The following is a 546,248-nucleotide window of genomic DNA, read 5'->3' as shown; positions in this document are numbered from 1 at the left end:
GATCCCATTGTGCCACTACATGTGATGTGTTTTATGTATTTTTATTTTTTGTTGCTTTTTTTTTTTTTTTTTTTGGCACCAGCAGCATATGGAGGTTCCCAGGCTAGGGGTCAAATCGGAGCTGTAGCTGCTGGCCTACACAGAGCCACAGCAGCGCCAGACCCAAGCCGAGTCTGCAACCTACACCACAGCTCATAGCAACGCCAGATCCTTAACTCACTGAGGAAGGCCAGGGATTGAACCCCAAACCTCATGGTTCCTAGTCAGATTCATTTCCGCTGCACCACAAGGAAACGCCATATGTGATGTGTTTTAAGAAATGAAGAACCTGAGGTGAGGGTCATGGGAACCTCTAATTTACAGCTGGTTGGTCCAAAGTCCAGGTGCAATCTGGACTTGAGGTTGGCATCTGAATTGGCGACAGTTCTATGGCACTGAACCCTTAATTTGTGGGATCTGACACATAGTTTCAGAATTGAGTTAAAATGTAGGAGACCCAGCCTGTGTCCACCTGAGCACTGGCGAATTGCTTGAAGGTGTTGGTAGGTGTTACTATCTATATAAACAAAAATAACCCACGTTTATGTTGCAACTATACTTCTTTTATTTTTGCTTTTTAGGGCATAACTCTACTTGATAGTTGCAAAGATAGATTGGTTATGGATACAAAAATTTGACAAATATCAACAAAACATTCGATGAGAATGAGGAATTCCCAATAAAGTGCATTTATATTTTGTTATGTGTAAATTGTTTTGTCATTTTTTTTGTTTTTTGTTTTTTTGTCTCTGAAGCATACGGAGGTTCCCAGGGTAGGGGTCAAAATGGAGCTGTAGCCACCGGCCTACGCCAGAGCCACAGCAACTTGGGATCTGAGCTGCACCTGCAACCTACATCACAGCTCACGGCAGCGCCAGATCCTTACCCCACTGAGCAAGGCCAGGGATCGAAACTGCAACCTCATGGTTCCTAGGCGGATTCCTTTCCACTGCGCTACGCTGGGAACTCCTGTCTTGTGGTTTTGACCTTGCCCTTGGCATGTGGAAGTTTCTGGGCCAGGGATCGAACCCATGACAGAGCACTGACCTGAGTCTCTGCAGTGACGATGCTGGATCCTTAACCCACTGTACCACAAGAGAAGGCCTCCCCTTTCTTGTTTGTAGGAAAGAGGCCTTATTCAGCCTTCTTTTTTTTTTTTTTTTTTTTTTTGGTCTTTTTGCCATTTCTTGGGCTGCTCCCGTGGCATATGGAGGTTCCCAGGCTAGGGGTCTAATCGGAGCTGTAGCCACCGGCTATGCCAGAGCCACAGCAACGCAGGATCTGAGCCGCGTCTGCAACCTACACCACAGCGCATGGCAACGCCAGATCGTTAACCCACTGAGCAAGGGCAAGGACCGAACCCACAACCTCATGGTTCCTAGTCGGATTCGTTAACCACTGCGCCACGACGGGAACTCCTTATTCAGCCTTTTTTGCCTTTCCAGAGTTCAAACAGTTACCAATCAGGGAAGGGAAGGGGGACAGAGAAACACGGGAGGAGCAGTCAAAGACTGCAGCCTTGGGGCAGGGCCGGGTTCCTCCTCAAGAAAAATATGTAGCAGTAGCTTCTGCAGGAACTAAGGTCCCTCCCTAGATGGAGGAGAGTATCTCCAGGCTGAGTGCAGCCCTGTTACCTCACCACCAACCAGTCAGAAGAAAGTCACACACCATACAGTCCTTGCCCCAGATTTTGCTTATGAAAACTTTCCCCAGGAGTTTTCTCCTGGCTCAGCAGGTTAAGGATCCAATGTTGTTACTGCAGTGGCTCAGGGTGCTGCTGTAGTACAGGTTAGACCCCTGGCCCAGGAACTTGCATATGCTGTAGGAGCAGTCAAACAAATAAAAAATACAATCCTCCCCCCAACACCACTGAGGAGTTCAGGGTTTTTGAGCCACCCATTCTCCTTGCTTGCTCCTGCAACAAACCTTTCTTGGCTCCAATGTCTGACATTTCGTTTGCTTGGCCCGTGTGTCTGGCCCATGAATTATCTTCCATAACACACTCATACTTTTCAGAGAGCTATTTATTAAACATTTTACTATCATACCCACTGGGAGGAAAAAGACAATAAATAAACAGATGTAACACAATGTGAGGTCTTGGAGTTCCTCTTGTGGCTCAGTGGGTAAGGATCCAGTGTTGCTGCAAATTGTGGTGTAGGCCGGCAACTGCAGCTCCAATTCGACCCCTAGCCTGGAAGCTTCCATATGCTGCAGGTGCAGCCCTAAAAAGAAAAAAAATAAAGATAAAAAATAATGTGAGGCTTAAGGACAAGGGAGAAATAATAAAGCAGAGTCTGGGGTTGGAGTGTCAGGGCAGTCAAGGAAGTTCTCATAATAGAAAAACTGAGCAGAGACCTGAGTGAAACGAGGGAGTGAGCCACATGGACAGTGTCTCAAGTAGAGAAACCAGGAAGAACAAAAGCTGTGAGGAGGGAATGTGTGTTCAGGGAAAGCAAAGAGGCTGGTTTGGCTGGAGCCAAGTAAGCCAGCAAGGAACAGTTGATTGAGATCCAAAAGGTGGGAGAACTTTATAGATCAGTGGGAGAGACTTTTTTGTTATCATTTATTTAAGAACAAAATAAGTGATGAAAGGAATTCCCATCGTGGCACAGCAGAAACGAATCCGATTAGGAACCATGAGGTTTCGGGTTCAATCCCTGGCCTTGCTCAGTGAGTTAAGGATCCAGCATTGCCATGAGTTGTGGTGTAGTGTAGGTCGCAGACACGGCTCATATCTGGTGTTGCTGTGGCTGTGGTGTAGGCCGGCAGCTGTAGCTCCAGTTAGACACCTAGCCTAGAAACCTCCATAGGCTGCGGGTAAGGCCCTAAAAAGCAAAAAAGAAAAAAGAAAAAAAAAGCAATAAAAACTAAAAACTGCCATACAATTTTTTGTTTGCTTTGTTCTCGATTTGTTTTCAGTTTCAATGTCCTCTTTGAACAAGAGCAGTCCTGGGGGTAGGGGCGAAGGAGGGACAGCCGGGGATCTGAGCTGGGGTGGAAGGAGGAGTGAGAGGAGGAGCACAGAGGCCAAGGGGCTGCCTGATGCAGGAGACTTTTTTTTTTTTTTTTTTAATGGCCACACCAGCAGCATATGGAAGTTCCCAGGCTAGGGGTTGAATCGGTGCTGTAGCTGCTGGCCTCAGCCACAGCCATGCCATATCTTTTTATTTTTATTTTATTTTATTTTATTTATTTTATTTTTTTGTGTTTTTGCCTTTTCTAGGGGTGCTTCCCACGGCATATGGAAGTTCCCAGGCTAGGGGTCTAATCAGAGCTGTAGCCACTGGCCTGCATCACAGCCACAGCAATGTAGGATCTGAGCTGCGTCTGCGACCTACACCACAGCTCAGAGCAATGCCAGATCCTTAGCCCACCGAGCAAAGCCAGGGATTGAACCTGCAACCTCATGGTTCCTAGTTGGATTTGTTTCCGCTGCGCCGCAATGGGAACTCCTTTTTATTTTTATTTTATTTTGTCTTTTTGAGCCATGCCAGATCTGAGCTGCGTTTGCAACTTATACCAAAGCTCACGGCAGCACTAGATCCTTAACCCACCAAGTGGGGCCAGGGCTTGAACCTGCATCCTCTTGAGTACTAGTCAGGTTCATTACCACTGAGCTATAATGGGAACTCCCAGTGGTAGAGACTTTGAAGTCTATCCTACTCTGAGAAAGAGTAAGCATTGAAAAGTTTACTCATTTATGTCATGATCTGAACTTAGTTTTTTTGTTTTTTATTTTTTTATTTTTGGCCATGCCCACAGCATCCAGAATTTCCCAGGCCAAGGATCAAAACTGTGCCACAGCAGTGACCCACACCACAGCAATGACAACTCGGGATCCTTAACCACTCAGCCACCAGGGAACTCCTGAACTTACACTGTTAAAACATCACTCAGGGATGGCCATCTTTAATAAGTCTAACAATAACAAATGCTGGAGAGATTGTGGAGAAAAGGGAACCCTCCTGCACAGTTGGTGGGAAAGTAAATTGGTACAACCACTATGGAAAACAGTATGGAATTTCCTTAGAAAACTAAAAATAGAACTACCATGTCATCCAGAAATCCCACTCCTGGGCATATATCGGATAAAACTACATTTCAAAAAGATATGTGCACCCGTGTTTTCATAGCAACACTATTTACAATAAGCAAAACATGGAAACAGCTTAAATGTCCATTGACAGATGAATGGATAAAGATGTGATACATATACACAATGGAATACTACTCAGCCATAAAAAAGAACAAGACATTTACAGCAACATGGATGCAACTCATACTAAGTGAAGTTGGAAAGATAGAAATACTATATACCACTTACATGTAGAATCTAAAATATGGCACAGATGAACCTATCTACAGAACAGAAAAGGACCCATGGGAGTGGAGAACAGACTTGTGATTGCTGAAAGAGAGAGAGGAAAGAGAGATAGACTGGGAGTTTGGGTTAGTAGATGGAAACTATTACATTTTACTGTACAGCACAGGAAACTATATCCAATCTCTTGTGATAGAACATGATGGAAAATAACATGAGAAAAAGAATATATAGGTGTTCCTGTTGGTGGCTCAGTGGGTTAAGAACCCAACATAATGCCCATGAGGACACAGGCTCACAAATGGGGCTAGGATCTGGTTTGCTGTGGCTGTGGCCTAAACCCGAAGCTCTGATTCAACCCCTAGCCTGGGAACTTCCGTACGCCACAGGTGTGGCCAAAAAAGAAAAAAGAAAGAAAGAAAGAAAGAGAGAGAGAGAGAGAGAGAGAGAGAAAGAAAGAAAGAAAGAAAGAAAGGAAGGAAGGAAGGAAGGAAGGAAGGAAGGAAGGAAGGAAGAAAGAAAGAAAGAAAAAGCACGTATGTATCTATATATGACTGGGTCACTTTGCTGTATAGCAGAAATTGACACAATATTGTAAATCAACTGTCATGAAAAAAATTAAAGAAAAAAAAAGATCACTCGGAATTCTGCTGTGGTGCAACAAAATTGATGGCATCTCTGCAATGCCAGGATGCAAGGTCCACCCCTGGCCTGGCACAGTGGGTTAAAGGATCTGGTGTTGCTGAAAATGAAAAATAGAAGTTATATAAATAAACAAATAAATAAATAAAGGTGGCTCAGGCAGCTGTGTGAACAGACTGTAGCGGGCGTGGAGGAGCAAGGGAAGGTGAGAAAGCTGGAGACCAGTCAGGAGGCAAGAAATGATGTGGCACAAGAAGGCAGCAGTGGGGTTGATGAGAAGCAGTTAGATTTTAGATATATTTTAAATCTACCTGACAGGAAACACCATAGATGTGGGGTGCGAAGGAAAGAGGTGAGTCAAGGATGATTCTAAGGGTTTTGGCCTGAACAACTAAAAGACTGAAATATCATATACTTGGGAGTTCCCATCATGGCTCAGCGTTAACGAACCTGAGTAATATCCACGAGAACATGGGTTCGCTTCCTGGCCTCACTCAGTGGGTGGAGGATCCAGCATTGCTGTGAGCTTTGGAGTAGGTCAAAGATGGGGTTTGGATCCCACATTGCCGTGGCTGTGGGGTAGGCCAGTAGCTACAGCTCTGATTCAACCCCTAGCACCACGACAGAAACTCCTACATAAATGTTTTTATTATAAATAATCAGTGAGATAGTTCCCATTGTGGCTTGGCGGTAACAAACTCAACTAGTTTCCATGAGAACACGGGTTCAATCCTTACCCTTGCTCAGTGGGTTAAGGATCGGTGTTACCACAAGCTGTGGCGTAGGCTGCAGACACGGCTCAGATCTGGCATTGCCATGACTGTGTTGCAGGCTGGCAGCTACAGCTCTGATTTGATCTCTAGCCTGGAAACGTCCATATGCCACAGGTGGGGCCCTAAAAAAAAAGAAAAAGAAAAAGAAAAAAAAAAATCAGTGAAGTCTTTCCAGCTCTTGAAATCTTATGGCTGACTATGATTCCAGTTAGAGAAAAATCTCAGCCTTCCTGTCTGTTTTTTTTAAGCTCTTCTGAAATCACACATACAAGGCCCTTTAGTTGTGCAAGACACAACAGCCAGGTGGATTCCAAAGTGATTCATTCCGAAAGTATAAATTTTTTAGGGCCGAAGCCCCGGCATATGGAGGTTCCCAGGCTAGGGGTCAAATTGGAGCTACAGCTGCCGGCCTACACCACAGCCAAAGTAATGCAGGACCCAAGCCACGTCTGCAACCTATACCACAGCTCACGGCAATGGCAGACCCCTGACCCACTGAGTGAGGCCAGAGATTGAATCTACAACTTCGTCACTCCTAGTCAGATTCATTTCCACTGCACCACAATGGGAACTCCCGAAAGTATACATTTTAAATTGTCAGTCTTAGTCTCAGTCTGGGAAAACTCTAGAGGCAAAAGTTCCCAGTATCTGGGACTCTCTCTTTAATGGGCAGCTCCGGGGGCTGCTCAGTTCCTCCGCCTCACTTGTATGTCTGCCAGGAGCCTTTGTTTAGGAACTTTCTGATTCTCCCCTGCTAAGTTGCTGCTGAGGGGACTACTTTTTTTTTTTTCCTTTTATTTGTTTTAATGGAGAAAAACAAATAAAAAGAAAACAAATACAGTGAGAGGCTAGATGGATAGAAATAGATTGAGGAAAACATGAGGAGGAGATTTTCCCTATATTTTCTAACAAGAGAACACTGATACAAACAGAACTGAAGATAAAATAAGAGCTGATTCCTACAACATCTCCAGAGAATTTCTTGGAAAGGACCATGTTTAAAATAAATACACATGCAGCACAGATGGAAGGATTTCTTGCCTTTTTCCCTACCAACTCTTTTTTTTTTTTTTTTTTTTCCTTTTTAAGGCTGAACCCGCAGCATATGGAAGTTCCCAGGCTAGGGGTCGAATCAGAGTTGTAGCTGCTGGTCTACACCACAGCCACCACATCCTACACCACAGCCACAGCAACACAGGATCCAAACTGCATCTATGACCTATGCAGCAGCTTGTGGCTGGATCCTTAACCCACTGATCGAGGCCAGGGATTGAACCCACAACCTCATGGTTCCTAGTCAGATTCGTTTCTGCTGCGCCACAACAGGAACTCCTCCTCCCAACCAACTCTTAACTCTGGGAGAACTCCTGTAACCCTCACATCCAAATGTCCAGTGGGATAACTGTACATATTTTTCCATTCAGGCCCATATTCTCCTGGTCGGATTCTGTTGGAGCTACACTTATTACCTTAGAACTAAAGATTCCACAAGCTGAAAGTGGCCTCAGAGCAAAGAGACCTCTCCTGCAGTATTTTACATAGGAAGAATCAAAGGCTCAGAGAGGCTGAGTAACTTGTCAAGGTCCCATAGACAAGTGATAGAGCTAAGTTAGGTGGTAGTTATATATTTCAGTGGTACTTGTCTTATCTATAAGGATCCCAGCAAGAAACAGATGGATAGTTGAGGACAGTTTAATAAGGGAAAGACAACAAGAAAATGATGCAGTAGCCTGGGGAAATGCCATCACTATGGGGACTGAGGGAACAAGGGGAGGGAACAGAGACTCTATGGAAAGGGTGTAAAGACGCTGCTTTTAGGAAGGTGGGGTGTGTGATGGAAAATAAAAAATCTTAGGGAGTTCCTGTTGTGGCTCAGCGGATTAAGAATCCGACTAGTATCCATGAGGATGCAGGTTGGATCCCTGGCCCCACTCAGTGGGTTAAGGATCTGGCGTTGCTGTGAGCTGTGGTGTAGGTCACAGATGTGGCTTGGATCTGGCATTGACGTGGCTGTGGTGTAGGCTGGCAGCTGCAGCGCTGATTCTATCCCTAGTTGGGAACTTCCATATGCCCCAGGTGCGGCCCTAAAAGGCAAAAAACAAAAACAAAACCCTCTTCACATTCCTTTTCTCCCTCCTTTTGGGCACCATCGGCTGAACCTAACCAGGAACCAGAGGACAAGGAAGTCTGTTGATGAGACCAAACTGAGGCATGGAGCAGGGAGGGCGGAAAGCAGATCTAGAGGGTACAAGGAGGCAACCTATCGTCATTTCTTTTTTTTGTCTTTTTTCATTTTCTAGGGCCACACCCACAGCATATGGAGGTTCCCAGGCTAGGGGTCTAATCGGAGCTGTAGCCGCCGGCCTACACCAGAGCCACAGCAACTCGGGATCCGAGCCGCATCTGCGACCCACACCACAGCTCACGGCAAGGCCAGATCCTTAACCCACTGAGCAAGGCCGGGGATTGAACCCTCAACCTCATGGTTCCTTGTCGGATTCGTTAACCGCTGTGCCACAACAGGAATTCTTATCATCATTTTATTTATTTATTTATTTTTCTTTCAGTTTCTTGGGCTGCTCCCACGGCATATGTAGGTTCCCAGGCTAGGGGTCAAATTGGAGCTATAGCCGCTGGCCTACGCCAGAGCCACAGCAACTCGGGATCCGAGCCGCATCTGCAATCTACACTACAGCACAGCTCACGGCAATGCCGAATACTCAACCCACTGAGCAAGGCCAGGGACTGAACCCTCAATCTCATGGGTCCTAGTCAGATTCGTTAACCACTGAGTCATTACGGGAACTCCTATTTATTATTTTAAACAATGCTGCTTATGCCCCATAATTTGGTCTTAAATTGTTCAACACCATAAGAAGCCAGGAACATAAGATCCAACAGGAGTCAAGAAAGCTCCAAGTTGGGGCACTGAGCTGTCATAGACTGATGTAAGCAGAAGACTAGACAGGTAGATGGAAGTTTCCAGGGGATGCTCTTCTCCTCAGCCCCACCCTGACTCCACACAAACCTGGAGAAGATCCTTAAAACAGTCCAGGCCCTGCCCTCAAGGAACCAGAATCTAGTCTACAACATTGTCTGGCTCCTTCTGGAGACCTGCATCATGGTGATGGGCAGGGGAGACTTCTCCAAGAGGGTGGGAGGATTCTGGGAGGATCAAAAGTGATGTCTGAGTTCCTACTGTGGTGCAGCGGGATTGATGGCGCATCTGGAGTGCTGGGACTCAAGTTCGATCCCTGGCCCAGCACAGTGGGTTAGGGATCCAGCACTGCCACAGCTGTGGCATGGGTCGCAACTGTGGCTCAGATCTTATCCATGGAACAGGAACTCCATATGCCGCGGGGTTGGGGGGAAACAAGAAAAAAAACAAAAAGTGATGCCGTAGTTCCCATCATAGCTCAACAGAAATGAATCTGACTAGTAGCCATGAGGATGCAGGTTTGATCCCTGGCCTCTCTCAGTGGGTGAAGGATCCGGTGTTGCTGTGAGCTGTGGTATAGACTGGCGGCTACAGCTCCAATTTGACCCCTAGCCTGGGAAACCCCATATGCTGAGGAGGCAGCCCTAAAAAGACACCCCCCCAAAAAAGTGATGCCAATCATAGGAGAGGCAGAGAAGATCTGGAATCTCTGTCCTGAACCTTGTGAGGAGATATTATGTTGGAAGCGCCTGGAGACCTAGGGAACCCTCTCCTCCTTCCTCAGAGTAAAGCGACCTCTTTAGGGATCTCCTGACTTCTCAGTTCCTTTTGGCTGATCCCATCTCTCCTGACCCACCCTTCCACCTCCCTTCCCTGAAGCCAAAGGAGTCCAGGTGGAGTAACGATTCTCAGAAGCAAGTTAAACCAGTTCCTGCAGGCTAGAACACGTCCTGGTGAGGAACAGCCCCTGCACAAAACTACTGTCCCCAACTGTAGCTGCAGTCAGCTACAACAGGTGCAGAACAAGGGGAAAGATCTCAGGGAAAATACATATCATCACCTGACTCCAAACACAGATGAATCCAAACTGGACCTAGAGATACTGCGGCCTTGCCTGCAGGGCCAAGCTAATGCTCATGCCTTAACGCTGGTTGGTGGTGTCCACTTTTTTGGGGGGCTATTTTAGGGCCGCACTTATGGCATGTGGAGTTTCCCAGGGTAGTGGTCAAATCAGAGCTACAGCTGCCAGCCTACACTACAGCCACAGCAACACAGGATCTAAGTTCCTTCTGCAACCTACATCACAGCTCACGGCAATGCCAGATCCTTAACCCACTGAGCAAGGCCAGGGATCAAACCCGTGTTCTCATGTATACTAGTCCGGCTTGTTTCCACTGCACCACGATAGGAACTCCTGAAGGCTTGGAGCTTTTTGTCCAAGTTAACTCAGGCTAGTTCTCATGCTCCTGGATGCCCCAAAGTCACAATTATTTGGACTGAGTTTAAGTGAAGAAGGTTGGCCATCTTCCTGGGACTGTGAAATCTCAACAGATGGCTCAGCCTGTTGGAAGCCATAGAATGCTTCCCATTTGTGCCCGATTTCAAAACACATTCACATTTCTTATCACAGAAGCTCACCATCAGCCCAGTCAAACAGTTGGTTAATGATTAGAGATAGGATACCACTTGGAACAACAATCTCGGATGCAGTGCTCTTTTTCTAAGAGGTCTCCTACCTCATTGCTGAAACGAATGCTTAGTTTATTGAACATGGAGACCCAATGGCAACATCCTGTTCATTCTCTCTCTCTTTATTTTTTTGCTTTTTAGGATGGAGGTTCCCAGCTAGGGGTCAAATCGGAGCTGTGGCTGCTGGCCTAGACCACAGCCACAGCAACTCAGGATCCGAGCTATATCTGCAACCTACACCACAGCTCATGGCAATACCCGATCCTTAACCCACTGAGTGAGGCCAAGGATTGAACCTGTGTCCTCATGGATGCTAGTCAGATTCATTAACGGCTGAGCCATGACGGGAACTCCATCCCGTTCATTCTTTGTACAGCAAGATCTGTCTGGCTTTAAACAACACACACACGTAGTTTTGAGAAATTTTGGGACTATATTTTTATAAGTCAAAATTGTATATAAATGTACAGGGAAGCTTGGTTCAAGGATTGTCACTCTGAAAAGTTCATTGTAGAAGGCATAAAAACCTCCTTCAAGACTTACATTATATTACGGCTCTTCCTTCCGGGCAAGTCTTTGATGACACACCTTAATGGAGTTTGTTTATACAGGGGTGGTGCCTCCAGAGGTTGGGAACTAAGTTCTGGCTCCCCCTACTGGGAGTATGAAGAATTCACTGGCTCAAAGGAATTTTGTCTCCCCCAAAGTCTCCTAGGCTCTCAGGACAATTCTGTACCTGCCTGTGCTTAGAAAGACCCAGAAAAATAGAGCTTCCTGAGGAGGGGTGTGATCATAGAAGACTTTCAAAAATAATTAGTCCCTGGACTACACCTTGAAAGACTTTTAAAGGAGGAGCTGGTTGTAAGAAATTTTGACCAGGGAAGTGCTGTGGGAAAGTTACAAAAAAGTTTCTAGGGAGTGCCCTTCATGGCTCAGTGGTTAATGAACCTGACTAGCAACCATGAGGATGTGGGTTTGATCGCTGGCCTCGCTCAGTGGGTTAAGGATCCAGCATTGCTGAGAACTGTGGTGTAGTTTGCAGAAGCGGCTTGGATCCTGTATTGCTGTGGCTGTGGTGTAGGCCAGCAGCTATAGCTCCGATTCAACCCCTAGACTGGGAACTTACGCATGATGCAGATGTAGCCTAAAAAGACAAGAAAGAAAAAGAAAGAAAGAGAGAGAGAGAGAGAGAGAAGGAAGGAAGGAAAGAAAGAAAGAAAAAGAAAGAAAGAAAAGAAAGAAAGAAAGAAAGAAAGAAAGAAAGAAAGAAAGAAAGAAAGAAAGAAAGAAAGAAAGAAAGAAAGAAAGAAAGAAAGAAAGAAAGAAAATTTCTAACGGAATTTCACTAGTGGCTCTGTGGAAACAAATCTGACCAGTAACCATGAGGTTGCAGGTTCGATCCCTGGCCTCACTCAGTGGGCTAAGGATCTGGTGTTGCCGTGAGCTGTGGCATAGGTCACAGAAGCGGCTTCGATCCTGTGTGGTGTGGCTGTGTTGTTGGTTGGCAGCTACAGCTCCAATTTGACCCCTAGCCTATGAACCTCTATATGCCATGGGTTCAGCCCTAAAAAGACCAAAAAAAAAAAAAAAAAAAAAAAAAAAAAGAAAGAAAAAGAAAAAGCTTGCTCAGATCAACTTTGATTTTCTGTCAAGAATACCTCTTATGAGTTCCCACTATGGCTCAGTGGTAATGAACACTAGCATCCATGAGGAGGCAGGTTCGATACCTGGCCTCACTCACTGTGTTAAGGATCCAGTGTGGCTGTGAGCTGTGGTGTAGGATGAAGATGAGGCTTGGCTGCTGTTGTTGTGGCGTAGGCAGGCAGCTGTAGCTCAAATTCAACCCCTAGCCCAGGAAACTCCATATGCCACAGGTGCTGCCCTGAAAAAATAATAATAATAATAATACTTCTTGGAGTTCCCGTCGTGGTACAGTGGTTAACGAATCTGACTAGGAACCATGGGATTGCAGGTTCAATCCCTGGCCTTGCTCAGGTGGGTTAAGGATCCATCATTGCCCTGAGCTGTGGTGTAGGTTGCAGATGCAGCTTGGATCCCGCGTTGCTGTGGCTCTGGCATAGGCCGGCGGCTACAGCTCCAATTTGACCCCTAGCCTGGGAACCTCCATATGCTGCGGGAGCGGCCCTAGAAAAGGCAAAAAGACAATAAATAAATAAATAAACAAACAAACAAACAAATAATATTTCTTAGGCAGTGCTGTTAAATTTCTATTGCAACCCATCAGAGGAAGGTGGTATGTGGTGGTCTTTCTTTGTGATAAAATTGACCTGTGACTTATACCAGTCAGAATGGCCATCATCAAAAAGTCTATAAACAATAAATGCTGGAGAGGAAGCAGAGAAAAAGGAACTCTCTTACGTTGTTGGTGGGAATGTAAACTGGTTCAAACATTATGGAAAACACTATGGAAATTCCTTGAAAAATCAATAATAGAACTACCACATTATCCAACAATCCCATTCCTGGGCCTCTATCCAGAAAAACCACAATTGGAAAAGAAACATGTACCCCACTGCAGCACTATTTACAATAGCTAAGACATGGAAGCAATCTGAATGTCCATCAACAGAGGAGTGGATAAGGAAGATGTGGTACATATATACAAGGGAATCTTACTCATTCATAAAAAAGAATGAAATAATGTAATTTGCAACAACATGGATTGACCCAGAGATTATCATACTAAGCTAATCAGACAGTGAAAGACAAACATCATATGGGATTACTTACATGTGGGATCTTAAAAAAAGGATATAGGAGGAGTTCCCATAGTGGCTCAGTGGTTAATGAATCCGACTAGGAACCATGAGGTTGCAGGTTCGATCCCTGGCCTCGCTCAGTGGGTTAAGGATCCAGCATTGCCGTGAGCTGTGGTGTAGATTGAAGACGCAGCTTGGATCTGGCATTGCAGTGGCTGTGGCCGGCGACTGCAGCTCCAATTAGACCCGTAGCCTGGGAACCTCCATATGCCACAGGTGCAGCCCTAAAAAGCAAAAAAAAAAAAAAAAAAAAAAGGATACAGGGGCCCCCCCCCCCCCACCGCCGCCGGCTCAACAGAAATGAATCTGATTAGGAACCATAAGATTGCGGGTTTGATTCCTGGCCTCCCTCAGTGGGTTAAGGATCCAGCGTTGCTGTGAGCTGTGGTGTAGGTCGCAGACGCGGCTCAGATCTGGCGTTGCTGTGGCTGTGGCGTAGGCTGGCGGCTACAGCTCCGATTGTACCCCGAGCCTGGGAATCTTCATATGCCAAGAGAGCAGCCTTAGAAAAGACAAAAAAGACCAAAAAAAAAAAAAACCCAAAAAAACAACAGACACAGAAAACAAACTTATGAAACTATTGCCTTTGGAATGGATAAGCAATGAGCTCCTGCTGTATAGCACTGGGAACTAAATCTAGTCACTTACGATGGAGCATGATAATGTGAGAAAAAAGAATGTATATATGTATGTGTGACTGGCTCACTTTGCTGTCCAGTAGAAAATTGACAGAACACTGTAAACCAGCTATAATGGAAAAAAATAAAAATCATTAAAAAAAAAACCTTATAGTTACCAAAGGGGACAGGTGGGGAGGGGAGGGATGGAATGGGGGTTAGGGATTGGCATATGCACAATGAGGTATATGGAATGATTGGCCAAAGGGTCCTATGTATAGCACAGAAAACTCTACCCAATAGTCTGTGATAATCTATGTGGGAATAGAATCTGAAAGAGAATGGGCAATTGTGTGTACATATATAAATGAATCACTTTGTTGTACAGCAGAAATTATTACAGCCTTGTAAATCAACTATACTTCAATAAGACTTTAAACCATGGAAAAACACACACAAAAAGATTGATGTGTGAATATTGTCTTTTTTTTTTTTTTGTCTTTTGAGGGCCACATCCGTGGCATATGGAGGTTCCCAGGTGAGGGGTCGAATTGGAGCTGTTGCTACCAGCCTACACCACAGCCACAGCAACGCAGGATCTGAGCCACATCTGTGACCTACACCACAGCTCACAGCAACACCAGATCCTTAACCCACTGATAGAGGCCAGGGATCAAACCTGCAACCTCATGGTTCCCAGTTGGGTTCGTTTCCGCTGCACGACAGGAACTCCTGACCTGTGAATATCGAACATTTTTTTTTTTTTTTGTCTTTTTAGGGCCACACTCAAGGCATATGGAAGTTTCCAGACTGGGGGTCAAATTGGATCTGTAGCCACTGGCCTACCCCACAGACACAGCAACATCAGATTTGAGCTGCATCTTTGACCTACACCACAGCTCATGGCAACATTGGATCCTTAACCCACTGAGCAAGGCCAGGGATTGAACCTGCATCCTCATGGATTCTAGTCGAATTTGATTCCCCTGCACTACAACAGGAACTTCTATTTTTTTTTTTTTTAGCTTTTTTTTTCCCCCCACACCCACAGCATGTGGAAGTTTCTGGGCTGAGGATCAAACCCAAACCACAATTGTGATGTGTTCCACAACTGTGGCAATGCTGGAACCTTAACCCATTCCAACACATGAGAACTTCCTAACTTAAAAAAAAAATTTTTATTGAAGTATAGTTGACTTATAAGGTTGTGATAATTTCTGCTCTACTAAAACATGACTCAGTTTTATGTATATACATTTCCATTTTTTTCAGACAACCACTTCCTTTTTTTTTTTTTTTTTTTTTTTTTTTTTGTCTTTTTAGGGTCGCATCCATGGCAAATGGAGGCTCTCAGGCTAGGGGTCAAATAGGAGTGGTAGCTGCCAGCCTATAGCACAGCCACAGCAGCTCATAATCCGAGCCGCATCTGCAGACTACACCACAGCTCAGGGCAACGCCAGATTCTCAACCCACTGAGCAAGGCCAGGGATTGAACATGCATCCTCATGGATGCTAATCAGATTTGTTTCCGGTAAACCACAAAGGGAAGTCCCACAACAACCATTCATATACATCTGTCTTCACATGCTTGCCTAGAATATTTCCTAAAGTTCCCAGAAGTGAAATTGCTGGGTCAAAGGATATAATCAGTAATTTTTCAACACATCTTGATAGACTTCCTAATAAGGACCACAGTGAATAAAATAAACCAGTAGCCTAGGAACAGTAAAGTCAATGCTGACTTTTTCTTTTGACGCCTGTATCCTCGATTCTTTTTTGTTGTTGTTGTTGTTGTTGTTGCTATTTCTTGGGCCGCTCCTGCGGCATATGGAGGTTCCCAGGCTAGGGGTCCAATCGGAGCTGTAGGCACCGGCCTACGCCAGAGCCACAGCAACGTGGGATCCGAGCCGCATCCGAACCTACACCATAGCTCACGGCAACGCCGGATCGTTAACCCACTGAGCAAGGCCAGGGATCGAACCCGCACCTCATGGTTCCTAGTCAGATTCGTTAACCACTGCGCCACGACGGGAACTCCTGTATCCTCGATTCTTGAGCATCCTTCTCATTCTGGCTCGTAACTCCAGGTCTGCGTAGGCAGGCACGGGGCAGATCCTATTGTAAAGCAAGTTTAGGGATGTGAGGCTTTAGCTAGATCTTCTATTTTCTCCTGCTATCAAGGAGAACTGCAGAGAGCTGTCCATGTTGTTGGCTAATAAATTTAGGATGGGAAAGCATCCTGATACTCTACAGACTACACTGTGAAAAGATGACCTAGAGATAAATTTAGGATGGGAAAGCATCCTGATACTCTACAGACTACACTGTGAAAAGATGACCTAGAGTAAAAGTTAACAATGTTGAGGCAGTTTGAGATGGTTAGGAAAAGAGCAAACAGAGGTGGGCAGTTTTTTTTTTTTTTTTTTTTTACATTTTATTGAAATACAGTTGAATTATAATGTTGTGTTAATTTTTGCTGTACAGAAAAATAACAGTTATACGTGTATCTATTTTATTTTTAATATCCTTCCATTATGTTTTCTTTTTTTTAATAATTTTTATTTTTTTCCATTATAGCTGGTTTACAGTGTCCTGTCAACTTTCTACTGGATGGCAAAGTGACCCAGTCACACATACACATATACATTCTTTTTCTCACATTATCATGCTCCATCATAAGTGACTAGATATAGTTCCCAGTGCTGTTCAGCAGGATCTTATTGCTTATCCATTCCAAAGGCAATAGTTTACATCTTATTAACCCCAAATTCCTAGTCCATCCCACTCCCTCCCCTTCCTTCTTGGCAACCACAAGTGTGTTTTCTATGTCCATGAGTTTCTTTTCTGTGGAAAGGTTCATCTGTGCCATATATTAGAAGCCAAATATAGTTGCTATCATATGGTATTTGTCTTTCTCTTTCTGACTAACTTCATTTAGTATGTGAGTCTGTAATTCCATCCATGTTGGAGCAAATGGCATTATTTTCTTTTGTGTGTATCTTTTTGCCTTTTCTAGGGCAGCTCCTGTGGCATATGGAGGTTCTCAGGCTAGGAGTCTAATCAGAGTTGTAGCCACTGGCCTACAACAGAGCCACAGCAACACCTGATCCGAGCCATGTCTGCAACCCACACCACAGCTCACAGCAACACCGGATCCTTAACCCACTGAGCAAGGCCAGGGATCAAACCCTCAACCTCATGGTTCCTAGTTGCATTTGTTAACCACTGAGCCATGATGGGAACTCCAGCATTATTTTCTTCTTTTTTATGGCTGAGTAGTATTCCATTGTGTATATATACCACATCTTTTTAATCCATTCATCTGTTGATGGACATTTGTTTCCATGTCTTGGCTGTTGTGAATAGCACTGCAATGAACACATGGGTGCATGTGTCTTTTCCAAGGAAAGTTTTATTTGGATATATGCCCAGGGGGTCATATTGTGGTTTCTATATTTAGTTTTCTAAGGTACCTCCATGCTGTTTCCCATGGTGGTTGTACCAATTTACATTCCCACCAACAGTGCAGGAGGGTTTCCTTTTCTCCACACCCTCTCCAGCATTTGTTATTTATGGACTTATTAATGATGGCCATTCTGACTGGTGTGAGGTGGTACCTCATAGTAGTTTATTTATTTATTTTTATTACTTAGATGAATTTATCACATCTGTGGTTGTATAATGATCATAACAATCCAATTTCACAGGATTTCCATCCCACAACCCAAGCACAACCCTCACCCCCAAATTGTCTCCTCCGGAGACCACAAGTTTTTCAATGTCTATGAGTCAGCATCTGTTCTACAAAGAAGTTCCGTCTGTCCTTTTTTCAGATTCCACATGTCAGTGAAAGCATTTGATGTTGGTGTCTCATTGTATGGCTGACTTCACTTAGCATGATAATTTGGTTTTGATTTGCATTTCTCTAATGATGAGTGATGTTGAACATCTTTTCAGGTGTTTCTCGGCCATCTGTATGTCTTCTTTGGAGAACTGTCTGTTTAGATCTTCTGCCCATTTTTTGATGGGGTTGTTTGTTTTTTGGGTATGCAGCTGCAGAAGTTGTTTATAAATTTTGGAGATTAATCCCTTGTCATTTGATTCACTTGCAAAGATTTTCTACCATTCTGTGGGTTGTCTTTTGTTTTGTTTAGGGTTTCCTTTGCTGTGCAGAAACTTTTAAGTTTGATTAAGTCCCATTTGTTTATTTTTGTTTTTATTGTCAATACTCTAAGAGGTGGATCTGAGAAGATGTTGCTGTTGTTTATATCAGAGAGTGTTTGGCCTATGTTTTCCTCTAGGAGTTTTATAGTGTCTGGTCTTATATCTAGGTCTTTAATCTATTTTGAATTTATTTTTGTGTATGGTGTTAGGGAGTGTTCTAATTTCATTCTTTTCCATGTGGCTGTCCAGTTTTCCCAGCACCACTTATTGAACAAGCTGTCCTTTCTCCATTGCATATTCTTGCCTCCTTTGTCATAGATTAGTTGGCTGTATGTGTGTGGGTTGAATTCTGGGCTTTCTATCCCGTTCCACTGATCTATATGTCTGTCTTTGTGCCAGTACCATACGGTTTTGATGATTGTTGCTTTGTAGTATAGTCTGATGTCAGGGAGCCTGATTCCTCCAGCTCCGTTTTTCTTTTTCAGGGTGTCTTTGGCTATTCTGGGTCTTTTGTGCTTCCAAACAAACTTGAAAATATTTCGTTCAACTTCTGTGAATAATGTCCTTAGTAATTTGATAGGGATTGAATTGAATCTGTAGACTGCCTTAGGTAGTATAGTCATTTTGATAATATTAACTCTTCCAATCCATGAGCATGGTATAGCTTTCCATCTATTTGTGTCATCTTTGATTTCTTTCATTGGAGTCTTATAGTTTTCAGAGTACAGTTCTTTTGTCTCTTTAGGTAGGTTTACTCCCAGGTATTTTATTCTTTTGGATGTGATTGTAAATGGGATTTCTTCTCTAATTTCTCTTTCTGCTCTTTCATTGTTAACCTCATAGTAGTTTTTGTTTGTTTGTTTTTTGATTTTGTTTGTTTGTTTTTGGTCTTTTTGCCATTTCTTGGGCCAATCCCACGGCATATGGAGATTCCCAGGCTAGAGGTCGAATCGGAGTTGTAGCCACCAGCCTACAACAGAGCCACAGCAACGCGGGATCTGAGCCACGTTTGCAACCTACACCACAGCTCACAGCAATGCCAGATCCTTAACCCACTGAGCAAGGCCAGGGATCAAACCTGCAACCTCATGGTTCCTAGTTGGATTCGTTAACCACTGAGCCACCATGGGAACTCCAACCTCATAGTAGTTTTGATTTGCATTTCTCTAATAATCAGTGATGGTGAGCATTTTTTTCATGTGCTTGTTGGCCATCTGTATATCTTCTTTGGAGAAATGTCTATTCAGGTCTTTTGCCCATTTTCAATTGAGTTGTTGGCTTTTTTGTTGTGGAGTTGTATAAACTGTTTATATATTTTAGATATTAAACCCTTGTCTCCATTATGTTTTATTACAGACTACTGACTATAATTCCCTGTGCTATAGAGTATAACATTGCTATAGTGTATGTCTATCAGACGTGGGCAGCTTGGGGGATTACTGCCTCAGTCCTGGAAGGAACAGGTTTTTCAGGCAGCATCAATTCAATATGGTTCTGAGCTTTAATTTCTGCTCTTACATGTCTTGGCACCACTAATGTAATTTTTTATATCAGCATAAAATATATATTTTTTTCTCTTTAGGGTCACATCTGTAGCACATGGAAGTTCCCAGGCTAGGGGCTGAACAGGAGCTGCAGCTGCCATCCTACACCACAGCTCACAGCAACACCAGATCCTTAACCCAATAAACAAGGCCAGAGATTGAACCTGCCTCCTCATGGAAACTAGTTGGGTTCATTTCTACCAAGCCACAGTGGGAACTCTTGAAAAAATTCTTAAATCTCAAATGTGATTTTATAAAAATTAGTATTTGAAAATTCCTCAGAATACTACTTTATTCTTTTTCTAGGGCCGCTGCAACAAATTACCACAAAGTTGGTATTTTTTTCCCCTCTCTTTTTTTGTGGCCACACCCACAGCACATGGAAGTTCCTGGGCCAGGTATAAAATGTGTTCCATGGTTTAGGCTTGCTGCATCATAGCTTCAGTGCTGATCCTTAACCCGCTGTGCCACATGGGAACTTTCATAAAATAATAGAAATTTTCTCTCATGGTTTTGGAGGCCAGAAATACAAAATGAAGGTGTCAGCAGGGCCAGGATCCCTTTCAGTCTCTGTCTTTACATCATCTTCTCCATGTATCCTTGTATGTCCTTTTCTGCCTCATAAGGACATTCTCATTGTAATTAGGGTCTGCCCTAACCAAGTATAGCCCATCTCAATCTTTACCTTATTTACATCTGCAAAGACCTTATTTCCTAATAAGGTCACATTCTGCGGTTCTGGAAGACTTGAATTTAGGGGGAACACTACTCAACCTACACTTCCCAAGGCTTTATTAGAAACTGTTTAGATTATAAGACCCATGTAACAAAAATTTAACAGATCTTGTTGTATTTACCTGCTTTGAGGACAAAAATGCTGGATTACTTCCTATTCTTCTTAGATTTCCCTGCACCAGTAGAATAGTTGTCGTGGAAACAGGAGATTTCCTGTTTGAGTGTGGAGGAGTTCCCATCATTGTTCAGTGGAAATGAATCTGACTAGCATCCATGAGGATGCAGGTTTGATCCCTGGCTTTGCTCAGTGGGTTAAGGATCCAGCATTGCCATGTGGTGTAGGTCACAGATGCAGCTTAGATCTGGCATTGCTGTGGCTGTGGTGTAGGCCAGTGGCTGCTGCTCCAATCCTACCCCAGCCTGGGAACCTCCATAGGCCTCGGGTGAGGCCCTCGAAAAACAAAACAAAACAATACAAAAAAAACCCTAAGACATCTAGAATGTAATTTGAACTCCTCACTGTATAAAAATTTAAAAAATCCTTGATGTCCAGAGAGGGGAAAAGACTTGTTTAAAGTCATGTCCATGAGCAGCAGTAGAACTATCCTCCCCCCTTAGTACACACTTATCTTGAGCAGTTGGCATTGGGGGTGGTATGCATCCCCCTCCTTCAGAAAATAGCAGTAGTATATTGTATTTTTTTTTTAGGGCTGCACCTGCAGCATATGGAAGTTCCAAGGCTAGGGGTCCAATCAGAGCTGCAGCTGCCAGTCTACACGACAGTCACAGCAACACTGGATCCCAGCTGCATCTTCAACCTACACTACAGTTCACAGCAATGCTGGATCTTTAACCCACTCAGCGAGGCCAGGGGTGGAATCCCCATTCTCATGGATCTTAGTCGGGTTCTTAATCCACTGAGCCGCAATGGGAACTCCAACAGTAGTATCTTTAATCAGTAACATAACATTCCCCTCCCTTACAAAAAGATGTAATGGTGGAAACTTAAATATGGTGATTGGGGCAATCATTTTTCGTTTTTAGCAGAAGGGCCTAGGGAAGCAGAGAGAGTGGTTTTGGTGGTGGTAGGGAAGGAGTTTCTCAGGTAAGCCACACATTACAGGGCCCAAACCACCATACTTCAGGACGTGGTACCCAGCAGTGCTCTCTGCATCGACAAACGGCCTTGACTCTGGAGGACAAAGAAGCCACATTATTATTTCCAGTCCTCTGTTCAGGCTGCCAAGAAAAAAGTAGCTATGACTGAGGGAAGTCTATTTTCTTTGAGACAGGAGTTGATCATTTGTTTTCTTCCTGTTCATAGCACTAGGCATGTTAATTATAGCTCTGAATACTGCTTAACAAGAAACACAGTAAACATGTGACTCTGAGCTCAGTTAATGAGTATTATTATCCTTTAAAAATTCTGACTTTGGCAATTACTCACTAATCAAGAGGAGTGTTAGGATGTGAGGCTCAACCCAGGGGAAATTTAAGAGAACAGCGCATACCTGTCTTGGAGAGCTGAATCAGAAGCGTTTGAACTCATCTTGAGTTCAGTTCTCACCTCTCTCTCTAGGGGCAGTTTATAGACACAAATTTCTCACTTCTATCCTGAAGTGAGGGCAGAAGAACCAAGCTAACAAACCTGCACTTTCTCTTGTCTTCTTCAGTAGTCCCAGAATTAGAAGCCCATGTTTCTACTGTCCCAAAACTTCCAGACATCTCAGCATAATAGCATGAAATGAGATGTGGCTAAAGACAAGAAACATTGAGTAATTCTTCTTCTTCCACCCTACAAAGCTGTCTCCCAGCTCCAGCCAACTAGAAAGGAAGAAAAAGAAAAAAAATACTTGGGTAATAGTTTCTTACCAGACTGACCCCAAGGCTAAGCCAAGAGTTCTGACACCCTGACTTTTTCTGGGTACCTCTCTAGGAAATGTCTGTGTGGCCTCTGGATAGATGAGCCCTGGACTGGCAAGCTTCAGCTTTATTAGGAACATTATTAAATTTAATATAAGGTAATGGGAGTTCCCCTTGTGGCACAGCAGAAACGAATCTGACTAGTATCCATGAGGGTTTAGCTTCTTCGCTCAGTGGGTTGAGGATATGGCGTTGCTGTGAGCTGTGCAGTGAGTCCCAGATGCAGCTCGGATCCCAAGTTGCTGTGGCTGTGGTGTAGGCCGGCAGCTGCAGCTCTGATTGAACCCCCTAGCCTGGGAACGTCCATATGCTTCAGGTGTGGCCCTAAAAGGCAAAAAAAAAAAAAAAAAAAAGGCAAAAAAAAGAATAAATTTAATTGTAAGTTAAATTAATGGGCTGGGTGAATGTTAATCAACTTCTAGAGCGGCAGGGATGGAGGATAAGTGAGTGTCTAAAGCCAAAAATGATCCAAAGGAGTATGGGAGGAGCCAGTAGATCATTTGGAATGAGGCATGTGCCTGAGAACAAGGAAGTTCTTTCATGGCCTGCGAGTCAGGACTGCTGTCAGAAAAGGGAGAGGCCACATAAAGTCCACAAAGCCCTTCTGTGATACACACTTTGTAGCAAAGACTGGCTGGAAAGTGGGAGCAAGGCCAAGATTCCACAGAGGCCAGAGGTCCAGGCCAGGCCCTCCCCATATCCCCTGTCACCTTTCTCTGAGCATGTTCCAAGAACATGAGTCTCATGGTAACCCAAAACCTGAGGTTGTGAAGAAGCATGTCTCTGTTCAATCTGCAGCTCCCCAAAATAATTTGACCATGGAACATTTTGCCCACACCAATTACTATTCCTTGGATTTGGGATTCTGAAAATCTCATCTTGGGAAAGGCTAATTCCAGTCCCTTTCCAGATGTGACTCCTCTCCTCTAGGAAGTCTCCTCAATTGCTCTGGCTCAGTCACCTGCCCCTTCTTGTTTTGCAGCCTTTTATCACGTAGGTAGGTGCCCACATGAGTCATGTTCTGAATCAGTCCCTCAAGGCAGCTGTATTCAGCTTGCCCTGTAAAGGAACAAGGGCCATGTGACTGCTTTGCCTGGCTCCTGCCAGGCCTTCCAGAGATGACTGTGAAGAGGGTGGTAGCATTCTGCTATCTTTTAGCCACAGCCCCACATAGGTTCTGAGAAGAACATCACTACTCTGAATGCTGTGTCCCCCTCTTACAAAGGACAGCAGGATCCGTGGTTCCATCTTCGAAAAAAATGATCGTCTGTTCCTGGGGCACCACAGCCACTTTCTCAGTCATTCTCGGGGTCCCCTCCACTGAAGCAGATGGGATCTATCACCAACCCTGGTTTATGTAAGAGGAGCTGGTCACCTTACTCAAATCCATAGTTATTAGAGCAAGGACTAGCATGCTCCCTCATTTCCAGTGTGTTTTTCCAAGCACCATACTACTTCCCTCAGGGCATATCCAATCTCAGTCAGATCCCAGAGCTCGAGACCGGGAACAAGCAGGTCTTAGCATTTGCCCTTGACATGCCTTAAACCTTGAGGGAACTTTTGTGTTCTTTTGTTCCAAGGAATCCTACCACCCCAAGCTGGCCTTTCATCTGGTCATTTGGGGCCTTTCCTACTGCCTCCTGGCTATTCATACTCAAATCACTTTGCACTGGAATAATATTTGTTTATTTTTTTACTTGGCAAAAAGTCAAGTGCTACATTTTTAAAAACAAAATCTCAAACAATCAAACGCATTACCCATCACAGAAGAGGGTCTGGCAAAAGTATAAAACATCCTACTTAAGATTTTTTTTTTTTAATATACAAGTCGGTTTAAAAACGAGAGAAGTTCTCTGAGAACTAAGAAACCTACAGCTTTGTAGTTTAATAATAGAAAAAAATTAAGACAATTAAAAGGTCTGTAGCATCCAGCATTTTGCTTAATTCCCTGTTGATAGCACCTATGTGTCGCTAGCTTAGAAGATGAGAGTTCTAGAATCTGTGTGTATGTCTTGTACCACCAAGACATAGTGGACTTGCTGCCCCTCCTACCCTCTGGCACCAGCCCCCATCACCAAGGAGAACACACTCTTTTTTTCAAACTCCTCACTTCCACCCAAGAGGATAAGTGGGAGAGCAACTTCAAAACTGGAGTGCAGGAATATGACTTCCTTTCCCCAGAATGGGCTGCTGACAGAAGCAGAGTATGCGCTTAGAATGGAGGAGGAATCTGTGGGTGGTAACAGCTGTTCTGCAACATGATGCATAACAAGCAAGGAATAACTGGACATCACGGTCAGTCAGTTGCCTGGAAGTCTAAAAACCTCAGACTAAAGAGACAGTTCAAGGGAGGAACAAATTACTAATCACATCAATGCTTTTACATGCACAACGTCACTGGCTGTAGGCCACCCCATCACCAGCCTGGGCTAAGCCAACAGAGTTGGGGGGTGGGTAGTAGCTTCAACCCCAGCCCCACTGTATTAAGAAAACAAATGTTCCACACATGAAGCACTTGCTACACAGAGATAAATGCCCTGCTCATTCCCACCCTCCAGGACTGAACCTAGTTTTGAATAAGAAAAGCAAAAATTCACTGAGGAGATTTGAAGAAAGGCAAAGAAGTTTCTCCCCAAAGCCAAGAGGACCGAGTATGTGAATTTTAGCATACTTGAGAGTCCCAGCTCCAGGCCCCTGAGAAATCAGATCAGGTCTTGTTTGAGAGGAAGGAGAGGGGGGCTGGGATGGAGGTTCTTTTTACCAAGTCCTACTAACCCTTCTGCAGCCTCCAGAGCTGCATCTTGGATGGAGACCCTGATGTTTTAGGGGAGTGGCAACTGACTTAAGCAGATGGGAAACTGAAATGGAAGTGACACAGACACAGAAATGTTCTCAACTGGGGGACACACTGATGGGAAGGCAGGTGGGAGATGGATTACTTTGGAGACCTGGTATCAGAGTCCCCAGGACTTGCAATCTAACTCAAAGGGTTTTCCTTTCTGTTTTTACTTCCTATAATAAGTGTTGTTAGACTGTATAAAACAAGATAAAGACTAGTCCTAAAGCTGGTCTCTGTGAATAAAGTTGTTTCTTTTATAAATATTTTAATTACAGTAATCCTCACTCCAGGTAATTTCAGTGACACACTGTACTTGCAGGCACACAAGTTCTCTCTCTCACACTCACACACAAACACACACACACAGCCCCCAAACTTTCACAGAAAGTCTGACAGCAACCATATAATTATAAAGAAGCCCTACCTCTGAAGAGTGAAGTAAGGGTGAGAATTAAGAATGACTACGTCAGCCTAAAGAAGCCAGAGAGGGGACAGTGTGTGTCACTTAAAGAAAAAATACAAACAGGAATTAACAACGTTTGGTTGAAAAGCAGAAAGAAAAGACAGTAAAATGAAATTCTGATTACCAAAAATGGAAAAAAGGAAAGAATCAAAAGACTCTAGATTTCCATACAGAGCTTCTTTCTGTCAAGTGCCTCAACTATAGGCAAACTCCGCTGTTCCCACTAAAATATGAGGGCCTCGCACAACTGGAGAAAAATCAAAAGAAGAAATGGAAACTGAGGATGGAAGTTAGTGTAAATCTCTGCATTTTGGAAGAGAGTTAGTTGTCATTAACTCCAGAGCCCAGCATAGTTTCCATGGAGCCCTGAAGGGAGGGGACCTCCTGCCACAAAGAGTTTCGTCCCGGACGAGTCGTAGCAGTGGGTGTAAACAGCATTAGGGAAGAAATCAATGTCCGAAAAGTAATTCCTCCAGGTTTCATCATGATTCTATGGGAAAAAGAGAGATTCTATTAGCACTTGCCATGGGGCAGGAAAGGGGAAAGAAGGGAGAGGAATGTTTCCTGGGCTCCTTAAGAGGAGAAGGTCCTATAGCTATAACCTGATACCAGGAGACTGATGTTTATGGGAACTGGGCCTCATTTTTCCAAATGAACATGAGGGAGGAGCCAAACAGGCTGAAGAACTGCTATGTAAACCTAAGGTCTCAGGACTGCTGGAACCAAGTGCTTTAAGAATTCACTGGCAGCCTCAGTGGGAGGTTCCTTCTTCTTCTGGCTCTATTATCACCTGGGGGTTAACCTGGGTCAACTGGTATGTCTTACTGGGCCTCTGCTTTCCCACAGACAAGCAGTCACAAAAACAAAATCAAGGGAAAGTGCCTTTCTCTGCTCTGAAGAGTGCCTCTTACTAGTGAAAAAACTATGTGGGTAGGTAGTGTGTCAGCAGGGGTGGGAGTGGGTGAGTAGAGTGAAGACAATTTTTTGGTCACTGTCCGGCAGGGGCTTACTCACCAGCCAGCCTTTGCCAGTGGTTAGTTTCAGATTCTCCCCTGCTAGCCTGGGCTTGGACCCATAACAAGCTGAGAGCCTCTCTTCCAGGAATCTCTGAGCTCGGATGTCATAGAACAGCAGGGAGCCCTGCCCTGTGCCCACAGTGATGATGTGCTCATAGAAGCTCACTGACCGGATCCCTAAGAGAGAAAAAGTACAGCAATCAAATTCTGCTAGCCTGAATTTCTCTGAGAGAGTTCACATGGCACCCTAAATACCACAGTGCTCTTCCCAAGGCAGACACAGCTCATGCAAAAGCCAGAACCCTGATGCCACAGTGCCCATGCACACGCTAACAGGAACCTTTCCATGAGCCTCCGAGAAGTACCAGAAGCCCGATGATGCCCAAGATGCTTCTGGCCCAACCATAAGTATGCCTGGAACCTCCTTGCCACTCCTAGACTCACTCTGAAGTCATCTTCGTAACTCTAAGCTCTTCGCCATTATACATTTCCAATCCATGCTAAAACTGAGGGTAATCTACATATTTATAAATCATTACATTAACAAGAACTTTCTTGTACTTGACCTAAAACCACTACCATGGCACTGCCAGAGGTCTTTATCTGGAATTAGGTGTGTTATGAGGGTGGCAAACAGCCTAGAACTGAAGCATTCAAAGGAGCACTGTCTCTTACTTATACTGTGAATTTAAGCCAAGTCGTCTAATCACTCTGAGTCAGAGGGAAAAATACATCTGCTCTATCTGTGGATCAAATAAGTGCACTGCATATGAAGATGTCTCTAGGTACATATGAGGTGCTCACTAATATTTGTGAAATCAGGATTTCCTTATTAAGTATGAAAGCTACTCCTGTAAATAGTAACCAAAATCTCTGGAAATTCTGTATGGTAGACATCATTCTGGCCAAGCCTGTTTATTTTTTCCCTCACCAGTCTCCTTACAGACATTATTCTCCCTGTTCTAAAATGTGAGCATTTCAACTATAAGTGAAAACAAAAAACCCAAAGCAAAGGCCATCTTTGCAACATTTGCACAAAAATAACTACTGCTTGAAGAGAGAAGCTAAGTTGAAATCCACACTGCCTTTTAGGACTCTCAGGATAACATAGTCATGTTTTTGCATGAGAAGGGGGACAATGTGAGATGAAGAAAACACACTTTGTTAAGCTGGTTAATTTGGATTCTGGGAGTTCCCATCGTGGTGCAGTGGTTAACGAATCCGACTAGGAACCGTGAGGTTGTGGGTTTGATCCCTGGCCTTGCTCAGTGGGTTAAGGATCTGGTATTGCCGTGAGCTGTGGTGTAGGTTGCAGACGAGGCTCAGATCCTGAGTTGCTGTGGCGTAGGCCGGTGGCTACAGCTCTGATTGGACCCCTAGCCTGGGAACCTCTGTATGCTGCTGGAGCAGCCCTAGAAAAGACCCCGCCCCCCCAAAAAAAGGGAGGCTGAAACCTAAGTCACCCACTGATCTCAAATAAATATCTTCTTCTGCTTTACTGAAGTATAATTAACATACAATACACTGCATATATTCAAAGTATATAATTTGAAGTTTTTTTGGTTTTTTGTTGGAGTTTTTTTTTTTTTTTTTCCTGCAATGAGCAGCAGCTTCATGTGGGATCTCAGTTCCCAGATCAGGGACTGAATGCAGGCTGCAGAGGTGAAAACATCAAATCCTAACCACTAGAACACCAGGGAACTCTTCTATAACCTGAAGTTTTAACATGTGTATATATCCATAACACCATCACCACAATCAAAACAACAAGCATATTCATCACTCCTAAAAATGTCCTCGTGGCCCTCTGTAAACTCCTCACCCCACATCATCCCTTAGCACAAAATGAATTGTACAGTTCAGGGGGGTTCCAGCAAAGAAGTACCACAGGACATTCAGTAGGGCTCTGTGAGAGAACACAGACACCACTAATATCCTGAACACTGGTTTCCACCAATGGCTTCTGTGGCTACACATCTGTCAGTGGTATTTGGAGCTCTGCTGCCATATGCAGGTATTCAAGCTTCCCTCTGTGTCACTAAACACCCCCACCAGGTGCCATAAAGTATTTGTTTGGAAACCCATAAAGAAACCAAAGGTCAAAACCCATTCACATGGCAGCTGGAAGCCTAAGGGGCACACGGGACCTCTTACCACTGCCTCGCTCCCTGGAGCAGACGGACTTGACGTTGTACGATGGCTGCCGTGGATCCAAGAAGGAGACATGAGCTTGGGAGCCCACTGCGTACACTGACCATTCACTACCATAAGCCAGGCACACATTCTCACGGCAATATGGCAGTTTGGTGGAGAGGAGCTGAAAAGAGAGAAAGGAGAGATGCACCCATGGCGTTACCACAGAGCACAGGGCCCTGCACTGTTCCCAGATGCTCACCTCTGTGGGCTTTCCTCACACAAGCCACACAAAGTCAGAGATAAAAAGACCTGCCCCAGTTGAGTAAGTCACGCCCTGCTCCACCCCGAAGTATGGAAGGGAAAGAAAGGGTGACAATAATCAACAATAAGATACAGGTGCTAAAGTTAAGAAAAAAAGGTCAAGCTGGAATTCAATACTCAGAAAGAGAGAGACCAAAAACTAGGCTATTTCCAGGGATAACCTCGAGGCACTAAAGCAAGGTCCCACTCCCTTCTCTCTGCCAGAAAGAGGCACTACCTTTCTCACAGACCTTCAGGTAAAGAAGCTGGTTTCTGGCACTGCCTAGCCTGACTCCCACTGGATGGGAGCTGTTCAGGGCAGAAAGCATGCTCATGGGACTGCTCAAGCCCAGGTAACCCCATCAGCCCTAACCCTGTATCCTTGTCACTCAGCCAATCCTCAGTGGTGCCTAAAGGCACCGAGCAAGGGCAGCAGAGCCCAGAGGCTGCTGGGATGTGAAGGAATCAATGATTTCTGAGCATTGCTTCTTCTTGAAAAAGAGTCTATCACAGAAGTAATAAGCAGCAAAGACTTTGTGTGTGTGTGTGTGTGTGTGTGTGTGTGTGTTTTAGGGCTGCACCCATAGCATATGAAGGTTCCCAGGCTAGGGGTCTAATCGGAGCTGTAGCCTCTGGCCCACGCCACAGCCATAACAGCGTGGGATCTGAGCCGTGTCTGCAACCTACACCACAGCTCACATTAACACCAGATCCTTAACCCACTGAGTGAGGCCAGGGATCAAACCCGCAACCTCATGGTTCCTAGTCGGATTTGTTAACCACAATGGGAACTCCAAGCAGCAAAGACTTCTGGGCAGGAGTTCCCGCTGTGGCTCAGGGGTAACAAACCCGACGAATATCCATGAGGATGCAGGTTTGATCTCTGGCCTCGATCAGCAGGTTAAGAATCCGGCGTTGCCATGAGCTGTGGTATAGGTCGCAGATCATGGTTCAAGATTTGGCATTACCGTGGCTGTGGGGTAGGCCAGCGGCTGTAGCTCCGATTGGACCCCTAACCTGGGAACCTCTATATGCTGTGGGTGCGGCCCTAAAAAGCAAAAAAGCAAAACAAAACAAAAAACTGATAAAAATAAAAACTATAGCTCTGACTTGACCCCTAGCCTGGGAACCTCCACATGCCTCAGGTGCAGTCCTAAAAGTTGTTCGCAAATATTGTAAATTAAATCTGTACCTTACATGATTATTTTAGATCTGGTTTATCTCAGTTTAACTGATCTTTGGTTGACAACAGTTCCTAACATTTAAGATTTCCTTCCATCACAACATTACAAACAGTAAATAATCCATAAGCAAATGCTTCAGTGCATTGTGAATTAGAGGACTGCTTGCTGAAGGAGTTTCTCGCCAATTCCCTGGAAAAAGAAAGGCTCACCCCCTCTGATGTCTCTAAGAGAGGCACACCAGACTCTGAATTTCATGCCCCATGCAATCACATGCCTACTCTTGGAGAACTGGTGCTTTAGATAAGAATGAAAAAGCTGAGGGAGAAGTACAGTGTTTTAATAATAAGGTGAAACCACTTAGTCACATTCATCACACCTTAGACAGTGTATTTTCAGCCTTCCAGAGATGAAAGTAGCCATCCAGAGACACTGCTCCCAATTCCTACAAAAGCAATGAAAAACAGGTTATAGTCCACTCGGTAGCAATGAATATACAACAATAAGCAGCAGATGACTCTGAAAATTGGGGTCTTTCCATTCTTCTTTCCAATCCCATGATGGTGCCAGGGATTATCAGCCCATTGTCTCAGTCTATGGAATACAGCAGGACAGCATTTTTTTTTTTTTAATTTTAATTTTTTTTGCTTTTTAGGGCCCCAACCATGGCATATGGAGGTTACAGGGTAGGGGTTGAATTTGAGCCGTAGCCACCAGCCTACACCACAGCCACAGCAACTCAAGATCCGAGCCGTGCCTACGACCTACACCATAGCTCATGGCAACACCAGAGCCTTAAACTGAGTGAGGCCAGGGACTGAACCCCCAACCTCACGGTTCCTGGTTAGATCCATTTCCACTGTACCACAACGGGAACTCCCAGGACAGCATATTAAAGCAAGATGCTTCTTGAGAGAACCCAAAAAGCAAGTCTGGGTTTGAGCAATAATGTAGACACCCATAGTTCAAAAAGCCCTTACTATGCAATCATGTCTATGATATCCTGTTGGATGTTTAGAGCAAAGCACACACATGAAGGACAGTTTTCTAAGTCTCAATGTGAGAGCTTCTGTAAGTGGAGGGTCTAAGCTGGGGGAGTTAAGTCTACCTCTAAGCCGCAAACATGGATGGGAGATAGGAGGCTAAAGGAACTACCCCCTTAAATTGTGGTCTGATTCAAATTTTGCTAGAAGCATTTCTTCTCTTCTGGCTCTGGGTTGCCACAACAACACTCTACTTAATAGCCCAGCTTCAGGAAATCTGACTCAAATGATTAATACTTGATGTCAGTGATGAGAAGATGCAGTAAAGAATGAAAAGAAACTAAATACCAGAGAGAAGAAAGTGACTGGTTTCAGAGGCATACAGGAAAATCACACTCAAAATAAAAGCACCTGCAAAGACATGTGCAAATGAGAGATAGTCAAATCAGAGTGACCCAGGGGAAACTCTTGAGAGGTTGACCCATAAATATGAACTATCCAGAAATACTGCAGAGCTCAATGCAAGGAATGAGTTTCATAATTTCAGCTATAATCTTTCTCAGAGCGATTATAACTGAGCATCCCTCAGCCTTCAAGAGATGCTCTGTAGGCTCAGAACCGAGCTATGCAGCAAGCTCTGACCTGGGGAAGCAGAAGGGAAAAGGAATACACCTCCTAAGACATAAGCCAAGAAGGTGAAGCAAGAGGAACTGGCTTCAGAGGACCTCTGGCAAGCTCATACCTTGTTCTTGTTGTTGAAGGCCAGAGCCCGGACCTTGCAGTTATCAGGATTTGTGTCCTCCTTGGGGATGTCCTTTAAAGCCTTGTGAGTGATGTGAGCATATACAGGGACCCGTGACACATTGTGCCTTGCATCACTTTTGGTCAACACATCGTCTGTCACCTCCCAGAGTCCCATAGAACCATCACGGGAGCCTGCAGGGCAAGAAAACCACAGATGTCAGACATATACAACTCTCCATGGGACAGTCCCACAGAAGTCTCGATGGGCTTTCTCAGTCTAGGTCTCTGTGTACCATGCTCATGTAAGCTGAAGCTTAGCTAGGTGGTCCACAGCAGAAAAGAGAGCAGTGTGCATCTTAATAGCCACACCAAGCGGATGATTCACCTGAGGTGTAGGAGTTAAAACATAACCTTTAAGTGCAACGTGGTTGGTAGGATTTTTCAAAAAAGAGCATTATACAGGAGTTCCCTTCATGGCTCAGCAGTTAATGAACCCAACTAGGATCCATGAGGATGTGGGTTTGATCCCTGGCCTCGCACAGTGGGTTAAGGATCCAACGCTGCTGTGGGCTGTGGTGTAGGTTGGAGATGCGGCTCAGATCTGGTGTTGCTGTGGTTGTGGGGTAGGCTGGCAGCTATAGCTCTGATTTGACCCCTAGCCTGGGAACTTGCATTTGCTGCAGGTGTGACCCTAAAAAGCAAGCAAGCAGGAGTTCCTGTCGTGGCGCAGTGGTTAACGAATCCAACTAGGAACCATGAGGTTGCAGGTTCAATCCCTGGCCTTTCTCAGTGGGTTAACAAGCCGGCGTTTCCGTGAGCTGTGGTGTAGGTTGCAGACGCAGCTAGGATCCTGCATTGCTGTGGCTCTGGCATAGGCTAGTGGCTACAGCTCCGATTCAACCCCTAGCCTGGGAACCTCCATATGCCGTGGGAGCGGCCCAAGAAATGGCACCCCCCCCCCAAAAAAAGCAAGCAAGCAAACAAACACAGAGATCATTATACATTTGATATAGCCCAGTAAATCTTCCAAGCAAATGTTCAGGTCATTTGGGCATGCATGCGCAGGTGACTGCTATTAGGCAGTAAGCTCCCACTCTACATCAGTGGCACTTAACATTTTCTGACTCTTGTCCCCCCTTTGACAGACTTAGGAATTTAAAGACCCCTTTCTCTAGAAAAATACATAAAAACACCACATTGTACACTCAATTTCAGTGAGGTTCATGGACCTCCTGAAGGGACCACAATCCCTGAATTGAGAATGACTGTTCTAGATAAAATGAATGCTTAAAAAATATAAAAGTTTGATTTAGGAAACAATAATGAAGCACTTAAATTTTTTTTTTTGCTTTTTTTTTTTGGTTTGTTTGTTTGTTTGTTTGTTGTTGTTGTTTGTTTGTCTTTTTGCCGTTTCTTGGGCCGCTACCGCGGCATATGGAGGTTCCCAGGCTAGGGGTCCAATCGGAGCTGTAGCCACTGGCCTACGCCAGAGCCACAGCAACGCGGGATCCGAGCCGTGTCTGCAACCTACATCACGGCTCATGGCAACGCCGGATCCTTAATCCACTGAGCAAGGCCAGGGATCAAACCCGCAACCTCATGTTCCTAGTCGGATTCGTTAACCACTGAGCCACGACGGGAACTCCTTTTTTTGCTTTTTAGGGCCACACCTGTGGCATAGGGGGTCCTAGGCTAGGGGTCGAATTGGAGCTACAGCCACAGCCACGTGGGATCTGAGCCACGTCTGCAACCTACACTACAGCTCAGAGGAATGCTGGATCCTTAACCCACTGAGCAGGGCCAGAGACTGAACCCACATCCTCATGGATACTAGTTGGTTTGTGACCCACTGAACCACAACAGGAACTCCCTTGCTGATAATGACCTCTTAGTCTATGAAATTCCTGATTTGGATGTGAACAAAGCATAAGTGAAAGTTCAAAAGAAACATACTTCCTGCCTCCTGCACAGTTGAATATTAGCACTATTTCCAACTGAGCTGCTTCCTGCAAAATTTTGAAGCAGTTTATTTTCTCAATTTTTGTGGAGTTTTCCTCCAAATTAGGCTTACTGTATCTGCACATGTTATGGTTTTAACAAGTATACTGTGTTTTTACTAGCTTCCATAATTGTATGTGATGTTGCCCGCTCTATGATATGTCATCAGTATGTCACATGGCATCTCCATCATTAGGGTAGGAAGTGTACTAACTTACTTTGATATCAGGAAACCAAAACAGCTTCTTTCAACATGTAACAATTTAGAGGCCAGCGCATTTCAAGATTAGTACTTTTACAAAGCTGTATTTCCTCAATTTAGATGGCAAAATTATACATTAGGAATATTATGGAAGTATTTTTTGTTGTGTACGTTGATTTTTCTTTTCTGTTTTTGACTGTGCCTGGAAATTTCAGAGCCAGGGATTGAATCCACTCCACAGCAGTGACCCAAACCTTAACCTTAAGTAGGATCCTTAACCAACTAAGCCACAAGGGAACTTCTGTATATGTTGATATATAATGAGTCTATAGTTTATAAGGAAGGTGTCTTTTTTTTTTTTTTTTTTTTTTTGGTCTTTTTGCCATTTCTTGGGCCGCTCCTGGGGCATATGGAGCTTCCCAGGCTAGGGGTCGAATCGGAGCTGTAGCTGCTGGCCTACGCCGGAGCCACAGCAACACAGGATCCGAGCTGTGTCTGCAACCTACACCGCAGCTCACAGCAACGCCAGATCCTTAACCCACTTAGAAAGGCCAGGGATTGAACCCGCAACCTCATGGTTCCTAGTCAGATTCATTAACCACTGAGCCTCGACAGGAACTCCAGGAAGGTATCTTCTGTCAAAATTAAAGTCGCAATAGAAGAGGAGGATTATCACAAATATTTAGATTTTAATTTTTTTTTCTGGCTGTTCCCTTGGCACGCAGAAGTTCCCAGGCCAGGGACTGAATCTGCAGCACAGCAGCGACCGAAGTTGCCAGTGACAACGCTGGATCCCTAACCCACTGTGCCACAAGGGAACTCCAGATTTAATTTTTAAATTATAGTTGATTTACAGTATTATATTAGTTTTAGGTGTACAGCATAGAGATTCAGTATTTTTACAGATTATACTCCATTTAAGGTTATTACAAAATAGTGGCCGTTATTTCCCTGTGCTGTACAATATATACTTGTTGTTTATTTCATACATAGTAGTTTGTTACTTCACACTCCTATCTTGCCCTCTCCCCTCCTCACTGGGCAACCACTAATCTGTTCTCTTTATCTGTGAGTCTGTTTTGTTATACATTTGTCTTATTTTTTTGGATTCCACATATAGGTGACAGAATTTTTGTCTTTCTCTGACTTATTTCACTAAGTATGACACCCTCCAGGTCCATTCATGTTGTAGCAAATGATAGAATTTCATTCCTTTTTTCGGCTGGGTAATATTCCATTCTGTATATATACCCCACCATTCACCTGTTCATAAGACACTTAGATTTGCTTCTATGTCTTGACCATTACACATAGTGCTATGAATATTGGCGTACATGTATCTTTTTGAATTAGTGTTTTCATTTCCTTTGGATATACATCAAGCTGTGGTATTTCTATTCTTAGGTTTATTTTTTTTTTTTTTTGCTGTACCTGAGGCACGAAGAAGTTCCTGGGCCAGGGATCAAACATGTGACAGCACTGACCAAAGCTGCATCAATTTACATTCTTACCTGCAGTATACTAGGGTTCCCTTTCTTCAAATCTTCACCAACATTTATTTGTAGATGTTTTGATGATGGCCATTCTGACCAGAGTAAGGTGGTACCTCACTGTAGTTTTGATTCCATTTCTCTAATAATTAGTGATGCTGACTGAGCATCTTTTCATATGCCCATTAGCCATTTTTATGTCCTTTTTGGGAAAATATCTATTCAGGCCTTTTTTTTTTCCCCCTAGGTTTTTTTGTTTTTTGGTTTTTGGGGTTTTTTTTGGCTGCACCCAAGAAACATGGAAGTTCCTCGGCCAGGGATCGAATCCCAGCCGCAGCTGTGACCTACACCACAGCCGCAACATTGCCATGAGCTGTGGTGTAGGTCATAAATACAGCTCGGATCCTGTGTTGCTATGGTTGTGGCACAGGCTGACAGCTATACCTCCAATTCGACCCCTAGCCTGGGAACTTCCACATGCTGTGGGTGCAGCCCTAAAAAAGCAAATAAATAAATAAATAAATAAAAATAAAAAGAGACAATAATGTAAACAACGTCTCCTGATCCCTGGTTGATGGTCTATTTACTGGGCTATTTCCAATCACACTCTCCCTTTTCAAACTCTACCCTCCCTCCCAGCCACACCAGAACTCCCTTCAAAAGGGCAACCTACCAGACACTGCCATAGTGTCACTGATCCATGCAATGGAAAAAATCCAGTCCTTGTGTCCATCCTTCATGAAGGAAGAGGAAGTGATAGGTACAGAGAGGGACAAAAAAAGGAAAAAATAAATTGGTAAAAGAATAATTACAACACACACCCCTGAAAAGCATACAAGTCTGACTGAAAATATCTTTCTAAAAATTACAATTCTTGGAGTTCCCTGGTGGCTCAGCGAGGTAAGGATCCAGTGTTGTTACTGCAGTGGGTTGGGTTGCTGCTGTGGGGCAGGTTTGAATCCTGACCCAGGAACTTCTAAGTGAGTGGTCAAAAAACAAGCAGAATGAAAAAAATTAAAATTGAAATTCATGGAAGTTCCTGAGTGACACAGTGGATTAAGGATCTGCTGTTGCTACACTTGGGGCACAGGCCACAACTATGGCGTGGGTACGATCCCTGGCCCAGAAACTTCTGTACGCTTTGGGCACAGCCAAAAAAAAAAAAAAGCAATACTATTTTTTTTGGTGGGGGGGAGGGCAAGCTAGGCCTGTAGCCAAAAAAATGCATAAGTTCCCAGGAAAGGAATTGCACTCACACCACAGCAGTGACACCACCACATCTTTAACCTACTGAGCCACTAGGAAACTTCTAAAAACTACAATTCTGATCTCAGGTGATCTCAACTCAAATGGCATGATTCTCTAATCTTTAACTTGTCCTGAGAAGCTCAATGAATCTCGAATTCCTGTGGGCAATAAACAAGTCCAGTGGACCTAGCTCTAGTATTCTATCACTGCATTTCTTATTTGGGGCTCTTACGCAATTACCCACCTTTCATCTCTCCAACCTCATCCTAGCACTCTCTCCCCCTTGCTTCCTGGGACAAGAGTTACAACTGACCTTGATGCTGCTCCTTTTGTCTGGAACTTTCTTCCTCCAGACATCAGCATGGCTTGCACTCTCATTTCCTTTCGTCTCCCTGCTCGACCATCATTATCATCAAAGAGGCCTTCCCTTACTCTCCTCTGAAATGGCAACCTCCACACTCTCTACCTTTAGCCTGCCTTTACTCTTCTCCATGGCACTTATCACACTCTGACGTACTGCTAGTAAGTATCTGCTGGTTTATATATTGGTTTATTTGCTTCCTTTCACTTGAATGCAGGCTTCAAGCGGGTGGGGGCTTTGTCTGTTTTATTCACTGCTATGTCCCCAGTGTCTAAAACAATGCTTAGGGAGTTCCCGTCGTGGCGCAGTGGTTAATGAATCCGACTAGGAACCATGAGGTTGCGGGTTCGGTCCCTGCCCTTGCTCAGTGGGTTGACGATCCGGCGTTGCCGTGAGCTGTGGTGTAGGTTGCAGACGCGGCTCAGATCCCCCGTTGCTGTGGCTCTGGCGTAGGCCGGTGGCTACAGCTCTGATTAGACCCCTAGCCTGGGAACCTCCATATGCCACAGGAGCAGCCCAAGAAATAGCAGCAACAACAACAACAACAACAAAACAAAACAAAACAAAACAAAAATAAAAAAATAAAAAAAAATAAAACAATGCTTAGGAGTTCCCTTGGGCCCAGCAGGTTAAGGATCCAGTGTTGTTACTGCAGAGGCTTTTGGGTCACTGCTGTGGCATAGGTTCAATTTCCAGCCTGGGAACTTCCATTTCACATGCTGTGGGAGGGGCCAAAATAAAAAATAAATTAAATCAATGTCTGGCCACAGAAGGCTCAAAAATAGTTGCTGAATGAATGATTTAATAAACTTTGCTCGCTGACCACAGGCAGTTAGAGATGTGGAAACAATGTGGACTCAGACATCAACCCACTGCTGCTGGCCCCTGAGGCATGTGGTTCACCCCTTTATCAAACATAGGCTCTGTCAACATACCTGATACTCCTTGCAGGGTGTGCAAACCCCATTCTTAAATCTCCACCCCCATACTATACCACTGTGCCCCTTGAGTTAGCAGAAATCTAGCGGAAACTATCCCTTCCCAGGTGGCTTGTGGGAGGATGAGCCATGTTACCTACTGAGCTCAGTTTAAAAACAAGGCTACCTCTAACTACAATTCCTGGGGAAACTTACATCTCCCACACACACAGGATCTAGTGTAGGCAGCCGGTAGATGGCAAGACTGTTGGGGTTGTCTCCTCCAGTGGCTAACAGTGTTCTAGAGGGATTCAGCTCAATAGCATGGATACCACAGCCCTGCTGTGTCACACCTCCAGGCTCTCGGTCCTTCAAAATGGGAATCTTGGTGATCTGGCTTGTCTGGACATCCACTACAAACAGCTACAAGAGAAAAGGGATATAGAAGCTGAACACAATTTCTCTTCAGTGTGGCTGACCCTGGGTACCAACATCCAGTTCAATCATCCACCAAACATTTAATTAATGTCTATTACGCATTAGATCCTGGGAATTATTAAAGGCATGGTCAGGGCCACATGAGTCAAATGAAACATGAAAATAAGAAACCATAACAGATAACTTGCTACATAAACACATAACAGGAAGAAGTAAATTCTGCCTGGGATTCAAAGATGGCTCCAAAGAGGACTTGTAGGAGTTCCCTGATGGCCTAATATGTTAAGGATCTGGTATTGTCACCGCTATGGTTCAGGTTCCATCCCTGGTCATGGAACTTTCGTGCTCCACAACTGAAGTAAAAAATAGATAGATAGATAGATAGATAGATAGATAGATAGATAAAAGGACTTGCATTAGACTAGGGACCTAATGAACCTGACAAAAGGTTTTCTGTCAGTTTAGGACATATTTTACATATCTAATTCTTATCTACCCATGCATACAAACTTAAAAACAAAACGTGTCACACCCAGTATTAGACATACCTATAAACATTACAAGGTTTGCTAGAGTGACTTGAGACACAGACAAGGTAAGAAATATTACTATCTCACTGTTTACCTCTTATCACACACACATTCTGTTCCATGCCTCTAGGCCTTTGCTCAGGCTGCTGCTTCTGCCTGAAATGCTCTTCTCCACTTCTGTACCAAACTAACTCCTTTTCACTCTCCAAAATTCAACTCATGCTATTCATGCTAGACTCCTCCTCTCCCTCATTCCCATCTTCCCAGCTAGTCCTGCCAAACCTACCTCCTAAATATTCTTACAGCTGGCTCCTTCCTCTCCAGCTTCTCTCTTCTAGGCAACTACAGGAGTCTCTGTACCTTCAGGCAAGGCCATCAAAACTCTTCTCCACATGGAGTTCCTGCTGTAGCACAGCAGGTTAAGGACTCGGCATTGTCTCTGCAGTGGCATGGGTTTGATCCCTGCTCTGGCACAGTGTAGATTAAGGATCCAGTGTTGCTGCAGCTATGGCACAGGTTGCAGGTGCAGCTAGGATTTTATCCCTGGCCTGGGACATGTTGCAGGTGAGGCCAAAAAAGGAAAAAAAACAAATAAAAAACAACAACAAAAAACTATTCTCCATACTATAATCGCTCATCTTCATAAAAATGGAACTCTTCCCATGTCAATTAAAGAATATCTAATGGTTCTTCTTTACCTAAATGCAAGCCCGTTAGCATGGAATCAAGAGACTGCCCTCAATGTGGCCCTACCTACATCTCTAGCTTCACATCCTGCCATAGAACTTGAAAGAAATTATTATTATTATTATTATTCACACAAAAATCTTCAATGAAATATTATTTTCACTCTCATGATGTTCACAATGCCAGTAGTCCTTTCTCCTCCTCCTCTTTACCTGGTCATCATGTACTTATCTTTCATGACTCAGTTCAGACATGTCCTCTATGACTATTCCCTTATGTCCAGGTTGGTTAAGTTCCTCTCTTGTAGGCTCCCAAGACTGAGATCTTTTTTACTTTTTTCTCCTTTTCTTTTTTTTTGTCTTTTTGCCATTTCTTGGGCCACACCCGCGGCATATGGAGGTTCCCAGGCTAGGGGTTGAATCGGAGCTGTACCTGGTGGCCTAAGCCAGAGCCACAGCAACGCGGGATCCGAGCCGCCTCTGCAACCTACACCACAGCTCATGGCAATGCCGGATCCTTAACCCACTGAGCAAGGCCAGGGATCGAACCAGCAACCTCATGGTTCTTAGTCGGATTCGTTAACCACTGAGCCAAGACGGGAACTCCCTCTTTCCCTCTTTCTTCCTTTTTTTTAAGGGCCGCACCTGGCGCATGTGGAAGTTCCCAGGCATGGGGTCAAATTGGAGTTGCAGCTGCCAGCCTATGCCACAGCCACAGCAGTGCCAGATCCGAGATGAATCTATGACCTATACTGCAACTTGAGGCAACACCAGATACTTAACCCACTGAGTGGGGCCAAGGATCAAATCTGCATCCTCAGGGATACTAGTCGGGTTCTTAACTGCCAAGCCACGAGGGAATTCCCACAATACTCAGATCTTATTACAGATTTAAAATCTTTCTTTCTTTTTTTTTTTCTGGCTTTTTAGGACCGCACTTGCAGCATATGGAAGTTCCCAGGTTAGGGGCAGAATTGGAGCTACAGCTGCCAGCCTACACAAGAGCCACAGCACCACCAGATTAGAGCCATGTCTGCAACCTACACCACAGCTCATGGCAACACCAGATACCCAACCCACTGAGTGAGGCCAGGGATCAAACCTGCATCCTCATGGATACTAGTCAGATTCATTTCTGTTGCACCACAACAGGAACTCCGATTTAATATCTTTACTTGTCTCTCTTCCCGATTAAGCCCTCCCAATTCCAAGAGGAGGGGATCTACCCTATTTGGTTCTATCCTCCTGCCCCCCAAATGCAGAGCTACACAGTAAGCACTTACAGTTATCTTTTAGGGGGCCAGGGCAACGATGTAAGAGGGCCCCCATATCCTTGCACTCAGAGGGGTCCTTGTAGCTGAGTTAGTTCGATATAAGATTTCCAGATCACAGCACTGTCCTGGGGTGCCCTCCTGGCTTAGGGAGAACCAGTCCAGAGGCCACACTGGACTGGGTCATTCAAATTCTCTCAGGAATGAGGAACTGTCTGGTGGCACTAAACCAAACTGTCTGGGTGGCCATCTTCCACCAAAGCCAGTCCCCAGAGAAAAGGAAACAAAAGATAGGAAGTATGGACATCCTTAGTTCCTAGTGGCTTTCCAATTCCTAGCTGTTTTCTTCTGAGATCCACGGATGTTTCTTGCTCTTGGGGTCTGTGAATGAGACCTTCCAATAAAGTGAGTGGGATTTCTCAGTCTTTTAAACAAATCACCTCTAACCAACTTGGCCTCTCAAATGTTTAATGAAGCAAAATTAACTGCCCACTTACACCCCTGTGTCGTGTAAGACAAGGCATCCAAAATATGCTAGCTTCTATACCAGCAGTTTTTTTTTGTTAAAGCTGTACCTATGGCATATGGAAATTTTCAGGCCAGGGACTGATGCGACCTATGCTGCAGCTTTAGCAATGCTCGATCCTTTAATCCACTGTGCCGGGCTAGGGATCCAATCCACACCTTGCAGCGACTGAGCTGCTGTAGTTGGATTCTTAACCCTTGCACCACAGTGGGAACTTCTTACATCAGGGATTTTTAAACTATCACAATTACCTGGGGGATTTTCTTTTTTCAAAAAAACTACAAAACAATTCCCATGCCCTACGTTAAGATTCCTCTAATTATAAATTTCTGTGTTTGGGGCCAATAAAACTAAATTTTTTTTTCAAGGATCTACAGGTCAATCTAAAGACTGCCCAAGTTTAACCACAAATGATCTAGAATACTGCTATTCAAGAAGCATCTAGAAGCTTTGTAGAAACAAAGGATCCTGGGGTTCCCATCGTGGCTCAGTGGTTAACGAATCCAACTAGGAACCATGAGGTTGCAGGTTCAATCCCTGGCCTTGCTCAGTGGGTTAAGGATCTGGTGTTGCCATGAGCTGTGGTGTAGTTTGCAGAGGCGGCTCGGATCCCACATTGCTGTGGCTCTGGCATAGGCCAGCGGCTACAGCTCCAATTCAACCCCTAGCCTGGGAACCTCCACATGCTGCAGGAACAGCCCAAGAAATGGCTAAAAGACAAAAAAGAAAAAAAAAAAAAAAAGAAACAAAGGATGCCAGGCCCCACCCTAGACCTACTAAACTGGAACATGGAGTTTCCCAATATCTCCAAGCATACTGAGGTTTAAGAGGCACTGACGTGGAGAGAATCTCATCTGTACATAAGGACAACGTGTTTGATAAGACACAAGAGTAAACTGACCGGCAACCTGCAAAGATCTGAGTTTCCCCTATGCCTTAAAACAGACATAGGCTCCACTGCTACCATCCAGAAAAGATGAAGAGAAAAGGCTTCATCTATTCATGTCTAACCTCTCCCCTTTGGGACTTGGGAAACTTCTAGGTATGAATTCCAGATTGGCTACTTAGCATCTGTGTGATCTTGGTCAAGTCACTTAACCTTTCTGAAGCTTCTTTTTCTTTCTTCTTTTCCTCCCTCCCTTCCTTCCTTTTGTCTTCTTAGGGCCGCACCTGCGGCATATGGAGGTTCCCAGGCTAGGGGTCTAATCGGAGCTATAGCTGCCGGCCTAGGCCACAGCCACAGCAATGCCAGATCTGAGCTGCATCTGCGACCTACACCACAGCTCACAGCAATGCCAAATCCTTAACCCACCAAGCCAGTCCAGGGAGCGAACCCGCAGCCTCATGGTTTCTAGTCAGATTCATTTCTGCTGCACCACGATGGGAACTCCCTGAAGCTTGTTTCTTATCTATAAAACTTTGGATAGTATTATTCATCTTAAAGGGCTGCTAAGGGACCTAATAAAATTTAAAGTGTCTAGCACAAGGCTCAGCACAGAATAGGTGCTTAATAAGTACTATCTAACAGTAACACATTATTCTAATGTTTTTTTTGTTTGTTTGTTTTTGTCTTTTTGCCATTTCTTGGGCCACACCTGCGGCATATGGAGGTTCCCAGGCTAGGGGTCCAATTGGAGCTGTAGCCCCCGGCCTATGCCACAGCCACAGCAATGTGGGATCCAAGCCGCCTCTGCAACCTACATAGCTCACGGCAACGCCAGATCCTTAACCCACTGAGCAAGGCCAGGGATGGAACCCGCAACCTCATGGTTTCTAGTAAGATTTGTTAACCACTGCGCCACGACGGGAACTCCCTAATGTTTGTTTCTTTCACAGGGTATTAGGAATGATTCTACATTAGATGAAAAAGATCTGATATAGGGAGATGAAGCAGCCAGCTCTGTAGACTGCCCAGGTAACCAAGTGTTTACCCCCAATCTCATCTTCATCCCTGCAGAGGAAAGACAAAGCACTGTGTGAAGGAAAGAGCCTTTCTGCTTCTTCAAAGGAAGAAACAGCTACGTGGATGGGCTGCCACAGATTATCTCCCAAGCTCCATGACAAGGGGTCAAGGCTTCATGCAGGTCCTATAACATTTCCCAGAATGAGGCTGCCCCACATTATCCTATTGGGATCCCTGCCAGAAACTAGCAGCATAGCAAGGTTAGCTCGGTTAGTTAGAGGCTCAATTGCTCCCTCTAATTTCCAAGTTAGGACAAACAGGTAAAGAAAGAAAGCAAAGGCCTTAGGAACAGGAAGACTGTAACACTAGTGAGTATGCATGTATATATCCAGACATATGCAAGTGTGTGTATTAGAGAAAGATCAAGGTGGCTTAATAAAATGGGGAGGAGGGAGGGCAGACTCACAAAGTGTCTAAAATTCAAAGAGTGTTTCAGCTGGAGGCTAAAGGAAAAAGGAAAGCAAATCCACATACATCAAGATGAACTACACCAGAGTTTCTGCTGTGGTGCAGTAGGTGAAATGATCCAGTGTGGCCTCAGCTGTGGCTTGGAGTCAATCCCGGTAACTTCCATATGCCACAGGTGTGGCCACAGAGAAAGAAAAGATGAACTACACTGACTCAGTAAAAGGCAAGAGGGCAGCTTAAGTTTGCTCAAAGTTGGGAAAAGGGAAGATAACGGAAATCTTTTTTTCTTTTTCGGCCACTCTGCAGCATATGGAGTTCTTGGGCCAATGATCAGATTTGTGCTACTACACTGTAGCAGCAACTCCAAATCTTTAACCCACTGAGCAGGCCAGTGTGTCCCAGCACTCCAGAGACATCATGGATCCCAGGGCACCACAATCGGAACTCTGATAACTGAAATCAAAGCAGAGGAATACATTCTCTATCCCAAACCAGGATGAGGAGGAGTAAGGAGGAACAGGAACCAAGACCAAGAAACACAACATAGGAAGTTCCCCAATGTGGCATAGTGGGTTAAAGGTTTGGTCCTGCTACCAGCTGCAACTGTGGCATGGGTTCAATCCCTGGCCCAGGAACTTTCACATGTTTCAGGTGGGTCCAAAAAAAGAAAGAAACACAACAGAAGATGGTCAAACAATATGTATCAAAAATTAAACATGTAGAAGTTCCTAGGTGGGCTAGCAAGTTAAGGATCCAGCACTGTCACTGCTGTGGTATAGGTGCGAGTCCTGGCATTCCACTTGCCATGGGCACAGCCAAAAAAAAAAAAGAAAGAAACCAAAACATAACTCCAGGAATGTTAATTTTTTTCTTAATGAACACTTATAACATGCATAATTTAAAAAGAAGTGAAGAAGACTACAGGCCTTGAAATAATGAGCTGCACTTAATGAGGACTCTAACAATGTTCAGGGCAATCAGGCATTCTGTCCAGCCCATGTCTAAAAGCTGGCTGCCTGCTGGAGTTCCCATTGTGGCTCAGCGGGTTAAGAACCCAACTAGTACCCATGAGAATGCGGGTTTGATCCCTGGCCTCGCTCAGTAGGTTAAGGATCCAGCATTGATGCAAACTGTGGCATAGGTCGCAGATGTGGCTGGGATTGGGCATTGCTGTGGCTGTGGCTATGGTGTAGGTTGGCGGCTATGGCTCTGATTCAACTCCTAGCCTGGGAACTTCCATATGTTGCAAGTGCGGCCCTAAAAAATTTTTTTAACTTAAATAAATAAATAATAAAAGTTACTGCCTGCCCACCTGCACTCTGCTGTGCAGGAGCTAGGAATGTGGCTGAGCTTGATAAGCTGCTTGACTGATACCAAGACTCTACAGCTATATGGAGAGGGTGTGGAGAAAAGGGAACCCTCCTGTACTGTTGGTGAGAATGTAAATTGGTACAACCACTATGGAAAACAGTATGGAGGTATGTCAGAAAACTAAATACAGAACTACCATATGACTCAGCAATCCCACTCTTGGGCATACATCTGGACAAAACTTCCCTTGAAAAAGACACATGCACCCTCATTGCAGCACTATTCACAATAGCCAGCACATGAAAACAATCTAAATGTCCACTGACAGAGGCATGGATTAAGATGTGGTAGGAGTTATCGTCATGGGTCAGTGGTTAACGAATCCGACTAGGAACCATGAGGTTGCGGGTTCGAGCCCTGCCCTTGCTCAGTGGGTTAACAATCTGGCATTGCTGTGAGCTGTGGTGTAGGTCGCAGACATGGCTTGGATCCCGAGCCATGAGCCACAGCCCCGATTGGACCCCTAGCCTGGGAATCTCCATGTGCCATGGGTACGGCCCTAGAACAACAAAAAGACAAACAGACAAAAAAAAAAAAAAAAGAGGTACATATACACAATGGAATACTACTCAGCCATAAAAAAGAAAATAATGCCATCTGCAGCAACATGGATGGAATTAGAGACTCCCATACTAAGTGAAATAAGAAAAAGACAAATATCCTATGACATCACTTATATCTGGAATCTAATATATGGCACAAATGAACCTTTCCACAGAAAAGAAACTCATGGACTTGGAGAATAGACTTGTGGTTGCCAAGGTGGAGGGGGAGAGAGTGGGATGGACTGGGAATCTGGGGTTAATAGATGCAAACTATTGCCTTTGGAATGGATAAGCAATGAGATCCTGCTGTACAGCACTGGGAACTCTATATCTAGTCACTTATGATGGAGCATAATGAGAGAAAAAGAATGTATGTATGTGTGACTGGGCACTTTGCTGTACGGTAAAAAATGACACTATAAACCAACTATAATAGAAAAAATAAAAATCATTTAATTCTCTTAAAAAATTTTAAAAAGGTAAAAATAAGACTCTATAGCTATAGAAGTTCTCTGATGACTGACCAGGTTAATGATCTGGCATTGTCACTACAGCAGCTCAGGTCACTGCTGTGGCAGGGGTTCAATCCCTGGCCCAGGAACTTCTGTATGCTGCAGGTGTGCCCCCCTCCCCCCAAAAACAGACAAGACTCTACAGCTGTAATATTTTGGACTGTTTAGGAGTTAAAAGAGTTATCATACCTAGAAAGCCCAGGTCACTGTTTCTATTGCAAGTCTATTAAGGAAAGACCACATGGTTGTTTAAAGTAACATAACGTTTTTGGGGACCCAATTACAAAAGTAATACATCATAAATTTATAAAACATAGACAAACAGAAATCAGAAAATAAACACCACCACCTACTACCATTTGGTATATTTATTTTCATGTCCTTCACTACATACCCAGTTACATGCATACATATTTTTCTCCACTTATAAAAATGCAACTTCATACTTCTATCTTTTTATTTGATACAGCAGTAACACATTTTCAAATTAATCAATATATTTTGTATTCTTTTTAATGGCTTTATGGTAATTCACTGCATGCGTATGCCAGAATTTTTCAAACACATTCCCTGTTACTGAACATTTATGCTGTGTCCAAATTCTCAGTACTATAAAACACACTGCAGTGAACATTTCTGTATCTAAATCCAGGTACCTGTGAGATGCTAAGATCTCTCACTCTTTGAATTGTGAATCTAAGCTGCTCCTCCAAAAGATGGCCATGGGGCTAGCTTGCTGAAATCAGCAAAAGTACTACATCTCAGATTATGAATTCTGCTATTTTCCTACTACAATGATGACTTTGCGAAAGGAAGGCCATATTAAGACTTCATTATCCTGAATTTAAGTAACATTTAATTCTTTTTTTTTTTTTGGCCATTTCTTGGGCTGCTCCCGAAGCATATGGAGGTTCCCAGGCTAGGGGTCCAATAGGAGCTGCAGCTGCTGGCCTACACCAGAGCCACAGCACATGGGATCAGAGCCACGTCTGCAACCTACACCACAGCTCACAGCAATGCCGGAGCCCTAATCCATTGAGCAAGGCCGGGGATGGACCCCGCAACCTCATGGTTCCTAGGGGATTCCTTTCCACTGAGCCACGACAGGAACTCCGAAGTAACATAATTCTTTACGAGCTTTATAGCTAGCAAGTCCAGTAAACTGACTTCTAATCCCTGACTTTGGAGGGCTCTGTTGAAAATGGAATAAGTCCTGAGAGTCAGCTTTGGCAAGACAGCTAAGATTTTACCTCGTACCCACAGTCACAGAGTGAAGAGCCTCTGACAGCAGAGCCCAGTGGTTTCAGCTACCTTAAGCACCTTGATAAACATCTGGTAAATTTCTTGGGCTGTAAAATCAGAATCGAGTGCTGCTTTTATCTAAATACAAACCCCATGTTCTACCGCCAAGTGATATACCATCCAATCAGAAAAACAGGATAAACAAAAAACTGACCAACTAACCTGATTTTACACAAATCCTCATTTCTTCCTATGGGGGGTGGAAATTGATTCCTACAGTACTCAAGGATTCTAATAATTAATGTATAGATTACTCAGAAGAAAACAGTATCTCTACAAGACATTTTTAGCTTTTTATTCCCCAGGGCATTTCCAGGCATAAGGCCATCTACTCAGAATTAACAGGAAGACTTTTCCCTAAATTGCAAAGTACTGGAGAGCAGATTGTCCTTACAGGCTAATTAATTATCTGGTATATTAAGAGATTATAAGCGTTTAATAATAACAGTATTAAAACAATGATAACATAATTTCTTTTCTTTCATTCTTACTTCCCGAGCACAAAGACTAAATGATAATATGGTTATGTATTTACCCACTGAAAAGCTAGATCTCTCTCTAGGTATTATTTTGAGCTCCAAAACACTTGGGTGGCTGAGAGGGGAAACTCTCTTTGCCCTGTATCCTATCACTTCCATATTCCATACCTGCGGCCCTAAAAAGAAAAAAAAATACTTAAAATAGTAAGTCTAGTTACTTCTGTTGCTTCCTGCTTTCCCTAGGCACTTTCTTCTCTCTTTTTTTTTTTTTTTTTTTTTTTTTTTGTCTTTTGTCTTTGTCTTTTTTGTTGTTGTTGTTGTTGCTATTTCTTGGGCCGCTCCCGCGGCATATGGAGGTTCCCAGGTTAGGGGTTGAATCGGAGCTGTAGCCACCGGCCTACACCAGAGCCACAGCAACGCAGGATCCGAGCCGCGTCTGCAACCTACACCACAGCTCACGGCAACGCCGGATCCTTAACCCACTGAGCAAGGGCAGGGACCGAACCCGCAACCTCATGGTTCCTAGTCGGATTCGTTAACCACTGCGCCACGACGGGAACTCCCTAGGCACTTTCTTCTTGTCTTCTTTTGCCAGTTCATCATCTTTTTATTTTTTGGTCCGTGCGTGCAGCATGTGGAAGTTCCTGGGCCAGAGAGGAAACCCACACCACAGCAGCAACCAAAGCCACTGCAGTGACAATGCCAGATGCGTAACTCCAATCCTTCTTCTTCTTCGTCTTTTTGCCATTTCTAGGGCCGCTCTCACGGCATATGGAGGTTCCCAGGCTAGGGGTCCAATTGGAGCTGTAGCTGCCGGCCTACACCAGAGCCACAGCAACTCGGGATCCAAGCCTCATCTGCAACCTACAGCTCACGGCAACAATGGATCCTTTAACCCACTGAGCAAGTCCGGGGATCGAATCCACAACCTCATGGTTCCTAGTCGGATTCATTAATCACTGAGCCACAAAGGGAACTCCAAATCCATCTTCTCCTAAGTTGATGCATATTTGATTTCTGATTGCTCAGGCTTTTGTTTCCCAAGCATGACCCAGGAATCATCTGTATCACAATCACTTGAGGTGTGTGTTAAAAATGAAAGTTTCTCAGATTTCCCTTGTGGCGCAGTAGGTTAAGGATCCAGCACTGCCACTGCTGTCGAGCTGGTTCCAGGGCTCCCCACCCCCACCACCAAAAAACTTCCAAAAAACCAAAAAACTTGATTCAGTAGCCACTTGGATGTAATCAAATCTTATTTCTGCACCTTGAGGAAGCCCTTGACGAATGGTTATTTTCTTTATATGCCTATTGCTTGTCTCAATGGACAAAGCAAGAATTTTGCCTGTTTTATTTTTAAGTCATATCTTAGCCTAGGTCGTTAGTTTGCAGTTTTCTGGGGCCTCTTTATTACTGTAAACTTAAGTCAGAAATATTAGTAAGTTTAGGTCATTTTGTATATTTGGACACAGAGATTCACTGGTTGAATCTAGGCTCCGTTTCTTTCTAGATTTGTGCGCTTAGACAAGACAGATATCTTCTCCTAAACTTTTTCTTTCACCTGTAAAATAAATGGAGAGGGAGTTCCCGTTGTGGCATAGCAGAAATGAATCCGACTAGGAATCATGAGATTGCGGGTTCGATCCCTGGCCTCGCTCAGTGGGTTAAGGATCTGGCGTTGCCCTGAGTTGTGATGTAGATCATAGACAATACTTGGCTCTAGCGGGGCTATGGCTGTGGCGTAGGCCGGCAGCTGTAGCTCCTATTGGACCCCTAGCCTGGGAACCTCCATATGCCATGGGTGCAGCCCTAGAAAAGGAAAAAAGACAAAAAAAAATTAAAAATAAAATAAAATAAATGGAGTGAGTAGTACCTGATTAGCAGAGTCATGAAGAAAATTAAATAAAATGTTGGTTAGCACAGTGCCTAGAACACCTGCTCAGTAAACTGATGATATTAACTAATGGAAGTAAAGGAGAAGGAGGAAGTGGTGGCAGCAGTTTGATGGTTCTAGTCTTTAGGTGTATTTCTAGCCAAATTCAGGTAAACTTTAGAAGTGAGTGTGTTTCTACCCGTAAATGGCTATTTCCTGTATGTCAGACACATCCCAAATAGCTTAAACATTTCAAAATAATTCATTTAGATGTCATTTATATAAGAGGAAATACAATTGGTAAATTATAGGAAATTATATTTAATTTCATAAGAGGAATACAGATAAATGCAAAGTATTCTGTGTGTGCAAATGAAAGATCAAGTGTTACTCAGTTCTGATAAGATATGGTAGAACAGGTAGTATATATGTTGCTGCTAAAACTCCCCCCCTTTTTTTTGGCTTTTAGGTCAGCGCCCTCAGCATATGGAGGTTCCCAGGCTAGGGGTCAAACTAGAGCTACGGCTGCTGGCCTATACCACAGCCACAGCAAAGCAGGATCTGAGCCACATCTGCAACCTATATCATAGCTCATGGCAACAACAAATTCTTAACCCACTGAGCGAGGCCAGGGATCGAAACCGCAACCTTCTGGTGACTAGTCAAGATTCATTTCTGCTGCGCCGCAATGGGAACTCCCTAAAACTCTTTTATGAAAGTAAATTGGCATTACTTTTCAAAAACCTGGAATGTATTATTTGTTGAATGAAGAGCCTAAAAATATGATACCCTCGTGACCTATCATTTTCAGACTTTGGGATTTATCCAAAGGAAGAGAGAAGTCTTTTTTATCAAAATAATTATTGGAAGCTATTTTATCCAAATGCTAACAACAGAGTACTTAAGTAATTTATGGTAAATCAAATTTCTACATGATGATATGCAGGTATTGACCTAATTGTGAAGAGTCTAATAACATGCAGAGCTTTTGATATTGCTAAATGTAATGAGACACAGGATTCTGTCTCTGCTGATTGTAGCTATGAACAAGTATGCTCGCATGTGGTTAAGGACTAAACAGGAATTTGACAAATGAAAAACAGGTTTGAAAAGGGATCGGATTCTGAGCAATTTTCTTGTATTTTTAATTTCTATTACTGTAGATAAAATATTGTCAATAAACCTTTTTTTTTTTTTTTTTTGGGTCTTTTTAGGGCCACATCTGCAGCATGTGGAAGTTTCCAGGCTAGGAGTCGAATTAGAGTTGCAGCTGCCGGCCTACTCCAATGCCAGATCTGAGCCACATCTTCAACCTACACCACAGCTCATGGCAACACTGGATCCTTAACCCACTGAGCAAGGTCAGGGATCGAACCTGCATCCTCATGGATACTAGCTAGTCAGGTTCGTTTCCACTGAGCTCCAGTGGGAACTCATTTTTTTTTTAATTATAGTTGAATCAACTATAATTAAAAATTAAAAAAATAAATTACAGTTGATTTGCAATGTTGTGCCTAGACTATCTTATTACTAACATTCTGTAAGAAGTTAGCCTGCCAGGGACATCCCAGCAAACCTCTGCTCTCAGGAACTTGGGTTTCCCCATCCTCCAAGTCTACAGGGCTATAGGAACAGGCCCTAAATTCACCAGGGACCATGCTGCCAAGCATGTGACTCTACTCTGCAGATGCGAAAGATGATTAACAGGATTATTTATTATTAAAGGCTAGACATGAATCAGAGGGAAAAGAAAAAGTTACCTAAAAGTAATTGGAACTGCAGCTGCTGGTCTACACCACAGACACAGCAGATCTGAGCAGTCTGCGACCTACACCATGGCTTGGGCCAATGCTGGATACTTAAGCTACTGATGAGGCCAGGGATCGAGCCCATGTCCTCATGGATACTAGTTGGATTTTTTACCGCTGAGCCACAATGGAACTCCCTACAGTACAGGTTTAAGCCCTGGCCTGGGAACTACCATATGCCATGAGTGTGCCCCAGCAAAAAGGGGGGAGGCGCCCAGTTCATGTAAGAGAAAAACTGCCCACTTCAAGCCCTGCAGCAGCAGTTCTCAACTGGAGGCATAATGTTTGACAATGCATGTATGTGTGCCTGTGTACACATGTGCCCGATTGTCACAATAACTGAGGGAGCAGGGTAGGGGGGCATTGCTGGCATTTATGGAGCAGCAGCTAAGAATGTGAACTATCTAGCAGTATGAGGTAAAGTCCCAAAGAAAGAAGAAAACACCAAAAAACCATCGACATTCTTGTTGAGAAAAGCTGCCCTAAAATTCTTGAATCCTTCCATAAATGAGCCTGCTATTCAAGCCCCCAGAAAAATTTAAATTTTTATTGAAGTATAGCTAATTTACAACATTAGTTTCAGGTATACAACAGAGATTCAAAATTTTTACAGCTTATACTTCATTTAAAGTTATTATAGGGAGTTCCATCGTGGCGCAGTGGTTAACGAATCCGACTAGGAACCATGAGGCTGCGGGTTCGATCCCTGCCCTTGCTCAGTGGGTTAAAGATCCGGTGTTGCCGTGAGCTGTGGTGTAGGTCGCAGACGCGGCTCAGATCCCGCGTTGCTGTGGCTCTGGCGTAGGCTGGCAGCTACAGCTCCAATTAGACTCCTAGCCTGGGAACCTCCCATATGTGGCAGGAGTGGCCCAAGAAATGGCAAAAAGACCAAAAAAAAAAAAGTTATTATAAAATAAATGGTTGTACTTCCTGTGTTGTATGATATATCCTTTTAGCTTATTTTATATAGTTTGTATCTCTTAATCCCCTACATCGTGCCCTTCCCCACATCCCTCTCCTCCCAATGGCAACCCCTAGCTTGTTCTCTATATCTGAGTCTATTTCTGTTTTGTAAATATTTTTTTAGATTCCATATATATATATGTATAGCGATAACATACAATATTTGTCTTTCCCTGACGTACTATACTAAACATAATACCCTCCTGGTCCACCTACATTGTTCCAAAAGTGGCAAAATTTCATTCTTTTTTATGGTTGAGTAGTAGTATTCCACAGTGTGTGTGTGTGTGTAGGTTGCTTCCATATGATGGCAATTGTAAATAATGCTGTCATGAGCACTGAGGTGCATATATCTTTTTGAATCAGTGTTGTTTTTTGTTTTTTTTTTTTTTTTTTCTTTTTTATGGCCACATCTGTGGCATGTGTAAGGTCCTAGGGGCTGAGTAAGAGCTTCAGCTGATCCCTTTGCCACAGCCACAGCCACACCAGATCCGAGCTGCATCTATGACCTACACTGCAGCTTATGAATGCTGGATCCATAATCCACTAGGCGAGGCAAGGGATCAAACCTGCATCCTCTGGGAGTCTACATCAGGTCCTTAACCCACCAAGCCATAATGGGAACTCCTGAATTAGTATTTCTGTTTTCTCTGAGTATATACCCAGGAATGGAATTGCTGGATTATATATGGTAGGTATATTTTTAGGAACCTCTATACCGTTTTACATAGCAGTTGTACCAATGTATGTCCCAGCCAACAGCATACGACAGTTCTTTTTTCTCCACATCCTGACCAATATTTGTTATTTATGGCCTTTTTGAAAATACCCACTCTCAGGTGTGAGGTAGTATCTCATTGTGGTTTTGATTTGCATTTTTCTGGCAACTAGAGACACTGAGCATTTTTCATGTGCCTGTTGGCCATCTGTATGTTTCTGGGAAAATGTATATTTAGGCCTTCTGCCCCAATTTTTTTTTTTGGGGGGGAGGGCATGCCTATACCATGCACAAGTGCCCAGGCCAGGGATTGAACACCGCACCAATAACAATGCCAAATCCTTAACTACCGGGCCCCCAGGGACTTCCCCCTTTTGCCTGATTTTTAATCAGGTCATTTGTTCTTTTAATATTGAGTTGTATGAGCTGTTTATATAATTTGGGTATTAACCCCTTCTTGGTCATATCATTTGCAAATATTTTCTCCCATTCAGTAGGCTGTCTTTTTGATTTGTGGATGGTTTCCTTTGCTGTCCAAAAGCTTTTAAGTTTAATTAAGTCCCATCTGCTTGCTGTTACTATTTGTCTCATGAGATATATCCAAAAAATAGTACTATGATTTATGTAAAAGAGTTTTCTACCTCTGTTTTCTTCTAGGTGTTTCATGGTTTCTGGCCTTAAGCTTAGGTCTTTAAACTATGTTGAGTTTATTTTTGTATAAGGTATGAGAAAACATTTTAATTTCATTCTTTTACATGGAGCTGTTTGGTTTTCCCAGCAGGAATTTTCACTGAAGAGACAGTCTTTTCCCTACTGTATATTCTTGCCTCTCGTAGATTAATCGATCATATTAAGTCCTGCATGTGTCAGGCACTAATATTCTTTTTTTTTTTTTTTTCTTTCGGTCTTTGTCTTTTAGCTTTTTCTAGGGCCACTTCCACAGCACATGGAGGTTCCCAGGCTAGGGGTCTAATTGCAGCTGTAGCTGCCGGCCTACGCCACAGCCACAGCAATGCAGGATCCACGCTATGTTTGTGACCTACATTACAGCTCACAGCAACGCCAGATCCTTAACCTACTGAGCAAGGCCAGGGATCGAACCCGAAACCTCATGGATCCTAGTCGGATTCGTTAACCACCAGCCACGACGGGAGCTCCAGGCCCTAATATTCTCGACCATTTATTCCCTCACATACAGAGGATAACCCAAGTCTCAACACACTACATGAAACAGGATTCCTGGAGCCCATACCTATGTTAATCCATGCAAGGCCTTCTTAAGATGAAGTCAGAAAGGTGCAGACAATTTTAGCACCATCACACATAAACTTATTCCTACTGATCCTTTTCCTAAAGCCTTACAACATCAATTAGCTTTACAAAGAACTTTAGATTTCTGAAGCACTTCCATAATGATTTTTTCTTTCCTTTTTTTCTTTTTTTTTTTTTGCTTTTTAGGGCCACACCCACAACACATGGAGGTTCCCAGGCTAGAGGTCAAATCAGAGCTGCAGCTGCCAGCCTACATCAGAGCCACAGCAACACAGGATCTGAGCTGCATCTGCAACCTATACCACAGCTCACGGCAAAGCTGGATCCCTTATTCACTGAAGGAGGCCAGGGATTGAAAGTGCAACCTCATGGTTCCTAGTTGGATTCATTTCCAGTGCACCACAATGGGAACTCCTGCACAATGATTTTCAATCCAGAAACACTTCTGCACATGTGCCCCAGCAGAATGAACTTGCCAGGACAGCAATTCTATCACTTCTCTATCTAAAATCTTCCTCTCAAGAGAGTCAAATATTCTGAAATAAGATAAAGACTAATTCTGGAATAACTCTATTTCTTAGCAAAGAATAATCATATGCCATTTAAAATACTAAAACCTAATTAGCAAGTTACTATCCTAACTACAAAATATAGACAAATCATACAGATAAGAATGCTGTTAACCTGAAACGTACATTTGGCCAGACACAAGGAGTCCCATAAGGATTTTAAAGCATTCTCTAAAAGGTTGTAACCCACCTGGGAAAATAAAATAGTATGACAAAGGAAAGAATAAAAAATTTGGTGAGGAGTTTCTGTTGTGGAGCAGTGGAAATGAATCTGACTAGTATCAATGAGGATGAGGGTTTGACCCCTGGCCTCACTCAGTGGGTCAGGGATCTAGCATTACCATGAGCTGTGGTGTAGGTCGCAGACATGGCTTGGATCCCAAGCTGCTGTGGCTGTGGCGTAGGCCGACAGCTGCTCTGATTCGATCCCTAGCCTGGGAACTTCCATATCCTGCAGGTGTAGGACTAAAAAGAAAAAAAAAAATTGATTCGGAGCAAAACTCCCACATTTTTCCTTTGTTTTGTTTCCCTGTGTCTCAAAGTGAGTTTCATATTCTGCTCTAATGAGTTCAAGAATCTGAACATGTAAACTCAGAAATACAACATTACAGTTATCTTTTCTCAACCCTGGTAGCTACTATCCTACCCTACCCCCAAAATGAGACTTCTCCAAGTGCCTCTTCTCATCTGGCAGCAAACTGCAACCCAAGCTCATCTTGTTTGCTTCATTATGATCCATCAAGCCTATCTGTGAAGTCAGCAGTGTGCCTCCGACTAATACTTTGGGAGATGCTGAGAAAGATAAAAGCAGCTGACACCCAGGAGTTAGACTGCTACTATCAGTTAGGCCTTAGTGTCTCGGTGAAAATTAATTTCACAGGAGATTTTCCTGCAAAAGTCCTATTTCCTTAAGCCTTTTCCCAAATCACTGCTGTAAATCCTTTCTAACACCCTCTTTTTTTGTTGTTTTGTTTTTTGTTGTTGTTGTTTTTGTCTTTTTGCCTTTTCTAGGGCTGCACCCACAGCATATGAAGGTTCCCAGGCTAGGGGGTCTAATCGGAGCTGTAGCTGCCAGCCTATGCCACAGCCACAGCCACAGCAACGCCAGATCTGAGCCTCATTTGTGACCTAAGCCACAGCTCACGGCAACACCGGATCCTCAACCCACTGAGCGAGGCCAGGGATTGAACCCGCAACCTCATGGTTCCTAGTCGGATTCCTTAACCAGAGCCACGACCAGAACTCCCCCTAACACCCTCTTACTGACTGGCTTCATGGTTCCCTATGGTGGAGGTTCTCCCTTGCTGCAAGCAACAACTGTGTCTACTATACGTGAGTGAGTCCCTAGGAGCAAAAAATGGTAAATAAGAGTTCACATCTAAAATTAAATACCTTTGGAAGTTTCATTGTGGCACAGTGGAAACAAACCCATGAGGATGCCAGTTCGATTCCCTGGCCTCGCTCAATGAGTTAAGGATTTGGCAGTGCTGTGAGCTGTGGTGTACTGCAGATGCAGCTCAGATCCTGCATTGCTGCAGTTGTGGCGTAGGCCAGCAGCTGTAGCTCTGATTTGATCCCTAGCCTGGGAACTTCTGTATGCTTTGAGTGTAGCCTTAAAAAGCAATAATAATAACAATAAAATAATAAAAACAAAAAACAAAATTAAATATCTCAAACTCTGCACACATTATCTCTCTGCCTGTCATTAATCTTCCCAAACTGACCCCTCTCAAAATATCCACTTTCTTAAATTGTTCTTGAGGGAGTTCCCTTCATGGTTTAGTGGTTAACAAACCTGACTAGGATCCATGAGGATTCAGGTTCAATCCCTGGCCTTGCTCAGTGGGTTGGGGATCCAGCATTGCCTTAAGCTGTGGTGGCACAGACATGGCTCAGATCTTGTGTTGCTGTGGCTGTGGCGTAGGTTGGCAGCTGCAGCTCCGATTCCATTCCTAGCCAGGGAATCTCCTTATGCGGGTGCAACCCTAAAAAAAAAAAATTGTTCTTGGTACTCTCCTGGTTTTCCTCTGACCTCCTTCCTCCCCCTGTAGCAGTTCTTTCTGTCCTATAAATGTAGGTGTTATTCTCCAAAGTTCTGCTCTTAATCCCCCAACAATACCACTGGTTCTTGCTCATTTCTGATTCACAGTATTCCCCTTGAAAATCTAATGAAATCTATGGACCACTCCCCGCATCATCCTCCCCACATCAGGCCCAGAAAACATACAAATAGTAACATTTTCAAATTTCAGGGAAGGTTTATAGAAACCAAGAGTGATTTCTCTACCCTCTCTTCCCCAGCAACAGAACAATTTCAATAATCCCTTATACACATGACTCCTAAACCATGAACTTTAATCTTTTCCCCTCTCAAACTTCTACTAATTGAAAGCACAAAACTAAACATTTTCCCTTCAAATCTGCTCAATATTCCCGCTTGCTATCCTTCCAGTTACCCAGATTCAAGACATTAGTACCAACTGTGACTTACTCCTCTGAAGGGATTAAATATATAGGTTATTATCTATAGATTCTACCTTTAAAGTGGTTTTTTTTTTTTTTTTTCTAAAATGTCTTAATACCCGTTTCCTCTTTACCTTCACCCTGACACTGTCCTGGTTTTGCTCCTTATGATTCTCGTCCATACCACTACTAGCATCCTATAATTGCTCTCTCAAACACTACTCTAACCACTTAAAATCCCTGGGCTTCCCTCTCCATTCCCCAAGGAAGAAAATTTTAGCTTGACTTCCAAGGGCCTCCACAATTTGTTCCTAATAAACCTTTCCAACCTTAATCTCACAATTCTCTTCTAGGAACCTAAAGCTTTTATCACACTGGATTCTCAATATTCCTCATAAACAGTTGATACTGTCTCCATAAAAACCCAAACTCTGGTTTCTCTTTAAAAGGAAAAACAAAAACAAAAACAAAAAACCAACACTAGACCAAAATTCCTACAAGGCAACAACTGACTGGAGCTAAGAATACCTTCTCTAGGAGTTCTCACTGTGGCTCAGCAGGATAAGAACCCGACTAGTATCTACGAGGATTCTGGTTCAATCCTTGGTCTCGCTCAGTGGATAAAGAATCCAGAGTTGCTGTGGCTGTGCTGCAGGCCAACAGCTGCAGCTCCGATTCAACCCCTAGTCTGGGAACTTCCATATGCTATAGGTGTGGCCCTAAAGAGGGGGGGCGGGGAGAAAAAGAATACTTTCTCTAGCTCTCTGCAATCCGCACTACTTACTGTCTGTACCTGGAAAGATTCTCTTCTTTAGCTTTTTTGTATGCCTCTGTACGAAACCTGAATTTGTAACCCTAACCAGGAAAATATACGTACCTATCCTGGTACCCAAACCCAGATTCAATTAAGGTTATACCACCTCTCCTCTTTAAATAATTTAGTAAAAATATGAGTGTCCTATGGGAATTCCCATTGTGGCTCAGGGGTAATGAATCTGACTAGTATTCATGAGGACGGGGGTTTGATCCTTGGCCTCGCTCAGTGGTAATTAATCTGACTAGTGTTCACGAAGACAGGGGTTTGATCCTTGGCCTCACTCAGTGGTAATTAACCTGACTAGTATTCACGAGGATGGGGATTTGATCCTTGGCCTCGCTCTATGGTTTAAGGATCCAACACTGCCATGAGCTGTGGGTAGGTTGCAGATGCTGCTCAGATCCTGCATTGCTGTGGTACAGGGCGGCAGCTGCAGCTCTGATGTGACCCCTAGCCTGGGAACTTTCATATGCCTCAGGTGCATGCCCCCCCAAAAAAATAGAGTGTCCTAATATTATTAATGATTAAAACATAAGCTGGCCAGCTTATTTCTGTGCTTACTGGGCCGAGGGCATTCAGGGAGGTTGAATGGAGTGCCCCTAGTTTGAGTGTTAGCTCACAGAACAGGTAAACTCCCACTTCAGGAAATAAGCTACAGAATAATTTACAGTATCTCTGCTGCTTTTTATTATTTATTTTATTTTACTTTTTCTTCTGCTTTTTTCACAGAGGATGACCCATTGCCTCAGCAAACATGCCTATACTATAGCCCCAAGTCAGTTAACATGGAAATACCTGTTAGCATCTGTGTACATTTGGTTAAATGCTCATCATCACCAACAACAGCCAAGAGAAAAACAGCTTCTAATCTGCAGATACATATTAACAGGTTATTTTATTCATTTTTTAATTTATTCTTTTTAGGTTCATACCTACGGCATATGGAAGTTCTTAGCCTAGGGGCTGAATTGGAACTGCAGTTGCCAGCCTATACCACAGCCACAGTTTGTGGCAATGCCGGATCCTTAACCCACTGAGGGAGGCCAGGAATAGAACCCACATATTCATGGATACTAGTTGGGTAATGAACCCACTGAGCCACAATGAGAATTCCCTAAAAAGTTATTTTATTTATTTATTTATTTATTTTTAGGGCCACACACACCGCATGTGTGGCATATGGAAGTTTCCAGGCTAGGGGTCTAATCAGAGCTACAGCCACCAGCCTACACCACAGCCACAGCAACACCAGATCCACGTCGTGCCTGCAACATACACCACAGCTCATGGCAGTACCAGATCCTTAACCCACTGAGTGAGGCCAGGGATCAAACCCGCAACCTCATGGTTCCTAGTCAGATTTGTTTCTGCTGCACTACGATGAGAACTCCATAAAAAGTTATTTTAGAATATAAATAGCTGTGGTATACTTTTCTTGCTGAATACATTTAAATCATTTCATCGATGGTAAAATTTCAATACATCAAAACTTAATTTACTGAGAATCCAACATGAACTTCTCCCTCCACAAAACCTTCAGGTATTATCCAAAGATAGTTGTAAACATTTAAATAAATTTCCTTTTAAACTGAAAGAAGTCATAGGAAGTGCCACGAGCATGGGGAAAGACTTTGGATTAATTATCACCACTACTGTTTCTGAATAAGTAAGCTAATGCTAACTTGAAATATTTCCTAAGATATATACAGCTACCTTCTCGGCACTAGATAGTACCACTCCCATTTCACAGAAGGGAAAACAAAGGCACAGATAAGGGAATCATTTGCCAAATATCACAAAAGTTCAGAGAAGAGAAGTGTTCCTGGCTCACTATTAGGTTCTGAAAGCTAAGCAAAGAAAAACACTAACTATAAGAAGAAAACAACCCTCCAGTTAAACACAAGTCATGAGGACACAGAAAGACAAAAAGAAGTAGGTATTAAGAGTGGGTTAAATCACTACTACCTAACATTATTCTCACCTTCAAAACAGTGTTAATAAATTCAAGAAGCAGTAGACTATAATGACTAATTCAATTTAAAATTCATCAACATTTTCTGGGCAAAACACTATGAGGGTTTGTGTGCGGTGTGGAATGAATTCCTCTAAATGGAAGACTTTTTTTCTACTCCAAGTGACAATGATGACAGGTCTCTTAATCCAAGAGTGATGGCCTGAGAGACTAGGAAAAGGAAGTTTTGTAGAAGGCTGCCACACTACTTAGTTTTGACAGGCTTCTTCATAACAAGCAGCCTTCAACAGAAGAGGAAATGAAAGCTTGCCCTCAACCACCATGGTATTATTTCCTTCCTTAAAACTCAGGTTTAGGAGTTCTCTTGTGCAGTGGGTTAAGGATCTAGTGTTGTCACTGCAGCAGCTTGGGTTCCACTCTTGGCCCAGGAACTTCCACATGCCATGGGCGTGGCCAAACACAAAAAACAACTCATGTTTAAATCCTTGCCTATGTCCTTTATAAACACTTCTCCTAGTACTTAAGACTTTCTTGATCTAGAGCCATCCTCTCTTTCAACTGATCCAAGATATGTTTCTGCCCAGGGTTAATTTACCCCGCCATTATGACATTTCTTGTCTATTCATACAGGATGAGGTGAAAACAGAGAGCAGCTGGGCCTACATTTCATCTTTTCCCACAAGTTATTCAGAATCATCTCCCACCTGCAGGCTCTGCCTTTTCTCACTTGGCATTATTTGTGCTATTTGTTTTTTTGTGGGGGGTTTTTTGTTTGTTTTTTGCTTTTTAGGGCTGAACTTTTGGCATATAGGAGTTCTCAGGCTAGGGGTTGGATCGAAGGCACAGCCACTGGCCTACACCACAGCCACAGCAGCGTGGGATCCGAGCTGTGTCTGCCACCTGAGCTATAGCTCATGGCAGTGCCAGGTCCTTAACCCACTGATCGAGGTCAGGGATCACACCGGCATCCTCATGGATCCCAGTCTGGTTTGTTGACCGCTAAGCCATGATAGGAACTCTGCAATTGTGCTATTTGTGCTCTTTTGTTACAATCATATCCACAACATCAATTATGGATTGACTTATTTTATCCAGGCTTGTAAATGCCCTGGTTAAATTTACTGATGAAATGTCCCCTTCATTCACTTATAACTGTCTTCTAAGTCATTCTATGTAAAAATACTCCACTCACGGCATGTTCAATTTTTCTCTCTTTTTACTCCTTTTCAGAACGCTACTTTGCAAAGGTCAAACACTGACATCCTAAAACATACCACTAAACATACCTGCCTTCCCTTTCCCATGGGAAATACATTTTTAGATTCTACCTCCTAAAAGAATATTTGTCTTATTCCTACCTTCAGTCAAGTGCAATTTAAAATACTTCTGGAGTTCCCATTGTGGCACAGTGGTTAACGAATCCGACTAGGAACCATGAGGTGGCGGGTTCGATCCCTGCCCTTGCTCAGTGGGTTAACGATCCAGCGTTGCTGTGAGCTGTGGTGTAGGTTGCAGAGGCGGCTCGGATCCCGAGTTGCTGTGGCTCTGGTGTAGGCTGGCAGCTACAGCTCCGATTCGACCCCTAGCCTGGGAACCTCCATATGCCACGGGAGCGGCCCAAGAAATGGCAAAAAAAATAAATAAATAAAATACTTCTACATATGCCCTTAGGCTAGCAGACAACACCTAGGTTTTTACTGTCCTGTATCCTGGAGTTCTCACTGTGGTGCAGCAGAAATGAATCCAACTGGTATCCATGAAGACAAGGGTTTGATCCCTGGCCTCGTTCAGTGGGTTAAGGATCTGGCATTGCCATGAACTGTGGTGTAGGCCTGCAGCTGCAGCTCCAATTCAGCCCCTAGCCTAGGAACTTCCATATGCCACGGGTTCAGCCTTTAAAAAAAGATGGCAGAGCAAAACATATATCCTATATCCTGAATGATGCCCTGATCATCATTCTTTCCTGTCTTTCCTCCTAGGCCTCTGACTTAAAAAACAAAGAAGAAGAAAATCTAGAAGCAGTGGCATACCTACATGGCAAGAGACCTAAAGAAATAGACTCCTCTGAAGATTTATCAGAAATGAGGTATGGAAGTAAGAAAACAAATAAAAAAAGAGAAAAAGTCATGAACAGATAGGAGTGAATGGAGAGGAGAATAAGGCAATGTCCTCCCAAAAGAACTAATGGGGAAAACCAGCAGTGAGTGATCCTAGAGCATGTGGAGCCACATATCCAGGACTAAGAGACACTTAACCCATCCCAGACACTTACCGTGTTGCATTTTGTGCCACACACCACTTGCCTATGATTTAGCCACTGAGATGCAAACACTTTATTGAGGGTCCCAAGGTGAAACTCTCTTTCCTTCAGGAGACTGGGAAGTTGCTGTGCTGCATAACCATGCAACACTCGAGAGTAGTTGGTTTCATTCTGTAGCCTGACTTCTCGGTTCTTCAGGTAGTACACTAAGGATCTCTTCACTGGGGGGAGTCTTTTCCTTTTGTGCAGTGAATGATCCCAGCCAAACTGTGGAAAGCAAAATTAAAAATCAAGGCTTTTGCTACCTTTGTCAGATGGAGAGATCCTACTGTATTAAGGAACTCAACAAAAATTCTTTCTGCAGGATTTACATACAACAGAAACACAATACTAGGAGTTCCCATTGTGGTGCAGTGGTTAATGAATCCGACTAGGAACTATGAGGTTTCGGGTTCAATACCTGGCCTTGCTCAGTGGGTTAACGATCTGGCGTTGCTGTGGCTCTGGTGTAGGCTGGCTACAGCTCCGATTCGGCCCCTAGCCTGGGAACCTCCATATGCCACGGGAGCAGCCCAAGAAATGGCAAAAAAAAAAAAGACCAAAAAAAAAAAAATACAATACAAAACAAAAGACAGCAAAGTCAATCTAAAGTCCAGTTTAACTCTCCCAACATTGAAAAGATGCTGCTCATAGTCAAACCTACCTACAGGAAACAAGGGCTGAAAGACAAGGACATGAAAGCAGAAAAAAGGACAAAAGAAAACTAAGTCTTCTTAGAAGTGAAGGATTCAGGTATCTAAAAGTACCTGAGTACTTTTGATAGGGGAGGGAATAAAGGGCAGAGACAGACCTGGACTACATCTCTAATGGCCCCCTTCTCTGTCTCGGCCTGCACTCCCTGCAGAGCATAGAAGGTGCAGCCCAAGGAGCCTGACTAGGATCCCAGGTCTTTCAGGCAATGGCCACCTTCCTGTCACCAGGTCCATGCTCCAGACAGTTGAAAAATTTGAAAAATTAAACACCAAAGGGGTGGCAGGCATGGGAAATCTGAGTCTGAATACCACCACCAAGGTCTTCCCTGCCAAAGAGAGCTGGATAGGAGTGATACCTGAAAACTGCTGTCTCTCCTAGGCGTCCAAGTACCAAAAGACCCAGCTCAGGGCTTGAGGATCCTTAGGGAGGCTCATTCCTATATGAGATACGCAATCATCTCCGCTTCCCCCGGCCACTGGAAGGGGGGCTTAACTTTCCCTTCACGTATTTGTGGGAGGTTTTGTTCCCTTCCTTCGATTCCTTTTGATCCCCTTCCTTTAAACCCAGATTGCTTCTCCCCAAACCCCACTCCCGGCTGCAGGCCTCCCTGGAATATACCTCATTCTCATGTTCCCCTTTAGCTCCTCAGCCCTGCGGTCTTTCTGCTTTCCAGTGAACTCCTAAGGGCCCATCCCTGATTCTACAGACCGAGGTTCTGCTCTTCCCCTCCACCTCCAGCTCCCCCCCTCCAAACCCCCGACTATAGATCTTGGACCCCGTTAAGGTTTCCTCATCTGCGAACCCTATTCCCTAGGTGTCTCGGTCTAATCACCCGGCTCCCACTTCTCAGCCCTCACCTGTGGGCCCTGAGCGTCGCTCCCAGCTCCCGGCGAGGCGGGCGCTTTCCGCTTCCTGCTAACTGCTTTCCGGGCCATAGTGGGCAGCGCCGCGGCGGCCCCGCAGCCACATGGGGCGGGGGAAGCGTGGGGGAGCAAGAAGGCGGGTCATATACTGGGCCCCGGGGCCGCGCACCTTAGCGCGCTCGGCCCGGAAAATGACCCGGACCCCGGGCGGCAGTAGAAAATAAGGAAGGTAAGCAGAAGGGAAGGAGGGAAGGAGGACTGGGGCCGGGAAAGGGAAGGGAAAGGGGAAGGGGAGGCAGGAACCCGAAGCTTTACGACGACGGAGTCTGGAAAGGACGGCGAGCGGCTGGAACCAAAACACCCCTCCCCTTCGCCCGCGCTCCGTCACCCTCGCGCAGCCGCACTTGGCAGCACGTCGTCTAGGAGACGCGGTCGGGACTAGGGGGCGGGGTTTGGGGTTCGCAGTAGAGTTTGTGGCTGTTGCTTAACCCCACCCTCCCCGCCCCCCGCGCCGCGCTCCGGACATTTTTCAACCGCCGTCTGACGACCGCTGGAGATGTGCGACTTGCGGGTAAAGGAATTTAGGTTCTACCCGCCGACTTCACCGCCCTGCGCGCCCGCTTGCCCAGCGCAGGCACCTCGCTCGGAGAAGGAATCCCTCCTAACACGCCTTTACCCCGCAGTCGCTTCTGGTTATCTCCTTTTGAAGGCTGCACGTTTCCCCGAACTCTATTAAACCGAGCCCTGGCTCCAAGGATTGGACACTTCGGGAAGAGGCATAACTACCCTCTCCCGCCACACCCACTCTCGACCCCGCAAGGTGGAGTCCGGCTCGAAATCCACAGCAGTTTGTTCAGACTTTCACACTGTAGAGAACTTGTCCGGCCCTGCCCGGGTTCCCCCACCAACACCATCCCAGGGGCCTCTGGCTGCCCTCTCCCCAACTCCTGGGGTGCTCTTGGGCTTCATTTTCCACCCGGTCTTCTCCCTCCCTCGGCTGCCCCCCCCCCCCCCCCCCGTCGCTGTACTAACCGCAACAGCCTTCCAGTCACCTCTCCCTTAGCTGCTGCGTGGGACCTCACTGCCCTTTAGCGTCCCACTACCTCCTGGCCGCACTGTCTTTTGTGCTCTACGAAATAGGCCTCCCTCCGTGATTTATATTTCTTAGTCTCCCATGCAGTTCTAAGCTAAGGACTGGAACAGAGGTCTGTCTGCCACTCCCTGCTTCTCTCTTGGGGCCCAAGTTGCGTCTCCATCAGGGCAGATTGGGTGAAATTCTAAACCACCGAGAAGAGTGGCGTTTGACCTGTCAGTATAGTTAAAGCTGGCATTGGTCACCGGACAAGCGCTCTTCCTTCAGAATCACCCTTGCCTCCGTTTTCAGAAGATTGTGTAGGGATTTGAGTGCCAGCCCCCACTTTGCTCAGATAAAGAAATCCTTTGAGGAAGCAGGAAGCTCTTGCTTGGCTTGGGGCTGACTGGCCTCAGGCTTTAGTGCCCAGTTACCTGCTCATCCATCCCTTCAGGCTTCAGGCCTCATACCTGCAGGGAGCTCTGTTGGCCCATCTGAAGTTCTGCCTACAAGGAGATTTGGATTTGTTTTCCAAGCCGAACCAAAAACCAGATTGAGACAGTGTCTTCCGCCATCCCAAGTCAGCACTGCAGCTAATCCCTAATGCCACCTCGGGAAAGGCAGCCCCATCTTACTTAGTCAGGACTATCTCTTCAGAGACATACACCCAAGTGGGTCAGCAGTGGGTCAGCTTTCCTTTTTTGAGCCAGTTGTTCCAGTTCTGTCTTGCCTCACAATGCTCTGGATGACCCAGGAGCCCATTGGCCAAGAGTCTGGAATTCCTTTGAGAATCTCTAAGCTAATGCTTGGCTGCATTTGAATCTTGGTCTCTGTTCATGTCAGAGGTCTTAGGCTTATCCTCAAGCTTGGTGCACTTCATTTTGACATCCCAGGAACTATCCCTGAATGCAGAGCTCACCATTTCTGTGGGAACAAAATAGAATGAAGATTTATTTGGAAGTTTAAAAGTTTATAATTGCTTTTAAAAGACTGATAATACCAAGAATTGGTGAGAAAGTAGAATGATTAGAACTCTCGAGTGGGTGTGTAAATTGGCACAAACAATTTGGAAAAAATCTGTGGCAGTACCTACCAAAGCTAAATACATGTACCCTATCATCAAGCAGCTCTACTTTGTTTTTTTGTTTTGTTTTGTTTTGTTTTGCGATTTCTTGGGCTGCTCCCACAGCATATGGAGGTTCCCAGGCTAGGGGTCAAATCGGAGCTGTAGCCGCCGGCCTACACCAGAGCCACAGCAATGTGGAATCCGAGCCGCATCTGCGACCCACACCACAGCTCACAGCAACGCCGGATCCTTAACCCACTGAGCAAGGCCAGGAATCAAACCCACAACCTCATGGTTCCTAGTCGGATTCGTTAACCACTGAGCCATGATGGGAACTCCAAGCGGCTCTACTTTGTAAACCCAAAAGAAATGAATGTTTATGTCCACCAAAAGTCATTTACAAGAATATTCATAGCAACTTTATTCAAAGTAGGCCTAAATTGGAAATAGTTCAAATGGCAATCAATATTAAAAAAGATAAACTCAGGATTTCCATGAATTTATCAGGCTCGATAATTTACTATAATGGCTCGCTGAACTTGGAAATAAAAACTATTACTGGTTTATTATAAAAGATATTGTAAAGGACACACATAAACAGCTAGATGAAAAGTTTCATAGGATGAGATCTGTAAGGGTCCTGAGCACAGGAACTTCTGTCCCCAGAAAGTTTGGTGTGTGCCACCCCCATGGCATGTGGATATGTTCACCAACTTGGAGCTCTCCAAACCTTATAGTTGAGGGTTTACATGGAGGTTCTATTGCGTAGACATGATTGATTAAATCGTTAGCCATTGGTAATTAATTCCCTGTCCCTCTCCCTTTCCTAGACATTGGGAAGGTGGTGCTGAAAGTTCCAATGCTCTTGGAGTTCCTGTTGTGGCTCAGAAGATTAAGAACCAGACTAATATCCATGAGGATGTGGGTTCGATCTGTGGCCTTGCTCAGTGGGTTAAGGATCTGGCATTGCCATGAGCTGTGGCATAGGTCGAAGATATGGCTTGGATCTGGCATTGCTCTGGCTGTGGTGTAGGCCAACAGCTGCAGCTCTGATAAAACCCCTAGGCAGAACTTCTAATTGCCGAAAGTACAGCCATAATAAGAGAAAAAAAAGAATGAAAATTCCAAAGCTATAATGAAAGGTTTGTTCCTCTGGCAACTAGCCTCCATCCTAAATATATCTAGGGGCCCATCTTGAGTCATCCCATTAACATAATTTCAAATACCAAAAGGGAGTTATGAATAGCAAAAGCTGCTCCTCTTAGCATTATCGCTTATGAATTACAAGAGTTTTAGGTGCTCTTGTGCCATGCACCAGGGATAAAGACTAACTAACTATATATATATTTCTTATTATATCACAATATTACAGTAATAGAAGTCAGAATAGTCATTATTCTTTGTGGTTACTAGCTGGGAAGAGAACCCAAGGAGGCTTCTGCCGTGCAGGCAATTTCCATAGCTTGATCTTGTGGTGATGTGTGTGTGTGTGTCTTTAAGGGCCACACCTGTAGCATATGGAGGTTCCCAGGCTAGGGGTTGAATCAGAGCTACAGGTGCTGGCCTACGCCAGAGCCACAGCAACTTGGGATCTGAGCCACAGCTCACAGCAACATCAGATCCTTAACCCACTGAGTGAGTACAGGGATCGAACCCGAGTCCTCATGCTAGTTGGGTTCGTTAACTGCTGAGCCACAACGGGAACTCCCTCTTGTGATTATACTAGTGTATGCATGTGTAAAATTTTGTCAAGTGTACATTTAAAATTTGTGCAGTTTAGGAGCTCTCTTGTGGCACAGTGGGTTAAGGATCTCTCAGTTGTCACTGAAGTGGCTTGGGTCGCTGCTGTAGCTTGAGTTAGATCCCTGGCCTGGGAACTTTCACATGCCACAGATACAGTGGAAAAAAAAAAAAGATTTGTGCAGCTTATGTAAGTATACCTCAATATAAAGAAACTCAGCCCTTAGCCTGGTAATTTCCATATGCTGAAGGTGCAGCAGAATAAAGGGAAAAATAAATAAATACATACACATTCTAAATTATCTCACCTGGGTTCTTCTGTACTTTCTAAGAGACCATCAGACTAGGAAGGGGAAAAATTTAAAAACCGTAACTGTAGGCTGGAATGAACTTGAGAGGACACTGAATTCAATGTATTGCCCTCAACTTTATAAATAGAACACAACAAAAATACCCTCTAGACAGATGAAAATCTGAGAATCACCTTTGTCTCTCCCAGTTCTTACATCCTCTCCTCACACACGCTCATGCATCTATTCCATCACCGTCTAAGTATCTTGAGTCAATTGACATCTCTCCATTACTCTAGTCCAAGTCTATCACCTACTGGTCACACCACTTGTGAAAGTCTCCTCAAAGGATCACCAGCATCTACTCTGATCTCTTTTGTTATTCTGTTTTGCGTTATGCAGATAATTATCTTTTTTTTTTTTTTTTTTTTTTTTAAGGGCTGCACCCACGCATATGGAAGTTACCAGGCTAGGGGTTGAATGGGAGCTACAGCTGCCAACCTACACCACAGCTACAGCAACTTGGATCTGAGCCACATCTGTGACCTACACCACAGATCACGGCAATGCTGGATCCTTTACCCACTGAGCGAAGCCAAGGATCGAACCCAAATCTTCCTAGATACTAGTCGAATTTGTTTCCCTTGTGCCACAAGAGGAACTCATTATCTTTTTGAGGCATTCCCGTCATGGCGCAGCGGAATTGAATCTGACTAGGAACCATGAAGTTGCAGCTCAGATCTGATGTGGCTGGCCGGCAGCTATAGCTCCGATTAGACCCCTAGCCTGGGAACCTCCTTATGCTGCAGGTGCGGCCCTAAAAAGCAAAACAAAACAAAACAAAACAAAAAAACAAAAAAACAAAAAACACCACACACACACACAAAACAAAACTTTTTGAATGCAGATTTGAACAAAGTCATTTCCAGTCTCACCTCCAAGTTAACATTCATCAATGTCTTTCTCTTGCTCTTTGGATATGTTAAAATCCTTAATCTGGCCTATTAGACCCTGCATGATCTGGTTACTAACTTGATTCAAGCCACGTCTCATATCATATTCTTTCTTCTTTCTCAGTTCCAGCCATCCTGGCCCTCTTTTTTTCTTTATTTTTTTGGCCATGCCTATGGCATGCAAAAGTTCCCAGGCCAGGGATGGAATCTATGTCACAGCAGTGACTTGAGCCACAGCAGTGGATTAACCAGGGAACTTCCATATTGGCCTTATTTTAATCCTTCCTAACCAAAATACTTTCTCTTGCCACAAGGCATGAGTACAGCTTTATCTCTATTTGATTCACTTTTTTTTTTTTTTTTTGCTTTTGTTTTTTAGGGCTACACCCTTAGCATATAAAAATTCCCAGGCTAGGAGTTGTTTCCGAGATGCTTCTGCAACCTACACCACATCTCATGGCAACGCTGGATCCCCAACCCACTGATCGAGGCCAGGGATCGAACCCACATCCTCATGGATACTAGTTGGATTCCTTTCTACTGAACCACAACAGGAACTCCCTGGTTCACTCTTTCTGCCTTTTTTTTTTTTTTTTTTTTGTCTTTGTCTTTTGTCTTTTTAGGGCCACACAAGCGGCATACGGAGGATCCCAGGCTAGGGGTGGAATCAGAGCTACAGCTGCTGCCTACGCCAGAGCCACAGCAACATGGGATCCGAGCCGCATCTGCGACCTACACTACAACACAGCTCACGGCAAAGCCGGATACTCATCCCACTGAGCAAGGCCAGGAATCAAACCCGTTACCTCATAGTTCCTAGTCGGATTCGTTTACCACTGAGCCACGACAGGAACTCCAAGCCTCTCTTTGCTAATTGTAATACTTAGTCATGCTTCGGATCTCAGTTAAAATATTATTTCCTCAGGAAAGTGTTCCCTGACTCCTTGACTAGTTATCCTCCCCCTCCCCATTATTCAGTTTCATAACACCATTTGTTACTACTTATAACACTTAATTGGAATTTTACATTTATGATTATTTGATTAATGTCTTTGTCCCCCACTAGAACCTAAGCTCTAGAGCAGAGACTATGGCTATTTTTGCTACCATTACGTCTTTTTTTTTTTTTTTTTTTTTTTTTTTTTGCCTTTTCTAGGGCCACTCCCATGTCATATGGAGGTTCCCAGGCTAGAGGTCTAATCGGAACTGTAGCCGCCGGCCTACACCATAGCCACAGCAATGCAGGATCCGAGCCACATCTGCAACCTACACCACAGCTCACGGCAACGCTGGATCCTTAACCCACGGAGCAAGGCCAGGGATGGAACCCACAACCTCATGGTCCTAGTTGGATTTGTTAACCACTGAGCCACGATGGGAACTCCTGTTGAATAAATGGGGAAATTAATGAATGAATGCATTTTGAAACTTCCTCCCCAGATTAAGAAATGCCCTTTATTTGTCCACTCATTCCAACATCGATTAGAATCCTTTGTTCTTAGTAAATAATTTCTTGGACTCAAGCATCTTTTTCTATGACTGGCCTCCTACCATCTCTCATCTTTCAGCCTAGCTAGGACACTCTTCCTCTTTGTCCCCACAGGACCTTTTCATGGATCATTTTCACACTGTATTTTAATGGTCTATTTTCTGCACTATGTCTGTCTCTCCCACTAGCTTGAAAGCTACTCAAACAGAGGACACCTTTATTTAGTTCTATAGAAAGATGAATCTCTAGTTCCTAGAAAGACATCTAGCTTTTTTTGTTTTTTATTGAAGTATAGTTGATTTACAATCTTGTGTTATAACTATGGACGTATTTTATGCATTCCCTAAATTTTGAATGATTGAAGAGTAAGTCGAAGAAATATTTTACAAAGTCCTCTAGGAGTTCCCGTCGTGGCACAGTGGTTACTGAATCCAACTAGGAACCATGAGGTTGCGGGTCCAATTCCCTGGCCTTGCTCAGGATCTGGTGTTGCCGTGAGCTGTGGTGTAGGTTGTAGACGTAGGTCGGATCCTGCGTTGCTGTGGCTCTGGCGTAGGCTGGTGGTTACAGCTCTGATTAGACCCCTAGCCTAGGAACCTCCATACGCAGCGGGAGCAGCCCTAGAAAAGACAAAAGGACAAAAACAAACAAACAAACAAACAAAAAACCAAAGTCCTCTAGATATGGTCATGGTAGAGTTAACCATAGGTATAACATGTTTCCAGAACCTTGCGTACATCTATTTATTTATTTAAAATAGCTTTTTTGAAGTTCCCATTCTGGTACAACGGGATTGACGGTGTCTATAGCTGAGGCCTATGTTACAAGCCCAGTTCGGATCTGATCCCTGGCCTGGGAACTCCATATACTTTGGAATGGCCACAAAAGGAAAAAAAAAAAAAAAAAAAAAAAAAAAGCTTTTTTTTTTTTTCTAATTAAGAAAATAACATATGCTCAAATTAGTAACTTGGAAAGCAAGGGAAGAAAATAAATATATAAATAACAAGGCATCTGTAATTCCATCTTCTCGATAACCACCATTTACAGTTTTTGGATTTGGGGTTTTTTTTGTCTTTTTCCAGCAGCACTCGTGGCATATGGAGGTTCTCAGGCTAGGGGTGGAATCGGAGCTGTAGCTGCCGACCACAGCCACAGCAACGCCAGATCTGAACCATGTCTGTGACCTACACCACAGCTCATGGCAATGCAGAATTCTTAACCCACTGAACAAGGCGAGGGATTGAAACTGTGTCCTCATGGATGCTGGTCATATTCGTTTCCACTGAGCCATGACAGGAACTCCCCACTGTTTACTGTTTTTGGGGGGGGGGGTTTGTTGTTGTTGTTTGTTTTGTCTGCACTCACGGCATGCAGAATTTCCCAAGCCAGGGATTGAACCCGAGCTCCAGCAGTGACAACACCAGATCTTTAACTCACTGAACCAACAGGGAACTCTGCACTGTTTACATCTTGATGTGTGATCTTGCAGTTTTTTTGTTTTTTTTTTTTTTTTTTTTGGTCTGTACTTGTTTCTGTGCCTATTCATTCTTTTCAAAGATGACTTCAGGAGTTCCTGTCGTGGCGCAAGAGAAAGGAATCCGACTAGGAACCATGAGGTTGCAGTTTCCATCCCTGGCCTTGCTCGGTGGGTTAAGGATTCGGCGTTGCCGTGAGCTGTGGTGTAGATCTCAGACATGGCTCAGATCTGGTGTTGCTTTGGCTGTGGTGTGGGCTAGCAGCTGTAGCTCCAACTAGACCCCTAGCCTGGGAACCTCCATATGCTGTGGGTACGGCCCTCAAAAGACAAAAAGACAAAACAAACAAACAAACGAATGAATTCCTATATTCTTTTTTTGTTGTCTTTTTAGAGCCACACCTGCAGCATATGGAGGTTCCCAGGCTAGTGGTCGAGTCGGAGCTCTAGCCACCAGCCTACACCACAGCCACGGCAACGCCAGAACCTTAACACGCTGAGCAAGGCCAGGGATCGAACATATCCTCATGGATACTAGTCAGGTTCATTAACCCCTGAGCTCTGATGGAAACTCTGAATTCATATATTCTTCACTTTCACCCCTCCAAATCATTCCTTGTAGCCATTCCATCACAATAAAATGTGCTGCAGGAAGCGCATCAATGGGCAGGAGACCCAGGACGTGCTCACCTCTTACCTTCTCTTTGTCTTGGTCTCACCAGAAAGAATAAATAACAAGAAATACTATAAAATACTTTGGACAAATTGAATTGTGTTCTTGCTTAGTAACAGTAATTTCTCTTGTTTATTTGCATAGATTCCTTAGAACAAACAAAGCAGATGTTGCCAAAACACATTTCCTTTAATGTGTTGGATCTAATCAACTGTATTTCCTGGCAAAGAGCTCAGGAGGAAAGCATTTTTGTTAGAAAAAGTACTTGGGGGAGTTCCTGTCGTGGCGCAGTGGAAACGAAACTGACTAAGATTCATAAGGACACAGGTTCAGTCCCTAGCCTCACTCAGTGGGTTAAGGATCTAGCGTTGCCAAGAGCTGTGGTATAGGTCACAGATGTGGCTCAGATCTTGAGTTGCTGTGGATATGGCATAGGCCAAAGGCTATGGCTCAGATTTGAACCCTAGCTGGGAACCTCCATATGTCTCGGGTGCAGCCTTAAAAAGACAAAAAAAAAAAAAAGAAAGAAAGAAAAAAAGAAAAATTTTAATTCATACAGAGCATAATAAAGCATAGTAAGAAAAGAGACCTGGGAGTTCCCGTCATGGCACAGTGGTTAACGAATCCGACTAGGAACCATGAGGTTTCGGGTTCAATCCCTGGCGTTGCTCAGTGGGTTGAGGATCTGGCATTGCTGTGAGCTGTGGTGTAGGTTGCAGATGTGGCTTGGATCCCTCGTTGCTGTGGCTGTGGTGTAGGCCATCGGCTACAGCTCCGATCCCACCCCTAGCCTGGGAACCTCCATATGCCGTGGGAGCAGCCCTAGAAAAGGCAAAAAGACAAAAAAAAAAAAAAAAAGAAAGAAAAGAAAAGAGACCTGGAAGACATAGAAACATGAACTGGCACAGATGGTAAGTGCTTACTAACTGCTCCCTGGTGATGTAAAAGATGTTAGGAGTCTCCAGGGCATGTGAATGATAACAATTTCACACATGTAGAAATATTTTTCAGGTCCTGAGGCATAGATTATTAAAGGTGGGAGATATTATGACTCAAGTTGAGTCAATTAAAATAAAAAACAACTCCCAACAAACAATTATATGACCAGATGGCTTCACAGGTGAATTCTAACAAAGATTTAAAGAAGAGTTAACACCTATTCTTCTCAAATTATTTCAAAAGACTGAAAATGAAGGAATGCTTCCAAACTCATTCTATATGGCCAGCAATACCCTGGTACCAAAATCAGACAAAGATACCACACAAAAAAATATTTATAGGCCAATATCACTGGTGAACATGTACGCAAAAATCCACCATAAAGTATCAGCAAACAAAGTTCCCATTGTAGCTTGGTGGATTAAGAACCTGATGTAATCTCCATGAGGATCCAGGTTTGATCACTGGCCTCGCTCAGTGGGTTAAGGATATAGTGTTGCCCCAATCTGCAGTGTATGTCACAGATAGGGCTCGAATTGGGTGTTCCTATGGCTGTGGTATAGGCCTGCAGCTGCAGCTCTGATTCAACTCCTGGCCTGGGAACTTCCATGTACTGCAGGTGTAGCTGTAAAAAGAAAGAAAGAAAGGAAGGAAGGAAGGAAGGAGAAAGAAAGAAAGAAAGAAAGAAAGAAAGAAAGAAAGAAAGAAAGAAAGAAAGAAAGGGAAAAAAGATAGATAAAATATCAGCAAACTTAATTCAACAATACATTAAAACGATTGTACACTGTGATCAAGTGGGATTTATCCCTGCAAATCTATCAATATGAGAACATCACATTAACAAATTGAAGAATTTGGAGTTCCTGTCGTGGTGCAGTGGAAACGAACCCCACTAGTAACCATGAGGTTTCAGGTTTGATCCCTGGCCTCGCTCAGTGGGTTAAGGATCTGGCATTGCCATGAGCTATGGTGTAGTTCGCAGACGCGGCTTGGATCTGGCGTTGCTGTGGCTCTGGCATAGGCCAGTGGCTACAGCTCTGATTAGACCCCTAGCTTGGGAACTCGATATGCCGTGGGTGTGGCCCTCAAAAAAAAAAAAAGACAAAAAAATTGAAGAATCAAAACCATATGATTATCTCAATAAATGCAGAAGAAGCTTTTGACAAAATTCAACATCGATTTATGATGGTAACTCTCAACAAAGTGGTTATAGAGGGAACATACCTCAACATAAAAAAGGTCACACAACAAACCTATAGCTAACAGCATATTCAATGATGAAAGGCTGAAAGCATTTCCTCTAAGATTATGAGGATGATAAGAGTGCCCACACTTACTGTTTTCATTCAACATAATATTGGAAATCCTAGTCATAAGAATCATACAAGAAAAAGAAATAAATCCAATAGAAATAAAGACATTGAACTGTCACTGTTTGCAGATGACATGATACTTTATATAGCAAAATCCTAAAGATGCCACCAAAAGAACAATTAGAGATAATAAATGAATTCAATAAAGTTGCAGTATACAAATTTTTTTTTTTTTTTTTTGTCTTTTTGCCATTTCTTGGGCCGCTCCCGCGGCATATGGAGGTTCCCAGGCTAGGGGTCGAATCGGAGCTGTAGCCACCGGCCTACACCAGAGTCACAGCAATGTGGGATCCGAGCCGTGTCTGCAACCTACACCACAGCTCACGGCAACGCCGGATCGTTAACCCACTGAGCAAGGGCAGGGACCGAACCCTCAACCTCTTGGTTCCTAGTCGGATTCGTTAACCACTGCGCCACGACGGGAACTCCAAGTATACAAAATTAATATAAAGTTACCTGGTGCATTTTTATACACAAACTATCAGAAAGAAAATTAAGAAAACAATTTCATTTACTGTCATATCAAAAAGAATAAAATACCTAGGAGTGAATCTAAGGAAGCAAAAGACCTGTACTCAGAAAACTGTAGGACATTCATGAAGGAAATTAAAAAAGACAAAAGCAAATGGGAAGTTTTACTGAGCTCATGGATTAGAAGAATAAATAGTGTTGTAATGAGCATATTACCAAAGGCAATCTAAAGATCCAATACAATCCCTACTGAAATACCAATGATATTTTCATAGAACTAGAACAAATAATTCTAACATTTGTATAAAAACACAGAAGATCCCATGGAGTTCCCGTCGTGGCGCAGCGGTTAACGAATCCGACTAGGAACCATGAGGTTGCAGGTTTGATCCCCGGCCTTGCTCAGTGAGTTAAGTATCCGGCATTGCCGTGAGCTATGATGTAGGTTGCAGACTCGGCTCTGATCCCAAGTTGCTGTGGCTCTGGTGTAGGCCGGTGGCTACAGCTCCAATTTGACCCCTAGCCTGGTAACCTCCATTAGCCGCGGGAGAGGCCCTAGAAAAGGCAAAAAAAAAAAAAAAAAAAAAAAAACGAAAACAAAAACACACACACAAAATATCCCATACAGCCAAAGCAATCTTGAGAAAGAACAAAGGTGGAGGTAGCACACTGTCTGATTTTTTTCTTTTCTAAGACGTTCTCGGGAATCAGAACTACAGTTGGAGCCTACATCACAGCCAGAGCAACACTAGATCCAAGTGACATCTGACACTGCAGCTTGTGGCAACAATGGATCCTTAAACTTAACCTCACTTATCCCTGAGTGAGACCAGGGATTGAACCTGAATCCTCATGGAGATTATGTCGGGTTCTTAACCAACAATTGAGCCACAATGGGAACTCCACATTCACTGATTTTAAAGTATAATACAAGCCCACAGTAGGAGTTCCTGTCGAGGTGCAGTGGTAATGAACCCAACTAGTATCCATAAATACATAGGATCTATCCCTGGCCTTGCTCAGTGCGTTAGGTATTCAATGTTGCTCTGAGCTGTGGCGCAGGTCGCAGACACAGCTCATATCCTGTGTTGCTGTGGCTGTGGTGCAGGCTGGCAGCTGTGACTGATTCAACCCCTAGCCTGGGAACTTCCATATGCTGCGGGTGCAGCCCTAAAAAGACAACAACAACAACAACAAAAAGATCTTATAACAACAACAACAAAAACAAGCGTTCCCATCATGGCTCAATGGAAACGAATCTGACTGGTATCCATGAAGATGCAGGTTCGATCCCTGGCCTCCCTCTAGCAGGTTAAAGATCCATCGTGGTGGTGACCTGTGGTATAGATTGTAGACTCGGCTCAGATTCCACCTTGCTGTGGCGTAGGCCAGGGGCTATAGCTCCAATTCCACCCCTAGCCTGGGAAATTCCATATGCCATGGTTGCAGCCCTAAAAAAAAGAAAGAAAGAAAAAGAAAAAACACAATAATCAGGAGTTCCCTTTGTGGCTCAACCTTTTGTGTGTGTGTGTGTGTGTCTTTTTGCCATTTTCTTTGGCTGCTCCCGCGGCATATGGAGGTTCCCAGGCTAAGGGTCCAATTGGAGCTGTAGCCGCCCGCCTACCCCACAGCCACAGCAACGCCAGATCCTTATTCCAACCGAGCAAGGCCAGGGATCAGACCCGAAACCTCATGGTTCCTAGTCGGATTTGTTAACCACTGAGCCACGACGGGAACTCCTTAAGGTTCAGCCTTAAAAAAAAAAAAAAAAAAAAAAAAAAAGCAGCCAAAAACACAGTAATCAAAACAGTATATAAGTGGTGCAAAAACATACACATTGATCAACGGAACAGAAGAGAGCCCAGAAATGAACCCATATTTATACGGGCAATTAATCTATGACAAAGGAGGCAAAAATATGAAATGGGAAAGAGACAACCTCTTCAGTAAACAGTGCTGGGGAAACTGTACAGTTAAGTGCAAAAGAATCAAACTGGACTACTTTCTCACACTATGAACAAAAACAAATTCAACATGGCATGGATTAAAGACTTAAATGTAAGACCTCAAACCATAAAACTTCTAGAGAAAATCTTAGGCTGTATATATTTTTTTCCTTATTATTTTTTAGGGCTGCTCACGGCATATGGAGGTTCCCAGGCTAAGGGTTGAACCTGAGCTGCATCTGCCGGCCCACACCACAGCTACAGCAATGAAGGATCCGAGCTGTGTCTGCAACCTACACCGCAGCTCATGGCAATCTGGATCCTTAACCCATTGAGTGAGGCTAGCGATTGAACCCACAACCTCATGGTTCCTAGTCAGATTTGTTTCCCGCTGCACCACAACAGGAACTCCAATAGCATTTTTTTTTTTTAAATGTCTCCTCAGATAACGAGAAGAAAATAAAAAATAAAAAAATGGGACTACATTGAACTAAAATGCTTTTTGCCCCGTGGAAGAAACTATCATCAAAGCAAAAAGTCAGCACACTAAATGGGAAAATACATTTGCAAATAAATATATATGATAAGACGTTAATATCCAAAATACACAGAGAACTTCATATCATACACCATCACAAATACAATCTGATTAAAAAATGGGCAGGAGTTCCCGTCATGGCTCAGCGACTAACAACCCGACTAGTATGCATGAGGACAAAAGTTTGACCCCTGGCCTCGTTCAGTGGGTTAAGAATCTGGCATTGCCGTGAGCTGTGGTGTAGGTCGCAGACGTGGCTCAGATCCTGCATTGCTGTGCAGCTACAGCTCCGATTGGACCCCTCGCCTGGAAACCTCCATATGCCGTGGGTGTGGCCCTAAAAAGGAAAAAATAAATAAAAAATAAAAATAAATGGGAAGAGGACCTGAATAGGCATTTTTTTCAAAGAAGAAATAATGACAGTCAACAGACACATGAAAATATGGTCAACATCACTAACTGTCAGGGAAATTAAAATTGAAACCACAATAAAATACTACCTCACGCCTGTCAGGTGGCATTGTCAAAAAGATAACAAAGGAGTTCCCTGGTTTCCTAGTAGTTTAGGATCTGGCGTTCTCACTGCTGTGGCTTGGGTCACTCTGGCACAGGTGCGATCCCTGGACTGGGATTTTCCTCTTCTTCTTTTTTTTTTTTCCTTGGCTTTTTAGGGCCACATGTGCAGCATATGGAAGTTCCCAGGCTCAGAGTCAAATTGGAGCTGCTGCTGCCAGCCTACACCACAGCCATAGCAACACAGGATCCAAGCCATATCTGGGACCTATGCCACAGCTCACGGCAATGCTGGATCCTTAATCCACTGAGCCAGGCCAGGGATCAAACCCGAGTTCTCATGGATACTACTTGGGTTTGCTACCACTGAGCCACAGTGGGAACTCTTTTTCTTCTTTCTTTTCCTCCAAGAATATAAGGAAATCTCTCTGTCAAACCACAGTAAAGAAATATGGTTACGAAGGAAAAGTTCCTTACTTTTAGAATACAAACATTGACGTATTTATGGGTTTCTAACTTTCCAACATTCTAGCGATATTTCCAACTTACTCTCAAGAGGTTTAGAAAAGAAAAGCAGGTTTTCTAATTTAGGAATCATTTCTCAGGCCCTGTTGTGTGATGAGTATGGTGGATGTCAGGGTTCTGATTTGGATCTCATGGCTTTTCTCAAGGAACTCATAGACTAGTAGGAGAACTCATCTAACTAAAATGCCAGATGTAGAGTTCCTGCTGTGGTGCAACAGGATTGGTGGCATCTCTGCAGCACCAAGATTGCAGATTCAATCCCTGGCCCAGCACAGTGGGTTAAAGGATCCAGCACAACTGTGGCTCGGATCTAATCCATGGTCTGGGAACCCTGTATGCCGTGGGATGGCCAAACAAACGAATAAATAAATGCCAGACAGTCTAAGGGCCATAAGATGTGTAAAAGTCTCACAGGAGCTCAAAGGATGGAGAGGACCAGGAATAGCTTCATAAGAGACGTCACATCAGCTAATTCTTGAAGGATGTAGAATATTTTAAGGGAGGGAGAAGAGTAGAAGCTGGCTTTGATTGGAGGGGTGGAGAGTGACTCCTAATTGTTCCCCCATTATCATTCAATGAGTAATTAATTTCCCCTAAGTTTAGCTGGGTGCTTGGCCGTCAGCTGTAATACATTGCAGCTAGTTATAACAATGTGATTACATTCTGGCCAAAGGGAAGTGAGCCAAAGTGATGCTGGCAACTCTCGGGCACACCTTTAACAGGAAACTGCAAGCCCTTCTTGGACTCTCCTTGAGATATAATAATGGTGAGTCAGGAGTTCCCATCGTGGCTCAGTGGTAATGAACCCAACTAGTATCCATGAGGACTTGGGTTTGACCCTTGGTGTCCCTCAGTCAGTTAAGGATCCAGCGCTGCTATGAGATGTGGTGGAAGTGGCAGATGCGGGTTGGATCCAGTGTTGCTGTGGCTGTGGCGTAGGATGGCAGCTTACAGCTCCAATTCAGCCCTTAGCTTGGGAACTTCCATATGCCATGGGTGTGGCCCTAAAAAGATTAAAAAAAAAAAAAAAAAAGGTGAGTCAACACTGACCCTGTGGATTGGTATATTACCATGGGTGGAGTAGAAAGGTGAGTAGAACTGAGTCCCAGGATAAACTTGAGGAGCAGTGTCTCTGATTAGCCACAATCTACTAGTTCAGTTTTACTTGGGTCAGAAACAGAAATTCTACCTTGATTAAGTCACTGATATCTTTTATCTCCATCTAGTCAATACCCTAACTAACAAAAGCAAGAAGAAGAGGAGTTCTCGTTGTGGCTTAGAGGTTAAGAACCTGACATAGTGTCATGTAAAGATGCAGGTTTGATTCCTGGCCTCACTCATTGGGTTAAGACTCTGGTGTTGCCACAAGCTATGGCACAGGTCTTGGATCTGTTGCTGCTATGGCTGTGGTATACGCTGATAGCTACAGCTCCTATTTGACCCCTAGCCCAGGAACGTCCCTAGGCCACAGGTGTAGCTGTAAAAAGGAAAAAAAAAAAAAAAAAAAAAAAAGGCAGGAAGAAGAGAAGAAAGTCATTGAGTATATGAAACCTACATAGAAAGCCAAACTTTTCTTTCTTCTTTTTTTCCTTCCCTTCCCACCTCTACTAATCTATCCTTTGTTTCCTATGGTTATATGTAAATGGTTTTATATATATATATACACACACACATAAAAACATTTGCTCTTCCGTATCTCACTGGTTCTAGATTTTTAGGTCTAGTCATATCAATAGACTCACATCTGTATTTTCCTTTTTCTTTTCTTTCTTTCTTTCTTTCTTTTTCTTTTTCTTTTTTTTTTTTGCTTTCTAGGGCCATACCTACAGCATAGGGAAGTTCCCAGGCTAGGGGTCTAATCGAAGCTGTAGCCTCTGGCCCACGCCACAGCCATAACAGCGTGGGATCTGAGCCGTGTCTGCAACCTACACCACAGCTCACGGCAACGCCAGATCCTAAACCCACTGAGCGAGGCCAGGGATCAAACCCGCATCCTCATGTTTCCTAGTTGGGTTCGTTAACCACTGAGTTACGAAGGGAACTCCTTTTTGTCTTTTTTGAGAGCTGCACTTGCAGCACATGGAAGTATTCAGGCTAGGGGTTGAATCTGAGCTGCAGTTGCCAGCCTACAGCAGCCACAGCTGCAGCGACATGGGATCCCATAGGATCTGCAACCTACACCACAGCTCACAGAAAACCTGGATTCTTAACCCACCGAACAAGGCCAGGGATTGAACCCACATCCTTATGAATAATAGTCGGGCTCATAACCTGATGAGCCACAAGGGGAACTCCTCTTCTGTGTTTTTCTTGCTTAATCAAGCCACCAGTGAAACAGCCCTAAGTATGGAAACCATTTCCTTCCTTAGAGGCTCTCCCAGAGCAGAGTGAGGGAGTAGGCATCTGGCCGAGCAATGGACAGACCAACTTCTTAGTCACTGTGGGCAAAGGATATTGTTTTCTTTGTACAATTGGATTTGTAGGGAATAGAGGAATCATTTTTTTTCCTGGAAAGCTTTCTCTCTTTTCATAAAAGGGTGTTTTGAGGAAGTCTTCAACGTGGAAATCAAATGCCTTATGCTCCCCTTTTCCAATCAAAAGTTTAACTTCTCTATATTACTATACAGGGCATTGTAAGTATTATTTTGGCCTTCTCAGAATCCAGGCTTTTGGTAACAGAATCTTGATTTTACTTTTAATTTCAGTTCATGTGATTTGGCCTGGGGCTGACCCAGTCATTTGGCCCTAGGATTGCGTACATAATCTAGTGCTGGCAAAGCGGAAGTTATTGCAAAAAGGCTTTCTTAAGGCTGGGGTTACTACACTAGAGGAGTATACAGATAAGAGCTGCTGGGATCAGTTTGCCATCCCATGGTGGGGAGCCTTTCTAAGAATTAAGTCCACACTGAAGAAAACAGAAGGGAAAAAAGATAACTTTGGGAACATGCTGCAGTTTGAGTGGAGTTTGTCATTTACAACCAAAGAAATTTTGACAATCCACAGGGGATATCAAAAACATTTGCATAGAGTTCCCTGGTGGTTCAGTGGGTTAAGGATCTGATATCATCACTGCTGTGGCTCAGGTTGCTGCTGTGGCATGGGTTCCATCCCTGACCTAGAAACTCCTGCATCCTGTGGGTGTGGCCAAAAAACCCAAAACAAAACAAAACACACCTGTCGGCTCTCTGAGTGTCACTTTGGCAGATGTTATACCTCTCTTGGATTGTAGAAGTTCCCAGGCCAGGGATCAAACCTACACCACAGCAGCAACCTGAGCCACAGCAGTGACATCACTGGAAACTTAATCCACTGTAACACAAGGGAAGTCCCTAGAATTTAGAGTTGTTTTTTTTTCCATTTTTTTTTTATTACTCAAATGAATTTATCACATCTGTAGTTGTATAATGATCATAAAAATATGATTTCACAGGATTTCTATCCCACAGCCCAGGCACATCCCCCCACCCCCCCAACCTGTCTCTTCCGGAGAGTTTTTCAGTGTGAGTCAGCATCTGTTCTGAAAAGAAGTTCAGTCTGTCCTTTTTTCAGATTCCGCATGTCAGTGAAAGCATTGGATGTTGGTGTCTCATTGTATGGCTAACTTCACTTAGCATGGTAATTTCTAGGTCCATCCATGTTGCAAAAAATGCTGGTATTCCATTCTTTTTAATGGCTGAATAATATTCCATTGTGTATATGTACCACATCTTCTGGATCCACTCCCCTGTCGATGGGCATTTAGGTTGTTTCCATATCTTGGCTATTGTAAATAGTGCTGCAATGAACATTGGAGTACATGTGTCTTTGCAAGTCATGGTTTTCTCTGGATAGATGCCCAGGAGTGGGATTGCTGGATCAAATGGTAGTTCTATGTTTAGTTTTCTGAGGAATCTCCACACTGCTTTCCACAGTGGTTGCACCAATTTACAATCCCACCAACAGTGTACTAGTGTTCCTTTTTCTCCACACCCTCTCCAGCACTTATTGTTTGTAGACTTTTTGATGATGGCCATTCCGGCTGGTGTAAGGTGGTACCTCATAGTGGTTTTGATTTGCATCTCAGAATTTAAAGTTCTTAATCCTGCCTCCACCCTTCCTAACAATGAGACTATGAACAAATCAAGGGAATACATCTGAACGTTGGTTTCCTTATCTGTCAGATGCATGTATGATTACATACATGCTATTGAATTATACTGAGGATCACATAAAATCACATATATAAATTGTAAAATACTTTAAATATGTTAAGAATTATTATAGGGAGTTCCCCAGTGGCCTAGTGGCTAAGGATTCAGCATTGTCACGGATGTGGCTTACATTTGATCCCTGGCCCAGGAACTTCTGCATGCTGCAGGTGCAATCCTAAAGAAAAAGAAAAAAAAGAATTTGAGTTCCCCCTGTAGCGCAACAGGATTGGTGATGTCTTAGGAGTGAGAGGATGTGGGTTCAATCCCTGGCATTGGGTTAGGGATCTGATGTTGCGGCTGCTGCAGCTTAGATCGCAATTGTGGCTTGGAGCTGATTCCTGGCCTGGGAACTCCGTAGGACACAGGGCAGCCAAAAACAGGAAAAAAGAAATTATACAGTGGAATTTCAGAATCTAGGGAGCCCCTCTTCCATTCTATAGCCTGATTGTGCTGTGAACTTTGGAGCAGAGTAGAACAGCCATATCATCCTCCAAAGAGTCCACTAATTTACACTGTCCTTATGAGAGTGACTGTTTTCCCATATCCTAGCCAACACTCAGTATTATCAATTTTTTTTTTCTTTTTAGGGCTGCACCTTCAGCATATAGAAGTTCCAAGGCTAGGGGTCAAATCCGAGCTGCAGCTATTGGCCTACACCACAGCCACAGCAACACAGGATCCTTAACATACTGAGTGAGGCCAGGGTTCCAACTGGAATCTCATGACTACTAGTCAGGTTCATTATTACTGAGCCACAGCAGGAACTCTGGTATTATCAATTTTTAAAATATTTGCTAGTCTGGAGTTCCCGTCGTGGCTCAGTGGTTAACAAACTCAACTAGTATCCATGAGAATGTGGATTTGATTCCTGGCCTCGCTCAGTGGGTTAAGGATCCAGCATTGCCATGAGCTATGGTGTAAGTCACAGATGCAGCTCGGATCCCGCGTTGATGTGGCTGAGGTATAGGCTGGCAGCAGTAGCTCTGATTCCACCCCTAGCCTGGGAGTGTCCATATGCCCAGGGAACGGCCCTAAAAAGACAAAAGACAAAAGCAAATAAATAATAAAAAGAAAATATTTGCTAGTCTGAACAAAAGCAACTAATTGCTACATTTTAGCCTTGTGGATGCAGCTGGAGATATTTTTTTTTTAAATCTTCCAAACCAGCCTCCTAAAGTCTGCACAAAGAGCGGGGCAGCAACTGCTTTTCTCCTGCCCTGGCACCAGCTGACAGCTCAGCAAGGTAGTTAGAGGAACTACCTTTGGCCAGAGGCTGTTATAAGCTGTTGTGGCAGCAGAAAAGGACACCTTCATTTCTACCTTATTTGTTGCGTGAATGGGTGAACACATGCCTTCCGTGAATCTGCTAAATCATGGCCCAGTGATCTACATCTCTTGGAATCCATTTCAGTCCACACTTGATAACTTTTGAAATCATGGCAGGATTCAGTTCAGCTTTGCTTTCCCAGAAGGAGTAAGCATCTGGGGTGAGGGACCTACACATACATTTAAAATATAAAAGAATGAGGGGAGTTCCCATCATGGCTCAGTGGTTAACGAATCTGACTAGAAACCATGAGGTTGCAGGTTCAATCCCTGGCCTCGCTCAGTGGGTTAAGGATCTGGCGTTGCCATGAGCTGTGATGTAGGTTGCAGACTCGGCTCAGATCCACCGTAGCTGTGGCTCTGGTGTAGGCTGGTGGCTACAGCTCCGATTGGACCCCTAGCCTGGGAACCTCCATATGCCCTAAAAAGACAAAAAAAAAAAAAAAAAAAGAATGAGGGAGTTCCTGTTGTGGCTCAGCAATAATAAACTTGACTAATATACATGAGGATGCAGGTTCAATCCTTAGCCTCGCTCAGTGGGTTAAGGGTCTGGTGTTGCATGAGCTGTGGTGTAGGTCGAATACGTGGCTGGAATCTGGTGTTGCTGTGGCTGTGCCATAGTCTGGCAGCTGCAGCTCTGATTCAACCCTTAACCTGGGAACCTCCATATGCTGTGGGATCAATCCTAAAAAGACAAAAAATAAAAAATAAAATGAAACAAAATAAAAGAATGATTAGGAGTAGAGATGGATAAAATCATATTCTACTCTATTTTATAATTTTTTTTTTTTTTGGCAACACCCACAGTATGTGGAAGCTCCCTGGGCCAGGAATCAAACCCACACCACAGCTGTCACCAGAGCCTCAGCAGTGACAATGCTGAATCCGTAACCCACTGAGCCACAAGAGAAATCTGATCTTTATGCTTTTCAAAACATTACTGCAGTGCTATTCTGCTTGAGCCTTTCAAAACCCCCTGAGAAGTAGACAATATCATCCCTACTCTATAGAGGAGGAATTTGAGACTCAGAGTGGGAAGTCAACTTGCAAAAGCAACACAGCAAACTAGTGGCAGAGGCAGGACTAAAACCATATCCACTACCACCCAATCCAACAATCTTTCCCCTGAGCCACACTGTTAGGCATGCCATTTACCCATAGTGGTGAGATCAATTCTTACAAAGGCCCATCACACTCTAGGAAGTTCATTCTAGGCACAAGTAGAGCTGTTAAGGTCATTTGTCCTTTTGGTCCTTTGTAAAGCCCCCTCTCCTTGGTCCAAGCCAGGAGGAATCTCTCATACCAGGTCCTATACAGCTGTCATCATCAGTGCGTAGTCAGTGCTAGCAACAAAGAGTTCACTCATCCTTTACAACTATTTCAGGACGGGGTCAGAATCAAGTAGTAATCACTATCCCCGGCTCCCATCGAGTTGTAACATTACTGAGTTATGTTGATAATGAAGTTTTTCTACTATTAATGGGAATTCAGCTGAAACGACCAGCAAGAACTCACAGGAGAGAAATTTCTGGCCACGGCCAAGAGATTATATTTCAGCCAATTCTTCTAATTATCCAGAGTCAGATGGGGAGGGTGGGGTCCAGAGGAAGAGACAAAGGATGAAACATGATTCAGGAAATTGTAGAAGAGGGAGATGAGAAACCCTAGTGCTTCTGGGAAGGAATGTAAAGATGCAGCACTTTGCCCCCAAAAAGCAAAGATTCCACAAGAGTCTTTCACTTTCCTTTCTCCCTTTCTGGCTTTCTTTTTCTCCTCAATCCTTTCCTCCCTTCCCTCCTTTTTTTTTTTTAGCAGTCTGTCTGTACGGGGATTAAAAAATGCTGGGGATTTAATTTCTCTAATTACTTGGAAGACCATCTGTGCCCTGCTTTGACACATAAGCCCCTGCTTTGGCAAAGGAACCTCATGCTAATCTGGCTAGTTCTCCATTTCTCCAGGCTTCCCTATTCCCCATTCCCTACCATCTGGCTATTGGATCACTTTTGACAGAGGGTAGGGCTGGGAGATGCAGCTCTAGGCAGAAGTCCTTCCCACCCAGCTGTGCCCCTGATATCTTGGGGACTGGCAAACATCAGGGGACCATTTGACATCAGCCTACTCTTGGCCACCAACCAATATCCAAGAGCTACGTCTGGGTGGAAACCTACTCTGGCTAAAGGAGTGTTTTTTTTTTCCTCTCCATAGAGACTTCTGCATCTTTATCTCCCTTTTGCAGACCTGACTTAAGTTCAAGGCTGCGTCATCAGGCTGAACATGGAAATGTCTTTTCTACATTTAAATACACATTAATGATATTATAGCATAATTCTAGTAATGATAGTATATTCAGCTGGTTAAAATTTGTTCTCTATAATGAAAAATCATGAGGAAAATGGAAATTTTTAGATTCCCATTTAGCATTTAGAATAACACTAGTTGGAAGTTCCAATTGTGGCACAGCGGAAACGAACCCAACTAGTATCCATGAAGTTGCAGGTTTGATCCCTGGCCTCACTCAGTGAGTTGGGGATCTGGTATTGCCGTGGGCTGTGGTGTAGGTTAAAGACTCGGCTTGGATCCTCTGTTGGTTTGGCTGTGGCCAGCACCTGTAGCTCCCCGATTCGACCCCTAGCCTAGGAACTTCCATATGCCAAGGGTTCGGCCCTAAAAAGAAGAAAAAAGAAAAGAAAAGAAAAGAATGACACTAATTATGGGCTGTTTGGGAAGAGAAGAAAGTTGGTTTAAATTATCCCCCCCCATTGAACAGCAAATTCCCTTCAATTTCATCTACTCCTCCAAGAATAGGAGGAAGAAAGAAAATAGAGCTAAAGATGAGGGCAAGCGGAGTAGAAAATGCAGAAAGCTGCCTCAAAGGGTAGCCAGCTTTTCTTATCAACTTCTCTTTCTTTCATCTCACAGTTCATTCCACCCAGCCGCTTCTCTGACTGCCTTGCAGCCCACCTCCCCACCCAGGCTTCCAGAGCCACCTTCTTCACTGGAAGCCACTTCTCTTGGTTCTAAGCTTGGTTCAAGGCTGGTCCTGGCACAATCCATTAAGTAGGACCTTGCTCTTTCCTCTGTCTGAGTTTTATAGGAACTTCATCCTGTTTCTGAGTGTCATGAGCCCAGGGTATCCATGAGAGCTCAAGAGTTGTTTTTTGTTTGTTTCCAATCTCTCTTACAATTTGGAGACACTTTCTGGTAAAACTTCTGGCTTGAGAGTCCTGAACGTGTGACCAATAGGCTGTTCCTGGAATCAGAAAATACAGGAGTAAGGAAACTCTCAGTTCTGAGGAATCAATGTCTGAAACACTCTGTAAAGCCCTGTACAAATGTTAATTTTAGGGAATAGTTTTATTTTATTTTTTTTGCTTTTTAGGGCCACACCCACAGTATATGGAAGTTCCCAGGCTAGGGGTGGAATCGGAGCTGCAGCTGCCGGCCTACACCACACCACAGCAACTCGAGATCCAAACCGTGACTGTGACCTACACTGCAGCTCACGGAAACACTGGATCCTTAACCCACTGAGTGAGGCCAGGGATTGAACTCGTGTCCTCGTGGACCCTAGTTGGATTCGTTAACCACTGAGCCACCACAGGGACTCCCTAGGGAATAGTTTTAGGAACTGATTTGGATAACACAAAATTTAGTTCTTTTTTTGTTTGTTTTGCTTTTTGTCTTTTTGCCTTTTCTAGGGCCGTTCCAGAGGCATGTGGAGATTCCCAGGCTAGGGGTCTAATCAGAGCTGTAGCCACTGGTCTACACCAGAGCCACAGCAACGCAGGATCCAAGCCGCGTCTGCAACCTACACCACAGCTCATGGCAATGCCAGATCCTTAACCCACTGAGTGAGGCCAGGGATCGAACCCGCAACCTCATGATTCCTAGTAAGATTCATTAACCACTGAGCCACCACGGGAACTCCCTAGGGGATAGTTTTAGGAAGTGATTTGGTCAACACAAAATTTAGTTCTTTGCTTAACACAAAATTCAGTCCTTTGCCTTGCCAGGGGAAGCAGAAATCAGTTGGAGAGGTCTTCAAAGATAAGCAAGTCTGACTCCCTTATTCTGTAGGGAGGAAGTGGAGACCACTGCCTTTTACCAAGAGTGGTTGGCAACATGATGCTGTTAGGGATCAAACCTGTGTCCTGGTGCTGCAGAGATGCCACCAATCCCTCTGTGCCAAGCGGGAACTCCTATAACTTTTAATTTATTTAAATATGTAAGAAATTAATCTACAGTGAAAACACAGGTCAAAAATAAATCTAATCAGGAATGCTCTTCACAGAAATTTGCATATTTTATGGTATTTTAATTTAAAATTAAAAATTTTAACTTTGGAATGATTTTATGAAAGGGGTAATTACTTCTGGAACACATAAACATTTCTCTTGAAACTTCTGTAGATTTTGGTCAATGATTTTTTCCTTTTTAATTTTTGTGCTGAAATATTTTAAAGTACTCTAGTTATTCCTAAATCTCTTCCATTTCCAAATGATCTAATTCTCAGTTCCTATTCAAATTTCTCCACTTGTAACAAAAATGACATACAGGTGGTCTGTACAAAGGAGCCAATCACAGATCAGACCACAAATCTTTGAATCTGGCTATTATGTTCCTTAATCCTTTTTTAATCTAGGAGAGTATTTATTTTTTAATAATTTAATCTTTTTTAAAAAAATAAACTTTAGGAGTTCCCTTGTGGTGCAGTAGAAACGAATCCAAATAGTGACCATGAGGTTGTGAGTTTGATCCCTGGCCTCACTCAGTGGCTGTGGCGTAGGCCGGTGCCTACAGTTTTGACTAGGCCTCTAGTCTGGGAACCTGCATATGCTGCCAGTGCAGCCCTAAAAAGCAAAAGCAAAACAAAATAAAAAAAACAAAAAAAAAAAACCCTTTACCTTTTAGAGCAGTTTTATGTTCATGGAAAAAGTGGGCAGAAACTACAGAGACTTGCTGTATAGGCCCTACTCCTCTGTGTGCACTGCCTCCCCCACTGTCAATATTCTACACCAGAGTAGTTTTCTTTTTTAAAAATTATGATGGATGGAGTTCCCGTTGTGGTGCAGTGGTTAACCAATCTGACTAGGAACCATGAGGTTGCAGGTTCGGTCCCTGCCCTTGCTCAGTGGGTTAACGATCCGGCGCTGCCCTGAGCTGTGGTGTGGGTTGCAGATGCGGCTCGGATCCCGCGTTGCTATGGCTCTGGCGTAGGCCCGTGGCTACGGCTCTGATTCGACCCCTAGCCTGGGAACCTCCATATGCTGCGGAAGCGGCCCAAAGAAATAGCAAAAAGACAAAAAAAAAAAAAAAAAAAAAGAATATAATAATTTAAAAAAAAAGTTATGATGGAGTTCCCGTGGTGGCTCAGTGGTTAACAAATCTGACTAGGAGCCATGAGGTTTCAGGTTCGACCCCTGGCGTTGCTCACTGGGTTAAGGATCCGGCATTGTGGTGAGCTGTGGTATTGGTTGAAGATGTGGCTCAGATCCCAAGTTGCTGTGGCTCTGGTGTGGGCCGGTGGCTACAGCTCCAATTAGACCCCTAGCCAGGGAACCTCCATATGCTGAGGGAGCGGCCCCAGAAAAAGGCAAAAAATAAATGAAAAAATAAAAATTATGATACATAATCATAAAATTTACCATTTTAACCATTGAAAGTATATTTTTATTTTATTTCTTTTTTTTTTAATGACACTGGCTTGTTAAAGATCCTAGGCCAGTTTTCCTGTAGAATATTTCACTTTCTAATTTATTCTGATTGCTTCCTTGAGCTGTCATAAATTTGTTCTTCTATCCCATTTCCTGTAAATGGAAGTTAGATTTAAAGGCGTGATTAATTCAAGCTAAACACTTTTAACCAAAATACACCATGAGTGATGTGGTATAGTGCCTCCTCCTGACCTCCTAAGGAGATACATAGCAGTGGGTTATTCCACCGTTAATGAGAGTAAGACCTACCTCCATCACTGGACTCAAAGAGTGACAGCGTGACCCCTCCACTGGAAAATTATATTGTTCTTCTCCACTCTCGCCATCAGAGTGGAGTTGCTTTGGACATACAAATGTACAGTTCCCTATCAACCACTCATTAGTGATTAGCACCAATTTGTAAACTTTGTCTGAGTTAATATGAATAAGTACTAGGAAATGACGATTTTTCGTTTTCATTTTCTCTCCCTCTCTCTCTCTTTTTTTTTTTTTTTTTTTTTTTTGGTCTTTTTAGGGCCACACCCACAGCAAATGAAGGTTTCCAGGCTAGGGGTCAAATCAGAACTCTAGCTACCAGCCTATGCCACAGCCACAGCCATAGCCACATGAGATCTGAGCTGTGTCTGCAACCTACACTGCAGCTCACAGCAATACTGGAGCTTTAACCCACTGAGTGAGACCAGGGATCAAACCTGCATCCTCATGGATGCTAGTCAGTTTGGTTTCCAAAAAACTCCTTCTTTTATTTTATATTAATTTATTTTTATTTTATTTTATTTCTTTTTTGGCCATCCTGTGGCATATGGAGTTCCCAGGCCAGGGATCAGATCTGAGTATCAGCTGCGACCAATACTGCTGTTGTGGCAATGCTGGATCCTTTCACCAACTGTGCTGGGCCAGGGATTGAACCTATCGTCTGGGAGCTTCAGAGACACCACCAATCCTATTTTGCCACAGTGGGAACTCCTGTATAACTACTTCTAAGTGTGGTATTTTTCCTTTATTTTTGACAGATATTTTTTGTGAGTAGAGAATTCTGAGTTGCCACTAAACACCTCACCAATATCTGGCTTGCATAATTTCAGATGAGATGTCTTTGTATGTTTTTATTTTTTTTTATTTTTAGGGATGCCCCCATTGCCTATGGAAGTTCCCAGGCCAGGGGTTGAATTGGAGCTACAGCTATTGGCCTGCGACACAGCCACAGCAATGCCAGATCTGAGCCACTTCTGTGACCTATATCACACCTTGTGGCAAGGATCCTTAACCCACTGACTGAGGCCAGGGATTGAATCCAAGTCCTCACGGATACTAGTTGGGTTCCTTTCCTCTGAACCATGAAAGGAACTCCTTTTGGGGGGCCTTTTTAGGGCCACACCCATGGCATATGAAAGTTCCTAGGCTAGGGTTTGAATTGGAGCTGTAGCTACCAGCCTACACCACAGCGACAGCAATGCCAGATCCGAGCCACATCTGCGACCTACACCACAGCTCATGGCAACGCTGGATCCTTAACCCACTGAGTGAGGTCAGGGATGGAACACACGTCCCCATGGATACTAGTTGGGTTCGTTACCACTGAGCCATGATGGGAACTCCCTCCTTGATTTTTCTTATATTTACTCCTAGATATTTTATTTTCCTTTTCTTTTCTCTATTTTTCTGATTGCTTTTAAGATTTTTCTCTACATTACTGTTTTTCAGTAATATGCTTTCATGTGGTTTGTCTTTATCCTATTGGGATTCATTGAAGTTTCTAGACCTGTAGATAAATGGTTTTTCCTACAAAAAACCGTTAAGAAAAAATTAAGAAAATGTGGACGTTATTTATTCAAAATATTTCTAGGAGTTCCTGTCATGTCTCAGTAGTAAAGAAATATGACTAGCATCCATGAGGACGCAAGTTCACTTCCTGGCCTTGCTCAGTGGGTTTAGGATCCAGTGTTGCTGTGAGCTTCAGTGTAGGTTGCAGATGCGGCTCAGATCCTGCGTTGCTGTGGCAGTGGTGTAGGCCAGCAGTTGCAGCTCCCATTTGACCCCTAGCCTGGGAACATCCATATGCTACAGGTATGGCCCTAAAAAGCAAAGAAACAAAAACAAAACAGGAATTTGAAAAAAATTTTTTTTCTGACTCCTCCTTCTGGGACTCCAATTACACATGTTAGTATACTACATATTGTCTCACAGAGTAATGAGACCCTGTTCATTAATTTTACCAGTCTTTTTTTCCCCCCTCGTTCTTTACTCAGGTTCGTTTCTGTTGCCATGACTTCAGTTTCACTAATCTTTCCTTTTTGTTGTATCTGATCTGCTATTAAGATGATCCAGCATAGGACTTCCTGTCGTGGTCAGCAGAAATGAATCTGACTAGCATTCATGAGGAGGTAGATTCAATCCCTGGCTTCACTCAGTGGGTTAAAGATCCGGTGTTGCCGTGAGCTGTGGTGTAGGTCACAGACACGGCTCGGATCCTGTGTGGCTGTGATGTAGGCTGGCAGCTGTAACTCCGTTTATCCCGTCGCTTTAGAGGCCTAGCATGTGAACCTCCACATGCTGTGGTGTAGCCCTAAAATGCAGGAAAAAAAAAAAGCCAAAAAAAAGATTATCCAATATAATTTTTTTTTCTTTTTAGGGCGATGTGGAAGTTCCTGGGCCAGGGATTGAACCCATGCTATAGCAGTGGCTGGAGACACTGCAGTGACAATGCTGAATACTTAACCCACTGAGCCACACAGGAACTCCTATAATAATTCTTTTAAAGGTCTGTCACCAAGTCCAAGCTCATTCTGCTCATCACATGACATGTCAATAAATCAGGAGACAAGTTGTTGGGGCAAGGAATCATGACTTTATTTGGAAAGCCCGCAGAATGAGAAGGTGGCAGCTAATTTCTTGAAGAGCCATTTCCCCTTTGTCACAATTCAGGCCCTTTTTATACAAGAAAGGGGAGTGGGGGTGGTTAGTTGCTGCAAACTTCTTGGTGCAGAAATCCTTTGTTCTTGTAGCTGTCTGAGTAGATCAGGTCATGATGTTCCTGTAAACTGCCAACAAAATAAATTTTATTCTCTGTTCTGCAACTTTTTATGTAAAAATGTAATACTTTTTTTTTTTTTTTTTTTTTGTCTTTTTAGGGCCACACCAGCTGCACATGGAGGTTGCCAGGCTAGGGGTCAAATCAGAGCTATAGCTGCTGGCCTATGCCACAGCCACAGCAAGGACACATCCGAGCCGCTTCTGCGACTTACTCCACAGCTTCTGGCAAGACCATATTGTTAATTCGCTGAGCAAGGCCAGGGATTGAACCTGCGTCCTCATGGATACTAGTCAGATTCGTTTCCATGGAGCCACCAGGGGAACTCCTAAAAATGTACTACTCTTAAAGGTCATAGACTTAAGAATAGGCAAACCTTTATATTTCAGGCTATAGGCAGCATTATTTTGCAAAAGGTACAGAGCCAGGATGACTAAGCACAAATGACAGAGGACAAAGGTTAAAGTTAAAGGAAAAGAAACAGATGCAATATGGAGTCTATTTGTTTTCCCCTGTTACAGCCCTTGCCTGTTAATTCCATCATCTCCAAGGACTGATTTTTCTTTTTCCTCCTGGTTCTGGGTGACATTTTTCTACTTGTTTCCATGCATTGCATTTTTTAAAAATTTCATGATGCCAGAGATTGTCAGTAATACATTTTTGTTTTGTTTTGTTTTTGTTTTGTCTTTTTGCCATTTCTAGGGCCGCTCCCACGGCATATGGAGGTTCCCAGGCTAGGGGTCGAATCGGAGTTGTAGCTGGTGGCCTATGCCAGAGCCACAGGAACAGGGGATCTGAGCTGTGTCTGTGACCTACACCACAGCTCACGGCAACGCTGGATCCTCAACCCACTGAGCAAGGCCAGGGATCGAACCCACAACCTCATGGTTCCTAGTCGGATTCGTTAACCACTGTGCCACGAAGGGAACTCCAATAATACATTGTTGAGAGTCTGGATTTTATTTTATTTTTCTCTTTATATGGCATTGACTTTCGTTTTTGTATTTTTTTTTTCTTTTTTGCCACACAGTTGTTGAATTCCTACCCAGAGATTGAACCTACGCCTCACAGCAGCAACCAGAGCCACAGCATTGAGAACGCAGGTGCCTCAATCGGCTAGGCCATCAGAAAACTCCCAGCATTGACTTCTGTTTTGGCTTGCTGTTAAATTACTTTCAGACAAACTTGATCCTTTCAGGGCTGATTTTTAACATGTTAGGGCAATTCTAGAGTAGCTTTTGCTCTAAGGCTAGTATTTCAGTTCTACTTTAAGTTGAGAGCCTCTGGGGGTCTCTACTAAATTCCCCAGGTGTTCAGTGGGATCTCTTCTCTCCTTTTGGTTGGAAACTGACCTTCCTCCAGCCCAGTGTGACTTGTTCAGCTGAGAGTTCTATTACAGTTTGACAAAGACTCTCTGATTAAACACTAGCCTCTGAGCCCTCTTCTTGTTTAGGCCTCAATTTTGGCCTATATAAATTATAGACTGTCAGCACAGATTATTTTGTTCAGCCCACCTCCCCCGCACTAAAAGTCTTATACAAACACCAACATTGTTTCTAACAGCTCAAGGGTGCATCCTTAGAATAACTCTCCCTAAAGTGCTTGCCTGAGAAAGCTCAAAGTTACCAAAAGAATTTGTGTTACCCAACACCTGACAAGGGCAGGCCTGACTACTCTTTCTTTCTTTTTTCTTTCTTTTTTTTTTTTTTTGTCTTTTTGCCTTTTTTCTAGGGTCACTCCCGCGGCATATGGAGGTTCCCAGGCTGGGGTCCTATTGGAGCTATGGCTGCTGGCCTACACCACAGCCACAGCAACGTGGGAACCGAGCTGCATCTTCGACCTTCGCCACAGCTCACGGCAACGCTGGATCCTTAACCCACTGAGCAAGGCCAGGGATCGAACCTGCAACCTCATGGTTCCTAGTCAGATTTGCTAACCACTGTGCCACGACGGGAACTCCCTGACCACTCTTTCTTGAAGCATTTACTAAAAAGCCCTTACAGGAGCTCCTGTCATGGCTCAGCAGTTAACAAAACCGACTAGCATCCATGAGGACATGGGTTCAATCCCGGGCCTCGCTCAGTGGGTTAAGGATCTTGTTTTGCTGTGATCTGTGGTGTAGGTTGCAGACACCGCTCATATCCCGTGTTGCTGTGCCTCTGGCAGAGGCCGATTGGACCCCTAGGCCTGGGAGCCTCCATATGCCTTGTGTGCACATGCAGATGCTGCCCTAAAAAGACCAAAAAGAAAACTAAATAAAGAGGGTTTACAATTGTTCATCTTTCTTCTGACCCTGTGACAAGTATCTGTGTCTCTTATGACTCCACAATGTCTTTCTCAAGAACCTGAAAGCCATTCCTTTGAAATGTAATCATCAGGGAAGATAAGGCCCTGGCACTCTTTGTGGAAAGATGGAATCCTGACTTAGATAATTAGTAGCTAACAGACACAGCTGGCTTAATTGGCATTTACACTGACCAGCCCTGGATGATTTTTCAATTCTCTGAGTCTGCTCAGGCCTCTACCTTTCCCCATCTTCTCCCTCATTTTCTCTTTAAAATGCCCAGTCACCCCATACCGGTTGAGGCTGTTTGCTTCATTTCTCTTCCCTGTTGCAGTACTATGTTACAGATTAAAATTTATCCATATCACTTTAGCTAGTGCTTGGCTTCATTTATCTGTGACGAGATATTTAACTAGGCTCATAGAGTTTCGCTTTCTTCACATGGAGCTTAGTGTGTATTCAGCCTCATATTCGATGGGACCACTATGTGTATTTCCAGTTCTCCTTTTCCATGGTATTTCTGATGGCTAAGTGCTGCCACCTGGCCTCTATTATTTTGGGATCCTACTACTCCTGTTTCTATCCAGGGGTTCTGTTGACAGTATAGCGGTAGCCACCACTGAACTTCTCAGCGAAGCCAATGCCCCTTCCCCAGAGATTCCTCAGAGCCCTCCCGTGGAACAGTCATTTGGTGCGTTTTCTGGTTATTTTTGTATGTGTGTGTGGGTGTGTGTTTGTGTCTTTTTGAGGGCTGCTCCTGCAGCATATGGAGGTTCCCAGGCTAGCGGTCTAATCGGAGCTGTAGCCGCTGGCCTACACCACAGCCACAGCCATGTGGGGATCCGAGCCACATCTGTGACCTACCCACAGCTCACGGCAACGCCGGATCCTTAATCTACTGAGAAAGGCCATGGATCGAACCCACAACCTCATGGTTCCTAGTCAGATTTGTTAACCACTGAGCCATGAGGGGAACTCCAGTTTTCTGGTGTTTACATGCCATATCCACTTAAATGTTCCTCTTCTCTTAGCCTTTGATCCCTACTTTTACCGTCTCCCAGAGCTATTCTGACATTTCTACTTCATATATTATGGCCCATAGCTTTCTCCAAGAACCTTCCTAGCAACATCTTAGTATGTCTCTCAGGGTCCCTGTCAGGCTGTTAATACCTATGTCCTAGAAGAATGCTTCCATATTGATAACCTCTCCCTCATCTAATTTTAGGTGCAACTCTCCCCATGTAGATTGAGCCTCGGAATTCTTAGCATGCATTCTCATTTATATTCTCCTGGCTCGTCAGTACACATTGATTTCATTCTACAGCTCTTCGGTATAGTCACATTCCTCCCTTATCAGGTCCTGGCTGCTCGTGTTGTTACTTCATCCCAGTTATTGGTCTAATGGCCAGGTTGTGATGTTGGGGTAGATCCAGATAGGGATGCACATGTGTTGTAAGGCAGAGATTTCTGCATCATTTTCAAGCAAGGGGGAGAATGAATATTTAACTAGAAGGAGTGGACTTCTAGTTAGATGCCCGGAGATGCAGGGGGAATTGGAGACTTAAGATTTTCAAGAGTTCCTGCTGAGGCACTGTGGGTTAAGACTCTGACGGCAGGGAGTTCCTGTTGTGGCTCAGTGGAAACAAATCTGACTAGCATCCATGAGGATATAGGTTCGATCCCTGGCCTTGCTCAGTGGGTTAAGGATCCAGTGTTGCCATGAGGTGTGGTGTAGGTCGCAGATGAGGCTTGAATCTGGCGTTGCTGTGGCTGTGGCATAGACTGGCACCTACAGCTCCGATTTGACCCTTAGCCTGGGAACCTCCATATGTTGTGGGTGAAGCCCTAAAAAGACAAAAGACCGGAAAAAAAAAAAAAGAATCCGACTATGGTGGCTCAGGTCACTGAAGAGGTAAAGATTGGAACCCTGGCCCAGTGCAGTGGATTAAAGGATTTGGTGTTACCCCACCTGTGGCACGGGTTACCACTGCAGCTTGGATTCAATCCCTGGCCCAGGAATTTCCATGTGCCATGAGGTGAGGCCATTAAATTTTTTTTCTTTGGATAGCTGGACCTGGATATTGTCTTTTGTTTTTTTGGGTTTTTTTTGTTTTTGTCTTTTTGCCATTTCTTGGGCTGCTTCCATGGCATATGGAGGTTCCCAGGCTAGGGGTCCAATCGGAGTTGTAGCCACTGGCCTATGCCAGAGCCACAGCAACACCAGATCCCAGCCGCATCTGTGACCTACACCACAGCTCATGGCAACACCAGATCCTTAACCCACTGAGCAAGGCCAGGGATTGAACCCACAACCTCATGGTTCTTAGTCGGGATTTGTTAACCACTGAGCCATGACAAGAACTCCAAGATATTGCCATTTTATATCTCCAGATTTCCCTCCTTCTCAGTCAGGACTCTAACCTTGGTGTAGCCAATTTGTCATGGTTGAGACTTCAGCTTCTCTGGAGCTCCTCCAAATTAGGTCCTGGGCCTGATCCTGATCCTCAGATTTTTCTGCCCTGTGGCTACAGGGGATGATGGTCTCTTTATAGATTGTAAGTGACTTTCACACGTAGCCTTTATGGTCTTTCTCCAAACTATTTATTACCCTCAACAGCAAACAGCCTATTACTTCTCAAATGCCTATGTATGTTCTTCCTATGCCCCAGGGCATTCCTCTGCTCAGGCAAAAACATTCCAATTTACTATTGAAGAAAATTTTGCCAATTACATAACTCTCACAGGCTACACAAGCCTCCACCTACCACCAGTAATGGAATCCTCATTGCCAATGGGCTTGTGCGTGATCCATCTCCCAAACCCCATTTTAGAGTTTGCTCCTGGCACCAGTTATTGTCAGTCAGCTTCTCCAGGAAGCAGACAAAGGTTTTTTGTTTGTTTTTGTCTTTTTAGGGCCTTACCTGTGGCATATGGAGGTTCCCAGGCTAGGGGTTGAATTGGAGCTGTAGCTGCTGGCCTACACCACAGCCACAATGCCGGATCCTTAACCCAGTGAGTGAGGCCAGGGATCAAACCTGCCTCCTCATGGATACTAATCAGATTTGTTTCCGCTGGGCCACAATGGGAAATCCAGACAGAGATTTCAATCCTGAAAGTTTATTGGAGATAGCTCTCAGGTTGAGTGTGGGAGAACAGGCTTGGGCAGAAGAAGTTAGGCTGCAGTGCATACACAAAAAAGCTTCATGGGAGTTCCTCTTGTGGCTCAGCAAGTTAAGAACCCAACTAGAATCCATGAGGATCTGGGTTTGATTCCTGGCCTTGCTCAGTGAGTTAAGGATTCAGTGTTGCTATAGCTGTAGCTCGAATGGAGCATTGCTGTGGCTGTGGATTGCAGCTGCAGCTCCAATTTGACCCGTAGCCTGGAAACTTCCGAAGACCACAGGGATGGCCCTAAAAAAGAAAAACAAACAAACAAACGAAAACTTCAGGGAGTTCCCATTGTGGCCCAGTGGAAACGAATCTGACTAGCATCCATGAGGATGCAGGTTCCATCCCTGGCCTCGCTCAGTGGGTTAAGGATCCAGCATTGCCGAGAGCTGTGGTGTTAAGTCACAGACTCAGCTAGATTCCGCCTTGCTGTGGCTGTGCTGTAGACAGGCAGCTGTAGCTCTGATTGGACCCCTAGCCTGGGAACTTCCATATGCTGAGGGTTTGGCCCTAAAAAGCAAAAAAAAAAAAGCTTCTGTCTATTCCAGGCAGCACACTGGGCTAGGCTGTCCCTGCAGACCTGTCCCTGTTTGGACCTAGGGTAACCAGGCCTTTATATGCCTGTATCAGTCTGCCCTGGGGGAGAGCATGATTTTATTTATCTTTTATTTATTTATTTTGTCTTTTGTGGGCTGCACCCTCAGCATATGGAGGTTCCCAGGCTAGGGGTCTAATCAGAGCTGTTGTTGCCGGCCTACACCACAGCCACGGCAATGCCAGATCTGAGCTGCGTCTGCAACCTACACTACAGCTCACGGTGGCGACTCCGGATCCTTAACCCACTGAGTGAGGCCAGAGATGGAACCTGCAACGTCGTGATTCCTAGTTGGATTCATTTCCAATGCACCAAGATGGGAACTCCCTGAGAGAGCATGATTTTTAAATGAACTTCAGATAAAGTTGCAGCGGGAGCTTAGCTGTAAACCATCAGTCATTAATACTCCCAGCAGCTGGGGGAATGAATGTTTCAGTTCCCCTCCCTGCCCCGCCCCAGCATGAGGAAGTTCCCAGGCCCAGGGATCCAGCCCTCGCCACAGAAGTGACAACGCTGAACTCTTAACCCGCTGGGCCACCAGGGAAACCTGAATGTTTGAAGGGTGGAGATCTGGGGAGCACATCACAACAATCCTAAAATATACTTCTTAGTGTTTGAACCATTTACAATGGGAAAGTATTCACATGTTTTGTGTAATAAAAACTGTTTAAAGCATTTCTCAATTATTATTTTTTTGTTTGTTTTTTTAGGGCTGCACCCGAGGCATTCGGAAGTTTCCAGGCTAGGGGTTGAATCAGTGCTGCAGCTGCTGGCCTGTACCACAGCCACGGCCACACGATATCAGAGCTGTGTCTGCCACCTACACCACAGCTTATGGCAATGCTGGATCCCTGACATACTGAGTGAGGTCAGGGATCAAACCCACATCCTCATGGATAGATACTAGCCAGATTCCTTTCTGCTGTACCACAACGGGAACTCCCAAACCATTTTAAAACAAGCAAGCAAAAGGGAGAAATTAGAAATTACCCATAATCTTTCTACCAATTTAACTACAGTAAATATTTTGGCATAAGTCCTTTCAGAATTTCAGATTCAAAATTATATTGTGCATGAGTGTACAATGTTACAAAAATGCGACCATATTGTATATGTTGTAAGTAGCTCTTTTTAACTTAGTGGTGTTTGAGAAGAGTCTTTTCACATTTACATACTTCTGCAACATCCTTTTTTAGGCTTTATTTATTTATTTATTTATTTGGTCATTTTGCTATTTCTTGGGCCACTCCCGGCATATGGAGTTTCCCAGGCTAGGGGTCAAATCGGAGCTGTAGCTGCCAGCCTACGCCAGAGCCACAGCAACGCAGGATCCGAGCCGCATCTGCAACCTACACCACAGCTCATGGCAACGCTGGATCGTTAACCCACTGAGCAAGGGCAGGGATTGAACCCGCAACCTCATGGTTCCTAGTCAGATTCGTTAACTACTGCGCCACGACGGGAACTCCTAGGCTTTATTTTTTAGAACAGTTTTTGATTTACAGAAGCAAATTGAGTAGCTAGTGTAGAGTTTCCATTTTCCCCCAGCCCCACCTTGGTTTCCCCTATAGTTAACACACTGCATTGGTGTGCTTTATCTGTCACAATTAATGAACTAGTATTGAAGCATTATTATTGGCCAAAATCCATAGTTTACATTAATGTTCACTCTTTGTACAATTCTGTGGATTTTGACAAATACATCATGTCATGTCCCAAACCCTGGCTACCACTGACCTTACTGGGTCTATAATTTGGCCTCTTATAATGTTCTTTATGATGGCTGCATAACATTGTCTCATGAGGATTTACCCAGCCACTCCTCGATTATGGGACATTGATTCTGTTACATGACTTAAAGAAAGGACTAGAATGGTAACACCAAACCTTGGATTCATACAGCAGCAAATCAAATTTGGTGGACCTTGGGCGCATGATTGCTTCATTTGTGCACGTACTCACATTTAACTGTGTGTACTGATGTTTCATTATCTTTGGGCAAAGGCGCCTTTTAGATCTCACACACTATCTTGGAAACCAAAGAAAACATCTGGCATTCATTCTGATGGGAGAACCAAAGCAAAGCTGTAAACACCATCTGTCAATTTTTCCCTTCCAAAGGAGCCTTTCCAAATTTCTAGGGGTTCTTTTTGCCAACTCCTTGTCATAGTTAGCTGCACCAGAAACAAATGAAATCATTGCAGTTTCTAATGATGTTCTGGGCCAGGAGGCTGGGCTCCCAGGGCATCCTGCTGCACAGGTGCACATCCTTATAGGCTACTCTACTCTCCTTCTTAGGTGCCTATATTTACCTCCTCAAGCCGAGCAGCTATGCCTGGATGTGCACTTTGTGCTCCGTACAAATGTGCCTGCCTAAGGGATCCAGAGGGCTGAAATCCAGCTGCATTCAGCTTGCCAAATTGTAAACCCTGGCATTGCATCCTATCAGAGAGGGTGCATTTTTCTGTCTTACACAAAGGCACAGTTTAGTGGCTAGCCTTGTCCTCGAGCTTGCTATCAACTTTATTTTGTTTGTGTACACATTTGTCTTCCTCCGAAGATTCTTGATGACTGAAAACTGGTCTTATTTAATCTTCGTTCCCATTGCAGCACCGGGCTTGATATATAGTAGACCTTAGTATATTAGCTAAATGATTACTAGGGGTGGACTCTTGCAACTCAGTGCCAGGACAGTCTACTCACATCTTTTTTTTTTTTTTTTTTTTTGTCTTTTTAGGGCCGTACCCGTGACATATGGAGGTTCCCAGGCTAGGGGGTGAATTGGAGCTGTGACTGCTGGCCTACTCCACAGCCACTGCAACTTGGGATCCAAACTGCATCTGTGGCCTATACCACAGTTCATGGCAATGCAGGATCCTTAACCCAGTGAGCAAGGCCAGGGATTAAACCTGCATCCTCATCGATGCTAGTTGGGTCCATTAACAGCTGAGCCATGATGAGAACTCCCACATCATTTCCTAAAAATTAATAAAATTAGTTATCTTTTACTATTACTATTTACTTTTATTCTTTTACAGGATGACTTTTTTTTTTTTTTTTTTTTTTTTGCTTTTTAGGGCTGCACTCTCGGCACTTGGAGGTTGCCAGGCTAGGGGTCAAATCTGCCTCTTCATGGGTCCTTGTCAGGTTTGTTAACCACTGAGCCAGGAAGGGAACTCCCTACAGGATGAGCCTAACCATGCCTCCTATTGTGTTTTCTTTTAACTAGGTTTTCTCCTGTTTTCTGTATCCATTTATCTCACTGATTCTGTGAACTTACACAATAATTTTTTTTTTTTTTTGGCTGCATCTGTGGCGTATGGAAGTTCCCAGGCTAGGGGTCAAATCAGAGCTGCATCTGCTGGCCTACACCACGGCCCCAGCAGTGATACCAGATCCAAGCTTAATGTGCAACCTATGCCACAGCTGGTGGCAACTCCGTACCCTAACCCACTGAGTGAGGCCAAGGATTGAACCCACATCCTCATGGATACCAGTTGGGTTCTTAACCCACTGAGCCACAATGGGAATTTCCACAATAACTTTTTGAGCTTGGTCATTACATCATTGTTCTCAAACCAGTTCTCTGTTCTCCTGAAAGATGCCTTTTCCAACTCCTCTGTTGACTGGATACTAGCTAGATTAACTAGCAGCTAGGAACTGGTAGGAGAGTGAGGAAAGGAGAAGGCAGGGTGGTTCTTCCTCTCTTATGAATGTGGGAGCATTTTCCAGCGGTGACTGCCATCTTCTACCTGGTTTCTACTTCTCTTCTTCTTTGGTTCCAAGTCTGCTACCCACCCCCTTCAGCCAAGTCCTTCCCCCTCCAGAGGCACAGTTGAAGTTTAGTGAGTATCCTTTCAGTTTTTTAATCTATGCATTTTACTATCTATTTATTTTTACAAAAATGAATATGATATGCACTACTGTGCACTTTGCTTTTTATTTCACAATATAATGTGATGGTCACTGGCAAATGGCTCTAAAGAAAAAGTTACCAATTTATACCGTGACCAAGAGTATAAAATCATCATCACTAATCATCAGGGACATGCAAATCAAATCACAATGAGATATCACCTCATGCCTGTCAGAATGACTATCATCAAAAAGAATATTAATAACTAATGTTAGTGAGGATATGGAGAAAAGAGAACTCTGCACATTGTTGGTGAGAATGTAAACTGGTGTAGCCACTGTGGAAAAGAGTACAGCAGTTGCTTAAAAAATAAAAATAGATGGAGTTCCTGTTGTGGCACAGTGGAAACAAACCCAATTAGTATCCATGAGGATGTGGGTTTGATCCCTGGCTTCCTTCAGCAGATCGGGGATCTGGCATTGCCGTGAGCCGTGGTATAGGTCTGAGAGGTGGCTCGAATCCCGCTTTGCTGTGGTGTAGCCAGCAGCTGTAGCTCTGATTTGACCCCTAGCCTGGGAACTTCCATATGCCACAGGTGCGACCCTAAAAAGCAAAAAATAAAAAAATTAAAAATAAATAAAAATGAAAATAGAACTACCATATGTCCCAGCAATTCCACTCCTGGATATATATCAGAAAACTCACAAAACACTAATTTGAAAAGATACGTGCACCTCAGCATTGACGGCAGTGTTATTTACAATTGCTAAGACATGGAAACAAACTGTCAATCAATAGATGAATGAATAAGATGTAGTATGCTGGAGTTCCCTGGTGGCCTAGTGATTAAGGGCTCAGTGCTATCACTGTTGTGGCTCAGGTTTGATCCCTGGCCTGGGAAATTTTGCATGCTTCAGGCATGGTTAAAAAAAAAAGGATGTTTTATATATATAAACATGAAATGAAAAAGAATGAAATTTGGCCATGTGCAGCAACATGGATGGACTTGGAGGGCATTATACTAAGTGAAATGTCAGACAGAGGATGCTAAATACTATATGATATCATTTATGTGTGGAATCTGAAAAATACAACAAACTGGTGGATATAACATAAAAGAAGCTAACTCACAGATACAGAGAACAAACTAGTGGTTATAAGTGGGGAGTGAGAGAGGAGCAATATGGGGTGGGGGAGAGGGAGGTCCAAACTATTGGGTATAAGACAGGATCAAGGATGAACTACCCAACATAGGGAATATAGCTAATATTTTGTAATAACTGTAAATGGAAAGTAACCTTTAAAATTGTATTAAAAAATTTTTTTAAAGGTACAAGGGAGTTCCTTAGTGACCTAACTGTAAAGGATTTGGTGTTGTCACTATTGTGGCTTGGGTTTCATCCCCGGCCTGGGAATTTCTGCATGCCATAGGTGCAGCCAAAACAAAACAAAACAAAACAAAAAATTATCAGTGATACAGCAAGTTATATAAACAGAGAACAAATAGGTGGTTGCTAGAGGGGAGGGGGATGGGGACAGGAAAGAAATAGGTGAGGGAAAGTAAGAGGTACAAATTTCTAGTTGCAAAATAAATGTTTTATGGGTACGAAATGTACAGTGCAGGGAATACGGTCAACGACTATGCATTATCTTTGTGTAAAAACATATCATAACTAGCCTTATTATGGTGATCATTTTGAAACACATTATAGAAATACCAAATTGTGTAACAGGAACTAACATCGGATTTTAGGTCAAATATACTTCATAACAAACAAACTCATAGAAAAAGAGATCAGATATGTGGCTACCACAGGTGAGGGTGTGGGAGAGGAAATGGGATGAAGGCATTCAAAAGTACAAACCTCCTGGAGTTCCTGTTGTGGCACAGTGCAAACAAATCCGATGAGGAAACATGAGGTTTCAGGTTCGGTCCCTGGCCTTGCTCAGTGGGTTAAGGATCTGGCGTTGCCATGAGCTGTGGTGTAGGTTGCAGATGTGGCTCAAATCCTGCATTGCTGTGGCTGTGGCGTAGGCTGGCAGCTGTAGCTCCGATTGGACCCCTAGCCTGGGAACCTCCATATGCCGCAGGTGCAGCCCTAAAAAGCAAAAAAAAAAAAAAAAAAAAAAGTACAAACTTCCAGAGTTCCCATTGTGGGACAGTGGTAACCAACCCAACTAGTATCCATGATGTGGGTTTGATCCCTGGCCTTGCTCAGTGAGTTAAGGATCCAGTGTTTCCATCAGCTGTGGTGTAGGTTGCAGATGTTGCTTGGCTCCCATGTTGCTGTGGCTGCAGCATAGGCTGGCAGCTGCAGCTCCAATTTGACCCCTACCCTTGGAACTTTCAATATACTGCAAGGCCCTAAAAAGACAAAAAAAGTACAAACTTTCAGTTTTAAGATAAATAAATACTAGGATGTAAAGCACAACATAATAAATATAATGAACACCTCTGTATTTTATGTATGAAAGTTGTTAAGATAGTAAATCCCAAGAGTTCTTAGCACACACACACACACTTTTTTTTCTAGTCTTTAATTTTGTATCTCTATGAGATGATGGATGTTCACCAAGCTTGTAATAATCAGTTCATGATATACATGTAAGTCAAATCATTATGCCATACACCTTAAACTTACACAGTGCTATGTGTCGACTATATTAATAAAACTGGAGAAAAAAAATAGAGCTGGATTTCACCCATGACCATAGTTTGCCAGCCAATAAAGAACTGAAAATTTGTAATAAAACAGACAAATGGGGAGTTCCCGTCGTGGCGCAGTGGTTAACGAATCGGACTAGGAACCATGAGGTTGCGGGTTCGGTCCCTGCCCTTGCTCAGTGGGTTAACGATCCGGTGTTGCCGTGAGCTGTGGTGTAGGTTGCAGACGCGGCTCGGATCCCGCGTTGCTGTGGCTCTGGCATAGGCCGGTGGCTACAGCTCCGATTCAACCCCTAGCCTGGGAACCTCCATATGCCTCGGGAGCGGCCCAAGAAATAGCAACAATAACAACAACAACAAAAGACAAAAAAAAAAAAAAACAGACAAATGGCATTAACCTATTTCAAACTAAAAAAAAAAAAAAAAAAAGGATTTCCCTGGTGGCTCAGTGAATTAAGGATCTGGTATTATCACTGCTGTGGCGTGGGTTTGATCCCTGGCCCTGGAACTTCTGCATGCCATGGGTGAGGCAAAACAAAAAAAAATTGGTGATATGGATGATCTTTTCTGTTTTTTTCTTTTTTCTTTTTATTTTTTCTTTTTTGGCTTTGAGGTATATGAAGTTACTGGGCCAGGGATCAGATCTGAGCCGGAGTTGTGACCTAAGCCACAACTGTAAAGATTTTGTTGTTATAAGGCTCTTGGTGTTCGGGTGTGGGTTTGTGTGTGTCTTACAAAGGATCAGTGCCTGCTCAAAAGAAGCAGTCTGCATGAATTCACAGATTGTCAAGTTCCTTCGCTTTTACACAAATTTTATTTCTCCTTGTGAGGCAGCCGGTAGGTCAGTTAGTTTAGTTGTCAGGTTTTGTTTTTGTTTTTGTTTTTTGCTTTTTGCATTTTATGGCTGCATCTGCAGCATATGGCAGTTCCTGGGGCTAGGGGTCAAACAGGAGCTGTGGCTATACTGCAGCCACAGCGATGCCAGATCTGAGCTGTGTCTGTGACCTACACTGCAGCTCGTGGCAACAACAGATTTTTTTTTTTTTTTTTTTTTTGTCTTTTTGCCATTTCTTGGGCTGCTCCCGCGGCATACGGAGGTTCCCATGCTAGGGGTCCAATCAGAGCTGTAGCTGCCGGCCTACGCCAGAGCCACAGCAATGCGGGATCTGAGCCACATCTGCAACCTACACCACAGCTCATGGCAACGCTGGATCCTTAACCCTCTGAGCAAGGCCAGGGATCAAACCCAAAACCTCATCGTTCCTAGTCGGATTTGTTAACCACTGAGCCATGATAGGAACTCCAACAATGGATCTTTAACCCACTGAGCATGGCTAGGGATTGTATGTGCATCCTCATGGATACTAGTCTGGTGTGTAACCTGCAGAGCCACAACTGGAACTCCTGAGTTCTCAGTTGTTGAGTATATGGAGTATCCTTTAAAAGCTGAGTGGTAGCGTTCTTGTTGTGTCACAGTGGTTAGCGTGAGCTGTGGTGTAGGTCTCAGATGCAGCTGGGATCCCATGTTGCTGTGGCTCTGGCGTAGGCAGGTGGCTACAGCTCTGATTAGACCCCTAGCCTGGGAATCTCCATGTGCCGGGGGAGCAGCCCTAGAAAAGGCAAAAAGACTAAATAAATAAATAAATAAATAAATAAATAAATAAAACCTGAGTGGTATGGCACCGGTTTTGTGGCCTGGTGAGATGGTGATACTTCTAATAGATCTTAGAAGTAGCTGTTTTCTCTTTTCCCCCAAAAAGGAGAGTAGAGATGTAACTGGAAGTAAAGCAAAGAAAGATATAGGGAATATCACCTTATAAACCTGTGGAAGGTTTTGAAATATATATATATGAATATATATTTTTAAAAATTTTTGCTTCCCTGCAGCATATGGAGTTCTTGGGCCATGGATCAGATCTGAGCCATACATGTAACCTCAGCTGCTGTGGCAATGCCAGATCCTTAACCCACTGTGCTGGCCAGGGATTTAACTTGTATACCGGCATTCCCAAGACACCTCAGATCCCATTGTGCCATAGCGGGAACTCCAGGACCATCTTTTCTTTTTCCTTCTTTTTTTTTTTTTTTTTTTTGGTCTTTTTAGGGCTGCACCCACAGCATATGGAGTTTCCCAGACTAGGGGTCTAATCAGAGCTGTAGCTGCTGGCCTACGCCACAACCACAGCCATGCCAGATCTGAGCCGTGTCTTCAACCTACACCGCTGGTTGAGGCAATGTTGGATCCTTCATCCACTGAGTGAGGCCCGGGATTGAAGCTGCATCCTCATGGATACTGGCTGGATTCATTTCTGCTGAGCCACAATGGGAACTCCAGGACCATCCTTTCTTATGTTCACTAATTATTCATTTTTTTGGGGGGGATTTACTTAAAAAAATTTTTAAAGTACAGTAGATTTACAATGTTGTGCCAATTTCTGCTGTATAGCAAAGTGATTCTCTCTTTACACACACACACACACACACACACACACACACACACACACACACTTTTTCCCCCTCTTTTTTCAGCTGCCACCCTACACCACAGCCACAGTAACTTGGGATCCAAGCCTTGTCTGCAACCTACACCACAGCTCATGGCAATGCCACATCCTTAACTAACTGAGCAAGGCCAGTAATTGAACCCGGAATCTCATGAATACTAGTCATGTTCATTACTGCTGAACCACAATGGGAGCTCCTCCCTCAGAAATTTTAATTAGTGTGATTTTTTTGTTCTTTTAGCCATACCTGCAAAAATACGACTCAGGTTAAAAATCTTAAAATAACCCTTGAGTCTTCTAATTTCCTCACATGAGCATCTAATTCTTACAACTTTATCTTGAGAACGTTCCCCGAACCTGATTATTTGTTACTTTCACTTCTACTACCACTCAGTCTACAGAACGGTCATTTCCTGCTTCAATGAGTGCAATAATCTCTAAGCAGTCTTTCTTCTTCCACCCTTTCCCTTATTAGCTTATGCTCAGAGTGACCCTGCTAAAAAGTTAGATCACTTTTCTTCTCTGCCCAAAGCTCTTCACTCTTTCAGTACACTTAGAGTAAAAACCAAAGTCCTTAAAATGATCTACAAAACCCTGAGTAATCTAGCTCCCTGTTACCTCTCTGAATTCACCTCCCATGATTCTCTTCTTTGCTCACTCCATTCCAGCCACGTTGGGCTGCTTCCATAGAAGGTGACCTTTCATCTCAGGGCCTCTGTACTTGCTGTTCCCTTGGCCTGGCATTTTGTTCTCTTAGATATCTGCATGACTCATTTCCTCACTTCCTTCATGTCTTTTCTCAGATGTCACTGTTCCCCCCGACCATCCTTTATAAATGTCATCCCTAGATATGTTCTATCTCCTTTCCTCTGCTTTATTCTTCTTCGTGATACCCGTCATCATCATTGGTTATTTTCCTCTAGAATGTAAGCTGAGAGGAGGGGTTTTTTTGGGGGGGAGTGGTCTTTTAATACACTGCTATATCACCAGTGCATAGAACAATGTCTGGTATACTGCAGGCACTCAATAAATACTTCTTGGTGAAATAAATGAAAAGTTTTTTTTTTCTTTTTAGGGCTGCACTCGCAGCATATAGAAAATCTGCTGTCGTTTTAACCTCAGTTTGGTCAGCAGGACTAATTATCATCTCCCTTCGTATTTCAGTAAATCTTAGGTCTTATTTCTGTTAATGAGACACCCCCAAAACTTGGCTCTTTCTTTTTTTTTCCTTTTTTTTTGCTTTTTAGGGCCACACTCATGGCAAATGTAAATTCCCAGGCTAAGGGTCAAATTGGAGCTGCAGGCTAGGGATCGAATCTGCATTCTCATGGCTACTAGTTGGATTTGTTTCTGCTGTGCCATGATGGGGACTCCCCTTTTTTTCTTTTATGGCTGCATCCACAGCATATGGACTTTCCTGGGCTGGGGATTGAACTCTTGTGCCTCTCCAGCAACTTGAGCTGCTGCAGCAGGATTTTTTTTTTTTTTTTTTTTTGTCTTTTGTCCTTTGTTGTTGTAAAGTAGGCAAGTGGTCCAGAATACATGATTTCCTCTTCTCTGCTATTTCTTGGGCTGCTCCCGCGGCATATGGAGGTTCCCAGGCTAGGGGTTGAATCGGAGCTGTAGCCACCGGCCTACGCCAGAGCCACAGCAACGCGGGATCCGAGCCGCGTCTGCAACCTACACCACAGCTCACGGCAACGCTGGATCGTTAACCCACTGAGCAAGGGCAGGGACCGAACCCGCAACCTCATGGTTCCTAGTCGGATTCGTTAATCACTGCGCCACGACGGGAACTCCTGCAGCAGGATTTTTAACCCATTGTGCCATAGCAGGAACTCCTGGCTCTTTTTTAAAAGTTTTTTTTTTTTTTTTTTTTTTTTTTTTTTTTTTAGTTTTGGCTGCGTCCATGGGTTGTGGAAGTTCCCAGGGCCAGGGACTGAACTGGAACCACAATAGTGACCTGAGATGCTGCAGTGACAAAATGGGTTCCTTAACTTGCTGTGCCACAAGAGAAACCCACTTGGCTCTTTCTTCTTCATGGTTTCTCCTCCCATATAGCAGGTCTCTAAATCTTGAGTTGATTTCCTAAATCTTATACCAGCTTCATCTCCTAGTGTCTCTAGTTCAGATGTAAGTCTTTTACTCAATGCAGAAATCTACCATGTAGTCTCCAATTCATTTTAGTTCTTCTGATGAAGAGACTTGCTCAGTTCACTGTTCTCTCCACAGACCTTTGTGGCTGCCCATTATCTGTTGAGTAAAGTAGGCAAGTGATCCAAAATACATGATTTCCTCTTCTCTGCTCACTTCAATGCCCGCCTTCTGGACTATCTGTCTTCTCTCACTGTGATTTAAAACTATGACACTCTTGGGAGTTTTTTTTTTTTTTCCATTTTTTTTATTACTCAAATGAATTTATCACATCTGTAGTTGTATAATGATCATAACAATCTGATTTCACAGGATTTCCATCCCACAGCCCAGGCACATCCCCCCACCCCCCCACTCTTGGGAGTTTCTGCTGTGGCACAGTGGCTTAAGAACCTGACTGCAGCAGCTTGGGTTGCTGTGAAGGTCCAAGTTAGATCCCTAGCCTGGTGCAGTGGGTTAAGGATCCTGAGTTGCCTCAGCTGTGGCAGAGGTTACAGGTGTGGCTGGGATTCAATCCCTGGCCTGGGGAACGTACCTATGCTGCAGGTGCGGCCATTAAAAAAAAAAAACAACAACAAACTACTGCACTTTTCAAGTTACAATTATCTTCTCTGGAGTTCTGGAGAGAAAACAGGGCTGAAGAATTGGATATGAGACTGTACACATACTTTACTACTTCACTAAAAAACTGTAGAGGAGTTCCCGTCGTGGCTCAGTGGTTAACGAATCCGACTAGGAACCATGAGGTTGCAGGTTTGATCCCCGGCCTTGCTCAGTGGGTTAAGGATCTGGCGTTGCCATGAGCTGTGGTGTAGGTTGCAGACGCGGCTCGGATCCGAGTTGCTATGGCTCTGGCGTGGGCTGGCGGCTACAGCTCCAATTGGACCCCTAGCCTGGGAACCTCCATATGCCGAGGGAGCAGCCCAAGAAATGGCAAAAAGACAACAAAAAACTGTAGAGATGTAAATCTTTCTTAATCCTTTACTAAAAAGTAAATTTTTTTTGTGGTGGAGGCTGGGTCTATGGCATTCAGAAGTTCTGTCGCCAGGGATCTAACTCTGTCACAGGGGTGACCTGAACCACAGCAGGGACAAGGCTTGGATCTTAACCACTAGGGAACCAGGGAACTCCCAAAAGTCGATTTTCCAGAGCAATTGAATCCATTATACTCTGACTTTTTCTAGAGTTAACTGTTTATGCTTCTTTATCTTCCACCAATTAGGAACTTTTGGGAACAAAGATTTATCTTACTCAGTTATGAACCTCCATGCACTTGATTCCAGAACTCCAATAAGCGCAGAAGGAAGTAAACATTTGGGATTGGATTACCTGGTTTAAATTCCTTTGAAAGTCAGAACTGGAGGGAGATTTAGAGGTCACCTTTCAACTCATTCGGTTGTAAACAGGAAAAGTGAGGCCCAGAAAGTATCATAGTACTTTGCACCAAGTCAATGACCCGGGGCCAGATGCCAGACATCCTTATTCCCAAATACATCTCCTTGGTAAACCTTTGTGCGTCCCTTGGAGATTGATGGGTCGCGGCTTCCCGCCTGGGCAACTTCTTTAACCCTGACGCGTTACCCTCTCAGAGACCCATCCCCTTTCCTCCCTCCTTTCTGGTCAGCAGGGTTCACTCATTCCTTCGAAACGCTCCAGACAGGAGTTGTTCAGCCCTAGGAGAGATTAGTCACTTTACCGACGACTCCTCCCATTGGCTCGAGGGGTGGAGCGCGGCGCCATGACATCAGACGCCGAAAGGGGCGGAGCCGTGAGAGGAAGGAGGAGGGAAGCGGGACTTCAACATGGCGGCTGTGGTACTGGCGGAGGCTACGGTGACGGCCTGGCCTGGGGCGGCCAGAGTTGGAGGTGGTGGCGTTCGCTCTCCCTAGGAGCCGTCAGGAGCTCAGCGGGGACCGAGCCTGGGAGGCCGGTCGGCGGCAGCACCTTTCGGCTTCTGGGACGGCAGAGGCGGCGGCGTTCAGGTGAGGGGGCCTCCCGCTGGGGGAGGGGGAGAGGGGCGGAGTTGGGGGAGGAAGCCGGTACTGGGAGACGGATGGGGGAGGGACAGGGAAGAAGCCGGAGGCTGAGAGGAATGAAAGGAGCTGCAGCCCAGGGGGGTGTGAGGGCGAAGGGGACGGAGATGGGTGACTTGGGGAGGATTCTGGGAGAAGGGTCGAAGTGAGGGGACCAGAGTTGAAAGGGCGGAGGGCAGATGGGTTGCGGGAAAATAAATGAATTCGGATTAAGGGGACTAATACCCTCCTGGAAAATAGTCGCGGTAGAGTGAGAGCGCTCCGTGGGAATTAGAGGATGTTGATGCGAGGGACCCAGGTGTTAGTAAAGGTGAGTGATAGGAAGTTGAGAGTAAACTGGGGACGTGAAATGCAGATTTAGTTCTCCTCGAGGCGGTGAGATTTGGGAGAAAGAGAGACCAGACCCGGAGTGCATGATCTTTGGGGGTATCTTTGACATTGTCTGGTCTTCTCCGGGTATGTTAACCTTGCTTCTTTTGTTTGTTTCTTGGGTGGAGACTTATCTATACCTGGGGTTCACAAACAGCCCCAAATCTTTCGTGGGGAACATCAAGTTATAGTTCATTTATTTGTTCTCTATCAGTGATCTCTGACCTTTGTGTTATAGCCACATGTTCTTGTTTCCAGACGAGCTTCTTAAATGTATGACTGGGCATAATACATTTTATATTAAGCTGAAATGAAATTTTGAGAGTTTTTAGACACCACGAGTGTTGTAAAACCAGGTTTGGTAATTTAGTGACCTATTAAATATATTCTAACTCGATTTACTAGTGCTTTCTCTTTTTTCCTCAGTTCTGATTATTAGAATTTGAGAATTTCGATAGATATGATGGATGTTTCTCTTTAGAATTTTGTTACATTTGATGATGTGAAAAACAGGGCACTTAGTTTTTAGTGATAGCCAGCTCTTTCTAGTTAATGTCCCAACCTAGTTAAACTGAAAGTTTCTATTATTTTGTGAAAAAATGTTAACTATCTAAAGTCTAGAAAAATTACATTGTATTAGCCTACTTTTTAAAGTGGAATTTTTTAAGTTAAATTTTCCTAATCCATCCTGTTCATTCTTTCTGTTATTTATTCAACACTTATTCAATGCCTATTGTGTATTGCATTAATAAGACATTATAATTATGGAAATGGGAAAATTAATGTTTCTCTAGTGAAAATCTATCATTGCATAGCAAATAAATTATTAACTTGCTATGGCCTCATTGGAAGGAAAAGTGTTTTTTGCAAAGAAAGACTAAGGAAGAAAATTATGTGAATGTTTAGAACTTTCTGAATTTTTTTTTTGTTTTTTGTCTTTTTAGGGCCGCACCCACAGCATATGGTGGTTCCCAGGCTAGGGTTCCAATTGGAGCCATAACCACCAGCCTGCACCACAGCAACATAGGATCCGCGCCGCGTCCGCAACCTACACCACAGCTCACAGCAACACCGGATCCTTAACCCACTGATTGAGGCCAGGGATGGAACTCACAACCTCATGGTTCCTAGTTGGATTTGTTTCCGCTGTGCCACGATGGGAACTCCTGAATTTTTCTTTTGTTTAGTATTTGACTGATTTCATCATGACATACTTTATAACTGAAAGATTTTATTGTTCTTTTAGATTTTGAGGAAGACAATAACAGTATCCTAATATGATAATATTAGGTCTGTGAACAGTTCTCATCAATAGTTGTTAGTTCCCACTTCTTAGACTGGCAAATGTCACTTTATCTTGTGTGACTTTTCTTTGATGTCTTGACTGTGGTAACATACTTAAAATGAAAATTCCTGGAGTTCTCCTGTGGTGCAGTGGGTTAAGGATCTGACGTTGTCACTGTAGTGGCTTGGGTTCAGGGTCCCTACTATGGTTTGGGTTCAGTCCCTGGCCTGGGAACTTCTGCATGTGCCAGGTTAGGCAAAAAGAAGGTTCCTGAAGTTTAATTCAGTGCCTGAAATTCTCTCCGAGTTTTTTCAGTATTACAGATATTATTTTCATTACCTCAGAGTGTAGATGTCAGTATTATACATTTTTTTTCCTGTTCTTTAATTGTATTGTTGAATGTTTTGCTGGCTTTTCACCTGCAGATTTTTTTTTTTTTTTTGGCCACACCCAAGGCATGTGGAAGTTCCCAGGCCAGGGATAGAAACAGAGCTTCAACTATGGCAATCCTTAACCTGCCTCACCACAGCTGGAACTCATGTAAATGATTTTAAGTGTAAATCCCGCCCCTCCTCCCTCCGAATAACTCAAACCAAAACCACCATCAGTTCATCATTAGTCAGGTAATTTTCTTCAGGCAGTCTTTCTCAGGAAATGCAAAATGTAGGGTGCAGTACCTTAAAGTACACATTAAATAAGCTTCCTCTTAGAATCAGGAAAACCTTGAGTTGAAGCTTAGCAATCAGCTGGATTTAGTTTCCCACACAGCATGGGAATCTGCCTCTGGATCAGGAAGATAAGTGAAAGTCTCTTGCTTTTCCAGAATCTGATTTCTTATTGGAAAGCGCCTTTAGAGAAAGAAGAAAACAGGGTGTTGCTCTTCTAACCTGTAGCACACAGTTTCTTTTCTTTGTTCTTTTTTTTTTTTTTTTGCTTTTTAGGGCTGTACCTGTGGCATATGGAGGTTCCTAGGCTAGGGCTCAAATTGGGGCTACAGCTGCTGGCTTACTCTGGCACGGTACTCCACAGCCACAGTAACTTGGGATCCAAGCCATGTCTGTGACCTACACCACAGCTCACGGCAGCTCTGGATCCCCAACTGAGCGAGGCCAGGAATTGAACCCACACCCTCAGGGATACTGGTTGGATTCGTTTCCACTGAGCTGCAACGGGAATTCCCCACAATTTCTTATAATATTGGAAAATAATTTGAATGTAAGAATAATACTTTCCTATGAATTGAGAGTTACAATTCCAGATTTTCAAAATTTTAGGGAGTTCTCTTGTGGCACAGTGGGTTAAGGATCCAGCATTGTCCCTGCAGCAGCTTGGGTAGCTGCTGTGGCGAGGGTACAATTCCTGGCCAGTGAACTTCCACATGCCATGGGCAGGGCCAAAACATTTTTTTTTTTTTAAGATGAGGGTGGCTAGATTTATAAAGGGAAAGGTGCTAACACTGGGCCTTTGTTAATAAAACACTTTACTCAATCCTAATCTGTTTAGGTAGGTAGGCTGTGATAGGCATGCTTTTTAGGTGTTGAATTTAACCAAAGTTTTTTTTTTTTTTTTTTTTTTTTTTTTTTTGTCTTTTTGTCTTTTTTGTTGTTGTTGTTCTTGTTGCTATTTCTTGGGCCGATCCCGCGGCATATGGAGGTTCCCAGGCTAGGGGTTGAATCGGAGCTGTAGCCACCGGCCTACGCCAGAGCCACAGCAACGCGGGATCCGAGCCGCGTCTGCAACCTACACCACAGCTCACGGCAACGCCAGACCGTTAACCCACTGAGCAAGGGCAGGGACCGAACCTGCAACCTCATGGTTCCTAGTCGGATTCGTTAACCACTGCGCCACGACGGGAACTCCTAACCAAAGTTTTAACTCTAAAATGGTAGTATGAATTTGAACTCAATAAAAGTTGTCCCATTTTAGTGCCCTTAGTGCATCTGTTACATCATTTTGCCTTTTAGGTGGTCACAGGGCCATTCTAGTTTTTTTTTTTTTTTTGTCTCTCTCTTTTTTTTTTTGCTATTTCTTGGGCCGTTCCCTCGGCATATGAGGGTTCCCAGGCTAGGGGTCCAATCAGAGCTGTAGCCGCCGGCCTACGCCAAAGCCACAGCAATACGGTATCCGAGCCGCGTCTGCAACCTACACCACAGCTCACGGCAACACCAGATCCTTAACCCACTGAGCAAGGGCAGGGATCAAACCCACAACCTCATGCGCCACGATGGGAACTCCCTCTTCTAGTTTTTAGCAAGTAAGTTTAAAGTATAAGCATTAGTTTTAAAGTAATGCCATTTGAGACTACTCGTTCTCATTGAAATAGTAGTAGAAATGATTAATAGTTCATTAAAATTTTAGTCACTTAAGATGTCATCAGTATTCTAGGAGGAAATAAATACCTGAATATTTTGTACTTAACAAAATAAACTGGATAAAGGACTAAAATTTTTTTTTAATATATTGCTGAGTCAGGTTGGACCTGGTTCACCGGCCAAAATTTGTATTTGGCAGTGATCCTCACGTGTTCTCAGAATTTTGGATTGGTCATTGTCAGTTGCTTAACGCTTACCACATGCTTCCAGTGTTGAGTCACTGAATTAGCTCATGGTAATTGTGAATCTTGTGGTTACTGAGTCAAGAGCCAGCAGTGTGTGTGTTTTGGTTGCTTCACTTCCTCTCCAGCACTTGATATTGTCAAACTTTTAATTTTTTTTCCTGATCCGTTCAGTTTGAAATAGTATCTACTGTATTTTTATTAGCATTTCCTCAAGATGAACATCTTTTTTATTTGTTCATTGGCCATTTGTGCTTCTTTGAAGTGTATATTCAAGTTCTTTGCCTATTTTTGAGTTATTTCTCTTTTTCTGATTTATTTTTAAAATTGCCTTATGTATTTTGTATACTAATTATTTGTTAATTTATGGTTTCAAATGTCCTCTCCCTATTTGTGGCTTGTCTTACCTCCTTGTAGGCTTTTGGTGAGAAAAGTTCTTAATTTTAATGAATTGAATTTTTCAGTCTTTTTTGGTTTGTGCTTTTTATATCATATTTAGGAAATCCTCTTCTGCTAGGCATGTTGTTTTAGTAAATACAAAAGTATATCTGTCTGTAATGTGGCATCTTTGCTAACATTTGGTACCAATATTGGCTTGATTATAAAGGTCAGTTTCGGGAGTTCCTGTTGTGGCTCAGTGGTTAACGAATCCGACTAGGAACCATGAGGTTTTGGGTTTGATTCCTGGCCTCGCTCAGTGGGTTAAGGATCCGGCGTTGCCATGAGCTGTGGTGTAGGGTGCAGATGCAGCTTGGATACCGCATTGCTGTGGCTGTGGCATAGGCCGTTGGCTACAGCTCCGATTCCACCCCTAGCCTGGGAACCTCCATATGCTTTTCTAGGAAGCGGCCCTAGAAAAGGCAAAAAGACCAAAAAAAAAAAAAAAGTAAGGTCAGCTTCTCAAGTGTTGTGTTCCTATTGTCTTTGGAGTTACAAGGCCAGAGGTTCCTCCGCCCCTGCTTTTTTTGGGCTGCTCGTGTGGCTCATGGATACTCCCAGGTTAGGGGTCAAATCAGAGCTGCAGCTGCCAGCCTACACCACAGCAATGCCAGATTTCAGCTATGTCTTCGACCTACACCATAGCTCAAGGCAACACTGGATCCTTAACCCAATGAGCGAAGCCAGGGCTTGAACCATGTCTTCATGGATACTAGATGGGTTCATTACTGCTGAGCCGCCATGGCAATTCTGGGAGGGTTGTTTCTTTGTGTTTTATTTTTGTTTTGTTTTTTGTTTTTTTTTGGCTTCCGCAGCCAGGACACATGGAAGTTCCCGGGTCAGGGATTGAACCTACACCATAGCAGTGACCAGAGCCACTCCAGTGACAATGCTGAATCCTTAACTCTCTGAGCCACAGGAGAACGCCAGGGCCAAAGGGTTTTTAAAAGCAGTTTGAATTGTTCTATGCTGAATTCTACTCTGCTCAAGTCCTATCATGAATATGCTGTATGCTTAGCTTAAAACTTAGCCGGTTTTGCCGTTCAGGGTAATTTGGCTTTGGGAAAGATCCCCAGTGCTCTCCTTACTTGCTGCAAACAATAAATCTTTTCTTCTCCCGAAAATAAACAAACAAGCTTGAATGGTGCCTTATACACAGGTTGCATATATTTCTCCAAACAGGGAAACCAACAGATTTGTCAGTGAAGTATGCATTTTACTAAATTTTGATAACATTGACAATGAGAGGCTTTTCTTTCTGTTTTTTTCTTGTTGAATTTCATTGCTATTTATTATTAAAAAATTTTTTTATTGTAGTTGATTTACATTGTTCTGTCTATTTTTGCTGTACAGCAAAGTGACCCAGTCATGTTTCTATACACACTCTCTCATGTTATCTTTCATCATGTTCCATGACAAAAGCACAAGTGATTGGACATAATTCCCTGTGCTGTACAGCAGGACCTCAGATAATGAGAGACTTGTATTATGTGGACAGTTCATAAAGAATCAATCAGTCTAAGCAGTTATCAACTAAAATAGGTTCAGAAAGTTTATTTTTCTGGGCCACACCTGGAGCATGTGGAAGTTCCTGGGCTAGGGATTGGATCCATGCCACAGCATTGACCTGACAACTCACTGAGACAACTCACTGAGCTACAAGGGAACTCCCAGAAAGATTTTTTTTGTCTTTTCTTTTTTTGGCCACTCTGAGGCAAATGGAGTTCCCAGGCCAGGGATCAGTCCTAGCTGCAGTTGCAACCTACAGCATAGCTGGGGCAATGCTGGATCCTTATCCCCTCTGTGTCCCATAGCGAACCTGTGTCCCATAGCGAACCTGTGTCCCAGCTCAGTGGGACCCCTCCCATTGTGCCACAGTGGAACCCCCCATAAAGATTTTTTGATGTCTAGTTTTGGCTTCATTAGGACTAATTGTGGATGGTGAAAGGGCTGATGTGGAAACATTTTTGAAAAAAATTTGCTTTTATTTTCAAGTATGCAGTATTATATAGTTAGGATAAAATTCTGTGTAATGTAACTGTGTGGTCACGTGAAGAAGAGAAATAGGTAAATTTTTCTAAACAGGAACTTTTTTTAAAAAAAGGTATCATATTTATGGTATTTAAATTCTTTTTAAAAGAATGAAGTAACTCTTCTCAGTATTGGAGAAATTTTATCTATTTAAAGTTATGATGGAGTTCCCATCGTGGCACAGCAGAAATGAATCTGACTAGGAACCATGAAGTTTTGGGTTCGATCCCTGGCCCCGTTCAGTGGCTTGGGGATCTAGTGTTGCCGAGAGCTGTGGTGTAGGTCACAGATGCGGCTCGGATCCGGTGTTGCTGTGGCAGTGGTGTAGGCAGGCGGCTGCAGCTTCGATTAGACCCCTAGCCTGGGAACCTCCATATGCCTCGGGTGCGGCCCTGAAAAGACAAAAAAAAAAAAGTTATGATGGGGAGTACCCTGGTGGTCTGGTTTTTAGGACTCAGTGCTTTCATCACTTTGGCCTGAGTTCAGTCCCTGGTCTGGGAACTAAGACCCCACATCAAGCCACTGTACACCTCAGCCAAAAAAAAAAAGTTATGATGAACAATGAAATTGACTAGGACTTTTGTGAGGGAGGATAGGGTTTTTCTGGTTTACTTTGTTGTTTTTAATTATTATAAATTATTACTATTTTTTAATTTTAGGGCTGCACCTGGGGCATATGGAAGTTTCCAGGCTAGGGGTTGAATTGGAGCTGTGACTGCAGGTCTTTGCCACAGTCACAGCAGTGCCACATCCAAGCCGAGTCTGTAGCCAGCACTTTTGCTCACTGCAACCCCAGATCCTTAACCCACTGAGCCAGGCTAGGGATCGAACTTGTGTTCTAATGAATATTAGTCGGGTTTGCTACCGCTGAGCCACAGCAGGAACTCCTTTACTTTTGTTTTTTTTTTTAAACTCTCTGCCCAGTTCCTTTGACGTGTTGCTCATATCCACCGTTAGACCTTTATCTCTTAAGATACATGTATACATGTATATATAAATCTTGACGTATTTGATTTTCTCTGTTGTGTATTAAGACCCCTTAAAACCTTTTTTTTTCCCCCATGAGAAGACAAGAGTTTGACTTTAAACTTTGACTTTAGAAACTGTTCTTCTAAGGAGTTGAATGTTTTGATCTTAGCAAAGATCACACGTTGAAATATAAAACACCCATCAGACGTTAACTATACTGCAAATTCTATATAGTGATATATAGTATACTCGATATTTGTGAAAGATATGTCCCTAGATTTTTGAGAATATTTGCATAAATACCATAATTTAGAATGTCCCTCATAACTTATAGAAAAAATAATGGAAATCTTTAGTTACCTTCAAATTTGATGGGTAAATAGAAGAGAACAACAAAGTTAGAGATTCTGATACCACATTCAGTCTTTAGCTGCCTTTAACTTCCAGTATTTTTCTGTTTTGTTACTACTGGCTGGCCTAGCATCAGCCTCCTTTAATAACCCTTTGGAGACTCAGGATCAGGTTGGCCTAGCTTGGCTTGTGCTGCAACTCATCATCATGGTGTTAGTCCTAGGCGAGGTTGTATCCTCCTTCCCATTTATCCCCTCATTAGTAAGAATGGAATCTTAACCAATTCTGATTTCTTCCTATAGTTTGGGAGTGCTAATATTTCTTTCCAGAGTTCAGTGGGGAAGGATATGGGCAGTAACTTCCCCATTTCCTCCTCCTGGTAGATATACCTTATACCACACACCTTGTAAGTAAGTGATTCCTTTCTGTGGGTGGAATTCAAAGTCAAATGTCAGCCACATTACAATTATGTATGGAGTGGCTTTTGTCGGAGTAGGGGCAGGGGGGAGGAGAAAAATTCTCAAAAATTTTTCTTCTATTGAACGTTACTCTATTTCCAAGTGATGATAATAATGAGAAACAAACTAAAGAATGTACCACAGATTTTGTTCTGAAATAATTTAAAAATCACTGAATTGTTTATATTCTGTCCCATCCATTATCTGAAATAAGAAATTCTAGATAATTCTTATAAATTAATAGGGAATCTAACTTTATCCTTGTACTAGTTTTTGTAGTACTAGTTTACTTATCTGGCTTATTCAGAGACCTAGGCATTTTACCTAAGCAGAATTTCAAGGTAGTAGAACATTTCCACTATGAGAACCCATATAAAACAAAATTGTTAGGTGGTACCTCATAGTAGTTTTAATTTGCATTTATCTAATAATTAGTGACATTGAACATCTCTATCATGTGTTTTTTTGGCCATCTATAAGTCTTCTTTGGAAAGTTGTTTAGATCTTCTGCCCATTTTTTGATGGGATTGTTTGTTTTTTTTTTTTTTTTTTTGGTATTGAGTGCAGGAGGTGTTTCTATATCTTGGAGATTAATCCCTTATCAGTCTCTCTGTCTTTTTTTTTCCTTTGCTTTTTTAGGGTTGCACACATGGCATATGAAGTTCCCAGGACAAATTGGAGCTACAGCTGCCAGCTTATACCACAGCAACAGGGGATCTGAGCCTCATCTGTGACCTTCACCACAGCCCACAGCAACACTGGATCCCTGACCCACTGAGTGAGGTGAGGGATAGAGCCCACATCTTCGTGGATACTAGTCAGATTTGTTTCCGATGTGCCACACCTGGAACTCCCCCTTTTCAGTCTCTTAATTAGCAAATATTTTCTCCCATTCTATGAGTTGTCTTTTCATTTTGTTTAGGGTTTCCTTTGCTGCCAAAAACTTTTAAGTTTAATTAGATCCCATTTGTTTATTTCGTTTTTATTGTCATTACTCTAGGAGGTGGATCTGAGAAGATATTGGTGTGCTTTATGTCCGAGAGGGTTTGGCCTGTTTTCCTCTAAGAGTTTTATAGTATCCAGAATTACATTTTAGGTCCTTTTTTTTTGCGGGGGGGGGGGTTTAGGGCTGCACCTGTGGCATGTGGAGATTCCCAGGCTAGCGGTCGAATTGGAGCTATAGCTGCAGGCCTACACCACAGAACAGCACCGCCAGATCCGAGCCGCATCTGTGACCTACACCACAGCTCACGGCAATGCCAGATTCTTAACCCACTGAGTGAAGCCAGGGATTGAACCCAAAACCTCATGGTTCCTAGTCGGATTTGTTTCTGCTGGCCACAATGGGAACTCCACATTTAGGTCTTTAATGCAGTTTGAGTTTATTTTTGTGTATGGTGTTAAGGAGTGTTCTAATTTCATTGTTTTATATGTAGCCATCCGTTTTCCCAGTACCGCTTATTGAAGGGACTCTCTTTTTTCCATGTATATTCTTGCCTCCTTTGTCATAGATTAGTTGACTATAGTGTGTGGGTTTAATTCTGGGCTTTCTCGCCAGTTCCACTGATGTATATTTCTGTTTTTGTGCCAGTACCATACTGTTTTGGTGCCTGTAGGTTTGTAGTATAGTCTCAAGCCAGGGAGCCTGATTCCTCCAGCTCCGTTTTTCTTTCTCAGGATGGTTTTGGCTATTCTGGGTCTTGTGCTTCCAAACAAACTTTAAGAGATATTTTGTTTTAGTTTTGTGAAAAGTGGCATTGGTAGTTTGATAGGGATTGCATTGAATCTGTAGATTGCCTTGACTCTGTAGGTTGCCTTGGGTAGTTTAGTCATTTAGACAGTATTGATTCTTCCAATCCAAGAGTATGGTATATCTTACTTTAATTTATTATAAGGTTGTTTTTTTGTTTTTTGGTCTTTTTGCTTTTTCTAGGGCCGCTCCTGCAGCATATGGAGGTTCCCAGGTTAGGGGTCTAATCAGAGTTGTAGCCGCTGGCCTACACCAGAGCCACAGCAACCAGGGATCCGAGCTGTGTCTGCAACCTACACCACACCTCACGGCAATGCCGGATCCTTAACCCACTGAGCGAGGCCAGGGATTGAACCCGCAACCTCATGGTTCCTAGTTGGATTCATTAACCACTGAGCCACGACGGACACTCCCTATTATAAGGTTTTTAATTAGTGTCTTTTGCCAGGAGAGATTATATTGTAATGAACAGAACTCTGGATAGTGAGTTGAATTTTCTAAAGTTATAGTTCTGATTTACTATTTATTTATTTTATTTCATTTTATTTGTCTTTTTGTCTTTTGAGGGCCGCAGCCATGGCACATGGAGGTTCCCAGGCTATGGGTTGAATCAAAGCTGTGGCCACTGGCCTACACCACAGCCATAGCAATGCCAGATCCTAGCCATGTCAGTGACCCACACCGCAGCTCACAGGAATGACGGATCCTTAACCCATTGAGTGAGGCCAGGGAATGAACCCACAATCTCATGGTCCCTAGTCGGATTCATTTCCACTGCACCACGACTGGAACTACTGATTTACCATTTAAAAACCAACCATCTCTGGAGTTCTTTCATGGCTCACTGTGTTAAAGATCTGGTATCGTTACTGCTGAGGCTCTGGTCTTGTCCTGGAAACTTCCATGTGCTGTGGGCATGGCCAGAAAACAAAACAGAGCAAAAAATCCCAACCCTCTCTTTACTGAACTTTTTAATGTGTAAAACTGATAGGAATACTTGCTTATATCTAAAAGCATATGAGATTTAGATAAGGTGATCTATGTAATGGTATTTTCAAAACTGCATGAGACCTCATCATATAGTTTTGAAAATTATGAAGGTTTTTAACATATGCTTCGTTAGAAGCATAATACTTTCCCACTGTCAGCTAATATTCTTGTTTTCTAAAGCTAATATACTACGTTTTATCCTGGAATTCTCTGTAACTTCTTTTATGCTTGATGTTTGTCTGTTGTTACTATTATTAATATTTTGTCCACATCTTGTGGAAGTTCTCAGCCAGGGATTGAACCTGCACTATAGCAGCAACCCAAGCGGCAAAAAAAAAAAAATTCTATTTGCATATTCCTGTGTCTTCCTACTGTGTGCGCTCTCTTTTTTTGGCCAAGGCATGCAGCAGCTTGATGTGGGAATCTCAGTTCTCAGACTAGGGCTTTAACCTGGGCTGCAGTGGTAAAAGTGCTGAATCCTAACCCCTAGATCAACAGGGAATTCCTTCCCCCCCCCCCCCCCCCCCCCCCCCCCCGCTTTTTAGGGCTGCACCTGTGGCATATGGAGATTCCCAGGCTAGGGGTCTAATTGGAGCTACAGCTGCCAGCCTCTTCCACAGCCACACCAGCGCCAGATCCGAGCCTCATCTGGGACCTACACCACAGCTCACAGTAATGCTGGATCCTTAACCCACTGAGTGAGGAACCCTCAACCTCATGGTTCCTAATCAAATTAGTTTCCGCTGTGCCACTATGGGAACTCCCCTTTTTTTTCAGCTGTTCTTGTGGGATGTTCCATTCACAATTTGATTAAAGTCCACACTTACATATTTAGCTTTCAAATTTTTTTTTTTTATTGTGGTTGATTTACATGTTCTGTCAATTTCTGCTCTACGGCAAAGTGACCCAGTCATACATATATATATTCTTTTTCTCCTATTATCTTCTGGCATGTTCTATCGCAAGTGTTTTGTGATATATACAGCAGCGCCCTGCTTTCATGTTATTGATACATGGAGAAACTAGGCCATTTGTCCTGAACGTATTCCACATTCAGGATTTGTCTTTGTGTTCTTGTGTTTTTGCTTGCTTCTCTAATGCTTACAAAGTCATGGTTAGAAGCTTCATTTTTGAAAAAATTATTTTTGGCTCTGCATGTATCATTTGGAAGTTCCTGGGCCAGGGATCGAATCCACACCACAGCAGTACCAGAGCCACAGCAGTGACAATGTTGGATCCTTAACCTCCTGACCCACCAGGAAACTCCAGATTTAATTGTTTAGATGGGGAGAGTAGCATCACATAGGTGGTGCTGTGTATTGCCTTTTGCATCACATCAGGAGGTACATAATAATGAATGGTTGTCCCACTTTTTCTAGTTGTGTTCAGATAGTGTCAGCCCAGTTCTTCTATTATAGGATTCCCTATTAATTTTCACCTAATAGTTTAGCATCCATTGATGATACTTGAATCAATTATTTAATTAGAAGTTGTAAACTTGTATCATCATGCTATTTCTGTCATATTTATGCTTATGAGGTGCCATTTTTTTTCTCTGAAGAAGAGCTTTCCTTTGTCAGCTATCTTACCCTAAAGTATAGTTTCTACTGCAAAAGAACGATGAATGCTTAATTCCTTTCTTTTAATTACCAACTTCAAACTAAAGACTTGGTATAATGTTAGCAGGTTGGGTTTGTGGTTTAGGGTTTTTTTTTTTTTTTTTTTCTGTCTTGGTTTTCTATAGATCTTTCCTAATCTTTGAGTTTCATCATAGACTTGTGGGTTTATACCATGTGTTTGAAATAGTTATAGTTGTTCTTTTTTTTTTCTTTTTCTTTTTTTTGGCTTTTTGCCTTTACGTGAGCCACTCCCGCGGCATATGGAGGTTCCCAGGCTAGGGGTCTAATCGGAGCTGTAGCTGCCAGCCTATACCAGAGCCACAGCAACTCGGGATCTGAGCCACGTCTGCAATCTACACCACAGCTCACGGATTGTTAACCCACTGAGCAAGGGCAGGGACTGAACCCGCCACCTCATGGTTCCTAGTCAGATTTGTTAACCACATCACCATGACGGGAACTCCAGTTGTTCTTTTTTTTTTTCTTTTTTTGTCTTTTTTGTTGTTGTTGGTATTTCTTGGGCCGCTCCCGAGGCATATGGAGATTCCCAGGCTAGGGGTTGAATCGGAGCTGTAGCCACCGGCCTACGCCAGAGCCACAGCAACGCGGGATCCGAGCCGCGTTTGCAACCTACACCACAGCTCACGACAGCGCCGGATTGTTAACCCACTGAGCAAGGGCAGGGACCGAACCTGCAACCTCATGGTTCCTAGTCGGATTCGTTAACTACTACGCCACGACGGGAACTCCCAGTTTTTCTTTTTTGATGCACATGTTTCATCTTTGATCAGTGGGAACCATTTCAAGTTGGTAGCTGTTTTGCTCTTTTTTTTTTTTTTTTTTTGTCTTTTTAGGGCTGCACCCACAGCATATGGAGGTTCCTAGGCTAGGGGTCCAATTGGAACCGTAACCATCAATCTATACCACAGCAACACAGGATCCGAGCCATATCTGCGAACTACGCCACAGCTCACGGCAATGCTGGATTCTTAACCTGCTGATTGAGGCCAGGGATTGAACCCGCATCCTCATGGATGCTAGTTGGGTTTGCTAACCGCTGAGCCATGATGGGAACTCCACAAGTTGGTAGCTTTTTGACATGATCTATAAATCTTTGAAAAGTTTTTGCTTTCATGCACATCAAATGGCCCAGATTCACAAGTTCTTCCTGCACATGTGAAAACAACCATTTTTCAGTGCAGGCATACAGAAGGCCAACAGACACATGAAAAGATGCTCAACATTATTTATTATCAGGGAAGTACAAATAAAAACCACAATGAAATATTACCTCCCACCTCTCAGAATGGCTGTTATCAAAAGGCAGCAAATAACAAGTGCTGGCGAGGATGTGGAGAAAAGGGAACCCTCATGCACTGTTGATGGGAATGTAAATTGGTGCAGCCACTAAGAAAGACAGTATAGAGATTCCTCAAAAAAAAAAAAAAAAAAAAAGACCCTTGCTGTACAGTGGGAGAAAAAAAAAAAAAAAAGAACTACCATATTATCCAGCAATTCCACTTCTGGGTATTTATCTGAAGAAAACAAAAATATTAATTGGAAAACATATATATACCCCTGTGTTCACTGTAACATTATTTACAATAGCCAAGATATGGGAGCAACCCAAGTGTCCATCAGTACATGAATGGATGAAGATGTGGTGTATATATATACACAATGGGATGCAAATCAGCCATAAAAAAGAATGAAATCTTGCCATTTGTGACAACATGGGTGGACCTAGAGGATGTTATGCTAAGTGAAATAATTCAGAAAAAGAAATACTGCATGGTTTCACTTATATGTGAAATCTAAAAAACAAATGAACAAACAAAACAGATGCAGAGAACAAACAGGTGATTGCTAGAGGGGAAGGGAATTGAAAGAGGAGAGAAATATATGAGGAAGATTAAAAGGTTCAAACTCCAGTTGCAAAATAAATGAGTCAGAGGGATGAGATGTGCAATATGGGAAATATGGGGATAAAACAGGGTGGAGAAAAATACTCAATAACTATACAACAAAATAACTGGTGACATAGCATATGTAGACTTCTGGTGATGGTTTTGAAATGTACAGAAATAACCAAGTCACTACAGTTGTGTAATAGGAACTAATATACTGTCGTAGGTCAAATATACTTCAGAAACAAACTCAGAAAAAGAGATGAGATTTGTGGTTACCAGAGGAGAGGGTAAGGGGAGTAGAAGTTGGATAAAGACAGTCAAAAGGTACGAACTTCTTAGTTACAAGATAAATAAGTACTAGGGATGTAATATACAACATGATAAATAAGATGAACACTTCTGTATGTTGTATTTGAAAGTTGTTAAGAGAGTAAATCCTGAGTCTCATCACACGTGCAGTTTTTTCTTCTTTTTAGTTTTGTATCTATATGAAATGATGGATGTTCACTAAACATAAGATAATTATCTCATGATGTAGGTAAGTCATACTGTCCACCTTACACAGTGCTGTATGTCAATTATATCTCAATAAAACTAGAAGGAAAAAAAGAAAATGCGGAAATATTGAGAGCTCAAAATCTGGTTGCCAGGTCGCTCATTGGTAAAAATAACTTCTTTTTCTTTTTCTTTTTTTTTTTTTGTCTTTCCACCTTTTCTAGGGCTGCACCTGTGGCATGTGGAGGTTCCCAGTCTAGGGGTCCAGTCGAAGCTGTAGCCACCAGCCTACACCAGAGCCATAGCAACGCCAGATCTGAGCCGTGTCTGCGACCTACACCACAGCTCATGGCAACTCTGGATCCTTAACCCACTGAGCGAGGCTAGGGACCGAACCTGAAACCTCATGGTTCCTAGTCAGATTTGTTAACCTCTGAGCCATGACGGGAACTCCGATAAAAATATTTCTGAAAATATTTTTAAAAACTGCAAATTAGTATTGATTTTTACAATGTAGATGTCAGAATTAGGGCTTTTACTTCTTTACTATTTTGCCTTTTTTCCCCTCTTACATAAAAAATCTTGGTTCCTTGCAATAAGCATAATTATTTGCAATTTGCTATATTGTATATATACATAAATGACTTTAAAATGGTAATACTGATTTATTGCTAACAATAACAAAATAGAAATTCTTTGTAGTTCTTTATGTTCTTAGAACATATTCCACTAATATGCACAGTTAGAATATTGAGTTCTAAAGTCACTTGAAATAATTTTTTTCTATGTGGTCATTTTGCTTATTTCACGTACAGTTAGGTTTATTTCAGTTTATATCATTGAGAGACTTAAAAAATTGTATTATTTGGAACATGTAATACATAGTTATTTTGAAACTTGGAATATAGATACATAAAAAGAAAAAGTGTAAAAATACAAAAATTCCACCATTGGAAATATTCACTATTAAAATACTTGTTTAGCTAACATTTATTTATTAGAAACATAATATGTGTGTGTGTCTGTGTGTGTTTCCTTTTTTGTCTGCCCCATGGGATATGGAATTCCTGGGCCAGTGATCAAATCTGAGCTCCAGATGCAACCTATGCTGCAGGTGCAGCAGTGCCAGATCCTTAATATGCTGTGCCAGGCCAGGGATTGAACCTGTGTCCCAGCGCTCCAGGGACGCTGCTGATCTTGTTGCGCCACAGTGGGGACTCCTAGAAATGTATTTTGATTAGGATTGTTCTAAGTACAGTTACCCTATGAGGTAGTTGCTGTTATTATCCCCATTTTACAGATTGGGTATCTGAAGCTCAGAGATGCAAACTTGTCCAGGGGATGCATAACTAATAAGTGGCACAGCTGGGATTTGACCTTGACTTTTTTGCGGGGGGCGGGGGGTGCCATGCGCATTGCATGTGGAGGTCTTTGGGCCAGGGATTGAATGTGTGCCGGACAGCAACCCTAGCTGCTGTGATGCCAGATCCTTAAACTACTGTGCCACAAGGGAACTCTGACCCCTTTTTTAATCACTGCACATTTTGTTTTCAGTCTCTCTTTCTGGCTTGTAAACAGACATTTTAAATTTAATTTGTTTGGGTTCATCATACTCTTAACAGTGTCTTTTGAAGAGAAGTTTTCAATTTTGATGAAATCTTTTCATTCAGTATTTGTGCTTTGGTGTTACATCTAAGAAATTGTTACCTAACCTCAGATCAGAAAGATTTTCTCCTGTGTTCTTTCTCTAGAAGTTTTATAGTTACAGATTTTAAAGAGTCTGTGGTCTGTTTTTAGTTAATTTTTTTTTTTTTTTTTTTTTGTCTTTTTGCCATTTCTTGGGCCGCTCCCACGGCATATGGAGGTTCCTAGGCTAGGGGTTGAATTGGAGCTGTAGCTGCTGGCTCACCAGAGCCACAGCAATGCGGGATCTGAGCCATGTCTGCAACCTGCACCATAGCTCACGGCAATGCCGGATCCTTAACCCACTGAGCAAGGCCAGGGATCGAACTCGCAACCTCATGGTTCCTAGTCAGATTCGTTAACCACTGAGCCATGATGGGAACTCTTTTTTTTTTTTTTTTTTTTAATATCGCTATCCATTTGTTCCAGCACCTTTTGTTGAAAAGATGATTACCTTTTCTCTATTGAATTGCTTTTGTACCTTAAACATATTTTGCATGTATATATGTGGATTTGTTTTTGGACTCTTCTATTCTTTTGATCGATTTGCCTGTGTTTATGCCAGTAACACTATCTTGATAACTATAGTTTATAAATTTTGAAATCAGGCAGTTTCTCAATGTTTCTTTATGACTGTCTAGGTCTTACTTTTTGTGTAAATTTTAGAATTAGTTTGTCAAGATATCCAAAAAGCCTGCTACTGTTTTGTTGGGATTGTATTTAATCTACAGCTCATTTTGGGGTTAATCAACATCTTAACAGTATTGAGTGTTAGAACCTATGAGTTTGGTGTATCTCTCCATTTATTTAGGTGTTTGCTATGGACTGGCTTTGTGTATTCTGAAATTGATGTTGAAACTTAACCCTCATTGAGATGGTATTTGGAGGTTGGACTTTTTAAAGGTAATTAAGTCATAAGCAGGGACCTTTAGAAATGGGATCATTGCCCTAATTATATTAACGTATTTATTTATTTTGTCTTTTTAGGGCGGCACCCATGGCATATGGAGGTTCCCAGGCTAAGGGTCGAATTGGAGCTGCAGGCGCCATCCTACGACACAGCCACAGCAATGCCAGACCTGAGCCTCGTCTGCGACCTATACCGTAGCTACAGCAACACCGGGGATCCTTAACCCACTAAGCAAGGCCAGGGATCAGACCTGCATCTTCATGGATACTAGTCAGGTTCTTAACCCTCTGAGCCACAATGGAAAAGAGGCCTTGTAAAAGTGGCCTTTTCCCCTTTTCCATGGCCATATGTGGTTGTAGCAAAAAGACAGCTGTCAGTAAATCAGGAAGTAGGCTGTCACCAGACAGCAAATCTGCTAGTGCCTTGATCATGAATGTCTCAGCTTCCAGAACTGTGAAAAATACATTTTTGTTTTTTATAAGCCACCTAGTCTATTGTATTTTGTTATAGCAGCTTGAATCGACTAAGACAATCTTCTTAAATTTTCTCAGTAATCTTTTGTAATTTTCATTGTACAGGTCTTAAACATTTTTTTGCAGATAACATCCCAAAGTGTTTCATAATTTTGAGTATTGTAAATGGTGATTTTTAGGAGTTCCTGTTGTGGCTTATCGGTGATGAACCTGACTGAGGTTCTGATTCATGAGGATGCGGGTTTGATCCCTGGCCTTGCTCAGTGGGTTAAGGATCCAGCATTGCTGTGAGCTGTGGTGTATGTCACAGATGGGGTTTGGATCTGGCTTGGCTGTGGCTGTGGTGTAGGCCAGCAGCTACAGCTCCAATTCAGTCCCTAGCCTGGGAACTTCCATATGCCACAGGTGTGATCGTAAAAAAACAAAAATAAGTAAATAAATAAATGGTGTTTTTAAAAATTTCAGTTTCTGATTGTTCATTGGTAGATATACAGTTAATGTTGATCTTATGTTTTCTCAGCTTGCTAAACTTGTGTATTACTTGTATTATTCTTTTGTAGATTCTACTAGATTTCCTACCGACCATGTTATCTCTGAATAAGGACAGGTTTTATATGTTCTTTCCAGTCTAGATGTCATTTAATTCTTTTTCTTGCCTTATTACTGAATTTAAGGGGAAAGTCGTTCACTGTTGGGTATGATGTAGACTGTAGGTTTTTTTTTTATTTTCATTTTTTATAAATGCCCTTTATCAAATTGGGGAAATCCCCTTCTATTCTTAGTTACTCTGTCTTTCAGAAATGGATGTTGAATTTTGTTGAATGTTCTGTGTTTCTTGAGATAATCTTAACGGTTTTTCTCTTTTAGTTTGTTAATGTGGTGAATTGCACTGATTAATTTTTAAAATTCAACCAATCTTGCATTCCTGGGAAAAACCCCACTTTGTCACTATATATTATCCTTTTTATATATTGTTGGGTTTAAGTTGCTAAAATTTTAAGAATTTTTATATTGATGTTATGAGGGTTATTGTTTTGTAGTTTTCTCTCGTAATGTCTTTGTTTTGGTATCAAGATAATCTGTTTTATAGAATGAGTTGGAAATTATTCCTTCCTCTTTAATATTTTGGAAGAGTTTGTCTTGTATCGATATTTTTCTTTAGTTGTTTGGTAGATTTCACCAGTAAAGCCACCTGAGCTCTGACTTTTCTGTCTTTTTGCCTTTTTAGGGCTGCACCTGTGGCATATGGAGGTTCCCAGGCTAGGGGTCCAGTTGGAGCCGTAGCCGCTGGCCTACGCTAGAGCCACAGCAAATCGGGATCCGAGCTGCGTCCGCGACCTACACCACACAGCTCAGGGCAACGCCAGATTGTTAACCCACTGAGCAAGGCCAGGGATCAAACCGGCAACTTCATGTTTCCTAGTTGGATTTGTTTCTGCTGTGCCATGGCAGGAACTCCTTCTTTAGCATGTTTTGTGTTCAACCATGCCATTGGTTTTTTTATTGCCAAATAATATTCCATAGCATGGATATTTTATATTTTATTTATCCATTCAACAGTTAATGGACATTTGGGTTGCTTCCACTTTGTGGATATATGTTTTCATTTCTCTTGGGGATTACATTTAACACCTTACATTGCTAACAGTCTAGCTTGAACTGATAGTGACTTAACTTCAGTATCATATAAAAGACTCTGCTCCTGTATGATTCAGTCCTACCCCCTTTAAATGTTGTTACAAATTGCAACTTTATATACAATGTAGATGAACCCATAGGGCATTATGGTAAGTGAAATAAGCCAGACTTGGAAAGATAATAACACAGGTTTTTTTTTTTTTTTTTCTTTCTTCCTGGCTGCACCTGGGATTGAACCTGTGCCACAGCAGTGACCCTAGTCCACAGTAGTGGCAGTCCTGGATCCTTAACCTACTGTGTTACTAGGGAACTCTAACAGATTTATAATTTTGTGTGTTTTAAAAAAAATCCTGTACTAAATAAAAAGGGGGGTTGAGGATTGAACCCGTGTCCTCATGAATACTGGTTGGGTTTGTTACTGCTGAGCCATGGTGGGAACTCCTTACTACTCTTTAAATTAGAATTTAGTATCTGTATATAAGTATACATGTATACAAATACATGAGGTTCATTTTTTATTTTCCTTTTTTTCTCCCCTTGTCAAATTTAGGTATCAGTATATGCTAACCTTATATAATAACTTGGAAATTCAGCAACATTCATTCAGTAGGTATTTACTGAGCACTATTTACAGTCAGTATGCTTGGTTCAGGTGAACACAGCAAGTGGTTCTTGTAGTCATAGTGCTTAAAACCTAGTGGGGAAGATAAGACAATACATAAATCCTGTGTAAACTACAAATGGCAAAGCTGTGTTTGTCTCTTTCCATTTTATGTTTTCGAATAATTTAAAAAAAGGAGTAATCTCTTAAAGAATTGATACAACTTTAAATAAAAGCACCTATTCTGGTACTTATATGTACATAGAAGTATTTTATTTGCCTGTCAAATTACTTAACAACCTTGCCTTCTCCCCTCAAATCTTTGATACACTGTCAAGCAGTGCCATCTTTATATATATGTAAAGCTGAACCAATGGCATATGGAGGTTCCCAGGCTAGGGGTTGAATCAGAGCTACGGCTGCCAGCCTATACCGTAGCCACAGCAACATGGGATTCGAGCTGTGTCTGCAACCTACACCACAGTTCACGGGCAACACCAGATCCCCAACCCACTGAGCAAGGCCAGGGATCGAATCCACATCCTCATGTATACTAGTCAGATTTGTTTCCACTGTGCCACAACGGTAATTCCATCTTTATATTTTTTGTTCCCTGGTTATTTCATGTGTTCCCTTGAAGGTATGATTTCTCAAATTTGATGAGCAGGGCTCTTGTCTTTATGGAAAGAATTTATTTAAATTCCACATGACATTTTGAAATGGTCAGAATGATGAAATCCACTGCTGGAAGGACAGAAAATTATGTTTGTAATTATTTCTCTCAGGTCAGATTAATAGTCTCTGGTGTGATAGTTAGCTTCTTTTTATTTTAAGTTAACTGGTTATCTTGTATTGGCTACATGTAGAGTGAAATAATGTTATTAGTGTCAAATAGTAAGCATTTTCTTCTTCAGAAAAACATTGGTGTGGACTATGTATATTTACTGAGTCATAGACTCAACAAGTGATTATATGTGTTTGCCCTTGTAACTAAGAATATAAAGTATTGCTATCTTCTTACATGTTTGACTGTAAAAACTATTGAAGTACATAGCTATGGAAGAGTACATTTAGACCTTTTGAAAAGATTGTCAAGAGATTGTTTATTCCAGGCCTCTCTTTTTACAGAAGCCCTGGGTTTTTTTTTTCCCCCTCCCTTCTTTCTTTCAAAGATTTTGATTGGCTCCAAACCATCCCAAATTGATGAAATAAGTGAGACTAGAACCCAAGTTTTTAACTATTTGTAGTGCTCTTTTCTCTCTTGTATTTCTGGCATAAGTTGTGACTTTGGAAGAGTTGGGAGATGATTTTTTTTTTTTTTTTGTGAGTCTTAATGTATTCCTTTTTATTTGTTGTTGTTTCATGTTTATTGACATCAATATATTTTTTTCCATTTTTTTTGGCCACCCCATGGCCTATGTAGTTCTGGGGCAGGGATCAGATCCAAGTTATAGTTGTGACCTAAACTACACTGTAGCAACACTGGATCCTTAACCCACTATGCTGGGTCGGGGACTCAAACCTGCGCCCCATTGCTCCCAAGATGCCACTGATCCCGTTGTGCCACAGTGGTAACTCCAATAATATTAATAAGTGTAAAGGCCTTATAACCTAGGAAAAGCCTACTAAGGCTTGTAATAAGTGTTATAAGAAGATGATATTTTTGGTTGAACAGTTTCTTGAAATATTTCTCCCAGTTAATGCTTATTCACAATTTTAAAAAATTAAATTGGATAGGTCTGTAGCTGATTTCTTCTTAGGACATTGTATTCTTTCTTACTTGCTAAACCATAAATTACATTGAAGAAAATATGTTAAGTGAATTTTAATGAATTGGTTAAGATGCTGACTGGAATTTTTATGTTGTTATTTTTTTTTTTTTTGTCTTCTTTGGGCTGCACCTGCTGCATATGGCAGTTCCTAGGCTAGGGGTCAATTGGAACTGTAACTGCTAACCTATACCACAGCCACAGCAATGTGGGATCTGAGCCTCATCTGCGACCTACGCCACAGCTCATGGCAACGCCGGATCCTTAACCCACTGAGCAGCACCAGGGATTGAACCCGAATCCTCATTAATGCTGGTCCGCTTCGTTACCACTGAGCCACGACAGGAACACCCCTGACTTGAATTTTTAAGTTGACTAATGCTTTATGTCATGACTCCCTAGTCTAACTTTTTTTTTTGGCCACACCCAAGGCATATGGAAGTTCCTGGGTCAGGGATTGAATCTGAGCCACAGCCGTAGCAATGCTGGATTCTTAACCCACTACATACGGCCAAGGATCGAACCCGTACCTCAGCAGTGACCTGAGCCAAGCTGCTCCAGCCAGACTGTGCCAGATCCTTAACCTGCTGCCACAGCAGGAACTCTTTACTATTCTGACTTTTAACTAGTCAGTACTTTCCTGTTCTTATATTATATTGGTTTCATAGGCCTTATGATATCAGACTATTTATTGGTAACTACAGGAGATAATTGTTTAATTTAAATGTTATTTTTTTGTCTAGTTTTATTTCCACATTAAGTATTAGTTAGCTTTTAGAATTATTGTAATTTTCACAAAGTTTGAGAGGGCAAGAAGATATGAAAGGGCTACCTCTGCTAAAGATTAGACATTGTGCTAAATGCTTGGGGGATTAAAAGGAGCGTAGAGCCCAGAAAAACCCTTACTTTGATTTTTCTTGATCCATTTTGGAATTGGCTATAGTTCTTAAGTGAAGTTCTAATGAAATTGTGTCAATAATTTGTCCTGACAGTACTGTAATGTCTTTTTATATACCACTTGTTGCTTTTTAAATTTTAACTGGCATCTAACTGTAACCACTTTTTGTTAAACTGTGTGAAATGAACTTTGCATTGATTCACTAGTTGTTTTTGCTAAAACCTCGTTTGCAAGAGAAATTAGTGAGAAACCTGTACAGTACCACGACTTGACTTTAAAAATAACCTTTGTTTTCAGTAGTTTTCATAAGGAAAGCATTTTGTTGGATTTTAAGTCTGAAAGTTAGTCCATTAGCTTTCTGAATAGAATGAAAATAGGATTTATGTATTTGGGCAGGTGTGTACTATTACTATACCTGTGATTGTTCAGCTTTACTTTTTTCTAAGTGGCTACTCCCATCACTTAACAGATTTTATATTTATTTATTTATTTTTAATTCCTTTTTTCTTTTTAGGGATGTACCTGTGGTCTGTGGAAGTTCTGGGCTAGGGGTTGAATAGGAGCTGCAGCTGACACCACAGCCACAGCCACGCCGGATCCAAGCCATACCTGTGACCTATGCCACAGCTTGTGGCAACGCCAGATCCTGAGCCTACTGAGTAAGGCCAGGTATTGAACTCACATCCTCATAGACACTTATGTCGGGTTTCTTAACCTGCTGAACCACAGTGGGAACTCCACAGATTTTAAATGGCACTTTAAATGTTCACACTTGGGGTATTTTTAAGCGTTTCTGTTCTATTTCAATGATCTATTTATGCGTCATTACAGCACAGCTTTAAGTGTATCTTGTGGTAAATATTTTAATATCTGATGTTATTGGGATTTTCTTGGCTGTTGTGAATTGTTACTTCCATATGAACTTTATTTATTTATTTATTTATTTTCTGTCTTTTTGCTTTTTCTTGAGTTCCTCCCGAGGCATATGGAGGTTCCCAGGCTAGGGGTCTAATCAGAGCTGTAGCAACTGGCCTACGCCAGAGCCACAGCAATGTGGGATCCGAGCCACGTCTGTGACCTGCACCATAGCTCATGGCAACGCTGGATCCTTAACCCACTGAGCAAGGCCAGGGATCGAACCCGAAACTTCATGGTTCCTAGTTGGATTCGTTAACCACTGCGCCACGACGGGAACTCCTCCATTTTGTTTCTTATCTGGTCATTGTATATATGAAGGCTGTTTCAGAATATTAATTTTGTACCCAGAAACATCTTATTGTATTCTATTTTTTCAGTTTTTGGATTTCCCTGGGAAAGTGTCTTTTCTGACTTTTTATACCTTTTACTTCTTTCATCTGATGTTAAATAATAATGTTAAGCAGTTGTGATAATGGACATTTGACATCCTTGTCTGGTTTCTTGTGCTTGGTGAGATCTTTGTATAGTTCCCCCATTAGTATTCTCTGGCTTTAGTATTGAGAGATGATTTTTGTTGTTATTGTTACTGGTTTGGTGGTGTTTTTTTTTTTTTTCCTTTTTAAAGCCAAACCTGTGGCATATGAAAGTTCTCAGGCTGGGGGTTGAATTGAAACTGCAGCTGCAGGTGCACGCCACAGCCACAGCTAAGCCAGATCTGAGCCACATTTGTGATGTACGCCAAAGCTTGCAGCAACACCAAATCCTTAATCCACTGAGTGAGGCCAGGAATGGAACCTACATCCTCATGGATTCTAGTCAGGTTCTTTAACCCACTGAGCCACAATGGGAACTTCTTGTTATTGTTTTTAATCTCACATCAGGCAGCTGGCTATCTGATTTTTCTTCTTAGAATTATTAATATATGGTGAATTATATCAACAGATTCCTAATATTAAACTATATTGTATTCATTAAATCCTATTTGGACATGGTATATTTTTATAATGTACTACTAAATTTGCATTTTTTACTTTGAGGGGATTTTAAATCTATATTTATAATATGAAAATTTTCTGTAGTTTTTTAAATGAGATCATTGTCCATTTTTTAAAAAGTTAGCCACAACAGGAACTCCTGTGTTTTTTCCTTTTTTTTTTTGGCCATGCCTGTGGTATGCATAAGTTCCCAGGCTAGGGATCAAACTCACACCATAACAGTGACAACACTGGATCCTTAACTCAGCTGAGCCATTAGGGAACTCCAAGATATTGTCAGTTTCGATAATTAATACTTTCCTAAAAGATCATCCATTTTATCCACGTTTCAAATGTATTTATAAGGAGGCGAACAAAACAGTTACTTAGGATTATTTCATTTTATTTTATTTATTTATTTATTTATTTTTGTTTTTTCTATGGCCGCACCTGAGGCATATGGAGATTCCCAGGCTAGGGGTCTAATTGGAGCTGTAGCTGCTGGCCTACGCCACAGCCATGCCAGATCCGAGCCACATTTTGATCTACACCACAGCTCATGGCAGCACTGGATCCTTAACCCAGTGAGTGAGGCCAGGGATTGAACGTGCAACCTCATGGTTCCTAGTTGGATTTGTTTCCACTCTGTCACGATGGGAGCTCTTATACATGTGATTTTTATCATATGTATTTTGTATGAGTGCTTGTTGTATTGGTGTTAACTTTGTTTTCAGACTTGAAATTTGATGATTCCCAAAGCTGTTTTTCTTTTAAATTGGATAATTTCCTGGATTAATTTGTATCTTGGGAAATTCATGATTGCAGCTCATATGGTACTATAACTCTGACTGTGAGAGCTTACTGAGTTATTAAATTGCTACCATGTATTGGTAAGCTGTTTGTAGAGTATAATTTCATGTAATGGTAATATAATGAAGATACAAGAAGGGGAAGAATGAAAATTAGGACGTTAATATTCAGTTGCCATTGGGCTTTCTCTTCCCCTTATGAAGCTGCCTGGGTTTGCCAAGATGTTTTCATTCTGGTCTTCTACCTTTAGCTTCCTTCCCCTACCCTCCTCACTTTTCCCTTTTTTCATTCCTTACTCCATCTCTTCTGTCTCTTGCACTCTAGCTCCTTCTCTCGCTGCAGTTTAACTTGTTACCTGTTTCCCCATCTCTTTGCTCTTAGATGTCTTTCATCTTACTGATTCAAATTTGTCAGGTCTTCGGAGTCCTCATCCTTGCGCAGTGGTTAATGAATCTGACTAGGAACCATGAGGTTGCGGGTTCGATCCCTGCCCTTGCTCAGTGGGTTAAGGATCCGGCATTGCCGTGAGCTGTGGTGTAGGTTGCAGACGCAACTTGGATCTCACGTTGCTGTGGCTCTGGCGTAGGCCGGCAGCTACAGCTCCAATTCTACCCCTAGCCTGGGAACCTCCATATGCCGCGGGAAGCGGCCCTAGAAAAGGCAAAAAGACAAAAAAAACAACAATAACAAATTTATCAGGTCTTCTTCCTACAGCATTTGAACTGAAGTGGCACTGTAGTAACAAAAAAACCATTGCTTTTAATTATTGATCTCTTCAAGGAGTTCTACATTTTATTAGTGTAAAAGTTAATGAGTTCCCTCTGTGGCACAGTGGAATTGGCGGTGTCTTGAGAGTGCTGGGACTCAGGTTCTATCCTCGGCCCGGCACAGTGGGTTAAGGTTCTGGTGTTGCCACAGCTGTGGGTAGGGTTGTGACTGCGGCTCAGAACTGGGAACTCCATATGCCTCGGGGCAGCCAAAAATGAAAAAAAATTTAAAAAAAAGTTTGAGTTAAGAATGTGTGCTATAGTTACTTGAACTTTCTACTTTTCCTTTAATAGAAGCATTTATATCTATTTTAGTGGAAACTTATGATTTCTTATGCATTTTTTTCCTCTTGTGAGCATTTATAATTGTAAATTTGGACAAATGCATTTTTTCAGTTTTGTGCTTGCTTTTTTTTTTTTTTTTTTTTTTTTTGCTTTTTAGGGCCTCAGGTGAAGCATGTGTAGGTTCTCAGGCTAGGGGTCAAATCAGAGCTACAGCTGCTGGCCTATACCAATGCCACAGCAATTCGGGATCTGAGCCCTGTCTGCGACCTATACTACTTCTCATGGGAATGCCGGATCCTTAATCCACTGAGTGAGGTCAGGGATTGAACCCGCAACCCCATGGTTCTTAGTTGGATTCATTTCTGCTGTGCCTCGATGGGAACTCCTGTGCACATTTTTAGCAGTTATAATAATTCAGTTCAACATTTAAAAATATGTTAAAACTTATACTTATTTCCATTATTTATTTGCCCTTTTTTTTTTTTTTTTTGGTCTTTTTAGGGCTGCGCCTGTGGCATATGGCGGTTCCCAGGCTAGGGGTCTGATCGGAGCTGTCACCGCTGGCCTACACCACAGCCACAGCAACGCTGGGATATGAGCCACGTTGCAACCTATACCACAGCTCACGGGAACGCCAGATTCTTAACCCACTGAGCAAGGGCAGGGATCGAACCCACAACCTCATGGTTCCTAGTCGGATTCGTTAACCACTAAGCCACAACGGGAACTCTGACTATTCACATTCTTTTTTATTTATTTATTTATTTTATTTTATTTTATTTTTTTTATTTTCCCACTGTACAGCAAGGGGGTCAGGTTATCCTTACATGTATACATTACAATTACATTTTTCCCCCAGCCTTTCTTCTGTTGCAACATGAGTATCTAGACAAAGTTCTCAATGCTATTCAGCAGGATCTCCTTGTAAATCTATTCTAAGTTGTGTCTGATAAGCCCCAGCTCCCGATCCCTCCCACTCCCTCCCCCTCCCATCAGGCAGCCACAAGTCTCTTCTCCAAGTCCATGATTTTCTTTTCTAAGGAGATGTTCATTTGTGCTGGATATTAGATTCCAGTTATAAGTGATATCATATGGTATTTGTCTTTGTCTTTCTGGCTCATTTCACTCAGGATGAGATTCTCTAGTTCCATCCATGTTGCTGCAAATGGCATTATGTCATCCTTTTTTTATGGCTGAGTAGTATTCCATTGTGTATATATACCACATCTTCCGAATCCAATCATCTGTCGATGGACATTTGGATTGTTTCCATGTCTTGGCTATTGTGAATAGTGCTGCAATGAACATGCGGGTGCACGTGTCTCTTTTAAGTAGAGTTTTGTCCGGATAGATGCCCAAGAGTGGGATTGCAGGGTCATATGGAAGTTCTATGTATAGATTTCTAAGGTATCTCCAAACTGTTCTCCATAGTGGCTATACCAGTTTCCATTCCCACCAACAGTGCAGGAGGGTTCCCTTTTCTCCACAGCCCCTCCAGCACTTGTTATTTGTGGATTTATTAATGATGGCCATTCTGACTGGTGTGAGGTGATATCTCATGGTAGTTTTGATTTGCATTTCTCTTATAATCAGCAATGTTGAGCATTTTCTCATGTGTTTTCTGGCCATCTGTATATCTTCTTTGGAGAACAGTCTATTCAGGTCTTTTGCCCATTTTTCCATTGATTGATTGGCTTTTTTGCTGTTGGGTTGTATAAGTTGTTTATATATTCTAGAGATTAAGCCCTTGTCGGTTGCATCATTTGAAACTATTTTCTCCCATTCTGAAAGTTGTCTTTTTGTTTTCTTTTTGGTTTCCTTTGCTGTGCAAAAGCTCTTCAGCTTGATGAGGTCCCATGGGTTTATTTTTGCTCTAATTTCTATTGCTTTGGGAGACTGACCTGAGCAAATATTCATGATGTTGATGTCAGAGAGTGTTTTGCCTATGTTTTCTTCTAGGAGTTTGATGGTGTTCTGTCGTATATTTAAGTCTTTCAGCCATTTTGAGTTTATTTTTGTGCATGGTGTGAGGGTGTGTTCTAGTTTCATTGCTTTGCATGCAGCTGTCCAGGTTTCCCCGCAATGCTTGCTGAATAGACTTTCTTTTTCCCATTTTATGTTCTTGCCTCCCTTTTCAAAGATTAATTGACCATAGGTGTCAGGGTTTATTTCCGGGTTCTCTATTCTGTTCCATTGGTCTGTCTGTCTGTTTTGATACCAGTACCACCTATTCACATTCTTTTGCTCACTTTTTTTTTTTTTTTTTTTTTTTTTTTTGGTCTTTTGTTGTTGTTGCTATTTCTTGGGCCGCTCCCGCGGCATATGGAGGTTCCCAGGCTAGGGGTTGAATCGGAGCTGTAGCCCCCGGCCTACGCCAGAGGCACAGCAACGCAGGATCCGAGCCGCGTCTGCAACCTACACCACAGCTCACGGCAACGCCAGATCGTTAACCCACTGAGCAAGGGCAGGGACCGAACCCGCAACCTCATGGTTCCTAGTCGGATTCGTTAACCACTGCGCCACGACGGGAACTCCTCTTTTGCTCACTTTCTAATGAGGGTTTTTGTTTTTTTATTATTGAGTTGTAGAGTTATTTATATGTTCTAGATACAAGGCCCTTATTAGGTGCTTTGCAAATGCCTTTTCCCATTCTGTGGGTTGTCTTTTGTTGAGGCTTAAAAAAAAAAGCTGTTTAAGGGGCCATGCTCAGGTCATGCAGAAGTTCCTGGGTCAAGAATCGAACCTGGGGAGTTCCCATCGTGGCGCAGTGGTTAACGAATCCGACTAGGAACCATGAGGTTGCGGGTTCGGTCCCTGCCCTTGCTCAGTGGGTTGACGATCTGGCGTTGCCGTGAGCTGTGGTGTAGGTTGCAGACGCGGCTCGGATCCTGCGTTGCTGTGGCTCTGGCGTAGGCCGGTGGCTGCAGCTCCGATTGGACCCCTAACCTGGGAACCTCCATATGCCGTGGGAGCGGCCCAAAGAAATAGCAAAAAGACAAAAAAAAAAAAAAAAAAAAAAAAAAACGAACCTGATCCACAGTAGTGACAATGCTAGATCCTTAACCCATTGAGCCACCAGGAAACTCCAAGAATCCATTTAAATTTGGTGGAACTTCTTTAAAATATTCCCGATGTTAGCTTGTTTGGAAAATTATTTCTTAAATTAGAGCCTCTCCCAAGCCATTTACGTCTCAAAACCAGTGCTGCTTCTCAGAGCTGATGTTCAACAATATCAGTAAATATTAGGAACACAGATGAAAACACTAATTTCCTGTGCCTGTCTATGGGCATATTCCCAGCACTCAGTGCTGGATTCTTAGATTCTACTTCTTTCTCAACAGAGATTAAAAAAAACTCATTTCTCTTCTGTGCCTCTGTGGGAAGATTGAAGCTTCCAAGAATCTTGCTTCTGGTTTTAAAAGTCTCCCTGTATTGTTGTGGTTTATGTACATTATGATGACACTGAAACTTGTAAGAGTCTATGAAATGTCTTCTGGTACATATAAAAAAGTTTAGGAGTTCCCATCATGGCTTAGCGGTTACCGAACCTAACATTGATGAGAACTCAGGTTCGGCCCCTGGCCTCACTCAGTGGGTTAAGGATCTGGCATTGCTGTGAGGTGTGGTTAGGTCGCAGACACTGCTTGGATCCAGTGTTGCTGTGGTATAGGCTGGCGGCTGCAGCTCCGTTTGGACCCCTAGCCTGGGAACCTCCATATCTTGTGGGTGTGGCCCTAAAAAGGCAAAAAAAGGTTTGTTTCTTTTCAGTATGGTTTTTTTGGTTCTTTGAAATTTGATGATCCATGTACTTGATAATTTCAAATCTCCGTTAACTAGTAGAATGTCATCCAGAATATTTCATCCCCACATCTTGCTGGAAAACTGAAACTTTTAAAGTAAAGCTCTAAAGAAATTAAAAAGTTAATTTGTTTGCCCTACAGTGTTCAGAAGGCATAGAAAATTTTTATAAATTATTCCCAGTACTACCACCTAGAAGCAACCACTTTAATTTTTTTTTTTTTTTTTGATCTTTTTGTCTTTAGTCTTCTTAGGGCCGCACCCACACTACGTGCAGTTTTCCAGGCTAGGGGTGGAATCAGAGCTGCAGCTGCTGGCCTGTGCCACTGCCACAGCAGTGTGGAATCCGAGCCTCATCTGTGACCTACACCACAGCTCACAGCAATGCCGGGTCCTTAAACCCCCTGTTCGAGGCCAGGGAACAAACCCTTGTCGTCATGAATGCTGGTCAGGTTCGTTAGCATTGAGTCACTCCACTTTAAATATTTTTAATGTATTTCCTACTGATGTTTTTCTTACCACAAATTTTAAAATATAGCTTGTTTCTTTTACAGTCTGTGAATGTTTACTGTTTCCATAATACTTTTTATTGGGTTGAGCACAAACTTTGTCTTCTATTCAGTGTTCCGGTTAAGTCCATGGGCGTTAAGTACCCAGTAACTATCTGTGGGTGATAGAAATAGCGTGATGATTGTTGTTGACACTTATAAAACTATCCTTAAATGACACCTGGTGGCTAGTGGGCCTTATTGTGGGGACACCTCTACTACTACCTACAATGTGGGGTCACTGGACATTAAGACAAATATATGCCTCTTGCTACTGTTACTATTATCTGTCCTACTTTGTGCCCAATGTAGGACAGATAAATAAGTTGGGATGTAGAATAGGCTAGGCAAGTGCCTCTGTGAAGTGACCTTAGGTAAGTTACCATCAGGAATAGGCTATTGGAGGTGGTTTGTTGTGTTTGGTAGATGCTTTGTTTTCCCCCATTAAAGGGAGTTAATTTATTGTCCTTCAGATTATAAAAATTAATGAATACATTTCTCTTAGCAGTGAGTGAAATTATTATTTCACTCATAATAGCCATTATGAAAGTGAAAAAAATGTCACTCATCTTTCTCTTTCCCTTCCTCTATATCTAAATAATTGTTCTTTTGTTTGCACTGCTTACCAAATTCAGAGCTACTTTTTTGTTTTGGTAATAACTTTATTGATATAATTCATATATCATGCAGTTCAACCATTTAAGAATACAATTCAGTAGTGTTTAGTATATTCACAGTTTCGGAACCATTATTACTACAGTCAGTTTTAGAACATTTTCATCACTCCATAGAGAAACTTGGTACCTTCTAGTCGTGGTGACTACATTTTTTAAAAAGTTTTATTGAAATATAGTTAATCTAAAAGGTTGTGATAATTTCTCCTGTACAACAAAGTGATTCAGTTTGTTGAATCACTTTCAGATTCATTCTCTTTCAAACTCTTTTCCCACTTAGATTATCACAAACTACTGGGTAGAGTCCTCTGTGCTATACAACAGGTCCCTTTTGGCCAGTCATTCCACATAACGCATTGTGCATATGCCAATCCCAAACCCCCAGTCCGTCCCTCTCACCCCTACACCAGTCCCCTTTGGTAACCATAATATTTTCAAAGTCTGTGAGTCCCTTTTAGTTCTGCAAATAAGTTCATTTGTATCTTTTTTTAGATTCCACATTTTTAAGTCTTTCACTGTTTGAGTGACTTCACTTAGAATAATAGTTTCTGACTCCATCCATATTGCTGCAAATAGCATTATTTCACTTTTTTATGGCTGAGTAATATTCCATTGTATATATGTACCACATCTTCTTTATCCATTCTTCTGTTGATGGACATTTAGGTTGCTTCTATGTGTTGGGTATTTTGAATAGTGCTGCAGTGAATATTGGGGTGGATATATCTTTTTTAATTATGGTTTTTCCTCCATAGAGAAATTTGGTACTTTCCTAGCCACAGTGATGACATTTAAAAAACTGTGTGAGCCTTGCACTTTGTCTCTTAAATTTAGAAGGTTTTTTTTTTTTTTTGTCAGTTAAAGACAGTGTTAAGAAGTTCCCCTCGTGGCTCAGTGGTTAATGAATCCGACTAGGAACCATGAGGTTGCGGGTTCGATCCCTGGCCTTGCTCAGTGGGTTAAGGATCCGGCATTGCCATGAGCTGTGGTGTAGGTTGCAGACGCAGCTCGGATCCTGTGTTGCTGTGGCTCTGTTGTAGGCTGGTAGCTATGGCTCCAATTAGATCCCTAGCCTGGGAGCCTCCATATGCCACGAGAGTGGCCCAAGAAATGGCAAAAAGACCAAAAAAAAATAAAATAAAATAAAATAACATTATTTGATTTTTTTTTTTTTTTTTTTTTTTTTAATGGCCACAGCCATGGCATATGGAAGTTCTTGGGCCAGGGATTGAATCTGAGCTGCAGCTCTGACCTACCAGGCAGGTGGGAGTCAAACCCATGCCTCTGCAGTGACCTGAGCCATTGCAGTTGGATTTTTAATCCACTGTGCTACAGTGGGAACAACCCTGAATTTGTATTTTTCAACTTGTGTTTCATTCTTTCTCTTTAAAGGAATTTAAGCTGAGAGATAAACTGATTTATTTGCACTTAATTTTTTTCTTATTTCGTTTTTTAATTTGTAAGAAATCCATTGTTAGAAACCGTACTTGAGTTCCCTTTGTTTGGTTGGGAAGCAAACAGGTTGTTTGTTAAGAACCTGACATAGGGTTGTGAGGATACGGGTTTTGACCTTGCCTCACTTAGTGGGTTAAAGATGCGACATTTCCTCAAGGTGCGATGTAGGTCGCAGATGTGGCTTGGATCCAGCATTGCCGTGACTGTGGCATAGGCTGGTAACTGCAGCTCCCGTTTGACTCCTAGCCCAGGAACTTCCATATGCTGCAGGTACAGGCCTAAAATAAAGCACAACAAAAAAATATATATATTACTGTAGAAAACCTTTACCCTCAGGCAGAAAGCAAGCTACTAGAATTTGGTACAGCCCTATAGTTTGTTATTTTGAGTTTTGGCATTTTATTTATTTTAATTATTTTTATTTATTTATTTATTTATTTTTGCTGTTTTGGCCACATCTGCAGCACGTGGAAATTCCTAGGCCAGGGATCGAATCTGAGCTGAATTTACCACCTACACCACAGCTGTGGCAATGCCGGATACTTAACCTGCTGTGCTGTGTAAGGAATGAATCAGCTGCATGGTGGAGACAAGCCGGATCATTGACTCACTATACCACAGGGGGAACTCCTGAGTTTTGGCATTTAATTTTTTTGGCTGCGCCCATAGCATACAGAAGTTTCTGGGATAGGGATCAAACCCAAGCCATAGCAATGACAGTGCTGAACCTTTAGCCTCTAGGCCACCAGGGAGCTCCTGAATTTTGGCATTTTAAAAAGAAATTTCTGGAGTTCCTCTGGTTAAGAACTCGACTAGTATCCATGAGCATGCAGGTTCGATCCCTGGCCTCACTAAGTGGGTTAAGATGTTGCCTCAAGCTGCACTATAGGTTGCAAGCTGTGACTTAGATCTGGGGTTGCTGTGGCTGTGGTGTGCTGTGGTCTGATTTGACCCTGAGCCTGGGAACTTATGTATACCACAGGTGTGACTCAATAAAGACCAAAAAAAAAAAAAAAGAAGAAGAAATTTAATTCCACTCCTGTTTTGTTTGAGATTCATCCATGTTGGGGTGTATCATTGTATCACATAGAATCCATCCATTTAAAATGATGAGAGAGTTATGCAGTCACTGTCATACAATCATCATCACCACAGTCACATTTAGAACATTTTCATCATCTTGAAAAGAAATCCTGTATCTCTTAGCCATAATCTCATCCCCCTGAGTTAATTTTTATGTATGGTGCAAGGTGTGACCTGAGATTTAGGTATTTTTTGCATATGAATGTCTGGTACCATTTATTGAAACGATTGTCCTTTCCCCTTTGAATTGCCTTTGCACCTTTGTTGAAAATGAGTTGACAAAATATGCATGTGGGTCTATTTCTGTACTCTGTTCTTTTTGTGTGATGTCCTTATGCTATTTCCATACTGTCTTAATTACTGTAACTAAATAGTTAAGTCTTAGGTGGTAAATTCTCCAACTTTTCGCTTTCAGGGTTCTGGTTATTCTCTTTCCTTTGTCTTTCCATGTTAATTTTATAATCAGCTTGTCAGTTTATTAAAATCCTGTACAGATTTGTTTTGAGTAATTTCCACTTGATAGGGACAATAAACTCGCCTTCCTTAAAAAAACTTTCAGTGGAAAATACCAGCATACCTTGAAGATATTGTGGGTTCAGTTCCAGACCCACTGAAATAAAATGAATGTCCCAATAAAGCAAGTCACACAAGTTTTTTTGGTTGCTTAGTGCATTTTTTTGTGTGTCCTTTTTTTTTTTTTTTTTTGTCTTTTTGCAATTTCTCGGGCCGCTCCCGCAGCATATGGAGGTTCCCAGGCTAGGGGTCGAATCGGAGCTGTAGTCGCTGCCCTACACCAGAGCCACAGCAACGCAGGATCCGAGCCGCATCTGCAGCCTGCACCACAGCTCACTTTGCTGGATTGTTAACCCACTGAGCAAGGGCAGGGATTGAACCCGCAACCTCATCGTTCCTAGTCAGATTTGTTAACCACTTCGCCACGACGGGAACTTCTTTTTTTTTTTTTTTTGCTTTTTAGGGCCTCACTCTCGGCATGTGGAGGTTCGTAGGGTAGGGGTCTAATTGTAGTTACAGGTGCCGGCTTACGCCACAGCCAGAGATCTGAGCTGCATCTGCAAACTACACCACAGCTCATGGCAACGCTGGATCCTTAACCCACTGAGGTAGCGAGGCCAGGGATTGAACCTGCATCCTCATGGATACTAGCTGTGTTCTTAACCCGCTGAGCCACAATGGGAACTCCTCAGTGCATGTTAAAGTGTGTTTACACTATACCATAGTCTATTCAGTGTGTAATAGTAAAAGAAAAATAGTGTTGGAATTCCCAGGTGGCTCACCAGGTTAAGGATCCAGCATTATCATTGCTGAGGTTCTGGTTACCACTGTGGTGTGGATTCAATCCCTGGCCCAGGAACCTGTTCTTTTTTGGTCTTTTTTAGGGCAAAGTGAGCAAGTGCTCTTGGCAGAATGGCATCTTGGGCCTTAGATTTGCTCAGTGTGAGATTGAGCTTTCCTTCAATTTGCATAGTAAAGTGAAGTACAAATACAATTTTTTTTCCATTTTTTTATTACTCAAATGAATTTATCACATCTGTAGTTGTATAATGATCATAACAATCTGATTTCACAGGATTTCCATCCCATAGCCTAGGCACATCCCCCCACCCCCCAAAGTACAAATAAGATTGAGATATGTGCCTGTATATCATTTTGAGTATGCTTTGCGTTGTATTTTAGGTAATACAGGCTAATAGACCTGTCGAAAATTCATTATGCTTGTGTCTTAGGAAAGTTAAAGATAGAAACAGTGTATCAAGGGAAATAAACTTTTAGGTTGAAGAGCTCAGATTATTTGTGCAAGAAGAGGACTTTGTTCCTGCTTATATAGGGGCAAAGTGTGATGATGATATTAAGTTAGATGTGTGGTTTTATGTGTTTTCCCTCCTTTTTTTTTTTTTTTTGGAATTTTTATACACAATTAAAGCAGTGCAAAAGGTTGTATGTCATTGATTCCCTACTTCAGAAATTTCAGTCTTGTTATAGTTAATTGTCAGTTAAAGGTCTGTATTTATGTTTATTTACTTATTTAACTGAGTAAAATGGGGCATTTAAAAAATCCATTAATGACATATTTGTGGTTTATATCAGGAAGATAAGTTTTTAGTGTGTTTTTTCTTTTGACGGGTTGCATGTTAAATAAGTCAGTGGCTAGTTTGCTGTTTTAATAGTTTTTTTCAGAACATGCAGATTTCAGATATTTTGTTTTTCTCTAGAAAAATGGTTTCTCCCCCTTTATGCTCTTTTTTGAGACTTTGGGACTGAGGAGTTTGAGGGGATGTGGTCTCAATTTTCTTTTTTTTTTTTCTTCCTTCTTTTTAGGGCTGCAGCTGTGGTATATGGAGGTTCCCAGGCTAGGGGTGGAATCAGAGCTGCAGCTGATAGCCTATACCACAGCAGTTTGGGTCTGAGCCGCATCTGTGACCTACACCACAGCTCACAGCAATGCTGGATCCTTAACCACTGAGCGAGTCTGGGGATCAAACCTGAAACCTCATGGTTCCTAGTCCAGTTTGTTGCTGCTGCGCCACAGCGGGAACTCCCAATTTTGTTATAATGATTTGCTTATATCCTCTCAAGGCATAACGTGCTTAAGAAATATTTCTTTATTTTTCAGGTTCTAAATGGCTTCTAAGAAGTTGGGTGCAGATTTTCATGGTAAGTGAACTGTTAGATATCATGGTTTAAGGTTTTTTTGTTTGCTTGCTTTTTTTTTTTTTTTTTTTTTTTTTTTTTGCCTTTTTAGGGCTGCACCTGCAGCATATGGAGGTTCCCAGGCTAGGGGTCCAATTGGAGCTGGAGCTGCCAGCCTATGCCAGAGCCACAGCAATGCTGGATCTGAGCCACACCTTTGACCTGCACCATAGCTCATGGCAGTGCTGGATCCTTAACCCACTGAGCAAGGCCAGAGATTGAACCCACGTCCTCATGGATGCTAGTCAGGTTCGTTAACTGCTGAGCCATGATGGGAACTCCTCATGATTGAAGTTTTGATCTGACCAGAGAATTTGAAATCACATTAAGTAAGTGTTCCTCTTTATTTATTTATTTATTTTATTTTTTATCTTTTTGTTTTTGTCCTTTTTTTAAGGTCCACACCCTCGGCATATGGAGGTTCCCAGGCTAGGGGTCTAATTGGAGCTGTTGCTGCCAGCCTACGCCACAGCCATAGCCTTGTCAGATCTGAGCCGCATCTCACTGCAACTCCGGGTCCTTAACCCACTGAGCAAGGCCAGGGATTGAACCTGCAACCTCATGGTTCCTAGTCAAATTCGTTTCCACTGTGCCACAACGGGAACTCCCCTCTTTGTTTATTTAAATGAGCTACTTGAGAAAAATAAAGTTGTACAACAGTGCGGCATATACATTGGATAGGATTTCACGTAACTTTAATGAAGTATTCTTTCAAATGGATAGTTAAACTATCTTGGTGTTTATTGAACTTCACACTACTGGGGAGTTCTTACTGTGGTGTAGCAGGTTAAGGATCTAGTATTGTCTCTGGGGCATCGAAGGTTTGATCCCCAGCCCAGGGCAGTAGGTTGCCAAAGCTGAATTAAAGAAAAACGGAGCCGGTGTGGGGGGTACTCCTTTGGGTCTCAGTGTAACGAACCTAACTGGTAAGCATGAGGATGCGGGTTCAATCCCTGGCCTTGCTCAGTGGGTTAGAGATCCAGTGAAGCTGTGGTGTAGGTTGCAGACATGGCTCGGATCACGGCTGTGGCTGTGGCTGTGGCTGGCAGCTGCAGCTCCAGTTCCACCCCTAGCCTGGGCACTTCCATATGCTGTGAGTGCGGCCCTAAAAAGCAAAAAAAAAAAAAAAAAAAAAAAAAAAAAAAATAGGAAAAGAATCTACCAGATATGGATAGGGAGCTTGCCTGTTTCTGTTGTTGTTCCACAGTATTTTGAAATGTTGCTATTCCCTTTCTTATTCCCTGGTTCATCTCTTCTCCATCTCAGGTGTGAAAAATTCTAAGCCTTTAACTAGCATTTTATAATGGTTTAGGTATTTTCCTCCCATAAAAGGAAGTAATTTACTACAAATAAGACATGATTAGCAGATCAGTATATTATGGAAGTATCAGTAGTAATCACAATTTTGCATTTGAAACTAATAGTCTATTATCTTTTTCTAAGATATGATGTTCCAAAATAGAATACATTAATAAGCTTTATTGTCTGCATTTGGGAGGAATGGAGGTGCTGAAGAAGTTAAAATTAGACCCTTTTTTCATATAGTGGAAGAGAAGAATTAAACATGAGAATTATCCAGACAACACATACTTTAAAAGAGGTTTTAAAATTAATCTTCCTTTTTTAAAAAATCATGTCATTCTAAAAATGATTTGCTAGACTATAGGGCACCATGTGTCATTGTGCTCTTCTGATCTACAAATGGTTGCTTGATAATATCAACTGAGACAGGGTGATGTAGCAGTTACTGTGGTTTTTAACTTGCTTGTATGTTCTGTACAACAGCTTTAGTATTTTGAACTGCTCTTGTGCAAATACATATATTGCTTGCATATGTTTGTTAAATCCTTTTGGAGTTAAATCATTCCAACTCCAGAGTTTGCATTCTGTATAATGGCTCATGGGTCAGATCTTCCATGTGAGCTGTCTCCATTGTTTAAGTATTATTACAGGCTCTTTCAGAGTGTTCAAATGATACAGAGAGGCAGATCTATAGTTGTCTCTGGAGCACTTTTTCAAGGGAAGAGAGAGGGCAGAGCCAAGGAAAGAAGAAAGACCTAGGGAGAAAAAATGGCAAAATTGAAAATTTTTAATTTAAAATGTTACTTCAAAAGTTAGGTTTTCTATCTTGACTCTTTGGAAACTCATTTTTAATTAGAGTGAAAATAAATTGGACCTCAACTTATGTCTTCCAGCTAAACAATCCACAGAGAAGATTATAACTCTGAAGTTACCTAATCAGTAAAGACTTATTTTTTTAGGACTTCCTCAATCTCTTTACAATCTTAACCAAAATTTTATTGTTTAAATGAAACATTCTGCCTGAGTAAAATTTGAGAAAAAGATTTTCTCTTTCTCTCTTTGACATCTTCTGCTTTAATCTGTTGAGCTCCTATTTGAATTTTAGTGGCTTTAGTTGGTTTTTTAAAATAAAAATCTTATTTTTAGATATCATGTAGTTTAGCGAATAGGTGGGGAATATTTAATAGGCAATCCATTAGGCATCAGAGTGCAGGGAATCAAATTCAGCCTGGCCTTAGAAGGCTGAAATTAGAAAGCCAGGAAACTAAGGCTACTATTTCCTCCATCTCTCACTGCTTTTCTCTGCAGATGTGCTCCATTTTTATTCTTCTTTTTATAGACTTGCTTTCGTGGCCTGTTTGCATAGGGTGCACAGAGCCAAAAATGGCTATCCCACTTAGGGTGCTGCTTGCTACTTGATCTTTGAGCTTAAGTTACTAGCATCATAAAGCTGAAGTTTTTGTATCTTTTGGTCAGGGGAGTATCTGATAGGCACATTTTGGTTTATGAGCCTTTGGGTTTGTTCCCCCTAAGTTAGGTATTATCTGACTGGCCCTTTGTGGGTTAGAGAATGTGTGTGTTTGTAATTCTTCTAGAGCATTTGGGGTATTGACAAGGAGATAACTGCTCTCATGACTGGATATGAATTTTTTTTTTTTTTTTTTTGTCTTTTTGCTATTTCTTGGGCCGCCCCTGCGGCATGTGGAGGTTCCCAGGCTAGGGGTCGAATCGGAGCCATAGCCACCGGCCTACGCCAGAGCCACAGCAACGCGGGATCTGAGCCGAGTCTGCAACCTACACCACAGCTCACGGCAACACCGGATCGTTAACCCCCTGAGCAAGGACAGGGACCGAACCCGCAACCTCATGGTTCCTAGTCAGATTCATTAACCACTGCGCCATGATGGGAACTCCTGGATATGAATTTTTTTGAATTTTTTGTGTAAATATTTGGGCTGACTAGATCTTGTGCTGTGTTGTCTTATGACTAGTACTTTATTTTTGCTCAAGTTCATTCTTTTCAACTGAGATTGAACTTCTTCCACTGACATTAAGAACCACACACCTAGAGTTCCCATCGTGGCGCAGCAGAAATGGATCTGACTAGGAACCATGAGGTTGCGGGTTCTATTCCTGGCCTCGATCAGTGGGTTAAGGATCTGGTGTTGCCGTGAGCTGTGGTGTGGGTCGCAGATGCAAATCGGATCCTGTGTTGCTGTGGCTGTGGTGTAGGCCAGCAGTTGTAGCTCTGATTCCACCCCTAGCCTGGGAACCTCCATATGCCACATGTGCAGCCATAAAAAGCAAAAAAAACCAAACAAACAAAAAAAAACCCCACATACCCAGAATTTCTGTCGTGTCTCAGTGGAAACAAATATCACTAGGATCCATGAGGATGCAGGTTCAATCCCTGGCCTCGCTCAGTGGGTGAAGATTCCAGCATTGCTGTGAGCTGTGGTGTAGGCTGGCAGCTGTAGCTCTGATTTGACCCCTAGCCTGGGAACCTCCATATGCTGAGGGTGCAGCCCTAAAAAGACCCCCAAAAAAAAAAGAACCACATTCCTCTAAGTAAGAGAGTAAGAGATATAAACAGTTACTTCTCAAGGACCTTTACAAATATTGTCCTTATGTTTAAATTGCAAACCTTTGCCACAGTTTAATGAATATCAGTCCTCTTTAATATTTAACTCAAAAATCTTAATCCTTTTTAATTTTTAACTCATTTTCCATTTATTTCATCTAAGAAAAAAAAATGTCTGGAAGTATTTTTTTTTAATTTTTAAATTCTTTTTTTTTTTTTTAATTTATTTGTTTCCCACTGTACTGCATGGGGGCCAAGTTACACATACATGTATACATACTTTTTCTTCCCATTGTTGTGTTTCGATGTAAGTATCTAGACATAGTTCTCAATGCTACGCAGCAGGATCTCATTGTAAATCTGTTCCAAGAGCAATAGTTTGAATCTGTTAACCCCAAGCTCCCCATCCCTCCCCCCCTCCCCCTGGGCAGCCACAAGTCTATGATTTTCTTTTCTGTTCATTTGTGCTGTATATTAGATTCCAGTTATAAGTGATATCATAGGGTATTTGTCTTTCTTACTTATTTCACTCAGTTTGAGAGTCTCTGGTTCCATCCATATTGGTGCAAATGGCATTATGTTGTTCTTTTTTATGGATGAGTAGTATTCCCCATCTTCCTAAATGTCTTCTGTCAATGGACATTTGGGTTGTTTCCTTGTCTTGGCCATTGTCAATAGAGCTGCAATGAACATGCAGGTGCATGTGTCTTTTTCAAGGAAAGTTTTGTCTAAATATATGCCCGAGAGTGGGACTGCTGGGTCATGTGGCAGTTCTATGTATAGATTTCTACAGTACCTCCAGGAGTTCCCGTGGTGGCGCAGTGGTTAACGAATCCGACTAGGAACCACGAGGTTGCGGGTTCGGTCCCTGCCCTTGCTCAGGGGGTTAACGATCCGGCGTTGCCGTGAGCTGTGGTGTAGGTTGCAGACGCGGCTTGGATCTCACGTTGCTGTGGCTCTGGTGTAGGCCAGTGGCTACAGCTCCGATTCGACCCCTAGCCTGGGAACCTCCATATGCCGCGGGAGCGGCCCAAGAAATAGCAAAAAGACAAAAAAAAAAAAAAAAAAAAAAAAAAATACAGTACCTCCATACTGTTCTCCATAGTGTCTGTACCAGCTTACATTCCCATCAACAGTGCAGGAGGGTTTCCCTTTTTTCCACAACCTTCCAGCACTTGTTATTTGTGGACTTCTTAAGGATGGCTATTCTGACTGGTGTGAGGTGGTATCTCATGGTAGTTTTGATTTGCATTTCTCTAATAATCAGGGATGTTGAGCATTTTTTCATGTGCTTGTTGACCATCTATATATCTTGATTGGAGAACAGTCTATTCAGGTCTTTTGCCCATTTTTCCATTAGGTGGTTGGCTTTTTGGTGTTGTTGTATATATAAGTTGCTCGTATATTCTAGAGATTAAGCCCTTGTCTGTTGCATCGTTTGAAACTATTTTCTCCCACCCCGTAAGTTGTCTAGTATTTTCTTCTTTTTTTTTTTTTTTTTTTTTTTTTTTTTTTTTTTTAGGGCCTCACCTCCGGCATATGGAAGTTCCCAGGCTAGGGGTTGAATCAGAGCTACAGCTGCCAGCCTATGCCATAGCCACAGCAGCTCAGGCTCCCCAAACAGCTAGGCCAGGGATCGAACCCACATACTCATGGATCCTAGTCGACAGGAACTCCGAAATACTTTTCGGTTTCTACTAAGATATTGAAGTGCTTTTTCTGCTCAGTGATAGGAAAAGATAGTTTATTTTTGGCCACACCCTTGACATTTGGAAGTTCCTGGGCCAGGGATCAGACTCATGCCATAGAAGTGACCTGAGCCATTGCACTGACAATGCTGGATCCTTAACCTGTTGAGCCATAAGAGAACTCCTGTTTGCAACGTTTTGACTATGATATGCCTTGGTGTGATTTTGTATATTTATCCTGCTTGGAGTTAGCTAAACTTGTTGAATCTGTGGGTTGATGTTTTCTGCCACTTTTGAAAAATTTGCAGCCATTATCTTTTCTTACATTTCCTTTGCCCCATCTCTCTTTTATCTTTTTGAGACTCTAATTACATATGCATTAGGCTGTTTGATATTGTCCCAGATCTCTCTCAAGGCTCTGTTACATTTTTTTCCCTTTGTGTTTCAATTCTTTTAATTTCTTTTGAACTAATTTCAAATTATTCGATTCTTTTCTCAGTATTGTCTTCTGACTAGCATAGCCTGACTTATGAACTATCAAAAACATTTTGCTCTGATAAGGCATTTTTCATTTCCATTTGTCTCTATTTCCATCTCTGTTGAAGTTGCTAATCTGTTCACACATGTTCACCTTTTCCATTAGGTCTTTTAACATATTTATTATAGTTACTTTAAACTTTTTTTTTTTTTGGTCTTTTTTGTCTTTTTGCTATTTCTTGGGCCGCCCCTGCGGCATGTGGAGGTTCCCAGGCTAGGGGTCGAATCGGAGCCATAGCCACCGGCCTACGCCAGAGCCACAGCAACTCGGGATCCGAGCCGCGTCTGCAACCTACACCACAGCTCACGGCAACGCCGGATCGTTAACCCCCTGAGCAAGGGCAGGGACCGAACCCGCAACCTCGTGGTTCCTAGTCGGATTCGTTAACCACTGCGCCATGACGGGAACTCCTAAACTTTTCTGATAATTCCAATATCTTGGCTATCCCTGCATTTGGATCTGATGACCAGTTCCTTCTCTCTTGATAATGAATCACACATTTTCTTGCTTTTTTTGTATGTTTTATTTTTTATTTAATGCCATACTTCATATCCTGTAGTGATATCTGTATAATTGTGTGTGTCCATTTATTGATCCTAATTTTGCCGTCTTACCTTTCTTATAGCTTTAAGGTAATGATACTCAGTCAGAATTGCAGTTTTTCACTTAGTTTTAAATCAATATGTTCTATTCTTCATTTTCAAAAACTTCTTAGTCTTTTTAGTGCTGCGCCTGTGGCATATGGAGGTTCCCAGGCTAGGGATCCATTCGGAACTGTAGCTGCTGGCCTGCACCACAGCCACAGCAACGCCAGATCCAGTCCGCATATGCAACCTACACCACAGCTCACGGCAACGCTGGATTCTTAACCCACTGATCGAGGCCAGAGATCGAACCCAAGTCCTCATGGATGCTAGTAGGGTTTGTTAACCACTGAGCCACAATGGGAACTCCAAAAACCTCAATTTTAATTCTTAGTAAAATTTGAATTAAGCATAATCCAGTTGCTACTTGTATTAGGAATTTCTCCCGTCACACGGAATTACCTTTTTTCAAAAAAACAGGTCATAAGATCATGAACATAACAGCAATTTAGAAAGAAAGAAGACAGAATGAAACCTTCCCAGAGTTTATCCTGAATCATATACACATTCAGCCCAGTCCCTTCCACTACAGTATATAATGCCAAGAGATAGGCAAAATATGATTTCAAGGAACTGTGACAGACACAGTTGCTAGAGATCCACGTACTTTCTTTTTCTAATTGGAACTTAGGAAAATGGGCTCAGAAATCTTAGAAAAATTTTCAGTAATAGGGACTGAAACTAAAAGGTATTTGGAGGGAGTTCCCGTTGTGGTGCAGTGGAAATGAATCTGACTAGTATCCATGAGGATGTGGGTTTGATCTCTGGCCTTGCACAGTGGGTCAGGGATCTGCTATCGTGGTGTGGGAGCTGTGGTGTAGGTCGCAGACGCGGCTCAGATCCCTCCCCTGTGGCTGTGGCTGTGGTATAGGCTAGCAACTGTAGCTCCAATTCGACCCCTAGCCTGAGAACTTCCATATGCTGTGAGTGCAGCCCTAAAAAGCAATGTATGTATATATTACATGTAATAAAAAAATATAGATATTTGGAGATTGGCCAGAAAGTTATTAGCCACAATGTTTAATTCTCTGGGCCAGGTGGTTGAGTTTTTATTGACTCTATTTACAAAATGTATTGAGAAACAATAGAAATTGATGTCTTTAAGTAGATATTCTGTTATATTGGATAAAAACAGATAGTTCCTCTGGTATGATTGGTCATATTTGCAGAAATCTTCTTTGTAATCCTCACAGCAGCATATTCATTGTACTATGGTACTCTCTGTCCATTATTCAAAAAGTTGCTTTTTTTGTTTTTGCTTTCTCTTAAATACAAAAATTTTTTGCCCTTTAGTCCACCCCCTCCTCCCAGTAATCACAAAACTATTTACTCATTCCCTATTAACAAAGTTTAGTGGTGGGGTGGCTGAAGGTCAGGAAGTGTGCTAAATCACCTCTGCATTGGCTTTGTTGTCGAAATGAAGAACTGCTTTTTAAAGCAGTTACCTGTAATTGGTGCTAATGAGGGGAAATGTCTGTTATTTAAAGGTGTTTTCCTTGATCTGGCCTAAGCCAGGGCCTAGTTTCATTTTATAGAATATAAGTCCTTACTGTCATAGTTCCTAACTGAAAGGTAGGCAAGGAAACAATACCTTTTGTGAAAGATACTATCATTTAGCTCAGAGAGCTTAAGTATAGTACTTTTTTTAGTTTTCCCCCCGCAGCTCCCCATTACCAATCTATAACAGAACTGTTCATTTAAGAAAATTTTGGTAGTATTAATGTGGGTAGGTTTTTGTATATTTATATGTCATATATGCATGTATAATTATAAATAGGATTTTTTCTAATATATTATGTCATATAGTTAATCCCCTTTAAATGTATACTTAAAATTTTCTTAAAAGATTTAATTTGGTGGTTATTAACTTGACCATAAACATTCTAGTGCTTCTTAGAAAACACTAGTTTGAGGGAGTTCCCTTTGTGGTGCCTCGGAAATGAATCCAACTAGTGTCTATGAGGATGCGGGTTTGATCCTGGCCTTGTTCAGTGGGTTGGGGATCTGTCGTTGCTGTGAGCTATGGTGTAGATGACAAAGGTGGCTCAGATCCCACGTTGCTGTGGCTGTGGTATAGGCTGGCAGCTATAGCTCTGATTTGACCCCTAGCCTGGGAACCTCCATATGTTGTGGGTGCGGCCCTAAAAAGTGGGGGTAAAACAAAAAGCTGCTAGTTTGAGCTTTTTTTTTTTTTTTAATTAGGGCACTAGCTAAAGTTAGAGTCTTAACTTTTGACAACATCTGAGCACTTGTTTTTAGACATAAAAATTCTCTAAAATTAAAAGAGCTTTACTTTTAATCTCTACAATATAAAGCATTTTATAAATGGCAGAAGGTTTTAGTGTTGCAACCAACTCTTAGTTTTGTTGGCAAGCTGTGATGGCACCTGATACTTTTTTTGGGGGGGGGGCACCTGTTACATTTTTGTGACTTTGTCCCAAACCTTAGAAATATGTTTATCTTGGAGTTCCCATCGTGGCGCAGTGGTTAACGAATCCAACTAGGAACGATGAAGTTGCAGACTCGATCCCTGGCCTTTCTCAGTGGGTTAAGGATCTGGCATTGCTGTGAGCTGTGGTATAGATCGAAGACGTGGCTTGGATCCCATGTTGCTGTGGCTGTGGTGTAGGCTGACGGCTACAGCTCTGATTGGACCCCTAGCCTGGGAACCTCCATATGCTGTGGGTGTGGCCTTAAAAAAATACAAAACAAACAAAAAAAGAAATATGCTTGTCTTGCATGAGTACTCTGTTAAAACAGTTTCATGACTAGCTTTGCCAGTTTAGGTAAATCATTTTGAATTTTAATAAATATTAATTGAATATGAGTTGGTGTGTGAGAGTTAAATACAAGAGAAGTATAAGACCATGTCTTTTTTATTTATTCTCATTGAGCATATCTCATCTGCCAGACATTATACTGAGCTTAAGGGACACTTAAATTCTTGATCAGAGTCTCTAGGTGGAGTATAAGAAAATAAATATAAATCAGAGTGATAAGACCTGAGGTGATGGTATGAACAGGTGTTCTGAGATTGAGAAGGGAGTTGTTCTTAAGTCGATTCTTAAAGGATGAGACATAATTAATCAAGTGAATAAGGGTGCGAATGTGACAGGCATTGCCAGCTAAGAAATAGCGTTTATAAAGGTATTGATCAATTGGAAACTTTCCTAGAGTGTTAATAATTATGGTTATGCACCAGAAGAATTATTAAATTGAACACAGTTGTGGATTTAATTTGGTGAGTGAGAGATGGTTAAAATGTTTTAATTCTAGCTAGAAGATATATGGGAAAGAACAACCTCTCCTTCAAGGGTGGGAGCAGGGGCCTTCTTCCTGTGGGAGGGTTTCAGGTATATCAGAACAGTATCTACCTTGGAAGATGGGAAAGATGACAAGATTATGAATGTATCTTGAGCTTGGTAACTCTTGAAATCTACAGAGTTTTTAGAAGAGCATTCTCTCCTGGAAGAGGTGTAACTGTCTTACTCGGTCCCTGTGCTCAAGAAAATATACTAGTGTGAAGCCTAGAAACAAACGTTGTTTTACTAGTTGCTAATCTGCAAAAAGCAAAATTTATTTTAATCAGCTATATTTCATTATCCCTGATGCTTCAGTCAGTAAGTTAGCCCCAAACCTGGTCCAGAAAAGAAATCATAATCTTAGTTTGGAATATATACCTAGTGAGAATCATATACAGGAGCCACTCTCATTTTGTCTGATCCTATGGATCAATGATAGTCTTGACCTTTATGTGTTATGTATTATTACTCATCTGTGATGGGCAGAGAACTTTTAGAGAGTTAAAGCAGTTGAGTTGTGTATGGCTTGTGTTTCCTGATAATCCTGTTCTGATTCCCATGGTCTTGTCTGGTTTTCCTTTTTTCATAAGTGCTGTGCTTCTTAAATATTTCTCTCTCTCCAGAATATAGTCTTAAAAACAAATCTAGGAGTTCCTGTCGTGGCTCAGCGATTAACAAACCCGACTAGCATCGATGAGGACACGGTTTCGAGCCCTGGCTTCGCTCAGTGGATTAAGAATCTGGCGTTGCCATGAGCTGTGGTGTAGGTCACAGAGGCGGCTCAGATCGTCAGTTGCTGTGACTGTGGTGCAGGCCGGCAGCTACAGCTCTGAATGGACCCCTAGCCTGGGAACCTCCATATGCTGTGGGTGCAGGCCTAAAAGACACACACACCCCCACACACACACCCCCACACACACCCAGAGTAATCCTATGTATTAATTAAAAAATAATCCTTACTCAAGTAGAGAAATCCTAATCAAGGAGATTATTTTGTGGAGATTCTCTCATCAATTCAGCTGTATATAGTAAGTGCCTCTTATGTGCCAGGTAGTGCTGTAGGTTTTGAGACTAAATCAGCAAGTAAAATAGATTTAAATACTTGCCTACCAGGAGCTTAGATTTCATTGGGCGAGACAGTCAATAAATATAAATAAAAGCAAATTATATAATATGTTAAAAGGTAATAAGTGCTATGGAGAAAAGATAGACAGTAATGTGGAATTACTGCAGTGAGGGTGTGGTAGTAATTTTAAATAGGGTGGTTAGAATAAGCCTCACTTAGAAAGTGACATTTGAGCAAAGACTTGAAGGAGGCGGGGGAATAAGTCGTGAATATCTGAGGAAAGAATGTTCCAGATAGAGGAGTGCAGTCTTTTCTTTTTTTTAATTGTCTTTTTAGGGCTGCACCTGCAGCACATGGAAGTTCCCAGGCTTGGGGTCAAATCGGAGTTGCAGCTGCAGCTCATGCCACAGCCACATAACACCATCAGATCCAAGCCGCAGCTGCCACCAGATCCTTAACCCACTGAGCGAGGCTAGGGATCAAATCTGTGTCCTCATGGATCCTAGTCAGATTCATTTCCGCTGAGCCATAGCAGGAACTCCTTAGTACAGAATTTTGAGGTAGGTTTGACTGTATCATGGTTGACCTGGTGCATTGAGTCAGGAGTTCAGGGCAAGAGAAATAATGGGTGTTGGGGTCGCCTTTTAGACTGTTATGAGTACTTTGGCTTTTATACTAAGTATAATATAATACTAATAATTAAGATGAAATAGCCGCAAGTAGGAGTTAGAGATCTAGGGTCAGGGGAAGGTAAGCGTCAGAGAAGAAACTCTATAACTTCTAGCCTTAGGGTAGTGTAAATTAATGTTATATCCTAGACATAAGATTATACCAAAACAAATGATAAGTTCTTTGCTGATATTTTCTACTTTATTTTTGATTGTAGGGACTTTCAGTTACCTTGATGATGTCCCATTTAAGATAGGAGACAAATTCAAAACACCAGCTAAAGTTGGTCTACCTATTGGCTTCTCCTTGCCTGATTGTTTGCAGGTTGTCAGAGAAGTACAGGTAAGTGGTAATTTTTAGTTAAAGTTTAGTACATTTAAAAATTTAAGGAGTAAGAATTTGATATGTAGTGAAAAAAACTCGTATCTCTTATTTCTGTTGCTGATAGCACCTGTTATTGTTTGGCTCATGTCTCATTGGCATGCATGCTCATATATACTCGCTTGTCCACACCTGCATAGGCATTTATATATGTTTATGTATTTGTTACAGATCTTGTCTAATCTGTTAGATTGTGTGTTCCTGGAATTCTGTGCCTTGTCCAAAACAAATCCCCTTTGCTTATCTGACTTGCTGCTTCTCCTCTTTCCTTCTCTCTGTTCATGTCCTCATTACCTTCTTGGTCATTCAGGTTACATGGTATTTTCTCTCTGCTGTTTGTCTTCCCTTTGTGGTTCAATTTATCTTATTTTTTTTCACCTGAGCTATTGCAGTAGCGTCTTTAATTGCCCCCTCTGCTTACAGCATTTTCCTCTTATTTTTCATTTTGTTTCTAGAATAATATTCCTCAATTTAAAAAAGTTACAGTGATTCACCCACCCTTATTGAATCAAGTCTAGACACAGGGTTAAGGATGAATATCTTAGCTCATCATCTCCTTCATATTTCCTCCAAACCAAGCTATGAACAGTGTGTCATATGTCACTGTGTGTATTACCTGTCCATACCATGCTTTTTCTCATGAGCTGTTATCTCCAGTTGGAATATTCTTCTTTTTCTCACTATACTAAAAGCTGTCTTCCTGTTAAAAATCTATTTATTCTTCTAGACTGTGCTTAAAAACCATCTCCTAAATAGCTCCTTTCTCAACCCTTGTATCTTTAAAGCTCAGTTATTTATAAATGTATAAAACTACTTCTTGAAAGCAGCAAATAGCCCCATGTTATGTGACTTCCTTTCTTCAGTACACATTTATTGAGTACCTGCTTTTGAGTGATGCTCTGCTAGGGGCTGAGGATAGAGATAAATGTCTTAATCACAGTCCTCACGGAGCTTACAGTTTAGAGGAGTTACATGGAAAAACAGAAAAGTACACTACTCACCTGAACACTTCTTCCTGTGACTTTAGATTTTTTTTTAAAATACAACTTCCTAATAAAGAAGTGGGATATGCTAAGGTATTCTCATATTATTCTAAAATATATTCTTTATTTTCCAGTCTGTTTGTAGTGAGAAATTTTAGAGGGAAAACTCAGTTTACAATTTTTTTTTTTTTTTTTTACTGTCTTAACCTTTTTTTTTTTTTTTATTATTTTCCCACTGTACAGCAAGGGGGTCAGGTCATCCTTAGATGTATACATTGCAGTTACAGTTTTTTTCCCCCACCCTTTCTTCTGTTGCGACATGAGTATCTAGACATAGTTCTCAATGCTATTCAGCAGGATACAATTTTTTAAATAACAGCTTTCTTTCTTTATTTATTTTTTAGGGCTGCACCCATGGCATATGGGCGTTCCTAGGCTAGGGGTCTAATCGGAGCTACAGCTGCCACCCTATACCACAGCCACAGCAACGCAGGATCCGATCCACATCTGTACCTTATGCCACAGCTCATGGTAACACTGGGTCCTTAACCCACTGGGCAAGGCCAGGGATCGAACCTGCAACCTCATGGTTCCTATTCAGATTCATTTCTGCTGCGCCATGACGGGAACTCCTAAATAACAGCTTTATTGATATATAATTCACATAACAAAAAATTTCCCTTTTAGGTTATACAAATAAATGTTTTTATAGTATATTCAGAGTTGTATAACCATCATTACCATCTAATTCCAGAATGTTTTCATCACCCCAAAAAGAAACCCAGTGCCCATTAGCAGTCAATCCCTATTTTCCCTTTCCCCAGCCCCTGGCAACCACTAAATCTACTTTTTGTCTCTATGAATTTGCCTCTTCTGGAATATCATGTGGATAGAATAATATAATATTTAGTCTTTTATATATGACTATATATAAATATATAGGTGACTGGCTTATTTTACTTAGCATAACGCTTTCAAGTTTTATTCATGTTGTGTGAATGAAGTATTGGTACTTCATTTTTATGGCTAATTTTCCTTTGTATTGATATACCACGTTTTGTTTATCCATTCATCAGTTCATAGACATTTTTTATTTTACTTTCCAATTTTTGGCTATTATGAATAGTACTGCTATGAACATTTGTATATAGGTTTTTGTGTGGACAAGTATTTTCAGTTTTTCTTGGTATGTATGTAGGAGTGGAATTGCTAGGTCATATGGTAACTATGTTTAACCTTTTAAGGAATTGCCAGATTGTTTTCCACAGTGGCTGCACCATTTTAGAATCTTCCCTACACTGCGTGAAAGTTCCAGATTCTGCACGTCCTTGCCAGTTTATTACCATCTTTTCCCCTAATTACTAATGTTGAATATCTTACATGTTTTTGAATACTGAATTGATACTCCTTTTGCGTATGGAGACTTCATTGGACTAGAAGAGATAGAGATTTCCCTTATGAAGTTTTACCTTTTTCTGTTTGCCTGGTGACTTTTTTATTGGCAAGAAGTAGTCAGTAAATACCTCTCTGTGTGCAGGATACTATTAGCAATATGATTTTAAAAACACCATCTTATTTCACTTGTTCTCATATTCACTGCCTCATTGATTCATTCAGAAAACTTGTTTAGAGTCCTGACTGTTACCATTGTAGGCTTTGCTGGGAATTTTCTGTTTATCTGATCAAGTGTGAAGCACTGTTAAATGCTTGGTACTGTCCCTCTCAGACTCATAGCACCCACAAATAACAGAAGAGGAGATCCAGGCTCCATGCTCCATTCCTGTGTGGGCTAGGTGAAATGTTTTTCTTCTCTAATTACCAATAACACCCTTAAACTATGACTGCCTGGCGTCTCCATAAGGAATTTGGCTGTGTTATTGGGGTAATATTGATGCTGGCTCCCTATATATCCAGAGAAGAGTCAGACCCAGAGCCCTAGACAAATACCTTGAAGCTTCCATAACTTTTTCATATTTATTTGCCTTTGTATGACAGTACATACTTGAGATTTCAGATTAAAAATAATCAAAGCGAGCCAGTAAAACATACATAAAGCCTTGCACCCAGGGTCTAGAAAGTCTTCATTGAATGTGGTGAGGGTGGTCCTTAGTGTCACGGTTTAGAACAGATTCTGGTTCACTCATTCATGGGCTGGAATTGCCATGTAATAGCTGTGTTATCTTGTGAAGATTTCTTTCTTTTTTTTTTTTTTTTTTTTTTTGTCCTTTTGCCTATTCTAGGACTGCTCCTGCGGCGTATGGAGGTTCCCAGGCTAGGGGTCTGTCTAATCAGAGTTGTAGCTGCCGGCCTATGCCAGAGCCATAGCAACATGGGATCCGAGCCGTGTCTGCGACCTATACCATAGCTTGAGCCAACGCCGGATCCTTAACCCACTGAGCAAGGCCAGGAATCTAACCTGCAACCTCATGGTTCCTAGTTGGATTCGTTAACCACTGAGCCACGATGGGAACTCTTATCTTGTGAAGATTTATTAAAATCTTCAAGCCTTCATTTTATCTGTAAAATGGGGATAATTAAGGTTGTTATAAGGACTAAGTAAAATAATGGCATTTTATAATTCCCGGTACTCCATAAATGTTAGATGCTACTACTATTTATTACTGTATACTCAAACCACATTCTTACTTTTTCATTGTAATATTTCTTTTAATTTTTTCTGCTATTGGGTAAAGGGGATCTACCATACTATTGATCCCTTTTACCCGGTTTTTGTCCTATGCCCCATAACGACTAATCTTTTCTCTGTGTTTGTGTTTTGTTTGCATGTATGTGTGTCTATGTGCATATGTTTATACATTCCACATGTGTAAAATCATGCAGTATTTGTCTTTCACCTTCTGACTTAATTTCAATTAGCATAATACCTTCAAGGTCTGTCCATGTTATTGTAAATGGTTAGGTTTCATCGTTTTTTGTTTTTGTTTTTTTAGTTTTTATGGCTGAGTGGTATTCCATTGTGTGTTGTATATATCTATATATAGCTATACATGACACACATCACATCTTTATCTGTTCATCTGACAGTGGGCACTTAGGTTGTATCCATATCTTGGTGTTATAAATAGTGATGAACACAGGGGTGCAGATATCTTTTTGAATTAGTCTTTTTGTATTGTTTGGATGAATACCCAGAAGTGGAATTGCTAGATCATGTGGTAATTCTGTTCTTAATGTTTTGAGGAGTTTCCATACTATTTGCCATAGTGGCTGCTCCAATTTACACACTAGCCAATAGTGTAATGTGAAGGTTCCCTTTCCTCCAGATCCTTTACAACACTTTTCTTGCCTTTTTTTTTTTTTTTTAATGGCCACACCCATGGCATATGGAAGTTCCTAGGCCAGATATTGAATCTGAGCTGAAGCTGTGACCTATACCAGAGCTGAGGCAATGCTGGATCCTTTAACCCACCGTGCGAGGCTGGGAGTCAAACTTGCGTCTCTGCAGTGACCCGAGCTGCTGAAGTTGGTTTCTTAACCCATTGCACCATAGCAGAGAACTCCCTGCCTTTTTGATATTAGCCGTTTCAATGAATATGAAGTGATAACCTGTTTGTGATTTTTGACTTGCATTTCCCTGATAATTAGTGATGTTGAACATCTTTTCATGTGCCTTTTGGCCATCTGTATGTCTTCTTTGGAAGAATGTCTATTCAGATCCTCTGGCCATTTTTTAATCAGGATGTTTTTGTTTTTTTGTCTGCACTGTAAAATCTTAATTTTTAACCAAGTCTAGATTTCTAAGCAGTTTTCCTGCATTTAGAGTACAGTGTTTATTATAATTTGGTAGTTGTCAATCTGTTGTCAGACTGTCTGGGTTCAGATCCAGCGTCTAGTATTTAACAGCTTTATGACCTTGGACATAGTCCTTGGAAAGTGAGGATCCCAATAGTTACCTGCTTCAGTGGATTGTTGAGAAAACCTAGAGAGTTAATACATTGAAAATGCTTAGGATCATGCATGGCACCTTGTAAGTGCTCCTTATTAGAAGCTGTTGTTATTATTGAGCACAGGATCTATTTAGGGTATTGTGCTAGATAGTGGAGACTTTTAGAAGGTCTAAAGCCCAGCTGCTGCCCACAAGAGGCTTGTAACAGTGTTGGGGGAATGTTTAGAGAAAGATTAAAGCTATATGTGGCCACATGTGCTCATCATCAAATGATAGAGACAGATGCTATGTGAGAGTTCAGAGAGAGGAATGGGCCATCAGGAAAGTTTTATAAAGGAGGTGGCTGAATTCTGCCTGAGCCACCAAAGAAGAAATCTAGGAAGGGAAATGGCTTGAGGGGGAAGAGGTAAGGTAGGTGGCAAGATACATTTGACCTGGTTTAGAGGTGGAGGGAGCTCTTTCTAGTTCATTTCTAGAAGTAACCAAGGAACATATTTTGATTAAATCATATAATTTAGAAACCTTAGTTTTCCTAAGTGGGGATCGAATACTAGTTTGCCTCGTTCTCTTGTAGTAGAGTGAGGAAGAAGTGAATTGGATGGGGAGGACTGAGCAGGGGAGGGGCAGCTACCTGGTTTCACACCTTTCTCTGATATACCTTTGCAGTATGACTTCTCTTTGGAAAAGAAAACCATTGAGTGGGCTGAAGATATTAAGAAAATCCAAGAGGCCCAATGGGAAGCAGAACGCAAGGCTGAGGAAGCAGAAGCTAAAGTGAATTCTAAGAGTGGCCCAGAGGGAGACAGCAAACTGAGCTTCTCCAAGACTCCCGGTGCAGCCATAATGCCACCTCCTATCAATCCCATCCTTGCCAGCTTACAGCACAACAGCATCCTCACCCCAACTCGGGTCAGCAGCAGTGCCACGAAACAGAAAGTTCTCAGCCCTCCCCACACAAAGGCAGATTTCAATCCTGCTGATTTCGAGTGTGAGGAAGACCCATTTGATAATCTGGAGTTAAAAACTATTGATGAGAAGGAGGAGCTGAGAAACATTCTGGTAGGAACCACTGGACCCATCATGGCTCAGTTGTTGGACAGTAACTTGCCTAGAGGCGGCTCAGGGTCAGTGTTACAGGATGAGGAGGTCCTGGCATCCCTGGAGCGGGCAACCCTAGATTTCAAGCCTCTTCACAAACCCAATGGCTTTGTAACCTTACCACAGTTGGGCAACTGTGAAAAGATGTCGCTGTCTTCCAAAGTGTCCCTCCCCCCTATCCCTGCAGTAAGCAATATCAAGTCTCTGTCGTTCCCGAAACTTGACTCTGATGACAGCAGTCAGAAGACAGCCAAGATGGCAAGCACTTTCCATAGCACATCCTGCCTCCGCAGTGGCACGCTCCGGAATTCCCTAAAGCCTTCCACCCAAAGCAGTGCCAGTGAGCTCAATGGGCATCATACTCTTGGGCTTTCAGCTTTGAACTTGGACAGTGGCACAGAGGTGCCAACCCCAGCCCCTTCCCAGATGCCTTCCCTCTCTGTCTTGTCTATGTGCACAGAAGAATCATCACCTCCAAATACAGGTCCCATGGTAAGCCTTTCTTTTTTTTTTTTTAATGGCTGTACATGGAAGTTCTTGGTCTAGGGGTCAAATTGGAGTTATAGCTGCAGTCCACACCACAGCCACAGCAGTGCCAGATCCGAGCCACATCTGCAATGTACACTGCAGCTTGTAGCAGCGCAGGATCCTTAACCCACTGAGTGAGGGGCAGGGATGGAACCTGCATCCTCATGGACACTGTGTTGGGTGCTTAACCTACTGAGCCACAACAGGAACTCTTTAAGCCTTTTAAAGCCCCCCAAATTAAAACTCCATAGATTCTAAATTCTACCTAGCAGTTGCCACTCTCACCTTCTTTTCAAGGTTTAAGGCAGGATGGGGCATGACCAAGTTGACCTTGCTTACATTAGGTATATGTAATTCTGGTTATTTTTCTGGGGACAGGGATTATTAATTTTGCACCTGATTTGGTTAATTGTTCCTCCCTGCATCTTTTTGGTCTTTTTCTTCAGAAAGATAATGTGTATCATGTGAATGATGTTTTCTTGCCAAATCACTTTTTTTTCTTCTGTGCAGCCATGTCTTCTTGTGTTTGTACTTTTTAAAGGCTTGCTTTCATTGTACCTTTTGACTTTTTCCTATGACCTTTCTTAATTTTTTGAAAGTTGCTTATATCTTCTGTCTTCTCCCTGCCTTCTCCTCTCCATCTCCTTCTGCCCTGAAGTTTGGTTCTTGTGTGTTCCATGGTTTGACTATTTGGGGTTGTTTCTTCAGCCTCGGTGGTACTTTATTTTATTTTATTTTATTTTTTTGTCTCTTTTTAGGGCTACACCCATGGCATATGGAGGTTCCCAGGCTAGGGGTCTAATCGGACCTGTTGCTGCCAGCCTATGCCAGGGCCACAGCAGTGCCAGATCCGAGCCACGTTTTCGACCTACACCACAGCTCACGGCAACGCCGAATCCTTAACCTGTTGAGTGAGGCCAGGGAGTGTACCCGCAACCTCATGGTTCCTAGTCAGATTTGTTTCAGCTGTGCCATGAGGGGAACTCCTCCGTGGTACTTTAGTAACTGGGGCATAATTTGTTTTGGAAGTTCAGGCAGAAGGTGGAGATTTGTCATTTTTAAACCTATAGGTTTTAATCCCACAATTCTTTTTCTTTTTCGTTTTTTTTTTTTTTTTTTTTTTTTTTTTTTTTTTTTTTTAAGGGCCTCACCACAGCACAGGGAAATTCCCAGGCTAGGGCTTGAATCTGAGCTGTGATTACAGGCCTACACCATAGCAACACCAGAGTTGAACCACATCAGTGACCTATACCGCATCTCATGGCAATGCTGGATCCTTAACCCACTGAGTGAGGCCAAGGATCAAACCCACATTCTTGTGGATACTAGTCGGGTTTGTTACCGCTGAGTCAAAATGGGAACTCTTTTATTTTGTTACTGCTCAGAATTGTGCCCTTTTCTCCAAAGGAGAAGGTTGGAACTCACATTTAGTGTTAAAGGGTAGATTGATAGAAAAGTTGTAACTTGTCTCATGTTGAAGAAAATCTGATTTTGTCACATACAAAAGTGGATATACAGGGAAGTTACTTTATTTGATGTGATTGTTTCAGCAGCACAGAACAATACATTATTGCATTATAAAATAGAAATCAGGGAGTTCGCATTGTGGCTCAGCGGTTAACCAGTGTAGCATCCCTGAGGATGTGGGTTTGATCCCTAACCCTGCTTAGTGGGTTGAGGATCTTGTGTTGCTGTGGCTGTGGCACAGTCCAGCAGCTACAGTTCCTATTGAACCCTTAGCCTGGGAACCTCCATATGTCACAGGTGTGGCCCTAAAAAGACAGATAAATAAATAAATAATAGAAATCAGAGAAGTCCAAGAACCTTTTTTTTTAAAGTGATAGCGTATCAAGATAGTATTTAGAGCCAGAAGGGAGGCTGATTGTACTGGTGGGATATCTCTCAGAGACCATAATAAGCCTGCTATTAGCTGGTAGAAAAGATGAACCTCCCCCTGCCTTACAAGGAATGCAAGGTCCTAGCAGTGACATTCTTGGTAAATGATTGTCTCTGTGTGAGTGCTTCCATTGTCAGCTTACTGCTGCCAGTAAACTGCTGTGGACCTTGGCCAGATAAACTCCATAGAGTGCCTAATCTCTAGGGTAGGTAGGCCTGTCCTCATTCCTCCTGGTTTGTGGTGGGGCTCTGGTTAGCAGGATATTCCTCTTTGTAACTCATTGTATGCTTTAGAGAAATTGGAAGTACTGTGAAAGGTTAGGGATCCTCAGTGGACCCCTCTGTCCCTGCCCCCGCATCAACCGAAAGAGTGTTTGAGTAAACCATTTATTTTTTTTTTTTATTTTATTTTTTTTTGTCTTTTTGTCTTTTTGCCATTTCTTGGGCCACTCCTGTGGCATGTGGAGGTTCCCAGGCCAGGGGTTGAATCGGAGCTGTAGCCACCGGCCTACGCCAGAGCCACAGCAACTCGGGATCCGAGCCGCGTCTGCAACCTACACCACAGCTCACGGCAACGCCGGATCGTTAACCCACTGAGCAAGGGCAGGGACCGAACCCGCAACCTCATGGTTCCTAGTCGGAGTCGTTAACCACTGCGCCACGACGGGAACTCCCGAGTAAACCATTTAAAGACCAAAGCCGGTGAACTAATTGCAGAGGGCGTTTCTCAAACCAGAGCTCTCTTCATTCTGATTGTGGAGTTTTTTTTGGGCTCATTTTAGGGTATTCTTTATTCTGGCCTGGGGACTTGCTACCTTCAGGGGGGCAGATATAAACAGCAGGGAGTTTTGGTGATTTTTTAAGAAAGTCTTGACTCTTTCCCCCAGGGTACAAAGCCTAGTTTCCATCCTGGCCCTGTCTCTTAGTGTGAGTCCTTGAGGCCCACAGGAAGAAACTTTTTCAGTGACAGAAGCACTTCTCTCCAAGATAGTGATTTAAGGCAGAGAGGTGTGGTGGTGGTGGTCAGCTGTATACACCTTTCACATAGGAACTCATAGGAAGGTGTTCCTGGAATTGCTTTTTGTTGGCTTTCAGGCCCAGGGTTTGGGTTTCATTTTTCAGATTTTGATTTAATGTTGTACTGTTTATATAAACACATCTTAGAAATTGAGGACTCCATAGGGTCATCTTGAGAGGAATAATCTTGTGATGTGTCCAGCTTGGAACTTCCTGACCCAACCATAGCCAGTTCTCTTCCCACTGCCTCTCAGCCCTTCAAGGGGCCTTGCTGTGGTTAGGCTCAGTTCTGTCTTTGGGTTCTCTTTCTCCAGGTAAGGATAGACATTCCCCATTCTTTCACAGTTACTTTGGTAGAATATTCCTGCTTCCCGTATACTTTTGAGTTCTCAATTAACGAATCATGGCCATGAAGCATATGAGTAGTGCCAGTTTGCTCTTAAAAAAATTTTTTTTTTTTTTTGTCTTTTTGCCATTTCTTGGGCCGCTCCTGCGGCATATGGAGGTTCCCAGGCTAGAGGTCTAATCGGAGCTGTAGCTGCCAGCCTATGCCAGAGCCACAGCAACGCGGGATCTGAGCCGAGTCTGCAACCTACACCACAGCTCACGGCAACGCCAGATCGTTAACCCCCTGAGCAAGGGCAGGGACCAAACCCGCAACCTCATGGTTCCTAGTCCGATTCGTTAACCACTGCGCCATGACAGGAACTCCTCCTCTTAAATTTTATTTTAAATAATTAAATAGTTTTTTTTAAAAACTCAGTGAATTTTATTATATTTATAGTTGTATAGCCATCATCATAACCCAGTTTTACAACATTTACATTCTGAACCCCCAGCCCATCCTTCTCACCACAACCTGTCTCCTTTGGTAACCATAAGTTTTTCAGAGTCTGCTAGTCAGTTTATGTTCTGCAAAGAAGTTAATTTTATCTTTTTTTTAGATTCCACATAAAAGTGATAGCATATGACGTTTGTGGCTCACTGTCTAACTTTACTTAACATGATAATTTCTAGGTCCATGCGTGTTGCTGCAGATTTATTTCATTCCTTTTTATGACTAATATTCCATTGTGCATATGTACCACATCTTCTTTATCCAATTCTGTCAGTGGACATTTAGGTTGCTTCCATGTCTTGACTGTTATATATAGTGCTGCAGTGAGCATTGGGATACATGTATCTTTTCAAGTCATGGTTTTCTCTGACTAGATGCCCAGAAGTGGAATTGCTGGATCAAATGGTAATTCCATTTTTAGTTTCTTGAGGAATCCCCACACTGTTTTCTATAGAGGTTGCACCAATTTACATTCCCACCAACAATGTAATAGGGTTACCTTTTCTCCACACTCTCTCTAGTATTTATTGTTTGCAGACTTTTTGATGATGGCCATTCTGCCTGGTGTAAGGTGGTACCTCATAGTAGTTTTGATTGCATTTCTCTAATAATTAGTGATATTGAACATCTTTTCATGTGTTTTTTGGCCATCTGTATGTCTTCTTTGGAGAATTGTCTGTTCAGATCTTCTGCCCATTTTTTGATGGGGTTGTTTGTTTTTTTTGGTATTGAGCTGCTGGAGGTGTTTCTATACTTTGGAGATTAATCCCTTGTCAGTTGCTTCATTTGCAAAGATTTTCTCCCATTCTGTGGGTTGTCTTTTCTTTTTGTTTAGTGTTTCCTTTGCTGTGCAGAAACTTTTAAGTTTAAGTCCCATTTGTTTGCTTTTGTTCTTATTGTCATTACTCTAGGAGGTGGATCTGAGAAGATACTGCTGTGCTCTATGTTGGAGAGTGTTTGGCCTATGTTTTCCTCTAAGAGTTTTGTAGTGTCTGGTCTTATATTTAGGTCTTTATTCCATTTTGAGTTTATTTTTGTGTATGGTGTTAGGGAGTATTCTGATTTCCTTGTTTTACATGTGGCTGTCCAGTTTTCCCAGCACCACTTATTGAAGGGACAGTCTTTTCTCCATTTTATATTCTTGCCTCCGTTGTAGATTAGTTGACTGTAGGTGTGTGGGTTTAATTCTGGGCTTTCTCTCCAGTTCTACTGATGTATATTTCTATTTTTTTGCCAGTACCATACTGTTCTGATGACTGTAACTTTATAGTATAGTCTGAAAACAAGGAGCCTGATTCCTCCAGCTCCATTTTTCTTTTTCAGGATGTCTTTGGCTATTCTGGGTCTTTTGTGCTTCTAAACAAACTTTAAGAGATATTTTGTTCTAGTTCTGTGAAAAATGCCATTGGTAATTTCATAGGAATTGCATTGAAACTGTAGATTGCCTTTGGCAGTATAGTCATTTTGAATAGTATTGATTCTTCCAATCCAAGAGCATGGTATAACTTTCCATCTGTTTGTGTCATCTTTGATTTCTTTTTTTCTTTCTTTTTTCTTTTTTTTTTTTTTTTGTCTTTTTGCTGTTTCTTGGGCTGCTCCCATGGCATATGGAGGTTCTAAGGCTAGGGGTCTCATTGGAGCTGTAGCCGCCAGCCTACGTCAGAGCCACAACAACACGGGATCCAAGTCGCATCTGCAATCTACACGACAGCTCACGGCAATGCTGGGTCCCAATCCACTGAGCAAGGCCATGGATCGAACCTGCAACCTCATGGTTCCTAGTTGGATTCATTAACCACTTTGCCACCATGGGAACTCCCTGATTTCTTTCATCAGTGTCTTACAGTTTTTGGAGTACAGGTCTTTTGTCTCTTTTAGGTAGGTTTATTTCTAGGTATTTTATGCTTTGTGATGTGTTGCTAAATGGGATTGTTTCCCTATTTCTCTTTCTGATCTTTCATTGTTAGTATATAGAAATGCAGTTGATTTCTTTGTATTAATTTTGTATCCTGAAACTTTACCAAATTCATTGATGACCTCTAACAGTTTTCTGGTAGCGTCTTTAGGATTTTCTAGTATAGTATCATGTTGTCTGCAAACAGTGATAGTTTTAGTTTTTCCTTCCTTTCCAATTTGGATTCCTTTTCTTTCTTTTTCTTCTGTGATTGCCATTGCTAGGACTTCCAAAACTATGCTGAATCATGCTGGCAAGAGTAGACATACTTGTCTTGACTCTGAGCTTAGTGGTAATTCTTTCAGCTTTTCACCATTGAGAATGATATTAGTGGAGTTCCCATCATGGCTCAGCAGTTAGCAAACCCAGCTAGCATCCGTGAGGATGCAGGTTCAATCCCTGGCCTTGCTCCGTGGGTTAAGGATCTCATGTTGCTGTGAGCTGTGGTGTAGGTTGCAGAGGCAGCTTGGCTCCAGCATTGCTGTGGCTGTGGTGTAGGCCTGTGGCTTCAGCTCTCATTGGACCCCTAGCCTGGGAACCTTTATACACCATGGGCAAGGCCCTAAAAAGACAAAAGATAAAAAAAAAAAAAAAAAGAATGCTGTTAAGCTATGGGTTTGTTATGTATGGCGTTTATCATTTTGAGATAGGTTCCCTGTATGCCCACTTTCTAGAGGGTTTTTTTTTTTTTTTTTTTTTTAAATCAGAAATGGGTGTTGGGTTTTGTTAAAAACTTTTTCTGCATCTATCAAGAGGATCATATGGTTTTTGCACTTCTGTTTATTAATGTGTTGATTGATTTGTGGATATTGAAAATCCTTGCATCGTGGGATAAATCCCACTTGATCACAGTGTATGATCTTTTTACCGTATTGCTGGATTTGGTTTGCTAGTATATTGCTGAGGATTTTTGCACCTATGTTCATCAGTGATATTGGCCTGTAATTTTTTTGTGGTGTCTTTGTCTGGTTTTGGTATCAGGGTGATGGTGGCTTCATAGAATGCGTTGGGGAGTGTTGCTTCCTCTGCAGTTTTCTGGGATAGTTTCAGAAGGATAGGTGTTAATGTGTCTCTAAATTTTTTTTTGTTCTTTTCTAAGTTTTTGATAGAATTCTTGTGTGAAGCCATCTGATCCTGGACTTTTGTTTGTTGGAAGTTTTTTGTTTTCGCTTTTTTCTTTTTTTTTTTTTTAAGGGCCACACCCAGGGCACATGGAAGTTCCAGGCTAGGGGTTGGGTCAGAGCTACAGCTGCCAGCTTAAGCCATAGCTCATGGCAGCTCGGGATCCCTGAACCACTGATTGAGGCCAGGGATTGAACCTGCATCCTCATGGATAGTAGTCAGATTTGTTTCTTCTCTGCCACAACTGGCATTCCCTGTTGGAAGTTTTTTAATCGCAGTTTCAATTTCAGTACTTGTGATTGGTCCATTCATCTTGGTTTAGTCTTGGAAGGTTGTTCTTTTTTTTTTTTTTTTTTTTTTTGTCTTTTTGCTATTTCTTGGGCCGCTCCCACGGCATATGGAGATTCCCAGGCTAGGGGTCTAGTCGGAGGTGTAGCCACCGGCCTACACCAGAGCCACAGCAACACGGGATCTGAGCCGCATCTGCAACCTACACCACAGCTCACGGCAACGCCAGATCCTTAACCCACTGAGCAAGGGCAGGGACCGAACCCGCAACCTTATGGTTCCCAGTCGGATTCGTTAACCATTGCGCCACGACGGGAACTCCGGAAGGTTGTACTTTTTAAGAATTTATCCATTTCTTCTAGGTTGTCCATTTTATTGTCATGTAGTTGTTTGTAGTAGTCTCTTATCCTTTATATTTCTGTGATGTCCTTTTTAACTTCTTTCTCATTTCTAATTTTATTGATTTGAGTCCTCTCTTTTTTTTCTTGATAAGTCTGGCTGAAGGTTTCTTTTGTTGATCTTTTCAGAGAGCCAGCTTTTGGTTTCACTCATCTTTTCTGTAGTTTTCTGCTGAGACCAGCTCAGCAGGATGGGGCTGAAGAATGGGTGCTGTGAAACTTAAAGAAAAAAGTTAACATAAAACAAGACAGACATTTATCTTAAATAAAGGTGGGAACCGGGGGACTCAAGGTCTCAGGGACCAAGAGCACTGCCTCAAGAAACCACACTGCTTTTATTGTGCTCTCTAGGATGACATCAAGTGAGGAGGGGCTATGGGTGGAGGATATAGGGTTTGTTTACTATTTTATAAGTTCTTTTATTATTTTAAAAGCCACTTAGCTGGTAGAAGGTTAAGCTTTTACTCTGACCTTTAGGCACATAACAATCATTAGCATTTGAGTTAGCTATCTATGCATAGCATTCCAGAGAATCCTCACTGTGCTTCCCCAAAAGGCATGCCTAGGTTTGCACCTTGGTTCTCTTTGCTAATGCATGTTCTGCTAACCACCACTTATAAACCACTTGGCCATGGTGTTCCTCTTTGGGTTTAATTTATATGGTACTTGTTTTGCTTCCTGGATTTGAGTGAGTGATTCCTTTCCCATATTAAGGAAATTTTTGGCTATTATCTCTTCAAATAGTTTCTCTGGCCCTTTCTCTCTTTTCCTTCTGGCACCCCTATAATATGGATGCTGGTGAGTTTAATGTTGTCCCAGAGTTCTCTTAGACTGTCTTCATTTCTTTTCAATCTTTTTTTCTCTTTTCTGTTCCTTGTCAGTGATTTCCACTAGTCTGTCTTCCACTTTGCTTATTTGTTCTTCTGCCTCTTTTATTCTGCTTACTGTTCCCCTCTAGTGAACTTTTAATTTCAGTTATTGTATTTTGCATCTCTGCCTTCATCTTTTTTTTTTTTGTCTTTTTAGGTCTGCACCCACAGCACATGATGGTTCACAGGCTAGGGGTCAAATTGGAGCTGTAGCCACTGGCCTATGCTATAGCCACAGCAAAGCCAGTTCTGAGCTGTGTCTGCAACCTACACCACAGCTCACAGCAATGCCAGATCCTCAACCCACTGAGTAAGGTCAGGGGTCAAACCTGCATACTCATGGATACTAGTCAGATATGTTTCCATGAAGCCACAATGGGAACTCCTCTGCCTGCTTAACCCTTAACTCTTCTATTTCTTTGCTCAGTGTTTCTTGTAATTTATCAGTCTTTGGTTCCAGTTTATTTCCAAGATCTTGAATCATCTTTACTATCATTAGTCCAAAGGCTTTTTCATGGAGGTTTGTAGTCTTGAGATCACTTAGCTCATTTTCTGGGTTGTTTTTTTTTTTTTTTTTTTTTGGATCCCTTATCTGAGTCATATTTCTCTGCCTTTTCATTTTGTGTAGATTTTGGGTATGGTCTCCATTTTGCAGAGGATAGGGTTTGTGGCCTCTCTTGTTTCTGCTGTCTGCCTCCCTTGTGGCTGAAGTTCATATGGGGGCTTGCTGTAGGTTTCCTGATGGGAAGGATTGGTGCCTGCCCACTGGTAGGTGGAGCTAATTCTTATCCCTCTGGTGGGTGGGGCTTTGTGTGAGATTAGAGGCAGCTCTGTGCCTCAGGGGTTTTTAGGCAGCCTATTTGCTGATGGGTGGTGCTGTGTTCCCACCCGGTTTGTTGTTTGGCCTGGGGCTTCTCAGTCCTGATGGGTAGGGCCAGATTTTTCCCAAATGGCCAGCTTTAGAGGAGGTCATGCTGATGATTATTCCTGAGAACTTTGCCTCCAGTGTCCTTCCCCCACAATGCCACAGTCACCCTGTTTACCCAGGAGATCCTCCAAGGACTGCAGGCAGGTCTGACCCAGATTCCTGTGGAGTCTCTGCTTTGCCCTGGGAGCAGTGCGCATGAAAGCTTGTATGCACCTTCCAAGAGTGGAGCTCCTGCGCACAAGCCCTGCTGGCCCTCAGTGCCAAATGCTTCAGGGGCTCCTCCTCCCTATGCCAGATCCCCAGGTGTGGGAAACTGATGTGGGGCTCAGAACACTCACTCTGTGGGTGAGCCTTTGCCACATAGTTACTTTCCAGTCTGTGGAAGTATGGATTTGCCTGTATCACATAATCAACCCTCCTGCTGTCTCAATGTGGCCTCCTGTCTTCTGTAGTAGGATATCTTTTTTGATCGTTTGCAGTCTATTTGGTTGAAGGTTTGTTCAGCAGTTGGTTGTAGTTTTGTTGCTTTTATGAGAGAAGGTGAGCTCCAGTCCTTCTACTCTGCCATGTTAATCCCCTCTTGAGCTCCCTTGAAAGAATGGCGTGACTCATTTTAGTAGGCAGGGGGAGTTGGGAACCTTTCAGGCAAAGATACAGTATTTTAAAAGGCATGGAAGCTATTGGGGTTGCAGTTTATCTACCACTGTGTTGTCAAAAAGTTACTGTTTTATTTGCTCACAGTTCTGTGAGTCCAGTACTTGGGCTGGGCCTAGTTAGATGATGCTGGTCTCACCTGAGACCCTCCTCATAGGGCTGCAGTCATCTGGTGGTGCCCCTGGGGCTAAGTGGTCTCAGATGGCTTCCCTCATGTGTCTGGTTTTGATGATGGCTGTTGGCTGGGGTTCTTCACACGGTAGCAGAAGAGTTCCCCAAGCATGACAGAAGCTGCAAGGGCTCTTGAGGACTTGGCGTGGAAGTCACACAGTGTCAGTGTCACTTCTACAGTATTCTGTCAGCCAGAATGTGTCACAGGCCAGCCTAGATACTACAACAGGAAAAATAAATTCTATCTCTTGATGGAAGGACCTGCAAAGAATTTGTGACTTGTTTTAATCTACCACAAATGGAAAAGGGCAGGATGAGTTTAGAATGTGTTACTTAGACCCTTTGGCCGTTTTTTTTAACCTTAGTGGTATTTCCCAAAGTTTATTACACAAAGTCCTTTAATCATCATTATTACCTGGCCCTGACCTCTTTGTTTCTCCTAGAATGAAAATAAAGTATAAATTAAAACGAAGAACAGAAAAGCTTTACCAAGGACGAATTGAGTTCTTAAAACTCTGAATTATAAAATTTAAGAGAACGTATAACTTACTTTTGAATGTTCTTATAAACTTGTACTTGATGAATGGTGCTATGGAGAACTCCACAGGGTTCTAACTTTAATAATAGACCAGGATTACTATATCGTTTGTTAGTACTTAAATAATTTCGATATATATAGACTCCTTTAGCTTTTCAGTGTTTGAATCTGTTGGATCATTTGTCATGTTGCCATTGCTTTAATACTTACATTCCTCCATCTCTAGATTTTAAAAAATGAACTTACTGAAGTTCCTGCTGTGGCACAGGGGAAACAACCCGACTACTATCCATGAGGACACAGGTTCCATTCCTGGCCTCGCTCATTGGGTTAAGGATCCGGTGTTGCTGTGAGCTGAGGTTTAGGTCAGAGATGCGGCTCAGATCTGGCATTGCTGTGGTGTAGACTGGCAGCTGTAGCTCCAATTCAGCCCGTAGCCTGGGAACTTCCATACGCTGAGAGTGCGGCCCTAAAAAGCAAAAAAAAAAAAAAAGCAAAAAAAAAGCTTATTTTTATCAAAGTAATGCAAGCACATGTTAATTACATTAAGTAGAATTTAAAAGGTTTACATTGAAGAACAGTTCCCTTTCTCACCTCTCCTGAGTTCCAGTTTGGCTTTCCTTAGTCATTTTTAATTTTAGCTGTTTTCCCTGGGATTTATCTCTATTTCTAAATAAGATGCTTGTATTACTTTTCCTAATAAATTTATCAATTTTAGATAAATTTTTACTTCCTATTACAGTGATTGAGGATTTACTTATAGTAGCCCCTCCTCCATCTTCTTCCCATATCCTCTATATCATGTTTATATCACAAATTTTGGTTCAGTTAATGTTATTGTTCACATTATGATTGGGTAAATATTGATTGCTGAGGTCAAGTGGTATACCATGATGATGATAAGATGATGATGATGTGGTGATGATGATTTTTGGGGGGTACATTTTTGTTTCTCATAGTTTAACTGCCCCCATCTAAAAATTCTGCATCTAGGGTGTTCCCGTTGTGGCTTAGTGGGTTATCAAGCCGACTGGTATCCACGAGGATGCAGGTTTGATCCCTGGCCTCTCTCAGTGAGTTAAGGATCTGGCATTGGTGTGAGCTGTGGCATGGGCTGGCAGCTTCAGCTGCAATTCAACCCCTAGCCCGGGAACTTATATATTCCACTGGTGTAGTCCTAAAAAGAATAAAAAATAAAAATGCTGCAGTTTCTTTGTACCTATTGCTAATTTTGTCCAAATGCTCCAAAAGAGCTGTCAGAAACTTAATGATAATTTTCTCATTCATTTACATTCAGATATGTTGGTTAACCTGTCTGTTTTTGAGTCCTTAAATATCCAAAAATGTCTTAATTTTACCCTCGTGTGTATAATTGTTTAGCTGGATTTAGATTGCTTAGTTGAAGATTGTTTTCCTTTTAAAAATTTTAAGACATTGCTCCCTTAAAAAGAAAAAAAAAACAAAACACTTTCAAATACTTTATGTTGAAGTATAAGCTCCAGTAATTTCTAGCTATACTGTACCATTCTGATATCTACTGCTACTCCTATAAGCTTTTGGGATCTTTTCTTCATTTCTGGAGATTTGTTCATTCATTGTGCCTGGCCCTCCCTGATCCTTTCAAACTAAGGCTTAGCTCCATTTGTTTTTTGTTTTTTTGGTTTGTTTGTTGGTTGGGTTTCTTTTTTTTTTAGGGCTGCCCCATGCTAGGGGTCGAATTAGAGCTACAGCTCACCACAACACCAGATCCTTAACCCACTGAGTGAGGCCAGGTTGAATCCTCGACCTCATGGTTCCTAGTCAGCTTCATTTCTGCTCTGCCACAGTGGGAACTCCTCAGCTCAGTTTTCAAATCTTTTAAATAAAAATTTCACTTTATTTTAAATTTCCAAGTGCTTTGTTTTTTCCCTCTTTTGGTTTGTGTCTTATGCTAGTGTCTTTGGCTTTCTTTTCATGTTTAAGAGTGAGGCACTAAAATAAAAGCAAAAGTGGGGGAATGTGTACATTAGGGTGTGCTTGCTGATCATTAAGATTTACTATAGGTTGAAGGGTAGTTGGCTTTGAAGGGTGCTGTAGACTGTCAACATGAGAAGGTCTTGGGGGGCTATTACAGTTTATCCAGAGAATTCTGCATTAGGGCCAAAGAAGGTGTGGAAGGCTTGTGTAGACTCTCTGGCTCTTGCATCTGTCTCAGCCATATGCGGTGCCTATTGTCCTTCTCCGCTTTGATGTTGGTTCACATTATCTAGAGACTAGACCTTCCTACAGAAGGTGGGGAAGGTCTGCTCTGATCTCTTCTTTTGTGCCTTGCCTTGTCCCAAAAGCATGTGTTACCTCCGAATGCCAAACCGCTTCTGGGTCTCCAGGGGCTGGTGAACTGACCCTCCTGTTTCCATTTTAACTTCACTGCCTCTGCCAGCTACTCTGCCTCCATTAGCATTCCACATTCTAAAAATTTCATTGACACGTTGTCCACTGCTGTTCCCTCTTTTTTGATATCCAAGGTTAGGGTTTTAATTGTTTTATCATCATTTTAGTGCCTTTGGAGGGGAGGAAAATTAGTGTCACTTTACTGTGTTAAATAAAATCCCCCTTTTGAAATCCTAATAGACCTCCATTTATTCAGTAACTGTTGATCAAGGCTCTGTAAGTTTCAAGTTTGAGAGCCAGGTCCTGGGTATTCAGAAATACATGTGATATGGCACCTAACTTCTAGGAGCGCATACGGTATGTAATAAATACTGTGCCAGTAGTGTGACCAAAATGCTGTTGGCTGTTGGCCCAGGTAGAGCCTGCCCCTGAAAAGACAGATACAGTCTTGGGGCCTACAAAGTGGCCAGAATGGTTTGACCCCAGTCCTCATGCCCTGTCGTGACTCCTATAACATAATGACTGAGCCTCGTGAATGGGCTGCCTAGAGTGTGATGGGTGAGATGGTTAAACAAACAACAGGCTTTAAGACCCGTTATGGCTTTTCCCAGCTGACTGGGAGGAGAGCATCTGGTTATCGCTATATAACTTTAAACATTTTCTAGAATAGTGGACCCCTGCTTCCTGGGGCAGAATGGGGTGGTGGGGGAAGAAGGAAAAATTCTGGAAACATATTTCCTGTTTCTTGGGAGCTAGGCCAAGCTGTCAAACGCTTGTGACTTTGTTCCCACGGAGGTTCTGTTGTCTTTGCCTTGGGCCTGATTCATTTTCAGAAGTGGGAGAAGGATTTAATCATGGGAATCTGACCACCAGTCAGGCTAGGGGTTAACAAGGTCTGGTCTGGTGGTAGGGAGTATGCTGCCTGCAGCCAGTGCCATTGAGGCAGGGCCCTAGAGACCACATTCTGGGCCTTAAGAGCACAGCCTGGAGTGGGTAGTGGTCCCTCAGTTTTGGCTCTGTAAGGACAGTGGCTGTTGCAAGGAATCAAAGCATGGTGCACAGTGTGGGGCAAAGGTGGCAAAGCGCTGAGCTGGGCGGGTGTGGGAAGGGCGTTGGCAGTCTGCTGAGCCCAGAGGATAGACAGTACTGGGAGAGTCAGCTCAGAATGGGGGTATTTGAAGTGAATGATCCCTCCAGGACACAGATACAGCAGCCTAGGAAAGGGATAACGGGGCCTTGGGGAGAAACCATAGCAGCCAGCATGGGCATCAGTCCTGCAGGCAGTCTTCAGAACTTCTTTCTCCAGCTGAAGCCCAGGGGGTTGGGTGTGGAAGGGCATCTGGCTCTTGAGGTGCTTCCTCACTCTGCAGGGTGGGATGAAGGCAGAGGACAGCCACGCTTGCAGGGGTCATCCCAGCTTTTCTCCCACAGCCAGAGCTCCCTACCTCTCTTCATTCTTCTCCAGGATGTCTGGTCAGAAACCTAGCCCTTACTTCCAGGCAGACTTCTCTCCCGAGCTTGATTAGGTCAGAAATGACAGGCCTCTGGATTGCGCCACCTCAGTGACATCTTTGGGAGCCCAGGTCTGTCTTCTTGTTCTAATCTTCTGGTTTCTCCACCACCAGATCACACCTCCTAATCTTTCAATGTCACAAGTGCCCAATACTCCCGGCTGTCCCCAGGCTTATTCTGAACTGCAGACGCTGTCCCCCAGTGAGCGGCAGTGTGTGGAGACAGTGGTCAACATGGGCTACTCGTATGAGTGTGTCCTGAGAGCCATGAAGAAGAAAGGAGAGAATATCGAGCAGGTGAGTGATTGGTCAGTGGCGGAGGTGTGCATGGGGGGTCATCCCCCCATCTCTGGAGCTGGAGTGGGGGCCAGCCTCTGTCCTAGAGTTGCTCAGATTCAAAGCACCATTGTCCTTATGTTTGGGGGCACTCGGGCTGCTTTGTTGGGGAAACCAGCAGCCTCAGCACGTCTGCTTTGGGGGCTGCTCTGAGACCCAGGCTGAGGGAATGCCCTGGGAATATTGGAGCTGTTGACAGTTACCCAGTTAATTCCTTTCTCTGCTTCTCCTGGGAGGGCACACTAGGCTTGAGGTATGTCAGATGTCTTCTTCCAGAAATGTTTATTCTGTCAGAGTTGCCTAGGGAGTTCCTAAATTTTGGGGGGCACTTTCTGACTTGGGTGGTTTCTCAGAAGACTTTCCTTTCTGGGCTGTGGACTGACGTCAGCTGGGAGGTGTGAGTCAGCTGTGACAGGAATGCCTTTGAAAAGTGGCTACTCATGTTTAGAAGGGCGTGCCTGTCAGCAGGTAGTCACACGGGTCCTGCTGTGTTGGACACAGTTCAAAGTACAAAGTCAAGTCCTCTTTTGATTCTAAGCCAAGCTGGGGAGCAGATGTCATACTTGTTGGTTGTGCATAAGACTTTTGGGAAGCACAGTCAGGATGGGCGGTAGATGCTTAATTAAGCCTTTTTCTTTTTTCTTTTCAGGGCTGTACCCATGGCATATGGAAGTTCTCAGGCTAGGGGTCGAATTGGAGCTACAGCTGCCAGTCTACACCACAGCCACAGTAACGCCAGATCCAGCCACATCTGTGACCTACACCACAGCTCACGGCAATGCTGGATCCTTAACCCACTGAGCGAGCCCAGGGATTGAACCCACGTCCTCATGGATGCTAGTCACATTCGTTAACCACTGAGCCACAACGGGAACGCCTAAACCTTTTTCTTCCCTTAGATTCTCGACTATCTCTTTGCACATGGACAGCTCTGTGAGAAAGGCTTCGACCCTCTTTTAGTGGAAGAGGCTCTGGAAATGCATCAGTGTTCAGAGGAAAAGGTAGGCACCTCATGCTTTATAAGAACCCTCCGGAAAGAACAAAGTCGTCTGTCCTGGGGGTCCTCCTGGACCACAGTCTTTATTCCTTCCACTGACTGTGGGCAGAAGTTGTTGAAGCACAGAACCTCCTGTGTGCATACGGCATTTGGCTAGTTTGGGTGTTAGGCTCAGATAATTGGGTTGAAGACTTATCTAGAAGCCTAGTGGAGGGAAGGGTAAAATCACCATCACCAAAAAAAAAAAAAAAAAAAAAAAAAAAGCAGGCATACTTTGGGATGATGGGGGAGATTGCTCATCACTTCACCTGGCTTGCTTGCTGGAGGGCAGCCCTTTCTGAGACCAGTATCCTCCTGAGTGGGAGCACGGATGCCCACAGTGGGTGGGACCTGAGTAAAGGTCAGCTAGAGTTGGGACTGGGCACACCTTCTGGAGGTTGATTGGCACCCACCTGTCACCCCGGCTTCCTCCATGGCCCTCCTCTGCTTGCTTGGGGACCTCAGAGGGGTTCATGAGGCTCTGGCGAAGGATGCAGGCTCCCCCAGCAGTCCCCTTACACACACATTGCTCCACTCAGCTATTTTCTGTGGCTGGAACTCTTTCTTGAGTCTACTCTCTTTTTTCCCTTAGATGATGGAGTTTCTTCAGTTAATGAGCAAATTTAAGGAAATGGGCTTTGAACTGAAAGACATTAAGGAAGTTCTGCTCCTACACAACAATGACCAGGACAATGCTTTGGAAGACCTCATGGCTCGGGCGGGAGCCAGCTGAGATAGGCCTTGCCTAGGCCCTGCCACGGAACCACCCCTGCCAGAGGCCCTGAGCAGCCCATCTGTGGGGAAGGAGAAGGGGTACACTTCTGGATTTTCTTTTGGGGGTGGAAGGTCAGGTGTGGAGACGGTGCTCGCCAGGTCTCTATGAGCCGAGGCCCTGAGCTGGGGAGAAAGTGGGAAAGATTTGGGCAGGCTCATGTGCCCAGAACTGTCCTGGCTCCTTCCATATTAAATGTATTTGTATTTTGAGAAGTGTCCTTCCCACCTTGGCCCTCCAGAGAGACTTCTCTGGTCTTTCTGGGGTCTGTTTGGCCTCAACCGGAACCCACCCCAGCTGCCAGAAGGAGCTGGGGAGAAGGGGTGGGAGGGCCAGACTCAGTGCTGCTTTGGGGCTAGATGTTTTCCTCCTCTGCAAGGGTGGACTGACCTCTAATCCAGGTTGAGTGCAATTGAGAGGTTCTTCCAGGGTTTTGTTTTTTTCCCCCTTCATGTCACTTAGTGTTACACTGGTTCTGCAATGTCTCTGAGGTGCAAAGAATGCCCTTTCCCTTGGGGCCCTAGTTTGCCTTTTCTGCTAGGCAATTGCATTACTTTCCTGCCCCAGCCTGTTTCTTTTGGTCTGGTTGAGACCACAGTCGTTTGCTACCCAGGATTTTAGAGCCCCCTTGTTCTAGGAACAGTTGTCATTTTAAGAAATCATTGGCCCCTTCCCAGTGCATCAAGTGGGGAAGAAAAAAACAGGCGGTGATTTGGTCACTCAGCACTAACTCCACCTCAGTTCTCCCTGGAGAACAGCCTCTCCCTCCAGCCCTTTGCTCTAGGATGACACAGTAACACCTAGTCATAGAAATCCGTCTCTTTGTTTTGTATTATGTTGTACATCATTAAAGATCTAAATACAGAGGATATACAGTCTTGATGAATCTAATGTAATTTGCTAACTATTTTCATTCTTCAGAGAGAACTACTAATAAAAATCTAAAAGGTATGTCCTGCTGTGATCATTTCTTTATTGCCAAGGGCTCTTTCACGGAGGGGTGGAGGTGAGTGGTTGATGAAGGATTTCCTGCTGAGATTTGCTGGGATTGGAATGGGACCTAACCATTTTCTGTTGTTTCAGTACTTTCTTCAAATTCTGGGAAGGAGCTGTGCCCTGGTTTTTGGTTTGCAAAGGCAGGCCAAGACGGGGAGGTCTCTTTAAACCTGCCCAAGTTTGGTCTCTGGGCCTTCCTGCAAGACTTACTGTGGAGATGAGACAGGCTGGCCTTCAGGGGAATCACCCGGAAATGAGGAACAAGCCCCTTGTCGGGTGAGCACCATCAGGTATATTATGTGTTCCACAGGCAGGATGGATTCAAAACTGCTTCCCCAGCTCTCAGTGGTGCTAGTATATCGATGGCCCTAGATTTATCCCTGAAGTTTCTTGTCCTTATACTTCATACTGTCTTCTAGTCCCCTTCCATGCTCTTGGTTCAGGTGGGTTCTCTAATTTTTTCAGTGATTGAGGAATGGGTGCTGAACCTTAAGGCTGGAAAGCACCAAGCTGGAGAGAGGCTGCCCTCTGGTGGTCAGATAAGGCATGGCCATTGCCTCAGAAAACTAGCCCCTCTTCTGGCCTTTAAAATTAATTTAAAATTACTTAAAATCCTTCCTTTAAGACCTATAAAAGTTACCCTTTACCTTTTAGTTTCATATAGGAAATTAGTTTCATATAAAGTGGGCATCAGGGCCAAGTCTTTGGCATGTGAATCTCAATATCATATGGTGGCCTTGCTAAGTGATGGGCCACCTGGAAGCCACTTGGTATTTCTTGTCTTAAGCTTCTTTCTGCTAAAAAGATAAACAGCAAGCAGAACTCACATGAAGGGTGTGACTCTGACTACTTCAGAGTCTCAGACTATTGACCTCAGCCCTCAATGCCAAGACACTGAACACAGGCCACTAAGAGGTGGGTAGATGGCCAAGGATATCTTGGATGAAGGTGAAGCTAGAGAGAAACTTGCCTTAGATTCTGCAGCTATTCAGCTATTCCGTGAGGGAGCGTGGTGGGTGGGGACTCAAAGGCAGGAGCCAGGAACATAATGGCTTTTAACAGGTGCATGGTCCCAGGAAAAGGCAGAGATGGGAAAAGAGTAAAGCACCCTCTTCTGGATTGTAGGAGGGAGAGGAACTGGAAGCAGAAAGTCTGTTCCATATCTGCTGCTGTTAAAGACACAGCAAGTCAAAGTTTATTCAGTCTGCATTTTCAAAAGCTAAAGTCCAAAATCAACCTCCAAGGGCTGAAGGGGCAGAACTCACGTGGCCCCTGCCCCACTAGCACCATTGTTTTAGTTTTTGATCGAGTCCTAGAGAAAGGCACTGAATCCAGATGATAAAATCTCTAGGCTCAGCCTGTGACCTCCAACCTCTAGGTTACCAGACCATCCCCATCCTCTGATCCCCAAATTTAGAAACATCTACAGAAAAAGGTTCAGTGAGGCAAATACTCCTCTAGCTCCAAAGAAAAGGGAAGGGTACATTAAGTTTTTTGGGCTGATCTGTCCTTCCTTATAGATGCTCCTGTGCTTAGAACTGAGGGGCATATACCTGGCCCCAAGAAAGGAGCTGGGCCCAGCCAAGGCTGTGTGTGGCTTGGGAGAGGCCAGAATGGGCAGGACTAGGTAGTGGGTTCTAGTATATCTGCAGGGGGACCTGGCAGAGGCCCTCAGCCCTCAGGAGCCTAGCCACCCCATACTGGGTTTTGCTTTAAGATACCGCTGTCCTCTCAGGGGCTGTGGCAGGCCTGTGGCAGGCCAGGTATAGCTGCAACTGGCTCCTCAGACTCTGGATGCACTTGGACTTCAAAGCCATGATTTCATCCAACTGGGTCACAAAATCTTCAAAATCCTAGGGAAGGAAACAAAGGACACATGGAACTCTTGCTGTTGCTGGCCCTCTGGCAGATCTCCTTTTCTAGTCCCTTTTCTTGCAGGAAGAGCTCAGGCCCTTCCTCCAGCTGGAAAACTGGCAAGACAGTCACTATGGCACAGGGTGGGATCCACTTCGCTGCATTAAGACACTTTTCTATGTAGAGAGATATTTTGTAGGGCAGCAGGGTGGTTTCATAGAAGTATCCCTGGTCTGCATCAGGCATGTCACTGTTATCATCACAAGGAGGGGCCCCCACAAGCCAGAGGCAAAGGACAGAGGCTGGAAACATTTTAGCCCCACCATGGGGAGTGCAGCACCATCTGGTGCCTGGCCTTGCACAGTCTCAGGAGTGACTTGAGCAGCCCAGGGCCTCAGCAAGGTTAGTGTGTGACTGCAGACCCTTTCTGGACGCACAGCTGCAGCACAAGACCCTCAAACTAGCTGCAGGCTAACTAACTACCAAGAGCTCCTGAGGAGTCCACCAAAACCACTTACATTAGGAGCCAGCTGGCTCATCAGGGTCTCCTCCTTGAAGCCCAGCTTGGCCATTTCATGCAGCTGTTCCTGGTGTGCTCGGATGACCACCTGCCTAGGAACCAGAAGGGACAGGACGCTGTGATCGTCTGGGCCTCCCATCCCCCCAGGGCAGCTTTCTGGAACTGAGCCTTATTTCCAGGACAGGAACTGCTTCTGCTCAAAGAAGTCAAGACTTTCTTCTCACGCATTCTTCTCAGGCCTTGTCAAGAGACCAGGGGGCAGCAGTGAAGTATCAGGAAGAGATGGGCCTCTGGAGCTGCCCCTGCCTCTCCAGGTGCACTAAGGGACAGGGCTGGATGCTGCTGCTCTTCCGAGGAGCTGCCCACAGCTTCCGTGCAGTTGGCACACTCAGCACAAGGCAGAGCCTGCTGCTCAGCGTGCTGTCATGTCTACTTCCTATGGGGGGCCCAGGGACCACAGCAAAGGGATCTGAGCTAGAAACAGGAGGATCTGCCTTTGCCAGGCCCTAGTGATCACAGAGGCAGCAAGACTGTCCACATGAGTTCCCACTGTGGTGCAGCATAAATGAACCAGTCTAGTAATATCTATGAGGATCCCTGGTCTCACTCAGTGGATCAGGGATCTGGGTTGCCTTGAGCTGTGGTGTGGATCGCAGAAGCAGCTCAGGTCCCATGTTGCTGTGGCTGTGGCATAGGCTGGGAGCTGTAGCTCCAATTCAGCCCCTTGTCTGGGAACCTCCATATGCCATGGGTGTGGCCCTAAGGGGTGGGGGGGGGGAGTCCACCTGGGAGAGGTGGGCTTCTTCCCTGTACCTCTCTGCACGCCCTTCTCCCTGTCCAAGACCACGGCAAGCAGCAGGCAGATGGCTGGCCGAGGTATCAGGAGCCTTTGAAAAGGCACATCTGTTCCCACAGGCCTGCCCTCCCTCCTGCTCCTGGGCCTCTGATGGCGAGAGGGCCCTGCTAGGCCTCTCTTGCACCTTTTCTAAGGCTGTCTCACTTCTGCTGTGCCATCCTCAGCCTCCTTTGGGGGAAGCACAAATCACCAGCCCCTCTGTTTTGCCCTTGTGGTGCCTGCCCTGGCTCTGGGGGCATGAGGCTGCTGCTGCCGCTGTGTCCTTGGGCAGCGCTTCAGAACCAGAGACTAAACAGAACAAAGAGGAGGAGTCTAATGTGACCTCAGGTCTGGTCTTGCCAAGGGTGGCGGGCCCTCCCTCCCCTAGCATCTCAGCATTCCCAGGCTGAGAAGCTGCCCCGCTGGCAGACCTGCTCCAATGCACGTCATTCCTGCTGCTCCTCAGGTGCATCTGGGTGGGCTCCCCTGAAAAGCTGGACAGAGAACCTTTCTCCAGTGGCAGTGGAACCTGACACAAAGGCAACTTCAGCCATTCCCAGGACAGACAAATCATTCAGCTGGGGGCAGGGGGTGGGGGGTGCCAAAGGGGCCCCAGTCTGATAGGAAAGCCCGACTTACTGTGCATGCCCCAGGGCGGGCTGGCGGAGGGGCCCTGCAGTCGTGGGAGAGCCTGGCCTTGCTAAGTACCTCGGTGTCGGCCTGCGTTTGAGCCGTGTGATGTCCTCATTGTAGAAGGGCAGCCTGATGGGGTCTGTGGACATCCACAGCTCCTGCCCACCAAGCCCGGCCAGGCGCTCTCTCCTCTGGTCCCCGGCCAGGTCAGCTGCATCACTACTTCCTGTTCGGTCAGCCTGCGGTTCCCTAGGACGGATGGTGGGGAAGGGCTTGCCCAGGCAACTCTGGGAGTCGCCTGGCTCTGCCTCAGCACAGGCGGCGGCGTGCCCCTGGGCGAAGAGCGCCGTCTCTCTGCCCCGGCTGGCCTCCCCTGGGTCAGCCTCCCGGATGGGTGATGGGGACAGAGCCGGAAGACCACCCCCAGGTTTGTTGTCCGGGGGAGACGACGAGAGCCACAGGCGTTCAGTTGCCGAAGAGGTTGGCAGGACTGCCTCCTGGTCACCAGATGACACTGCATGGCCCGCCGCTGGCCCTGTGTCCACCCCACCCAGGTCCCCGCTGTCTGGGCTCTCCAGGAGGGACACGGTGAGGGGGGCCATCAGTCCAGAAGCATATTCAGAGCATGTGCCCGACTGCCCACCTTGGAAAGGGTGACTGCTTCTCACTGTCCCGGCTGCCAGAGCTGGCTGGTCCTCACTGACCTCTCTCAGAGGTGTGCCGACTGTGTCTCTGTGGTCTGGGGACCCAGGAACCGCCAGGTGGGACAGTGAGAAAGAGAAACCATCTTCCTCGGCCTGCCCAGGAACCTCGCTTCTGAAGGCGTCCTGTCTGAAGTTGAAGGCAGGGCCGCCACGGCTTTGCGGGTCTTGCGCACAGTCCACCAGGTTGCAGAAAGGCTTCTCCGCCAGGACTGCTCCGGGTAAAGGGCCTGGGGATGCGGGGCCCTCCCCTCTGCTCCAGTCCCGGGGCACCGGACTTGGGCTGTGGCCGTGATCAAGGGCCAGCCTTCTGTGGCTGGCAGGCTCTCCGCAGCACACCCAGCTTCCAGGTAGGCCCTTCTCATCACTGTCTGTCCCGGGGCTGAAAAACAGACTCTGCTGCCTTTCGGCCACCTGCTCCCTCTGATGAAGGAAGAACGAACCTTCGCTGTTCTCCAGGGCATCTCCCCGCTTTGCGGTCCTCTGACAGGAGACATGTGAGAAGGAATCCTCACTAAAATCGCTGTCATCCAGGTCCTCGGCTTGGGCTCCATCGTGGCTCTCGGCACAAGAGCACGGGCGGGGAGGGGTGTCCTTCTGGAGCTGCCCCTCCTGGGGCGGATACTGGCATGATAATCTTTCCAGTGGTTGGTACCTTAACTCCTGATGGAGGAGAGGGGGCTGCTGGAACTGCTGGTGATAAAAGCGCAGATGTTCCTCCCTCTCCTTCTGCTGCAGAGGGATGTCCGGCCAGGCTTCGGAGGCGGGCCCGGTGGGCGTACCCCCCTGGCTGCCCCGACTGTGCCCTGCTGTGGGCTGGATGCTACCCAGGGAGAGGTCAGCTCGTGGCACGAGCTGCTTCTGTACCGGCGGCACAGTCTGCACCTTCTTGCACTGGGAGGGTGGCTGCCGCGGGCGCTGGGCCCTGCTGCCCCATACGAGGGCTGTCTTGTTCTTAGAGCATAATGCAGCTGAGTCTTCTGCCGCTTTTTTGGCTGAATGTCCAGACCGCGTGGTTCCTCTGAGAGAGTTGGTCTGAATGACCCACCCGTGGGGAGGACTCCCTTTAGAGCCACTCCTTTTACCTGGAACCTTAGGTACAGAAGCAAAAGGGATATTGGCTGGGTGACTGGCCAGAGGGTGGGCCTTCCCTCTCGTGACATCAGGTGCCACTGTCAGTGACTGTGGAAGCCCCAGCTTGACTTTTTTGGGAGAATACTTATCCCCTGGCAGGGCCACAGGAGAGCTTTGAATTCGTTTTGGAGAAGAATTTCCAGACGTTCGATTTCGACTGCTGGCTGAAGTGCAACATTTAATGCCTTTCTTCAGTTCTTTGACCCTGTAAATGACCATTTTACGTTAAATGTGCATTCCTACATGTTCTGCAATTCCTATCCTATAGCTTCAGGGAAAACAAAAACCAAAGAAAAGTGTTACAAGGATTGGGGGTTATTATTTTTTTTAATCTGGGAAAGAATAAGAGGAAATGGAGAGATTCTATTTCAGCATGAAATCTCTCTACCTGAATGAAAAAGCCAGTGTCTTCTCTGAGGATAGACTACAGCACGCACCCAGCATTCCACCATCACAAGAGTTTTAGAAACACCACAGTCTGGAGTTCCTGTTGTGGCTCAGCAGTAATGAACCTGACTAGTATCCATGAGGACGCAGGTTCAATCCCTGGCCTTGATCAGTGGGTTGAGGATCTGGCGTTGCCAGGAGCTGTGGTGTATGTTGCAGATGCACGGCTCAGATCCAGTGTTGCTGTGGCGTAGGCTGGCAGCTGCAGCTCCAATTCAAACACTAGCCTGAGGACTTCCATATGTTGTGTCTGCGGCCCTTAAAAGCAAAAAAAAAAAAAAAAGAGTTCCTGTCATGCAGCTCCGATTCAAACCCTAGCCTGGGAACTTCCATGTGTTGCGGGTGTGGCCCGAAAGCAAGAAAAAGAAACACCACAGTCCTATGTAGGGACAGGCCAGAGGAGCCAGTCTCAGAACTAAGTCCACGCAGGACCGATGCTGTGCTGGCTGGAGATTGGCCAGCTCAGGAGCCTAGTGTTTCAGCTCTGCCATCCCACAACCAGAGCCTCCTCTCTGCCAAACCACCTCCTTTCAGGTTTCCCTGAGAAAACAAGTTCCCTCATACCTGCTGGACACTTCAAGAAGCAAAAGCCCTCTGGATAAGCAGGCTTTTGCTAATTAAGGAAAAAAAGACCTGTCTATTCCCAGGGTTTCTCAACCTTGGCACCAGTGGCTGTTTGGGGCCAGATAATTCTTTGCTGTGGGGAGCTGTCCTGGGCACTGTGGGATGTGTACAGCTTTGGGGCTTCTATCCGTGATGCCAGTAGCATTTTCCCCAGTCACAACAATCAAAATTGTCTCCAGACATTGCCAAATGTGCCCTGAAAGGCAAAGTCGCCCCCACCCCAGATAAACAGAGAACCTGGCTCTATGCCAAGGGAATTTTAGAGAACATGGACAAAATTCAGAATTGAGTCTCTGCTAGGACTCAGTTGCCAAGATCGAAGTCTCTTACTCTATGATACCTAAAACAAAATAAAAACAGTGTAAGAATTTGGATTTACAAGGAGAGAGCAAGGAAAATGAGACTCTCCAGTGGCTGGTTTGTAGATTCTGCATTAAAATCACCTAGGAGGACAGCACGTCTGCCTGCGGGCTCCCAGGAGATGTCTTTTCCATTGTTTTGTCTTTTGTCTTTTTTGTTGTTGTTGTTACTATTTCTTGGGCCGCTCCCGCGGCATATGGAGGTTCCCAGGCTAGGGGTCGAATCGGAGCTGTAGCCACTGGCCTACGCCAGAGCCACAGCAACGTGAGATCCGAGCCGCGTCTGCAACCTACGCCACAGCTCACGGCAATGCCGGATCGTCAACCCACCGAGCACAGGGCAGGGATCGAACCCGCAACCTCATGGCTCCCAGTCGGATTCGTTAACCACTGCGCCACGACGGGAACTCCCTTTTCCATTGTTTTGATTTTAATCCACTCCTCAATGGCAGTCAAATGACCCTTTCTGAAAACCAAGATAGTAAACCTGACAGTGAGTCTTGATTTAAATCTTCCTTTTAGGCCTGAGAGGCAAGGCAGGCAGATAACAGAGTAAGCAGAGACGAGGAGGTGACTAAAGACACATGAATTGTGTCCATGGGCCTTTGCTAAGGTGTTGCAGTAGGACATACATGTAAGGAATGGGCTGAGAGGTGCAAGAGCAAGTCTAGATGGTTCCAAATTACTTCTGGTATAAAAATCTAAGCTATTTTAGTTAGAAAATTTCTTCCCAGGAGTCATAATAAACAATTCTAGAAGCCTGAGGGTGCCAGAAGAAATCTTACAAGTGATTTGGTCATTGATGGTAAATGCTTCCAGGGTACCCCACCTTTTCCCCAACTCACTTCTGTTACTGAGCTCCCTTCTGAGACACCTGTTAGGGGTCCAGCTGTCACTTTATTTTTGGACTTTATTTTGGACTATTTAGCAACAATGCAGGGATTGTTCAATCTCTGCTGGGCATAGTGGGTTAAAGGATCCAGTGTGGCCACAACTGTGGTGTAGGTCCTCAGATTCAATCTCTTGCCTAGGAACTTCCATAGGTTGTGACTGTAGCCATTAAAAAAAAAACAACTTGGAGTTCCCATCATGGCTTAGCGGTTAACGAATCCGACTAGGAACCATGAGGTTGTGGGTTTGATCGCTGGCCTCGCTCAATGGGTTAAGGATCTAGTGTTGCTGTGAGCTGTGGTGTAGGTCGCAGATGTGGCTCGGATCCCATGCTGCTGTGGCTGTAGTGTAGTAGGCTGGCGGCTACAGCTCCGATTGGACCCCTAGCCTGGGAACCTCCATGTGCCACGGGCATAGCCCTAGAAAAGACAAAAAAAAAAAAAGAACTTCATCAGTAGGAGCAGGTGCCTCAGTAAAGGAAGATGAAAGTAACCCTTTCCTAGAGCGGATGTACTGAGTATAATTGAGAAATTATTGGAAATAATTTTGATTAAAAAAGAGTAAAATAGAAATAATTTCTTTCATTCAAAGAAGCCTGATAAATCATTGAAAATTAATATGAAAGTCGTACGTTTTATGTGCTTAAATTACTTGTAGGTAACAATTTGTACACACGCAGGATGAGGATGATTTTGTCGCTTATTTTAAAATTTCCTCTGATTTAAAATTTTCATTTCTCCTGTAGCCACTTGGTAAACGATCTCTCCTATTTAAATGATTTAAGGTGCCCAGAGGGCCTCACTCGTGCTCTGACTTCCAGGAGGAGCTTCTGCCTCATTCACAAATATTTATTGCATATCTATTAGGTACCAAGTACTACCTGGGCAGTAAGAGGAACAGTGGAGAAAAAGGTAAGTTTCCTGTTCTCATGGAATTTAAGTGATAGCTTATCTTTCCTTCCCAATGAGCTTCACAAAATGCCATGGAAATAAAGATTCTTCAACAGTAATTAAAAACAAACAAACAAAAAACTAGGTTCCCCTCAAAGAGTTTGTTAACCTTAGCAACGGTTCTGGGAGACTGAAGAGGAGGCCTTCTAAGATGGGACTGGGCGGCCAAGCGGCCACAGGATGGGAAGGAGAGCGTCTTCACAAATGCAGGACAAAGTGCCACTGGCTAAGGGGTAGGAGGGACCCTGGCAGATACCAAACTCCCCCTAGAAAGAGCCTTGCCCTGGCATTCAGAGAGGCAACCAACTCCCAGCAAACCCCTTTAAGGCTCCTGCCCTTTTCTGGGCCTCAGTTTCTCCTTCTGTAACACATCTTCTATGTAGTTCTAAGAACTTCTACCTTGACAAGTGATAGGTATTCCACCCCTAATTGAGCTGGGCTGAGGCTAGCAGAAAGAAAACCTCACTAAGGGAGTTCCCTTCATGGCTCAGTGGTTAACGAACCTGACTAGGATTCATGAGGATGCAGGTTCGATCCCTGGCCTCACTCAGGGGGTTAAGGATCCAACACTGCCGTAAGCTGTGGTGTATGTTGCAGACGCAGCTCAGATCCAGCATTGCTGTGGCTGTGGTGTAGGCTGGCAGCTGCAGCTCTGATTAGAACCCTAGCCTGAGGACTTCCATATGTTGCACCTACAGCCTTAAAAGCGGGGAAAAAAAAAAAAAAGCCTCACTAAGCTGCCTCCTCTGGAGAAACATGTCATCTCCCACTAGCCATTTAAAAGCCATTGATGGTGTTGTCTCCTGAGCAAGGGAATGTGTCACCTTCTTCTCGTCATATTCACCCTATACAATGGCAGGGCCTACCAGGTCACATTCTTCAAATGACCAGCTGCACATCTCCTGGTAGCAGGATTACTGCCCCAAGAACAAGCTTATGGAACTCAAGGTCAGATCCTTGTGTGTGTTTAAAACACACACAAAACCTGCCACCTGAGGGGGACTCACCGGTCAGCATAGCGCAAGGTATTCAGAGTATGTTCAGTGGCTACATGGCTTGGTGAGATGTTGGCGATCATGCAAGTTTTGGCGTTGCCGATGAAAGAATCCTTTAGAACCTGTTCGAAACACAAGGCTGGTCAATGAAGTCAGCGAACGAAGGGCATATTGACTACTTACTGACACTGGGCCAAAGTTCTCTACCCCTCCTTCTACATAAAGGTAATTCACAAAAAGAGAAATACAAATGACCAATAAACAATAACAACAGAGGTACTCCACCACTAGTCAAAGAAATGCAAATAAACCATTTTTCAAAACTAATTTTTTCCCCCTATAAGAGTAAGAAAGACTCCTATTGCTCTGGTGTGGGGAGCTCTAGGGAAAGGGCACGTTTGTGTCCTGCAACACGGTTCACGTACTACCTGCCATGAATTGGGACTTGCCCTTGGGAGGGCAGTTTGGCAAAATGTATCAAAATGTAAAAAAATGCTCATGCCTTGGTTCAGCAATCACACTTCCAGGGCTTTATCCGAGAGAGATAATTAGGAGTTCCCACCGTGGCACAGCGGAAACGGATCTGACTAGGAGTCATGAGGTTGCAGGTTCAATCCCTGGCCTTGCTTAGTGGGTCAAGGATCTGTGTTGCTGTGGCTGTGGTGTAGGCTGGCGGCAACAGCTCCGATTAGACCCCTAGCCTAGGAACCTCTATGTGCTGCAGGTGCGGCCCTAAAAAGTCAAAAAGACAAAAAAAAGAAAAAGAAAAAAAAAGAGAGAGAGATAATTAATCAAGTCTTTAAAAAACTACACACAGGATATTCATTACTTTATTATAATAATACAGTTTGGAAAGTCTAGCTGTATCTAAATAGGTAACTAAATAATTCTAAACTGAATACAACTATAAAAAATAATTACGTAGGGAGTTTCCATTGTGGCTCAGTGGGTTAAGAACTCAACTAATATCCATGAAGATGTGGGTTCAATCCCTGGCCTCGATCAGTGGGTTAAGGATCCAGCACTGCCACAAGCTGCGGTGTAGGTTGCAGATGTGGCTAGGATCCCGAGTTGCTGTGATTGTGGTGTAGGCCAGCAGCTGTAGCTCCGATTTGACCCCTGGCCTGGGAACTTCCATATGATGCAGGTGCAGCCCTTAAAAGAAAAAATAATAATTGTACTTATATGTACTTAGGTACCTGGAAAGACCTAAAACTTATGTTTGAGTGAAAAACGTATATGAATCTACTCTGTAAGTGGATCTATGTGTGGAGTTACTATTTTTTAATTAAATAAGAACACAATTTCTGAGTATGGAGGATGTGTTTTTAAAAATAACAAAGCTGGAGTTCCCAGGTGACGCAGTGGCTTAAGGACCTGGCATTGTCACTGCTGTAGCTTGGGTCATTGCTTTGGCATGGGTTTGATCCCTAACCCTGGAACCACAGATGCAGCCAAAAAGAAAATTTTTTTTAATATCTATTTGTCTTTTTAGGGCTGCATCCACGGCATATGGAAGTTACTAGGCTAGGGGTTGAATTGGGGCTATAGCTGCCAGCCTACACCACGGCCACAGGAACGCCAGATCTGAGACCTACATCACAGCTCACGGCAATGCCAGATCCTTAACCCACTGATTGAGGCCAGGGATTGAAACCGCATCCTCATGGATACCAGTCAGGTTTGTTAAGCACTGAGCCACGAAGGGAACTCCAAAATAGTATTTTTAAATCAGTAAAAAATAATACAGCCAATGTCAGAATCAGGACTAACCACCCATATGAAGGGTTTCCTAGGTTCCTGGTTGAACACATGTTTGAAAAAAAGCAATCTAACCTACAGGTCACCAATTCTAACTAGTAAGGCACTATGGTGTTACAGATTCTGCCCCAGGTCCTGTGCACAGAATGAAAACCTGCCCCAGAACATAAGGATCCTCACCTGGACTGCCTTCTACCTAGACTGTCCTCTACTGTGCACAGGACCTGGTGCAGAAGGCAACCAGGAGCACCCACAACTGTCTTCACAGCCGTCCGTACTAGGCAGACCCCCTCAAGCGCCACTCTTGCACAGCCATTACAGATGCTGACTTGCTGCGCTTTCTCACTCATCAAGAAGCACATTTTGGAGTTTCCGGTGTGGTGCAGCAGAACAGATCTGACTGGTATCCATGTGGGTGGCGGTTCGATCTCTGGCTCCGCTCAGGGGCTTGGGATCTAGTGTTGCCATGGGCTGTGGTGTAGGGTGCAGTGGCGGCTTGGATCCCGAGTTGCTGTGGCTGTGGTGAAGGTTAGCAGCTGCAGCTCCGATTCAACCCCTAGCCTGGGGACTTCCATATGCCACAGATATAGCCTTAAAAAACAAAAAAAGAAAAAAGAAATAAGCGTAACGCTGTTAAATGGTGATCACTGCTGCCCCCATGGGAGCCTGGCTGCTCCGTACTGCAAGTATCTCTGCCTGGGGGGGGCCCCTCTCTCCTCCTAGATTGACAGCTCCTGGAAGAAAGGAAGACTTCTCCCTCCCCCTCCCCCCACCCAGGTAGTATCATGGCTTGCTGGCAGTGCATGCTCTGCTGAAAGAATAAATGAAAGGAAGAAGGAACACATGAGTGAACCAGAACTCAAAGCTCATATTTAACTTTACCTGAGTTAATTTGCTTTGCCTGAAGGGAGTATGGGTGTGTTCCTGATCCAATGCGCGGATACATTCCTTCAGCTGCAAAGTGACAGAATAACAAGCACATCAAATATCACACGTATGGAGTTCCTGTTGTGGCTAAGCAGTAAAGAACCCAACTAGTATCCATGAGGATGGGGGTTCGATTCCTGGCCTCGATCAGTGGGTTAAGGATCTGGTGTTCCCATGAGCTGTGGTGCAGGTCACAGATGTGGCTCAGTTCTGGCATTGATGTGGCTCTGGCATAGGCTGGCGGTTACGGCTCCAACTGGACCCCTAGCCTGGGAACCTCCATATGCTTCAGGTGCAGCCCTAAAAAAAAAACCAAACAAACAAGCAAATGATCAAAAAACCTAAAATAATCCAACCAAGGGAAGGAGAGGATTGGTTAGATTTTTCACAGGTTGAAGGTGGGTGACAAGTATTTGGGAGATCATTACACTATTTGTTCTACTATTGCACGTTTGAAAAATTAACTTTAAAACTTGATGAGAGGGAGAAAGTTTACCTAAGTTAACTATTCAAGCAACCATAGAAATACTTCTCTGTTCCTAACTGGCAGGGATTGACCAAAGGAAAAGAAGGCAGGGAGAGGAGGGAGGAGTTGTCTAGAATTGCTGAGAATCTGACTCGGCAGCCTCCATGTCCAACTTGCAATTTCCACGGCCAGATAAGAGCATGCCCGAACTCCAACCTCTCACCATTTTGGCTGCATGACAAGGGGCAAAACCTCTCAGGAAGGATTTTTAAAAAAAAAATTTTTTTTTTCTTTTGCTTTTTAGGGCCACATCCACAGCATATGGAAGTTCCCAGGCTAGGGGTTAAATCGGACCTACAGCTCCCAGCCTATACCACAGCCACAGCAACTCGGGATCCGAGCTGTGTCTTTGACCTACACCACAGCTCACAGCAACACCGTATCCTTAACCTGCTGAGCGAGGCCAGAGATCAAACCTGGGTCCTCAGGGATACTGTCAGATTTGATTCTGCTGAGCCACGTCTGGATAGCCTCTCAGGAAGGATTTTTTAGATGAAAGGTTTTGAACAACTTACAGCCAGAAGACTCTGGTTTATTTCTGCACCTTCCATCTTTGTCTGTCTATCCGAGTCTCTGGCATCTGCTGCTCTTTCACTGCCAGCCAAGTCGATAAAAGAGATCCTGGAGAAAAGACACAGCACGGGTGAATTATTTGGGGTTTTGGTTTATTTTTACACCAGCCAGCATTTTGTGATGACAGGAAGAAATCAACACTGGCTCATTCTCAGGATAGAAACGACACTGCTGTCAGCTTCCCCAAGTATCGAAAGATTCTGATCCTGTTAGTTCTCGCTGGCACTGTTCACTTAGATCCTCCTGTTGGTTTTAATCATTTGTGAGAAAGTATGACTAAAATTAATTAAACATTCTTCCCATAAGGCGAAATGATCACAATGCAAATCACTTAGGTGACCACTTAGATAATTAAACAGAAACTTTTGTGGGCTGCTTTCCAGCCAAAAAAAAAAAAAAAAAAAAGACTCATTACTCAGAGGTGAGATAGGCTCATCCATCACTGTGGCAGAGATAGCCGAGACAGCAGCAGAGAGGCAATGAACGTACCCAATTGTCTTATGGCTTCTTTCAAGAAGGATGGATTCATTTTCCTTCTTCTTCTTTTTTACCTATAAGCTCTCTCAGATGCATTTCCTACTTTTCCTCTGCTGATACTGTTTCGTGTCAGACACAATCAATGTCCCTTTTAATAACTTAGGGTTGACCAACAATAGGTCATTACTTCATGGTTAATCAACTGATGGCACTTCAGGACAATGATTTATTTCAGAGCTAACAACTCTACTCTGTATCCCTGAAATAAAGAACTCTGTGGTGTCAGGATGTCCTGTTGTTAGCAACACATATTTCAACGTCACAGACGATGCGATTCCCTGCATGTTTCCAGCTCACCTGCCAAATGTCCTCTTGGCTGAGTCTTTGATCTGAATTTGGATGACAGCATGAGAACGAGAGGAGTCTGCATTAACTCCAGTGGCTCCGGTGCTGCGCTCTTTGCCGCCCTTCAGGATCACCTGAAAATAACATCCATAAGGTGACTTCCCCAAGGAGTAAACAAAGCCCTCTGGCCCCTCAGAGTTGGCTGAGAGTGGAAGAGCTCAGACATAGAGCTTTGTCAGTCCACTGCAGTCTTTTCCCTCCATGTGGAAAGCTGCCTAAACACTAAATCATAAACAGTAAGTACCCAAGAGCAATGAAAACAATGTGGAATACTAATCTTGGGGGAGAACATTCAATAGCTCAAGAGCTAATTTACCTCTTGATCTCATATGCTCTTTTTAATATCTTTGATGGATGTAACCTGACTAAAATCCCTAGTGCATAACTTGGCTCCAAAGTAAGGTCCCATAATGCCCATTTATCGTAGTAACTGAAGCAAAGGACAGAAATGTGCATCACAGAATGAATGATCACATCCACCTGTTCCGCCGCGGTGCCGTCATAAAGGAGACCAGGCCTGATGGGTGGGAACATGATGAGTGATGAGTTCTCGCAAGTGCCCCAAGCATGATTTCCCTTGGGGCCACTGCCCCTCCAGATGGGAGGACAGACTAACTTGGGTTACTCTGGCCACAAGGGAACGGGAGAGAAGAGGTGAAGCCTTAGGAGTGGTCTCAAGCCACTGAAAACACAGCCATACGTGAACATGTTGCCCAGATTTGGGGAGGCGTGCTGATTACTGAGAATCAAAAAGGTGAAAAACTTTAAAAATATTTGACAGGGAGTTCCCATCATGGCTCAGCAGTAATGAATCCAACTAGTATCTATGAGGACGTGGGTTCGATCCCTGGCCTTGCTGTGAGCTGTGGGGTAGGTCACAGACAAGGCTCAGAACTCATGCTGCTGTGGCTGTGGTGTAGGCCAGCAGCTGTGGCTCTGATTCGACCCCTAGCCTGGAAACTTCCATACACCAAGGGTGTGGCCCTAAAAAGAAAGAAAGCGAGGGAGGGCAGGAGGAAGGAAGGTCAACATGGGAGTTCCCACGGTGGTTCAGTGGGTTAAGAATCCTAATGCAGTGGCTCGGGTCGCTGTGGAGGCACAGGTTTAATCCCCAGTCCACTGCAGTGGGCTGAAGCATTCAGCATTGCCGTAGCTGTGGCATAGGTTGCAGCTGTGGCTTGGATTCAGTCCCTGGCCAGGATCTTCCATACATCGTGCATGTAGCCATTAAAAAAAAAGAACCAAAGAAAAGAAAATCCAACATGTTGAGGAGAACTTTCCTGACTAAATGCCTTTTAGAGAAAACATAAAGGAATTTATTGTCCATGGTCTAGTTTTCTCAGCTTCAGGAACAGTCTGCAATCATGATGTTTTTTAGAAACTGTGGAATAAAGCGACTGAGCTCTAAGAGGTAAAGATGAAGCAGTCTGTAAAGGTCATCAGACAAACTTTTGTAAATGACATACAATTCTAGCATAGCAGTTAGGAGTAATATTTGAAATTATACTGTCTGGTTCACATGCCAGCTCTGACAATATGGCTGTTTGAACTTTTGCAATGCAAGAACTTTTTGCAAATCACTTAACTTTTCAAGGCTCCCGTTTCTTATTTATAAAATGGTAATCTCACAGGTTACTTACGAGGACTGAAAAAGATAATATGTAGGAATTCCTGTGGTGGTTCAGCAGAAACTAATCTGACCAGCATCCATGAGGACGCAGTTCAATCCCTGGCCTTGCTCAGTGGGTTAAGGATCCAGTGTTGCCATAAGCTGTGCTATGACACGGCTTGGATCTGGCATTGCTGTGGCTGTGGTGCAGGCCGGCAACTACAGCTCTGATTCGACCCCTAGCCTGGGAACCTCCATATGCTTCGGGTGCAGCCCTAAAAAGACAAAAAAAAAAAAAAAAAAAAAGATAATATGTATTATGTAAGGCACTCAGTACTACTATTGACACATAGTAAGATCTCAATAAACATTAATTAAAAAAATACTAAAGAACTAACATCTTTGTGTAAACTTCTGAAACTTAAAAAAACCATTCCTTTTAAAAAAATGTAGAGCAATCAGAGTTTCATGGGGAATAGTGCTTTCTCAATCAACATCAGTTTCCATGGGCTCCCTAGCACAATTAAAAATTTTAAAAAGGAGTTCCCTTGTGACATAGTGGGTTAAGGATCTGGTGTGGTCACTGCAGCGTCTTGGGTCACTGCTGTGGTGTGGGTTTTGATCCCTGGCCTGGGAACTTCCTTATGCCACAGGCTCAGCAAAAAAATAAAAACAAAAAACAAACAAACAAAAAACCCCAAAGGAGTGAGGGAAGGAAGGAAATAAAGAAGGAAAAGAGAGAACCCATTTGGGGGGAAATGCAAGACTAGGAGCAGAGCAAAATTAATGCAATCACCTTAACAATCACTGGGCCCTCCTTTCCTCTTTCTGCCTCTTCTTAAATTCTTACTTCCAAAACTAAAGTCTATTGGGCACATTTCTAAATGTAGGTCTTTTAGATAAAACATGTTATGTGAGTAGTGAAATGGGGACCTGCTACAATAGAAAGTAGAGACAACTGCTGAATTCTGTGGCACTGGGAAATATTCAGGGCTTATTAATAAGAATGGATGTGACCAACTGAACTAGTATTACAGAAACATCGTATGTACATTATCTCATTTTCTTCTCTATCACCCAAGCCCATCATCTACTATCATCCACATGTTTCAGGCTCAGAAGGTAAAGGACGTGCTCAAGGATACACGGCCCTGGGACCCCTCTCCATCCACACCTTAATCACTAAGCTTCCCGCACAAATACCAAAATGGGCTATGAGCACTTCAGCAGGATAAGCACTGTGCATAGACTGAGACTCTATCACCAGCACACAACTAAGGCTCATCTAGGGGAAGCTCCTGCTCTGTGGGCCTCTGCTACCAATTACAACCAAGGCAATGATACAGCATGAAACAGATTTATTACAAGTTTGGGAATGGATACCAGTCAGTATGTGAAATGTCTGCAGGAATGACTTAAAAATCTGAAAAATCCCTACGACTGAAAAAAATGCCTGTTGGAGTTCCTGCTGTGGTGCAGTGGAAACGAACCTGACTAGTATCCATGAGGATGAGGGTTCAATTCCTGACCTCGCTCAGTGGATTAAGGATCTGGCGTTGCCGTGAGTTGTGGTGTAGGTCGCAGATGCGGCTCAGATGTGGCATTGCTGTGGCTGCGGTGTAGGCCGGCAGCTGCAGCTCCAATTCAAACCCCTAGCCTGGGAACCTCCATATGCTGCACCTGTGGCCCTTAAAAAAGAAAAAATGCCAATCATTTGCCTGACAGACAAAATCTTGATTCTGAATCTGGATAAGTCATGGAGTCCTCTATAAAGTCAGGAAAATCCTGGTACCCACACTGCTAAGACCAGTAATAAAATACACCTGGAGGAAGGACAGTCCTGTGAAAATGAAGCTGTCAGTCTGTGTGGGCAGACAACAGGTGGCCATGCCTGAGCAAGCCTGAGGGTGATCTGTGATGGTGACACACATGAGGATGACACCTGAAGGTGAACTTGAGCAAACACACGGGGTGATACCTGAGTGAGCACGAATAGTGACACCTGAGTTAGCAAGTCCTCTTGTTTCAAGCCAATAAATGTTTATGAGGGTAACCATGTCAGACATCCATAATTTATATTAACTTTCCACCCTGATCTCACCTGGCTTCCATCTTGTACAACCTCATATGTATCACAGACTGAGGGTATCAATGGCAGTAATGTGATGACTAACAAGAAACTTCTTTCTGTTTTTCTTAGAAAACACACCTAAGATAGAGCAGTACCATCAGCTCTTCCAGGGTGAGAGTGATTTGACACCAGGGCACACAATAATACAGTTATGACTTAAAGCCAAGGAAAAGGGACTTCTTTTTAGTGTTTGATCCTTTCCCATTCAAATGTTCTAACTTCCAGGGACAACAGCATCACGAGGACCAACTCTCCTGAAATTCCCAGCCAGTGAAGGAATGGCTAGGGGAGGTGGAGGCACAAGGACTGCAGGGAAGAGGTGTATGAGAAACAATGTCCTTAGGACTCCACAGTGGAAGGAGCGCTAGGCAGGTTAAGAATGGGCAAGAGTCTCAGTGAAGCCCCTTCAACATGTTCTACACCTTTTTGGGGGCTGTGGCTGTGCCTGTGCCCACAGCATGTTGAAGTTCCCGGGCCAGGAATCAAACCCACACCATAACAGTGACCACACTGGATCCTTAATCACTAGGCCACCAGGGAACTCCCTGTCCCACGCACTTTTTTTTTTTTTTTTTTGCCCAGTGGGCCTGTCCCACACACTTTTGTGTGGGAATCCCAGGACTCAGATAATCACACAAATTCAAAGTCCCAGCTCTTAAATGAAATTTACCTATTTGTTCCAGGAAAAAAAAAGCTATTAGAAAAAGATACCATCAATGGTGGGCCACCTCACCATTTTTCTTTTTGCATTTCTTTCTTTCTTTTTCTTTTTTTTTTTTTTTTTTTTGTATTTTTAGGGCCGCACTTGCAGCATATGGAAGTTCCCAGGCTAAGGGTTGAACTGCAGCTGCAGCTGCAGGCCTATGCACAGCTACAGCAATGCCAGATCCAAGCCACACTGGCGACCTACTCTATAGCTCACAGCAACGCTGGGTCCTTAACCCACTGAGCAAGGCCAAGGATCAAACCCACATTTTCATGGATACTAGTTGAGTTCTTAACCCACTGAGTCACAACAGGAACTCCCACCCCACCATTTCATACACCCAAGTCCCTGGAGGTATGTACTCTGAAGCCATTGTGAAGGTGGCTATTGTTAAGTATGTAGCCTGTCTTTCCAGCCTTCTCACTTTGAGTCTAGCGAGGCTTGTTGGATATACTAGAAGGACTATGATGGCTACATGTTAGAATCACCTTGGGAGCTTTTAAAATAACACCCACTTTCATACATTGCTGGTGGGAATGTAAAATGGTGCGGCCACTTTGGAACACAGTTTGGCAGTTCCTCAAAAAGTATGACTCAGCAACTCCACTCCTAAGCATATACTCAAGAAAACTGAAAACATATGTCCACACAAAACCTGCACATGAATGTTTGTAGCAGCATCATTCATAATAGCCAAAAGATTCCAACAACCCACATGTCCATCAACTGATGGATGAATAAAGTACTGACACCATACAATAGAATATTATTCAGCCATAAAAAGGAATGAAGTACTGATGCATTCAACAAGATGACTGAAGACTGAAAACATTTCTCTAAGTGAAAGAAGCCAGAGACAAAGCTTGTATATTATGTGATTACATTTATATGATATGGCCAGAATAGGTAAATCCATGGAAGTAGAAATTAGTGACTGTCAGGCGCCAGGGGCTGGGAAATAAGGAATAACTGCTAATAGTACAGGGTTTCATTTTGGTGTGACAAAATATTCTGGAATTAGATAGCGGTGATGACTGTACAGGTTTTTTTTTGTTTCGTTTTGTTTTTTATTATGGTCGCACCCACAGCATATGGAAGTTCCTGGGCAAGGGGTCGAACTGGAGCTGCAGCTGAGGCCTACGCCACAGTCATAGCAAAACTGGATCCAAGCTGCAGCTTGCAGCAATGCCAGATCCTTTACTCACTAGTGAGGCCAGGGATTGAACCCATATCCTCCTGGATACTAGTCGAGTTCTTAACCTGCTGAGCCACAACAGGAGCTCCTGTACAGCTTTTTGAAAATACTAAAAAAAAAAAAAAAATCACTAAATTGTATAATTTAAAGGGTTGAACATGAAAAAGATTTTAAAACGCCCTTGGAAGGATACACAAAAAACTACAACATAAATTAGTTGCCTCAGGAAAAGAGAATGGAAAGAATATTTTCACTGGGCTTTTTGAATTTTGAATCCATGTGAAAATATTACCTATTAAAATTTTTATTTAAAATAATATTTTGGGAGTTCCTGCTGTAGCGCAGTAGAAATAAGTCCTACTAGGAACCATGAGGTTGAGGGTTTGATCCCTGGCCTTGCTCAGTGAGTTGGGAATCTGGCGTTGCCATGAGCTGTGGTGTAGATTGCAAACATGGCTCAGATCTGGTGTTGCTGTGGCTGTGGGTATAGGCGAGCAGCTGCAGCTTCGATTCGACTCCTAGCCTGGGAACCTCCATATGTCACATGTGCAGCCATAAAAAGCAACAAATAAATAAATATTTTTTAAAAAGAGTATTTCTCTCCAGAAGCCTCTACCAGAGACCACTACCATAAAAATACACATTAGCAGCCTTTGAAATTGACCCCAAAGTATTTCTCATGCATTAGGTTCTCCCACATGCCCTGTCTCCCACTATCAAGGCCTTGAACAACTTTGTAGAGAAAGGAGCCTTCCTCTCAGAGGATGATCCATACCTTATAAATGTGGAATGGTGTGTTTGTCATTACCCCTTGCCTAAATCTGAAAAACAAAGTCTTACCTTGTAATTAGGCTGCTACGGTGAGGTAGTAAAAGAGAAAGAATTACCTCTAAGAGAAGCTCCACACTATCCACCTGAAGTTCTCGCAGTCCCACTATCTGTACCACATGCTTGCTATCTTCTCTTGCAAAGAGCCTGTAGATGCAAGAACATGGTTGGTATGGCAGAGCTCCAACAGTAGGCACCCCCAGTAAGCAGCAGTGTTGCTGTCTGGGTGGGATGGATGAGCATTCTCCTGGCCCACCCCTACACCTGCTGACTTCAGCCCCAGGCTTCAGGAGTTGTTTTTGCTTGTAAACAAGTCAGCATCTTTGGCTACAATGAACAGACTGAGGCCTCTGCCAAGGCTGTATTCCTGGCTACAGTGATTGGTTTAGGAATGTGTATGGGATCTCTGCTGGTCCAATCAAAATAAAGTCCCAGTCTCTGGTTGTTAAGTGCCTGGCAGAGGGGAGGTGCTCTCTTTTTCTCTCTGAAAGTGAAAGCATGGGCCCTAGGAACAGTGGCAGTCCTCTTGCATCCTCAAGAGACAGTTTTGGAATGAAGCCAACACCATAGAAGGTAGAGCAGAGAGATGCAAAGAAACTAGGTCTTTATAATATTCAACTGCTAGACTAAAAAGACCCTAAGGCCTAACTGTCAAGGTTTTCTAGTTATATGAGCCAATGACTTCCCTAAATGCTTGAGTCAGTAAAATTGGGGTTTTATTTTACAGCTTGCAACTTAAGGAGTCCTGAAACATCTTCTAAGGGAGCAAGGAAGAGCTGATGCTGCAAGTGAAAGCCTCAGGGCTGCGTGTCAGGTAATGAACGGCCAAATCCACCAATGGGACTATACTGAATCTATCAGCATCTAACATTATTTTCTCCCTGAATAAGATACTGATAAGTTAATAATGGAATTTCACTTCATAGCCAAAAATAGAAATCATTTTCTCAAAAACTTTTTTTCTCACCCCAAGTTTCCAAATGTTTACAAAGGATAGGAAACTGCCTCATCAGTGCCCATGACCTCTCAGAAGACAACTCTATTGGAACAGCTGAGCTTCTGGAATAAAAGAAGGATCTAGCTTTCAGAGCCCTCTCATCACTCCTGAACATATTTCCCAGGCCCTGTACCCTGAGCTCACCCCAGAAAAGCTCCTCATGAGCAGTCTAAAATGTACTGCTGTGGTTTTGTTTGTTTGTTTGTTTTTTTGGCTCCCCTGCAGTATATGGACTTCCCCGGCCAGGGATCAGAGGAGCCGCAGTTGTGGCAACTTCGGATCCTCTAAACCCACTGTGCTGGGCAGGGTATCAAATCTGTGCCCTGGTGCTGCAGAGATGCTGCCCATCCCATTGCACCACAGCGGGAACTCCAGTGCTGCTGTTATTTTTAAGTCATATAAGTAAGAAGTATCACTTTTTCTGCAAAGGTATAAAGATAACTTATCCTCTACTTGAAAGAGTTAATTTTAAGGTCTTTAAACTCTGGTTTCTAGTTTAAGAGGTGGGCTGACCATATACACTTCTATATACCTTTGTTGAAGCCCCATTTATAGAAAGTACATTTTATTTCAAAAACAACAGGGTAAGTCATAACAGCTCTAAATGAATAAGAAAGGGTGGGAATTCCCTTGTGGTGCAGAAGGTTAAGTATCCTGCATTGTCACTGCAATGGCCCGGGGTTGTTGTTGCTGTGGCTCCTGTCCATCTTTGGCCTGGGAACTTCCACATGCCACAGGTGCAGCCCAAGAAAAAAAAAAAACAAACCAAATACCAAAAAACAAGACAAGAAAGAGTGCCATCAGTGGAGCAGGACATTTCAGAAATCTCAGAAAGGTAGGAATTAAGGAGATATTAACCAGTTAACCAGAGACATTAAAAAAAACCAACCCCCAAATCCCACAGCTCAAGACACTTGCAGAGTAAGTGTGGGTTTTCCCCTAGTGAGCTCTGGAGAAGCTTCAAACCCAGTAGTTAGCATATTCCCATCCCCGTGGCTACAATTAAAGAATGCAAAAATACAGGGCAGTATATCAGGTCATTCATTAAAGAACTGCAGTCACAGTCCCTTCACACAAAGAAACAAACCACACACATGTACACATACACACACACACACACTGCATAGCACACAGTGGCTTTTATATTCATGCCAATTGTTCTTGAAAGGAAGTGGCCATTCTGACTGGAGAGGGCTCCTAATAAAGGTGTTGGAGCTTGAAAGAGAAGCTGTGATGGAGCTAACTTGATGCTTCAAACTGACACAGAGCGTGTAGAAAAGAAAAGCAAGTCTTCTCCAAAGCAACCCCAGAGTAGCACCCTCCTTTACTTGGCAGTTGTGTCAAGACTAAACCCCCAACACCTGCAAGATCTCTAAAATGAAGGTGCCTTTTTCGTTTTATCCTTTTTTGGCCTGGTCCATGGCATGTGGAAGTTCCCCAGCCAGGGATCAAACCCATGCCACAGCAGTGACAATGCTGGATCCTTAACCCACTGAGCCACCAGGGAACTCCTCAAAGGAGAGTTCAACTACTTTTTGTTGAAATACCCCACAGGATGGTGGCATGCCTAAGCCTACCTCAGTGACCTTTCTAAGTATGCTACTCTGTGCCTATGATGGGGGCCACCCTACCGTGTTCTCCCTACTGAACTGAAGCTACTCCTCCACCCCTATTCCCAACTCCAGTGCTTTTCTGGAGCATATGGGACTTGCTCTTCACCTTTGGACAGCTCTGTAGGGGCTTGGATACCTTTGCTAGGGGGGAGTCTCTTTCACTGACTTGGTTTCCACAGACTTGCCCATACTCAGCCTCAACTCACTCCTCTCCTCCTGGTATGGCTGCACCTAACCTGTCTCAGGTCTGGTTAATTCTGTCATTATAGCTTTTATTCTTTCGCTTACTCTCTTCCCTCCCTATTCTCCCAGTCAGTTGATAGCTCCTATTCAGTTAAAATCATCTGTTTCAACCTAAACAAAAGTTTATGCCAGACAAACACAACTAAAATCAGTTACTGAATAGATACATTTCGAACATACTGCATTATATTGCGAGGGCAATCGTTTAAGCTTTATAAGGGTTAAAAGTCCAATGTGGAGAAAACATCTTTTCTTTTTACTCATTTCAAAAAACTATCATTAAGTTCCCCCTAAGATTATTGGGAGGAAGCACAAGAGAAAGTGGGAAACATTATTTATAGTTCTTCCAGTATAATAATAGGTCAAAGGAATGGGAAGGGATTTAAGTACGTGTTGGTTTCCTGACTTCCTGAAATTATGACCTTTTTCATAGACCAAAATAAAAGGGATATAGTTTTTGACGAACATTAGGACATTGATCACTTAAAAAAATAATAACGGAAGGCTAATTTACATTTTTGTCTAGTTGAATTGACAGTTCAAAAAAATATGCATCTGATTCAGGAGACTCTCATTTCACAAAAGGGCATTAATGTACCAAGGCCTCTCATTAAATCCCATGATTCAGTGGGATGCTGGCTTAAAACAATAAAGAACAGATTTATAGCTTCCCATTCATATCCAATACCTTTTTCTTCTGTTTAGGAGGTCATAAAGCTGTCCACAGTAGATTTCATAGAAGCTGATCCACACAAAGAGGTGCCTTCTTGGCTGGGACACTTCCAGTTGTCGGAAGATATCTTTGGCAGCCAGAGCATACAGTCCTGGGTTCTGATGAGTTCCTATCATGGTGTAGGTCTTTCCAGCACCTGTCTGTCCGTATGCAAAGCAAGTGGCATTGCCTCTGGGGGAAGAATCATTTGTATTTACTTTTAATTAGTAAGATAAATGCTAATACACACATTTTTTTAAATATTTTTTTAATTTTTAATTTTTTGGCCACCCCACAACATACGGAGTTCCCAGGCCAGGGATCAAATATGAGCCACAGCTGTGACCTATGCTGCAGCTGTGGCGATGCCAGGTCCTTAACCCGCTGTGCTGGGGATCGAACCTGCGTCTTGTCACTCCAAAGACACTGCTGATCTCTTTATGCCACAGCAGGAACTCCCACACGCATATTTTTTAATGACAAAAGTCAGGTAGAAAAGGAATCCTTGGGAGTTTCTGTAATGGCTCAGCAATTAACCAACCCGACTAGCATCCATGAGGATGCAGGTTTGATCCCTGGCCTCGCTCAGTGGGTTAAAGATCTGGTGTTGCCATGAGCTGTGGTGTAGGTCGCAGAGGCAGCTCAGATCCCGAATTGCCGTGGCTGTGTTAGGCCAGCAGCTAAGCTCTGATTGAACCCCTAGTCTTGGAACCTCCACATGCCGCAGGTACGGCCCTAAAAAAAAAAGAAAAGAAAAGAAGAATCCTTGACAAAATTCAACTATAAGACATACAGTCTTTTAAGAAGAAGAGGGCTTTACATTATAAAAACATGAGAAGGAGAAGCGTAGAGGGTTAAGGTTCCTGCACTGTCACTGCAGTGGCTCAGGGCACGGCTATGGCATGGATTCAATCCTTGGCCCAGGAACTTCCGCATGCCCTGGGCGTGGTGAAAAATAAAAAATAAAAATAAATAAAAATACAAGAAGAGGAAAAGAATTCTCAAAATAGTACACGAGTTTTCTTATAGGAATTTTTTATGATAACTCTAGAAGATAAGGAAACAAAGACCTCATGTAAGGTGCTTTAGATGACCCTAATGAAAAAAAAATTGTGTTAATCCTGAAAGATAAATTTGGTGAAATAAGTAGCAGATAATTAAATACAGTAGATAGTAGAAGACCATGTGATAAATAGGATGGTGGTGACTACTCATATGACTATTAGGAAGTTTGGATGCAGGTAAAATCAATTTAAGCAAAATATTTGGAGAAGGACTCAGGAAAGAGCTCTTAGGGTCTCAGTTTTCACTTCCATCAATAAATTACTAGGTTACTTGATTTCTAAGATCCCTTCTAGCTTTTTTTTTTTTTCACTTTGTCTTTTTAGGGCCCCACCCTCAAAATATGGAGGTTCCCAGGCTAGGGGTCAAATCGGAGCTACAGCTGCTAATCTACACCACAGCCATCGCAACACAGGATCCGAACCGTGTCTGCAACCTACACCACAGCTCATGGTAACGCCAGATGCTTAACCCACTGAGCAAGGCCAGTGATCAAATCCACAACCTCATGGTTCTTAGTTGGATTCGTTTCCACTCCGCCATAACGGGAACTCCCCCCTTCTAGCTTTGATGTCCTATGATTCTAAGTGAGAGTCATTATTCGTGCATGTGCATACAAACTGTGTGAGTGTGAAAAACTGCAGAATAAGATGTAGACAGGAGAGTTGGGAGACCAACCTGACAATCTCAGCATGTTTTAGGAGGAAGTGAGGCCAAGATTACCTGAGTATTGTGGGGTCCTATGTACTATGTAGAACTAAGCAGAGAGTGAACATAATGTTATATAGTAAGTAGCTACTGGAGATTCGAACAGAAATCCCATTGGATTAACGATGAAAGTAGCTACTTGCAGCAAGAAAAATCTATGTATGGACTATCTATGTAAGGAGGAGGTTGGAGGTGGACAGAGAGATGACTACAGAGAAAGGATCTAAAAAAAACAAAGAAAAAGGAATTCTTGTGGTGGTGCAACAATTAATGATCCCGACTAGGATCCATGAGGATGTGGGTTCAATCCCTAGTCTTGCTCAGTGGGTTAAGGATCTGACATTGCCGTGAGCTGTGGTGTAGGTCGCAATAATGTCTACCTTATCTTCTATTTTAGTGATGAGCTTTTTTAAAAAACAACAGATGAAGGAATTTCTTAATACACTTTATGGAACTTACCAAATAATTTCACCTTACAACTTTTTTAAATTGGTAATTTAAAAATATTCAAATCCTAACTTATTTTAGAAACTTGCCCTCTCAAAAAGCACTCCCTAAAATTGCTTCATAAGACACTGAATCTGAAAGAGATTTCACTTTTTTAGCCCATTTACTATTCTTATTATTTTTTTCTTTTTAGGGCCTCACCACAGCATATGGAAGTTCCCAGGCTAGGGGTTGAATTGGAGCTACAGCTGCCGACCTACACCACAGCCACAGCAACACCGGGTTCTGAGCCATGTTTGCAACCTACACCACAGCTCATGGCAACGCCAGATGCTTAACCCACTGAGCGAGGCCAGGGATCGAATCTGCATCCTCATGGATACTAGTCAGGTTCATCACCCCTGAGCCACAACAGGAACTCCTTAGCCCACTTATTAAAATAATAATCATAGGAGTTCCTGTCGTGCTGCAGTGAAAACAAATCAGACTAGGAACCATGAGGTTGTGGGTTCGATCCCTGGCCTCGCTCAGTGGGTTAAGGATCTGATGTTGCTGTGAGCTGTGGTGTAGGTCACAAAAGTGTCTTGGATCTGATGTTGCTGTGGCTCTGGCTTAGGCCAGCAGCTATAGCTCTGATTGGACCCCTAGCCTGGAAACCTCCATATGCCAAGGGAGCGGCCCAAAAAAAGGCAAAAAGACAAAAAGACAAAAAAAAAAAAAAAAAAAAAGAACCCAACTCCTGTGGCTCAGGTCACTATAGAGGTATGGGTTCAATCCCCAGCCCAGTGGGTTAAAGGACCCAGCATTGCTACAGCTGTGGTATAGGTAGCAGCTACAGCTCAGACTCAACCTGTGGCCCAGGAATTTCTATATGCCAAGAGTGCAGTCATAAGAAAATAAACACATAAAAAATAAATAAAATTTAAAAAAAACACCAACCCACAATGAGATACAGTTCCATACCCATTAAGTTGGCTAAAATAAAAAAGACTAGAGAGTTCCATGCTGGCCTAGAGGTTAGGGACTGGGTGTTGTCATTGCTGTGGCTCAGGTTACTGCTGACTTTGATCCTGCTGCTGAACTTACACATGCCGAGTGTGCAGCCAAAAAAAAAGGACCAACAATATCAAATATGGTGAGGACGGAGAAGTGTAATTCTCATACATTGCTATTGGGAATAGAAAATAATGCATGGAAAACTGACACTTTCTAATTTTTTTTTTTTTTTTTTTGGTCTTTTTAGGGCCGCACCTGCGGCATATGGAGGTTCCCAGGTTAGGGGTCTAATCAGAGCTGTAGGTGCCGGCCTATGCCACGGCCACAGCAATTCGGGATCCGAGCTGCATCTGGGACCTACACCAGAGCTCATGGCAACACCGGATTCTTAACCCACTGAACAAGGCCAGGGATCGAACCTGCAACTTCATGGTTCCTAGTCGGATTTGTTAACCACTGAGCCGTGATGGGAACTCTGGAAAACTGCCACTTTTTTATAAACATGTACCTATCCTATCTATGGTCCGGCAATTCCATTTCTAGGTTTTTATTCAAGATAAATTAAAGCATGTCCATAAAAAAGATTTGTGTAAAAATGTTCATAGAGCTTTACTCATAATACTCCCAAATTGGAAACAACCCAAATGTCCATCAACAAGAAAATGGATAAACAAATTGTGGTACATTCACAGAAGAGAGTATTATTTGGCAATAAAATTTATAGATACATGCAATAACATGCATTAATATCAAAATCATTATGTTGAGAGTTCCCATTGTGGCTGAGCAGTAATGAACCCGACTAGTATCCATGAGGATGCAGGTTTGATCCCTGGCCTCGCTCAGTGGGTTACCGATCCGGCCTTGCAGGTGTAGGAAGCTCTGGTGCAGGAAGCAGACGAGGGTTGATCTAGCGTTGCTATGGCTGTGGTGCAGGTCAGCAGCTACAGCTCTGATTCGACCCTTAGCCTGGGAACTTCCATATGCCACAAGTGTGGCCCTAGAAAGAAAAAAAAAAAAAAAAAAAAAAAACTATCCCAAGCAAAAGAAGCCAGGCATAAAATATATATTTGAAAGACCCCATTTTTATGACATTCTAGAACAGGCAAAACTGAAGTGACAGAAAGCAAGTCATTGGTTATAGAAGACCTGGGGGTGAAGGTGGGAAGCAGGATTAACTAAAAAGTGAATGAGAACTTTCTGGGATAATGGAAACATTCTATAATCTTGTTTTAGGTATTGGTTACTTGGATATACACAACCATCAAAACTCATCAAACCTGAATATTTATTAAGATCTCTGCATCTTCTTTCTTCTTTTTTTTTTTTTTTTTTTGCCTTTGTTCTTTTTAGGTCTGCACCTATGGCATATGGAGGTTCCCAGGCTTGGGGTTGAATCAGAGCTGTAGCTGCCAGCCTACGCCACAACCACAGCAACATGGGATCTGATCTGTGTCTGCAACCTACACCACAGCTCACTGCAACACCAGATCCTTAACCCATTGAGCAAGGCCAGGGATCGAACTCTCGTCCTCATGGATGCTAGTAAGGTTTGCTAACAGCTGAGCCACGATGGGAACTCCATGTGCATCTTAATGTATGTAAATTACATCTCAATTTTTTTTAAGATACAAAAGTTATTATTTTTTTTGGCCGTGCCTGTGGCATGTGGAAACTCCTGAGCCAGGGACTGAGCTTGTGCTGCAGCTGTGGCCTGCACCACAGTTGTGGCAACGCCAGATTCTTAACCTGCTGTGCCACAAGGGAACTTCCACAAAAGTTATTTTTAAAAATAAAAGTGGAGTTCCTGCTGTGGCTCAGCAGTTAATGAATCTGACTAGCATTCATGAGGATGCAGGTTTGATCCCTGGCCTTGCTCAGTGGGTTGAGGATCCGACATTGCTGTGAGCTGCGGTGTAGGTGGCAGATAAGGCTCAGATGCCTACGTTGCTGTGGCTGTGGCATAGGCCAGCAGCTACAGCTCTAATTTGACCCCTAGCCTGGGAACCTCCATATGCCACAGGTGCAGCCCTAAAAAGCAAAAAAAAAAAAAAAAAAAAAAAACAGGAGTTCCCATCATGGCTCAGTGGTTAACAAATCCAACTAGGAACCATGAGCTTACGGGTTTGATCCCTGGTCTTGCTCAATGGGTTAAGGATCTGGCATTGCCCTGAGATGTGGTGTAGGTTGCAGACTCAGCTCAGATCCTGAGTTGCTGTGCCTCTGGCGTAGGCTGGTGGCTACAGCTCCGATTAGACCCCCAGCCTGGGAACCTCCATATGCCACAGGTGCAGCCCTAGAAAAGACAAAAGAAAGACAAAAAAAAAAAAAAAAAAAAAGCAAAAAAAATAAATTGGGGTGTGAGAATCGTTGTACAACTATAAATGTAATAAAATTCAGTGAGTTAAAATAAAAAGAATGAAACAGTACTTAAAAATTTTTAAAAAGTGAAAATACTCTGAAATCAGCAACTCTAGCAGGTTGTTTGGCGTTTTCTACTTGTATCTAACTACATTTTAAACATACAACAGAGGCCCGTAGTACCTACTCTGTCCCATTTGGTGTTTTTTAAGTGTGAATAATTATTTTATTTTATTTTAATGGCTGCACCTCAGCATATGGAAGTTCCCAGGCTAGGGGTTGAATCAGATCCCTAAACCATAGCCACAGCAATGCCAGATCTGATTTGCATCTACCACCAATGCAGCTTGCAGCAAGCCTGGATCCTTAACCCACTGAGTGAGGCCAGGGATTGAACCCACATCCTCACAGACACCAAGCTTGATTCTTAACCTGATGAACCAAAATGGGAATTCCTATGAATAATTATTTTAAAATTAAAAAATTACATCTATGGGAGTTCCCGTCGTGGCGCGGTGGTTAACGAATCTGACTAGGAACCATGAGGTTGCGGGTTCGATCCTGCCCTTGCTCAGTGGGTTAAGGATCCGGCGTTGCCGTGAGCTGTGGTGTAGGTTGCAGACACGGCTTGGATCCTGCATTGCTGTGGCTCTGGCATAGGCCGGTGGCTACAGCTCCTATTAGACCCCTAACCTGGGAACCTCCATATGCCATGGAAGCGGCCCAAAGAAATAGCAAAAAGACAAAAAAAAAAAAAAAAAAAATTACATCTATGAAAAGTGAGTGACAGTCACTTGTCTATTCTACTCCAATGAAAAAAATTAATGAAACTATAGCCAAACAGGTAATTCCTATTATTAAAAGTTCAAACTATAACCCCTTAAACCTTCTTATTCTGAGGACTCTGATGAAATAATATTGTTGACAGCTTATATTTTCCCACTAAGCACAGAGAATCAACATCATCAGTATAAAAGGAGATTTTGCCATACATTTCTAAATGCTTTGTGAATCCTACAGAGACAATGAATTTTCCAGAAGAGTATCTAATTTAAATTTGTTAGGTCAAGGAGCTCCCATTGTGGATCAGTAGATATGAAACCGACTAGATTCCATCAGGAGGAGGGTTCGATCCCTGGCCGCACTCAGTGGGTTAAGGATCCCAGCATTGCCATGAGCTGTGACGTAGGTCGCAGACATGGCTCAGATCTGGCATTGCTGTGGCTGTGGTGTAGACTGGCAGATGTAGCTCCAACTGGACCGATAGCCTGGGAACCTCCATATGCCACAGCTGTGGCCCTAAAAAAAAAAAATTTGTTAGGTCAAAACACAATTTCATGTTTTAATTCAAAATAAGTGAAAAGTGTAGGGGATATTTATAAAGAAATATTTTTATGGAAAATAGAAAATAAAAAGTGAATAATTTCTATCATACCCATTGAAAATATGCTGAATGAGGGGGTGAGTAGTCTTCATGTACACATCTCGATTGGTGCACGCCTCACCAAAGACTTCATCAAAATAAAAAACATGCTGAAAAAGAAATTTGATTTTTTTAGAAAGAGATACTTTCTGGATTTTTTCCACCACTATTCCAGTTAATACATAAAGACCCCATTACATTTTTAACTAACAATAAATGTCCACGACAAACTTAGAGATAAATAAACATTCATTAACTGTCAAATGACAGGGCCTTCTTTTATTTGAGATCTCTGTAGACAGAAACGAAGCCACACAATTTCTGTTCTCAAGGGAAGTAAACTGATGAGTGTAACAGTGAGCCAAAGCTCCTCAGCCCTAGGAGAGGAACTGAATCCTATGGAGATTATCCTCATAGCCTCATCTAGGGCCAGAGTATCTGAAATATGGGGGGGCGGTGTGGAATTCTAGAAGATCTTCATTCCATAGGTTACAGAGCTTCAATTATAACTCCATAAGTATTTACTCCTTAGCTGGTAGCATGTATATGCAGCAGGCACTTTTGAGGGGACCAAAGATACAGATATTACCCTACAATATACCCTACTCCACAACCTAAGATGTTAACCTGGAGAAGTAGACAAATGACTACAAGGTAGAATAAAACTTGAGAGATAAAATACACACAGAATTCAAAAGAAAAACATAATCCCTCTAAATAGGGAAGACATTATAAAAAAGACTGTACTAACAATGGGCCATGGGGAAAGAAGAGAAATTTATGAGGTAGAGACCGAGGCAGGGAAGGTATTCTGGGCATAGGGAAAACATGAGCAAAGAATCAAAGCAGGAAAGCACAAAGAATGCTTAGGGAACATGCAAGATTCAATGTGTTTGGAACATAGGAGCTTGGTAGCTAGAACAGTGAAAGAGAAGGTTAGAATAATGAGTTAGGATCTGTTACAGGGGTCTTGGGACACCAGCCATGAGGGAGGGGGTGGAATGCTTATAATATTTAATTCAATAAGAATGAAAAAACAATAAAAAAAAACTTTTCAAAAGAGAGGGACGATCTGAGCCATTTTATTAGAAGATTAATCTGGTTTCATACTGTGAATGGACTGGGAACAGGAACACTCGTGATTCGGTGGTGAGGTTAAGAAGGGTCTAAATTAGACAATGACAGTGGAAACAAAAAGAAAGTGGATGCATAAAAAATTGGGCAACTGACCAGATGTGGAGAGCTGGGAAGAGAAGGGAGTCCAAGATGACTTCCAAATGAAAAAACCATGGTAATCAGAAAGAGGAAAGACAGGAGACCCCATTAAATTGGATCTGGCAAGCCATAATTATTTGCATAAAATGTAGAGGCTTACCATGTTGGAAGCCAGACTATATCTGAGTAAGAAATCCTAATAATTTCCAGCCTGACTGCAGCATCAAAATGGCAGTCTACACATAATGAATGAGAGAGGTGGCCCCATCTTTTGCTACCTTTTGGGTCTGCTCTAAATAGTCAGTTAAGAAAAAAAATTTTTTTTTCCTGTCTTTTCTAGGGCCACGCCTGTGGCATATGAAAGTTCCCAGGCTAGATGTCTAATCTGAGCTACAGCTGCTGGTCTACACCACAGCCACAGCAATGCCAGGTCCGAGCCGCATCTGAGACCTACACCACAGCTCATGGCAATGCCAGGTCCTTAACCCACTGAGCAAGGCCAGTGATCGAATCTGAAACCTCATGGTTCCTAGTCAGATTCGTTTCTGCTGTGCCATGAGGGGAACCCAAGAAAAAAATTTATATGCAAATGGGGAAATGCAGACTGGAGTCAACTTTTTTGGGTCATTTTTACCCAAGTTGGAGTCTGTTTCATGTACCATTACATTACATTAGAATGGAAATTAGATAAGTCATCTAAGAAAAAATTGGGCCACAAACTCAAAATCATCAATTAGAAAAAAATCTCCAGGAGTTCCCGTCGTGGCACAGTGGTTAACGACTCCGACTAGGAACCATGGGGTTTCGAGTTCAATCCCTGGCCTTGCTCAGTGGGTTAAGGATCCGGCTTTGCCGTGAGCTGTGGTGTAGGTCGAAGATGCAGATCCCACGTTGCTATGGCTATGGCGTAGGCCAGTGGCTACAGCTCCGATTCGACCCCTAGCCTGGGAACCTCCATATGCTGGGGGAGCAGTCCTAGAAAAGGCAAAAAGACAAAAAAAAAAAAAAAAAAAAAGAAAAGGAAAAAGATCTCCAAAAGTTGGGAGGTAAGAAAAAAATGAACCTGTTCAGCATGACCAAGAAATCTGTGAACTTTCAGTGCTCTGCAAAATGTGATTGATTAAAAACAGTAAAATGTTTGCAACTGTTGAAGTTGGGTGATAGGTACATGGAGGTTCATTACACTTTTGATTAAGCTTGAAAATGGCAATAATAAAGAGTAAAATATATTTTGAAAATCTGACTTTAATGGTCATGATTTACATCTAACTCATAACTGGTCTATAAGCAAGGAGACAAATTCATCCTTTGCTCAAATATCACTAAGGTTTTTATAGTTAAGTATGAGGTCAAAAGCATTTCCTCATTTCTCAGCAAAATAAGAAAAAAATGAATAGAAGTAAATGTGGGAATACATTTTTGTTTTTCTTTTATTTCACTGAGTACATAGCTATTCTCCTCCTTCTATAAATGCTCTTTAATAAACATCTTTGAAAGCACTTACTGATTTAAAGGAATTGGTATCTTTCCTTCCAAGAGGATTTAAGTATTGATTTTTCCAGTACTAGTATAAGTATCTTTCATGAAAGATATGTGAAAATGCAAGGTTATCATAATTCACAAAGTCCTTTGCATCACAGATACCTTCATTTGCTTATACTTTGTCAGTGAGGTTGGATTAAAATTCACTTTAGGAGTTCCCGTTGTGGCTCAGTGGATAACGAATCCAACTAGGAACCATGAGGTTGTGGGTTCGATCCCTGGCCTTGCTCAGTGGGTTAAGGATCTGGCATTGCCGTGAGCTGTGGTGTCAGTTGTAGATCCTGCATTGCTATGGCTCTGGTGAAGGCCGGAAGCTGCAGCTCTGATTGGACCCCTAGCCTGGGAACCACCATATGCCTCGGAAAGCAGCCCTAGAAAAGGCAAAAAGACAAAAAAATAAATAAATAAAATAAAATAAAATTCACTTTAGCCTTGATGTGATCAGAGTTGCATAGTTTATCTTTTAAATTTTTTTATCATATTTGGCAGCCCCTAGGCATATGGAGCTCCTGGGCCAGGGATGGGATCCAAGCCACAGTCATGACCTAAGCTGCAGCTGGAGCAAGATGGAGCCTTAACCCACTGTGCCAGAGCAGGGATTGAACCCATGTCCCAGCGTTCTCAAGACTCTGATGATCCTATTGTGACACAGTGGAAGCACCTGCATAGTTTATTTATTTATGTATTTATTTATTTTCTAGGGCTGAACCCGTGGCATATGGAGGTTCCCAGGCTAGGGGTCTAATCGGAGCCGTAGCCACCAGCCTACGCCAGGGCCACAGCAACTCAGGATCCGAGCTGCGTCTGCAACCTACACCCACAGCTCACTGCAAAGCTGGATCCTTAACCCACTGATGGAGGCCAGGGATCAAACCCACATCCTCATGGATACTAATTGGGTTCATTAACCGCTGAGCCACAACGGGAACTCCTGCACAGTTTATTTTTTTAAATAAGTTTTTTTCCAGATTATAAATGTACTTATAGAATATCTCTGGAAAGATACACCTAGAATAATGGTTGTTTTCAAGAAGTAAATGGGATTAGAGACACTCTTCATTGTATACCTTCCTTTTCCTTTATTTATTATTATTTTTTTTTATTTTTGCTTTTTAGGGCCACACCCATGGCATATGGAGGTTCCCAGACTAGGGTTTGAATCGGAGCTACAGCTGCCAGCCTACACCACAGCCACAGCAACACAGGATCTGAGGCGAGTCTGTGACCTACACCACAGCTCACAGCAACACCAGATACTTAACCCAATGAGCGAGGCCAGGGATCGAACCCACAACCTCATGGTTCCTAGTCGGATTTGTTTCTGCTGCGCCACGATGGGAACTCCTTCTTTTTCTTTTCTTTTTGGTGCACCCAAGGCATATGGAAGTTACTGGGCCAGGGGGTCGAACGCACGCCACTTCAGAGTCAGCATCAGATCCTTAACCTGCAGAGCCATAGTGGGAACTCCCATTGCATACGCTTTTGATTTTGAAATAGGTAAATCTATCCTCTTCAAAAGTTTTCACTTTTTTTTATTAAGAGTAACAGCTTATTACAAAAAATTTTAAACATGGATAACAGTTAAGAAAATAAAATTACCTGTATTATCTTACTACCCAGAGATTATCACTGTAGACTTTTTGATATATTTCAGTACCATCTTTTTAAAATATATATTTTTTATTTAAGAAATTGGAATGAAACACATACAGACCTGTTTCCTTGTTTTTTCACTTATGTTGATATAAAATTTAATGATAAGTAGGATTGTACACTACATGTGTACAATCACACACACTAAATAACAAAAGACTATGAAAAGATAGGAAACTTAAAGGACATATAAACCTACTGTTTCAACTCCTGAATAAGTTTAAAAATAAAACCCAAAGAATCCAGGATCAATATTGATTTGCTATGTTTGCTATGAACCTCCCTTTTCCTCTTTCTACTTGAGAAAGAAAAAGGGGGAGAAAAAAGGCCTCCTAACGGTTATATATTATAAGCATTGATGGAATTATAATCATTGACCCAGGAGAGCAAAGGTCCAAAGTTCAAACAGCAGAGAAAGTGCTACGGAAACTATTGGTATTCAATAAGTATTGACCAATGGTAATGACAAAGAAGTAAGGTTATTGTGTTTTGGGATAATGGAAAAGTACAAAAGCTAAGATGATGCTTCCTTGAGGGAATTACTGTGACAGAAGCATCATTACAGCAGTCTTGGGTAGATGGTGATTGGATAGGGCTATTACTATGGCTCTAAGTTGCCATGGAACTAGATAGCTTTACAACTAATTGGTCATTTGGACCAGCTTTAATATAAATACTTCCCACCTAGACCTAACAGATTGTGAATTGATCAGCAGTCAATAAGGCTGTTAAAGTGATTGGGTTGGCTATACAGTGGCCTAGTAATTTAGTGCCCATAGAAAGACTCTGTGGATTGCTTTGAACGTTACCGTGAAACCCAATTTTGGTAACCAAAGAAAAAGAACAATGTAAATTTTAAAGAGGGGAGAGTATTAACAATTTGACTTTAGCATTAAAGGATTTATTCCAGTAAAGTGAAACCTCAGCTGACTAAGGTAAATTGCTCGCACACTAGTTTACTGACTGCCTTTTTTTCTCTCCACCAGTCATTGGGTTTTGAAGCAAGAAAGCAAGAGAGAGAATATAATGGACATAATAAGAACATTGAGGGAGGCAGATTAAGAGCACGAGAAAGTATGAATTCCCAAATTTTAACATCTAGTGAATTATCCCATTTTAGATTATTCGCAATTGCTTCATAATTTAAGAGTACCTAAATTATGATTCTCTTCTATCCATGCGGGTTTCTGTTTTTCTAAGAAACTGACGGAGTTATCACAAGAGTAGTCATCAGCTTAAAATAAATTCCTTTCAATATCAAACGCTTTGTCCTTGGTCTCATAAGCATTCTGGTAGTGAATGAACATTTTTTTTTTTTTTTTTTTTTGTCTTTTTGCCTTTTCTGGGGCCGCTCCCGCGGCATATGGAGGTTCCCAGGCTAGCGGTCTAATCAGAGCTGCAGCCGCCGGCCTACACCAGAGCCACAGCAACAGGGGATCTGAGCCGCGTCTGCAACCTATACCACAGCTCACGGCAACGCCGGATCCTTAACCCACTGAGCAAGGCCAGGAATCAAACCCACAACCTCATGGTTCCTAGTCGGATTCGTTAACCACTGTGCCACGACGGGAACTCCTCCAAGAATAGACATTTTTTAATGTGTTTGGGCTATTAGTGCTTTATTTAACCCTGTATATGTTCAATGAGAAATCATATCTCTGGATTATATTTACTGCAATCTACCTTGTATAAAATGGCCTGCTCAGGACCCTAATTTCCACCAAGTTAAATCTAAGTCCAAATATAATTGAGAATCAAAATAAGCAGTTGGCTGGCAATGTGGGGCCTTGCTGCTTAGAAATATATCCTCTGGGAGTTCCCATTGCATTGCAGTGGATTAGGAATGTGACTCAGGACATTTTTTACGGAACTAGAACAAACAATCCAAAAATTTATATGGAACCACAAAAGACCCAGAATTGCCAAAGAAATCCTGAGGAACCAAAACCAAGCAGGAGGTATAACTCTCTCAGACGTCAGGCAATATTACAAAGCCACAGTCATCAAGACAGTGTAGTACTGGTACGAAAACAGACATGCAGACCAATGGAACAGAACAGAGAACCCAGAAATAAACCCAGACACCTATGGGCAATTAATCTTCAACAAAGGAGGCAAGAATATAAAATAGGAAAGAGACAGTCTCTTCAGCAAATGTTTCTGGGAAAACTGGACAGCTGCATGTAAATCGATGAAACTGGAACATACCCTCACACCATGCACAAAAATAAACTCACAATGGCTGAAAGACTTAAATGTAAGACAAGACACCATCAAACTCTTCGAAGAGAACATAGGCAAAACATTCTCTGCCATCAACTTTACAAATGTTTTCTCAGGTCAGTCTCCCAAGGCAACAGAAATAAAAGCAAAAATAAACCAATGGAACCTAATCAAGCTGATACTCTTTTGCACAGCAATGGAAACCATAAAAAAACCAAAAAGACAACTTAAAGAATGGGAGAAAATAGTTTCAAATGATGCAACGGGCAAGGGCTTAATCTCTAAAATATACAAATAACTTATGCAACTCAACACCAAAAAAGCCAACAACCCAATTGAAAAATGGGCAAAAGACCTGAATAGATATTTCTCCAAAGAAGATATACAGATGGCCAACAAGCACATGAAGAAATGCTCAACATCCCTGATTATTAGAGAAATGCAAATCAAAACTACCATGAGATACCACCTCACACCAGTCAGAATGGCCATCATTAGTAAGTCCACAAATAACAAATGCTGGAGAGGGTGTGGAGAAAAAGGGAACCCTCCCGCACTGTTGGTGGGAATGTAAACTGGTCCAACTACTATGGAAAACAGTATGGAGGTACCTGAGAAAACTATACATAGAACTACCATATGACCCAGCAATCCCACTCTTAGGCATATATCTGGACAAAACTTCCCTTAAAAAAGACACATGCACCTGCATGTTCATTGCAGCTCTATTCACAATAGCCAAGACAAGGAAACAACCCAAATGTCCATCAACAGATGACTGGATTAGGAAGATGTGGTATATACACATACAATGGAATACTACTCAGCCATAAAAAAGAACAAAATAATGCCATTTGCAGCAATATGGATGGAACTAGAGACCCTCATCCTGAGTGAAGGAAGTCAGAAAGAGAAAGACAAATGCCATATGGCATCTCTTATATCTGGAATCTAATATATGGCCCAAATGAACCTTTCCACAGCAAAGAAAACCATGGACTTGGAGAACAGACTTGTGGTTGCCAATGAGGAGTGGGACAGATTGGGAATTTAGGATTAATAGATGCAAACTATTGCCTTTGGAATGGATAAGCAATGAGATCCTGCTGTGTAGCACTGGGAACTATATCTAGTCACTTATGATGGAGCATGATAATATGAGAAAAAAGAATGTATACATGTATGTGTGACTGGGTCACTTTGCTGTACAGCAGAAAATTGACAACACTGTAAACCAGCTGTAATGGAAAAAATAAAAATCATTATAAAACTAAAAAAAAAAAAAGAATGTGATTGCAATAGCCTGGGTCACTGCCGAGGTGTGGGTTCCATCCCCAATCCGGCACAGTGGGTTAAAGGATCTGGCGTTGCTGCAGCTCTGGCATAGATGGCAGCTGCAGCTGGGATTCATTGCCTAGCTTGGGAACTTCCATTCCCTGAGTGTGGCCATTAAAAAAAAGAAAAAAGAAAAAAAGAGAAAAATATATCCTCCATCATTAGATTTCAGGCTTGCACTTAGCAGAACGAGAAGTTCACTGTGAGAGACAGGCTATGTGACCATTTCATAGTCACTCTGGGGCATATGCTCAGGGACTGGTCCTGTCTACTACCAATTCATTATTTAAATTCTTTTTATTCCCTCATTCCCCCTTTTCTAGATGCATATGTATAGCTGAATTCATATAAAGCATGTAAAGCAAATGTATGATTCAACTCTATTGCACGAGAATGGAGGAACTATGTTTTTATATCTCCTATGGCACTATACATTTAAAAAATGAAGGCTCGGGGTTATCCATGATGTAATCTGATGCCACATCAGGAATGAATGCCAACATCCAAACCAGAAAGTGAATTTTAGAATCTGTACTGCTACTCAAACAAAAAGCAAAAAATTGACATTTGATAATTTTAGTTCCAAACATGGAAGGAAAGCATCATACCTGCAGAACATATTGTGTGAGGTCAACTGCTTCTTTCTTCTCATGAACAAGTAGAGTTTCTTTGTCTTCTATAGTAATAATATTAATTTCTCCACGACGCACTTCCCTCATGCCTAGAGGGCGTTTTCGAACACAAACTCTGATTTTGTCCATCTCAGTCCAAGGATTCTCTTTCTCTGAGGTGTTCTGTCTGATACATGTTTATAAGCAGGCGTTAACAATAGGATAAAGCTACTTAAGAGGTCAAAGTATCAGTACATTTTGTTATACATTAGGTGTAATACCTACGCACGTGTCCACATGTCACATACTGAAGTGTTGACACTAAGAAAGTTTTGGTTTTTTTTTTTAACCAAACCTGTGGCATGTGGAAGTTCCCTGGCCAGGGATGGAACCTGCACCATAGCAGTGACCCAAACTGCTGCGGTGATGCCAGATCCTTAACCTTCTGTGCCACAGAAGGACTCTGAAAAAGTTCTTTCATTAGCTATAAATCCTGATTACTTCTATCTCCATCTCCATTCCACCCCACCCAAACACACACCTCTCACTTCCTTTCAATCTAATCATTATTGTACATTTACTGTTTTGTTCTGTTTAGGGCCACAGGTGTGGCACATGGAAGTTCCAAGGATAGGGATCGTAAATGGGAGCTAGAGCTGCCAGCCTATGCCACAGCAATGCCAGATCTTTACCTCACCGATAGAGGCCAGGCATCAAACCCTCATCCTCACGGATACTAGTCGGGTTTGTTAACCACTGAGCCACGACGGGAACTCCTAATTCTTTCTTAAAATCCTATCTGTGTTTATTAAATACCTAGAATTTGGTGGTAGATGTATTCTGGCCCTTCTTTGTCTTGTTCTCTTACTTCCTCTTTTTCCCCACCCTGATATGTATTTATTTGTTAGGACACAATCCTATTTCTTCTTCTCAGGGCGATTTTATGACTGGTGTTGTCTACCACTAATTCATCTTTCTATTTAGATACATTTCTTCTCTGGCTGACCCAGTGACCTCATCAAGCGTAACATCTAGAATATTTGAGGCAAAATAGGGTTAAGGATACAAAGTTCATCAGGTTTACTAGCTGAGCTTAATGATGGTGTGTGTGTGTGTGTGTGTGTGTGTGTGTGTGTGTAAGAACTGACCACTTACCTATGTAGAAATGCCTCTTGGAGTTCCTGTCGTGGCTCAGTGGTTAACGAATCCAACTAGAAACCATGAGGTTGTGGGTTCGATCCCTGCCTGGCCTTGCTCAGTGGGTTAAGGATCCGGCGTTGCCGTGAGCTGTGGTGTAGGTTGCAGATGTGGCTCGGATCCTGTGTTGCTGTGGCTCTGGCATAGGCCATCAGCTACAGCTCTGATTAGACCCCTAGCCTGGGAGCCTCCACATGCCGTGGGAGCGGCCCAAGAAAAGGCAAAAAGACAAAAAAAAAAAAAAAAAAAAAAAAAAAAGAAAAAAAAGAAAGAAACGCCTCTTAAGCAAGGTAACAAGAAAATAGGAAAGTAGATGTTGTATCAGGACCAATGCCTTTGGCACATACACTAAGAACATCTTAGTGAAACAAATTATTCTCTTCCTTTACACTTTAGAATTTGATTAATAGCCCCTAAAAAGACTTTTATAATAGATTTTACACAGGATATCTCACTATATAATTGTTTTGTATCAATTTCAATTTTCTGAGCCCTCCAACTGGCTGGAAAATTATTTTTGGCCAGAATCTAAATTAGTAAAAAGTAACAAATAGACTTTCTAATATAATGCATAAAGGACTACTCAAGGCTTTTAAAGCATGTTTTGTTTCTTGAATCAACCTATGGTACAATCTAAAAAAAGCACCATTTTGACCTTGAATGTAGCAAAATCTTGGCAATCATTAAAAGTGAATGATGGGCAGGAGTTCCCCATGTGGCTCAGCAGTTAACCAACCCGACTAGTATCCATGAAGACATGGGTTCAATCTCTGGCCTTGCTCAGTGGGTTAAGGATCTGGTGCTGTATGAGCTGTGGTGTAGGTCGCAGATGTGGCTTGGATCCCACATTGCTGTGGCTGTGGTATAGGCCTGCGGCAATAGCTCCAATTCAACCCCTAGCCTGGGAACATCAATATGCCAAAGGTGCAGCCATAAAAAGACAAAAAAAAAAAGTGAATGATGGGCCAATTGGGGTTCACTGCTCTATTTTCTCTCCTTTTGCATATGTTATACTTTTTATTAATAAAAACCAATTTTAATGTATCCTAAATTTTAAAAGGGTCTTGTGTCAAGATCTCTAATTGTTTTATCAATAATCTAATCACATAAAACTAATCAAGGACAGAAAATACCCTTTTAAAATAGACCAGGGACTCTAGGATGGGTCATATGGACAAAAGGACTACAGATTCCCAAGTTCAAGGAGCAAAAATATACAAATGTTCTTCTCCTAAAAGGCTCTGATTCTGGAGTTCCCTTTGTGGCTCAGCAGGTTAAGAACCTGACTAGTATCCATGAAGACACAGGATCAATCCCTGGCCTCGATCGGTGGGTTAAGGATCCAGCTTTGCTCCAGTGTAGGTCACAGACTCAGCTTGGATCTGGTGTTGCTGCAGCTCCAATTTGACCTCTAGCCTGGGAACTTGCATAAGCCTCAGGTGTGGCCCTAAAAAGAAAAAAAAAAAAAAAAAAGGCTCTGGTTTTAACGCCTAACTTCCCTAGAAGAAATAAACTGTATCTGTATGATATGCAGAATTAATGACAGCTAGAGTTAGGTCTACTCAAGATCTTAAATAGGAGTTCCTGTTGTGGCGCAGCAGTAATGAACCCGACTAGTATCCATGAGGATGTGGGTTCGATCCCTGGACTTGCTCAGTGGGTTGGGGATCCAGCATTGCCACGAGCTGTGTTGTAGGTCTTAGACATAACTCAGATCCTGCATTGCTGTGGCTGTGGTGTTTGCCAGCAGCTGTGGCTCCAATTTGACCCCTAGCCTGGGAACCTCCATATGCCGTGGGAATGGCCCCAGAAAAGGCAAAAAGACCAAAAAAAAAAAAAAAAAAAAAAGGTGAGAAAGCTCAATTGAATAGCTTTTGTTTGGAGTTTGCCCTGCATAAACCTCTGTGAGAGCACTTGGCTCACTATATGGTTGTCTGTCTTCCCTCTCACCCTGCCCCCAACAGTCTGAGAGTCTCCAGATATCCTAATTATCTTTTTATGTGTGTGTGTTTTTGCCATTTCTTGGGCCACTCCTGTGGCATATGGAGGTTCCCAGGCTAGGGGTCAAATCGGAGCTGCAGGCACAGGCCTACGCCAGAGCCACAGCAACTTGGGATCTGAGCCGCGTCTGTGACTCACACCACAGCTCGTGGCAAGGCCGGATCCTTAACCCGCTGAGCAAGGCCAGGGGAAGAACCCACAACCTCATGGTTCCTAGTAGGATTCGTCAACCACTGAGCCACGACGGGAACTCCCCTAATTATCTTTATATCTAGAATCAGGGCAAGCAGAGGTGGTACTTAATATTTGCCAAATAAATATAATAGCATTATTTACACTAAAATATCCATTCTATCTAAATAAATACAAAGTCATATCTTTATTCATAAATAGTTCCAGTTTAGATTTTTATGTGCTGTTTAATAAAAGACTAACATTCAAGAAAGTATTAGTTCCTCCACCACTGAGATAACCAATAGGACAGGAACAATCCTAGAATGATCTAGTCCTTTCACAACTAAAAGAAGAAAACACAAGTTCCCGTTGTGGCTCAGCAGAAATGAATCTGACTAGCATCCATGAGGACACAGGTTTGATCCCAGGCCTCGCTCAGTGAGTAAAGGATCTGGTGTTGCTGTGAGCTGTGGTGTAGGTCGAAGACATGGCTCAGATCCCACATTGCTGTGGCTGTGATATAGGCTGGTGGCTACAGCTCTGACTGGACTTCTAGCCTAGGAACCTCCATATGTCACAGATGCGGCCCTAAAAAGACAAGAAAAAAAAAAAGAAGAAAACAGCACTACATGCTCTGCACTTTGTTAAACCAAACCAAAAACAAAAATTTTTTTATTTTTCAGAAACACAGAATTCATTTCATATTACTAAAGGCACTTCTGCTTTTAGAATTGTCTTTTTTTCTTTTTGTCCTTTTCTAGGGCCACACCCGCGGCATATGGAGGGTCCCAGGCTAGGGGTCAAATTGGAGCTGTAGCCACCAGCCTATGCCAGAGCCACAGCAACTTGGGATCCAAGCCCTACACCACAGCTCACGGCAACGCCAGATCCTTAACACACTGAGCGAGGTCAGGGATCGAACCTGCTACCTCATGGTTCCTAGTAGGATTCGTTAACCACTGAGCCATGACGGGAACTCCAAGTCTTCTGGTTTTTTTAGAATAAAAGAACTGGCTGGTTATGAAATCCTCCAATACCTTAGCCAGTACAAGACCAGATGTAAATACTTTGTTTTAAGGTATTAAAAAATAGCCTTTATTTAAAAAAAAAAAAAAAGTGGCTTAAGAATATATTTTGTTTCTCCATAACTCATTGTTTATAACTTTTAAAATAATAAAACGAAGAATACACTTTAAAAAAAATCGATTTTCTACTACACCAAGGTTAGTATTAGGGATTACTTGATATTTCACTTAGGGACCTCATTTCAAATTCTAACTCAAAGCACTTAAGTCAAAATAACTTATTGTTACCCTGACTCTCCAACTCTAAACTCCATCAAAAATGTCTTACTCTTGGAGTTCCCATCGTGGGGCAGTGGTTAACGAATCTGACTAGGAACCATGAGGCTGCAGGTTCGATCCCTGGCCTTGCTCAGTGGGTTAAGGATCTGGCGTTGCAGTGAGCTGTGGTGTGGGTCACAGATGTGGCTCGGATCCCAAGTTGCTGTGGCTCTGGCATAGGCTGGCAGCTACAGCTCTGATCAGACCCCTAGCCTGGGAATCTCCATATACTGCGGGAGCGGCTCAAGAAAAAAAAAAAAAAAAAAAAAAAAGCCTGCCCTGGCCTAAGGCTACCCTCCCTCAAAAAAAATTTAATTTAAAAATAATTACCTGATATAGGAATGAGGGATTCCGTAGTTATACCCTGAAACATGAGAGACTCTTTGCATAATGGGAATATCACACTCTCTCTGTATGGGAGAAAAGTGATTTGATGAAAAGAGTGAAGTGTTAGTTTCTCTTTGTACACAGAAATCAGCAGCAACGGCATTCAGAATTCTTGTTTTTGTAGGGTACTGGGCATCATCTGGTACCATATGGTCTAGTACATTCAGGTAACTAGACTTTTGTTCATTTACAGAAAAATCTGATAAACTGCAGAGTTCAAACTCATTTTTGCTGGTAGTTCTGTCTTTGTTGTCAGCAGGAGAATCAAAATGCAGCTGCCTGCGAGGGCCAGATCTGGATTTCGGAGGCTTGATGGACAGACTGCTTGTCTGAAGAAGATATTCTGGGCTACTGACTGCTTTATCTTCTTCCTGCATAATCTTAATGATTTTGATAAGTTGGAAGAGACGTTTGCGGTCATTCATGTCATGGACTCCCAATTTGGAGTAGTCCTTCATTGTAACGTTGGCTAATTCATCTATTTTCTGAAGGCCAAGGGCAGTAAAATGAGGATAATACTGTGCTAGTTCAGCTTCACAAAGACATTCATACAACCAGGATGTCATTTTTATGAGTGGGTTTCTATAAAATGAAGAGAGAAAAAATTCTTTCACTTGAAATACAGTACATGTAGTACAATTATTCCTTTAAAAAATGAAAACCACAAAAGAAACACGCAGAAAAATCCATTCTAGAGTATGAAGTTTTCAATACATTTTTCTTCTAAAATGATTAAAAAGCACACTGTATAAACAAAATGCTTATAATGCATTTGGAGTAGCAGATGTAATTTGTCCATTTGCTTAATAAAAAGACTTTCAATTGCATATATACGCAGAAACCTGCACACACACACACACACACACACACCACACACACACAAAAGTCACTTACTTATTTCTAGGGAGTTTCTTCCAACCTTGCAATGTCTACTTAACACATACCACAAACTAATGAAATCTTGTTCCCAACTGCTGATTGTTACGGGTCTAATTTTAGATGTTCAAGTTAATGTCGAGGCATGCTGCACAACTGTTTCCCATGATTAATGAACAAAGGCAAAGAACTCTTTCAGAATGGAAAGCAGAGTAAAATAGCAGATCACAAAGAATCATAAATGCATACAACTCAGAGGAAATCACATATGTATCTGCTGAGTATTGGAAGTAGTTGAATAAAGAGGTAAAAAACATCATTAATTTAGAATCTACTAATTCAGGATATCAGATCATTCTAAAAGGTAGATGGTTGTAGATGTCTACCAACACAGAACACGCATAAAAGAATTTACCTAGGAAGCTGAAACTATGGCCAAGAAATTAGATAGCTGTATATTAAAGTGCTTAACAAAAGATTAACCAAATTATTTAATTAAATACTAACAAATGATGTGATAATAACACATAATCCTGGTGTATTATACAATTTAGGACCCTGAGTAGTTCTCCATATCCCTGTTCATCAAGTTCAAGTTTACAAGAATATTCAAAAGTAAGTTACATTTTCTCTTAAATTTTTTTTTATACTCAGTTTGGTTTTTTTGTTTGTTTGTTTTTGTTTTCGTCTTTTTGCCTTTTCTAGGGCCTCTCCCGAGGCATATGGAGGTTCCCAGGCTAGGGGTCTAATTGGAGCTGTAGCCACCAGCCTACACCACAGCCACAGCAACAGGGGATCCAAGCCACATCTGCAACCTACACCACAGCTCATGGCAATGCCAGATCCCTAACTCACTGAGCAAGGCCAGGGATCAAACCCACAACCTCATGGTTCCTAGTCAGATTCGTTAACCATTGCGCCACGATGGGAACTCCAATACTCAGAGTTTTTAAAATTCAATTAGTCCTTGGAAAAGCTTTTCTGTTTTTCATTTTAATTTATACTTTATTGTCATTCTAGGAGAAACAGAGAAAGAGGTCAGGGTCAGGTAATAATGATGATTAAAGGACTTTGTGTAATAAACTTTGGAGGAAATACTACTAAGGCTAAAGAAAAGAACAAAGGTTGGAAATCCTGTGAAATTGGATTGTTATGATCATTATACAACTACAGATGTGATAAATTCAGTTGAGTAATTAAAAAAAAGTTAAAATGCAAAAAGAAAAAGAAAAAGAAAAAAGAAAAGAAAAGGCCAAAAGGGCTGAGTAATACATTCTAAACTCATCCTGCCCTTTTCCATTTGGAATAGTATTGCCCTAATTCCATTCCAGACTAAACAAAAAAGTCACAAATTCTTTGCAAGTCCTTCTATCAAGAGATAGAATTTATTTCTCCTGTTGTATCTAGGCTGGCCTGTGACACATTCTGGCTGACAGAATACTGTAGAAGTGACACTGTGCAACTTCCACGCCTAGTCCTCAAGAGCCCTTGCAGCTTCTGTCATGCTTGGGGAACTCTTCTGCTACCGTGTGAAGAACCCCAGCCAACAGCCATCATCAAAACCAGACACATGAGGGAAGCCATCTGAGACCACTTAGCCCCAGGGGCACCACCAGATGACTGCAGCCCTATGAGGAGGGTCTCAGGTGAGACCAGCATCATCTAACTAGGCCCAGCCCAAGTACTGGACTCACAGAACTGTGAGCAAATAAAACAGTAACTTTTTGACAACACAGTGGTAGATAAACTGCAACCCCAATAGCTTCCATGCCTTTTAAAATACTGTATCTTTGCCTGAAAGGTTCCCAACTCCCCCTGCCTACTAAATGAGTCACGCCATTCTTTCAAGGGAGCTCAAGAGGGGATTAAGATGGCAGAGTAGAAGGACTGGAGCTCACCTTCTCTCATAAAAGCAACAAAACTACAACCAGCTGCTGAACAACCTTCAACCAAATAGACTGCAAAGGATCAAGAAAGATATATCCTACTACAGAAGACAGGAGGCCACATTGAGACAGTAGAAGGGTCGATTATGGGATATAGGCAAACCCATACCTGCCGGGTGGGCAGCCCACAGACTGGAAAATAACTATATCACAGAGGCTCACCCACAGGAGTGAGAATTCTGAGCCCCACATCAGGTTCCTTCACCTGGGGATCTGGCATTGGGAGGGGCCTCCCCCAGAGCATCTGGCATTTGGCACTGAGGGCCAGCAGGGCTTGTGCATAGGAGCTCCACAGAACTGGTGGAGACTCCATTCTTGAAAGGCACACAAAGGATTTCATGTGTACTGGTCCCAAGGCAAAGCAGAGATTCCATAAGAATCTGGGTCAGACCTGCCTGCGGTTCTTGGAGGATTTTCTAGGTAAACAGGGGTGACTGTGGCTTATTGTGGAGGAAGCACACTGGATGCAAAGGTCTCAGGAATAATCATCAGCATGAACTCCTCTAGAACTGGTCATTTTGGAAAAATCTGGCCCTACTCATCAGGACTGAGAAGCCCCAGGCCAAACAACAAACCAGGTGGGAACACAGCACCATCCATCAGCAAACAGGTTGCCTGAAGATCCCCAGGCACACAGCTGCCTCTAATCACAACCAGAGACAAAGTCCCACCCACCAGAGGGATAAGAATCAGCTCCATCTAACAGTAGGCAGGCACCAGGCCCTACCATCAGGAAGCCTGTAGCAAGCCCCCACACTAATTTCAGTCTTAAGAGGGGTGGGGCAGACATCAGAAGCAAGAGAGGCCACAACCCTATTCTCTGCAAAAAGGAGACCACACCCAAAATCTATATAAAATGAAAAGGCAGAGAATTATGACTCAGATAAGGGAAAAAGAAAAAAACCCAGAAAAGCAGCTAAGTGATCTGGAAACTACCAACTTCCATGAAAAAGCCTTTGGACTAAAGATAGTAAAGATGATTCAAGATCTTGGAAATAAACTGGAGGCAAATATTGATAAATTACAAGGAACACTGAGCAATGAAATAGAAGATTTAAGGATTAAACAAGCAGAGTTGCAAAATACAATAACTGAAAAAAAATTCGCTAGAAGGAAACAAGAAGCAGATACAGGAGGCAGAAAAACAAACAAGCAAGCTGGAAGACAGGCTAATGGACATCATTGATGAGGAACAAAAAAGAGAAAAAAGATTAAGAAGAAATTAATACAGTCTAAGAGAATTCTGGGACAACATTAAACTCACCAACATCCATATTATAGGGGTGACAGAATGAGAAGAGAGAAAGGGCCAGAGAAAATATCTCAAGAGATAATAGTTGAAAACTTCCTAACATGGGAAAGGAATCACATAAATCCAGGCTAAATGAGTATCATATAAAATAAACCCAAGGAGGAACACTCCAAGACACAAATTAATCAAACTGACCAAAATTAAAGACAAAGAGAAAATATTGAAAACAGCAAGGAAAAAGAAACAAATAACATTCAAGGGAACCCCAGTAAGGTTACTGGCATATTTTTCAACAGAAACTCTGCAGGCCAGTAGGGAGTGGCAGCATATATTAAAAAAGTGATGAATGGAGTTCCCGTCGTGGCGCAGTGGTTAACGAATCCGACTAGGAACCATGAGGTTGCGGGTTCGGTCCCTGCCCTTGCTCAGTGGGTTAACGATCCGGCGTTGCCGTGAGCTGTGGTGTAGGTTGCAGACGCGGCTCGGATCCCGAGTTGCTGTGGCTCTGGCGTAGGCCGGTGGCTACAGCTCCGATTCAACCCCTAGCCTGGGAACCTCCATATGCCATGGGGAGCAGCCCAAGAAATAGCAACAACAACAACAAAAGACAAAAAAAAAAAAAAAAAAAAAAAAAAAAGTGATGAAAGGAAAAAAACCTCCAATTCTACCCAGCAATGCTCTTATTCAGATTTGAAGGAAAACTCAAAAGCTTTACAGACAAGCAAAACCTAAGAGAATTCAACACCACTAAACCAGCTTTACAACAAATACTAAAGGAACTTCTCTAGGTTGGAAAGAAAAGGCTACAACTAGAAACAAAAAATATCACAAATGTCAAGGCTCACCAGTAAAGGTGTACATACAGTAAGGGTAGGAAATCATCCACACACAAATATGCTACCAAAGCCAGACGTCATAAGAGGAGGGTGCAAATGCAGGACACTGGAGATTAACTTGCAATTGAGAGACCAATAACTTAAAACAATCTTGTGTATGTATATATATATATATATGTATATACACTCCTATGTCAAAACTTCATGGTAACTGCAAACCAAAAATCTATGATATACACACAAATAAGAAAAAGCAATCCAAACACAACACCAAAGATAGTCATCAAACCACAAGAGAAGAAGGGAAGGAAAAAACCCAACAAAAACAAATCCAAAACAGTTAATAAAGGGGCAATAAGAACACACATATCAATAATTACCTTAAGTGTAAATGGACTAAATGCCCCAACCAAAGGACATAGACTGGGAGTTCCCATCATGGCTCAGCGGAAACGAATCTGACTAGTATTCATAAGGACACAGGTTCAATCCTTGGTCTTGCTCAGAGGTCAAGGATCTGATTTGCCATGAGCCGTGCTGCAGGTTGCAGACGTGGCTCGGATCTGGTGTTGCTGTGGCTGTGGTGTAGGCCAGTGGCTATAGCTCCAATTCAACCCCTATCCTGGGAACCTCCATATGCCACAGGTGCAGCCCTAAAAAGACAAAAAAAACGAAAATGACAACAACAAAGCAGATTGGCTGAATGGATACAAAAACAAGACCCATATATATGCTGTCTTCAAGAGACCCACTTCATTCTAGGGACACACACAAATTGAAAGTGAGAGGATGGAAGAAAATATTCCATGCAAACAGAAATCAAAAGAAACCTAGAGTAGCAAAACTCTTATCAGACAAAATAGACCTTAAAGAATATTATAAGAGACAAAGGAAGAAATTACATAATGATCAAAGGATCAATCAAAGAAGAAGATACAACAATTATAAATATATATGCAACCATCATAGGATCACCTCAATATATAAGGCAACTAACAACCTTAAAGGAGAAATTGACAATAACACAATAATAGCAGGGACTTTAAACACCCCACTTTCAGCAATGGACAGATCATCCAGACAGAACATCAACAAGGAAACACAGGCCTTAAACAATGCACTAGACCAGATGGACCTAATAGATATTCATAGAACATTACATCCAAAAGCAGCAGAATACATATTCTTCCCAAGTGCACAAGGAACGTTCTCTAGGATTGATCGCATTCTGGGCCACAAATCAAGCCTCAGTAAATTTAAGAAAATTAAAATTATATCAAGCATCTTTTCTAACCACACACTATATGACTGGAAATCAACAAGAAAAAAATTGCAAAAACCACAAACACATGGAGATGAAACAACATGCAACTAAAAAAAAAAAAGGAAAACAAAAAAGAACAAAAAAGAAACAACAACCAATGGATCACTGAAGAAATCAAAGAAGAAAACAACCAATGGATCACTGAAGAAATCAAAGAAGAAATTTAAAATACCAAGAAGCAAATGACAATAAAGTCACAATAATCCAAAAGCTATGGGATGCAGCAGAAGCAGTTCAAGAGGGAAGTTTATAGCAATACAAGCCTAGTCAGGAAACAAGAAAAATATCGAATAAACAACCTAAATTTGCACTTAAAGGAACTAGAGAATAGACAAACCCAAAGCTAGTAGAAGGAAAGAAATCATAAAGATTAGAGCAGAAATCAATGAAAAGAAACAAAGAAAACCATAGAAAAGATCAATGAAAGCAAAAGCTGTCTCTTTGAAGAGATCAACAGGTTGATCTAAACCCTTAGTCAGACTCATCAAGAAGAGAGAGGATGCAAATAAATAAAATTAGAAATGAAGAAGTTACAATGTCATCACAGAAATACAAAAGGTCATAAAAGACTACTATGAGCAACTTTATGCCAATAAAATGTACAATCTAGAAGAAATGGACAAATTCTTAGAAAAAAAACTTCCAGGGAGTTTCTTTCATGGCACAGTGGAAACGAATCCAATTAGAACCAATGAGCATGTGGGTTCAATCCCTGGCCTCGCTCAGTGGCTCAGTGGGTCAGGAATCTGGCATTGCCGTGAGCTGTGGCGTAAGTCGCAGACGCGGCTCAGCTCTGGCATTGCTGTGGCTTCAATTCAACCCCTAGCCTGGAGACTTCCATGTACCACAGGTACAGCGCTAAAAAGCTAAAAAAAAAAAAAAAAAAAAAAAAAAAAAAAAGAAAAAGTAAAATCTTCCAAGTCTAAACCAAGACAAAATAGAAAAGCTGAATGGATAAATCAGAAGTACCAAAATTGAAACTTTAACTAATAAACTTGCAACAAGCAAAAATCCAGAACTAGTTCCCATTGTGGAGCAGCAGAAACGAATCCGACTAGGAACCATGAGGTTGCAGGTTCAATCCCTGGCCTCGCTCAGCGGGTCAAGGATCTGGCCAAAAAACACATGAAAAGATGTTCAACATCACCATTATTAGAAAAATGCAAATCAAAACTGCCATGAGGTATCACCTTACACCAGCCAGAATGACCATCATCAAAAAGTCCACAAACAGTAAGTGCTGGAGAGGGGGTGGATAAAAAGAAATCCTATCACACTGTTGGTGGGAATGTAAATTGGTGCAACCACTGTGGAAAACAGTATGGAGATTCCTCAGAAAACCAAAAATAGAATTACCATTTGATCCAGCAATCCCACTCCTGGGCATCTATCCAGAGAAAATCATTAATCGAAAAGACACATGTACTCCAATGTTCACTGCAGCACTATATACAATAGCCAAGATATGCAAACAGCCTAAATGTCCATTGACAGAGAAGTGGATAAAGAAGAAGTGGTACATATATACAATGGAATATTACTCAGCCATACAAAGGAACGAAATAATGGCATTTGCAGCAACACGGATGGACCTAGAAATTATTATGCTAAGTGAAGTCAGCTGTACAATGAGACACCAACATCAAATGCTATCACTTACATGTGGAATCTAAAAAAAGGACACAATGGGAGTTCCCGTTGTGCCGTAGTGGAAAGGAATCTGACGAGGGACCTATGAGTCAATCCCTGGCCTCACTCAGTGGGTCAAGGATCTGGCATTGCCATGAGCTGTGGTGTAGGCCAGCACCTACAGCTCTGATTGGACCCCTAGCCTGGGAACCTCCATATGCTGCAGGTGCAGGCCTAAAAAAACAAAAAGACAATGAAATAAAATAAAATAAAATAAAATAAAATAAAATAAAATAAGGAAGGACACAGTGAACTTCTTTGCAAAAAGATATTGACTCACACTTTGAAAAGCTTATGGCTTCCAATTGAGACAGGTTGGGGGTGGGGGGATGCACTGAGGGTTTAGGGTAGAAATGCTATAAAATTTGGTTGTGATGATTGCTGTACAACTATAAATGTAATAAAACTCATTGAGTAATTTAAAAAACAGACACAGAGGCCAACTCAAAAAAAAAAAAGTATTGTACACCATGATCAAGTGGGATTTTTCCCAGTGAGGCAAGAATTTTTCAATATCCACAAATTAATCAGTGTGATACAACACAATAACAAATTGAAGTATAAAAACCATAGATCCCCTCAATGGACACAGAAAAAGCTTTTGACAAAATCCAATACCCATTTCTTTTTTTTTCTTTCTTTCTAGGGCCTCACCCTCAGCATATGGAGGTTTCCAGGCTAGGGGTCGAATCAGAGCTGCAGCTGCTGGCCTATACCACAGCCACAGCAACACAGGATCCGAGCCTTGTCTGCAACCTACACCACAGCTCACAGCAGCACCAGATCCTTAACCCGCTGAGCAAGGCCAGGGATTGAACCCGCATCCTCATGGTTACTAGTTGGGTTCATTACCACTGAGCCACCAGAGGAACTCCCAACACTCATTTCTGATTTAAAAAAAAAAAAAAAAAAAAAAAAAAACCCTCCAGAAAGTGGGCATAGAGGGAACCTACCTCAACATAATAAAGGCCATACACAACAAACCCACAGCTGACATCATTATCAATGGCAAAAAGCTGAAAGAATTCCCACTAAGATCAGGAATGAGATAAGACGTTCCATTCTCACCAATAATATTCAACAGGTTTGGAAGTCCTAGCCATGGCAATCAGAGAAGAAAAAGAAAGAAAAGGAATCCAGATAGGAAAGGAAGAAGTAAAACTATCACTGTTTGCAGATGACATGATACCATACACAGAAAATCCTAAAGACACTATCAGAAAACTGTTAGAGCTCATCAATGCATTGGTAAAGTTTCAGCATACAAAATTAATACACAGAAATCAACTGCATTTTGGAATTCCCATTGTGGCTCAGTGGTAACGAACCCAACTAGTATCCATGAGGACACAGGTTCAATCCCTGGCCTAGCTCAGTGGATTAAGAATCCAGTGTTGCCATGAGCTGTGGTGTAGGTTGCAGATGTGGCTCAGATCTGGCACTGCTGTGGCTGTGGTGTAGGCTGGCAGCTGTACACCAATTAGCCCCATGTACTGCATGTGAGGCCCTAAAAAGAAAAAGAAAGAAAGAAAAGAAAGAAAAAAGAAATTGACTGCATTTCTATATACTAACAATGAAAGATCAGAAAGAGAAATTAGGGATACAATCCCATTTACCACCACATCACAAAAAATAAAATACCGAAATCACTTTTCTGTACAGCAGAAATTAACACACTGTAAATCAACTGTACTTCAATTATAAAAATATATACGTAAAAAAGGAATAAAATACCAAGGAATAAATCTACCTACAGAGACAAAAGAACTGAACTATGAAAACTATAAGATAATGATGAAAGAAATCAAAGAAAACACAAAAAGATAGAAAGATATACCCTGCTCTTGGATTGGAAGAATCAATACTGTCAAAATGAATATACTACCAAAGGCAATCTACAGATTCAATGCAATCTCTATCAAATTACCAATGGCATTTTTCACAGAAGAAGAACAAAATATCTCTTAAAGTTTGTCTGGAAGCACAAAAGACCCGTAATAGCCAAAGACATCCTGAAAAAGAAAAATGGAGCTGGAGGAATCAAGTTCCCTCACTTCAGACTATGCTACAAAGCTACAGTCATCAGAACAGTATGGTACTGGCACAAAAACAGAAATACACATCAGTAGAACTGGAGAGAAAGCCCAGAATTAAACCCAGGCACCTACAGTCGACTAATTTACAACAAAGGAGGCAAGAATATAAAATGGAGAAAAGACAGTCCCTTCAATAAGTGGTGCTGGGAAAACTGGACAGCCACATGTAAATGAAAGAAATCAGAACACTCCCTAACACCATACACAGAAATAAACTCAAAATGGATTAAAGACCTAAATATAAGACCAGATTCTATAAAACTCTTAGAGGAAAACAATACGCCAAACACTCTCAGACATAAAGCACAGCAATATCTTCTCGGATCCACCTCTCAGAGTCATGACAATAAGAGAAAACAAACAAATGGGACCTAATTAAACTTAAAAGTTTTTGCACAGCAAAGGAAACCCTAAACAAAAAGAAAAGACAACCCACACAATGGGAGAAAATATTTGCAAATGAAGTGACCGACAAGGGATTAATCTCCAAAATATAGAAACACCTCCTTGTAGCTCAATACCAAAAAAACAAACAACCCCATCAAAAAATGGGCAGAAGATCTAAACAGACAATTCTCCGAAGAAGATATACAGATGGCCAAAAAACACATGAAAAGATGCTCAACATCACTCATTATTAGAAAAATGCAAATCAAAACTGCCATGAGGTATCACCTTACACCAGCCAGAATGGCCATCATCAAAAAGTCTACAAACAGTAAATGCTGGAGAGGGTGCAGAGAAAAGGGAATCCTCTTACACTGTAGGTGGGGATGTAAATTGTTGCAACCTCTATGGAAAACAGTATAGATATTCTGCAAGAAACTAAAAATAGAATTACCATTTGATCCAGCAATCCCACTCCTGGGCATCTATCCAGAGAAAACCATTAATTGAAAAGATACTTGTACCCCATTATTCACTGCAGCATTATATAAAACAGCCAAGACATGGAAGCAACCTAAATGTCCATCAACAGAGGAGTGGATAAAGAAGATATGGTATATATATATACACACACAATGGAATATTACTCAGCCGTAAAAAGGAATGAAATAATGGCATTTGCAGCAATATGGATGGACCTATAAATTATCAAGCTAAATGCAGTTAGTCATACAGTGAGACATCAACATCAAATGCTATTTTACTTATATGTGGGATCTAAAAAAAAAGATACAATGAACTTCTCCACAGAACAGAAGCTGACTCACAGACTTTGAAAAACTTATAGTTACCAAAGGAGACAGGTTTTACTGGGGAGGGATAAGCTGCAAGTTTGGGATGGAAATGTAAAATTGGGTTATGATGGTAGTTGTACAGCTATGAATATTAAAAAAATCATTTAGTTAAAAAAAAAAAAGATACTTCAATAGCTCCCCCTCACCCTCATGAAGGCTTCTTATATTTCCTGCCAGACCTTCTAGCATTTTACCACCAAACACCCTACACAGCAGTTAAACCAGACACAGTTAATCCCTCTACTTTTTTCTTCTACCTGGAATACCCATCTTTCTCAGGAAAACCCATATTTATATTTTTCTTCTAAGAGGCATTAGCAAGGGATATCTGGTATTTCCTCTGTGCTTCAGAGTTAACTTCCAAATAATCCTACGAAATAGATAAATATGTGACCTTTAGCAAGTTACATATATAATATCTCTGTACCTCATTTTTCTCAACAGTAAAGTGGAAATATAATAGTCCCTACAATTCCTAGGGTTAGAATTCATTGAGAAAACATTTGTACTAATGCAAGTATTAATCACCAAATGCAATTATGCATAACACAATACCAGTAAGTGTTGGTAGTTATTATTACTGTGGTTGTTATTGCTGTATTAGTTATCATCATCACCTCACCCAAAACCTAGAATAAGCCTTCAATGTTTTGGTGTGTTTTAAGTTACTTTTTTTTTTTTTCTTTTTTCGTCTTTTTGCCTTTTCTAGGGCCGCTTCCCGCGGCATATGGAGGTTCCCAGGCTAGAGGCCTAATCGGAGCTGTAGCCGCCAGCCTACGCCAGAGCCTCAGCGATGCGGGATCCAAGCCGAGTCTGCGCCCTACACCACAGCTCACGGCAACACCGGATCCTTAACCCACTGAGTGTGGTCAGGGATCGAACCCAAAGCCTCATGATTCCTAGTCAGATTCATTAACCACTGTGCCACGACGGGAACTCCTTAAGTTACTTTTAAATAGTTACATCCCCACTTGGCTCAGCCAAACCCAGGGGAACAGGTTAAGTGCTATGCAGTCTTCTCAATTTCCACAGGCTGTACAAAATCCTACAGGTCACCCTCATTGACATACCCAACACTTCCTAGTCCAACTCTGATAATCACAGTTTCTATTGCATCCTTTAATGAGTACCTACAAGACCAACATATTTATTCTGCAATGCTTGGATGTCCCATTAACATCATGGGAGGGAAAGTACCAGACAGAGCAGTAATCTGAACATGCAGATTAAAGTAGCAAACAGCATGCTTTCTACATAAATTGGCAGCATGGTACCTTTCTGAACCCTAGTTAGCTTAAGTTCTTTTTAAAAAATAAAATGTGCTTTCTTTATACCACATTTTATTTCATTTTATAAAGGTTTAGCTCCTCTTTTCTTCACTTCAGGAACTTTATTTTTTTTATTTTTTTGCTTTTTAAAGCCACACCCATGGCATAAGGAAGTTCCCAGATTAGGGGTCTAATCTGAGCTACAGCTGCTGGCCTACACCACAACCAGAGCAACAACGGATCCGAGCCAGGTCTGCAACCTACACCACAGCTCATGGCGACGCCATGGATACTAGTCATATTCATTTCCACCGTGCCACAATGGGAACTCCACTCCAGGAACTTAAAAAAATACAGATACCAGAATCCCCGTTGTGGCGCAGTTGAGGCGAACCTGACTAGGAACCATGAGGGTGCGGGTCCAACCCCTGGCCTCACTCAGTGGGTTTTAGGATCCAGCATTGCTGTGAGCTATGGTGTAAGTCACAAATGCTGCTTGGATCTGGCGTTGCTGTGGCTGTGGTATAGGCCAGCAGCTGTAGCTCCAATTCGACCCCTAACCTGGGAACCTCCATATGCTGCAGGTGAGGCCCTAAAAAGCAGAAAAAAAGCAGATACCTAAGCCCCATCCCAGATCCATAGAAAACAAAAAATATAAAAAACCTCCCACATTTTGAGGGGGACAGACATAAGAACATTAAAAAAGTTTCCCCAGGTGATTATGATTGTACTCCATAGATACATCTGTCAAAATTACAGATGCGGGGAGTTCCCATCATGGCTCAGCAGAAACGAATATGACTAGCATCAATGAGGACGCGAACCCCTTTCAGTGGGTGAGGGATCCAGCGTTGCCGTGAGCTATGGTGTCACAGAAATGACTTGGATCTGATGTTGGTGTGGCTGTGGTGTAGGCCAGCAGCTACAGCTCCCATTCAACCCCTAGCCTGGGAATTTCCATGTGCTGCAGGTACGGCCCTAAAAAAGACCAAAAAAAAAAAATCATAAATGTAAATACACTGGCCCAGCAATTCCATTTCTAAGAACATATCCTACAGATATTATGTACAAGTACAAAATGATATATGTACAAAATTATTCCCTGTAGCACTTTATGTAAAAACAAAGAAATAGACTGGGGACTGGTTAAGTAAATTATAGTTGCCTTTTGCTTTTTTTTTTTTAAATCTTTTTAGGGCCACATCTGCAGCATATGTAAATTCCCATGTTAGGGGTCAAATTGGAGCTGTGGCCACCGGCCTACACCACAGCCACAGCAACGTCAGATCCGAGCCACTGCAACTTACAGGGCAGCTAGCAGCAACACCAGATCTTTAAACCACTGAGCAAGGCCAGGGATCAAACTCGCATCCTCATGGATTGAGTTTAGGTTCTTAGTTAGGTTCTTAACTCAGTGAGCCACAATGGGAACTTCTAAGTTGCTTTTTCTTTTTTTAACATTGCATTTAACATTGTACTTATAACTATATTGCAATCTATTTTTTAACTTATGCATTTTCTTATGTTATAGCCATTAAAAACCCACACTATTATAAATAATGTTTATGAACAGATGAATTACCCCAAGGAGATATGATTATCTTTCCGAACTATAGTTTTTTGTTTTTGTTTTTGTTTTTTTTGCTATTTCTTTGGGTCGCTCCCGAGGCATATGGAGGTTCCCAGGCTAGGGGTCGAATTGGAGCTGTAGCCGCAGGCCTACTCCAGAGCCACAGCAACACGGATCCGAGCCGCGTCTGCAACCTACACCACAGCTCACGGCAACGCCGGATCCTTAACCCGCTGAGCAAGGCCAGGGGTCGAACCCACAACCTCATGGTTCCTAGTCGGATTTGTTAACCACTGCGCCACGACGTGAACTCCGTCTTTCCGAACCATAGCGTTTTGATTGTAAAACTGATAGGGCATTTATTACAGACTCATATATATATTTTTTTATTTATTGCCAGGCTGTTGCTTATACTATAGTGTGAGTTCTTAAAGAGAAAAGGAATATGATCCCACCCAGCACAAGTATTTGTTGAATGAAAAGAATCTGCTTAGATAGGACAAAGGACAATTCTACTTTTTATCTAAGGCAGCTAAATGATTAAAAGGCTCTATTAAACAACCCCATCAAAAAATGGGCGGAAGATCTAAACAGACAGTTCTCCAAAGAAGACATACAGATGGCCAAAAAACACATGAAAAGATGTTCAACATCACTCATCATTAGAGAAATGCAAATCAAAACCACTATGAGGTACTACCTTACACCAGCCAGAATGGCCATCATCAAAAAGTCTACAAACAATAAGTGCTGGAGAGGGGGTGGAGAAAAAGGAACACTAGTACACTGTTGGTGGGATTATAAATTGGTACAACCACTGTGGAAAGCAGTATGGAGATTCCTCAGAAAACTAAAAATAGAACTACCATTTGATCCAGCAATCCCACTCCTGGGCATCTATCCAGAGAAAACCATGACTCGAAAAGACACATGTACTCTGATGTTCATTGCAGCACTATTTACAATAGCCAAGACACGGAAACAACCTAAATGTCCATTGACAGAGGAGTGGATCCAGAATATGTGGTACATATACACAATGGAATATTACTCAGCCATTAAAAAGAATGAAATACCAACATTTTTTGCAACATGGATGGACCTAGAAATTATTATGCTAAGTGAAGTCAGCCATGCAATGAGACACCAACATCAAATGCTTTCACTGACATGCGGAATCTGAAAAAAGGACAGACGGAACTTCTTTGCAGAACAGATGCTGACTCACAGACACTGAAAAACTTATGGTCTCCAGAGGAGACAGTCTGGGGGGTAGGGGGATGTGCTTGGGCTATGGGATGGAAATTCTGTAAAATTAGATTGTTATGATCATTATACAACTATAGATGTGATGAATTTGAGTAATAAAAAAAATTTAAAAATAAATAAAGACTCTATTAAGCCTGCTTATGTTATAGAGCCATTTTCTCTGTTTCCTAACCCTCTACAAGACCCCAATACAATGGAGACAACCTCAGGGTCCTTAAAACCGCTAAGAACCTAATATATACAATGTTTTCATCAATGTCATCCTGAACACTTCATATGGGTCAAAGAAACACAACATAACAAGGTTAATCACATTATTTCAGCAGATAGTTTATGGTCATACTACTTTGATGATCTGATTAAACAAAAATCTATTAAGTTTTATTTTTATGCCAGGCATTATGCATAGGTGCTTTACATAAAACTATTTAGTCTGGTTATACCAGGATTCTATTTTAAAAACCCTGCTGGGGAGTTCACGTTGTGGCTCAGCGGTAATGAACCTGACTAGTATTCACAAGGATGCAGGTTTGATCCCTGGCCTCGATCAGTGGGTTAAGGATCCAGCATCGCCGTGAGCTGCTGTGTAGATCAGACACAGCTCAGATCTGGTGTTGCTGTGGCTGTGGTATAGGCTGGAATCTGCAGTTCCAATTAGACCCCCAGACTGGGAACTTCCATATGCTTTAGATTCGGCCCTAAAAAGAAAATAAATAGAAAACAAAACATATCCCGCTGGAGTGAACCCCTAAAGATAGTGCTTGTTTACTGGGTCTCATTTTGGATTGACAATTTCAATATAATTGCTCTTAAAATGGTAATATTTTATCCAAAGTGTGTTAGTGGGCTTATTTTTCAGTGGGCAGAAAAGGATGGGAACAAAATCTTTTTTATTTTTTTTTCCTCTTTTTAGGACCGCACCCTCAGCATAGGGAAGGTCCCAGGCTAGGGGTCAAATCAGAGCTGTAGCCACCAGCCTACACCACAGCCACAGCAATGCCAGATCCGAGCTGCGTCTGCAATCTACACCATAGCTCACGACAACACCGGATCCTTAACCCACTGAGCAAGGCCAGGGATCGAACCCACAATTTCATGGTTACTAGTCGTATTCATTTCTGCTGCGTCACAACAGGAACTCCAACAAAATCTTTTTAAGAGTACTTTCTGGGAGTTCCTGTCATGTCTCAGCGAAAAGGAATCTGACCAGTAACCATGAGGATACAGGTTCAATTCCTAGCCTCGGTCAGTGGGTTAAGGATCTGGATTGCTGTGAGCTGTGGGGAGGTCACAGATACGGCTTTGATCTGGTGTTGCTGTGGCTGTGATGTAGGCTGGCAGCCGCAGCTCCAATTTAACCCCTAGCTTGGGAACTTCCATATGCTGCAAGTATGGCCCTAAAAACAAAAACAAACAAAAAAAAAACAAAAAAAACAAGTATATGTATTTAAAAAAAAAAAGAGTACTTTTCTCAACAGCTAGAAGCCTGATTAGAAAATTAGGGGGTTGAACAAAAAAGTCCAAGGCTGATGGTTTGTTAGCAGGATAACCGAAACTATAAACTGTAGTAGTTACCCACATAAAGGTTATAACCTGCAAGTAGCAACAGATCTCTCTTGGAAAGGAGTAGATAATAGCGGAGAAAGACTACACTAAGCTAAAATCATTTTTCTCTTTTAAGAAATTTATTTAAATATGTTTGGATTCAAGTTGCCAAATTATTACTGAAATGAACTTTAACCGTACCCCGAATTTTGATCTAGATCCTCTTCGGCATGCTTACCAAGATAATGATCCTTTCCTACACACTTATCCATAAATGTGGGCTTTTACTTTTATTTGATGTTTTCTTTATAGCTATGTGTTTTATTGCAGGATGCCCCTGCATCCTTAGAAACAGTTTAGCTATAATAAAATATTGACATGTCAGCTTTATCAGATTTAGGAGGTAGCTAATACTAAATAAAGCACTGGTGTAACAACTTTATAGACATCCAATAAACAGAGACCCTTAAAACTACCACTGTCGCCAAATACATTCTTATTCTGTAAGGAGGGAGGCAACTGGATAGACAGCAATATACTCACATGGGGTTGTTTTTTTATTCTGTTTTAAAATATCAAATAAGATTTGCATTTTGTTTTATTTTAGGCAACACCAGATCCTTAAACCACTGAGTGAGGCCAGGGATCGAACCTGCAACCTCATGGTACCTAGCCAGATTCATTTCCACTGTGCCACAGGAACTCCAAGATTTTCATTTTAAATGTGTTAGTAGACCACCAAAGAGTTTGTTTAGTAGTAACAGGTACAATGGAAGATTACAGAATGAGCAGAGAAAACAACCCAGGATCTGGTCTGGGTTCTTCCAAGAACCAGATATGATACATGTATAAATTATTTAATGTCTCTAGGCTTCAGCTCCCTCAGGTTTAAAACTAGGATACTTTATGCTGTATACCTTAAGTGTACACAATGCTGTATATCAATTATACCCCCAAAAATTGGAAGAAAAAAACTAGAATAATTTCTACAGGTACTTACATTAAATTAGATATTAGATAAAGTACTCTACACAGTTAATGATTATGCAGCACCCACATTCTGTAAAGCACTTACCAAGTGCCTGGCAAATGTCAGGTACAGTGATCTACCTACAGCATTTAAAAATATTTTTATTATAGGGGGAGTTCCCATTGCGGCTCAGCAGAAATGAATCTGACTAGCATCCATGAGGATGCAGGTTCAATCCTTGGCCTCAATCACTGGGTTGCCGTGAGCTGTGGTATAGGTTGCAGACGTGGCTCGGATCCCATGTTGCTGTGTCTGTGGCGTAGGCCAATAGCTGTAGCTCCGCTTCAAACCACAGCCTGGGAACTTTCATATGCCACAGGTGTGGCCTTATAAAGACAATATATATATATTTTTTTTTATTATAAAAAATTTAAAACATCAGAAAAGTAAACAGAATTGTACCATGAACCCCCATTTTATCCACCCACAGATTCTTCAGTTATCAGTATTTGCCACACTCTGCTTCTCCTATTCTCTTTCCTTTGCTGAAATACCTTAAAAGTAAATCCTAGATATGTCACTTCACCTCTAAATTCATTTTTAAATGGATATTTTCTTATATAATCCCAATGCCATTATTATACCCAATAAATTTTAAAATAATTCTTTGGTATCTTGGACTTCCTTGGTGATCTACATACAGCATAACAATGTGGCAGCTGTCTGCTAAGGCTCTAGTTTGATCCCTGGTCCTGGAACTTCCACATGCTGCAGGTATAGCCAACCAATTAAAAAAAAAAAATACAACTCAACAGCAAAAAAGCCAACAAAATGAAAATGGGCAAAAGACCTGAATATACACTTCTCCAAAGATATACAGATGGCCAACAAGCACATGAAAAAATGCTCAACATCCCTGATTATTAGAGAAATGCAAATCAAAACTACCATGAGATACCACCTCACACCAGTCAGAATGGCCATCATTAGTAAGTCCACAAATAACAAATGCTGGAGAGGGTGTGGAGAAAAAGGGAACCCTCCCGCACTGTTGGTGGGAATGTAAACTGGTCCAACTACTATGGAAAACAGTATGGAGGTACCTGAGAAAACTATACATAGAACTACCATATGACCCAGCAATCCCACTCTTAGGCATATATCTGGACAAAACTTCCCTTAAAAAAGACAAATGCAGAGTTCCCGTCGTGGCTCAATGGTTAACGAATCCGACCAGGAACCGTGAGGTTGCAGGTTCGATCCCTGGCCTTGCTCAGTGGGTTAAGGGTCCGGTGTTGCTGTGAGCTGTGGTGTAGGTTGCAGACACGGCTCAGATCCCACATTGCTGTGGCTCTGGAGTAGGCCGGCGGCTACAGCTCTGATTCGACCCCTAGCCTGGGAACCTCCATATGCCGCGGAGTGGCACAAGAAATGGCAAAAAGACAAAAAAAAAAAAAAAAAAAAAAAAAAAAAGACACATGCACCTGCATGTTCATTGCAGCTCTATTCACAATAGCCAAGACAAGGAAACAACCCAAATGTCCATCAACAGATGACTGGATTAGGAAGATGTGGTATATACACATACAATGGAATACTACTCAGCCATAAAAAAGAACAAAATAATGCCATTTGCAGCAATATGGATGGAACTAGAGACCCTCATCCTGAGTGAAGGAAGTCAGAAAGAGAAAGACAAATACCATATGATATCACTTATATCTGGAATCTAATATATGGCCCAAATGAACCTTTCCACAGAAAAGAAAACCATGGACTTGGAGAACAGACTTGTGGTTGCCGAGGGGGAGGTGGAGATTGTGGGGTGGATTGGGAGCCTGGGGTTAATAGGTGCAGACTGTTGCCTTTGGAATGGATTAGCAATGAGATCCTGCTGTGTAGCCATATCTAGTCACTTATGATGGAGCATGATAATCTGAGAAAAAAGAATGTATACATGTATTTGTAACTGGGTCACCATGCTGTACAGTAGAAAAAAAATTGTATTGGGGAAATAACAATTTAAAAAAATAATAAATTTTAAAATTCTTTGGTTATCTTATACTCAGTCTGTAATCTAATTTCCCCAAATAGCTCAAAAACATCTTTTAAAAACAAAGTCCACAAGAGTTCCCATTGTGGCTCAGTGAGTTAAGAACCTGGTAGAGTCTTCGTAAGGATGAGCCCTTGATCCCTGGCTGTGGTGTAGGCCTGCAGCTACAGCTCCAATTAGACTCTTAGCCTGGGAACTTCTATATGCCATGGTGAATCCCTAAAAAGACAAAAAAAAAAAAAAAAAAAAAAAAATTCTTTCTAATTTCCAGTCTTCGGAGTTAAGTAATAGTAGTACTCAAGTTCTTTTGGATAGTGTCCAGTGAATTCTTTCAGGGTTTTGCTTTTGATTTTTTTGAGGTGGGAGAGACAGGATCAAATTCATTACTAACTCGTGGGTCTTATATATTTTACGTGTTTCAATCAATTGCTTTTGTCTTTGACAGCTTCATCTTGTATATTTCCTGGCCAAAACCTACAACTGGTTCTCCTCCGAGAAACACATATCTCTGTTTTAGAAATAGCTACCTATACCCAGCTAAAGGTCACACACACCTAGCAAGTCTTAAGCAGAGAGGGCTCAGGCACCAGAGAAAGAATGTGCACAACCACACTGGCCCTTCTTTTTCCTTTGGAGATCAGGAACAATTCTGTATCACCACAATCCAGAAAAGTCACTACTCACTTCATATTTGGGTTACTGAATATTCTCTCTAGGTCAGTTTCCAACATGGTGGATGATTGTTGGTTTTGTTTAGTATTTAAGCATTCCTATTATATTAGCTATAACTTTACTGGGTAACTCAGAGCAAAAAGGGGACATACATAACCTACAAATATACAATACAAATATCTATCTGTCCTGCTTCTCTCCTCTCCTGAACCCATGGTAAATAATCTATTTCAATGTTCTTATTAAGCCCTGAAACAGCATCCGAATCTCCTTTTGGGTGTGTGTATATGGTAGTGTACAATTCCATGAGTTTTGACAGCTGTATACACCTTTGAAAACACAACTAAAATACAGAATATTCCCATCACCCTCAAAATACTCTTTATGCCTCTATGCATTCTGTCCTTTCCTCTGCCCCCAGCCCTAGGCAACCATTGACCTGTATGATGTTTCTGTCATCATGTATATTGTTTGCTTTCCTAAAAGTTATATAAAAGAATAATACAGTATATTCTCTTTTGTATCTAGGTTCTTTTATTTAGCATAATGATTGTGAGATTCACCCATAATGCACATATCACACCCTTAGGAGGAGGAAGACAGGAATGAACCAGTGAGCTGTCCAAAGTAACACAGCTCCCAAGTGACAGTTCTAGGATTCAAACTTAGGCCTTCTTGTGGCTAGTCTCATATTCTTTGCACTATTCCATGCTGCCTCCTTCAAAAGTAACTGCAAAGACAGCTAATTGCCAGCTCCCTCTAACAGGCCCAGTATCTACCCTCAGCAGAGTGGCTGCCTCCTGCAGATCTGTGGTGCTCATGGAATCTGTCACAGCTGCCACCACCAGGAAAATGCCCTGCAATTCAGCAAAATCCAGTGGAGGCCAGATGGGCAGGTTTTTACATGCAGGGCCTACTCACATTCAATGCCACAAGTATGCAGAGCTCTCTGTTGTGACAAACCCAGAGACTGCTAGGTCTCAGCTGTTGGGGTAACAATCAGAAATGGTCTTGGAAAAAATCCAGTTGGCAGAAGTTCAAACTTTCTTATCCTGGTGGCAGAGGAAATAACTGGAAGGGGAATATATGAAACTTTATACACATGAAGGAAGTTTATTCACATTCCAGGATATGGATAAGATCCAACTATTTAATATACTCCCTCAATCTTTCCACTCATCTACCTAAACTATGTAACTGTACCCACCTAAACTGCCTAAAACTGACTTGGAATCAGATAACTCTCAGACCTCTTAGCTGTGTAACCTTGGGCAAAGTCACTTAATTTCTCTCAGTTTCATTTCCCTCTCTCAAAGGATGTGATATTTATGTAAAACTAATTTGAAAATTGTAAAATACTCCATAATGATGGAGCCATGCTCTCTTATTCAGCACTGGATTACTGTGCTGGCATGTAGGAGTTGACTTATTAGAAAAAATAGATATATCATATGAAAGACTTTTAATGCTATTAAAAGATGGTTTCTGTTGTTTGATGAAAAGCTGAATATATAACAAAATCAAAAGGGATCTAAGACAGTGAAGTACATTATACTTGCAAAATATAGTAATTTATTAACAGTAATACTAAGTGTAGGCGTCTATTAACAAAATTATTTCATCGATGACAATTGTGCAAGTACCTTCCTCTCCTTCATTAGCATGAACAGGTGACATAAATGCCTGATTATTGTATATAATTGAGACATCAGATGATGTTACACATCAAAAGACCAACACCTGATATAAATCTAAGTCATGAGGGAGTTCCCGTCGTGGCGCAGTGGTTATCGAATCCGACTAGGAACCATGAGCTTGTGGGTTCGATCCCTGCCCTTGCTCAGTGGGTTAACGATCCGGCGTTGCCGTGAGCTGTGGTGTAGGTTGCAGACGCGGCTCGGATTCCGCGTTGCTGTGGCTCTGGCGTAGGCCAGTGGCTACAGCTCCGATTCAACCCCTAGCCTGGGAACCTCCATATGCCGTGGGAGCGGCCCAAAGAAATAGCAAAAAGACAAAAAAAAAAAAAATCTAAGTCATGAGTACGTGCGGTCACTTTTTTTTTTTTGGTCATGCCTGTGGCATGTTTAAGTTCCTGGGCCAGGGATTGAACCCATGCCACAGCAGTAACAATGCTAGATCCTTAACCCGCTGAGCCACCAGGGAACTTACCTATGTGTGGTCATTTTCACTGTTTTTTTTTTTTTTTTTTTAGGGCGCACCTGCAGCATATGGAAGTTCCCAGGCTAGGGGTTGAATTGGAGCTGTAGCTGGAGGCCTACGCCACAGCCATAGCAATGTGGGATTCAAGAGCTATGTTTGCGACCTATACCACAGCTCATGGCAATGCCAGATATCCAACCCACTGTACTGATTTTCTTTTAATCAACTGTACTGGGGTGTAAATTATATATAATGAACTAGACCCATTTTAAGTGTACAGTTCCATAAGTTTTTTTTTGTTTTGTTTTGTTTTTTTTAGGGCCACACTGGCGGCATATGGAGGTTTCCAGGCTAGGGGTTTAATGGGAGCTACAGCCAGCTGCCTATGCCACAGCCACAGCAACACAGGATCTAGGCTGCGTCTTTTTGTTTTTTGGGTTTTTTTTTGTCTTTTCTAGGTCCGCACCCATGGCATATGGAGGTTCCCAGGCTAGGGGTCTAATTGGAGCTGTAGCCACCGGCCTATGCCAGAGCCACAGCAACTGATCTGAGCCTCGTCTGCAACCTACACCACAGCTCACGGCAACGCCGGATCCTTAACCTACTGAGTGAGGCCAGGGATTGAACCCGCAACCTCATGGTTCCTAGCTGGATTTGTTAACCACTGTGCCACGACAGGAACTCCAGGATCCGAGCTGTGTCTTTGACCTAAGCCACAGTTCACGGCAATGCCGGATCCTTAACCCACTAAGCGAGGCCAGGGAGGAACCTGCAACCTCTTGGTTATCAGTCGGATTCATTTCTGCTGCACACAATGGGAACTCCTATAGTTCCATAAATTTTGACAAATATATACCGTGATGTAACCACTACATCAATCAAAACACAATCAAGACAGTCCTATCAATGAGTTCCTGCTGTGGCACAAAAGGATCAGTGGCATCTCTGGAGCATTGGGACATAGGTTTGATCCCTGGGCTGGCACAGTGGGTTAAGGATCTGGCTGCTGCTGCAGAACAGATCACAACTGCGGCTTGGATCTGATCCCTAGCCTGGAAGCTTCCATATGTCTCAGGTGCAGCCCTTAAAATAAAAAAAAAGTTCCTAATGCTCCTTAGCAGTCAATTCTCTCCTCTACCCTTGATCCCAGGTAATCACTGACACTTTCTGCCACTATAGATGAATTGTATTTTCCACAATTTTTCATAAAATAAAATCACATAATATCACTCTTAATATATAGAGACTGAAGGTTTTGCATTATATTTCTTTCTTAATCTTTAGAAAAAAGTTAAAATGATCATGCTATTTTTCACAGCTCTTTTTTCACTGTCCTAAATGAAATCTGATAATAAAGGAAGAAATTTCAAAGTCAGTCTAATTTTTTAAAATCAACCTGGAGTTCCCATCATGGCACGGCGGAAACGATTCCAACTAGGAACCATGAGATTGTGGGTTCGATCACTGGCCTTGCTCAGTGGGTTAAGGATCCAGCATTGCCATGAGCTCTGGTATAGGTTGCAGATGTGGCTTGGATCTGGTGTTGCTGTGGTTGTGGTGTAGGTCAGTAGCTATAGCTCCAATTCTACCCCTAGCCTGGGAACCTCCATATGCTGAAAGTGTGGCCCTAAAAAGCAAAATAATAATAATAATGTCTATATATTCCTTGCCAGTCAGAAAAACTGGGGGAAAATGGCCCAAATTTTAAAGCATACAAGCTATTTTTAGTTTCTCAAATTCATGTGACATTCCAAATACTTCAACTGTCAAGGAGCAAAAGGGAAAAAAGAGTCAATAAATCTCTTTAGGACATCATTAAATTTTAACCACTTTATTGAGAAATAATTCACATACCATAAAACTCACCCATTTAAAGTGTACAGTTCTATAGTTTTTAGTATATTCACAGAATTGTGCAACCATATCACAATGCAATTTTAGAACATTTTTATCACTCTAAGAGGAAATATTGTACCATTAAATTTTAGATGTTAAACTAGCATCTAAAAGAGAAAAGCTCTTCTCATAAAAGACTCACTTCTATAATTGTCAAAACCAAAATTAACCATGAAGAAACTGAGAGAAATGTATTGAAAAATTCTGTGGAAATTTGAGCTGTGGTCAAGAGTTGTCAAGAATGCACAGGCTGAAGTTCTTGTTGTGGCTCAGTGGAAGCAAATCTGACTAGCATCCATGAGGACGCAGGTTCGATCCCTGGCTTTGCTCAGTGGGTTAAGGACCCGGCCTTGCCATGAGCTCTGGTGTAGGCAACAAACACAGCTTGGATCTGGCATTGCTATGACTGTGGCATAAGCTGGCAGCTGCAGCTCTGATTCAACCTCTAGCTTGGGAACCTCCATATGCCACGGGAGTGGCCCTCAAAAGACAAAACAAACAAACAAACAAATACATAAATACTGCACAGACTGTATAAGATACTTACCGTAGGGCAAAGGACACACACAGACTGAAAGTGAGGGGATAGAAAAAGATATTTCATGCGAACGCAAATGATAGGAAAGCAGGAGTCTCAATACTCATATCAGACAAAATAGACCTTAAAACAAAGGCCATAAAGAAAGATAAAAAAGGACACTACATAATGACAAAATAATCAGTACAAGAAGATTTTACACCCATCAACATATACATCAACATATAAGAGCACCCAAATAGCTGAAACAAATACTAACAGACATAAAGGGAGAAATTGATGGAAATACAATAATATTAAGAGACTTTAACACCCCATTCACATTAATAGACAGATCTTCTACACAGAAAATCAATAAGGCACAGAGATCCTAAATGATACAATAGAACAGTTAAACTTAATTGATATTTTCAGAATATTACATTGAAAAAAACCAGAATACACATCCTTTTCAAGTGCACATGGAACATGCTCTAGGACTGACCACATACTTGGGCACAAGACTAACCTCAACAAATTTAAGATTATTGACATTATTTCAAGCATCTTCTCAAACCACAACGGCACGAAACCAGAAATCAACTACAGGAAAAGAAATAAGAAAAAAATGACTATGTGGAGACCAAACAACATGCTACTGAAAAACCAAAGGACTGGAAGTTCCCATTGTGACTCAGGAAGTTAAGAACCTAACTATCCATAAGGATGCAGGTTCAACCCCTGGCCTTGCTCAGTGGTTTAAGGATCCGGTGTTGCCACAAGCTGCAGTGTAGGTTGCAGATGCAGCTCCAATTCAACCCCTAGCCCAGGAACTTCCATATACCACTGGTGCGACCATTTGAAAACAAACAAACAAACAAAAAACCCAGTGGGTCAATGAGGAAATAAAAAAGAGAACTGTGGCTCAGCAGGTTAAGGATCCAGCATTGTCTCTGCAGTGATTCTGGTTACTGCAGTGGTATGGGTTTGATTCCTGGCCCAAGAACTTCTTCATGCTGCAGCATGGACAAAAAAAAAATTTTACAAATACCTTGAAACAGGCAATAAAAACACAGCCATAAAAAAATCAAAGGGATACAGCAAAAGCAGTTCTTGAAAGATCATAGCAACACAGGCCTTCCTCAAAAAACCAAGAAAAATCTAAAATAAACAACCTACCACCTAAAAGAACTAGAAAAAGAAGAACAAACAAAACCTAAAGCAGAAGTAAGGAAATAATAAAGATCAGAGAGGAAATAAATAAAATAGAGATTAAAAAAAAACAACAGAAAAAAAAATCAATAAAACCAAGAGCTAGTTCTTTGAAAGGGTAAACAAAATTGACAAATCTTTGGCCAGGCTTACCAAGAAGAAAAGAGAGGTTACCTAAATAAACAAAATAAGAATGGAAAAAGGAGAAATCTCAACCAATACTGCAGAAATACAAAAAAAAAAAAAAAAAAAAAAAAAAAAAAAAAACAAAACCCCATAATACTATGAAGAATTATACATCAACAAATTTTTTCTTTTTCTTTCTTTTTTAATGGCCACACCTGTGGCATATGGAAGTTCTCAGGCTAGGGGGTGAATTGGAGCTGCAGCCGTGGCCTATACTACAGCCATAGCAACACAGGTTCCAAGCCACATCTGTGACCTATGCTGCAGCTTACAGCAACGTGAGATCCTTAACGCACTGAGCAAGACCAGGAATCGAACCTGCAACCTCACAGAGACAACATCAGGTCCTTAACCTGCTGAGCCACAATGGGAACTCCTATGCCAACAAATTTGACAACATAGAAGAAATGGACAACTTTCCAGAAACATAAAGCCTACCAAAATGGAATCAAGAATAATTTGAACAGGGGAGTTCCCGTCGTGGCGCAGTGGTTAACGAATCCGACTAGGAACCATGAGGTTGCGGGTTCGATCCCTGCCCTTGCTCAGTGGGTTAACGATCCGGCGTTGCCGTGAGCTGTGGTGTAGGTTGCAGACGCGGCTCGGATCCGGAGTTGCTGTGGCTCTGGCGTAGGCTGGTGGCTACAGCTCCGATTCAACCCCTAGCCTGGGAACCTCCATATGCCGCGGGAGCGGCCCAAGAAATAGCAACAACAACAACAACAAAAAGACAAAAAAAAAAAAAAAAAAAAAGAATAATTTGAACAGACCAATCATTAGAAGTGAGATAGAATCTATACTAATAATTAAAAAAAAAAAAAAAAAACCTCCCTATAACAAAAGTCCAGGACCAGATGGCCACACAGGTGAATTCTACCAAACATACCAGAATAACATTTACTGATGCTCCTCAAACTCTTCCAAAAGATTGAAGAACATATACTCCCCAAAGACATTCTATGAAGTCACCATCACTCTGATGGCAAAACCAAACCACCTAAAGTGAAAATCACAGGGAGTTTCCTTCATGGCTCAGTGGTTAACAAACCTGACTAGGATCCATGAGAATACGGGTTCGATCCCTGGCCTCGCTCAGAGGGTTGGGGATCTGGTGTGGCTGTGAGCTGTGGTGTAGGTCACAGATGCGCCTCAGATCCCACATTGCTGTGGCTTTGGTATAGGCCGGCAGCTGTAGCTCTGATTTGACCCCTAACCTGGGAACTTCCATATGCCACAGGTGCAGCCCTAAAAAGCCAAAAAAAAAAGAAAAGAAAGAAAGAAAGGAAATTACAAATTACAGGCCAATGTCTTTGATGAATATAGAGGCAAAAATTCTCAACAAAGTATTAGCAAACCCAATGCAATAACATATAAAAAGATCATATACCACAACCAAGCGGGATTCATCCCAAGTTCACAAGGACGGTTCAATATAAACAAATCAAAGTAATGCACCACATTAACAAAAGAAAAGTAAAAAAAACACACGATCATTTCAATAGATACAGAAAAAGCATGTGACAAAATTCAAAATCCATTCACTATAAAAGTTCTCACCAATGTGGACACAAAGGGAACATATCTCAACATAACAAAAGTCATTTGCAACAAACCCACAGCCAATATAACACTCAATGTAAAACACTGAAAGCCTTCCCCCTAAAATCTAGAACAAGACAAGACTGCCCACTCTCACCACTTCTATTCAAGATAGTATTGGAAGTCCTAGCCACAGCAATCAGATAAGAAAAATGATTGCTGTATCCAAATTGGAAGGGAAGCGGTAAAATTGTCACTATAAACAGATGACATAATACTATGTATAGAAAACCCTCAGGACTCCACACAAAAACTACCAGATCTGATAAATGAATTCAGCAAAGCAGCATGATACAAGATTAACATTTAGAAATTGGCTGCATTTCTTCACACTAACAATGAAATATCAGAGAGGGAATATTAAAAATATCTAGGAATAAACCTGACCAAGGAGGTGAAAGACTTATATGCTGAGAACTACACAGCATTAATATAGGACGAGGATTCAAATAAATGGAAACATATTCCATGCTCTTGGACTGGAAGAATTAATATTGTTAAAATGGAAAAACCACCCAAAGCAATCTATAGATTTAATGTGATCCCTATCAAATTACCTGTGACAGTTTTCACAGAACTAGAATAATCCAAAAATTTACATGGAACCATAAAAGACCCAGAATTGCCAAAGCAATCCTGACGGGGGAAAAAAGCAGGAGACAACCCTCCCAGACTTCAAACAATACTACATTCAAATCAATGGAGTAGAGAGCTTAGCAATAAATCCACATACCTACAGTCAATTAATCTTCAATAAAGGAGGCAAGAATGTAAAATGGGAAATGGAGTTCCCGTTGTGGCGCAGTGGAAACGAATCCGACTAGTAACCGTGAGGTTATGGGTTCAATCCCTGGCCTCCCTCAGTGGGTTAGGGATACGGCATTGCTACGAGCTGCGGTGTAGGTTGTGGACACAGCTCTGCTCTGTGTTGCTGGCAGCTGTAGCTCTGATTCAGCCCCTAGGCCGGGAACTCCATGGGTGTGGCCCTTAAAAAAAAAAAGAAAGAAAGAAAAAGAAAAAGATAGGAAAGTCTCTTCAGCAAGTGGTGCTGGGAAAGTTGGATAGCTACATGAAAATCAATGAAGTTAGAACACACCCTCATACCATGCACAAAAATAAACTCAAAATGTCTTTAAGACATGATACCATAAAACTCCTAGAAGGAAGCAAAGGCAAACATTCTCTGACTTAAAATTGGACCAATGTTTTCTTAGGTCAATATCCCAAGGACAAAGAAATAAAACCAAAAATAAACAAATGGGATTTAAATTAACAAGCTTTGGTATAGCAAAGGAAATATTAAAAAAAAAAAAAAGACAACTTATGAAATGGGAGAAAATATTTAAAAACAATTTGTCCTTGTCCTTGCAACAGACAAGGGCTTAATATCCAAAGTACATAAACAGTTCATACAACTGCACAACAAAAAACCCGAAACAATCCAATTGAAAAATAGGCAGAAGACCTAAATAGACATTTCTCCAAAGACAGACAGACAGATGGCCAACAGGTACACAAAAAGATCCTCCACATCACTAATTATTAGAGAAATACAAATCATACCCATCTCACACCAGTCAGATGGGCCATCATTAAAAAGTTTACAAATTGGAGTTCCCGTCGTGGCGCAGTGGTTAACGAATCCGACTAGGAACCATGAGGTTGCGGGTTCGATCCCTGCCCTTGCTCAGTGGGTTAACGATCTGGCGTTGCCGTGAGCTGTGGTGTAGGTTGCAGACGCGGCTCGGATCCCGCGTTGCTGTGGCTCTGGCGTGGGCCGGTGGCTACAGCTCCAATTCGACCCCTAGCCTGGGAACCTCCATATGCCGCGGGAGCGGCCCAAGAAATAGCAAAAAGACCAAAAAAAAAAAAAAAAAGTTTACAATTGCACATGCTAGAGAGGGTACAGACTGTTGGTGGGAATGTAAGTGAGGGCAACCACTATGAAACATTAGGGAGGGTCTTCAGAAAACTAAAAATAGAATTACCATCTGATCCGGCAATCCTACTCCTGGGCTTATATTCAGACAAAACAATGACTTAAAGGGATACATATAGGAATTCCCATTGTGATGCAGCAGAATCCGACTAGGAACCATGAGGTTGCGGGTTTACTACCTGGCTTCAATCAGTGGGTTAGGGATCTGGCATTGCCATGAGCTATGGTGTAGGTCACAGACACGGCTGGGATCTGGCATTGCTGTGGCTGTGGAGTACGCTGGCAGCTGTAGCTCCAATTAGACCCCTAGCCTGGGAACCTCCATATGCTGTGGGTGCAGGCCTAAAAAGCAAAAAAAAAAAAAAAAAAAAAAGAATACATATATACAATGTTCATTACAGCACTACTCATAACAGCCAAGACTTGGAAATAACCTAAATGTCCATTGACAGATGAATGGATTAAGAAGATGTGTGTGGTTCATATATACAATGGAATACTTCTCAGCCTTAAAAAAGAATGAAATGTCATTTGTAGCAACATGGATGCAACTGGAGATTATTATACTAAGTGAAATAAGTCAGAAAGAGAAATACAAATACTATATCCTGTCACTTACATGTGGAATCTAAAACATGGCACAAATGAACCAATCTACAAAACAGAAAGAGACCCACGGACAAGGAGAACACAACCTGTGGTTGCCAAGGGGGTGGCAGGAAGGAGAGGGATGGACTGGGAGTTTAGAGGTGGTAGAGGCAAATTGTTAAATTTAGAATGGATAGACAATGAGGTCCTACTGTATAGCACAGCGAACTATACCTATTCTTAAACCATAAGGAATATTAAAAAAAAAAAGGGAGTTACCGTCGTGGCGCAGTGGTTAACGAATCCGACTAGGAACCATGAGGTTGCGGGTTCGATCCCTGCCCTTGCTCAGTGGGTTAATGATCCGGCATTGCCGTGAGCTGTGGTGTAGGTTGCAGACGCGGCTCGGATCCCGAGTTGCTGTGGCTCTGGCGTAGGCCGGTGGCTACGGCTCCAATTCGACCCCTAGCCTGGGAAACTCCATATGCCGCGGGAGCGGCCCAAGAAACAGCAAAAAGACCAACAACAACAAAAAAAAAGGATGTATATATGTGTATAACAAAGTCACTTTACCCAAAAGAAATAAGCACAACACTGTAAATCAACTATATTTTTTTTTTTTAAAAAGGAATGCACGGGCTGATTTTTCTTTCTTTCTTTTTTTTTTTTTTTTTGGCTGCACCCATGGCATTCGGAAGTTCCTGGGCAAGATCAAACCCATGCCACAGCACTGATGATAGTGGATCCTTAGCCCACTAAACCACCAGGGAAATCTGGGCTGAATTATTTTTTACACTCTTCTAGCATAGAATGAAAATCTCGGGTTTTAGTTGAATAAATTAGAAGGGCATACTGAACATGTTCAAGGTGGGTATGATGGTCATAGTTCTTAAAAAGTAATTCAAAATAAGCCTAATAATGCACAAACCAAAGACACTTTCATTGTGTTAAGAATCTCAGGAAACTTATCCTTACTTATTTTAAATAAGACAAACCTGCCTGTTTGAAAAAAGAGAAAAAAGTCTGACTCATATTTGTACACGGATCTCATAGTATCAAATAATGTTATTTTTACAATGGTTAATTAAGTAATTCCTTTTTTGATGTTGTTGGTCTTTTTAGGACTGCACATGCAAGTTCCCAGGCTAGGGGTCAAACTGGAGCCTACACCACAGCCACAGCAACACAGGATCCTAGCCGTGTCTGCGACCTACAACACAGCTGACGTCCATGCCAGATCCCGAACCCACTGAGCGAGGCAAGGAATTGAACCCACATCCTCACAGATACTAGTTAAGTTTGTTACCAGAGGCACAACAGAACCCCAAACTGCTCTTTAAAGTGTATTTATTTTTGGAGACCTCTTGTGGCACAATGGGTTAAGGATCTGGCATTGTTACTGCAGGGGCTTGGGTTCGATCCCTGGCCTGGGAACTAACTCCCACACACCATGGGTGCAGCCAAAACAAAAACAAAAAGTTCAAATACCAGAAATAACCAGATCATTTGTGAGATTAAAAATAAATATTCCTGGAGTTCCCATAGTGGCTCAGTGGTTAACGAATCCGACTAGAAACCATGAGGTTGCGGGTTCAATCCCTGGTCTTGCTCAGTGGGTTAAGGATCCAGCGTTGCCATGAGCTATGGTGTAGGTCACAGACACGGCTCGGATCCCGAGTTGCTGTGGCTCTGGCAAAGGCCAGCGACTACAGCTCCGATTAGACCCCTAGCTTGCGAACCTCCGTATGCTGCAGGTGCAGCCCTAGAAGAGCCAAAAAAAAAAAAAAAAAGCCAAAAAAAAAAATAATAATAACAAATAAATGAATAAAAATAAATATTCCTACATGGAAAACTTTTTTAAAAAGGCACTTTTTTTTTGGAGTTCCTGTCATGGCTCAGAGGTTGGTGAACTCGACTAGCATCCATGAAGACACAGGTTTTACACCTGGCCTCGCTCAGTGGGTTAAGGATTGGGCATTGCTGTGAGCTGTGGTGTAGGTCGCAGACACGGCTCGGATCCCAAGTCGCTGTGGCTGTGGCGTAGGCCAGTAGCTGAAGCTCCAATTTGACCCCTAGCCTGGGGTCTTCCATATGCTGTGGGTGTGGCCCTAAAAAGTAAAAAAAAAAAAAAAAAAAAAAAAAAAAAGAGGAAAAAAAAAAGAAAGGAAAAAAGGCACTTTTAGCAAGTTACATTTATGATATGCAAAAAAGTAATATTTATTTCTAAATATGATTCTGTTATGTTAGAGGCAAAGTTCTTAATGAAATGGCAGACAGCATACAGTTCTCCAGAAAGAGAAAATAAGGGGCAGTGAAATAAGTTACCTTCATTAAGGGAAAAAAGCTATGGAAGAAGAGAATACAATAAAGTAGAGAAGGCAGAGAGTTATGGAGAACTTTCAGAGTCAAGGATCATGGGCTAAATCAGGAACACTGAAAAGGAGTCTGGCATTATTTTATGAAGCAGGAGTGTTCATACAGCATACAATGAAGCAACTCAACTCCTAGGTATATACCTTAGAAAAACACATGTGCTTCAGGAGACACATACTAAAATGTTCACAGTAGCACTCTTCACAAGAGCCAAAACCAGAAAATATCCATAAATAGATAAAGTATATATATATATATATATATAGTCTTTCTAGGGCTGCACGGGTAGCATATGGAGATTCCCATGCTAGGGCTCTAATTGGAGCTGTACCTATTGGTTTGCACCACAGCCATGCTGGATCTGAGCTGCGTCTTTGACCACAGCTTACACCACAGCTCATGGCAACGCTGGATCCTTAACCCCTTGAGCCATGTCAGGGATTGAACCCGCAACCTCATGGTTTCTTGTCGGATTCGCTTCTGCTTCGCAACGACGGGAACTCCAAATTTAGGTATATTTCCATAATGAAACATTATACGATAGTGATTAAAGAAACTACACTTACACTAAACAATTTACCAAATCTCAGAAACATCATGTGGGGGGGGGAATCCCAGAAGACTGACTACATTCCTTTTTCTAAGGCTCAAAAGCAAGCAAATCCCAGTGTATTATTTTAGGCACCTAAATACAAAATGTGGGATAATGGTTATCTCTGATGAAGATAAGGTGAGGTGAACAGGAACACAGGGGTATATTATCTACTAGGTCTTGGGTATTTATTCAGTTTGCATTATGCTTTGTAACTTACATATATGTTTCACACATATTCTTTGGAATGTACCACTTAACATTTGTATAAGGAAAGAAAAGAAGACTCCAACAAGTAGCCAGGTCAACAGAGATCATCTAGTCTACAGATGATCTCATCTATTAGACCCATGAAGGACTCCTTCATACATTGTAGTTTGGCTTGCATAGTGTTTTAAGATAAGGCAACAATATCTTAGTATCAGTGTCAATATCAAATTTGGCAACTCAAAGTCAAATTTGAGTTATGGCTGCTCTCTTTAGACGAGCATATACTATCCTATAGGCCACAGTCTCCCTGATCCTGGTTCCTTTACACCAGTCAACTTTATTCATTTCCATTAACTGGTTAGCCCTGTGGGCATCAGAGTTTGAGAACAAGAATCTGATCGAACACCTTCATTTTTTGTTGTAACTGAGGTTCTGAATGATTAAGTGACTTGCCTAATGTCACACAGCTTTGACAGGCTAACCTCAGAGGCCTTTTCAAACCCCTTACTGCTTTCCACTTTCTGCTTACTCAATTATATGTTTTAAATGAATATACTGTTCCTGGAGTTCCCGAAGTGGCTCAGTGGTTAACGAATCCAACTAGGAACCATGAGGTTGCAGGTTCCATCCCTGGCCTTCCTCAATAGGTTAAGAATCTGGCGTTGCCATGAGCTGTGGTGTAGGCTGCAGACGTGGCTCGGATCTGGCGTTGCTGTGGCTGTGGCATAGGCTGGCGGCCACAGCTCTGATTCAACCCCTAACCTGGGAACCTCCATATGCCAAGGGAGTCGCCCAAGAAATGGCAAAAAGACAAAAAGAAAAAAAAAAAAAAAAAAAAAAAGGTAAATATACTGTACCTGAGAGTAAGGGACTACATAGGAAAGTCAGCAGGCATTAGAATATATTACATGCTCTTGTCATAGAAGTAGTAAATAGCTTCTGAATGCCAAGAAATACTTCTTCATCTGAATCCCTCTAAACTGTGACAATAACCACTTTAAAAAATACATATATATATATAACTTTATTGAGATATAACTCACATATCATAAAATTCACCCATTTAAAGTGAATTCAATGGCTTTTAGTATGTTTACCTGCTAAACCCCCAACCCATCCAGCCCTAGGCATTTACTAGTAATGATCACTTTTTTAAAAAGTCACTGATGCTAAGTGAAGTCAGCCATAACGAGACACCAAATTCAAATGCTTTCACTGACATGTGGAATCCGAAAAAAGGACAGAATGAAATTCTTTGCAGAACAGATACTGACTCAAAGACTTTGAAAAACTTATGGTCTCCAAAGTTTGGGGGGTGGGGGGATATGCTGGGGTTTTGGGATGGAAATCCTATAATACTGGATTATGATGATCATTGTACAACCACAAATGTAATAAAAGTAAAATCACTAAAAAAAAGTCACTGAGCCTACTGTAGCATTAATAACGGATACAATATAAACCCAATCCTCAATAAACTTGCACCAAGATGTCCCTGTACCTCATGTTAGGCATAAGATCCCTAATTAAGAACACGAGAAATTCAGTATCAGTGGAAGGTTAAAAGGTAGATAATACTGTGTACACTTTTCCTCCAACAAGGGAATTAGGTTATTTTAAATTCTAGGGATTATTCTATCTATAGACCACTGGTCTTAAAAGACAGGTGATACCAAACAACTGCTTAAAACAACAGCTGCAAAGGAATGAGAATATATGATACCTAATAATTCTTAAGGCTCGATGTGAATTTTGGGATACCAATCATGTGAGTTATACCCAAAAGTAGTTTTTGAAAGCATGTTTCTTTTTGTTACTAAAAAAAAAGTTTCAAGTTTGTTTATGATTAAGTAGCTAATGCTTTGCAATTACTGCAATTTCTTTCAAATGCCCCATTATGACATTTATTAAATTCTAAGTTTGGTGCAAAGCATGGGAACAATCAACTAAAAATAAACATAAGAAAACTGTTGAACCCAATTAATCTTAAAACAGTACAAATATTACTCCAAATACAGAGGTTTAATTCTGAAAGAATTCCCAGGAACAGTCAGAAACCAATATTGGTTTTAAACACAGTGTTTCATTTTTAAAATGTTGGTCTAATCCAATTACAGAAGTTGTCGTTTTCAGATTTTCTATCATTTTGCAATTATAAAATACTTTTGACAAAATATACTTCATATGTTTAACTAGAAAAATAATTATAATCAGTTTTGGATTTCCCGTCGTGGCTCAGTGGAAATGAATCCAACTAGGACATGAGGTTGCAGATTCCATCCCTGGCCTCGCTCAGTGGGTTAAGGATCCAGGGTTGCCCTGAGCTTTGGTGTAGGTCACAGATGTGGCGTGGATCCCACGTTGCTGTGACTCTGGCATAGACCGCGGCTACAGCTCTGATTGGACCCCTAGCCAAGGAACCTCCATATGCTGCAGGTGTGGCCCTAGAAAGACAAAAACAAAACAAAACTGGTAAACATAACTAAATGTTCTAAGTTCTGGGAGCTGCTGTAGGAAATTAATCAAACCTGAGGAAGGGGACATGGGAACCTCCAATCTATAGCCAGATATGACAGAAATTGTGGGTACCTAGGGACCTACCACTGTGATTGACCTCTGAAATGGTATGGGAGTAGTCTTGTGGGACTAAGCCCTTAACCTCTGGGATCTGACACTATCTACAGGTAAACTGTTAGACTGAGTTAAATTGTAGGACACCCAGATGGTGTTGTAGAGAATTGCTGGGTGGGGTTTGGGTGGAAACCCACACATTTGGTTCTTCTCTACACAGAAAAAGAATACTGGTGGAAAACTGAATTTTTTCTATACAAATGGTACCTATTATGTTTAGTTTATGCCTATGGAAAAGCCTTCTTGTTTAATAGGATATGAACATCGAATTCCTTAAGACGACATCTTGGGAAGCATACAATGACCACAACACTCAAAGCAAAGAAGTAGGGCTCTGTTACTCAATTTAGCAAAATTTGTTGAGGACCTATTTTGAACAAATTATAAACAGGTTTGCTGAGCCAGCACAGATTAATCTAAAGGAATCTGAAGAGTTCAACCACTCACTTAACAAACAACAAAACTGCAACCCTGAGAAAGAAACTGTTTCTCCTAAACTGGAAGATGAGAGAATCATGCCCTAGTTTGCTCCAAGGAATACTATGAATAGCTAAAGATTTTCATTGACAACATAAACCAAAAGTTTTTAATGAAATGCTATGTGAGTAGTACATTAATGTACTATGCTCAGAAAAATGTACTATTTATGCAAAGTCTTTGCTATAGTGCTTTGCACAGGGTAAATCCTCAATAAATAGTAGCTAACTAATTACTTCCAGGTGTATGGTCTTTGGAGTGCTGAGAGCCTAATGTCTACCTGGCATCAACTGCTTGACTAAATTGATAGTAGACCCACAGGGCTTCTCATCTCATTCAATCCTTTGATTTTCCAGATGGAAAAAGTGAAATCTAAAAGTGCTAAATTACTTGCAAAGCCAGTCACATTGTGTGAGTTAGGCAGAGCCAAGCCCAAACCCTGAATCCCCAGGCGGGTTTCCATTACATGTCACAGATCTGCAGTTTAGCTCTGAGGTTGTGTTCAAACTTTTATAAGGAGGTAATAAGAACAGAGCTGCTATTGCTGACTTTTTTCAATCCTTTGATTAAAATCATCACTGAATATGATTTTGATGTAAGAATCAACAATGCATACTGGGAATTTATAGTCTTATGAGTTAACAATGAAATACAGTCATGGTAATGCACTTTTATCATGGACACCTGATGAATGGATAGGCTACTGGAGCACATATTATATGTACTAAAGTAGAGAGACTACAAGCAGAATACAAATACAAAAGAGAAAAGGATTTAAAACATTTTCCAGTAGAGAGGGAGAGTGCTACAGTGGTTAAGTTGCCATGCTCTTGTTCCACAGTCCCTTGGTTCAAATCCCACCACTTCTACTTCTGTGATTTGGGGAAAATTTATTAACTTCTCTGTGTTTCTATAAAATGAAACTGGGGAAAAAAAATTAAATTGGTAGTAGCACTTACCTTGAATCCCATATTAAGTGGATTTATATGCTCTCTAGCTTATGGGTTTTTTTAATTCCCTTAAAAGCAAACAAGGGTAATCCTGCACCTGCAGGTCATTGTTGATTTTTTTTGTCGATTCAGAGGACAAAAAAAAAAATCTTGTGAGATTCAAGTCCTTGACTCTAGCACAGTGCCTGGTACACAGTAAGCATTCAGTAAGTGTTGGGGTACAAAAATTTTTAAGTTTAAAACATTTTCCTGGAGTTCCTGTCGTGGCTCAGTGGTTAACGAATCCGACAAGGAACCATGAGGTTGCGGGTTTGAACCCTGGCCTTGCTCAGTGGGTTAAGGATCCAGCATTGTCATGAGCTGTGGTGTAGGTTGCAGACGCGGCTGGGATCCAGCGTTGCTGTGGCTCTGGCATAGGCCGGTGGCTGCAGCTCCGATTGGACCCCTGGTCTGGGAACCTCCATATGCCACAGGAGCAGCCCAAGAAATGGCAAAAAGATAAAATCAGATTGTTATGATCATTATACAACTACAAATGTGATAAATTCATTTGAGTAATAAAAATTTTCTTAAAAAAAGAAAGAAATGGCAAAAAGACAAAACAACAACATTTTCCTAAACACATTTAAAATATCACAAGAGCTGTGGGTCATTAAGAAACTGAGATCAACTCTCTTGGCATCACAGCAACAACAGAATGGTTTTGTTTTGGTTTTTTGGGGTTTTTTTGTCTTTTTGCCTTTTCTAGGGCTGCTCCCATGGCATATGGAGGTTCCCAGGCTAGGGGTCTAATCGGAGCTGTAGCCGCCGGCCACAGCCACAGCCACGCGGGATCCGAGCCTCGTCTGCAACCTACACCATAGCTCACGACAATGCCAGATCCTTAACCCACTGAGCAAGGCCAGGGATCGAACATGCAACCTTATGGTTCCTAGTCTGATTCGTTAACCACTGAGCCACGACGGGAACTCCAGAATGGTGGGGGTTTTTTTTGTTTTTTTGTTTTTTGTTTTTTGTTTTTTTTAATAAAGGCTAATAGAAAGTCTGATAAAATACACTGGGAGACCAAGACTAAAAACCACAAGACGGAAAGGAAGAATTGTAGCAAGTAATCCAAAAGTTTTCCCTTTCACAAAGAGTGGAAAGGCCAACCGTGAACTTTCAGGTTCTGCTGAATATGAGATTACGATGTCCTCCCCCATACCCATAAAAATAAAAAATAATCTCTGTATGGAAGGAAAAATGCGGCAGGGAATAGAGAGGAATTCAACCTATCTGAGGTGAATTAAATTTAACTCAACAAATATTTCTTGAAAAATCTACATATGTAAAGTTGCTTGCCTTGCCTCAAAGACCTCTGAATTAGATGGGACAAGAGAGGAAACGGGGGTTCGCGGAAGTACACAAATAACCTAAGGCGGAACAAAAATGCTCTAAGAGAGGTTCCAGTTAGGGTTAAGGGTTCAAAGCAAGAGACTCAGAAAAGGCTTCACAGGAGAAGCCAGGAAAAAGGCGAGTTCGCTGGACGTTCGGACACCCGAGAGAAGCCAATCCCCGGTTCCCTTGCAACCACCCGCCTCCTCACGCGCTCGGCGGGCGCCCTGCGGACCTTCTCCCGCGGGGCAGGCACCAAGGCTCCCGACCAGGCCACCCCGCCCCGGTGTTCCCTCGCCATTTCTCACCTCGGAGGCTTCCAAATTCCTCCTCGGTCAACCCTGTCTGAGGACAAGAGAAGACAACACCGAAAGGTGAGAGCCCCTAGGCGGGCGACCGACGCGCACTGTCAGCTCCGGAGCTAGAGACTGCGGCCAGGCCGCATCCCTATGGCAACGCCGCCAAGCGCTGGTTCGAACGCCCGCGCCGACGCCCGCGCGCCGGCAGTCCCGCACATTCCACCAATGGGCATCCAGGGTACTCGGGAACGTGAGCCGCCCTCTCCTCTAGAAGACCAATCAGGACCCGATGAAGCAGTGGGCGTATCCCTCAATTTCCGCTTTTCAACCAATGGTTCCGCGTAAGTGAAAATCTCGCGATGTTCTGAAAGAGAAAACTGGAGCCTTTGAGGCGGGTTCCCATCTTTTTGCCCCAGAGCTGTTGGTTGCCCAGAGCGCAGCCGAGCTCTCCGGATTGGTGGGTGCACCCCAGTCTCTGTCCAGGGCCCGCCTTCTGCCTTTTTCTGCTTCGGGTGAGTAGCCTTAGAGAGGGATCCTTGGCTTTAGTTCTCCGCGGAGAAACTGAGGCTCAGGGCAATGAGAACCTGCAGCTGAATAACTTCCTGTGGCTGCACGGTCAAAGATGGACGTGCTCTCCTCCAAGCTGACAGTGTGGCGTGTGCAGGCCAGGCCCCCGCAGTTCGCAGGATCTCAGTTTTCTTATATGCGCAGGGAGAAGGGAGAGATCAATGGCCCCGCGAGCCTTGCTTAGCCTCATGTAAATGGTGATCGAGTGGGTCTTCAGAATCCCGGAGTTCTGTGTTTAGGGCCCAGCGATCCGAGCGCCATACCTTCTCCTCCCTGGACCTCAGTTTTAACTTTGTTGTTACCCTTTAAACCCTGCCTACTTTCCAAAAGAGGTTTTATATTTTCTAATTACTTCATTTATTGAATCGATAATATTGTAATTATAGCAGAAGTAAAGTCACCCGAGAGTCCCACTACCTAAAACATAACTTACTGGAGTTTTTTTGTGGCTCAGCGGGTTAAGGATCCGCTTTGTTACTGCAGAGGCTTGGGTCACTGCTGTGGCGCGGGTTTCATCTCCAGCCCGGAATTTTCATATGCCAAAGGGCACAGCCAAAACAAAATAGAACAGAAAACTTCCTTTTTCCCTTGTGGCCTGTTTCGTACTCTGTGTATTTGTTATATTTCCTAAGGAAAAAAAATATATATGTTCGAATACCTACGTATACACATATAAATGGCAGATTAAAATAAAATGGTAAATTAAAATTAAAACTCAATGCAATGGAATAGCCAAATGCAGCTAGTATAGAGCAAGGTTGGGAACGATGTTGGGAGATAGGCAGATCTACCTTTTTTTTTTTTTTTTTTTTTTTTTTGCTTTTTAGGGCCGCAGCTTCGGCATATAGAGATTCCCAGGCTAGGGGCCCAATCGGAGCTGTAGCTGCCAGGCCTACACCACAAGCACTGCAATGCCAGATCTGAGCCGCATCTGCCACTTAAACCACAGCTTACGGCAACGCGGGATTCTTAACCCGCTGAGCAAGGCCAGGGATCAAACCTGAATCCTCATGGATGCTAGTCAAACTCGTTAACCGCTGAGCCACGACGGGAACTCCGCAGATCAACTTTTAAGTCACTATCCAGACGTACCTCTGGGCTATAGTTTCCTTTTAGCTCTCCGGAAAACTGACAGTAGCTCCATGTAGGGTTGTGGTGAAGACTAAGTGAAATAATGAAGGCAAAGCACTTGGCACAGTGCCTGACAAGTACTAATTCTTCAAAAAGTGGTAGCTATTATCTTCATAAGAGAAACAAGAAAATATACTAGCTGATGGGGCCATTAGATTTATTGTAAATGAGTACCCAATTTAGTTCAAAACTCGGCAGTTAAATACCTAATAATTAAGGAAACAACCCATTCTTCAAAAGAGTGAAATTTCTTCTTGGTACTTATATTAAAAGGAATTTATCTTATGGGACCTTATACATAAGGGATATACATGGTGTGATGAAGAGTGTGTTCACCTGCACTTTTTTTTTTTTTTTTTGGCCGCACCTGCAGCATATAGAAAGAATTTCCCCTGCCAGGGGTTGAATTGGAGCCTCAGCTGGGGCCCACGCCACAGCCATGGCAACACAAGATCCAAGCTACATCTTCGACCTATGTCGCAGTTTGCAGCAATGCCATATCCTTAACCCACTGATGGAGGCCAGGGATCAAACCCACATCCTTATGGATACCAGTCGGGTTTGTAACCTGCTGAGCCACAAAGGGAACTATAAGCACTGGCACTTTTGCAAAAAATATGAAAAGCCATGTCTTGATTCAGCTGTCAATAAGAATAGAGAGCATGCCATTAAAACATAACATAGAGAAGCTTTCTGATGACCTTTTGTGATACAGGAGTAAGAGTGACTCATATTCAGTACTTCTGATATGTCAGACCCTCCAATTTATTTCAAATTCTACAACAGCCGTGATAGGGAGTTACTGTTGTGCAGCGGAAACTAATCCGGCTAGGCTGAGATTGCAGGTTCGATCCCTGGCCTTGCTCAACAGGTTAAGGATACTGCATTGACATGTTTGTGGTGTAGGTCACAGATGCAGCCTGGATCCCGCATTGCTGTGCCCGTGGGTGTGGCCAGCACATGTAGCTCCGATTGGATCCCTAGCCTGGGAACCTCCGTATGCCACGGATGCAGCCCTAAAAAAATCAAAACCAAAAAACCAACAATTGTGAATAGGTTTTCATTTGCTCATTTTACAAATGAGGAAAGTGAGGACTAGAGAACCTAAGTATTTTGCTCAAAAGTAACACACTGTTAAGTTAGGGAGCTAAATATTTCTCACTGCAAAGCCAACCATGCATTTCTGTGTTGTGCCATGCCATTTCTAATGGAAAGAGGATGAATGGAATATCAGATATACAGGCAGACTTTAGGTCAAGGGGTATACCATAAGGATTTTGGATGAAGGTGGGCTGCAGAGGTGCCTACAGTGGGAGCAATATCTTTCTCTTTTCTTCTCCCAAGGAAATTTCAACCTTGGGAAAGGAAGAGATGCTCTTCAAATTCAACTTGTCCCAAACAGAATTGCTTACATTCTACTCCTGCTTTTTGTTGTTATCGTCGTTGCTTTTTAGGGCCGTACCCGCAGCATATGGAAGTTCCTAGGCTAGAGGTCAAATCAGAGCTGCAGCTGCTGGCCTACACCATAGCCACAAGGCACACAGGATCTGAGCCCAATCTGCAACCTACACCACAGCTCCTGGCAACACCAGATCCTTCACCCACTGAGCAGGGCCAGGGATTGAACCTACATCCTCATCCTCATGGATACTAGTCGGGTTTGTTACCACTTAGCCATGACTGCAACTCCTACTCCTTTTTTTTTCAGTTTTGGCCACCCCACGGCATACAGAATTCCTGGGTCAGGGATCAGATCTGAGCCACAGTCATGACCTAAGCCACCCCTGTGGCAACGCAAGATCCTTAATCTACTGTGCCAGGCCAGGGATCAAACCTGTGTCCCAGCACTCCCAAGATGCTGCCAATCCCATTGTACCACAGTGGGAACTCCCCAACTCCTACTTCTCTTCTACCTAGTCTCTCAAACCAAATACCTATCTCCATTAGACAATGAAACATCAAATAGTGTTGATTTTCTCTTTAAGATCTCATATTCATCCCTTCTTCTCCTTTCTCACTGCCTCTGTCTTAACTCTTTATATCATTTGTCATCTGGGCTGTTGATCTTGGTCTCCTTGGCTTCAATCTTCTAGTTCTCCACTTTCCTTGCTGCCAGAAAGTAAAATGTCAAGATGACCGTATTATAGCCTTAAAACCAGTCAAAGGCTCCTCATTGCCTACAGAATAGAAACTAAACTGTTCATCAGTGGAATGTCATCTTGTGCTTGAGGGTCTTTGCTCCACTCCTCCCTTGGCCTCGGGTGCATCTTGTCACTTTTATTCTGCCTGGTAAACTCCTAGCCATCCCTCAAGATCCTTATGGGATACCCCTTGACCTAAAGATAATCTCTCCTTTGCTACCTCTACATTTTACATATACCCTTATGGTGCACAGGACACACTGGGAACTTGTCTAAATATCTTCCACTTGCACTAGTATTCAGCTTCCTATCTACTCTTCAGCCCTGTCAAACTGCCTGTTTCATAGGACACACTCAACAGACATTAGATGAGAAAAATCCCTCCAGGCTATATTAGAATTCGCCTTGTTTGCTTTCCAGAATTGTACAGCAGGTGGCACTAATAGGCCATTTAACAGATCCCCTTCACTGGAAATGATTTTTGTCCCAACCTTGTCTGACTTTGGCCTCATCCTGGAAACCAATATTCATGTCCTTACAGGTGAAATCTCCTGTTTCCTCCCTTGCCAAATAGCAAAGATAGCAAGATGACTCAGCAGCTTGGTCACTGAGACAAGAGAGTGGCAGATATCCAGGGAAAGGTACAGTTGAGGGAGATTTTCTTTGTCTCAGTTTGTTCAGTTTATGGTAGTTGGGGGCTTTGTTGTTTCCTTTTCTGCCATTTTAAATTTTTTCTCTTTCTGTTGTTGTTATAAGAGAGAGCTTTATTCAGCGATGGGTGCCTCATTTGTCCACTCCTTTGAAAGGGAAGAAGGGAGTTGGAGAATTGAAGAAAAGACCAGGAGTTCCCATCATGGCTTAGTGGTTAACAACTCTGACTAGGAACCATGAGGTTGCGGGTTCGATCCCCGGCCTCGCTCAGTGGGTTAAGGATCCGGCGTTTCCATAAGCTGTGGTGTAGGTTGCAGACTCGGCTTGGATCCCCTGTTGGCTGTGGTATAGGCCGGCGGCTGCAGCTCCAATTAGACCCCTAGCCTGGGAACCTCCATATGCCGCGGGTTCAGCCCTAGAAAAGACCAAAACAAATAAACAAACAAAAAAACAGAAAAGACCATTCTGAAGTGGGAGGGGAAAGAAAGCTGCTCAGTTACAGAGCAGCTTGTGGGCAGGCAAAATTGCCCTTCCTTCTTGCAGTGGATTGGCCTGGGCAGACTTCTGGGACACGGGGGCCCTAACTTAGGTGCTTGTGTGTGTGTGGCTTGGATCTGATCTCTGGCCCGGGAAACTTCCATATGTCAAAGGTGTGGCCATTTAAAAAAAAAAAAATCGGGAATTGAATTTTGGGACCAAAAGTGATTTTTCTTTTTTTCTTTTTTTTTTTTTTTGGTCTTTTTAGGGCTGCACCTGTGACGTATGGAAGTTTCCAGGCTAAGGATTAAATTGCAGCTGAAGCTGCTGGTCTGCACCACAGCTGTAGCCACACCAGATCCAAGCTATGTCTGCAACCTACACCACAGCTCACAGCAACGCCAGATCCTTAACCCACTGAGTGAGGCCAGGGAATCAAACCTGCATCCTCATGGATACTAGTCAGGTTTGTTAACCACTGAGCCACAATGGGAACCCCGAAAGTGGTTTTTTCTTTTTCGGCCACCGGATCCTTAATACTCTGAGCCACAAGAAAATTCCCAGAATTGATTTTATAAATCATTTTCATGTCCTCTCTCAGGGCCGTTTGTGCCCTAGTACCTGCTCTTTCATGGTAAGCAAAGCTATATAAAGAAAAACATATGTTAACTCTGGAGTTAGATTTCCTTGGATTAAAATCCCACCATTCACAGGCCAGCTGTGCCTTTGGGCAAGTATTTTAACCTTTTTGAATCTCAGTTTCCTCATTGTAAACCAGAGATAATAATGCTCATTGTGAAGAGTTGTCTTGAGCATTAGAAAAGATACACGTGAAGAACCTTGCACAGGAGTTCCCTTCATGGCTCAGCGGTTAACAAACCCTACTAGGATCCATAAGGATTCGGGTTCGATCCCTGGCCTCACTCAGTGGGTTAAGGATCCAGCATTGCTATGAGCTGTGGTGTCAGTTGCAGACACCGCTTGGATCCCGAGTTGCTGTGGTTGTGGCATAGGCCAGTGGCTATGGCTCCAATTCAACTCCTAGCCTGGGAACCTCCATGTGCCATGGGTGTGGCCCTAAAATAGCAAATAATAATAATAATAAAGAACCTTGCACAGAGTAGATGCTTAACTGATAATGTGGTGGAATGAAACGCTTTTTTGCTGAAGGGATTTTAAACTATGAGGAACAAGTTGGGGGAGGATTTGGGGAGCTCTTTCTGTATCTAAAGATACATTTGTGAGGGCTTTGGGGGTTGAGCTGTGCTTGTAATAGCGCTGTGATTAATTCGATGAAAATATTGGAGCACAACACATCAGCGTACCTATTTATCTGTGAATTATTTTTTGGCACCTAGGTCCTGAACCTCCTGGGCTGTGAGGGAATTGTATATATAAAGAAAGCCAACAGTGCTTTTCCTTAGCTTCTGGAACCTTCTGATGACATTGAGGGTTTTCTTGTTCAGGTTTTTTTTTTTAACCACCTAAGGCACTCTGCCACTTTTCTGAAGTGTGAATTGCCTGCTGTCAGCCTGGAGTTCTCACCTCTGCAATCCTGGCTGCAGGCGTATTTGCATATTGGATGCTGTGTTCTTTAACCCCCTGAGGTTTGAAGGTTTGAATCCAGTCAGAGTCTTGGGGTGGGGAGGGGTTGCGGGGGGAGGGGAGAGAGAAAGAGAAATCTGGCTACTTTCAAACTACAACACCGTTTCAGCTCCGTGGTCTCCAAAAAAACAGAAAACCTCCAACAATAGCACAATGGCTTCATTGACTTTTATGTAAATGGCACTCTTCAGGAAAACACTGGGCTATTTCCCAAAGTCCCAGACCGTACCCTGAGCATTTGTTTGAGTGGGATGTAGGCAGACAGTTCTGGTGAGTCAATGAACATCTGTTGAGAGCTGCTGTGCTGGGTCCCAGGAGACAACTCATAGTCTGGCTCTTACCTGCCAGAGGTATAGACAGATTTACCACACTAGGTATGCACGCTTGTGGTGGCTTTGTACTGAGTCCATTTAGCTAAGCTGGAACCGAATTTCCCAGGATTCCCTTCCTATATGGTTTCAGATTAGAGCTGAATTCAAGAAAATTCTGTGCGTGATTTGGAAAATGAAGTGAAGTAGCAGCCAGTACTGTGAAGGACAGAGCAGAATAAAGGACATGGTGGCAGAGCATACCTTTTGAGATTGACCTGCTGGCTGACCTCCGAGGCCTGGGCTGGTTGTACGTTCACCTCTATGGCAGAGACCTTCTCCTTGCAAGCCTCCTGCAAGTTGATGAGCCTGGAGACAGTGAACAGAAGTCGGTGTGTTCTCATAGGTTCCAGTTTGCCTTGCTCTGCTCCACTTCTCAGCCAGCTTTCCTTCCCAACTGCTTGCCTCACCGACCTATAGAGACTTCGGGCCTAACACCAGATGCAAAAGCGACAGAATTGCCTAGATTTCTCCATTAGCTTCCATAATTGTACAAGGTCTAGTCCCTCGACAACATTCTTAATTTTCTGTTGCTCACAGTGTTCTGCTTCTCTGATCAAACCCTACAGTAGAAGGTTATTCGAGCCATGGTAAAGGCCCAGAAGATGGAGTGATTGGAAGCTGGAAGGCTTCACCAAAGGTGTGCCATCTGAGTTGCCTCTGAAAGGATGAGGAGGAAGTTGCACATATGGGGAAGCAGAGAGAAATTTTAGAGGACAGATGGCTCAAGCCAAGCAATGGAAGGGCAGATAGGAGCTTTGCCTTTCTAGAACAGCTGACCTCTCCATAGGTCCAGAGCATAGGTAGAAAGTGAACATCTTGGAGTTCCTGTCGTGGCTCAGTGGTTAACAAATCTGACTAGGAACGATGAAGTTTCGGGTTCGATCCCTGCCCTTGCTCAGTGGGTTAAGGATCTGGCGTTGCCGTGAGCTGTGGTGTAGGTTGCAGATGTGGCTCGGATCCCGAGTTGCTGTGGCTCTGGTGTTGGCCGGCAGCTACAGCTCTGATTCAACCCCTAGCCTGGAAACCTCCATATGCCAAGAGAGCGGCCACAGAAATGACAAAAAGACCAAAAGAAAAAACAAAAAAAAGAAAGCGAACTTCTGGTCCTATTGAGATGAACCATTGGTCAGTCTGGTTCTTAGATGTGGTCACCTCTGAACACTAATATCTATTCAGATACTTTTTTTTTTTTTTTTTTTTTTTTTGGCTGTACCTGGGCCAGGGATCAAATCTGGGCCATAGCTAAGGATCCTTAACTCCAGGACGGGCCAGGGATCGAACCCTCGCCACTGCAGAGACAACAACCCTGGATCCTTTTATTATTTTTATTTTTATTTTTTTAGGGCCGCACCTGAGGTATATGGAAATTCTCTGGTTAGAGGTCCAATCAGAGCTGCAGCTGCTGGCCAAAGCCACAGCCACCCCAGATCCAAACCACATCTACAACCTACATTGTAGTTCACGGCAACACTGGATCCTTAACCCACTGAGGGAGGCCAGGGATTGAACCCTTGTCCTCACGGATACTAGTCAAGCTCATAACCTGCTGAGCCACAGCGGGAATTCTAAGACAACACTGGATCTTTAACCCACTGCACCACAGCAGAAACCTCTGAGATACATTTCTGCTGGGGTGCACCAGTGTACTAGCCTAAGGCCCTTTCCCATAGGAAAATACTGGTCTGGTTGCCCCCTGACCCCCACGTGGTTTCACATGGCCACCCAGACCTCTCTTTCTTGGCCTTCCTCCCAGGCATCTTTGTTTCCTCATGTGGTGAGGGCAATGGGGTGGAAGAATGTGGTGGGGCTTCCTGTCCTAGGCAGGCACTGTGCCCTCTAGTCTTGGATCTACCCAAGGCAGGGCAATGTGCCCTACACCTATAACTTGCTAATACTTTCTTAGCATCTTCACAGGACATGGGATCAGTTACCTGTTTCTGCCTGAACCTGGAACCAGTAATTTGAAATCTCTGTTCACCAGCTCTTTGGAGTCAGGGTACTTCCTTCTGGCTTCCAGAATAAGGAAAGTTCTCAGCATTAATAGGGAGACCAGGCAAACAGAACTCATGTTTAATTAAAGCCAGATACCAGTTTACATAAGAGTTTTTAAAATCAAAAAGGACTATACTTTACATACTGTTAAGAGCCATTCTAGGGAGTTCCTGTCTTGGCATAGTGGAAACGAATCCAACTAGGAACGATGAGGTTGCGGGTTCGATCCCTGGCCTCGATCAGTGGGTTAAGGATCTGGGGTTGCTGTGAGCTGTGCTGTATGTTGCAGATGCGGCTCGGATCCCGCATTGCTGTGGCTGTGGCATAGGCCAGCGGCTACAGCTCGGATTAGACCCCTAGCCTGGGAACCTCCATGTGCCGCGGGTGCTGCCCTAAAAAGACCAAAAAAAAAAAAAAAAAAAAAAAAAAAAGAGCCATTCTAGGGAGTTCCCATTGTAGCTCAGCAGTTAATGTAGCTGACTAGCATCCATGAGGACGTGGGTTCAATCCCTGGCCTCACTCAGTGGGTTAAGGATCCTGTGTTGCTGTGGCTCCACTGTAGGCCATCGGCTATAGCTCTGATTTGACCCCTACCCTGGGAACCTCCATATGCTGTGGGTGCAACCCTAAAAGACAAAAACAAACAAAAAAACAAGAGTCATTTTCTTTCCACTTAGTATGTCTGAAAATCTTTTTACAAGCAAAGCAATACATTTAGCTCTGTCTCATTTTTAAAAATGGCTTCATAATATTCCATCATACAGATATACTGTACTTATTTAACTATTCCTGCATCTTTTTTTTTTTTTTTTTAAGGCCAAACCTGTGGCATATGGAAGTTTGCAGGCTGAGGGTTGAATCAGAGCTGCAGCTAAGGCCTTATACCACAGCCACACCAGATGCCAGCCGAATTTGCAGCCTACTCCACAGCTTTTGGCAACACCAGATCCTTAACCCACTGAGCGAGACAAGGGATCGAACCCACATCTTCATAGAGACAATGTCAGGTCCTTAACTTTCTGAGCCACAATGGGAACTCCTTTTTTGTGTATATCTTTAAATGCGCATAAACATATTTCTATATGTTAAAGTGCCTAGAAATGGAGTACCTGGGTCTAAAGGGAATGTGTATTTTATGTCGTCCTCTTCTTTCTTATTTTTTCTTTTCACTGCACCCGAGGCATTTGAAAGTTCCCAAGCCAGGGATCAAACTTGTACCACAGTTGCAACCTTGCGCTACAGATGTGGCCACGCTGGATCCTTAACCTGTTGTGCCACAAGGGAACTTCTGTTATGTTTTGATAATTATTTACCAAATTGCCCTCGTAAGGGGATATGCTAATTTACTCTTCCACCAACAGTATATGAGAGCAGAGACGATTTCAAAAACTCACCTTGAGATTATTTCCAATCCTTAAGAACTCTTCTATAGATTTAGAAAGATTTGGAAAGGTCGCAGTGTGAGGGTGTATGGTTTTTTGGTTAAGGAACCATAGTCCTAAGAATCGCCCTGAAACAGATTTCATTTTGGGTCTGATTTTTATGCCTTTGGCAGATGAAGCTTATGACAAATGCAAGCTCATCTTTTTTTTTTTTTTTAGGGCTACACTTGCGGCATATGGAAGTTCCCAGGCTAGGTAAGGGTTGAATTGGAGCTACAGCTGCCGGCCTACACCACAGCCACAGCAATGCCAGATCTGAGCCCTGTCTGCGACCTACACCACAGCTCACAGCAACACTGGATCCCCAACCCACTGAGTGAGGCCAGGGATCAAACCTGCATCCTCATGGATTTTAGTTGGATTTGTTTCCACTGAGCTACAACGGGAACTCCGATGCAAGCTCATCTTGACTGAGCAGTGACCAGAGGGCCATGGAGACCATCAGCCCCTATTTCAGCCATCCTTTGTGCATCGTAAGCACCAGCTCGCTCTTTGGCCCTGGAATCTTGCAGATGAGGCCCCGTTGACTTGGCGTCTCCTCTTTCAGTGCGTTAAGACACCTGCATTTGGAGTTCCCGTCGTGGTGCAGTGGTTAACAAATCAGACTAGGAACCATGAGGTTTCGGGTTCAATCCCTGCCCTTGCTTAGTGGGTTAATGATCTGGCGTTGCTGTGAGTTGTAGTATATAGGTCACAGACATGGCTCAGATCCCGCGTTGCTGTGGCTCTGGAGTAGGCCAGCGGCTACAGCTCTGATTAGACCCCTAGCCTGGGAATCTCCATATGCCGCAGTAGTGGCCCAAGAAATGGCAAAAAGACAAAAAAAAAAAAAAAAAAAAAGACACCTGCATTTCTCTCAGTTCCGCCATCTCACTGGAGGACCTTTGCTGTGCTCTCCCCTCCACAGGGACACACTTTCAATCCTCCTTCCCTTTGCCAGCTTACCTTTTCCTGACACAAGTTTTTCTTTAGCGGGGCCTTACATAAAAGTTCTTCCTGGAGTTCTCTTATGGTGCAGCAGATTAAGGATCCAGCACTGTCACTGCAGTGCTTGGGTCACAACTGTGGCATGTGTTCATATGCTGTGAGTGCAGGAAAAAAAGGATCTTTCTTATTTTTTGTTACCTTGATTACATGTCCTTCTTTGGATGATGAATTTTTTTTTCCACTTCTTTAGATATTCCTATTCCTTTCCTATCTTTGGTGGTGGTTGTGGTTGACATTTTTTTCTGAAATGGGAGAAAGATAAATGGGAAGGACTAAAAAAGTCTGTCTTTATTGTATTTCTGATTATAAAATTAATAAATGTTCGCCGTAAATTTCCAAATAATACAGAAATATATGGAGCAGAAAATGAAAGTCTCCCCATAATCTCATCCCCCAGAAAACAGTATTAATGGTGTGTATCTTTCCAGACCTTTTTCTATGCATATTGAAATCTATCGTGTGCTTATTACATGCTGGGCACCGTTCTAAAGCACTTTACACAAGTCATGTAATCCTCACAGCAACCGTTTACAGGAAAGTATTATTACCCTGTCTTATGGCTGAGGAAATGGAGGCTTGGGAACTAATCACACAGTGAGTAAGTGGCAGAGCCCGAAACTGAGCCCAAGCTCCAGATCCACTCTCTTGACCGCTCTACTGTTTTTCCCCTGATGAGATGGGAAAGAGACTTTTACCATGTGTGCTGCTTTATACTTTGAATTTTGAATCATGTAACATTCCATAACGGGTAAAAAACTGAATTTTAAATCATATAACATTCCATAACGGGTAAAAAACTGAAAAAAAATATCAGTAGCAAATTTAGTACACCAAGCTACCCTTCCAAAGTGGCCCCTCTGAGCCATCAGATACTGTTGGGGTCTGTTTGCCCCCGAGACTCCGGTTGGAGGCTGAGAGAAATGGGATTGTGGATTGATGATAACATCGTACTGCATCTGTCCCACTCCCAGCATCTCTCTGGTTTCAGCGGGTTTGTTTCTGAGAGTTCCAGTCTCTACGTACACACAGCAGCCTTGTTTTAGTAGGGAGACCTGGAGGAGTTGGGATAGAGCCACACTAACAGGCAGGGGGCAGGATGCTACAGTCACACACAAAGGCCTGTCTCTGATTCCTGGTTTCCCCCCTTTGATCCTCGGCTTGCTGCCTTTTTCTATAGGTAATAAGATCACTGTAGGCTAGTCTGTGCTAGTCCCCAGCACCAGAGTGCTGCCCCCCTCCCAGTCCAGATCTTCCTATTTTGTGTAATTTCCTGCATCTTTGTTACACCTTCAGATAGACCATGGCCCTGAGAGCATGTGGTTTGATCATCTTCCGAAGACGCCTCATTCCCAAGGTGGATAACACTGCAATTGAGTTTCTACTGCTGCAGGCCTCCAATGGCATTCATCACTGGACTCCTCCCAAAGGTGTGAGGCCAGAGGGGTGGGCTTTGGGGGAAATGCCCACCCTACCAGGCACCCACAAGGCCTGCCTCCCAGGGATTGTGGAGCAGGAGGGATGGGGTGGGCAGGAGCTCTCAATCCTTTCTCTCTCTCTTTTTTTTTTTTTTTGGCCATGCTGTGGCATGCAGAAGTTCCCCAGGCTATGGAGTTCCTGTCTTTGCTCAGCAGAAATGAATCTGATTAGTGTACATAAGGACACAGGTTCAATCCCTGGCCTTGCTCAGTGGGTTGGGGATCCAGCATTGCTGTGAGATGTGGTGTAGGCTGGCAGCTGTAGCTCCGATTAGACCCCTAGCCTGGAAACCTCCTCCATGTGCTGTGGGTGTGGCCCTAAGACAAAAGAAAAAAAGAAGAAGTTCCCCAGGCTAGGGATGAAACCTGCGCCACAGCAGTAACAATGCTGGATCCTTAACCTGCTGAGCCACCAGGAAACTCATTGATCCCTTCTATGTACAAAGTCTCCATGCCAGGCCAGAGCAGAACTGGAAATAGAACTCTGTGACTGAACCCTAGGGCAGAGGCAGCACCATGTATCCTTCACCAGAGCGCCAGCCTCTGCGGTGAACAGCTGGCTAGGAGAAGAGGCACTGGGCTGGGAACTGGGGACCTTGGGGTAGAGTCATTCCTGGGCTATAGGTCAGAAGCACAGAGTGAACAGCCCCCAGACAGAAGGGAGCAGGGGCTTTAAAGGAAGTGGGATGGAGGAGGAGTGAACAGCCTCCAGGGTTGGAGAAAAACAAGTCAGTGGGAACAGGAAATAAAATTTGCACATTTGGATTTCACTGGGAAGAAACAAGGTGGAAAAAAAAGTGTCACAAATACTATGAATAGGAATATTTACACTTTGCCTCCTGATCACCTGCGTCACGCTGCCTGCTGCCTCTGGCTCAAAGATTTCAAAGGCCCTCTTGGAATTTTTTCTTGCTTAGGCTTAGGGGAGAAGGTACCCTGTTTTGTTTTGGTTTTTATATATATTTTTTTATAAAAATATAGAAGTTCCTAGGCTAGGGGTCAAATCAGAGCCACAGCTGTGGGCCTACACCACAGCCACAGCAATGCCAGATCCAAGCTGTATCTGCGACCTCTACCACAGCTCACAGCAACAACGGATCCTTAATGCACTGAGTGGGGCCAGGGATCGAATCCGAATCCTCATGGAGACCAGTCGAATTCATTTCCACTGCAGCAACTCAGGATCCGAGCTGCATCTTTGACCTACACCACAAGTTATGGCAACACTGGACCCTTAACTCGCTGAGAGAGGCCAGGGATCAAACCCACATCCTCATGGATAGTAGTTGGGTTATTAACTCACTGAGCCACAATGGGAACTCTGAGAAGTTACCCTGTTACTATTGTTGGGCAGAATGCTGGAGAGATGCTGCTGGGCAGCGTGTACTCAGAGACTCCCACATAGCTCGGAGTGAAGGTAGTGCATCCTGGATCAGCATCACCTCTCTCAGTGCCATCATCCCTCCTACCTTCCTCCCCTGATGCATTACCCACTTGTCTTGTGTACATGGCTATATGTGGTGCTGCACAGACAAAATTCTCCAGTGGCCATGAGCTAAAATTATTTTTTATTTTTATTTTTTATTTTTTGTCTTTTTAGGGCCACACTCGGGGCACATGGAGGTTCCCAGGCTAGGGGTCGAATTGAAGCTGTTGCTGCTGGCCTACACCACAGCCATAGCCATGTGGGATCCGAGCTGCATCTGCGATCCTACACCACAGCTCACAGCAACGCTGGATCCTCAACCCATTGAGCAAGGCCAGGGATTGAAGCCGAATCCTCATGGATACTAGTCATTCATGAGCCAGGATGGGAACTCCTAAAGTGGGTTTTTTTAAGACCAAACTCCTAGTTGCCTTCTGTGGGAGCTCTGGAGCAGCTTGGGGCACTGCTATGAGGCCCTGGAGGAGGAGGAGGTTAGGACAGAGCCAGAATTCCTGCTCCCCTGTGAGCTTCTGAACCGGGAGGCCCCCAGCAACTTGCTGGAGCCATGTGTGCTCTGAGGCTGCCAGACCCCTCACAGGCCTTCTTGCCACCGCCCCCTGCCCCCCGCAGGCAAGTGAGGGCCTCCAGGCAAAGTCGAGGGCTGCTCTCAGTCTGCAGAGCTTCACATTCTCCTACAACAGTTTCTTGGCAGTTTCTGCTTGGGTTTAGGTCTTGCCAGCAAACTTTCTTAGAACTGGCTCTCAGCTTGTCCTTAGTCTAGGTTCCCATCAGGATTTTCCCTATGAAACTGGGATCTGGCCTTGCTCAGCTAGAAAGATGGAAACAATTTGGAAAAGCCTTGATAGCTACTTGGAAGCAGCTGCTGGTGCCGCGGTGCAGGGTTTGGAGCCAGACTGTTGGCCCTGGGACTTCAGGGACCCACTGCAGACAGTGTAAAGCTCTCACTGTGGGTTGTAGGCCAAGTGCTCCCTCTTCAGCTAGCTCCCATCCTGCAAGAAAGGACTGCCCCTCCTTGGAAAGATCACATTAAGGTCTCCAAGGGAAAGGTCTCCCTGAGAACATGGGATGAGGCGAGCGCCAGAGCATAAGAAAGCAGAGGTCAGAGGGGGGCCATCTCTCTCACCGTCGAAGAGCAGTATTCCAGATGAGACTTGCCAAATATACGGTCTGCATCACTCTCTGGAGAGAAGATGGGGTGGGGAAGAGGGATCCCAGACACCACAGAGCCAGCCACTCTCTACCCTGCACCCCAGTCCTAGCCATGTTAGCTTATTGACAAAGCCTAGCAGCACCTAGAAAAGCCACCAAAGAGCCCAGCTTTAAAGTACCTGACCTGGAAAATGCAGCTTTGTTGAAGATTAGATCCACCTCCTCTTCCTCTTCTCTCCTAACCAGGCCACGTGGAACCAGGAGAAAGTGACTTGCAAACAGCCCTGCGGGAGACTCAGGAGGAAGCAGGCATAGATGCAGGCCAGCTGACCATCATTGAAGGCTTCAGAAAGGAGCTCAATTATGTGGCCTGGGAGAAGCCTAAAACCGTCATCTACTGGCTGGCGGAAGTAAAGGACTACGATGTGGAGGTCCGCCTCTCCCGCGAGCACCAGGCCTACCGCTGGCTGGGGCTGGATGAGGCCTGCCAGTTGGCTCAGTTCAAGGACATGAAGGCAGTGCTCCAAGAAGGACACCAGTTTCTCTGCTCCATGGCAGCCTGAGCTGACCAGAGCAGGGTCTTTGGCTTCAGTAGGATCCTTGAGGGCCTTCTGAGACGAGCCCACCTTCACTTCCGGGGAAGGGTGTGCTGATCTTTGGCTCATCGCAGCTGAGAATAGCTAGGTTAGCAAAATCACCTGAGGACTCTCAGAGGCAGGCAAGCAAATCTCTCAGCTGGGTGGAAAAGGAGGCAAAGAAGGAGTTAAAAAAAAAACAAAACAAAAAAAACTCAGTGAGTGCATCCTTGTACTTTATGAATAAACCCAAAGCAGCTTATCTCTCCTTCTGACCTGCTGTATTTATTTCATGGACTCTTGCCCTGGGTGGGGAGAAAAGCTAGCGTGAATCAAGTTCCGACCTTCGCCAGGGGGAATCCTGTGTGTAGGCACAACACCCCAGAGAAACTATGGAGGGAGTCAGGATGGGAGAGCCCACCACTGCCGGGGCAGCTCTCCTGCCTCTGGAGCTCCAGGCCCTCTCCCCCATCTCACCTGTGTGCCCGAGACATTATGACTTAGAGCAGACAGGATATACAAGCAATTAGGACTGGCGAAGAGGAATTGGTTCTGTCATATAATCAGCCCTCCACATCCTCGGATACCGAGGACTGACGGCAGGACTCGAACATCTGAGGAATTTGGTATCCACAGCGAGTCTAGGAACCAATATTCCACGGATAACGAAGGACGAGTGTACTCGCTAATCTGTCTCTCCTCAGTTCCAGGCACACATGTTGGAGGTGCCCAGTAAATATTTCGTAAAATACAGACCCAACAACATTGGAATAGATGCCCAGTCACAACAGGGAGAGGAGAGAGAAGCAGTCCTGGGCCACAAGGTCAGTGACACACATACCCCAGTCTCTCAGCTCGGTTTTTTTTTCAGGGCCATGACCTTGGCATATGGAAGTTCCCAGGGTAGGGGTTGAATCAGAGCTGCAACTGCCGGCCTACACCATAGCCACAGCAACACCAGATCCAAGCCGCATCTGCGAACTACACTACAGCTCAGGGCAACACCAGATCCTCCTTAACCCACCAAATGAGGCCAGGGATTGATCCCTCATCCTCATGCATCCTAGTCGGGTTCATTAACTGCTGAGACACCAAGGGAACTCTGTATCAGCTCAGTCTTGGCTCCCAGAGTCAGCATGGTTGTTGGCATGACTGAAGTCATTGGCAAGAGGGGTCCCAGGCCTAGGGGTTCTGGGCCACTCAGCAGCCCTGTCACTCCCCGGTGCATTCCTCACCTGCAGCTACCTTCTCCCCCTTTAGCACGCCCTCATCATTGGGGTTTCTCTCTTCCTATCTACTCCCTTTTTCCACAAGTCAGCTGTAAGATCCAGAGGTGCAAGACTTGGGTCTCGGCCCTCTTTCCCATTGCTACTAGGGCTCAACGAATGCAGGGCAGGTGTGAGATCCCACAGTCCTTCCAGGAGCTGTTAGCAGCTTGATTCATGTGGATTTCATTAAAGGGTTGTTGCCCAACCAAGTGCAGAAGATTGGACGGGGAGGGGCATTGGCAAAGGTCAACCTGGATTAGCAGGGTCAAGGACAGCCACCCCCGGAGGAAGGAGAGAGAAGTCGCCCAGGGCTTAAAGAGTCTTCCAGATGTTTCCAGTCACTAGGTCTCTGTGCAGACAGGGCAGAAGTACTAGCGAACAGGATCCTGGCGCACTGCCAGGGTCCTGAATGGTTTTTTGCCTCACCCCTCTGAGCAGCACTCTGAAGGAGGCCTGCTGCAGGAAGTTTTTGGAGCTTAATGTTCTCTTTCCAGGCCAGCAGGGACCACATCCCACTGATTTAATAAATGCCTGCTGGGCAGTGGTGCCAAACCACAGACTAGCTTCCTCCTAACAAGGGCTGGCTGGCCCTGTGCACTCAGCATGGGAGGCTGCAGAATCTCAAAATGCTAAGACCTCATACATCAGAGTTAAAAGGGTTGAAAGTGACCTGATATTGCTGCTCATTTTTTTAGCTGGGGAAATTGAGGCTCAAGAAGGTAGATGGCCCTAACCTGTGTGGTCCTTTGAGGATGAGGTGCCAGGGGGAAGACTGCTTTAGAAGATCCTGTATAGCTTTGGAGTCATTCTTCTGGGCTTTACAGAGATTTCCATTAAAACACAGGTACTTTGGAATTCCCATTGTGGCTCAGTAGAAACAAATCCGACTAGTATCCATGAGGATGTGGGTTTGATCCCTGGCCTCACTCAGTGGGTCAGGGATTTGGCATTGCCATGAGCTGTGGTATAGGTTGCAGACACAGCTCAGATTGCTTGTTGCTGTGGCTGTGGTGTAGGCTGGCAGTGGCAGTTTTGATCGACCCGTAGCCTGGGAACTTCCATATGCCGCAGGTGAGGCGTTTAAAAAAGCATTTAAAAAAAACAAAAAACCCACCACCAACAAAAAAAACAGGTACTTTGGAGAAGGGGGTGGGGCATAAATTGCATTCAGTTGCTCACTTTGCCAGCTTCTAGAAGAGTGGGACTGGAACATGCTCTGTGTGGTGGATGAGGGAGGGAGAGAGTGAAACTGAGATTGGGATGTAGCAGGTAAGTAGGTTTTGTCATCATCACCTCTGCTTCTGGCCACCTGGACTTTTGCAAGAGCTATCGGGCTGAGATGGAAATTCCCTCCTCCTCCATTCTTTTTTTTTTTTTTTTTTCTTGCCACTCTGCAGCATATGGAGTTCCCAGACCAGGGATCAGATCTGAGCCTCAGTTGTGACGTATGCTGGATCCTTTAACTCAATGTGCTGGGCTGGGGATCAAACCTGTGTCCTGGCATTGCTCCAGACCGCTCAAGACCACTTCTCTACCTGGGTTATAAAAACAGATGCAACCATGCACCCAGGGTCGGCTCTCCCTGATTATTAGGAAGTCTTCCTGTGCCAGCATCGGTCTCCTATCTCAGTAAACTCTTCTTTCCAATCTTCGTGCACAGACCTTGACAGGAAAGACTGAAGAAGAGGCTTTGTCTCTGGCGGTTCTCAGTTTGAAGGACAGGAAGAGGTTGTGCTTCTGTTGCACCGCAGTGGGAACTCCCACAATTTCCCCTTCAATCTGAGGCCCTTCAAGCTCCAGGGTGTGCCAGGAATTCTCCCCTCTTCTAATGGGGGATCAAAAGGCACAAATTTCCAATTATAAAATGAATAAGTCATGGGGATGTAAAGTACAGCCAGGTGACTATGGTTAGTAACATTGTATTGCACATTTGGAAGTAGGTAGGAGAGTGGGTCTTGAATGTTCTCTATATAAGAAAAAAAATTTTTGTAGCTGTATATGGTGACAGCTGTTAGCTGGACTTATTGTGATCATTTAACAATACATGCAAATATTGTATACTTGAAGCTAATATAATATTATGTCCCTGCACCTCAATTTTTAAAAAAATCAGTTTCTTGGGAGTTCCCACTGTGGGAATACAATGGCAGCAGCTCAGGTCGCTGCGGAAGCATGGGTTTGATCCCTGGCCTGGTAAATTGGGCTAAAGGGTCTGGCATTGCTGCAGCACAGGTCGCACGCAGCTGTGGCTTGGATTCAACCCCTGGCCCCAGAACCTCCATATACAGGGTGCAGCCATAAAAAAAAAAAAAAAAAAAAAATCAGTTTCTCTTTTTCTCTTTTCCCCTATATTCCATTGAAGTGGTAAAGTACATTGAAAAAAAGAAAAAAGAAAGAAATGTCTCTTTTCCTCAAGCTGCTAGAAAGATCCTTGGGCACCATGAAGTAAATGGCTAGCCTTAAGATAAAAACCACATTGTTCCCTGGGAGCTGGGCTGTGTACAGGAGAGGGGAGGGTGTCGGCAGAAGCCCCACTGAGTTAGACAATGGCAGGAGAGGAAATCACCCAGTTGCACTTTGGGTTTCTTCAAGGCTGGGTCTGGGCAGGCCTCCCTTCCCCTCGAAGGGAGGGGCTGTGCAGCTATTCCTAGAACAGAAGCTTTTCCAAAAAATGTTCATGAGTATGTGTGTGTGAGCTAAACAGAAACAGAGGTGTGAGGAGGATTTTGATCTTAGAGGTCTGGAAAACCAGAGTTTGAATTTTTTCCTAAATGACATGATTGAATTTTGGAAAGAGTTTCTTGGCTGCTATGTGGGTTTAAGAGTGGAAAGAGTTAGGGGTCCACTGCAATGGTCCAGGCCAGAACTGATAAGGTTTGACATGGGGTGGTGGCCGGGGAGGGAGAGGTCAACCTTGGACTTGAGGGGGACTGAAGGAACCCAAAAACTTGGTGAGAAGAACCGACAAAGAAGACTTGCTCTGGGGCCAACTTTACCCAAATCTGGAGGAACAAGAACAAAGACCTTTTCAAAAAATTCACATCTTGGTCTTAGAGAGAGGGCTTGGCCAGGGTCCAGCTGATTCATATAGTGCTGGAAGGGAAACTGAGGCAGGCTTAGGATGCACATGGTCACAGAATGGGGGTGTTGGGCCAAATCCCAGATTTCCTGCAGTGGCCACCCAGTCCCTCCCCATTACTTCTGGAGAAGGGAGCTCCCCGTTCTGCTTACCAGCCTTTCCACCCTCCCCCTCCCAGCTCAAGGGGTACAGAAAAGACCAATGGGGAATTCTGGCCACAACAAGGCTGCTGGAAGCTCCGTGGAGGAGCGGCAGCCCTTCCTCCCCACCCAGATATGCAGAGTGAGAGAGAAATTTGGAAGGTCCAAGAGATACTGGCAGGGAGGGAACTCTAAGGAGAGTTTTTGGCATAACTAAGGAGAGTTTTTGGCAAAACTCTAAGGAGTTTTTGGCATTCTAGTGAAGAGGGGTAGAGGTAGAGGTAGGGGTAGAGGTAGAGGTAGGGGTAGAGGTTCTTTCCTCCTCCTCTATCTTCAAGACCAGCTCTTTCTTCTGGTTCCTATCATTCTGGCCACTGCCCCCTAAATTCTTTTTTTTTTTTTTTTTTTTTTGCTTTTTACCCATGGCATATGGAGGTTCCCAAGGCTAGGGGTCAAGTCGGAGCTACAGCTGCGAGTCTACACACAGCCATAGCAACATCAGACCCAAGCCGTGTCTGCAACCTACACCACAGCTCACAGCAACACCGGATCCTTAACCCACTGAGTAAGGCCAGGGATCTAACCCTGCAACCTCATGGTTTCTAGTCGGATTCATTTCTGCTGCGCCACAATGGGAACTCCCTGTCAATGCCCTTCTAAAGGGTGCCTCTCCTCCATGCCAGATGACTTAGGCCTTAAAGATTATTTTACCCACTCAACCCCAGGCCCCTCAGCACACACTGCTTAGTCCTGGGCTATAGGACTTTATGTAACTATGGAAATGTTCTATAATTTGCACTGTCTAATATGTCAGCCACTGGTCATACATGGCTTTTGAACACTTGAAATGTGGCTAGTGTGCCAGAAGAACTGGATTTTAAATTATGCTTAATTTTAATTTATTTTAAAATTAGATGGACTGGGAGTTTGGGGTTAGCAGATGCAAACTATTACATTTAGAATGGATGGGGAATTTCCGTCGTAGCTCAGTGGTAATGAACCCGACTAGTGTCCACGAGGACGTGGGTTCCACCCCTGGCCTTGTTGAGTGGGTAAAGGATCTCGTGTTGCTGTGACTGTGGCATAGGCTGGCAGCTACAGCTCCAATTCGACCCCTAGCCTGGGAACTTCTGTAGGCCCCAGGTGCAGCTCTAAAAAGACCAAAAAAAAAAAAAAAAAAAAAACCAAACAAAAACAATGTGCAATTGGGGTCCTGCTGTATAACACAAGGTCACTGTGGTGCACAACAGAAATTGGCACGACATTGAAAATCAACTATACTTCAATTAAAAAAAAAAATTAGGAGTTCCCGTCGTGGCGCAGTGGTTAACGAATCCGACTAGGAACCATGAGGTTGCGGGTTCGGTCCCTGCCCTTGCTCAGTGGGTTGATGATCCGGCGTTGCCGTGAGCTGTGGTGTAGGTTGCAGACGCGGCTCGGATCCCGCGTTGCTGTGGCTCTGGCGTAGGCCGGTGGCTACAGCTCCGATTCGACCCCTAGCCTGGGAACCTCCATATGCCGCGGGAGCGGCCCAAGAAATAGCAACAACAACAACAACAAAAAGACAAAAAAAAAAAAAAAAAAATTAAAGCTGCATGCGGCTAGACACGACCCTATTGGACAGCACAGATTTTAGGCAGAGTTTTTCTTTGTTCTTTGTTTAGAATCAAGACTTATCATTTATTGAGCACTTACTCTTTGCCAACTTTCGCATAAGGACACATCTCAATGACTCCTAGAAATTCCATTTTATCTTTTTTTTTTTTTTTTTTCCCCATTTCTTAGGCCGATCCCACGGCATATGGAGGTTCCCAGGCTAGGGGTCAAATCGGAGCCATAGCTGCTGGCCTACACCAAAGCCACAGAAACATGGGATCCGAGCCACGTCTGCAATCTACACTACAGCTCACGGCAATGCCGGATCCTTAACCCACTGAGCAAGGCCAGGGATCGAACCCACAACCTCATGGTTCCTAGTTGGATTTGTTAACCACTGAGCCACGACGGCAACTCCTAGAAATTCCATTTTAAAGATGAAGAAACCGAGGCTGGAACAGTTAGGTAAAGTGGCTTCAGACTGCATAGAGAGTGGAGGGCCGTTCAAGTGTGAGTTACGCTCTCCGGCTGTTTGGGGAAATTTTCAGGACCCAGCCTGGATGTCCTCCTCCTACAGTCACTCCACACACAGCCCATGACTGTGGGAGAGGGCCCAGGAGACTCATCTCTGATTACTGATTGGTAAACGCTCTTGACAAAAAGGAGAGGGAAGCTAATTCCATTTATTCCCTGTCTCCTGGGGACTTCTGGCTTCTGACATCCCACCTTCAGGGGTCTCTTCTCTTGCTTTTTTCCCACAGTGTCTCTTAGGTCACAAACTCAGAGCTCAACTGGGTGCTGTGTAAGGAGGTTTGAGAAGAGAGTATCACATGCGAGCCCAGAGGAAGTCAGTTGGGATGGGAGCTGGAGCCTGGAAAAATCCATTTAATTTTTTTTTTTTTTTTTTTTTTGGTCTTTTTGCCATTTACAGGGCTGCTGCCACAGCATATGGAGGTTCCCAGGCTAGGGGTCTAATTGGAGCTGTGGCCACGGACCTACGCCAGAGCCACAGCAATGCCAGATCCAAGCCGTATCTGCAACCTACACCACAGCTCACTGCAACGCCGGATCCTTAACCCACTGCGCAAGGCCAGGAATCAAACCCACAACCTCATGGTTCCTAGTCGGATTCGTTAACCACTGCGCCACGACGGGAACTCCCATGTAGTCTTTAAGCAGGAAAACAAACAAACAAAAAATAACATTACAATAGCTAATTTTTATTGAGCACCTACTTGTGCCAGGCACTTTACAAACATCTGTGCTTATAATTCCCACAACAAACTGGGAGGTAGGCGTTATTATCACCATTTTACATATGAAGAAACTGAGGCTCTGCAAGGTTAAGCAGCTTGCTGGAGCCCATACAGCTTGTAGATGAGTGGTAGAGTCACAAGGGAGTGCCCCTAAACCTTCGTTAGCATTCTTCACGCTGAGAAAATAGCGGGGTGGAGTGGGCAAAGAAATGCATTCTCTAGGGGGTGAGGGACAGAGTCTGCAGTCCTAGCTGTTAGGAGAGCTGAACCTTGCCCTGTTTCCCCACCTCCCTCCTCTGGCAAGCCACTCCTTCCAGAGACTCAGCTTCAGAGTTGAGAAAAACTCACTCTAGCTGAAGTTGCCCTTCTTAGAAAGGGAAAATGGCTGAAATGAAAGACCTTACCCTGTATGTAAATTTGTAGGTGTTGATGTGCATGGTAATTTGCGTGCTGAAGCACACCACCACCAGAAAAAGAATACCAGCTCCCTTTGAAGCCACACCCCCTGCCACGTGTGCAGGGAGTGAGGTAGCTGAGGAATCTGGAAAGGGTTATTTATTTCCTACTAGAGTCCCAAGGGCATCACCCAGGAAGGGGCCAACTCAACAATCTAAAGCTCAAATTTGCTCCCTGCCCACTCCCTCCAGGCTTATGTAGCCTCAGAGGTATTGTGCTTATGCCACAGATCCAGGGACACGTGGTGCCTCTCCTGAGCTCTTGCTCACTCGCACACGTGCTCTCTCTCTCTCTCTCTCTCTCTCACACACACACACACACACACACACACACACACACACAGGTTCTTGAGTTAAGGCACCAAGTCTGGCCTGAATGGCCTCTCAAGTCTTTGTCCATTAGGCAGTGGCCCTGGTCCAGGGCTGAACCATGTGTGTACACAGATGGGTAAGTGCAGTGTTAGGAATCTCTTCACAAATGAAGGACAGTGATGATGACTTTGTGCTGGACCTAGTCCCCCTGTCCCTCTGGGAATGGGACCTTCTGTCTCCTTGTCAGTTGGCCAAGTACCTCCGTCCCTTCTTGCCAGCTGGTGTGGGACCAGGTCAGCCACAGTTTAGGCTGGGAACTCAGGGCCTGGTTTCCAACACCAAGAATGTGCCCTTTCTAAGTGTGGCAGGGTGCTATTTTGGGAACTTAAAGAGGATCAAGTCACCACCTCAGAAGGACAAAGATGGCCACTCGGGCCAGGATGGAGGGTTGAAGATTCTCTCTATGCTTTTAAAACCCAACCATGTTTAACAGGAAGAGAGCTGAAAATTTTCCTCTGAGCTCTCTTATCCCTACCCCAGGGAAGAGGTTTCTGTCACTGAAATGAGTGTGGAGGGAAAGAGGGCTGATTGGGTGGGAGGCTGCTTCAGCGTTTTCTCCTTCCCCTCGCTGCCCCCTCTTCCCCCCACGAGCTGGCTCCAGCATATTTAGGTCAGTATCCACTTCCTGGGGATATGTGGTATGGTTGTGATGGAGGGTTAAAGGCCCACATGAATACTGGGGTTAGGGCTGTGGGGTTTTTGGGTCTTGACCTGGGTCAGGATGCCCAGATGAAGTAAGCGATCTCGTCCAGGTCTACAGGGTAATCAGTGAGCAGTACAGGCGTCTTGTCGAAAAGCTCGCCCTTATAGCTGCGCCACTTGCCTGCGGGCAGGTAGACATCCCGCTCTTGCTTGCCTGGCTCCAGGACCGGGGCCACCAGCAGCGTGTCTCCGATAAGGAACTGTGAGTCGATGCGGTGCGCCGTCTCATCGCCGGGCGCGATCCACCAGAGGGGGCGCACGATGGGGTCGCCCGTGTCAGTGACTTCACCAGCCAACTCCAGCAATAACGGTGCCACCAGCGAGGCCCTCAGTGCAGTGAACTTGTGTGCAATGGCCACCACTTCGGCGTCATAGCGCCAGGGTGGAATGGAGAACTGCATAGCTGGCATGAAGGCGGCCACTTCCAGCCAGCGCACGTAGAGCTCGCGCTCCGGCACATCGCCGTTGCTCGTTGTGCGCCCAGGCACCGCGTTGCCACCCACCATATCTGGCAGGATGAATGGGTAGCCCAGCATGCTAACGGTGAGCACCGCGGGGATGAGCGAGCGCAGCCCCAGATCGTAGCCCCACACCGAGTCTCGGTCCACCAGGCGGAAGAAGCATGAGATGTTCTGTGACTGGTAGCCCACGCGGACCTCGGCCAGTGAGAAGAAGGGCAGCGCCATCTCTGTGTAGCGCCTGCTCCATATGTTGGGGTCCGACAGAGGCCTGTAGGTACTGAAGTCCTGCGGCAAATAGCTGACCTCGCCAGCATCAAACTTGAAGGAGGCCACCGCGTAGCGCGAGCGTAGTCGCCGCAGATGCCCCTGGAACCAGTCGCGGGCCTTGGGGTGCGTGAAGTCGAGCACTGCGCCGATACCATTCCACCAGCGCACCAGCGCAGGCAGCCGGCCTGTGGGTTCGCGCACGAAAAGCTCGCGCTCCACGCCTTCGCCAAAGCACGACGAGTTATAGTTGACAAACGGGTGCACCCAGAGCGTGACACGAAAGCCAGCGTCCTGCAGGCGGCGGAACATGTCAGTGGCGTTGGGAAACTTGGTCTTGTCGAAGTCAAAGTCGCCATAGGCAGGCGTGTACATGTCGTCAATTTCCAGGTGGCTGCTGTTGAAGCGGTGCTGGCGGATCTGCTGGGCGAAACGCAGCACCTTGTCCTGGTCCACCGCGCGTCCGTACAGCACCCATGTGGACCAGATGGGGTACCGGAAGGCCTCGGGTGCTGGCACCCTTGATGGCTTATTGAAATAGCGCCGCACCATGTACTTGTGGATGGAGGTGACATCCGAGCCAACGCACACGCGGTAGCTGAGCTCGGGCGCAGAGGTGTAGCTGGCAGGCGGCTTGTAGGGGGTATCGTGGTAGCGCGCCTGCAGCCGCAGAGAGCGCTCCGTGCTGTTCCAGCCCAGGTGAAAGGGCACTGAGTCGTTGACTTTGATGGCAGCAGCGCGTGATGACAGCCAGTAGCGCTCGAGAATGCCTCCAAATGCGTTGGAGGAGTAGACGTCGCTGGTGACGAAGGGCTGCGGCTCCTGTTGGCCATCCAGGCGGATGGGCCAGTGCTGGGTCTTCATCTCGGCGCCGCCATACCAGTGCGCCCCTGCGTCGCCTAGGAACATGGCATGCTCCACCGCACGCCCGGGCACCGCCTCCTCCCACCGCACGCGGTAGCACATGACCGTGTCCTTGGGCCGCACAGTCTGGATGAAGAAGTGCAGTGGGCGCCCATCGGCCGTGCGAGAGCAGCCGAGTAGGGCGCCCTCGCGGCTGCAGGAGTCAAGGTCTAGCGCGCCCGAGCGGAAGGCCAGGCGGAAGACCTGCTCACCCTTCTGGTTGCGGATGGAGAAGCCGCCGCGGTTGAGGTCCAGCAGCTCGGCGCGCAGGCGTTCAGCCTTGCGTAGAGAGGCGCTGTAGTAGGACCAGGCCACCACCGCAGCCAACACCAGCAGCAGCCCTAGCACGGCGGATCCCAGCAGCGGCTTCAGCTCTTTGGACGGCTTGGGCTTGGTAGGCGAGAAGTTGTCAGGCAGGAAGGTATACATGGCTGCGGCTGCGACGGCCTCGGGGCTCTTGGGACCTGGGTGGCTCCCAGGGCAGCGGCGGAGATAGGCCTGGTTCTTTTCCTGAGGGTTCTGGGGCATCAGCCCCCAGTTAATGAAGGAGCGGACAGTGGGGCCGCCCGACAAAGCCCATATGAACCTGACCTACTTGAGTCAGGAAGGGGAAGAGAGGTCGAACTGAGTTTTCTCATTCCAGTGTTTCCATTTGCTGCAGCAAGAAAGAAGAGGTGTGTATTTTGGGAGGGTGTATACTGGGACATAAGGACTTTACTCTTACCAGGACGTTCTGTCTGCATCTTACACTACCCTTTCTCATGGCCCCCACTGTTTGCCAAAATTAGGCAGGACTCCGCATGGGGAAGGATAGATGGCATGCATTCCCATTTTCCTGGTGGAGGAACAAACCCAGACAGGGCCAGGGAGCTGTCCAGGATCACAGAATTAATCAGGCCTCAGTGCACTTCAGGCTGAGAAGAAGGGGAGGGATCTGGAGAGGGCTGGTTTCCCAGAGAAGTGGCCAGGGTGGGAGAGGGGGGCTAAGTCAGCCAGCTCTTTGAGGCCTTTAACAGAGCAGTAGGCTGGCTTCCCTGTGCTTGGAGGGGAAGAGGAGAGAGGAAGGGGAACACTTCTGTCATGGAACTTAATCTTGAGTCAGAAGTCATATTAAGTCTGGAGATTAGATAAGATACTCAAAGCCAGACTCAGTCTTAGGGCCTGGTTTGGAGGAGAGGGAGGGATGGGTTTCGACATCAGGGCTGGGGTCAGAAGCCTAGCAGGGGGCTGTGGTGGCTTTTCAGATCTCCCTCTCTTTGCTCTCAAACTCCACTCTGCTCTCAGCCATCGATCACCATGTCCATTTCTCTGCTCCCAGCACCACATCTGTGGGCCACCTAATGCCTGGCTTCGTCTCTAGCATTCACCCACTGGCCTGTTGCCCCACCCTAGTTAGAGCACCGTCATTTCTCCCCTGTATCACTGCAGCACTTCCCCAATAGGCCTCCTTGTTTTCAACTTCTCTTCCCCCAATGCCTCTGCTCACAGCCACCATGGTGATCTTCCTAAAGCATTTATCATACTACCTGTCTCCCTAGTTTAGGGGGCTGCTCGTGACCCCCATGATGAAGTTCAGAGGTGTAAGCTTTGTGAATTGAGGCTTAAGGCATACATGGTCTCACCTGTTCTTCTGATTCCATTTCTAGCCAGGGCTATCCTATGGCTACCAAGCTCTTTCCTTCCCTAACCTCAATCCTTCAGGCCACCCACTTTAGGAAATTTCACCCACCCATCATGGGCCAACTTCTTTTCCCCACCTACCCGGTCTCTGGGGATTGGACACTCCCAACTCCACACATGCACTCTTACACACGGTATTCTAAACATTCAGAAAGGATGGCAGAGAAGCAGACTTGGGAGAAAGTGTGTGTCCCAATCTTCTGTTCAAGGCTACTGACCCTTCCTGTCCCAGCCCTCAGGGCAGAGTCTAACAAAGAAATAGCACCAGCCAGGTGCATACATAGACATAAACACTGCCAGCCTGCCAGCTGCCCACCTGCTCCATCTGGGGGGAAGGAGAGAGGCAGACTAGCAAACAGTAATTAGACTCCTACCAGACGCCAGTGTCTGTTCTAAAGTCCCCAGAGACTTCCAAGGAGATACGAGAACTGTTCAGGGTTCTCCCTTCTCTACCTCTCCCATGAAGAGATTATCAAGAATGCCAGGTGCAGATCAGAATTTTGATCCTGGATGTCAATATACAGCTCCCCACAATGTCCCCCACCAATAAGGTGCTATCTCAGGGCCTTATTCTTTGTGCTCCCTCCTCCTAACTCCCTAAACTAGTCAGTCCCAGCTGGTCTAGAACAGCCTCTTATTCCCTTTTTCTCATCCCACACAATTTAGCCTTCAAAACTCCCCCACCTCACTATGGACTCCCCTTCCTGTAGGTACAGGTTAGAAAAGCCCTCCTGGAAAATGCAGGCCTTTAGCTGACGCCCTTAAGCCAAGCAGAACCCAAAGAAGGTCTTAGATGGCCCAGGCCAGACCTGCTGTACATTTATATTCAATCTCTTCAAGACAACCAAGGCCCCATTCTGGGTACTAAGGAAAGAAGGGGAAAGGGTCCATATCTGAATAGGAAAGAGACTGGTCGTCCTCAAAACTTTCATATTAGGTCAGCCCATCTCATGACTCCTGGAGGCATGGAGGGGCCACTAAGGTGACCTCAAAAGCCTTTTCTAACACTTAGGTTCTGAGAATCTTTATTCACTAGGGTTCTAAGATTCTTTGATGAAGGACAGAAACCCGTAGACCTTTTACTGGTCTCCCTACTGCCACCACAGCGTCCAACCCTAACAATAATGCTGTACAGGAGGCAAAGCTGCAGTGCTCACTTTATAGATGAGTAAACAGTGGCCCAAACTTCAAACAAGAAAAAGGAACTTGTTTGAAGTCACCAAAGTAGCAAGGCTGCCTGAATCCAAAATCCAGGCTTGGAGTTCCCGTTGTGGCTCGTGGTTAACGAACCTGACTAGTATTCATGAGGACTAGTATCCCTGGCCTCGCTAAGTGGGTTAATGATCCAGTGTTGCCGTGAGCTGTGGTGTAGGTCGCAGATGCAGCTGAGATCCCAAGTTACTGTGGCTGTGGTGTAGGCCAGCAGCTTCAGCTCTGATTCGATATCTAGCCTGGGAAACTTCATATGCCACGGATGCGACCCTAAAAAGAAAAAGAAAAAGAAAAAAAAAAAAAAAAGACAAAATGGAGGCTTAACCCTCCATGGTATTAAGTTTTAGGAATGGAAGATAATGGTCTGACTGGCTATCTGAACACAGCAAAGGAGATCTGTGGCCAAGAGGGTGGGATAGGCTTCCATTAGGTGGGTGTGGGCATGGTGAGGCCTGTCTTCCCAAGGGCTGGTGCTGCTGCTTGCTTCAGGAAGGTTTCTGGTGGTGGGAAGTGGCAATTTTTGTGGCATCTGGTACAGGGGCTGTGGGGGAGGAACTGTGATTCCGGCGTTAACGGTGGAGCTAGAGACCCCTGTAATCCGCAGCCTCCGCCATCTGGACAAACTCCCGCTAATACTGGCAGGTGGGGTTTGCCCTAGCCAAGCCTCTGCCCACTAGACACTCAACCTCAGTCTTGGCTGACAGCCCCTAGCGGGGTCTGAAGGCGGGGGCGGCGGGGGGGGGCGGGGCAGCGGGCCCAGCCCAACTGACGGGAGGCCATTCCATGTCAAGCGGTTTGTCGAACACAAGATTCCGGGGGTAGGGTGGGATTGGAAATGTCAAAGGCAACTCGATCCGGCCCATCTCCCTGTCCTGCCCAGCGTCGGGATCCAGGGGATCGAGTGACCGAGTCTACAGCCTGGAATCCCCCACCCCCCACCTCCCGCGCTGCAGCTACAAGGTCCGAAGGGACAGACTGAGGTCAAGGGACCAGTGCCCGCTGGGAACCGCGGCCGGAGGAGGGGCCCAGGTGTCCAGGCTCGCCACACCTACTTACTCGTTTGTAGGAGCGAAAGTTCAGGAAATGTCCTCCCTCGGCAACCTCCCAAGGACTTCCCGCTAGGCTCATTCAAGGCAGTCGACTCCAGAAGTGAAGGTAAAGGGGAGGCTCCCGCCGAGCCCCTCCACGCTAGCTGAAGTTGAGTGGCAACAGCGCAGCGCGGGGCGCCGCCTCACTGAAGACAGCTGAGGCCCTCCTCGGGCCCCGCCCCCTGGCCGCTCGGCCACGCCCCGGTCTTTTGGTCTCGCCTAGAGTCGTGGAGTCCACCTGAGTCCGTGGAGCAAGACCATCCTCCCACAGTGTCACGAGGACTTGAGGCCACGCCCCTTAGCTTCCGTGCCTCCCCCTACACCCCCGCGCCACTCCTCCTCTGCTCTGTGCCCAACTCCGGGCAGCTTGGGCCCTCTGCCAGCCTGGAACCTCCCAAGCCCGCCTCCTCAGCCTTCAGAACCCCGCCCCCTCCCCCGCGGCCATTGCTTACCCTCAAGAGGGCGGCTCTCTGCCCCAGGCCTGCTGGGAAATGTAGTTCTGGAGAAAGGTGCAACTGTCGAACTTTATTATATAGAGTCCTCCAACCTCTGGGCTAAATTTGGGAATCGTCTGAGGAGGAGAGAGCTGCCGGGCAAAGGGGCGGAGCCGAACCCTTGGGATTTATTTTTCTCCAGATGTGAGCAGCTTGAGGTCGTCTGGGTATAACGCTTATTAGGTCTCCATAGGGGAAAAATTTCACCACATGGTGTTAGGGTAGCGAAATTCTGGGAGGATCTCAGTGGTTCAATGCAGGTTAGATCCAATCAAGGACCCCACAGAGGGAGCTTAGTTCCACCAGCTTGGAGGCCCAACCTGTACATTCCCACTAGACCAGACCACAGCATCTGAGATCAGGAACTGAGAAGACAAGCTTCTGCTCGGTATTTTGCAACGCCTTTCCCCATCCACTGCCCCCCACTCCCCTTGATGAAAGCCATTAGAAGTACCCATGCTGGAGTTCCCACTGTGGCTCAGTGGGTTAAGAATCTGACTAGTATCCATGAGGATGTGGGTTTGATTCTTTGTCTCCCTCAGTGGGTTAAAGGTAAAAGGATCTGCAGTTGCCCTGAGCTGTGCTCTAGGTCACAGATGCAGCTAGGATCTGGCTTTGCTGTGGCTGTGGTTGTGGCCAGCAGCTGCAGCTCTGATTTGACCCCTAGCCTGGGAACTTCCTGTGGCCCTAATGACAAAAAAAAAAAAAAAAAGAAAGAAAGAAAGAAAACCCATGCTACAAGGAAGTGGGCATGCCTCACCATACTTCTCCCTCCAGGGGGAACTGGGTGCAAACATACGGAAGATCCTAGAGATTTTGGAACACCCCACCCCTTCCTCCCAGGGCTTTGTTTTATAATTTGAAATTTCTTGGTCATGAAACCCTTCAAAATTGTTTGGACCCCTTGGACTTGGGTGGGCATGGCAGCAAGGGTATCTGAACAGAGACTTTTAGGCTGTGATGGAGGCTCTGGGAACAGAGATCAAGAACGTTGGGAATAGGGACATGGCTCTGACTGCAGAATGGAGGCATGGAGGTGAAGGGACATCTAAGCTTGGGGGATAGTGGGGAAATGTCAGCTGTAGGGCTCTCCTGGGGTTGAGAGGTAGATGGGCCCTCCCGCATGGCTAGTTTGGGCTCTGAGGTGGAAAGGAGGAGGACATGCCCCTCATAGGAATATTATGTGTCAGGAGGGCACTCCGGACCACCCAAGGGAAATATTGAGGTGATGAAATGGACAAGGCGACTTTGAGAACTGCATCGCAGTTGAGGGGGCTTGGCAGAGGCCTGAGTGACTGGCTCCTCACTGCCAGATCCTTCTGGGGAAGGACACTGGCGGCAGGCTTTAGGGTGAAGAATTTATTTATTGCTCAGCCCCCTTAGCCCGGCCAGTCTGGGGTCTACCAGCAGTGGTAGTCAGGATAGGTCTCAGACACAAACTCAGGGTGGACAACATAGTTGTTTCTCTGGGGGCCACCAGTCTTCTTGAAGTGACTTGTGTCCCATCTGTGGGGAGAGATGCGTCAGCTCTTTTGGACCCTCATACCTGCCTGGCAATTCTCAATGCTAACTCCTGCATTTTGCTCCACAATTCTCAATGCTAACCTTATTTCAGCATTTTGCTCCCAGCTCCCTAGGCTCCAACATTGACCTCTTAACTTTAGGTTCTACAGTTAAATTTTAGATTCCTGATACCCGCTCCCTAACAGACTTTTTACCCATTATTCCAAGCCCTGAACCTAATGTCCTGATCTCTTGACTTTAAGTACCATGGCCAGCCTGTAACCCCTCAATGCCATCTCCATGCCCTCTCATGGGGGGTCCTCATTTAGCAGCCAGTTCTGACTTCCCCATGGCACCACCGCCCCCTGGTGACACTTTCCAGTAGGTGCATCGCAGTGGATGGTTGCCACCCCAACTAGTCCCGGGATCCCCAGCAGCTCCAAGGTTACAGCTTCCTCGTACGTGCGCATTTGCCTGTGTGTACACCAGACTTACCTAAGGTTGGGACAAGGGTAGTATGACTGCGGGGGAGTTAAAACAGCACAATGCATTCCGGGCCGGTGCTCGCAAGGCGATACACTCCTGGGGGAGGAAGCGGTGGGCAGGAAGGGGTCGGGCCTTTTAATTTCCCTCTACGCCCCAATCCACACCAAGACTTCTGGTGTCAGTCCTACAGCTCAGACATCCTATTCTCCAGCCTCCTAACCCTTCAAGATCCCATCGAGGCATCACCTCTGGAAAGACACTTGGAAGTCCCTCTCCCCGTGAAGCCTCATTTCTGCCGCCCAAGCTGGGCCGCGGAGAATGCTGGACTCTGGCGAGGGTTGCGGATCAGTCATTGAAGATCTGGGAGCCCCTAGATCCTCGCCACAGGACAGCAATTACCCCAGCACTTAACCCAGCACAAGGCTTAGGCACTCTTTCCTCCATGTCTTTGTGAGGGGTAAGACCCAGTTTCACAAGATGATGAATCGGCCTCTCACAGCCTGGGGAGGGGCGGGCTATCACCACGGAATTAGGGACAGGCTTCAGGACCTCCCTCGCCCTTTCACAGCTTTCTGGACGCACACTTCAGCGTTCTCGCAGGCTCAGCCCGCCTTGTCCAAAGCCACGTGCAGGGAGAAGACTCCGTTGCAGTCTGGGTTTCCGCCGAGCGCTCGGGCCTCAGTTTCCTTGACAATAACACGCCAGGCCGCTAGGCCGTCTACCTCCGCAGGGGGTGCGGGGCTCCGAGGAGGCCAAGGCCCCTCTGGTAATGCAGTCATCACTTCTTTGTTCTCTTAGAACCCAGCGAAGACCCTGCCCATTACCAATGGTGACCCGAGGCCCAGGAACGCATGGTACTCTGCAAACTAGATAGAACATGCGTCTCCAAGGGCCGGCGCTGGCGAGCATGGTAAAGGAATCAACTGGTGTCCCGGGTTTGTTCCTCAAAAAACAAAAACAAAAAACAAACCCTCCGGCGGAGGCTTCAGAAGTGATACGGAAGCCAGGGTGACCCTGAGCCCAGTTCGAGAGGGGTAGGTAGGATCGAGAACTTGGGGGAAACTTCGTGGGGGGGTTTGCCCACCTCAGTGGTGAGCTCAGGTTCAAGCCCTGGAGTCCGTGGGCAGGACAGGGCAGGGCCCAGTAAGGGGGCCTAGCGAGCCGGAGGCCGGGTGGGTCTGGCACAGAGGCAGGGCAAAGCTAGAAGCCGGACCAAGCGCCGGCAACTGGGGAAGGGCTGGGCTCTGGGGGCGGGGCCCGGCTAGAGCGCTCGCGGCCCTGCGAACCTTACAGTCGGCTGCTCTGCGCACAAAGGCCGCAGCCGGCGTTCAGTGCAGGGTGGTCCCGCGACGTAGTAGTCCATCCCCCGTAGACAGTAGTGGCGGCCCGAGCAAGCGCTTTCATAACCCTGGAAGGGTAGACGGCCGGGCAGGGGGTCCGCGCATCCGCAGCGGGGTGTGATCTGCGGCAGCGGCTGGTTCCGTGACAGCGAGTTCAGCATGTTCACCACTACCTCCCGCTCTGCGCCCGCGGACCCCGAGCCCGGGAGACCCAGACGCCGTGTCCCAGGAATGGGGAGAGACAGGGTCAGAGACAGGAAGAGATGGAGACACAGATAGAGACAGGGTTATAGACAGGAGCCTTGGACCTCCGCCCCGTACCCGGGGTTCCTGTCCCGCCGTCCTCTGGCCTACTCATTCCCCTCCACTGTCCCACCATCCATTACCGTAAGCGTTGAGTCGCTCCGGCTTAGGAGGGTACACCAAGGGCATTCCTCGAACTACTGTCTCCATCCCGGCCTCCTGGAAGCAGCAGACACGCTACCTCAAGCTCTGACCCGGAAGAGTTCCTCCTTGGGGGGGGGGGTCCTCTCAGAATGCCCAGACTAGTACTAAGCCGCGCCTTCCCTCGGCCTCCAGATGCTCTCTCACTCTCGGGAGTGTTTGGGATTGTCGCTGGGCAACGTGGTTTACTCCGCCTACCAAGGGGTGGGGGTGGGGGAAGTGGAGCTGTTGGTGGATGGGGTCTGGATCTGGGCCTCTGACAACCCCTTCTCAGCCTCTGCCTTTGCCTTTGTCCCCCACTGTCTAGCTGACTCTGTAGAACTATGTCTCTGTGTCTTTCTCATAAGGGGGGTTTTCTAATATTGTGGTACTGCCAGCCCATCAGAATCACTTGGGGAACTTGTGAAATTTTCTGATTCTTGAGCAAGTTCTAATTCAAAAGGGTTCAGTCAACCAGAAGTCAGCTATCAACCTATAGTTAAGAACCCTTACTCTTGCCTGAAATTCTCTCACATTCCCTCTTTCTTCATGCCTGAGGCTGGTGCCTGGACTCTTCTATCTCCTTGGAAGACTCTCCTGTATCTATCTGTACTGCCTCTGGATGGCCTTGTTCTCCCTCATTTTGGCCTTGTTCACATCACAAAGGAGGGGAGAGAGGAGCAAGTAGACTCAGCCTGTCACTGACTGCTTGGCCAGACCATGTGGGAAGCTCCAGGAAGGTAGCACACCAGCCATGTCTCCAACAGAACCTAGCCAAAGAGTGGAGCTCAGGGGACCCAGTTTCTATAGGTTGGGACCCAGAGGTCCAGCTCAGCTCCACTCCTGAGCTCTTTGTTTCCTAGAAAATAGAAACCCTAGTCTCACAAGTGGGAATAAGCCTTGGAGCATCATTGGTAGGAAAGGACTGAGGAAATATGAAATATCAGTCATTGTGGTTTGGGAGGCAGATGGGGGTGTGCACAGCAGATACCTTAGGCAGCTGGGGAAGGTATACGTTACATCTGTTCCAGCCAGTGCAGCTGTAGGGTCCCATCCTCCACGTGTTATATCGGTTACCACAAAGGTAGTTTGGGTTGCATTTGTCCGCTTGATCATAGGGGTGGAGACATAAGACAGTATTACTCATTTTATCCCAGAATCTGGGACCCCTGAGATGTTTCTCCTCTGATCCCTAGCACAAATCTGGACTCTTACTGATCTCCCTCAGGGCAGAAAAGCCCAGCCTGGCCCCATACTTGTCTTAGACACTGAGACGCAGCCCCTAAGCCATGTAAGGCAAGCATCTGAGTGGGGTCTGGATCCTTTGAGCTGACTGAGCTGATCACTTTTCCTTCTGGCACCACTCTTTCTGAATCAGCCAATTTGGAAACCTTGGAAACAGGATCTCCTCCCAATTCCTCCCTCTCATCTTCCATATCCAGTATCCAAAGTTTGCATATTCTGCCTCCTTAAAATCACTTGAGGAGTTCCTGTTGTGGCTCAGGGATAACAAAGCCAACCAGTATCCATGAAGATGCAGGTTTAATCCCTGGTCTTGCTCAGGGGTTGAGGATCCAGTGTTGCTGTGAGCTGTGGTGTAGGTTGTAGAGGCTGCTTGGATCCCATGTTGCTGTGGTTGTGCTGTAGGCCAGCAGCTGCAGCTCTGATTTGACCCCTGGCCTGGGAACTTCCATATGCTGCAGGTTTGGTCCAAACAGCAAAAAAACAAAAACAAAAACAAAACAAAACAAAAAACAAAAAACAAAACTTGAATCTATTCCTTCTTCCAGCCCCCATGATCTCATCCCTATATCTCTGCAGTGCCTTAACTGGGAGACAATAATGTTGTGGTTAATAGGATGGACATTGCAGGCAGATTGCTGTAGTTCAAATTTCAGCTCTTCCAGATGTTAACTGTGTGTGACCTTGACCTAATTAATTAATCTCACCATATCTCTGTTTCCTTAATTTAAAATAGGGGTAACAATACTGTCTATCCCATAGGGTTGTTGTGAGATTTAAATGAGTTAACACATGTGAAACACTTCGAACAGTGCCTGGCACATAGAACACTATTAGCCTACTAGTCTTCCAGCCTCTTATTATTATTATTATTATTATTTTTGGTTTTTAGGGCCACACCCATGGCATATGGAAATTCTCAGGCTAGGGGTCAAATCAGAACTGTAGCTGCCGGCCTACACCTCAGCCACAGCAACACAGGATCCAAGCCATATCTGCGACCTACACCACAGCTCACGGCAACACCAGATCCTTAACCCACTGAACAAGGCCAGGGATTGAGCTTGCGTCCTCATGAATGCTAGTCAGATTTGTTAACCCCTGAGCTACAACGGGAACTCCCTATTACTATTTTATTTTTAAGGGCTGGACCTGTGGCATATGGAAATTCCCAGGCTATGGGTCAAATCAGTGCTGCAGCTGCCAGCCTATACCACAGCCACAGCAACACTAGATCCAAGTCACATCTGTGACACAGATCCGAGCCACAGCTCACGGCAATGCCGGATGCTCAATCCACTGAGCAAGGCCAGGGATTGAAACCGAGTCCTCATGGATATTAGTTAGGTTCATTACCACTGAACCACCTGGGGAACTCCTCAGTCTTATTTTGATGCCTACAATCTGGTCTCTACACAGAAGCTGTGGCACTTATCATAAATGAAAATCTGACCAAAACACTTCTCTACTTGAAACCCTCCAAAGCCCCATCCAGCCAGTCACCTAAGTCTGTCCTATAAGTTCCACCTGTCTAATAGAGTCTGAAAGCATACATGTGAGAGATTAGGAAAGGAGGTCCAGGAGCCCTAGAGGAAGAGCGTGTGTGTGTGGCGGGGGGGGGGGCAGTGTGCTGGGACTTGGAGTTCTGGGTTGGTGGGTTGGACATACTGAGTTTGATGTGTTTGAGGACGTTCAGGTAAATTTGACTATGATCAGCTAAAGGAGAGTAGGATTCTAGTGAAAGGTCAAGGCTAGAAATAGAGACTTGGAGTTGTCAGTTATTAAAGACATAGGTTAGATAAAATGGTCTCAGGAGAGGAATAGGAAAGAGGGGGGCTCAGATCAGCACCCTGAGGAACTCCATGTTTCCAGAATGATTAGACAAGAGACTCAGAGAAGCTGGGGAAGGAAGGAGTTTCACAAAGTAAAGAGTAGTCACAGTGAAATGCATAGAGTAGGTCTCATAAGGTAAAGACTGAAGAGTCCCATGGTTAAGGTAATTAGAAACACACAAGATCAGGGTTTTTGGCCATGCCCACAGCATGCGAAAGTTCCTGGGTCAGGGCAGAACCTGACCCATGGCAGTGACAATGCCAAGTCCTTAATGTCTAGGCCATCAGGGAACTCCCCAAGGTCAGTTTTAATAAACATTAAACATCAATGTAGGCGATGCACACTCCCAATTTCAGTTGGTAGATTTATCACCAATTAATTCAACGAATATGAAGCCTGGCACTGTTCTAGATGGAGGGGGCACAGCTCTAAATAAAACAAGTCTCTCTGGAGTTCCCATTGTGGCATAGCAGAAACGGATCCGACTGGTATCAATGAAGATGCCGGTTCGATAGCTGACCTCACTCAATGGGTCGGGGATGCGGTGTTGCTGTGAGCTGTGGTGTAGGTCACAGATGCAGCTTGGATCCTGCATTGCTGTGGCTATCATGTAGGTTGGCACTGTAGCTCAGATGTGACCCCTAGCCTGGGAACTTCTATATACCCTGGCTGTGGCCATAAAAAGCAAAAACAAAAAACAAAACAAACAAAAACAAGCCTCTCTGCTCTTTTGTATAGGGAAGCAGACAATAAACCCTCAACCAAATGAGAAAGATAATTTCTCATAAGGCAAAGGAGTGAGGAAGTAGAGATGGGAGTGTGACTCTTTCCAAGAATCTTGGCTGTGAAGGAGAGGAGCCAGAGAGAATTTTTAGGCAGGAGGCAATGAGAGGGGAGAGACAAGTGGAAGAAGGATGCAGGAGAGAAGAGGAACGTGGGAACATAAGAAGATGACACCTGGAATACACATGGAGGAATTTGTTTGGAGGAGGTTAACTCCTTCCCTCTCTCCAGGGATAAGACCCTCTTCCAATTCTTTGACACAGATTGGGAGGTCCCAAAAGGCAAGCCCTGGATCTCCTCCTCCAGGATCAGGATCAGAATCAAGGTCAGGTCAGGTGGTTGGGAGTCAAGCTGGAATGGGGGTGATGAGAGAAGAAACCCAGATCATGGGTGGGATAAAGCTTATACAGGATCAGGGTGTAGGTCAAGGATTCAAGTTGGGTTCAGGTGGAAGGTCTTTGTTGGGGTCACTGAAAGGGGCCACAGCCGGGTGAGGGGTGAGGCCCTACCTTCCTCTTGGCATAGCCAGTATTTCTCAGGCAAGTAGGGGTGGCCTGGAATGGAACCCTTATAGCTGTAGTCCTGCACAGCACACTTGACCATCTTCTGCAGGGCTTCAGGATCCACATGGCGCTGTGCAGTGTGAGTCAGGCCCTGGGCAAGGGAAGAGGAGAGGAGATGGCTAGATACATGGAGACCCCAGGCTTGGTGTCCTGCTGGACTTAGATTTAGCCGCTGTTGAGGTCAGCCCAGGTGGACTTCCCATCCCTCTCCCTGTGCCAGAGGGATTCCCAGGCCAGCCTTGGTTCCCTCTGAATAGTTCTTTTTGTTTGAATCATGCTTTCCTTCTTTTCTTCCATCCAAGGCTAGGACTTGGAGCCCAACATTTGCACTCAGAGTAGTTTTCTGATGTTCTCATTTCCGTCCTTTCCTTGACTGGGAGCCCTTTAAGGGCTGGGTGTTCCTGTCCTTTTTCTTCCAGACTGTGTGCTGCCTTGGGGGCAGGGCCAGGGTCTCCCCTGACAGAGCAACAGGCCCTGGTACAACCTGGAGCCTCAGGAAAGCCTGGCTGCCCTGGGAGCTGGCTAGCTTAGGCAGATATTTTGGAGAGGGCTCTTAGGGAATCCGGCACCAATCTCTGACTCCAATCTGACCCTAATTCTGCTGTGACACTCATCTTGACATCACTGTTACCCTTGACCCTGACATTCATGTTTCCCTGATCCTCATTCTATCTTGATTTTTTCCCTGATCTTGATCCAGGCTCTGGGCCCTCTTGCTTCTTGGGATTCACCTCATTTTATCCCATCACCCTTTTTTGGGCTAGATCTGTGGAATCTCCCTTTGGAGCCCCCTTGTCCTCAGCTAAAGGCAGATTGCCAAGTTAGTTGTGGGCCCGTGTCTCTGCAGGCAGCTGGAGTGAACAAGTAGCTGGGTCACAGGGGTGGGACATTCAGCAGAGTCAGACACCAGGAAGGACTTTCTCATCATAGGGGGCAGTGAGGTACTGGGACAGTGATGTTGCTACATTTCCCCCTTCTGATCTAAAGAGCAGAGGCTTCTCTTGGCCAGGAAGGAGACTTGGCTGCTCTAGTGCTCCTATTCCCTTGAAAATCCCTCAGCTGAGGGGCTTTTTGGATCCTCTGTGCCCAGGTGCGGTTTTGTTCTGTGGGCAGATCTTGTATAGTCATACTCCATGTAAGTGGAGGGGCCCCATGACTTAGCATTCTCCTGAGTTTTATACATACAAACACACGCACATTGAGACATACACATAGATCTATGCACACAGATACACTCATAAACAGGTATACATGTGTACAACTATACATACACATTCGGATACACTCACACAGTCATTTAGAAGAATCGTAAACATCTTCAATTTTTCCATTTGAGGCTCTTCTCAGATGTCTGTAATCTTTGATTGTCTGCTCATGTTTATGAGTAGAAGACTGAAAAGGTTCAGTGGAGGCTTTGAGCTCTGGTTAGGCTTTGTCACCCATGAGTATCATTGTAGGATGGTCTGGTTAGACAGTTTTTAGCCAAGTCAGTCAGTATCTGTAGGTCTTTTCTCTTGGGCTGATCAAATCCCTCAGAAGAGACACTTTTTTTTTTTTTTTTTTTGGTCTTTTTAGGGCCACACTTGAAGCATATGGAAATTCCCAGGCTCCCATGCTAGGGGCCAAATTGGAGCTGTAGCTGCCAGGCCATGCCATAGCCACAGCCACCAGATCTGAGCCAAGTCTGCGACCTAAACCACAGCTCACAGCAATGCTGGATTCTTAATGCACTGAGTCAGGCCAGGGATCGAACCCACATCCTCATAGATACTAGTCGGATTCGTTACTGCTGAGCCATGACAGGAACTCCCAGAAGGAATTCTTTAAATCTTTGGCCTGAGAGTAGTGACCTAGCTGCCAGTGTTCTAAGAACACTGTGAAGAAGAGGGCTGCTGAGGGTGTCAGCATTCAGCATATGGAGGTTCACCTGTTTTTAATAAGATACCCTGACCTTAGCTGGGCCTGGAATCCCCAGTCCCAAGATCCTGGCCAAAAAATAAGACTTTTGACTTTTGCAGAGATGGGGTGGGCAGTTACCATGCCGCATAGAATAGAAGAGGGGATTAGTGGCTTTAATTGCTTCTTAACAGCTTTCAGATCATTGTCATTTTAGATTTGGTTTCACCACTCTTCAGTTTCAGAGAAGCCTAGTATTACCAATCAATTTCTGAGCCTTTTGAAAATTCTGCAGTTTTAAGTTGAATTATGCCTTGTGTTTTGCATTGCTGGCTATTCGGCCTTCTTAGATCTGCTATGTCAGTTACTACTTACCTATCACACCTTTCAGCTTCTAAAATAGCCATTTATTGTAGTTTTAGAAGGGTTTTTAGGAGGGAGTCAAAACATGTTCCATTTTAATTCAGAGAATTATAGTTCTTTATTTTTTTTTTATTTTCCCACTGTATTTTTTTTTTATAGTTCTTTATATATTCTGCATATTCCTTTGTCAGTTACATGCTGTAAATATCGTCTCTTAGTTCATGGCTTGTATCTTCATTTTCTTTTTGGTGTCTTGATGAACATAAGTTCTTAATTTTAACACAGTTGAATTTATTCATCTCTTACATAGTGCTTTTATGACTTAAGAAATCCATCCATACTCTGAGATAATGGAGATAATGTCCTACTTCTAAAACCTACAGTTTTACTTTCCATATTTAAATCTTAATGGCAGGAATTGCACTTTGGGCATGGTGTGGATTAGGGGTCAATTTTATGGGATAATTAATTGTCCCATTGAATAGTCTATCTTTCCCACAAATTTGTAATGTGATCTCATTTTCCCCCACAGCTTTACTTTTCTTTCTTTCTGTTTTAGCTGTGCCTGAGGCATGAAGCTCCCCAGCTAGGGGTCAAACCATAGTCAGTGACCCGAGCCACAGCAGTGACAATTCCAGATCCTTAACTTGCTGAGCCACCAGGGAGCTCCAAGTATTTTTTTAAAAAGTATTCAAATCTTTATAATATTGTCTATACAGTTCTGCATGATTGTTATTTATTTCTACTTACCTTTACTCTTTGTTGCTAAAATTAAATATACTTTAAGAATGTGCTTCCTAAATAGTTGTTTTTAATGTAAAGAAATGTGATTTGACTTTTTATCTTATATTCATCCAACTTTCTAAATTCTTATTCTAATGATTTGTAGATTCTATATACATAGCAGTATCATCTGTGAATAACAATATTTTTTATAAAAATCCCTTTCCTACCCTTGAAACCTACATGATATTGTTTTCCAATATTCTCTTTCTTTAAATTTTACAAATTAAAAATTCACTATAATTATTTTATATAGAAAATGTTTCCTTAAATTTATCTCATGTTTATCGACTTCTTAGCTTACCATTCCTTCTTGCATCTCAGACTTTTCTTTTGTGATCACTTTTCTTCTCCCCAAAGTATACCTTCTAGACGTTCCTTTATTATAGGACTTACGGTAGTAAATATTTTAGTTTTTGTTTGCCCATAAATGTCTTTTTCTTTTGTTCTTGAAAGGAAGACATTTGAAAATAATTTCTCTTGGAGTTCCCATGGTGGCTCAGTGGTTAACGAATCTGACTAGGAACCATGAGGTTGCAGGTTTGATCCCTGGCCTTGCTCAACGGGTTAAGGATCTGGCATTGTCGTGAGCTGTGGTGTGGGTCGCAGAAACGGCTCGGATCCCACCTTGCTCTGGCTCTGGCCTAGGCCAGCGGCTATAGCTCTGATTCGACCCCTAGCCTGGGAACCTCCATATGCTGCAGGAGCAGCCCAAGAAATGGCAAAAAGACAAAAAAAATAAAAAAATAAAAAATTCTCTCTGCATGTTTTTAAGGTCATCTTTAAAGCTGGTGTTGTGCATTTTCACCACGAGTTACGTAAGAATCCATGGATCCATTTCTCTTATTAGTGGTGGAAAATTCGAGTCTTTTTCTCTTCAGGTAATGCCTAATTCTCCTCTCTGCTCTTTCCTCCTGGGACTTTGAGTAGTTGTATGGGATCTTCTCCTTCTATCTTTCATACTGTTTAATATTTTTTCCATATTTTCTATCTCGCTATCTCTCTGTGCTGCATTCTGGAAATTTCTTTCACTTCATCTTTCATTTCACTGACATTCTTAAGCTGTGTGTAACCCATCCATTGAGTTTTGGGTTTTAATATATATATCTTTTATTTCTAAAATTTCTATTAATCACTTTAAAAATTTATTTGTTCTTTTAAAAATAGAATCTCTTGTTTCGTCCTCATTTTGATGATTTCACTTTTTAAAAAATTCATATTTATTTTGTATCCTTTAACTGTTAATTCAAATAAATGACATCCTTAGAGGTTTAAATCTGTTTGTTTCTGCCGACTCTGTAGCAGAACAGGTTCGTTTCCTTATATTTTTTATTGCGAGCTCATTTTTGATTGACCATACTCTGAAGGATATCCGAAAACCTACACTGAGGGTATCTTCCACCACAGAAGGTACACATTCATCTTGAATGTGTGTGTGTTGGCTGTGGGCAGGGAGCCCGAGATCACTGGACTTTCTGGTTCAGTTTGGAATTTAAGCTTTAATTGCTCCATTTTTCAGCTAGCTTAAGGCTTAAACTCCTGCTTGTAGTATTGATAGTGGCATCTGTCCTCAGGGCAATCCTATCTTCTAAGTATACTTACCGCTCAGCTCCACTGACAGTCCAAAACAAAATAAAAAGAAATTATTATTCAAGACCTAGTTGTTTTGAAGCAGGAGGCCCCTTCAGAGTTTCTAGATCACCATCATGCTAGAAGCAGGAGCTTTTTCCTTCATTATTAATCCTAGTGCTATCTGACTTTCATTCCTGGCCACTCACTGAAGCAGTCTGGCTAGGTGACTAAGGGTTACTACATCCAGAAGATCCCTTTCTGTGCCAACATTTGACATTGAGCTTTGTCTAATAATGCTGTCTTTGTTGGTTTCTCTTTGATTTTCCTATTACTCTGTCTCCTTTTATGGCTCTTCTTCCTTTTCCTATCCCTTAAATAAGTGATATTCTCCAAAGGTTGACTTCAAAAGCTATATCTGGGAGTTCCCATTGTGGCACAGTGGAAACGAATCTGACTAGTAACCATGAGGTTGCAGGTTTGATCCCTGGCCTCACTCAATGGGTTAAGGATCTGGTATTGCCGTGAGCTGTGGTATAGTCCAACAGCTGTAGCTCCCATTTGACCACTAGCCTGGGGACCTCCATATGCTTCGGGCATGGCCTTAAAAAGAAAAAGGAAAAAAAACAAACGAACAAAGAACAAAAACCAAAACACCCCACAAAATCTATACCTATAGCCCAAACCCCAAACCTCTTTCCTTTGCTTCAGATAAGTATATCCAATTATCCACCAGACATCTTTTGCTGGAAGTCCTTGAATATTTTCAGTCCCCAGATGAACTCCCAATCTCTCTCTCATCTGAAATTCCAAATCTCAGTTGGTAGCACTGCATTCCTCCAGTTTCCCAGAGTCCCAAATCTAGGAGTCATCCTAATCAATCCCCTCTTCTTCTTTTTTTTGGCTGTGCCTGCAGCATGTGGAAGTTCCTAGGCCAGGGAAAGAATCCATGCCATAGCAGTGACAACTTTAGATCCTTAAACTGCTGTGCCACCAGGTAACTCCTCTCTCCTCTTCTTTATATCCAGATGGTGACCAAGATGTGTGGATCTACCTCCTAAAAATTCCCTCCTATTGAGTTTGGAAAAGCAGGCAGATACTCTTTTATTTTGCTGGTGGGCATGTACAGTATTACAACCTTTATTACAGCAAATTGAAGTGTATATCCAAAGTTTTTTAGATGTGCATACCCTTTCTCCCAACAATTGCATATCTATGAATTTATCCTAAGGGAATAGTTAATGTATACAAAGAGTGTACAACAATGAATATACTAACAACATTTTATAAACAATCTAAATTTCCAGTAATGTAAGATTCCTTAACTATATTTTGGTACATTCATAAAATAAAATACTGTACAGTCATTAAAATTACATTATAGAGTATTTTTGACACAGGAAAATGTACTTGATATATGGCTTTGTGGGAAAAAAAGCAAGATTCAAAATACTAGTATACAATATGACACCATCTTCATTAAAATATTTGCTTGCTAAAAGGGCATATAATAATAAATTAACAGTTGGTTATTTTGGGTAGTGAGAGAATAGGCCTTTTTCTTTGTGCTTCTCTGAGTTATCCCCATTTTCTGCATTAAGCATGTATTGATTCTAGAACCATAAAAATTATTTAAAAAATTCTCTCCCTGTTCAACAAATTCCTTTCTTCACTGCTGCAGCCTCTCCTTATCTCCTACCTACATCCTCTTCCCTCATCCTTCACCACCTCCCTGGGCTTCCTGCCCTCAGCCCCAGCCCCTCCAATCTCCTGCCACTGGGGCCGGAGTGTTTAACTCACAATCCAAGCATGACACTCCCAGGCTCAAAAATCTGGAGCATTATGACTGCATTTCTCAACACAGCTTGAGGCCTTTGGTGGTGTGCAGGCTCCTCGCTTCCTGCAGGGCTAGCCTCTCCCTCTGCTTTCCTTCTCGGTTCCTAGCGGGTCCCTGCCCCAGGCCTCCCTTTCTCACATCTCTCTTCTGCTCAAAGCATCCTCCTCCTGGACCTCTTAGTAGACCTGCCAGTCAAGTCCCAGGAATGCGCTCTCCTTTTTGGCTCTTATACTGGCATCTGCCTCTGCTGGTTCATATTCCACACTGGGCGACCCTTTTTCTTTTTTCTTTTTTTTTTTTTTTTTTTTTTGGTCTTTTTGTTTTTTTAGGGCTGCACTTGCAGCATATGGAGGTTCCCAGGCTAGGGGTCGAATCAGAGCTGTAGCCACTGGCCTACGCCAGAGCCACAGCAACATGGGATCCAAGCCATGTCTGCAACTTAAACTATAGCTCACGGCAACACTGGATCCTTAACCCACTGAGCGAGGCCAGGGATGGTAACTGCATCCCCACGGATGCTAGTCGGATGCGCTAACCCTTGAGCCATGACGGGAACTCCATGGGCAACCCTTGTTTGTTCACTTTTTTTTTTCTTTTTAGGGATGCATCTGTGGCATATGGGAGTTCTAGGGCTGTAATTGGAGCTGCAGCTGCTCGCCTATGCGACAGCCACACCAGTGCTAGATCCGAGCTGAGTCTGCGACCTACACCACAGCTCACGGCAATGCTGGATCCTTAACCCACTGAGCAAGGGCAGGAATCAAACCCACATCCTCATGGATACTAGTCAGATTCATTTCCACTAAGCCACAATGTGGACTTCTTTGTTCACTTTTTACTGAGAGCTTCGCTTAGGCAGGGCCTGGCCCTTCATCGTAACAGCATTGTACCTGGCGTGTGTACTCAGCAAAGTTTTGTTGGATGGTACACACAGATAAACACCCTTAGGCAGAGTCACAATTAGACTCACACGTCTCTCCACTTTCTGAAAGCTGCACAGCCCCACTTGGCCAAGTGCAGACACAAAGACTGTGATACGCATGCATAAAAACATACCTATAGGCATAGCCCACAGGCAGCTTCAGGGTCTTTGCAGTTTGTGATCACTCTGTCTGGGACCCTATTCTTTGTTTTTCACATGGCTAGTTCTTGTATCCAGTCTCAGCCCAATGTCATCTTGAGAGAGACCTCTTCCACAGCCTATTGAAGTAGCTCTCTCTTGTTACTTTCCACTTCCTGTTTCCTGCCTTCAAAGAATTTTGGACGATTTATAAAACTCTTGTTTATTTCTTGATGATCATCCATCTCTCCCCATCTCCTACCCTGATGGAGTAGGCAGGCACCATGAGGTCAGGCCTTGTACTATTTTATCATTACAGATTCCATGCCTAAGCAAATGAATCATGCACACACAGTGCTGCAAGTAATTACAAACACATGACAACCACATACTGTCCGTCACCTAGACACACACAGTCATACACTCTGGCCTGCCTGCCCCACTCCCAACCCCCCATCCCAATTCTTCACTTACCGGGGTCACAAACTTGTTGGCTTCCCAGGCCCACAGAGGTGGGTCCTTATAGACCTCCTTGATGGAGGTAGGAGCCCTGTAGGAGTCACTGTAGGTGCTGATGGGGGTCTTGGTCTTACGGGAAAAGAGGAACATAGTGGAGTCTAGGGGATGCTGTGGCGGGCTCTACCTACCAAGGGCTCCTGCAAGACATCAGTGACCACCCCTCCCCCCCTTCCCAGAAAGCCCGGCAGGTGCCCTTAGCTGCTATGACCCGCTCCTGTGCAGGATCTCTCAGCTTCCCTCCCTCACAGGCTTCCTGCTCCCACCCCACCCTGATCCCCTCGCTAGGATTGGCACTGCCCATTATGATATCACCTGGCTCAGCCCTATCCCTGGAGAGGTGATGAAGTCCGATTTCCTCCCTACCCCAGTCTCTTCCTGCTTCAAGCTTCTCAAAGGAGCCCAATTTCCAAGAGTTCAGAAGGCCCCCTGGAAGTCTTCTAGGCCGAGCTTCTCACTGTGATGAAGAGAAACGGAGGTTCCGAGGGGTCAAGTGACTTGCCCAGGGCTGTGCAGCTGGTTGGTGGCAGGCCTGGCCTGGGAACCCATGAGTGGAGGTGGAAGTGAAATGTGCATTCAGAGGGTGGGTTGTCTGCCCTTCCCAGCCCGTCTGCCCCTTGCCCATGTCCCAGGTAGGGAGCTGAGGCTGGCTTGTTTGATGCCTTTAATATCATTATTTGTGTTACACGATACACAACCAAGGATGATGGTCAATACTGCGATGGAAATGTTAAAAAAAATATTATACACGGCTCATGTCTTCCACACACCTTCCTGGAAATAAATTAGTGAGCGCGGAGAAACCCGGCTAGGTGGCAGCCAGGGCTGAGGGGAGAGGGAGTGTTAAGGCAGTATCTACACAGGGAAGGGGGCAGGGGGCAAGCTAAGGCCTCAATTCCTCCCCTCCAACCTCCCAATTAGGGGAGGAGGGAACCACGCTCTCTCCATAGACCCCGAAGGTGCTGCCTGCCAGCTTCCTGCCTCTTTCCACCACACTGCCTCAGTCGGAAGCCCCTGCCTGCCAGAGAACTAGGTGTTATCTTGTGGGGTGGGGGTGGGGGAGCCTTTCCCTTGTTCCTTAGGGCCAGAGAGGTTGCGCAGTGGGCCAGAGTCACACAGCATGTTGGCAGCAAAGGCAGCAGTCTAGAGAAGCCTTGGTGGGGATGCTGCCCAGAAAAGAGAAGGTACCCATGTTCTTGAAGGGTGAGTCAAGGAGCCTGGGGTGGTGGTGGCAGTAGCAGGAAGCTTGGTTCTGGGGCCCAGATGACAGAGTGGGTACCCTGACTAGGGTGGGAGAGATGGGCCCAGATGGGGCCAGTATGGGCCTTGTGGGCTCCGTGGGTGCCTTCTCTACCCTTCCCTCCCTCTGGCATCTTCCCATCATGTAAATCAGGGTCCCTGCACTAAAGGAGGTGGGGGTGGGTTAGAGGGATGGAGTGGGGAGAGCTGCACCTCAGCATTTTGGAACTGGTAGCCCCTGGGTGTTGTCCAGGAGAGGTCCTTCCCTTCCTAAGCCAGCAGCCCCACTCTCTCTCTTCTCACTGCCCCCTCCCCCTCCAACTCCCCAGGCAGGACTGGTAGCTGGAGAGTGGGCTGCGGGTGTGTCCTCCACATGCTTGCAGCATTTGAGTGTATAGGTTGTAGTGGATTTGCCCGCATGGTGTGTGTGGGGGGGCCTCAGCATGGAGGAAGGGCCCTGGGGCTGGGGTTCGTGGGGCACAGACCTGACCAGGTGTTGGCTATCTGTGCTTCCATTTTTCTTCACAAAGGGTAGGTCTATATTGCCCAGGCGGGTCTATATTGTCACCTCCTCCCTCTTGATTTTCATCCTCAGCTTTTCTGGCAACCACCCCCGCCCCTGCCACCAACCAACAACAGCGGAGAAGCAGCAGTACATATCTTCTGACTCACAGACACCTCATACAGTTACACACACAACAGATACCCATGTACACATTCACAGACACAGACAGACAGAGACACACACATTCCCAAATAGATCTGCAGGTGTTCAGACATACACAGGGTTCCAGAGGAGCTTCATCCTCTCCTTTCTACACAGACATGCAACTCAGGAAGCCCCCAGCTCTACTACGCAAAGACACACAGAGACCTCTCTCTCTCTATCTGCCTCCACGGAAATCCTTATGGAGAAATTCCTTCAGGTTTGAAAGGGCCTTGAAAATAATTTCAGATGCTGCTCATTGTACAGTGGCAAAAAGTGAAGGTCAGGGAATGTAAGTGGCTAGGCGGAGATAACGGAGAGTGCCACAGGCGGGACCAGAATCCAGGCTCCAGACCCCCGTCCAGGACTCTCAATCCACAGCACTGCTGAGTAGCCTCTCACGCTGTTCAACAGGCCACACAGTCACTGTCCCACCATGGACCCCACAGACATCTAGAGGGACAGGCCCAACACAGAGATGCAGACACACACCCTGACAGCCCCAGGCATGCACACATTCTGCGCAGCTGTCCCCACCATACACGTGCAGCCACGCTATCCTCCTAAACTTGCTTCCTTAAAGAGTCTTCCTGGGAAGCAGCCTCCGGGATCTAGGGCTAGAGTGAGACAGAAATGGGGTATCCGAGGCCAGCCTTACCTCCTGCTCCCAGCCCAGGACAGAGACCAATGAACACAACAGAAGTGTGCATGGAAGGGGAGGTGGGGGTGCACAGATAGATGCAATAGTTAGGGCCAGGTAAAGACAGGTCATACCACGCGGACCCTGGCTGTCTCTAAGGCCCACCTCACCCTCCACACAACCCAGAGAGCAAGGAAGGGGGTGAATGGGGGGAAGGAAGAGGAGGAAGAAGGCAGTGATCCCATGGCCAGAGGGCAATATCCCACTGGACAGCTTTGCCAGGTTTCCCATCTGGAGTTGAGGGGAGAAATGCAAATGGTACAGGGGCCAGCAGGGGGGGCTCGGGGTGGGGCTCTGAGAGGCTAGGCCTCGCCCCTACTGCCCTGGGCCATTCTCCCTCCCAGTCCCTTTCCATGGCTGGGGCTGAGGGCTCATGGCTTCGCTGGGGTGGGGCCACACCCCTGGCTTTGTGATTCCCCCCACCACTCACTGCCGTTGGCCTCCTTGCAGTCCGGTCACCCCTTCCCCCACCGGGCTGCATCTTTGGGGAGGGGGCAGGGTCCCGGGCCAAGTCTTCATGTAACTGATCAAACAGCCCCCTCCCCTCCTCAGCCCCTCCCCTTCCCCCCCTGCCAGGGTGGAGAGAGACCCGGTTTTGGTTTCTCCGGCTCCATGAACACACAGAGGTACACGTCCTACCATAGGAGGAAGCAATGACTGTTACGAGGTTGGCGGCTGTAGGGGTCATGGGGGCCAGGGGCAGACGGACGAGCTGGGGAGGGGGTGGCCCCTGCCCGGTCTCACTTGGCCCCTGGTGGCCCCACCCCGGGTGGCCGCAGCGGCCCCGCCCGCTACTGAATGTGGCAGGCGGTGGAGGACGTGGCCTGGCAGCACATGCAGGTGGGGTTCACGGACTTGGGGGGGATGAGGTCCAGGTCCTCGTCGTCGGGGATCTCGTCTAACCGGTAGCCATCCTTCAGCAGCTGGATGTTCAAATCTTGGTTGATCTGCTGTAGACAAACGGGAGGGAGGTCAGGCTCTGGGCCATCCAGAGGCATCACCCGGGGCCAGGGCACACCCCCAGGCCATCCGCATCCAGCCCCTCCCATCCCAGGTATCTCTGAAACCCAAGGCTTTGTACCTCCTTAGGCCCAGCCTCAGCTCCGGCCTCCCTTAAGGCACATGGCTCCCTGCCCAGCCCCGCTACACCTCATTCTAAGGGCAACTTCCCACCTCAGGTCTTGCCTCCATTCCAGCCCTGCCCTTATTTCAGGTTTGCCCCTACAAGGGCTCTCCGGTATTTCACACCCCATTCTAGCTAAAGGCCGGGTTCCAACCAGGGTCCAAGCCGCGCCTAAACTGGGTGGGGCGCACCTTTCTTTCGGGCTGGATCTTATCTCAGGCCCCGCCCACATGGGCTCCGTGGAGGGTGAGATTTTGCTCCACCCCTTCTCCCAGAGGGGGCCCCTGCTCTTGTGTGTTCGGGGCGGGAAGGGGTGGAGCCTCACCTCAGCAGAGGAGTAGCCAGAGGAGGAATATCTGGACATGTCAAAGTCATCATCACTAGCCACGGAGGAGAGAAGACAGAGAGGAAGTAATTCCCAGGCAGAAAACAGAAAGCTGTCTTTACCCGACACCCTCATCCGTCAATACGCCGCTCCTCCCCCACACTTCCAAATAAACAGCCCAATTTCGATAAAAATCATGCTTGCTGTGCACATGCAGTTTTAAAGCAGGTTCCCTATCCCCATCCTAAATAAGTTGTCATCCTTATCCTCTTTCTAAATCAAGTTGCTACTCCCTCACATCTCTCCCCCCTTTTTTAGGTTCAAATCACCCTGGTTGGTTGGATTTCCCCAAAGTCCAGGACTAGGCAGGTATGTTCCCAGCAGTAGAGCACCTCCCTCAGAAGGGGCAGAGTATCGCATGTCCATCAGGGTCTATTCTAGGAGCAGCCATTGGATCAGCTGTCCCAGGACAGCAGCGAACTGCCCACACCCCTTCTCCTCTCTCTGCTCTCCCCTGCTGCCACGTAAAAAGTTCCATTCCTTGGGGGGATTCACCCCCAGAGAGCTCCTGGCTGAGGAGCACCCCAATTCTGACAATGTATTATGTGGCAGGTGTGGCAGTTATGACCCGTACAGCCCACTTGTATGTTCACACAGGCTCCTGTGGCTTGCCTGGCTGCCCCAATGTCCCCGTACACACCTGTCCGTGTCAAGGGCTACCAGTGGCTTCTCATCTGGGCTCTGGTCAAGCGAGGAGTAGCCTTTATTGGGGACGACCAGCCTGGGTGGAGAATTTGGGGGATTGGATTGGCAACTGGAGCACACAAAGCCTGACAAGGAACTAGGTTGGGCCCTGCCCCACCACTTCCCTCACCCCCATCTGCCCCCCTCCCCTCCACACCCTGCCACCTTGGATCCTGTGAGTGAAACTCTCCTCAGAGAGGAGCTGGGCCTGAAGAGGGAGGGAGGAGGGGAAGCTCATATAGCAGAGATAGGTGCTGGCTGGCTGGCAGGGTCCAGGTAGGGTGGGACGGGGCTCTACCTTGTCCGGGCCATGACATTGTTCTTCTTGGGTTGCTGGTTGACTGGGCTACCCATGCTGCCATTCTTCAGGGAGCCCTTCCGGGCTAGCTCCCGCTGCTTCTCTGCAGGGGACATGGGAAGGAAGCTGTGTCCTGCCCCGAGGCCACGTCGCCTTACCACTCAGGGCAGCCTGGGCTGGGCCTCCATGGTGATACCCCTTGCTTCTCTAAGAACTGAGGTCAGGGTCCAACTCCAGGCCTTGCTGCTCGGGGTCCAACCTGGCCCTGCACAACCTGAGGCAGACAGTGAGGGGCAGCAGGAGGAGGCTGACCCCTGTCTTCCAGGAGCTGGATACCCAAGTAGGGCAGCTTGTGTGTGCATGATGCCAGAGAAAGGAGGGAGAGAGTGAGCAGAAGGATGGGCCAGTCAGGGCTTCCTACAGGTGACACCTTGAGCTGGAGAGAGGAGAACATTCTAGAAAGGAGGGGTAGCATATACAAAAATGGACTTAGAAGTGACTGTAGCAATTCCTATTGTGGCTCAGTGGGTTAAGGACCTGATGTTGTCTCTATGAGGATATAGGTTTGATTCCTGGCCTCACTTAGTGAGTTAAGGATCCAGTGTTGCCACAAGCTATGGTGTAGGTCGAAGATGCAGCTGAGACCTGGCGTTGCTGTGGCTGTGGCATAGGCCACAGCTGCAGCTCTGATTCAGCCCCTGGCCTGGGAACTTCTATATGCCACAAGTGTGGCTGTAAAAAGAAAAAAAAGAAGAAGAAGATGTGATGATGTGAGTGTAACAAGTGTGGGTCTGGATGGGATGGTGGGGTGAAGATGGAGGGAGGTCAGGCTGGAAAAGTAGGATACATTTATTTAGTCATTTAGTTATTCAGCAAACATCTGTGTCACCAGTCATGTCTTAGGGTCTGTGCTAAGGGGCTGGGGGTTCCCTCTGATTACAGACTCAGAGTGTGGAGGCCTTGAACACCAGACAGAGGAGTGTGGGATTAATGCGGAAGGAAAAGAAGCCACTGAAGGCTGTGGGTGGGAGGGGCAGAATGGGGATGGCAGGGAAGGGGCAGGAGAGTGGGGAAGCCCCTCTGCCTAGGCTCCTCCTCTTCTGCCAGCCTCTGAATGCTCTAAGGCTCCAGAGCCTGCCAGATTCACGGAGCTGTCCACCCAGTGACCCACTGCCTGGTGTGTGGCACTTTTACCAATAGCTGGTAGCTGCCTGGGCCCTGGAGGAAGCTGTATACCCATTCCTCCATAGCTCAAATAAAGCCCTGAGGCAGGAAAAAGGACCGCTGGGGAAAGTGCTCATAAAATAACTCCAAGCTCGAGAGGAAGGACAGCACAGGCCTTTCCATCGACAGTGACGCTGGAATTTCCCCGACTTCCATGTCCCTGTGTCTCTCATCTCCCAGTCTCTGGCCCTCTTTCTTTGCCACTGCTCATCTGACTCCCTCAGACACTTTCCAGTGGGCAGCAGCTGCCATTACCACCCCAAGCCTCTAGGGGGTGTAATTTGCTTTTAAAGTTCCTGGTGGGAATTTTTCTTAGTACAACTGGGACACATGGTGAATTTTCAGGAGGAATTTTGGTGGTAATGTCATTGACAAGAAAAATTTGTTATCTTAAAAGGACATTGGAATTGTTTGAAAAAGTGAAAAAATGCTAACAATAAACTGGCAAAACTAAACTAGGACTACTATGCAACCATTTAAAAGAATGAAGTCAGGAGTTCCTGAAGTAGCCCAGTGGAAAGGAATCTGACTAGCATCCATGAGGACGAAGGTTCGATCCTTGGCCTTGCTCTGTGGGTTAAGGATCCGTTGCTGTGAGCTGTGGTGTAGGTTGCAGACGCAGCTAGGATCTGGTGTTGCTGTGGCTGTGGCATAGGCTGGCCCCTACAGCTCCGCTTCAGCCCCTAGCCTGGGAACTTCCATATGCCCCAAGTGTGGCTCTAAAAAAAAAAAAAAAAAAAAAAAAAAAAGCCAAGAACTTAAAAAAAAAATCAAAAGAATGAAGTCATTCTCTATATACTGATATTGGAAGAGGCTCACGTGGACCGCAAAAACAAGAATGAAAAAAGTTTCAGAAAATGTGTACAGTATGATACTACTTGTGTTAAAATACAAAACAAAGCTAGAAAAACTAAAAATGCTTGGAATGATTATCTCTGGGGAGGAGAATATGATGAAGAGTAAGGGAGAGGTTATACTTGTTAAAATACTTGTATTGTTAAATTGAACAATAATCAGCAAATAAAACTGCCTGCCATCTGAGTCTGGTGTCCTAGGAAGAGAACAAATTCCACTGAGAGAACTGCTCTCTTGTTTAGAAAAACAGCCTGGAGGCTCCCTGGCTGTGGTATGAAAGGGGAAAAGCAAGGTTTAAAAAAAAAGAAAGCAGAGTAATATAACAGGACTCTGTGAAAGGAGTCCTGGCAGCTGCAGAGGGAAAGGCTTTAGAACAGATGGGAAAAGGGGTTTTAGGACTAAGGAGGGGCCCAGTATTTGATGGGCAGCTGGAGCTTGAGGAGAAACCTGGGCAGAAGTTTTGAAGGATAGTGACGGCCTGTATTTCATTGGATGCACTGTTATAATTTCTCTTCATGAAAGCAAATTTTGTATTAAAAGTCTGTTATATACAACAGCCTCAGGCTAGTGAAACTTTGGTCCCTGAAGGGAGCGGGCCTGTGTTTGGTGGAGGGTGAGAGGAGCTCCAGGAGCTCTGGGTAATGGCTGGGAGCCACGTGACTTCAGAGGAACTGGCTGCAGCATCCACTGACTTTGGCGTGGACGTAAGATAAACCCTGAGGGAAAGGTGACCCTGGAAAGACAAGGAGAGATTTGGGTTTATGAAGAAACTAAGGGAAAGTTCTCCCAAACAGGGGCCAGTGATCTCCAGGTGGGCTGATGTGAAAATGAGGAGGGGGGCTCAGCTTCTAGGATTGGTGAGCCTCATTCCTTTCTACCCCTCAGACATGGCAACTGTCACCCCACCTCTGAGGTGGCTTCCTCTCAGCCTGGTCCAGTGTTTGAAGGGAATTCCAACCCTCTGGGGTTCCATGCTTTTATACCTGGAGCCTTCTTGGCCTCAGAGGTGCCTCTGGAGTTTGGGGTTCCCCTGGAGAACTGTAAACTTCCCTCTTTGCCTTGCAGGAGATAAGGTGCCTGGCGGTGCCAATGACTTGCTGGCTGGAGTCTTGGACTCATCTAGCCCGAGCTGGTTTATTTGTGGCACCTCATTTCCACAGCCCAGCCCAGAGCACCTTGTCTGTCCACTCCCCACATCTCCCTCAGCCCCCGGACACACTCACCCAGCTTTACTTGGAGCGGGGATGGTTTGTAATTCATGGCTACTGACTCACCCTCCCCCCGGGCGTCACAGTCTCCGTCTGAGATGGAGGCGGCGGCTGGGTCCTGGGCGGAGGAAGCAGAGAGACAGGGAGCTGTTAGGAAGTGGACACAGGGGCTGCTCTCACCTGTCCTCTGGAGCCATTTGTCCCTGGCAACAGGCAGGGTGTTCAGGGAGGAAGACCCTGAGCTGGTAGAAGAGCCAAGGATCATGGCCCCGCTTAACATCCACCTGGGTGTCCATCTTTTAAGTCTTTGTGACCCACCTCCCCCAGAAAGCCAACCATGATTCCTTAAACCCAAAGCATCACCTTCTCCCACCTCCCATGCTCGTTGCCCTGCTCCTCAGGGCCCTTCCTGTGTACTTGTTTGGAAAGGTCTTTCTAGGCTCCTGTGGGTTTCGGTCTGGATTAAGGTCAGAGTAGGTGCTCCTGAGACAGACCCTGTCCCTCTGCTTCCCCTAGTGCTGGATGGTCCCTTCGCAGGACCCAGAGCACTGACTGGCCAAGACAGGTGAGACTTGCAGGCTGCAGCCACTGCAGTTCTAAGGAAGACTTCTCCATTTCATACATGAGTCCTAAAGAGTGCCTCCTGGGAGAACCTGAATGGGTGGCTGGGACTGGCAGGTTAGAAGACAAATAGTGACAAATCAGCCAGTGGCTATTTAGTCCTGTGTTGCCCAGACAGGACTTGACGTTATAGACGACCAGGAAAGGTAGAAAGCACACGTTCTGTGTGCTGCCCTGGGTCTGGGACTATTTTGGTCTCCCTCCCTGCCCTCCTCACTGACTTCTTCCCTTTGGGATGGATGCTATGCTGGCCAGAATCCTACGCTAGCCTCACCCTCCCTCCCACACCACATCTCTGCCACAAAAATCCAGGGCCTTGGCACCCTGCCACAATCAGTTGGAAGGGGCTGGAGTCACTCACATTCTCCCCAAAAAACTGATGACCAACCATTGATAGGGGTGCTGCCACCCTCACCATCTGCCTAGGACCACAGAGAAGTGAGCCTGAGGTCTGAGGATTGCAGAGAGGATCCAGGCTGTGCCTGTTCTTCCTCTGAGGATGTGGAGAGCAGACAGGCAGGTAGGTGGAATGTTCTAGGACTGGCCCACAGTGCCAGGCCCAGGGCTCTGGGTGGCTTCTGGTGACTCAGCAAGGGAAGGATATATTGTCATTACAGTGGCTCTGTTCCTTTTAGAATGAAGAAGGGTGGGAGTTCCTGTCCTGGCTCAGTGGTTAACGAACCCCACTAGTATCCATGAGGATGTGGGTTTGATCCCTGGCCTCGCTCAGTGGGTTAAGGATCCGGTGTTGCCATGAGCTGTGGTGTAGGTCACAGATGTGGCTCTGATCCTGTGTTGCTGTGGCTGTGGTGTAGGCCAGCAGCTATAGCTCTGATTAGACCCCTAGCTTGGGAACTTCCATATGCTGCAGGTGTGGCTTTAAAAAGACAAAAAGAGAAAAAAAAAAAAAAAAAGAAGAAGCAGGGGGATGAAAACATGCTTGTTGCTAAGGGGAAAGGGAAGAGTCTAGAATGTTGAGAGGGAAATCCTGGCCTTGTCTGTTTCTTTAGGCCATCCAGAGTGCAAGGCCCTGGGAGGGCTGTGCTGCCACAGTGTTTTGTGAGTTCCTGAGGGCAGAACCCTGGCCTGTGCCCTCTTCTCTGATCCCATGCTTAGCTGTCATTGAGGGGGGTGGGATAGGAAGGTAGAACAGACTGGGGGCTGCAGTGCCTCCACCCCAGGCAACTTCCCATACCACAAGCCTTTCCAGCCCATCTCCTGCCTCCTTGGCTCGGCTCCTCCTTGGGACACTGCTCACTGGCAGCACCTGTGTCCTGCAGCCCCAGAGAAGGAGGCCTGTAGTGACCTTTCTATGCCCCTCTCTGTGGCCAAAACGGCCTTGGAGGTGCTTGCTTGCAGAGAACTCAGAGACCTGATGGCTCAACTCTGGCTTTCCCCTTAGGCCGCAGTGAGAGCTCACTCCCAAAGCAGCCTGAGGGAGGGCTTCTCAAAGAGTATAGCCCATAAACGTGCCTGAGGGGCCCTACCAGGGAAGCACTGGCAGATTTCCAATTTCCTTTGCTTTTTCTCTAGCATTTGTCACATGTCACACACACCACATCCATTTGAAAATGGTTTCTTCCCCTGCTTCCCAGACACTCTGTTCCTTGGCTCATTTTGCCTCTTGGACCATCATCCCTGCCTCCTCCCACAGCTCTTTGTCTCCTCTGCAGGGTCCTGCCCTCAGCCTTCCACTCTCTTCTTGGGGAACCTTGATGTCTCCTACGGTTTGGATTAATGTGTTCACACAGGTGACCTCTAAATCTCTGGCCTTCCAACCATAAAGCTCCTCCGTAACCTTCTACCCCATTCATCCAGAGAGTTAAACCTTGCTGTCCTTTCCCTGGGGCTAACTTTTAGAACCCAAGCCCTCAGGCATTTGGGGCTAACTTTTGCCTCCTTGGTGCAGATGAGTTCATCAGAGTTTCTACTCTTAGGCTGGAGTTACTGGGTGGCAACACTGGAGGGATGGGGCCTGAGTGGGGGCTGGGAGGATGCTGAACAACTCTGGTCACAGGGACCCACATGTGGTCCTCAAGGCCACTGGGCAGGTCCTGGTGGCATCTGATCCCTGCGTGAAACTGTTAGTCTCTTTGGGTCAAGAGCCAAGGTGCAAAGCCCTAGACTTAGAGGTCCTAGGCAAGCCCATCATTCAGCCTCTCCCCTGTCACTGTCTATGACAGAAGGCCATCTTAGTGGCAGGAACAAAGATCTCTGGCACTATGCCTGCAAACTCAAGCCGTTACTGTGGTCTTTCCTGAGAAATGCAGCCAATGCACCATGACCATCACATGGAAATGTAATCAGGGAGATTAAATGTGAAATATTCATGAATATAAGTATCAGAGAGGAATCCAGGCAGAAGGAAGCATCTGGCTCCAAGAAATCAGGGAGAATTTAAAGTGCTCCCCAAGGACATCTGACAGGAGTTAGCTAGATCCAGGAACCAGAGTGGCGATTAGCAAGATTATTAATAAACACTCAGCAGAGACAGACATTGAAATGCATCTCTAACAGCAACCCATGTTTCTGCAACCCTGCACACAAATTCTCCAAAGACTTCAGAGATGATTAATAGCTCAATCTCACTGTTTCTGGGACAGAATATATAGGCTAATGGCCAGTGCAAAGTCAATACAACTAGAGGAAGGCAAAATTGCCAGAAGAATCTTTAGAGTTAATCTGGTCCATTGATTTTTGTTAAACTGTGTTTCCTGAAACCCTGCCTTGGGCAGGACTGAGGGTGAGAGGAGAGCAACAGGAAGGGGTTTGGCTTTGCTCCAACCAGAATAGATTTGTTTTTATTTCATTTACACATCAGCTTTTCTGCAAGATTTTGGTTGAAGAAAGGGTTCTGTTGCTTTTTTAAAAAGAGAAGGGAAAAGGCTTAAAATCCATTTATTTAATCCAATCTTTTTTTTTTTTTTTAATTTTTAGAGCCACACCTGCAGCATACAGAAGTTCCCAGGCTAGGGGTAGAATCAGAGCTACAGCTGCCAGCCTACACCACAGCAATGCGATATCTGAGCCATGTCTGTGATCTACACCACAGCTCACGGCAACGCCAGATCCTTAACCCACTGAGCAAGGCCAGGGATCAAACCCACATCCTTATGGATACTAGTCAAGTTTGTTACTGCTGATCCACAACAAGAACTCCCAATCTAACTGTTTAAAAATGCTTTATTATAGAAATTATTAAATTTACATCAGAAGTTCCCATCATGGCTCAGTGGTTAATGAACCCAACTAGTATCCATGAGGACACAGGTTCGATCCCTGGCCTCGCTCAGTGGGTTAAGGATCCAGCATTGCCGTGAACTGTGGTGTAGGTTGCAGATGCGGCTCGGATCCTGTTTGCTGCCGCTGTGGTGTAGGCCGGCGGCTACAGCTCCAATTAGATCTCTAGCCTGGGAACCTCCATATGCCACAGGTGTGGCCTTAGAAAAGGCAAAAATACAAAAAAAAAAAAAAAAAATTTACATGAAAGCAGAGAAAACACTGCGGTGAGATCCTAGGCACCCCTCACCAGCTTCAACAAATACCAACTTTAACCATACTTTCAAAAAATCCTGCCTCCTCCATTCACTATCTTGTGACTTGGACTTCAGTTTCCTCATATGTAAAATGGGACTAATATTAATGCCTATGTCAAAGGTTTCTGTGAAGATAAAATGATAATAAGTAATCTAGAGCTTGATATGTAAGCATTTAGAATAGTATTTAGCATACTACATACTGAGCACTAATTTTGTACTAGTTAGAAAGTTGTTATTAGTACAGGCTCTGTGAGACCCACACACACTTAAAAACAGTGTGCCTTGACAGGGACTGACCCACAGCCATGGCCCTGGCACCACACAGGTTGGCTTACGTGGGGAGGGGTCTGTGGGAAGGGTGCTCCCTCCTCCCCGGGGTGAGGAGGGAGGGGTTTGACCAGCAGGCGGAGGTCCTCACTTCTTTATGCTGCATTTCCTTCACTTACTTAACAATGGTAGCCCTGGGGCTCATACAGGTAAGGAGAAAAAGGCCCATCCTTCGGGAGCTCAGAGTAATTAGCTATAAACATAACGAGAGGCCTAAAGGTAGAAGGAAAGGGACAAAGGGAAGGTGGTCAAACATCACAGAGGAAGACATTTGAAAAGATCTCAAAACATCAGTTTACCAGTTAGCTTAAGAGGAAGGAGGAAGGACATTCAGGGAACAGCTGCACAGGCTCAGAAGCACGAAACTAGCATTGCTATTCAAGGAAGAGTCAGTAGTTTGCTATGGTCAAAACCTAGAAGGTATGAAGAAAAGTGGCAGGAAATAAAATGCTGGGGTCAGGTGGGCTCAGATCATGGTGGAAGATGGGCTTGGATTTTGCTCTTTACTCAGAATAGGATGGGGGAGCCAATGAAGTCTAGAGCGAGGGAGTAACATGATCAGATGTGGATGGAGAAGGACTCTCTGATAGGCACACAGAGAACAGATTGGAAAGGAATGAGACTCGAGGTAAGGAAACTACTGCAACAGTGCCAGCAAGAGAGGACAGGGACCTGAAGTAAGCAGAAGCAGAAGATAAAAAGCCAGAAAGGAGGATGTTAAAAGGGGTAGCATGGCAGAATTTAGAGATAAAACATAGATGAAGGAGTCCAGACATTCCTAGTTTTCCCTTTGGAGTAATTGGGAAAGGGGTACTAATGATTAAAACAGATTGCAGGAGAAGATGTAACTACACTGCCAGGCACAATCAGATGAATCAAGGCTGGGACATGCTAAGTTTTAAAGTGTCTCTGAATACCTAGATGACATCATTAGTCAGTAGGAACTGAGGTTTGGGATCTCAGGAAAGAGGTGTGGACTAGAAGAGGTGGTGATATAAGGAGAATAAACCTTTTTAGAGAGAATAAGCACAGTGAAAAAAGAAAGGAACCAAGAATAGAGTCTTGGGGAACATAAATCTTAGGGAGTGAGTGGAAGAAGACTGAGTAGGAGCAGAAAGATGAGATGTAGAAAAAGATCTAGGAAGACATTTCAAGTAGGGTTTCAAGTGGAAGAAATCACCAGTGTCAAAAAAACAGATGGGTCCAGAAGATAAAGAAAATATTTAGAAATAAGGAAGTCATAGGTAGCTTCAGCAAACATTGTTTGACTTGAAAGGTAAGGACACTGCCCAGATTACAGGGGATTTAAGAGAGGCTATGAGGTGAGGAAGCAGTGATGGTGAACACAGGCGCTACTTTCAGGGAGCTAAACTGAGAAGGAATGAGAATGAATGGCAGTTCAGAGGAAGCTTTGGAGTTGAAGGGTTTCTGTGGAGCTAGGGAACACGTGATCACTGTCCTAGACTGAGAGGAGGTAAGTTGGGTAGAAAAAGAGATGTTTGATGGAGCATGGTCTTTGAGGAGATGATCAAAGTCTCATACTCAAGAGGTGATGGAACCAGAACCTTAGACCACAGAAGGGAGACTCTGGAATGAAATGAAAAGGAGATGGAGATGTGTAAGAGATGCAGATAACATGGAGGTAGAAAGGTGGGTAGAAAGTTATGGGAGTCCATTCCTAAAAGCCTAGTTAGGTAAAAGGAGGGGGTGAACGCAAAGACATTGAGGAAAAGAGGGATCCTCGGTGGCTGGCCAGCAATGGAAGGAGATCAGACAGGCTGGGCTCCCCGGCTGTAAATCCTCATCTATCACTGACCCTTGCGCTCCTCTTCAGGATGAAAGGCACTCTCCGTGGTGCTGAACATTTTTGCCTTTGTCTGGTGGACTGAGCATGGATGCTTCCAGGTAACAACATGATTCAATTTTCGCTTTCCCACAGAAAAGGTAACCTCTGTGCTCACCTTCGAGCACTAATTTTCAGGCAGATGGAAATTGAAATGGATTTAGAATGAGGTATGAAGAGGCAAAGTGCTTGTACCAACATTATTTAACGTTTTTCCTAACCTATCTAACACACACGAATTTTCCTCTAGTTTTAGGGGGAAGTGGGTGGAGGTAGTTCTGGGTAGTGAAATGCTAAAGTGCTGCCTCTGGAAGAGTCCTGTCTGTACCTTGTTCAGTTCCCCTGGGTGAAAGCAGGAAGGACAGACTTAGAGCAGGAACAGGGACAGGAAGAAAGATAGTACTGATAAGGAAACAGGAAGACAGGGGAAGATCCAGAGTGCAGGCCACTCTCTGAAAGATACAGCAAGATAAGGTATCAGAGGCCAACTCTGTTTCTGTCACAGTTTGTTCAGCTCAGAAACTACGTGAGACTGTGGTCTCCATAGGGTTATGCCACTTCCCCAAATCACCTCTTGGCAGTGGGTGGTAATAAGGATGTTTAGACATCAAAATATTAGAGGAAGATCCAAAAAAATGCAACTCTATGCCTTTATGTCTAATGTCCATGTTGGCAGAAACCTAACCTCCAGTCCAAGAATATTCAGTAGCAGTCTAGGTATTGGTTAGACCTCTCTACTTCCTGGCAGATGGCTGTTCATTCAGCCTCTAAGGCATTCCCACTCTCTCTCTGACTCCACACCTGCATGAGAATCATTTGGTCAATGACAGTTCCTACTCTGTCATATGACCTAAAGTCCCAAGTCACATTTCCTGAGCCCAATTGCTGGGCATCCCTCACTTTTATTCTCCATCTTCTCTTCTCCAGGATTTCTCTGGGAGCTGCCTAAATTGCCTGGCAATTGGCTAGGACTTCTATCCTTTTGGGACATATTAGGACTCCTAAGGGCCCCACTTATAGGGAAGGACAAAGATCTCTCTCAAGGGAAAGATCTTTTGAGGGAGATCTGGGGAGAATCAAGGAAACACAAGGGAAATAGTCTCTCCAAATATTATTCATGGCTCATACAAAGAGAGGTGGAAGGACAGAAAAACTGAGGAAGTCTGTGAAGTCTATATTTTCGAGAGGGACAGAGGATTCTGCCTAGCTCAGGGAGGTCTCTCACTCTCTCTTTTTTAGGGCTGCACCCACAGCATATGGAGGTTCCCAAGCTAGGGATCGAATAGGAGCTGCAGTGGCTAGCCTATGCCACAGCCATGGCAATGCCAGATCCTTAACCCACTGAGCAAGGTCAGGAATGGAAACTGTGTCCTCATGGATGCTAGCTGGATTTGTTAACCACTGAGCCATGACAGGAATTCCAGGGAGGCCGCTCTTATCTGTCTAAATTTCCTCAATCTTTATGGTTTTTCTCTAAGAGTCAATTCAAACAAAGTCAACACGCTGTGTATCCACTCTTTTCCAGCTCTGTATTGGGTGCTGAGTAGAGAAGGAAAGCACACTTTCTTCACACACGCACCATATTTCTGCAGAGCATTTGGGATAAAGCAAAGTTTCCCAGACACAAATGGAAAGGATGCTCATGCTTGGGCTAGAGTTCAAGAACTTAAGTTGGTGCTGTGCATAGCTGAAGATTTTCCGTCTCCTTAAAGAGCTCCTAGAATGGAATTCATTGCCAAAAACAAGTATTTCCAAGCTTTAGAATCTTTATGGTGGCTTTCATTGGGAGAACCAAAATGCAGAGCTCCATGTAGCCATGGTGAGTTAAACAGATCTATTATAAAGTAATACATGCTACTTTTTTTTTTTTTTTTTTTTGCTTTTGGCCTTTTTGCCTTTTCTATGGCTGCTCCTGTGGCATGTGGAGATTCCCAGGCTAGGGATCGAATCAGAGCTGTAGCCACTGGCCTAGGTCAGAGCCACAGCAATGTGGGATCCGAGTTGTGTCTGCAACCACCTACACCACAGCTCACGGCAACGCCAGATCCTTAACCCACTGAGCAAGGTCAGGGATTGAACCTGCGACCTCATGGTTCCTAGTCAGATTCGTTAAGCACTGCACCATGATGGGAACTCCATACACGCTACTTTTTTTTTTTTTTTAACCACCTCTAGTTTTACCACTTTGGGCAATCTTTGTTTGTGTTTTTTTTTTTTTTTTTTTTTTTTTTTTTAATGGCCACATCCATAGCATATGGACATTCCAGGGTCAGGGATCAAATCCAAGCTGCAGCTGCAAACTATGCTACAGCTGTAGCAATACTGGATCCTTAACCCACTGCACTGGGCCAGGGATCAAACCCACACTGCCACAGAGACAATGCCAGATTCTTAACCCGCTGCGCCACAGCAAGAACTCCATGGGGGCAATCTTTGCTAATGTTCTAGTTGAGTCTTTTGTGTATACTACAGTAGCAATCCTGGGGGGTTTCCCCTCTGGGAGCTGGTGTTTCTCTTATCCTCATAGTCACAGGGGTGGATCTCAGGTACTATGTGGGTTCTATGTGGTCCTGCCCTTGCTTAGACCAGGAGGAGCTAATGGAGAGTCTCCTATAGAACTGGAATTGGGACTGAGAGGAGATGTAAAGCTCAGGACCGTAGATCAGGTAGCAGAGAAGGTCACTGGGCAGGGAGACAAGAATAAAGCTGACGTTCAAAAAGAAGGAAACCCAAGAGATAAAGTCTTCCCTAGGTTTCAGGTTCTGGTTCTAGAACTTGCCCTGCCCTTTGAAGATTTGACTAAATGCCTGTCCTTAGATACTAGGAGAAACTCTAGTGTCCTTATTAGCATAAACTAGCTTGAGTTGGATTTTGTTACTGTAACCTGAGAGTACTAACTAATAAATATGCACAGAACAACATTTGAAAAAAAACATACTATATCTTATATTTTATATTTTTAAAAATTAGTATTGGGACATAATAAACCCTTCATATTTTTATAGTTTTTATAACCATCAGCTTAATAGCTGCATAATATCCATAGAGGGGATATACAATAACTTTTTAACCATTCATTTATTTTGGACATTCAGGTGGTTTGCAATTTTTCACTATTATAAATAACCCTATACCAAAATTCATATATATTTGTATTTATGATGATTTCCTAAATAAAGTAGAATTACTAGGCCAAAAAGCATGAGCACTTAAAATTTTTTTTTTAGTTGCAGGGACTGAATCTGAGCTGCAGCTGTGACTGATGCCACAGCTGTGGCAACACCAGATCCTTAACCCACTGAAACACAGGGAACTTCCAAAATTCTTTTTTGATTAGTGATAAATTCATGTCCAACAAAGTTTAGAGCTAATGTTCTATTGTTCTGTACTTGTTTTTGGCCATGCCCATCTGGGCCAGGGAATCAAACCCATGCCACAGTAGCGACCCAAGCCACAGCAGTGATAGCACCAGATCCTTAACCCACTAAGCCACCAGGGAACTCCTAAAATTCTTGATACATATTGCCAAACTGCTTTCCCAAAGGATTACAATGCCTCCAGTCACAACCAAGAGCTATAGCTGTTTTTGTTTTTGTTTTAGCATTTTATTTTTCACTGTGTGCCAGAACATTTCAGGTCAACACTTCTATCTATGTCTTTCAAGAAAGCTCTGCTCTAGTCCTTATTTACCTGGTTCTCCCTAGGGAATCTTCTTTTTTTTTTTTTTTTGGTCTTTTTGCCTTTTCTAGGGCCACTCCTGCAGCATATGGAGGTTCCCAGGCTAGGGGTCCAATCGGAGATGTAGCCACTGGCCTACGCCAGAGCCACAGTAACGTGAGATCTGAACCGCGTCTACAACCTACACCACAGGTCATGGCAATGCCGGATCGTTAACCCCCTGAGCAAGGCCAGGGATCAAACCCACAACCTCATGTTCCTAGTTGAATTTGTTAACCACTGGGCCACGACGGGATCTCCGGGAATCTTCTTTTAAAGAACACAATTTCCTCTGGGCATCACCTGCCAGACAAAATACTCCCGAAGAGGCCACCAATTACGAACAAAAGGAGATGGAGTTCCCGTCATGGCTCAGTAGTTAATGAATCCATCTAGGAACCATGAGGTTGTGGGTTCGATCCATGGCCTTGCTCAGTGGGTTAAGGATCCGGCATTGCCATGAACTGTGCTGTAGGTCATAGACATGGCTCGGTTCTGGCATTGCTGTGGCTGTGGCATGGGCCTGCAGCTACAGCTCCAGTCAGACCCCTAGCCTGGGAAATTCCATATGCTGCAGGTGTGGCCCTAGGAAAGACAAAAAAAAAAAAGAAAGAAAGAAAAGAACAAAAGGAGAGAAGACTGTTACACTGAAGCTCAGGAAAGGCTCTAAGAGGAGCACCGGTACCTCCTGGTGGCTGGCCGCCATGCCTCAGCTGGTCCTTGGCCTGTGCCAGTTCATCAGCTGTAGGAACTGTGACTGAAAGTGCAGAGTCAGGAGACAAACCTCACAGAGTAAGCCTCCTTTGCTTTCAGACTAGGGGTGACACTGCTGAAATGGCTCCAGAGTTATTCCAGAGAGAGTGGTAGCTCCTACTCCCTTACCTATTACTTAGTTTTCAAAATAGCTACTCAATAGAAACAGGGAGAGAAAAGGATGGTGAAAGACACATAGCTAGTATTGGGATGGCAAAGAAGTGGATTCATTTTTTATTTTTTTAAAATTTATCTATTTACTTATTTTGTCTCTTTAGGGCTGCACGCGCAGCATATGGAGGTTCCCAGGCTAAGGGTCTCATTGGAGCTACAGCTGCCGGCCTACACCATAGCCACAGCAACAGCAACAGCAACTCCAGATCTGAGCCACATCTGCGACCTACACCACAGCTCATGGCAACACCAGGTCCTTAAACCACTGATCGAGGCCAGGGATTGAACCCGCAACCTCATGGTTCCTAGTCGGATTTATTTCTGCTGCGCCACGACGGGAACTCCTGGATTATTTTTAAAATGGGGTGACAACAGGAGTTCCCATCATGGCTCAGTGGTTAACGAGCCTGACTAGTAACCATGAGGTTGCAGGTTCGATTCCTGGCCTCACTCAGTGGGTTAAGGATCCGGCATTGCCGTGAGCTGTGGCCGGCCACCGTAGATCCAATTCAACCCCTAGCCTGGGAACCTCCAAATGCCATGGGTATGGACCTCAAAAGACAAAAAAAATAAAGGGGGGGGGTGACAAGAGACCAGTGATTTTTAAAAAAGATTTAGAACCCTGCTTCACCTTCTTCATGGGTAGGACTGCTTATCCAAGGTTGATGTTCTGCTGCTCATTCCCATTCCTTCCCACATGGAAACCCTATGACCAAAAAGCCCTCCTCTGGGAGAGAGGGCAAATATCTCAACTCAGGGACACCTCCCCTGCAAGAGCTGTGGTTGGGAGCCTTGGCATAAAGGCCTAGGGGATAAGCCTCATGAGCCGGGAGGTTGGAGCTAGAGTTAGACATTAAGAAACTGTGGTGCCTCTGGGAAGCCTGACTTGGCCTAGCCCCTGACCTTCATCCCTATCCTCAAGTTCATCCTCTGAGCCAGATGTTGAGGAAGTTCCTGTCTTACCTTGAACTCATTAGAAAGACAGGTCTTGGTCTGTACAGTCTTGTGACCTGAAAGGTTTTTTATTTTAATTTTTAAATATTTACTTATTTATCTTTTTAGGGCCGCACCTGTGGCATATGGAGGTTCCCAGGTTAGGGGTTGAATCTGAGCTGTAGCCGCCGGCCTACGCCACAGACACTCGGGATCCGAGCTGCGCCTGCAACCTACACCACAGCTCATGGCAACGCCAGATCCTTAACCCAGTGAGCAAGGCCAGGGATCGAACCTGTGTCCTCATGGATGCTAGTCGGGTTTGTTAACCACTGAGTCACGACGGGAACTCCTGAAAGGTTTTTGAGCTCCACATCCTGCCATACCACCCCCGGCCCTGCTCCAATTTCAACCTCTTTAGGGAAAGACCTTCTCACTTAATGGAGAAAGGGATGAAGGTGTGAAGTTCTTTTAAAAGTAGATCAAGAATGGTTAAAATGGCAAATTTTATGTTATGTATATTTTACCACAATGAAAAAAATGGGGAAAAAAGGATTGACTGGCAGGGCCCGAGGCAGAAGAAGATGGTATGAAGGTGGGCAGTAGAGAGGAGGCAGTGCCTTCTCTTTTCTAATTCAGTTCCAGCCAACACAGACTTTGGAGACAAAACCTTTTATAGGAAAGGGGAAATGATTCTCAAAGCAAGGCGCTGGAGGAGCCAAGGGAATCTGGGGTTCTGGAGCCTTCTCCTTAGGCAGGACCCAAAGGCAGGAAAGAAGGGGACCAGATGTCCAGGGCTATAGAATTTTAAGGAATGAGGATTTTTTTTTTTTTGGTCATTTTTGTCTTTTTGCCATTTCTTGGGCCGCTCCTGCAGCATACGGAGGTTCCCAGGCTAGGGGTCTAATCGCAGCTGTAGCCGCTGGCCTAGGCCAGAGCCATAGCAACGCGAGATCTGAGCCGCATCTGCAACCTACACCACAGTTCATGGCAACGCTGGATCGTTAACCCACTGAGCAAGGCAGGGATCCAACCTGCAACCTCATGGTTCCTAGTCAGATTCGTTAACCACTGCACCACCACAGGAACTCTGAGGATTTCTGATAAGCCTCAATTACTTGGGAGACCAAGGCAAGCATGTACTGGTTTATGGACCAGACCAACTTTTGGACTCCTTAATTCCCCAAGAAAGCGAAGTAATAGTCTGGGAGTCTATGGGATGCCTTCCCAGAGCTGCCACCTCTGATCCCTTTCCTGTGGCCTTGGAAGAATAAAGAGCTACTGGTCTGTACAGGACAATGGACTTGGAGGGCTGCTATCAAATAGCTTCTCCCTCTGTGGCATTTCCTGCCCCTGCGCTTCCTCTCCTTTTTAACCTGTTCTAACTCTCTAACCTCCACTGCACCTGACAAGCACCACTTTTTGCTTACAAAGACAACTTGCAGTTCTAATACTCAGCTCTCTTGCCAGAGCAGTATCCTATTCTTTCCTTTTCGTTATCCCAATAATTAAACATTGATGAACCTGCAACTTGGTAAAAAAAAAAAAAAATTCTGTTCACTGAAGACCAACAAGGGGCAGACAGGGCACAATGTATTTTGGGGAGGAAAAACACCAAGACCTGGTTCTTGTCAGGAAGATGTTGGTCTAGAGGTGGGGAGTTGACAGGCACATAAATTGGCCTATTTAAGGCAGAAAGAGGAGCCAGAAAGGCAGGAATGCATAAAGTATGATGGGAGCACGGAGGAGAGAGTGATGGCAGTGGAGCTTTGTTATCCTCCCTGACAGAGAGGCTCAGGCCTGGCAGGAACTGGATCAAGGCAAAGGCCAATGGGTACTTTGGCGAGAAGGGTTAGAGCAATGACTAGAGAGCCTTAGCCTGGGGGCCAGGACTCTATTACCATTACTTGTTTAAATGCTGCTGCTGGTACAGCCCCTACCCTGCCACAGGGCACTCAGCCCACCCCATTTCTCTGGGTCAAGTCCATATATGCATTGAGTTGAGTACGTCAGAGGCTTTTCTTTGACCACTGAGATGCACAATTATCCCACAGAGAATGGTCAAGAGGCTCTGGGTGGGCGGAAGTGTTCTTATTGGGAAGGTGAATGGGGATTCAGAGTCCTATGAGAGAGATAAGGTAGCTCTGGTGAAACAAACCCTCACTGCCTCCAATCAAGCCTAGGGCCAGCAGTCACTGCACCAGGCCTGTTTTGTGTAGCAAGGAGATCAATGCTAAGAGCCAATGGGTACTTGGCTCAGGGCCAAGCCTAGGAGTGGCAGTCAGAAAAGGACTAACCCCATGAAGGCTCGTGAACCCTGAGTGTTCCAAGAGAAGTCAATTCTTTGTTTGGACAGCTGGTGGTGGAAGAGTAGGGGGAGGGGAGATGCCAGACTAGCATAAGCTCAAGGCAAGTTTTCAGCTGTGAAGCCAGCTGGTTGCTGGTTATGTATCTCTCCAGGGAAACCATGCTCATCTGCAAAGCTAGATGGTCTTGGTGTCCCTGCTGGAGGGTCTCCAAGGGCTCAGGGTGGTAGAGAGCCTTTCCCTGCCCACCTGTCACTCCTTGCCTGGTGCAATGACACTGAATGGCTAACTCAAGGGTACAACCTCATTCCTGAGGCATCCATAGGAGGGGACCTTTAAATAACAAATAACCAACACCATGGCAGGAGCGCAGAGGATATTGTTTAAATGCAGATTCTGATTTAGTAGGTTTGGAGTGTAGCCTGAGTATGCACATTTCATAGAAGCTCCCAATTGATATCAGTGTGCTTAGTACAGAGGCCACATGGAATAGCAAGGCTCCAGGTTAGCCCCTCTGCACCTACACCATGCCCAGGTAGCCCTTCCAAGAGCTCTCTGTCCCAGCCATAATCAGGTCCCATCCTTAGTGTGAAGAAGGAAGGATGGTTTGCTGGGGGAGGAGATTAGGGGCACTACCCAAAGCTCATGCTGCGGAGGCAGCCCTGCTAAGAGCTCTGGCTGGGGCCAGGCAGGGAGCTGTTCAGAACAACTTAGCCCAGATGTGGTTCTTCTGGAATTTATCTAATTGTTTAGTTAATATAGCTTGAACACCTGCTATATATATAGCTACGGTACTGGGTGCTTTATATCTATTATCTCATTTAATCCTCCTAAAAGATCAAGGAAGGTAAATATTATTCTCATTTACAAAACGAAGAATGAGGAGTTCCTGTTGTGGCAACAGATTAAGAACCCTGCTAGCATCCATGAGGATTTGGGTTTGATCCCTGGCTTTGCTCAGTGGGTTAAGGATCTGGCATTGCCGTGAGCTGTGGTACAGGTTGAGGACGAGGCTTGGATCTGGCATTGCTGTGCTGTGGCATAGGCTGGCAGCTATAACTCCGATTCAGCCCCCAGCCTAGGAACCTCCATATGCCATGGATGTGGCCCTAAATAGACAAAAAAAAAAAAAGAAAGAAAGAAAGAAAAGAAAAGAAAAAGAAGAAAAAGAACCAGGTTGTATAGAGCAATATGTTCAAAGTCACACTTTGAAGGTGGTAGCATTAGGATTTGAATCTAATTTGCTCATTTAAAAATATCTCAGCCTCTCCTCAGACAAAGTCATGAGATTAACAACACATTAGAACTTACACAGCCATGGGACTGCTGTCTTGCAAAACAGGCGCTTGGAAGGCTGGTACTGGTCCAATCATGTCTCCAGGGCTCAGCACACACTTGGAGTCCCTCTTTAGAAACTGGCATGGAAGCTTTCTGATCACCAGCCTCCTGCTCAATGAATTCTCCATAGGAAGAAAATATTAGAGCTACTGAAGCAGTCAATAATTCAAGATGGAGAGAGAGAGAGAGAGATTGGCAGGAAGTATCAAGCAAGAAAAAGCCCTGGCAACTGAGAATGCTGAGCCCATGAGAGAAAGGCAGAGGGCAGTACAAGAAAAGGAGATTAAAAGGTCTCAACCACTAATTCAGTTCTGGTCCCACATTTTAGGGGTGCTGGGTGCTGCAGATACAAAACTAATATGGTCTTTGCCCATGAAGAGCTCATAGGCCAGTAAGTAAGGCAAATGAATAAGCAGCTAATTTTAATACTATGCCAAGGGCTAGAATAGAGGTTTGCACAGAGTGTTTTTTCGGTACACACAACAGAAGCATCTACCCCACCCTTGGGAATTAAGGGAGACTTCTTCAAAGAAAGCTGGGGCATGAAGGATGAGTAGGAGGTAGAAATGAACCAGATAAAGAAAAGAATAGGGAAGCCAAAAAAAAAAAAAAAAAAAAAAAAAAAAAGGAGAAAGGAGATGGGAGGAAGACATACATGCTACATGGCAGGAGTGTGGAATAGCTCAATTTTGCTGGGCTCTTAAATGACAGGGGGTGGAGTGGCAGGTGATGAGACTAGAATGGGAGGAAGGCTTAAGACCACGAAAGTCTTTGTGAGTCATGTTTAGGGCATTGGACTTTAACTGGAAATAAGGGGAGCCATTGAAGGACTTTAAGCCCATTGTCGGATTTAGACAGACAGATCACTCTGGAGCAGTGTGGAGAGAATGGGAAGGGATGATTAGACTGGAGTCAGGGCACCAGAAAAAAGGCATTGCAAGAGGTGATAAAAGCTGGAAAAAGGTAGAGCCACTGGGGTTGGAGAAAAGGGGATAGAGAGAAAAAACACATCAAGGTTAAACTGCCAGGGCTCAGTGGCTGACTGGATCTGAGTTTGAAGACAAGACTTAGGCAAGACCCAGGTTTCTTCCTGACTCAGGTCAATTGTGATACCACCAAATGACAGAGAAACAAAAAGAAGGGTAAGTTCTAATGCTTTTGTTTTATGCAGGGATGTGTGTAATGTGTGTGTGTATGTCCATAAACATGAAAAGTTGGAGGAAAGAACTTGGCGAATACCAAAACTGAAGATGAGGGTGGGTGGCGCAGAAGACTAAGAGCCATGGTCAGAGAGGCAGGGGAAAAAGAAGAAGCTGATGTCATGACATCAGGGAAGGCGAACGTTTTGAGAAGGATAATGTGAGGCTGGAGGATGGTTGAGGTTGGGGGGAAAGAGCCAGCAGAGAAGGGCCAGCTGTTTGAAGACACTGAGGAGAGAACTCAAGGTGTGCTGTGGTTTGCTGACATTTCAGCCAAAACCCCCTCAATTTTGTTTTCAACAATTGGGTCTGATCTTTAGGAAGCCTAAGACTCCCCACAGAGAAAAGTCTTTCAATAGAGAAGTCCAGCCATGGTCCAGAGATCCAGGCAGGTCTGTTATTTCTTAGGAAGTGTGGGCAAGAGTGGGCTGAAGGCAAGAGATTCTGAGCAGGGTCTGGCCAACCTCAAAATGACAGCAAGAAGAGTGCCGAAGTCCTGATTGCCTTGAGGCAGCCTCCCAGGAGATGGCAAAAAGCAGCAAAGTCCCCACATTTCTAGTCCTTGGGCAGGGGGCCTGCACAGACTTAACAGGACAGTGGGGAATGGCTTGAATTGAGATTTTTCTAGAACCTGGAACACCTGCTCCACTAACCATGAATAACTAGCAGAGGTTCAATCTCAGAACCTATATTCTGAGTGACCATGATTATGTGCTGATCATGATTTATTTTTTTTTCTTTTCTTTTTAGGGCCACACCTGCAGCTGGGCTAGGGGTCGAATCAGAGCTGCAGCTAACAGCCGCAGTCACAGCCACAGCCATGTGGGATCCAAGCGGCATCTGCAACCTGCACCACAACTCACAGCAATGACGGATCCTTAACTCACTGTGTGAGGCCAGGGATCAAACCTGCATCCTCATGGATACTAGCTGGGTTCGTTGCCACTGAGCCATAATGGGAATTCCCCTGATCATGATTTCTTACTTTAAAAACCTTTAATAATACTTTTCTGCAAAAACAAAGTAAAACTAAAGAATCATTTGACTTAATTATTAATTCATCCCTCAGATATAGCAATGGCATCAGTAAACTGCATGTCTCTATTGGGAGAAGAGTTAAGAAATGTGAAGTTAGAGTTGGTGTGGATCCTTGCTCTTCCATCTCCTGCATCCCAACACCTGAAACTGTGGGCGAGTGGGCAGGGCACTGAGGTACAGGGAACCAGGCTTGTGCCAGGTCGGAACTGGCAAATTCAATGAGGCTGGACTGACTTCTCCCTAAAACGTGACCTTGGGGCCCTACTGTATTTTGAAAAAAAAGAAAATTATGTTTGGAAGATGAAGAGGCTGTGTTTGGCTATTTACAAATATAGGTCTATGAATGCTGCCAGAATTGAATGAATGTATTTGATGCAATAGAAACAACCCAATCAGCTGATTTTTTTTTTTTTTTTTTTCCTGTGAAAGGGCTGCTTGTTCTGCAGAGTTAAATCTTGGTTAAAATTAGAAGGGAAACTCCATAATTCCTACGTCTCCTGGCAGGGGAGTAATGCTTTTTCTTCATTCCACAACCTTGTGGTGGTCAGAAATTATTTACAAGGCCTCACATCTGGGCTTCTCGGAAGCACAGAATAACCATTTCCAGTTGTATTTTGGCTCTTATATGGACATCAAATTTCACAGGCGTAGGAATCGGCCTTGTTCCTATTATGACTTCCACTCTTTTCCCTGCTCCTTTCTATCCTTCACTCCAGTGAAAACGTAAGTGTTGGACCTTTGGTGATTTTAACCTATTGCGATCTTCAGAGAGTCATTTTCAACTCCCTGTTACGTCTAGGTGGGACTAAGGCCGGTTCTCTTTCTATAGGTAGGAGAACTCACCATCTACAGAAAGAAGCCAAAAACCCTGGATCCCAGGCTACAGTCAACCCTGAGCTGCTCTGGATTCTGAGTGCATTTTGCCACCCCACCACCACCCCCTCTGGCCCAGCTCCAGCCAGCGGCAAATTGTCTGGATCGAGCTGCCTCGACATGCTGATGTTATCGGCCTCACAGAGCCTGGAGCACATAGATAGGAACAGGCAATGGCGCCGTCTCACCGGACGTAGTAATGTAATTTAGTTTCTGAAATCCAAGTATAAAATCTTGAAAGCTGACTTTTAAAAATCTACCTCAGGATGGGGGTGATGGTGTGGAATTCCCAGTGGAACCATCTAAACAGGGAAATGGCTTCTGTCATGTATTAATACATAGTTCAAAGTAATGGAGAAACATACAGAGAGGATTTGAAGGGAAAATAAATGCCTAGTCTTTCTGGACTCCTCTCCGCTGTCTCCTCTAAGTTGTGAACCCTAGGCTGGGGCTCAAGGACACTCTCCTGAGCATTCCTGTGAGAGTTCCTGAGCTAGGAAGATGGAACAGCCACCAGCCCTCCCTGGGGCTTGCCATGGCAGTTTGGGAAGGACTTATTCAGACCAGGCTGACAATGGTGGCAAAGAAGCAGCGCCTTCCCTCCTGTTCCCCCAACCTCATCTCATGTGCTCTTCCTCTGGTTTACCATGCTGTGCAAAACTGGTTTTCTTTGCTCCCGATGGAGCACCAAGATCCTCTTCCCCTCCTGCTCCTCTCCTGGCTAGATCCTGTCCTTCATGACCAGCCGACTCATTACCCCCCGCCTTTTTTTTGCTTTTTAGGGCCGCACCTGCAGCATACGAAGTTCCCAGGCTAGGGGTTGGATCCAAGTTTCAGCTACTGGCCTACACCACAGCAACAGCAACAGGGGATCCGAGCTGCATCTGTGACCTACACCACAGCTCATGGCAATGCCAGATCCTTAACCCACTGAACAGGTCTAGGGATCGAACCCGCATCCTCATGGATACTAGTTGGGTTCATTTCTGCTGAGCCACAACAAGAACTCCTCATCATCCTTAAAGCAGCTTCCCATGAATATCAGATGAGGTCGGGTCCCTCTACAACATACTCGAAGAGTCCATGGTCCCTCCCCATACATTTCTCTCACACACTTATCACATTTGACTTTAATGATTATTTGTATAATTTATTTGTTTGACAAATATTCATGAAAGCAGAGACCTCGCCTGCCTCCGCTGTGTCCTCCCAGTGCCAAGCACAGAGAATGAACAGCCAGAATCTGACAACAGACAAACAGTTGGAAGCCACCTATAAGAAAAAGGTAGCAAAAGATTGGTGGCCTGCCAGGCCGTGCCAGGGCCTTGCCCAAGAGCGCCCCAGATAAATGTCTCACTGTGAGCTCTCTGTAGGGCCACTTCATCTAGGTAGGCCTCTGTCTGACCAGGGGGTGAGAGACTGCCCTCAAGGAAGTCATTTTGGAGAAGAGCCAAAGTAGGAATCCCCAAAACCTTCACTCGCTTGCTCACCCGAAGGACTGGCCTAGTTAAAAACCCACTGAAGGTCCACAGCCCAAGCAGCGGCTCAACTCCAAGTTACCTTCTCCTGGGGACCAATCACTGCTAGCTGAGCAGACACAGCTTTCTTTTCTTTTTTTTTTTTGTCTTTGCTATTTCTTTGGGCCGCTCCTGCGGCATATGGAGGTTCCCAGGCTAGGGGTCGAATTGGAGCTGTAGCCACCGGCCTACGCCAGAGCCACAGCAACTCGGGATCCGAGCAGCGTCTGCAACCTACACCACAGCTCACGGCAGCGCAGGATCGTTAACCCACTGAGCAAGGGCAGGGACCGAACCCGCAACCTCATGGTTTCTAGTCGGATTCGTTAACCACTGCGCGACGGGAACTCCCAGACACAGCTTTCTTTGTGACTCAAGGGTCAGACTCAGATTTTGCCTGCAGATAACACTCCCACCACCCAATGGGTAAGGCCCAACTCTTAGTGTCAAGTATCAGAGGAGTATGCAGCCAGTGTGGAATCCAAACCATCAGAAAACCTTTGGAGGGAGGTAGGGGTGGGGCTGCTCTGATCCTCTGTCAGTTCAGAGTTCTTTCTAACAATCTGAGGCTTGCGGCTGTATTTACCAGGCAGTGAACTGCCCAAGGCAGGGGAGCTCTTGGGAGTCCCAGACATAAGGCCAAGGACATGGCAAAGAAAAACACAAGAAAGCTCCCTGATCAGTAAACACAACCTCTGGCTGGAGAGCAGTGCCTGTGGATTCCAGTTCTGCCTGTGAATTGCACTGATTTTGAGAGTCTAGACAGGTTGTTTTGCTCTCTGAGCTCCCAGGTCTGTTTTTATTCAGGCCTTGAGATTCTAGGAAGAGCCTCCAGGGCAGAGAGTAAATGAGTTGTCCCAGGTCAATGCCAGATGGCAGTCCTGGGATCAGAATTCATGGGCCCTTCTTTCCAGCCAGCTGCTCCCTCCCCTGAGTCCTGAATGGTTTCTTCTTCTGAATACTCAGGATTGTATTCAATTTAGTAAGGTTTGTGGTCACATAATCACTGCTCCTAAGTAAAACAATGACTACAGAGCATCCGCTGTGAGGAAGGCAAACATGGGGGCACCTTTGCCCCTGAGAGAACAGCCAAAAGCAAGCTCTGGTTGAGGTTAGGCCTGTTCTTGAACAAAAACCAACAAAAACAATTCCCTTGGGATGGGGCACGGCCCTCATCTGTTCTCCTTTCCTCTCCAGGCTTCCTGGTGTGTTGACATCCTGTGTTTAATTTCTCTCCTGGAAGCTGGACTATACTATTTTCAGGGGCCAGGCTGAGAGACGGTCTGGATCCAGATCCTCTGAGCAGCTTTTCATCCATAAGCGCGTTACTACATCTTTAAAGCTCTCATCTCCAGGAGCGCCAGCCAGCGACGCCTCTTCAGATGAAGGGAACCCTAGTCCCTCTAGCCCAAACTCTATCAGGTCTACTCATGCCTCAGAGAACATGTCCTGTTCTCTCCTCCCTGCCCTTCCCTGTCCCACTGTGACTGGCTAGTGCTAAAAGAGGGAGCCTGCGGTGGTTCTCTGGTGGTTTCACTCTTGCTACAGCACCTGCTTCTTTGACCAGCAAGTTCTCTGAGGATAAGGCATGTAATAACCTTTGGGCTCAGATGTCACCTTCTGTAAAAGACCCAAGAGTCTATGAGAGGTGAAGGAAGCAATGGAGGAGAGCCTTGTACAAGGCCCAGTGCAGGGCTGGATCCTGAGAGTTTGCACTTGGGCTCAAGGCAGGCCTTCCCTCCTCACTCACCAGCGCAGGCAATCAAAGCGTCCAGTGGCTTCATTCGCCGGCTCGGATTCATGTAGGCATGGAGGCGGCCTGGAGTTAGAGGAGGAGCTTTCTCTAGAAAAGCCAGCCCCCATAGATGTCTATGATTCCTCTGCCCTTCCAGACTCCTCTTACACACCCCTCACCCCTCCTCTCGAGGATTTGGGGAACAGGGAAGGAAATCCCTCTGTAGTGCTATTCTTTTTTTTTTTTTTTTTTTTTTTGCTTTTTAGGGCCACACCTGTGGCATACAGAGGTTCCCAGGCTAGGGGTCAAATTGAAGCTACAGCTACTGGCCACAGCAATGCCAGATCCAAGCTGTGTCTGCGACCTACACCACAGCTTACGGCAACACTGGATCCTTAACACACTGAGTGAGGCCGGGGATCAAACCAGCAACCTCATGGTTCCTAGTCAGATTCCTTTCTGCTGCGCCATGACGGGAACACCTGTAGTGCAAATTTAACTCCCCTCGGCCTAGAGGCCATGTGCATGTCTAGGGTGGGGGTGACAGGCTGTTTCATTTCTGCTTCTACTTGATATACCTTCCCCACTCCACCTTATGTCAATGCCCTTCCCCTAAAAAAAGATGTCTTTTAAATCAAGTGTACACCTACTGCCAGGCTGAAGGTGCAGTAATAGCTCATGAAAGTTTCCAGCCTTAAAACCTGCTCCATGCTCCCCTCAGGTTTCCCTGCCTCATATCCCCTACTGCTGGATTGAAAAGGAAAAAAACACAGGGCTATTAGAGACAACGGCCCTTTTAACACTTCTGGTCCCACTAGACTCTTACCACTCCCCTACCTCCCTCACCCGGAGTCCTACAGCCCTGAGATAACAAGGTGACAGATTCTGACCAGGGACAGCTTAGGAGGAGACATGGTGGTCTTGAGGGCTTATTTCACCTTCACAGTGATGGTACCTCAAGCAAGAGCTCAGTCAGGCTAGAGGTGTATGGGGGTGGGGTGGGGCAGGGGCTGGAGGTGATAAGGAGGAGTCCCTGGGTCCATAGGGTTAATCCTGGAAAGAAGCCATGCCCCCTTCACAGCTGGAGGTGTGTGGGAAGGCTATTCAAAATCAGATAAGCCAGGGCCTGGTGGACTCAGGCACCCAGGCTGTTCGGACCTGCCCAGGGAGCTATCCAGGGTTCTGAACTGCCTCCACCTGAAGACCCTGTGGCTTTGGACAACAGCCCTGCCTGTCGGCTCATGCAGACCTTAAATGCTGCTGGCTCCCCTCTCCTCATCGCTGATACCAATTGCCTGCTTGGACCCAGAGACCACATGACCTGAAGTAGTTCCAGCCTGACTGATCACTCTCTATGGCCGCAGCCTGGGCTTCATGCCAGCAGCCTGACTCCCTGGCCAGCTTTTCAACAAGGGACGAGTTTGAGGATATTGGTGTGTGAAAAAATATCTCCCAGTCCCTGTGGAAGCTCTGGACTAAATCAGCCTGGCTCAGGGACAAGGTGGCCATAGGGAAGTGAGAGAGTTTGCCATGTGACACATCCTCAGACAGCTCAGCAACTCCTCCCTTCACCTCAGCCGCCACTGCACACACACGTGCTCACACACACACACACATACACAAATACCAGATTCTCCGTGTTAGCCTGTATGCTGCAGGAAAGGTAGAGTCTTCTTTGTCTGTACTTGAGCAGAACATACCTGCTTTGTTCCCATCATGGATATTACAGAATTTGGGCAAAGAGCACCAAAACTTGGAGCTCCCGTCGTGGCTCAGTGGTTAACGAATCCGACTAGGAACCATGAGGTTGCAGGTTCAGTCCCTGCCCTTGCTCAGTGGGTTAAGGATCCAGCGTTGCCGTGAGCTGTGGTGTAGGTTGCAGAGGTGGTTCGGATCCCGAGTTGCTGTGGCCCTGGTATAGGCCAGTGGCTACAGCTCCGATTCGACCCCTAGCCTGGGAACCTCCATATGCCATGGGAGCAGCCCAAGAAATAGCAAAGACAAAAAAAAAAACAAAAAAACAAAAAAACAAAACAAACCAAAAAACAAAACAAAAAACCCTTAAATAAATAAATAAATGGTATTTATTTCTTTTTCTGAATACAAGAGGAACTCATGGTCATTGTAGAAAGTTCAGATAAGCAAAATGAAGAAGAAAAAAATGATCACCCTTAATCCTACCATCCAGAGCTACATGCTGTGTTAACGTCCTGGCACATGGCCTGGACCTGTGTGTGTGTGTGTGTGTGTGTGTGTGTGTGTGCGCACATGTGCACATGCATGTGAGTATTGGTAAGAGGCAGTGTAGTACAGGGGTTAAAAACATGAATAAAGGGGTTTCTGTCATGGCTCAGAGGAAATGAATCTGACTAGTGTCCATGAGGATGTCGGTTCGATCCCTGGCTTTGCTCAGTGGGTTAAGGATCCAGTGTTGCCATGACCTGTGGTGTAGGTCGCAGACACGGCTCAGATGCTGCCTTGCTGTGGCTGTGATGTAGGGTGGCGGCTACAGCTCCAATTCGACCCCTGGCCTGGGAACCTCCATTTGCCATGGTGCACCCCTAAAAAAGACAAAATAAATAAATAAATAAATAAATAAATAAATACATCATCCTTTAAAAAAAAAAAAAAGAGTAAGTTCTACCTCTGCCATTTACTTATCTGTGTGGTCTTGATCAAAGTTCTAACATCTCAGGGGTCTGTTTTTTGTCTTTATCATGGGGAAAATAATAGTACCCATCTTACCGGGTTGTTGGGAGGATCAAATGGGATAATGTACGTAAAGTGCTAACCCCAGACCCTGACACATGGTAAATAGTCAATAAAGGGTAACGATTGTGGCACATACATACCCTCATAGAAATCATTCTGTGGTACTATTTAATGCCTAATTTTATTTATTTATTTATTTATTTTTTATTTTTTGTCTTTTTGCTATTTCTTTGGGCCGCTCCCATGGCATATGGAGGTTCCCAGGCTAGGGGTCGAATCAGAGCTGTAGCCACTGGCCTACGCCAGAGCCACAGCAACGCGGGATCCGAACCACCTCTGCAACCTACACCACAGCTCACGGCAATGCCAGATCCTTAACCCACTGAGCAAGGGCAGGGACCGAACCCGCAACCTCATGGTTCCTAGTCGGATTCGTTAACCACTGCGCCACGACGGGAACCCCGACGCCTAATTTTAAAACATGGATTATTCTGGAGTTCCCTGGTGGCCTAATGGGTTAAGGATCTGGTGGTGTCACTGCTGTGGTGTGGATTTGATCCCTGGCCAGGGGAAATTCCACACACCATGGTTGTGGCCAATACAACAAAACAAAACATGGATTATTCCCCATCTCAAAAGCCGAAGAGAGGATCCTCTTTTTTTCTAGGCCCCTGTGGGGATAAGCTGTGACCTGTTAAAGAGAATGGCCCTCTAGCTCAGGAGGGTAAAAAGCAGTCCTAGATCCAGAACTAGATTTCAGCCTGAGCTCTGCAGCCAGAAGATGGCAGGGGCTTCCTTTTGGTCGAGGGCCTCTCCTCTTCTTGAGTTTGGGGCCCCCGCCCTCTGGCCTACTTGCTCTGACCAGCACTTTCTGCCTCTCTGTCCTAGAGCAGCCCACTCTCCTGCAGGGGCTCCTTCTTCCTGGTAGCCAGGCAGGTCTATCTGCCTGGCTTGGGCACACCTGCTCCCTCACTCTGTCTGAGTCCTGGCTGTTTGCTTCCTCTATCCACCACCCCCACCCCTCCATACCTGCTCCACCAATGTGGGTTCCTAGTTAAAATCCAACAGTCTCTTCTCAGGTGATCTTCCATCACCTTTCAGTATCATTGGACTGTGCTGACCAGATCTTTCTAGAAAGTCTACTTTCTCTCTTGGCTTTTATGGAAATATTCTCTCCCTTTCTGTTTTGATTGATCACCCTATCGTTCCTTCTCTCAAGCTCCAGACATAGAGGTTCTCAGTAAGGCCCCTTCTTTCCACTCGGTCTCTCCCGGGATGTGGAAAAACAATGGTAACACAAACTTATTGTTTCAAGTAATATCTCTCTGGGTTTTACTCCCAAATATATATCTCTGTCTCTAACTGCTCTCCTAAGCTCCAGACCCATATTTCCAACTGCTTACTACTTCCACTGATGTTGTACCCCTCCCCCCAGCTTAGTCTTCCTTTTAACTATTCTTATTTTGTTAATGACACCACTTTCCCAGTTAAATAAACTCAAAAAATAGGGGTCATTTAAAAAACTTATTTTGAAATAAATTTATGTTTACGGAAGAGTTACAGAGACAGTGCAGAGTCCCTGTATGCCCCTCGCCCAGATTTTCCTAATGTCAGCCTCTTACAGAGCCAAGGTACATTGATCAAATCCATACTGTTCACTAAACCACAGACTCTATGCAAATTTCTCCCATTTTTCCAATATATATCCTTTTTCTTTTCCAGGAACCATACTACATATCATTAACATATCTCCATGGTCACCTGAGTTTCTCAGTCGTTTCTTGACTCTTAGGACCTCGACTCTTGAGGAGTAATGGTCAGGTATTTTCTAGAATGTCCCCTCAATTTGAATTTGTCTGCTGTTTTTTCGTGATTAGACCAAAGTTATGAGGTTTCCAGAAAGAATACCACATAGGTGATACGTCCTTCTCATCACAGCACATCAAGTGGAAGACGACTTATTGCTGGTGCTATTAACTCATCACTTAGGGTAGTATTTGCCAACTTCTTCACCACATTGTTACTATTTTTCTCTTATTCTATTAGTTGGAAGCAAGTCCTTAAGTCCAGGCCGCACTCAAAAGGCGGGGAATTAATTTCCACTTCCTAGAGGGAGGAGGATCAAAGAATTTGTGGACATATGTTAAAACTATCACAGTAAATAATACATATTTTGGAACAAATGCTGGAGAGGGTGCGGAGAAAAGAGAACCCTCTTGCACTGTTGGTAGGAATGTAAACTGGTTTAGCCACCATGGAGAACAGTATGGAGGTACCTCAGAAAACTAAATATAGAACTACCATATGATCCAGCAATCCCACTCCTGAGCATATATCCAGATAAAACTTTCATTCAAAAAGATACATGCACCCCAATGTTCACTATAGCACTACGCACAACAGCCAAGACATGGAAATAACCTACATGTCCATTGACAGATGAATGGATTGAGAAGACGGGGTGCATATACACAATGGAATACTACTCAGCCATTAAAAAGAAAAATGCCATTTGCAGCAAGATGGATGGAACTGGAGACTCTCATACTAAGCAAAACAAGTCAGAAAGACAAATACCATATGATATCACTTATATCTGGAATCTAATATATGGCATAAGTAAACCTATACACAGAAAAGAAACAAACTCATGGACATGGAGAAAAGACTTGTGGTTGCCAAGGGGGAGGGAGGGAGTGGGATGGACTGGGAGTTTGAGGTTAGTAGATACAAACCATTGCATTTGGAGTGGTAAGCAATGAGATCCTGCTGTATAGCACAGGGAACTATATCTAATCACTTGTGACAGAACATGATGGAGGATAATGTGAGAAGAAGAATGCGTATATATATATATATATGGCTGGGTCACTTTGCTGTGCAGCAGAAAATAACAGAACATTGTGAATCAACTATAATAAAAATTTTTTAAAAAATGATACATATTCTGGAGTTCCTGTAGTGGCTCAGTGGTTAGCGAATCTGCCTAGGAACCACAAGGTTTCAGGTTTGATCCCTGGCCTTGCTCAGTGGAGGTTAAGGATCTGGCATTGCCGTGAGCTGTGGTGTAGTTTGCAGATGTGGCTTGGATCCTGCATTGCAGTGGCTCTGGCGTAGGCTGACAGCTACAGCTCCGATTCAACCCCTAGCTTGGGAACCTCCATACGCCATGGGAGCAGCCCAATAAATGGCAAAAAGACAACATATATATATATGTATATATATATATATAGGGAGAGATTCTGATAGGCTATGCAAATATCCTGTTTTTCCTTAAAGTTTTGTCTACTAGTTTTTAGCAGTCAGTGGATCTTGCTAGCAGCAATTATTATTATGATGTTCTAATGGCAATTTAAAAATTTTTTTCCATTCTTTCTATAAATAAATGTAAACTTTAAATTTTAATAAACTTTCCAATACATAAAAAATTGGAATTCTTCTGAAAGGAAGATTTGTCCCTTCTCCCCAGTTTATTTATTCAGTCATTTATTTTTATCACTATGGATTCATGCATACTAATTTCCCTAGGGATTATAATCCAGTGCAATTGTTATTTATTTTGCTGCTCAAAATGTTCCAGCTTTGACCACTGGGAGCTCTTTCAAGTTGGCTCTGGTCTCTTCCTGACCTGCCTATGGGGTCATTTTGACCCACTTCTTTCTCCTTTATCCTTCTGGCAAGCTAATCATGAACCTGTGGTAGCACTTTCTTCAAATATCTAATATCCATCTTTTTTTTTTTTTTAAGTATTCTCTCAGCTAACATCCTGCTTAGGTCCTTATCATCTTATTCCAGGCCCACTGCAGTGACCCACTCATCACCCCACCTTGTCTCTTCTTCCTGCAACTCAGCCTGTACACTACTCTTAAATTGCTCTTCTGGGACTTAAACAGTGCTCCAATTACAGTATTCCCTTGTTCAAGACCCTTCAATGGCTCCCATCACTTAAAAACTCTTTGAACTGACATTCAATAGTTTCAACAACATTTTTGCCAATCTGGCTGCTTCTCCAATTGCTCATCTTTCCAAATCCTTTGTTCTCCCTGCTCCAGCTATCAACCCAATATGCAGATGACTTTCAGTTTCTGTCTCTAGCTCTAACTAGTATATTAAGCCATTAACAAAAATCTTTATTGGTTTCTTTAACTTACAAAGGTAATACATGTTCAAAGGGGAAAATGAAAACAATAGAGAAGTGATTAAAATGGAAAATGAGCCTCTGTCCTCCCCCTTCCTCAAGTTGGTCAAGAATGAGGTGGCCTTTCCCGATGGTTCAGTATCTCTCCTATCTCCCTATTAAATTGCTATATCTTAGCAAACAGATTTAGAGACATGCTTCTTCACTTAAGAGTTTATAACACAAATCAGAAAAGGTGAAATTCAGGAATATACAGATCTTTTTTTTTTTTTTTTGGCCATGCCCATGGCATGCGAAAGTTCCCAGGCCAAGGGATCCAACCTGTGCCACAGAAGCGACCCAAGCCACTGCAGTGAAATGCTAGATCCTTAACCCACCACAAGAGCACTCCAGAAACATACAGGTGTTTGTAGTATCCTTATACTTTCAAAGCTTTTTCCTTAACATTATCTTATTTATTTTTTAATATTATCTTATTTAATCTCTGACAATCCTAAAAGAGAGAAACAGTCTATTTATGTTACTATTACTAATATTTTTTAAAGAGTAGTCTTAGGTTCACAGCAAAAATGAGAGGAAGGTACAGAGATTTCCCCTATCCCTCTGCTCTCATACATGCATAGCTAGCCTCCCCCTTTATCAACATTCCTACCAGCATGGTACAGGCTTAGATCTTTTTTTTTTTTTTTGTCTTTTTGTCTCTTTAGGGCCACACCTGAGGCATGTGGAGGTTCCCAGGCTAGGGGTTGAATCGGAGCCATAGCCACCAGCCTACACCACAGCCACAGCAACGCACAATCAGAGCCGCGTCTGCAACCTACATCACAGCTCATAGCAACGCCGGATCCTTAACCCATTGAGTGAGGCCAGGGATTGAACCCGCGTCCTCATGGATGCTAGTCGGGTTCGTTAACTGCTGCAGGCTTAGCTCTGTTATTGGGCTTTAATTTATTGTGCTTCACAGATACTGCGTTTTTACAAATTGAAGATTTGTGGCAACCTTGCATCAAGCAAGTCTATTGGCAACATTTTACCAAAAACATTTGCTCACCTCATGTCTCTGTAATATTTTGGTAATCCTTGCAATATTTCAAATATTTCTATCATTATTATATTTATTATGGTGATCTGTGATCAGTGATCTTTGATGTTATTGCTGTAATTATTTGGGGGCACCACAAAGTACACCCATATAAGATGATGAACTTAGCAGATAAACGTAGTGTGTGCTCTGACCGCTCCACTGGCCATTTGCCTGTCTCTCTCCTCCTGTCCGCAGGCCTCCCTAATCCCTGAGTTACAACAATACTGAAATTAGGCCAATTAATAACCCTAAAATGACCTCTAAGTGTTCGTGTTCAAATAGAAAGAAGAGTTGCATGTCTCTCACTTTAAATGTAAAGCTAAAAAAGATTAACCTTAGTGAGGAAGGCTGTCAAAAGCCAAGACAGGCTGAAAAGCAGGCCCCTTGCTCCAAACAGCCAAGTAGTGAATGCAAAGGAAATGTCCTTTTTTTTTTTTTTTGCCACACCTGCAGCATATGGATGTTTCCAGGGCAGGGATTGAACCTGTGCCTCAAGCAGTGACCCAAGCTCCTGCAGAAACAACGCCGGGTCCTTCCTTAATCTGCTGTGCCACAGCAGGAACTCCAGAAAAGTTCTTGAAGGAAATTAAAAGTATTTTCCAATGGACACAGGAATGATTAAAAAAAAAAGTGAAAAAGTCTTACTGATGATATGGAGAAAGTTTTAGTTGTCTAGACAGAATATTGAACCAACCATAACATTTCCTGGAGTCAAAGCCTAGTCCAGAGCAAGGCCCTAACTCTCTTCAATTCTATGAAGGCTGAGAGAGGTGAGGAGGCTATAGAAGAAATGTCTGAAGCTAGTAGAGGTTGGTTCATGAGGTTTAAGGCAAGAAGCCATCTCCATAACATAAAAGTACAAGGTGAAGCAGCAAATATGATGCAGAAGCTGCAGCAAATTGTCCAGATGATTTAGGATAATTAACAGAGGTGGTTACACAAAACAACAGATTTTCTTTTTTTCTTTTTCTTTTTTTTCTCTCTCTTTTTCTTTTTTGGCTGCATCCACAGCATATGGAAGTTCCCGGGCCAGGGATTGATCTGAGTCATAGCTACGACCTATGTCACAGCTGTGAGAATGCCAGATCCTTAACCATCTGCACCACAGTGGGAACTCCCAACAACAGATTTTCAGTATAGATGAAACAATCTTACACTGGAAGAAGATACCATCCAGGACTTTCACAGGTAAAGAGGAGAGGTCAGCTTGGCTTCAAACTTCATAGGACAGGCTGATTCTCTTGTTAGGGGCTAATGCAGCTGGTGACTTTAAGTTGACACCAATGCTCATTGACCATTCCAAAAATCCTAGGGTCCTTAAGAATTATATGCTAAATCTGTTCCGACTGTGCTCTATAAATGGAAAAACAAATCCTGGATGAGAGACAGCACATCTGTTTACAACATGGTTTACTGAATATTTTAAGCCCACTGTTGAGACCAACTACTCAGAAAAAAAGACTCCTTTCAAAATGTTACTGCTCTTTGACATTGCACCTGGTCACTCAAGAGCTCTGATGGAGATGGACAATGAAATTAATGTTGTTTTCATGCCTGCTCACACAACATCCATTCTGCAGTCCATGGATCAAGGAGTAATTTTGACTTTTAGGTCATTATTTAAGAAATACATTTTGTAAGGTTAGTGCCATGAGAAAGCAATTCCTCTAATGAATCTGGGCAAAGTCAGTTGAAAACCTTCTAGAAATGGTTTACCATTCTAGATGCCATTAAGAACATTTGTGATTCAGGGGAAGAGGTCAAAATGTCAACATTAACAGAAATTTGAAAGAAGCTGATTCCAACCCTTAAGGATGACTTTGAGGGGTTTAAGATGTCAGTGGAGAAAGTAATTGCAGATGTGGAGGAAATAGCTAGAGAAATAGAATTAGAAGTAGGACTTGAAATTGTCACTGAATTGCTGCAATCCCATGATGCAGCTTTAATGGATGTGGAGGTGCTTCTTATGGATAAGCAAAGAAAATGGTCTCTTGAGATGAAATTTACTGCTGGGGAAGATGAGGTGAAGACTGTGGACATGACAACAAAGGACTTAGGATATTACATAAACTTAGTTGATAAAGCAGTGGCAGGACTTGAGAAGACTGCCTCCAATTTTGAAAGAAGTCCTACTTTGGGTAAAATGCTATCAAATAGCAGTGCCTACTACAGAGAAATTGCTTTTTTTTCTTTTTTTTTTTTTCTTTTTTGGCTGCCCAGTGGCATATGGAGTTCCCAGGTCAAGGATCAGATCTGAGCCACAGCTGTGGCTTAAGCTGCAGCTGTGGCAATGCCGGATCCTTAACCCACTGTGCTGGGCAGGGATGGAATCTGCGTCCCAACGCTCCCTAGATGCTGCTGATCCCGTTATGCCACAGCAGGTGGCAAGAAATTGTTTTTAAAAGGAATAGTCCATCAATGTGGCAAATTCTTTGTTGTCTTATTTTAAGAAACTTTCATAGCCACCCTAAGCAGCCACCCTGATCAGTCAGTAGCCATCAACATCAAGGCAAGATCTTTCACTAGCAAAAATATTACAACTCACTGAAGGCTCAGATGCTGGTTAGCATTTTTAGCAAAAAAGTATTTTAAAATTAAGGTATGTAGGAGTTCCCGTCGTGGCGCAGTGGTTAACGAATCCGACTAGGAACCATGAGCTTGCAGGTTCCGTCCCTGGCCTCGCTCAGTGGGTTGAGGATCTGGCGTTGCTGCGAGCTGTGGTGTAGGTCAAAGACGTGGCTCAGATCCCGAGTTGCTGTGGCTGTGGTGTAGGCTGGTGCCTACGGCTCCGATTAGACCCCTAGCCTGGGAACCTCCATGTGCTGCGGGATCGGCCCAAGAAATGGCAAAAAGACAAAAAAAACAAAACAAAATTAAGGTATGTATATTGTTTTTTATACACAATGCTATTGCACACTTAATAAGACTATAATATACTGTGAATACACCTTTTATATGCACAGGGGAACAAAAAACTTGTGTAACTCACTTTACTGCAACGTTCACTTAGTTGCCGTGGTCTGGAATGGAACCCAAAATATCTGAGGTATGTCTGTACATTTGTTACAGTTGATGAAGCTGAACTGACATAGAAAATCACCCAAAGTCCCTAGTTTACACTATGATTTACTCTTGGTGTTGTGCATTTTATGGGTTTGAACAAATACAAAATGACATGAATCCATCACTATGGTATCATACAGAGTATTTTCACTGCCCTAAAAATCCAGTGTCTATTATTTATCCAAATTTGACTGAGAAAAAAGCTGACACCCTATAAAGCTGAGCAGCTGCCCTAAAGTCCCCTAGGGCTTGGCCCCAAGTTTCCTGATCCCTTTCCTATTTTACCATATAAAAAGGCCATTGTGAAAACCACAACAAAATGAGCAGCAGCACCCATGCAAGGAAGGTCAGATGCCAAAGAGAAACAGTCAGAAGTCTGACACATCCGTGATCCCGGCTTTACCTTGGGGAATGGGGAAATAATTTTGTACCGTGCTTCTCTTTTATGGTGAAGGTGGGACTGCCGGAGCTCTCTAAACCGGATATGAGAGACAGGCCTGTATCTGATCAATGTGGGTGGCTTTCTAATCCCAAAGAAATGCTCTGCCCCCTAAAATCTTCAGGGTTCTGCAGAACTTGAGAAGGAAATAAAAAGAACTGAGTCAAAGCTGGAGGTGCCCAGCAGGGACAAGATGGGCCAGACAAGTGGCATCCAGGTAACCGGCGGCATTTCCATTGCCAGTTCACCTCATCAACTCATTGGTGTGTATTCTTGATTGAAAAAAAATGTGGGAATTATGAGGCAAGAACTATATCTCCTGGGTAGGCATGATATAGCAGAAAGAAAGGGATTTATGACCATTTGTTTCCTAAAGTGGGGAAAAATGATAAGAGAAAACCTAGCACTGGTTTGTTATAACAAATTCAAATACATGGAAGAATGTGAATGTTCCCCTGTAAGTCAGAACTGTTGCCAGTTTACTGTATATTTTTAGACTTTAAAGATGTATAATCATATATACAAATTTAAATATAGATGAATCAGATCATCCATATGCCAAATGTATGTGAAAATGTTAACTTTTATGTTACATGCATATTACCAAATGGAAAATATATATCTTGAGCATCTTGCCATGCCAGTCCATATTAGATCTTACCTCCTCCTTTTAAAAGGCCGCCTACATGTATGCTGTGGGATGGAGGTACCATAATTTATTTAATGAGTCGCCAGTGATAGAGATTGTTGTTGTTTGCTTTCTTTTTTCCCCCTGTTATAACGTTGCAGCTATTATAACTACTATAATGCTATAATATTACATAACATTATATATATTTATTTATAACTATTATAATATCTTAGGGTGGGGTGGAGTCTTTGTACACTTGTCTATTTCTTCAGATTAATACATTCCTAGAAGTGGAATTGCTGAAGGGGGCAGGCAGTTTTCTTTCCAGAGAGACTGTGATAATGTACAGTCTTACCAAAGAGGTGTGGGGAATATTCAGGTTTTGAAGTCAGAAGACCTGGATTATATGATTCTAAAGCCAGCGGATTGTATGATCTTCGGCAGGATACGTTTCTTAACGTCCCTTTCCTTTCCAGGGCCAGGGTTAGAATTAAATGAAATAATATATGTAAAATGCTTTGCAGCATGCCTGACACATATCATAAATGGTAGCTCTTTTTTTTGTTTTGTTTTGTTTTATGCTGCTCTCTCCTCATTTACTTTGTTTCCATTTAGTCTAAAGTATTCATCAGTCCCAATTTCTCTGGCCACCAAAAGGAGCTTGGAAAGCTGACTAACTTGAGCTTTTCTAATCAACAGCAAGAGATAGTGCCCTCTTACTGAGTCTGAATTTCCCAGGGAAGCGCTGAAGCCAATTTCCAGAGCTCTATCTTTGGTGACTAAATCACAAAGAGACAAGCTCTCTGCCTCTCAATGATCTTTCCTAGGATCTTAATCAGGCCATGCTAACTCCCCCAGGACACTCCCTATTAGGCCGTTTCAATAGCTGGCTCTTCCGCTCTTTAAAACTAGACACTGTATTGGAGTTTCCGTCGTGGCCCAGTGGTTAACGAATCCGACTAGGAACCAATAGGTTGCGGGTTTGATCCCTGGCCTTGCTCAGTGGGTTAGGGATCCGGCGTTGCGGTGAGCTGTGGTGTAGGTTGCAGACGCGGCTCGGATCCCGCTTTGCTGTGGCTGTGGAGTAGGCTGGTGGCTACAGCTCCGATTAGACCCCTAGCCTGGGAAACTCCATATGCCACTGATGTGGCCCAAGAAATGGCAAAAAGACAAAACAAACAAACAAACAAACAAACAAACTAGACACTGTATTAATCCCTGAGGGCCACAATGGGCCTGCAGAAAAACAGCCAGGAGACAGACCCTAAGACACATGCACCTCAGGACACTGGGGAGTTCAGCTTGAATTCCCTACCGTGTACTTCCACAATATGACCTAAAGCAGGAGGGCTGCAACTGGAATATGGCTTCTTAGAGCTTTAAGTTCCAAAAGTATTGATTTAGAGTTAAAATGAACCAGGTCCCAGTGACAGAAGGTGCTCAGTGACAACTCTCCAAACTGCCAAAAGGGGGCAGTGTAGTGTTATGGTTAAGAGAATGGGCTTAAACAGGGCTTTGCTACTTATTAGCTGTGACCTTGGGTCATGCTTGCTTTTTCTCTGAAGACTAATGTATACCTTTGTCACACTGTTGAAAGGATGAAATGAAACATCTATCTAGTGGCAGACACACAGTACTCATAAAAAGCAGGACACACATCTGCATGGCATATTGTTGATATAATAGTCAGATATGACATGGGATAACCAAGTAAAGGAGAAAAGAAGGTTGACTCCGTCTATTCATTTGTTCATTCATTTGCTCATTCCTTCATTCATTCAATAGATATCTAGTGAATGTTTACTATGTGTAAAGAAACTTCTGAGGCACAGGAGACATAATGGGAAGTAAAAAATAGATATGGTCTCTACCTTCATAAAACTTGCTCTTTGGAAGGACCTATATAAACAGAATAATCACACAAACGTATGTAAAGTTATAAAGGTAAAAAGTACAATATGGATGGAGTTCCCATGGTGGCGCAGTGGTTAACAAATCCAACTAGGAACCATGAAGTTGCAGGTTCGATCCTTGCCCTTGCTCAGTGGGTTAAGGATCCAGCATTGCCATGAGCTGTGGTGTGGGTCGCAGACACGGCTCGGATCCTGCGTTGCTGTGGCTCTGGCCTAGGCCAGCGGCTATAGCTCCGATTCAACCCCTAGCCTGGGAACCTCCATATGCTGCGGGAGCGGCCCAAGAAATGGCAAAAGGACAAAAAAAAAAAAAAAAAAAAAAAAAAGTACAATGTGGAGAAGGCCACTGACCAAGTTTAGATAGAGTTCAAGAGAAGCCCTCTGTGATGAAATTATAGCTAAGATCTGAAGGATGCATAAGAGTAACCAAAAAAAAAAAACGTAGAAGGTGCAGGGAAGGCATGTCAGGCAGAAGGAACAACATGAGCAAAGGTCCTAAAGCAGAAGGGGTCTGGGACATCAGAGGACTAGAGGAAAGGCTGGTGAGGTTGGATGCAGTGATGAAGATTAATATGGTAGGTGATCGGCTGGAGAGGAAGGCAGGAGCCAGACCACAGAATGCCGTGTAAGGATCTAAGCTGCAAGGTGCTGTACCAGGCATCCTGCTACCTGGCAATGCTTTCCTCTGATAACTCCTTTCATGGGGATGAAAAAGATAGGGCTGCCTGCAGTTCTGGCTGCAGCCATTCCAGGAGAGGGGAGCAAAGAAGTAATCTGCAATGGGTCTCTTCGCTGCCCAAGGCAGAACCAGACATAAGGAAGCATGTGAACGGGGCATCCATGGCTTCAAGACTCTTCAGAAATTCTCTACTGGGTAGATGGGCAGTCACTACAAAGCTAATGTTTTCCTGCTGCTGCGTAGCCAGCCCCTACCTCTCAGCCTTCCTGCACTATCAGATGCTCCTTTGCATTGGCCCTAATGACTAAGGGGCTAATAGCTATTAGGCTGGGGTGGTAGAGGTGCAGCACTCCTGCGGCAGGGGCAGGACCTGGGGCTGGGGCTGGGTTTGCAAGAAGCAGCTCTCAACCTCTGTGTGCCTTGCTGGCTAGCTGGTTCACAGCACCCATGGTGCCTGTACTGTGCTCGTTCAGGGCACACACACACTTGGAAGCGCACAGTCTCTACTTCTCTTCTCTGTGAGGAGAGACACCAGGAGGGAAGATCCCGGGCAGCATAAGGATGCTAAAGTCCCAGAGGTGGTGGCTATGTTCTAACCCTCAGAGGTTTGTTTTGTTTTGTTTGTTTTGTTGGGTTTTTGTTTTTTGTTTTGCTTTTTAGGGCTGCACCTTCGGAATATGGAAGTTCCCAGGCTAGGGGTCAAATCGGAGTTGCAGCTGCCAGCCTTCGCCACAGCCACGCCAGATTCGAGCTGTGTCTGTGACCTACTCCAGAGCTCATGGCAACATTGAATCCCTAACCCACTGAGCAAGGCCAGAGATGGAACCCACATTCTCATGGATACTCCCGCTGAGTCACAACGGGAACTCCCGCCTCAGAGGTTTTTGAACTTGGTTGGAAAGAGAAAAGGGCCTAAAGAGTGCTGGAGCTGCCCACCCACCCCCTCCTTCTGCCTCTCCCGGCCCATAACCCGGCTAAACAGGAAACCAGGCTTGGGTCCCTGCCAAGGCCCAGGCTGGGGCAGGAAGCTCAGGAAACGAGTGAGAAAGACCCTCTTCAGTACAGAAGAAGGCTGCTCAGAACTCCCTGGGAAGGTGAAATAAACCCAGCCCCTGCTGAACTCTTTCCCAGAGGAGGAAAAGACTGGAGCTGCCTCTATTCTCCAGCAGGCTCAAGCATGGGCCTGGAAGAATGTACAGAGAGCAGACCTAGGAGCTTCATGAGGAGAGACAATGCTATCTCAGTGAAAACAGACTTAAAGTAAGGACCCTCCCCCCCAGAACCCAGGTCCACGGTGCAGTGGGGTGGGTACGTGTGGTCTAAGGGCAGCCTAGGGCCATATTGGTGGGTTTTTTTTTTGTCTTTTTGCCTTTTCTAGGGCCACACCCGTGGCATATGGAGGTTCCCAGGCTAGGGGTCAAATTGGAGCTACAGCCGCTGGCCTACACCACAGCCACAGCAATATGGGATCTGAGCTACATCTGTGACCTACACTACAGCTCACGGCAACTCGGGATCCTTAACCCACTGAGCAAGGCCAGGGATTGAACCTGCAACCTCATGGTTCCTAGTTGGATTCGTTAACCACTGAACCACGACAGGAACTCCCATGTTGGGTTGATAAGCAAGGAAATGATGGTCTAGGATAAGAGCAGTGGTAGAAAAAGTAGACCTAAAGGAGAAAGGGCTAAGGAGATGTGTGATATTCCTGGGGACAAAGGCAATGAGTAGATTGACAGGAGTTCTTTTGTTGTCCAAACGGGAGGGAGACTCCTGATGAGAAATGGACTGAGGCGATGATCATCAATGGCTGCTAAAAACATTGGTGAAAAGATGAAGAGGAAACTTTTTTTCTTTTTTTTTAATTGTCTTTTTAGGGCCACACCTGTGGCATATGGAGGTTCCCAGGCTAGGGGTCAATTTGGAGCTGTGGCTGCTGGCCTACGCCACCAGCCACAGCCTCACCAGATCAGAGCAGCATCTGCAACCTACACCACAGCTCACGGTAACACCAGGTCCTTAACCCATTGACTGAGCCAGGGATCGAACCTGCATCCTCATGGATGCTAGTCAGATTCTTTTCCGCTGAGCCATGACTGGAACTCCCTGAAGAGGAACCTTTGTAAGAGAGAGTTCAGGCTAACTACCCCACTAATCCATGCGAACAACACAAAAAGCAGGACAACCATGTGTTCTCTGCGCCTCCTGATATGCTGCAGTAGGAAGTACAGAGCACCACTTCGGAAGAATACTTCACAAAAAAGTTGAATCTGATCAGACCTTGAGATCTAATTACCACTTTGTAGAAACACATGAGACAGAACAATAGATGAAAAAACTATTCAAAGTAATCCAGTGGGTGGGTATAGGTGAAACAAGATTAGCCCTAGGTTGAGAATTAAGTTAAATGATTCATTGTATTTTTTTTTTTTTTTTCGGTTTAGGGCTGGACCTGTGGCATGTGGAGGTTCCCAGGCTAGGGGTCAAATCTGAGCTGCAGCTGCTGGCCTACACCTCAGTCACAGCAACGCCAGATCCAAGCCGCCTCTGTGACCTACACCACAGCTCACGGCAATGCCAGATCCTTAAGCCACTGAGCGGGGCCAGGGATGGAACTTGCCTTCTCATGGATACTAGTCAGGTTTTTAACCCAGTGAGTCACAACAGGAACTCCCTCATTTTCCTTTTCCTCTACTTAAAATGTGCTTGAAATTTCCCATGACAAAATGTTTTAAAGTGTCAAAGGTCTGCAGGCCTTCTCTAGCCCACTGACCTGTCGGGGGAATAGTTGCAGCATGGACTTTTTCAAATGTTTCTTGAGCCCTTAGAGTTGGCCTTTGGGAGCTGAAACAGCAGCTTGACATCCTCTACTAGCATCAGCAGAGGGTCCCCTCCACCAACAGGACTCTGCAGCAGCCATGGCTGGGATGCGCTGGGCGGGGGGGGCCCTCCCCCAGCCCAGCCCACTCAATGGAGCCTCCTCTGGGAATCAAGGAGTGCACAGAGCACTTCCATCTCTCACCTGGCCTAATCAGGGCCCTGCCAAGAAGGCCAAGAACTCCTCTTTTTGATAATGAGAAGAATAAACCATAAACCATTGTCTCACCTTTTCCTGTAAAAGCTCCCTTAGGGAAGCACTTGCAAAAAAATGGAAATCACCAACTCCTTAATCACCATCAACCTTTAGATCAGACATGATACAGTAATTGGCAGTTCATTTTCATGTGCATGACATTATTTATTTTATAAATAGCCTGAAAGATTAGGAGCCTGGTCGAAGGTCATAGCAGAAGTGCTAGAGCTAGAGTGTGCCTAGCTGACTTCCTACCAGGGCCGTGAACAGCTCCTCCTCTAAGGCCCTCACCAGCTCTCCCTGATCTCTACCTCCCAAGGACACTCAGACCAACTCCTCTCATGGGGGCTTCCTTAGACAACCTGTCTGCTGTAGCTCAGCCCTGGCAAATGAAGGATGTGAAACAGGTTCCATCAGGAACAGGGAGGCCGATGGATGATAGAACATATTTTGCTGACTGGTTCCCTTGGTGCCAATGTTTTCCTTTTTTTTTTTTTTTTTTTTTGTCTTTTTGCCTTTTCTAGGGCCACTCCTGCAGCATATGGAGGTTCCCAGGCTAGGGGTCTAATCAGAGCTGTAGCCACCGGCCTACGCCAGAGCCACAGCAACGCAGGATCCGAGCTGGGTCTGCAACCTGCACCACAGCTCATGGCAACACCGGATCGTTAACCCACTGAGCAAGGGCAGGGATCGAACCCGCAACCTCATGGTTCCTAGTTGGATTTGTTAACCACTGCGCCACGACAGGAACTCCTGTTTTCCTTTTTTGTTGTCTGTCCTTTTGGGGCCACACCTGCGGCATATGGAAGTTCCCAGGCTAGGGGTCGAATTGGAGCTGTAGCTGCCAGCCGCAGCCACAGGAATGTCAGAGCGGAGCCATGTCTGAAACCTACACCACAGCTCATGGCAATGCCGGATCCTTAACCCAAGGAGTGAGGCCAGGGATCGAACCTGCGTCCTAATGGATGCTAGTCAGATTCGTTTTCACTGAGCCATAATGGAACTCCAGTGTCATTGTTTTCAACCTTGAATATCATCCCCCAACTTGGTCTCCCTCCCCGACTGCATGTGATTTTCCCTCCTCTTCTCCAAACTACTTACTAGCCACCACCACTTCCCCACATCAATATCCCCACTCGGCCTTTCCCTAATCTTATGACCTCCTCTGGGCCAGGGCTGGAAGCAGCGGCCCACTGAGAGCAGAGAGGACTTTCTGGAAGCTGAAATCCTCATGGAACCCCTTAGGGATTTGTAGGAGGCCCCAGTGGAGGCCCCTCTCACCAGCTGCTGTGATTTATAGGCCAATAGACTGCTGGCTTTCCCACCAGAGGCAGTCCTGCCCCTGAACAGAGCAGCTTGTAGCATTTGGTTTCTGTGGTAAAAAGAATGTGAACCCCATGCCTGACACACAGAGAACAGGACATCCAGGCTGGCACTTTCCCCTCCCTCCAGGAGCCCCAGATACTTGTTTTCATCTCCAGGAGGATGTGTGCAAGTCATCCAATGGTGGAAGGTTCAGGTAGGAGTTCATCATCAGCAGAGCTAAGTTTTTGGCTCACTAAGTATTACACATCACAGAGCTATTCATAGCTTTTCCAGCCTCACAACAAAGTGGGCTGCCAAATCCTCTGCTTTGCTACCAATGGGAGGGCGGCTGGGTTGGCTCTCCTGTGTTCTCCCATGGCTTCCACTCCTGAAAATGGACCTCATGCTGCAAAGGGAGAGGATGGAGAAAGGCTGGTTTGCAGGGATTCGGGATTCAGACTGCCCACGCAGCTGGGAGTCCCCACCCACTGGGGAGCATGAAGCAAGTCACTCCTTGTCAGAGATTCAAGCTCCTTCTCATCTTGTATCAGGGCTCAAATGTCACTTTCTTTTTCTTTCTTTCTTTCTTTATTTTTTTGCTTTTTAGGGCTGCAAGTGTGGCATATGGAAGCTCCCAGGCTAGGGGTCCAACTGGAGCTGCAGCCACTAACCTGCACCACAGCCACAGCAACGCTGGATCCGAGCCTCATCTGTGACCTACACCACAGCTCATGGCGATACCAGGTCCTTAACCCACTGAGCGAGGTCAGGGATTGAACCCGCATCCTCACAGATACTAGTGGGGTTCTTAACCTGCTAAGCCACAATGGGAATCCCTCAAATGTTACTCTCATAGGAGCTTTGCCTGACATCCTCAGTCTAATATGGAAGGCTTTAGTATTCTCTCATGCCACCTTGTTCTTGTCTTTTCCAGCACCTGTCGTAGTTTGTCACTGTAATTTTATGTGTGCATTTTATTTGTTGAGTATCTGTCTCTCCCACTAGATTGCCAGTTCATAAAGGCAGGGACCATGTTTGCCTTTATTTGTCCTATTATCCCTTGTGACTGGTACAGTGTCTTGCAAGTAGCAGATGCGCAAAAGATATATATATATATATATATATATTTGTTTTTTTGCCTTTTCTAGGGCCGCTCCCTCGGCATATGGAGGTTCAGCAACACGGGATCCAAGCTGCATCTGCGATCTACACCACAACTCATGGCAACGCCAGATCCTTAACCCACTGAGCGAGGCCAGGGATTGAACCCGCAACCTCATGGTTCCTAGTCAGATTTGTTAACCACTGTGCCACGATGGGAACTCCTCAAAAGATATTTTTTGAATAATAAATGAGTGCTCCAATCTAACTATCCCCTGCATCTCCCACAATTCCCCACAAGTACCTCCTACTCTGATAACTCCCACCCAGTTGTCTCCCTCTGGGTCTCTCCTGCTCTGCTCCCTAGAATCACCTCCCAACTCCTCCCTACTCTTACTCGTGTTTAAAGGAAGGAGCTGTAGTTTTCTATAGTTCTGCTTCATGCGAGCAGGTTTCTTCTCGGCCAGACTGGGAGCTCTGGGGAGCCAAGGAGTTAAAAGGGGAGTTGGGATGATAGAATTCACAACACAATGCATCAAAGTGGACACTCCAAATCAGCACATCATATGTGTCAAGTTACATGCTAGAGGTCATAGAGGCTTTGGGCATTGGTTGAAAACTCACTAGGATAGTCAGGGAAGGCTTCCTGGAGGAGGGGGTTTCTATGGGCCTCTGAAGAAAGGTAGGAGTGCAATAGGCAGAGAAGGAGAGGGGAGAGAATACTTAAGAGGAGAGGAGGCCTCAAGATGCCAATAGACGAGAGGACGTGAAGGGCCTGGCTGGACCAACTGGGAAGAAAGTTGTTATGGATGGTAGAAAGTATGGCTGGCAGGAAGGGCAGAAGCCTAGCATAGATGCCTCAAAAGCCAGTGGAGGAGTTCCTGCCGTGGCTCAGTGGTAACGAATCCAACCAGCATCCATGAAGATGCGGGTTTGATCTCTGGCCTCTCTCAGTGGGTTAAAGAGCCGGTGTTGCCATGAGCTGTGGTGTAGGTTGCAGATGTGGTTTAGTTGCGGCTGCTGTGGCTGGCAGCTACAGCTCTGATTTGACCCTTAGCATGGGAACTTTCACAGGCTGCAGGTGCAGCCCTAAAAAAAAAAAAAAAAAAAAAAAAAAAAAAAACAGTGGAGAACTTTAAGTTCATGCAGAAGAACTTCATTAGGTCCCAGATTGTGAAGGAAATAGCACAGTCTGGGAGTCAGAATACCTGGGTTCTAGTCTAGGCCATGCCAACCTCCAGCGGGGCCATGGCCAAGTCTATTTATCTTTGTGGGCTTCTGCTTGCAATCTGTAAAATAGGCAAAAATTATTTTCCCAATCTATTACATAAGGTGGGGTTCAGATGCTTTGGAAACATCCTTAAAAACATCTACCTTAAAAAGGAACTGAAGATAAGGATGAGACAACTGCATCCACAAACTTCACACAAAGACAATGTATTAGGGCTACAGGGGAGGCAGAATGGAGAGTTCACACCTTATTGAAGGAAAGAAAAGGGTATGTGAAGATGGTGGCGTTTTTGTGCCTTTCAAACACATATTAATAGAAAACCAGGAAAGGGCTGCTCATACTCTGTTCCACAGTGGATTTTTGGCTTTTTTTTTTTTTTTTTTTTTTTGTCTTTCCTGCTTAATATTCATACTTAATATTTCTCAAGGCTAGAATGGTCATTCTTTGTTTTCTGTTGTTTTTGTTTTTCCTTTTTTTTTTTTTTTTTAGGGCTGCTCCCTCGGCATATGGAGGTTCCCAGGCTAGGGGTTGAATCGGAGCTGTAGTCACCGGCCTATGCCATAGCCACAGCAACGTGGGATCTGAGCTACATCTGCGACCTATACGACAGCTCAGGCAACGCCGGATCCTTAACCCACTGAGCGAGACCAGGGACTGAACCCGCAACCTCATGATTCCTAGTTGGATTCGTTAACCACTGAGCCACGATGGGAACTCCCCACAGTGGATTTCTGGGGACATGTTTATATTGTGCAACTTGATAGAACTATGTTTATTGCTAGAATGTTCTTCCTAGCTCCTGCTTTACAAAGAATGTGGCATTTTTGCAAAGAGCAATAAGTCTTCTAGGTGCCTGGCCTCTGGCCCAGTTTAGGAACCACAGGAGATGAGAGGCAATGGGCTCTAGAGGTTGAAATATGTCCATGCTTCCACCCCATGGCCCTGGTTCCTACCTGTGATGCCACAGGTAAAACGGAATCTAACCATCTTTCCTAACTCTAGTCCTTTAGGCATCTGAAAACCCTAAAATACTTTGTATTTTATTTTGTTTTGTTTTGTTTTGTTTACAGGCTAACAGCCGCAGTTCTTCCAACTACTCTCACGTGACATGGTTTTGACTCCTTTCATCATTCTAGTCTCTCCTTCTTTTGAATGATGACATCAACATAGAATGTAGGACGTCAGATGGCGCTGACCAGTGCAGAATGGCACTATCGTCTCCTAGGACCTGAATTCCAAACTTCTATTAATACAGCCCAGGAGCACATGGTCTTGTCTGGTGGCTATGTCACATAGTAGACTTCCATTAAGCCTTCTGTCCACATAAGCACTAGCTCTCTTTGAAGGTCTACCCTAGTCTACCCAATCACACTGCCTCACTAGATTCCTATTTAGATTTCACATTGCTGATTTCAGCCAACTAGCTCTCTGACAATGAGAGTCACATTACACACATGTGGTATAGTTTCCATTAAGTATGAGACCACCACCTCACTAGCCCCAGTAGACTCTTACCTGTATTAGCAGTCAGCCTAGTCTAAGATGTCATTCTGGGTTCTTCCTTGATTTTACATTGCTAAGGCAAAGGGCTACCCTATTTCAGGTGTGCCCTGGGTTCAGCATAACAACGGGTACAGCTATGAAGCATGATTATGAAACCCGGACCGACAATAATAGAAGTACAATATCAAAGGATGGATAGTGGCAGCTCCACAGTAATCTGTGCTGGTCAGATCACACCGAAAGATCTGTGTCTAGTTCCAAGCTTAAGAAACTCAAAAGTCCATGCACTAGAGCAGCCAAGATGACTAGGGACTTGGAAGCTAGTCTCTGGGGAAATGGCAGGAGGAAAAAACAGTGCTAAGGCTGTATAGTCCACAGCGGACTTTTCCTCTCCATTAACTACTGGCTTAAAGGTCTCTGCTTGTAGTCTACTCCTTCTTCCTGATCCTCTGGTCAAGGGGTTATAGTTTCATCTTAAGTGTGGCCAAACCCTTATGAGATATTTATGAGATCTCCCAAATTCATCTCTTTCCCCCTCTTATCTGCTCAGCAGAGTCAAGGTTATTCCCTCTTACATAGCCTATTTCCCAAGGACTATTAACTTTATTAGAAGCTAGCATAGGGCAAAATGGTGTGGGTTATGAAATAGATTCAAAAGAGCTGGGAAGAATACAAATCTAGACTGGATCAGAAGAAAGACTAATTTCTAAGTTAGAGTTTCCCAAAGAGTATTCAGTGAAACTCAATGGTTCTGTAAGATTATAACAGATGTAACGTGAAAAATGGTTCCGTAATTACATAAGTCAAAAACCCCTACCGAAGATCATGGTAGGAGAGATCAGATTTCTACACCCATTTCTTAAAGAGCCATATCCTAAGACTTCAACCTTTAGTAAAACAGATTGCTGAGATGGCTAACACCTCCAAGAGACTTCCTTTCCTGTGTTCTTTGCCTAGGATAGCTACGATGATTCAGGGCTGCCAGGATGGCAAGCAGAACACTAGAACTGATGTTTCCCCACTGAAGCCTATGGCAGACATAGAAACTCAACCCTGTCACTGTTTCTCATTGCACCAGGACTCAGCCTCAGAATCCACCTTAACACATGATCCAGGCAGCCCATTACTGATCAATGGCATAAGAGACAACTAGAACCGAGACATGCTAGATAACTAATAAGGACCTACTCTATAGCACAGGGAACTATACTTAATACTTTGTAATAACTTATAAGGAAAAAGATTCTGAAAAAGAATAGCTATATATCTATCTATACATATATCTGAATCACTTTGCTGTACACCTGAAACTAACACAAGTGTAAATCAACTATACTTCAATTAAAAGAACTGAGGCATGCAGCAGCCACACCAGGATTAAAAGTAAAATACTAAATGGGTAAAGTATACAGTATATGAATTACATCTAATGAAGCTGTCAAAAAAAAAAAAAAAAGAGTCAATGGTTGAAAATGCTGGTTTCACCAAAGCAGAACTTAGTAGAGGGACTTGAAGGGAAGTAAAGCCCCCTCAGCAATATATTGAGAAAAACTAGGCACTTAATATTTGCTTCTGCACCTGACCAAAGATTCCTACTAATGGCAATAGGTTCAGCAGAAAAGCAACAACATTCCATCAGAAGCTAGCATGAGGCAAAATGGTGTAGGCTATAGAAGAGGTTCAAAGGAGATGGGAAGAATAGAAATCTAGACCGGATCAGAAGAGAGACAAATTTCTACGTTAGAGTTTCCCAAAGAGTATTCCATGAAACACAATGGTTCTGTAAGATTATAACAGGTATAATATGAAAAAAGGTTCCATAATTATATAAGCTTGGGAAACACTGGATTAAACAAAGCTGGAAAAAGATTTCTCAGTCTTTAAAATGCTAGTAAATTCTGTGATAGGACAGAATCCATAGGGTTTCCCAAAGGAATTTGTCTATGGATCCTTTTTCCCTCCCATAAAGTATCTCAAAGGACCAATATTCCTAAGAATATACTATAGGAAATGCTGTTCTGTACCACGCTTGACTGAGAGCTTCACTAATCTCTTTATAAGGACAAAATTGGAAATTAATATGGGGACTTTAAATCATTTATAGCTTGTACATAATTATGTTTGTTTGGGTGCAGTTTATTCAACAAATCTTAGTTAAAGTACCCCTTCAGGTATTGTTCTAAATAGATCGATGGGGTGGACTCTGGTTGTGACAGCCTAGAGTCTGGTGAAGAAAAGAGGCAAAACCAAGCCAGGAACCATAGCTTGGCAGCTTGGCTCATTTCTGCCTGGGTGTGGCCTCTTGTCATACTTAATATTTCTCAAGGCTAGAATGGTCATTCTTTGTTTTCTGTTGTTGTTTTTCCTTTTTTTTTTTTTTAGGGCTGCACCTGTGGCATATGGAAGTTCCCAGCCTAGGGGTCAAATTGGAGCTGCAGCTGCCAGCCTATGCCACAGCCACACCAATGCCAGATCCGTGCCACAGGCACATCTGTGACCTACACTGAAGCTTGTGGCAACGCCAGATCCTTAACACACGGAGCAAGGTCAGGGATTGAATCATCATGCATACTAGTTGGGTTCTTAACCTGCTGAGCCACAACAGGAACTCCTCCTTTTTTTTTTTTAAGTTTTATTCAAGTATAGTTGATTTACAAGGTTGTGATCATTTCTGCTGTGCAACAAAGTGATTCAGTCATACGTATACACACATCCATTCTCTTTCCGATTCTTTTCCCACATAGATGATCACAGAATACTGGGTAGAGTTCTCTGTGCTATACAGCAGGTCCCCACTGGCCAATCATTACATATACTTCAGTGTGCATATGCCAATCCCAAACTCCTAGTCCATCCCTCCACCCCACCCAGACAGAGAACCTCCTTTATGGCCGTCAGTCCACTCTTATCTGTGCACACACTCACATCCATCATCATCACAGAAATTTAAAATTCCCCCTCAAGAAACACAACCATCTGGCTCACCAGAAAAAAATATGACTAGTATCCATGAGGACATGGGTTTGATCCCTGGTCTTGGCTCAATGATTAAGGATCTGGCATTGTTGAGAGCTGTGGTGTAGGTTGCAGACGCAGCTTGGATCTGAACATTGCTGTGGCTGTGGTGCAGACCAGCGGCTACAGTTCCAGTTTGACCCCTAGCCTTGGAACCTCCATATGCCGCCAGTGTGGCCCTAAAAAGGCAAAAACCAAAAAACAAAAACAAAAGAAACACAACCATCTGATCCTCAATTTGATATCTCACAATAACAACAACAAATGCAAGTACATATTTGCTTGAACTCACTCCTTAGAATGCAAAGTCTAGGAGTTCCCATCCTGGCTCAGCGGAAACGAACCTGACAAGCATCCATGAAGACACAGGTTCAATCTCTGGCCTCACTCAGCAGTTTAAGGATCTGGTGTTGCCGTGAGCTGTGGTATAGGTCGAGGACATGGCTTGGATCCCAAGTTGCTATGGCTGTGGCATAGGCAGGCAGCTGTAGCTCTGATTAGACCCCTAGCCTGGGAAACTCCATATGCCGTGGATTTGGCCCTGAAAAAAAAAAAAAAAAAAAAGACAAGAAGAAAAGAAAGAAAAAGAAAGAAAGAAAAAAGAATGCAAGATCTTGGGGGGGAATCTCACCTCCCATCTACCCGTTCCCCCATTTACCTGTTTCCCCGGCCAGACCCTTTGGACCTCCTTCCTAGATGACTTCCCTACTCCAGAGCCTTCCCTAGAGCCCAGGAGCTCATTGGGCTGCACCACAGTGAGGCCTTGGGTCCTGTGCCAATTTCTGAACTCCAGAGCAGAGCCAGATCCAGAGCTGGTCGCAGCTCTGCCTCCTTCCTTCCTTCCTTCCTCCCGCCCAGATGGCCAGACTCCCACCAGAGTCTCCTTAGGAAACAATGACCCGAGAGCCTGCAGATCCATGCTTCTTGCTTCCTTCAACCAGCACCTCTGGGTATCTGCCCTGAGCCTGATTCTCCCCTTCCTGTCCCCTCTGGGGCTCCCCGCACCAATTCTCTCAGGGTCTGCTGGAAGGCATGAAGCAGCTAAGCCAAGAAGCTGTCTCCCACATCCCCTTTCCAGAAACCCTCCATCTGCCCCTTCCAGGAGGGTGGAGAGTCCCTGGGGCTAATCAGGTTCAAGTGAAGAAGGCTCTGCTTTCCATTTCTGTTCACTCTGGGCTACAGTCAGTCAAGGGCAGCAGGCAGCTGGGGGCTGGAAATGACTCAGCCTGGCTCCCAACTACCATGGAGTCAGGTAGCTACAAGGTACCATGTGCCTGCCTTCAGAGGCTACACCTGGGGCTTTTGAGAAGCCAAGACACCTCGGAGTGATCTCAAACCAGAAGCCTGCTTCCTTGGCACACCTTGCCTGGAAGATAGCAGCCTGGGGGCTGCTTCTACACCAAGTGCCTCTTTCCAGGCTGGTCTCAGAGACAGGGAGCCCATTCTGACTCTTATAAGTGAAGCAGAAACTCACACATCCATTCTAGAAGAAACCACTGGAAGGGTCCAGCTCAAGCAACCAGTCAGAAGACCATAGGTTTGACCAGTGTGATGGTAAAAGGCAAGGCCAGAAACTAACATAAAACACTCAGCCAACAAATTATTTTATGTTTCCTTTATCAAAGTGCTGCTGGGGCAGCGGGTTGGGTGGGGTGGCGAGGGGCAGGTATCCCTACCATGGCTCCTCATTGCCACCAATTCATTTGCATTCATCAAAGCAGGCTGCAGGGGAAAAGCAGTCACTGGCAGATGAAAACATTTCTTAGTATCCTTTTTGAGGCTGTGGAGCCAGTATCATCTGCTCTTTGTTTTTTTCAGGACTCCTTGGTCCCCCACAACACTGAGCATGTGGCTTCAACAGCAGAGCAAAGGAAAACTATGGCCTTCACCCATATAAGCAGTCCCTGAAGCCAAGAGGTATATAGGCCCCTCAAATTTCCTGGGGTGGTGATGGTACTTCTTGCCCTCCAGATATTCACGCCAGAAACTTTGAGTCATCCTTGAGTCCCTACTTCTCCATCCCACCTCCAAACAGGTACCACATCCTGCCTATTCCATGTTATGAGTATCTGTACATATGTCCCCTCCTCTCTTTCTGCTTTAGTGTAGGCCTCTATCATCTCTTGCCTGGGTTATTATTGTATCCAACTTCCCTTTAGTTTTCCAATCTCCAGTCTCACCGTTTCCAATCTCTCAGCCACTACTGAATAGTCCTAACCTCAAATTTGATCATTCTCTTAATGAAATTATAACCCTCATTCATTCAAATGCACCCTTCCATTTTTTTTTCCTTTATCCCCTTTGCCTGGAACTCTTGCCCTCACCTCCTCTTACTGTCCACCAAGTTTCTAGTTCTTTTCTGAGAGACAGCTCGGCAATGTCTCTGTGAAGGCTTCCCTGACCTCTTGATGAGAACCCTTCCTATTTTCCTTTGGTTGTGCTGGACCCGGCTCGTTCTTTCTTTCTTCTTTTTTTTTTTTTTTAATGATTTTTTATTTTTTCCATTATAGTTGGTTTCCAGTGTTCCGTCAATTTTCTACTATACAGCAAAGTGACCCAGTCACACATACATATATACATTCTTTTTCTCACATTATCCTCCATCATGCTCCATCATAAGTGACTAGAGTTCCCAGTGCTATACAGCAGGATCTCATTGCTTATCCGTTCCAGAGGCAATAGTTTGCATCTGTTAACCCCAGATTCTCAGTCCATCCTGCTCCTTCCTCCTCCCCTTGGACCTGGTTCTTACTTCTTACAGTGCTTATAACCTTGAGTGCCTCAATCTGTCTTCACTGTGTATATCCATCCCTGGAGCAAGAGGCTGTGTTATCGAGCCCAGCACAACATTTTGTTTTGTTTCGTTTTGTTTCTTTAGGGAATCCCTAAATATGGAGACTCCCAGGCTAGGAGTCAAATCGGAGCTGTAGCCACCAGCCTACACCACAGACACAGCAATACCAGATCTGGGCCACATCTGAAAACTACACCACAGCTCACAGCAATGCCGGATCCTTAACCCACTGGGGGAGGCCAAGGATCAAACCCACGTGCTCACGGATACCAGTCCAGTTCATTACTGCTGGGCCACAACGGGAACTCCCAGCACAACATTTAGAAGAAAGTAGGTCCTTAGTGTTTGTTGATTGAGGAGATAAGCAGTAAGGGAGGAGCTGGAGGCCTAAGCAAACCTGATCTTCACTTTGCAAAATAGGAAGAGAGAGAAGGGTATGTCTCTCCCTAGAACCTGAGCAATGCTTCTGGATCACGAGCTACATGGACCACTGGGTGAGCCCACCCTTAAAGAGTCATCCTACCACAAGGAAGCACCTGAAGGCTCTCAGACCACAGAATACATGTGGGTCAATTTTCTGCAGTGGCTTCTTGCTAGCTTTACAGTGTTTTCTCTGCCACTTTCAGGAGCTTCTGTGGCCCACTCACTAAATTAATGTCCTGCCCATCCCCATCCCTGAGTGACAGGAGTCAGGGGAAGTCTGCAACTCCTTTCCAAACTCATGTGGTCAAAGGGTCAGAACCTCAGAATTCCTCATCTTCTTCCAAGGAGGGTGTCACTCTTTCCCAGGAACACCCTCCGTTGAGCCCATCCTTCCGGCAACCCAGTGGAGAGATATCACTTGTCTTTACCCTTTTATTTTGGAAGTTCCCAGGCTAGGGATCCAACTGGCGCCACAGCAGTGACCTGAGCTGCTGCAGTGATAGTGCCAGATCCTTAACCCACTGTACCACAAGAGAACTCCTGCTTTTATCATTAAAGTACCTGGAATTAAGCATATGCTCATGAACTAAACAAATGAGTTAATAGATAACCTAAGTTTCAGGGAGGCCAGACTAGTATTTCTCTCAAGTGTACAGAGACCCTGTCTTGGTGCCGTATGACTTTTTTTTAATCTCTAAGAGCGCAGGAGTTTTGTCTGACATAATTAAATGCTCAAAAGCTCCAATTATTTGCTGTTTGTTTTGCAACAAATCTCTTCCTGTCCAACTGCAGCCGAAGGGAAGACATAGACTGTGAAGCTGAACTAACCAGCCCAGCAGACAGACAATAGGGCCAGACAGCCTATCTCTACAGCTCACATGAACAATAGCCTAAATTCAACCCAGCTGCTCAACAGAGAGCCTTGGAGAGCTGGGAGCTTCCCTAAATGAGTGAGGTGTGTGGCTTGGCCATAGAACTGACATACAAGGTAAGTCTATCCCTGGCAGTTTCTTTGGGAAAATCTGTGCTCAGAAACACTCAGGATTGTCTGGGAGACAGACACAGCAGGAGTGGAGCCCAGGGACGAGGTCTCCAAGAGGAGCTCTCTTTTCCTTTATAAGGCGACAGGGAGAAGCCCTGGGGAGCTCTCAGGGATAGGCCCAGGCCTGGTTCAGCTGCTGAGATGCAGCGAGGCCAATTAAATAATTGGTGTGATGGGGGAAGGAGGGAGGCAACTCCCTTCAGGCAAACTCCCACCCCAGACAGGAGGCTCTGTGCAGCTGTGGCAACAGCAGCAGCAACAACAGGGCAGGGATCTCTTCCTCTTCCTCCCACTAGCTGAGAACTAATGCTTAAATTAGTGCCTTGGAAACACCCAGATCTGCTGGCTATGCCTTCTCTCCCAGCTCCTGCCACTCCCCTAGGCCTCCTTTTCAAGTGCAAGTTTCTCTTTCAAGTAAATAATGTAAAAAAAGATGTTCCTGCTGTATAGCACAGGGAACTATAGCCATCGCTTGTGATAGAACATGATAGAAGATAAGTGAGAAAAAGAATGTATGCGTGTGTATATATATGTGTGTGACTGGGTCACTTTGCTGTACAGCAGAAATTGACACAACGCTGTAAATCAACTATAATTAAAAAAAATTTTTTTAAAAAGGCACGCAAACAGAAAAACTGAAGATGAAACAAATCAAAGAGAAATTGATACCTTCACCAATAAAAAGTGATTTTTATCATTAAAAAAAAAAGTGATACTTTCCACCTTTCCAAGTAAGGAATGCCTTCTGGATTCTTCTAACCACCATGGGGGGAAGGGTTATTTGATGATCAACCCATGTGACAAGCCACTATCACTACAGCTTGATGCAGAAAGGGGCAATGATACTGACACCACAGCCCTGTTTCCCTTAGGGCTTAGAAGACAGCCCCCACTCTGTGCTCAGAGTGGCTCATACTGAGGGGGCGAGGGAGAACAGCAACTTCTGAACTGTGAGCTCCAGGAGGCAGGGCTATATCTACGTTTGTGTTGCTAACCACTGTCCCCAATCCCTGGTGTATCTGGAACAGAACAGGTGCTCTATAAGTACTGGTGAATGAATTTCCTGAATCAATGATATCAGGTTCTTGTGACATTCTGGAAGAATGAATGAGGAGCAATTTGTTTAAACTTTAAAGACAGAGTGTGTCTTCTTTTCATAAATGGGAAAATTGAGTCCAGAGAAGAGAGATTTCCTAGAGGTCACAATAAATAATGGAAAACACCAAAATAGATCACAGCTGAGCCTGACACCCTGGTTTTCATGGGCTACCCAAACACCTCTAAAGAGCCACTCTGCCCTTCTCTTCTGCAGTGTGCCATCTTGATTTCTTATACCCCGAAATGAGGCTCTTGGGGGAAACCACTCAAGATTATGCTTGTCTCAATAATACAAAGAGCATTTAAGGAGTTCCAGGGATCCTCTAGATGTTAACCTGGAAACAGAGTTTGAGAGGCAGAGAGCTGCAGGGCAATGTCTATGACTCTCAAATGGAGGATGATTGTATTGCTACTTCCATAAGGTGCTCATTCAACCTCAAGAAAGTATTCTCTTGCAGAGAAGGGCTCTACTGGCCTTCAAGAAAAGGGTCTGGAGGCAGTCACAGCTTTTCTAAGGGCCTCCTTGCCATAAGTACTTCTATTCCAGAGCCACACAGATCAGAAGCGGTTCAGGAGTCTTCCGAGGCCACTATTCACTCAAACCATTGTTGAAAACTCCAGACAATAACAGATACATCAAGGACAACTGAGAGAGCCCAGTGACCCCTTCTTTCTTCCCTCTCGCTGAACAGCTACTGCCTCCTTCTTAGGAACCCCGGATGAGAGGCAAGAACCAATTCACTGCTTTCTTCTCCTGACTCACTCGGACCTCCTCCTTCATCTGCCCTTCCTTTTGAGTCTTGATTAGATACTTAGAACTGAAAGGGCAATCTAGTTTGACAAGCCAGAGTTGACTGGAAAGATAATTCAGGAAGGAAAGTTCTCTTAGCCCAGCCTCAAGTTCTTCTTCAAGTTCATGGGACAGGCTTCTCACCAGGATTTTCTGGCCCTCACACAATCCAGTGATGCTATCAGGCTAGGAATAAAGTCCAGCAACATCTCTCTCCCAGTGTAATGTTGTACCTTTTTGCAGAGCTACTCTGTTTGGGCTTCTAGAACTGTCTAAGCAGTCACAAAAGGGAAGGAAAACCACTTATCTCCTGTGAGGTGGCCTCTAATGATTCTCCCTACCATCCTCAAAAAGGTGCGCTTAGGGTTGGTCATGGGTCCCTGCCAAGGTCTGCTTTGGCTGCTGTAATGGACAGGTATTTGCTCAGAAAGCCACAGAGCACATCTGTCAGCCAGAGGCCTGGGAGGCCCAAGGTGAGAACCTGTTCCTTACCTCCACCTAACATAGAGGGAAGAGGGTTAGGGAGCCCCAGATCTTCAAAACCTGGAGAGCTCTGCTGAGCTCCAGCTGAGCTCAAGAGAATTGGGCCTGCACACCTTCAGGTTCCTGGCCTGCCTTGCCCTCTTCCAGTTCCCCCTTGGGTTCCAAGTGGAAAAGGAGAAGGAAAGGCAGAGAATAGAGCCAGGCACTCCCTCCCTTCCCCCTCTCCCTATACCAGCTGGCTAGGCCTCGGCGTCTCCCGCCCACTGGGTGGACAAGCCAGTCAGGTGGCCCCAGGGAGCGGTCGGTGGTCAGAGGGTACCGTCTCCCTGAGGCCGGCCTCCGTGCATCGCCCTCCCCCTTCCATTCCCTGTGCGCCGGCAGCGATGACATCATTCTTCCTTGACTCCCGGGCAGCGGACAGGCTGCAGGATCGGCGCCCAGCAAGGACTCTAAGCACGTAGGCCTAGGATGCTGGGGGCTCTCCCGAACCGGTGGGCACAAGCGGCTCCAGAGCGGCCCCGCCCCCTCTCCCCCGGTTCCCGAGCTCTCTCATCTGCGCCCCGGATTCTCTGTTTTGCCACAGTGCTCTCTCCTTCCCGGCTCCAGCACCCCCAGGCTAGATTGACCACGTTCTCCTCCGGAGAACGAAATTCCGGGGTCCTGCATGGACTCTCCCCCTGCTCCCACTGGTCCACGGTCAGTCCCCGCGTTCCCATACATAGCCAGTGAACTGGCGGGCAGGCCCCTCCTCCTCTACAAACCAGTTCGGGTCCCTCAGACTGTCTGCTCGCTGGCCCCATCCCCCGCTCTGAGCATCACAGGCCTTTAGGTCTAAACGCCTCCCTACCTCTCACCACAGCCCCTGGGCCTGCCACCGGCGATGCCCCATGACAGTTCCCTTCTTTCCCCCGTTATGGGCCTCCACTAACGGTGTGCACCATTGTGCCCCCGCTCGGTTCCATCCGACGGCACTCCCCGTAGCTCCCTTGGCCTGCCTTCGCTGACAGTGCTCTCCGCCCTTACAGGCCCCTTTGCTATCATCCCACGTATTCTCCCACGGCTTTCTTGTCCTGCAAGTCTCCCTCCCCCGGAGAGGCATTTTCATGGCCCTCTTTGCCCCATCCGAGGCGCCCTCTCCGCACTGTCCCCCAGGCTTGATTCCCTCCCTCCTCCTCAAGGCAGCGCCCCCTCCCGGCCCTGGCCTGCCCGCCGCCCGCCCCCTCACCAGCGGCTGCATCTCCGAGTGCGCGGTGGGCACCTGGAACCGGTCGATCTCCTCCATCATGGTGCCGGTGGGCGAGCGGGCCAGGGGCCGGGCGCGGCCAGGGACGCCGACGGGACCGCGCGGGGCGGCGGCCCCAAGGAGCCTGGTGGGTGGTGCAGACTAGGCCGCCCCGGATGAGTCGGGCAGATGGAGGGGTGAGCGCGGGGCGGGAGGTTTGCAGGCGGGCTGAGGCCGGCGTGGCTCCGTCGACTCGCCTAGCACTACAGCGACTGTGGCCCGGCAGAGCCGCAGGTCTTGCCTCGCCTCCTCCTCCGCCGCCGCCTCCTGTCAGCAGCTCAGCCACTGCGGTGACTCGGCAACTCCACTTCCGGGTCCGGGACACCGCCTGAAGTCTGCATTATTCATGAGGAGGCGGTATCTGGGGCCCTAGCCCCTCCCACATGCAGGAGTTCCGAATCGCAGGGCAGCGAGTCGAGTCTTGACGGAGGGGGCCGGGCTTAGCGGAGCTGGGGGTTCCCTGCTCGCCCAGCCCCGCCTTTTCCTCCAGCCGTGAGGGGGCGTCGGAGGCGCCTGCGCCTTGGCTGCCGGTTGGTTGCTGGGTAACCGCGTCAGGGAGGAGCCGATTCCACTCTGCAAGGGCACGGAGACCCACAGCGACAGTTGTCCCCAAAGAACCCCTGAGATTGGGAATTGAAGTGAAAGAGAATCCGGATTTCCTGTGCATGATTGAGGGAACGGACAGTCTTCTTGTCCTCAGGCGAGGGAGCGTTTTGTAGGTGCTCCAGGAGTTGAGGTGCTTCCTGCTTCTTTGAAGATGCCCCACAAACAGCCGCCTCATAAGCAGGTAACACACACCGAGACCTGCTCTATCCCAGTGACCTCTGACCTTCGCTGCCAGTGACCAGTGATCATACCTCTGCGACTGATCCTTCATCTTCCTTTCCCTATTGACCCCTAACCTTCTCTCTCCCTGTGACCCCTGGCCTGTGTCCCCAGACTAGCTCTCTTCCATTACTCTTAGCCTCCTCTTTCACACTGCCCCTGACCCACTGTTTCCCACCACTCTTTGACCTGTCCTCTCACCATTGCACTTCCTCACTCCACAGACCCCTCCAGAGCAGCCCATCCTCCTTAAGCACACCCCTCCCCCCGCCCCCAATATGTTCCTCTTTGCCCTCACATTCTTCTCCCAAAGAAATTATTTTTTCAGCCCTTTGCTATGTGCTCCGTGCTGGGCTAGGTGGAGACACAGGCCTTTGGGAGCTCACAGAGGGAGTTTGGGAGAACTGCATGAGAGACACAGAGGTTAGGTGCAGGCATTTGGTTTAGATCTTCTGTGTTTGGAGACTCATAAGGAGAGAGAGCTCACTGAAAGAGGAAGAGGCGAGAGACCCCTTTCCTGTCCCCATTCACGTGCTGAACACTCCAAACTGTCCTTGTTGCCACCTGGAAAGTCATCACCCCTTCTCCCAGGAAACCCAAGGTGACCCTTTCACCCTGGAAGGAGAGGTAAAGCCCAGCTTCTCGAGGAGCCTCTGTGGTCAAGCCATGCAGTCCTACAAGAGTCACTTTTTCCAAACTCTTTATGAATTTATCACCTTGGGACTAATATGCAGCTTCTGGCTTTTTGAGGCAGAGCTTCTATTTATTGATTCTAAACTTCCATCACTCAGGCCTGGGTGTTTTGAGGTTTGGAGAGCAAATCTATGTGCATGCTGCTTGTGACTTTACATATTTTGGTCTGGCCTCCTCCATGTTAGCCTTTGTTCCTTTGCTTCTTTCACCTGGCCTTCTGTAGCAGGTGCACCCATCATTCTTAGATCTCTGCAGCCATGGGGAGGATGCTATTCCCATATGGCCTTGCCATAGTTTAATGTTGGGGTTAAACTGTGTTTGCAGCTCGTGTACTGTACTCAGGCTTAGCAACTATTTATTTGTATACTTATTTATGCTATTTTAGGGCCACACCGGTGGCATGTGGAGGTTCCCAAGCTAGGGGTTGAATCAGAGCTACAGCTACCAGCCTATGCCACAACCACAGCAACGTGGGATCTGAGCCTCATCTGAGAGCTACACCACAGCTCACAGCAATACTGGATCCTTAACCCACTGAACAAAGCCAGGGATCCAACCTAAATCCTCATGGATCCTAGTCGGGCTCATTAACCACTGAGCCATGAAGGGAATTCCCAGGCTTACTGACTCTTAATTTACTTGCAGCTTTATTTATTTGTCTGTTTTATGTATTTATGTATGTATGTACATATGTATTATGTATGTATGTATTTACTTGCTTGCTTGCCATGCCTGTTGCTTGCAGAAGTTCCTGGACCAGGGATCAAACCAGCATCACAGCAGTGACCTGAGCCATAGCAATGACAACACCAAATTCTTAACCCACTGTACCACAAGAGAACTCTTACATGCAGGTTTTTTAAAATAAGCATTACTGAGGCCTGGTTTACATATAATGAAGTGGACTATTTTAGTTATACATGTTGACAGGTTTTGACTAATTTATGTGCTTGTGAACCACCACCACCATCAATTTATAGAACACTTCCTCTACCCGCAAAAAATTTCCCTGTGCCTCATCCCAGGCAGTTTTCCTCCAACCTTCCAGCCCCAGGTAACCTCTGCTCTGCTTTCTGTCACTACAGATTAAATTTTTCTAGCACTTGCTGTTTGAACAAGCTTGGGAATCCTTTCTCCAGCCCCTTAGAGGAGATATTAGAGGCTAGGTAAACCGAGAGCAAAGAGAGGTGACTGCAACAGGAAACAGAAACGGGGGTCAACTGCCCTTGCACACATCAGCACTGCCCCTTGAAGGGAAGGGTTGTTTTAGAACATAAATACTGGTGTGTAAGGTTTGAGGGAAAAACTGGATTGTGCTAGGTTGTATTCAACACCCACTTGTCTCAGTAAGGCCCATTCTGGGTCAGTGGTGAGCTGGGTGTGGGACAACCTTGAGAGCCTTAAGAAGTCCCTGTCCTCTGGGAACTCAGTGCAGTGGGGGAGACAGAACACAGGCATACAAAGATAAGGGGAGATGGGATCCCTGAGGCTGAGAGAGAGAGGTGAAGCGTGGATCAGCACAAAATCTTCAGGGCTGGAGGAACCATGACTTGGATGCCCACAGTGAAGAGGGAAGGTCAGGATTAGTGTTTGTTGTTGTTGTTGTCATCTGTCTTTTTTTTAGGGCTGCACCTGTGGCATATGGACATTCCCAGGCTAGGAGTCAAATCAGAGCTACAGCTGCCTGCCTACGCCACAGCCACAGCAACGCTGGATCCAAGCTGCATCTGTGACCTATACCACAGCTCATAGCAATGCCAGATCCTTGACCCACTGAGCGAGGCTAGGGATAGAACCCGCAACCTCATGATTACTAGTTGGTTTCATTTCTGCTGTGCCATATTGGGAACTCCTCATGGACACTAGTTGGGTTCTTTACCACTGAGCCACAATGGGAACTCCCAGGATTTGGATTTGTTAGAAGACAGAGAAGAGTTTAAACCCCATTGTTTATGTTGCACTGCCCATGAGACCTTTTATTGACTCCCTTTAGCCCTCAGGATAAAGTCCCAAAAGTTCAACTTGCTTTGTATGGCCTACAAGCCATACAAGCCAAGGTCTAGCCTTGGCTACCCACTCTACTTTGGATCTCGCTGTCACTCTGTGATGATCCCACAGTCCCAGCACACTGAACTGCCCTCGTTTCCTGGAAAGTGACATCCACACTGTCTTTCTCCTCTAGGTCTTTGAAATCACTGTTTCCTCTGCCTGCCTGGTATAGTCTTTTCTGTCTGCTGCCCCCTGCACCATTCCACTCTACCCTAAATCCCTCCTTCATCTCCTGTTCATATATCACTGTCTCAGTTTGCCCATAATATTCTCCTCCAAGGGATTAAATCCCCTTTCTGGAGTCAGGACAGGGTGATAAATTCTGTGATGGCAAGGATCATGTCTGTCTCATTCGCCATTCATTCCCCCGAACCTAGCACAATTACTGGAATAGATTAAATTCTGAAAGAAAAAAAACTTTGAATTCTGAATATTGAGTTGTTCTTTGGAAATTTTAATCTGAGTGAGTTTGAAGGATAGAAAGGGGTGAGCCTAGGATCAGGAGACTAGTGGGGAGTGATAACAAGGAAATGTCACTGGAGAAGCCCACTTTTTGGGTTCCTGTTTATATCTGCTTTGGTAGTAGGACTATGAATGATTCAAATGTGAAATACACATACCCATGCCTTAAGAGCTGGGTGTTGAAAATTAAGAGGATGAACATTCCGATGATGTAAGCAGTTACTCTCACTCAACAGTTATTTATTGAGCATCTATATTCTATGCCAGGTACTGTTCCAGGTATTGGTGATATGGCAATAAGCAAAACTCCCTGCTCTCATGGAGCTTATCTTTTAGTTGGAGGTCAATTGGTCATAAACAAATAAGTAAAATACATTGGAGTCCCTGCTATGGCTCAGGGATTAGGAATCCAACTGCAGTGGCTCTAGTCACTGCAGAGGCATGGGTTTGATCCCCGGCCTAGTGCAGTGGATCCCGAGTTGTGGCAGCTGTGGCTTGGATTCAACCCCTGGCCCAGGAACTTCTATATTCCATGTGTATAGACATAAAAAAATAAGTAAAATATATAGTTTATCATATGGTGATAGGTGTCAAGAAGAAAAATAACCAATGGGACCTAGTTGAACTCGATTTTTGCATAGCAAAGGAAACTATTAAAAAAATGAAAAGACAACACACAGAATGAGAGAAAACCTTTGCCAAAGGTGCAACAGACAGGGCTTATCTCCAAGATATACAAACAACACATACAGCTCAACAACAAAAATCCAAACAACCCAATTGAAAAATGGGCAGAAGACCTAAATAGACATTTCTCCAAAGAAGGCATATGGATGGCCAACAGGCATATGAAAACATGCTTAATTTCACTAATTATTAGAGAAATGCAAATTAAAACTACAATGAGGTACCATCTCACACCTGCCAGAATGCCCATCATTAACAAGACAACAAATAAATGCTGGAGAGGGTGTGGAGAAAAAGCTACCTTCCTTTACTATTGGTGGGGATGTAAATTGGTACAATCACTATGAAAAACAGTATGGAGGTAACTCAGGAAACTAAATACAGAACTACCCATATGATCCAGTAATTCTACTGCTGGGCATATATCCAGACAAAACTTTCATTGAAAAAGATACATGCACCACTATGTTCACTGCAGCACTATTCACAATAGCAAGACAACCTAAATATCCATCGACAGATGAATGGATTAAGAAGATGTGGTACATATATACAATGGAATATTACCCAGCCATAAAAAAGACAAAACAATGCCATTTGCAGCAACATGGATGGAACTAGAGACTCTCATGCTAAGGGCAGTAAACAGAAAGAAAAATACAAATACAATAGGATATCACTTATTTGTGGAATCTAAAATATGGAACAGATGATCCTATCTAAAAATAACAAACAAACAGGAGTTCCCATCGTGGCGCAGCAGAAACGAATCCAACTGAGAACCATGAGGTTGTGGGTTAGATCCCTGGCCTCACTCAGTGGGTTAAGGATCTGGTGTTGCCATGAGCTGTGGTGTAGGTTGCAGACGTGGCTCGGATCCTGAGTTGCTGTGGCTGTGGCGTAGGCCAGCGGCTGCAGCTCCGATTAGACCCCTAGCCTGGAACCTCCATATGCTGCAGGCGCAGCCCCAACACAACAAACAAACAAAAAAAATAGAAACCGAGTTTGGCCAAGAAGAGCAGACTTGGGGTTCCAGGGTGGGGGGAAAGGGGAGGGAATGGGAGGGATGGGCATTTTGGTGGTATCTGGGGATGCAAACTGTTATATCTGGAGAGGATGGGCAATGGGATCCTACTGTACAGCACAGGGAAATGTGTGTGATTGGGTCACTCTTTTGTACAACAGAACTTGATGAAACATTGTAAATCAACTATACTTTAATAATAATAATAATAAAGAAAAATAAAGCAGGGAAATGGACTAGGAAGTTCAGGGAACCAGGAGATTATGATTTAAATATAGCCATCAGGGAAGGCCTCCCAAAGGTGACATTTGAGAAAGACCTGAAGGAAGTGAAAGCATTAGTTATGTGATATCTTGGGGGGAAGACAAGCCAGACAGAGGGCAGAGCAAGCGTCAAGTTCCTGAGATGGGAGCCTGCTTCCACATGTTCTGGATCAGCAAGGAAGAGAGGAGGAAAGTGACAGGAACTAAGGTCACAGACTGTTATCCTTCTACTCCAGAGGGTTAATCAAATCACCACGGCATATTAAGTCGATCATGATGAAGCTTCACCAATCATAATTTGTAATTAAAATGCATGAACGTCAAGCACCATAAACCACGACCAGCTCAAAACATCACTGGTAATACCCCAATAACAAAGTGTCCTTCCTGAAAATTTTGAGAATTCCAACTGGCTGCATTGCATATGGGCAAGATGAGCCTTGCATCGTTGCCAAACATTGCCTGGCGGCCAGACTTCTTAGTAGAGAACTGAATTAGAGTCTTCTGTGAACTCCAGTTAAAAGCTAATTTTAGTTTATGACTAACAAGTCTTAGTACTCCTTTATAATTCAGTTACCATAAAAAAAAAATCAAAGTCTAGAATTTTTGCATCATTTGCCTGTAGGAGCCAAAGAAAAGACTTGTATTTTTGGATCATTTTGTGATCTCCTCAGAGGCCCCTCTGGGACAATGCTTTTAGAGACATCAATCTTGATGATGTGTGACTAGGGTAGGGGTGAGTGGGGAAGAAATGGGTGCAGAGTTCCTGCTGTGGCTCAGCAGGTTACAAACCCGACTAGTATCCATGAGGATTCGGGTTCGATCCCTGGCCTTGCTCAGTGGGTTAAGGATCTGGCGCTGCTGTGAGCTGTGGTGTGGGTCGCAGACGTGGCAGATCCCACATTGTTGTGGCTGTGGTATAGGCCAGCAGCTGCAGCTCCATTTCAACCTCTAGCCTGGGAACTTCCCTATAAGGCAGGTGCAGCCCTAAAAAGACAAAAAAAAAAAAAAAAAAAAAAAAAGAAGAATGGAGTTCCCATCATGGCACAACGGAAATGAATCTGACTAGGAAACATGGGGTTGTGGGTTCGATTCCTGGCCTCAATCAGTGGGTTAAGGATCTGGCGTTGCCATGAGCTGTGTTGTAGGTCGCAGATGTGGCTCAGATCTGGTGTTGCTTTGGATGTGGCATAGGCTGGCGGCTACAGCTCGGATTAGACCCCTAGCCTGGGAAACTTCCATATGCCACAAATGTGGCCCTAAAAAGACAAACAAACAAAAAAGAATGGGTGCAAGGCCAGACAAGATTCTTAGATATTCAGAGATTTTGAGGCTGATGACCGGGCCTTGGATCCACAGAAGAAAGGACAGGAGGAGGTGAGCAGAATCTAAGCGAAGGTGGTACCTATCTGCACATCCAAAGTAAGATGCTCACTCTTGTGACCCTCTTCCTCGGTGTCATCCTCACATCGTTAACATCCTCATCCTCTTATCTTCCTCAAGCCCTTTACTTTCTAAATATTTCTTAAATCAGGCCACTTTTCTCATACTGCCACCTCCCTAGCTCAGCCTACACTCATCTTTCAGAAGAGCGCTGTAAAAGCCTTGTAACTATATCCCCCTCATCCACTCGTATCCCTTCCAATCCATTCTCTACACTGGATCAAGGGATCTCTTTTCAAACTGTCAATCTGGTTATGTCATCCCCCACTCAGAACCCTTCAGTGACCTCCTGTTGCTCTTAGAAGAGGGACCAAATTTTTAAATAACCCCCAGGAGCTTGCATGAGCTGAGGGCTGCTTGGGTCTCTAAGACTTAACTTGTACCACTCTCCCCCTGTTACTGCAATCCTTCAGTTCTACGCGTTGTCCCTTCTTTCTGGAACACTCTTCATGCCTTCCCTCACACATGTGCTCACTCTTAAGATTCTGGGCCAGGAGTCCTGTCCTGGTGCAGTGGAAATGAATCTGACTAGGAACCATGAGGTTGCGGGTTCGATCCCTGGCATCGCTCAGGGGTTAAGGATCTGGCATTGCCGTGACCTGTGGTGGAGGCCGCAGACACAGCTTGGATCCCATGTTGCTGTGGCTGTGGCTGTGGCATAGGCCAGCAGCTGTAGTTCCAATTAGACCCCTAGCCTGTGAACCTCCATATGCTATGGGTACGGCCCTAAAAAGAAAAAAAAAAAAAAAGATTCCAAGCCAAACCTCAATCCCCACAACTGCCTTAACACTCCTGCCCGTTTCATGAAGAGAGAGTTAAGTTTCTGCTATTATGTGGTCTCATTGCTCTTGATCCTTTCACCCACAGCATGCATCCCAGTCTGTAATGATTCACTTGTTTGTGCAATTATTTGATTATTGTTTGTCTCTCCCAGTAGACTATGAGCTCCTTGAGAGCAGGACCTGTGGGCGTTTTTGCTCACATTGGTATTGTCAGCTCCTGAACCAGTGGCCATCACGCTGGAAGCTCTCAGTGAATGATTATGGAACAAATGCTGGAGTGCGGTTGGGGCAGTAGCATCCAGTGCTATGAAAACACGTGGTAGGAGATCCTAACACTAATTCTGGGGGAATCTGGGAAGATTTCTAGGAGGAACACCATGATTTAAAGTATGGACAAGAGTCTAACATGTGGGAGAAGCAGCACTGACCAGGTTAGAAGATTACAAGGAAGAATAATGTCTTCTGGGGAGGAGTGTGTTTATAGCGAGTTTAAAGTGTTTATAGGTTATGTGGCCAGTCGTATTGCATTTGTTAATGAAGAACTAGACACAGCCGTTTAATAATTAAGAAATCAGGGAGTTCCCATTATGGCTTGGTGGTTAGCGAACCCGACTAGGAACCATGAGGTTGCGGGTTCGATCCTGGCCTTGCTCAGTAGGTTAAGGATCTGGTGTTGCCCTGAGCTGTGGTGTAGGTAGCAGACACGGCTCAGATCCCGCGTTGCTGTGGCTGTGGCGTAGGCCGGTGGCTACAGCTCTGATTCGACCCCTAGCCTGGGAACCTCCATGTGCTGCAGGTGCGGCCCTAGAAAAGACAAAAAGACAAAAAAAGAAAGAAAAAGAAAAAAGAAATTATTGGGGAACCTGGAAAGAACAATTTCAGAGATTAAAAACCAGACTGGGGAGTTCTCGTCGTGGCGCAGTGGTTGGCGAATCCGACTAGGAACCATGAGGTTGCGGGTTTGGTCCCTGCCCTTGCTCAGTGGGTTGATGATCCAGCGTTGCCGTGAGCTGTGGTGTAGGTTGCAGACGCGGCTTGGATCCCGAGTTGCTGTGGCTCTGGTGTAGGCCAGTGGCTACAGCTCCGATTCGACCCCTAGCCTGGGAGCCTCCATGTGCCGCGGGAGTGGCCCAAAGAAATAGCAAAGAGACAAAAAAAAAAAAAAAAACCAAAAAAAAACCAGACTGGATTGAGCTAAGAAAGGAGTAAAGGCCATGTAGACAGGATTTTTCTTTCTTTTTTTTTCTTTAAAGTATGACTTGAATATGTTATTGGGTTTTTTGTTTGTTTTTTCTTTTTCTCTTTGTTTTTTGCTTTTTAGGGCTACACTTGTGGCACATGGAAGTTCCCAGGCTAGAGGTTGAACTGGAGCTGCAGCTGCTGGCCTACACCACAGCCCCAGTAACGCTAGATCCTTAACCCATTGAGCCAGGCCAGGGATCAAACCCACATCCTCACGAATGCTACTTGGGTTCGTTTCAGCTGAGCCACAATGGGAGCTCCCTGTTTTTTTCTTTTTAAGATGCGAACATATTAAAGGCCAAGGGGAGGAGCATTTGCCTGCATAGATAGAGAAGTGGAAGACGAAGGAGATAAAATGAAGACTAGAGCCAAAGTGTCTGAGGAGGTGGGAGTGGGTCAGTTGTGGACAAGAGGTGGAACACACTGTAACGGAAGAGGGGAAGGGAGGCAGACACAGATGCAGGTGATGATAATTTAGAGGCCTAGTAACAGGAAGTTGAGAGAGTTTTCTCTTCTCTTCCTCTGGTGGTGTCACAGAATTCCTTCTGGAAGTGATAACTAGAAAACAAATCCTGCCATTGGCTGTTCGATTTTGTTATGATTACACTCATGCTATTTTCAGAGTTATGGTCTGAAGTTTGTCATGCACCATTATCAAATTACCAAACAGCTGTGAGGCCAGACGTTGGTCTCCTCCCCTGCTTACCATGGAGCCTAGTGCATCATTAGCCCTCAGCACACGCCAGGTACGCCATTAATAATGCCAGGGGTGTCTGGTGCTCATCCTTGGGCTTTACAGCATGCAAGCTGAGGCTGAAGAGCAGCTTGGGTTCTCCAGCTGTGAGCAAACCATATGAAACTGTTTTCTGCCAGTTGGGAATTGGTATGGAGTGTTCAATCTTTGCAAATGCAGAGACGGAGTTGTATGGAAGAAGCAAGCCAAGAACATGGCTGTTGATCAAACTTTGGTTTCACTGCTTCACATGGTGGGTTTATGTCTCTCATTTATCTCTCTTCTTAGATTTAAGAACCCTTGGAGTAAGACCAACTGAAACTTTTTTCTTCTTTAGCTGTCATCTTAGCTTCTGGTACATAGTAGATGCTTAATAAATACTGAATGAATAAATAATAACTGAATGAATTAGTTGATGAGTAAATAAGTGACAGATGGAAAGGTGTGCATTGCAATATTCAGAACCCTAACTTTTCTCTGGGCCTGCCTAAGAAGCAGCTCACGGCTTCTGCTGCTTCTTCTTCTTCTTTTTTTTTTTTTTTTTGTCTTTTGAGGGCCGTAACCACAGCATATAGAAGTTGCCAGGCTAAGGGTCGAATCAGAGCTGTAGCCACCAGCCTATGCCACAGCCACAGCAACTCAAGATCAGAGCTGCGTCTGTGACCAACCTCACAGCACATGGCAACGTTGGATCCTTAACCTACTAAGTGAAGCCAGGAGTCAAACGTGAGTCCTCATGGATACTAGTCACATTCCTTTCTGCTGAGCCCCTATGGGAACTCCAGCTCATGGCTTTGTTGTTGCAAAGCACCTAATTCTGTTAATTATGTATAGACCCTACTCCTGATGTTAAGCTTATTTTCCTGCTTTAGTTTTTACCTCGCATCCATTTTCTCATTTATTTTTTTCCATGTGTCATACATTCAGTCTCAAATCTTGCTTTGGAACAAACTGGAATGTAAATGGATAAAACAAATCTGCTAATCCCTGGACAGACACTTGGTTCCAGGCCTCTGTATGTTTGTTATGATTTTGTCCCATCTGCCTGGAATGCCAAGTCTTTCCTACTTCTCTTCCCTTTATGAACTTGGAAAACTTTAAGGTACCTATATTTTAGCTGAGCTCTGTAAGTTGCAAAGAACAGAGGCTTGCTCAGGTTACTTCAAGTAAAAGGGGGTGAACTGGTAAAGCAGAAGAGGCTTGTGGGTGGGTGTTATAAATACAGAAATAGCCTAGAACTGGAAAACTATTGGTTCTGAAACAGATCTAGGTACTAATTACTTTCTCCATATCGCTCATGGTCTTTCTACTTTTCTTAGCAATTATATCTCATTCCCTATTTTCATTTCCCAACCAGCCAACTTTTCTATGGTTTCTGGTCCCTCATTACTTAGTGTGTTTTCAGCTCATCATGACCACTCTGGCCTCTTCTGTCTCACAAGCCTCTCCACCAACATCTCCATCCATCCACTAGTTGTCTCTGTAGTCCCAGTTCAAACCCATAGAGGAGAAATGTGATTATCCCTAGCTTACCTGTTCATGCTAGGCTGTGATCAGGGAGGGACAAGATTCCATGACTCTAAGCAGCCAAAGCTGTGAGCAAGGCAATTTCCCTTAGAAGGAGTTATGGTCTTTCCTTGGCTCCTCTCATGTGAAGTAAGGTATCACTTGCTTTACTCCAAAGTAACCTCTCCACTGCTTCTGATACGTCTTTCTAGGGGTCAAATCGGAGCTGTAGCTGCTGGCTTTTGCCACAGCCACAGCAATGCCAGATCCAAGCCGCGTCTTCAATCTACACCACAGCTCACAGCAACGCCAGATCCTTAACCCACTGAGTAAGGCCAGGGATCAAACCCGCATCCTCATGGATATTAATTGGGTTTGTCAACCACTGAGTCATGATGGGAACTCCAAGTTTTTTTTGTTTTCTGTTTTTTTTTTTTTTTTTTTTTTTTTTTTTTTTTTTTTTTGTCTTTTTGCTATTTCTTGGGCCACTCCTGTGACATATGGAGGTTCCCAGGCTAGGGATCTAATTGGAGCTGCAGCTGCCAGCCTATGCCAGGCTAGGGATCTAATTGGAGCTGTAGCTGCCAGCCTATGCCAGAGCCACAGCAATGCGGGATCCGAGCTGCGTCTTCAACCTACACCACAACTCACAGCAACACCGGATCCTTAACCCACTGAGCAAGGGCAGGGACCGAACCCGCAACTTCATGGTTCCTAGTCGGATTCATTAACCACTGCGCCACGACGGGAACTCCCTGTTTTGTTTTTTTAAATAGCATGTTTCTGCATGAATTTTAAAATGCATCACACTGAGGATGGGATTAAGATGGTGGAATAGAAGGACTGGAGCTCAACTTCTCTCCTAAAAACAACAAAATTCACAACTAAAGACTGAGCACTCTTCACCAAAATGGACCGGAAACCTTAAAAAAGATATCCTACTCCAGAAGAAAAAGAGGAGGCCACATCAAAAGGTAGGAGGGATGATTTTGCGATACAAACAACCCCATACCTCCTGGGTGGGAAGCTCCACAGACTGGAAACTAGACTCACCTACAGGAGTGAGAGTTCTGAGCCACACATCAAACTCTCACGTGTGGGGATCTGGCACAGGGAGAAAGAGCCCCTGGAGCATCTGGCATTGAAGGCCAGTGGGGCTTTTGCGTAAGAACTCCGCAGGACTGGGAGAAATGGAGACCCCTTTCTTAAAAGGCTCATACAGACTTTCATGGGCACTGAGTCCCAGGGCAAAGCAAAGTCTCCAAGGTAATCTTTGTCAAACCTGACCGCAGTTCTTGGAGGACATCCTGGGAAAACAGGGTGAATGTGGCTTGTTGTGAGGGAAGGACATTGAAAGCAAAGCTCTCTGGAATATCCAGCAGCAGTGCCTTTCTCTGCAGGTGGCCATTTTGGGAAAATCTGGCCCCACCCATCAGCCAGCTGCTGAGAAGCCCCAGGGCAAACAACAACCCAGGTGGGATCACAGCCCCACCCCTCAGTAAACAGGCTACCTAAAGACCCCTCAGGCACACAGCTGCCTCTAATCCCATCCAGAGACTAAGCCCCACCCACCAGAGTGATGCAATCGGCTCCTCCTACCAGGGGGCAGGCATCAGCCCCTCCCATCAGGAAGCTTACACCAAGCCCCCATACTGACTTTAGCCACAGGGGGGCAGACATCAGAAGTAAGAGAGGCTACAACTCTATTATCTGTAAGAAGGTCACCACACCAAAAACCTATACAAATGAAAAGACAGAGGACTATAACTCAGATGAGGGAGAAAGGAAAAACCCCAGAAAAACAGCTAAGCCATGAGGAGATTCTCAACCTCCAGGAAAAAGACTTTAGACTGTTGATGCTGAAGATGATGCAAGACATTGGAAATAAACTGGAGGCAAAGATGGATAACTTACAGGAAACACTGACCAAAGAGGTCCAAGATATAAAACTTAAACAAGAAGAGATGCAAAATACAATAACTGAAATAAAAAATTCAGTAGAAGCAGCTAACAGCAGAATACAGGAGGCAGAAGAACAAATAAGCGAGGTGGAGGACAGATTAGTGGAAATTATGGATGCAGAACAGAAAAGAGAAAAAAGATTGAAAACAAATGAAGAGAGTCTCAAAGAACTCTGGGACAACGTGAAACGCACCAACATCCATATTATAGGGGTGCCAGAAGGAGAAGAGACAGAAAAAAAATTCCAAGAGATAATAGCCAAAAACTTCCCTAACATGGGGAAAGAATCACTCACTCAAATACAGAAAGCACGAGTACCATATAAAATAAACCCAAGGAGGAACACCCAAGATGCATACTAATACGCATACTAATCAAACTGACCAAAATTAAAGACAAAGAGAAAATCTTGAAAGCAGCTAGGGAAAAGAAACAAGTAACATACAAGGGAACCCCAATAAGGTTATATCGGCAGATTTTTCAGCAGAAACTCTGCAGGCCAGAAGGGAGTGGCATGATATACTCAACGTGATGAAAGGAAAAAACCTCCAACCAAGATTACTCTACCCAGCAAGGCTCTCATTCAGATTTGAAGGAGAAATCAAACCTTCTCAGATAAGCAAAAGCTGAGAGAATTCAGCAACACTAAACCAGTCTTACAACAAATACTAAAGGAACCTCTCTAGGCAGAAAACAGCAAGAGAAGGAGGAAAGAAAAAAGAGCAGCAAAAAGAAATCCAAAGTAATTAATAAAATGGCAATAAGAACATGCATATCAATAATTACCTCAAATGTTAATGGACTAAAAGCCCCAACCAAAAGACATACACTGGCTGAATGGATACAAAAACAAGACCCATATATATGCTGTCATCAAGAGACCCACTTCACTTCTAGGGACACATACAAATTGAAAGTGAGAGGATGGAAGAAAATATTTCATACAAATGGGGATCAAAAGAAAGCTGGACTAGCAATACTCATATAAGACAAAATAGACTTTAAAATGAAAAATATTTTAAGGGACAAAGAAGGTCATTACATAATGATCAAAGGATCAATCCAAGAAGAAGATATAACAATTTTAAATATCTACACACCCAACACAGGTTCACCACCATACATAAGACAACTGCTAACAACCTTAAAAGGAGAAATCGACAATAACACAATCATAGTGGGGGACTTTAACACCCCACTTACAGCAATGGACAGATCAACCAGACAGAAAATCAATAAGGAAACACAGGCCCTGAATGAAGCATTAAACCAGATGGACTTAATAGATATTTATAGGACATTTCATATAAAAGCAACGGAATACACATTCTTCTCAAATGCACATGGAACATTCTCTAAGATTGATCATATCCTGGGCTACAAATCCAACCTCAGTAACTTTAAGAAAATTGAAATCATATCAAGCATCTTTTCCGACCACAACGCTAAATGACTGGAAATCAACAACAAGAAAAAAACTGCAAAAAACACAAACACGTGGAGACTCAACAACATGCTACTAAACAACCAATGGATCACGGAAGAAATCAAAGAGGAAATTAAAAAATACCTAGCAGCAAATGACAACGAAGTTACGACACTCCAAAACCCATGGGATGCAGCAAAAGCCGTTCTAAGAGGAAAGTTTATAGCAATACAAGCCCACCTCAGGAAACAAGAAAAAGCCCAAATAAACAAGCTAACTTTACATCTAAAGCATCTCGAGAGAGAAGAACAGACAAGACCTAAAGTTAGTAGAAGGAAAGAAATCATAAAGATCAGAGCAGAAATCAATGAAATAGAAACAAAGAAAACCATAGAAAAGATCAATGAAACAAAAAGCTGGTTCTTTGAAAAGATCAACAAAATTGATAAACCCCTAGCCAGACTTATGAAGAAAAAAAGAGAGGACTCAAATCAATAAAATTAGAAATGAAAAAGGAGAAGTAACAATGGACATCACAGAAATACAAAGGATCAGAGAGACTACTATATGCAACTATGTACCAATAAAATGGAAAACCTAGAGACTACTATATGCAACTATATACCAATAAAATGGAAAACCTAGAAGAAATGGACAAATTCTTAGAAAAGTACAATCTTCCAAGACTAAACCAAGATGAAATAGAATAGATGAATGGACCCATCACAAGAACTGAAATTGAAACTGTGATTTAAAAACTTCCAACATATAAGGAGATCCTGCTGAGTAGCATTGAGAACTTTGTCTAGATACTCATGTTGCAACAGAACAAAGGATGGGGAAAAAATGTAATTGTAATGTATACATGTAAGGATAACTTGATCCCCTTGCTGTACAGTGGGAAAAAAAAAAAAAAAAAAAAAAACTTCCAACAAACAAAAGTCCAGGATCAGATGGCTTCACAGGCGAATTCTATCAAACATTTAGAGAAGAGCTAACACCTCTCCTTCTGAAACTATTTCAAAAAATTGCAGAGGAAGGGACACTCCCAAACTCATTCTGTGAGGCCGCCATCACCCTGGTACCAAAACCAGACAAAGACTCCACAAAAAAAGAAAACTATAGGCCAATTTCACTGATGAACATCGATGCAAAAATCCTCAACAAAATACTAGCAAACCGCATCCAACAATACATTAAAAGGATTGTATATCATGATTAAGTGGGATTTATCCCAGGATGCAAGGGCTCTTCAATATCCGCAAATCCATTAGTGTGATACACCACATTAACAAACTGAAGAATAAAAACCGGAGTTCCTGTCGTGGCGCAGTGGTTAACGAATCCGACTAGGAACCATGAGGTTGCGGGTTCGGTCCCTGCCCTTGCTCAGTGGCTTAACGATCCGGCGTTGCCGTGAGCTGTGGTGTAGGTTGCAGACGCGGCTCGGATCCCACATTGCTGTGCCTCTGGCGTAGGCCGGTGGCTACAGCTCCGATTCAACCCCTAGCCTGGGAACCTCCATATGCCGCGGGAGCGGCCCAAGAAATAGCAACAACAACAACAACAACAACAAAAGACCAAAAGACAAAAACAAAAACAAACAAACAAAAAAAAACCATATGATCCTCTCAATAGACATGGAAAAAGCCTTTGACAAAATCCAACACCCATTTCTGATAAAAACCCTTCAGAAAGTGGGCATAACAGGAACCTACCTCAACATGATAAAGGCCATATACGACAAACCCACAGCGAACATCATTCTTAATGGTGAAAAGCTGAAAGAATTCCCACTGAGATCAGGAACAAGACAAGGATGTCCCCTCTCGCCACTACTCTTCAACATAGTTCTGGATGTCCTAGCTACAGTAATCAGAGAAGTAAAAGAAATAAAAGAAATCCAAATTGGAAAGGAAGAAGTAAAACTATCACTATTTGCAGATGACATGATACTGTACCTAGAGAATCTTAAAGACTCTACCAGGAAACTGTTAGAGCTCATCCACGAATTTGGCAAAGTCGCAGGATACAAAATCAGTACATAGAAATTGACAGCATTTCTATATACTAACAATGAAAAAGCAGAAAAGGAAATTAGGGAAGCAATCCTGTTTACCATCGCATCGAAAAGAATAAAATACCTAGGAGTAAACTTAACTAAAGAAACAAAAGACCTATACTCTGAAAACTACAAGCCACTGATGAAAGAAATCAAAGATGACACAAATAGATGGAAAGATATACCATGCTCATGGATTGGAAGAGTTAATATTATCAAAACGACTATACTACCTAAGGCAATCTACAGATTCAATGCAATCCCTATCAAATTACCAAGGACATTATTCACAGAACTTGAACAAAATATTTTAAAGTTTGTTTGGAAGCACAAAAGACCCAGAATAGCCAAAAACATCCTTAAAAAGAAAAACGGAGCTGGAGGAATCAGGCTCCCTGACCTCAGACTATACTACTAAGCAACAGTCGTCAAAACTGCATGGTACTGGCACAAAGACAGAAATATAGATCAGTGGAACAGGATAGAAAGCCCAGAATTAAACCCATGCACCTACAGCCAACTAACCTATGACAAAGGAAGCAAGACTATACAATGGAGAAAGGACAGCTTGTTCAATAAGTGGTGCTGGGAAAACTGGACAGCCACATGGAAAAGAATGAAATTAGAACACTCCCTAACACCATACACAAAAAGAAACTCCAAATGGATTAAAGACCTGGATATAAGACCAGACACTATCAAACTCCTAGAGGAAAACATAGGCCAAACACTCTCTGACATAAATGACAGCAACATCTTCTCAGATCCACCTCTTAGAGTACTGACAATAAAAACAAAAATAAACAAACGGGACTTAATCAAACTTCAAAATTTCTGCACAGCAAAGGAAACCCTAAACAACACAAAAAGACAACCCACAGAATGGGAGAAAAATCTTTGCAAGTGAATCGACTGACAAGGGATTAATCTCCAAAATTTATAAACAACTTCTACAGCTCCATACCCAAAAAACAAACAACCCCATCAAAAAATGGGCGGAAGATCTAAACAGACAGTTCTCCAAAGAAGACATACAGATGGCTGAGAAACACATGAAAAGATGTTCAACATTACTCATCATTAGAGAAATGCAAATCAAAACCACTATGAGGTACCTTACACCTGTCAGAACGGCCATCATCAAAAATTCTACAAACAATAAGTGCTGGAGAGGGTGTGGAGATAAAGGAACACTAGTACACTGTGGTGGGATTGTAAATTGGTACAACCACTGTGGAAAGCAGTATGGAGACTCCTCAGAAAACTAAAAATAGAACTACCATTTGATCCAGCAATCCCACTCCTGGGCATCTATCCAGAGAAAACCATGACTCGAAAAGACACATCTACTCTGATGTTCATTGCAGCACTATTTACAATAGCCAAGACATGGAAACAACCATCGACAGAGGAGTGGATCCAGAATATGTGGTACATATACACAATGGAATATTACTCAGCCATTAAAAAGAGCAAAATACCAGCATTTTTTGCAACATGGATGGACCTAGAAACTATCATGCTAAGTGAAGTCAGCCATGCAATGAGACACCAACATCAAATGCTTTCACTGACATGTGGAATCTGAAAAAAGGACAGATGGAACTTCTTTGCAGAACAGATGCTGACTCACAGACACTGAAAAACTTATGGTCTCCGGAGGAGACAGTTTGGGGGGTGGGGAGATGTGCCTGGGCTGTGGGATAGAAATCCTGTGAAATCAGATTGTTATGATCATTATACAACTACAGATGTAATAAATTCATTTGAGTAATAAAAAAATGGAAAAAAATAATAAATAAAAAAATATAGTATTGTTGGATGTGGTTAAAAAAATAAAATAAAATAAAATGCATCACACTTTATGAGTAACTTTTAAAGACTTTGGTAGAGGAGATTTATATTCTGGCCATGATGGAGCAGTTCATACTGGATTTGCCATCCCACTACAAACAACTGTAATCCTGGATCCAATATACAAAGCAACTGTTTTTTTTTTTTTTTTTTTTTTCTGTCTTTTGTCTTTTTGTTGTTGTTGTTGCTGCTATTTCTTGGGCCGCTCCCACGGCATATGGAGGTTCCCAGGCTAGGGGTTGAATCGGAGCTGTAGCCACCGGCCTACGCCAGAGGCACAACAACGCAGGATCCGAGCCGCGTCTGCGACCTACACCACAGCTCACCGCAACGCCGGATCGTTAAGCCACTGAGCAAGGGCAGGGACCGAACCCGCAACCTCATGGTTCCTAGTCAGATTCGTTAACCACTGTGCCACGACGAGAACTCCCAAAGCAACTGTTTTAAGCAACTCCTCAGGACAGTGACTCCTGAGGGAAGGAAAACACCCAACAAGAGTCACATATGTATCCTTACTTTCTGCCTTGGGTCAATTTCTTGATCTTGGCTCACTCGCGGAGAGAGACCCAAAGGAGAGCACAGTGATACCAGTGAGATAACCCAGTGTTGGAATTAGCAGACAATGACTTTAAAGCAGTTGTTATAAATATATTTATGAAATTAAAGAAAATTTTGACTTGACAGATGGGGAATCTAAGCAAAAACACAGAAACAATAGAAAAATAAATATCAGAAATAAAATTTATTGGATGGACCTAGTAGCAAGCATGTAGATGGATCCACTGAAATTATCCAATCTAAAAGAAAGAGAGGAGTTCCCATTGTGGCTCAGCAGTAATGAACCCAATAGTATCCATGAGGATGCAGGTTTGATCCCTGGCCTCGCTCAGTGGGTTAAGGATCTGGTGTTGCTATAAGCTGTGGTGTAGCCGTGGCTCAGATCTGGCATTGCTGTGGCTGTGGTGTAGGCTGGCAGCTGCAGCTCCAGTTCAACCCCTAGCCTGAGAACTCCCATATGCTGTGGGTGCAGCTCTAAAAAGACAAAAAACAAAACAAAACAAAACAAAAAAAAACAGAGAAAAACAAGATTTAAAAACAAACAAACAAAAAGCCTAGTGACCTGTGGGAATATGTCATATATGTATTTGAAACAGGTAAGTAGTTGGAATCCCAGAAAGAGAGGAAGAGGGAAAATAGTTGAAGAAATAATAGTCAAAAATTTCTTAAATTTCGTGGAAAACATTTGGTACTATCAGAAGCTCAGTGAGCCCCAAGCAAGATAAATACAAAGAAAACCACACTTAGGTCCCTTGCAGTCAAAATGCTGAAAGCCAAAGATAAAAATAAAATATTGAAAGTAGTCAGAGAAAAATGATACAATGCATAGAGTGGAATAATATGATCATGGCTGACCTATTGTAAACAAGTCAGAAGACAAAGGAACGTTAATGCACTGAAGACAATTACTGTCAAGCCAGAATTCTATATCCAGCAAAAATATCCTTCAAAAAAAAAAGGGCTAGGCAAAGCAATCTACAGATTCAATGTAATCCCTATCAAATTACCGATGATATTTTTCACAGAACTAGAACAAACAATCCAAACATTTATATGGAACCACAAAAGACCCAGAATTGCCAAAGAAATCCTGAGAAACAAAAACCAAGCAGGGGAAATAACTCTCCCAGACTTCAAGCACTATTACAAAGCCATAGTCATCAAAACAATGTGGTACTGGTATCAAAACAGACAGACAGACCAATGGAACAGAATAGAGAACCCAGAAATAAACCCTGACACCTATGGTCTATTAATCTTTGACAAAGGAGGCAAGAACATAAAATGGGAAAAAGAAAGTCTATTCAGCAAGCATTGCTGGGAAACCTGGACAGTTGCATGCAAAGCAATGAAATTAGAACACACCCTCACACCATGCACAAAAATAAACTCAAAATGGCTGAAAGACTTAAATATAAGACAGGACACCATCAAACTCCTAGAAGAGAACATAGGCAAAACACTCTCTGACATCAACATTATGAATATTTTCTCAGATCAGTCTCCCAAAGCAATAGAAATAAGAGCAAAAATAAACCAATGGGACCTAATCAAACTGAAAAGCTTTTGCACAGCAACGGAAATCAAAAAGAAAACAAAAAGACAACTTACAGAATGGGAGAAAATAGTTTCAAATGATGCAACTGACAAGGGCTTAATCTCTAGAATATATAAACAACTTATACAACCCAACAGCAAAAAAGCCAATCAATCAATGGGAAAATGGGCAAAAAACCTGAATAGACATTTCTCCAAATAAGATATACAGATGGCCAGCAAACACATGAGAAAATGCTCAACATCGCTGGTTATAAGAGAAATGCAAATCAAAATTACCATGAGATACCACCTCACACCAGTCAGAATGGCCATCATTAATAAGTCCACAAATAACAAGTGCTGGAGGGGTTGTGGAGAAAAGGGAACCCTCCTGCACTGCTGGTGGGAATGTAAACTGGTATAGCCACTATGGAGAACAGTTTGGAGATACCTTAGAAATCTATACATAGAACTTCCATATGACCCCACAATCCCACTCTTGGGCATATATCCAGACAAAACTCTACTTAAAAAAGACACATGCACCTGCATGTTCATTGCAGCACTATTCACAATAGCCAAGACATGGAAACAACCTAAATGTCCATCAACAGATGATTGGATTCGGAAGATGTGGTATATATACACAATGGAATACTACTCAGCCATAAAAAAGAACAACATAATACCATTTATAGCAACATGGGTGGAACTAGAGACTCTCATACTGAGTGAAATGAGTCAGAAAGACAAAGACAAATACCGTATGATTTCATTTATAACTGCAATCTAATATCCAGCACAAATGAACCTTTCCACAGAAAAGAAAATCATGGTCCTGGAGAATAGACTTGTGGCCACCGTGGGGAGAGGGAGGGAGTGGGAGGGATCGGGAGCTTGGGGTTATCAGATACAACTTGGAATGGATTTACAATGAGATCATGCTGAGTAGCATTGAGAACTATGTCTAGATACTTATATTGTAACAGAACAAATGGTGGAAAAAAATGTATACATGTAAGTGTATCTTGGCCCCCATGCTGCACAGTGGAAGAATAAATAAATTAATTTTTAAAAAAGGGCTAGGGAGTTCCCATAGTGGCACAGCTGAAACGAATCCAACTAGGAACCATCAGGTTGCAGGCCTTGCTCAGTGGGTTAAGGATCCAGCGTTGTTGTGAGCTGTGGTGTAGGTTGCAGATGCAGCTTGGATTTGGCGTTGCTGTGGCTGTGGTGTAGGCTGGCAGTTACAGCTCTGATTAGACCCCTAACCTGGGAACCTCCATATGCCGTGGGTGCAGCCCTAAAAAGACAAAAAGACCAACCAAAAAAAAAGGGATTAGGAGTTCCTGTGGTCACTCAGCAGAAATGAATTTGACTAGTAACCATGAGGACGCAGGTTTGATCCCTGGCCTCACTCAGTGGGTTAAGAATTGGGTGTTGCTGTGAGCTGTGGTGTAGGTCAAAAACACAGTTCAGATCCTGCATTGCTGTGACTGTGGCGTAGGTCAGAAGCTACAGCTCTGATTTGACCTCTAGCCTGGGAACTTCCACAGGAAATTCCAAGTATGGCCCTAAAAAAAAAAGGAAGGGTTAAAGAAATACATTTCCAGATAAACTAAAGCTGACAAAATTTGTCATCAGCAGAACTTCATTATAAGAAGTATGGAGGGAAATTCTTTAGGCTGAAGGAAAATAATACCTGATGGAAGCTCTATCTATGGGATGGACCAAAAAGTACTGATGATTGTAAATAAATTGCTAAAAATAAAAGACTAGATTTTTTTTTGCTTCGAATAATTTTCTCCAAAAGGCAGATAATTGTTTAAAGCAAAAACAGTACTATTGTAAGGTGGAGCTTATAATGTAAATAAAGTATGTGACAGTAATAGGGCAAAGGATGAAGTTATGATGGTAAATGGAATTAAGATGTTTTAAGATTATTACACTGTGAAATATGAAGTGGTATTTGTTCTTAGTAGACTATGGCAAGTTTAGGATGCATATTGTAAACCTTAGAGCAATCGCCAGAAAGTAATACAAAAAGGCACAGCTGAAAAGCCAATAGAGAAAATAAAATGAAACACTAAACAACTCAACACGAAAGAAGGCAGAATATGAACAGAGAAAGAAAAGCAAATGAAAGATAGAAAACAAAGAGCAATATGATAAAGACTACTTTCAAGTAAAAGGCAGTTTCTCAAGTGAGGCGGGGTAAAAGCAAGACCTAACTATATGCTGCTTATAAGCAACAGAGTTTAAATAAATGTAAAGTCATAGAAAGTTTGAAAATAAAAGACTAGAAAAATACACCATGCAAATAGCAAGCATTAAAAGAAAGCTGCAGAGCTGTAGTATTATCAGAACTAAGCAGGTTTCAAGACAAGGAGTATGTCCAAAGATAAATCGGGATATTTCATAATGATAAAGGGTCAATTTGAGAGGTGATATAAAATCACAAATGTGTACCTATCTACCTATCTATTAATAGCATTTCAGGATACATGAATCAAAAACTGGCAGGGCTAAAGAGAGAAATAGAAAAATATACAGTGATAGCTGGAGATTTTAACACTCTTCTCTTGAACGATATAGATCTGTTAACCAGCTTGACCTAATTAACATTTATAGAGCACTACACCTAAGAACAGCAATATGTTAAAAAAAATACATTAGTAGTTCCCATCGTGGCGCAGTGGAAACGAATCCAACTAGAATCCATGAGGATGCAGGTTTGATCCCTGGCCTCGATCATCGGTCACAGATGCAGCTCAGATCCTGCCATTGCTGTGGCTGTGGTATAGGCTGGCAGCTGCAGGTCCAATTCAACCCCTAGCCTGGGAACTTCCATATGCCTCAGGTGCGGCCCTTAAAAAAAAGGAAGATCATACACTGGGACCTACAATGAGTCTCACTACATTTAAAGAGATTAATAATTAAATCACGGATTTTAATTCAATTTGATTTCAACATCCATCCATGATAGAAAGCGTCTCAGCATACTACAGATAATTCAGCCAAAATGAAATTAAATTAAAAATAAACAGCAGTATCCTTAAAATCCCCAAATATTTAGAAATTAAAGATACACTTCTAAATGAAAAAAAAAAGTGTAAGGGAAATTAAAAAACATTTTTATTGGATGGTAATGAAAATATAACATCACAAATTGTGGGCTCATGCTAAAGGTGTGCTTAATGAAAAGGTATAGCTTTAAATGCCTATTTTAGAAAAGAAAGATTTAAAATCAATGTTCTAAGTTTCTACCTTAAGAAAATAGAAAAAGCTGAGCAAATTAAATCCAGAATAATAGAAACAAAATTTATCTAATAAATTCCATTTGCTCTATTAATTTGTTTATCTTATTGTTTTATAGAAACAATGAGAAAAACAATAGAGCAATAGAGAAAATTAACAATCATAAGTTGATTCTTTGAAAAGATTGATGAAATTGATAAAACTGCAAGGCTCATCAAGATAAAAGAAAACACAACAGCCAATATCAGGAATGAAAAATGAGCTATCACTACAGATTGTACAGATACTAAAAAGGATAATAAAGGAATATTAACACCATCGTAGCAATAAATTTAACAGCTTAAATGGAATAGACAAATAGTTTACCTTGACACGAAAAGAAAGGGAAAATATGAAGACTCCATACCTATATAAAGAAATGGAATTCATAATTTAAAACTTTTCCACAAAAAAACTCCAGGCCAAATGATTTCACTGATGAATTCTACCAGATATGTAATGAATAAATAAGACCAATCTTAACACAAAGTCTTACAGAAAATAGAGACAGGAACAAGTCCGAACTTATTTGATGATGTCAGCATAACTCTGATTTCAAAATCAAAGCTATTACAAGAGAAGGACAGACCAATATCCATTGTGAACATAAATGCATAAAATCTGACAAAATATTAGCAAACCTGTCCCCAGCAATATATAGAAGGAATAATATGTCAGACCAACTGGGGTTTATCCCAATAAGACAAAGTTAGCTTAGCATTAAAAACTCAAAGTATTTCTTCACATTAACAGAAAGGAGGAGAAAAATCATATGTCATCATGATAGATTCAGAAAAAAAAAGTTGACAAAACTCAACAGCCACCCACAAAAAATTAGAATAAGGGTCAAAAGGAATGATGTATGCCAAAGAGTTTGGTAAACTACAAGATGCTTTATAAATGGAAGGTATTTTTATTTTCAACCCTCTCTGTGACACCTGAGATTTATACCTTTCTTTCTGATAAAGGACTTAATGGGACCTGGACAATACACTTTTCAACTATTTAATAAATACCCTCAGAATGGGACTCAACTGCCATGCACCGCAGATCATGATAGAATAATAGTAACACCACCACTGCTACTTGAGGGCTTACTGAGTGCTGGGCTCTGAGTAAGGGTTCTCTTCATGCACTGTTTTATTTTATCCTCACAGCAAATCTGAGGAGGGCACTAATAGTTTTCTCTACCTTGTAAATGAGAGAGACTAAATACTAAATACTTTGCACATATAGTTCATGGTAGAGTTAGGAATCCAGCCAAGGCTTACTCTAGAGCTTCAGGTCTTTCTACCCCCTCACCCAGCACACCCTTGGCATGTGGAAATTCCCAATTACCAAGCTAGGAATTGAACCAGAGGCACAGCAATGACAATGCTGGTTTCTTAACCGCCAAGCCACCAGGAAACTCCTCTAGAGCTTCAGACTTTAAACTCCACCCTGCCTTACCTTCTGTAGCCTTGTCTGGGAAGGGTCCCATAGAGTTAGCTGGCTTTTTCCCTCTGGGCTTCCAGGGAGGCATGGACTTGGGTTCATGTTCCTTTTTTGCATTCTGAGCTCTGTGCTAACACTGCATTAATAGGAGGAAAAAAAACAAAAACAAACCTTCTTTAACTGTATTTTCTTGATTTTTAATATTCTTCTTTTTTTTTTTTTGGCCACACCCACAGCATGTAGAGTTTCCCTGGCCAGGGATACAACCCACACCACAGTTGCAACCTGGGCCACAGCTGTGGCAACATGGGATCCTTAACCCACCCTGCCACAGGGAATTCCTAAATTTTTTTTTTTTTTTTGTCTTTTTCAGGGCCGCACCAGTGGCATATGGAGGTCCCCAGGCTAGGGGTCAAATCCAAGCAGTAGCTACTGGCCTACACCACAGCCACATGAGGGGATTGGAGCTGAGCCTTGGACCTACACCACAGCTCACAGGAATGCAGGATCCTTAACCCACTGAGCAAGGCAAGGGATCAAACCCACGTCCTCATGGATACTAGTCGGGTTCGTTAACCACTGAGCCATGACAGGAACTCCTGATTTTTAAAATTCTTTTTTCATTCTTTTTTTTTTTTTTTTTAGGGTGGCACCTGCAACATGTAGAAGTTCCCAGGCCAAGGGTCGAATTGGAGCTGAGCTGCCAGCCTACACCACAGCCACAGCAACGCGCCAGATCTGAGCCGCATTGCAACCTACACCAAAGCTCACAGCAGTGCAGGATCCTTAACCCACTGAGCAAGGCCAGGGACAGAACCCACATCCTCATGGTCACTAGTTGGGTTCGTTACCACTGAGCCGCAATGGGAACTCCTCTCACACACTCTTAAGTTTAAGTAAGTAGATGGGTCATCTATTTATGTAACTTGCTTTTTTTTTAATTTAACAGTAAAAAAGCTTGGAGAGCTCTCCATAACAATACATAAAAGTTTACCTCAATCTTTAAAAAGATATGCATAACATCCCATTGAATGGCCATACCATAATTTTAGGCCCCTATCAATGAATAGATTTTTCTTCCCATTTAAAAATATTATTTAAAAAAATGCTGGAGTTCCCGTCGTGGCGCAGTGGTTGACAAATCCGACTAGGAACCATGAGGTTGCGGGTTCAGTCCCTGCCCTTGCTCAGTGGGTTAACGATCCGGCGTTGCCGTGAGCTGTGGTGTAGGTTGCAGAGGCGGCTCGGATCCCGTGTTGCTGTGGCTCTGGCGTAGGCAGGTGGCTACAGCTCCGATTCAACCCCTAGCCTGGGAACCTCCATATGCCGCGGGAGCGGCCCAAGAAATAGCAACAACAACAACAACAATAACAAAAAAAATAAAAATAAAAAATAAAATAAAAAAATGCTGCAGTAAGCAATTTTGTATATACATCTTTGCATGTATTTCTATAGGAAGAATTCACGAAAGCAGAGTTTCTGAGTTGAGGGGTATCTGCATTTACAATTTTGGCAGCTATTGCCAAATAACCCTAAAAAAGTTTGCATCAGTTGGCATTCGCACAGGAGTGTGTGTTAGTGCCTGTTACCTTTCATCTAGTGTTTCAAAATGTTGAGGTCGCTTTCAGCTGTGCTTACTGGACACTTTCTGTAAGCTTTAGAGCTACAGTAGGCTCAGGGGTTTGAAATGTAGTCAGTGTAGATGAAGGAAGATTTGTCGGTGAATTACTATTCCTTTGAGACTAAGAGCTTTTACCCTTTTAGAAAGGGAAACTGCAAGCTGGTGAGGTATTTAGTTTCAATTTAGCTTAATGGAAACCTGTTAGTGAGTTTTAAAATAAAGACCAAGACAACTGAAATGTAAACGAAGTCTCCTGGGCCCCAGGGAGGAGGATGCGGCATCTGTGGGTCTGCTTCCAAGAGCTGCTCCTTCCAGGAACAGATGTGTTTCAGCATTGAACTCTGGCGTGGACCTGCAAGCTGCTGAAGCCTGGTCATCCCTAGGGCAGGTGCTTCCTAGGAAGCAGTGGGCCACATGGATCCTGTGTGGCTTAGGGCAGAGCGGGGTCTGGATATGGGAATGAAAATGCTACCAACTATCATTTATTGAGCACAAACTCTGACCAGGCACAACACTGTGCACTTTACATGAACTGACTCATTCAACCATCATGACAAGGCTATGACTGTCTGGAGAGGGTATTTTAAGGGGCCCATGTAAAAGATAAGGACACTCAAGTTCAATGAAGACGAGTAACTTGCCTAGAGCCATAGACCCAGCAGATGGCGTGAAGGGACTTAAACCCAGGTATGGTTGACTTCAAAGCCCATATTTGGGGCCCCTGGCTACATCTAATCACACATACCTGTTTTTGTTTTGTTTTGTCTTTTGCTTTTTAGGGTTGTACCTGCAGCATATGGAAGTGCCAAGGATCAGGGCTGCAGCTGCCAGCCTAGGCCACAACCACAGCCGTGCAGGATCTGAGCCATCTACGACCTACACCACAGCTCATGACAATGCCAGATCCTTAACCCACTGAGCAGGACCAGGGATGGAACCTGCATCCTCATGGATACTAATCGGGTTTGTTACTGCTGAGCCATGACAGGAATTCCACATACATATTCTTTCTTTTTTTTTTTTTTTGTCTTTCTGCCTTTTCGAGGGCCACACCCACGGCACATAGAGGTTCTCAGGCTAGGGGTCTATTTGGAGCTGTAGCTGCCAGCCTACACAGAGCCACAGCAATGTGAGATCCGAGCCACGTCTGCGACCTACACCACGGCTCACGGCAATGCCGGATCCTTAACCCACTGAGCAGGGCCAGGGATCAAACCTGCAACCTCATGGTTCCTAGTCGGATTCGTTAACCACTGAGCTATTACGGGAACTCCCCACATACATATTCTTTAAATATTATAGCTTCATGATAGGGAGCAGCTCAAGAATTTTCAGTCTCCTTACTTACCCCTAAAATATGCTCAGGGACAAATGGGTTGCTTACACTGTTCAGTAGGGCAAATACCCAAACAAGTCTAAGTGCAGGTAAATGCCCAGTAGGTGGCAATAATCATCATCTACTACACTGCCCAGAATTTTCTTTTCCTTCCTCCCTCCCTCCCTTTCTCCCTCTCTTCCATTATAGTTGATTTGCAATGTTGAACTAATTTCTGGTGTACAGCAAAGTGACTCGGTTATACATATATATCCCAGGACACTGGATATAGTTCCCTGTGCTATACAGCAAGATCTCACTGCTTATCCATTCTAAACATAATATTTTGCATCTACTAACCCCAAACTCCCAGTCTATCCCACTCCCTGCCCTCTCCACCTTTGCACCCACAAGTCTGTTCTCTCTGTCCACGAATCTGTTTCTGTTTTGTAGATAGTTTTATTATTTTAGACAGAATTCTCATTTTCAAAGCACTCTTCCATGGCTGTGGCAGGAAGACTGTTGGAAATGAGATGAATGCTGTGCTAGAGAGTTTGGATTCATCTCATGACTGGTGGGTAGGCTTTGGAGGCTTTAAATAAGGAGAGGGGTCAAATTTATACTTTAGGACGATCACTTTTCGTGATTAAGAGTTTGGGTTCAGGAGTTCCTGCCATAGCTCCACGGTAAGGAACCTGACTAGCATCCATGAGGACTCAGGTTCGATTCCTGGCCTTGCTCAGTGCTAAGGATCCGGCATTGCCATGAGTTGTGGTGTAGGTCACAGACACATCTTGGATCTGGCGTGGCTGTGGCTGTGGTGGAGGCTGGCAGCTACAGCTCTGATTTGATCCCTAGCCTGGGAACCTCCACATGCCACAGGTGCGGCCCTAAAAAGACATAAATAAATAAATAAATGAGTTTGGGTTCAAATCCTGGTCACCTTTGGGTCAGTTGTTTGATCAGTGTCCCCATCTGTAAAATAGGAATAATGATTGCTCCTTCCCCATAGGGTGGTTGTGAAGATTAAGTGAGATAATGCACATAATCTGCTTAGTAAATAACTGGCCTAGAGAAAGTGCTCGATAGTTGAAAATGATGACAGGGATAATTATCATGGGATTTCCCTTGTGGCTCAGTAGATTAAGGATCTGGTACTGTCACTGCTGTGGATGGGGTTGCTGCTATGGCAAGGGTTCAATCCCTGACCCAGGAACTTCCATATGCCACAGGTGCAGCTAAAAACAAAGAAAAGTAATTATTAGAGTGGAGAGGAAGTAGAGTTAGGGAAATCAAATGTAGTTCAGCAATAGACAGTAAGGGCCTGAATTAAAGGGGTATAAACCGAGAGGATAGTTATACAAGATATTAAAGTGGTAGAATTGCTAGACTTTGAAATATGATGCTCGTAAGAGGGTGAGGAAAAGGCAGGTATCTCTTTGATGGCTCCCAGTTTCCAACCTGGGTGCCTCTGAATGGTGGCACTCTTGAGTGAGATAGGAAATACTGAAGGAGATGGAAGTTTGGGGTGGAAAAAGAATATAATGATTGGGGTGGAAACAGACCATAATGAGATTGGTTTTTAAAAGATACTGAGTTTGAGTACTCTGTCCTCAATCTGAACCTGAGGTTCTAGGAAGTCTAAGGTATAGAAAGAGATTTGAGGGAGTTCCTGTTGTGGCTCAGTGGTTAACGAATCTGACTAGGGACCATGATGTTGCGGGTTCAATCCCTGGCCTCGCTCAGGGGGTTAAGGATCCAGCGTTGCCGTGAGCTGTGGTGTAGGTTGCAATGCGGTTCGGATCCCACATTGCTGTGGCTGTGGCGTAGGCCGGTGGCTACAGCTCCGATTCGACCCCTAGCTTGGGAACCTCCATATGCCGCGGGAGTGGCCCTAGAAAAGGCAAAAAGACAAAAAATAAAATAAAATAAAATAAAATAAAATAAAAAGAAGAAAGCGATTTGAGCTTCATCATAAGGTGGAAGATGAAATCTATGGGCAGGGATAAGAGCACCTAAGGGGAGAGTGGAGAACTAGAAGCCTTAGAGAGGTCAAGCATACATTCTTGGAGGTGATCAAGGATATTGAGAAAGAACTGTTGGAGAGGCTGGTGACATGGAAATGGAGGCAGAGAAGTTTCAAGAAGGAATGCGGGACCCCTCAGCAAAATCAGATCCTGTAAGAGAACCGATAAGTGGCCTCTAGGCAGCTGAGTTGTTATCAGTTCCTGCCATGAGGATGCTCACACCAAAATCTGTGATGATGAGAATAGAAAACAGCTCAAGGATGAAGGAGTTCAGGCTGGTACATCTGTTATCCCACTGATCACTAGAGTTACTCCCACTACCACGGTGGTTGGGTGCGGGGCGTGGGGTGGTCCTTCTTCCTGCCCCTACTCCTCCATAGGCTCCTCCCTTGACTTCACAGAATGCCTTATTCAAGAGTAAAGGATATTCTTTGGTCAATGAATTAGAACTGTGGACCTTGTGTACAGGTATAATGGAATCACTTTTCATACAGAGAAATGATCACAACACTGTAATTCAACTAGACTTCAAAAAAAACTTTTTAAAATGAGAAAAAAACGAAAAGAATGGTGGACCTCCTTTGCTGGAATCTCCAAGCTGCCCCTGATGTGCACTGCAGTATTATGTTTCTTTTCATAACACCGCCCCCTTTTGCAGACCAAACCCCAGAGACGACAGTGTCTGTTTGAAGACACATTTCATCCTTCCTCTCACAGCAGCCCGTGCTTGTGGTGGTGATGGGAAGTGGGCCAGAGCCTTGCTCAGAGTTAAGACAGGAAGAGTAGAGGGAGGTGGGAGAAAGGTCCGGATTAGATAATGGACTGGCAGAGGCTAGTTGGGTAGGATTTTGTTTGGCAGAAATGGTGGCGGGGGGGAGATGGCAGGAGGAAGGGTGAAAGCCACAGTGCAGAGGTGAGAAAGCCGAGGCCAAGCTCGGCAAATGTGAGTAGCCTCGATTTCAGAGGGGTGGGCAGGCAGGCTGGATCGGAGCTGTGGGGCCAGATGATAGAGTTCTGAGGGCCAGAGGAGGGACGGCAGGCTTTCTTCTTCTGTGGTTAGACAGCTTCTGGGAGGAACCGTCAAAAGCTTTTCAGGAATTCAGGCTTGTCTGTCTCAGGCTTCTCCTTCTGGAAGACCAAGGGCCCAAAGTGGCAGTCTGACATTCAATCTCCTTTGCCGTGGTTGGGAAGTCAGGGCTGTAGCTGACTTCATTGGCCTGTTTTGCATTTATTATAGTGTGGCTTTTATAGTGTGTTAATTGAAATATTTCCAACTGCCAAAAACAATTACACTCAAATTGCCTTGTCAGTTCTTTTATTGCCAGATAAATGTTTTACAGACATATTTACGGGGGGCAATGGTAACTGGATCTCGTTTTCTATTTAAGGCTGGCAGTTGGGTTTGGGGTTTGGCCCTCCAGTGCTCTGTCGTGGGCCAGAAATCTGTTGGACGTTGTGACACTTTTATCCTGTTACCTTAGGGATCAGAGGCTCTTCAAAGGAAAGCAGCTTTCTGGCTCCTGCAGCTTAGCCTCAGAGAAGGGTTCCCATCCCTGGGAACCCTGGCAACCTGGCAGAAACTGAATCCGGCTGCCGCCCTACCACCAACATTCCCAGCCCTTCTCCCCCTCCAACTCCCCTGGAATCCCTTTCCTCCCCCCACCACCAAAGCCTCTCCCACAGACCCTGCCAGGGAGGCTGTAAGAGCCCTTCCAGTCTGACTCCCTCACTTTGCATTTGAGAAACCAAGGCCCAGAGACCTACCCAAGATCACACAGGCAGTCAGCGAGCGCTGAGAGCCGAGGTCTCTGCCGGGTGTGCTGAGCTGCCACCAACATGTGCCCTCCAGCCTCTCCGCTGCCCTGACCCCTCCTTCAGGGCCCTAGACCTGCTTCTTCCAAGAGCCCCTCCCTCCATCTCTGGCCTCCACTGATCTCCCTCTTGCTCCATCACCTGAAACAACTGCTCAGTGCATATATACTGAAGGGGTTTGGTTGGTTTGTTTGATGGAACATTTTACCGTCTCTGCCATTGCTCTGCTCCTGCCAGTGTACGTGCTGTTTTCTTCTTCTGAAAAAAGCCTCTCTGAAAAGTACTGTCTCCACTTGGACTACCCATACTTGTCTCTTGATACTGAGCTATGAAATAGCCACCTCTGGGAGCCTTTCTTGTGCACCTGGGCTGGGTAGGTGCCTCTGCGCCTTCCTATAGCACCCTGGGTGCACATGTCTCTATTGCTGGCACACAACAGACTTTCAAAAGAACATGTGCTGATTGGGGTTAGTAGATGAGAACTATTACATTTAGAATGGATAAGCAATGAGGTCCTGCTGTATAGCACAGGGAACCATATCCAAGCACTTTTGATAGAACATGATAGACGATAACAGGAGAAAAAGTATATATATATATATACTCCAAGCCCTGAACTAACTCCTAAGTTAAAAAAAAAAATACTCTGAGTGAGTGGGTCACTTTGCAGAAATTGACAGAACACTGTAAATCAACTATAATAAAATTTTTTTTGTCTTTTTTGGGCCATACCTGCAGCATATGGAGGTTCCCAGGTTAGGGATCCAATTGGAGCTGTAGCCACTGGCCTACACCACAGCCACAGCAACACCAGATCCAAGCTGCATCTATGACCTACACCACAGCTCACGGCAATGCCAGATCCTTAACCCACTGAGCTAGGCCAGGGATTGAACCTGCGTCCTCATGGATACTAGTCGGGTTCGTTAACCACTGAACCAAGATGGGAACACCTAAAAAATTTTTTTTAAAAGAACATGTGCTGAGTGAGTGGGTAAATGATGAGCAGTGATCATACTTGTTTGTCCTCCGTGGATCCCGAGCACATTGGGGTAGGGACCTCGTCTCTCTCCATCCTTGTCCTACTGTTCAAGTTAGTCCCTGACCCAAAGGTAGATGCTCAACAAATGTTTATCAAGTTGAATCAAGCATGCTGCTCTTAGGAACATAACATTTTGGCATGTTAGAACTGGAAAGTCATCATATCCAACCTTAATGCATTTTACCGATGAGGAAGCAAGCCTGGAGAGGAAAAACATTTTTTCCCAGGATCATGATTATTAATGGTTTGGTGGCATTCATTTATGTATTTGATACGTACTTTGAACACCTACTATGTTCAGAGACAGCAGTGTACAAAACGAAGTACCCAAACGTTCATCCCAAACAAGTGTTCACGAATATAATCTGCCCTCAAAATCCCCTTAATGCCTAGTACAGAGATGAGCGCTTAGTATATATATATATATATATATTTTTTTTTTGGTCTTTTTGTCTTTTCTAGGGCTGCACCCACAGCATATGGAGGCTCCCAGGCTAGGGGTCTAATTGGAGCTGTAGCCACCAGCCTACACCACAGCCACAGCAACGTGGGATCCGAGCCATGCCTGCGACCGACACCATAGCTCACGGCAATGCCAGATCCTTAACCCACTGAGCAAGGCCAGGGATAGAACCTACAACCTCATGGTTCCTAGTCAGATTCATTAACCACTAAGCCATGACAGGAACTCCTATTTTTGCTACCATTGTATCTCTAGTGCCTAGAGCATACATTTTTTTCTTTCCTTCCTTCCTTCCTTCTTTCTTTCTTTCGTCATTTTGCCTTTTCAAGGGCCACTCCCGAGGCATATGGAGGTTCCCAGGCTAGGCGTCTAATCGGAGCTGTAGCCGCCAGCCTACACCACAGCCAGAGCAACGCAGGATCCAAGCCACATCTGTGACCTACACCACAGCTCACGGCAATGCCAGATCCTTAACCCACTGAGTGAGGAGGGATTTAACCTGAAACCTCATGGTTCCTAGTTGGGTTCGTTAACTACTGTGCCATGATGGGAACTCCATATCTTAAAAATCTTTGTTGAGGCATTCCCTTTATGGTTCAGCAGTTAACGAACCCAACTAGGATCCATGAGGATGCAGGATTGATCCCTGGCTTGTGAGCTGTCGTTTAGGTCACAGACATGGCTTGGATCCTTTGTTGCTGTGGCTGTGGCGTAGGCCAGCAACTGAAGTTCCAATTTGACCCCTAGCCTGGAAACTTCCATATGCCATGGGTAAGCCCTAAAAAGCAAAAAAAAAAAAAAAAAAAAAAAAAAAAAAAAAAAAAAACTTTGTTGAACTAGTTGCAAATTGGAAATGCCAGGTGCTAAATTCCCTGGTTGCTCTTCATGGATCAGTCCCCTTGATGCTGGAATGGGGCTGCCGCAGATGTAGGGTCCCCTTAGCTGGGCCATGCTGCCAGGGAGGACTCTTCATGAGACTTGGGGAAGCTCAATGTCCCTTGTCTCCGAGGTCCCTTGGCCAAAGCCTCCCTGTAGCAGTGTTTCTGATATCCCCTTAGAGATTCACTTATAACTTACCTTCTGTTTCTATTCTTTCAGAGCTTCACCATGGGAAGAGGAGCCAGGAAGAAAGTAAGTGCTGAGGCTGCCACAGTCTCCCAGCAAGAAGCTAATAGCATTCCTTCCATTGAAATATTAGCTCTGTGTGCTTAAAGAAAATTCAAATGAGCAAAAAGAACACTTAAATCACCCTTAAGCTCATCACCCCAGGAAACCTCTTAGTTAACATGTGAAGCTATATCCTCCCAGGTATTTCTATGCATATATGAAAATTACATGTATTTATTTTAAAATGGAATCACACTGTATGTTATTTTATAGTCTGCTTTTTACACAATATATTTAGAATACTTTCCATTGCCAGTAAATATACTTTCATAGCATCATTCAAAATTACTGCATAATATTTTACCATGTGTTCCTTAAGGCTGTTCTACAATTTTGTTCAACCATGCTCCCTTATTGGACAAATAAATATTTCCTCTTTCTCACTATTACGATCAATCCCCCAACAAATATTCATGCATTTAAATCTTTAGGCATATCCTTGATTCCTTCCTTCCTTCCTTCCGTCTGTCGGTCTGTCTATCTGTCTTTCTCTCTCACTCTTTCTTTCGGTGTTTCTAGGGCCACACCTGCAGCATATGGAAGTTCCCAGGCTAGGGGTCTAACTGAGCTGCAGCTGCCATCCTATACCACAGTAAACGCCAGATCCTTAACCCACTGAGCGGGGCCAGGGAGTAAACCTGCATCCTCATGGATCATAGTCAGGTTCCTTACCGCTGAGCCACTACAGGAACTCCTCCCTTGTTATTTCTTAATATAAATTCCTATACATAGAAATGTGGGTCAAAGAGTATAAACACTTATTAGGCTTTTCTTTTTTTTTTTTTTTTTGTCTTTTTTGTCTTATCTAGGGCTGCACCTGCAGCACATGGAGGTTCCCAGGCTAGGGGTCTAATTGGAGCTGTAGCTGCCGGCCTACACCAGAGCCACAGCAACGTGTGATCTGAGCTGCGTCTGCGAACTACACCACAGCTCATGGCAACGCCAGATCCTTAACCCACTGAGCGAGGCAAGGGATCAAACCTGCAACCTCATGGTTCCTAGGCGGATTTGTTAATCACTGAGCCACAACTGGAACGCCTAGGCTTTTGATAAATATTTCCAAATTGCTTTTTAGAAACGTCGCACTATTTTATGGGTGCCCATTTTCCCACAGCCTTGCCAGGACTAGATATTACCTTTGTTATCTTGGTTTGGTTTTAGTTTTCACTTTTTCTTTTTTTTTTTTTTTTTTTTTTGTACCCAAGGTATATTTATTGGGATGCCTTCCCATTCATCTTGATTCAGGGTGCTGTTAGTGCTGCTTCTGTCTGAAGGAACATCCTCTGTAAGGTTTGCTTTGCCTCCTGTGGGCTGGCAGAGGACAGTAGAGCAGCTGACACACAAAACCACTTGTGCATGTTGGCTTAAGATGGCCAACATCTTTGTAGCATCCTGGGCATTTCACATCCATGAAGTAGGAACTGGGGCTCTGCACCAGGCACTTCTTGTGTTTCCTCTTCTCTTTTGGAGAGGAATGAAGGAGATCCTTTGCTTGTTCTCATGGAGAGGACGTCACCACCCTTCACCAGTTTGTTTTGTTTTGTTTTGCTTTTTAGGCCCACCCCCACAGCATATGGAAGTTCCCAGGCTAGGGGTCGAATCAGAGCTACTGACCTATACCACAGCTCACAGCAATGCTGGATCCTTAACCCACTGAGCGAGGCCAGGGATGGAACCCACATCCTCATGGATCCTAGTCAGGTTCGTTAACCACTGAGGCACAAAGGGAACTCCCACCAGTTTTTTTAGCAGAAAAAAAATGGCATGGTTTTACTTTGTATATCTTTGATTGCTAGTGAGGGTGAACATTTTTTAGCATGTCACGGACCACTTTGGAAAAGTATTTAATTGTCTATCAGGGAAGGGGAAAGCTTCTAGTCTTGGATTTTTTTTTTTTTTTGCTCTCAGCCTTCGATGGGGCTATGAGGCTTAAAGTCACCAAGTACTGAGAGTACTGCTGTAGAGTAACCTGAGGGTGGCAAAGTAGAAGGTAAAATGTGATTTAGAGTTGAAGCAGCTTGAAGGACAGCTGCGTGTCCTTCCGCAGCTGGTCCTGGCTATTAGCTTCCAGGCTGTATGGGAAGCAGTAAGGAGGAGCCAGTTCTTCTGGTTCCCCCGCGATGGAAAGTCCCACCACAATGCTGTGACTAAGGCCGGACCCCCAGGGTGGAGGTAGCCGTGATCTTCCAAGCAATGAGAACTCCGGCCTGAGCAGTTTGGACTCATCCATGAGTGGTCTGCTGTACATGCTGTGTTTTCTGTTTTCGGGGCAGAGCTTGGCTTCTGGGAGGATTTGTGAGTGGAAGGGCTTCCTGCAGTGCTGCTTGCCTGTCTCAGAAGATCAGGCACTGTCGATTCTCATGTGAGGTTTTCATCCAGGATGAAGATTCAGGGACCGATGTAGGGGAAGGGACAGATGAATGGGCCCAGTCCAAAGCCACAGTTAGACCCCCTGACCAGCTGGATTTGACTGATGCGGTAAGTAAGCAGCCACCCTACTCTGGCTTCTTCTTTAGAGATGTGTCCTGCACAGGAGCTGGGTGTGAGATGTCTGCTGACGGCCCGGGGGATCCTCCGAGGGGGCAGGGCCCTCTGCATTTGACCCTCTTGGTATTTCTCTCCCTTAGGAGCTAAAGGAGGAGTTCACCCGGATTCTGACAGCCAACAATCCACACGCACCCCAGAACATTGTCAGGTACAGCTTCAAAGTAAGTCATCTCCTCTGGGGTTGGACCCTCTAGGTGCTCCTTGACTTGCTTGTTGCCTCTCTGCTATTAAAGAGCTCACCTTTAGGAGTTCCCGTCATGGCACAGTGGTTAACGAATCCAACTAGGAACCATGAGGTTGTGGGTTCGATCCCTTGCTCAGTGGATTAAGGATCCAGCGTTGCTGTGAGCTGTGGTGTAGGTTGCAGACGTGGCTCGGATCCTGAGTTGCTATGGCTCTGGCGTAGGCCAGCGGCTATAGCTCCAATTGGACCCCTATCCTGGGAACCTCCATATGCCGCGGGAGTGGCCCTAGAAAAGGCAAAAAGACAAAAAATTTTTAAAAATAAATAAAGAGCTCAACTTTAAACTGAGGTCTCTGGAAGTTCCCATTGTGGCTCAGTGGGTTAAGAACCCGACTAGTATCCATGAGGATGCAGGTTCAATCCCTGGCCTCACTCAGTGGGTTAAGGATCCAGCCTTGCTGTGGCCGTGGTGTAGGCCAGCAGCTGCAGCTCCAATTTGACCCCTAGCCCATAACTTTCATAGGCCGAGGGTGCACTGTAACAAGAAAAAAAACCTGAGGTCTTCAGTGGGAACCCTGAGACTGTACATGGAGTTTTCCAGAAGTTTCTGAGATTTCTTTATGGCTCTCCCTTCAGCCTTTGCTAACTGCATTGTCTTAAGTACCCTGCTGGGCCATTCTGTTCAGGAATCCCGAAGTGAATCATTTGGTTAGAAAAATACTTTTTCCAATGCACACAACGTGTTTGTCACTAGAGTCAACTGCTGGGTCTCCAGGGGCTGGGGGGGGTGTTCCTCCAGCCAGACACCTGGTGGAGGAGAGGCTCCCTTCTGGACAATGAGCTGGCCTGTCCCTCCCGCTGGCAAAGGCCCCCGCAGGCTCAACACAGCCAGGCGGGCAGCCAGCTCCATCAGGGCCTGCCTTTGGTACACGTTGTCTGGGCACCGTCTCACTTGGGAGGCACATATGTGGCACGTCTTTAATGGGGAGAACACTGTTTTCAGCCACACCAAGGTCAGCTCCTGTGAGAACTGACTGAAGAAAATGTGCGAATATGATTTGAGCTGAAGTGGAAGTGATCAATGTGTTTTTTATTTCATTATTTGAAGATCTGTTTATTCCATGCTCACTGTGTGCCAGTGTCTCATTCTATATTAGAATTTTACATAGGGTATCTCATCTAATCCTCAGGTTTCTAAAACAGAAACTATTTTTATCTTCATTTTATCAAAACCAAGGATAAATTAGATGAAACAAGTGACAAAATCACACAGCCAGGCTTCAAAGCAAAATTTGGACTGGTTTGCGTTGAAAGCAACATTATACTGATTCTTTTAAAAAATGTACACACAACACACACACACAAACACACACACTTTCGAATATATGATAGAAATCTAGAAACCCTGGTACAAATTTCAAAAGATTCAAAAGAACAATGAAAATACAATGAAAATTAAACCTCCCTCTTCTGACCCTCTCCTTGCGGACAATCACTATTAGCAATTTCTCTCTGGCATGTGGAAGTTCCTAGGTCAGGAATCAAACCTGTGCCACAGCCATGACCTGAGCCTCGACAATGACAATGCTAGATATCTAACCTGCTAGGCCACCAGGGAACTCCTCTTTCTCTTTTTTAAAAACAGTTTTATTGAGAGATAATTTACATACCATAGAATCACCCTATTTAAAGTGTACAATTCAGTTGCTTTTAGCATGTTCACAGATTATGTAACTATCACCACAATCAATTTTAGACCACTTTCATTTCCCCCAAAAGAAACCCCATACCTCTTAGCTGTCACTCCCTGTCCTACTTTTTTTTTTTCTTTTTTTTTTTTTTTTTGCTTTATGAGGCTGCACTTGTGGCATATGGAAGTTCCCAGGCTAGGGGATCCGAGCCATGTCTGCAACCCACACCACAGCTGGATCCTTAACCCCCTGAACAAGACCAGGATCGAACCTGCATCCTCATGGATACTAATCAGATTCGTTTCCACTGCACCACAATGGGACCTCCCAGGGTCCTCTATTCTTTCCAGCCTTAGGCAACTATGAATCCATTTTCCATCTCCATAGATTTGCCTGTTCTGGACATTTCATATAAAAGGAATCAAACAATATGCCATCCTTTGTGACTGGCTTCTTTCATTTAGCATGCTGTTTTCAAGCTTCTTCCATGTTGTAATATGTATCAGTACTTCACTTTTTATTGCCACATAAAAGTTGTATGAACGTACCATATTGCACTTATTCATTCATCAGTTATGGACATTTGGATTGTTTCTGCTTCTTGGCTATTATGAATAATGCTGCTGTGAACATTTATGTACCAATTTTTGTGAACTGCTTTTTGGACACACTGTTTCTTATTTTGGATTGAGTAGGCAGCCCCCTCCACAAAGAGGTTGGAACAAATCCAGATGTATTTCTTGAGAGCTTCCGTTCTGGAGTTGCACTGATGTCATTCCTTGGGCAGCCCGTAAAGGGGGAGAGGGCGCTGCCTTGTCCCCCTGAACTTATGCTGGAGTGGGATGCACTGAGCTCTATGGGCTCCTGTTCTGACATCTGAAAGAAGGTCTCTCTAGGACTCAGTGTCCCGGCCATGGGAGGCATGTCATGGGCAGAGGGTTGGTGCCAGTGCACCTCCCTTGCCCTCTGGGTAGCCCAGTTATTAGAAAAAAATTCCTGTGAGTCAGCTGAAGGCTGGGTAGCTATAGACCACACCCTCCCAGGCAGGCTCACCTTATCCAAGCTTCTAACGCTGCCCAGGCCCGCCTGGCATCCTCCTGCAGAGCTGGTCTCCATTTTGTTGGTCCTTTACTGAGATCCAAGAGCTTTTGGTCTCCAAAATTTCCTTGAAGTGCTGAACTGAAGAGGCAGATGGTTCAGATCTAGGCATGCCTCACCTCCTTTCGCAGAAGCAATGGGATTTGAATTCCATCCCTAAACTGAAGAGGAAGGTCCTAGTCAATCCTGAGGACAGGATGAAGATGAAATATTTCTCTCTCTCTCTCTTTTTTTTTTTTTTTTTTGCTTTTTAGGGCCACACCCTCAGCATATGGAATTTCAGGCTAATGGCAGCAATAGTTGCCGGCCTGCACCACAGTCTCAGCAATGTGGGATCCCAAGCCGTGTCTGTGACCTACACCCTACACCACAGCTCACAGCAACAATGGATCCTTAACCCACTGAGCGAGGCCAGGGATTGAACCCGCATCCTCATGGATACTAGACTTATTTGTTTCTGCTGTACCACAACGGGAACTCCAAAAATGAAATCTCAAATGACAACTATAGGGATAATTTATTCCCATGGGACTCTCCATTGTCATAATAATAGTTACTATTTCATTTTTATTTTATTTTTTGCTTTTTTTTTAAAGAAAAAAAGCACCTACGGCACATGGAAGTTCTTAGGCTAGCAGTAGAATCAGAGCTACAGCTGCTGACCTATGCCACAGCCACAGCAACGTGGGATCCAAGCCACGTCTGAGACCTACACCACAGCTCGCCAGATCCTTAACCCACTGAGCAAGGCCAGGGATCGAACCCGCCTCCTCATGGATATTAGTTGGATTTGTTAACTGCTGAGCCACAGTGGGAACTCCTCTTTCATTATTTTCAATACTTAAAACTGTTCTGCAAATTAGATATTATTATCTTCATTTTGCAGGTGAAGAGCTTAAGGATTATCGTGGTTAAGCCCCAGATCATGCAAGTAATGGGGGCAGAATCAAGAGTTGAATCCAATTCTGCCCACATCCACAGACCATGCTCTAAACCACTGCACTATCCCTTCTCCTCATTCATCTGAGTTACTTAGAGAGGAAGAGCTTTGTGATGACTTTTTAAGGCCGGGTGTCCCAACTATGTGTGCAAAACCAGTCATTCTTGCAGTCCTCCAGGGACAGCTGTGTCTGGTACATTTGGGGCCATGGGTGTGCCAGACAAATGTAATCATTTTCTCGATGACTTGTAAAAGTATTGGAAAGAACTGTTTTTAAGAAAGGAAGGGACGGGAGTTCCCACTGTGGCCCAGTAGAAATGAATTCACCTAGCATCTGTGAGGATATGGGTCCAATCCCGGCCTCGCTCAGTGGGTTAAGGATCCGGCATTGCCATGAGCTGTGGTTTAGGTCGCAGACGTGGCTGGGATCTGGTGTTGCTGTGGCTGTGGTGTAGGCCAGCAGCTGCAGCTCTCATTTGACTGCTAGACTGGGGAACTTCCATATGCCGACGATGCAGTCCTAAAAAGGCAAAAAAAAAAAAAAAAGAAAGGGACCCCTGGTCTCAAAGTCAACTTTGGGATTAGGATGCTGATCAATGAGGGGGGCGGCCTAGAGGAACAGGCTATAGGCTCTGTGAAAACAGGGCTCATGTCTGCTTTTGCTAAGCTTTATAGCTCCTAAACCTAGGAAGTACTTGGCTCATTGTGTCTATGCAAAAATGACTTGTTAAAGAAGGAATGAACAAGGGTGCCTGGCCCTTAATACTAGCCCCACTTCTCATTTGCTATGTGACCTGACAAGCACCAAACGCAAACCTTTTCTAGATTTCTGTGATCCTCTTGTATGGAACAGGGGAATTGGGAACTTGGTGTCTCTGAAGATCTATTCAGCCCAAGCATCCACTCAACAGAGTGGAGAAAAGGCCAGGCCAGGTGTGTGTGGTGCCTGTATGTGACCTCTCTGAGGTGGCCACACAGGAGCCCTTAGCATGGATGTAGGGGCCAGTGGCAGGTAAATCCAGAGCTGCTCAGAGGTGGAAGTAGGTATTTTATTTTATTTTGTTTATTTCTTTATTTATATTTTTAGGGTCACACCTGCAGCATATGGAGGTTCCCAGGCTAGGGGTCAAATCGGAGTTATAGCTGCTGGCCTATACCACAGCCGCAGCAACGTGGGATCTGAGCCAAGTCTTTGACCTACACCACAGATCACAGCAACGCCAGATCCTTAATCCACTGAGCAAGGCCAGGGATTGAACCTTCATCCTCATGGATACTAGTCTGGTTTGTTAACTGCTGAGCCACAAGGGGGAACTCCTGGAAAAACGTGTTTTAAAATATGTCTTTAACAGCTACATGTAAAATAATGAAATTAAAACACCCCTCCACACCATATACAAAATAAACTCACAATCTATTAAGGACCTAAATGTATGACTAGAAACTATGAAACTCCTAGAGGAAAACACAGACAGAACACTCTGACATAAATCATACCAGTATTTTGGGGGGAGGGCTGTCTCTCTTATAAAGCAAAGGAAATAAAAGCAAAAATAAACACGAGACTTAATTAAACTTAAAAGCTTTTGCACAACAAAGGAAACCATCCACAAAATGAAAAGACAACATACTGAATGGCAGAAAATATTTGCAAGTAATATGACTGAAATGGGAGTTAATATCCAAAATATATAAACAGCTCTTACAGTTCAACATCAAAAACCCCAAACAACCAGATTAAAAATGGGCAGAAAAACTTTCCTTGAAAAAGATGCATGCACCCGTATGTTCATTGCAGCACTATTCACAATAGCCAAGACAAGGAAACAACCTAAATGTCCATCAACAGATGAATGGTTTAAGACGATGTGGTATTTGGAGTTCCTGTTGTGGCATAGTGGTTAACAAATCTGATTAGGAACCATGAGGTTGCAGGTTTGATCCCTGGCCTTGCTCAGTGGGTTAAGGATCTGGCGTTGGCGTGAGCTGTGGTGTAGGTCACAGACGTGGCTGGGATCCCGTGTTGCTGTGGCTCTGGCATAGGCTGGCAGCTACAGCTCCAATTGGACCACTAGCCTGGGAACCTCCATATGCCATGGGAGCGGCCCTAGAAAAGACAAAAAAAAAAAAAAAAAAAAAAAAAAAGAAGAAGATATATATATGCACAATGGAATACTACTCAGACATAAAAAAGAACAAAATAATGCCAGCAATATGGATAGAACTAGAGACTCCCCTACTAAGTGAAGTAAGTCAGAAAGAGAAAGACAAATATCATATGATATTGTTTATATCTGGAATCTGGTCTAATATATGGCACAAATAAATCTTTCCACAGAAAAGAAACTCATGGATTTGGAGAATAGACTTGTGGTTGCCAAGGGGGAGGGGGAGGGAGCAGGATAGACTGGGAATCTGGGGTTAATGCATGCAAACTATTGCCTTTGGAATGGATAAGCACTGAGATGCTGCTGTATAGCACAGAGAACTATATCTAGTCACTTGTGATGGAGCATGATGGAGGATAATATGAGAAAAAGAGTGTATTATATATGTATATGTGACTGGTCACTTTGCTGTACAGTAGAAATTGACAGAACACTGTAAACCAACTACAATGGAAGAAATAAAAATCATTATTAAAAAATGGGCAGTAGACCTAAATAGACATTTTTCCAAAGAGGACCCATAGATACTAACAGACATATGAAAAGATGCTTGGAGTTCCTGTTGTGGCACAGTGGTTAGTTAACACATCCGACTAGGAACCATGAGGTTGCAGGTTCGACCCCTGGCCTCGCTCAGTGGGTTAAGGATCCGGCGTTGCCACGAGCTGTGGTATAGGTCGCAGACTCGGCTCAGATCGCATTGCCGTGGTTGTGGTGTAGGCTGGTGGCTACGGCTCCAATTGGACCCCTAGCCTGGGAACCTCCATATACCACGGGAGCAGCCCTAGAAAAGGCAAAAAAAGACAAAAAAAAAAAAAAGAGAGAGAAAAGAGAAAAGAAAAGATGCTCAACATGGCTAATCATCAGGGAAATGCAAATCAAAACCACAATGAGCTATCACCTCTCGCCTGTCAGAAAGGCTATCATCAAAAAGACTACAGACAGCAAATGTTGGTGAGGACTGGAGAAAAGAGAACCCTCGTACACTGTTGGCGGGAATGTAAATTGATGCAGACACTGTGGAAAACATTATGGAGGTTTCTCAAAAACTGAAAACTAGAACTACCATATGACCCAGGAATTCTACTCCTGGGTATATATCTGGAAAAGACAAAAACATTAAATCAAAAAGACATCCGCACCCCAATGTTCACAGCAGCACTATTTACAGCAGCCAAGATATGGAAGGAAACTATATGTCCAACAGATGAATGGCTAAAGATGCAGTGTATGTGAGTGTGTGTATGTGTACAGACACTCACACACAGTGGAATACTATTCAACCATAAAAATGAAATTTTGCTCTTCACAACAACATGGATGGACTTGGGGTATTATGCTAAGTTAAATAAGTTAGACAAAGAAAGACATTTTATGATATCACGTGTATGGAATCCAAAAAATATAGCAAACTAGGGAGTTTACTGGTGGTCTAGTGGCTAGGACTCGGCACTTTCACCACTGTGGCTTGGGTTCAATCCCTGACTGGGAACTGAGATCCCATATAAAGCCACTGCCTGCTGTGACCATATATATATATCAAACTAGTGAACATTAAAAGAAAAGCAGACTCACAGATACAGAGAACAAACTAGTGGTTCCCAGTAGGGAGAGGGAAGGAGGAAGGGCAATAAAGGGGTAGGGGATTAAGAGGTACAAATGATTGCGTATAAAATAATTTACAAGGATATATTATACAACACGGTGAATATAGCCAATATTTTATAATAACTATAATTGGAATATAACTTTTAAAATTGGTAATCTCTGTATTAAACACCTGTAACTTATCTAATATGGTATATCATATATACTGCAATAAAATTAATTAATTTATTTTGTCTTTTTAGGGCCGCACCCACAACATATAGAGGTTCCCAGGCTAGGGGTCAAATCAGAGCTACAACTGCTGGCCTGCACCACAGCCACAGATCTGGGTCAGATCTGAGCCACTTCTGCGACCTACACCACAGCTCACGGCAATGCCGGATCCTTAACCCACTGACCGAGGATCAAACCCGCATCCTCGTGGATACTAATCAGGTTTGTAACCCACTGAGCCACAAAGGGAACTCCAATACTTCAATAAAATTTAAAAAGCAGAGCCAAGCCCCCAAAAATGTCTTAATGAGAAGTTAAAAAACCAACAACTTCATTTGCTTCCTCTTCTTTAAACTAGAATGCAGTGAAAACATCAGGCTAACTAAGGATTTCCTAAATTAGAACTCTGTTAACAGAAGGACTATATTAGGCCTTTAGTGTGAAGGCAGATTATATGCTGAACCCTGCCCTGTGGGGGCCCCCCTCGTCTGACTCAGCCCCCTTGTTTCCTAGGAAGGCACGTATAAGCTAATTGGCTTTGTGGACCAACTGGCAGTTCACTTCAGCCAGGTCGGGAACCTGATCCCCAAGGACTCGGATGAAGGCCGGCGACAGCACTACCGTGATGAGTTAGCAGCAGGTGAGCCTCTAGGCCAGCCTGAGCCTGCAGCCCAGAGCCTGGTCCCCTTTCTCTGGTCCCTCCAGGAAGTAGATGGCTGAGCCCAGAACTTTGCAGAGCCTCTACTTACCTAAAGTCTAACAGCTGTCCCGTGTAGGTCTGGAAACTAACCCATGAGGCTCAGGCCAACAAGAACCCTGAGGCAGGCGAGGTCCAAGGCCCTGCCAGGGAGGGGGCAGTGGGCTGGACGTCGGGCTCAGCAGCAGTATCCTATCAAGGTTCTCAGGAGTCCGTCAAGGTGGTGATTTCAGAAACGGAAATCCTTGAAGAAGAAGAAGAGCCCAAGGAAGCCGAAGCTGGGAGTCAGACAGATGTGCCTACTGCTGAGGTTCAGTATAAAATTGCTCTCCACCTCCAGGCTTCAGGGGTGACCCACTGGGGTGGGAGCTGAAGGTGAGAAGAGGCTACTGGAGTTCCTGTTGTGGCTCAGTGGGTTTCGAACCCTACTAGTATCCATGAGGTTGCAGGTTCGATCCCTGGCCTCGCTCAGTGAATTAAAGGATCCGGCATTGCCATGAGCTGTGGTGTAGGTTGCAGATAAGGCTCAGATCTGGTGTTGCCGAGGCCAGCAGCTGCAGCTCCAATTTGACCCCTAGCCTGCAAATGTCCATAGGCTGCAGGTGCAGCCCTAAAAAGCAAAAAAAAAAAAAAAAAAAAAAAAAAAAAAAAAGAGGCTACAAGGTGCCAACACCTCTGACATCATCACTCTCTCCCCACTTCGGTCCCATCCCAGGACACAACTCCTCCCCACTCCCAATTCCGCAACACCTTCTCACAGCTGAGTCCTGGGCCTGTGGGTCCTTTCTTTCTTTTTCTTTTTCCCCAGGCATCTGAGAAAGTGGCTGAAGAAGAACTGATAACTCCTAAGCAGCCCAAGGAGCGAAAGCTCACCAACAAGTTCAACTTCAGTGAGAGGGCGTCACAGACCTTCAACAACCCCCTCCGGGTAGAGCACCGCCCCCCAGTCCTTTGCCTCTCAGCTCTGTGCTTAGTGAGGTGGGGGGAGCAGGCCTGACCCCAGCCCCTACAGCCCTCAGCTTGGCAGGGTGACAGAGACAGAGCAGAAGAAACAGTTTTTTCTCTCCATGGAGAGCTGGGAGCTCATGTTCAGGTCCCTGGACTGAGCGACTGGATCTTCAGTTGGCCTTGAAGAGGAGGCAGGGATCTGGGGACGGGAGGGGAGGCCAGCAAGTGCCAGGGAGGCAGGACTCGGAGCCGGTCTGGCCGAAGTGGATGGTCTCTGTGACGGCCTAGCTAGTAGTGTCCTCACTCCTCGGTGTGGAGGACCCCGAGCACCGGGCTGACAGAACCTCTCAGGGTTTCAGGTGAGAGACTAGCGTGTGAACGGCAACACTCTACAGAAGTCAGTCTGTGAATGGAGTGCAGACGTCCACACAGTGGGCTTTCGGTAGCTCCTAATCCCCCTCTGCAGTCCCTGTGCTGACATCCAGGAACCTGGGGGATACATGATGGAGAGGGGTGCGATCCATCTCGACCCCTAGCCTGCAAACTTCGATAGGCTGCAGGTGCAGCCCTGAAAAGCAAAAAAAAAAAAAAAAAAAAAAAGAGAGAGAGAGAGAGAGAGAGGCTACAGGTGCAACACCTCAGAGACCCCACTACTGGGGGGAAACCTTCTCAAGGTGAGGAATGTTAGCCCAAGGGCCTGCCAGAGGTTGACCTCCGGTCCCACATCTGGAGGCTGGCCAAGGCCTGACCTCTTGCCGATCTGTCCATCCCCCACTTGGAGTTCCTCCTGGTCGAAACTGGCAGAGTCAGGCTATGCTGCCCCAACTTTCTAGCTCAGGCTTCTTCTGAAGGAGGCTTGGATGGGGAGGTTAGGCTTTCTCTGCATCGTTTTCTCCTTTACCCAGGCCTTTACTTCTCTAGCGCTGTGTCCCACCCTCCCCTCTGCTCCAACCAACATGCTTCACCAGTGGACATACTACTGGGTGAAATGAGAAGGAAGTGAGAGCTTTCTCTGCGTCACTTGTTATTTTTCTCTAGGACCGAGAATGCCAGATGGAGCCTCCTCCCAGGACAAACTTTTCAGCCACAGCCAATCAGGTGAGACCCTGGGCCAGTCTAGAAGCCATCACTCCTCGCCCTGTATCGTAGTCTTGCTCCCTTGGCAACAAGGGAGACAGGTGTGGTCAGAGTCCCCTGGAAGTCTGCCCTTCTCATCCACCCACCTCCCTGCTCCCTGTGCTGGCTCTGAACACCAGGCACATGAGACAGTGGGTCCCCCCCCCCCCAGTGAGCTCTGAATCTGCCCAAAGCAAGACTGTCCACAGGCAAAACAGGTATGGCTTCTGGAAGTTTCTCCAAGACTGGGGAGAAGATTCATCCCCCTGGACTCTCTGCAGCCTGTGGTACCTCGTGGCTGACTCTGAAGCATTAGCACTCTGACCCTGCCCTTCCAGAGCCTTCAGTACTCCTGCATACCCACCTTCCCCATCTGTGTCTACTGGAGAGCCATGCTGATTTGGGCAGGATAGGGTGCCAGGTGACCTGAGCTCAGGCCCCACTCTGCTGTTCTCAGTGTTAGATCCTAGGCAAAACATGTCGCCCTAATGCCTCAGTTTCTTTCTCTGTCAAATGAAGATGACAAGCAGCACCCCCAACCAGGGTTGTTGGAGGGCTCTAAATGAGATGACGCACACTGAAGTACTGTGTAGTGTGGAGAACTGACCCATGGATGAATTAGGGAATGTAAGGTGTGCCTATCTGGCCTCCAGGTGGCAGTGAGTGACTGCTCAGCTCCGGGGAGCACACGGTGTGATCTGGGGTATCTGCCCAGTCCCAGAGCTGCTTCCTCTGCTGCTATCCTTGGGCTTCTCTCCCTGTCAGATCCCCTTAGCAGGGGTTCCTTTACTTTTTGTTTACCTTTTCATGCTGAGAAGGTATCATCAGAGTGGTAGACAGCCAGCTTGAGCCATAATGTTTATTCCATCTCACTAGGGGAAGTTGGTTTTAAAATTTCCTAGTTCAAAAAAAAAAAAAAGTTTCCACTGTGACACAGTGGGTTAAGAATCTGACTGCAATGGCTAAGGTCACTGTGGAGGCACAGGCTCAATCCCCGGCCTGGCACAGTGAGTTAAAGGAGCCAGCATTGCTGCAGGTGCATCATAGGTCGCTGCTCTGGCTCAGATTTGAACCCTGGCCTGAAAGCTTCCATATGCTGCAGGTGTGGCCATAAAAATAAATAAATAAATAAAATTTCCTAGTTCAGAGTCTCATAAATCACCAATAAAAATCTGAGCTGGCTGATCTTTGCCCATTTGTTCTGCCTGGTGGAGGTGAATGATACCAATATCCAGCTGACGGCTGAGCCCCTGGGTTGCAGGGTGGAAAGGCCAGCCCAGGGGGTTCCCTGAGAGCCCCTCCTTCCTGTCTTGGAGCTGACAGCTAGCAAGGAGACAGACACCGAATGCATAATTACAGAGGGCCAAGTAGAGGATACGCTGAAGTCACGTGGTGGGTTGGAGCTTGACTCCTCAAGCCCTAAAGGCTGAAGAGGAGCTGGCTGGGTGGAAGATTTTGCCCTGAGATGATCCTTCTCATCTCTCCCTTTCCTAGTGGGAGATCTATGATGCCTACGTAGAAGAGCTTGAGAAGCAGGAAAAGACCAAGGAGAAGGAGAAGACGAAAACCCCGGTGGCTAAAAAAATGGGGAAGATGGCCATGAGGAAGATGACATCTATGGAGTCTCAGGTTTGGTGAGGGGTCCCCTGGCTCTGTCACAGAGATTGACTGAGTGGGACCTTGGCTCCTGGGTAGACAGAAGCCTGGCTATCTGGGAGGATTTCACAGACACTTAAGGGGGTATGATAATGATACTTATGAAGAGTCCTTTCCTTGTGGGAAGGTATCAAGAGAGTTATAACTGCCTCTGGCATTCCGTACCTCCCCTCAATGTTATATGGGTCTGGAGCCTAGCAGGGATTTGGGAGTATTGGGCTAGGGGGCAAGAGAACTCATGAATGTTATTTAAAAGCCCCTGGAAGGGGAGTTCCCATCATGGCTCAGTGGTTAACGAATCTGACTAGGAACTATGAGGTTGTGGGTTTGATCCCTGCCCTTGCTCAGTGGGTTAAGGATCCGGCGTTGCCGTGAGCTGTGGTGTAGGTTGAAGACGCAGCTTGGATCTCGTGTTGCTGTGGCTCTGGTGTAGGCCAGTGGCTACAGCTCTGATTTGACCCCTAGCCTGGGAACCTCCATATGCCATGGGAGTGGCCCAAGAAATGGCAAAAAAGAGACAAAAAAAAAAAAAGCCCCTGGAAGAGCTGGGGAGTCTTCCCAGGGCAGGGTGGCATGGGAACACAAGGCACCCTGGACAAGGTTCATGGGGTTTGGGAAAGTGATTTGCCCTTTGACCTTCAGTCCTTGGGTTTACTTGCACTCAATTCTTCAGGTCCAAGAGCCAAGTCAAAACTGATCATAGGTACCTGAAAGTCCAGACCGTTGGGCATGGCCACCATGGGTTGGATTTGCCATGAAGAGCTATGTGGGAGTCATTATAGAGGTCATGCTTAGGGGGCTCACTGCAGGTGTAGCTAGCATAGGTTTGGGGATCATCCCGGAAGGTACAGTGATAGGTCACCACAGGGAGGATCACCACAGGGGGATGCTGAGGGACCACCTTTTTCCCTTCAATAGAGAGTGAGCTGGCTCATGAGCCAGAGTCCCAGTATGGAGATCAGGATGAGGTGGACCTGCAATGGGGAGGGACGGACAAGGTTCACAGGAAGCCAGGGTCTGAGTTCAGCACCTTGGAGAGCTCCCAGACAGCTCAGGGACGTGGTTTTGCTCCATCCAGAATAGAAGCCAGATCAGTAAAAGGAACTTCTGTCTCCTTTGTCTGAAGGATGCCCACTTCCACTCAATCCATGCCCCTGATAAAGTCACACTTTGGGGGAGATTTGAGGGTTCCTATCCTTGGATTAATAGAAGCTGCCCCAATTCAGTTTCATTCAACCACAGGACAAGCACTTGGTGATCACTACCATGGGTACTGGAACCCTGAAGCAAAATACAAGCCCCTGCCCTGGAGATTGCCCCACCCAGATCCTTAACTTCCTTTGCACTATTTCTTAGAGGTTAGAGGCTTCAGAGGGGCTATCGGCCTGGGTCAAGTTTTGCTTGAAGATCTATCAGAGGTTTGGCTATGGGCTCTATTCCAGGGTCATGGTTTAAAAAAAAAAAAACAACCTAAGCCACAATCACAGGACCCAAAGGCCAGAAGAAAGGCCCCTGTGATGGAGACTGAAAGTTGTCCTTGGGTCTCAGCCCTACCAGAGTTCGTATCTAACACCCTCAGGGAGGCAGGACCACACTGGGTCCTTCCAGCTTGGCTAATGTGGAAGGTTGGGATGCAGGCAGATTCCAGCCCTCAGACCAAGAAGGATAGTGGGGCAGGACACTGGGGGTATAACAGAGCCAGTTAATACTTTGGATTCTATTCAATCTCTCCCTAAGGGAATTTCCCTCTAACTGAAACACCCCAAGTACTGGGCTGGGCTGACTGTAGAACGGAGTAGGGGTGGCAGCTGCCATCCCCTTTGCTGAGGCCAGCGTGTGAACAGAGTGACACCTCTTTCTCAGAGACCCAGATCTGATTAGGGTGATATAAAACTCAAGTGTGTAGGAAGGGAGAAAGCAGAATAACTTCATGATACTCTACAGGAAGGTCTGCAGCAGTAGATCTCAGGTTTCTGCCTTATTAACGACCTGGGTGAATGTACAGAAGTGCGGGCAAGTTTGTCTGATCTGAAAGATTAGGACCGGAACCAGGGAAAGGGCACAGAAGCCACATGTTCAGTCAGAACCAATAAAGAGCTATGTCTGCTCAAGCAGCATAGTTTCTAGAACCATACTCTCTCCTCAGAGCGCATCTGGAGCCCTGAGTCTCCCAGGACCAGGAAAGGATGATCAGGATGGGCAGGGACTGGCTCTCTGTGGGGCTGAGAGCACAGGCCACAGAGTCCACAGATTTGAGTTGACGTCCTGGCTTTGCCACTGAATAGCTGGATTTTTCTAAACCCCGTTTCCTCCTCTGTAGAGACATCCAAATGCTATCTGATGCACAAGATTCCCACGAGAACCCAAGATAGTGTATGTCCAGCCTCTGAGATAGTACTTGCTTGATGCTGGTTCACAGGTGCTTGATGCTGGTTGACTACACAATGCCACGGCTGATGGAGTCGGGGGTCGGGGTGGGGGGTTCCCCTGAAGGCTTTCAGACTCAAGGAAAGAGGCACTGTCTTCCTATATCACAGGAACTGCCCCAGACACACAGGTCTCTGTGGCTGGGGGACAGTTAGGACCATGGCTGTAAGACCCAGGTTGTTTTTTTTTTTTTTTTTTTTTTTTTTGGTCTTTTTGCCATTTCTTGGGCTGCTCCCACAGCATATGGAGGTTCCCAGGTTGGGGTCGAATTGGAGCTGTAGCTGCCGGCCTACGCCAGCGCCACAGCAATGCAGGATCCAAGCCGCGTCTGCAACCTACACCGCAGCTCGTGGCAACACCAGATCCTTAACCCACTGAGCAAGGCCAGGGATCAAACCTGCAACCTCATGGTTCCTAGTCGATTCATTAACCACTGAGCCACGACGAGCACTCCGAAGACCCAGGTTTTGAAGTAGGTCTCAGCTAAGAGGCTGACTGACCGCACAAGACGCTGCCTGGCATGGGGAGAGTCATTTGCCAGGAAGCTGCCGAGGGGGAAGGAGTCTTGCTTTGGGTTGGGGAATAGGGAGAGTAGCTGGGACCAAGTGAAGTCTGAGGGTTATGAGTGCAAGGCTCCAATGAATGTCCTTGGTCAGTTTTCTGAGATCAACTTGGAGTCAGTTTGGAAGCTGACAAAAGGGTGTCAAAGAGCCGACCCTCTTGTGGGATGAGCCCCACCGCCACCATCACCACAGTGGTCTGCATGTCTCCTTTGACATCGCCACCACCGTCACCACCAGGCGCTGGTTACCAATACCATGGTGATGGCCACATTTAAACCCTATGACGCAGGTGGCCTTATCCATCCCCGCTAATCATGAGGACTCAGAAACACAGAGATGTAATTTACCTAAAGTCATGTGGGATGGGAAGGCAGGTCTGTGTGGCCCCAGAACCCATTCTCTCAACTATTGCCTGACACGGTCACTCCTGGGAAATCTCGTCCTCAAGAGCTGTGGCCTGGCCCCCTGGAGGGCTTCCCACTCCACCAGTTCACTCCTCCCACCTGGGCCCTTCTTGCCAGCCCCAAACTCTCTGCTCCTCTATTAATAACCTGTGAAATAGGAGTTCCCGTTATGACTCAGCAGGTAGCAAACCTGACTAGTATCCATGAGGATTCGGGTTCGATCCCTGGCCTCGCTCAGTGGGTTAAGGATCCAGTGTTGCTGTGAGCTGTGGTGTAGTCACAGGTGCAGCTTGAATCCCTCGTTGCTGTGGCTGTGGTATAGGCCGGCAGCTACAGCTCTGATTTGACCCCTGGCCTTGGAACCTTTATATGCTGTGGGTGTGGCCCTAAAAAGGCAAAAAAATAAAAATAACCTGTGAAATGGTTTTTTGTTGTGGAGTTATGGAATTTCGCATTATAATGATCTTGTTTTAGTTCAGAATGAGTCATTTTCCCTGGATGTGAAACTTCCTGCTTTTTCTTTGGTCTGGGCCATAAGCAGGGCCCTGGACTAGGAGTCAGTTCTGCCTTGTAGTCCCTGTGTGAAAGCATGTCTCTTTTCCCGTCTCTGAGCCTCTGTGTCCTCAACTCTCGACTAAATAAGTTGGACCAGAAGATCTCTCAGACATTTAACAGGAGTCCCTGGTTGCTCAGGCTGGTGAAACCTCTGAACCCACCAAAGAAGGCTCTCTCCTACCTTCCCTGTCTGCTGGCCCCTCCAATACCTCCCCAGGTTCTCTTTGATGCCCTGTCTTGTGCTTAGAGATATGCCTTCTCTAGAATAAGCTCAGGATGAAAGAGCAGGAAGCAGGCTCTGCCCAGGGTCAAGGATGGCAGTACAAACTCCACGTGCCACTTGTGAGCTGGGTGTTCCCAGAAGGGGGTGATGGGAAGAAATGGCCTCAGGGCATGAAGAGAGCTACCTGGTGTGGCTGGTATCAGAGAGGCATTGCCGAACCAATTGCAAGCCAGGGTTGTGGCTTAGGGCCTGACCTTTCCAGATGCTGGCTTATGAGGCCCTGTGACCCCTGTATCTCCACAGAGTGATGACATCACCAAAGTGACCCAAGCTGCTAAAATCGTGGAGCGGATGGTCAACCAGAACACCTACGATGATGTTGCTCAAGGTAAGATTTAGAGTGCTGGCAACTCCTGTTATTGCCTATATTAAAAACCCTTCATCCAAGATGGGTATTTGAGTGTTCCATGCTAGGTCCTACAGGTGCAAGGGGAGAAAAAATAGCCCCTCCCTCCTCTGGATGTCACTAGGGAGATAATGCTTACACGGTCAAATAGGAACAATGGTATAAGAAAAAATGGGTGTAGTGATGAGATCTGACAATGGGGCAGCAAAAACACCTGCATGGGTTAGTGACTTAAAGTCACCTTCCCAACAATCCTGGGAGGCGGCAGGGCAGAGGTTTTTATCCCTTCTTCACACACGAGGAAGCTAAGGCTGATGACCCCTGACTAGTGAAAGGCAGAGAGGACCCAAACCTAAGTCTTGAGCTTCATAATTCTGTGCTCTGCTCCCTGCCCTGCCCAGCTTCGGGACAATGTAAGTGCTAGAATGCAGGCAGAAACTGCTCTGGGGATCCTCGAGAGTGGAGGAGGGGCAATGAGGAGTGGCCACAGGCAGGGCCAAGCCAGGAGCCAAGGGATAAGCAGAGTCTGAATGGGAGGTTAGCAGAAGGGCAGATTTCCCTGGCACAAGCAGTGACTTGGTGGTGAAAATGAACTTGCAAAGGACTCTGGAGACAAGGGGCAGCAGGCTCAGTGACCCAAACAGGGACACTGTTGGAAAGCAATGAGAGTTCAGGCTGGTGAGATGCTCGGAGCCAGTGAAGGAAGGGCCTTGAATATCACACAGGGAATCTGAGCTTCGTCTGCAGATAATTCATAGCCTGAGGAGAGCAGGGCAGGGGGAGAGTACAACTGGGGAGAATACAGAGGCGAGCAGGGGGCTCAGGGGTGTGACGGAGTGGGCCTCGCTACACCTCACCCAGAGGCGTCATCGCAGATAGAGAGACAGGAGCAGCTACGATAGTGAAAAGCAAGCTCCAGCCTTCCCTGTGAGTGGCCTACATTCCAGGCATCGTGCTGTGCAATTTACATGTGTCATTGTATTTCATCCTGATAGCCACACTGTCAGGTGAATAACGCTATTATCTCCATGCCAGAGATAGGACAGTCCAGCTGAAATCTTGTCACTTGTTCAAAACCACAGCTCATGAGAGGTGTGAGCAGTTTGATCAGGACTCGAACACAGGCACCCTGGATCCGCAGCCTAAACACTTCAGCACGAGGCGACAGAGCCACTGGGCTGGAAGAGGCATTTCAAATAAACCTTCAATAGGTCTATGCGAGTGATTAATTAGTGATGAGGTGAAGAAAGAGATTGATTCAGAAACACTTCAATCCGGGGGGCCTGGGAAATTCTGGTGTCTTTGACAGAACCAGGGAAACAGGATCCTTCCCATGGCATGAACCGCACATTCCCAAGTGGCTTGCATTTCCTAAGAGGTTGTGCATTTATTTGGAGCAGCTGCCTCCCCAGAGTTGGCAGCTCCCTACTGCTGGCTGGTCTTCTCTGCTGACAGCCTAGGGCTCTTCTTGGTGACTTGATGCTCATTGCTCCCCCATGGGACAGAGAAACCAGGGCTGCCAAGACCAGCAGCCTAAACAAGCCCCCTTGTTATCATTCAGGCTGGAGAACGACCTTGAGTGCTTTTCAAAGCTGTCAAAGTACACGCTCGCTGTGAATGAATTTGTCACTCACACAGCTTGGCTTCCTGAAACCCAGCCTCTGCAAGCAGCCCACCAAAGGGCTGCAGACACGATTAATATCCATGGAGAAAATTGGCCTTTGTGAACCTTTTTCATTTATAAGAACACAGTTGCATAAAAAATGCATTGAACTTTGGAGTTCGTTTAATTGCATACACTTTTCCCTTTGGGAAAGTATAATCATGAGGGAAAAGTGAAAACAGAGAAGTGTTACCAATTAATCTCCTCTCCGAAATGAAGTATTTTCAAAGATAGTCCGAGCCCAGGGAGCTCTGATGTGATCAAGGCTCATGCCTCTGACCACTCCAATCTCTTTTAGTTCTGAGCCATTTTTTAGGGTGCAATGTGGTCCCCAAACCTCGGAGTGTGGGGCACCGTGAGAGAGGCTGGGTCCGCGCCTAGGAACGTCCTTGACTGTGCTGGCGGAGAGGATCATTTCCTGATGGGCCACTCTCGGTTGGGAAAAACCATTTCCTTTCTGCTGATCTATTTCGTTGCCTTCTTTGAATAGTCACTGGGTGTCTGCTCTGTGGCTGCCCCTGTGCTGGGCACTTTGGGTCCAGAGATGAAAATAACATGCCTCCCACTGTCCAGGAGCTATCAGGTGGGGGAAGACAGGCAAAAGGAGAAAGAGAGGCAATGCTGTGTGACAGATGTTCCAGCAGACAAGAGGCAGGGCTGGGACAGAGGGGGAGCTGAAGCCTGCTCAACAGGAGAGTAAAGGCCTCACAGAGCTGGATCTGGAACTAGAGTGAGTAGGACTTCTCAGGAGGAGCAGGACATTTTAGACACTTTTTTTGTTTTGTTTGTTTTTTGTCTCTTTTGTGTGTGTGTGTGTGCGTCTTTTTGCCATTTCTTGGGCTGCTCCCGGGGCGTATGGAGGTTCCCAGGCTAGGGGTCGAATCGGAGCTGTAGCCACCGGCCTACACCAGAGCCACAGCAACGTGGGATCCGAGCCACATCCACAACCTACACCACAGCTCATGGCAACGCTGGATCCTTAACCCACTGAGCAAGGGCAGGGATCAAACCCGCAACCTCATGGTTCCTAGTCAGATTCGTTAACCACTGCGCCACGACAGGAACTCCTGTCTTTTGTCTTTTTGAGGGCTGCCCTTGCCACATATGGAGGCTCCCAGGCTAGAGCTGTAGCTGCCGGCCTATGCCATAGCCACAGCAGTGCAGGATCTGAGCCGCATCTGTGACCTACACCACAGCTCACAGCAATGACAGATCCTTAACTCACTGAGCAAGGCCAGGGATCGAACCTGAGTCCTCATGGATACTAGTTGAGTTCGTTAACCACTGAGCCACGACGGGAACTCCTAGACACTGATATAGAAGGTGTGTGAACAGCTGGCTGGAAATGACAGGGAAATGGTGGCCTGGAGCCTGGGTCTTGACCAGGGAGTTACTGAGGGGCTTTCAGGGCAGGGAGGGTGTTTATTTGTTCTCCCCCTCATGGCTCTGTGGACCTTGGACTGAAGGAGGAGTGTCTGGAGGTAGACAGACCAGCTAGGAGGGTGGTGTAATGGTCCAAGTGGTGACACTTGGGGCCTGAACCTAGGCAATGGCTATGGATTTGGAGAGAAGTGAATGGATGAAAAAAGTGATCACAAAGAAAACTTGAGAGAAGACGGAAGGAGGCCAGTCAAGGGTCACCTAGATTTCTGGTTGAGACAAATGGATGGATGGGACTTCTACCTTAAGTTAGGGGAAATGAAAGGGAGAAAACTTTTTTTTTTCTTTTTGCTTTTGAAGGTCTCACCCGAGGCATATGGGGTTGAATCAGAGCCGCAGCTGTCAGCCACAGCCAGAGCCACAAGGGATCCAAGCCGCACATGCAACCTACACCACAGCTCATGGCAACACACCAGATCCCTGACTCACTGAGCAGAGTCAGGTATCGAACCCGCATTCTCATGGATACTGGCCAGATTCGTTTCTGCCGTGCCACAAAGGGAACTCCAGAGGTAGCAACAGTTTAGGGCAGGAGATGAATCTGAGTTCAGAGAAGCCATGAAGGAGCCCAGGCAGCTTACTATAGTGGAGCTAGGTGAGGTTATGAAGACAGGCAAACCTGGAACTTTATCCCTGTGGACCTAGCTACTTTCAGGGAATTTACCTCCAAAAACAACGATGACAGTAACAACGATGTTATAGAGAGCTTACTGTGTGCCAGGGATTTTTCTAAGTACTTTACATATATTAGCAATTCATCCTCACACCTGTCCTTTGAGATAGGTACTATTACTATTCCCGCTCTAAAATATAAAGAGGTTAATTGTTTGGGCCAAGGAGGTCCACACAGAAAGTGGCAGTCCCAGGGCTGACTCAGCCTGTGTGTGTTTAAGATTTTAAGTACTACGAGGATGTTGCTGATGAATACCGGGACCAGGAGGGTACGCTGCTGCCTCTCTGGAAGTTCCAAAATGACAAAGCCAAGCGGCTGGCCGTCACCGCCCTCTGCTGGTGAGTACAGACATTGCAAAAAACCTAGAGTCCCTGAGCACCTGCTGGCCCTTGAAGGACCCCCAGCTTGTTGGAAAAAAATGAAACTGGGACTCTTAGGGGATCATCATAGGTCTCTAAGCTCAACAGTAGATGTATGCAGCGTGGTTAAGGCACCAGTGTTCACGGGAGAGCCATGTCCATTTCCTGAGCCAATGGGTTCTTATTTCCTTTGCAGGAATCCAAAGTATAATGATCTGTTTGCAGTGGGATATGGCTCCTGTAAGTAATCTGGCTATTTGTTCCTTTGCCCACTCAACTAGCAAACACCAAGTACCTACTCAGTGCAGAGCTCTAGGCCAGATGTGAAAGATACAAAGATGCCTAAGATCTAGTCACTGCCCTCAGGGTGCTCCCAGTCTAATGGAAAAGACCCACCATCCTACTGGCAATTAGTGCTGGGTGAAGGGCTATGCCAAAACGAGCCTCAAAGGAATTATTGTGGCAGAGAAAGAGAGGGCAGAGGACTTCCTGCATAGGGAGCAGCATATGCAACGGCCAGTGGGAGGCATGAGAGACACAGGAGGAAATGAAGCTGAGGAGGGGGGCGGGCAAGAAGTTGGGCCTCTCTCCCGAGGGGAAACCACTGAAGGGATTCAAGAAGCACTGGGACCCAACCACTGCTGCGGTGGGGTGGGGGGACTGGTGAGACATCCCAAGGAGAGACGAAAAGGATCTGAGCCACCAGCATGGCGCGGGGCTGGAGCAGTGGGTTTGAGAAGCCGAGAAGGTAGACTGGACCCGACCTGGGGAGGAAAGGACGGGGCTGAAGGGTAGAGTTTCCCCAGCAGGCCGGGCTGGAGGCGGTGTTGGTGCTCATCACTGCCCCTGAACCCCAGGAGGCCACCGCCCTGGGATGTTCCCTCCCGCCAGTTACCCTCCCCCCACAGCAGGGGGCAGCACTGTGGAGACCTTGGGGCAGTTGGCTTTCCTTCTGTTCCCCGGTCGCCCGCAGAAGCCCCTGCCTCCGCACTGGCCTGGACGTTCCCGCTTCCTAACGGGAGAGGGCCTCATGCTTCGCGGTAGCTGCCGCTCCGCAGGCTAACGGCGTGTTTTCTGGCTGGGAGGCTTAGCTTCTGCGAGCCGCAGAGCCTTCCCCTTCTCCAAGCTGCTGCTGCTGGCTGGCAGGCGCATGGGCTCCTGGTCTCTGCCCCCTCAGGCCGCCTGTCCGCCCAGCCCATTCTTTGAGCGGAGGTGGGGGAAGGAAGGGGGGGGCGCGGAGGAGCTGGTGTTTGTCATTCCTCTCAGGGAGGAGCCCTTGGAGCTGCTCCCAGTCCCGTGGTCAGGGCTGCCTTTGAGGATGCCCTAAATGCCCGCTTTGTGTCCCCACTCCCGAGGATGGGCTGCTGCCAAGTGGGGAGCACCCGCCCCCGCTGGCAGGGAGCACGAACATTCCTCCCCCCTCTGCTGCAGCTACTGGGCCTGGAACAGGGCCGGGACCAAGCAGGCCCTCCCAGGAGTGGGTGTGGAGCCCTCTATGAGGCTGCTCTCCGCCCAGGCTCTCTGCCCAGGACCGAGCATGGGGGAGGGGGCTCCCCAGCAGGTGGGAGGAGAAACCGCTTCAGCTCTAGCCTCACCCAGGGCCAGAAGGGGGGCTCAGCCAGTTGGGGGGTCATGTAGAGATTGCCCATGGGGGCAGGCTTAGCCCTAAGCAGCAGAGAAGACCAACCCCTCCCCCCCCCCAGGAATTGATGGCTGTGAGCCGGGCAAGCCCAGCAGCCTCCTTTGGGCAGGCAGGCACCAGGGAAGGGCCCTTTGTCCTTTGTTGGCCACATCCACGTGCCTGGGTGGCACCACTATGGGTTGCAGACCTTCCGGCTAGGGAGGTCACTTCCCAGTGGTGTGACCTGGGGCCAGAAGCTGCTGAGACCCTGTTTTTTTTTTTTTTTTTTTTTCTTTGCCCTGGTGACAGAGAGGCTGATGCCCATCGGCCCTCCATCTCAGGGCTGTTAGGAGACACGTGCCCTGTAAGCTGTAGGAATCACCCACACATAAAGCACAACCATTGACGATTTGTCTGTCATTCTGTCTCCTAGCTTTCCTGCCGGACCTTCAGGTGGCCTGAGCAGAGAGAGGGGGCTGTGGGGACAGAGAGGAACTCAGACGAGGCCCCTACCTTTTCTTAGAGAGTGGGGCCAGTGGTGGCACCAGCATCGGCTGCCACTGGCACGGGAGCTGTTGACCAGCTTTGCAATGGGCGTCTCTTCTCCAGAGCCTTGCGCATCTCAGCACCACGCTGCAGGGTCCCGGATAGAGCCAGGGTGCACTGGAACTCACAAGGCCCTTGCATTCACTCCAGAGGTCGCCTCTGGGAGTCCCATGCCCTTGAATGCCCAGGAGCCTCCCTGGAAGAAAGAGGGCAAAGCTGAAGTAGGCAAAGGTACCCTAGCTACTGGACCAGGTCACTGTGCAGAGAAGCTGGCACCCCAGCATCCATCACACGCTCTGTGCAAACTCCCAGATGCCAACCTCCCACCATAAGCATCAGCCTCCTGTGGACAGAACCTCAAGTGAGAATTTGAGTTTGTTGTTTGGGTCTGACCACGAATGAGCTCAGCCCAGGACTCCTTTTGCCTGGAATTCCCAGATGTTTATTCTCTGACTCAGTCAAATAAGACCTGGGCAGGGGAAGGCAGGGACCCTCGGAAGGACTGGGGCCCATCCCGCATTTGGGTAGAAGGCCCATTAGCTGGAGCCAGGCCAGGAGCAAGCAGGTGGGGAAAAGTATCTGGGCCACTGCCTGCAACGGCATAGAAGCAGTTGCACCTGCCTCCCCTCATGCTGCTGGGCGCCAGGTGGTGGGCGTGTCAGGCTGTGTGAGGGCAGCGATGGGCATGCCCCCCAGGCTGGGCTCCATGTCTCAGCAGCGTGGAGAAGGCTGAAAGCAGATGGAGGACCACTGGAGGGTGAAGGGAGGTAGTCCAGGAAGAGGTGGCCCATGGGGCCAAGCAGGGTTGCACCTGGATCAGCTGCTGCATGGAAGCGGTCCCTTCCAGCCCATTGGTCAGTCCATGGAAGGGCAATGGGGACTCATGGTCTGTCGGGCAGGGACAGATGCTCTGAGTGGTCCTGACTGGCTATCACACAGGAGACTCTTGGAGGAAGCCTCCTAGCAGGCCACATTCTAGAAAGGCAGAGGAGGCATTCCCATTGTGGCTCAGCATGTTAAGAACCCTACTAGTATCCATGAGGATGCGGGTTCAATCCCTGGCCTCACTCAGTGGGTTAAGGATCCGGTGTTGCCATAAGCTGCAGCATAGACTACAGATGTGGCTTGGATCCTGCTCTGCTGTGGTGTAGGATGGCAGCTGCAGCTCTGATTTGGCCCCTAGCCTGGGAACTTCCTTATGCGGAAGGGAGGGAGAGAAGGAGGGAGGGAGGGAGGGAAGGAAAGGCAGAGGTGCCAGCTGTCCCTGAGCCCAGGCTCCTAGGGTACAGCACCCTCAAAAGCAGCCGAAGCCAGGCCCCAAGTCCCAGCACTAAACCCATTTCCATTCTGTCCCCCCACATCCTGGCCTGTCCCTCAGCCTGTCCAGGCCAGGGCTACACTTGTAGGGATGTAGGGATTTAAATCTTTCCTGATCATTTATTTGTCAGCTTCACTAATTAAGCAGTGTTAATTTCATTTACTGAAAATGGAAATTCATCCACCTCATTTCTCCCTGTTCATCCTCCACACACAAAATCCATCACTCCTCAGCTGCAAGCTGCGTAAAATTTACAGGACTAATTATGTTGTCAGGTCTCTTTGTAAATACAGTCCATAAAGGCCACTGTGCTCTCCGGGTTGTAGTGCAAGGGCATTCTCGTTGTTAGTTTAATTACTGGTTAGTTATTTAGGTTCTCAAATGTTTGCTTCATTTTCCCTAAATCAAATTAAATGTCCTGCTTGATGTATTCTGTCTCCAAGGCCTTGCTCTTATTTCCCACACCATTTAAATACAACTTGTAATTGGGCGAGAGCGCTTGGGAGGCTGAACCCAGACTGGCACCACCTGTCTCTGGGCCAGGCTGGAGGTTCAGAACCCTCTAGCACTGATGTCCTTTCTTGGGAGCAGCCTTGGGCTAGTCCCCCTACCTTTGGAGACTGAAAATCCTAACCCAAAGGGCACTTCCGTTCCTAGAGCCCAAAGTGGCCAGACTGTGGTGTGGGAAACGGAGGGAGCCTTTCATCCTGTTCATCAGAAGAGCTGAGATCATTACCTGCATTCCCTGGATTTCCAGAGGGATTGCTTCCAAACCACTGCAGAAAAAGTTACCATCTCTGAGGCTGTTGGGCTGCACCCCACAAGCCTGCAGGCCTTGTAACTGTCCGGCTGTGAGACCAAAGGAAGAGCCCAGAGAAAGCACCCGAGACAGGCAGAATTTATTAGGTAGGGACTCTTACCAGTCAGAAGCAAAAGGTCCTGGAGCAACACCCCCGTCCGGCATGGCAGACCACAGGTCAGCAAGCCTCCCTACGGGGGTGGGTGGGCTACCATTTATATATACGTCGGGCTGGCTCATCAGTTGCCAGGGAAACCATTGGCTGGGGCGGGGGCAAGCCTAGTTACTGATTAAGCCCTGTGATTAAGAGGATTGGATAGGCGTGTGAGTAGAGGGGAGGTGAAGCAGGAAGGGACAGAGGGCAAGAGGATAGCCATCTTGAGTGGCCGGACCATACAGAGGCCTCTCCCTCTGATTCCTAAAAGTTGTTTGGGTCAGCCTTCCCTGAAAGACTGCTCTTATTAGTGTCCTATTGCTGCGTAACATAATGGCTTAAAACAGCACAGATGTATTAACTTACTTTTGGAGGTCAGACATCTCAAATGGGTTTTGCTGAGCCAAAATCAGGTGTCAGCAGGGCTTCATTCCTTTTGGAGGCTTTGGGGACCCGCCACTTCCTTGCCTTTCCCAGATTCTAGAGGCGGCCCATATTCCATGGCTTGTGGCCTCATTCCAGCTCGCAATGGCATCATTCCGACCCCTGCTGCGGCTGTCACACCTCCTTCTCTGGCTCTCCTGCCTCCCTCTTTCCCTTATAAGGACCCCTGTGATTACACTGGGCCCGCCCGGATAATCCAGGATAATCTCCCCATCTCAAGGTCTTTAACTTAATCACATCTGCACAATCCCTTTTGCTGGGCCAACTAACATATTTATGGGCCCTGAGGATTAGGATGTGGACATTTCGGAGGGGGTCATTACTCTGCCTACCACAGCCCCCTCCAAGTGCCTCTTACATGACTTAATAAGGGAATCATTAAACAGCTGCTGCCCTGGAGTCAGCCCCAGGCTGGATTCGTTTGAGACGCTGCAGCAAGAGAGCAGGAGGCCTGCTGACCGAGGCTGGCTTGCTCGCCTTGTCTCTGCAGCTTGGCATCTCCTTCCCTCTGACCCCTGACCTGGCTTTAGCCCCATGTCCCAATATACCCTCTGCCTGCCTGGCCCTCTCTGAATCCTGAGCAGAAGCTTAGGCTTCCCCCGACAGCCAGAACTTTCCAGAACGGCCTCCTACCATCTAGAGCTTCTTTTTTTTTAGTTTTCTTTTTTTTTTTTTTTTTTTTTCCTTTCTTTTTACAACCGCTCCTGAGGCATATGGAAGTTCCCAGGCTAGGGGTCAAATCGGAGCTATAGCTGCCGGCCTACACCACAGCCACAGCAACACAAGATCCAGGCCACGTCTGTGACCTACACCGCAGCTCATGGCAACGCTGGATCCTTAACCCACTGAGCAAGGCCAGGGATTGAACCTGCATCCTCACAGGCACTATTTCCAGTTCTTAACCCACTGAGCCACAATGGGAACTCCCCATCTAGAGCTCTTACTCGCAGGGCAGGGGTGGAGCTGTGGGGCTGAAGTCCACACTGGTGGTCACCAGTCCAAGAAGACATCCACCTGTGCCCCTCACCGGGCACTCCTCTGCCAGGGCCCTGGTAGAGGGAGCTGAGGGCAGTGAGAGCAGCTGTCTAGGGTGGCATTCAGCCACCCTTCCCCCGAGACCATGGCTTTCTGAGAACTGCCAGATCTGGCTCTAGGAGGGAGTTTGTTCTCCTCCCTCAAATCTTGTGGATCGCTGAAGGTCAGAGTCAGGGATGCCTCAGAGATTATCTAGTGGGGCAGGGTTTGCAGGAGGTGGCCCTCCCACTGGAGAGAATAAGCCTGCTGGGCCCTGCTGGCTCACGCCCTCCTCTGGGGGCAGGCTAAGGCAAGGACCTGCTCACGACCACGTGTAACCATGACACAGAAGTAGAGGGGTTCCTGGGGGTCAGGAGGCACTCGCAGAGGAGAGGCTGGGTGGTCTAGAAGGCTTCCTGGAGGAAGGCAAAAGCACACAGTGGAGCTAAGGCCAGGCCAGCGGCCCTCCCCGGTCTTTCACAGACCAGGTGGTTTCTCTCTCTTTCCACCTCCACCCTTCCTCCCTCTTTTTCTCCTTCTTTCTTTTCTTCTGTTCCTCTTTCCCTTCCCCCCAGCCCCATATTCTTCCTGAAATCCTAGGGCCTGGAGGAAGCTGAGATGCCGCCTCTTTATGTAATGGAGTGTGGGGTTGGGGTCTCCCATCTGCACCACTAGACCCTTTGGGGAACCAAGAAGTTTGTGGGATTCAGGACAAAGTACCTCCGTGAGCCTTGAGCCTGCTGGGATTCTAGCCCTCGCTGGGACCTGAGGCTCTGTTGCTGACCCTGATGTCAACATCTTACTGGGACTGCTGGTGACCTGGTTGGTGGGACTTCTTGGTTCTGGGAGCATGCTCAGAGCTGGGACTTAGGCTGTGGGGCCAGAGGTTCTGGGAAGATGCCACAGGTGGCTAGTGTGGGACTCACGCAGATGACTCCATGTTAGTCCAGCTGGACCTGCGTCCGTGGCTGGGGATGAAGGGAACATGGCCTTTATCCAAGCTCCTCAGGGCAGCAACCTGCCCCTGGGCTGGGCACCTGAGCCCTCTCCTAAGGCCACACACCTTCTTCCCTCGACAACTCTTTGAGCCTGCCCCTCCCCACTTTCCAGCACCCCAGGGAGAGTAGGAGAAGGACTGTCTGTCCCTCACAAAGCACCCCGATCACCTTATCTGTTGGATCCTCCCATTGAACCCTGAGAAGGAGCTGGGCCAAGTCTCTCGATTCTGTCTCACAGATGAAGAAGATGAAGCCCAGAGGGGAATCCCACGGAGGTGGGGGGAGGCAGGGCAGGGCCAGGTGTGTCCCCCCTGTGGGGGAGGGGCAGGGGCTTCCCCAGCCAGGACCCCCCCCCCCCCTGCCGCCACCACAGCCACCCCTTTCCCCGGGCAGATGACTTCATGAAGCAGAGCCGGGGCATGCTGCTGCTCTACAGCATGAAGAACCCCAGCTTTCCCGAGTACATCTTCAGCAGCGAGAGCGGCATCATGTGTCTGGACATACACGTGGACCACCCCTACCTGGTGGTGGTGGGCCACTACGACGGCAACGTGGCCATTTACAACCTCAAGAAACCCCACTCCCAGCCGGCCTTCCGCAGCTCAGCCAAGTCTGGCAAGCACACGGACCCCGTGTGGCAGGTCAGCCTGAGACCAGGTTGGGAGGAGTGGGTATGAATGAGGAGCCACAGGAGGAGGGGCCTGGTCGGCGAGGGCGGGGGAGGACACGGGCAAGGGGATGGGGATGATGGGGACCAGCTCAGGCCAAGGAGCTGGGTGTGAGACGGGGCAGAGAAGGGCAGAGGTGAGAATCAAGGCCAGAAGGTCGGCCAGAAGATCTGGGGTCCCCCGCCGCAGAGCTCCCATCCAGCGATCCCTTCTGTCCGCGAGGGATGGCGGATCTCTCGGGTGTAGTGGTCAGTGACTTGGACCCCATGACTGGAAGCCCCCAGGGCCTGACAGCCCTCTGCTGAGTGGTCAAGGGCTCCAGGGGGTCTACGTCCTCCTTAGCTCCCTAAAATGATAAAAAGCTCAGGGAGAGAAGAAAAGATTTGCTCTAATCAGACTGAACCAGCACCAGCCCTGCCCCTGCTCTTCCCAGCAAGGGCACACAGCCCAGAGCCAAGCACCTCAGGGTGGCCTGACCATCCTCCACAGCCCAGGAGAGGGCGAGGGGTCAAGGCCAGTCAGTCACCCTGCTCCCACCCTGCTATGTTCTCTGAATCACACGGCAGGTGGGAGAGAAGTGAGACATGCAGCAGACATGTTTCCTCCTTCCCTGGGCGGGGGCCAGGGAGACCGGACAGGGTGGCCTTTTGTTCTCCCACCATCCTGTCAGGAAAGCGGGGCCACTGCCTTTGCACAACCGAAGACTCAGAGTTCTCGGCTGGAATCAGGGCTTGTGACATGGAGGGCCCTACCTGATTCTCCCTTCTTTAATGGCTCCCTGTCCTCTCCTTTTGCTCTCATTCCCTCCGCACTTCCTCATTCATCTAGTCATTCATCCATTCATTCAGCAACTCCAGGCTGTTTGCTCCTCTGGGAGCCAAGGATGCTCAACGGCTTGGTCTCAAGTTCCAGTGGGGAGAAGCCACAGCCACAGGCTGAGCAGGATTGGGTAGGGGGTGGGGTAAGGGGAGGTTGCTACGTGCAAAGAGGGGTTCATGAGAGGCCCTGAGCATTGTCCAGATTGTCCAGGAAGGGGGTGGTAGGCAGGAGGGCCAGCAAGGGCTTCCTAAAGGAAGCCACACCTGAGCTGAATGGTGACAAATGAGGAAGTATTAAATGAAGGGTACAAAGGAGTCACAGGGGCAAGGACACAGTCATCAAGCAGAGGGGCCACTGGAAAAATGGCACATGGCCTGGGGCACAATGTGGGAGATAGAGAGGAGGGAGCAGGACCCAAGGAAATCATAGGTGCCCAGGCATGATCGTGCTTCCCCAGCAAGCAGGGAGCTTAGACTTTGTAGGTTGGTGGTCTCGAATGAACTGTTCGTACAGGAGTCCAATGTATTAAAAAGAGAAGAGTTACAGCACAAATTGCACAACAATGTAAGCCAACTACAATTTTTAAAAAATATATAGGGTAGGAGATCCTGTCGTGGTGAAGAGGAAACGAATCTGACTAGGGACCATGAGGTTGCAGGTTCGATCCCTGGCCTCGCTTAGTGGGTTAAGGATCTGGCATTGCCGTGAGCTATGGTGTAGGCTGCAGATGCGGCTCGGATTTGGCGTTGCTGCAGCTGTGGTGTAGGCCAGCAGCTGTAGCTCCGATCGGACCCCTAGCCCAGGAACCTCCATATGCCGCGAGTGCGGCCCTAAAAGGACAAAAGGGGCTGCTCTGGTAGGATCAGGGTCCTGATTGCTTGAGAGTCCCCTGTTATCACTCCCCATGTCCCCTGAGCTTCTTTCACAAGGCTCCTAAGAGCTAGTTGGAAAATCACTGCCCAACCAAGGAGGGCTGGAGGCAAAGAAGTCCCAGAGTTATTTGAGTCCTGGCCATGTCCTCTGGCTGCAGCACCAGAAATCTTGCAGCCTGAGCTACAGCAGAGGCCATGGAGAGAAAAATAAGAAGATAGGGTTAAGAGCTGTAGAGGCAGGGAAATGAGAAGGAAATGACTAACTGGACATGGGGAAAGGTGAGAACTGGTGACGGTGCCTGGGACTCTGGTTTGGGGTACTGAGCAGGACATCTACGGAAGTCTGGCCAGAAGTTAATGCAAGAAGCCAAAGGAGGTGTCCTACAGGCAGCTGACCATATAGCCTGGAGCTGGAAGGAAAGCCAGGCTGGTGAAGGAGATTTAAAAGACTTCACGGTCTGGGGCCTTCTCAAAAGGACTGTCCTGGGAGCAACCAGAAGGTTGTTTGGGATCTCAAATGCCGGCTGGGGGCAGAAGGACTTTGTTCTGTTGGCACCGGGGAGCCATGGAAGGTTTTGGAGCTAGGGAGAAAACAGTCTGTCCAAAGGGGTCCAGGTTCCTGTCCCAGGGCACAGCCTACCTCTCAGGGGAGCCCACCTGCCTAGCGCAGCCCTGTCCAGGCCCCATTGTGAAGCCTTAACCAGAAGTGCTCTGTGATGTGTGTGTGTGTGTGTGTGTGTGTGTGTGTGTATGCGCGCGCGCTGTGCTACACTGAGGAAGGGGGCAGGAAGGATGTGAGCAGACACTGACATTGACACTGGGGTCAAATACATCGGCCCTAATGAGACAAGGCAGAAGAGAAGGAGTTAGTGAAGCAGGCTCCATCTCCTCCCGACCGCCTGCTTCTGCGGCAGTCATTCATTCTCTTAACCCCACTTATCACCTGCCCCGCTCTTCCCCCTCTTTATTCCTGCCCTCCCACCTCCCCCTAGGAGCGTGTGTGTGCACAGACACCGGCTTACACGCACAGGCAAACACACACACACACACACATGCGTGCGAGCTCACTTGCAAATGTACACACCACCCCCCAACTGGGCATCAGGCTGCTAAGTGGGGTGTGAAATACAATTTCCATGCGCTGCTCATTAAACACTTCCCTTTGCAGCTCCCTTGCGCCTCTTACAGGCTGGCCTTTGACACCCCCTGTCCCCGCCCCCCTTTAAAGGGACTATCTTTACACAGAAGGAGCTGTTCTGACTTGTGCCTCACAGGCTCTGAAGTGTTCTAGGCCCCCAGTCAAAGCACAAAAGAGTGGCCTGCCCAGACAGGCCCAGGCAGGGCCGGGTCCCCTCTCCTGCCGCTCTGATTAGCCAGGCCTGGGGGTGGCTCCGAAGGACCAATCCCCTCCCCCCAACACACACACACCCTCGACAGGCATGGTGACAGCTGTGGTTACAGGCAGCGGCCCAGGGTTCCTGCCCTCCCTCACTGGGCCTTGTGACAGGGGGAAGGGATGGTGGTCCCAGCACGGGCGGGCCGGCTGGCGGGAACTGCAGGGAGGAAAGCTCTGGGCACTCAGCCCCACCCCCGCTCTCCCTACGGCCTGGCCGGGCCCCCACATCTGGCAACAGAAACTTGAGCCTCAAGCGTGTCATCTTCATAAGACAACAGCTCTGTCTCCAAAACACTTTCCCATATGTTTGCTTCCAACCCTGAGAAGATGGGTGGGGCAGGATTATTAACCCCAATTTGCAGATGGAGACATGCAGCTCACATCTGGGATTTGGGAGCAAGATTCTGGGAGCAGGAGCTAGTGGTGAAGTGAAGGTGGGGACAGAAGAGAGGCCACCTGGAGAAAGGCCAAGCTTGGAGGAGGGGCCGGGGAGGGGGCCTGCTCCTCCCCACCCCCCAAGCAAGCAGGAAAAAGCCCCCCAATCCCTGGGGTGATGGTAATAATGAGATCAGCTAATATTTATTGATCATTCAGTATTTGCAATGTTTTAAGGGCTTCACTTGTATTATCTCACTTATTCCTTACAACAAACCCAGGCTATTATGGCTTCTGTTTTATAAATGAGGAAGCTGGCTGATGGGCTCTATCCTTCTCAGGCATGTTGAACCTGGGACATAAGGAGGTCGAACCCAGAGCCACCAGCCTCTTACAAGTGGGCTCGCAGAACCCAACCTGGGGAGGCACTGGGAGCCTTCACTGCTGAGCCAAGGGACTGGGGCAGTGCCCCAACTCACACTGCTGCCCCAGGAGGCTCCGGGAGAGTGGAAGGAGGGAGGGACTCTGGGAAACAGGCTCCCAGAACTTGCTTCCAGGAGTTCCCGTTGTGGTTCAGTGGGTTACCAATCCGACTAGTATCTATGAGGATGCAGGTTCCATCCCTGGCCTTGCTCAGTGGGTTAAGGATCCGGCTTTGCCATGAGCTGCGATGTAGGTTGCAGGCTTGGCTCAGATCCTGAGTTGCTGTGGCTGTGGTATAGGCCGGCAGCTATAGCTCCAATTCGACCCCTAGCCTGGGAACCTTCATATGCTACAGGTGTGGCCCTGAAAAGAAAAAAAAAGAACTTATTTCCGGACCCCAGATGGGTTCCAGAGGAAGCCCACTTGGCTCATCGCCCTAACCCAACACCAGAGCAGGGTCCCAGGGCTCACAGTTTGGGATGTTTCAGGTCAGGTGGCAGAAGGATGACATGGACAACAACCTTAACTTCTTCTCAGTGTCATCTGATGGAAGGATCGTGTCTTGGACGCTTGTGAAGGTGCCTGTTCCCCAGAAAGGGTCAAGTGGGGATGGAGAAAGGGAGCGGGGGTGGGGGGCTGAATGGCAGAGGAACCCCCAAGCCCTGCTGGGCCAGCCCCACCCATGTGCCTCCCCGTACCTGTGGGACCACAGAGCGAGCTGGTTCACACCGAAGTCATCAAGCTGAAGGTGGAGGGCAGCAGCTCGGAAAGTCTCGAGGGCTTACAGATCCACACAGTGGGTAAGTGGGAGGTGTGGGAGCCTTACCTCCAGGCCGGGCCACCTCCTCCTAGCCCAGGAGGGTCACTGGTCCTCCTCTTTCTGCACACCCTACCTCCACTTGGGTGGGACAGGATGGGAGGGAATGAGAAAGCCTGGCCCAGACCGCCCAGCCCCTGGCAGGTTGCAGACCCTTCCGTTGATGCAGATTCGGGCGCTGTCATGCAGATCCAGCCCTGTTTATGCCGATCAGGCCCCTGTTTACCCAGATCTTGTCCCTGTTTACTCAATCCTTACCCTGTTTATGCAGACTGCATCCCTGTTTGCACAGACTGCATCCCTGTTTGCAGACCCCGTCCCTGTTTACCCTGACCCTGACCCTGTTTAACTCAATCCCTGCCTTGTTTACCCAGGCCCCATTCCTGTCTGCAGAAGCCCTGGCCCGTTTGCAGCGTCCCAACTGCCTGGGACAAGCAGCAGGCCAGAGACCCGGTTTCTGTTTGCCTGGCTGGCCCCAGCCCTCCCAAGCGTAGGGCTCAGGCTGTCCCAGGGGTGTGGCTGGGTCAGGCAGTACGGGGGAACCTCCCTCCCAGAACCGGCCTCAAGCTGTTCCCTCTTGTCCCAAGGCTGTGGCACCGCCTTTGACTTCCACAAAGAGATAGACTACATGTTCCTAGTGGGCACAGAAGAAGGGAAAATCTACAAGGTGAGACAGCACCAGCCAGCAATTCATGCAACTGCTGAGACAGGGCGCCCTGGGGGCTTATTGTTCTCAACAGACCCTCTTGGGCCAGATCTTAGGGCTCATCAGTTCTAGAAGGCTTCTTAGGGGAAGAGGCTGCATTTCTTGACCAGCTTTTGGGTGGCAGGAAGAGGGGCCGACTGCAGGAAAGGAGATGCAGAATCTAGAGGGTGGCTTTATTTGTTTTTTTTTAGGGCCACACTCTCGGCATACAGAGGTTCCCAGGCTAGGGGTTGGTCGAATCACAGCAGCCACAGCAACTCGGGATCCAAGCTGCATCTACAACCTACACTGCAGGTCATGGCAATGTTGGATCTTAACCGGCTGAGAGAGGCCAGAGATTGAACCTGCATCCTTGTGGATAGATACTAGTCAGGTTCTTTTTTTTTTTTTGGTCTTTTCTAGGGCCGCTCCTGAGGCATATGGAGGTTCCCAGTCTAGGGTCGAATTGGAGCTGTAGCTGCTGGCCTATGCCAGAGCCACAGCAACGCCAGATCTAAGCTGCCTCTGCAACCTACACCACAGCTCACAGGCAACGCCGGATCCTTAACCCATTGAGTGAGGCCAGGGATCGAACCCACAACCTCATGGTTCCTAGTCGGATTCGTTAACCACTGAGCCATGACAGGAACTCCACTAGTCGGGTTCTTAACAGGAATCCTCAAGGGTGGCTTTAGCCCAGCCAAGCATCTTTCCCTCTAGGTCCTGCTCCCCTCCCGGGAATGGGGCAGGCAGAGCAGGGAATGGGGCTTCGGGGAGTTGGACTATTCTGGGAAGACTTCCTGGAGGCGATCTGAACTGGAGCTGAGTTTTGAAGGCTGGGCAACAAGAAAATTTATCTCTGAACAGGGGGTGCATGCCAACCAGCGGGATGAAACTTCATGGCCAGTTTCTGCCAGGTCTCAGTGTTAGTAGGTGAACATCCTTCTGAACCTTCATCCATCCAGAAATAGCTTTGCTGCAAGCTTTTCTTAGGCTCAGAGACTCAGAATGTTAATTACAGGCAGCCTCCCGGGAGCCCCTGAGGCCCAGGCAGGAGCTGGTCTGAATGCAAAAGAGGTCCCCGCCCCCCTCTCCACCTCTCCCAATGGCGGGGAGGGAGGAAGAGACTCGTCAGTCAGCCAGGCTCTTGGAAGGAGGAAGCTTGCGGCATGCTGGGCAGGGCCAGAAACCAAATGAGAAATCCTGAGATTGGGACTTGCTCCTGGCTTGGCCCCTGCTCCCACCTGGGTCAGGTGGGATGTTTATCACTGTGGCAAGGATTCAGTCCGCGGACTGCAGGTGGGTTCACGGCTCTGTCTGCCCATCCACAGGCTGGACCACACCCACACACACCCACACACCCCCCCACCGTGGCTCAGGGAGAGAAGGATTGACCTGCCAGGCTCGGATTCCTCTGGGCAGACACCCCTCACCCTCCAGGAAGGCTCTCCTGCCCACCCCCATCCCCACCCCTGCCCCTTAAGCCTTCCTCTCTGGTTGTGTTGAGGGTGAGAAGAACAGCCAAAGCTGGGCCCAGCTCAGCTGTGACAGCGCTGTGGGGTGAGGACAGAAGAGGACAGGCAGATTGGGACTCTCTGGGGTCCCCTCCCCCTCGGAAGTGATGGTGGCTGACCTCTCACGCCTGATCCCGGATCCCCCTCCCCCACCCAGTGCTCTAAATCCTACTCCAGCCAATTTCTGGACACCTACGATGCCCACAACATGGCAGTGGATGCTGTGTCCTGGAACCCGTACCACACCAAGGTCTTCATTTCCTGTAGCTCCGACTGGACGGTGAAGATCTGGGACCACACTGTCAAGTGAGGGGCACGCCCTCCCTCAGGCCCACCCTGGGCTGGGACTGGGGGGTGCTGGCACCTCTGTGTCATGAGCTTTCCACTCCTTCCATCGCAGAACCCCGATGTTCATCTATGACCTAAATTCGGCCGTGGGCGACGTGGCCTGGGCGCCATACTCTTCCACTGTGTTTGCGGCAGTCACCACCAATGGGAAGGTGAGCGCCCTCTCCCTGACCCTGCTGACCCCCGACTGAAGACAGGATGACAGATCTCAGGGTCTCCCTCCTGGAGCCCCCACCCCCATGCCCAGGTCAGGTGAGGGAGGGCGGAACATAAGGACTGTACCCTCAAGGGCCAGGCCACCCAGAGCCCTGTCCAAAGAGGGATCATTCAGCCCACGAGGCCTCTGGGAGAGAGGGGAGGGTGTTTGCTTTAAAGGACCAAGCACTCGGGATGGGGGAATAAGGTGCCATGAGGAGCAGCCATCTCCTTTGAGGGCCCTGAGGAGGTGGCAAGTGCCAGCTTGATGTAAGGAAAAACTTATGAGCCAGAGTTGATCTGTGATTAAAATCGAGTCTAAAAGGTAGCGAGGTCCCCGTCCCTGGGGGTATGCAAGCTGAGTCTGAGAAGGGGAGGTGGGAGGGGCCTGGGCAATAATGAGAACTGATGAAAGCTGAGAAAGAACGATTTTATGAGAAAATCCTTATGCAACACATTTCCCTATGGACTTTGATATAAACTCAGAGGCACCTACCAGGAAAGAATAGAGTGACTGAGGCATCTCCTTCAAGTCAGCCACCTATTTGTTGAACAGATGTCTAATGAAGGGTCAACTAGGGCGCCAGGTCCGGGCCAGAGCCTAGTGAGTCAGGTCCCCGCTCTTGTAGAGCTCCCATCCTAGTGAAGGGAAAGAGACAAAAAGCAACAACAACAAAAATCCCAATAGTGCTAAATGCTAGGCGGAGATTAACAGAGGATGATGGGTGTATACCAGTGTTCATTGCAGCATTCTTCATAATAGCGGAAAACTGGAAACAACCCTAATGTCCATCAACTGATGAATAGATAAACAATATGTAGACTATCCACAAGGAGTATTATTCAGCAATAACGAGGAATGAAGTACCAATACAAGCTACATCATGGATGAACCTGGAAAACAGGCTTTGTTTAAGAAGCCAATCACGGAGTTCCTGTCATGGCGCAGCGGAAACAAATCCGACTAGGAACCATGAGGTTGAGGGGTCGATCTCTGGCCTCGCTCCATGGGTTAAGGATCTGGCGTTGCCGTGAGCTGTGGTGTAGGTCGAAGTCACGGCTCAGATCCAGCATTGCTGTGGCTCTGGTGTAGGCCAGCGGCTACAGCCCCGATTTGACCTCTAGCCTGGGAACCTCCATATGCTGCTAGTGCGGCCCTAAAAAGCAAAAAAAAAAAAAAAGACCAAACATTGGATGAGTTCCTTTACATACGTCTGAGCCAACTATAGAGATGGTAGCTTTGCGGTTAACTGGGGCTAGAGGGGTCGGGAGAAAAATGAGAAATGACTGCTACTAGGTGTAAGGGTTCATTTTGGGGTAGGAAAATGTTCTCACATTGGTTGTGGTGGTGGCTGCATAACTGTGAGTACATTAAAAAACCAGGAATTATATTCTTTATATATGCATACACACACATATATATAAGCATACATTTTATAAATTTTAAAGTCTATAACATTTTTTTTTTTTTTTAGCTATTTCTTGGGCTGCTCCTGCGGCATATGGAGGTTCCCAGGCTAGGGGTCGAATCGGAGCTGCAGCCACCGGCCTACGCCAGAGCCACAGCAACGTAGGATCCGAACCGCGTCTGCGACCTACACCACAGCTCACCGCAACGCCAGATCGTTAACCCACTGAGCAAGGGCAGGGACCGAACCCGCAACCTCATGGTTCCTAGTCAGATTCGTTAACCACTGAGCCATGACAGGAACTCCAAAGTCTATAACATATTTTTAAGTATACATATACAATATAAATACTTTATAAATTTATAAATTTACTTTATAAATTTTATCATATGTGAATGATAGCTCGATAAAGCTGTTAGATCTTTAAAAAGAGAGAGAGTGATGTATGAGAAAAGGACTGGGTGGTCCCTTAGACCCAGTGGTCAGGGAAAGCTTCTTTAAAAGCTGGCATTCCAGCTGAAGCTGAGTTACACCAAAGAGCCAGGTAAAGGTGGAGGGAGGCATTCCCAACAGGGGAACAGCCAGTGCAGATGCCCTGAGGCGAGAATGAGCTGGAAGGGTTTAAGGAAGAGGCAGGTAGGGTGACTGGGGTCTAGTAGGGAAAGGGGAATGAGCAGGAGATGAGAGCCGAGGGTGGAGAATTGAGAGTAAGCAACCTAGATTTTACGTAGGATTTTTTTCCTTTTTAGGGCCAAACCTGAGGCCTAAGGAGGTTCCCAGGCTAGGGGTCAAATTGGAGCTGCAGCCACAGGCCTACACCACAGCCACAGCAATGCAGGATCTGAGCCATGTCTGTGAACTACACTGCAACTCACAGCAACCCCGGATCCTTAACCCACTGAGCGAGGCCAGGGATTGAATCTGCCTCCTCATGGATACTAGTCAGGTTCATTACCACTGAGCCAAGACAGGAACTCTGCTCTTAGACTTTGTAAAGGTTAGGCTGGGTGCTGCCTGGGGGATGGGGGATGGAAGGGCAGGAGTGGAAGCAGAGAGGCCAGCTAGGATGCTGCCACGGTTGTGTAGGTGAGAGTTGCTAATGGTTTGAAATCAGGGCGCGGTAACAACAAGATCAAACAGAGTTCCCCCGTGGCTCTGCAAGTTAAGGATCTGGTGTTGTCACTCCTGTGGGTTGGGTCACTGCTGGGGTGCAGTTCAATCCCTGGCCCAGGAACTCCTGCGGGCCGTGGGTGTGGCCAAAAAAATAAGATCAAACATTTACTGGGCACCTATATGAGAAGCACTGTCTGAGCACCTGACATATTTGTTGGTATAAAGCCTGGTTCTGCCACTTCCTGGCAAGTTAGCCCTCAGAGCCTCTATCTCCTCAGTTATAAAATGCAGATAATAACAGAACCTACCTTGTGGAGTGGCTATGAGAATTATAATGAGATGATGCAACCATATAACATGCTTGCCCAGAGTCTAGTATCTAGTAAGTGAAGTGCTCCATAAATGACAGCTGCTGTTATTGTGTTTTTGGTGGTTTTTTGTTGTCGTTGTTTCTGCTTTGCTTTTTAGGGCCACACTTGTGGCATATGGAGCTATAGCTGCTGGCCTACGCCACAGCCACAGCAACTCGGGATCCGAACCACATCTTCACCCTATACCCCAGCAACATCGGATCCTTAACCCACTGAGCAATCAAACCTGCGTCCTCATGGATACTAGCTGGGTTCCTTACCACTGAGCCACAATGGGAACTCCATAGCCTCTGTTATTGTTAATTCTGCATAGACTTAAATTTTCTCCAAAAGATTTTATTCTCCTTCCCTCAACCACAGGAAAAACATAAAAAGAGACACAACTTCCCCTCCTACTGCCTCCAGTGAGGCTTCTATCGTGTTTCCCCAGAAAGCCCAGGGGTAGTTGCTCTGAAATGGGGGACGAGGCCTCCCCGAGTGTGCTGACACCCACCTCTTCACAGACCCACGTGTTTGACTTGTCCATCAACAAATACGAGGCCATCTGCAGCCAGGCCGTGGTGGCCAAAAAGAAGAACAAGATCACCCACGTGCAGTTCAACCCCATCCACCCCATCATCATCGTGGGCGATGACCGTGGGCACGTCACCTGCCTCAAGCTCTCACCCAACTTGCGAAAGATGCCCAAGGTACAGTTCTGGCTGCCACGAGAGAAAGTCTCCAGGATGGTGGGGGCTGAGAGGAGGAGGAGGAGGAACCAGGGAGTGGCCCCCAGGTTTCTGGCTTTGGAGACCCCAGGGGAAGGGTGATGTCACTGCCCAAGTGAGCAGTATGGGAGAACCAGGTTTGTGGGGAGACCGATTACTTCTGACATGCTGAACTGAATTACCTGTGGGGCGCCCAGGTGGAGACCTCAGGTAAGCAGATGACCGTAAGCATCCGACGCTTGGGGGAGTCACGCGAGCATCAGTGGTTTGTTTGGTGTCAGACAGGCCTGGGGCTCGAGGCTTAGTTTCTGCTTCATCATCGGCTAGGCTTGCACAGGGCTTCAGCGCCAACAGTCCCTGATCTGGGAGCTGCGGGTCCACACAGGGAAGTAGGAAATGAGCCTTGAAGAGGGTAACTAGGTCAGCGGCCAGGCAGTCCTCCTTTTAAGCCCTGGTTCCTTTCTGGGATCTGTAATGATCCGAGACCCTGCCCAGAGCCCAAGGGCCCTGAATGCAGGCCACAGAGCCCAGAGCCATGACCTCAAAGTCTAGTCATTAGAGTCCCAATGTAGATTTAAGAACCCAGACTTAGAATCCAGAGCCCAAGAACCCAGAGCCCAGTCCATCTGGGTGCTAGAAGGGAAAATGGAATTTGCTTTCTGCCAGGTACTGGGCCAGGAATCAGAGCAGGGCCAGGGCTGGACCAAGTTGCCCTGATGACCATACCTCCTGGTTGCAAGTTGGGGTATTTACTTGCAGTTTGATGCAAGGGCAGGGGGCTGTCTCTTTCAGCTACTGACACCTGCCCCCCAGCCCCTACCAAGGCAGGGGTCACTGCATTATCCTTCTCAGGCAGGCCTGGTCCATTCCCCACCACGGCCAGGGAGGAAAGGGCTGGGAGTTGGCTGGGCCTGTAATTGTAGGCAGCTGGGGGAGGGGGTGGACTTGGCTATAAATACTCAGAAGGCTGCTGAATGCCTGCAGCTGTGGCCCAGAGGCTGTGGTCGGCTGGGGGTGGGCTGGGGTGGGATGGGCTGGAATGGGCTGGAATGGGGGGAGGGTTGGGTGTGGTCTAAAACTCTTTGCTAAGCCTGGCTAGCTGGCCTCGAGGAGGGGTTTGAAGGCAGTACAATTTGTAGAACAGATAAAAATCTGCTCTTAACGTAGTGAGGAGAGACCCAGGCTTGAGCTGGCAGAGCTGGACAGCCCTGGGGGAGGGATGGTGGTCACTTCTTGGGGCTGGGGTACAGCCATCACACCTTGAAGGCAGCAGATCTGGGTGGGGCCCTGCCCTGCCCACACTGATCCAGGGAGGCAAGGATCTCCCACAGTCCAAAGCTTCTCAGAGCAAGGGTCAGAATCTCTATCTCTGAGGACCTAAGGAATCAGAGGGTACCTGGGAATCAGAGGACCTGGGCAGGTGACAACTGGGGGCTGGTTCTTGGATGGATTGGCAGTTCCTGTGACATGGCCATCTGATGTATCAGCAGCTGAGTGATTGGGGCCAAAGGAGGTCCTCTGGGCATCTCTGGCGCCCCCTCTGCAGGCTGCAACCTCCCTGATCTTCCCAAGAGGCCTTGGCCACAGGGGCCGATCTCCCTCCTGGCCCAGGGGCTGACCTCCCTCCTAGCCCAGGGGCCTTCCCGTGACTGGTGTCAGAGCCCAGCTTGTCGAAGGTCAAGGCCCCCTTTCCCCAACCACTGTATAGATGGAAACTGAAGCCCAGAAAGCCAAGGAACTTGCCCAAAATTACACAGGGGGTTAATGACAGAGCTGGAACTAAGAGCCTGACTCCCAGGGGGATGAGGTGAGGGCAAGAAGAGAACGCGAGCTTCCTTTGGGAGGGAGAGGGGGACAGAAAAAAGACATCTTTGTCCTCTGCTTCAAGACTGCAGAGGTAAGCTGGGTGGTGGCAAAGGCACTGGGCCACAGGGGAGGGGGAGAGAGATTTGGGAACAGGTGCAGGGGTCACCGAGCAGGAAATCTGAGCTCGGTAGGGTGTCAGCAGCCGAGATGGGGCCAGGAAGGGGCCTGCTCACCCTGCACCCTCCCCCACCTCACAGCCCGGGCCAGACCCAGGCGGAGGCCTCAGCAGGCAAGGCTGGGCCGGGTGCCAGTGAGCAGTGGGCACAGGTGGCTGAGGGCAGGGGCTCAGGCACGGAGGGAAGGCAGGAAATGGCAACCGGCCCCACCTAGCCCACACCCCACTGCCTGGAGGGAAAGGAGGATGCCTGTGAGTGACACGCATCCCAGTGCCCTGTCTTCTTCTCAAGGCCCAGCTTACCAGCTAAAGGATTAGAGTACACTGTAGGTGTGTGTGTTTGGGGGGACGTGTCCACCAATTCAGAATCTGCTCTGCTGAGGGACATTCCCAGCTGAGGACATCTGGAATCACATGGGGTAGCCCATCTGCCCTCCTGGGTCTCCGGACACCCTCTCCCACCCTGGTATGTCTGACCCAGCAAGCTTGGCCCCAGTGGTACCCGACTCCCCAGGGGACCTGAAAGTCCGAGGTAAGACTAGGTGAGGGCCCCCGTGGCTCTGTCCACTCTCTTCCCTCCACACACACATACCTCTTAGCTCCTTGTTAGGACTCAGCCAGGAACCTTCCTGTGGGAAGGGGGGGGGGTCCCAACGGTAGAGGTCCTGGGCTATAGCTGTCTCTGGCCTGACAGGTTAGTTTGAGGGTCAGGTGGTGGACTGTGAGAGTCAGGGGGTGGATACATTCCCCCACTGCTCCAGCATCTGGCTCCTCTGTCGATCTGAGGTTCAGAAACAGAGCTGGATGTGTCTTGCAGGCCTCAGCTGGGCCCTTGGTCACCTAACCTGAGTTGGTGCAGGATGGTGGAGGAGGAAGGAGGCAGGAGAGGGGCATGGCACGGCTGGGGAGAAGCTGGGCCGAGGTGGTGGGGGTGCTGGGGGGAAGAGAGAGGTGGCCCATCCCTCACCATTCCTCCCCCACGTGTACTTCCTGTCTCCCCAGGAAAAGAAGGGGCAGGAAGTGCAGAAGGGTCCAGCCGTGGAAATCGCAAAATTGGACAAACTGCTGAACCTGGTGAGGGAAGTGAAAACCAAGACCTGAGGGCCTGGCCTATTTCTTGAACCTGGTACTGGTAGCCCCTGACCTTGGCACCCCCTCCCAGCCTGAGCACCCAGTCTGTGTGTGACCCCATCCCTGATCAGATCCCAGCATCTGCCCTCAGTGGCCTGCTCCAGCCCTGGTCCCAGCACCTCACCCCAGGGCTTGGCCCTCAACCCCCATTACCCCCTCCCACTGTGCCCAAATAAACCTGTGTCTGGAAGCCCACATACACCTTTTATTTTGCTATAGCCAGGCTCCCAGGAAGAGGAGAAAATCTCAGCATAGAGCCATAGTTCCATTTATTACCCAGCAAACAGTAGGAGGACCAGAGGAGGGGCCCAGCCTGGACACCCTCTCATTATTGCCGTGGATTCCAGTTTGCTTCCCCAGCCTCGAGGGCCAAGAGGTGCCTGGCCTTGGGGGAGGGTGGAACCCAGCCCCCGGCCCTCCAGCTGGAGCCGAGTCCGGATGGCCTTGGCCCTAGCACCAACTCCAGAACTCCCACCCTGGGCCTGTCTCCCTGGGGCCAGCAGAGTCTCTCCTGGAGCCAGGCCAACTAGACTCTGGGCTGCTAGGTCCAGCTCCAGACAGGCTGGATTCTGAGTCCTGGACCCCAGGCTGGCTGGATCCTGGGATCCTGATTCCAGGTTCCAGGCTGGGGTGGACTTATGTCCCAGACTCCAGGCTAGGCCGGGGGGGCAGGGCCTTCAGGGCTGCAGCAGGTAGCTGCCTTCATGGCTGGGCTTCTGGGGCGGGGGTGCCTTCTCAGGACAGGGGCCAGGGCTGGAGTTGGGACTGGATTCCGAGAGGGAGTCGATGTTGGCAGAGCGGGAGTGGCAGGCCCAGCAGAGAATGACCCAGAGCAGCAGCAGCAAGAAGCCTACGAGGCCGTTGCAGATGATGGCGATGAGGGCCCCCTGGGAGATGGCTGCCCCCATGACGGGCAGCACCCTCAGACAAGCACAGACCCAGGAGCTGCCCCGATGGCGAGGCCCATGCCGAGGCGGGACTCCGGGGTAGCCGGCCTTCCAGGGAGGCTGTCTGGTCCACACACTCAATGATTCCTGGACAGTGGAGACGTCCACCTGCAGTCCTGAGCCTGTGGGGGGATTGGGGGTGGGGGGGACAGAGCAAAGGCAAGGGTGGTGAGGAGGAAGGGACAGGGTGAGGCCTAGGAAAAGAGGGGTAGAGAGGAGAGCCCCCTCCCACATCTCTGGCCTCCCAGCAGGTCCCCTAGAGCCAACACCTGGCTCTGGGCACCTGGATGGGGGCGTGGCCACAGTGGGGAAGCTGGAGTAGGCAGCCTGTATCTCATTCTCCTTTGACCCTGTGGGCATGGCCTGGCCCTGCCCCCTGAGCATCCAGCCCACAAAAGCACCGCGTGAGTGTGTGGGATTGAGGAAGCCCAAGGCCTCCAAGGGTGGGTACTGTGACCAGCTTCGGTGTGGCCTGGGCGCCTCCCACCTCTCTGGACGCTAGCCAAGCAGCCCAGGAGACCTCCAGGGGCGCCAGCTCACACAGAGGGAACTTTGTGGAGGCCTGGCAGGCATGTATGGATCTGTGTATCCAAGACTAGGTACCTAGGTGCTCCGCTCCCTAAGGCTGTCTCTCCAGGTCAGGTGCGTGTGTCTGTATGTCTGGCTCTTATTCTGTCCCTTGGTTCCCTTGTCTGGATGTGCGCCTCTGCCTCTGTATACCTGTCTCTCTAGGTGGCTCTCTTTATACGTTTCTCTGTGTGTCCCCATCTCTTAGTGTCTGAGTGTCTTGTTTCTCTCCCAGTCTCTTTGTGTATCTCTGTAAGTCTCTGTCCATCTCTTTCTCCCTGTCTGTGTATGGATCTCTTGTATCTCTCCCCCTCTTTCCTCCCCGCTGTGTGTCCATCTGTCCCTGTGGACGTGTCTCTCTCCTCTCCGTAGGGTCTGTCTCTGTAGTTCTGTGCGTCTCCTGTATGTCTGTCTTTGTGTCTGTCTCTCTTTCTCCCCGGCTGTGTCTCTGTGGGGGAGTCCGTGTTTCTTTATCTCACGTCCCCGTGCCTGTGATGGAGGGCCCCTCTTACCTGAGTTGAGCCCGGTGCGCGCCCGCGGGAAGGTCTGGGGCAGCGGGATGCTGGGCGCCGATTGAAGCTGGGAGCCTGCAGGCGGGGGGCAGCAGGAGGCGGGCGGGGGTGACGTCCCCTCCCCCGGCCCTCCCCCTCGCCGTACAGCCTCCGCCGGCCGCTCCCGCCGCGGCGCGACCGGGGCGGCCTCTGCCGCGGGCGGTCTGCGGCGAGCGGGCACCTCCTCCCCCTGGGGCGGCGCCTCCTCCGCGGCCGTGGCCGCTCGCTCGCACGGCGGCGCTCGGGCGGCGGCGGCAGCAGTCTGGGCGCGGGATTCGGCTGGGCTCGGCTAAGTTCGGCAAGGTTCGGCTGGGCTCGGCTGGTCTCTCGGCTGGGCTCGGCCAGGCTCGGCCGGCAGCAAAAACAGCGAAGAGTCCCGCCTCTTGGGAGGCCAGCGGCCGGCAGCCTGTTGGAGGCGGAGCCATCCCCTCGCCGCTGCCGCCATTCAATTGGCTGGCCGTGCCAGGATCCCTTGCCATTGGTGGTGCGCTGGGCGAAGACTGGCCCACCCCTCGTGCAGGAGGGGGCGGAGAAGGGAAGAGGACTGAAGGGGCTACTTCGGCTGTATTCCTCCCCAGGGAAAGGGGTGGGGGCGAGGCCCACCTACTTGCCGGGGTTTCTTGCACCTTCCACACAAGATCTGCGCAATATTTCAACAAGGCCAAAGCCTCTGTGTTCCTCTACTTCAGAAGACCGCTCTTCAATATCTTTGAGAGGTCTCTGCTCCCGTCATCTGGAGGAAGGCTCTGGGACCCCACATCTGGGAGGAGACAGAACCTCCTGGTCTTGGAAGACCCCTCTGCTCACGGACGTGCACTCCCACTCCCCACTTCAAAGAGTCTGTAGTTGGCTCCAATATGCCCCGATCCCAGGAGGTGTGAGCAGCCGTGCCAGCATAAGTTGTCCGGACACATCTGTTGAGTTCCAACCCAGTGTTGGTCACAGACTTGTACTTTGTTCTGCTGTAGGGGAGCCTAGGACAGAGAGGAATGAGGCTATTCTGAGGGATGGCTCAGCCCTGGCTGGAATGGGACCAGTCATGACTACATCCATCCTAGAAGCTCTCCTAAGAGGAGCTTGGGCAGGAGCCATCAGGCAGACCTTCCTATCCTACCTCATATGCCAGTGATTCCTAGTGTTCTGAATGGACCCTTTTCTCATTCCCCTTGACTGTTCTCCATGGATAAGCACATGAAGTCTCTCGGTTCTCTCAAATCTAGCATTAATTTATCTCTGGAATTCTAGATACAGATCCAAATGCCTACCAGAATTAGGGTGGTGTCGGAGTTCCCTTTGTGGTGCAGCAGAAACGAAGGGACTAGGAACCATGAGGTTTCGGCCCTGGCCTTGCTCAGTGGGTTAAGGATCCCGTGCTGCCGTTGCCCTGAGCTGTGGTGTAGGTCGCAGACACACCTCGGATCTGGTGTTGCTGCGGCTGTGGCTTAGGCCGGCAGCTGTAGCTCCGATTTGACCAGTAGCCTGGGAACTTTCATATGCCCCAGGTGTGGCCCTAAAAATCTCAAAAGACAACAACAACAAAAAAAATTAGGGTGGCGTTGATTTCTGGTTTTACCAAGTAACCAAGTTTGTGATCCTGGGCAAGTTTCTTAGCCTCGCCTTCCTCATCTGTAAAATGATTTCAGTAATAGCTACCTCTCAGGGTTGTAGTTCACTGTACCAGACCACTCACATCTCAGCAAATGCCAGCAGACACAACCCCAAGGACCACAGGGCTAAGGGGCCCCTTCCCCCAAAGAGATCCCTATAATCTAAGTGTTCTCTTGAAAATGAAAAAGGAAAAGATAAAATAACCTAAAAAAAAAAAAAAAGTCATCCAAACCTACTGAATTAGAGACTAAAATAAATTTTCAGACCTGAGTTTACCCAAGTGGATTAATTTTAGTTCCCTGCCCCTGTCACCCAGCAGGGTGGGGGCTTTGTGAACAAGATCAAATCTGTTCTAGGAAAGAAAGAACACTAAAAACATTTCACATCTGAGTGTAATATGAGTGAATTTGTGACCCAGCTGCAGGAGTTCAGATTTTATCCTGAAGACAGTAGGGAGCCACTGAAAAAATTTTGAACAGAGGAATAGATGTGATAATATCCAGAAATTAGAAGGATGATTTGGTCTGTTGGGTGGATGGAGGGATTGCAGGCATTTGAGACTGAAGCCAAAGAACAATGACAAGGGATAGAAGTGATGGAGGGGAATAGGAGTGGCGAGAACAAGAAAGCATTGAGAATACTTGAGAGTTACAATTGGCAAGACTTAGAGACCTAGACCTGTAAGATATGGGGGAAGGGGGAAGAGGGAGAGAAAAATCTGTGACAACTCCCAGGTTGGTATAAGGATACCGTGATGTCATTTACTAAGATACAGAACACATAAGAAGGGGTACGTTTCAGCAGGGGGCTGGGGAGGAATGATGAGTTCCATTTTGGATATGTTAAATTTGAGGTGCCAGTTGGACATCCAATAGACAGTTGGGAGTTCCCTTCGTGGCGCAGTGGTTAACGAATCCGACTAGGAACCATGAGGTTGCGGGTTCCGTCCCTGGCCTTGCTCAGTGGGTTAACGATCCGGCGTTGCGGTGAGCTATGGTGTAGGTTGCAGACGTGGCTCAGATCCCGCGTTGCAGTGGCTCTGGCGTAGGCTGGCGGCTACCGCTCCGATTCGACCCCTAGCATAGGAACCTCCATACGCCACGGAAGTGGCCCAAAGAAATAGCAAAAAAAAAAAAAAAAAAAAAAAAAAATAGACAGTTGGATAAACAGGTCTGAGGTTCAGGAGAGAATTCAGGCTAAAGATAACATTTTGCCTGCTGTATAGCACAGGGAATTATATCTAGTCACTTGGGATGGAACATGATGGAGGATCATGTGAGAAAAAGAATGTATGTATGTGTGACTGAACAGTAGAAAATTAATGGAACACTATATCTATAATGGAAAAATAAAAATCATTTTAAAAAAAGATAACATTTTGTGAATTTCAGCAAAAGAGTCAAACCAGAAAAGTAAAAGAGCTCACCCAAGAAGAATAGACACTGGCTTAAGTAAAAAGATACATTTATAGTCAGATACCTGAAACCTAAAGACAAGGATGTGTCAAGAACAACTGGAACTAAGAGACACAAAACCCATAGATTCTCTCTTTACTTCTTATCTCTCTTCCTTTCTGCCTGACTCCTTCATTTCCCTCCCTTGCCCTGCTCCAGCGCTGTCATCCCTATCCCCCTAGACTGGCTTCCGATGCTCTTCTGGTCCACATGGTGAAAAATATGACTTAAGACAATCCAAAAGCTTAAAACTTTTTTTTTAGGACCACACCCTTGACATATGGAAGTTCCCAGGCTAGGGGTTGAATCAGAGCTGCAGCTGCCTGCCTATACCACAGCCATAGCAATGTGGGATCCAGCCACATCTGTGACCTACACCACAGCTCGCAGCAATGCTGGATCCTTAGCCCACTGAGTGAGGCCAGGGATCAAAACTGTGTCCTCATGGATACTAGTCAAGTTGTTTCCACTGAACCACAGTGGGAACTCCCCAAAGCTTAAAATCTTAATGTCTAGGCATCCAACAAGACACTGGTTTTGCTTTCTTGGTTGCAGTTTGCAAATTCCTCAGGCAGTACTCTGATTGGCTCAGCTTAATTAGATGCTTAACTCTAGACCAACCAACTGTGGCCAAGGGATGGATGAGGGTCAAATTGCCACCCATGGCTCCCGTGATAACTGTGTTGGGGTAGGCAGAGCAGAAGAGAGATGGTGAGAAAGCAGAATGGCAGTTGTTCAGGATTGTCCATCCTTTGTTACAAACACATCGTTTCCCTATATGTTACTTTCTTTTGGCTGCCCCCACAGACCTGCAGAAGTTCCCAGGGCAGGGATCAAACCCAAGCTACAGCAGTGACAACACCAAATCCTTAACTGCTAGGCCACCAGGGAACTCCTGTTTCCCTATATGTATGTTTCCAAAAATGCCCTTATATGCATAATCCAACCATCTCACTGTACATGTGCCAATAAATTCACCTCCTTTTCAGGGTAGGGCAACTCAGTGACATTCTTCAAATATGGGTTCTTGGGATAATGTCTCTAGACTCTCTAGTCAGGTCTCTATAAACTGTGATTACAGCTTTTAATCATCCCATTACCTTTGTTTGAACTGCCTTTGAACTACCTTTAAACCACCCCACCCCCATAAAAACTCCTGATATTTAGAGATGGAAGAAATAGAGAATAAAATCAAGTGAAAAGAAACAGTGCCCAGTGGTCACTAATCTAGAACATTATCTATATTATTTTGGCCATGAATAACAGGAAAAATGATGGGACTAGGAAATCTCTTGGCTCCTGTTTGTCGGCTCACTTCTTTGGCTACAGAGGTCCTCCACCAGCCAATCTGGCTGCCCTACGTTTTGCCCGCAAAGGTGAGATTCCTTATCCAGGACTCTGAGAGCACCTGTGGAGGATGTCTCTGTGGGGCAGTATACCGATTAGCACTACACTTTCTGGTGGTATCTTAGGGATTTTTCTGGAATTGAGCAATCACAGATCTCTGCATTTATGAGGATTGGGTACGGTTATATTTTTCCTCCCAGATGATACAATTCCTCTAAAACTACTCTTTTAAAATTAATCGTCTGTCACTTTCATCAGTGGGGAGAATTCCTTTGGCTAATAACATATTTCACTGATCTTAAGGCACCTTTTTTTTTCCAGTTGAAGCAACTTTGAAATCGGAATAGGTCTTAAAATTAACATGTAATAGCTTTTAAGCCTCTTTTTTTAAATAATTCATCAACTAAACTTGCCTTTTGGAGTTCCCTTGCGGCTCAGTGGATTAAGGACCTGATGTTAGCACTTCTGCAGCTCTGGTTACAGCTGTGGTACAGGTTTGATCCCTGGCCCAGGAACTTCCACGTGCTTGTAGGCCTGGCCAAAAGAGAAAAAAAGAAAACTTGCCTCTTGTGATGGAACCCAAAATTTATTAAATATAGTAAGTTTATTGGTCAGAGTTCTTTATCACTAATAATGAAATCCACCCTGAATAGTGGAAGCCTACAAGGGATTTGTTAAAGGATATTATTTAGCTCAGAATTATTGGGAGGGCTAGGAAAATGGACTTGAGGCTAAGTGTCTAGGAACAACACCAAAAACAATACCATACAGCCGGATGAGGAAATCACAGTCATTGCCACTCCAAATACTAGGCCCGAAGAATTCAACTTCACTGCCAAATTTACAAGCTCATAGCACTTCTGTGGTAAGAACTCACTATTGCATCCACTGGGAAATGACCGCTTTTACCCCCAAAAGCTAGACACTTGTGCTATAGGAAATTGAAGTCCTATGTCCAGCCTGATTCCCTTCATTAGGAACGGAATTAATTAGGTAACACAAGAGTTTACAAATAACCCTAGATCTTACTGGCTTAATAGCAACAGTGTATTCCTTGCTCAGCTACAGGTCCAGCATGGGCAAATGGTAGAGAAAGAGAATCACTCACTGTGGTCACTCAGGAATCTAAGCTGTTGGAGGCTCTGCCACCCTACAGATATGGACCCTCCAAAGTTGGCTGTGGCAGAAGACAGTGAGGGAAAACGTATCCTGGCTTCTGTTCACATGGCATTGATCAAAACAAATCTCACGGCCACAAGTGCAATCCTCCTGGTGCCCAGAAGGAGAGGAGAACCAGAAATATTGGTGAACTTTAGTGATATTTACCTTGCTCATATTGCTCATGTCCAATCACAGTCTCACGGGGGTTGGGGGGGCGGGTAGCATGCCTGCCCACAAGCTGCAAAGGCTGCTGGGAATTTTATTTCCAACTTCTGTGTTGAAGAGGCTTGGTTTTAAAAGGAGAATTTTCCCATATAGAAAAACTGTTTAAAAGTTGAAAACATTCGGAGTTCCCATTGTGGCTCAGTGGTTAATGAATCCGACTAGGAACCATGAGGTTGCGGGTTCCATCCCTGGCCTTGCTCAGTGGGTTAAGGATCTGGCATTGCTGTGAGCTGTGGTGTAGGTTGCAGACGCGGCTCGGATCCTGCATTGCTGTGGTTGTGGCGTAGGCCAGTGGCTACAGCTCCGATTTGACACCTAGCCTGGGAACTTATATGTGCCGCAGGAGCGGCTCAAGAGAAGGCAAAAAGACAAAAAAAAAAAAAAAGTTGAAAACATTCACGAATACAACAAACTTCCACTGCCCTAATCAATACTAGAATGTCACAGAACAATGCTCTCCGATTTTTTTTTTTTTCCCTTTTTTGGCCACCCTGCTGCCTATGAAGTTCCTGGACCAGGGATCAGATCCCAGCCTCAGTTGTGACCCAAGCTGCAGCTGCAGCAATGATGGATCCTTAACCCATTGTCTCAGGCCACGGACTGAACCTGTGTCCCAGTGCTCCCAAGACACCACTAATCCCAAGGTGCCATAGCAGGAACTCCAAGTGATAGCTTTTTAGGGCTGCACCTGCAGCATATGGAAGCTTCCAGGTTAGGGGTCATATTGGAGCTGTAGCTGCCAGCTTACACCACAGCCACAGCAACGCAGGTCCTTAACCCACTGTGTGGTGCCAGGGATCAAACCCAAGTCCTCATGGATACTAGACAGATTTGTTACCACTGAGACACAACAGGAACTCTGATCGCTATTTTTTTTTTTTTTTTCACTTTTTAGGGGCCGCACCCAGGGTATATGGAAATTTCCAGGCTAGGGGTTGGATTGAAGCTGCTGGCCTACACCACAGTCACAGCAACGCGGGATCCGAAGCTGTGTGTCTGCCACCTACACCACTGCTCAAAGCAACATCGGATCCTTAACCCACTGAGTGAGGCCAGCGGTCAAACCAGCGTTCTCATGAATGCTAGTCGGATTCATTACCGCTGAGCCACAAAAGGAACTCCGATAGCTATTTTTATTATTACTGTCCATCTTTCCTGGGCTGTACAGATGCAGGCATGCTGGGACAAGGGGAGAAGCTAAGGCCCTGGCAGAAGGTGGGAACCACTATAGCTTTTTCCAGGCCACCCTGGAAAGTAGGGCAGAGAGGAGATGCCTGGCCTCAGCACTAGGTGGCCCAGGTTGGAGCCCAGGGAGCCCCAGGGCCCTGCGGTGGTATCATAGTCTGTTCCCAGACAGAGAGGCCTTGTATAGAGAACCAAGGGTCCCACGGCTGAAGCCAGCAGGTGGGGGCAGGGAAGACACAAAGCAGTTACGTTCTGGGCCAAGCCAACATGCTGTGTGCTCTGGTTCCCCTGTCTCAGCCCTGTGCCTGTGGCTGCCCCCAACCCACCTGCTCACTTCTCCCCTGCCGAGCCATCACCTGCTTCCTCAGCTCCACTTCCCCAACTCCCATCACTCCTCAGCCGCTGCCCCCCCACTTCTGCTCTCAGCATCCCTGAAGCTGGCTCACCAAGGTCACTTGCATCTCCCTGTCATGGCCAGCGAATACTTTCTGCCTTTATCTTTGTTGACTTCTTGGCAGCAGTGACGCTGGTGATCCTTTTTTGAAACCTCGTCTTCCACTGTCTTCCATGAAGCCACTCTCTCTGGGAACATGTAGGCCTCCTCCTAAAACAACTATTGTTTACTAAGCACCCAGACTTCATCTGACGTGTGCATTCATCACAGCTTCCACTCACCTGTGGACAGACCAGTTCCATGGAACAGATGAAGGAACCAGGGCTCAAGGCTTGCAGCGGGCTCTTCTAAGGCCGCACAGCGACAGCAGTAGTCTGGATTAAGACCCGAATTTGAGGCATTGCCCTCAACTCCATCACGCTGCCTGGTGGCCTCCCCTCTCTGGTCCCTGCTCAGCTTCTTTGGTGGGCTGTGCTCTCAGCACCCCACCTACTCTCTTCCCCTCCCTCTCCTCAAGTGAGCTCCTGCCATGTGGCTTCAGTGCTTTTTTTTTTTTTTTTTTTTTTTTTTTTTGCCTTTTTAGGGCTGCAGCCGTGGCATGTGGAAGTTCCCAGGCTAGGGGTCAAATTGGAGCTGCAGCTGCTGGCCTATACCACAGCCACACCAACACCAGCTCTGAGCCGCATCTGCAACCTACACCACAGCTCACAGCAATGTAGGATCCTTAACCCACTGAGTGAAGCAGGGATCAAACCCATGTCCTCTTGGATACTAGCAGGGTTCATTACTGCTGAGCCATGACAGAAACTGCTCAGTGTTCATTTTTGTGCCAATAAGCCTTTGAAACTCCCAAGTCCCAGACTGGTATCTGTTGCTGCTGCTGCTATTGCTAAGAGCTAAGATTTATGGAGTGTTTACAACATAGCAGGCACTGTGCTAACTTCTTTATATACATCATCTCATTAAATCCTTACAACCACCTTGTGAGCTAGGTGCTGTTTTCCCATTTTCTACTTCAGGAAACTGAGCCTTAGCAAAATGGGTCACCTTGTCCCAGGTCAGCAGGAGTCTGGGTTTGTCTGACCCCAGAATGCATTCTCGAAACCACTGACCAGAGACTTTCCACCGAGAGGTCCCATAGCCTTGCACTCGACACCCCTCCATCTGAGCTCGGCTGCCCCTAGTGCTGTGTAACCACAGGCCAGGGATTGAATGTCTGAGCCATGGTTATTATCAACTTCCTCAGAGCCTGCCCTCCTCCTTGTGCTAACTGGTTCAGTGAACAGCCCTGCCATTTTCCAGTCATAGGGGTAATACAGGTTTCTTCCTGCCCCCTTCCCTCTCCACCCCAGGTTCATCAAGACGTGCTGACTCCGTGCTCCAGAAAGCACCATTCTCCAAACCAGTGGTTACCAGGGAGGGAGCAGGGCAACAGAGGGGTAGGGAGGTAAGAGGTACAAACTATTACATATAAAATAAGCTCCAAGGAGAGTTCCCACTGTGGCACCATGGATTGACGATCTGGTTTGTCTCTATGGTTCCATCCCCCACCGGGTACAGTGGGCTAAGGATCCACCGTTGCTGTAGCTGTGTCTCAGGTTGCAGTTCCAGCTAGGATTTGATCCCTGGCCTGGGAACTTCCATATGCCATGGGAACAGCCAAAAAGAAAATTAATTAATTAATTAAAATAGAAGCAAGCTATAAGGGAGTTCCCTGGTGGTGCAGTGGGTTAAGGATCCAGTGTTTTCACTGCTGTAGCTCCAGTTACCGCTATGGCTTGGATTCAATTCCTGGCCTGGGAAATTCTGCATGCCCCAGTCATGGCCAAAAGAAAAAGGAGTTCCCATCATGATGCAGCGGAAACAAATCTGACTAGGAACCATGTGGTTCCTAACCCTAACCCCTAACCCTAACACTAACCCTAACCCTAATCCCTGGCCTCACTCAGTGGGTTAAGGATCTGTGTTGCTGTAAGCTGTGGTTTGGGTCACAGATGTGGCTTGGATCTGGGAACCTCCATATGCCGTGAGTGTGGCCCTGAAAAAACAAAAGGCAAAAAAAAAAAAAAAAAATTACAAGGATATACTGTACAACACAGGGAATATAGCCAGTATTTCATAATACCTATAAATGGAGTAGAACCTTTAAAATCGTGAGTCACTATATTTTACCTGTAACTTATATAATCTGGTATAGCAACTATACTTGAATTTTTAAAAAATGAAAAAAAAAAAAAAAAAAAGGCACTGTTCTGTCTCAGCCCTAGTCCTTCTCCTACCTGCTCTGAGGCCTCCAGATCTCAGGGCTCCTGCCACTCTCACCACCTCAGGGGCCTCATTCTCTTTGCTCTTCCCCCTCCTCTGCACAGCCCCCAGGGCTCTCTTCCCCAAACACAAACCTGACCAGGCCTTCCCTGCTCCCAGGGCCCCCTGACTCTCAGCAGAAGCCCCTGAACCTCAACTGGGCTTTAGAAGCCCAGCCTGCAGAGCCCCAGCTCCCACCCAGCCCACTGCTGCCCACAGGAAGGGCCTCACGTTCCTGTCCTTCCCGCCAGTGGTGGGGGGGGGTCCCCTGCCTCTCCACAGCCGCCTCCACCCCATGCAATCGGTATGTGTTTTTCTGGTGATGCTGAGCTCAGAGGTGGACATGCTCAGGTATGCAAAAGAGGTAATGTTTCTCCATTATATGAACCAAATAATTACATAAATGAAATATATTTTTATATAAATTATATAATTTATAGAAAGGCACAAATTATATATTTACATTAATGTATATGCCAAATATATAAATATATTTTATAAACTAAATATATGGTTGCACAATAATTTGAATATACTTAATCACACAGAACTATACACTAAAATGGATAAAGTAGTAAAACCAGACCAAACCAAACTATTTTTTTTTTTGTCTTTTGTCTTTTTAGGGCTGCACCCGTGGCATATGGAGGTTCCCAGGCTAGGGGTACAATCAGAGCTTAGCCGCTGGTCTACACCACAGCCACAGCAACGTGGGATCCAAGCAGCATTTGCGACCTACACCACAGCTCATGGCAACAAGGGATCCTTAACCCACTGAGCGAGGCCAGGGATTGAACCTGTGTCCTCATGGATACTAGCTGGGTTCGTTAAGCACTGAGCCTCGACGAGAACTCCCCAAACCAAATAAAATGCAACCCTTCTCCAAGGTGCCAGCTCCCGGAGCAGTAGGAAGTTCATCTGGGGCGGGGAGCGGGGGGCCTTCACACTGCATCCCCTCCAGCTGTGCAGACGTCCTGGGTATTTTACACTGTGACTCACATGGTCTCCCTCTGTGATTCTCAGGTTGGAAGCTCAATGCCCAGGATCCTCCCTTCCCAAGCCCTCCTGACCCCTCTTCTAGGGCATCCTCAGGGACTGCTTGGGGGTCCCCACTGCCCACACAAACATGGCCCTCCCCTTCTCCCCTCTCCTTAGCAAAATCCCTTCCAGAAGCCTGGGCCTTCAGAAGACCAGTGCCAGGAAGCTATCTGAGGTTGGCTCAGACTTGGGCCTGATATCCTCACTCCAGGAGACAGGGAGGAAAAAAGACCCAGCCTTCTGCCTGACCCAGGAAACAGAAGATGGTGACTCAGTGAGCCGACCAGGCCAAAAGCTCCTGCCTCAGGCCTTTAAATTCCTTGGGGGAAAAAAATCAAAAGTAAATTTCAGCATCTGCAAACAAAGACTAACACAGAGCCTCACAACCCACAATCAGAGACATGCGACAAACAAGCAGAGACACATGCATGCAGAAACAACAAGCTTACCCACAGACACCAGCATGCGAATGAAAACACATCCACAATTCCCAGCGTGGCTCAGGGGTAACGAACCCGACTAGTATCCATAAGGATGCAGGTTCGATCCCTGGCCTCACTCAGTGGGTTGGGGATTCGGTGTTGCTGTGAGCTGTGGTGTAGGTCCCAGAGGCAGCTCAGATCTGGCGTTGATGTGGCTGTGGCACAGGCTGGCAGCTGCAGCTTCAATTCGACCCCTAGCCTGGGAACTTCCATGTGCTGCACCTGAGGACTTAAAAAGCAAAAAAGAAAAAAAAAAAAATTCCGTAAAGGACATGCGTTCTAACACGCACTGTGTACATACTACATATTCAGGAAAATACAAAAGAGGTTCACAGGTCTCCGTAACTCAAGCACACACACATGCGCACCCAAAGGTAAACCTATCGACAGACGCACCCAACAGGTGTCAGGGAATACATTTTGGACCAGTGACAGAGGAAAGAAGCCAGAGATAAAAACATCGATGAGTTTTCTAGAGATTGGAAGAGAGAGTGTCACGGAGGACAGGCTGGTCCAGACAGTCAGGTAGAAACTGGGAGAGAGCGTGACATCAAGGAGCGAGAGTAATGGTTAGATATATGGTACCAGTGGCTTACCTGGCCCTCATTTACCCATCCGTTCATTTAATAGTTACTGAGGAGTTCTCGTCGTGGTGCAGTGGTTAGCGAATCCGACTAGGAACCATGAGGTTGCGGGTTCGATCCCTGCCCTTGCTCAGTGGGTTAATGATCTGGCATTGCTGTGAGCTGTGGTGTAGGTCGCAGACGTGGCTCCGATCCCGCTTTGCTGTGGCTCTGGCGTAGGCTGGCAGCTACAGCTCCGATTAGACCCCTAGCCTGGGAACCTCCATATGCCGTGGGAGTGGCCCAAGAAATGGCAAAAAGACATACACACACACACACACAAAAGTTATTGAGCTGCATTCTCTGCTGGGCTTGGCAGGCAGAGTCTGGTCCCTGGCCCTGTCCTTCACATGCACAGCCTGGGACAGAGACCCACCCGTGAGTAGCTCTAACAGAGAGTGGTGAGTGCCATGAGGGGGATATGCGTTCCACCTGTGGGCAGGTGGGCAGGATTGGCAGGTGAGGCATGATGTCAGGGAAGCTTGAATATTGCACAAGTAGGAGTTGGTTGGGGGAGGGGGGGCAGGGAATAAAAGAGACAGATGTGGAGGTGAACTTGAGCCAAAGGACAGCACACAGAAACGTCTAGTATTAACTTCCTGTTGCTGTTTTAACAAAAGACCATACATATAGTAACTTCAAACAGTGCAGATTTATTCTCACAATCTGAAGATCAGAGGTCTGAACTCAGAGTCACTGAGCTAATGTCAAGGTGGTGGGCAAACCTGGTTCCTTCTGGAGGCTTGGAGAGGAGAATCAACTTCCTTGCCTTTCCAGCTTCTAGCAGCTGCCTGTATCCCTTGGCTTAGGGACCCTTCCTACATCTTCCGGCCTCTGCTTCCATCGTCCCATCACCTTCTTCTGGATGCCGAGACTCTTCCTGCCTCTTTTCTGTTAGGGTGGCTGTGATTAAATTCATGCCACCTGATTATCCTGCATAATCTCCCTATTTAAGTCTTAACTTAATCACAGCTGCAAAATCCTTTTACCATGTAAATTGACCTTCACGTGTTCTGAGAATTAGGGTGTGGACTTAATTGGAGGTCATTATTCAGCCTACCACAAAGGGGATGCTATATTATAATCTTCAAAACATCCTCAAATGTAAATCTTGTTATCCCCAGACGAAGATGAGGAATCTGAGGCTAAAGATTAGGAAATTACATTAAACCAAAACAAGTAAATGATGGGTAGGTAGGTAGGTAGATAGATAAATTAGAAAGATGCTTATTATTTTAAAATGATTTATAAGCCATATAAAAGAATATAGAGAAAAATACAAGTCATTCAAAGGCCTCACCACCCAGAAATGGTCAGCATTAACATCTCAATGCATAAAGCACTGAGATTAAGAAACTGGAAATTTGAGAGAGAGAGAGAGGTATAGAGAGCCAGAGAGGTAGAAAAATGAATGAGTTATACTCTAGAAGCTATTTTTTAACCAAAAGTATAAGGTGAACTATTATTTGAATTTCATACAGGGGAAAGAAACTAAAGTGAAACGGAAGGAATAGGTGAACTTCAGCTAAATATTTCTTCACCTCAAAACATATTCATTCCTGGAGTTCCCTTGTGGCAAAGTGGGTTAAGGACCTGATGTTGACATTACAGCAGCTCAGGTCACTGCTGTGGTGTGGGCTTGATTCCTGGCCCACATGACATGGGTGCAGAAAAAAAAAAAAAATCCCCGTCCCTAAAAGACCCCTCTCAAGTTAAGAAAAACTATTTCAATTAAGAGTCAGATCTTTACAATTATGTTTCCATTTTATACACTTCTGAGTTGCCCTGAGCTATGAAAAAAAATGTGATTCGTAATTCTGCCTTCCTTCCCACCCCTTTTCTCCATTCCAGATTATGCCTCCACTGCTGTTTTTACTTTATCAGAATTTATAATATTTACATTCTGCTCTGCAACTAAAATTCCCACAGTTGAATCTTTTGTGTGTGTGTGTGTCTTTTTTTTTTTAGGGCTGCGCACGCAGCATATGGAAGTTCCCAGGCTAGGAGTTGAATCGGAGCTGTAGCTGCTGGCCTACGCCACAGCCACAGCAACGTGGGATCCAAGCTGTGTCTGCCACCTACACCACAGCTCACGGCAACGCGGGATCCTTAACCCACTGAGCGAGGCCAGGGATTGAACCTGAGTCCTCATGGATACTAGTAGGGTTTGTTACCACCGAGCCACTATGGGAAGTCCTCACAGATGAATCTTAATCTAAATGGAATTAATGTTCACCACCAGCTCCCTTTCCCAGCTCCTTATTTTGATTCATCTGTTGTTTGGATTCTGTCATTGAGTAGTTTTTCCAGAACGGCTCATGAGTTCTGTATCCTCAGAGATCACCCCCTAAGTTGGTTATATATTGGGGTGACATTTTTTTACCCTCGGAACTTTGTAGCTATTGTTTCATTATCCTCATTTGATGAAAGTCACCTTGGAGAAATCTGTGATCAGACTGAATTTTCCCCCTGACATGACTTGCTTTTTCTGCCTGTATTTCTGAAGTATTCTTATTTTATCCTCAGTTTGGTTACTAAATCAGTGTATCTTAATGTCAACTATTCTGTATCAATTCTTCTAGCATATGGTGTGCACTTTCGATCTGAATATTCAGTTCCTCCTTCTTTTCAGGGAAAGATTTCCTGTATTTCATACCTTAGTAACTTTTTCTGTTCCATTTTTGGAACCTCAGCTTTAGGGCTGCTAGCAGTTCTTATGGTAGCTTGTCTTTGTCCTAAGTTTTTTAAAATGTTGAGCAGAAATTTGTTTCAATTGAGAAATGGTTAAATTTTGTTTTATTTTGTCACTTCCATGGCATGCAGAAGTTCCTGGGCCAGGGATTGAACCTGAACCACAGCAGTGACCAGAGCCACTGCAGTGACAATGCTGAATCCTTAACTTGCTAAGCCACCAGGGGACTCTGTGGGGACTCTTTGTTCTATCTATTAACTCCGCTCTAATTGCTTTAGGAGTTCCCTGGTTGCCTAGTGGTTGTGGATTTGGCATTGTCACTGCTGTGGCTCAGGTTCAGTTCCTAGCCCAGGAACTTCTGCATGCCATGGAAGTGACAAAATAAAACAAAATTTACCATTTCTCAATTGAAATAAATTTCTGCTCAACATTTTTAAAAACTTAGATAGGACAAAGACAAGCTACCATAAGAATAATTGCTAGCAGCCCTAAAGCTGAGGTCCTGGCCCCAGGAACTTCCATGAACTGTGGGCACAGCTGATAAATAAATAAATAAATAAATCTTAAAAATGTATTTGCTCTAATATCTTCACCTGTTCTCATCACATTTCCTCTTGATATCGCAAACCTTTCCTGCATATCGGTTTTCAGTTATATCCATTCCGTGTTTTGCTGTTTCTGGATTGCTTATTACACCTGTAATGGTGTTGTTTTGGTCCTTACTGCCTTTTCCTTGGTTCTGTAACCTCCCTTTTCATCTCATTCTGTTGTTTTAGCCTCTTGTCTTTGAGTTCTTGTTCTATCGATTTCATACTATTATTAAGACCTTCTGTAACAGGAAGTACTCGCCAGGAAGCTGCTTTTATTCCTTTGGCTGTGTTTTCTTCTAGATTAAGCTCTTGGTTGTTTTTCTGCTTTCTGCCCTCCTTCTTCCTCTCCATCCCTCCCTCCCTCCTTCCTACCTGTGCTTCGGTCCGGTCAGTCCAGGTCCAGGTCCACAGGCCCAGAGGCCACGCCCTTTCCTTTCCTCTTCTGTCTGCCTTAGCTCCCAGTGAGCCAGCCTCTACTTGCTCTGGAGCTGAGCCCCTTCCCATCTTGTCTGGACCAATGTTTCTGGCCCTGGGAGCTACCATTTGAAAGCTAGCTATTACTTTCTTTCTCTTTTGTTGTTGTTGTTGTTGTTGTCTTTTTAGGGCTGCAACCAATGGCATGTGGAGGTTCCCAAGCTAGGGGTCAAATCAGAGCTGTAGCTGCCGGCCTACACCACAGCCACAGCAACTGGGGATCCGAGCTGCATCTGCGACCTACCCCACAGCTCACACGGCAACACTGGATCCTTAACTCACTGAGCGAGGCCAGGGATCAAACCTGAGTTCTCATGGATGCTAGTCAGATTCGTTTCCGCTGAGCCACGACGGGAACTCCTAGCTCTTATTTTCAAACCCACCCACCCTATTTCTGTGGCCTGAGGATGGCTTGGCTGGGGCTGCCTGCTGAACTTGACAGGGCCTGAGTGCTGCCTCTCCTCTAAGGCCCTATTAGATATCCTGCTCCAGCTCAGGGGCAGGGCACATTCCACGCTGCAGGCTTTGGCTGGACCACCCCCTACCTTCACCCCAGCCCAGCAGCCTAGAAGATTCCAAGCCATGGTTGCTCTTCTTGCCTCTCCTGAGGTCTTACGGAGAAACACAAGGGCTTCTATTTACAAAGTGTTTGTTTCCCCAGATTTTTCCTAAGGCTACCTACTCCCTCACAGTCCATTTCTCTCAGATGACAGTGTATTAGAGAGAATTCTTGGTGTTTTGTTGACTCGCCTTTTCTCAATGCTACTTTTGGGCATGGGGTTAGGAGACATACCGCTCCCTCGTTGCACCAGAATCTTCTGTTACTTTCCTTGGCTATCATATTTTAAAGTTTATAAAATTTCCTTGTTTGGTTGGACTTGCGCTTGTAACAGCATTTTTGTTTGGGTTTGTTTTGGCTTTTGTTCATCTTGTTAGTGGGGGTAGGATGGAGCAGAGTGATTCTGTGATGGTGGCGTCACTTTGCCGTCCTAGCTCAGAGATCCCCAGCCTGGCTTTGTCCATACCGTTCCTCTCAGAGCCCTCCCCTGAGGAAGAGCCTAGTGGCCCCAGCCCCCATCTCTTTCAAATCCCTGGAGTGAGGGAGTTCCCGTTGTGACTCAGTGGGTTACAAAACCGACTAATATCCATGAGGACACAGGTTCGATCCCTGGCCTCACTCAGTGGGTTAAGGATCTGGCGTTGCTGTGAGCTGTGGTGTAGGTCAAAAACACAGCTCAGATCCTGCATTGCTGTGGCTGTGGTGTAGGCCAGCAGCTGCATCTCTGATTTGATCCCTAGCCCGGGAACATCCATATGCTACAGGTGCAGCCCTAAAAAGCAAAAAAAAAAAAAAGTCCCTGTGGTGAAACAGGGCCCCGCAGGCCTAGGCCTCAGCGCATAGGTGTCCAGTCCACAGTAAAGAGGGAATGAGCAGGGACTGTTTCATGGAGGCAGCATCAGAGGAACCCCAAATGCTTCAGAGGAGAGCATCAGGCAGAAAAGAGCATGAAGCAGGGCGTGGGTAAGAGAGCGAGAAACACTCATGGGGAATAGGGTGGGTGGGGTCGGGGGTGTCCAGGTGGAGGGAGCAGGAGAGAAGCGGGAAAGGAGGGCAGCCAGGGCGTAGGTGTGCAGACTGGCCTGGGGCCGCCCCTGTGTGTGATCAAAGCACTTAGCTTTCATGTTTGGACCCTCACGGATACTCTGGTGGGCAGGGGTGGGCAGAGTAGGGAGGCCTGGTTCCTCCATCTCCTCCTTATCTCAGCTCCTCTCAGGGAGCCTTCTCCGACTGTCCCACCCCAAGGACTCCCTGTCCTGGTGGCCCAAGAGGCTCCTGCCTGCTTCCTCACAGCCACAGGCAAGGCCTCGGCCCCGGCCACACTGGACCCACTCTGACACACCACTGACGTGCCTCTGCTCATCTAGTACACAAAAACATAACTGCACAGCTGGACACCATCACACATGCTGCTGGGAGCACACCTTGCACCCAGCCCCACACCGCCTGGCTCCCTCTGGGGAGCTCTGATTCTCCTGAGAACTTGCCCTGCCCCCTGGTGGCCACTGCCCAAGCCACTGCCCCTCTGGAAGGACTCACACTATCCACTCCCTTCAGGGTCCTGCTCAAAGAAGCTTCTAGCCTCCTACTCACTCGTGCTATCAGACCAGAGGCCTTGGGATCCACTCGCTCACAGATTGGCCTCTCCCATCAGAGCATCGGACTTTGCTGTTAGGCGAGACCTTCTCTAGTTAGGGTGACCAGCTTTGCCAGTTTGCCTGGGACTGAGGGGTTCTCGCAGGACTCAAGATATTCAGTGTTAAAACAGGGGAAGCTGGACTAGTTGGTGATCCTATTCTCAGACCCATGTGCTTCAGAGCAGTGTCTCCTCAGACTGGACCCTTCAGACTTTCTCTAGCTCCGATTGGCCCTTCCAAACAAGATCTCTTCAGCAGCCTGTCCCAGATCAGCCTCCCCTCAGACTAACCCTGTCACACAGACCCTGTCAGACCCACTCACCTTCAGATTAGCCCTCCCCATCAGAGTGGTTCTCGCAGATAAAGTCCCTTCCAGCCTCTCTCCTCAGACGGGCTACATCAGATGCCCCTCCCCAGACCCCCTTCCTCTCCACCCTTCTCTGAGGAGAGAAAAGGGGTGTGAGGACCCCACTCCAATCCTTGTCCCCAGGGCTTTAGCCCTACATCTCCAGGCAGATGCTACCCTCTGAAGGTCCTATCTCCACAAGGAGCTCTGGGCTGTGGGCATGGCAAACAAGTGGGCCTCAAGACAGAAAGACACACAGGTGCAGGACAGGGCGCTGGGTTTGCAGCCAAGCATTCTGTTCTCTCCATGTGAGAGGGAACGTTCTCAGCATCCCAGCCTGGGGAGGTAGTGAGCTCACCGGCTCTGGGGAGTTCTCAAAGCTGGAGGCCGTGCAGAGGTGTTCCTGCCTGCTGTCTCCTGACCACCTCCCTCTCTGCTCAAGGCAGATGTGGGAAGTACGTGCTGATCGCCACCCGCCCGGGAGAATGAAGGGCAGGCAGGTGGCCGAGAGGGGGCAGCAGAAGCCCAGACAGCCCCCGGTTCACACCAGCGAGGCATGGCAGCCACAGGCTGGGGTCTGCACCAGGGGCAGGAACACACAGAGGGAGGCAAAGGAGGGACTGCCGGAGGCAGGGGACAGGAACGGACACAGAGCTGGGCGAGGCGCGCGCGCGCACCCCCCCACACACACACACAGAAATACAGAGAGACATATTCTGAGATGGGGACAAACCCACAGAGACAGAGAGGAAGGCAGAGAAGACTAAGACTAAGAGACAGGGACGAGGGACAGAGGCAAAGACAGGGTTGGAGACAGAGAAAGAGAGGGCTGGAGAGTCAGGGGGCAGCAGAGACAGGAGACATACAGAGAGACAGAGATGGCAGAGAGACATTCGAGCAGAAACACAGCAAGGATACGGACCACGACCAAGACATGCTCAGAGATAGCCTGGGATGGAGACAGAGGTAGGAATGGGACCAGCAAGAAGAGGACGGGGCAGGACAAGTCAATGTTGGAGGGATGGGGCGTAGAGAAGGGTACCCGTCATCAGCGCACCTAGAGGGAGCAAGAACTGAGAGGTTGGGCTGCTGTGCACCTTGGGCCTGGGATCTAAACATCCCCCAGCAGCACCCCTCCTCTACCAGTTTTAATTCTCCAGATTCTGATTTAGCTCCAAGAACAGATGTCTATAGTTGTTCCCAGGACCAAGATGAGAAATATGGGGAGTTCCCTGGTAGCTCCATGGGTTGAGGATCTGGTGTTGTCCCTGCTGCAGCTCGGGTCACTGGTGTGGTTCGGGTTCAATCCCTGGCCCAAGAACTTCTACATGCCATGGGTGTGGCCAAAAAATAACTTTTTGAAGGTGATAACTAAAGATGTGGAGGGACAGCACTGGGAGGCAGCAGCAGTCAGCAGCCAAGAGCCTCCAAGACAAGCAGCCTCTTTGAGGTCAAGGGCCAGGACCCCCCAGGAGGGATGACCACCCCCACCCCCGCCCCAGGCCCCGATCTAGTCTGGTCAGAGGCAATGACAATGCCCCTCCAGCCACCTCGGGGTGTGGGATAGGGCTGGGTCTCTCCCTTGTGGTTGGGGGCAGGGAGATGCCCCAGGCCTCCTCTCCATCGGCCTCCGAGGTTCTAGCAGGCCCCCTCCCCTCCGTCTCCTCCCCAGGCCCCAAGTAATTGCTTTCCCATGTCGCTAATGGAGGCCAGATTGCTGATGCCCAAGCCCTGGGTGGGCGGTGGGTGGGTCAGGGCTGACCACCAGTCTCAAGGCAGGAAGGCAGCACAGGCTAGAGACCCCCTAACTTCAGCCCCCACCTCCCCCAAGGACAGTGATGGGGGAGGTCCAGACCCAGCCCTGGAATACAATGTCCTTTGCAAGAATGGGTGACCCCCTCCCTCCCTCTGCCCATGCTGGACCTGGAGTGCAGGTCTGAGGCCTGAGCCACACCTCAGGAACCAGACAGACAGAACTGGGCTTCCAGGACACATAGACATGTCCATGGTCACGTCTCAGGATCTTCATCCTGGGAGCCTCTTCCTGTGCGTGAGGAGCCACGGGCTCCCATAGCTGGGGCTTCTCGGCTTGAAAAACCCCAGGCCTCTCTACCCTGACACCAGGCCTTTTTTCCCATGAGATCCCCCCTCTTGGCTTCCAGTACCTGGCCTGGAGTAGAGCCAGCCACCTGCACTCTGAGCCGCTCACCTGCCTGGAGTCCTATGCAGGCCTGACTCCTCAGTGCTTCTGGTACCGTGAACCTCTCCTCGCAGGCGGCAAGACCAGCAAGGAAGGCCCATTTCCTGACCTGGGTCTGAGGATGAGGGTTTGCATCAGCGTGTGTGTGGGACATGGGGGTCAGCAGCTTAGTGGCAGTGTGGCACTGGGAGCCTGCTGTGGAAGGGGTGTGCACAGGCCCTGGTGTTCGTGGCTTCAACTCCACTTGTCTCCTTGATCCAGCCACCCAGAGCACGGCCAGGCCTGGCTCCCAGGTTGGGACTCTGGCCTAACCCTTTGCCCCTACTCCCAGGCCAGCGGTGCCTGCCAACTTGGCCTCAGCCTCAGCCTCAGGCATTCTAGGCCAAGGAGCTGCAGGGAGGTGGCTCCTCTGGAGGGGGGTGGAGGGGGTGGCGCCGGACCTGAGCAGGTCTGAGGCAGCCAGGGACCCCTCCTCTGAGGAGAAATCAAGGGGAACCTGGAGTCCCATCTGGGGACTGGAAGGGTGTGGGGCTGGACCAAAGGCCAAGGACCCTGCAAAGCCAAGGCCCGTTCCTCCCCCTCTCATGCTGAGTCCTGACTGTAATCTAACCCTAGGGTAAAGCTTGTACTTCACACTTCCCGCCCTGAAGCACAAGTCCAATCCCTGGTCACATGCCAAGTGGCCTCCTTCAAGTAGCCTCCCCGCCTGCCCAGGCCACTCTGCACTCTGCGCCCTGGCAAGCCCGAATGACCTGCTAGAACCCTGCACTGTGTCTCCTGGATGGCAGTATGACAACCCTCCACCCCTAGGGCTTAGCCTCCTCCCCCTCTTTTTTTTTTTTTCTTCTTCTTCTTCTTTTTTTTTCTGGCTTTTCAGGGCTGCACTGGCAGGATATGGACGTTCCCAGGCTAGGGGTCAAATCCAAGCTGCAGCCGCCGGCCTACGCCATAGCCACAGCAACACCAGATCCGAGTGGCCTCTGTGACCTATACCACAGCTCATGGCAACACTGGTTCCTTAACCTACTGAATGGGGCTGGGGATTGAACCCGCATCCTCATGGATATTAGCGGGGTTCTTAACTCGCTGAGCCGCAAGGGGAACTCTCCTCCTCCCGTTCTTGCGCCTCTGCCCTGTAGGTAAAGCCAGGCTTGGGCACTTGTGGAAAGGGGCTCCAGAGACCACAGCTGATAGGCCTCAGCACCTCTGGAGCTGACTGGATGCCCCATGTGGTACCTGCCTCACTGGGACCCCTCATTTCCCACAATTCTGCCTGCGGCCTCCAGGGGGAGCCCTACCCTCCAAAGCAGCAGAGAGCCCCCTCCCCAGACACCTCTGCCCAGGAGCTGAACTGCCTCTCTGCTCCTATCTGGAAACAGCTGTCTCTCTCCAACTCTAACGTCTACCCTCCTCCACCCCTGGAAGGGGAGGGGGTCTTGGACGAGGGCTACCCTCCAAAGTGGGTCTGTTCCAAGGACTCATGAAATGGTGACGTTTAATGAGAACCCCCCACCCCCCCACCCCTGTATATACATCTATAAAAAATTCAAATACAGCAAGTTACCATCAAGTCAGACTAGAAGGGACTGACAGGGCATTAAATACTGCGGGGGAGGAGCAGGAGAGGGGGAGGGGCATACAAAACAGGGGCAGAGGTGGGGGGATTGAAAAGTGTGGGCGCTGGGGGGAGGGGGATGGCTGGGCCCCCCCGGCGTCAGGAGCTTATAATCTGATGGTGGCAACAGAGACCCCGGGACAGACAGGAGGCAGGGACAGGAGGAGAAACTGTGGAGGTGAGGGGCTCCCCTCAGGCCCCCCAAGGGCTCCTGGGAGTCGCTGGCGTTGGAGGGTCCAGCCCGAGGGGGCGGGATGGGGGCATGGGGGGGTCTTTGGTGGGTGGGTTAGCTGCATGGCCCCCTCCCCTGAGGAAGGGAGGGGGGCCGGCATGGTGTGGCGGGGCTTGGGGTCAGCAGGCCCGGGCCTGCCGGGGTCTCTACAAATTGTGTCTGAAGAGAATGCAGAAGGTCCTCCTGCCGTGTGCAAAATAGAAACCGGGGTCTTCGGGCTCAGCTCCGGCCTCCTGCTCCTCTGCAGGTGCGCTGGCATGTCCTCACAGGATGCCGGGCTCTGGGGGGGACAGGGCAGGGGGCTGTGAGGGACGAGGGTGGGGTGGGGCCCCTCCCCGGGGCTCCCCTCTGCCACCCAGCCTCACTCGACTTACCAGATCAGGAGACTGTTGGCAGTGGCGGCAGCGGCAGCCAGGGCCAGAGTGACGGGGACACTGAAGAAGTAGGGTGCCGAGGGTCTCCCGCCGCTGCCCAGCTCCCCAGAGTCACAGATCTTCGTGGTGGGCGGGGGTGCCAGGGAGCTGGTGGTGCTGGTCGTGGTCTCTGGGGAACATGGGGGGAACTCAGGGCAGGGGCAGGGCTGGAGTCCCACCCAGATCTGGGGATCCATGAGGCACACTAGTCCCACTTCCTGTGTCAGACCAGGGCTGCCTCCCCCATCAGATGGCCCCTGCCTCCTCTCTCCGAAGTGGCCCCCATCAGGCAGTTCCTGCTTCCCCTGAGGCACAGAGATGACCCCTCCCCCATCCAGCGGCCCCTCCTGAGAATGTCCAGGTAGCAAGGACCAGGAACAGGAGGGACTGGACAGACCGGGAGTGTGGCAGCCACACAGAGCACAGAGAGCCCTGGGAGGAGATGGAGGGACCACCGGGGGTGGGCTCACCGGGGGCCTGGGCCTCGGTGGTGAGGTGTCGTGGCTCCTCGGTCCAGGGTGTGGCGTGGGCAGCCACACTCCAGTCACTCCACGTCCCAATCTCATTGTCCTTGGCTGCCACCTGGATGATATACTCCTTGCCAGCATAGGCATCGGTGATGGTGTGCGTGGTGCCGTCCGACAGCTCCACCTGCAGCCAGACGGTGAGGGGAGGGGGACAAGGATGACGGACCCTGAGGGTCAGCAGAGCGAGGAACCCCCAGAGGAAGTGAGCACACTTGTGGGGAGAGAGGAGTGGAAACACTCCTGCAGGGAATGAGGGCTTCCCTGGGGGAGAGGGGAGCATGGAGAATATCCTGCAGCATATGGAAGTTCCCAGGCTAGGAGTCGGTCAAATCAGAGCGGCAGCTGGCAGCCTACACCACAGACCTAAGCTGCATCTGTGACCTACACCACAGCTCACGGCAACACTGGATCCGAGCCGAATCTGCAACCTACACACACAACAGCAACACCGAATCCTTAACCCACTGAGAGGGGCCAGGGATCAAACCTGCATCCTCCTGCTTACGAGGTGGGTTCGTAAACCCACTGAGCCTCAAGGCGAACTCCCCAAGAAGCAGTTGAGAGAGAAGGTTACAAACACAGAGGCAGAGGTCGGCTGGAGTCCAAAGCTTCGCTCCATCCCCTACTGGCTAGGTGACCAAGTTACTGAACTCGCACACGCCTTGCAGTCCTCATGTGTAGAATGGCGTTAACGATCTCTCTCCCAGGCCTGTAATGAGGACTTGGGCACATGGTAAGCGCCAAACAGACTTCCCCGCCAGCTCTGTCATCATCATCATGGGTTCCAGCCCAGGGCCCTGGGCGCCCAGACGCCCAGAGCACCCACCAGCCTGGCCCCAGCGGGGTCTCCCCTCAGGGAGGCCTCAGCATGGTTGGCGAGCTGAGGTGGAAAAGGGGTGGGGGGGGGCAGCTCCCGGGGTGGCAGGACAGCAGGACAGCTGCTCCATTTCCTCCTGGAGGCATCGCCACCCCACCCCCGCCCCGTGGCCCCATCCTGCTGTCTCCCCCCTCCACACCCTCCAGGCTGGTCTGCCTGTCCGGCGCCCCTCCCAGGCCCAGGCTGGGCTCTGGTTCATCTCAGCGGCACCCGCCGCCTCATTAAGCCGCCTCGTAAACAGGGGCAGCCGGCAGGGGTGGAGGAGGGGGCCGCTCTGGGCCATGTCTGGCTTCAGGGCTTTTGTCGGTCTCTGTTCCAATCTTTACCCCCAGAAAACCAGGGTCTGGGCTACCTGACCTGCCAGGCTGGGAGGACAGGCACGGGTGTGTCTGTGGGTTCATGTGCATGTGCAGCTGGGTCCCAAGTGGGGTGGGAAATCCTCCCAATCCCTCCAGGGTCTGTGGCCCTGAGGTGGGGGGGACTGGAAAAGGCCAGAGTCGGTGTGAGAGCCATTTGGGGCCCAAACCTGGGCTCAGCAAGTCCTACTCCCAGCCGTGGAAGATCAGGGGCCCCAGAGACCCCTTCTCCTGGTGGGCATCAGGGCCCCGTTCCACCTCTGGTCCCTTTTTGCTCTTGAGGTCCCCCTCTGGCTGAGTAGCCCCAGCTCATTCGGTTCCTTCTCCCTCTTGCCAGGACTCGGCCCTCAGGCCCCATCCTTTGATTCTGCCCCCAATTCTCCACATCTGCCTTTCCCCAAAGTGGGGGGAGAGCCAAGGGGAGCTGACCCAATTATCACCTCATCGGTGGGCTTAGGGTAGGCAACTGTTCCTCTCGGAATGTAGCCTAGGAGCCCACTGCTCTCCTGGAAGGCACATCTTCTAGGCCTGGGCCCTTCTTGCTAGGGTGTCCCTGATCCCTTAATCACCCCCTTAAGAGAATGGCCCCACGGCTGGCAGGAATTCTCTAGTTGCTGGCATCCGCCTGGCCTAGGGGTCCTCCATCCAGCCTGTGGCAGAGACATCACACAGGCCCTCTTGCTCTTCCTGCCGAGCTAGGTCCAGGGATTTGCCTCCTGCCAACTCAGCCCCTGCCAGCCTTCATGGTGACCATTCTTGTGCCATTCCTGGCCTGAATCTCTCACCTCCTCCAGAAAAGCCAAGTGATGCTTCTCTCTGCCCTCCCCTCCTCACTCCCTGCCATCATACACCTGCCTCTCTTCAAGACTAAGGATCGCGGAGGGCCGCACCCACAGCATATGGAGGTTCCCAGGCTAGGGGTCAAATCAGAGATGCAGCCACCCGCCTACACCACAGCCACAGCAACACAGGATCCGAGCCACGTCTGTGACCTACACCACAGCTCACGGCAACACGGACCCTTAACCCACTGAGCGAGGCCAGGGATTGAACCCTGAATCCTCATGGATACTAGTCTGGTTCATAACCCGACTGAGCCACAACAGGAACTCTGCGGAGAGTAGATTCTGTCCAGAGCAAAACCCAAGTTCAAAAGAGCCATAAATCTAGCCAACCACAAGGCCAATGTGGACCAGGGCTGACATGTGCCACAGCCACGCATGTTCTTGCCATGGAACCCACAGAATTTGCCCTGCCCACGTCAGGGTGGGGGGCGGTTCTACCCGTGGCACAGGCCAATGCGTGGTCTTGGCATGTTAGTCACATGCATGGAGGGAACGTGGATCCTGCTGGGGATCACATGTGTGTGTGTGTGTTCCCGTGTGTGTGTGTGCGTGTGTGGTGGGCAGTGTGCCAGGTCCACTGCAAGGCGTGTGCGCCACGACGCGCAGGGCTGCTGCCTGTAGCTCGTTAGCAGGGGAGGGGGGCTTGTGAAACTAGACCCTGGTTATTAGCAATGCATTAGTCGCGGGCAGCTGGCCAGGCGGGAGGGACTCCGGACTCTGTCAGGGAACATATGAGCATGTATGCAGCCTTTGTGGGGGCCAGGCCTGCAACCAGGACAGGCGCCCTGGAATCGAATTACGCACTTTAAAGGCCAGCTGGGAGCAGGGCATGAGGAGATGAGGCTGCAACCTGATGGACGAGGTGGACAGACAGGTTGACCCTGGGTGCCAGGCTAGGTACCCAAGCAGCACCCTCCCAGCTCACAGACCTCATGGGCCACAAAGCACCCACAACCCTATGGGCCCAGGGCTCTCAAGGAGAGAGAAACCCAAGTCTGCCCCGAACCCTTGGCTATTCCCCAGAACCCTCCACTGTGGCTTCCCCAATATCCCAGAGCACAAGCTGACCCCATACTGCACCCCTCCCGCCCTGTCCACTGCTTGGTTCCCGGCCCAGACCACCTTCTGACCTGTAATTTTAAGCTGACCCCCAAGCTAGACTTGACTTTGGAGCCATGACCCTAGTCATGGCCTGAGCTCACACCCTGAATAAAGCCTGACTCCAGTGCTGCTTCTGACCCCTTGAGCCTATTTACGAGGCCTCAAGGACAGGGACCATCCTGCCCCTTGGGCCAGAGTGGAAGGGGGAGATGTCTGCTCCGGGCTGAGCGCCAAAAGAAAAGGGAAACACTGCCGGCCTCGCCTGCCACCTGTCCCCCCCCCCCCCAGCATTTCTCTCCACTACCCTGGGGAGCCACAGGGAGAGATGGGTTCCCAGTGCCCTAGTGAGGGTCAGCTGAAAACCCTCAGGGCTTTAGATCAGAGCACCTCCCTCAGCTCCATCCATCCTTCCAGGCCCACCCGGGCCCTTCTTCCCCGGAAAGGACTCTCTGGCTGCCCTCGGGCTTCACACTGGGACTGCCAGCAGCAGGGATACGGGGACCTCCCATGTCATGTGGCTCTGATTTAGGTCCCTGGGACCTGGGCTGGGCAGGGCAGGGCAGGGCACTCACATGCTGCCACTGGTCCAGGATGAGGGGACGATAGCGCAGAAAGAACTTGAGAGGAAAGGACTCGGGGTCAGGCCAGGTCGAGGGAGTCTGCCACGTCACCTCTAGCCGGCGAGGGTTGCTGGGCACCGGCCGGGCTACCACGTTTTCTGGAGGGTCAGGCTTCACTGTTCAGGAAACATAGCTTTATTACCACACTGACCTCTGGGAACAGTCCCACTTCGCCACCCCCAGCCACCACGGGAACCCATGCGTGTCCCAAGTCATTCTTGCCATCATGGCTGCCATCGCTCCTCCCTGGGGTCCATTCTGGCCACCACCATCAACCACCATCTCAGTACTTCCACCCTTCACATCCCTGTCGTCACCAGTGCCAGTGACTGTCACTACAGTCATGTTGCCAGCTCATCGTCACCATAAATTTCATCCCGTCCCCCCAAACTCATCTTCACGAGGACCAGCATCCCACTTACTAAGCCTCTAGCACACTCTACCATTAGCCCCATCACCTGGATCATCCCCCACCCAGAACCAGCATCACACACTCCACCAAAGCCTGGACTGTCACATCAACTCTTCCAGTTTCAAACTGAGACATAGTCTCCCTTGGAAGAGTCTGGGTTTGAAGCTGCTCTGGGGGTCAAAGTTAAAAGACAGTCCACAGGTGTTGCAGATCGGAGTTGGAAGTGGGCTGAGGATCTGATGGGAGCATCTAAGGGCCCAGCTCATGCAGAAAGAGTCTGGCTGGGGAGCCAGCCAAGGAATGGGGGTGGGGGTAGGCAAGGGGTCTGGCTGGGATGGGGCAGGGGAGGCAGAAGGTCTGGTGGGAAGCGGGGGCCGGCAGAGGGTCTGGCTGGGAGGGGGCAGGGGCAGGCAGAGGGACCGGCTGGGAGGTGGGGGGGAGGGCAGTATCTGTCCCAGTCCTGTCTCCTGTTCTGACACCTCATTCATCACAGGCCGTAAGGAAGCCATTAGTGTGGGGGGGTGGAGGCTGCAGCTGCACAGGGGTCTGGCCCAGCCTGCCCCCACCCCCTCCTGCTTGCTCTGGGAGCCAGAGAGACGATGGGAAGAGCTGCTGGAGAGGTCTCTTGGCCCCAGCAGGTAAAGGACACTCACTCAGATATTCACAGGTATATACACGCCGTGCATATAAATATATACACATTATACGTGCCACATATACCCGTGCACGCATGTGAACATCCCCACAACACTCAACACCTCTGGCAAGCATCCACTCACACACTCCCACTGGAGTGTGCAAGCAGGGACCCCACGCACCAATGGTGAACTCGTCGAAGGTGATAGCTGTGGCGTTGTGGCCCAGGGCGTTGCTGACACTTATGGAGACCTTGTACTTGATGGTGGAGAACAGGTGCATGTAGCGGATGTGGCAGCGGTTCTTGAGGGCTGGGTCCTTCTCACAGACCATAACTTTGGAGCCATGCCTGGGGGTGGGGGGGTGTGAAGCTCAGGCACTGTTACCAACATCAAGGGTCAAGGCAGGGCAGAGGTTGGGGGGAGGTCAGGCCCATGGCTGGGCAAAGGTCTGGACTGAGGAGACGGTCAGGGGCCAGGGGAGAGGTCAGGGTTGGAAGCGGGTCACAGGCGCGTCTACTCACAGCACGGTCACATTGAAGGTGTTGGGGATGTAGGTGGGAGTGGGCAGATGCCAGCTGCAATAGAAGCCCTTGGGGTAAGTGTTGGAGCGGCAGCTGAGCACGGGCTCCCGCGGCGGCACTGCGGGTGAGGACAGCACGGTCAGGGCGTTCTTGAAGCCCCCAGTCCCCTGTACTAGTATGGGGACAGGTGGGCCCCAGAACCCCAGCTCTCCCCCTTCAACCCATCAGCAATGCCAGAGGGGGGGCGCTGTCAGCGAGGGTCTGAGGCTTCCCAGGCCACAGAGAGCCAGATGTTTAATTAAAGAAAAACAAGGGCTGTAGGGAGAGGGAGCCCCCCCCACCTGCTCAATGGAGGCGGGGACTGTGGGGAGCAGGGGGCTGCGGGCCTCAGCTCATCAATCACAGGGCGGAGGTGATGTTTGGGGGAATCGGCCCTCAGCCCCACACCCCCTGCCACACTGTGTCCATTTCCAGACAAAGGTTGTGCAACATAGGCTGGGGGGGGTCTTGACTGGGTCCGCTGGCTGGAGGGGTATTCAGGGCGCACGTTCTCTGGGGAAAAGACATCCAGGCCTCCCCTCAGGAGGGAGAGAAGGAGAAACAGGAGGACAGACCTGGTGGCTCCATAGGAACAGCAGCACTGGGGGGTGGTTCATGTGCATACATATGTTACACGTGCATCTGCGTGTGGCACGCACGAGTCACGTGTGATGGAATGTGGGTACATGAGCAGGGGTGTCTGTGTGTATGGCTCTCGGAGCACATGGGTGGGTGACTGCATGGCTACTGAGAGGAAGCTGCTGGCCCCCCCAGTATGTACCTCACCCCAGCTTCTCCATCACAGACTCTTTACCTGGTCAGCAGCTGCCTTTCCTCTGGGGCACGCAGAGGCCCAGAGAGGGATGGGGACCTGCCCAGGATCACACAGCAAGCCAGAGCTGGTACTAAATCCATCTCCATGACCACACACACATACTTGGGAAGTCCTCCTTGCTGTCTAACCACACTCTTTTTGCTGCTGTGAGCACTTAACCCAGCTGTCCCATCCTCGGGCACTGAGTAAGGCGTGAGAACAGGCAGCTCAGGTTCCTGGAAGGAGGCAGCTTCTGTGATCTGACCCAGGCAAGGAATGTCCGTCCGTGGCTCCAGGGACACTGACACCTCCCTCCTGTGCCCCCCCACCCCACCCCCTGCCTGACAGGTGGACAGGAAATGGGGGGGGCAGCTCCATAAGCTGGAGACAGTGAAGGGGAGTGCACGTCAATGCCTGCTGAGTGGCCGTGGTGACACAGGGAACTGTGGGCTTTCATCCACAGCATGCATGTGACTGTGAGTGACCTGTGTGATTGTGTGTGCACGTCCAGTACACATGAAGTGTATGTACTGGGGCCCAACGCCCAGAGCCAATCTGGCTTTGCAGCAGGAGAGATGAGGGGCTCAGAGAGGCACTGAGCGAAGCTTGGGTGTGGCAGGTGGAGTGGGCTACGCTGTGGGCAGAGGTGGCTCCAGCCCCAGGCCTGCAGGGGAGCGAGCTGGAGCCACCTGCCTTCTGCCCACCTCTGTCTGCCTCTCCCGGGAAGCCTTCCTGGCCCTCCTGCATCTGTTCCACGTTCATCCCGTGTGCCTCCTGTGACCCTTGCCTATCTGCCCAGGGGCATGGACATGTGGGGGTGGGGTGGGGGGCGGCCAAGGACACAGGAAGTGCCTTGTGGGGGCCTGTGGGCCAGGCCAGAGTTGGCAGCCACCCCGGGAGGAAAGGACATTCCGAGGTCGGCTGAGAAGCCTCCACTCCCCCCTCCTGCCACCACCCTCCCTCACCCCCGGCTTCAAAGGAGAAGGGCGCTAGGGTGGGGGGTGGGGGGGGACTGAAGCCTGCAGAGTCAGCTCCCTGCCTCCTGGGATCTTCGGAGGGCAGAGCAGGCCAGGGCACTGGACTCGCCGGGCCCCTCCCCTGGCCAGCCTCCCCATCGACCGTTTCCTCCATTCCCCTCTGGCCGTCTTCCCTGCTCCGAGCAGCAGCCCCCACCCAAGTTCCCCTCTCTGACTGGGCAGGTCATGGGGGGCGGCGGGGGTGGGGGGCAGGCAGGGTTTGTCTGTCATCTGGCTACTCCTGCCTGGCCCTGGGCCCTGAGTCGGGAAGGGCTTGGGTTTCCTGACAGGGACCAGGTTTCTCAGAGGGAAAAGGAGGAAAGAAAAACAAAGAAAAGGAAGAAAAGGAGTGACTTGCTGCAGCTGGAGCCCAGCTGAGGGGCCGGGTGGATGGAGGTGGGGGCGCTGTGAGAGACCAAGTGCGAGGCTGTGGGACAGCGTGCAGTTAGGAGGCCTGGGCTGAGTGTGCTGCACGTCAGGGGAGACGCTGTGGGTAAGAGGTTGCGATTGGGAGGCTGTGTGTGTAACTCCAACAGGCTTCTTCCTGTGTGTGTCTGGGACTCGGGGCAGTCGAGTCACTGTGATTGGCTGTGCGTGACGGCATGACTGCATGTGTGTGCGACTCGGGGTGAGGCTGTTGGATTCGGGGACTGTCTATGCGTGTGAGGCCGTGTGGCTGAGGTCCTCTGGGTGAATGCGTGTAAATGTGCCGTGGGGTGCCAAACGGCGCCAGCAAAACCACAAACCCAAGGTGCTGTGTATGAGATGGAACTTAAGTCTGAATGCGTTTTGCAAAATCGTGGGTGGGATGGTGCCCAGAATTCCAAATGTGTTCAAACGTCTGAGCTGAGCACCGGGTGGGAGCACAGTAGGGACGGCATGTGAGCAAAAGCCCATACGCGTTCGTGTCACGATATCACACAGAGGTGTGCTCCTGGATGCCTAGACTTCCCGAGTTGCCCCTGCGGGGGCTCCTGAGGTGCCCAAGTGACAGCATCAGCCAGTGGCAGGGTGTCCCCGAGTCCCACGCGGGGCCGTGTGCGCGTGTACATGCGTGCATGTACCCCTGCTGGCCCAAGGTTTGTTTGTTTTCCTCCTAATTGGCTTGTTTTTCCATGTCCAGCCCACCAAACCGCATGTTTTTCCTCTCATCTCGCCAGCCCGCCTGGGCTGGAGCCCCCGGCACGCACGAGGCCTGCCCGCCGGCTGAGGGGGAGGGGCAGGCTGCCCACACCCCTGGCCAGGCCAGGGCAGGCGGGGCAGGGTGGGGCCGGATGACCCTTTCAGCTCCGGCCCTGCCCAGGCCCCACCCACTCTCCTCCTCCTCCTGCCTGGCATTCAAGGTCCTCCCCCCTCCCCCAGCCTGTCCCAACCTTATCTCGTGACATCCCTCCAGGCACCCAACCTCTGGACTCCCAAATGCCCGCCTGCCGCCTTCCACTTTTCCCCCCAGTTTCTTCTTCAACCACAGGCTGCTCTTTCCCTTCCCACCAAACAGAGCTGAGGATGAAGCTGTGCTGAACCACAGGGGGTCTGGAGTTTCTGTCCCTGAGCAATCAAATACAAATATTTTGTCTTTTTAGGGCCGCACCCATGGCACATGGACGTTCCCAGGCTAGGGGTCGAATCAGAGCTGCAGCTCCCGGCCTATGCCACAGCCACAGCCACATGGATCCAACCCACATCTATGACCTACACCACAGCTCATGGCAACACCGGATCCTGAACCCACTGAGCAAGGCCAGGGATCAAACTTGGTCCTCATGGAAATTAGTCATGTTCTTAACCTGATAAGCCACAATGGAACCTCCTAAATACAAATATTTTAAAACTGGACAAGGAACTACTTAAAAGCAGTCAATTAATCTCTGATTTATTTTAGCTGAAAAGCAGAATACACTGAATCAGCAGTGTCTAAGGAAACCAAAGGATACTATTGAAAGGAACCCTGTCATCCTGTTTCCTCATGTCCAGGGTCCTTTCATCACCCTGGATAGGGGTCTCCTTAGAGTTGGTTGTGACCAACCACCCGGGGCAGGAAGGTGGTTCAGGAGGAGGCAGTTCAGGGATAAGCCCGGTGAAGGGGACTTTCAGCAGAATTATTTATTTATTTACTTTTGGTCTTTTTAGGACCCGCACCAGCAGCAGATCTAAGTTCCCAGGCTAGGAGTCGAATGGGAGCTACGGCTGCCGGCCTACACCACGGCACAGCAAGGACAGATCTGAGCCGTGTCTGTGACCTACACCATGGCTCACGGCAACGCTGGATCCTTAACCCACTGAGCGAGGCCAGGGATCGAACCAGCATTCTCATGGATCCTAGTCAGGTTCTTAACCTGCTGAGCCACAGTGGGAACCCCTCAACAGAATATTTTTAGGACCAAGCACCCTTGGAAATAGAGGCGTGAAACTCTTCTAAGTTTAGGATAACTATTAAATTATTTTTGGTTTGAATGACCCACAAATCAGGGGTAACTTGTTCCTGCTTTCTAAGTGCTGGCAAGAAGGATAATTTGATATCAAGTGTTGCCAAACCCAGTCCCTTGTTACTAATAGAAAGTGACTGAAACAATCATGATTCATGTCTCCTGTTCCTCTGACCAACTCTTCAGAAGGAAACAAGGCAATGAGAGAGAAGTACCTGTTACTAATGCTACAGCCAATTCACGGCCAGTTCTCCTCTGACAGGCAGGGCCTGGGGAGTGGTCAACATATAGATAAAAGATCTGGGCTCTGGTCCCAAAGGGCAGCTGTGGGCACATCCTGTGGGTATGGCTAGAGCCATTACTTCTAGACCCAATCCTCCTCCAACAACCTCTCGAAGAAATCAAGCCATCAGGAATGGGGGCCCAGGGTTACCAAGGCCGAGCCCTCACAGCCAGCCTCCTCCAACCTGAGGACTTTGCGGTCTCAGACTTAGAAGACAAAGGTGTGGGTGTGGGTGACTTGTGCCAAGTTGGACTTATCCTTCTTCCATGCCAATCAGTATATGGCCTTCTTCCCTACGTAAGAGTCCAGGGCTCGACTGAGTGGTCCACTTCTTTTTTTTAAATTTTTCAGTGTACACCTGTGGCATATGTAAGTTCCCAGGCTAGTGGTTAAATTGGAGCTGTAGCTGCTGGCCTACACCACAACCACAGCCACGCCGGATCCCAGTTGTGTCTGCGACCTACACCACAGCTCACGATCCTTAACCCTCTGATTGAGGGCAGGGATCAAACCCGCATCCTCATGGATACTAGTCAGGTTTGTTACTGCAGAGCCACAAAGGGAACTCCAACTTCTAACGCACGCTCTGGTGGGCCAAGGGAGGCCTCCGGTGGGCTGGTCCTGCATTTCTCAAGATGGCCGACAGGGGTCACTCCACCCTTGCTCTGCAACTGAGTTCGTTGTTTTTATTTTTTTTATTTTTATTTTATTTATTTATTTTGTCTTTTTTCTATTTCTTGGGCCGCTCCTGCGGCATATGGAGGTTCCCAGGCTAGGGGTCGAATCGGAGCTGTAGCCCCCCGCCTACGCCAGAGCCACAGCAACGCGGGATCCGAGCCACGTCTGCAACCTACACCACAGCTCACGGCAACGCCGGATCATTAACCCACTGAGCAAGGGCAGGGACCGAACCCGCAACCTCATGGTTTCTAGTCGGATTCGATAACCACTGCGCCACGACGGTAACTCCTTTTTTATTTTTTTTTTAATGGCCACGCACCGTGGCATATGGAACTTTCCTGGCCAGGGATTGAATCTGAGGAACAGCTTCAACCTATGCTGCAGTGGAAACAACGGATCCTTTAACACACTGCGCCACAGCAGAAACTCCTAAGACGTTTTGTTCTGTCTGCTATCTCTCCAGTTAAAAAGCTTTTCTATGGGGGAAAGAAAGATCCCTACTAAAACATACTTTCATCTCTCCTCTAGCCCCACGGATGGGGGCCAGTGTTTTTGTGGAGGACTGAGCATCCCTTCAGTCTAACCGTTCCCACGGTGGTCCACACCAACCTCCTGACAATGGGAAAAGGGCCTGCTCCCGGGTCCCTCAAGCATCTCCTCCCAGTAGCTCGCAGGGGGTCAAGAAACCATCTTCAGGCAGGGGGTGTATCACCCAAATGAGATGAGGCCAGAGCAGCATGAATCTTTGGCTCAAGAAGAAAAGAAATGGAACAATTTTCAGAGTTTTTATTCTGGCAGAGGGTGCCTCTAGCTGAGCACCAGGGGCTTGCCCTGTGGACCCTCAGCGATACGGATAACCTCATCATCCCAATTCTCCAAACCCTTCTCCTGACCACACTCACCTGCTCTTCCTTCTGCCTTCCTGCTCCTTCTCATCTCTCCTCTCTTTCTGTGACTTGTTTCTTCCATCCACCCCTTTTACGGTAATGATCTTTGGGGCTCGGTTCTGGGTCCTCTTCTCTCCTTATCCCACAATCTCATACTTGGTCAGCTCACCCCCTCCCAAGGAGTTAATGCTAACAATCCCCCAAATTCCCAACTCCAGCAGAGGCCTCTCCTTGAGACCCGCACATCCACTGGCTACCAGCCATCATCAGCTCCCAGCAGTCCCCTGGGGACCCCAACCCCATGTGTCTAGAGCACCCGGTGATGCCGCAGATCCCTCACCCACACCCGCTGAGCGCTTCTGCAGTTATTTGCCTAAAAGCTTTCTTTGGCCACCAAAACCTGCACTGCCTGCCGGGGCATCAGGCCAAAAGTGCTGGGGAATGAAAGCCTCCCCACCCCCACCCCTTAGTGAATAAACATCTGGGTTCCCTCACCCCTCAGGCAGGAGACCTCCAAGACACATGTTCTGCCTGGGCTCCCAGAGTTTCCCCAGTGGGTCAGGCTCCAGTTGCCCAGAAGCCATGGCTAGATAACTCCCTCCTTATTGGCTAACATCCTTTATCTTTTGTTTTTGTTTTTAGGGTCGTGCCGGTGGCACATGGAAGTTCCCAGGCTAGGAGTCAAATCGGAGCTGCGGCTGTTGGCCTACACCACAGCAACAAGAGATCCGAGCTGCACCTGCGACCTACACCATAGCTCACAGCAATGCTGGATCCTTAACCCACTGAGCGAGGCCAGGGATCCAACCTGCATCCTCATGGATCCTAGTCAGGTTCGTTACCGCTGAACCACAATGGAAAGTCCTAACTTCCTTCTCTATCACTTTCCCATTCCCTTATGATGTTTCGTCACCTGCCAAATAAACTACTTGCTTGTGAATTCTCATCTTGGAATCTGATTCTAGGGAAACCCACATGGAGACACAGTGCAAAGAGAACATGCCATCTTCTCCTCCCACTGACCCTTCCACCTGGTCTCTGTGGCAGTGATTGGTGCCAACAGCTGTCTTGACTCCACCGGCTCTCTACACTCCTGGCCTCCGCACCTCCAATCCATCACCAGCTCCTGGAAGTCCGCTCACTCCCTCTCAACTTCCCCGACTCCATGCCCTGGTGCTAGGTCCACATCAGCTCTCCTGCATCCCATAAGAACATCCTTTTCTGCCCCTGGCTTTGCCCCATCCACCTGCCTGTTCAGCACAGGGAGAGGGGTCTTTTAACAACATGACCCTCATCATGTCACTCCCCAGCTTCTAGGATCATGATCTGCCTGATTCCCTCCATTAGCTCCCTTCTGCCTTTTACACCAACCAGTGAACTTTTAGGCCCTCCCAACCTCTGAGGCCTACAGACACACTCAGATCTCTACCAGAAAGAACCCTCCCTCCCTCCCTCCCTTTCTTTCTTTCTCTTTCCTTCCTCCCTCCCTCTTCTTTCTTTCTTGTCTTTTTAGGGCTGCACCCGCAGCATATGGAGGTTCCCAGGCTAGGGGTCTAATTGGAGCTGCAGCCGCCAGCCTACACCACAGCCACAGCAACAAGGGATCCAAGCTGCGTCTGCGACCTACACCACAACTCACGGCAATGCCAGATTTTTAACCCAACGAGTGAGGTCAGGGATCGAACATGCGTCCTCATGGATACTAGTCAGGTTTGTTACTGCTGAGCCACAGTGGGAACTCCCCAAAAGAACTTGTTCAATGTATCTTCCAAATCCTTCAAGTTTCCATGTGCCTCCCAGTCCAGGAAGTCTTCCTGGGGCTTCCCAGAGTGCCCGCACCTCTATGTGCATGACCACATATCCCATTTTCTCCCCTAAGGCCCTCACAGCCAGCCCCTGTCCAGCTCGGAGCTCTGCCTAGGATTCATCTCCATCGGGCCCCACAATGGCCATGCCCTGGCAGCCCTCCTCTGCCCATTCTACCATAGGAAACAGGATTTCAGGACCTCAAAGATCTCTGGAGGGGGTGGGACACATATGAAAATGCCCAAGGGTCTGGGCTCGGGGGCAATTCTCAGCTTAGAGGTCAGAAGAGCAGGCTAGGACAGGATCAGAGGGAAAGGGTCAGGGTGCTGCGGCCACCCCACCTGCCACCACCAGGAAGGAGACTTGATCTGGGCCAGGGGTCTGGGCCTCAACGACAACCCCCTTGAGTGAAGAGGGCAGTCCAATGAGAGGATGGGAGTAAAACTTACAGCCCACATGGAGGAGGATTTGGTGGCGCAGGTGCCAGGAGTCACGGTGGAAGCAGGCGTAGAGGCCACTGTGGCCCAGTTCCAGGCCACGGAGCACGAGCTGAGAGCCATTGAGCAGGTCAGGGGCCAGGTCTGTGCCATTCACCCGCCACGTCACAGCTGCGTCCCAGTTTGCTGTCCCACATGGCAGAGTCACGTCTGAGCCCAGGCGTTCGTACTGCACATGGGGGGTCTCTGTGGGTGATGGGGAGGGCACAAAGCAACAGTCACAGGTCATAGCCCTGCCCAGCCCCTCCAGGCAAACATGTCTCACGGTGAGAGTATCTTGAGAGATGGGGGGAGGGGTACACAAAATTCCTGTGGCTGTAAAAATGTACAGGTATGTGAGTGTCTCCAGATCTGTGCATGTGTGTGTGACTGGGCAATCCTGTGTGTGTGTGGCAGAGAGAGACAGAGAGACAGAGAATTTGTGCAGAATGCTGGGAGAGAAGACTCAGTTCTTCTCCAGTCCCCAGGTGCTTTTATTTTATTTTATTTTTTTCCGGACTGCACCTGCAGCATATGGAGGTTCCCGGGCTAGGGGCGAATCGGAGCTGCAGCTGCCGGGCTACACCACAGCCATAGCAATGCCAGAGCTGAACCAAATCTGAGACCTACACTACAGCTCATGGCGATGCTGGATCCTAAAACCACTGAGCGAGGCCAGGGATCAAACCTGCGTCCTCATGGATACTAGTTGGGTTCTTAATCCGCTGACCCACAACGGGAACTCCCCCAGGTCCTTTTAAAAGTGTTCTTGACCCCAGTGACCCCCCCCCCAGCTCCTGCCACCAACAAGTCCATCCCCAGTCACTGACATCTGCTACCCAGGCCAGCTGGAGCCGAGGGGCCCCCTCTCCCTCACTCCTTCCTCTATCTCTCCCCATCTTTCAGCTTCCCCATCCCTGCTGCCCTGCCTCTCTCCCTCTCTCAGACTCTGACCGCCACCCACAACTATCCAGGGCTTGGTAGCAACAGGAGAAGTGAGAATGAGAACATGGGCAGGGGCTGCAACAAGCCCTAGGGAACTCCTGGCAGCTGTCAACTTCGTGAGGCAGAAACTGCTTGGGGTGTTGGGGGGGGGAGTGGTGCTGGGACTAAGGGAGCTCTCTGACCATTCCTCTCCTGTCCCAGGAGGGGCCTGTCAGAGCCAAAACCAGAACCCCAGCCCCGGCCTCGGCAACCCAGGCGTGATGGACTGAGCCCAGGAGACTGCAGTGCAAGGGCGGGAGGGAGCACCTGTCCAGCGGCAGAGTGCTGGGTGGGGGAGGCGAGTGGGACAGAGAAAGCCCGAGACACGGCTGCTACAGACAGCGACAGAGAAGCGAGAAGCAGGCATGCAGAGCCGGAGAACCTACCCTCCTCATCTTGCCCCTCAAGCCTGGAAGGATGGACGCTTCCCGGGCTGGCTGGCCGGCCTGCTCGGTGGAGTGAGGATGGGAGGGGCAGATCGAGGGGGGAGGGGGGCTGCGGGATCCCTCGTTAACACTCGCTCACGTCTCCCCTCCAGAGAGCAACCCCGCTGAGTTGGGGGATTTTCAGAGGCAGTTCCTGTTAACGAGCCAATTAAGTTGGGCCAGTGGCCTCTTAATTAGACTTGTTAACACCACCGGGACTGCAGGGGGTAGGGATCCCCCTAGGCCGCCTGCCGCCCCCTCCCTCCTCCACAGACCCCTCCCCAGTTTCAGCTTTTCTCTGTACTGGAACATTTGTCCCTGTACTCAGCCTCTGTCGCCCTCCCTGAGCCAGGGGGCTCTCTCTGTCCCCAGGTCTCGCCCCCACCACCCGCTGCCTGTCTCTGCCTTGCCCCTCTCTGAGCCTCTCGGTCCCTGTCACAGGAGAGGGAAGCAGGAAACCCAGCCAGCCCTGACCACTTGTCTGTGGGGCCTGGGACCAGCTGAACAGAGGATGTACAGGCGGAAGGGCGGTGGCTGGGGGCCTTGGAGGCTCACAGCTGTGAGGCTGGACCAGAGACTGAATGAGGGCCTCCCTCTGACCAGAGGCCCAGTGTCCAAGGTTCAAACCATAGAGCAACCCCCACCCCCTGCCATTGCCAGTCCACCAGCCCTGGCCACCGAACCCCCTCCAGCCTCCCTTCCAAAAACCTGGAGCTTCCAGGATACATGCCAAGCCCCTGTCTGCAATGCCCCCAGCAGAGACTCTGCCTCCAGCTGCCTGAGGAGGAAGCTGGAAACTGACCGTGGAGGGGGGCGGGGCTGCGCATAGGGTCCCGGCGACAACACGGCGACATTGACCAACAGCAGGCTCAGAACTAACATGGCCCCAGTATGGCCCTTTAATACTGGGGAGCAGGTACAGCCACAGAATGAGGAAACCAACACAGTGGCGCCACAGATGGCATGGCAGTGGGGTAACAAGTGGGGAACCCCGTCCGCCTCACCAAGGAAACAGAAACACAACCTGACAACAACGACCAACCAACCACGTCAGGGCAGGGAAGGAATGACAAAATGACAACCCAATGACAGAAGACAATGACAGGCCACAGTGCAGAGACGGAGGGACAATCCCACAGCATCACAACTGCTGAAATAACACAACAACGGCTACATACACAGCCACACAACAGCTCCAAAGATGGCAGTGATTTAATCCTTTGTCTCTGGACAGCTCTCCTCCCGCCCTGTGGGTGCCCCTACTGATGGGCTGTCCATTTCAGAAATTAAATCAAGCAGCAGAGGGAGGATGGGGTTCTTGGCCCTGACGTGGTGACAAATGCTCCAAAGGAATCAGCTGTGAAAAGGTTGTTAGAAGCCAGGATAAGAGACAGAGACAGGATGAGGTCATGGATGTGGAGAGCAGAGAGGGGCAGAGCTGAGGGCTCCCTCACACCTGTGCACACGGGCTCACATGCGGACCACATGCCGGAAACAGCCCCCTGGGCATCCTAAGACGTTGCCACACACAGAGGATGAGGACAGTCCCCACAAAGAAGAACAAGCACACACAGCCATCCACAAGGTCAGAGCCACACAGGGACACCGTCCTACTTTAGGGACGGTAACACCTGATAAAAGATCACAGGCAGGAGTTCCCAATGTGGCTCAGCAGAAACGAACCCGACTAGTATCCATGTGATGCAGGTTCGCTCAGTGGGTTAAGGATCCGGCATTGCTGTGAGCTGTGGTGTAGGTCGCAGACTTGGCTCAATCTGACATTGCTATGGCTCTGGCATAAGGCAGTGGCTACAGCTCCGATTCGACCCCTAGCCTGGGAACCTCCATGTGCCGCGGGTGCAGCTCTAAAAAGACCAACAAAAAAGATCACATGGGTGCACAGAAAGTGCACTGTTACCCCGAGGTGCAGGTACACAGGAGGATGTGATCTCTCACACACAGGGAGACAGTTTAACAAGGACACTAACACACCAAGAGACAGAAACAGAGAAATTAACAAATGATCACATGTGGGGTACAGTCTCAACCACAAGGACACAACCCCGCAAAGGTCATGGCCACACATAGACAACGACATACACAGGGCACAGCCCATGAGGACATAACTGCACAGAGAGGCGCATCCCAACAGGGACACAGACTCACCCGCACAAGAACACAGCCTAATGCCCAAGGTCAGCCCCCCAAGCTCTCAGGTACACACTTCTGCCCACACACGAAAGGAGAAACCACAGCAGGCCCAGGCTGGTCGGGTCAGCACAGGAGCCCAGGGAAGGCCGACTGCAGGCAGGGGTCAACAGGCTGGCCTGGTGGTCCCTGTAGTCCCTGCCCACTGGGGAGCAGCCCTGGGGTGGGCCAGGCTCTTGCTAGGTGTCAGTGTCAGGCACAAGGAAGAGGCCACAGGAGCCTCAACCCAGTGCCCTTCTTGAACCCACAGCTTAACCGTCCGGGTCTGCTCTGTGCCTGCGCTCTAGAGATGCCCCCACCTTCTCTGCCTCTGCCTGAGCCAGCTGAGGTGGGGCAGGATGCAGCCACAGGGGAGGCTCCCCACACTTGGAGCCACCTTCAAGGAGCTCTGACATCAGCCATGGCCGTCGGAGGGGCTGCCTCAGACACAGGAAGGCTAGCAGTCAACTTAAGAACGATCGTGGTTCCCAGGAGGAGTGCAGCTCCTTGCCCCGCGAACTACGAGGAGGACTCAGCCCTCACTGGACAAATGGTAGGGGAAAGGCAGGAGGCTGCCAAGGGCCCAGCCTGAGCAATCCCTGTCTCCACCAGCCAGTCCTGCTGACTGATAGGTCCCCTTCCTTGGTGGGCCAGCCTTCTCCCACATGTCACCCTGCCCATCCCTCACCCCATCCTCCATCTACCAGCTCTGTCCCAGTATTCCTGACCCGCTGTCTCTCTCCCTGACTCCCACCACACCCCACCCCACCCATAAACCTGCGGGGACCCTGTTTTACCAGATACTGTACAGGGCCCTGCCCCTAACACCCATCCCACCTGCTTGGACCCTATATTCACGCTAGTGGGCAGAAGGATGGATCACCTCAAGCCAGAGACACCGCCACCACGAGAACACCCTGGAGTGACTGGAGGACTGTGCCTATGGAACAACATCAGCGGGTCCCCCTGCATGTCAGTGTCCCGTGACTCTCGTGTTCACATGTGATGATGCCAGCATACAGCAGCATGTGGCTCTGGGCTGGGTGAGTACAGCTATGCCAGGGAGGGTCCATGCTCAGCTCCCAGAGGGGGTCAGCAGGGTGCTCCCTGGCCCAGCACTCACCCTGTGGACTGTGTCTCTGGGCGTAGACCACAGCGGCGGCGGCGGCAAGCACGGCACAGCAGGCCCACGGGACAGAAGCAGCCATCTGTGGGGAAAAAGGAGACGGTGGGGAAAGGGGCAAGCTGAGCCCAGGCAGAAGCCTCCTGGGGAGGCCCCCCCTCCCCTGTTCTCAGGCAAGACTGGGAAATCCCAGCCCTAGAACCAGGGCATCTTGACCCCAAACACCCTTCTTAATGGGGCTCAGGATCCTCTTCAAGCAACAGAAAGCAACATTATTGGCATCTGTAGGCAAAGGTTTGCTAAAACGGTAGAAGGCAACCTACAGTGGTTTGTTGTTCGATAAGGCTGCTGGCTGCAGGATGTAGTCAACCGTGGATGAGTTATAGAATATTGGTAATGCTAGGGCCATTTTTCTAAAAAAAAAAAAATAACTTTACTGATGAGGTTAGCTAATTAGCTATAAACATTGCAAACTGAAAGGGTAATGTTTTAACTTAATTGGAGGTCTGTACTTCTCCAAATTGCCTTGAATGAAAGGCTCGTGGCCACGCTCCTGGGGAGAGAGCCCCTCAGACCTGCCCCCACCACATTCCCCCCAAGTGCCCCCACCCTGAGTGAGCCTTGCCCTGCTGAGCTCTGGGAAGTTCAGAGCAGTGGAGTCCCAGGACAATGGCACATTTTGACCAGGTCAGATGTGGCTTTTGCTTTAGTGTACACCAATGATCAAGAGAAGAATGAAGGGAGTTCCCTGGTGGCACAGTGGGTTAAGGACCCAGCTTTGTCACTGCTATGGTGCAGGTTCAATCCCTGGCTCAGGGACTTTTGCATGCCACAGGTGCAGCCAAAAAAAAAAAAAGAGAAAGAAAGAAAGAAAGAAAGAAAAGAAAAAGAAAACAAAAGAGGAGAATGAGGGATTTTCACATAAAAGTCCCTCAGGGACTCCAGCCCATCCTTCAGCTCAGGAACCTAGGTGTCTCAGCCAAGAGACGTGCATCAGAATACACACTCCCGCGTGAGTACACAAAGCACACTCAGGGCGTGTGCCCAGAAGCCAAGATAGATCCAGTACCCCCCGCCCCGCCTGTTGTCCTGCTTCCTGGGATGGGTTCAGCTGCCCCCAGCCCACTCTGCCCCAGCACATGCCTATATCCGAGGGCAGGAAAATAACTACCTCCTGCAGCCAAGGTTCCAAATCTGATTCTCTCGCCCTCATCTGAGGAGAGAGGGGGACTGTCAACAAGACAGAGCAGAGATCCAGAGAGGGACACTGCCAGACACTCAACCAGGGCCACTATCGGAAGTACAATCAGACACACAGCAAAGACACTAGGTAGAGACATGGCCCCAAACAAGACACAGAGCCCCTAAGAAAGAGCTCCACACAGCCGGAGATGTGCTGGAGTGACTGTGCGAGGCACAATCAGAGCCAGAGAAACAGGTATAAACCAGACAACCAGCCAGGGACACGGCCAGAGAACAGCCAATGCACAACCGAAGGACCCACCAGAAACACTGTAAAACACTCGGCCAGATGCAAGCAGACCTATCAGAGGAAGAGGAAGAAGCCCAGGCAGGGAAGCATCAGGGACCAAGCCAGAGAGCCAGAGACACGGCCAGAAACCCCGCCAGAGAAGCTGCCTGACACACAGGCAGAGAAGTACCAGAGAAACTGACAGACACAAACAGGCACACACCCAGAAAAACAGTGAGAGCGCGCGCCAGAGACACAGCCAGATGCTCGCTCAGGAAGTATCCACACCACTCACAACACTGCCAGGGACACTCAGACACACAGTCAGATGCACTGCCAGACACAGCCAGAGACACCATCAGAAACACTGCCAGGGAAACAGCCAGAGACACTGCAGACAGAGCTACAGCGGTGGGGCTGGGGTGGGGGGGAAGAATGAGAGTGTCGGCCTGGAGCGGTGGGCGGGGGAGCTGGAGAGAATCTGACTTCCGGGGGCTCCTTTCTGGGAAGAGTTCCTGCTGGCTGGCCAGGGCTACCCTCGCCCCCCACAAGCGAGCGCTCCCACCTGCAGGAGGTGTCCCGCCAGCCTCGAACCACTGGATCTCCAGCTGCCCCTCCCTGGCACAGTTCATCTGTCCAGGCCCCAAGTGGCCTTGCTACCCTTCCCACCTCTGTGACTCCCGAGGCCTCTGCTACCACTTGGCCTGGCTCCTGACCCTCAGCCACTCCCCCATCTTCAGCTACTCCTCAGGCCTAGGAGGCTAAGACAATGGCCAAAGTCATGATCAGCAAGTGGTAGGGCCAGGAAATGAACCCAGGATGGTTTGCACTCTGAGCTGGTGCTGGAGAAAGAGAGACAAGAGGCTGGAAGCCTACCTGATTGCCCATCTCCACCCTGGCAGGCAGCCCCCAGACCCTCCCCTAGCATCTCTGCCATGCCTCTGTGCCTTCCTCCTCACAGCCAGGAAGATACACCACCTCGGTACCAGCCCACTGCCCACCATGTGGGAGAGGACCACAGCCTGTGGGGACAGATAGACAGGAGGCATGGAGAGAGGACGGGAGCTGAGGGATGGGGTGGTCCTCCACTCCCAGCTCCTTCCTGGCCCCAGCTGGGAGGGGCGAGGGGATGAGGAGATGGCCTGGCACGGGTGTAATGCATACAAGCAAACGCAAACACACACACACACACACACACACACCCCAGGTCCCCGCAGGGGGAGGGGTGGCTTCTTCATCAAAGTCGCCTCCATCAGCCCGATGAGTTACTGTAAGGGCCGGGCCCTGGGCCAACGGGGCTGCAGCCATGGGAGACGGGCGCTGCTGAGAGCGAGCGCTGCAGAGAGTGGGGGATGGGGTGCCAAGACAGACACTGCATGGCTGGGGGTACCCAGAAAAAGAAGAGACCCAGGGAGTGGGGAACGGGGAGGCAGGGAGAGAGGGAAAGCCGTGAGCTGAGACACAGGGGGACCAGAAGAGACCAAGAGAGGGAGAAATGGAGGAAGAGCCACAAAAAGAGATGGAGAGCAGAAATGAGCAGAGACTCAAGGGCAGAGGGACAGACAGACCCAGAGAGGATGACAGAGACACTAGCAGGGTCTCTGTGCCCACCCAGAGCATCTCTCTGAGTCCACCCAGCTCCCCCAGGGTAAGGAGGGGGGACACTGCCAGTGCAGCAGCGCTGGCCGACCTGAGACAAGAGCAGGGCCTTCCCAGGGGCTGGGAGGCTTCTGCCCGTGGATCCAAGAGCCCAGCCCCCAGGGGATACGAGTGCACTAAAACCCCACCCCACCCTGCCCCATCTCTGCTCCTGTGGATCCAGGGAGCCCCAGGCCCATTTCACACCCCTCTTCCCTCCAAGTCCCAGCTGGACCCATTCCCAGAGAGGGAAGCTGAGGCCAGCGGCATCAGGCTACACCTCTGCCCTGCCCTGGCTCACCTCCGGCCAGCCATCCCAGGGCAAAGAACATCTTTCCCAGGAATTTTCCGAGGCCACACCCCATGGCTCTGATTTAGATCCGGAGCAGAAAACCCATAAAGCCCCAGATGAGGGCTACACAAACTGGCCCAGTCTCCCTGCAGACCCTGTCAGGGGGCCAACCTGGCCTCCAACCCCAGCCCCAAAAACAAGGAAGGACAGAGGGCACCCCAATAGCAAGTGCCCAGCAGCCCCCTTGTCAGCACAAGAAGCCCAGCACCTCTCTGACACAGAACCCCACAGTGTCATCATTACACACACAGGCAGCCCATCAAGAGATAACCCTGGACCCCCAACTTGCTGTCGCTGTCCCACTATGACACAAAGACACCATTACACAGCGATAGCAACACCCAGTGAAAATGACACAGCTGCACAGCTGACGATGACACAGGGGTACTGACAGTCACTCTGGTGACAATGATGCAGTGAGAGTCACATACAATGACACCAACAAACAGGGCAATGACACCTGTTGATACTAACACAGAGCGATAGTAACCTCAGAATCAAAGATGCAACGAGACTGACAGTTGCACAGGCTAATGATGACGGTGACACCCACAGTGATCGAGGGATGTTGATACTCAGTAAGATGGACAGTCACACAGTAATACTGACACCACGGTGGCTGACAGTCACCAGCAGTGACACTGACAGACACAGTGATAGGCTCCAGATTAGGGACCTCAATTACCTAGTTTCTGGCTTAAGATCCAGGGCCCAAGACCCCTCTTGCCAGCCTCAGCAAGGACCCAGGTGCCCTGCACCCTGACTCTCGCCACCTGCCAGCTGAAGGAAAAACCTGAGTAATGGAAGCATGAGTTTGGGGAAGCCCCTACTCATCTCTGCAGAAACAGAGCAGCTCACGGTATTCAGCCCAAGCCTGAGGAATCCCTGCCACATCCAGGAGGGGGCTGGGGGTTCAGGATACCACTGCCTAGGGCCCAGCCGTGTGTGTGTGGACGTGCGATAGCATGTTCTGATTTCAAGCTTCAGGATGTTGGTTGGTGTGGGTGTGCTGAGGGTCGGGTAGGCTCAAACTGGCCTGGACAATGAATGAACAGGGAGGCCCCATGTGGTGTCTCCAAGAAACTGAGATCCAGTGAAGGTCACTGGCCTGGACACCTTCGCCACGGCCTGGCGTTGGGGTGAGGTCAGGGACATTCATCTGATAGAGGCCATCTGGCCCACCTGGGGGTGGGGGGGCAAAGGTGACATCTTCACAGCTTCTAGTTCCCCTCGGCAACCTGAGACTCCAGAATCCCCTGAAGTAAGGGAAAAAGCGCTCTCTCTTGGGGCCTCGTTGCTTCCCCGCGACGAGGACTCATCCTGCAAAGGAGGCAAGAACCCAGGACAGGAGGACTAACTGCTTCAAAGGCCTAGGACACTCTAGAGGCCTCAGACGTACAGAGGAATCGGGGTGGATCGAGGAAGAGAGACACCTACACTTGGAGACAGAGAGGGAAAACGAGAGATGGAAGAGGGCAGACACAGGGACAAGGACCTGGTGGGCAGGGAGGAAAGGCGCAGGCCGAGGGGGAGCCTGGGAGAGGCGGTCTGGGTCTGGGCGGGCGGGAAGCTCCAAGAGGGGGAGGAGGGGCTGAGGCCAGGAGGCCCCCAGATCCCACCAGGCCTAGGCAGCCTGGACAGCGTGGGCGGTGGGGGCGGGGGCAGAGGCCTGAGCCGTCCAGAGGCTGGGGGTGGGGGGAGGCCAAGAAGGGAGGCTGGCCCCTGGCAGCTGGCCCAGCAGGCCCCCCACCGGGGAGGGGGCGGGCCCAGGTCAGGGGCCAGCTCCTGGGCTGGGGCCGGCTGGCCATGGGGCAGGCTCCCCCTCCCTGTGGCGTCTCTCCCCGTCTCTGAGTCTCTCATCTCTGGCTCTTTCTCCTTTCTCTCTGAACCCAGACCTGGCCCTCCTCTCAGCGCCCCCACCCTGAGTGGCATAGGACCCAGAAGCCACACCTGGGCTCAGGATCCAAGCCTCATCTCCTCCTGGGCTATCACATGGCCACTTACTCCCTACTAGAGGGGCAGCCCTAGTGCTGGGGGTGGCGGGGGCGGGGGGCAAGGACCTCACCCAAACATAGGCCCTCTCCTCCCCCATGGAAGGGGCAGGAGAAGCTGAGCACCAATGCGGAGGGGGGCTGGGAGGGAGACAGTGGGGAGCAATCCCCCAGCTCCAGCCGCTGGCTGAGGTTGTGGAAAAGGAGGCGGCCCAATGTGAGCGAGTTGGGGGGGGTGGGTATCCGCACCTGCTGTTGTGACCTCCACAGCCGGAGATGGGGGCCTGGGGGGGACAAGATTCCGATGGATTTTGGCAGCAGCCTGGACTCTGAGTGCTCAAACCCCCCCGCCCCCAGCCTCTTGCACCGTGGGGACCCTGAGATCAGCATGTGCGTGCCCTGCTGCACGTGTGTGCAGGCGTGTCGCGGGCCTCCCATGTTGGGCCTGGCGGGGTGGCTGGGAGGTGTCCTGGGGAGGTAGGAGTCTGCATCCTGCCAGCCATGCCCACAGGTAGAGGCCTCCTGGGCCCTATCTACTGCCCAGTGACCTGGGCGTGAGCTTGGATACGCACACACAGGAAGGCCTGGACTTGAGAAGCCCTCGAGGTGCAAAAGGTCTGGGCTTTCTCCCTCAAAAGCCATCTGATCCAGGCCCCTGCCTCTGAAATGGGGAGCAGGAAGGGGCAGATCAGTTCACATCCTCCCTCTGGGCACACAAGCTCTGGATAGCTTCACAGAACTGAGGTACGAGCACCAAATCCCCCATCCCCTCACCCCAGTCCACAGTCCCTTCCCAGCTTCTAGAAGTATCGAGAGGACCCCTCTGTCCAGAAAAGGTCCACACACTGGTCAGGTTAAGTGTAGGGGGAGTGGGGGCTGCTCCTCTTGGAAGGACCGAGGCTTCAGCAGGAGGTTAGACAGCTGGAAGGACTCCATGAAAGGTGGGGGATGGGCAGAGCAATAGGATTGAATGAGACCTCCCTCAGCAGATGAGGCAGGGGCAGGAAGGAGGCTGCAGGGCCCTCCATGGAGACACGAGGATGGACAGAATAGCTTTCCAGACTTGGGGGCTGTGACAGAGACCTATTTGCCTGGGCATCTCCCACTACACTGCACCCCTGGCCCCATGGCTGCTATGGCACAGACACAGCTTCGAGTGCATACAGAGGTCTACGCCTGTGAGTGTGTGTGTACACAGGCACGCGTACACACACACACACACACACAAGGGGGTGGGGGTGGGCAGTGCATGCGAAGCAAGAATGTGTAATGAAAAAACTAAGATGGTCTTTCTCAGAATTGAGTGGGGAACAGAAACTTCTACCAGCTTCACGTCACAGTGTCATGCTCGCCCTGCCCCCCAACACGCACGCACACTGCACACACTGCTGAGGAAGCTTCTGTCTGCTGGGCAAAAGCAAGCCATCCTTCCTCCCCCGTCCTGCCCTCCTCACAGTGGGGAAGCCAGAGCAATCTGTTCCTGATGGGTAAACACAGGCACGAGTGTGCGCGCACACACATGCTCACACACACTGGCAATTCGGGGCACACAGCTCCTGGTGCTCACTTCACCGCGAGACGGATGCACACGCGGCGCCTCGCTCCCACCGGCAGAGCCCCCCAGAGCCCGACCTCCACCACACACAGCCAGAGCCTTCCAGACACACCCAGGCAGCCACCCCCCCGCCCCCTGGCAGACACTGGCACCGGAGCCTCCCATCACAGCCCCTCATCGCAGCCTCCCACGTGGACCCCGCCGCCACAGTCCCGCACTCACTGGTGTGCGTGCACACACGAACTGCAGTCACACAGACTCTCTCATCCGCGCCCAATCAAAACACTCCTGGTCTCACATATGGATACCAGCACACACTCAGAACAGCCACCCTTCCACACAGACAGCATAGCACCTCCAGAAACTCAGACCCCTGTCACCCTCAGCCCCTACCCCTGGCTGTGGGAAATACAGATACACACTCAGAACGGTCAGTCTATGCTGGGATCCCGGGCTGCCTGGCGTGTGCCTCAGGGTGGCCTAAGGCAGGAAGGGAAAGGTTCTTACTAAAAACTGAGGAAACAGACAACTACTTCCTATTTGGCTCTTTCCTCTCCTAGCCCAGCTTTTGACAGCATTCCAGGGGGAGATCCAGGCTAGAAAGGAGGGGGTGAGGAAGTCCCCCCCAGTCCCTGGAGTGAAGAGATGGTGGCACTGGTGGCAGCAGGAGCCAGAAAACCCAAGAAACCAGCCTCCTCTCCTGGGTCCTCCCGCCTACCTGCCACACCCCCTCTTCTCCAGGATGAGCAGCAGCAGCAGCTCTCAGCTGAGCTACCTGCTGTGTGATCCCAGGCCTCTTCAAGACCTCTCTGTGCCTACAACTGTCTATAGGGCACCCTGCAGTCAGTCCAGACTGCAGGAAGGGAGGGCAGGGAAAGGAGATGAGGCTTCGACTCAACCCCCAGCCCCTGCCAAAGCCCTGTCATCACTGTCAGGCCCAAAGAGAGATGGGGGTGGGGGTGGGGCAGCACTGGCCAAGCCAGTGCTCCCCTACCAAACCCCTGAGGCTAAGAATCCTAAAGTGTCCTTGGACCAGGCAGCCCCCCCTCCCCCCGCCCCCATCACAAGAGAGGACGCTCTGTCGCTGTCCAGGCGGAAAGGAATCCAGGCTGTGCTGGCCAGGCCCCAACCTGAGAAAAACTGGCAAAACTGCTGACATCCTCACCGCTTGCCACTCCAGGTGGAGCCTGGGCCCCGACGCCCCATCCTACAGAGAGCCTGATGGGCCTTGATGGAAGCTAGGCTGGGGAGCAAACACCAGGCAGCAAGACCTAGAGACACCTGGCAGGGCAACTCCACAAAGCCAGGTGATGGAGACTTAGGGAAAGCAGACAGTGGGAACAAAAGAAATCAGGCAACAGAGTCTACGGAAACTAGGTGACAGGTCCCAGAAGAACACAGGCTGTGGGGGCCAAATGAAACCAGGCTGTGGGGACTAAAGTTAGCTAGGAGGTGGGGACAAACGAGGCCAGGCAAGAGGCCCACAGGATGTGAGGAAAGAAAGATATCAGGAGCTCACCCCCTCTGTCGAGATGTCACCCCACACCCCGGGCCTCTCCCTCAGTAGCCCCCTTCCCACCCAGGTGGTTGTCCCCTCCCCCAGGCCAATGGACACAGCCCGAGCCCCCTCCTCTCTCAGAGGCCTGGTCCAGTTGCAGCCAATGGGCCCCGGCCCCATCTCTGGGACCTCAGGAAGTCCCAGTCCCTCCCACCGGCTGCAGAGGCAGGGGGGCTGGGGGGGGGGAGAGAAAGAGAAGAGAAGAGAGACAGCTTGGCAGGGGAGCGCCGAGCAGCCGCGGGGGGCGGGGGCCGAGAAAGGAGCGGGAAGCGCGAGGCGGGCTGGCGGGCGGCGCGGGCGGGGGCGTCTCTGCGGCGGCGGCGGCAGGGGCGGGGGTGACAAGTTCTCCGGCCCTGCGGTCGCACGGCCACTGACCTGGGTCCCCGCGCAGGCGCCCCGTCGGTGCCTCCGGCGCTCCGTGGGTCCGCCCGGCCGCCCGCGGGCATCGGGCCCCCGGGGGCTCGGGGCTGGGGCCCGGGCGGCCCGGGCCGGCTCGGGGAGCAGGAGCGTCCCCCACCCCCAGGAGTCCGGGCGGGCGGGCGAGGGGCCGAGCCGCGAGCGAGCGAGCGAGGCGGCGAGCGGCCGGGAGGAGGGGAGGAAGGAGCGCGCCGCGAGCGAGCGAGCCGAGCTAGCGGAGGGAGCGAGTGAGGGACGGCAGGCAGTGAGGTCATCCTTTGAATCTAATTGTCTGAGTCAGGAGGAGATGTGGCACTTGATGCAGGGGTGGGGAGGGGGAAGGGACCCTCCCGGCTCTGGGCCGGGGCCCCTCCGCACACCCGGGGACTGCCTCGGCCTCCCTTCCCCCTCCCAAGGCGAAGTTGTCTCAGGCCGGCTCGGACAAACCCCTGCCCGCCTCACTCAGGGCTGACCTTGCTGCCTGGGGGAGTCAGTCCCACAACCCCCCCCCCCAGTGGCCATCTTCCTATTCTCTGGGGGTAACGGGTGACAGGGACCCCGACCTGGCCTAGGTCACCTTCCAGAGCGTAATGGGAAGCCCCCATCCCACCCCAGGTGGCATTCCTGCCCTCTGAGGAGAAAGGGGGCACTTCCGCCTGCCTTCCGAATGACCTTCCTGCACCTTAGGAGCCTGGAGTCCCCAACTCTATTCCTCAAGTTATTGCTTGCACTGAGAATTTGGAGGAATCTGAACACTGAACTCCAGCTCACTTTCCCGCCCCCCCCCCCCCGAGAATGCCAGCGCAATGCCACTCAGTCCTCCAGTCCTGCACTTTGGGGGCATGAGGACCCCCAGCTAACCCCCAGGACTCCCTATTCTGCATTGCCCAATCCTTCAGGAGGGGCAGGAGCCAACCAGACTCCTAAGGTCCCCAGGGGCTGCTCAGGGAACCAGGCCACTCAGAAGAGGCAGGGTGGGGTGGGGGGACGACAAGCTGGCAGTTAAGGCCGGGTCCTGTCAGGTGTGCACACCCATGCATGCACACAGGAGCACATGCACACATGTGTACTCAAACGGGGTGGGGGGGACACGCAGCTGGGGATGCTCACACCAAGGGCCACACACCCCTCCCCTTGCCCCCATGGGGGAGGGGTGATAAATATTTAAGGGGCTTTTAGCTCTGAAGGGGTTGAAGCTGGGGGAGGGAGGGGGATCCACGATGCCTGATTAATGGGGTTACGGGCTTGGATCAATCCATCCGCCCGCCGCTCCCTCCTCCCTCCTCCTCCCTCCCTCCGCCTAATGCGCTTTATCAGGAGACGCTTTTCTGACTTGGCAGCGTTGGGTGTTTTAAATAGACCCATTTAGAGCAGGGGTTGGGGGAGAAAGGAGGGGGGGAAGGGAGACAGAGATTGAGACAGGCTGGGAGACAGAGACAAATTAGGAGAGAGAGACAAGCCCCGGAAGAGAGAGACTGGGAGAGGAGAGACAGAGATGCAGAGAAGTGGAAATAAGACACTGAGGATGACACTCCCAGGGAGGCTGAACTGGGGGAGGGGAGGCGGGGGGTGGGGTGGGGGGAGGCCAAGGGGAAGCTGGGGGACAGAGAACAGAAACAAACAAACAAAAAAGAGACAGACACACAGAGAGAGGAAAGGAGCCACCGACAGCGAGGAGCAAGCCAGAGAGAGGTGTTCTGCAAAGGCTGAGTGCTAGCCTGGGAGACAGCACATATCTTTTATTTCCAAAAACACTTTTTCATCCACTTTCTTAAATTAAAAAGCTGTTTTGAAAGTGGTGCTGGAGGTGCTGCTGGGGGAGGGTGGACAGAACTGCCAAGTCCTTCCTCTCGGCCTCCCTCTCTGCCCCCGCAGAAGCTGCCTCAGCCTTAACCCTGGGGGTGGGGGTGGGGGCTGTTCTCCAGCTCCCCTGCTCTCTGTGATCCTCGGGGATCCCCAGGGACAGGGTCAGGGCATCTGAGCTACTGTTCATTGGCAGAAAGTCCTTCCTGCTGTCTGGCCTCAGTCCCTCCTGCTGCAGGGAGCCCATTCTCTTGCCTGACCACTAGCCTTCTCTTCTCGGATCCCAGTCCCATCTCCCTAAGATGTCCCTAACCTGGGGGGAGGATTACGGCCTCCTCACGGTTCAGGCAGCTTTCCCACTCAGCCATCAGGCTCCTCCCAGGTGTGCCCCCTATTATTGTGTAAATCTGAACTTCTAGCAGATCCCCTACTCCAAGTCCTTAGGTCCTCTGGGAACAATGAGATGGAAGCTTAACTCTCCACAGCCTTCTGGAGCCTCCCTTCCTCCTCTTCACAACCCCAGCTCCATTTAAGTCCCTTTTATGGCCCTGTTGTGGGCCTGGGATACCCCACCCCACCCTCCACGACACCCCATTCCTAGTTCTGAAGGGTCAGACCCCCCCCACCCCCCCCCACACACTCCTGGGCCGGGAAAATGGCCAGTCTGTTTGGGAGCTGAGATGAAAAGCCTAGCCGGCCTTTGTGGGCCTCTGGCGGGTTTTGGACAATAGGCCCTTCCGTTCCGCTCCAGCGCCTCGATTGCTTGGACACCCCCCCCCAACCCCGGGGGCTGCCAATCCGGGGGCCTGGCCCGGCCTGAATGAAAGGCGGGGAGAGTCAGGCCCAGCCCCCAGGCTGGCCCCAGAAGATTTTGGACTTTCTGACCCTCTGTCCTATCTCCTCCAGGCCCAGCTGTTCCCCCCCAGTCAAGTCACAGAGATGCTTTGGGGGCTGACAATGACACAGAAACAGACTCCCACATCGGGGATTCAGCCCCCTGAAAGCAGAACCCAGTTTTCTGACCTGGCTTTGCCCTTGCCAATGTGACCGTGGGGAAGTCTCTTCCCATTTGTAGACCTGTCCCGGGGGCAGGAAAAGCCTCAGGAGGAAAGATGAGGGAAGAGAAGGAAGGGGTCTCAGGCCCTCCATCACTCACATCCCCAGACCTCCAGCCCCACCACACTTGCCTAGTGCTCCGAAACTGACCTGCCCCCACTGGGTCCCCAGGACCTACCTCTTCACCACTGGCCGCACACCGAGCACATCAATGTCCTCCTCCTCCTCCAGACCAAACTCTTCCCAAGACTTCCAAAACCAAGGGGGCAGGATGCTATGACAAGGCTGGTTTCTAGAAGGGCAAAGGGCACAAATCAGAGCCCATGGAGGAGCCAGAGACCTTAGTCCAGCTCAGAGCTCATTTCATACCCACAACCACACTGTGAGAAGGCAAGACTGAGGCATGCAGCAACTAAGAGTCTAGAAGGAAAAAAGTTAGGAGTGGCCCAGACTCCCTGCAGTACTCTTTGCAGTTCTTTGAGGCTCTGTTCCTTTAGGTTCAGGGACAAAGGGAGGCCAAAAGCCAGTGGCCTGACCCTACACATAGATACACAACCACAGACGATCCAAAATCCCCACACAACCAGTTCACAGTCACAAGCAGCCCCACATCACACACATCCTCACGTGCACACTCACCCAGAGACATGTGGCTGCTGGCAAGGCACAAACACCCACCATCATACCATCTTCTTCTCCTCCTCACCTTTATGACTTATTGAGCATCTGTTATGTGCCAGGGACTATTAGGCACCTTATAAGCCTTCGTCATTTAATCTTCATGGCTTCTCCAAGAGGTCGGTTCTATTATTATTCCCATTTGACAGCAGAAAAAATTGAGATTCAGGGAAGTTAACTTGCCCAAGACCACATAGTTGATCAATTGCAGGGCACAGATTTGAGTGCAAATCTAGTCCCCAAAACTTTCTGCTAGACCACTTTGCCTCTGCGGATCTCTGTCCCGCCAGTATAGTGCCTTTCCCAATGATAACAGTAACAGTTAACACTTGTTCAGGGTCCTTGATGAGCCAGACACCATCATTAAGTACTTAACATGCAGTTTTGCACTGAATCATCAAAACAACTTCAGAGGTAATCCCATTTCCATTTTGCTGATGAGAAAACTGAGGCTCAGGGAGCAAAAGCACCTTGCCCAAAGTCACATGGCTAGCAGCTGATAAGACAGCTGGTGGTGTACTTGGCTATTTTGAAAGTCACTTGTGCTCAGGATTTAACAGCGCCCTCGACTTCTGCAAGACCCCAGAAGATTCTCAGGGTCTAACTGTAGAACAAGTCCCAGATGTGTCTGCCAAAGGCACGATCAGGTGCCTAAACACATCCGCAAGATGACACATACTCCATGTCATCCAATTATGGCTAGAGAGGCAGAGATACCACCAGCCAAGGAGAGGTGGCCAGAAGCTAAGACAAGGTGTTAGAGACAGGCTGGCTGGTGGTAACAGATATGGACACCCCAAGAGATAGGCCCCTAAACAGGAAGACAGAGACAGACACACTGGACCAGAGAATGACAGAGTGGGAAAAGGAGACAGAGGGAGAGGAGGGTACGAGCTGACCTGTAAAAACAGATGCGCACCAACATACACAGGCACAGACACAGATAGAGCCATCCAACCTTCACAGGAATAAAACTGTGAAGGCAAACCAGACTCAGGCTGTGTGCGGTATGTGTGTAAGTGTGCATTCGCATGTGCCTGTGTTGGGGGGGGGCATGCAGAGTCTGTATCACTACGCACATTACACCAGCTGCTTCCAGCAATTTCATCTGATTAATAATAAATGCCCCATAATTACAGCCGCTCCCCCAGCCCTTCTTCCTGTTTTTTGTCAGCTGCCGCCAGGCCAGCCCCCTGTGGACCCCCTGGCCCCCTCCACCCTCACCTGCTGCCTTCTAGGAGGCTGAGAGGGCATGGGCTGGTGGAGGAGGTCAGAGTCCCTACCTGAGGGGGCAGGTCCACTTCTCTAGCTTGGTTAATGCCCAGCACCGCCAAGCAAAAGGTCATCTCCCTTAGGTGTCACTCAGAACTCTCCCCTTCCCTGAGTATCACCTCTGACCCCTAATGTGGCCCGGAGGCCCAGGTCTGGGATGCAGAGATGAGCTCTGAACTCCCCCCACCCACTCTGGATCACTCCTGGCAGAAAGAAGTCTCCATTCGCAAACTTTCCCCAGCCTTGGACCCCCACAGGCTGGAAGGAGGAAGGGACCGGGAGAGCCCCCCCTCTTCCTGCCCCACCATTCCAACTCAGGCAGCCCCACAGCCTCTGCCCACTGTGTACTCTTGGGCTTTGGACACTCGGTGGCTCCGCCTCCATTCCTGAGCCCCCCCAGGTCCACCTCCTTCCAGGCCTCCCACCCTCGCTCTCCAAGGCAGCTCTATCAGAATCAGCTGCGGGTTTGTGCTGATCTGTTTCTAATCGCTGGGGCCTGGTTCACGCTTGCCCCCCCCCCAATATTGATTCCATTATTTGGAGAGTCATTGACGTCAGGGACCTGGATGGGTGCCAAAACCGCCTTCTCTCCGGGCCTGGGCCAGGGCCCAGCCCCCCAATCCTGCGATTTCATGGAGGGGCCCAGAGAGGTCAGCTCACGGGCCAAGGTCACACGACATCTGCCCTCAGGCTAGACTGTTATTACCTTGGGAGGACCATGTGAGGTTCCCTTCTCCTGAGGGGGAGGGGCTACGCAGAGGCCTGGGGGTCAGAAGTGAGGTGGGGACCCATAGATAGGGGTGTGAAGGAATCTCACCAGGACGTGGGGGGCAAGGAAGGGCTCTAGAAGGTAAAAGGGAGGCAGTGCTCAGGAAAGGCTACTTGGGGAAGAGTTTTTTCTCCGCCACACACTTTTTGGGGAACATCCCGAAGCTGGACTTGAAATGGTTACTACTGACTACTTGATTTGTAATGTCTGATATCAGATGTATCTCCAGACTCTGAGAAGGGAATTCTCTGCAGTGTAAGATAACAGGTCACCTTCAATGTCGCCATAATTTGACTGGCACCCCTATTTCATAAATCTTTGTTCCATGTAAAACAAAACCTCTGTCTCTGTCCCTCTCCCACCCATGCTGCCTCAGTGTCCCCACACTCACTCTCCCAGCCTCTCTTAGCTCTGTATCCATCCCATCAAGAGGCAGCCACTGCTATGCCAGCCCACACTGGCAACTCCTAAGCTCTGGCTGGACAGGTATTTTTAGGATCCGAACCCTGTGTTCTCAGACAGACATTAATAACCAATATAGACAGTCCGTGGTGCCCACAGCGGCTAAACAACCTTAGAGCCCAGCCTCAAAGGCTCAGCGAGGGAGTCCACTGCCTTAGCTAGGGTCCAAAAAATGCGGACCTAGAGAGAGCAAGGGACACATGCTCATCACCATGTGCAGAGAAAAGGACTTTCCCGCCTTCTGAAAAATCCAGAGGTGACCTCTGACCTCTGCCACAGAAGCTGGGGGGGAGCATTGCCTTGCCCCAGTCTCCTGCAGTCCAGACTTTTCCAAGGAAGAAGCTGCCTATTCTCTGCACTCCTTCCCTGAATGCAGGGAAGTCCTTCCTCGAGTCTAGCCTGCAAATCACTTTGAGGACCTTTGAGCCACAGAGGGTTATACCACAGAGGCTGTTGCGTCTCAGGCCACAAACCCCAGAGAGTCCCTCTCCCCAGGGGTCTGTCCCAGTCAATGTCTCTTCCTCAACATTTCTTAAGCACCTAATCCCTCCCTGCCAGGCACTGTGCCTGGGAGTTGGAGACATGGTCCTGCCCACAACAGTCCTCAGTCTGGCAGGAGAAGAAAAGATGAATTGTTTACTCAGCACTGCCCTCCTACTGTGTACCTGGCCTGTGCCAGGGGCCGGCACGGGTGGGTGATGAGCACAGCAGACCCAGCCCCTCGGGCCCAGAGTTCATGGGCATCACTTCTGCAGCCTTGCTGAGGACCGCAAAGAGAACGCACAGGGAGTGGATGGTGGGCAAGCTGACCTCCCGCAGGACTGAGGACTCTGCAGTCCATTCGGAAACCCCAGCACTGCCCGGAAGTCACCACCATAGTCCAACTTCAGTGCCTGCCGCTGGAGGTCTAGCCCCAGCTTCTGGGAGCTGGTTCCCCTCGCAGCAGGGTCTCCCTTTTCCCCCACATCTGCCCCAGCTCCTCCTCCCACCCCTTGATCCCCAGAGACCTCTCTAACCCAGCATGGCTCTGTGCCTTGGGGGCTCTCTTCGCCCTCTGCAGAGGTAAAGGGGGGTGATGACCTCAGCAGGCTCGGCCCACAGGGCTCACTGGCCTCCCCAGCCCCTCCCCACAGGAAGCCCAAGCCTGGGTGGGTGTGGTCACCCAGGGCCAAAGGAGTTTACACAGCTGAGGTCTCCCCCGCTGCCCCCACCCCATGGTGGGTCTGGAGGAGGGGTCAGCTCTCTCTTCTCAGTCTCCTAGTTCTCTGGGACCCCCCACCCCTCCAACCAGGCACACATGGTTCCCCCCCATCCATCTGCATTTCAAAGAAAACACGCTCCATCTGTTTCCGATTCATTTACACTTCAACTCGCCATGGGGGGGCAGAGCAGGGCGCCTGCCTCCAAGCCCCCCACCCCCACAGGGGGGCTGGAGAGCACGTGTCCCCCTCTGGGACAGGGAGCAGTTACAGCCTAGGCTTCTGAGCCTGAGGGCCAGGTCCTTACTCCACGGGCTCCCAAGGGGTGCTGGTGCACCTCAGCAGCCCCACCCACTGGTCCCCACAGTGGGAGGGCGGGTAAAGCCTGGGGCTGTGTCTTCAAGGCAAGTAGAGTCCTAAGGTTGGTTGCGACCTGGCCCAGCTGACCCCCTACCCCCACCCCATGGCTACTGCTCTACTGGGAAGCAAAGTGGAGATCCCTGGGCTTACCCCAGAGACAGGACAAGGACTCTAGAGGCATTTCAGAAGACACTGTGAGACGGAACATAACTTGGTCCTACCCCTTTCGAGCAAGGGCAGAGAAGAGAGAAGAGGGTGACATCCAGTCCAGCCTTCCCCTCCAGCCACCTTCTCACTGCAAACCTGGGGCGACTATCTCCCTTAGAACAAGAGATTCACCATCCTGGAAAGGCCAAAGGAGCCAGAGGTCGACCGCTCACCCAGGCAATCTTCACCCTGCTCCCATCCAAGGATGACTAGGATAGGGACGGGCGTCTTAGGAGGACATGAGTCTTGTTCCCCCACATCTGCTCCCCTCCAAATTATTTAAGGGGGACACATGGGTACATATCACCTCTCTACCAAAAAGCCACTCAGACCTTCCTGCCAAGAGCCTAGTCTCCTGGAAGAAAAGGCAGAAAAGTTTAACTTGGTCGGTTTCCCACTACCCTCTCCATCAACCCACAGCCCAAGTGAGGGATGTGACCAAACATGTGTCTCATCTCGGCCCCACTTTTAGAGGGCAGAGATCTTGTTAACAGTCTCTGTTCCTGACCCAATTGCCCTAAAACACACCATAAACCAAAGGAAGCATGGGTGTGTCTGACTATGAGTTCTAAGTTCCACTAGGAATGTGAACACACAATCCTAACATGGGTTTGAATGTGAGCCCCAGGATGGAAGTGTAACTAAGTGTGAGTCCAAGTGTGAACGCCAGGGCTTCCCTGTGAATATGAAAGCCTCAAGATGGAAGCATGAGTCTGAGCATGAGCACTAGGGCCCTAGTATGAGTCTGAGCATAAGCCCAGGATGGATGAGTATCTACTGTCATTTCCAGGGATGTCAATCTAAATGTGACCTCCAAGGATGGAAGTATAGGTTTGAGGGTGAGCATTGGTCCTAGTGTGCATGTGACTATAAGCCCCAGGACAGAGTGTGAGTCCAACTATGAGCCCCAGGATTGCCCAACAAGTCAGGACAAGCATTAGAGTCCTAGTGTTCCTCTGAATGTGAGCCCCTGGCCTCCATGTGAGTCTGAGTGTGAGCACTGTGGTCTTTATGTGTGCATACTGGTGATCCCAGATCAGAAGTGAGAATCTTATGTGTGTGCACTGGAGTCCCAATGTGAATCTGAGGGTGAGCTCCAAGACGTGAGCGTAAGTATATGAACCCCAGTGTGCTATGTGAGTCCTTGAGTCCAAATGTGAGCCCCAGGCTCCCCATGTGAGTCTGAGCCCTTAATCTTAATGTGACTCTAAGTGTGAGCTCCAGAGTCTGAGTGTGATCTGAGAAAGCTCCAAGTTCTTAGTGTGAGTCCTAGGACCCCAGTGAGTTCTGAGAATGGGCTCTAGGTCACAATGTTTGTCTATGAGCCTCAGGACAGAAATGTGGACCTAGGTTTGAGCCAGAACATAAGTGTGAATCTGAGTGCAAGTCCGTTGTCCTGGTGTAATTCTGAGTGTAAGCCCATATGAGTGTAAGCGTCCCAGTGTGAAGCTGAGTATGAATTCCAGAGCCCATAGAAGTCTTGAATGTGAACTTTAAACTCCCACTCTTCATATAAGGCTCAGGGTCCCAGCTGGAGTGTGAACCTTAGCTCCATGTCACCAATCCTGACCAGGAACCCTAAGAACCAGTCCACAGGATTTGTGTGGGTTATGGCCGTGGAGCAGGGATGCATAGTTCATTGAGACACAGCCCCCTGCACCCACCAAGCCCTGGTTAGCCTACAGCCACAGGACTATTCAATTGTTCAAGCCCCATCATCCCCACATAGGCACTGGTACACCATCACATCCAGAGTCAAGACCCCCTGGACAAACTGCAATTATAGATGCACAAACACAGCCGGCACTTCATACTCCCACCACCTCAGTGATTACCGCCACACGCACATCCTCAGTGACACACAAATATACCAAGTATTACAAGCAGAACAACTAGTGTTGCAGACACGCACTCCTACAGCGGCACGCAAACACACACCCAATGCTGCAGACAAGCTGCCAGCCACAGACACACACAGACGCTTCTCAGAGAGAAAGACTAGACGGAAAGAGAAAGAAAATCCTGAATTTTCAACAAGGCGTGAAATAGTCCTGCCCGCCTGAAGCTACTGAAGGGGGGAGGGGGCCGAGGGAACGGGCGAGAGCGAGAGCTAGACGCGGGAGGAGAGGCGAGGAGCCGGGGAGGAGAGCTGTCCGTCTGGTGACCTCCCTGCGGCCCAGCCCCCACGCACAGGGAGATACACTACTCTGAGCAACACAGGGACACCCAGGCCGGCTCTTGGCGAGCCGCACTAGAGGAGACACACAACGGCAGACTCACAAAGAGACGGGGAGAGACCACAAGCGGACTCACATGGACACACAACACAGGAGGGCTTACAAAGAGATACCGGCGGAAACCCACTAAATGGACACACATCCAGGCGGACTCACGAGGGAACCACAGACAGCCTCACGCCGGCACACACGCGCGCGCACACACACACACGCGCGGATTCACACGGACACACAGACACTGGCAGACGCGCAACCGTCCGTTCACACCCCTGGGCGATCTGAAGTCCAGATTCCTGCTGGAGAAGGAAGCCGCCTCTGGGCGCGCGGGGGTCACTGCGACCCCCCAGCTCCGGAATTTTCCCAGACCCTGCGCGCGCTGCCGAGGGGTGAGGGAGAACTGGGAGGAGAGGGCAATCGGCCCCTGCCACCTCCCGCCGGCCGACTGTCCGCCCCCACCACCACCACCACCACCACGCCCAACCCGCGGCGCGCCCGGACATGGGGGGCCGCTTCTCCAGCGCCCCCGCCCCCGAGCTTACGCGTAAAGTTTCCCGTGAACTTTCCTGTCCCCCTCCACCCCGGTCTCGGGCCCACTCATGTCCCCTCCCTCTTCCCGCGCGCACGAGGGCCGCGGGTCTGTCGGTCAGCCCGAGGGTTTGAAGGTCCGGCCGCGCGCGGTCCGTGCAGGGTACTCACCGCGCCCTCGGACCGCCGGGGCTCCACACGTCGCCCTTCGACCGCCCCGGCAGGGAGCGCGAAGCTACCACTGCTGCCGGATCCCGCCGCCGAGCCCCGAGCCCCGCGCCGCGCCGGCTGGAGCCGCCGCCTCCGCTGCCGCCGCCGCCGCCCGCTCTGCACCGGCTCCTCGGCGCTCGGAGGCTTTAACCCCCCCATCCTCCTCCCTCCCTCGCGCGCTCCCTCCCTCCTTCCCTCGCCCATGTGACCGCGGGCGCCCGCTCGGCCGCGCGCGCCCTCGCTCCCTTCCCCCTCCCGCCTTGTCTCCCCCGCCTCCGCGGCCGCGCGCCACGACCCCCTCCCGGCCACGGCCCCCGCGCGCCTCCGCTGTGGCACGCTCCCGCGCCCGGCACGCGCGGCCCCACTCGCGCGGGCACACTCACCCTGCGCAGGCCTGTGAGCCCCCACTCCCACTGGCCTCGCGCTGGCACGCACCCTCCCCCCGCGGGCACACTCGCCCGCACTGGCACGCGTGGCCCGCTCGCAATCGCCCTTCCTCGGGAACGCCCTCCAGACGGCCGTGGTCCCCGCGCTTCACGCGCAGCCCTGACCGCGGGTCTCAAAAACGCGCGCGCACCCACACCCACACCCACTCCGCGGGATCCCCCAGGGCCGCTGGGCGCGCACTCAACCTCCCCGGGGTCGCTCATTCACACTCACTCTCTCACTCAGCCTCGGCCAGGTCTCCGCTGTGCACACTCCCACACGTTCAGGCCCAGGCTGCCTCGCACCGACTCCCTGGCATACCCAGGGCCAACTCTCGGGGTCCTCCCGCTGGCATCTCTGTGAGAAGAAGGAGAGCCCGAGCCCCCAGGCCCCACTTTGGGCAGGGACGGCCAGCCGTCTCCGTCCCTCCCGTGGTCCTACCGCCCCCAGCAGTGACCCCTCCTCCCAGTCACAGACATTCACACCCCTTGAGCGGAGGGAAGGGGGCTATTTGCCCCTGAGACCCTGGATGGACCAGACTGGGAACCAAGACCCTCACCTCCCACCAAGTCTCCAGTGACACACCACTGCTACCCTGTCCTTCTTCACCTCCTCCCTCCGCCCCGGACCCACGGCCTCGGGAGAGACCTCCACCGGGATTGCGGGGCGTAGGGAGGGTGCGCCCTCTATGCCTAGACGGGCAGTGCCAGAGCGCGAGGGCCAGAGTTTGGCGCTGGAGGTTCGCCCCTAGAGCTTTCCTTTTTGCAGCCTGGGCCTCTGAGGGGCGGGTGTGCTCGCTTCACTCGCCCCCAGGCCTCCGGTCTGGCGACAACATGGGGGATTAAGGTTAGACAACCCGACTTCTTCTGAGGCCAAGGGAGAGCGCAATATTGAAAGGGTGAATGCCAGAGGCGGAGAACCAGTGGCCCACCCCTATCCCCACCCCACGGATTTTTCACCTGACCTTTGACCCATAATCCCTGCGCCTGGCCCCTCCCGGGAGCTGCGCAAGGGCTGGGGGAGGGGAGGGGGTGGGAAGGAAATATCTCGCTGCTTCCTCACACCCTTCCCCAGTAAGCTGCCCAGAGCGCCCGGGCCCTTTCCCAACAAATGCCTCAGGGACTCCCAATGCAGAGGAAAAACCTTCTTCCCGCCGCTGCCCAGGCTTTTCACTTTCACTTCCGTGGCTGCAGAATCCCTCTCAGTGCACCCGGCGGGGGTCAGCCGGGGCTGGGGCTCAGAGAAGGCCAGCTGGGGCTTAAGAACACATAGAGAAGTAGTGGACGCCCAGCTGAGATCCAGCTCACCCCCATCCACAGATTTCTTTATCCAGCCTCTTGGGCTCGGAGCCTCCAAGTACCCCGGCCGCGGGCGAGGACAAGGTGTGGGCACCAGGAAGGAGTTGAGACGTGCCTCGAAATGGGGTGGGGCGGAATTACACACCTCACCCGCGAACGCGCCGAAACTAGGCCTGAGAGAGGTTAGGTGCTGGGACCGGGGGTGCCCCCCCCCGCTCATCGAGGCGCCAACAGGCGTCGAGATCTGCCGGTCACTGGTGCGCGGACTTGACCTCCGGATCCTCCAGTGTCCTGGACTCAGCCTCTTTCTGCCAGGTTGAGAGCAGTGGGGAGTTCCGCCCCGACCAGCATCTCCTCTCCACCTGGGGACGCTGGGACTGCCGTGAGCAGTGCCCAAGTCCGCGGGTGCTGGGGCAGGGCCTTCGCGGAGCAATGGGGGTCCAGAGGCGGGACAAGTCGGTGTGTCAGAATTAGCGGGGACCAGAGGCGCACGTCGGACAGGATCCTGGGCGTCAGTCGATCTGCAGCTTCTCTCGGCTCAGTACCCAGCGGCCGCGCCCGCTTCCCTGGGGCCGCAGCGACACCTGGCGGGCTGTGCGAGACGCGCGTTTCCCCTCATGCTGCGGCTCCCACAAAGAGGCAGCGCCCACCTACCCACCTACGGAGCAGCCACCCCTCTCCCTCTCACGGCTACTGCCTGGCCCAGAAGCGACTGTCCTTGCATCTGAGCTAGGGCAACAGATTATTCATGGGTTCCCGCTCCTGCTGGCTCCAGTGCCCTAGCTGCACACGAGCTTCCGAGCTTTCTCAGCCTCCCTGTTGAACCCTCCTGGACCCCACTTTCTCGGGGGCAAAGTGGATTTTCAAAGCTCTTGCAGGATCTGGCCTTGTCTCCTCTCCAGCTTTCTTAGGCGACTCTATCCCCGCTGTCCCTAGCTCTGCAGCAGCCCCTTCTCCCTTCATGACACACTTATCCTTAAGCCAAACCCCACTGCACTGACACCCTCCCCCCACCTCAGTCCCACCCCATCTTCACCATCTGCCTCTCCCATGAGGGGCAGCAAGAAATAATGCCCCCAGATCAGAGACCTAGTGCCCTGAAGTGATGGGGATCCCAGATTTGATAATCCTGAAAGACTTTTGGAAATTGTTGGGGGGAGGGGAGTTCCCCTTTACTTTGTAAAACTCCCTGGAGTTCTACATTCACCATTAACACTTTTGGCTCCACTGTCCTTCACCTTGGCAGGTGACCTAGACTTGGACCATCTCCCACCCCTCCTTCCCCAGGAGGCAACTGGGCCATCCCAAGCCTTTGGGTAGCAAGAACCCTTTCCCATTCCTACTGATGTGCCCTCAAGGTAAGAGAGTCCTTGCTCCACCTACCTTTCCCAGTGCTCCTTGGGGAAAGGGTGCTTATTTCTAACTTGCTGCATACCATCAGAAAGGTTGACCAGGATGTACATACCTAGTACCCGGCTACCCCAAAGTCACACTCACACACATGCTCTCTTACAAATGCCGAACACACCTTATGTAAAGTCACACACCTAGTCTCAAAAAGTCAAATGTGTATATTGCACCTCACTATGGTGCAGGGGAAGTCAGGGTCCTCTGCTTAGGGCTGGGAGTTAGAGGTCTCAGAAGGGCGGGACTCCCCATACCACACATTTATACATCATACCACCACAGACACAGTCACCTACACAGCCATGTACTCAGTCACACCGTGTGTCACACAGGCACACACACAGAGTCACACACGCTCTTAATCACACAAAGTCTCACGCTGGGTTTGGCGGGTCGGGGCGGGCTCCGGGGAGGCAGTTACGTAAACGCCCTCGCAGCCCCCCTCCTCCCCCTCACCCCCCCTCCTGCTTCCTCACGCAGTGCCAGCGCCCGGGGCGGCTTGGCCGGGGCCCGGGAACAGCTCGGCCTCGCGGAGGCTCCAGGCGCCGAGAAACCCGATCCGACACAGCCCCAGGCCGAGCCAGGGAGGGGGGCCCAAAGAACCCCCAACACACTCAGGGTCCAGCTCCGGGCCCCCCAGAGACGACTCAGCCACACCCTGGGACAGCACCTAGAGCCCACTCACAACACCCCTGCAGACCCCCTTCAGGAATCCTGTTAATCTGGATCGCCACCTAAATGTGCCCTGACCCCTCCAGTCTCTGACACCAGGAAAGGGCAAAGATTCCCTAAAGGTAGAGCATGGGTGAGGGCTGAAGCCATCACAGGGGCTCCTAAGTATTCAGCCTGGAACTGGCCCCTGTTCTCTGGAGCCATCTCCTCTTCCTCTCCCTGGGTTCTCAGAAGCCACTGAGAGAAAGAGGTGCTTTCACTCCTGCTCCAGCCCCTCAGATTTGCCACCTAGCAATCCCAACATAGTCTATCAGAACTCGACATTATTTGATAGTTCGAGCCCCCCCTCAGCTTTGATATCCTTCCTTCCTCCTTAGTTGGAAGTTCTAACTCCAGTCTAACCCCAGTTCCTCCTGTTTTGCTTAGAAGGAAGTTTGAGGGCAACCTGAGACATTGGGAATGGAATCTCTGAAAGGAGGAAGGATTAAGGCTCAGGAAACTCCTGAAAGTCAGGAGGCTAAGAGGAGGGGAGAGAATGTCTGTTTATCACCCCCGCCCCACCTCCAACAGACATAACCCCCAACCCACTCTGCAGACTAGACTCAATTTTTCACAATAGCTTTTGAGTATCTGCCTGGGCTGCCCAAGCCCAGGCAGAAAGGGAATTTCCTCCTATGTTCTCTGTTAATGAACAAAACATTTCATGTTGAAATTCCTCCTCTGCCCCCAGCCCAGTGTCTCCAGGGCCCCCCAGCCTGACCAAGCAGGGGGACCACTAGGAGGGGAGTAACTGAGGAGGGGGCAGCCCCCAAGGGAAGCATAATTTACATTGAAGGGGGCATCTTTTTTCATAAATAATTAGGGCAGTTTTTTTTTTTTTTTCACTTTTGGCTAAAATTACCCACTCCTGTGGCAGCTTCCCAGAAAGGGCGGCGGGAGGGCGGCTGGAGCTGTCCCGAGGCCCAGGACATGGCCCCCCTCCCCTGGGCGAGGAGCCTTCCCCAAGTTGTTTTCCTGGTCTCTTCCTCTTGGATGTTTTTTTGATTATTAATCACATTTTCCATCCGCAGGCTCAGTCCAGACCCCCTCTTCCTGGGGTCAGGGCTGGACAAAGGGAGGAGAAGCGGTCTCCAGGAGGATGACTTGGGGACAAGATGGGCAGTGGCCCCTGGTCTGGGCTGACCTGAAAGAGACTGTGAGTGACACAACACAGATCACGCCTTCATCCTCCTGGTATAGGGTAGGACGTTAATCAATACAAGTGGAGTGAATGAAAGAACAGGTGTCCAGCTTTCACAGCACCCAGCTGAGGCTGGAAGGCAAAGCCCCTAGCATCAGTTCCCTTATGCTATAGACAAGGAAAGAGCTCAGAGAGGGGGAATCACCTGCCCCCAGTCACACAGCAAGTTAGTGCCAGGGCCTGAACAGGACTCCAGGAATACGGATGGCTCCCCCATTCATAAGGCAGTCAATAAATAGGTACACTATGGAGTTCCCACTGTGGTGCAGGGGGTTAAGGATCTGGCATTGTCTCTGAAGCAGCTTGGGTCACTGCCGAAGCGTAGGTTCAATCCCCAGCCCGGGGAACAGTAGTTAAGGATCCAGCATTGCCACAGCTGTAGCATAAGTCACAGCTGTGCTCAGATTTGATCCCTGGCTCAGGAACTTCCATGTGCCACAGGTGTGGCCAAAAACAAAAATAAATAAATATGTACACTAAGTATATGCCATCATGGTGGGATACAGCAGTGAGCCAAACAGTCAAAAATCCCTTCCATCTCAGGGATGTGGAACAGCTAAAACTCCACTCACTGCTGATGAGTGTAGAAGTTGGTACTACCACTTTGGAACACCATTTGGCTGAACACATGTATATTCTATGACCAAGTAATTCCACTCCTAGAAATATACCTAAAACAAATTACTGTGTATGTTCACCAGGCATGTTCTTAGCAGTTTTATTCATTATAGCCTCAAACTGGAAACAATTCAGTTGAATGAATAGATAGTGATATAGTTACAGCAATGGAAAAGAACCGACCATAGCTACACACAACAAAAATGGATAAAGCTCACAGCCAAAAGTTTGAGCAGAGAAAAAAAAAAAGAACCAAACACAAAAGAGTACATATTAATGATTTCATTTATATAAATCTCAACAACAGGCAAAATTCATTTATAGTCAGAGAAGTTGGAATTGCAGTTGCAACTTCTTAGTTGGGGGTGGGGGAAGGTTTCCAAGAGTGTACACACCTGTGTTAGAATTTAAGCTGTGCCCCTAAAGTTTGTGTACTTTAGTGCTTTTTTCCCCCCTTTCTTTTTAGCGCCAGATCTGCAGCATTTAGGGGTTGAATTGGAGCTGTGGCTGCTGGCCTACACCACAGTCACAGCAAACGCCGGATCCTTAACCCACTGAGCGAGGCCAGGGATTGATCTTGCATTCTCATTGATACTAGTCTAGTTCTTAAGTCAATGAGCTACAACAGGAACTCCCTACTGTTTACTTTTTGTCTTTAAAAAAAAAAACACAGTTTTAAAATCTCGGAGTTCCCATTGTGGCGCAGCGGAAACAAATCCGACTAGGAACCAACAGGTTGCGGGTTTGATCCCTGGCCTCGCTCAGTGGGTTAAGGATCTGGCGTTGCTGCTCCAGCCCTCATGGGACTCACATTGTAGTCAAGGAAGAGGAATACAAAATAGGTAAGGAGTTCTTGTGGCTCAGCAGTTAACGAATCCTACTAGCAGCTAGCAGCTGGCAGCTACAGCTCCAATTTGACCCCTAGCAAGGGAACTTCTGTATGCCGAGGGTGTGGCCTTAAAAAAAAAAAAAAAAAAATCTAAGTGTTCAGTTTGTTCAGGTGCAAGTGCCATGTCTTACTCCACAAGCCCCTCAGGGATTAGATAAGAGCCTAATGTCACCTAAGAGAAGTCTAGACTAAGCCCCTCTGCCCTCTCCCAGAGTGTCATCTCCTTTTCCTTCTAATAGTGTGGGGTTCAGCTGTCTGGTTACTCCTGGGGCGCCTGTGAACTCCATCTCCAGGCATCTAAAGCTAGGTCTGGCATTGAACAGGTGCTCCTAACACGTGAATTAGGTTGAAATAAATGTTGAATGAGTGCATGAATGATGTAAGCAGGACCTGGCAGAATAGCGTCCCAGGACACAGGGTGGGGGAGGGAGAGGGGGCCCTTATCTGAAAGGGTCACAGCCTCGAGGGATGGGAAACAGGGCTTGGAATCCAGTAAGGGATTAAGCAGAGACCCGGGAGGCAGGCTGAGGCAGCCTGAACATCTCAAAGACCACATCCTGAAGTGGCTTTCGTGCCAAGGCCAGGCAGGCCTGGGAAGGCATAAAGTAGGTGAGGAACGTAACTAGATTTGCCTTCCAGTGAGAAAACTGAGTTGGCTGGGTAGAGGGTGGTAAGAGAGTCTAAGGCTGGAGGTGAGGCAGCCAGGGAGGAGGTCACTTGCAGTGACCCTTAGAGAGAAAATTCCAGCCTGAGCAGGGGCAGGACCACGGGACCGAAGAGAGTACAAGGTTTGGGAGTGGGGGAGGGTGGGCCCTCAGATTCTTCTTCTTCATCTGCTCCCATGGCTCCTGGGGGAACCCCCATGTTACTCTATACAGAGAACAGGACCCCTGGACACTTGAGCCAGTATCTGCTCTCCCATGACCCCTCACCCTGGTGATCCCAGATTCTGGGCTATCAGGAAAGAGAAGCAGATGGTCAGGGAGGGGTAGAGGATCCAGGGCGGGTAGGGAGAGAGGGACAAGGGAGGACAGAGAAACTAGGGGTCAGCGACGATGTGTGCTGGAAGGTGGGGGTGAGAGCACAGACTTGCACAATCACAGATGCAGTTTTTCATTTCGTGTTGCAGAGATTTGCATGAGACTAATTCCCGCTCAGAAGCACAAAGTCCCTCCCTTCCTCCCTCCCTCCCTCCCCACCCCTGTGGGCCCTGATCCCCCTTACTTCTCATTCTTCATAGAAGAGGCACATGACTTCAGAGGATGGTCCCCTTCTGGTGCCAGCCCAGAGTCTAGCCTCAATTCCTGCTGCTGCAGAGCTGCCTCCCTGATAAGAGGACTGGGATATCTGAATAGGACTGAGGGCCGTATGGCCCCAAGTCTGATTCCCTCCCTTCGTCTCCCACAGCTCCATTCCTGGACAGCCAGTGATTCCCTGAGGTAGAGGGAGAGGGGAGAAAAGAGGCCCCAGCTTTCCCCTAGACACTTAATTGTGGTGATCCAGAAGACAGAAAAAGTCCCAGGGAAACAGAGGCCTCAGGGGAGTCCAAGAAAGAAAACTGATTAAATTCAGCTCAACGAACATATATTAACACCTACTGTGTGCCAGGTTCAGAGGGAACATTGTGTTAAAAAGGACAGGGGACTCCCAGGTTTTTGGCTTTTGAGTGACTGGAAATGATGGCGCCATTCACAGAGATGAGAGAGGACTGGGGCTGGACTTGGCCAGCTGAAGTGTCTGGGGGATGGATGGGACAAAGATGGGGAGAACAGAGGAGTTGAGAGAGGGCTGGCTGGCTGGCAGAGGTGTGCCATCTCCATGCGACAGCTCCTGGTGCCCTCTACACCGGCTGTGCTGGTGGCGTGGGCAGTCCTCAGAATCTCAGACTAACTTGGGCACTGTGAGGATGCTGGAAGATGACAAGCTAGATCAGGGAGCAGGGAGAGGGAATGATGCAGGCGGGAGAGGATGGAGGCCAAAATCCTGGGAAGCATGAGAGGGCAGGGAAGCGGGATGGACCCAGAGGTAGAAGGAGATCCAGGGGAGTTCCCGTCGTGGCTCAGTGGTAACAAACCCAACCAGTATCCATGAAGCCTTGGGTTCCATCCTTGGCCTCTCTCAGTGAGTTAAGGATCCGGCGTTGCTGTGAGCTGTGCTGTAGTTCACAGACTTGGCTGGGACCCCACGTTGCTATGGCTGTGGCTGTGGCCAGCAGCTGCAGCTCAATTCCCTAGCCTGGGAACTTCCAATATGCCACAAGTGTGGCCCTAAAAAGCAAAAATTAAAAAAAAAAATTAAAAAGATCCAGGAGACAGGGTTTTCACAGGACCAAAAACGAGCCTAAGGAGGCCAAGAAAGTGCCCTGGGCTTTAGCAGCCAGCAGTGGGTTGAGGCCAGTGGGACCAAGGTGGTGCAGTGGAGCTGGCTGATGTCGCCCCTCCATGGGAAACCGTGAGCAGAGGGTGGGCTCTGCTTCCGCAGCATCCCTGCTGTCCCCTGAGGGCGGCTTGGGCCAGGCACAGAGGGAGAAGAGGATGAAAAAGCTCCTTCGCCTCTAGACGTCCATCCCTGAGCCCCTGATTTTGGGTCTTCCCAGGAAGGTCTTCAGCCTTCCTTGAGCTCGGGAGCCCGTAGCGGTCAGGGAACCCTGGGGACGCCGCGGGTAATTGAAACCAGGGCTAAGACATTAGAAACCATAACGTCGACTCCCCGGCTCCCCCAGGATAGCTCCTGGTTTTCTTCTTGCCAGATCCTCCCTGCTGCTGACAGCTCAGAGCTCTAGGCCCCCACCAGCTGGGCCAATGACCCTCCTCCCCAAACCACCAAAGGGGCCTCCAACCAGAAGGCACCTGAAGCCAGCCCCTCAGGGATCTCCTCTCTGGGCATGGACAACCTCAGTGTATACTAGGTGAACCCTCACAGCAGCATATCCCCCAGTTCTAATCTTGATCCCTTAATGTCAAAAGCTATCCTAGGGGGCTGAAGTAAGACAACGGGAAGGATTTCTCAATACTGAAAGAAAAGACAGAGGTAGAGAAGTTCCCATTGTGGCTCAGGGATAACAAACCCAACTAGTATCCATTAGGATGCAGGTTCAATCCCTGGCCTTGCTCAGTGGGTTAAAGGATCTGGCACTGGCATGAGGTGTGGTGTAGGTCACAGATGAGGCTTGGATCTGGCATTGCTGTGACTGTGGTGCAGGCGGGCATCTGCAGCTCCAATTTGGCCCCTAGCCTAGGAACTTCCATATGCTGTGGTGTGGCCCTAAAAACAAAACAAACAAAAAAAAAAAGGAAAAGAAGAAGAAAAGAGAGAAGTAGATGTGGGGCTGAAGTGGCTCTCCACTAGCAGGTGCCCAATAAGAAATAAAATACGAATGCGTCCGAAGCAGGGGCAGGACAGGCTGCACATTGGGGTGCAGGAAGGAGGAAGGTTCTTTGGCCAGCTCTGAGGTCTCTCTCTGCAGCAGTCCTTGTCTCCAACAAGAAGGACAGGAAGCCAGTTCTCTCGATGGGCTGGCTCCCCTCCCCCTGCATGGCTGCCGGCTGCCTGCTGATTCCAGGATTCCCAAATTCCCTGGGAGGGGTTACTGCTGTGAGACTCGATCCCACCTCTGTCTCTAAGTCTGTCTCTCTCCTTGGCAGGAATCAAATACCTACTCCACCACTTAACTGGCTTTGTGGCTTCAGGCAAGCGACTTAATGTCTCTGCGCCTCAATTACCACAGGAGTGAAATGGGATCATAATAGTGCCTATTTCCTAGGACTGTTGCGAAGGTTCTATTAAATGAGCTAATTCAGTCAAGTGATAAGCACCAGCCCATTGGTACTGGAGCCCCCTCTGGCTGTGGCTTTCTCCCTGGCAGTCTTTCCCTCCAAGTCCCCATCTACATCATTCTGTCTCTCAGTCTCTGTCTCTCCACCTTTCTCCTGATGCCTGGTCCTTTCTCAGTGTCTGGCTCTGCCTGAAGGCCCCCCCGCCCCCGCCCTGGACAGCCCTGTTTGATCCCGCTCCAACCTGTGTGGGCACAACTGGCCCAGGTCCGGTGGGGTGGGGTGTCCAGGGAGGGTTTTTTAGGGTTTTTGGTTTGGTTTTTTTTTTTTTGGTCTTTTTAGGGCTGCACCGTGGCACATGGAGTTTCCCAGGCTAGGGGTTGAACTGGAGCTACAGCTGCCAGCCGAGGCCACAACCGCAGCAACCTAGATCTGAGCCGCGTCTGCGACCTACACCTAAGCTCATGGCAATGCTGGATCCTTAACCCACTGAGTGAGGACAGGGATTGAACCTGTGTCCTCACAGATACTAGTCAGATTTGTTTCCACCGAGCCATGACAGGAACTCCTCCAGGGAGGTTTTTAATTCAAACATGGAATTCCTGGCAGTCAGATCACGCCTGGGCCTGAACATGGGTGAATCACAGTTAGTGGGAAGGATGATTATCTGCGTCCTTTCTGGAGAGGCAAGAGTGCTAGGGGCTCGGCCTGGCAGCCTCTTGGAGGAGAGACTTGCCCTGTCCTGACCGCCCCCACACTGGGGCCTGAGCCAGATTCCCCACATCTAGTGCCTGCCTGGAGGTGAGACCACCTGCCCAGAGCCCGGGACTGAAAAGGGAAGCCTCTACATTGGGTGGCCTTCCTGCCCTCAAAGCACTGCCCCTCCCCACCCCCACCCCAAGTCCTGCTCTGAGCTTCCCACACTTCATCCCAAACCCCATATGGAGGTATTTTTGCATCTCTCTTAACCTTGACCCATGACTTCGGCAGCCACATATGCTTTGTACCCCCAAACTGAGGCCTCCAGGGACAGGAAACTGTAGGGGTTGAAGAATCTGGGTTCTTAATTTGGACCAAAGAGCCCCTTCTTGGGAGGAGAGTGATACAAAAAGTCCAGATGTCATTCCTATGTCCCTGTGGAGGCAGAAGGCATGTGTAAAATAGGTGGTCTAAGAATGTAACCAAGTGATGGGGGGGACAAAGGACCCCAAACGGGGAACTGGACAGCAGAGGCCACAGCAGGCAGGAGCACAAAGAGCCATAGGAAGGCTGCTGTTTGACTCTTGCCTCAGCAGGGAGTCTCCTCTCGGGGCCAGAATTGGTCTCAACTAGCCCTAGACACCCCCAGACCTGCGCCCCAGCCAGGCCCCTCATTGTCGGCCGTTGGGCAGAGGGCCAGATGAATGAACTACTAAGACTTGCCTTGCAATTGTCCATTCCCAGCATATCATTGCCCCAAGGTGCCCACCAGGTTCAAGGAGAGGGAGCTGGAACTGCAGATCCAGAGAGGGAGAAACACTAGGCAGGGTCACTCAGCAGGCAGAGGCCGGGAGCGCTGATGTCCTGGCAGACAGCCTGGGCCTGTCACGGGAATCCTGTGTCAACACTGTGACAGGGGCCAGACCAAAAACAGGATTTTATGTGGGGAGAGTGCCTAGGAATCCTTGCACATGTGGGCAGCTGGGCCGGGGTGGAACATCCCACCAGGCAGGGACAGATGTGTAGCTTCCTGTCCTCCCCATCAGATGGAGACAAGCATTGGGATAAGAGGTTCAGAAAGAAAGAATCAGACCAAAAGTCAAGAAAGAGAGAACCTGGGAGAGAGACCAAGAAACAGACACAGTCAGAGACAGAGTCAGACACAAAAATAGAGATGCAGAGAATGAAAGATGTGAGTCAGAGACACAGAGACAGGGAGATACGGAAAGTGAGAGAGTTATGGAATTAAAGACCAGAGACAAAGAAAAGGAGACACATGGACTCAGAGAGAAATAGTGTCTCCAAGTCACAAAGCAACAGCGACATGGAGTCAATATATACAGGCACAGACAGACACTCAGAGACTAGGAGACAAAAAAAAAATGAGGAGAGAGAAGCAGAAATGGAGAAGAGAGAGAGAAAGATCAAGAGTGGCAGAGAGATGGAGAGCAAGGCAGAGGGAGACAAAGACAGGATGAGGCAGAAAATGAGATCAAAACAGCAGGAATGGGAAAAGCAGGTGACAGAGGAGAGTCTCCTGGTTTCCCCAGGGTGTGGACCCCCCCCTTGCTATTCTTTGGTTTCCATAGCAACAGGGAGGGCAGCACAAAATTTACATATACATTTACATCCTTTCTGTCTGCATAATTCAACAGGTTTCTGTGCATATTCATGAGACTGTGAATGAAGGTGACTCTCAATTCCTGCTCAAAGCCTGGCTGTGGTGCCCCCTGCTTGCAGAATATGGTCATGGCTCCAAGCCTGGCCTCAAAAGCCCTGACTGTCCCTGCCAGATCCTAACATCTCCCCCCAAACACTCCCCTGTACTTTCCTCTCTCAAGACCTTCCCTCAGGTGATGCCTCCTGCCCTTTTTTTTTTTTTTGTCTTTTTAGGGTCATGCCCCGGCATATGGAAATTCTCAGGCTAGAGGTTGAATAAGAGCTACAGCCGCAGGCCTACACCACAGCCACAGCAATGTGGGATCTGAGCCATGTATGCTACCTGCACCACAGGTCACTGCAACACTGGATCCTTAACCCATTGAGCGAGGCCAGGGATCGAACCCACACCCTCATGGTTCCCGGTTGGATTCATTTCCGCTGTGCCACGATGGGAACTTTGATGCCCCCACCCCCCGCCTTTCAGGGATGCTCCTCCATTGGCATCAGTCCTGCCAAAAGCACACATGCATGTACTTGCACACACACTCACTCACGTGTGTGCACGTGAACCCTGGTGGAGGGGGCAAGGCGGTGAGTGACCAGTGCTCACCCTGGCTGTCTGGTGGAGGAGGCCTTTAGTCACACTCCTATCTGGAGTCAAAGAAAGGGGTGTATCTGGAGTTCCTGTTGTGACTCAGTGGAACTAGTGTCCATGAAGATGGGGTTCAATCCCTGGTCTTGCTCAATGGGTTAAGGATCCTGCAGTGTAGTTCTCAGATGCAGCTCGGATCCGGCATTGCATGGGGTGCATGAAAGGATCAGACTTAGAGAGGCTGGGGTAGAGGCTGAGTTGAAGGCTACAGATTTACCAACAAAGGACCTAAGACATTGTGGCCTCCACATGGATACTGACAGAGACCTGCTTCTAGTCAGAATAACAAGGATAGAGGAGCCCAGGTTCTCAGGAACAGAAGGGCTGAGGTGGCTCAAACAGTAGGGGAGAGGGTGCCTAGGGTAAGGGACTTTTCAAAGTGCCAAGTCTTGAAAGCGCTTGCGGGCTGGGAGGGGCCTCTCCAGGGCCTGCTCCAGCCCTAATTTTTTTTGGGGGGGGGTCTTTTTTTTTTTTTTTTTTTGCCCTTTCTTGGGCCACTCCCACGGCATATGGAGGTTCCCAGGCTAGGGGTCTAATAGGAGCTGTAGCCACCAGCCTACGCCAGAGCCACAGCAACGCGGGATCCGAGCCGCGTTTGCGACCCACATCACAGCTCACGCAACACCGGATCCTTAACCCACTGAGCAAGGCCAGGGATCGAACCCGCAACTTCATGGTTCCTAGTCGGATTCATTAACCACTGCGCCATGACAGGAACTCCTCCGGCCCTAATTTTGTCTTCACCCTTTCCCCCTGGATCCCTAAAGCTGCCTCCTCCCTGCTCCCCCTACCCAGTAGCCCCGGTCCACTTACCACAACAGCAATCTGGGAGTTCCCGTCATGGCTCTGAGGAAACAAATCTGACTAGAACCCATGAGGATGTGAGTTCAATCCCTGGCCTTGCTCAGTGGGTTAAGGATCTGGCATTGCCATGAGCTGTGGTGTAGGTTGCATATGCAGCTCTGATCTTGTGTTGCTGTGGCTGTGGTGTAGGCCAGTGGTTACAGCTCCTATTTGACTCCTAGCCTGGGAACCTCCATATGCTGTGGGTGCGCCCCTAAAAAGACAAAAAAAAACCCACACAAATAAACAGCAATCTGATAGCCCACATCACTCTCTCCTTAAAGCCTTCAGAGACTCTCCACCACCCTCAGGAAAAAGTCCAAGCTCCTTTCCAGTCTGGGCACCACTCACCTCTGAGCCCCATTCCTCATATTCCCTGCTTTGAACTTCATGCTCCAATGGTCACGTCTGTGTTCTTCTCATCTTAGATCATGCCTACCCTTTACCCACAAGGTTCTTCCCATTTTTCTTCTAGCTCTTCTTCAAGATGGTACACAGATGTTACCTTCTCCTCTTCGAAATTCTGCCTGTCTCTAAAGACTGGACAAAGGCTCTAAACTCCTGAAGTCTGATGAACTTCCCTATTTTCTGTACTTATCACACTAGGTATGTGGCTTATAGCCCTCATGGGGCTGGAGCCTCCAAACCCAGGGACTCTATTTGTCACATTATGGGTGATAATTAGCTATCTGTTGCATAACTGAGAGGTCACTGAGCCTACTGAAGGCCAAATTTCAAGCCTCAACTACCCTGTTTGTCTTGACTCTAACAGACCCTGCAAAGGGAATGGATGAGCTATTCCTTTGCAAATGCTTCCATCTTGTGGAAAGACTCAGAAGTGCAGCCAGATATCTTGGGAGTGGAGACGCCCTAGAGAATCAGGCCTGACTCCTGAGCTCCAAGCAACGAGGGGGCAGGAGGTAGGCCCTGAGGAGAGTGCCACTGGTGTCCTCTGAATACCCTTGATGAGTTCTAAGTAGACAGAACGGCAGAGCAAAGGCCCAGGGGCAGAAAAATCTCATAGCAAGTGAGAAGAATGAGGAGTTAGTTGCCAGAGCCCATGGTCCAAGGGGACCAAGCCAAAGATGGACTGTGCCATGGAAGTGACATAAAGGGGTCTTTTAATGCCATCTAATGAATAAATTTGGATCTTGTCTTCTAATCTGGGCACGGGAGACTAAGGGGGCAGAAGAATGACAGATCTGGGTGTAGTCACATACTTGGGGGCTCAGTATTCATTTACTTATTAAATATTTATGGAGTTAGGGTTTACTTACTATGAGTCAAGAATGTTCAAGATCTATAGTTTACATTACTGAAAAACAACAACAAAAGATTCCTGCCCATTTGGAGCTTACATTCTCATCAGGAGGAGACAGTCAATAAACAAAAACATTCAAGAAGTAAATTATGGAGTTCCCATCATGGCTCAGTGGTTAATGAACCTGACTAGCATCCATGAGGACTGCAGGTTCGATCCCTGGCCTTACTCAGTGGGTCAGGGATCCAGCGTTGCTGTGGCTGTGGTGTAAGCCGGCAGCTACAGCTCCGATTTGACCCCCTAGCCTGGGAATCTCTATATGCCACAAATGCAGCCCTAAAAAGACAAACACACAAAAAGAAGTAAATTATGTTTCAAAGGGAAGAAAAAAAAGGTTAAAAGAAAAATGGCAGGGGAAAGGAGATCAGAAATGCTTTACTGCCATTTAAAATGGAGTGGTGAGGAGTTCCCGTGGTGGCTCAGCAGTAAGGAAACCAACTAGTATCCATGAGGACAAGGGTTCGATCCCTGGCCTCACTCAGTGGGTTAAGGATCTGGCATTGCCATGAGCTGTGGTGTAGGTCAGAGATATGGGTCAGATCCCATGTTGCTGTGGCTGTGGCATAGGCCGGCAATTGCAGCTTCAGTTCCAGCTCCAATTTGACCCCTAGCCAGTGCAGCCCTAAAACAAAACAAAACAAAACAAAACAAAACAAAAAAGAAGTGGTGAGACTAGGCCTCCTTGAGGTGACATCTGAGCAATGATTTAAAGGAGGGAGGGAGACAGCCATGCAGGTATCTGGCAGAAGAACATTCTAAACAAAGGGGGCATGCAGCCAGTGGCCTGGTTTGGAGAGCTCATAGGGGAGGGAAGCAGGGAGGAGAGTAAGGAGACTGCTGCAAGACAGTGATGGATATCGATCGGCAGAGGCTTTGGGAACAGAGAGACCTGGGATGCAAAATCAGCAGGACTTGGTGCCCACTTGCCTATGGGAGATAGAGGATTCTTCCAGGCCCCATCTCAAGGCTGCCCCCTAGGGCAGGTAGTGATAGAATGCTCAGCACATTCTATCCTGAACACTTGCACCACTCAAGTCCCCAGCCTCTTAATTCCCCAACCTCATCTTCAGTGACTTTTCCTCTTGGCCATGTGGCTACCTACTCTCTTGCCCACTACCAAGTCCTAAAACTCCCAAACTCGCTGACTTCTTCATTTCATCCACTGGTTCCTATTACATGTTGAATTTTGTCCCTCCATAAAAATATGTTGAAGTCTTAACCTCTAGTACCTCAAAATGTAACCTTATTCAAAAACAGGATCTTTTCAGAGGTAATCAAGTTAAAATGGGGTCATTAAGAATGGGCCCTGGAGTTCCTGTCGTGGCTCAGCGATTAACGAATCCAACTAGGAACCATGAGGTTGCGGGTTCAATCCCTGGCCTTTGCTCAGTGGGTTAAGGATCCAGCACTGCCGTGAGCTGTGGTATAGGTCAAAGACGCGGCTCGGATCCCGTGTTGCTGTGGCTGTGGCGTAGGCCAGCGGCTACAGCTCCGATTGGACCCCTAGCCTGGGAACCTCCATATGCCGTGGGAGTGGCCCCAGAAAATGGCAAAAAGACAAAAAAAAAAAAAAAAGGACCCTAATCCAATATGGCCAGCACCCTTAGAAAAAGGAAAAATCTGGACAAAGAAACAGACATAAAGGGAAGACCATGTGAAGCTGGGTAACTAGAATGATGCATCCCAAAGCCAAGAAGGCCAAAGACTGCTAGCAAAACAGAAGCTAGAAGAGTCAAGGAAGGGTTCCCCTGCAGGTTTCAGAGGGGAAATGGCTCTGACACTGTGATTTTGGACTTCCAATCTCCACAACTGTGAGACAGTATACTTCTGTTGTTCTAAGCCACCCAGTTGGTGGTACCTTGTTAGGGCAGCCCTAGAAACTCGTACTGCTATGATACCCTGCCCTAACTCACATCTACTCCATCTCACCCCACACCGCCACAGACCTTTTCAGAGGGACTCCCAGACCTTTCGATCTTCACTTTACTCTCTACCAGTTTGGATTCCTTGGTCCTTCACCACATGCACTCCCCTGCTAGTCTCCTCACTCTGCTCCCATCATTCCTGCCTGTCTTAAGCTCAGTCTAGAAGAATGCAACAGTGCCCCCTCAAGTCCTGACTGATGCTATTACAGGTTCATGGCCACCAGCTTCAGTAGGGGCTTTTAGCCCTGCTGGTCATCCTCCTGTACCTCCCTAGGTATCTTTCTCAATTACAACTCTCGCATTCCTTCCCATTGGCTTCCTCGCTCCACTCTCAGCAGCAGAGCTGGACTCCTGCTTCTGAACTCTGAACTCCCTCATGTCTCACCCTGACCTCCTCACCCATCTGCATGCACAGCCATCCTCATCACCTGGCCTCCTGTTACATAAAGTCATCCCTTCTCTACCCTTTGGGAGGCCCCTACCTCCAGGCTCCAAGACCCATTCGCTTTTATCCCCCCTCCAGGAGTCTCACTGAGTTATCCACAATCTCCTGCATCTTAATCCCTTTCCCTCCCTCCACTAGCCTAAACATGCTCACGTCTCTGCATATTCTTTTTAAATAAACAGGAAAATTCTCTCTGTATCCCACAATTACCTCTTTCCTCCCATCACAATATGATTTCTTAAAAAAGCTGTCTCCACTTTCTTACCTTTTGCGCCCAAACATTAACACTTGCTTCCCACCATGGTACATTGAGTTAAGAATCCGACTGTAGTGGGTTGCTGCAGAGGAGTGGCTTTGATCCTGGCAGGGTGCAGTGGGTTAAAGGATCCAGCATAGCTGCGGCTCAGATTCATTCCCTGGATCAAGAACTGCCAAACGCCACCATAAAATAATAATAATAATAACAATAACAAAAGAAGCTGTTCTACAGTGGATTAGGGAGAAAATGTGAAGAAAAGATATCCCCGGTGGGTGCCCAACTGGGAGCCCATCCTAGCACTCTGGATCATTCCCCCAGCACATGTCACCACACTTATTCTACATGATCATCCCACCCTGGCCACAGCAGCTCAGATCCCATATTGCTGTTTCTATGGCATAGGCCAGCAGCTAATTCCACCCCTAGCCTGGGAACTTCCATATGCTGCAGGTGCAGCCCTAAAAAAGACCAAAAAAAAAAAAAAATGCTCAGAGAAAAAGCAAGGGGAGGAGGGCAGCCTCTAGAAGTGTGTTAGATGCTTCATGACCTTCTGCAGCTGAGAGGCCTGGCTGGGCAGCTGCTGAGAGGGTTTCCTGTCTATCCTAATAATATCCCTTGAGTCTCCATTACCTGCCCCTCCACTCTGGGTAACTTACCTTGGAAAGCAAAGGATGCAGTATTCAAAGTTTTGACAACAGCGTGCTGACCCTGTGGTCCCCTCCTCCCTGCTCTAGGCCCACCTTGAGGCCTCCAGTCCCCCATCTCCATCTCTCCCAATATCTGCCTGGACTCAGCCAAGCATCTCTTCCACACTCTCAGGTTGCTGTGCCCACCCGCCACAAGGGTCCGTGTTGCATTCCTGGAACTGGACACCCAGGCTACTGGACACAATGAAGATAACCATAAAACTCAGTGGGAGACCCAATTCACTCACTCCTTCCTGCCTACCCATAATCCTGCTCTGGTTCCTGGAGCCCCTGGCTACCACTGCAATGTGCACCTCTCCCCTCCACAGCGGGAACTCTCTCATGGATTTTTTTTTTTTACCAAAATCCACAGATGCTCAAATCCCTTATATAAAATGGCGTAGGGCAGTCAGCTCTCTGTGTCCATAGGTTCCACACCCACAGATACAGAGGGCTTAGTGTATATAGGCCCAAGTGATATCTAAGAATCATATGTGTATATTTTCCACATTTAATCCTAACAATCTTTTTTTTTTTGGTCTTTTTGCCTTTTCTAGGGCCACTCGCACGACATATGGAGGTTCCCAGGCTAGGGT

The 546,248-nt window shown here is 46.3% G+C and overlaps 10 protein-coding genes, 1 long non-coding RNA gene and 1 pseudogene across 31 annotated transcripts; 3 read left to right on the top strand and 9 right to left on the bottom strand.

The window, feature by feature from the left end:
* DCAF12 (DDB1 and CUL4 associated factor 12) lies at window positions 23,838–64,796 on the bottom strand. 2 transcript variants are annotated; one of them, XM_021064687.1, is made up of 9 exons: window positions 64,400–64,796; window positions 62,802–63,056; window positions 38,263–38,469; window positions 36,194–36,254; window positions 31,829–32,022; window positions 30,483–30,548; window positions 28,641–28,803; window positions 26,485–26,663; window positions 23,838–25,960 (listed from the first exon to the last, which is right to left on the bottom strand). In XM_021064687.1, the coding sequence occupies exons 1-9, from the start codon at window positions 64,475–64,477 to the stop codon at window positions 25,802–25,804; spliced, it is 1,362 nt and encodes a 453-aa protein (XP_020920346.1). In that variant the 5' UTR covers window positions 64,478–64,796; the 3' UTR covers window positions 23,838–25,801. The 2 variants fall into 2 exon arrangements, with proteins under 2 accessions (XP_020920346.1, XP_020920348.1); XM_021064689.1 differs by lacking the exon at window positions 38,263–38,469 and having other exon boundaries at window positions 64,400–64,783.
* On the top strand, window positions 112,678–186,535 carry UBAP1 (ubiquitin associated protein 1). 8 transcript variants are annotated; one of them, NM_001267841.1, is given in 8 exon segments: window positions 112,744–112,936; window positions 122,082–122,225; window positions 150,123–150,163; window positions 162,207–162,331; window positions 167,927–168,850; window positions 183,555–183,737; window positions 184,676–184,777; window positions 185,405–186,535. In NM_001267841.1, coding segments are annotated over 6 exon segments (1,509 nt in total). In that variant the 5' UTR covers window positions 112,744–112,936; window positions 122,082–122,225; window positions 150,123–150,129; the 3' UTR covers window positions 185,546–186,535.
* KIF24 (kinesin family member 24) lies at window positions 186,015–284,163 on the bottom strand. 3 transcript variants are annotated; one of them, XM_013980172.2, is made up of 14 exons: window positions 283,017–284,163; window positions 278,659–278,763; window positions 231,848–232,486; window positions 226,800–226,989; window positions 218,236–218,333; window positions 211,203–211,418; window positions 207,721–207,808; window positions 201,145–201,266; window positions 200,253–200,358; window positions 199,167–199,238; window positions 196,536–196,645; window positions 190,429–192,462; window positions 188,953–189,046; window positions 186,015–188,433 (listed from the first exon to the last, which is right to left on the bottom strand). In XM_013980172.2, the coding sequence occupies exons 3-14, from the start codon at window positions 232,468–232,470 to the stop codon at window positions 188,293–188,295; spliced, it is 3,894 nt and encodes a 1,297-aa protein (XP_013835626.2). In that variant the 5' UTR covers window positions 232,471–232,486; window positions 278,659–278,763; window positions 283,017–284,163; the 3' UTR covers window positions 186,015–188,292. The 3 variants fall into 3 exon arrangements, with proteins under 3 accessions (XP_013835626.2, XP_013835625.2, XP_003130711.4); XM_013980171.2 differs by lacking the exon at window positions 283,017–284,163 and adding an exon at window positions 280,389–280,703; XM_003130663.6 differs by lacking the exons at window positions 278,659–278,763; window positions 283,017–284,163 and adding an exon at window positions 271,524–271,741.
* On the top strand, window positions 271,885–287,792 carry NUDT2 (nudix hydrolase 2). Of its 2 annotated transcripts, NM_214309.2 has the most exon segments (4): window positions 271,943–272,026; window positions 275,895–275,994; window positions 284,172–284,305; window positions 287,196–287,724. In NM_214309.2, coding segments are annotated over 2 exon segments (444 nt in total). In that variant the 5' UTR covers window positions 271,943–272,026; window positions 275,895–275,994; window positions 284,172–284,178; the 3' UTR covers window positions 287,513–287,724.
* Window positions 294,807–302,429, bottom strand: KIAA1161 (KIAA1161 ortholog). Its single transcript, XM_021064686.1, has 2 exons — window positions 301,969–302,429; window positions 294,807–298,675 (listed from the first exon to the last, which is right to left on the bottom strand). The coding sequence occupies exon 2, from the start codon at window positions 298,546–298,548 to the stop codon at window positions 296,407–296,409; it is 2,142 nt and encodes a 713-aa protein (XP_020920345.1). The 5' UTR covers window positions 298,549–298,675; window positions 301,969–302,429; the 3' UTR covers window positions 294,807–296,406.
* On the bottom strand, window positions 303,156–318,813 carry C10H9orf24 (chromosome 10 C9orf24 homolog). 3 transcript variants are annotated; one of them, XM_021064685.1, is made up of 6 exons: window positions 318,650–318,813; window positions 310,614–310,758; window positions 307,238–307,353; window positions 306,210–306,285; window positions 305,775–306,004; window positions 303,862–304,579 (listed from the first exon to the last, which is right to left on the bottom strand). In XM_021064685.1, exons 1-6 carry the CDS (start codon window positions 318,782–318,784, stop codon window positions 304,493–304,495), a joined length of 789 nt encoding a protein of 262 aa, XP_020920344.1. In that variant the 5' UTR covers window positions 318,785–318,813; the 3' UTR covers window positions 303,862–304,492. The 3 variants fall into 3 exon arrangements, with proteins under 3 accessions (XP_020920343.1, XP_020920341.1, XP_020920344.1); XM_021064684.1 differs by lacking the exons at window positions 307,238–307,353; window positions 310,614–310,758; window positions 318,650–318,813 and having other exon boundaries at window positions 303,156–304,000; window positions 304,493–304,579; window positions 306,210–307,037; XM_021064682.1 differs by lacking the exons at window positions 307,238–307,353; window positions 310,614–310,758; window positions 318,650–318,813 and having other exon boundaries at window positions 303,156–304,000; window positions 304,493–304,579; window positions 305,770–306,004; window positions 306,210–307,036.
* On the bottom strand, window positions 316,366–383,150 carry FAM219A (family with sequence similarity 219 member A). Of its 6 annotated transcripts, none has more exons than XM_021064679.1 (6): window positions 342,638–344,712; window positions 327,129–327,231; window positions 323,827–323,929; window positions 323,485–323,565; window positions 322,785–322,839; window positions 316,366–322,283 (listed from the first exon to the last, which is right to left on the bottom strand). In XM_021064679.1, exons 1-6 carry the CDS (start codon window positions 342,746–342,748, stop codon window positions 322,128–322,130), a joined length of 609 nt encoding a protein of 202 aa, XP_020920338.1. In that variant the 5' UTR covers window positions 342,749–344,712; the 3' UTR covers window positions 316,366–322,127. The 6 variants fall into 6 exon arrangements, with proteins under 6 accessions (XP_020920338.1, XP_020920340.1, XP_013835624.2 ...); XM_021064681.1 differs by having other exon boundaries at window positions 327,180–327,231; XM_013980170.2 differs by lacking the exon at window positions 342,638–344,712 and adding an exon at window positions 382,769–383,150 and having other exon boundaries at window positions 316,381–322,283; window positions 327,180–327,231.
* Window positions 383,334–463,605, top strand: DNAI1 (dynein axonemal intermediate chain 1). Its single transcript, XM_021064678.1, has 20 exons — window positions 383,334–383,612; window positions 418,045–418,077; window positions 420,493–420,591; window positions 420,741–420,821; window positions 429,076–429,202; window positions 429,460–429,569; window positions 430,068–430,187; window positions 431,246–431,305; window positions 432,818–432,952; window positions 437,455–437,539; window positions 441,554–441,671; window positions 441,889–441,932; window positions 448,980–449,227; window positions 453,628–453,717; window positions 453,852–453,939; window positions 454,544–454,623; window positions 456,313–456,461; window positions 456,556–456,655; window positions 460,095–460,280; window positions 463,282–463,605. Exons 1-20 carry the CDS (start codon window positions 383,583–383,585, stop codon window positions 463,378–463,380), a joined length of 2,082 nt encoding a protein of 693 aa, XP_020920337.1. The 5' UTR covers window positions 383,334–383,582; the 3' UTR covers window positions 463,381–463,605.
* LOC110255733 lies at window positions 419,366–420,475 on the bottom strand (annotated as a pseudogene).
* LOC110255674 lies at window positions 440,771–447,238 on the bottom strand. The gene is made up of 3 exons (XR_002336316.1): window positions 446,098–447,238; window positions 443,827–444,055; window positions 440,771–442,456 (listed from the first exon to the last, which is right to left on the bottom strand). It is a non-coding gene; the product is annotated as an uncharacterized LOC110255674 (long non-coding RNA).
* Window positions 463,601–465,642, bottom strand: ENHO (energy homeostasis associated). The gene is given in 2 exon segments (NM_001164858.2): window positions 463,601–464,479; window positions 465,437–465,642. A coding segment is annotated over 1 exon segment (231 nt). The 5' UTR covers window positions 464,319–464,479; window positions 465,437–465,642; the 3' UTR covers window positions 463,601–464,087.
* Window positions 487,366–526,969, bottom strand: CNTFR (ciliary neurotrophic factor receptor). Of its 3 annotated transcripts, XM_021064676.1 has the most exons (11): window positions 526,799–526,969; window positions 519,097–519,210; window positions 507,422–507,511; window positions 507,099–507,183; window positions 502,353–502,586; window positions 493,952–494,069; window positions 493,611–493,777; window positions 492,333–492,496; window positions 488,525–488,705; window positions 488,016–488,184; window positions 487,366–487,921 (listed from the first exon to the last, which is right to left on the bottom strand). In XM_021064676.1, coding segments are annotated over exons 4-11 (1,119 nt in total). In that variant the 5' UTR covers window positions 507,422–507,511; window positions 519,097–519,210; window positions 526,799–526,969; the 3' UTR covers window positions 487,366–487,920. The 3 variants fall into 3 exon arrangements, with proteins under 3 accessions (XP_020920335.1, XP_003130720.2, XP_003482852.1); XM_003130672.6 differs by lacking the exon at window positions 507,422–507,511; XM_003482804.4 differs by lacking the exons at window positions 507,422–507,511; window positions 519,097–519,210.

The sequence above is a fragment of the Sus scrofa genome, chromosome 10, assembly GCF_000003025.6.
Source record: "Sus scrofa isolate TJ Tabasco breed Duroc chromosome 10, Sscrofa11.1, whole genome shotgun sequence".
Taxonomy (NCBI): domain Eukaryota; kingdom Metazoa; phylum Chordata; class Mammalia; order Artiodactyla; family Suidae; genus Sus; species Sus scrofa.
The sequence above is the reverse complement of the archived record's forward strand: the minus strand, read 5'-3'. Positions and strand labels throughout refer to the sequence as shown.

Coding starts and splice junctions, on each gene's coding strand:
- KIF24 (XM_013980171.2), bottom strand. CDS start 280,525: ATGAGTTCTGTTTGCCTGGTCTCCCTATTAATGCTGAGAACTTTCCTT. Junction 201,267..207,720: donor GTGTGGAGCTTCTCTTAGAG/GTAATTCTTTCT, acceptor TGTTATTTTCAG/GTGATCCTGAAGGGCGGCAA. Junction 189,047..190,428: donor CCCGCCCTGGGGCATGCACA/GTAAGTCGGGCT, acceptor TCTGGTTCCTAG/GCAGGTGGTCATCCGAGCAC.
- DNAI1 (XM_021064678.1), top strand. CDS start 383,583: ATGCCCCACAAACAGCCGCCTCATAAGCAG. Junction 441,672..441,888: donor GCCGTCACCGCCCTCTGCTG/GTGAGTACAGAC, acceptor TTTCCTTTGCAG/GAATCCAAAGTATAATGATC. Junction 453,718..453,851: donor TGTCTTGGACGCTTGTGAAG/GTGCCTGTTCCC, acceptor GTGGGACCACAG/AGCGAGCTGGTTCACACCGA.
- DCAF12 (XM_021064687.1), bottom strand. CDS start 64,477: ATGGCCCGGAAAGCAGTTAGCAGGAAGCGGAAAGCGCCCGCCTCGCCG. Junction 38,470..62,801: donor GTGGCACAAAATGCAACACG/GTAAGTGTCTGG, acceptor TTTCTCTTGTAG/CTGTTTGTAGTGGATGTCCA. Junction 30,549..31,828: donor CCTTCAACAACAAGAACAAG/GTATGAGCTTGC, acceptor TTGCTTTTGTAG/GAATTGGGAGCAGTGTCTCT.
- UBAP1 (XM_021064046.1), top strand. CDS start 112,693: ATGACATCAGACGCCGAAAGGGGCGGAGCCGTGAGAGGAAGGAGGAGG. Junction 150,164..167,926: donor GTTGGGTGCAGATTTTCATG/GTAAGTGAACTG, acceptor ATACCTTTGCAG/TATGACTTCTCTTTGGAAAA. Junction 184,778..185,404: donor ATCAGTGTTCAGAGGAAAAG/GTAGGCACCTCA, acceptor TTTTTCCCTTAG/ATGATGGAGTTTCTTCAGTT.
- NUDT2 (XM_005668056.3), top strand. CDS start 284,179: ATGGCCCTGAGAGCATGTGGTTTGATCATCTTCCGAAGACGCCTCATT. Junction 284,306..287,195: donor TCACTGGACTCCTCCCAAAG/GTGTGAGGCCAG, acceptor TCTCCTAACCAG/GCCACGTGGAACCAGGAGAA.
- CNTFR (XM_021064676.1), bottom strand. CDS start 507,183: ATGGCTGCTTCTGTCCCGTGGGCCTGCTGTGCCGTGCTTGCCGCCGCC. Junction 502,587..507,098: donor CCAGAGACACAGTCCACAGG/GTGAGTGCTGGG, acceptor CATCACCCACAG/AGACCCCCCATGTGCAGTAC. Junction 492,497..493,610: donor CTTCGACGAGTTCACCATTG/GTGCGTGGGGTC, acceptor TTTCCTGAACAG/TGAAGCCTGACCCTCCAGAA.
- C10H9orf24 (XM_021064685.1), bottom strand. CDS start 318,784: ATGTTCCTCTTTTCCCGTAAGACCAAGACCCCCATCAGCACCTACAGT. Junction 306,005..306,209: donor GGAGCGACTCAACGCTTACG/GTAATGGATGGT, acceptor CCGCGGGCGCAG/AGCGGGAGGTAGTGGTGAAC. Junction 304,580..305,774: donor TGTGCGCAGAGCAGCCGACT/GTAAGGTTCGCA, acceptor TTCCTCCCCCAG/GAGTGTATCGCCTTGCGAGC.
- KIAA1161 (XM_021064686.1), bottom strand. CDS start 298,548: ATGCCCCAGAACCCTCAGGAAAAGAACCAGGCCTATCTCCGCCGCTGC.
- FAM219A (XM_021064679.1), bottom strand. CDS start 342,748: ATGCCAGTTTCTAAAGAGGGACTCCAAGTGTGTGCTGAGCCCTGGAGA. Junction 322,840..323,484: donor GTAGCCCTTGACACGGACAG/GTGTGTACGGGG, acceptor CTCCGTGGCTAG/TGATGATGACTTTGACATGT. Junction 322,284..322,784: donor CTGGCTACTCCTCTGCTGAG/GTGAGGCTCCAC, acceptor TGTCTACAGCAG/ATCAACCAAGATTTGAACAT.